The 564,132-nt window shown below is 35.6% G+C and overlaps 3 protein-coding genes and 5 pseudogenes across 13 annotated transcripts; 5 read left to right on the plus strand and 3 right to left on the minus strand.

Annotated features, from left to right (window-relative positions):
- The first annotated feature begins 25,534 nt into the window (after positions 1-25,534).
- On the plus strand, positions 25,535-25,983 carry LOC141519023 (small ribosomal subunit protein uS13-like; annotated as a pseudogene).
- A 19,983-nt stretch (positions 25,984-45,966) lies between these two features.
- On the minus strand, positions 45,967-141,089 carry LOC141504462 (protein C-mannosyl-transferase DPY19L3-like; annotated as a pseudogene).
- A 26,008-nt stretch (positions 141,090-167,097) lies between these two features.
- On the plus strand, positions 167,098-317,629 carry DDHD1 (DDHD domain containing 1). 7 transcript variants are annotated; one of them, XM_074213324.1, is made up of 14 exons: positions 167,098-168,239; positions 202,622-202,795; positions 203,418-203,438; positions 209,320-209,418; positions 211,824-211,952; positions 212,507-212,654; positions 259,844-259,950; positions 266,277-266,383; positions 276,979-277,241; positions 277,459-277,534; positions 297,142-297,291; positions 302,986-303,238; positions 304,033-304,239; positions 317,398-317,629. In XM_074213324.1, the coding sequence occupies exons 1-14, from the start codon at positions 167,405-167,407 to the stop codon at positions 317,577-317,579; spliced, it is 2,751 nt and encodes a 916-aa protein (XP_074069425.1). In that variant the 5' UTR covers positions 167,098-167,404; the 3' UTR covers positions 317,580-317,629. The 7 variants fall into 7 exon arrangements, with proteins under 7 accessions (XP_074069425.1, XP_074069426.1, XP_074069428.1 ...); XM_074213325.1 differs by having other exon boundaries at positions 304,033-304,233; XM_074213327.1 differs by lacking the exon at positions 209,320-209,418.
- Positions 317,630-326,556: 8,927 nt separating this feature from the next.
- LOC141506505 (non-histone chromosomal protein HMG-14A-like) lies at positions 326,557-326,925 on the minus strand. Its single transcript, XM_074213331.1, has one exon. The coding sequence runs from the start codon at positions 326,923-326,925 to the stop codon at positions 326,614-326,616; it is 312 nt and encodes a 103-aa protein (XP_074069432.1). The 3' UTR covers positions 326,557-326,613.
- Positions 326,926-354,362: 27,437 nt separating this feature from the next.
- LOC141519030 (jupiter microtubule associated homolog 2 pseudogene) lies at positions 354,363-354,971 on the plus strand (annotated as a pseudogene).
- A 50,866-nt stretch (positions 354,972-405,837) lies between these two features.
- Positions 405,838-533,102, plus strand: FERMT2 (FERM domain containing kindlin 2). 5 transcript variants are annotated; one of them, XM_074213332.1, is made up of 17 exons: positions 405,838-406,061; positions 406,841-407,007; positions 439,271-439,504; positions 457,040-457,174; positions 473,926-473,958; positions 474,253-474,478; positions 474,575-474,677; positions 487,474-487,581; positions 489,055-489,189; positions 491,675-491,724; positions 498,937-499,061; positions 521,834-521,940; positions 522,080-522,301; positions 524,072-524,092; positions 524,536-524,660; positions 530,535-530,676; positions 531,863-533,102. In XM_074213332.1, exons 2-17 carry the CDS (start codon positions 406,851-406,853, stop codon positions 532,034-532,036), a joined length of 2,097 nt encoding a protein of 698 aa, XP_074069433.1. In that variant the 5' UTR covers positions 405,838-406,061; positions 406,841-406,850; the 3' UTR covers positions 532,037-533,102. The 5 variants fall into 5 exon arrangements, with proteins under 5 accessions (XP_074069433.1, XP_074069434.1, XP_074069435.1 ...); XM_074213336.1 differs by lacking the exon at positions 405,838-406,061 and adding an exon at positions 406,210-406,301; XM_074213333.1 differs by lacking the exon at positions 524,072-524,092 and having other exon boundaries at positions 405,843-406,061.
- LOC141506507 (jupiter microtubule associated homolog 2 pseudogene) lies at positions 457,835-472,240 on the plus strand (annotated as a pseudogene).
- LOC141506508 (ubiquitin-conjugating enzyme E2 D3 pseudogene) lies at positions 476,122-476,578 on the minus strand (annotated as a pseudogene).
- Positions 533,103-564,132: the final 31,030 nt, after the last annotated feature.

Genomic DNA, 564,132 nt, shown 5'->3' on the forward strand with positions numbered 1-564,132 from the left:
AGAAAATTATGGGTATCTGGGTTGGCAGATTCCACCTATATAGAGATAGCCTGAGGAGGTAACAGAGCAGAGTAGCTTAGCCCTATGAATAGCAAGCTGACATTATGCTAATGTTAAAGCTGTTGCCAGTTGTGTCATACTGATGACTCAAGGTGGAAAGACCATACTGATAATTCATCCATCTAGAGACAGGTCAGGATATATCAAGTTGTTGTATTCTGTTGCCACATGTTATATGCTGGTGCTTGCCTGGCATTGATGATGCATTATGGTGCCTCACTGATACAGAAGGAAGCAAAACCAGTTTAAGGCCAACAGACTCACAGCAGACCACCTCTAATAGTCCTGTCTCCTATCAATCAGGCCATGGAGTGGAATGATTCTGGTAAAAGCACATGAGAAGGATGCTTTGCACAGCTTACTATAATAAACATAATTGTGCAACTCACACCACAATTAATTTTTTAGTCAGTGTAGTCCTTTTCAATACTGAAGAACTTCTAGTGGTAAAAATCCCCAATTAAATATCAAATTAGAAATCCTAAAAATCAAAGCAAAGATGAATAAAACTGAAAGTAAGAAAACTTTTGAACAAGTAATAAAACTAAGAGCTGGTTTTATGAAAAAAACGAACAAAAAAGATAAAACTTTTATTAATTTGATTTAAAGATAGAAACAGGAAAATCAAATTACCAGCATCAAAAATGAAAAGGGTGAATTCACCACCAGTAAAGAGGAAATTAAAGCAGTAATTCAGAGTTATTTCCCCAACTGTTATATCAATAAATCAACAATCTAAGTGAAATGGATGACTATTTTTTAAAATTTTTATTTATTTAAGCCAATGGGATTAAATGACTTGCCCAAGTGTTTGAGGTCAAATCTGAACTCAGGTTCTCCTGACTCCAGGGCTAATGTACCGTCTACGCCACCTAGCATCCCCCACTGTACCACCTAACTGCCTGAAATGGAAGATTATTAACAAAATTATAAGTTGCCTAGATTAACAGAAGATGAAATAAAATATTTAACCTCTTTTCAGCAAACAAAATTGTACAAGCCATCTATGAAAACACTAAAAAAATCTCCAGGTCCAAATGGATTAACAAGAAAATTTTATCAAATATATAAAAAATTATTTCCAATATTATAAAAACTGTTTGGAAAAATAGGTAAAATGGCATCTTACCAAATTCCTTTTACAATACAATTATTATGCTGCTACATAAATTGAGACAATTCAAAACAGAAAAAGAAAAATATAGACCAATTTCCTTAAAGAATCTTGATGATGCTGAGAGATTACAGCTTTCTATCACTAGGATAATACATTGTGACTAAGTGAGAATTGCAAGATTGGTTCAATATTAGAAAAATAATGATTGACCATATAAATAACAAATGTAAAAGAAATCATATATCTCAATAATAACAAATGTAAAAGAAATCATATCTCTCAATAAATACTTAAAAAGCTTTTAACAAAATAGAGCACCCACTCCTATTAAAAACACTGGAAAGCATAGGAATAAATAGAGTTTTCCTCAAAATGATCAAACTATCAGCATTGTAATAAGGATGTTAGAAGCATTCTCAATATGATCAGGGGTGAAATAAGGATGCCTGTTATCACTATTATTCAATATTGTATTAGAAATGTTAGCTTTAAAAAAAGAGAGAAAAAAGAAATTAAGGGAATTAGACTAGGCAACTAATTCATCTGGAAGAACAAAAGGTCAAGAATATCAAGTGAATTAATGAAAAAAATGCAAAGGAAGGTAGGTGGCCTAAGATGTACCAGATATAAAACTAAACCTAAAGCAGTGGTCATAAAAACTGTCTGGTATTGACTAAGAAATATAGTAATGGATCAGTGGAATAGATTAGATACAAAGGAAACAATATTAAATGACTATAGTAGTCTACTGTTTGATGAAACTTAAAGATGTCAGCTTCTGGGATAAGTACCCACTTTGGCAGAAACTAGCATAGACTAATGTCTCACATCCTATACCAAGAGAAGGACAAAATAGGTACATGATTTAGACATAAAAGGTGAAACCATTAGTCAATCAGGAGAACAAGGAATGGTTTATCTGTCAGATTTATGGAAATAGGATGAATTTATGATCAAACAAGAGATAGAGAACATAAAATGCAAAATGGATGATTTTGATTACATTAGATTAAAAAGGTTTTGCACAGACAAAATCAATGCATCCAAAATTAGAAGGAATGCAGAAGGGGGTGGCTTAGGTGACTCAGTGAATAGATCACCAGCTCTGGAGTCAGGAGGATGTGAGTTCAAATTTGACAGATGACACTTGATACTTACTAGCTATGTGATCTTGGGCAAGTCACTTAACCCCATTGCCTCACCAAAAGGAAAAAAAAGAAGAAATGCAGAAAGCAACAGACAATTTTCATAATGTTGCTGATAAAGACCTAATTTCTAAAATACACAGAGAATAGAATGAAATTTATAAGAATACAGGTCATTCCCCAATTGTTAAATGATAAACAGATATGAACAGACAGTTTTCAGCTGAAGAAATTGAAGCTATCTATAATCATGAAAAAATGTTCAAATCATTATTGTTTAGAGAAATGCAAATTAAAAAACTCTTAGGTAATACCTAACACCTATCAGATTGGCTAAAGTGACAGAAAAGGAAAATGATCAATGTTGGAGGGGATGTGGGAGGATTAGGACATTAAAGCATTGTTGGTAGAGTTGTGAACTGATTCAACCAGTAGATAACTTTAGATAAAAATTAGAGAGCAATGTGAAACTATGCCTAAAGAGCAATAAAACTGATCATACACAGCAATTCCAATACTAGGCCTATAGTCAGAAGAAATTATAAAAAATGAAAATTTTCCAAAATACCAGCAATAAATAAATGATTGATCCCAAGATCCAATCATAAGAATCTTTAGGACTTCATGATGGGCAGAAGTTTCAGCTTGAAATAATCTTCTCTCCCTCCCATTTTGTACTGTAATTCATTTTGTTGGGTTTTTTGTGGTGTGACTACATATATTCATGATTATGAAGTTCAAAAGTCAATTTTCACTGTTTCTTTTCCTGATATTGTTATTGTGTTTCATTTCATGATTATTACTTTATATATAATATATATATGTATATATATATATATATATGTATATACACTCACACACACACACACACACACACATTTTGTCTAAAGGAGGGGAGTGCTAAAATAATTGCTTGTTCCATGTGCCAAATAAATTTGGTATGCCATTGTCTTTGGATCTGTTTCTTGTTCATGAGAATGGCAGGGGAACTGGCCTCTATTGCTTCCTCTTGCTTTATTATTGTGGCTTGTCTCCAGAAACTTAAATAGATTTGGGAAGGCAATTTGTACATATAAAAAGATATGCGGGGGGGGGTGGCTAGGTGGCACAGTGGATAGAGCACCAACCCTGGAGTCAGGAGTATGTGAGTTCAAATCCAGCTTCAGACACTTAATAATTACCTAGCTGTGTGACCTTGGGCAAGCCACTTAACCCAGTTTGCCTTGCAAAAAACAAAAAACCTAAAAAAAAGATATGCAAGGTAAATTCAGGGTAATTTGGGGGAGAAGAAAAGGCAACAAATGCCTTTAGTATCAGAAAAAGCTTCATGTTGAAGGTGCACAAATTAAGAAGATTAAGAATTCTAAAAAGTAGAAGTGAAGGAGTGTATTTCAGATATGGGAAGATAGCATAAAGGTAATGTATGAGGAACAGCAGGAAAGACAGTTTAGCAGGACTGTAGAGTTTAGGAAAATGAATAATATAATAAGGCTGTAAAATTACATTTCCCAACTGTCTTTCAACCATCTCAAAAATAAATACTAGTGGATACTAAACACCTTAACCTCAACATGTCTAAAACTGAACCCATTTATTCCTCTAAAACTTCCATTCTGTCCTAATTTCCCTATATCTGTTCCCTATACTCCCAGTTCCTCTGGTTTGAAACCTAGCTACCATCCTCTACTCCTCACTAGCTTTCATCCAAGAAGTATTTCCAAATCTTTAGTTCTAGTGTCTTACCTTTCTTAATTATTTCCCATTTTTCCTGTTTTAGCTTGTTAATTCATATTTACTTTTATTTGCTTGTTTTTTCTTTCTTTTGGCTTATTATCACTTCATTTAATTTTTAATTTCCTTCTTATATCCTTAGTGTTTAGCATATTGCCTGGCACATGGTAGGCCTTAAATGGTTTTTGGCTAAGAATATTCATTTAGGTCTTCCCACAGCAACATTCAGTAGAAGCTCCTTGTAAAGGCCTACACCAATATTGGTTTCCCAGAATTCATCAAAATCCTTTCTTCTATTATATGCCCTCTATACCTTCTTCTGAATAATACACATGGCATGGGGGAGGGAGTTAAAGGAAGCCTTGAGCTTTGGTAGAAATGCCCTTGTTATTGAATGTCCCCAAACAATTTTCCCAGCATATTTAAAAATTAACCCATTTCTTTATTTTTTTCAGATACCATATCCATAGTTCCCTCTGGGAAAGGGCTTCTTCACCCTCTGTCCATCTTGCAGGGTGACAGAATCTATGATTCTTCTTACTCATTCCTAGAGTACCTATTCACACTGACAGCAGGATTTGCCTAAGATAAACTGTCTTGATCTCCTACTTAAATTTCACCTTTTTATTAACCTACATCTGTGTAAGTTGTGTGGTGGGAGAGCTTCATAGTTAAAGTAAGTTGTGTAGTAGGGGAGACTGTGTGAAGCTTCATCCAAAAGGTAGTTTCCATTTGTTCTTTAAGTAGTCTGGACAATAGGTTATGAGAGGTCATAAATCTAGTCTATCAAAACAGAGGACTTTCATCTCCTTTTAAAATCCTCTTCAGAGAATCAGGCTATTCTTTCAGGGGTCAAGTGTGAGTAATTCTTGTCTCAGTATATTTATATAAGCATATTACACATACATACATATACATATCTCTTATCTTTTAATTAGCTTGTTAGGCACTAAAGATAAATATAATGAGTAACATCACAAAGTAGGAATTTCTCAGGTTCAGACAGTATAGTGCTACTACCTCTGCATCTTTCCCTACCTCATACTAAATGTTATATGAATTTAAAACTTTTTATTCCAGACTTAAGAAACCCCTCTATTAGTTATGGTTCCAAATAATAATACTACAAGCACAAAGTCGTATACTGGGTTTTTTTTTTTAATCTGGTAATGGGTTATCTAAGGGCTAAAAGGAATGAACAACAATCTGAATAGGGAGGGGGAAAGCTAGTTGTATACACTGACTGGGCACAGCTGCAGCAGGAAAGGTTTATACACAGAATCCCTCAAGAAAGAGACCCCAGGATAAAAACTCCAAGAGCTTTTTTAGCAAAATTCCAGAACTCTCAAATAAAGGAGAAAATTCTGCAAACAGCAAAAAGGAAATAATTTAAATACAAAGAAAATGCAATCAGCCTCACACAGGACCTATCAGCCTCAATGTTGAAGGACCAGATGACCTGGAATACCATATACTGAAGGGCAAAGGCCCTGGGATTACAACTAAGAATTTACTACCCTACAAAATTCAGTATAAACTGTTAGGGGAGGGGCAGCTAGGTGGTGCAGTGGATAGAGCACTGGCCCTGGAGTCAGGAGTACTTAAGTTCAAATCAGGCCTCAGACACTATTACCTAGCTGTGTGGCCTTGGGCAAGCCACTTAAATCCCATTGCCTTGCAAAAAAACTTAAAAAAAAACTGTCAGGGGAAAAGATGGATGTTCAAATAGAGGATTTCTAAAATTTCCTGACAAAAAGACCAGAATTGAACAGAAAATTCAAATACTAAATACTCAACTCAAGAGAAGCATAAAAAGGTAAATGAAAAGGGGAAGGACAAAACAAAACAAAACAAATGTTAGTCAAGATTATCAAATTGTATAGGACTCTAAAAGGGAAGACATAACATTTATAACTCTCAAGCATTGTACTTCTCTTAGGATAACTAAAGGGTTAAATACAATTGAAGAAATTGAACTTAGAGGTTATAGATATGGTTGGATTTTGTCTCACCACTGAAGAGGTCCAAGATGAAATTACCATGTTTGAGACCAAAAGTCCTGATGAAAAGCAGAGGTGTTTAAACTTAAATGTTTCAGCTTCTTTTGACCCACTCCAGTTCTGCTATGCTCACAAAGTTTAGCACTTTCTCTGATGAGGGCATCATAAGCTGGGCAGTCCTGGGTCAGTGTCTCCCATACCTTACAATCAATTGTAAAATTCTTAAGTGAGACATTAAGAGTATCACAGTACTTAGAACCATTTGAGGTTCTTATAATTAATTAAATCAGGGTTGGACTTAATCCATACTTTACTTAACAAAGGGTTAAGTACCCTGGGTAGGGAATGGGGGGAAGTGTGGGAGAAAATATGCTTGGGAGAGGAGCATACATAGCTCATGAAATGATTTGACTTTGGATGATACTTTGACTCATGAGGATTGTGTGTTCTTGGAGGTTACTTTAAAAGGGGGTAGAATTTTAAAAATATTATAATTTGATGTAATTCAAGAATCTTGAAAAGTGTACTTCCAATGAGACAGAAGAGGAAGGGTATCTAGTGACTTTGAGGCAATATTGCTTATCAAATAATCAGTCTGTGATGGTACTCTGATATCATTTTGAACTTATCAAGCAACAAATTAATCAAGCTATGTTTGATGATACCTGATTAATAGTGCTTAAGAGATAAATAATACCAGGTAAACAGGCACAAAGATTTAGTTTTAGTTTGTTTTCTTTTAACAAGGCATTGGAGTTAAGTGACTTGCCCAAGGTCACACAGCTAGGTAATTATTAAGTGTCTGAGGCCGGATTTGAACTCAGGTACTCCCGACTCCAGGGCTGGTGTTCTGTCCACTGTGCCACCTAGCTTCCCCAAAGATTTATAATCTTAGAGGGAAAGAAGGGAGGGTGTGAACTCTGAGAAATTTTATCCAATAGACTTGATTCAAAGAGGGAATAAGATATATTCCCACTTGGGTTTTAAAAAACCTATACTACTCTATAGGGAAAGGGGTGGCCCAGGAAGAGGAAGATAAGGGAAGAAGGGACTGAGAAAAGGGAAGGCAAAGATATAAGTGAAAAATAAACTGAAAATTAAATTTTAAAAGAAAAAAAGAGAAAAGGGAATAAATCTTTGGTGAGAAAGAATAAGAGGAAAAGAAAGAGAAATATATAAATGGGGAAAGATAGCATGGAGGGAAATACAGAAATAGTCATCTTAACTGTAAATGTTAATGAGATGAACTGTCCCATAAAATGGAAGCAGATAGCAGAATGGGTTAAAAATCAGAATTCTACAATATGTTCTTTACAAGAAACACATTTGAAACAGGGTAAAGAAGGGAGCAAAATATATTATGCTTCAACTGAAATTTTAAAAAATCAAGGTTAGTGATCTTAATCTCAGATTAAGGAAAAGCAAAAATGGATCTCATTAAAAGGGATAAGAAAGAAAATTACATCTTCATAAAAGGCATCATTGGTAATGAAGCTACATTATTATTAAACATGTATGTACCTAGTTGTATTACATCTAAATTTCTAGAGAAAAAGCTGAGTGAATTACAAGGAGACATAGACAGCAAAACTTTAATAATAGGAGACCACAACTTCCCTCTCACAGAACCAGATAAATCTATACACAAAATAAATAAGAAAGAAGATAAGGTGAATGAAATCTTAGAAAACTTAAATATGACAGACTTGTGAAGAAAACAATGGAAATAGAAAAGAATATACCTTTTCTTGGCAGTACATGACACCTATACCAAAATTGACCATGTACTAGGACAAAAACCTTATAATTAAATGCAGAAAATCAGAAAGAACATTCTCAGACCATGATGCAATAAAAATCACGTGTAAGAAAGGGTCATGGAAAAATAAACCAAAAACTATTTGGAAACTAAATAACAATCTTAAATAATGTGTGGATCAAACAACAAATAATGGAAATAATCAATAATTGCAGGGGTCCAGCCTCTGCAGGGTCCTTGGAACCTGACAGGAGGGATAGAGTCGGCGAAATGAGTTGAGTCAACAAGTGGGTAAAGGCAGGAGCAGGTTGACTGACTGTCAGCTGCTTAGATTTATTTTTATAGTCTCAAAATCATATGAAACAAGCAAACTAAAATCATTTCCTTGGTTACAAAAGTATACAATTTTCATCATTAATCATATAGTTCATATGGTTACAAGTTTGATCATGTAGTGGTTACAAGTGTGATTATCAATCATATAATTAATTTTCTTGTCCCTGCTCAGACCGTGATGACCTCAACCTGCCTGTTGCCTAGTTTTCTGCTGCATAGTAAAGTTATTGATTAAACAGAACTTTCCTTATAATAATCTTTGATATAATATGTTTAATGGAATGCTTCTATGTTTTTGTACCACATATGTAATGTTTTTCAATATGCTCCCTTGACAACCTATAGTGAGGGTAGTTAGGTTTGTCCACCAGTCCATTGACTCCTTCAATAACTAATTTTCCTTTCAGCCCTTGTTGGTAGATGCTATGGTTTCTATGACTTTTTATTCTTTCCCAATAAACTAAGGCTGTTAGAGTTCACATATTGGTTACCTATACTAACTATTCTCTCACCATCTTTATCATATATTCCTGTGTATAAGGGGGGGCAAAACTGTTAATTTCCCTGGAATTCTATCTTACCCATCTTGTATCTGGTTTCCCTGTATATATTCTGACATCTCCCTGGAATTCCCAGTTCTGTATCTTCCAAAGTTTTCATAATCTTGAAGCCTTTTGTATGTCTCAGGGAGAGGCGGTCCTGTTAAATTTGGACAGAGTTCACAATCTGTTTTATTCAAGGAATTTCTCTGAAATCCTTCCTTTATAGTCATTCCACTATTAGGATGAGTAAGTTTTGCAATCAATAATAGACCTATAAATATGGGTATACATGGAATCCCTATATATATTGAAGAAGGAAATGTTCCATCAGGCAGTGTGACTGCCCTGAGTCTTCTTGCCATGACTGTGTCAAACAGCTTAGAGACCCTGGCTCCCAACAAATAATTAAATCCAATAAAATGATACCAATGAAATATCATACCAAAATTTATGGGATACAGCCAAAGATATCTCTAAATGCCTAAATGAATGAAATAGAGAAAGAGGAAATCAATGAATTGTAAATGCAACTAAAAAAGCTAGAAAAAGAACAAATTAAAGATCCCCAATTAAATACCAAATTAGAAATTCTGAAAATCAAGGGAGAGATTAATAAAAAAGAAAGCAAGAAAACCATTGATCTAATAAATAAAACTAAGAATTGGTTTTATGAAAAAAGCCAATAAGATGGATGAACCTTAATTAATCTGCTTTAAAAAAGAAAGAAGATAACCAAATTACCAGAAACAAAAATGAAAAGGGTGAACTGACCACCAATGAGGAGGAAATTAAAGAGAGAATTTGGAACAACTTTGCCAGACCGTATGCCAATAACTTGGATAACTTGAGTGAAATGGATGAATATTTACAAAAATACAAACTTCCCAGATTAATTGAAGAGGAAATAACATAATTAAAAGAGAAATTCCATTTAAAGTTACTGTAGATAACATTAAATACTTGGGAACTTACTTCCCAAATCAAACCCAGAAACTATATAAACACAGTTATAAAGAACTTCTGACCCAAATAAAGTCAGATCTAAATAATTAGCAAAATCTCAATAGCTCATGGCTAGGTCGAGCTAAATAATAATTAATTACTTATTCGGTGCCATACTAATTGAACTACCAAATAATTATTTTACTGAACTGGAAAAAATAGTAACAAAATTCATGAAGCAATTCAAAATTCTGAAGCAACAAAAGGTCAAGAATAGCAAGGGAGGGCAGCTAGGTGGCGTAGTGGATAAAGCACCAGCCTTGGAATCAGGAGTACCTGGGTTCAAATCCGGTCTCAGACACTTAATAGTTACCTAGTTGTGTGGCTTTGGGCAAGCCACTTAACCCCATTTGCCTTGCAAAAACCTAAAAAAAAAAAAAAAAAGAATAGCAAGGAAACTGATGGAAAAAAGTGTAAAGGAAGGTGGCCTAGCTCTACCAGATCTAAAACTATACTATAAAGCAGCAGTCATCAAAACTGCCTGGAAGAGGTTAAGAAATAAAGTATTGGATCAGTGGATTAGGATAGGTTTAAAAGAAAGAGTAGTAAATTACTAAAAGAGTAATATACTGCTTGAGAAGTCTAAAGACATTAGCTTCTGGGATAAGAACTCATTATTTGACAAAAATTGTTGGAAAAAATAGAAAATGGTATGGCAAAAACTAGGCAAAGACCCACATCTCACACCTTGCATGAAAGTAAGATCAAAATGGGTACAGGATTTATACATAAAAGGTGACACCATAGATAAATTAATAGACCAAGAAATACTATAGAAGGAAATATAGAAATACTATAGATCTATCAGATCTATGGAAAGGAGAAAAATTCATAACCAAACAAGAAATAAAGGGCATTATAAATTGCAAAATGGATGATTTTGGCTATATCAAATTTAGAAGTTTTTGCACCAAAATGTCACCAAAATTAAAAGGAAAGGAGAAAGCTAGGAAACTATCTTCCTACCTAGGAGTTCTGATAAAGCTCTCATTTCTCAAATATATAGAGAACTGTATCAAATTTATAAGGTTGCAAGTCATTCCCCAATTGATAAATGATCAAGGGATATGAATAGACAGTTTTCAAATGAAAAAATTAAAGCTGTATATAATCATATGGAAACAAAAGCTCCAAATCATTATTGATTAGAGAAATGCAAATCAGATTGACTAAGATGACATAAAGGGAAAATGATCAATGTTAGAGAGATCGTGGGAGGATCGAGACATTGATGCATTGCTGGTGGAGTTGTGAATGTATCCAACCATTCTGGAGAGCAATGCCCAAATAGCAATAAAACTGTTCATACTTTGACCAGAAAATTTCAATTCTAGGACTATATCCAGAGGAAATCGTAAAAAATGGGAAAAGTCCTACATGTTCCAAAATATGCATAGCAGCTCTTTTTGTAGTGGCAAAGAATTGGAAATTGAGGGGATGCCCATTAATTGGGGAATGGTTAAACAAGTTATGGTACATGAATATTATAGAATACTATTGTTCTATATGAAACCATAAATGTTCCATTGAACTTTAGAGAAGCATGGAGTGAATTACAGGATCTGATGCCAAGTGAAGGGGGCAGAACCAAGAGAACAATGTACACATTAACCACAACATTGTGAGATGATCATCCCTGATGGATGTAGCTGCTGTCGGCAGTTCAGAGATCTAGGACAATCCTATTAGACTGGCTATGGACAATACTATAACCCATCCAGAGAAAGAAAAACAATACAAAATAAAACAAAACAAAACAAAATCCTTATATATCTGATGAACACTACATTCACTTTTAAAAATATATATCTCTTTTGAATTTCTTTCCTTTATTTCTAATTTCTCATCCCCAAAATGACTAATCTGTAAACTTGTTTAATACAAATGTGTTATGTACAATATTAATCTGACCATTTTCTGCTGAGGGGAGAGGAGTGGGAAGGAAATGTTGTAACTTAAAACTATACATAGGAATATGGATGAATGTTGAAAAACTTTCATAATGTATTTGGAAAAATAAAATATCAATAAAAAAATAAAATAAAAAGGATCTAGGGTCTTTTTGGGGGGGATCATGACTTTCAGGTAGTCCAATAGTTTTTAAATTATCTCACCTGGATCTGGTTTCCAGGTCAGCTGTTTTTTCAGTAAGATATTTCTCATTTTTTCTAGTTTTTCATTCTTTTGGTTTTGTTTCATGATTTCTCACAAAATCATCAGCTTTCCTTAACTCCATTCTTCATTTGAAAGAATTATTTTCTTCAGAGAGTTTTTTATCTCCTTTTCCATGTGGCTAATTCTGTTTTTTTTAAGGCCTTCTTCTCCTCATTGGTCCTTTGGACTGCTTTTCCCATTTGACCCAAATGGGTTTTTAATGTTATTTTTGTCAGTATTTTTGGTAATTCCTTCAGCAAGTTACTGACTTGGGTTTTCATGATGTTCTCATATATTTCTCTTCCCAATTTTTCCTCTACTTTCCTTACTTAATTTTCAGAATCATTTTTGAGCTCTTCCATAGCCTGGGACCAATTAATATTTTTCTTTGAATACAGAAACTGTGATCTTGTTATCTTCTGAATGTGTAATTTGATCCACCATAGGAACAAAGTAATTGTCTATAGTTTGATTTTTTCTTGTTGTTTGCTCATTTTCCCAGACTAAAACTTGATTAATTTGTTTTACTCTTTGTTAAGGCTGTGCTCTGCTTCCAGGCTGGAGTATGCATTATCCCAAGTTTTTAAGGTTTTTGCAGTTTTTTTCAGGGATATTCTCCCCTCAAACCCCCTTCAATTCCTTCAGGCTCTTGAGAGGCTCTTAGTGTTTTCCTGTCCTTTAATCTGCCGCTCTAGAATTTGATTAGTCATTATTTTTTTAGGCTTTTGCAATGCAAAAGGGGTTAAGTGGCTTGCCCAAGGCCACACAGTTAGGTCATTATTAAGTGTCTGAGGTGAGATTTGAACTCAGGTACTCTTGACTCCAGGGCTGGTGCTCTATCTACTGTGCCACCTAGCTGCCCTGATTAATCATTATTTTAAAGATATTTGGGTCTGGCAAAGAACATGTGGGAATTCCTGCTTTTACACCAACATCTTGGCTCCATATCCCCCTCACCTATGTTTTGCTTCCTTCCCCTTTTCTTTTAAAATTTAGCTTTATGTTTACCTTACTTTCACTTATACCTTTACCTCCCTTCCTCAGTCCCTTCTTCCCTTTTCTTTCTCTTTTGGAGAACTACCCTTCCTCTCCCCACACACACACACTTTCCTGTAGATTAGGATAGGGTTTTCTTTAGTTTTTGCAAGGCAGTGGGGTTAAGTGGCTTGGCCAAGGCCACACAGCTAGGTAATTATTAAGTGTCTGAGGCTGGATTTGAACTCAGGTACTCCTGACTCCAGGGCAGCTCCACTGCGCCACCTAGCAGCCCCTAGGATGAATTTTTAAACTCAATTGGGAATGTATGCTATTTCCTCTCTGGGCCAAATCTATTAGATAGAATTTACTCAGTGTCCATGTCCACACCCTCCTTTCTTTCCCTCTACTATAAAAGGTCTTCTGAGGTGATATTTTTATCATCTCTATCTGCATAGAGTTAAAGTTAGTGATCTTTTAGTTTTTTGCTCATTTTGATTGTTTGAATTCTGCTCCTAGGATATAGGGAGTATAGACCCAAGCATTTTGTGCTGGGGTTGGGGGTCTGATCCTTGGTTTATGGCTGATGAAGATGATGCCTATGCAACACAGGTGTTGCCTATGCAGAGTTTTGTTTCCTCCTTTATGCCCAGGCTCTGCCTATGCAGTTTCCCAACCCAGTTCTATCTTTTGCTCCAGTCTTCCCATGGTTCTGACTTTGTCTGGGGTTGGCACCCTCCTTGCTATCTAGCTGCTGGGATCTGTGCTTTTGTTTAGCTGCCAGTACTTGGACTGCACTGTGTTAAAAGTCTCCCACAAGCTTTCCTACTCTCTCACTTAGATGGACTTTACTTTCCCTTTTCCCTCCAGAGTCAGACCTTCACTGAAGATCCTCCACAATGACCACAGTTGAAAATTTGTTTCAATCTTTCCTCTTTTTTTGGCAGAATCTGTAGCTTTAATGTCTGTGAGGAGGCTTCACTTTTAAATGGAAAAGTTCAGAAAGCAAAATAGCTTCACACCAACATTTTGGCTCATAGCCTCCAAATTCTTATAGGAAAGGTAGGAAATAAATGATAAAACTATGGTAGTGGGGGGGTACTCAACTTTCACATTTCAAAGTTAGATTAATATAACCACAAAATTAATGAAAAGGAAATTAAAGAGATGAATTGGAATTTCAGAAAAAAATTTGATATGATGAACTTTTGGAGACAACTGAGTGGTAGTTGTACATGGGATTCTCACAAAAATTGACCATATATTAGGACATAAAGGCCTCACAACCTAATGCAGAAAACTAGAAACATTAAAAATACCCACAATATGATAAAAATGATATCAATAAGAGACCTTGGAGGGGTAGGTAGGTGGCACTGTGAATAAACTGCAAGGTCTGAAGTGAGAAAGATTCATTTCTGTGAGTTCAAATGTGATCTCAATTGTGTGACCCTAGGCAAATCCCTTAACCCTGTTTGCCCCAGTTTCCTTATTTGTAAAATGAATTAGAAAAGAAAATGGAAAATAACTCCAGCAAGTTTACCATCTGATGACTAGGCACCATCTGAGATTCCCAGTTTGTGGCCAGATATTATTTTCTCAAATTTTCCATCATATACTCCTCAAATTTTAAGGAACTGATTTGCAGAAGAATTTGCTAATCATTCTCCATTTGGAGTAAATTTTACCACATACACAGCTTTAGTGTGGCCTGCTAGTGAGCACTTTAATGGGTAGTTTGGCTTTATGGGTGCGGACTTGCTCTGAGTGATTGATGAGGAAGGTATAGATTGTGTTTTTGTGACTTCTGTTTCTAGTTTCTTTTCTTCTGTTGCCATGGTTCTGAAACTAGCAAGTCAGACTGAGGGTGATTTGGGATGAGAGGATGTAACCAGAATGCTTCAGTAGCAAAAAGAAAATCTATGTTTGGAAATCTGAACTTTCTCTCTGGGGGAAGCCTCATCAGCTGCCCCAGCTCATGAGGTCCAGGTAAGGACCCACCACCAAAGGCCAGCTGGAATGAAGTGGAGATGGCAGCAGCAGTGCAACCACTTGAGTTTGGTTTGTTTTGGGGGTTTTTTGGACAAAAATCACTTTGATAGATGAGTGAAGAATGGACTGTAGTAGGGAAAAACTTGTTAACTGGAAGACAAATCCAAAGTCTATTATAATATTCAAAGTGTAAATTGATGAAAGTTGACATCAGTGATGGCATTGTGAGAGAAGAAAAAGAGGTAAAGAAATGTTACAAAAGTGAAACTGATGGGTCTTGAGGACAGATTGATTATGGTGTATGAGGGTGAAAATTGAGGAATACATTCAGGTTATGAACCTGAGTGACAGGGAAGATGATGAAAGAGATAGTAATATTTTTAAAAGGGAAAAATAATTAATTCAGTTTTGCAGTTTTAAATTTGAGATGTTTTCAACTCATCCAATTCATTATTATCTAATAAGCAGTTGGAAAATGTAAACCAGTGATTGGTAGAAAAATTAGAGCTAGCTAAATAGATTTGAGAATCATCAGCATAGAAATGATAATTGACTTCATGGGAACTAATGAGATCATTAAGTGAAACTGTATAGATGAAGAAGGGAAGAAGACACAGGACTAAGTCCTGTGGGATAAGTAGCAATGTCCTGAATGAAGATCCAGCAAAGGAGCCCAAGGAGCTATCAGAAAGGTAGGAAGAGGGTGGCTAGGTGGTGTAGTGGGGGCCGCTAGGTGGCATAGTAGATACAGCACCGGCCTTGGAGTCAGGAGTACCTGGGTTCAAATCCAGTCTCAGACACTTAATAATTACCTAGCTGTGTGGCCTTGGACAAGCCACTTAACCCCATTTGCCTTGCAAAAACCTAAAAAAAAAAAAAGTAGGAGGAGAAGTTGGAGAAAACCTAGAGAATAAAGGACAAAAAGTATCAAAAGCCACAGAAAGGTCAAGAACATGAGGATGTTTGAAAAAAGGCAGTTCTAAGTTTTTGCTTTAAGAAGAGTAGTTTTAAGTAGTTCACCATCTCAGCTGAAATTTGTTATGTCTATGTTGACCTATTTATCCATTTGTTTGCAGTTGTAGAATCCAAGGTTTTTAAAGATGTTTAACTCTTTTTACATAAGATACTTTTAATGTTAATGGAAATGCTGGTGTTGGTATCAGCAACATTTCCATTCAAATTCCCCATGAATAATTTAATTGTAATTGAATAATTTAAAATGAAGGCAACAGTAATGTAGTTAATTACACAGTGCTGCCTTTCCCTATCCTTTTGACTAAGTCAAAGCGTAATTGAAAACTCAAATGATCACCAATGTAAAATATTTCAAATCAGAAATAGAGTATATCATAATTATAGGACTGGAGATATTATTTTTCTAATTTGCTGATGCAGATTAGCTCATTTGAAAAACAGGCTTGGATTAATAAATAATATCAACTGATGTTCTGCATTCTTTAAACTTCCTACAAAAAATTCCTAGATGATAATGTTTGTATTGAAAAATAGATCACATCATCTGATGATTTCCAGACTAAATTTTTAAAATATCTTTTTTTCTGGACATGAGAGAATGGCAAATAAAACATGATCATTTAAAACTTCCCCATTCTAGGTTCTAGGATGGTGCGTATATTCAGTTCTAACCTATTAATCTTCTTGCTCTCATTTGCAAGACAGAATTATATTTCTTAAATTATCATCTATGTATACATTAGACAATTTTTGAGAAGTTTTCTTTTGAGTTAGTTTTTGTCATATAAAGGTAAAAACTATCTTTTTTTTTAAAAGAGATTGGCCTTTAAACAAGAGTTGTTTCAGATAAATTGAAAGTGATATTATATTAAGAGAGAATCAATCAATCCCTAATTCTTTTGACGCTAAATAAATGAATTTTTCTAAAATTCTGGTAAAATGACAAGATCTAAGACTTCAAAAAGATGAAATCAGAAATAAAGACATGAAGACATTTTGCTATTTATTTGGGAAATGTAGCATTTTAGTTCATTTGGATCTGATTTCTAACAAAATTGATCAAATAAATTTTATGCTTCTTGAATTTTAAAATCAAACATGTCTTCAGAACTGTTAATTTAAAAATAGTGATGAAGTTGATTATTACTAGGGAAAAATAGTGGATGTGATTTTCCAATATACAGGAAAGATAGTTCACTTTTTAATGTCTAAAGCGAAAAATGGTATTGATTTCTCCCAATGCATTAACTAACATTTCAGCACCTGAAATTGTTGAAATGTAGCTCCAAAAATGAGCCTTCAATACATTTTTTAAAATTTTTGCAAGGCAATGGGGTTAAGTGGCTTGCCTAAGGCCACACAGCTAGGTAATCATTAATTGTCTGAGGTCACACTTGAACTGAGGTATGCCTGACTCCAGGGCCAGTTCTCTATCCACTATACCACCTAGCTGCCCCTCAAATACATTTTAAAATTAAATGACTAGAAAGAAGAGATTATTTTAAAATACTATAGGTCATTGCTAAGAACTGTAGCTAAGTACTTGCTTAGATGATATTATCTGTCCAATTTTTCATGTGGGCTTCAGTCCAGCAATCACCATACTTCAAAAGCATAAATACAGAACAGGTTTATAAAAAGACATAAAAAGAATACAAAAGGAGATTATATCCAAGCCTCATTAGGAAATGAATAATACCTTCCTCCCCACAAGTCATAGATCCTATAAAATTTGTAATACAAATAAATTTAGTACATGTGAATTTGTGGATACTAGGACAGCTTCAGAAGATTTGCTCTTTTCCATCCTCTTACTTAGCTTCTAGTAAATCTATGCCTCTTTTTTGTATCCTCAGCACAGAGTCTAGCACATAATAGATATTTAATAAATGTTAATTGATTGTTTGATTTAATCTCATCACCATATAGATTGACTCAATTTTGGATACTCAGAACCTTCTCAGTTCCCAGATTTCCTCTCCCCTCTGACTAGAGAACTGGTAGGGAAAGCAATAAACTATTTTGAAAATCTTCTATTACAGGGTACTCAGAACTTTGTAATTCTTTCCTATCAAAAAATCTCTTTGGTCTCCATTCCATAGAACCCTATACCTCCTCCAAGCTGACCACTTGAAAAATCATCGCTAGGCAGATTGGCTCAGTTCTTGATATTGGATCATCACCTTCTTAAGTATCTTTGTTCCTTTTCCCCTGTCAAAATCTTTGAGGGTTAGAGGGTGAAGCAACAATTTTTTCCAATGTCTTCCTTTCTAGTGGGCTCAGAAATTTGGAAATAATTCTCCATTTTCTTTTCCAATACAATGAAAATTATGCTTCCTTCCAGGTTAGGTTGATCACTTAAAATCTTATCACTTACATTTGATTCAGTTTGATTTTACATTTTAATATTTATTCAATTTCATTTTACTTTCAATTCCAAATTCTCTACCTTCCTTAATCCTTTCCCTAATCATTGAGCAAGCAAGCAAGGCAAAATCTGTTACAAACACATAGTCACACAAAGCAAATTTCTGCATTAACTGTGTTCTGAGAAAAAAAACAAGAGAAGATATTCTTCCATCTGCTTTCTCCGTCTATCTCTTCTCTACTGGGAGGTATTCTTTTGGAATTGTGGTGGATCATTGCATTGATTGGGGTTACTAGCTTTTGGTTTTCTTTATATTTCTATTACTGTTTTCATTGTTCTGATTCTGCTCTATCAGTCATTCAAGACTTCTCAAGGTTTTCTGAAATCAACCATTCATTAAATATTAGAGCAAAAATAACATTCCATCACTTTCATACACCATAACTACTTGTTCAGTCATTCCCACAATTGATGAGCATCTCAGATAAATATTTTCGTACATATAAGTCTTTTTCTTTGATGTCTTTGGTATACAGAACTAATAGCCATATTTCTAAGGTAAAAGGTATGCACAAATAACACTGGGTGGCATGATTCCAAATTGCTTTTCAGAATAGTTGGACTAAAATAGTTCTTCTAATAATACATTAGCTTATCTATTTTCCTCTAGTTCTTCTAATAGTTGTCATTTTCTTATTCTGTCTATGTCAATGTGATAAGTTAGTACTCAGAGTTGTTTTAATTTGCATTTCTTTATTCTTGATTTAGAGCACTTTATGAGTATTGATAGTTTTGATTTCTTCTTCTGAAAACTACCTATTCATAACCTTTGACCATTTTCCTTGTGGATTCTCTCTTATTTTGTATAAAATTGAGGCAGTTCCTTATATATTTAAGAAATAAGAAGTTTATCAAAAAATTTTCCAGTCATTGAAAATAATCAGCTATTGGAATAAAAGCTGCTCCCAATCCCAGTGTAGACCAAGGATGAATGTAAAACATATGTCACTTTTCACGTCTCCAGGACCAGGTCCCAATTATCTCTCATGGGGATGATATCATTTAGACTCAAAACCCTATTATCTTAATTTTGATTTATCCCTAGAGACTGCCATATTTTGCTACCATAATAATTAGTTATCAACTGAGAAATTGAGTACAGTGAATAGAATGATGGTCTTAAAAATCATGAAAAACTTGGATTAAATCTCATAGCTAATACTTAGTACGCTTGTAACTGAGAAAAGTAAATAATTTCTCAACCTCAATTTCCTTATCTATGAACTTAACTCATAGGGATATTGTGAGGAACAAGTAAGCTAATATATGAAACACCATATAGACTGTAAAACATTATATAAAGTCTATTATTGTGTTGAGATAGTCATGTCTAAAACCTTTCTTGTTCTTAAATCTGATGATAATAGCTGCCAGCAGGGTTTTACTTGAAAAAAAATAAAAACATGAACCTCATTGTTCTGTGCATTCTGGGGAATGGAATCAATATTGAACTAATTTTTAAAAAGTAACTAACCCAGGGGCAGTTAGGTGGCGCAGTGGATAGAGTACCAATCTGAAGTCAGGAGGACCTGAGTTCAAAAGTGGTCACAGACACTTAATAATTTCCTTAGCTGTGTAACCACTGCCCTGCAAAAAAAAAAAAAAAAAAAGAAGAAGTAAATATCTTACTTTAAGAAAATGTCTTTGCAGATATTGAAAACTTATTCATTGAATGAGAAAGGACAAGTCTATGGAGTCAGATAAGACATAAGAATAAGTCAAAGAAAATTATCATTCCTGACATAACAAACATTGATCAAAACCAAACAGTTAATCTACATTAATAATTTGAAGGCATAGTTTTTCTTTCCTCCTCCTTTAAGCTAACTTTTTAATAAACAAAAGAGAGATAATTGTTTCTTATCTTTATCTTGGTATTAATTAATGATGTCATCCAGCATATTGTCAAGAGAAGAGTAAGGTATTCATCCAGTATAATGTGAACTGATTACCTTTGGCAAATAAGCTATTAGAACTCCTTTCTTCATGGCACTATATTACTTTTGTTCAGGTTTTTGAGTCAGAGTAGTGTGAGTTGTATGTGAACAAAAACTTCTGTTGCTGCTCACCCATTTCTTCTTATTTTTCTTATTATGGATAATAATCAAGAAAAGAGAAAAATAAAAACTTCAGTATGTGCATAATCAGATGTGCCTATTTCACTGCATGTAGCTTTATGTCATGAAAGTTTCCATTGGTGAGGCAGAGTCAAGATGACAAAAAAAAGGCAGGAACTCACCAGAAATCTGCACCCAAACCCCTTCAAATACCTTTTAAAAATGACTCTAAACAAATTCTAGAGCAACAAAACTCACAAAAAATGAGAGTTAAACAACTTTTCTATCCAAGACAACTTAGGAGGATATCAGAAAAGTCTGTTGAACCAGAACAGACCTGGCCCCAGGAAACCAGGAACAGACCTTGGACTTACTGAATCAGTGGCAACAGCGGTGGTTTTCCAGACCTCTAAGGCCATAGATGCCAAAGTCTTCTTAGAAGGTCAGTTGGCAGTTCGTACTGGGACTGGAGACTGTCTGCACCAGCACAGACTTGGCCCCTGTAAACTGGTACAGACCTTGGTATCCACTGAATCAGCCACAGCAGGAACTGCTTCCAGAGCTCTCAGCCCATGATGGTAAGGGAATCAAGATTAAAAGGTCTCTTTGCTAGAGCACTGCTGCTTTGCCCATACTCAGCTCCAGGATGCAATGTTGAATGGCAGTCCCAGGGTCAGGGGGAACAGAAGCACACCACAGCTTAGAACCACAGTACAGCAGGGATTCTCCTCATCATTCCAGAATAGAAAAGAAAGCTTCTTTTTATTCAGAGACCCCAGACTAGAAAAGTAGTAAACTTATCTCTCCTTAGATTATGGGACCTTGGAAGTACTTAGAAGTAAACCTGAAAATGGTTGCCCCAAACCCCTAAAGCTTCGAACAGTGTGCTCACCTTGGAAGCAGAAACCTTTATTAACAAAGAGTTAAAAATCAAGAACTAGGCTAGGAAAATGAGTAAACGACAGAAAAAAATCTGACCATAGAAAGCTACGAGGAAGATCAAAACATACATTCACAAGATGACAGCAATGCCAAAGCCTCCAAGCAAAATGCGTATTGCTTTCAGGTAATAGAAGTGCTCAAAAAGGTTTTTGAAAATCAAGAGGGGAAAATTGGGAAAAGAAATGAGAGTGATGTAAGAAAATCACAAAAAGGGGTGAACAGCTCAGGAGATACAAAAAATACTTGTAGGAATCTACAATAACCTCCTAGAGGAGATTCCAAAATGAAAACTCCACAGAATATTATAGGCACATTCCATTGCTCCCAGGTAAAGGAGGAAATAATTATATGCAATCAGAAAGAAGGAATTCAAGTACCATGCAGTAACATTCAGGATAACACAAGATTTACCAGCTTCTTAATAAAGAATGCATTTAGCTATTTAAATATTTATTTCATCCCAGATTAAGTTATAATACTGTATAGAAAACCATAAATTATTATGCTTACTATATATTATATTGTATACTATATATATGCTATATTATATATCATATAATATATATTATACATAATATATTATGATATATTAAGGTATTACACAATACAAAAAGCTAGAAATTACTATGCTTACTATATATTATATATTATATTACATATTGTTTATATTGCACATTGTATGTATTATATAACATAACAATATGTTATATAATATATTATATACAATACAATATATAAAATAATATAATACATATATTATCTATGTCATATATTATATATAATATAGGATATAAGGTATTATATATAATATGTGATATGCAATATTATATGAAATATGACATAAAGGTTAAGTGTCTGAAGCTGGACACTAACTCCTGTCCTCTTGACTCCAAAGACAGTGCTCTATCCACTGGGCCAATAAAATGCCCAGTAAGTAAAAGTAAGTCAACTGTCAGAGGCAACTCTGGCTCTGACCTTCTTCAGAGGCAAAATATTGTCCTATTGCCCAATGTAGTTTTTATTAATTTATATGTTAATAATGGATGTATTTAGCAACTCACATATTTATATAATCCCAGATCAAGGAATAATACTGTATAGAAAACTAAAAATTACTATGCTTACTATATGTATGTGTGTGTGTGTGTGTGTATATATATATACACACACATATAAATGGCATATATGCATATTTAGTGCATGCATTTCATATATTATATTATGTACTATACATTATATATCATATAATATATGATATGTAATATAATATGTTTTATTATATATTATATGACATGCATTATTTAATGTATCATAATATAATCATATTTATTTAATCCTAGATTCAGTGTAATACTTAAAAGTAGAAATTTCTATGCTTACTATAAATTAATATCATATTGTATATTATTATTATATTTGAAATGTTATATATTGTATAGTATAATATAGTATATGATATATCATTTAATATCATATTAGATAGTCTATATAATATGCTATATTATATATCACATATATCATGTACTGTATCCAATGGATGACTTACATGTCCATTAAATAAAAATAAGTCAACTGCCAAAGGCAACTCTGGCTCTGATCTTCTTCAGAGTCAAAATATTGTCCTATTGACAAGGCAATTTTTGCTAATTTATATGTTAATAATGTATGTGTTTAAAAACTTACATATTTATATAATCCCAGATCAAGGTATAATACTATATAGAAAACTAGAAATTACTATGTTTACTATATATCGGTGTGTATATGTATTACTATGTAATACTATGTAATTATATAATTACTATGTAATACATACTATATAATATATATATAATATCATGCATGATATGTGTAATAGATAGTATATGATATGTAATACTACTTATAATATATAATGTATAAAATATATAATTATATTTTGTCCAATTGTATAACATATAATTATATAATATATAAACACCTTATAATATTTGTACAATATATAATAAAATAAATTTATTATATAATATATAATTATATTTTATTATATTATCATGTCATATAGTATGTAATACATATTTTAATACATGATCTCTCTATATAGTACAATTTATCATATATACAATGTATAAAATGGAGTTAAATAAGATTGTATATGTGCTTTCATGCTTTTTAGCATGATGTTTTCAGCCATGGAATCAAATGCTTATAATCAGCATGAACATGGCATCAAGGTCAAGTATGATATTCATGATAAATTATTCAACTTGAAAAGGCCACAAGCCAAGACTAAAGTGGAAGAAATGTTGGTCTGTGATTTTTTGCTTGCAGATAATTGTGCAGTCAATGAAGCCTCTGAAGCTGAGATGTAACAAAGTATGGCTCAGTTCTCTCCTGCTTACACTAATTTTGCTCTATTTTAATGACATTACTATAGTATGCAGTTTAATAATCCTGGACCCCTTACAACGTTTTTTTATCCTAATTTAACTTAATAAAGGCCTGAGACTACTAAACTTCAAGACAACATGTTCGTAAAATAACAAAATGGCACAGTAAAATTCTTTTATGGTTAAGGATCCTCAAATAGTTCTGGTGGGACTTTGCATGAGATAACGAATTTTGTGGGTCAGTCAAACATCAAATAATTTCTCAGATGTTTTATATTGGATGAAAGACAGAAGATGTTTCACCTTTAGCATTTTCCCCTTTGTGATAAAATATCTGTTTATTTTTAAAGAAATATAATGGTCATGTTTCTGATTCATTCATTCACACAGAACATGTGAATGTGTTATTTCATGTTATTTGATGTTTACGTTTTAATCCATTTTCTACAAAACTGTAGGTAATTGTATATTGCAAAATTTATGAGTCTGAATGCACAAAGATTGGAATCTGACTTAAAGCTCAATTTGTCAAAACAAAAAGTTTAATTGAGATAGCACTTGGTAATAACTTGTCTCCTTGATCATGATTATCACACTCTAGCTTTTATGTTTTTCTTTTGACAATAAAATAACTGATCCTCCAGAGTATGTCTGAATATTTCGTTATTGTTTGATAAAATCTTAAAGATGTCTCATTAATGAATCAATCAGCTTTTAGCTACCACCCCAATTTGTTAAAATTATTTTAATTAACTTAGAAAACTATTTAACTTAATAAACATACTTTATATTAAATATTACCTATTTAAGAAACTAAAGAAACTTCTTTTATTATAAGCAGTTCATAAACCTCCTATAAATCAAAATAATTCACTAATGGTATAAGGAGTAATAGAACAAAGCAGTGTTTAAGTTGTGAGAAAGATCACAGTCTGAGTAACCTCTCACCATTCAGCAAAAATCAGACTTTTTAAGATTACAATGCTCTTGTGATGTTTAAGAATATTTGAGCAATATATTACTGAGTAATGTAATTATCTCATTAATAAGGCCAATAGGTTATTAATAAAAAGATGTTCATTTGGCCATCTCTCTTAGACCAAAAACACTTAATGACAATAGGGTCACAGTTTAAATGCCCTTCAAGGAAGAGGTGTTCCTAAGGGGTGATAACCAACTTAGATTAGCTCACACAAACACAAGCATAGACTACATTAAAATGAAGATAATGTGACTTAGGTGATGTAAATCTTTTTCAAAGAGATAGCAATTTCTTTATCATCTGTCTTGATCATAGGAAGAATCAGTACTTCTCCAGACTTGTCTGAGCAAACAAAATGTTCAGGAATATACCCACTAGCCTAAATTTAAAATCTTTTATTATCTGATTAGATCTTAGCTTGAGTGAATCTCTAAAATGGATTTCTTACACTAGTTGGCTTCCAGATGAGGAAGTAGAGAAGGAGAAAAGCTTCAGTCCTAATACAATAAGTATTATTAAATATGAGACAAATATTAATTTCTCACATTTTATTTTTCCTCACAAAATTGGAACTTAAATTGTTCTCTTTTATTTCTTCTCATTCTGTTTCTCTGTGTTTCCCTCAAGTAATGATATTCAAAATGATAGTAAATCTGTAATTTTTTTCAGTAAAGCAGAATCTGCTGAAGCATTGACTCAAAGATCAACAGAAAGTTTTAAGGAGAAAAGAGGAGAAAGAATATTTAAATGACCACTGAGAAGACTGGGAAAAAGAATTGGTAATAAATAATAAAAATCTTGCCATAAAGCAGTGAAGGTACAATTGAGATCAGGCAACATCAATTTTTAGTGTATCTTATCAGCAAAGTTATGTGACCTCTTCCAGCAACATTCAGCAGGTCAGAAGTAGCTAGTTAATAATTATAATAATAGTTTCCAGAGAAGGCTCTCATGCCACCACTGTAGCCATGTCTCTTGTAATTCCTGAGAAGTTCCAGAATATTTTGAGAGTGCTCAATACCAACAGTGATCAATGACAAAAAATAGCTTTTGTCATCAAGGGTGTGGGTTGAAGATATGTTAGTAGGTAGGAAAGCAAGCAATGACTTCACCAAGAGGTCTGGCGAGCTCACTGAAGATGAGGTGGAGCATGTGATTACCAACCATCATGCTGAATCCTCAGTAATACAAGATTTCAGAATGACTCCTTAATGAGCAGAAAGAAGTAAAGTATGGAAAATATATCAGGTTCTGACCAATGATCTAAACAATAAGATGTCTGAGAATATGGAGAGACTGAAGAAGATTTGGGCACATCATGGGCTTCAGCACTTCTGGGGTCTCTGGTTCCAAGGCTAGCACACCAAGACTACAGGTCACAGGGGTATACACTGTGGGTATGTCTAAGAAAAAATAAATATCTTTACTGGTCTTGTCTGTTAATAAATAGTCTACATAAAAATTGTAATAATACTTAGCATTTATGTAATTTATATATTTAGGTTTAAAAAGTACTTTACAGATGTTAATCATTTGAGCCTCACAATTAGTTAAGCATTTATTAAAACTTTACAAAATATAAAGTAATAAATGGAGTGCTATAAGGGGCTTATGGGGTGTGCAAGGAGGAGCCTCACCTCAAGTATAGGAGTTAACCAAGCATTTTTCAGGCTGCATCTCTACATTTGGTGTCCACCTGTCACTTAACTCTCACCTTTTGCTCCAAGAAGCTATGACGTATAGTTGTCATGCCCTGTCTTGGAAGACAGGCTAAAAACCGACATCCATAAGTGAGGTGGGGACATATCTACCTCAAGCATATAAAGACTTCCCCCATCTGAATGGATTGATGAGACAATTTGCACCAATGAAAGGGGCTGAAGCAGGTTCTTTAAACTGCTTCAAGTTTGGTCAGATATCAGAGATGTCAAAATCATCCAATGTATCCTTGGGTCTCCTCCAGTTGTCTTGAGTTTTGTCATACCAATCATCTTGCTAATGATCTTTGATGATTTAAGAAGAGAGAGTGAGATTGACTTCATGCAACTCCGTCTCTTTTAAATTCAATTCACATGCAAATCACAAGACATCACTCCATGATGTCACTACTCTTCTTCAAAAAGGAAGGATGAACAATAGCAGCAACAACAGCTAAGTAATAGGAATACAAAGAGAAGAGCAAGACAGTTACTGTTCTTGGATAGCTCATATTCTAATAGGGGAGACAAGACATTTGAAAGCTTTTAGCTACAAATTAAATGGAAAAGTTGAATAGTCCTTAGGATGCAGCAACAAATTGGAGGTTAATGATTTTTTTAATGACATTTTCACTAATAAACTCGTATCAGTTGCCAATGTGGAATTATTTCACAGTGCCAATAAATCTGATGTCAAGAACTCTTTTTCTGAGTCTTAATCAGCTGAGGTAAAACTACTATAGCAATAATTACCAGGCTGAATCTCCACAAGAATTGCTTCTCAGGATGATGTCTAATGTTAGTGGACTGAAAGTAATTCCCAAGGCTCTGGGGTTAAGGTCCTGGAATGTCTCAAAGTTTGAGCAGGGTTGTGGTGGTTTGTGGTTGTGGTAGTTTCCCTTGCCTACATGATAATGGCTCCAATATATCTCAGAACACTTTATTGTCAATTAAGGCTAGTTTGTCTGTTTGGTTGACAGTTTGTAGTAAAGGCTGGCTTTTTCTAAACAAGTGTTGTTTCTATGAATGATGATTGCCGGGTTAGAAGTTATTTTAAGTTATTAGAAGCACAGGTCTAGAGCTCAGGAGAGAGATCTAGACTATTCACCGAAAATTTATTGGCATAAAATTAGTATGTGAAGCCATGAGAGTGAGTGAATAGTACCAAGAGAATATAGAAGATTAGAAAAGTGGATCAAGACATAAAATGGAAACTTTCTCTTTTTTAAGATTTTGAGTTTTGAGTTTTACAATTTTTCTCCCAATCTTACTTCCCTGCCCCCACCCCACCCCCACAGAAAACAATCTGTTACTCTTTATTTCATTTCCATGTTGTACATTGATCCAAATTGAGTGTGATGAGAAAGAAATCACATCCTTACAGAAGAAACAAAAAGTATAAGAGAAAACAAGATCAGACGATAAGATATCTGGGTTTTTTCCTAAATTAAAGGGAATAGTCCTCGAAATTTGTTCAAACTCCATGACTCTTTATCTGGATACAGATGGTATTCTCCATTGCAGACAGCCCAAAATTGTCCCTAATTATTACACTGATGGAATGAGCAAGTACATCAAGGTTGAACATCACCCCCATGTTGCTGTTAGGGTGTACAGTGTTTTTCTGGTTCTGCTCATCTCACTCAGCATCAGTTCATGCAAATCCCTCCAGGCTTCCAAGAATTCCCATCCCTCCTGGTTTCTAATAGAACAATAGTGTTCAATGACATACATATACCACAGTTTGCTAAGCCATTCCCCAATTGAAGGACATTTACTTTACTTGATTTCCAATTCTTTGCCACCGCAAACAGGGCTACTATGAATATTTTTGTACAAGTGATGTTTATACCCTTTTTCATCATCTCTTCAGGGTATAGACCCAGTAGTGGTATTGCTGGATCAAAGGGTATGGTAATTTTTGTTGCCCTTTGGGCATAGTTCCAAATTTCTCTCCAGAAAGGCTGGATGAATTCACAGATCCACCATCAGTGTAATAGTGTCCCAGATTTCCCACTTCCAACAATGATCATTATCCTTTCTGGTCCTATTGGCCAGTCTGAGAGGTATAAGGTGGTACCTCAGAGAAGCTTTGATTTACATTTCTCTAATAATTAATGATTTAGAGCAATTTTTCATATTGCTATGGATTGCTTCGATCTCCTCATCCGTGAATTGCCTTTGCATATCCTTTGACCAGTTGTCAATTGAGGAATGGCTTTTTAAAATATATATATATATATATATATATATATATATATATATATGACTCAGTTCTCTATATTAAAATGGAAACTTTCATGGAGGAGTATGGGCTATAATTAATACTGTAGAGATCTGAGCATGTTTGTAAGAAAAAATACAGAATTTATAATGAAATAAACATTAGTTGATTGGATGGAAGATTATCAAAAAATATGAGATCACTCCAAAGGTGAATTGATTGAATAGGAAATATGGAGACTGATCATAAGATAAATGGAGTGCTATCACAGAGAAGATAACTTAAATGCAATCTTATTTTTTTTTTTTTGCAAGTCAATGGGATTAAGTGGCTTGCCCAAGGCCACACAGCTAGGTAATTATTAAGTGTCTGAGGCCGGATTTGAACTCAGGTACTCCTGACTTCAGGATTGGTGCTCTATCCACTGCGCCACCTAGCTGCCCCAAGAAGATACCTTAGACTTACTTCATTAGTCCCACAGAATAGAACTATAATTAGAAATGAGAAACTAGAAAATATAGGGAGGTAATTTATGTTTTATATAAATATTTTTTAAAACCATTTTCTGGCAACAAAAGCCATTCAAAAATAGAAGTAAAGAGGAAGTGGATTTTCTTTCACTGGTATTCTACAGGGAAAGTAAATTAATCACTTATTGGTATGTTTTAGAAGGAATTCCAGTTCAAGTATGGATTAAACTTGATAGTTCATAAGATCCTATCTCTGTCATCCTGTGAAGTCTCTTTTCATTAACCATATCTAATTATGACCATTCCTTTTAGTCTTCATTTGTTTCAAATACTATTTTAGTCATCTAAATATGACATTTCTTTAGTCTTCATATCATATATTATGTTATGTTCATTTTTTTTTGGTTTTTGCAAGACAATGGAATTAAGTAACTTGCCCAAGGTCACACAGTTAGGCAATTATTAAGTGTCTGAGGCAGATTTGAACTCAGGTACTCCTGACTCCAGCGGCAGTGTTTTATCCACTGTGTAACCTAGCCACCCCAGTTATATTAACTTTTCACTAACCTCCTTTCTTCAATTATTTTCAGGATTCTTAATCTCTCATCTAAATATTATTTTAAACTCCTTCTGGAAAGAGATCAGATTTTTTATTACTTTCTTTCATTCTACCATCCCTACTCCCAAACCAAATCCTTATATGGTGCTATATCTGAAGTGATTCATCTTTTGAGGATGTTTGCTAACAAACAAATATCTTAGAAAAATCATTTGCCTGAAATAACTTCCAGGCAAATTTAAAGATATGTCACCTATAATGCTGAAATCTTAGCAGTAAATAAGACAAATGATAAAATAAAAATTCACAAATTAAAGAATCAAACAAGAAAACTACATTATACTGGAAAGAACTATTAAATTTATGTGTTCCAAACTCACTAGTTTCTAACTTCATAAAAGAAAGCAACTGAATTTCAAGAAGACATTAAAAAAAACAATGAAAGGAAATGTTGATGACCCTCTCCCACATGGGAAGTGTATTCAGAATTCATTGCAAGAATTATACGAAATGATGCAAAGTGAAGTGAGGAAAGCTGGGAGATCAGTATGTGTAGCTACAACAGTGTTGTAATGATGGGCAACTGTGAAAGACTTGGATACTGTGATCGATCCAATGAGCCAAGAATTTCCAATGACTTGTGATAAAAAAGAGAGAACTGATGAACTCTGAATGCTAACTGAAGTATAATTTTCTCACTTTATTTTCCCTATTTTTTTGAAATATGGCTAATATGTAAATATATTTTTGTATGATTTCACATGTGTGATGTATATCATAATGCTTGCCTCTTCAGTGGCAATACACTGAGAGGGAAAAAAATTTGGAGCTAAAATATTTTTAAAGAATGATAAAAATAAATAATTGAAAGGATAAAAATTAAATTAAAAAACCAATAAGTTTTTTAAAAAGCAAAATTGACTGAAGGGAACAATAGCAGTTAACATATAAAGTGTTTGATCAGTGCTAAGTAGTTTACAATCAGATGAAATAAATAGAAATGAGGTAACCTCCTTAAGTCACCTATGGGTATTCTCCATTTGTCTTAATGCCAAATAATAAATTAATTAAGTAAATTGTACCAAATCTGGACTTATAACAACCTAATTTCTAACATATTCCCTGTTAAAAACACATGGTAGATAAAAAAATAGAATTTCACAAATTGCTTTCCTGACTCAAAGAGTCCTAGAAGATTTGCTTTCTTTGATGCTAGAATGTAGTTACCTCCTCCAGATAACAACAATCAAAAAATAATCAAAGGTTTTTCTACAGAGCATATAAAAGATCATTACAACCCAATAGTAGCATAAAACATGAAAATTTTCTGATTTAGTCAGATTACCTTTCTTCATTTTAAAATTTTAAATACCAAATACTACAATAAATTCTGGCTCATCTTAAATATGATACCAAAACTGAATTCAATTACATCTGAATCTGTATTCCACATGTTATCACACAAAATCATAATTTTAAAATTTTAATTCTGTAGTGCTATATTTAACACAAATCTAAGAAGCCCAAATATTTATATTATGGGGTTTTTAATTTTCAGTCAATTCACTGCTGGAGATTGCAAAAGCAACAGTCTGATGTTAAGTTTTTTAAATTATCCCAATTACATTTAAGAGTACATTTCAATTTAGTAGAAATCTTGGTTACACAACACTAGAAGAAATTCTATAGCTTATCAATTGATTCATGGTTCTTAGCTTATCTATTGATTTGTAGCTCTCTATATACTCTCTATGTATTCTTTTCTCTTTTTGCATTGGTTCTGAATTCAATTTTTCAAAACTTCCAAAATCAATCTTTTTTACTTATACTAAGTCAAACCTGCCCTTATGCTCTGTCTATATGCTTTAACCACCTTCTATACATTTTATATACATCACATATGGTTCCAAAACCCATTCTTCTCTATGATATTTCATTTTCCTTTTAACCTTTTCACATTATTATTATGTTCCTAAGTCTTTCAAACCTTCAAACCTATTACTCAGACTGTATAACTTGCACTTTCCCCTTCATATACTGTTTAACCATATTTCAACTGTATTCACTCCACTGAATATTTCCTTTTCTGATTTTAGTTCACATTGTTCTTAACCAGCCCAATGATTTATTTAACTTATAGCTATATGTGATTTTATTTAACACATCAGAATTCTTTCTCTTAATTTGTCACAATTCAAATATTCCTTAAAGAGAGAGACACATTATATAAATTCTTTGCAGATGTTTTTAAACCCTTTATAAAAATCTGTAACAGTTTACAAATACAAAACTTACAAAAATAGTAAGAAAACATATTCAATTTATTTCCCTAATTGTATGGTAAGGCAATGGGGTTAAGTGGCTTGCCCAAGGCTACACAGCTAGGTAATTATTAAGTGTCTGAGGCCAGATTTGCGTACTCCTGACTCCAGAGCCAGTGCTCTATGTACCAAAACATTTCTATAAGATTCAACCATAGAAAATTAATAGAAACTTTCTATAAATTAGAGCAAGATACATGTGTAGTGATCAATGCTTGATATTAATTTGCATGTTTTTAAAATAACATTCCATGGGGGGGGGTTGGGGGGGGTTGTTTCTTAATGAGGCAGACATGCCTTGAAACTATTGGCATAATTCCCAGAATGAGGTGGGTCTTAGATTTTAAAGAAGTTGAATTACATTTTGAAAGGGGAAAATACTGTAAGAAGGAAAAAAATAGCTGGGGAGAATACCTAGCACCAGATTCAAGCAAGAAGTAAAAGGATAGACCTTCCCCCTTTCAAGACAATTTCATTGAGCCACTTTGTTGGGGGGCAGGGGTGTGGCAGAGCTAGGCTGACTCTCCCATCTCCTAACTGTAAAACAGTGAAAAGGAGAGAGCAAAAATTAACATAGGAATGGGGTAAGATCATCCACAATACAGAAAAACATGTCATAAACACACACACACACACACACACACACACACACACACACACACAAAGACATTTTGTCAGCACTGAAAATAATCTTATGCTAGTTTGGATTTTGGATTTTGCCTATCATATGCATACCTGTTGGTTTGGTAATCTTTCATAGTCCTCTAAATAGTGATGTGGCTAGGTAAAAAAGAATTCAAAAGCTGGACTAATGGTGTTTGGGATTTCAAATCCAATATTCATGCAAGAATGCATACCAAGTAGTGGCTTCTTCAGTAGAGAAAGTTAGCTGTATTTCAGTCTGAGACATTTATCAGGATTGTAGGTAATTTCTCTAAACGTCTCATAGTCCCTTTTCTACACTGATTCAGCCAGAGTATCTGCAATTTTCTGGGCTAGAGTCCAAAATTCAGCAAATAGAGATAAGAATGATTGATTTCCCCAAGAGCTCAAATTGTAGTTTTAGACAAACCTAAGTTAGGAGATAGGGATCAGGTTTTAGAACTCCCTGCTTTTGCCTAGTGGCACCCTGATGGGTAGGGAAATTATAAGTTTCCTGATAAGGATTGCTCTACTGAGAGACAAGAATAAAGTCAATTGTCAAATTGCATTATAATTTAGAGACCCATTCTTTTTGGCCATTCAGGGTATATGATGTTATGAGGGAAGGATAAAGTTTCCTTGGCTTGATCTCACTAACTCCAAATTTGCCCAGTGATCAGAAAAAGCCCAAAGGAGAAATTCTTGGAAGCTGAAAGGTCTTGTTCCATGCTCTTGGGTCTTTCCCTGTTTCGCAGCACCCCAAGAGAAGGAAAAGTAATAAGGAGAAAAATGATGCAACTTTGCAGTTTTTCCATCTGACCAAGTCCACTTCCTAGGCAGTTCCCTGAAGTAGAAAGCAACCACTACCATCAAAAATACGGGGCTTTCCAGGACCCACCTGCAGAGCAAAGAGGTGGGAGACAGGGATGAGGAGGGAGAATCAAGAGAAAGCCCCTACCTCCCTTTGACTGATATTCCTTATATTCACAAAAGAAATACCACTTAGATCCCTGATTCTGACACCAAGAAATACTGGGGGAAGGGACCCAGAAAGGTTCTAAGTACCCTATCTGGTTCATAGACAACTGTGAGAGAATTTACATAGAGAGGAACCTGTATCAACCAGCCTTTATTACATGTACGCTTGTGGAGTCAGGGAAAGAAGGGGTTTAAGATAGTTGACTAAGGGAGGAAAGGGGATTGTTTATAAAGAACAATTTGGGGCCTTAGCTGGGTACCCCAGGGCCTAGGAATTTTCTATTTGAAAAGTTTTCAAGGTTGGAGTTTGAGAGGAAGAGAGAGCAAGTAAGGGGCCTTAGAGATAATGGTGCACTGAGGTCAGTTTACAAAAACATGCTGATGTTAGTAATTCTCTCTCTGGGACCTCTTTTCACACAAAGCTAGGTGTTATAATATCATGCTTAACTCTTTCATTTCAAAGTCCAAGTTAAGCATTTCAGTTAATCCCCTTACTGAAAGGAGAAATATTTGTCTAGCTTTTTTTAATATTAAGAAAACTATTTTAATTCAATTTAATTTAATATTAAGAAAATTATTTGTTCCTGTCAGATATTTTTTGAGGACTTCTGATCTCCTTTCCATTGTTGAAGGTAAATTCTGACTTCCATTGTTCAGTTTTCTCAAATGTAAATTCTCCACTGTTAAACTGTAAAAGTCAATTTGTTCATTTGCAATGTTAAATGTAAATTCACCAATATTAGAGAAAGCAACTTTCCCCTACCCTTCCTCCACCTTCCTGGTTCTCAGCCTCTCAGGGTAAATAGCGAACCCAGTCCTAAAGAGGGGGGAATCACTCTTTGATTCCCTTTCCCCTGACTCCTCCCTGCACAGCAAGCAGTCAAGTCTCTATTCCCTCCATGCTGGAACCACTCAGGTGTAAGCCCAGTCATTTCTTATATCTGTTTTCCTAATTCCTTTCTTCTTTCCCCTTAGGCATTTTAAGGTTATTCAAGCTTTCCAAGCACAACTTGCCGTCTCTCCAGATGAAATTTAATCTGTAAACTGTTTACTGTCCCCTGTGAATTAAAGTCTGAGGTTTTTAGGGTCAATTTGTGAGTTAATCACTTAAATGAACCCTGACATTTAAGCTTTTTCTCTGAGGGCTCCATCCCCTTCCTCACCATCACCATCAGTTCCATTTCACAGGATCCAGAGTGGCTTCACCCAATCATTTTCTCAACTCAGCTCCACTTGACTGATAAGGTCTTGATTCCCTCCTTTCCCCCACTTTGCAAGTCTGGCTATGCTAAAGGGATGTGAATATTTTTGAAATTATTTAATTTGAAAGAACTGCATTTTACTTTTTTTTTTTAATCAGGATGGCCAGAAACTTATTTGTAGCATAAGTAACATAGGTACAATGTGTTCCTAGAAGTTTTGTAGTTACTGGTACTGGGGAAATGAGACCTAGACCTCTTTGAGGAAAATACCCTTGAGTTTGGAAAAAATAGGGATTTAGTAAAACAATGCCTTTAAAAAATAATGTGAAGTTCTTATTATGTGAAATTTTAAAATTTCAAGACTGTAGGAGTTTCTAGCTAAAAACATTAAGTAAATTTTGAAGATCTGATAAAATGTTGTTTTATAATAGGAATACTTTGATTAGATATTTTTCTCTCTGGCTTAGAAAACTGGGCTTCCTTAAAAGAAAATTTAGCCTGCTTGCTTTGAACAAGAAAAGATGAAAACAAAGTTCCCAAGTGTGATAAAAGCTTGTAAACGTTTTTCTGTGAAAAATGTACATCTCTAGGTTAATTTATTGCAATATTAATCTGATATTGATAACAACTATGTCCATCCTACTTTAATTAATGAGATCATGGAACCCTGTATAATTTCATTGTTAGATATGCTGTTTTGATTTTGTTTTGAGCCTGGTTCTAGTAAATATATTTAAAGGCAAAACCTACTTCTCTGCCTCTGTGACCTTTCTGAGAAGCCATCATTTACAAATAAATTAGGGTGTTTTCTGGATAGTCTGTTTAAATTGTTAGCAATTCAATGGATGAATCCTGCTTCAGTATTTCCCTAATTTCTATCAGACTATGCCTACCCCCATGCTTTGTGAAGATCTCTTAACATAACTGATACTGTGATAAATGAGACTCTGGGACTTTGAATATTCTTTTGGAGGTTTGTGGTGTGAAGTTTTCAATGTGAATAATATATTATAATGTCTATACTAATACTCTGTGCAAGGGAATTTGTAAATGTCTTTAATTGGATTGGAGACCTCTTATGAGTATTGTATTTGATTGTGTTTTGTAACTGCCTGAAGAGGAAATTATATCTACAACTATTTGATTACCACTAAAGAAATTGTAAGTTTTTTGAAGTTATTGTAATAATGTTGAAACCTGAAGTTGGTACTTGATTGCTCTGTGGGGACAAAGGGGGAGGGTGTCAAAAAATCATGGTCAATTCTCTTTATTTTTAATAATATAATGATTTCTATTGTTTTTGTTTTTACATCAGGACAAATTAGAACTTGAAAAGAAAAAATACAAGAAAAATGTATTTTTTGTGCAATCTCTTTTGTACCATTTCAGGATATAAAATAAGATTCAATCCCTGAAGAATCTCTTACTTTTATGGTTTTCTTTTTTCTTTAATTTATGTTCTAAGAAATAGAAATGGTATAGAAATGTTACCATAGCAAAGAGTAATAATTCATGTGTCATCCTACTTGGAAATTCTGATTTCTCTTAAAAGTGCTTTGTTTCATTTTGAATTAGAAACAATTGTTGAAATTATTTTAAAGTCATCTAGTGTGGAGTAATAAGATCATTGGGATGTTTTCATTGCTAAAAGGAATTCTGAAAGCAATGGTTTCTGTTTATATGTATTTTAAACAAGGTTAATAATTGCACATATTTACTATAAACAATTTATTTTTTTTCTAAAAATTCTAGATGTAATTTGGGATTATTACATTTTTTGCATCCCAAGTTTTTGTTTATTATATTTCATTTAAAGCACAGTTCTTATGTGCAGCAATTGATAAAATGAGTTGCAATTTTTCTGTGGATCTCTTGTAGATACTAATGAAAGATTATAATCATCACTTGGTACAGTTTGATCCTTTAGAGACTCCTTGATCCTTTAGAATTGATTTAGTCTGAGTCTGATATCAGGTATGTTGATCAAAGGAATACTACATGCAAAATTACAAATGGAGTTCTCATGAGGAAGTTCTATTGTGGATACTTTAATCATCTAGAACAAAGGTATCCAACCTTTTAGTTCTGAGCCTCATCACCAAGGATCATATACAGAATTCAGTGCTCATTCATGAATACAATGCAACCTACACCATCAATAAACACAACAACAAATGCAATATAGGCTATATGAATAGGTCCTAAGGCTGCATGTGTCAGGTTGGACACACCTGAAGAGTAATTCAAATAATTTGTAATTGTTTTCAGTTAAGTGAAGGCACTTAATTGATATATTGAAAATTGAGGTGACTTTGACTTTGGTAGTAACATTAACATTGGTCATGGTCAAAATGCTTTAAAAGAATATATGTGTATAATGCTATTATTTAAGTATAATATGTATAAACAAATGTTTATTTTACTCTCATTTGTTAATAAATTATATAGCCAGGTGGCATAGAGGAGATAAAATGTTATGCTTAGAGTCAGAAAGGTCTGATTTCAACTCCAGCCTTAGACACTTACTAGTTAGTTGTTACGGTAAGTAAGTCAGTTAAATTCTAACAGTCTGTTTCCTCATCTGCAAAATGGGGACAATAATGACTTATATCTCCTAAGACAGAAATGAGACTAAAATAAGATCATTTTTTTTAAATTTTTTGCAATGGGGTTAAGTGGCTTGCCCAAGGCCACATAGCTAGGTAATTATTAAGTGTCTGAGGCCAGACAAGATCATATTTTTAAAGCATTTTTGCAAATCTTAAGTGAATGCTATCATTATTTTTAATTTATTCATTTTTCTAATTACATACAAAAATAGTTTTTAACATTCATCTTTTTGTAAGTTTTTGAGTTCCACATTTTTCTACCACCCTCTCCTTCATCCCACCATGGCAGCCTGTAGTCTGATATAGGTTGGATATGTACATTTGTGTTTAATATATTTCCATATTAATCGTGTTGTGAAAGAAGAATTAGGACAAAAGGAGGAAAAAATCATGAGAAAGAAAGAAAAAATAAAAGAAGTTTTAAAAAGTGAATATAGCATGTTTTGCTCTGCAATCGGACACTATAGTTTTTTTTTCTTCTGGATTTGGATGGCATTTTCTATCACAAGTCTTTTAGTTGCTTCAGGCAACTGAGTCCATCAGAGCTGATCATCTCACAGTGTTGCTGTTAATGTGTACTATGTTCTCCTGGTTCTATTCCCTTCATTCAGCATAAGTTCATGCAATTCTTTCCAGGTTTTTCTGAAGTCTGGCCATTCATGATTTTTTTACAGATGTGGGGAATCCTTCCCCAATTGATGGGCACACCTCAATTTGTAGTTTTTTGTCACTACAAAAAGAGTTGCTATAAATATTTTTGTACATGTGAGTCTTTTTTGCTTCTTTAGTATCTCTTTGGGATACAGACCTAGTAGTATTACTGGATCAAAGGATATGCCCTTTAGGCATTGTTCCAAATTGCTCTCCAGAATGGCTGAATCAGTCACAACTCTACCAATAAATGCCCCAGCTTTTCCACCTCCCCTGCAACAATGATCATTTTACTTTTTTGCCATTTTAGCCAATCTGATTAGTGAGAGTTGTTTTAAGTTGCATTTCCCTGATCAATAATGACTTAAGTATTTTTCATCTAACTATAGTAACAGATCAGTAGAAGTAATTAACATTGAGAGATTTCTATATTTCACCAAAAATTATGAGTAGAAATTCTAGAGGACTGATTGCAAATTGATGAATGAAAAACAAATGTTCCACTATGTCCCACAAGTTGTCATATAATTCAGAATTAATTTTTTTAGTCATTAGTGAAATGTCAGGAAGACACTGAGGAATGATTCAGTCGGTATGATCAGACCTGGAGGTGGGAATCATGTCCTTTTGTATTTATTATACCTGAGTGTGTATACATACATATATAGATAGATAGATTATAGATATAGATACAGATACAGATACAGATACAGATATAGATAGATAGATAGATCAAATAGATAGATCAAGATGTTTTTTCTATGATCTAAGTATTCAAAGGACATCAACCAATTTAAGAATAATTGAGAATTCTTTAACATTAAGAATCAATTTAAAAACCATTAACAACCATATGGAAGCTAACTTCAAATTCCTAATTAAAGAAAAAAATGCAAACCAACACAACTAAAATTTCATCTCACACCCTATCAGCACAGATGACAAATATTAAATTAGTCAATGTTGGAAGTATTGTAGGAAGAGAGACATATGAATATACTATTGATGGAACAATGTTATCATCCAACTATTCTGTCAAACAATTTGGAATTATATTAAGAAAGTTACTACATGGTCACACATCCTTTTTCATTTGTATCTTTAGCTGAACAAATGGTTTTTATGTCCATATCACTATAGCTTATTGACCTATCATGAATACACTCATGTTAAATATCTTCCTGGCTTTTCTTAAAAATAATAATGTGTTAAATATGATACAGCTGCAGTTCAATCTTATTAAACTCATAGCATAAAATTCCCTTCCATTCACGAACCAACATATATTAGGGTGCCATATTTAATGGCTGAATCAAATTATTTTGCAAAGTTTTACACTGACATTAAATGAAAACTTAATAGTTATGACCCCAAAGAAAAGAGTAATGTTCTTTTTAGCATATTAAAGTGAAGTCTATTTAGAAGACTATTTGTTCATTATATACTTTACCAATGAAGCTCATCTTTACAATTTAACAATGTAAGGCAAGTAGATCTGGATTGGAAATTCAGATACATGGAGACCCAGCTGTTACTAGTTAACTGTGAATCTGGAACAAGTCACTTAACCTCTATGGGCCTCAGATTTTTTTTCCCATTAGACTATGAGTTCATTAATTTTGTGAATATTTTTTAAATTTTTGTTTATTTTTTAGCACAGAATAACTTAGTAAATGCAAGTTGACTTGATGACTCATCTATCAAACCCCTTCCCTGCTCTAACAACCTTCTCCAGACCCTTCTACGGTTCTTTGAAATAAGCAATAAGGAAGGAACTAAGTGTTCAAGTGGAAAATTTCAATTCAGGGCTCCTCCTCCCAGGAGATGGTTTTTATATGACAGAGATAGAAAGGTTATAGGATTTTCTGAGGACTACAAATGATTTCCATGAACTTTCTTAATTTGTGATAGCATCAAGTAAAAAGCATATTTTATACTTTAAGTCAAAAATATAGGCTTTTTGAAACACTGGCATACACTTTTACACTGTCTGGCAAAATCATTTGTACTTGGACTGTGATTTCACCTGATGCCTTTCATTTTTTCTTACAAAAAGACAGGGTGCAATAAAGTAATAGAAAAATGGAAAACATCTTTGATGGAAAATTAGATTGCAGCTGTGTAACTGGAGAGCCCAACCATAAATCAGAATGTCAAATCCAAAACACATGACATTTTGCAAGTTCTCCATGTGTTATAATGTGATTACAGCCTGGATGCTATTATGCTTTAAAACAAAGTCTTTCATGCTAGAAACAAAATGTAGAATGTTAAGTGCCTAGGGGAAAGGACAGGAGTTAACAATCTTACCCCTGATATATATGTATATTTATATACGTATATATGTATGTATGTATATTATGAAGAAGAATGTAGTAAGGCAAACAGATCTGGAATGGATATTCAGAAAAATGGAGACCCATCTCTGTTACAAGTTAACTGTGATCTGGGACAACCTCTTAATCTCTATGTGCCTCAGATTTCTCTCCCATTAGACTGCGAGTTCTTTAACTTCACGAACAATTTTTAAAAGTTTTGTTTATATTTTAGCACAGTGCATGATTATTAATTAGCTATTAAGTAGTAGTAGTAATTGGTACTAGTAGTAACAGTAGCAGTAGCAGCAGCAGTAGCAGCAGCAGCAGCAGTAGTAGTAATAGTAGTAGTAGTAACAGTAAGTAGTAGTAGTAGTAATAGTAGTAGTAGTAGTAGTAGTAGTAGTAGTAGTAGTCATCATTAGTAGTCCTTATTAAACTTAACAATTTTATATGAATTTTTTTACAAAAGCAAAATCCTGGAACCAAAAATAAAGATTACAGAAGTCATTGCTTTCTTATCTTTCATATAAACAAATGACCCATCTTTATTAATAAGATTCAAATTTTAAACTGGAATTCCTTATTTCAATGTAATGGTACTAAAAGTATCATAGGCAGTGAGCATAGCATGAACTCCTAGAACTGTTAAAAAGCTATTTGACTTTTTTGTAATTTAAATAATTTCCAAATTGGCCAGTTTTTCAAATAATGTGGGCAAGGAAATATGATATTAATCAGCTATATAAAAAATGCAAAGGAGGAAAAGGTAAAAGACAATGCAAATACCAAATGATCAGAGAGCTTCAAATCAGATCATTGAAGAAAAGGGAATGTTTTAGTTCTATCAGATGGAACCATGAGTTAATCTCTGATCCCAAGGGTTCTAAACCAGTTTTGTTTCGAGTGTGATCATTTTGAAGGATGGTAGAGGAGGTAACTAAATTTCATTGTGGGTCAAAGACACGGGACTTGATATGTATGAATCTTCTAGGGGCTAATAAATTAATCTGAGACCTCCCAATGTGGAAAAAATTTGTAGATAATGCCTTATATAGCTTTTTAAAATGAGAGGAGCATGAGCAAAGAACCATTCTGCTGCATTCCTTTTTCATTTTAGGTACATTAGCATTTACTTATTTTTTTTAAGTTTTCTTTTTTTTTTTGCAAGGCAATGGGATTAAGTGAGTTGCCCAAGGTCACACAACTAGGTAATTATTAAGTGTCAGGTCCTCCTGACTTCAGGACCTGTGCTCTATCCATTGTGCCACCTAGCTGCCCTCCTCATCTACTTATTCTTTAGGGAGGAAAAGGCATGAGAAACTGAGTCGCTTTCTTGTGTCTTCAGTTGAAACTAATCCTCAAAGAAACAGAGCAAGAAGGAATCTCAAAAAGTAATTTCATTGTTCTAGTACAAAGGGCAAAAAGGAGGTTTTTATTTTCAAAAACTAAAAACTATTAAGTGACTGACACATGATAGAAGCAGATTAAATGACTGCTACAATAGTAGAAGCAAATCAATAAGTTCAGAGAAAAAGGAAAAGTGGTTTTTAAACAAGAATGGGTAATTAGGGGATGGTCAGCAATTGGGTAATGGCTGAAATAAGTTTTGATATTAATATGATAGAATAATATTGTGCTCCAAGAAATCAAGAAATATTTTTAAATTATGAAACAACATATGAACAGCATGAAGTAAACATACTCAGAAGAAAATGGATACTATATAAATAGCATAATAATAAACATTTTTAGAACTTGCACAAACTTATGTTTGTGAATGAGCAGAACCAAGTGAACAATAACAATAATGCTAGGAAAAAAACAATTCTGAAAGCTGTTAAAATTATGCTCCCTAAAATGATCACTTAATAGAAATGATGATTAGACATGCTATCAATGATAGAGAGGTGATAAATTTAGGGTAGAGAATGTGACATACTTACATACATACATACATATATATATATAAAGATATATGGATCTTATAGTTATTGAGGGAATTTGTGTTGCTTGACTATGCATAGCTGCAATAAAGAATTTTTTTCCTTTCGTTTCCCCCCATTCAGGTGAGAAGAAATGGGAGGAAGAAAATGGGTTTCTGCTCATTTTAAAAAAAGAGAAATGGGGGATGCTATAGATACAGAATATTATCCACTTTCAAATGAACTCACTATCATTAGTTTTGCTTATTTATCTTACTATAAATCACTTTCATAGAATGGGAGTCTGTAAATTTTGAAATGTAAAACAAAACCCATCAGCAACAGCAGCAACAACAGCAAAAGCAATCCCTTGCCAATATACTAGTGATGATTAACTTGTGAAATTAAATATTAGTCTATTGGTCTTTATCTTTGAATCCTTCTCAACTAGCATAAGTAGGTACATTACCAATGTTTATTTGATTTTACTAGGTTGCACTGTATTGTAGGTAAAAAATAATGCTTCAGACTGAGATCATAAAACAATAATTTGGTAGATGAGGATGTTGAAGATTTATTTAACTTGGGGTTTGAATAGATCAAAGTAGCAGAAGTGGAAAAAACCTTAAATAGCATCTACTTTACATTATTTATTTTATAGAAGAGGATGTAGAGGTCTAGGTTAAGTGATCCACACAAGGTCAGATTGCTGTACTTCAAAGTAGTAGAATTGGCATTAGAATCCAAGTTCTTTGACTTCAAACTCAGTGAACTTAACATTTGACCACACTACTTTAATTATATCTCAAGATCTCTCTCAATTTTATGATTTTTTGAACACATCCACTCAGAGTTCCTTTTTATTTACTCTTTCCAAACACTCTAGACTAGTAAGTGGAAATTCAACTAAGTTAGTTTAACCAAAAAATAAAGCAAATCCTAGATTTCTGTAGGTTATTTCAGATGACATTAAGCATAGCACGTTATTAACTTACTTACAGTTAAGCAACATATATTTCTCTCATTTAAAAAAATTCTGGGGGCATCTAGGTGGTACAGTGAATAAAGTACTGGCCCTGGAGTCAGAAGTACCTGAGTTCAAATCCAGCCTCAGACACTTAATTACCTAGCTGTGTGGTCTTGGACAAGCCACTTAACGCTATTGCCTTACAAAAACAAAATTCTGCTTTGATGATCCCAAACTTAGATAATAACCAGAGTTCTGAGTGTTAAGGCTATTAACCTATGATTGTGACTTTTTTTGGTATGGATTTTTTTTTATTCATTATAGTATAACACCCATTAAAACTTTCTTTAGTTTTAGTGAAAGGAACAGGGGATGAAGGGCACACCCCACAGAATGAAATGGTGGAATGGTTTTACTTTTATAAAAAAAACTAAAAACAGAATAGAGAATGAAATTATTAAAACCAAATTCTGTTCTTTAATTTTCACCTGCTTTTTGATAGTTTAACAATTAACATTTGACTGAAGTCAGGTCTGCTTTTGTTTATAAAGAGAAATGAGAGCCAGAAAAAGTATACATGCCTAATTTGCATGTATACTGCCTCATCAGTCTCCTTCCCTTTAAACAAAAAAAAAATTACTTTTTTCTCTGTATGTATGATTTGTGTGTGTTGGGGGGGGGTGATTTTGAAGACTACCTCTTCCCTTTGCTTTCACATTAAGCAGTTCTGACAAAATTTGAATATATTTTATTTCCTCCTTAACTTCTAATATTTCAAATACAACTGAGAAAAGGTGAAGTCTGTACTCATACACTGGGAAAGAGAAATTAAAAATCCCATAATCCACAACAAATAAAGCAAAGCCAACTTTGTCAGTACCAAAATGAAGATGACACAGGGACAATAAGCATGAAAGTACAATCTGGTGGTAGTCTTTAATTGCTAAAGTGTCAGACTTGATACCCTATTGCGCAACTTACTTATTGGCTGTTTTTGTCCATTAACTCTTTTTATTTAGGTTTTTTTTTTGCAAGGCAAATGGGGTTAAGTGGCTTGCCCAAGGCCACACAGCTAGGTAACTATTAAGTGTCTGAGACCGGATTTGAACCCAGGTACTCCTGACTCCAGGGCCGGTGTTTTATCCACTGTGCCACCTAGCTGCCCCTGTCCATTAACTCTTACCACAATTTAAAAGTGGCTCCTTTCTAGATTCAATGATTCTTTTTTTTGCCTTCTAAGACAGGATAAATGAAAGTAGTCAATTAACTACTATGGTTGCTTCCAGATCCATCTTTTATTTATAATAAGGACCAAAAGTTCATTTATCCCCCTTCAAAACAGACACTGCTTGTGTGAGGTAGCATTCAATAAGAACTACTTAGCACTTTGTTGCTGAATGATCAGTCATTCAGTTGTGTCCAATTCTTTGTAGCCCCAGGGACCATATTATGTCATACTATCAGTGGAGATTCTTTAACACAGACACTGGTGTAGATTGCCATTTCCTTCTCCAGTGGATTAAGGCAAAACAGAGGATAAGTGACTTGCCCTAATATAGCTAGCAAATATCTCAGACCAGATTTTAACTCAAGTCCTCCTGAAGCCAGGGCTAGTGCTCTTCTCCATGCCCAAATCAAATCCAGTTCATGTGCATGTCATGGCATCACCTCCCCTGATGTCATGATCTTTGTAAAGACAAATTTCATCATCATCTTCATTCTCACATCATCATCATCATCTTCTTCTTCATCATCACCTAGCTGCCTTAGATAGTCCTTTGGCTAGTCTTAAAACCAAACTAAAAAAAGGCATCAATCTGATAACCAAAACCAAAGTAAAGCTTTATACCTTTCCAAATACCAAAGTTTACTAAATTGCCCAGTTTTCCTTTAAAGTTGACATTCGGGGCAGCTAGGTAGAGTAGTGGATAAAGCACCGGCCCTGGAGTCAGGAGTACCTGGGTTCAAATCTGGTCTCAGACACTTAATAATTACCTAGCTGTGTGGCCTTGGGCAAGCCCAAGTTTGCCAAAAACCCCATTTGTCAAAAACCTAAAAAAAAAAATTGACATTCATGTTTACTTTAATTTCAATTAATAGATTTTTTTCTGTGTAGAAAAACTGTGTAGACTAACCCAGGCAAAATTCAAAGCCAAGGCCACTCAATTATGTTATCCTTACACTATAAAATTAAAGAGTTTTAGAGTTAGGAAGAGTCTTAAAAATCAGGTTTTTTTTTCAGTCAACTAAACTAAAATCCAAAGAAATTCAGATGATTTATTTAAAGGTAACAGCTAATTAGTGATGACTAAGATAAGAAATCAAATGCTTGAATTCCTAGTTCAGATATCCACCTTATCTAATTTTGCTTCCTACCATATTCCACAAAGTAGCCTTTGCTCTAGTCAAACTGTTTTCTCCATCTTTCCATTTAGCTCCTTTCCATGCGAAAGATGATCTCATCAGTTTCCACTGTATATTGCTGTTTCTTGCAACATTCAAAAAGACACTTCAGCATTAGCACTGAGGTCTGGGGAGGCCAAAAGCAGCAGAAAATATATGGAAGGATTTAGCAGCCTCACTTTCTCTCCTTCTGACTCTTCTCCATGTCTTGGCATCCTGGAAAGTGTTTCATCACCTCCAAACATGTCACTGTGAAAAATCCCTGATCCACTTTCCTCCAATTGTTCTGAACTTTTTCTCCACTCACCCTTCTCTGTTAAGCTTCCTTTGGGGTATTATCTTTTCCCCATTAGACTATAAGCTTCTTTAGCACAGAAGCTATTATTTCTTTTTGCTTGTGTCACACAATGTCTGGCAAGTAATAAATTTTAATTGACTTAGACATTACTATGCTTGATTGGGTTGGGTGCAAGAAATGAAGATGGGGGCAAGTTGTAGTCCTCTCGATGCTTTGATACCATATCCTGTCTCACAAACAGATACAAGGATTAAGAAGATACAATAACCAGCTATGTGGCCTTGGAAGTCACCCCATTTCCTTGCAAAAACCTAAAAAAAGATGCAATGACTAAGTCGTATTCTAAACACTAAGTAAAACACAACCCTCAATCATTATGCCTTATTGCTTATGAGATCATGTGATATGTATTACCCATATATCATAAACCATCACCTTATCTTCATGCAACATTTTACCTAAACTTTTTTCCAGGGGAACATCAAATCTGTCAAATATGTCAAAATGTCAAATATGTCTAATTCTCTTTTCAAGATCCTAAAATATGGGCATCACATTTTATGAGGGGTTTTCCTAACAGCACAGGGTGCATGTAAAAGTGGCTAGTCATTTATTCTTTGACAGTTCCCAAATATAGGCATAAAGATTATCATGGAAACCAAGAAGGTAAAGAGATATATCCTACACAGACCTGAATTCAGTAGATTTCACTATTCTTTAAGCATAAAGAGAGCTAATTCACACAACATAATCAATTTTACTTCTCAGAAAAGTTGTCAAATTCTCACATCAACAAGTGGCATCCAAACACTCAGTAACCCACAAAATCAGAGGCTTACTGAGCACACTTACATAACTAGCTCATCTTTCTTTCTCCAAACTGGCACTTCCCTTAATAGTCACACCTTTTAGAGATATGGCTTCTTCCTTTCAAACCCCAGACAGTCAATAAATATTGATAAGGTATCTATTATGTACCAGTCACTGGACTAAGTGATGGGGATATAAAAGAAAGTAAAAGACAGTCCCTGTTCTCAAGGAGCTCAATCTAAGTGGAAAGACAGCATGCCAACAACTGTGTACAAGCTAAACACAGAATAGACTGGGGGGGGGGAATAAATCTCCATAGAGAAAGATAGAGAATTTAGAAAGATTGGGGAGGATTTCCTGCACAATTTAGCAGCTTGAGTTAACCACTACCAACCGTAACAGTTATAAACCAAGATTAGAGACAAGAGTATTTTAAACTATCTTCACCTTAGGTGGATTCTCCTAAAACCCAGCTGTGGTCACTTTTAAATTTATTTAACAATAAAATTGCCATAATCTCTCAGCAACTTTGTAATTTAAACGGAAGGTATTTTTTTAAGATTTCCTTTATTTTGAACTTTACAATTTTCCCCCAAATCTCACTTCCCTCTACCCACCCCCCACAGAAGGCAATTTTCCAGTCTTTACATTATTTCCATGGTATACATTGATCCAAATTGAATGTGATGAGAGAGAAAAATCATATCCTTAAAGAAGAAAAATAAAGTATAAGAGATAGCAAGATCAGACAATAAGATATCACGTGTTTTTTTTTTCTAAATTAAAGGTAATAGTCCTTGGTCTTTGTTCAAACTCCACAGTTCTTTCTCTGGATACAAATGGTATTCTCCATTGGAGACAGTCCCAAATTGTCCCTGATTGTTGCACTGATGGAATGAGCAAGTCCATCAAGGTTGATCATCACCCCCATGTTGCTGTTAAGGTTTACAATGTTTTTTCTGGTTCTGCTCATCTCACTCAGCATCAGCTCATGCAAATCCCACCAGGCTTCCCTGAATTCCCATCCCTTCTGGTTTCTAATAGAACAATAGTGTTCCATCACACACACACACACACACACACACACACACACACACACACACACACACACACATATGTATATTGTTTGCTAAGCCATTCCCCAATTGAAGGACATTTACTTGATTTCCAATTCTTTGCCACCACAAAAAGGGCTGCTATGAATATTTTTGTACAAGTGATATTTTTACCCTTGTTCATCATTTCTTCAGGATATAGGCCTGAAGTGGTATTGCTGGATCAAAGGGTGTGTTCATTTTTGCTGTCCTTTGGGCAAAGTTTCAGATTGCTCTCCAGAAAAGTTGAATGAGTTCACAACTCCACCAACAATGTATTAGTGAAAGGGAAGGTATTGTTAAAGAATTTGTGCTGATAAAGAAAAGAGGAAGTTTTTCATAATATTCACATTATGCTTTCAAAACCAAATTTCTTTTCTGATTCCTATACATTTTCTTAGTTTTGAAAAGCTCAAGAATTTGTCATCTCTGAAAAAAGGTAAAAACATCACTTGTTCAAAAATATTCATAGCAGCCCTGTTTGTGGTGGCAAAGAATTGGAAATCAAGTAAATGTCCTCCAACTGGGAATGGCTTAGCAAACTGTGGTATATGTGTGTCATGGAACACTATTGCTCTGTTAGAAACCAGGAGGGATGGGAATTCAGGGTAGCCTGGAGGGATTTGCATGAACTAATGCTGAGTGAGATGAGCAGAACCAGAAAAACACTGTACACGCTAACAGCAACATGGGGGTGATGATCAACCTTGATGGACTTGCTCATTCCATCAGTGCAAAAATCAGGGACAATTTGGGGCTCTCTGCAATGGAGAATATCAACTGTATCCAGAGAAAGAACTGTGGAGTTTGAACAAAGCCCAAGGATTATTACCTTTAGTTTAGAAAAAAAAAACTTGATATCTTATTGTCTGATCTCACTATCTCTTGTACTTTATGTTTCTTCCTTGGGGATATGATTTCTCTCTCATCACATTCAATTTGGATCAATGTAAACATTGGAACAATGGAAATATGAAAACAATGTAAAGACTGACAGATTGCCTTCTGTGGGGGATGGAGGAGGGAAGCAAGATTAGGGGGAAAATTGTAAAACTCAAAATAAATAAAATCTTTTTTAAAAAAAAAAGAATTTATCATCTCCACCACCCTGCATATCCCCCAGGAAACTTAATCAAAAGAAATTAACAAAGCCCTCATAATAAACATGCATAGTTCAAGAAAATCAATTACAAATTGCTCAAAAAATTATTTCTGACTGTATTTTAAGTTCATTACTATTTCTCTGGCATTAAGTGAATGATGTATTTCAATATCAGTCTTCTGGAGTCATAATTTATTTTTGCATTGATAAGAGCTCTAAGTTTTTTCAGAGTTTTCTCTACAGTGTTGTCACTGATTCCCAATTTTGTTCACCTCACTCTCCTGAACTGATGTTCATGGAGCTCTCTCTATTTCAGTCATTTTTATGGCACAAGAATACTCCATTACATGTATATATCATAAATTGTTTAACCATTTTTCAATAGAATAAACCCCTTAGTTTTCCATTTGGCTCTACTCTGAAAAAACTAATATACCATATTTCTCCATGTATAAGACATTCCCATGTATAAGATATACCATAATTTGGGACCCAAAATTTGAAAAAAAATGTATTACATAAAGTTATTGAACTCAATTTTTATTCATTATGAATTCAAAGACCTTCTGCTCACAGCTTTCAGGCATCTTTTGAGCCAGTCTGGTGCATGGACACATACTTGGTCCATTCTGTTTCATAAACCCGAAGCACCAGTTGTGTCCCCCTTTGAAATCAGTCACTTCTTTTTCAACATCAATTCTTCTTGCCTCCTGCCAAACCATCTTTGTGGACACAGGAATTCCATGACCCTTTGCTCTTCAATTCATCTCTTCAATTCCCTCTCTAACTCAGGCCATTTGGCTGACTTGCCTCTTACAGCCTTCTTCTACCTGGGCATTTTCAGTAGGATTTCTTCTTCCTGTAGCCAGTCTCAGATTGTTTTCTCAGTTGAAGGAGGACCAAACTGACCTTCAGCAGCATGATTTCCATTCACTTTTGCAAACTGGATCACTTTGAAATTGAATTCAGCACTGTATGAAAATCTTTTCTTAGCCATTTCTGGGCAGAACATGGCAAAATGTAACCTACCAGTAACAAATGCTAAACAATGGGCACAAAGACAAAGGAAAAAGCAAGAAATGCAAGTAAAAAAAATCCACAACCACTGTATAAGATGCTCCCAGTTTTTAGAACCCAAATTTTTCTTAAAAGGGTACATCTTGGGGGGTGGCTAGGTGGCACAATGGATAAAGCACCAGCCCTGGAGTCAGGAGTACCTGAGTTCAAATCCGATCTCAGACACTTAATAATTACCTAGCTGTGTGGCCTTGGGCAAGCCACTTAACCCCGTTTGCCTTGCAAAAACCTTAAAAATAAGGGTACATCTTATAGATGGGGAAATCAGGTAACTATTTTAGAAGACTATCTCCTTTTGCACTTTCTTTGGCATATAATCCCAGTAATATTCAAAATATAGACAGATCAATTGGTAGGTACAGTACAGAAAATTTTGGAACTTATCAGTAGCTTTCTAGAGTAGACAGATCAATTTACAATTCAAAAAACAATGAAATGTTTATTTTTCTACAATCCCTCCAATATTTTAAATTTTCCTATTTTACAAACAGGTATGTGGTATATCATATTGCTTTAACTTACAATATATGTGCTTATATGTTTATATAAAATAGTGATCTAGAACATTTTTAATATGATTATTGATAGCTTTTGGGTGTTTATTTCTGAAAACTACTGGTTCTTGTACTTTGATCATTTACTTATTGGGGTATGGCACTTAGTCATTTATATTTCAATCAGTGTTTTATAGATCTTGGATAGAAAACATAGGAAAAACTCATATAAAACATTTCCATTACACTTCTCTTCTATTTTTATTAGATTTAATTTTTGCAAAAACTTAAAATTATGCAAAATTTTCAATTTTTCTGTTATTTTAGTCTTATTCATCAATAAATATGAAAGATAATTGTTTCATCTAGTTTATAAAATGGAAAATATTTCAAGCTCATGTATTCATTTGGTGTTTATCTTCCTATATGATATGAGATATTGGTCTAAACTTAATTTCTGCCAAACTATTATCCAGTTTTCCAAGTAGGCCTTTTTTGTTTAATTGATTGTCAAATAGTTTTCTCTCAGTCATTCAGATTTTGGCCCAGTAGTTTGACTTGGCTACTGTATTTATTTTCTTTTCTATGTGATTCCTGTTCTATTACAGTAATGGATCAATTTCTTAAGCAATATTAAATTATTTTATCCTTTTTAATTCAATCGAGATATGACAAAGGTAAATTCTCTTCCTTCCCATTAATTAAAATCATTGTTTCTCTTAAATTCTTGATCTCTCCATGAATTTTGTTATTATTTATAACTCTAGAAAGTAATTCTTTAGTAGTTTTGTGGAGGACTAAAAATTAATTTTAGCAGTGGTATAATTTTTATTATAGTCCCTTGATTTTTCCATAACCAACATTTCTCCTTTATTTTGCTACTGTTGTTGTCTGTTTTCAATCATATCCAATTCTTCATGCATCCATTAGAGGATTTTCTTGAAAAAGATAATGTAGTGGTTTGCAATTTATTTCTTTAGCTCATGTTTCAGATAAGGAAACTGAGATAAACAGGGTGTGTTGACTTTCCCAGGGACATACAGTTAGCAAGTGTCTCAAACTGAATCTAAATTCCAAAAGATGAGTCTTCCTAACTCCAGGCCCAGGCTCCTATCAAGTGTGCCACCTAGAGGCCTTTTCATCCACTCGTTTAGATCTGCCTTTAATTTTTTGCAGGGTTTTATAATGTTTCACATTGTACCAAGATCACCTTTGTAGCTATGCTCCCAAATATTTTACAGCTTGGGTATTAATTTGATATGAATTCTTTTCTTTCTAGTTATTCCTTCTGAAATCTATTGGTAACAACCAGGAATGTTAATGATTTAAATGAAAATATTTTGTTCCTGAAAATTGACAAAATTTGTTTCGATTAATTTTTGGCTGACTTTTTAAAATATCCTAAAGTAAATTATATCATTACCAAAAGGCAATACTTTTGCTTCATCTTCGCAAATGCTGTTTCACTCGATTTCTGCTTCTTGGCATATTCCTGCAGCCAGCATTTCTAGTACTATATTGAATAAGAGTAATGGAAATGGACATCCTTGCTTTAATCTTGATATTATTGAAAAGGATTTTAACTTTGCTCTATTGGATATAATATTCATCCATAGTTTTAAGCAAATTAATATTAACCATAGTAAGGAAATGTCCCTTCATTTTCATGGTTTCTAAAATTTTTAATTGAAACAGGTGTTAGCTTAAAACTTTTTGTTTATTAATACAATCATATTTTTTTATTTTTATGATTAATATTATTATGTTTGTCCTTGGTTCTCAAAGAAGACCTTGATATCAGGGAGGTGATGCTGTGACCAGCACGTGATAAGATTTGAGTGAGGGGGGTGTTATGCTAAGTCACCAACCTCATTTTCTCCTTCAGAGCCATCTGGGTCCATGGCCAGATAAGAATCAAATTGATTGGAAATAGCCCTGGATGTGAGCCAGTCAGGGTTAAGTGACTTACCCAGAGTCATACAGCTAATAAGTGTCAATTGTCTGAGACTGGATTCAAACTCCAGTCCTTCCAATTTACTTATATGGAACTAATTTTTCATTCCTGGTATAAGGTGTGTAGTCTTTCTAATACATTGTAGCCTATTTGTTAATATTTTATCTATAGGGGAGGCTAGGTGACCCAGTGGATAGAGCACCAGTCCTGGAGTCAGGAGTACCTCAGTTAAAATCTGACCTCAGACACTTAATAACTACCTAGCTGTGTGGCCTTGGGCAAGTCACTTAACCCCATTTGTCTCGCAAAAACCTTAAAAAAAATTTATCTAAATTTTTTGCATGGATGTATATTAGGATTATTGGTTAGTGGTTTTCTTTATTAAAAAAATATGGGGGGGGGAGGGTAGAGCCAAGATGGCAGCAGGAGAACAGCCTTTCTTAGGAGTTCTCTCAAAAAATATTTCAAAAACCTTAAAATTATGATTCTAACTAAATTTTCAAGAGACAGAACCCACAGAAAGATTCAGTGAAGCAATTCTCCAACCCAAGGTAACCTGGAAAACAGTGGGAAGACTCTGTTCCACGGGGTAGGAGGGGGCAGCAGCACACAGGAGCTGGGAACAGTCTAAGGGCTCCTAGGTCCCTGAGAGCCCCATCTCCTGGCAACAAAAGCAGTTTCCTGACCTGCCACCCTAGGGAACACCTAGCATGCCTGGGAAGATCGCAGGGTGACCTCTGCCAGAGCAAGCACAAAGCCCAAGCCAGCATGGCCCTCCTCAGCATGGCCACAGCCCTCAGAGCAGCCTAGATCTCAGGAAACAGAAGAAGGCCTGTAGAGTACCCCAGCAGGAGCTGCCCAGCAGCTGCTCCCTGATTGCTCAGCCCTTGGAAAGTAAGGGAGTGGAGGGAGACTGCCAAGGTCTGTCCTCTGTCGCTGGGACAGGACTCTGGGGTTTTGTCTATATTCACACCCTGATCATAGTCTGGGGCCTCCATAGAGTAGGGACCCTCCTCACAGCTCCAGGGAAGAGGGGTGTGATTATGGTCATCCACTGAACAGAGAACAGGCCAGGAGACGAGTCAAAGCCTCTCACAAGACCTTGAAGGAACTGAGGTCCTGGCAGGGGTGTCCCAATAATAATCAAAAGCTCAGAAAGCATCCCCAAACCAGGCTCAGGCTGGGGAAATGAGGAAACAGGAAAAAAAAGGAACCTGACAAGAGACAATTACATTGTTCCCATGGAGGACCAAAACACAGACTCTGAAGATAAGAAATTCCAAGCTTCTGCATCTAAAAACTACGAGAAATTTACAACTTGGGCTCAGGCTATTTCAGAGCTCAAAAAATATTTTGAAAATTAATGAGGGAGAGAGAGAAAAATTGGGAAAAGAAATGAGAGAGATGCAGAAAAAAACATGACAACCAAGTCAGCAGCTTAGTCAAGGAGATTTAAAAAAAAATTCTGAAGAAAATAACATGGGGGGGCAGCTAGTTAGCACAGTGGATAGAGCACCAGCCCTTGGAGTCAGTCTCCTGGCCCTAGGGCTAGTACTCTGTCCACTGAGTTCAAATAGGCCTCAGACACTTAATAATTACCTAGTTGTGTGACCTTGGGCAAGCCACCTAACCCCATTGCCTTGCAAAAACCTTTAAAAAAAAAAAAGAAAATAACATGTTAAAAACCAGCTTAGGTCAAATGAATAAAACAGTTCAAAAAGTTAATGAGTTGTTGAATGCTTTAAAAAGCAGAATTGGCCTGATGGAAAAGGAGATAAGAAAGCTCTCTGAGGAAAGCAAATCTTTCAGATGTAGAATGGAGCTAAAGGAAGCCAATGACTTTGCAGGAAATCAAGACAAAATAATTCAACACCAAAAGAATGAAAAACTAGAAGAAAATGTGAAATATCTCATTGAAAAAACAACTTATCATTTCCAGCCAAGATGGCAGAGAGAACACAGGCACAGTTCTAAAGTCTCCTGATCTTTCCCCATCTATGATATGAAATAAACCTCTTAACAGAAATCTGACCCACAAAACCCAGAAAGAAAAGTCAGGAGAAAGAACATCTACCTCAGGATTTGTCTTCTGCAGCAATGGATGAGTTCGGGCACAGAGGGCAGATCAGCCGTGGAACATTCTGATTAGGGGCTGGATTGGAGGTCCAGGTGCCTGAAGGCCTGAATGCTGGACCTGATTGATCAGCAGCAGGGCTAGACCACCAGGGCTTGATTCTACTAGGGAGCAGAGGCACTGGTGTTGGCCCTTACCCTCTAGAGCTTGCTGACAGGGCTGGGGGGAGAGTTCCACTGCAAGAGAGCTGCAGACACCATCCCTGGGCTCCTCAAGACTAAGGAACTCTGAGTCCACACCTCCATTACCACTGAGGCCTCTTCCCAGAACAAACACAATTACAGACTACTTTTGCCCCAGGCACAGGTGTGTGTGAGCAGAAGAACCAGTCCAACTGACAACAGGGAGAAGGATGACCTCACCCCAGGGTAAAGCCCACCATTCATTGAAGGCAAAGGTATTTAACAGATTCAATCGCTCCCATCAGGCTAAGGGAGTAGGCCTCAATCAAGGTCACAGCCACACCAGAAAAAGCAACCAGCACCCCCTACTGGCCAGCTGGAGAAATTGCACTCAGTGTGTAAAGCCTCTAGGGATCCCAACACCAAACCTCTGTGAACAAGCCCCTCCCCAACTCAAGGTCTTAGCAAAATGAAGAAAGGTCAGCAGAAAGGTGGATCCATAGAAAAAATTCTTGAAAGGACAAGACCCTAACTCAGAGAGACCTAGAACCTCTGAGGAGAATATGATCTGGTCTCCAGCACAAAAAAAGATTTCCTTGAAGAAATAAGTAAGGAGTTTAAAAATCAATTGGAAAATTTGGAAAAAGAAACCCAAGAGAAGATTAACACCTTGCAACAAGAAAACAAATCATTGGAAAATAAAATTGGACAAATACAAAACAAGACATTCTCTCAGATCCTCAATTGGGCAAATAGAAAAAGAAAATAATTCTCTCAAACCCTCAATTGGTCAAATGGAAAGCTCTTTCAAAAGTAGAATTGACCAAGTGGAAAAGTAGTCGCATAAGGTAAATGACGAAAACAAAACTGCTCCAAAAAAAAAAAAAGGAGTCTGCAGAAACTAATGACTTCATGAGACAGGAAGAGCCTGTTAAACAAAATCAAAAAATAGAAAAAAAATAGAAGAAAATGTAAAATACCTCACTGACCTCGAGAATAGATCAAGGAGGGGCAAGCTGAGAATTATTGGACTTCCTGAAAACATTAAAGAGAAAAAACACCAGGATATAATATTACAGAATCTAGTGATGGAAAATTGCCCTGACATCATGGAACCAGAGGGAAAAGTAATTATTGAAAAAATACATAGAACCCCTCCAGAAAGAGATTCTAAAATGAAAACACCAAGGAATGTTGTGGCCAAATTCTAGAACTATCAGATAAAAGAGAAAATCCCACAAGCAGCCAGGAGAAAACAATTTAAATACCAAGGAGCCATCATTAAGAATTACACAGGACCAGGCTGCATCAACATTAAGGGATCGAAGGGCCTGGAATGAGATATTCCAAAGAGCAAGGGAGCTTGGAATGCAGCCAAGAATACACTATCCTGCAAAGCTGAGTCTTCTTTTTCAGGGGAAAAGATGAACATTTAATGAAAAGGAAGAATTCCAAAAATTCCTCATGAAAAGACCAGAGCTAAATAGAAAATTTGGACATCAAACAGGAGGTTCAAGAGACACATGAAAAGGTAAAAAGGTGGGGTAAAGGAAAAAAAACCTGTCATCCAATAAATTGAAACTGGCTATATCCCAGCATGGGGGAAAAGATTCTCATAACTATTGAGAATTGTAACTCAAACAGAGAGAATGTACCTAGCCTGAAATGATGGGCATTCATGACCTATCCATGACACTGCTATCCAATGGGATGAAAATGGCTATAACCCCACTTGGGAGAAAGACTAATAATTCTCAAGAATTTTAACTCTGTTAGATAGAATGTACTTAGCTAGAAGTGACAGATATTCAGAATTTCCTTTGATTCCAATAGAATGATTTTAAAAACACTACCTCCTTAAAAAGGGGGACAGAAAGGAGATGGGAGGAGGGAGGGGATTGAATGGGGATAAATCTCATTGCACTAAGAGGTACAAAATATCTATGGTAATACACATGGGAAGAAGGGAGGAGATGTGAAACACCTGAATCTTCTTCTCATCAGACTTGGTTTAAAATCAAGTTGCACATATACTCAGTTAACTTAAAAACATCTAACCTATCAAGTATTAAAAGGGGAAAAGGGGAGGGGGGTGGAGAAAGGGAGGGGGAGGGAAAAGGGGGGGGAACTAACAAAAGGAAGGGAAGGGAAAAGGGAAAAAGTGAAAGGGGAAAGAAAGGGGAGGGGTGGATATAGGAGGGAAAACACACTGAAGAGGGGTGGTATTCAGAAACAAAATACTGTGGAATATGGATAAGGGGGAGAAGGGGAAAAATGCAAACAGAAGGAAGATAGCATGGAGGGCAATAAAGTAGTATCATAACTCTGAATGTGAATGGGATAAACTCTCCCTTAAAATGTAAGCGAATAGCAGAGTTGATTAAAAACCAAAATCCTAAAATATGCTGCTTACAAGAAACTCATCTGAAGCAGAGAGGTACATATAGAGTAAAGGTAAAAGGTTGGAGGAAAATATATTTTGCTTCAGCTAAAGTGAAAAAAGCCGGGGTAGCAATCCTTATCTCAGACAAAGAAGCTGCAAAAATAGATAGCGTTAAAAAAGATAAGTAATGAAACTTTATCCTCCTAAAAGGTACCATAAACAATAAAGTTATTTCAGTACTGAATATATATGCATCCAATGGGAGAGCATCCAAATTCTTAAAGGAGAAACTGAAAGAAGTACAGGAAGACACAGACAGCAGAACTCTACTAGTGGGAGACCTCAACCTCCCACTCTCATATCTAGATAAATTGAATAATAAACAAGAAAGAAGTTAAGGAGGAAAGTAGATTGTTACAAAAACTAGATATGGTAGACTTATGGAGGAAATTGAATGGGGATAGAAAGGAATATACCTTTATCTCTGCAGTACATGGCACTTATACAAAAATTGACCATGTACTAGGAAATAAAAACCTAATGATCAACTGCAGAAAGGCAGAAATAGTGAATACATCTTTCTCAGATCACAATGCAATAAAAGTCATATGCAATATTAGGCCAAGGAGATATAGACCCAGAACCAATTGGAAACTGAATAACCTCATTTTAAGGAATGAGTGGACCAAAATACAAATTACAGAAAGAATTAAGCATTTTATCCTAGATAATGACAACAATGAAAAACATACCAAAACCTATGGGATTCACTCAAAACAGCTGTCGGGGGATATATTATACCTTTAAATGCTTACATGAATAAATTAGAGAAAAAGGAAATCAATGAACTAAATATGCAACTAAAAAAACTAGAGAAAGAACAAATTAAAAATCCCCAATTAAATATCAAATTAGACATTCTAAAAATAAAAGGAGAAATTAATAAAATTGAAAGAAAAATATGGAATTAATAAATAAAACCAAAAGTTGGTTTTATGAAAAAACCAATAAAATTGATAAACCTCTGGGCAATTTGATTAAAAAAAGAAAGAAGAAAACCAAATTGCTAGTATCATGAATGAAAAAGGTGAACTCACCACCAATGAGGAGGAAATTAAAGTAATAATTTTAAATTATTTTGCCCAACTCTATGACAATAAATATGATAATCTAAGTGAAATGGATGAATATTTACAAAAATATAAGTTGCCCAGGTTAAATGAAGAGATGAAATACCTAAACAACCTTATGACAGAAAAAGAAATTCAACAAGCCATCATTGAACTCCCTAAGAAAAAAATCTCCCAGGCCTAATGGACTCACAAGTGAATGCTACCAAACATTTAAGGAACATTTGGTTCCAATTCTATATAAACTCTTTGGAAAGATAGGGGAAGATGGAAACTCTGCCTAACTAGTTCTATGAACCCAATGTGGTGCTGATACCTAAACCAGGAAGAGTTTAAACAGAGAAAGAAAATAATAGACCTATCTCCCTGATGAATATATATATATATCTATCTATATATATGTATATATATAGATAGATATATATATATAGATATATATACACAAAAAGCTGATCCCAGGAACACAGGGTTGGTTCAATATTAGAAAAACTGTTAGTATAATCAATTTTATCAACAACAAACCTATCAGAAATTATATGATCATATCAATAGATACTGAAAAAGCTTTTGACAAAATACAGTACTCATTCCTACTACAAACACCAGAGAGTGTAGGAATAAATGGACTGTTCCTTAGAATAAGTAGCAGTATCTATCTGAAACCATCAACAGCCATTATATTCAATGGGGAGAGGTTAGAGGCATTCCCAATAAGATCAAGGGTGAAACAAGGGTGTCCATTATCATCACTACTATTCAATATCATATTAGGAATGTTAGCTTCAGTAATTAGAGAAGAAAAAGAAATTGAAGGAATTAAAATTGGGAAGAAAGAGACAAAACTCACTCTTTGCAGATGACATGATGGTCTACCTAAAGAATCCCAAGAAATTGTCCAAAAAACTACTGAAAACAATTAGCAATTTTAGCAAAGTTGAAGGATATAAAATGAACCCTCATAAATCCTCAACTTTTCTATATATGTCTAGCAAGATACAGCAGGAAGAGCTAGAAAGAGAAATCTCACTCAAAGTAACCTCAGACAATGTGAAATACCTGGGAGTCTATTTGCCAAGACAGACTCAGAAACTTTTTGAAAACAATCATGAAACACTTCTCACACAAATTAAATCAGATTAAAATAACTGGGAAAATATCAACTGCTTGTGGATAGGCAGAACTAATATAATAAAAATGACAATTCTACCAAAACTAAAATATCTGTTTAGTGTCTTACCAATCAAAATTCCAAAAAATTACTTTAATGAGTTAGAAAAAGTTGTAAGTAAATTCATATGAAGAAATAAAAAGTCAAGAATTTCCAGGAATTTAATGAAAAAAGGTGCAAAAGAAGGGGGCTTAGCCCTACCTGATCTAAAATTATATTATAAAGCATCAGTCATCCAAACTGTCTGGTATTGGCTAGGAAATAGAGTGGTGGATCAGTGGAATAGACTAGGTGCAATAGCAGGAAATGATTATAGCAATCTGCAATTTGATAAGCCCAAAGAGTCCAGCTATTAGGATAAAAACTCTCTCTTTGATAAAAAACTGCAGGGAAAATTGGAAGATAGTATGGAAGAACCTTAGATTAGACGAACACCTCACACCCTTTACCAAGATAAGATCCATATGGATAAAGGATTTAGACATAAAAAAACAATACTATAAGCAAATTAGAAGATCAAAGACTAGTTTACCTGTCAGATCTATGGAATGGGGAGCAGTTTATGACTAAGGAAGAGACGGAGAACATCACCAAAAACAATCTAGTTGATTAAATTAAAAGGCTTTTGCACAGATAAAACCATTGTAACCAAGATCAAAAGAAATGTAGTAAACTGGGAAACAATGTTTACAATTAATAGTTCTGACAAAGGACTCATTTCTAAAATATACAGAGAACTGAGTCATATTTTTTTTAAAAAGCCACTCCCCAGTTGACAAATGGTCAAAGGATATGCAAAGGCAATTTACAGATGAGGAGATCAAAGCAATCCATAGTCATATGAAAAATTGGTCTACATTATGATAAAGATATGCAAATTAAAGCTTCTCTGAGGAACCCCCTCATACTGGCCAATATGACCAGAATGGATAATGATCACTGTTGAAAGGGTTGTGGGAAATCTTGGACACTATTTCATTGTTGGTGGAGCCATGAACTCATCCAGCCTTTCTGGAGAGAAATTTGGAACTACACCCAAAGGGCCAACAAAAATGTTCATACCCTTTGATTCAGCAATACCACTACTGGGTCTATACCCTGATGAGATAATGAAAAAGGGTAAAAACATCACTTGTACCAAAATATTCATAGCAGCCCTGTTTGTGGTGGCAAAGTATTTGAAATCAAGTAATTGCCTTCAGTTGGGGAATGGATTCGCAAACTGTAGTGTATGTATGTGATGGAACACTATTGTTATATTAGCAACCAGGAGGGATGGGAATTCAGGGAAGCCTGAAGGGATTTGCATTGAGATGAACAGAATCAGAAAAACACTATGCACCCTAACAGCAACATGGGGGTGATGATCAATCTTGATGGACTTGCTCATTCCATCAATGCAACAATCAGGAACAATTTGAGGGTGTCTGCAATGGAGAATACCATCTGTATCCAGATAAAGAAACATGGAGTTTGAACAAAGTTCAAGGACTATTCCCTTTAATTTAGGGAAAAAAACAGATATCTTATTGTCTGATCTTGTTATCTCTTATACTTTTTGTTTCTTCCTTAAGGATATGATTCTCTCTCATCACACTCAATTTGGATCAATGTACAACATGGAAACAAAGTAAAGACTGACAAATTGCTTTCTGTGGGGGCGTGGGGAAGGGAAATAAGATTAAGGAGAATATTGTAAAACTCAAAATAAATAAAATCTTTAATAAAAAAAAAACCACCTGAAATAGGAAACAGATCCAGGAAAGATATTTAAAATTATTGGGCCTCCTGAAAGTTATGATCAGGGAAAGTGCCTTGACCTCATTTTTAAAGAATTTGTACAGGAAAATTGTCCTGATATTCTAGAAACAGAGGGCAAAATAGAAATTGAGAGAATCCACTGATCTCCTCTGGAAAGAGATCCCAAAAAATTAACCTCCAACAATATTTTAGCCAAATTCCAGAACTCCCAAGTCAAAGAGAAAATATGATAAGCAGCAACAACAAAAACAATTCAAATATTGTGGTGCTGTAGTCAGGATTACCCAGGATTAAGCAGCAACTACATTAAGGGCTCATTGGGCTTGGAATATAATATTCTGGAAGGCAAAAGAGCTTGGAATACAACCAAGAATCAACTCCCCAGAAAAACTGAACATCTCTTCTAGAGGAGAAGATGGACTTTCAGTGAAAAGGGGGAATTTCAAATGTTCCTGTTGAAACAACCAGAGCTGAACATAACATTTGATCTTCAAGTACAGAACTCCAAGATGAAGCATAGGAGGGTGAATGGAAAGGGTAAATTATGAGGGACTTAATGATGATGAACTGTGTGGATTCCTACATGGGAAGATGATATTGATAATACTCATATTAACCTACTCATTTATTAGAGCAGTTAGAAGGTGCTTTTATAATAGAGACATAGGAGAGAACTGAATTTGAAGGTATAATATATTTTTAAAATGGAGTCCATGGGTGAAAAGGAAATGTACTAGGAGAAAGGAAAGAAGAGGTAGAATAGACTAAGATATTACATGTAAATGAGTCAATAAATAGCTTTTGGGGGAAGGTGAGGGGAAATGAGGGAGTCTTCATTCTCATCGGAAATGACTCAGAGAAGAAACAGCATATACACTCAATAGGGCATAGAAATCCAGAAGAAAAAGGAGAGAAGGGGTCAGGGGGAGGGGAAGGGAGATATGGGTAATAGAGGAGAGAACAGATCATAGGAAAGGATAGTCAGATGTAACATTTTCTTTTATACTTTTTGCAAGGTGTTAAGATTGGGTGGCCTGTCCAGTACCATGGGGTCAGGTGGTTGCTGGGTCTCTGGGGTGGGATGTTAGGCTTGGGGCCTCCTGACCCTAGGGGCAGTGCTCTGTCCACTGCACCACTTGGCTGCCCCACAGCACATTTTTGAAGAGGGACAGAGAGAAGAAAGAAAATATAATAATGGTAGTGAGGTGGAATGGATGGAGGAGGGAATTACAATCAGCAACAGTAACTATGGAAAAATATGAAAGTAACTCTATGATGGACTTTGATAAAAAATGTGATCCACCCAAAACAGAGCTGATAGTATCAGAACACAAACTGAAACACATTATTTTTCATCTTTCTTTCACTTTATTTCTCATGAGGTTTTATATTTTTGTGGGGGGAGGGGGTATTATGTTTACTCTTACCACAAGAATATTTTAGTAATATATAAATAAATTAAAGAAAATTTTTTTAAAAAGAGATTGGAAAAGTAAGTTTTTCTTATCACAATTTTGGTTCATCTTATTATCACAGTATATTTGAGTTAATTATTGTTTGAATGTTTGATAGAATTCATTTGGCCAGAGAGTTTTGTTTTTTCTTTACAAATTCATTTATGATTGTTCAATTGTCTTTTCCTATTATTTTGTTACATGAATAGTCTATTTCTTTTTTTGTTGATCTGTTCTATGTTTTTTCATGTAATTATCCATTTTCTCTAAGTTATTAGATATGTTATATTTGGACAAGTTAATTTCTGATAATTTCTTTCTTTTCTTTTTTATTTTCATTTTCTTTTTTCATTTTTGACAGTTTAGTTTTTAATCTCTTATATTAATCAGATTAGCTAAATATATAACTATTTTATCATATTGACTTGAAAAAAAGCTCCCAATTTTATTTATCACTTCTATTTTCTTTTTGCTGTTTTGCTTTCAATTTATTCTCTAATTATCAACATTTCTATTTTCTTAGGTGAAAATTTCTCATTTACTGTTCTTTACATTTTTAATTTCATATCTAACTCATTTATTTCTTCTTTTTCAATTTTATTGATGAAAATATTTAGAGGTATTCATTTTCCTCTCAGAACTGCTTTAGTTGAATCTGATAAGTTATGGCATATCATCTTGTTATTATTTTCTTTGATGATATTTCCATTCTTTCTATAATTTTAATGCCTTGCATTGTGATCAAAAAATGATATGCCTAGTACTTCTGGTTTTCCGATCTTTATTCCTTCATACTCGTGTTTCTAGAAAAGTATCATGTTCAGCTTTTCCCATCCAGTAATCACCAGAAATCTATAATCTCTAATTTTCCTAATTGTATTTTCAGTTCCTTTGCTTCTTTTTTCTTTAAAATTTCTTTACATTTGTCATGGCCCCAAAAGAACATTAAATTCTATCAGTATTACAGTTTTATACTGTTTCTCCAATCCAATAGATTAATATTTACTTTCAATTTAGATACTAGGTAAAAGCTAAATACACACATTTCACATATATATTATACATATATGTGATTATATTGATATTTTTATCATTGTCTTTAACAAAACATAATTTCCCTGCTTATCTTTTTGTATCATATCTAAGTTTACTGTAGTTTTATTGGAAATAAAGCTACTTATCCCTGCTTTTTCCTCTCTGTGACAGCTTTTCTTTTATCTTTATTCTACTCTAGATCTTAAGATTTGACTTTCTTTTTAATACTTCTTTCATATTACTGCCTCTACTCATCTATTTACTTACCTTTCCAGCTTTCCTCTTTTAGCAGATTATAGCAAGTTATCACCAGGATATTACATCATAGCCACATAGTATTTATACCAGGAATACATAACTGGTTCAAAATTAAGAACATTATTAGCATAATTGATTATATCAATAACAAATCATATGGTTATCTCAAGATGTTGAAAAAGCTTTTAACAAAATGCAGTATCCATTCCTATTAAAAAACACTAGGGGGTAGAGCCAAGTTGGCTCCATAAAGGCAGGAATTCCCAGAAACTCATTCCCCCCAAAACTCTAAAAGCCATCAAGTTATGACTCTAGCCAGAATCTTGAGGGGCAGAAGCCACTGAAAGACTGAGTGATACAATTTCCCAGTTTTGGAAGACAACTTAGAAGATCTCCAGGACAGGTCTGTTCCATCGGGACCAGGGATTGGAAAAAGCCACAGCGCAGCAGGCACAGCTGGGTTGGCCCGTGGCAAAGGGGGTATCTGGAAGAACAAAATCTCAAGAATATCAAAGGAATTAATGAAGAAAAATACAAAAGGAGGCATACCATATCAAAATAATCATTATCTAAAACTATATTATAAAGCAGAAGTTACCAAAACTGTTTGACTTTTGCTGAGAAATTTTGATGGATCTTTGGAATAGGTTAGATTCGCAAGACAGAGTAGTAAATAACTATAATAATCAACTTTCTGATGAATTCAAAGACTCCAATTCCTGGGATAAGACTTCTGGAAAAATTGGAAAATAATATAGCTTAAACTAGGCATAGGCCAACATCTCACACCACATACAAAGGTAAAGTCAAAATGGTTACATGATTTAGACATAAATGATGATACCATAAACCAACTGGAAGAGCAAGAAATTGTTTCCTCTGAAGATCTATGAAGAAAAGAAGAATTTCTCATGGAAGAAGAGATAGAAAATATAATAAAATGCAAAATGGATGATTTTGATTACACTAAAATGCAAAGGATGTGCACAAACAAATACCAATACAACCAAAATTAGAAGGAAAGCAGAAAAGCAAGAAACAATTTTTATGCCAGTGTTTCTAAAATAGATAAAGAACTGAGTCAAATTTATAAGAATATAACTAATTCCTTCATTGATCAATGTTCAAAGGATTAGAATAGGCAGTTTTCAAAGGAAGAAATTAAAGTTATTTACAACCATGTGAAAATGCTTAAGTCACTATTAGTTAGAGAAATGCAAATTAAACCAACTCTGAAGTATCACCACACATTTATCAGATTGGCTTATATATCAGAAACAGAAGGGATGCTCATCAACTGAAAAATGACTGAACAAGTTGTGGCATATAAGTATCATGGAATATTATTGCTGTACAACAAGTGATGAGCAGGTCAAAAAACCTGGAAGATTTACATGAACTTTATACTTTATACTTTATACTTTAAAATATTTCCAATCCAAACAAACTCAGTTTGCCCATCTGATTGAAAGTAGGTCAAATAACAAAGTTCCAGGTCATTTTAGAAACTTATTTGCACTCAACACAATGAACACCAATGGGAAAACGTATACAAAATAAACTTCTAGCATACTTTATTAATACCTCATAGCATTTAATTATAGGTAAAATTCATTTACTATGATCCCTTGATTATTGCCTCTTTGGGAGATAACATTGTATATATCTGATAAACCTCTTTTTTTTCCATCTCTTAGTTCCTTATTTTAGGTGTGGGACATTGGTTAAGAATCTCCCTGAAGGGTCAGCTAGATGGCTCATTGGATAGAGTACTGGCCCTGGAGTCAGGAGGACCTAGGTTCAAATCCAACTTCAAACATTTAATAATTACCTAGCTGTGTGACCTTGGGCAAGTCACTCTTAACCCCATTGTCTTAAATAAATAAAATTCTAAAAGAAGAATCTCCCTGGACATGTTGACTACAGCTAACAATTTAATGCTTCCAGAAAATACAGCTTTCCTGGGAGTGTTTAACTTAATCAAGTTCAGCAACTCCACTGTATCTGGGTCATAGTATTCTCTCAGTTCTGATAGCTTTGCTATCATTCATGGCCAGGACTTACAGCAAAGATAGATGAGTAATAATACTAGTAATGAATATCTGATAATTTTCATCCTTTTGCTATGTAGAGCTGGACCAATTTAAAAAATAACTCCTATAAGTCACTGCTGCATAAGTCAAATTATACTAATACAAATATACATGAGATTCTTTCATTCTTATGGTACTAGATACAAAACATCTAAATACAATAGAGTACACAAAGTTATAGGCTGTCCCAGTTTTCAATACAACTGTGCACTTACCCTTACTATTCATGGACTATAATTAATAGAATTAATGAGTTCTGAAGAACAAAAACAATCATTATCACCATAATGGAAAGAGCAAACATATACATATAAAAAGAGTAAAGTAAGTGAGAGTCTTTCAAGTGTATTAAAGGGTAGGAGACCAAAACATCTTCAAATAGATACAAATTTGCATCAAAATCTCTTATTTCTCTAAACTCAAATTTTAGCTTCAGAAATTTGAATATGTGTTCATCTGATTTTAGATTAAGAAATTGTTTAACAATGCTATTAAGCAAAACTGACAAACACAGCCCAAAGGATAAATTAAACAAAAGTTTCTGGGTCCTATTAAGGAAGCTTCCAGTTTAAAGATTTTCCAGAAATTTTCTTACTATTAAAAATGAGAGACTAAAACCTATAAATAAAGACCCAAGAAGTGAAGACACAGGACAAGTGTAAACATACACAGAGACTAAGACTAAACATATATAAATATATACATATATATATATATATATATAAAATATGTACACATACATATATATACATATATATATATAAAACCATTTACTGTTCAGGCAGTCCAGTATGAATAAAATTGTTATTTGTATCAGAATCACTAAATTGATTAAAGTGTCATGTCAAACTAAGAGAAAAGTAGACATATACACTGCAAGAATAAGTCAGTATTTCATAAGAGGTTGTAAGTGTGGTCTGAATAAATTTGTAATTGCTACTATCTGAACTGTGAAAAAATGGCAATATCCATTTTTCTCTCAAAGGAATTGTAAATCCTACTTTTGTGTAATCTATTCTATTTATAATATACCAGAAAGTTGCTAATAGCCCTGACTACCTTTTTCCATTAAAAAGTCATCTGGTAAAACTAAAAATAAATAAAATCCTTAATTAAAAAAAAAAGTCATCTGGCTGGGGCAGCTAGGTGGCACAGTGGATAGAGCACGGGCCCTAGAGTTAGGAATACCTGACTTCAAAGCCCACCTCAGACACTTAACAATTACCTAGCTGTGTGGCCTTGGGCAAGCCACTTAACCCAATTTGCCTTGCAAAAACCTAAAAAAAAAAAAGTCATCTGGCTACATAAAACACTGGGCCATACATTGCTTGGAGTTCAAATAGAGTGTAGATAAAAAAATCAACAGGTGCTAAATATGTCCACATAAAATCAATCCATGGAAACCTTTCATGATAGTTGAAGCCTGAAGTCTTGGTTTATAATAAGGATAATATAATCCACAGATTATTCTGAATGCTATTTCTTGTTCTACTTCCTTAATGTTAAAAAGTCATAAAAATTTTCACATAAAGTCATGAGATGAATAGAAGAAATCCAATGCAAAGGTCAATATTTCTACCAACTATATATGATAGAATTTTCCATGGAACTGTAAACAGTTAATAATTGTTTTTCCAATTTTTCCTCTTCCTCCTATGATGGATTTATCCACATAAACTTACACAACTTTATTTATTTCCTTTACCAGATGTTGACATGATACAAGACTTTCATGCATTTTTCTTCATACCAGTTCCTTTTGACCATCAATGGGAAACAGCAGGAAATTGCAATGAGTCTTCTAGGGATTGATAGTTCCAAGTTGAGAGATATCAGGGAGTGGGAAGTAAGATGGCAGGGGAAGGAACCATGTAAGCACACAGATGCACACGCACACACACACACACACATGTACATGCACACACGCGCGCACACACACACACACACACACACACACACACATACATATGCCTACACAAAACTGATGAGACATCCACGAAGAAATGCTGGTAGAAAAGTGGCCATTCAGACTTCTACATTAACCCTTGCATGCCCACCTCATGTCTTTTACACCCACCTCACTATGTTTCTGATCTCTCTAGTTCTACATTAACAGATGGTTCAGAAAGTTTCCCAGAAGATAAGGGAGAGAGAACTGGAGAGAAGGAAATAAAGAGGAAGAGAAGGGGGACTTTTTGAAGAGACTGGCTTTTCAAGACTATCCTTCAGGTCCTCTTTAAGTTATTCCACACCTCTGTGTAAAGCCTTAACCTGACTTTTGGTTTGTTCTTTCTTCTTTAAGTTGGAGAACTTGTTTTGAAAGACATAGGCCTTATTCTCAGCCTCCTTTTCATTTTTCTTTCAATTGTTGGCTATTTCTTTGAGGAGAGAAAAGTTTGGATTCAGATTCCCTCTTGGTTGTTTCAAGAAAAAGGCATCCCACTCAGGGCCCTTAATCAGGGGGCCAGTAGAACAAGAGTAAACCAAAAAGGTTGGTTCTGTTGTGATCAGAAAAGACCTACTGTAACCAGCAGTGCTAAAGGTCATATTTGGTTAAATTCTGTCAGTTATCCAAGTCTTTACAAGTACACAGTCCATAATTTGAGAAAATGTCATTTCCTTGGCAGGACCTGTTGGAGAGGACCCAAAATCGTCCAGGGTCTTTTAACAAACCCCAATCCAGAAACTCAAAGAGACATCTTTAGGGATTTGAGAAACCATTTCCCTAGTTAAGCGTCAAATTCAATCAAGATGCTGGGCTACTATCAGGTTTGTGAGGTTGAAAATAGTGACCAGCATGAGTAGTCTTTAAATCACTTCTGACACCAGAAATGTAGATATGAAATAGATGGCACAGTGGATAGAGCACTGGCCTTGGAGTCAAGGAGTTCATATCCAGTCTCAGACACTTGGTACTCATTAGCTGTGTGACCTTGGACAAATCACTTGGTTTTCTTTGAAAATGGAAGGACAGGGGCAGCTAGGTGGCACAATGGATAGAGCACAGGCCCTGGAGTCAGGAGTACCTAAGTTCAAATTTGGTCTCAGACACTTAATAATTATCTAGCTGTGTGGCCTTGGGCAAGCCACTTACCATTTGCCTTGAAAAACCCTAAAAAAGAAAAAGAAAGAAAATGAAGGACAAACATTAGATCTGAAATAAAGAGGACTTGCAAACAACTAGAGGAAAGGAAATCACAATTCTGTATCCCATGCACCACCAAAGGGCTGCAGTATCTGGGAAGGGCAGAAGGGGAAGGATTCTAACAGTAGACACAACTTAGAAAAACTATTACATAAGTAGTTTTGCAAAATAATTAAAAAGAAACAATTATAAAGAAGGCCAGGGAAACTCAGGGAGTAGTGAGATCTGAATAGCAGACTCCAGGTGCACAACTGGGAATTTCCAGATTCATCACAAGACTGGTTGAAACCCATTCAAACCAAATGCAACCACGGAATCATTGGGATAAGAATCAGGTAGTCCCCTCTGATGATTGCATTCAACAACAGTAAATAGCCTATACTGAAACAATGTCAACAGTTATAATTTTCATATTAATTAATATGATATGTAAAATGCATTTAATAATAATAATTATAATTTAGTTTCTAGAGATCCTTTTCATAGGCAGTCTCTGGACCTGGGAAACAGTGGAAGCAAAATAGTAATTTCACTCATGACAAGTCCTACATTCTTTTGCCTGTTTTAAGTGAAATGAAGCAGTATAAACTGTATTGTACAATAGTAATGGGACCCCAAAACTATACAATCAGTTTAGGCATTCCCACAGGATTCCTGCAAGTGATATAATCATTGTATTGTCCTGTTTGGTGGGCTTGTCCAGATTTCCTGTATCTTTGTTATCAGAATATGCTAAATAGGATTATCTTTTAACACCATGCAAAGATCAGTCAAGTGCTTGCTTCCAGTATCTAGAGTATTCTTTGATAAGCAGAAAGCCTTTTTCAAACATGTGTGGTAGCTCTGTTAGGGGGTCTTCTGACTTCTGACCTCCAGGTCCACAACTATTTGTCTGAGATCATTTTGAGTGGAATATCCCCAATAAAACTGTCTTAGGGTTAAAATTCCTAGTGAAGTGCTCTCAGGGTTAAGAAATATTAAGAAAATCAAACCATTATTCTTAGAAGAAAGACTTCCAAATGAGACTTGTAACACCACCTGTTTTCTCCATAAGGCTATTTTTACTAACTAAAAGAATAGTAGATTGTTCCTAGACCTTGCATTCCAAGACAAGTTCATAACTTTATGATAAACTTATTTTAAACTAGAAAAACATTATTTCATTAAGATAATCATAATCCTGAAGGTTATTCTCACTATCTGAATGGTGAGGTAATATTTTATGAAAACATTTTATTCTTTTCTTTGTTACTGGGTAAATTTTTTTAGCATAAAGATTGCAACTCTGAAATCCCAACCAATCAGATTGGAAGAGGGGGGTTAGGGAACAGGGATTGCATTAGGCCATATAATCTTGCTTGACTGTCAATTCGGGCAGCTTCTTCATCTTCACTACTTTGGGAGACTTAAGAGTGTGCCCTTCTCTCAAGAAAAGTAAATAAATTGGTTTTTCCCTTTTTTGCTCAGAGGAGTCTCTCAATATTTTTTGAGTGGATTTTTATCCCAAAGAATTTCTTCTCCCACTTGGGTTCAGTTCTGCCTATGAGGAATCATTATTCAGACTCGGGAAAGCACGGGTGGAAATAAAACAAAAATTTATTTAAAAGGTTACAAGACATAGTAAAGCTAGGGGGAGAGAGAGAGAGAGAGAGAGAGAGAGAGAGAGAGAGAGAGAGAGAGAGAGACATAAAAGAGCAGCCAAGCAGTGTTGGCTGGGCCATTGTCAGAGAAGACTGAGCATCCCTGACAGGGAAGCCAGCTCAGGTTTTATGTCTTGCCTCTCATCTAGAAGGCAAAAGGTGAACTCCCTTTCTCTTACTAGCCCCAGAATTAGGTAGAGGGTAAAACTGAAGGAGATCTGGATACAAATTTTACATTAAACAATGAATCAATGGTACTTTAAGAATGGGGAGGGTCTCCACCCAACATTACAACTGTTTCTGTTACAATCATAATTTTCTACTTCAAGTCAATTTACATCTCAAGAGTCAATTTACATCTCCACCCAAATTCTTTCTGTTCCATTCAGATTCTCTTCTTCTTTCCCCTGCATCACTGCCTCCTCTTTCCCTATAGAAAGGAGGGCATAGCATGTCAGATGCCTCTTTGCTAGAGCATCTCCCAACTCTTAGCCCACTGTGCCAGTACATTGTCTAAGAAAGTGTCAACTTGCCTGGGAAAGAGCACATGTCTCATGAACTCTTTCTCAGACCAGTGCCAACTCCAGTACTATAGTGGTGCAAACTCCAACACTGGGAAGATCACTCAAGTTCCCCCCAAAAAATATATTCTCAGCCCAATCTACAGAAAGGTAGAGGTCTAAGGAATAGAGTAATCCCATGATTTGTAAATGGGTGCCTTGCAAAGAAAGCAATTAATAAACTACTACCTGAATACTGACACTATCTCTGACTTGCTCTGTCATGCTCAGGTTAGAGATTACTCAGTAAGAACTCAGTTAACAATAATAAAACAGTATTGTAAAAGACATGAATTCAAATCATGAAAACAATACCTATAATATTTTTTCTTTTGTAAACACAATTTTATTGCATAAATGTGCATATATGTGTGAACATATATATGTATCTATGTGGGTGTCACACAATGCTTGCTACAAGAGCATTCAGATTTTCAAGAAATAAACCATGTCAATAAAAATTACACAACAGTAGGATTAAGACAAGTCAAAATAAACTTATTATCCCTCCAAAGAAACAATAAAACAAAATAAAAAATTATAGAATATAAGAGAAAGAACAAAATTATCTGTTACTTTAAAGAAAATCTATTTCCTATAAAGAAAGGGAAAAGATTAAAATTCAGATAAAATATGTTTTTCATAATGTGAAGTCAAAATCCATTTTTGAAATAAAAACTAACCACAGAAAAAATTTATCAGAGACTATCTTCCCAAGTTAAAAAAAAAAAAAGGTCCCTGGGCTTTTTCCAGGATTTGACAAAGGTAGCTAAGAAATGAGAAAGAAGATGACTTCTGGATTCACCATCTCAAAAAGTTATCCTGGGAGTAAAAGATCTTCTAAAATTTCTTACAAAAATTGCTAACTTAAAAATTTAAACTCTATACCAGGCTGTTTGTAGAAAACATTTCCTATAGAGTGGCCTTTCATTTTTAGTTAACTAGGTGTAGTCAAAAAGCCACAGATAGACTATAATGGCCTAATGTAGAGAAGAGCAGAGTGGGGGACACAGAGAAAAGTCTTACAAAAAGTCTACAGAAAGAAAGTGAACAAAACTTTTATTCCTATGGATAGAGTTTTCTCCCTATATGTAGCATGACAAGTCTGAGAGAAGTCTAAGACAAGGAAGAAGAAAGAGATCTCAGGGAATCCTTGAGCAAGTGCAGAGTATAAGAAGGAGTGCTATCTGACAGCTATATTGTATACCAGCCAGTGCCAGAGTTATGAATCCAAGGATCAGTTGTGAGTACTGACACTAGCTATGACTGAGCATGGAACAAATTCTAGGAAGTAAAAGTAACTGTGTGACTCCACTCCCAGAGAACTGAATGCTATATTGCAGAAAAAAGGAAAGCCAGAAGTTCAGTCACTCTGAACCTACAGAACATTCCAGCAGGCCAAAAGTAACAGAATCATTCTAAAGACTACAAAGTACTTAGAAAGTAAATATTCCTATAAGTATCAAATAATAGAATGTATGCCAATTTTTATAAATTTTAAAATTTTGTATTTCAGTTGTTGTTATCGCTATGTCACTGACATTGCAGCATTAAATAACATACATCCATTGACCATAAGTATTAGTGGGTTTTGTTGAAAACTAGACTTTCCTTTTGAATATTACAACTTGGAAGAATTACTCTGTGAGCATAAGGATGATAGGAATATAGAAATGATAACATCTGGAAAATGAGCTACCGTCAAGGATGACACTACCATAATTATATACCTAGGTGATTATAAGGATGATGATTCCCTTGACAATAATAGGAAAGTTTTGAAGAAGATGGGAATTTTTCAAAACTGATAGATGCAGTGTTCTTCTATAGGTTTTAATGGCTTATATTGAAAACTAGAAATCTTTCCTAGGGTAGTGACCTAGATGAAGACATGAAAGCTCAGAGATATTAACTGATTTTCTAATATATATTGTTGAACAATAATAATTTCTCTAAACTATATTATGGTAAAAGATTAATTTTCTTTAGAGAATGCTCAGGCTTCATATCAGTAACCTAGTAAAAAATTAAGACTCCGAGGTATCTCTCCCTATATTAATTACAAACTTAGGAAGACAATGAACAGGATGCTGAGACTATCCTCCCAGGAAGAGATGACCAGAGTTCAAGTAATATGGTTTAAAGAAATATTGTGCAATATTCATGTTAGGCCATTAAGAATGGTTGATGATTTTCCCAATTCTTTGTTTTTGTATAAAGTCCAAGTGTCTTTCCCAGTTCAGTGATCATCTTGGAGATGATCTCCACCTATCAGTTTGATGGCAAATTCCAGAGAATAAAACTTCATGTCTAATCTATATTTTTCTGTTATTTTATTTTAGTCCTATATTTTTAAGGTGTACAGTTTTTAGAGTTGACAGTTTTTTTGATGCCATGGATGGAATCTATACAAGGAAACAGACTTTTCCTCCTGCAACACCAAAAGGGATCCTAAGAAAACCAGGACAGACTTTTAACCTGGCACAATATAGTGACTTTTTTAAAGGTGAGTCAGCTATTTTTCTACTCAGTTGCTCTAGTTTTGAACTGTTGTTTTCTTTGAAGTGAAAGTTTATCTGGGAGTTTAACCTCTGGTTTTGGGAATCTCAGAGGTTGACAAGAATTGCCTGGTTTTAAGTATCTGGGTGGGTGCTGAAAATTTTTCACTAGATCTAAGTGAGGTATTTCTTTTTTTTTTTAATTAGTTTTTGTAAGGTTTTTGCCCAAGGCCACACAGCTAGGTAATTATTAAGTGTCTGAGGCCGGATTTGAACTCAGGTACTCCTGACTCCAGGGCTGGTGCTCTATCCACTGTACAACCTAGCCTCCCCAAGGTAGTTCTTTTTTGAAGTGTCCAGTGGATAGATTTGTTGTGACACTTTTATGAGTAGCAAGGGATTTTTCTGTTTGGCAGCATTGTAATATGTCCATTGTTTATATCACATTTTTTTTGTTTAGTACCTTATTGTGTCTTTTGGCCTTTGTTTCTGTTTATAATCTTTGTTGTTTAATTGTTTGTTGTATTTGATCATGGGACAATCTAAGATCCAGAAGAAAGGACACCTGCTTTCTATTTGACTGAACATTATGACTAATGATCATGCATTTTGTATAAACTGTATAAACTAACAAGTGATGATTCTAAATTATTTTGGTCAAGATAGGGGATCTTTCAAAAGAACTAAATTGAACAAAACAAAATTAATTTTAAAAATTAATAATAAGAAATGGGAATGTTTCCATCAAAAGTTTAGTGAGTTGCTACAAAGAGCACAAACTTGAAATTTCTTCACTTGAGACTCATAAAAAGATTTTAGTCCCAAAGGTTTCTTCAACAACCCCTCCCATTGAGAAGTTATTTCTCCAAGCCTCTCAACTGCTTAAGTTTATCTTTCTCCTCCAGCCTCAGTTGAAAGAACTGCTGGAGTCTTCAAAATTCACTCTTCTCCCCTCTCTAAAAGCTCTGTCTTATCTTCCTCTTTCAACTTCTGTCCCTCCCTCTTATTCACTGCCCTTTTTAACTTCTCCTCCTAAAGACTGTGGTTTTGGTGTATCCATCCCATCTGCAAACAAGAATCCCACTCTAACTCATAGTAAAACCCTGCTATCATCTGCTCCTCCCATCCTACCCTCCTTAGTCCTAAGGAAACCTTTACCTCTTTTTCTCCTCTCCCTGTTGAAAGTCATCCTCAGTCATCACTCACTCTTTCTTCTCTTTTTTCTATTTCTTCTCCTCTCTCTCTTTCTTCTTCTTTTCCTCCTTGTTGTAATTCCCCTTTCTCCTTCTCCTATTTCCCCTCTTTATATCCAAATTTTTTTCTATTTTATCTCATTCTCATTCCCCTAGTATTCCTTCTCTTTGTTCCCCAATTTCTTCTCCTTCCTCTTATTTCCTCTCATCTCCCCAATACTTTCCCTCCATTACCTCTTCTCTTTATTCCCCAATTTCTTCTCCTACTTTTACAATTTCATCTCCTTCTCCTCTCTCTAATATTCCATCTATTCTTTATACCCCAATTTTTCTTCTTGCATTTCTATCTCATCTCATTCTTATATTTTTACTCATTCCTCTATTTAGTCTTACCCAATATCCCTTTATATCCTCTTCCTACTCTCCTATTTATCCCATTGTCCCTTCTTTCTATTCTTCAATTCCATCTCCTCATTATGTTACCTCTTCTCTTTCCCTGAGGTTTCCCAACTCCAAATAAGAGCCCAAATCCTGACCCTATCAAAATTTATCCTTTTAAAACAATTAATAGACCCTGCCCTCAAACCACTTCAACTACAGATGGAGAAGGATGCGTTACATTTGATATTAAATTTTATACTGTCCCATAGTAAAAATTCAATTCATGGAAAAGAGGTGAATTACAGGCTTAAAAAAAAGATTTCCCTGACATTCCCCCGCCAACCCCCCAAGATCCAATAAGTTTTAGTGAACAATTTAAGGATACTCTTCAATCCTATTACCTTGGAATCCCAGGCATTTGCCACCAGTTAATCTTAGCTTTAGTTGGAAAGTGGAAAATTAAGAATTGGTCTAGAAAGGCTAAGGTAAATTCCACTTTTGAGAAATTTAAGGAGACAAATTGGATAGCTTAAACAGATCAGCAAAGGTACTACCTGGATGCAAAAGCTTTAGAGAATACTTTAATAGGGGCTATCCCACTTTTCCCCAACTAAGGGATTTTTTAAAAATCAAAGATTTAGGGGCAGCTAGGTGGCACAGTGGATAAAGCACTGGCCCTGGAGTCAGGAGTACCTGGGTTCAAATCCGGCCTCAGACACTTAATAATTACCTACCTGTGTGGCCTTGGGCAAGCCACTTAACCCCATTTGCCTTGCAAAAAACTAAAAGAAAAATCAAAGATTTATTCAAAGACTAGATGAAGCAGTAGTTCAATTTTTTTAATTATCTAGCAGAGGTTTTTGATGCAAATTCTGATTTAAAGAATGATCAAGAAGGAGAAAAGCAGACTCAGTTTCTCTCTTACTTTGTTAACAATCTTCAACCTTCTCTGTCATGGAATATTAAAATTAGCCAGCTAGAATGGCAAACCAAGCATCTCCAGTTTATAGCTGAACTAGTTACTGAGTTGGCCCTCCATCATAGGTCTAATTACGCTCTTCCTTTGTTAAGTTTGCAATGGAAAAGGAAGGAAATGCAGTAAGAGTTTTAACACAGAGGCATGGGTATAGGTACATGCCAGTGGAGTACTATAGTAAACAACTGGTCACAGTAGCTAAAAGTCTGCCACCCTGCTTACAGAGTGTCATTGCTATAGCGGATTCTCTTAAATAAAAGAGAGTTGGCTATATCTCTATGCCTTTTGCCCACCCACTCATCTAAAGATGAATAGACCTTTCTCACTTAAAGGTGAGCAAAGAAATGATTTGGAAATTTTGAAAAAAAAAATTATAGGACCCGAAATTTAGTTGTTATTGGCTACTTTATAGTTGAGATTTCATAAGTTTAAATTTCAAGGAATATAGAATAGAAGGACTATGGTTGTCCATGGAGGCTCCAAAACCTAAAACTAGGAAGGTCAATACAAAAGGATTTTAAGCTTGTTGGAAGATCACTGTTCTTTGTTTTAAAGAGCATGGAACCTATTAGAAGCTTCTGGGGGGTGATATGCTAGTCTAACCTTCAAGATACTGAAGAGAATGTAAAGAAATGTAAATGTAAAGACAATGATTTTTTTTTATTTTTCTAAAAGGTGTCAACTCAAAGTAGACAAAGGCTACAGTAATGAAGGCAAGGGTCTTTATGGAGGCAAGGAAATTGCAAATCAGGACTCCATGGAGTACCATGGAGAACCCAGGAGAACAAAAGGAGTAGTGTTTAAATACACTTCAACATGCATCAACCATGGGATTAGGGTCAAAATAGCCCCTTTGATGACTGCATTTAAAAAAGAAAGAACAAACAGAGCTGCTATGAATATTTTTGTACAGGTGATGGTTTTGCCCTTTTTCTTAATCTCTTCAGGGTATAGACCCAGTAGTGGTGTTGCTGGATCACAGTGTATGCACATTTTTGTTGCCTTTTGGGCATAATTCCAAATTTCTCTCTATAAAGGCTGAATGAGTTCACAGCTCCACCAACAATGTATTAGTGTAGGATCCTGTTTTTTAATCCACTCTGCTATCTGCTTTCAGTTTTTGATGGACATTGCCATCTGTATCCTGAGAAAGAAAGAATTGTGGAATTTGAACAAAGACCAAAGACTACTACCTTTAATTTAAAAAGAAATGTTGTCTTATTATGTAATTCTGCTAAATCTCATACTATATGTTTCTTCTGTAAGGATATGATTTCTCTCTCATCACACTCAACTTAGATCAATGCATACTATGGGAATGATGAAAAAACTAACAAACTGCCTTCTGTGGGGAGTGGGGGGGGAGAGGGAAGCAAGATTGGGGGGAAAATTGCAAAACTCAAAATAAATAAAACCTTTCTAAAATTTAAAAAAACAAGCTCCTACAATATATTTTGCTCACAAGAAACACATCTGAAGGGAAGAGATACATACAGAGTGAAGAAAAATGGCTGGAACAGAATATATTAAGCTTCAGCTGAAGTGATAAAAGTAGAGATAGCAATCCTTATCTCAGACAAAAATAGATCTCATTAAAAGGGATAAAGAAGAAAACTACCTCCTCCTAAAAGGTACCACAGAAAATAAAATAATTTCAATACTAAATATGTATGCTTCAAGTGGTATAGCATACAAATTCTTACAGGAGAAGCTGAGTTACAGGAAGACATAGACAGCAAAACTCAACTGGTAGAGGGCCTCAACTTACTTCTCTGAGAATTAGATAAATCTAACCCATAAAATAAACAAGAAGGACATTAAGGAGGTGAATAAAATATAAGAAAAGTTCGGTATGATAGACCTCTGGAGAAAATTAAATGGGGATAGAAAGGAATATAAATATTTTTTCTGCAGTACATGGCACCTACACAAAAATTGGCCATATATTGGAGCATAAAAACCTCATAATCAAATACAAAAAGGCAGAAATTTTGAAATGCATTCTTTCAGATCAATAAAGGGCTATGGAGAGATAAATCTAAAATTAATTAGAAACTAAATACTTAATTTTAAAGAATGAATGGATCAAACAACAATTTATAGAAATAGTAGCTCCATCCAAGACAATGACAATAAGGAGACAACATACCAAAACTTATAGAATACAACCAAAGAAGTTATTATGGGAAATATTTTTATCTCAAAATGCACACATAAATAAAATAGAGGAAAAAGAGATCAATGAATTGGGATGCAACTAAAATAGCGAGAGAAAGCTCAAATTAAAAATCCCCAATTAAATACCAAATTAGAAATTCTGAAAATCAAAGGGGAAATTAATAAATTCAAAAGTAAGAAAACTAGAATTAATAAATAATACTAAGAGTTGGTTTTATTAAAACAACAATAAAAAAGATAAATTAAACCTTTGGTTAATTTGATTAAAAAAAAGAAAGAAGAAAATCAAATTACCAGTATCAAAATGAAAAAGATGAATGCACAAGACCAATTGGATTCACAAATGAATTCCACCGAACATTCAAATAATGATTAGTTCCAATTCTATATAAATTATTTGAAAAAATTGGTGAAAAAGTAGTTTTATCAAATTCCTTCTATGACACCAATAAGATGCTGATATCTAAACCAAGAAAGGTCAAAATTGAATTATAGACCACTTCCCTAATGAATTGGACTCAAAAATTTTAAATAAAATATTAACATAATATATGATCAAGCAGGATTTATACCAAGAATGCAGGGTTGAACGGTTCAATATTACAAAAACTGTCATCATAATTGACCATATCAATAGCAAAACTTAAAGAAATCATATAATTATTTCAACAGATGCTGAAAACGTTTTTGACAAGATACACTACCCATTCTCATTAAAAACACTAGAGAGTATAGGAATAAATGAAATATTCCTTAAAACAATAAACAATATCTATCTAAAACATCAACATGGGGTAAAATTACAAACACCCCCAATTAGATCAGGGATGGAACAAGGTTGTCCATTATCACTACTATTATTCAATATTGTATTAAAAATATTAGCCTTAATAATAAGAGATGAAAAAGAAATTGAAGAACTTAGAACAGGCAATGAAGAAACAAAACTCACTCTTTGCAGATGATATGATGGTATAGTTAGAATACTAGAAAATCAACTTAAAAACTGCTTGAAACAATTAGCAACTTTAGCAAAGTTTCAGGATATAAAATAACCCAAAAACATCATCAGCATTACTATACATTACTAACAAGTCACAGAAGCAAGAGAGAAAAAGAAAAATTCCATTCAAAGTAACCATAGATAACATAAAATACTTGGGAGTCTACCAGAAACCATATGAAAAGAACTATAAAACACTATTCACACAAAAAAAATCAAATTTAAATAACTGGGAAAATATCCATTGGTCATGGGTAGGCTGAGCTAATAATATAAAAATAACAGTTGTAACTAAATTGTGCCATATCAATCAAACTTCTAATAAATTACTTTATTGAGCTAGAAAAAATTAATAATTAAATTCATATGGAGGAACAAAAGGCCAAAACTATCAAGGGAATTAATGAAAAAAATGCAAAGAAAGGCAGCCTAGCCATATCAGAGTTAAAATTATATTATAAAGCATCGACCATCAAAACTGTTTGCTACTGGTTATAAAATACAGTGGCAGATCAGCAGAAAAGACTAAGTGCAAAAGAAACAGTAGTAAATGGCTATAGTAATTTACTGTTTGATAAACCCAAAGATTCAAGTTTCTGGGATAAGAATTCTTCAATAAAACTTGCCGGGAAAACTGGAAGATAGTATTGCAGAAACTAGGCAAAGACTAACAGTTCACACTCTATTCCAAGATATGGTCAAAATGAGTACAGGATTTAGGATAAGAGGTGATATCATAAGCCATTTAAGAGAACAAAGAATAGTTTTTTTCTGTCAGATCTAGGGAAAGGGGAGTAAAAAAGAGATACAGTATATCATAAAAGACAAAAATGGATTATTTTAATTACATTAAATTGACAAGTTTTTGACAAACAAAATCAACGCAACAAAGATTAAAGGAATGTATTAATTTTTTGGTGGTATTATCATTTTTATTATGTTGTCATGGCTTAGCCATGAGTCCTGAATATCTCTCCAACTATTTAGGTGCTTTATTTCCTTTTTAATCTACAATTTTTATTTATTTATACATTACTAAAATAGTCTTGTAAGAGTTAACATAATCCCCCCCCAAAAAAAATAAAAAACCTCATGATAAATAAAGTGAAAGAAAGAGAAATGTGCTTCAGTCTGTGTTCCGATACCATCAGCTCTGTCTCTGAGGTGGATCACATTCTTTATCATAACTCCATCAGAAAAGTTACTTCCACAGTTGATGTTGCTGATTGTAATTCCCTCCATCCATTTCTCCCCACTACCAATTATTGTATTTCCTCTCTCCTTTCACTCTGTGCCTCATAAAAAGTGTGCTGTCCCACAGCCGAATCACACAGCATACAGAGCACTGGCCCTGGAGCCAAGAGGCCCCAAGTCTACCCCCAGAGACCCAGCAACCACCCAGCCCTATGGTCCAGGACAGGCCATCCAATCCCACCACCTTGCAAAAAAGTAAAAAAGAAAATGTGTTACATCTGACTATCTGATTATTACATGAAATATCTTAGTCTATTCTACCTCTCCTTTCCGTTCTCCTAGTATATTTCCTTTTCACCCATTGACTCCATTTTAAAAATATATTATACCTTCAAATTCAGCTCACTCCTGTGTCTCGACTACTAAAAACTCCTTCTAACTGCTCTAATAAATAAGAAGGTTCATATGAGTACTATCTGTATCATCTTCCCATGCAGGAATACATGCAGTTCATCATCATTAAATCCTTCATAATTTATCCTTCTTGTCCAACCTCACTATGCTTCACCCAAGTCCTGTACTTGAAGATCAAACTTTCTGTTCAGCTCTGGTATGGTTTCAACAGGAACATTTGAATTTCCCCTGTTTCATGAGAAATCCATCTTTTCTCCTGGAAGAGGATGTTCAGTTTTACCAGAGAGTTGATTCTCAGTTGCATTCCAAGTTCTTTTTGCCTTCCAGAATATTATATTCCAAGCCCTATGAGCCCTTAATGTAGATGTTGCCAAGTCCTGGGTAATCCTGACTACAGCACCACAATATTTGAATTGTTTTGTTCTGGCTGCTGTTAGTATTTTCTCTTTGACTTGGAAGTTCTGGAACTCAGCTATAATATTCCTGGGGGTTATTCTTTTGGACCTCTTTCCAGAAGAGATTGGTGGATTCTCTCAATTTCTATTTTTCCCTCTACTTCTAGAATATCACAATGATTTTCCTGTAGAAATTCTTTAAAAATGAAGTCAAGACTCTTTTCCTGATCATGACTTTCAAGTAGTCCAATAAATTTTAAATTTCCTCTTCTAGATCTGTTTTCCAGATCTCTTGTTTTTTCAATGAGATATTTCACGTTTTCTTCTAGTTTTTCATTCTTTTGATATTGTTTTATTGTGTCTTGATTCCTCACAAAGTCATTACCTTCCTTTAATTCCATTCTATATTTGAAGAATTTGTTTTCTTTAGAGAGTTTTCTTATTTCCTTTTCCATCTGGCCAGTTCTGCTTTTTAAGGTATTTTTCTCCTCATTAATTTTTTGAACTGTTTTTTCCCTTGAACTGTTTAGACCTAAATTAATTTTTAGTATGTTATTTCTTCAGAATTTTTTTGGATCTCCTTGACTAAGTCGTTGACTTGGTTTTCATGTTTTTTCTGCATCTCCCTCATTTCTCTTCCCAATTTTTCCTCTATCTCCCTTACTTAATTTTCAAAATCCTTTTTGATCTCTGAAATAGCCTGAGACCAACCTCTATATTACTTGGAGTCTTTAGATACAAAAGCTTGACTTTCTCATCTTCTGAGTGTGTGTTTTGTCCTCCATGGGACCAATGTAATTGTCTATGGTCAGGTTCCTTTTTTTTCCTGTTTATTTATTTCCCCAACCTATGCCTGGTTTGAGGTGCCACCAAATTTCATGATCACCCTGAGTTTGCAATTAACATGAGGGAAGAAATCCACAATCTTGACTTCTTTAAAACTGAACATATAATTATTAAAAATGCATTAAGCATAAGGTTTCTATGCTGACATCTCAATCCCTTAAAGCAAAGCAAAACAACAAAAAAGTCTTCTTAACTAAAGTTAACCTAATAACTTAATATCTTTTATATTTTTGTTTTACACATTTATTTATCTCATCCCAAATACACTTCAATTTTCAAAAAAGAAAATGAGATTCTTAAAGAATTAATCTTTTACATATGATAATTTCAAAACCCCATGACAAATAGATACATTTTCTTATTTTCAGATGACAGATGTTAAGTAAGCCACTTATATGTCTTATACATATATTGCCTTCCATAAACATGTGGTAGAAGACAAAGGTTTTCACAAACCTCCTAGACCAAAAGAAACCTTGAGGGAGATGTTGCCTAGGTATTCACTGGTTTTCACATAGCAAAACTTTACAATTGTGATAGAAAAGGACCATTCACATTTCAAAAACTTAACAAGAGAATACTTGAAGTCCCAGAGTCTCATTAATTAAAATAGGTTCGATATAATTGTTATCATTAATAGGTTTAACATCATAACAAATTAGTTTATAGATTAGAGAATTTAGTGGACCCAATACATATCTTTTACCAAACATTTTTCTCCTGAGAGTATTTCTCTTTCTCAGTAAATTTTCCTGATGTTAAAAAGATAACCATAAAATCTTAAACATTACATTAATTGGAAACCTGTAACAAGATCTCAATGATTCTATCTATTTTTTGTAGATTTTTGCAAGGCAAATGGGGTTAAGTGGCTTGCCCAAGGGCACACAGCTAGGTAATTATTAAGCGAGACTGGATTTGAGCCCAGATACTCCTGACTCCAAGGCTGGTGCTTTATCCACTATACCACCTAGCCTCCCCTCAGTGATTCTATCTTAAAGCAAAATGAAGTCTTTTTAAAGTAATATACATAGATCCCCCAAAGCAATAAATTCAAATTACCACACTTCCAAAAATACCACTTTCCTTGATTTCAAAGGCATTTCAATAAAGTTCATCAAAGTCTTAAAAATTTGCTCCTATACAGCTTTCTATGGCACTAGAAATAAATCCACATTTCCACTTAAATTACATCTCCCAAATTTGGTTAAAAGTGGAATGAGGGTAGAAGCATATAGTGCTTTAAGCCACATGGTCATAACAGAGGGATCAATTTAACTCAAACTCCTCCCAAGTACTGACCTTAAAAATGACCAAAATCAACCTGACTAAATTTCGATTAAGCATTTTTTCTCTCTTTTAAACAAAAGGGAATTTTCCTTTTAAAAAAGTTTCAAGTCTCCCCCCACACACACACACCATTTTCACTAAGGAGCCTCTAAAATGCATGTAGCGGCTTATGCTGCTATAGAAATGCACTAGTGAGTCTCTGATCACCTTGAGGAAACTAAAAAGTTTTAAATTTCTTTGAATTCAAATCAATTAAGACTGATCTGTGAAAACTCAATTAGGGTCTTCCTTTAGGGCCAGATAGTGTTTTGTGATCAACACCACAATTTTAAATCCCCACATGAATTTATGAATTTATTTTTAATAGTGTGGGATAAAAAACCCACTTAAAAAAATATAGAGACTCCTCTGAACAAAAAAGAAAGTTTATTTTGGCTTCTCTCAAGAAAAGGACACACTCTAAGTCTCACAAAGCTAGTGAAGATCAAGGAACTACCCCGAATTGACAGTCAAGCAAGATTATATGGCCTAAGTCCTCCCTATTGTCCCTCTCTGTTGACTCATTGGTTAGTCTTCAGAGTTACATGTGAAAATCTACCCCAGCAACAAAGAAAAGAATGAAAGGCTTTCATAAAATATGACCTCACCTCACCATCCAGATGGTGAGAATAACCTTCAGGATTATAACTATCTTATTGTAGTAAGTCTACTTATCATCAAACAAGAGGAGTCTCATGAACTTCATGGAAATGCAGGGTTTTTCTTATGGGAACAGTCTACTGTTCTCCCAGGTTAAGATAGTTTTATCATAAAATAGGTGACTAACTAAAAGTGCAAGGTCTCTCTAGAAATAGTCCACTATTTCCACGCTAACAGAATCAGGAGGGTACCTGACTTGAAATGAAAGGACTCTCTCCCTCTTTCTTCTAAGAATAGTCTAAGAGTAATAGTCCGTCTTTGTTTTAATGATTTTTAACCCTTAGAGGACTTCATTGGGAATATTAACTCCTTTTTTTTTTTAGGTTTTTGCAAGGCAAATGGGGTTAAGTGGCTTGCCCAAGGCCACACAGCTAGGTAATTATTAAGTGTCTGAGACTGGATTTGAACCCAGGTACTCCTGACTCCAAGGCCCGTGCTTTATCCACTACGCCACCTAGCTGCCCCTAGGAATTAAGAAGGAATATGCCACTCATTACTAATTCCAGCTTTATATTTACCAATATTTCTTAATCATATTCTTATCATAATCAAAATGATGCATTTTATGAACTTGAAACCTTCTCAAGTTAACATTGTTCAAATTACACAGAAGATCGGGCTCATATAGAGTCATTCAATTTGAGAGTTTCCTACCAAACACCTCACAGCCAAATGACCTAAAAAAATCTAGGTCTTGCTTTCCCCTTTACAGTTAATCGATTAAAACCATTAAAATCAAGTTGCCTGCCCACCCTTTCTCCCCAAAGGTTGAACCCCAAGACAGGGAGAAGGCATGGGGTATCCCCCAGATAGCCATGGGGCTAGATTAAGTTTGAGGAACTTATCCAACGTAGTGTAGGCATGCACTGCAGCTGGGGCAACGATCAGCTTCTGGACCTTGGGAGCAAGAACTCTTCTCTCCCAAAACTTCTCAAGCTTACTCTTGTATCCCTCACACCCCCAAAATCATCTCTTTCTTCTAACCCTTAAAATTCATAATCTCAATTCTCTTAACTCCACAGCTTTTTCCCAGTTTTTCACAATTATAATATTCCCCTCTGAGATGAAAGCATCAGCCAATAAATACCCTGCCTCTTTAAGAACTTAGTGTTGAACTTGCCCCCCCCCATGCCAACCCACCTGCGCTGCTGCCCCACAGCCACCTGCTCTGCTCCAACTGCAACCTGCTGCGGCCCCACCGCCAGGGAGACAAATAAAGCCGCAGATCCTGCTTCTCCCCCTCCCCCTCTAGAAGTTCTCCGGCTTACCTCCTAGGCCACTCCCACCCCCCCAGTTTTAAAACTTAAACCAATTTTTTAAATGGTCCTCAAACTCCGGAAAATCCCAAGGCCAGAATTGGCCAATGAGGGCCCAGACAGCCAAGACAAGCTGACACGTTTCAAACACACACACACACACACACACACACACACACACACACACACACACACACACAGATACTAAGTAGAAATGATCCCAATTGATTTTCTTTCCTGCATTCCAGGTCCTGAGATACTCAAGTCTCTCCCATCTTTCCCCAATGGACTTTTCCTGGGAGGGCACCCCGACTTCCCCTCCGCATTTCAGGTGCCCATTTCCTCCGCTCCTCTGGGATTTGGGATTTCCTCCCTTGGGGAGGTCATCTCAGCCAGTTTTTAAGGTCAGACTCAGCCACCATTCTCCCACCTCATTGTCCTCTCACCTGGAGCTTACTGTATTGAAGTTTTTACCCATTAGCATTTAATCACTCAGCTCAGCCTTTTAGAAATTTCTGAGATATTTTTCCAGAGAAGAAAGCCAAGAATAATTTGCTTGAATTCAAGCAAGTTTGAGCACTCTTTTCCCCCATCTTCCAGGAAAATCTCAAAAGATTCTGCATTTAATCAAGGGCAAGCCTCCAAATTGTTATAAATGGCTCATAATTATAAGAACTTAGTCCACAGTGATTAAAACAGCTTTATATTAATTAATTAAATTTTCTGCAGAGAAAGATCCTTTCCCTTAGAGGGAAAGTCCCGGGAATGGCAACGCTATCTAGTCTAGTTGGAAAGGTTTTCTCTTCTCCCTGGCCTTTGGTCAGAATCATCTGAGTTACAATCTAATCATATACCCACCCCTTACCATTCTTTAATATGTTTTCCCCGCCTTGGTCATTATACTGATGAGCACAAGGGAGTGTATAGTAATATGTATGAACAACATTATGCAGGTGCATTTGCAGGGACCACAGACAGATCACAGTCTTTGTAATGTATATATACATACATACATATATGTGTATACAATTTTTAAAACTAACAATCTCCTCTTATGTTCTGTGGAAGCCAAATGCCCTACATTTCTCACCCTTCCCCTTCCTTTAACCTTAAGACATAGCACTCACATAATGCTTCTTTTCACAAATATATATATATATATATATATATATATAATTTGTTTCTTTTAAACTAAATGTAGAAATACCCTGGTCAGAAGGTGTGTTTTTTGTTTCATTTTGTTTAAAGTGAACCTTATTTATACATTGGATCTGTGTCTCCAATTTCTAATCAGGCACTTCCTGAGCAGTCACAGTGGGGCATAAAGACTTGCTAAAAACTTGATTAATGACTTATGAGAATTAGATATAAGCAGACCTCCCCCAGAGGTTTGGAAAGAACAGCTGGAGTCTGGCCCCTTCCCTCATGACAAATGTCGTTAAAAAACAAATTTAAAAGAAATAATTTTAGAGAAGAAAAAAAAAAGCAACCCAGAGAAATATCAAAAATACACTCACAAGGAGTAACTTTAACATAAAACACTTAATAGCTCAGGCTCTCTCACTTTTAAAACTCTTTGCAAACAAAAGGAAAATATTATTAGATTTAAACTGTGAATATTTTCCTTATTTGACCTATTCTCTAGTTGAATCATTTTAATGCTGAGCAAAAAAGAATTGTTTTGTTCTTGACAACCCCACCCAGAACTGATGTAATGCTTTGCCTGATGAGTAAATGAAAGTCCATTCCAGGAAAAGAAGAACTTTTGACTAGTGCTTCTAGATGACAAAGAACCCACATCTAAATACACAAAAGCTGAAATAATATGAATTAATTTGCTACATACTACAAATTGTAACTTTTTTTTTATTTTGTATACCCTGAAGCTATCTCCAATGAGCATCTTTTCCTTACATGTAATGTCTTTCACCAAAGAGTTCTCTACCCTTGAATTGGGTTACAGCTGGATAAACCTCCTTGCCAGTCTTTGCACTACTACATAATTGCAATCAATCTACTAGCTGGAAGTTCCCAAATTCAAATCCAAGAACACTAGAAGCTGTTGTCTTTCAAGCAGTGAGGTAAGACCTGCAATTTCTGAAACATTGCCCTATGACAAATCCGCATTCTTAAAATGAAAGATTTCTTGCTTCAAGTTTTAGTTTAAAGATTAAATTTATATTTTGGACCAAAAATGCCTAATGCTATCTCTTAAATTCAGACTGTATTTCAGAGAATAGCTATCTAAGGTTCAAGGTATACTACAGATCTGAATCTAATAAAATCCTAGTTCACTAGACTCCACCAATGAATTTACCTTTTATAATCAAACAGGGAAGACATTAAATTCAAAGCAAAGGCATTTAATAAAGTAGCAATCCATAAATCTGGAGGATACTCCCTACATAGTTGGGACTCCCTAAATCATATGATATATTCCTACATAAATATTCACAATATTAAACATGCTGACATATGGAAGGAACATGTGGTCACAACATTCCAATGACAATATATTTCTCTTGTTTTATAAAGGTATATTAGTGGAACTAGGAAAGTATGAATTAACCCTCATATTCTTACAAACAATATCTGGGACTGTTGTAAACAAGTATATTGTGATACAGACCTAGAGCAGTCCAGGTTTAAATTTGGCTCCAGGTGTTTTTAATTGGGATCCTTTAGACAAGAAAAATGTAAAAAGTTTTTCCCAGTTTGGATGGGAGAGCTTAGGAAACCTACTTCCTGATTACTTGTAATCTCCCTACCAGAGAGTTTTTTTCCATTGGTTTTTATCTTCCTGAATTATTTTTTTAACCACCTTAAGAATCACTTATTCCTTTAGGTATGAGAATTTCATTTTAGTAAATTTGTTTGAACCCTCTGGTCCTAAGTGAACCATTCCTCAAGATGGGAAATGCCATTATAACCTCCTAATCTGCTGCACTTCTTATAGAAGCCTTTCTCTGTGATGCACACTCTATCTGGGCTCCTTCTGAAGGATATGTACCTTGATGAAATAACACAAAAATTCTAGATTAGTCATAAATTGCAGGAGTTGTGTCAAAGATGAAGAGCCAACTACTCCCTGGACTGAAATGAAAAGGTCTTGATCTCTATTTTTTTTCTTTATGTCTGCATCTAAATTTGTCTGACATTACTTGACTAATCAGGAAACTTAGATCTTGTACACTGCTGAGGCAGGACAGAATTGAGATAAAATTAATATAACTTTCTCAACAGTTCCACAAAGCTATCTTTACCTTTTGGGAGTATATTATATATGTGATATGTCTTTATGTCCCATGTTTATTAGCACATGTACAGCAACTACCATAGCCCATGCTATATAAAGGCCAAGTATATGAAATTTCATCCTCCCTCCATGTCCTAACCCTTCCCCATAACCTCAAAAATGGTTAGGGGGCATCTCATCTTCTACCACTGACTCTAGTTCCCACCAATGGCAGTCACTCAATTTTAGGGGTTCCACTGTATCACAGTTCCATTTAAACACTTAACAATTGGATTAACTTTTACAAAGGAGTATTTACTTCAAAGGTATAAAAGAACAACCTAAGGGCAATAATCCTCAACACTTAGGGGCAAAGAACCACATAAATGCCATCACAGTCTCTGAAAAGGAGAGAGATCAGTTACTCAAATTAAATTAGATCATGTTTGTCCCTCATTCTCAAAGAAGGCCATGACAGCAAGAAGGTGATGCCACACATGAATAGGATTTGAGCGAGGGGGTCTGTGCTCAGACACCAGCCTCAAATTCTCCTTCAGAGTCATCTGGATCCAATGGCCAGACAAAGATCAGGATCCAGATAACTCTAAATGAAGGCAATCAGGGAAGTGACTTACCCAAGATTACACAGCTAGTAAGTGGCAAGTGTTTGAGACTGGATTCCAACTCCGGTCTTCCCAACTCAAAGCCAGTGATCTATCCACTGTGCCACCTAGCTACCCCTCTAAATTAGATATTATATATATAATAGTTCCACCAAATTCTAAGTCCAAACGCTACCTTGAATTTAAGTCCCACACAACCAGGCTTCTCAGAGTTTCCTTATTAGGCTGACAGCAATATCTGAGTTATAATTCTACCTACAAGTCTGCCGTGGCTCAGGTTGGAATATGGGAATTTCATCATCTGTACCTAGAATCAAAAAAGATAAAGAAAATAAACTAGAACAAAAGCTCAACCCTGTTTCTCAAGACCACTTGGACCTAAAAAGGGTGATGATGGATAGAGTCCTTCCTTTCACCCACTTCAGATTATGGTGCACCTCCTATGACTGAACAAGACCTTCACTCTATCTGGTCACAACTGGAGAAAAAGTACAAAATCTGTATCTCTTGACCAGCCAGGTAATAACTTGGACTTTCTTCATCTTCTCAGCTATAGGTTGCAGAGCCAGTACTAGCTACATGGCCATTGGAAAGAAGTTGTTTCCAACCTCATGGTGAAGAAATACAAAATATTTCCTCTGGGAACCCAAGACCCTTCCATATGGGTCCCTCTATGTTAGGTGATAAAGTTTAAGTATTTCTTAACCTTAAAAAAAATCAAGCATCATTTTGAATAAATAATAGTTCTTCAGATTTTTTTTTGTCTTTGCAAGGCAATGGGATTGGGTGACTTGTCCAAGGTCACACAGCTAACTAATTATTAAGTGTCTGAGTTCAGATTTTAACTCAGTTCCTTCTGACTCCAAGGGCCAATGCTCTATCCACTGCACCAACTAGCTGCCCCCAATTTTTTTTAGTTGTTTTTTTTTGCAAGGCAAATGGGGTTAAGTGGCTTGCCCAAGGCCACACAGCTAGGTAATTATTAAGTGTCTGAGACCAGATTTGAACCCAGGTACTCCTGACTCCAAGGCTGGTGCTTTATCCACTGCGCTACCTAGCCGCCCCATGCCCCAAAATTTTTAAAGGAAAAAAGTCCCTTCTATTAGTAACCTTCACCAATCCCTCTTAATTTCAGTACCTTCCTTCTGTTAATTATCTTATTTACCATATACATATATATATATATATATATATAGGGTAATATATGTGGTTATATATTATATACACATATAATGGTTAAAATATAATAATTACTTTGAGTTTTTATAGCTATTTCCTGGTCAAAGTTTGATATTTCTTAGCTATTGTAAGGAATGGAATGTGTCCTCCTTAAATTTTGGCAGGAAGATTTTTCCTGTCCGCCTTAAATCAAAAAAGAATTTGGTCCTCCTTTAGACTGCTCTCCTGGTATTTAAACTCAAAAAATGATAGCTTCCTCAAGGAAAAAATAGCATTGTAGAAGGATGGTTCTCTGAGATCAAATAATAGAAAAGTCTCCAAGTAAGTTTAAGGCTTTGTCTACTCTTGTTATGTATATTCTGTTCCCTTTCCCTTGTAACTATATAAATTTTCTGATCTCCCTCAATCATTCTTAGATGGTCTCCATTACCTAGTGGTGGTGGGAAAATCCTAGAGAATAAAACTTCCTGTCTAATCTATTTTTCATTATTGCTGTTGTTATGCTATTTTAATTCTATGTTTTAAGGTCCTTTTATTATTTGTGTTTTTTTTAATTTATTTAGGGCAATGAGGTTGAGTGACTTGTCCAAGGCAATTGTTAAGTGTCTGAGGCCAGATTTGCACTCAGGTACTCCTGAGTCCAGAGCCAGTGCAGTGTGCCACCTAGCTGCCCCTTAGGTTCTTAATTTTAAATTAACTATATATTTTATTTTATATAAATGTGTTTGCATGTTGTCTTTTAAAGAAAAAAAGATTGTGTATTACCTTAAAATGAGAAAAAAGTTAAATCATTTTTAAAGGATTTTTTTCTTTCTTTATAAGCTTTGGAGAGGAAAAAATTGCTATTTTAGAAATGTATTTTGTTACTAAATTAGAAATCTTTTTCTTAGTCTGGAATAGATTTTCTAGATGATCACCTTCAAGAACCCCAAGGGAGAACTTGAAGACTAACAGTCTCATTGAGCAAGCAGATGAAACACATTTCTGAGTTTTCAATTACAAGAATTGTATTCTGATTATGTATATATTTTGAATTTATTGTGGAACATGGGACTAAATGAAATGGGAACCTTATACATTATCTAAAGGGTTGACATATATGGAGAACAATTCTAATTTCTTCCAGACAGGTTCCTAGTTGTCCCAGCAGTTCTCAAATAGTGAGTTGTTTCCTAATTTTTTATCAAATATGAAGTTCTTGAGTCCCATTATTTCTGATTCCATATTAATTCATCTCTTCCATTAATCTGTTTAAGCAATGCCAAATGATTTTAATGACCTCATTTTTTGATGTAGTTGAATTTCTAATTTGGTATTTAATTAGAGTTCCATAATTTCTTCTTTTTGAGCTTTTTTTTGCTTGTAAATGCAATTCATGTATCTCCTTTTCTCTATTTTATTCATGCAAGCATTTAGAAATATAAAATCTCCCCTTAGAATTGCTTTGGTTGCATCCCATCAGTTTTGTCATTTGTGTCACTATTGTCATTCTCTTTGATGAAATTATTGATTTTTCCATGATTTGTTTTGATCCAATCATTCTTTAGGATTAGCTTATTTAGTTTTCAATTCATTTTTTCTTTATCTTTCCATGGCCCTTTATTATACATAATTTTTATTGCATCAAGAAAAAGGTGCATTTAATATTTCTGCATTTGATTATGAGATTTTTTATGCCCTACCACATGGTCAATTTTTGTGTATGTGTCATTTGAGAAAAAAATAATATTCCTTTCTTTCCCCATCCAGTTTCTCCAAAGATCTATTATATCTAACGTTTTGGGGGGAATTTTTTGGAAGACAATAGGGTTAAGTGATTTGCCCAAGGTCACACAACTAGGTAATTATTAAGTGTCTGAGGCCGGATTTGAACTCAGGTACTCCTGCCTCCAGGGCTGGTGCTCTATTCACTGCACCACCTAGTTACCCCTATTATGTCTAACTTTTCTAAAATTCTATTTACCTCCTCAACTTCTTTCTTTTTTATTTTGTGTTTAGATTTATCTAGCTCTGAGTCATGAGGTTGAGGACCCCACTAGTATAGTATTGTTATCTATTTTTTCCCATTAGCCATTAACTTCTCTAAGAATATGGATGCTATGGGGGCAGCTAGGTGGTGCAGTGGATAGAGCACCAGTCCTGGAGTCAGGAGTACCTGAGTTCAAATCCGGCCTCAGACACTTAATAATTACCTAGCTGTGTGGCCTTGGGCAAACCCCTTGACCCCATTGCCTTACAAAACAACAACAACAACAACAACAACATAAAGAATATGAATGCTATGCCATTTAGTACATATAGTTTTAGTATTGATAACATTTAATTGTCTTTTGAATTTTTTTAGCAAAACATAGTTTCCTTCCTTATCCCTTTTAATTTGTTCTATTTTATAGATTTTGCTTTTGGCTAAGATCAGGATTGCTACTCCTGCTTTTTTGTTAACTTCATCTGAAGCATAACATATTCTGCTCCAGTTTCTTGCCTTTACTTTGTGTGTATCTCTCTGTTTCAAATGTCCTTTTTGTAAACAACTTATTTTAGGATTCTACTTTTAAATTCATTCTGCTATCTACTTCTGTTTTATGGAAGAGTTCAACCCATATACATTCACAGTTATTATTATTGTTATTATTCTGTTTTCCCCATTAATACTTTTCTCTCTTCTTTCACCCTATCACTCTTCACTAGTATTTTGCTTCTAAACACCAACTCCCTCAATCTGCCTTCCTTTCTATTAAATCTCCCTTTTTTCCTCATTCTCCCTTCTATTTCTGCCTTTCTTTCTTGGTGCCCTATCACCCCCTCCTTCCTTTTTTACCCCCTTTCCCCTCCTACATCTCTATAGGGTAAAATAAATTTCTAAACTTAGATGAGTTATGTTATTCTCTCTTTTATTCATATCTGATGAGAATAAGATTCAAGCAGTGCTTACCCCCTCCTTTTCCTCCTCTGTAACAGGTCCTTTATGCCTCTTTATTTGATAAAATTTATCCTATTCTCTTTCTTCTTATCCCATTTCCTCTTCTTGCAATATTATCCTCTTTTCATGCCTTAATTTTTTTATACCAACACATCAAAATAAATATATATCTACACCTTCTAAGCATATGCATTCTAACTGTCCTTATAGAGATACAGTTCTCAAAAGGTACATACTTGTAACATGTAGAGAAATAAACAATTTAATCTTACTAATATTTTTTTCCTTTCCCATTTCCCTTTTTGTACATCTCTTAAGTCTTGTGTTTGAATATCAAATTTTCTGTTCAGCTCTGGTCTTTTCATCAACAAAGTTTGAAAGTCCCCTATTCCATTGATATCCAGCTTTTCCCCTGAAAGATTATTATCAGTTTTGCTGGTAGTTGATTCTTGGTTGCATTCCAAGCTCCATTGCCTTCTTGAATATGTTCCAAGTCCTCCAGTTCTTTAGTGATGATACTAATCAGTCTTGTGAAATCCTGACTATGGTTCCTTGATATCTGAATTATTTCTTTCTGACTGCTTGCAGTATTCTCTCTTTAAGTTGATAATTCTGGAATTAGATCACAGTATTCCCTGGAGTTTTCATTTTGGCATCTCTTTCAGGAGATGATCAGTGAATTTTTTTCAATGACTATTTTATCTTCTGGTTCTAGAATATCAGAGCACTTTTCTTTTATAATTTCTTGAACAGTTTTGTCCAGGGTCTTTTTTTGGTTATAGCTTTTAGGCTGTTCAATAAGTCTTAAATTACCTCTCCTGGATCTGTTTTCCAGATCAGTTGTTTTTCCAGTGCAGTACTTTATGTTTTCCTCTATTTTTTTCACTTTTTAAAATTATGTTTGACTGATTCTTGATGTCTCATAGAGTCATTATCTTCCACTTACCCAATTCTAATTTTAAAGAATTATTTTCTTCAGTTAGTTTTTTTAATCTCCTTTTCCATTTGGCCAATTCTACTTTTAAAGAAATGGGGTTTTTTTTCATCAGATTTTTTTCCCATTTAGCTAATTTATTTTTTTAGGAGCCAATTTGTTTCTAAGGAGCTGTTTTCTTCAGTCAATTTTTGTGCTCCTTTTTTTCAAGCTATTTACTCTTTTTTTTTCATAATTCTCCTGAATTACACTCATTTCTTTTCTCTTAATTTTTAAAATCCTTTTTGAGTTCTTCAAAGAGGATGTTTTGAGTTTGAGACAAATTCATATTCCCTTTGAGGCTTCAAAGTTCAGCGTTTTCCCATTTTCCTTTTCTGAGTTTGTGTTTTGATCTTCCCTGTTGCCAGAGTAGCTTTCTATGTTTAGGGGTCTTTTGGGAGTTTTGCTCTGTTTTAAAAGTTGAACTCTATTCCTACAGCACAGGGAGCACTGACCCAAACTTCTCGTGCTGGGGGCTAGGGGTCTGGCTTTTCATGATGAGGAGCTGTCACCTTGCCTTCTGCACTGGAGTTGCTCAGACTAGTCACACCTGTTGTGCTAGGGTTAAGGGTTCTCAATTTGCCTGCTGACTTTTCAATTTGTCCTTGGACTCAGAGGTCTGGAAACTGCCACCACTGCCATGGATCCAGTAGCCCCATGATCTGTTCCTGGGTGACTGGAACTGGTTTGCTCTGGCATGGCTATCCAGGTTGAGTTGGAGGTCCTTTCTAACTCCAGTGTAATAGACCCTTCCTATGAATCTTTCAAGTTGCCTTGGTCTGAAAATTTTTTATGGGTTCTGACACTCTAGAATTTGGTTTGAATCATTATTTAAAGATATTTGGAGTGGTTTGCAGGGGATTTCTGGGGAATCTCTGCTTTGACTCCACCATCTTGGTCCTGGCCCCCCTACCCCATGAATATCCTTTTCCAGGCAAAATCCCTGTATGTGCAAAAATGAGACAATTTCATGTCACCATATCCAAAAGATTGCCCCATCTATTATCTCCTCTTTTTCATGTATCACCAATCTCTGTCTGCTGTCTTTGTCTCCTCATATTCAAAAAATCTTCTCTTGATTCCTCTATCCCTATATCTCTTCTTCCTTCTTGTAGTCAAACTCCTTGATAACACTGACTACAATTTCTACCTCTACTTCTTTTCCTCTCACATATTTGAAGTTTGACTTTCATTTTCATCATTCAACTAAAACAGCTCTCTCCTGTCAAAACTTGACATGAAGTACCAGTGCCATGAATAACTGTCAAGTCAGGATGAGGAATACTCAATGTTTATTGTAAAGGCAGGAATGATATTGATCAAGACTAATAGAAATTGGGGTGGCTAGGTGGCGCAGTGGATAAAGCACCGGCCCTGGAGTCAGGAGTACCTGGGTTCAAATCGGGTCTCAGACACTTAATAATTACCTAGCTGTGTGGCCTTGGGCAAGCCACTTAACCCCATTTGCCTTGCAAAAACCTTAAAAAAAAAGACTAATGGAAATTGTCTGCCAGGAACTGTCTTTGCTTACCTCCATTAAGGCTACTGGATCATGGTTCCCTTTTGACAGAATCAGATGGGCTCCCCTGTTCCACAGCTTTAGTGACCCAAGTTGGATTGATCTTCTCTAGCTAAAGCTAATGAGTGATGGACAAAACCATGAGGTTTTTAATATAGTTTTTAAAGGGTATACTGTGTATAATAGGAAGGTTGGGAGTATTACCTAGGGCATATATACACAGTATGAACTTATCTATATGAAACTTAAGCTTAGAGGGTGAACCAAGTGGAACTATGACTGCTAATATGTTTTTCTTTTTAAATTTAGAAAAACGTTTTTTGCTAAGGGCAGGAGTTGGGGGCAAGAGATATTGACACGGTGGCACGTGCCTAGTTATATTCACACATTAGCACATAAAAGGAATTTGCTAGATTTCACTCTCCAAAATTACAAATATCTTACTTTCCAAATTATTCTTCTTGACCATCTGCAACTTTTGACACTGACGATTACCCTCTTTCTCCTTAATATTCTTTTCCCTCTAAGTTTTAGTAGCATTGTTCTTTCCTAATTCTTCTCCTGTCTGTCTGAATACTTCTCAGTTTCCTTTGCTGGAGAAAAAAAAGATATGAATATTTTGTTTTAGCCCCCTTATTTTCTTTCCTCCATCAGGGAATCATCTAAAGAGAGGAGAAATAATTTAAGAATTATTGCAATTATTATGGCATCAGTGGAAAAATATGTTAGTAGTAGCTTTTGTGATGGACTTATCATAAAGAATGTGATCCACCCATGACAGATCTGGAGGTGTTGGAACACAAACTGAACACATTTATTATTATTATTATTGTTGTTATTATTATTATTATTATTATTATTATTATTATTATTATTATTGGGGATTGCAGGGCAGGTGGGACTGGGTGGCTTGCCTGGGGCTGCACAGCTGGGTGATTGTTGGGTGTCTGAGGACAGATTGGGACCCGGCTGCTCCTGGCTCCAGGGCCAGTGCTCTGTCCACTGCACCACCTGGCCGCCCCTACTATTATTATTGATATTATTATTATTATTATTTTATTTTATTTTATTTTGGGTCTTTTTTTTGTTTTTTCAGGGCAATGGGGTTAGGGTAGCTTGCCTGGGGACACACAGCTGGGTGATTGTTGGGTGTCTGGGGCCGGATTTAGGTTTGGGTGCTCCTGGTTCCAGGGCCGGTGCTCCATCCACTGCACCACCTGGCTGCACCTATTACTATTAGTAGAAGTAGTAGTAGTAGTAGTAGTAGAGTAGTAGTAGTAGTAGTAGTAGTAGTAGTAGTAGTAGTAGTAGAGTAGTAGTAGTAGTAGTAGTAATTTTAATTTTTTCTCTTTACTTTATTGCTCATGCAGGTCTATATTTTTGGGGGGAGGGGGTATTATGTTTACTCTTAAGAATATTTTAGTAATGTATAAAAAAATATTATTTGTACAAAAATAAGAAGAAAAAAAGAATTGTTGCTTGAAAACCATGATCAAAACAATAGATTGAGTAGCATTCTTTTGGAAATCATCAAAGAAAACCACCCTGATATCCTAGAACCAGAAGGCAAAATAGTCATTGAAAGACTCCACCAATGACTTCATGAAAGGCTTCCCAAAATGAAAACTCAAAGGAATACTGTAGCAAAACTGAAGAATTACCAGATCAAGGAGAAAATCCTGCAAGTGACCAAAAAGAAACAATCCAAATACCAAAATGCCACAGTCAGGGTTACACAGGATCTGACTGCATCAATATTAATGAATGAAAGGTGCTGGAATATGATATTCCAGAGGGCAAGAGAGCTTAAGTTACAATCAAAAAGCAACTACCCATCAAAATTGACCATACTTTTCCAGAGGAAAAGATGAAAATTAACAAAATTGGTGACTTTCAAAGTTCCCTGATGAAAAAACCAGAGCTGAACAGAAAATTTGTTCTTCAAACAGGAGACTCAAAAGATACATGAAAAGGTAAATAGGGGAAAAGAAAAAGATTGCTATTCAATAAGCTTAAACTGGGAGGAAGATTCTCATAACTTTTTTTAGGTTTTTTTGCAAGGCAATGGAGTTAAGTGGCTTGCCCAAGGTCACACAACTAGGTAATTATTAAGTGTCTGAGGTCAGATTTGAACTCAGGAACTCCTGACTTCAGGGCCAGTGTTCTATCCACTGCACCACCTAACCACCCCAGATTCTCATAACTCTTGAGAATTGTAATCCTATTAGATGGAGTCATTTAGGCTGAAGGTATGAACATAAGTTGATTTTGATGGGATGATTTTTGAAAAAAAATTAAGACAAAAATATAATAAGATGGGAGGAAGAGGGAGGTAGAATGGGGTAAATTGCATCACATGAAGAGATATAAAGGACCTATTACAGTAGAGAGAAAGGAGGGACTGAAAACTGCTTTAATCTTAATTTCATCAGATTTGGCTTCAAAGAGGGAGTAACACATGCCCTCAGTGTTGGGTTTAGAAATTTATCTTACCCTTCAAATATTAGGAAGGGAAAGGGGGAGGGAAGAGGGACTGATAGAAGGGAAGGAAGAAGAAGAAAAGGGAAAGGGAGAAGAAAAGGGAGGGTGTCTGATAGAAGGGGGACAGATTGAGGGAGGGATCTTCAGAAGCAAAACACAGGTGAGGAGGGATAGGGTAAAAGGGGGGGAGTGAAAATGAAAGAGAAATAGCATGGAGGGTAACAAGGAGTTAGTAATTATAACTGAATGTGAAAGAGATAAGCTCTCCCATAAAACAGAAGCAGATAGCAGAGTGGATTAAAAACCAGGGTCCTACAATATGCTGTTTACAAAAAACACATTTAAAGCAAAGAGATACACATAAATGTAAAAAACTGGAGTAGAATTTATTATGCTTCAACTGAAGTGAAAAAAAGCAGGGGTAGCAATCCTTATCTCAGACAAAGCAAAAGCAAAAAGTAGACCTCATTAAAAGGGATAAGGAAGGAAACTACATCCTACTAAAAAGTATCACAGACAATGAAGTAATTTCAGCACTAATATATGCACCAAGAGATATAGCATCTAAATTCTTACAGAAGAAACTAAATGAATTACAGGAAAGCATAGACAGCAAAACTGTACTGGTAGGGGACCTCAAACCCCCCCCTCAGAATTAGATAGGTCTAACCATAAAATAAACAAGAAGGAAATTAAAAAGGTGAATAGAATGTTAGAAAAGTTAGATATGATAGATCTCTGGAGAAAATTGAATGGGAATAAAAACTTTTTCTGTGAGATGTGGCACCTACACAAAAATTAACCATATAGGCATAAAAACCTCATAATCAAATGCAAAAAGGCAAAAATGTTAGATGCATCTTTTTAAGATTATGATGCAATAAAAATCACAAGCAATAAAGAGTCATGGAGAGATAAACCTAAGATTAATTGGAAACTAAATAACCTATGGTTAGGATGGGTCAAACAGCAAATCATAGAAATCATTAATACTTTCTTCCAGGACAATGATAATAAGGAGGAAATATACCAAAACTTGTGGGATATAAACAAAGGTGTTATTACAAAAAAATTTGTATCTCTAAATGCTTACATGAAAAGTAGAGAAAAAGGAGATCAATGAATTGGGCATGCAATTTAAAAAGCTAGCGAAAAATCCTGAATTAAGGACCAAAATAGAAATTCTGAAACAAAGAAGAAATTTTAAAATTAAAAATCAAAAGTAAGAAAACTACTGAATTAATTTTAAAAAAGAGTTCAGTTTATGAAAAAAATTAATAAAATTGATAACTTTTAGTTAATCTGATTAAAAAAGAAAGAAGGAAACAAATTACTAGAATCAAAAATGAATAAGGAAAATAAACAAATGAAGAGAAATTTAAATAATAATGAAAAGCTTTTTTTTACCAATTGCATGTCAATAAATCTGACAATTTAAGTGAAAAATGAATATTTACAAAAATATGAAGTGCACAGCTTAAAAGAAGAGGAAATTAATTAAATAACCCCACCTCAGAAAAAGAAATTGAACAAGGCATCAACGAACTCCCTAAGAAAAAATTCTCCAGGGTCAGTTGAATTCACAAGTAAATTCTTTCAAATATTCAAGGAGCTATTAGCTCCAATTCTAAATAAGCTATATGGAAAAAATAGATAAGGAGCTGTGCCAAATTCCTTCCATGACATCAATATGATACTGATAGCTAAAGAAGAGAAAGAGAAAGAAGAGAACAGTGAAACAGAGAAAACAGAGAAAGAAAATTATAGATCAATTTCCCTAATGAATATGGATGCAAAAATTTTAAATAGAATATTAACAAAGTGATAACAGCAAGTTATCATTAGGATAATACACTATAATCAAATAGGATTCATACCAGGAATGCAGGGTTGAATCAGCATTAGAAAAACTGCATAATTGTTCATATCAATGACAAAACTACAGAAATCATATCATTGTTTCAATATATGATGAAAAAGTTTTTGACAAAATAGAGCATCCATTCCAATTTTATTTATGGAATACATTATGTTAATTTATATTTAATGAGATAAACTACAAGCATTCACAATAAGATCAGGGGTGAAATAAGAATTCCTGTTATCATTATTACTGCCTTAGCAATAAGAGAAGAAAATGAAATTGAAGGAATTAGAATAGGTAAGGAAGAAACAAAACTCTCACTCTTTGCAGATGATATGATGGTAAACTTAGAGAATCCTAGAAAATGATCTAAAAATCTACTTGAAACAATTAGCAACTTTAGCAAAGTTGCAGAATATAAAATAAACTCACGTATGTCATCAGTATTTCTATATATTATTAAGGCACAGTACCAAGAGATAGAAAAAGAAGTTTCATTTAAAGCAATTGCAGACAACAAAAAATTATTGAGTCTATTTTCATACAAATAAAATTAGATCCAAATAACTGAGCAAATGTCAATTGCTCATGAGTAGACTGAGTTAATATAATAAAAATGATAATTCTACCTAAATTAAATTACTTATTCAATGTGTCTGATAGAAGGGGGACTTCCAAAAATTACTTAAACTAAAAAAAAAAAATAGTAACTAAACTATGGAGGAACAAAAGGTAAAAAATATCAAAGGCGTTAATGGGAGAGAGAAAGAAGGCAGCCTAGCCATACCAGATCTAAAATTATATTCTAAAGCATCAGTCATCAAAACTATTTGGTACTGGCTAAGAAAAAGAGTGGTGGATCAGTGAAATAGATTAGGTGTACAAGAAACATTGATAAATGACTATAGTAACTTGCTGTTTGATAAAGCCAAAGATTCCAGTTTCTGGGATAAGAACTCACTCTTGGGAAAACTGGAAGACAGTATAACAGAAGTTCAGCATAGAGCAACATTTCATATACATATATGTATATATATATATATATATATATATATATATATATATATATATCCTTTTCTTGGTGTATATATACACCAAGAAAAGGATAAAATGGATACAGGATTTACACATAAAAGGTTATAGCATAAGCCAGTTAGGTGAACAAGGAATAGTTTACATGTCAGATCCAAGGAAAGGGGAGCCGTTTATAGACAAAAAAATAGAGAGAGAACATTATAAAAAGAAAAATGAATCATTTTGATTACATTAAATTAAAAAGTTTTTGACAAATAAAACCAATCCAACCAAGATTAAAAGGAAAGCAGTAAATTAGGAAAAAAAAATTATGGGCGGGGGGGCAGAGCCAAGATGAGGATAGGATTTCTGAGAAGCTCTCTTCCAAAATATTCCAAAAACCTTAAAATTATGACGTTAACTAAATTTTGAGAACCCATAGAAAGACATGATGATGTAATTCTCTGGACCAAGGTAACCTGGTTAGCCAGTTGTTGGTTTTTCTGTTTTTGCAAAGTAGTGGAGTTAAGTGACTTGCTCAAGGTCACACAGCTAGATAATTATTAGCTATCTGAGGACAGATTTGAACTCAGGTCCTCCTGAATCCAGGGTTGGTGCTCTATCCACTGTGCTACCTAGCCACCCACCCCCCCAAAGTAACCTGGAAGATCATAGGAAGGCTCTGTTTCACAGGGTTGGAGGGGTTGGAGGGGTTGGAGAGGGTGGCAGACCAGCCAGGATTACCAAGTCTTCCAGGAATAGCCTGCGGGGTGCCTGGGTCCTAGGAAGTGCCAATTGGTGGCAACAGAAACAGTTTCCAGACTTGCCAACCTAGAAAACACCAAGCACAACTTGAAATATCAGTGGGAAAACCTCTGCCAAAGTGAGTGTAGAGCCCAGGCCAGCATGGTCCCTTAGCTCAGCTGTGGCCCTCAGCACAGCCAGAGGCCTGGAAAACAGAAGCAAGCCCACAGAGCCACCCAGCAACTTCTTGAAGAGCACTAAGCTCAGAGAAGGTAAGGGGGTGGGGAGAGACCGTCTAGGTCTCTCCTCTGTCCTTAGGACAGGACTCTGCTGCTTTGTGCATATTCAGATCCAGGTCACAGTCTGGGCCCCCATACTGCCATAGAGCAGGGACCCTCCTCACAGCCCTGGGGCAAAGGGGTTTGCTTATGGTCATCCACAGTGCAAAGTACAGGCAAGAGAGCAGTCAAAGCTTCTCATAAGATATTAAAGGAACTGAGGTCCTTGTGGGAGCATCCTAATAATGCTCAAAAGTTCAGGAAGGGGGTGGCTAGGTGGGCAAGTAGATAAAGCACCAGCCCTGGAGTCAGGAGTTTCTGGGTTCAAATCCAGTCTCAGACACTTAATAATTACCTAGCTGTGTGGCCTTGGGAAAGTCACTTAACCCCATTTGCCTTGCAAGAAAAACCTAAAAAAATAAAATAAAAAAATAAAAAATAAAAAAAGTTCAGGAAGCACCCCAAAACCAGGCACAGGCTGGGGAAATGAATAAGCAGGGAAAAAAAAGGAACCTGACCATAGACAGGGAATCAAAACACACACTCAAAAGATGAAAAAGTTCACACTTCTCCATCTAAAGCCTCCAAGAAAAATAGGAAATGGGCTCAAGTATGAATGAGCTCAAAAAAGATTTTGAAAATGAAGTAAGGGAGGTAGAAAAGAAATTGGGAAGAGAAATGAAAGAGATGCAGGAAAAACATGAAAACCAAGTCAACAGCTTAGTCAAGGAGAAAAAAAAATGCTGAAGGAAAAAAAACATGTTAAAAATCAGTTTGGGTCAAATGGAAAAAGCTGTCAAAAAAGTTATTGAGAAGAATACCTTTAAAAGCTGAATTGGCCAGGTGGAAAAGGAGATAAGAAAACTCTCTGAAGAAAACAATTCCTTCAAAAGTAGAATGAAGCTAAAGGGAGCTGATGACTTTGCAAGGAATCAAGAAACAATAAAGCAATACCAAAAGAATGAAAAACTAGAAGAAAAAGTGAAATATCTCACTGGGAAAACAACTTAACCCAGAGAGCAGATCCAGAAGAGACAATTTAAAAATTGTTGGGCTAATTGAAAGTCATGATCAGGAAAAGAGCCTTAACTTCATTTTTAAAGCATTTCTACAGGATAATTGCCCCAATATCTTAGAAGCAGAGGGCAAAAATAGACATTGAGAGAATCCACCAATTTCCTACTGAAAGAGATCCAAAAAAAAATAACCCTCGGGAATATTATAGCCAAGAAAATACTACAAGTAGCCAGAAGGACACAATTCAAATATCATGGAACTACTCTCAGGATTACTTGGGACTTAGCAGCAGCATCCACATTAAGGGCTCATAGGACTTGGAATACAATATTCCAGAAGGCAAAAAAGCTTGGATTATAACCAAGAATCAGCTCCCCAGAAAAAGTGAACATCTTCTTCCAGGGGAAAAGATGGACATTCAATGAAACGGGAATTTCAAATTTTCCTGTTGAAATGAACAGAGAGAGTTGAAATGAAAGTTTGATCTGCAAATACAGGACTCAGGTGAAGCATAGAGAGGGTGGATGAGAAGGCTAAATTGTAAGGGATTTATTGTTGATGAACTGTGTGTATTCCTGCATGGGAAGATGATATTGATAATACTCATATGAAGCTTCTCATTTATTATAGCAGTTAGTTATAGTTGAGACACAGGAGAGACCTGAATTTGAAGATATAATATATATTTTTTTTAATGGAGTCCATGAGTGAAAAGGAAATGTACTGGGAGAAAGGAAAGGAGAGGTAGAATAGACTAAGATATTCATGTAAAAGAGTCAAGAAATACCTTTTGCAATGGGGTGAAAGGTGGGGAAGGTGAGGGGGAATGAGTGAGCTTTCATTCTCAACGTAAATGGCTCAGAAAAGAAATACACACACTCTTAACGGGGTATAGAAATCTTTTACCCTAGAGGAAAGGAATGGGAGAAAGGAGATGGGAGAAAGGAGGGGGAGTGTAGGTAATAGAGGAGATCATGGGAGAGGGTAATCAGATACAATGCATGTTTTTTTGTTTTTTTGCAAGGTGGTGGGTGAGGTGGCCTAACCAGGACCACTGGGTTGGGTGGTTCCTGGGTCTCTGGGGTGGGATGTGGCGTCCTAGCCCCCGAGTGGGTGATCTTTCCACTATGCCACTCGGCTGCCCTACAGCACACTTTTGAAGAGGGACAGAATGAAAGGAGAGGGAAAATATAATAAATGGTAGTGGAGTAGAATGGATTGAGGGGAATTACAATCAGTAACAGCAATTAAGGGAAAAATATTGAAGCAACTTCTCTAACCAGACTTATGATAAAGAATGCAATCTGTCCCAGAGACAGAGCTGATGATATCTGAACACAGACTGAAGTACATTTTTTTCTCTTTCTTTCATTTTATTTCCCATGAGGTTTTTTTATTTGGGGGGGGGCGAGAGGGGACTATGTTTACTCTTACAACAAGACTACTTTAGTAATGTGTAAATAAATAAAAATGTAAATATAAAAGTATGATAAAAGAAAAATATTTACAGTTAGTGTTTCTGATAAGAGTCATTTCTAAAATATATAGAGAATTTGTCAAACTTATAAGAACACAAGTCATTTCCCCAATTGATAAATGGGGAATAATCATATGAAAAGTATTCTAGATCATTCTTTTTTTTTTATTCTCAACCAAGTCAACATTATCTTTAATCTTTGACTGTCATAGGTCAGAATGAAAAAAAAAAAAGAGAAAATGTGGAATTAAGAAATTAAAAAGATCAGAGCTTTATACATAGCCTCATATCTTAAAAAATAATTTTTCCTAGAAAGTCTTTTGCTGCCAGTCACGACAAATGCCAAATAACATCATAGAAAATGAAATATATCTTTTCTTTTTTTAGGTTTTTTTTAATTTAATATTTATTCTCATTTTGTACAAATAATGTTTTTATACATTAATAAAATATTCTTAAGAGTAAATGAAATACCCCCTCCCCCATAAATATAGACTCACTTGAGCGATAAAGGGGAGAGAAAAAAAAATTAAAATTTTAACAAAAGGGGTGGAGCCAAGATGGCGAAAAGAAAGGATCATGTCTTAGGCGCTCTCTCTTAAAACTCATAAGCTAAGGACTCTAACTAAACTTTTGAGACACAGAACCCACAGTGAGGCAGTTCTCCTACTCAAGGTAACCTGGAAAACAGCAGAAAGGCTCTGCTCCCTGGGGTCGGAGGGGCAGCCCGCCAGAAAGAAAGAACTTCAGCTTCCCGGAGGCATCCCCAAGCGCTGGGAGCCATGACTGATAGCAGCGGGGAGTCTCCTGAGTTACACCCCAGGGAGCACCGAGCACAAAGTGGGGGAACAGCAGGGGACCTCTGCCAGAGCGAGGACATGGAGTATACAATGAGCAGAGGCCAGCACTGCCCAGATCCAGGAACATAAGCAGGAGGAGACGGTAAGCAGGATCCACCCAGGGCATGAGCCCATTGAACCTAGGAAGAGGAGTGAAGAGAGAGAGAGAGAGAGACTGCTGAGCTCTGCCCCAGGAACAGGACTCTGGGGCTCTGACCACATTCAGATCTTGATCTCAGTCTAGGCCCCCCATAGAACAGCAGGGGCCCCCTCCACCTCAGGCCTGTGGCAGACCAGGAGGGAGGACAGAGCCCCACATACTGAGACCCTTGTGGGAGTGTCCCAAAAGCTCAGGAATCACCCCAAAACCAGGCTGAGGCTGGAAAAATGAGCAAGCAGAGAAAAAAGTGGAACACCATTGAGAAATATTTTGCAAATGAGCCCGAGAAGTATCAAAATACTCAGTCTGAAGATGAGGAAGCACAAGCTCCTGCATCTAAAGACTCCAAGAAAAACAGAAATTGGGCTCAGGCTATGACAGAGCTCAAAAAAAGACTTTGAAAATCAAATGAGGGAGTTAGAAGAAAAACTGGGAAAAGAAATGAGAGAGATGCAGGAAAAACCTGAAAATGAAGTCAGCAGCCTAGTCAAGGAAATCCAAAAAAAATGGTGAAGAAAATGGTATGCTAAAAACCAGCTTATTTCAAATGGATAAAACGCTTTAAAAAGCAAAATTGGCCAGATGGAAAAAGAGATAAGAAAACTCTCTGAGGAGAACAAATCCTTCAGACAAAGAATAGAATTCAGGGAGATTGATGAATTTACCAGATATCAGGAATCAATACTTCAAAACCAAAAAAATGAAAAAATAGAAGAAAATGTGAAATATCTCATTGAAAAAAACAACTGATATGGAAAACAGACTTAGGAAAGATAATTTAAAAATTATTGGAATACCTGAAAGTCATGATCAGGAAAAGAGCCTTGACATCATTTTCAAAGAATTACTACAGGAAAATTGCCCTGATATTCTAGAAGCAGAGGTCAAAATAGAAATGGCGAGAATCCACCAATCCCCCCAAGAAAGAGATCCCAAAACACCAACCCCTAGTAATATTATAGTCAAGTTCCAGAATTCCCAAGTCAAAGAGAAAATATTACAAGCAGCCAGAAGGACACAGTTCAAATATAATGGAGCTGCAGTCAGGATCACACAGGACTTAGCAGCAACCACATTGGAAGCTCGAAGAGCTTGGAATATAATATACCGGAAGGCAAAAGAGCTTAGAATGCAGCCAAGAATCAACTACCCAGCAAGGCTGAATGTCCTCTTCCAGGGAAAAAAGATGGACTTTCAATGAACCAGGGAAATTTCAAATGTTCCTGTTGGAATGGCCAGAGCTGAAGAGAAGGTTTGATCTTCAGATACAGGACTCAGGTGAAGCATAGAGATTGGAGGAGAAGGGGAAAATATGAGGGACTTAATGATGATGAACTGCATGTATTCCTGCATAAAAAATGACATTGATAATACTCATATGAACCTTCTCAGTTAATAGAGCAGGTAGAGGGAGCTTTTATAGTCGAAGCACAGGAGAAACCTGAATTCGAAGATAAAATATGGGGTAAAAATGGAGTCAATAGAAAAAAGGGAAATGTAATGGGAAAAAGAAAAAGGAGAGGGGGAATAGGCCAAGATATTTCATATAATAAGATTTTTCTTTATTACAATGAGCTATTGCAATGATATGGAAGGGGGGAAGGCAAGGGGGAATGAGGGAATCTTTGCTCTCATCACAGGTGGTTAGGAGAGGAAACAGCATATATACTCAATGGGGTATAGGCATCTGGAGTAAGAAGGAGAGGGGGACACAGGGGGAAGGGGTGGGGAAGTGAATGATGGAGGAGAGGATGGACCAGGGAGAGTGGTCACATATAGCACATTTTCTTTTTTACTTCTTGCAAGGGACTGGGATTGGAAGGCCTGTCCAGGACCATAGTGCCATGTGGATGCTGGGTCTAAGGGGTGGTATGGGGGCTCAGGGCCTCTTGGCCCCAGAGCCAGGGTTCTGTCTGCTTTGCCACTCAGCTACCCTACAGCAGAGTCAGAGTGAAAGGAGAGAGAAAATATAGTATGTGGTAGTGGAGAAATACAAAAGGAGGGAGCTGAGATCAGCAATGGCAACGGTGGAAAAATACTGAAGCAACTTTTGCCATGGACTTATCATAAAGAATGTGATCCACCCATGACAGAGTTGTTGGTGTTGGAACAAAGACTCAAGCACATTTATTATTATTATTATTATTATTATTATTATTATTATTGTTTTGGGGAGGATGGTGCAGGGCAAATGGGGCTGGGTGGCCTGCCTGGGGCCACATAGCAGGGTGATCATTGGGTGTCTGAGGCTAGATTTGGACCCGGGTGCTCCTGGCTCAAAGGCCAATGCTCTGTCTACCACCCAGTCACCCCTACTATTATTACTATTTTATTTTATTTGGGGTATTTTTTTTTTTGGTTTTTGCGGGGCAGTGGGGTTCGGGTGGTTTGCATGTCACACGGCTGGGTGACTGTTGGGTGTACGGGGCCGGATGTGGGCTCGGGTGTTCATGGCTCCAGGACTGGTGCTGCGTCCATTGAGCCACCTGGCCATACCTACGATTATTACTATTATGTTTTTTATTTTAATTTTTTCTCTCCCCTTTACTGTATCGCTCAAGTGAGTCTATGTTTTGGGGGGAGGGGGTATTTTGTTTACTCTTAAACAAGAATATTTTATTAATGTATAAAAAACATTATTTGTACAAAATGAGAATAAATAAATATTAAATATACAAACAAAATTTAAAAAAAATTTTTTTTAAATAGTAATAACTGTAGGTATGGCCAGGTGGTGCAATGGACAGAGCACCAGCCCTGGAGCCATGAGCACCCAAGCGCACATCCGGCCCCGCACACCCAACAGTCACCCAGCCGTGTGACATGCAAGCCACCCGAACCCCACTGCCCCGCAAAAAACAAAAAAAAAATACCCCAAATAAAATAAAATAGTAATAATAGTAGGGGTGGCTGGGTGGTAGACAGAGCATTGGCCTTTGAGCCAGGAGCACCCAGGTCCAAATCCAGCCTCAGACACCCAATGATCACCCTGCTATGTGGCCCCAGGCAGGTCACCCAGCCCCATTTGCCCTGCACCCCACCAAAATAATAATAATAAAAAATGTGCTTGAGTCTTTGTTCTAACACCAACAATTCTGTCACAGGTGGATCACATTCTTTATGATAAGTCCATGGCAAAAGTTACTTCCGTATTTTTCCACCATTGCAATTGCTGATCTCAGCTCCCTCCTTTCATATTTCTCTACTACCACATACTATATTTTCTCTCTCCTTTCACTCTGACTCTGCTGTAGGATAGCTGAGTGGTGCAGCAGACAGATTCCCAGCTCTGGGGCCAAGAGGGCCCCCAGACCCCATACCACCCCTTAGGCCCAGCATCCACCTGGCCCTATGGTCCCAGACAGGCCTTCCAATCCCAGCCCCTTACAAGAAGTAAAAAAGAAAATGTGTTATATCTGACCACTCTCCTTCCATGGTCCATCCTCTCCTCCATCACTCACATCACCCCCCCTTCCCCCTGTCCCCCCTCCTTCTTACTCCAGATGCCTATACCCCATTGAGTATATATGCTGTTTCCTACGCTAACCACCTCTGATGAGAGCGAAGATTCCCTCATTCCCCCTTGCCTTCCCCCCCTTCCATATCATTGCAATATCTCATTGTAAGAAAGAAAAATCTTATTATATGAAATATCTTGGCCTATTCCCCCTCTCCTTTTTCTTTCTCCCATTACATTTCCCTTTTTTCTATTGACTCCATTTTTACACCATATTTTATCTTCAAATTCAGCTTTCTCCTGTGCTTCATCTGTATAATCTCCTTCTACCTGCTCTGTTAATTAAGAGGGTTCATATGAGTATTATAAGTGTCATTTTTCTATGCAGGAATACATGCAGTTCATCATCACATCCCTCATATTTTCCCCCTCTCCTCCAATTTCCATGCTTCACCTGAGTCCTGTATCTGAAGATCAAACCTTCTGTTCAGCTCTGGCCATTCCAACAGGAATATTTGAAATTCCCCTGGTTCATTAAAAGTCCATCTTTTCCCCTGGAAGAGGACATGCAGCCTTGCTGGGTGGGTGATTCTTGGCTGCATTCTTAGCTCTTTTGCCTTCTGGTATATTAGATTCCAAGCCCTTCAAGCTTCCAATGTAGTTGCTGCTAAGTCCTATGTGATCCTGACTGCAACTCTACGATATTTGAACTGTATCCTTCTGGCTGCTTGTAATATTTTCTCTTTGACTTGGGAGTTCTGGAATTTGGCTATAAGATTCCTAGGGGTTGGTTTTTTGGGATCTCTTTCTCAGTAGGATTGGTAGATTCTCTCCATTTCTATTTTGCCCTCTGCTTCTAGAATATCAGGGCAATTTTCCTGTAGTAATTCTTTTAAAATAATGTCAAGCACTTGATAATTAACCTAGTTGGGTGATCTTGGGCAAGTCACTTAACCCCATTACCTTGTGAAAACAAAAAAAAATCAAAAGCATATACTATATGACCAAGTTTGGTCCTGAAGAAATTTTCAGAGGCTATAGATTTATAAACCAATGCACCTATCAGTCTTGACAGATTTGTTGGTTATTTTTGCTGGATTGCTTCTCCCTTGCTTTCTTTTTTTTATTCTTTGCTATAATGGTTGTGTCTCTAGGTGGTGTACTGAGAGGGGGGACATGGTATAGAAATTAAGGCAATGTGAAATAAAATCAGTCAAATTTTTACAAAATCAAAACTAAAAAAATTAATAAAATATTTTCTGGAAAAAAAAGAAAAAAGAAGATGATGTCAAGGCTCTTTTCCTGATCATGACTTTCAGGTATCCAAATAATTTTTAAATTATCTTGCCTAAGTCTGTTTTCCATATCAGTTGTTTTTTCAATGAGATGTTTCACATTTTCTTCTAATTTTTCATTTTTTTGGTTTTGAAGTATTGAGTCCTGGTTTCTCGTAAATTCATCAATCTCCCTGAGTTCTATTCTTTGTTCGAAGGATTTGTTCTCCTCAGAGAGTTTTCTTATCTCTTTTTCCATCTGGCCAATTTTGCTTTTTAAAGCATTCTTCTCCTTATTAACTTTTTGAACTTTTTTATCCATTTGACCTAAGCTGGTTTTTAGCATGCTATTTTCTTCAGCATTTTTTTTTTGGATTTCCTTGACTAGGCTGCTGACTTCATTTTCATGTTTTTCCTGCATCTCTCTCATTTCTTTTCCCAGTTCTTCTTCTAACTCCCTCATTTGATTGTCAAAGTCTTTTTTGAGCTCTGTCATAGCCTGAGCCCAATTTCTGTTTTTCTTGTTGTCTTTAGATGCAGGAGCTTGTGCTTCCTCATCTTCAGAATGAGTATTTTGATCCTTCTTGAGCTCATATGCAAAATATTTCTCAATGGTGTTTCTCTTTTTTCTCTGCTTGCTCATTTCCCAGCCTGAGCCTGGTTTGGGGGTGCTTCCTGAGCTTTTGGGACACTCCCACAATGGTTTCAGTGTGTGAGGCTCTGTCCTCCCTCCTGGTCTGTGAATGACCATATGCGCCCCCCTCTACCACAAGCCTGAGGTGGAGGGGGCCCCTGCTGTTCTATGGGGGGCCTAGACTGAGATCAAGATCTGAATGTGGTCAGAACCCTAGAGTCCTGTTCCAGGGGCAGAGGATAGAGCTCTGCAGTCTCTCTCTTCACTCCTCTCCCTAGGTTCAATGGGCTCATGCCTTGGGGGCTCCTGCTTACTAGCTCCACCTGCTTATGTTTCCTGGATCTGGAATGCAGTGGCCACTCTGCTCGCTGTGCCCTGAGGGCTTGGCTTCATGTGCTCACTCTGGCAGAGGTCCCCTGTTCCCCCAATTTGTGCCCTGTGCTCCCCAGGGCATAGCTCAGGAAACTCCCCTGTTGCTGTGAGCCGCGACTCCCAGCACCCTGGGCTGCCTCCAGGAGGCTGAAGTTCTTTTGCTCTGGCAGGCTGCCCCTCCAACCCTGGGGAGCAGAGCCTTTCTGTTCATTTCCAGGTTACCTTGAGTAGGAGAACTGCCTCTTTGGGTCCCTCTGTGGGTTCTGTCTCTCAAAAATTTAGAGTCCTTAGCTCATAAGATTTATGAGAGAGTACCTAAGACATGATCCATTCTTGTTGCCATCTTCTAGGTCATTCTTGATTTGAAAAATGCATATTAAAACCTCTCACACCTATCAGGTTGACCAATATTACTAAAAAAGGAAAATGATCAATATTGGAGGGCATGTGGGAAAACTGAAACTCTAATGCATTGTTGGTGGAGTTGTAAACTGATTCATCCTTACTGCAGAGCAATTGACCCAAAGGGCAATAAAACTGTGCCTATCATTTGATGCAGAAATATCACTACTAGGTCTGTATTCCAAAGAGATCACAAAAAATGATGAAAGCCTACATATCCAAAAATATTGATAAAATCTCTTTTTCTAATGGAAAAGAATTGAAAATTGAAGGGATACCTATTAATTGGGGAATAGCTAAACAAATTATGTTATATGAATGAGATGGAACAACTTCAAAGACAATTTTAGCAGTCTTGTGAGAAAAAAATATCTATATCCAGAGAAGAAGCCATGGAGCTTAAATGCAGACCAAAGCTGACTAGCTTCAATTTTTAAAAATCATCTTATGTATTTTTGCATTTCAATTTGATTCTTCTTTAACAACTGGACCTATATTTAACATGTTATACAAGTATAACTTATATTAGATTGTTTTTTTCAGGGTTAATGGGGAGGGAAAGAAGGAAGGAAAATGCGAAACTCAAAACATTGCAAAAAACTGTTAAAAACTACTGCTCCTAGGTGTTCTCTCCATAATATTTCAAAAATCTTAAAATTGTGTCTCTAAATTTTTGAGAGACAGAACCCATTGAAAGATCTAGTGAGGCAATTCTCCAGACCAAAGTAACCTGAAAAATAGTGGAAAGGCTCCACTCCACGGGGTTAGAGGGGCGGCCCACCAGAGTGAAGAAACTTCAGCCTCCCAGAGGCAGTCCAGGGTTTCTGGGAGCTGTGCTCATTGCTGGGGGGCGGGGTGCAGTTTCAAGACCTACACCCCAGGAAGCAATAGGCACAAAGTGGAGGGGACCTTTGCCAGAGCTAGCACATGAAACCCAGGCCCTCAAGGCAGTTGCAGCAGTCAGTGAGGTCAGCTCAACAGCAGTGGCCGCCACACAGCAGCCCAGTTCCAAGAAACTGAAGCAGCTGTGGAACTAGTAAGCAGTAGTCCCCAGACAACTGAGCATTGAGTGCTCAGCCTACCAAAGATAGGGAAGTGGAGAGAAACTTCAGAGGTCTGTCCTCTGTACCTGGAACAGGACTCTGGGTCTCTGGCCACATTCAGATCCTGATCACAGTTTAGGCCCCCCATAGAACAGTCCCCCCCACCTCAGCCCGGTGGCAGAAGGGTGCACTTGTGGTCATTCACAGACAAGGAGGGAAGGCAGTGAGTGCTTCACACACTGAGATCCTTGTGTGGGGGGGGGTCCCCAATAATACTCAAAAGCTCAGGAAGCACCCCAAAACCAGACAAGCTAGGAAAATGACTAAACAGAGAAAAGGGGGGAATACCATTGAGAAATACATTGTCTATGATCCCAAGAAGGAACAAAATACTCAATCTGAAGATGAGGTAGTACAAGCTCCTGCATCTAAAGACTCCAAGAAAAACAGAAATTGGGCTCAGGCTATGACAGAGCTCAAAAAGGATTTTAAAAATCAAGAAAGGGAGATAGAAGAAAAATTGGTTAAAGAAATGAGAGATATGCAGGAAAAACATGAAAAAGAAGTCAGCAGCCTAGTCAAGGAAATCCAAAAAAATGCTGAAGAAAATAACATGTTAAAAATCAACATAGGTCCAATGGATAAAAGTTCAAAAAGTTATTGAGAAGAAGAATGCTTTAAAAAGCAGAATTGGCCAGATAGAAAAAAAGACATAAGAAAGCTCTCTGAGGGAAATAAATCCTTCAGATATAGAATGGAACTAAAAGAAGCTGGTGACTTTACAAGAAGTCAAGACACAATACTTAATAAACACCAAAAGAATGAAAAATTAGAAGAAAATCTGAAACATCTCATTGAAAAAGCAATTGATTGATCTGGAAAACAAATTCAGGAAAGATGATTTTAAAATTATTGGGATATCTGAAAGTCATGATCATGAAAAAAGCCTTGACCTCATTTTAAAAGAATTACTACAGGAAAATTGCCCTGATATCCTAGAAGCAGAGGGCAAAATAGAAATTGAGAGAATCCACTGATCTTCCCTGGAAAAAGAACCCCCAAAAAACAACCTCCAGGAATATTATAGCCAAGTTCCAGAACTCCCAAGTCAAAGAGAAAATATTACAAGCAGCCAGAAGGACACAATTCAAATATCGTGGAGTTGCAGTCAGGATTACACAGGACTTAGCAACAACTTCATTAAGGGCTCATAAGGCTTGGAATATAATATTATGGAAGGCAAAAGAGCTCAGAATGCAACTGAGAATCAACTACCCAGCAAAACTGAACATCCTCTTCCAGGGGAAAAGATGGACTTTCAGTGAACCAGGGGAATTTCAAATGTTCCTGGTGAAACAACCAGAGCTAAAGTTTAATCTTTAAATACAGAACTCAGGTGAAGCATAGAGAATGGAGGAGAAGGGGAAAATATGAGGGACAGTGATGATGAACTGCATGTGTTCCTGCATAGAAAAATGATACTGATAATATTCATATGAAACTTCTCATTTAGTAGAAGGAGCTTTTATAGATCACGCAGAGGATAGAGCTGAATCTGAAGATATAATATAGTGTAAAAATGGAGTCAATGGCTAAAAGGGAAATGTAATGGGAGTAAGAGAAAGGAGAGGTGGAATAGGCTAAGAAACTTTTTATAAGATTTTTTTTATTGCAATGGGGTGGGGGAGGCAAGGGGGAATGAGGGAATCTTCCTTCTCATCAGAGGCGACTTGGAGAGGAAACAGTATACACACTCAATGAGGTATAGACATCTAGAGTAAAAAGGAAAGAAGGGGGACAGAGGGAAGGGTGGGTGTGAGTGTTGGAGGAGGAGAAGGTGGATCTTTTGGGGAGTGGTCAGATATAACATATTTTCTTTTTTACTTCTTGCAAGGAACTGGGATTGGGAAGCCTGTCCAGGACTACGGGGCCAGGTGGTTGCTGGGTCTCAGGGGTGGTGTGTGGGCAACAGGCCTCTTGGCCCCAGGACCAGTGATCAGTCTGCTGCACCACTCAGTTACCCTACAGCACATTTTAGAAGAGAGACAAAGTGAAAGGAGAGAGAAAATATAGTATATGGTAGTGGGGAGGTATGAATGGAGGGAGTTGCAATCAGCAATGGCAATGGTGGAAAAATATGGAAATAACTTTTATGATGGACTTATCATAAAGAATGTGATCCACCCACAACAGAGCTGGTGGTGCTGGAACCCAGAATGAAGCACATTTTTCTCTTTTCTTTATTTCTCATGAGGGTCTATATTTTGGGGGCAGAGGGGGTATTATGTTTACTCTTAAACAAGAATATTTTAGTAATGTATTAAAAATAATTTCTACAAAATAAAATAGATAGATAGATAGATAAACTACTGCTGCATATATTGGTAAAACAAAATATTAAAAAAAAACATCTCTAACTTCCCTAGTTTTAGAACTCTTCTACTGACAAACAGTCTAAATTATCTCTCATTAGCTATGCTTCTAATATTTTTCTGGCCTACTTAAAATACTTGAAATGAAAAACTACTTGCCCTCTTGTTTCTACATAGAAGTAGAAAATGAAAATATTTATGATGAAATCAAGTTTTTGTTTCTTAAAGAGCAGACATTCCAAAAAGCATAGTGAAAGGTTTGGGTAATTTTGGATTGGAATATTGGGAAAGAGGGGAGTTGGATTGAGAATCATGGAAAAGGGAGTGGTCTGTGGAGAATAAACAGTGTTATCAATAATGACATCTATGGGTCCATTTATCAATATAATATGAAGGGTATATGACCTATGACTGGGATGAAGTTTTCTAATCATTGAAGGATATTATCATTTTTGCTGATACATTGATGTTCTTGGTGCTGTTCCTACTTATTTCCACCTTTTATCAATTGGAAACTGACTATGAAATACAAATATCTGGCATCATCTACCACATCACCCTGATGTGGGATTTGGTTCTTTCTGGGACTCTTTGAGATGCATAGCTCTTCTAGAGACATCTGGGTCCTGGGATGAGATATGAATCAGGACACCTGGAGTTGGCTCTGGATGCAAAGCAATTAGGGTTAAATGACTTGCCCAAGATCACATCAAGGTCCTGACTTCAGGGTCAGCCCTCTCCCCACTGTGCCATCCAGCTGTCCTAGCATAAGGGGGAGCAGTTGACCCTGGCACAGAAAGCATGTTTTTTCTGACCTTTCAAATGAATCCAGTTCTAACTACCTTACTAATTTATAAATATTTTTGCGATATTAAAATTTTCACTTGGTTTTTTGTTCTTTAAACAATGTGCAATGTCTCTCTAGTTTGGAAGGCTTTTTATTTTTATTTTATTTTTGTTTAGGTTTTTGCAAGGTAATGGAGTTAAGTGGCTTGCCCTAGGCCACACAGCTAGGTAATTATTAAGTGTCTGAGGCCAGATTTGAACTCAGGTATTCCTGACTCCAGTGCTGGTGCTCTATCCACTGTGCCACCTAGCTGCCCCTTGGAAGGCTTTTTAAACTCAGTCTAAAGTCTTTAAATTATTGATTAAATGAGAAATAGTCTTAACCTACTGTTTGGGGCAAAGCAAGTTTCATTCCATAATATCCAATGATTTAACAAGTGTTTCGTTTCAGCCCATCATCAAATCTGAACTAAAAGAATATTGAATTCAGAGTTGAGTCTCCTTTATTTTCTTTCAAGAACTGGAAATTAAATTACAGGAGTCTATCCAAGGAACAGTTTTTTATTCTTTAGGTAAAATTCCCTATGTGGGGTTAAGGGGAGGAACCCTGGTCCTACTACACATAGATATTAATTTTTTTGTAATTTAGAATCTTGAAATTTTTAATAGAATATAATTACCTAACTAGACTTATTGTAGTGTTGAAAATTATTTGAATTTTTTAGAAACAGTTTTTCAAATAAATTTCATTATTCCTGCAATGATACTATATGACTATACATCATGGAATTCTACAGAAGAATAAAAGTTACAAATCATTTTACAGATGAAAAAAACTGAGACCCTGAGAGATTAAATTACTTTCTCACACTCACATAACAAACAAAAGCCAGAAATGAGATTTGAGATCAGATTCTATGACTTCACATTAAGTGCTCTGGTCACTGAAAAAAAGAAGACACCAGTGCTTTCTTGAATAGATGAAGCTCTCTTTAAATGGAGGTGGTAATTACTGATCAGAAGAGAGAATAGATAAACATTATTATTATTTTATGCAAAAAAAGCTGATGAAATAAAAAAACTTTAACACAACTGAGAAAAATGATTCATTCTCCTTCCATTGTATCAGGTCAACATTATTATTTTTTATTATTATCAGCAATCTGCTTATGAGATTTGTCACAGACTGAACTAATAAAAGCATATGTGAATCTTCCTGATAAAAATTAATAACATTTAAACAAAGTTGGACACATTTCTAATAGGTATTTCATTTTTCTATTTTTTATTTTTTTATTTTTATTAAAGATATTATTTGAGTTTTACAATTCTCCCCCCAATCTTTCTTCCCTTCCCCCACCCCCCCCCCACAGAAAGCACTCTGTCAGTCTTTACTTTGTTTCCATGTTGTACCTTGATCCAAATTGGGTGTGATGAGAGAGAAATCACATCCCCAAAGAAGAGAAGTCTAAGAGGTGACAAGATAAGACAATAAGATATCTGTTTTTTTCCTAAATTAAAGGGAATAGTCCTTGAACTTTGTTCAAACTCCACAGCTCCTTATCTGGATACAGATGGCACTCTCCTTTGCAGACAGTGCAAAATTGTTCCCGATTGTTACACTTGATGGAATGAGCGAGTCCTTCAAGGTTGAACATCACTCCCATGTTGCTGTTAGGGTGTACAGTGTTTTTCTGGTTCTGCTCATCATGCTCAGCATCAGTTCATGCAAATCCCTCCAGTCTTCCCTGAAATCCCGTCCCTCCTGGTTTCCAATAGAACAATAGTTGCTAAGCCATCCCCCAATTGAAGGACATTTACTGGATTTCCAATTCTTTGCCACCACAAACAGGGCTGCTATAAATATTTTTGTACAAGTAATGTTTCCACCCTTTTTCATCATCTCTTCAAGGCATAGACCCAGTAGTGGTATTTCTGGGTCAAAGGGTATGCACATTTTTGTTGCCCTTTGGGCATAGTTCCAAATAGCTCTCCAGAAGGGTTGGATGACCTCACAGCTCCACCAACAGTGAAATAGTGTCCCAGATTTCCCACAACCCTTCCAACAATGATCATTATCCTTCTTGGTCATATTGGCCAATCTGAGAGGTGTGAGGTGGTACCTCAGAGAAGCTTTAATTTGCATTTCTCTAATAATTAATGATTTAGAGCATTTTTTCATATGGCTATGAATTGCTTTGATCTCCTCATCTGTAAATTGCTTTTGCATATCCTCTGACCATTTGTCAATTGGGGAATGGCTTTTTGTTTTAAAAATATGACTCAGTTCTCTGTATATTTTAGAATGAGTCCTTTGTCAGAATCACTAGTTGTAAAGATTGTTTCCCAATTTACTACATTTCTTTTGATCTTGGTTACATTGGTTTTATCTGTGCAAAAGCTTTTTAATTTAATGTACTCAAAATCATCTAATTGGTTTTTGGTGATGTTCTCCAACTCTTCCTTAGTCACTATTTCATTTTTCTTGAGATTCTTTCATCTATTATCTGGCTATGAACTCATTTTGACAGTGATGAGGTGTCAACAGACTAGCTCCAGAACCAAAAGTATTTCTGAAACTAATATGAATGGAAAAAGGAAAAGTAAACTTTTGCAACTCAGGGCAACAATGACAACTAAAAAAACAGAACTTTAAATTCATCCTCCACTTAGACAAGCAGTTATTTTTTGCTAAAATGAAAGCAAGGGCGGAGCCAAGATGATGGTATGAAGGCAGCATTCCCCTAGAACTCTGACCCTCCCCAAACCCCCAAAAAACAAAGGATGGCTCTAACCGAAATTTAGCGGGGCAGAACCCACAGAAAGACTGAGTGATACATTTTCCCAGTCAAAGATAACTTAGGACTTCTGCGGGGAAAGTTGTGCTTCACCAGGACCAAGGGCTGGGAAAAAAGCTGTGGCGAAGCCCAGCCCAGCCCATTGCAGCCCAGAAATTACTGGCAACAGTTTGAAGGGGCAGAGAGAGAACTCTGCTGAACCTGGGCGAGTGTGGAGTGAGGGGCATGGCTGCAGAACCTGCAGCAGCAATCCGAAGAAAGCAGCCTACATCCCCAGCGACAGTAAGAGAAGTATGCAGAGATTTCTCTGCTCTCCCTGGGGTAGGACTCTGTTGTTTGCCTACACTCAGATATTGCAATTTGGTCTTTCCATACTAAGATAGTTAGATTCCTCCTTATAGCCCCAGCGCAGAGGGTAGTGCTGTGGTCATCTACATATCAAAGTACAGGCTAGAGAGCATAAGACCAAGGAGGAATAAAGGTCCCAGTGGGGTATCCCCAAAAAAACCAACCCCAAAGCCTTGGAAGTGCTGTAAATTAGTCTTGGGCTGAGGAAATGAGCAAACAACAGAAAAAGAAGAATCTGACCATAGAGAATTACTTTAGTCCCATGGAGGATCAAAACACATACTCAGATGATGACAAAATAGAAGCTTCTGAATCCAAAACCTCCAAAGAGAAATAGAAAATGGGCTTAGACTATGGATGAGCTCAGAAAATACTTTGAAAAGCAATTAAGGGAGGTGGAGGAAAAATTGGGAGGAGAAATGAAAGAGATGCAGAAAAATCATGAAAACCAAATCCAAAGCTTGGTGAAAGATAAACAAAAAAATCCTGAAGAAAATAATATGCTAAAAACCAGTTTAGGCCTAATGGAAAAAGCAAAACAAAAGACAAATGAGAAGAATGCCTTAAAAAGCAGAATTGGCCAGCTGGAAAAGGAGATAAAAAAACTCTCTGAAAAAAATAACTCCTTCAAATGGAAAATGGAACTAAAAGAAGCTGATGATTTTGCAAGAAATCAGGAAGAAATAAAACTCTTCCAAAAAAAAGCCAAAAATTAGAAGAAAATGTGAAATATCTCACTAGAAAAACTGACCTTTCAATCAGATCAAGAAGAAATAATTTTAAAATTATTGGACTATGTGAAAGCCAACCAGGAGAAGAGCCTAGATTTCATTTTTCAGGAAACAATACAGCAAAATTGCCCTGAGATCCTAGAAGCTAAAGGTATAATAGAAATCGAGAGAATTCACCAGTCACCCCATGAAAGGGATCCCAAAAGAAAAACTTCCAGGAATATTATAGCCAAATTCCAAAACTCCCAAATCAAAGAGAAAATTCTAAAAGCTGCCAGAAACAGACAATTCAACTACCAAGGCTCCTTAGTCAGGATTACACAGAATCTGGCAGCATCTACATTAAGGGCTTGTAGGGATTGGAATATGATATTCCAGAAGGCAAAAGATATTGGTTTACAACTGAGAATCAACTACCCAGCAAAACTGAACATCCTCGGGGCGGCTAGGTGGCACAGTGGATAATGCACCGGCCCTGGAGTCAGTAGTACCTGGGTTCAAATCTGGTCTCAGACACTTAATAATTACCTAGCTGTGTGGCCTTGGGCAAGCCACTTAACCCCATTGCCTAGCAAAAACTTAAAAAAAAAAAAAAACCTGAACATCCTCTTTCAGGAGAAAAGATGGACTTTCAATGAAACAGGGGACTTTCAGACTTTCCTATCCAGAGGACCAGAGCTGAACAGAAAATTTGATCTCCAAGTACAAGACTTAGGTGAACCATAGAGGAGGTGGATGAGAAGGACTAATTATGAGGAACTTACTGGTAACTCATATGAACTTTCTCATTTTTAATAACAGTTAGAAGGAACATATATAGTAAAGGCATAGGAAGGAGTCACCATTGACCTTCTAGTTCTGAGTCTCTGAACTGCTAACTCCTCTTTGGTCTGGGCTCTACAATATGCTCCTGTGCTTAGAACTACTAAGCTCTATTTTTCTTAGAACTTGATTCATGCTCAGTCATAATTACATTATTCCTTTACAATCTGGATCCATGACCCCAGACTTACTGGTGGCTGTCAGAACTGCTGGAGAGCACCTAGCATTTGCTCAGATATCCCTGGAGATTTCTTTCTGATACCCTGTGTTAATTTTCTCCCAGTTCCTGGACTCTTTCCACCTTTGTAACAAACAGACACCTTTCTCAAAGTTTATATATCAATTAATTTCTCAATGCCACCTTGAGCTGGAAAATAATTCACTGTGATGTCTTCTTGGCCATCTTGATCAGAATTTGATCTAGTCAGAAAGGCATAGTGTGATGGTCCTTGTGGTTGTCGCTACCTGAAGGAGTGTGGAGCATGGAGGGGGAGGATTCTTATTCCTTTATGAAAATGGGAAATCACATCAGTTGAGCCAGAGGTTAACTAGAAGTTGCCTCTAAGAAAATACAAACTCCAGGTCATTCAAGATTTGGTTCTGCCACCTTTAAAGGAAAGTCTTACTCATGTGTAGGAAAGGGAAATTAGGAATGAGCACCCTGGTCCTATCAAGGAAACAATGTTTGAAACCCATTAACCTACCACCCAAAGGAGTAGGAAAGGGAGAGGGATTCAAATGTCTTCTTTGAAATCAATTATATTTATTGCATTTTATAACATTTGTTATTGCTTTGTGGGTATTTTTATATTGTTATTTGGGAGGTATGGCTCAGATTATTATGCTCCATCTATTGTTATGTTTCTGTCCTTTACTTGGTTAAGAATCTTCTCTATAACTGTGAAAAGTGTTTATCATTTCTTTTATGAAATCTTATATGATTTAATATATTGGTTTAAGCTCATTTCTGTCAGACTATTTCCAAGCTTTTCCAGTAGTTCTTATTAAATAGAGTTCTTTACTAAATAATTTGTATATTCAGTTTTATTGAACAATGGGGTTATTAAGTTATATTACATATTTTTCTATTTCTATTCTGTTCTGTATTACATCTTTTTCTACTCTTTTCCATTGATCTACCTTTTTTTGTAAATAGAACCAAATGATTTTGAAAATTACAGTTTTGTGAAAGTGTCATTCCCCTATGATACATATCATTACTTAAATGAGAATTTTAAATAATTTTACTTTCAAATTTGTATATATATTATGTTACTCTATAAAGTGTCTCTTTGGTGGTTTGAATTGTAAAACATTAAAACTCCAATTTAACTTTAATAGTATTACTATTTTTGTTGTGTTGGCACAGTCTAATCATGAGCATTGAATATTCCTACAATTATATGTTTTCTTTGTTGCTTTAAGCAGCATTTTATAATTATATCTATATATTAGATATGCTTTGGCAGTTTGAGTCCCAAATACAGTCTGCAGTTTTAGTTATTTTAAATGGGATCTCCATTATTATATACTGAATTTTACTATTATTTAGAACAAAATATATATTTTGTGAGTTTATTTTTATCTTGCTGAAGCAAGAAATTATCTTTTAGCTTTTTTTGCTAAGTACTTGAATTTCCATATAAGTCATCATATTAATTAGGGATGGGGCAGCTAGGTGGCACAGTGGATAGAGCACTGGCCCTGGAGTCAGCAGTACCTGAGTTCAAATCCAGCTTCAGTCACTTAATAATTACCTAGCTGTGTGGCCTTGGGCAAGTCACTTAACCCCAATGCCTTGAAAAAAATCTAAGATATATTTTGCCTGTATTTAAGATTTCAATTTTTTTCTTCTTGTCTTATTATTACCATTTCTAAAACTATATAAAATAGTAATAGAAAAAAAAGAGATATCTTTGTTTCACTCCTTGAATTATTGGGAAATCTTCTATCCTCTCTGAATATACTTGGTTTATTTATATAGATATTTTATCATATTAAAATTTTTATCTATGGCAATATTTTATAGAATTTTTAGAATAAAGTCAAATTATATTTTATAGAAGGCTTTTTTCATCTTTCTAAATAATTATACTTTTGAATATTTTGGTTTATAATATGATTGATTAAATAGATTGTTTTCCTAATGTTGAATTTTCACCTTTAGAGAATAATTTCCTTTGATCCAGCAATACCCCTACTGTATCTATACCCTGAAGAGATCATGAAAAAGGGTAAAAACATCACTTGTTCAAAAATATTCATAGCAGCCCTGTGGTGGCAAAGAATTGAAAATTGAGTGAATGCCCATCAATTGGGGAATGGCTGAACAAATTGTGGTATATGTACATTATGGAACACTATTGTTCCATTAGAAACCAGGAGAGATAGTAATTCAGAGAAGCCTGGAAAGATCTGCATGAACTGATGCTGAGCAAGATGAGCAGAAGCAGAAGCAACATAGGGCTGATGATCAATCTTAATGGACTTGCTCATTTCATCAGTGCAACAATCAGGGACAATTTGAAGGTATCTGTGATGGAGAATACCATCTATATCCAGAGAAAGAATTGTGGGGTTTACCTCTAATTTAAAAATAACTTATCTTATCTAATTTTGCTATCTCTTTTACTTTATTTTTTTCCTTATGAATACAATTTCTCTCTCAACACATTCAATTTGGATCAATGTATAGCACTGATTCTGTGGAAAGTGGGAGGAAGGAAGTGAGATTAGGAAGAAAATTGTAAAATTCATAAATAAATAATTTTTTAAAAAATTTCTTGAGTGAACTTTAAACAGGATTTTATATAAACTTTCTGAATCAGACTTTTTTTATGAAGCATAGTTTTCCTATGCTTAATCCTTTCTAAGTGTTAGGACTTAGAAATGGTTTATTTGGTAAAGTACTTTCTCAATATTTGAATATAGCATCTATTAAAAATTACTCTTTCAAAGTTTGAAAAAATTAATCTGTAAATCTTTAAAAATCAGGAGATTCCATCAACTTAGTTCTTTCATAGCTAATTTTATTTCCTTTGTAAAATCGAATTATTTAAGATATCTATTACTTTATATCTATTATTAGTATATCAAGCAATTTATATTTTTTACATAATGAAAATGTTGGCATGTAAATATACAGTTTTTTCTTATAATTATTTTTTATTTCTTTGGTTTTATTATTTGGTTTTATTGCCCAATTGCCATTATATTGATTTAATTTTTTGTCTTCACCTTTTTAATCAGATTCATACTGATTCATAAAATTATACCGATTTCCTTTGCCTTTCTCAGAAAACAAAATTTTAATTTTATCATAATATTTTTGGTTTCTAATTTACCTCTCTTCTAATTTTCAATATCTTTTTGTGCTTGCTTTAAATTTGTTTCCTTTTTGGATTTCTAATTTTTAAATATATATTCAGTTCATTGATTCTTTTCCTTTTTATTGTTTTAATGTGTGTTTTTAGGGATGTAATTTTTCCTCCAAAGACTACTTGAACTGCATTCTAGAAATCTGGGTATGTAGTCTTATCATTATCATTGTCTTTCAGAGCTGTTGATTTTTTATAAATGTTACCTTTAAGGCAGAAGACAGTTTAATAGATCTGTTGATTATACAAATGAAAATGGAAATACCAATGAATGTAGGGGATGATTTCTAGATCTGAGGTTTCTGTGGAAAATGCATTTAATTCTACCAAGATTAAACTATTGACAAAAAAGAAAATTAGGAGTAGCAATGGTTATGACTGGGGACAATTTATCCTATACCATGGGATACTACCTCCCAGGGAGTAATCTTATCTAATAATTAATGGTCTTTTGTCACAAGGAACTTGAGTGGTTACAAGCCAATAATTATAAGAACGGGGGCAGCTAGGTGGTACTGTGGTTAGAGCACCAGCATGGGAATCAGGAGGACCTGAGTTCAAATTTGGTCCCAGACACTTAATAATTACCTAGCTGTGTGACCTTGGGCAAGTCACTTAAACCCATTTCCTTGCAAAAAAATATATAAGCAGACCAATAAACTGTTGGACGATGGCAACAGCCCTCATATGTTCTTTGGGGATAGTGACGATTTGTTTTTGAGAATGTTCAACCCAGTTCACAACTCCATCAACAATACATTAGTATACTGATTTTTACACATTCAGCATTGGTCCAATTTTATGTGCTCCTATTAATCCTGGTTGCATTGGTTTTGTTTATGCATGTGGCCTAAATGGGTTAAATTTAGAGCCTTTGTTAGTTTTATAGTTTTCTGAGTTGAGAATTTACTGATGATTTGTTTTTGCATTGTAGGTATAAAATGATCTCAATTTCACCATTATCCCAGAGCCATATACTGTCTGAGGATCATCAAGATAGTCCAAATCAGTTAAAACTGTTTCTGAGATTTCTCTGAAAATTCCATATTTCTGCACCTGGGGGCTGCTGCTCTGGCCAGATGTCACCATTCCCCACCTTCTCTATATACTTTCAACTATTTTGCAAAACAATTCAAGCAATATCTTCTTGGGACTGTGCCTTCCATGAGACTTCCATGAAACTCCCTGCTAAATTGTATTTAAACCCTGCCCCTTTTACCCCTCATATCTCCAATACTCCAGTGCTATGAAGTGTCCAGAATCACAATTCCCTTGACTCAATTAATGACCCTTCTTACTATAGCTTTTGTAATCTTTTATTTTGATATTTCTTGTGTCAGAAAAGGGATTCAAAGAACGTGGTGCCTAGGCACCAGTTTTGTCTTTGAATGCTAGCACCAGCATGGACTCTTTGTGTCCAGTTCAAACTCAAATTGGCAGTTCAGCTTGAGCAAGTGATCTCTCAGATCGCTGAACTCTTGTCTCTTTTGGTTGAGTTCCTAGTTCTTTGAGCAAGGATTTTATAAAGATCCATAAACAATTTTATTCTAACAAGTCTCCCTAAACTACAAGGAAGGTTCCAGGTACATGTTTTGAAATTATAAAGCATGAATTTGCAAGTACTTGAATAATTGGTATAATTTAACCAAGTGTGACCCCCCCCCACTATTGCTGGACAGAGTAGGATTCTTTAGATTAGGGGAAAAAATCAAATCATTTCTAAACAAGATGAGGACTTTATCAAAAAATCACAATGGAATGTGTTTTTTTTTCTAGATAATTGTAAATGAGAATCTGACTCAAAATTAGTAAAGTAGAAATGTATGTTTTAGACATATTCCTTAAATACATACACACCTGTAAGCATGTAGTCCTTAGATATATTAATATATGTCTAGTAGACATCTTAAATTCAAACATGTCCAAAACAGAATTTATTGTCTTTCCCCCAGAGCTCAAGATCATCTATCAGGCTTGCAACCTAGGAATCTCCCTTGATTTTTCACTATCTTTCATCTCACATACCCAAGTTACTGCCAATGTCCGCCAATTTCACCTTTACAACATCTTTCAAATGTGTTCCATTCTCTCCTCTGACATCCCTTTAGTGCAAACCCTCAATATCTCATACATTCATAATTTTTTCTTTTATATTTTATCTGTTATTCTACTCATGTGACATGTGTGTTTGATTGTACATAATTTTATTTGTGTGAACAAAGAAATGGATTTTTGGACAACTTTTTTATTTAAAACATATGTCCATATTAGGGATGTTATTTAAAAAAGCAAGAAAATAAAGTGAAAAAGTATGCTTCAATGTGCACTGAATGTTTTGGAATTGTCACGGATCATTATATTGAATATAATAGCTAAGTCTTGCAAATAGTTTTTTCACTAATGATGATCTAAATTGATCATTGTTAATGTTCTGCTCATTTCAAATAAATCTTCCTAGGTTTCTGAAACCATTTTGTTTATCATTTCCTAGAGCACAATAACATTTCTTCACATTCCTACACCATAACTTGTTCAGCAATTTCCCAAATGTCCATACATGCTCTCAATTTCCAATTCATTGCCACACCACTATAAATTTGTAGACATAGAAGTTCTTTTCCTTTTTTTCTCTTTGAGATAAAGACCTAGTAATGGTATTGCTGGGTCAAGGGATATATGCATTTTTATAGCCCTCATATACTCTTTGGGCATAGTTTTGATTTGTTTTTGAGAATGTTCAGCCCAGTTCACAACTACATCAACAATAACATTAGTATACTGATTTTTACACATTTGGTATTTGTCCAGCTTTATGTGTTCCTATTAATCCTGATTGCTTTGGTTTTGTTTATGAAAAAATTTTAATTTATTGTACTCAAAAATATCCATCATGTTTTATATCTCTTTTTTAGTCATAAATTCTTCCTCTCTCCATAGATCTAATAAACTTTTCCTTGTTCTTTTGATTTGCTAAAAGTATCATCCTTTATGTCTAAATAATAAAGCCATTTTGATACTTTTTTATAGTGTGAGATGCTGATGTACACCTAGTTTCTGTCATACTCTTTAGTTTTCCCATCAGTTTTTTGTCAAATACTCAGTTCTTATCCTAGAAACTAGAATATTTGGGTCTATCAAACAGTAGAATACTATTTTTTCTATTGACTCTTTTGTACTGAAATAAATCCGCTGATAAATCATTCCATTTCCAAGAGAGTACCAAATAGTTTTGATAACTTCTGCTTTGTAATAGTTTTAAATCTAGTACTGCTAGATCACTTTCTTTTGCATTTTTTTCATTAATTCCCATATATTCTTGTAATTGAAGATTTTTAATTTGTTCTTTTTCCCTCTCTTTTTTTAGTTGAATGCCCAATTCAGTGATCTCTTCTTTCACTATTTTATTTATGTAAGCATTTCTAGATATAAAATTTTCCCTAAGAACCTCTTTGGCTATACCCCTTAAAGTTTCATACATTTTTGTATTATCTTTCTCTTGGATGAAATTATTGATGTTTCTTTGATTTGTTATTTGACTCACTCATTCTTTAGGTTTAGGTTATTTGGTTTCTAATTCATTTTTAATCTATCTCTCCACTACCCTTTAATACATAATTTCTTTTGCACCATGATCTGAAAAGGATGCATTTTATATTTCTGCCTTTCTGCATTTTATTGTGATTTCATTATGTGTTTGATTATGCCCAAATACGTGGTCAATATTTGTATGGGTTTCATATACCATATATTCCTTTCTATTCCTATTCATTTTCTCCAGAGGTCTATCATATCTAACTTCTCTAAAATTCTATTTGCCTTATTAACTTCTTTCTTCTTTATTTTGTGTTTAGATTTATTTAATTCTGAGAAAGAAAGGCTGAAGTCTCTCACTAATACAGTTTTTCTGTCTTTGTCTTCCTGTAACTCTCTAAGAGTTTGGATGCTATACCATTTGGTGCATATATGTTTAAGACTGATATAACTTCATTGTCTATGGTACATTTTTAGAAAGGTATAATTTCCTTCCTTATCCCTTTTAATAAGTTCTATTTTTGTTTTTTCTTTGTCTGAGATCAGGATTCCTTCTCCTGCATTTTCTTTTACTTCATCTCAAGCATAATGTATTCTGCTCCAGTCTTTTACCTTTGCTTTGCTGGCATCTTTCTGTTTCTACTGTTTTCTTGAAGTCAGTGTTGCTCACATTCTAACTCCTTTTTTGTGTTTTTTGTAAACAACATATTGTAGGATTCTTATTTTTCATCCACTCTACTATCTTCTTTCATTTCATGGGAGAGTTTATTCCATTCACATTCACAATTATGATTACAACTGTGAATTTCTCACCATTTTATTTTTCCCATTAGTACTTTTCTCTCTCCTTTCACCCCATCCCTCACCAGTGTTTTGCTTCTGACCACCACTTCCCTCAATGTGCTCTCCCTTCTATCAGTCACTCTTCCTTTTCCTTTCTCCCCTTTTCTCTTCTTTCCTACACTCCCTTTTGTACTCCCTTTTATCAGTCCCTTTCCCTCTCTTAATTTCCTGTATGTGTATGTTATTTCCTTTTAAAGTTAAATCTAATGAGAATAAGATTCACACAATTCTTACCTCCTCCCTTCTTTCCCTCCAATGCAGGGGTTAATGGAAACTTTTTTTCTGCCAAGGATCACTTGAATATTTATAACAACATTTTCAGGTCATACAAAATTATCAACTTAAAAATTAGCCTTCTATATTCAGTCAAATATTTAATTAATTCACCCCTAAAAAGTTCCTAGACTTACTGAATTTTGAGTTCTGCCTGTGGTTGCCATGGCAGCACCAGACCAAATGATTTTGTGAGCTTTATTTGACCCACAGGTGGGACATTCCTTACTTTTATTGTAACAGTTTTTTTGGTGCTTTTTCATGAGATGTAATTTAGCCTATTCTGCCTTCCCTTTTCCTTTTTTTCCAATACTATCCTTTTTTCATGTGTGAATTGTTTTTAATATCATTTCAAAATCAATTTATACCTACACTTGTGCATGATCTGCCTAAGCATACTCCTTCTAATAGAGGTACAATTCTGAAGAGTTGAAAATATCAGCTTCCCAAGCAGAGATATTACTTCTTATTCATTGAAAATCAAATTTCTTTTCATAAGGAAAGTTTTGAAAGTCCCATATTACATTGAATATTCATATTTTTCCCTGAAAGAGTATGCTCAGTTTTTTTGATAATTGATTCTTAGTTGTAATCTAAGCCCCTTTGGCCTCCAGAATACTGTATTCCTAGTCCTCTAATCCTTGCTAAATCCTGAGTAATACTGAATGTGGCTCCTTAATATTTGAATTTTTTCTTTCTGGCTATCTACAGTATTTTCTCCTTGACCTTATTAATTCTGGAGTTTGACGGAAACTTTGGAGTTTTTATTTGGGGATCTCTTTTGGAGGTGATCAGTATATTCTTTCAATGATTATTTAACCTTCTGATTCTAGGATATCAGGGCAGTTTTCCTTGACAATTTCTGGAAAGATACTATCCAGAGTCTTTTTTTTAATCATGACTTTCAGGTAGTCCAATAATTCTTACATTTTCTGTCCTGGATCTATTTTCCAGGTCAGTTATTTTTCCAATGAGGCATTTATCTTTTCTTCCATTTTTTTCATTATTTTTTAAATTTTATTTGACCAATTTTTAATGTCTCATTGATCATTAAGTTCCACTTACCCAATTCTAATTTTTAAATAATTGTTTTCTTTAGTTAGCTTTTGTTTCTTCTTTCCCATTTGACCAATTCTGTTTTTAAAGTTGTTTTCACAAGTCAATTTTTATGCTTACTTTTTAAACTGTTGACTCATGTATACTGTAAAGAACCACAGGTGAGTGGGACTCTGACCATGATGGTTGAATAGATCTTCTCAGTGGAAGGAGCCTGCTCTCCATGCCTGGATTGGTTCCCCATCCCATACAAAGCTTAAGCAGTTACTTTCTAAGCATACAATGTTCCAAGAAGATAAGCAGTTATGCAATTATGATGCACTTGATATGCCAGAACATGCAACAAGGGAAGTACTCAATGATCTCAGGGGATTAGATAAAGAAGGGACCTTTTGGTGTTTTGTGATATATAAGCTTGTGCATGGCTCAATAAAGTAGACTCTCATTTCCATCACTTTGGAGTCCTGTCTCTTTGTTTATTAGACAGCCTTCAGTCTTCTAACTCTAACTCTTTCCTCACTCTGCCACAGATCAGCGGGGCCCCCAACAGTATACCTCTCATTTCTTTTCCAAGTTTTTCTTCTACCTCTTTTACCTAATTCTTAAAATCTTTTTTGAGCTCTTCCAAGAAGACTTTTAGGGCTTGAGACTAACTCATATTCTCCTCTGGAGCTTCACATGGAAGCCTTTTTTTACTGTTCACTTGAAGTTAGCGTTGTTCACTTTCTGACTCCTTCTTTTCTGTTTTCTGGGTGCTGGATCTCAGAGTCTCAGCTTCCTCATATCAACCTATGCCTCTATCTCCAAGTAACTTTTCAGGGGGAATGAACTGACCTCAGCTAGATGCTGGGCTCTTTCCCTCAGGCTATTAGTTGAGTGACTCAAGTCTCTCAAAATCAATATCCCATTTCCTGTTCCTCATTTCTTTGTCCGATAATTTGAGTTTTGTTGTTGCACCTAAGAGTGATTTCTGGAGTTTGAGACTTGGGTCTCTGAAGCTCTGAATGGAGGAGAAGAGTTGTGTATTGAACTTTCAAACTGAGACATATGTTCTGACTTTTTTCTTCTGTTCCCCCACTCTCCTTATTTTTTTGCATCACAGGGCACTGCCATAGTACTACCCACTAAGGTCCCATTGAACTTATTCAATCTGTAGCCTGAGTGTCCATGACTTCAGAAATACAGAAGAGGAACTAGGGTGGGAATTACACTTTATTCCAAACACATTGACTTTGTCTTGAATGTTGGGGGGAAGGGGTACTGTGTGATCTCAGAAGACACATAAGTTCATGCATTAATTTTTCATTATTTTGCTTCTTCAAGGTCCTAGACCATAGAGACTGCTGAAGTTGCTTTTTCTTTGGTATAAAATTTGTATTTGAGCGTACATGAGGATCAGAGAAATTATCTAATCTTCTATCTTGTTGGGCATGTGCCCCAGAAGGTCAATGGTGACCTTCTAATCAAACTTCATGGTCTTCTCTAATTCCTCCTTCTGAAGCTATTTTCCATCTTCAAATTTTCTCATCTCTCCTTTGCCCTTTTCACTTTCTTTGTTGTATTATTGTTACTTTCTTTGTTGTATTATTGTGTAGAAGTGGGGGAAGAGGGGGAGGCAGGGGACAGAAGAATTGAATTGAGGTCAAGAAGACTTGGGTTCAAATCCAACTTAGTTTCCTCATCTTTAAATTGAGAATAATATTAGTAATATCTCAGAGGGCTTTTATAAATAGCAAATAAAATATGTATATAAAATACTTTTAAATTATGAAGTATAATTTGTTATTATTTTATTACAATTATTTATAAGACAAGTACTTCAAATATTCCCCTGTACTATTCTCAGTTTTTATTAAATATTTGTTATATTGAATCACATTTTCCAAAGAAGATGGAATGAGTTATAAGTAATTCTACATATTAAGGAGTGACAGTTAAAATCAGTTTTGTCTGTCTAAATATTTCTCAATGAACAAGTCTTTTCAGTAGTAAGTGACTGTTGTTGCTGTTTTTGACTCCATTTCTCCCAAGGATTTCCCTGCCACATCTGAGAGTCTCTGGCATTAAAGTCATTCAGAATTATGTTTGTCTTCTTTTAGCATACTGCCAATGGGGATCTCCAGGTCTTCATAAAAAAAAATTTTCTAGTTCATCAGGGTTCATCATGGTGGGAACATAAGCAGTGACAATTATGGCATGGTTCTTTCCTGTAAGTGGCACTCACATTGTCATGACCTGTTTACTCTTTTTGGGAGGTATACAAGTTTATTGACTAGACTTGTTTTCATTATGAAACCTACTCCAGCTTCACAACACTCCCTATCACTACCACTCCAGAAAAACTTATATCCATATTGGACTCATATTGGACTGATCAGCCAATGTCTCCCATGTCTAAAAATTGATTCCAAAGTACTTCAGAGAGATCTCAAGAATGTTCTTATACCACTTCTCCTGGACTCTGTGTGAGTGCTTGCCTTGAGAACATTCTCTGTAAAATAGTCATATTTTAGGTAGGCATATATTTGGTATTCAGGCTAAATAATCAGTCCATCAAAATTGTAGTCTCTGAGTTTGAATTATTGGTAGTTCAATTTGATAGAGGATCTCAGTGCTCATATCCTATCTTGCCAGGTTATCTTCAGAATCTTTCCAAGACAATTCAAATGTAAGTGGTTTAATTTTCTGGCATGGCACTGTCTGGATTTCATAGGCATTCAACAATGAAGTTAGCACAATGGCTCTGTAGACCTACCTGTGGTATCAGGAACTTTCACCTCACCAGCACAGTGGGGATTGAACAGCTAAACCGGGAAAGATAGCTGGCACAACTTGCTGTTCAGTACAATTCCAGATTGTGACTCCAGACAAAAAAGGAGTAAGCTTGGATGATAGAGGGATGGGATTCTGTGGGTACTTGCAGGAGAGTGGAGTCCTTGATTTCAATTTCAGGGCAGAGGACAGAACTGAAGTTTGCAGACTCAGGAATAACTGCAGGTAGCAAGAATAATTGCAGAACAGATGGCTTCAGGACCCTAACCATGGCTTAAGGGTGGAGGAAAGTGCCCAAGATTAGAGTCCAGATAGAATTCAGAAAGTAATAGTAAGAAGGATCTGAGGGAACATTCCCCACAGCTCAAGACTAGAGTCTGAATACAATAATAACCTGCTAAAAGTAAAATTTAAAAAAAACTAAAAATTGAACAAGCAAAAATGAAAGAACTCAACTATAGGCAGCTATTGTGGGGATAGAGAAGATCTGGATTCATATTCAGAGGAAGATAGTGAAGTTGAAAAAAGTCACTTCTTTAAAGAGAAATATCAAATGGTCACAAATCCAAAAAAAAAGAGTTCTTGGAAGAGCTTAAAAAAACTTCAACAATCAAGTAAGAAAGGTTGAGGAAAATTTAAATTGAAAAGGATAAGAGAAATATAAGAAAAATTTTAAAATATGAAGAGAAAGAATCAACTGGAGAAAGAGATCTAGAATCTAGGGGGGGGGGGAATAACTTCTTGAAAATGGGATTTGAGGGGCGGCTAGGTGGCGTAGTGGATAAAGCACCGGCCTTGGAGTCAGGAGTACCTGGGTTCAAATCTGGTCTCAAACACTCGATAATTACCTAGCTGCGTGGCCTTGGGCAAGCCACTTAACCCCATTTGTCCTGCAAAAAAAAAAAGATTAAAAAAAAAAGAAAATTGGATTTGAGCAAGGGAAGCTAAGGATATCATAAGAAATCAAGAAATAATAAAACAAAATTAAAAGAATGAAAAATAGAAGAGAATGAAACATCTTATTAGTTGAGATAAAGAAGAAATAAAAGAGAGACAAAAGAACTATTGGACTACTTGAAAGTTGGAATTAAAATAAGATATTATTAGGGGAAAATTTCACTGAAGTTTTAGAATACAGGTGTAAAGTAGAAATAGAAAAAAATTCACTTATCATCACTTGAAAGAGATCCCAGGATGAAAATTCACAGGAATATCATAGCCAAGTTTCATAGCTCTCAGGTTAAGGACATAATTAAGCAGGTTAAAAGTTAAGCAAGAAATAAGAAACAAATAATTTAAATATTTAGCAGCTATAATCAAGATTACCTAAGACCTAGTAGTCTCTACATTAAAAAACATTAGGTCTTGGAACATAATATTTTGAAGAGCTGGGGGGTTTGGACAATAATAAATTTCCCAGCAAAGTTAAGTATAAGGCAGAGGAAGAGAAGGAAGAGGAGGATATTTAATGAACTGAAAGATTTTCAAGTATTTGTGACAAGATGACCAGAACTCAAAGTAAAATTCAACATATAAGATCCAGGAGAAATATAAGGTTGAAAATGAATTATAAGGATTCAATAAGATCAAGATATTTACTTTTTTTTAAGTTTTTACAAGGCAGTGGGGTTAAGTGGCTTGCCCAAGGCCACACAGCTAGGTAATTATTAAGTGTCTAATGACAGATTTGAACTCAGGTATTCCTGACTCCAGGGCCGGTGCTCTATCCACTGTGTCACCTAACCACCCCTATTTGTTTTTTATAAGTAAAAATGTAACCAGTATTCTAAAGACTGGATAGTTTGAAAGAAAGACTTGAAATGAGCTGAGTGCATTGGATTGATTCTAAAAAAATAAATCCTGTCAAGGTGAGATAAAAAAGAGCAATACAAATGAGTCATAAAGAAAAAAACTGAAGAAGTAAGTGGGGTGAAGATCTGGTAGTGCTGGAGCCTTACTAGCACCAGAACTGAGTTAAAGAGAAAATAACATATACATCTAGAAAAGCATAAAAATTGTCCAAATTTATAAAGAAATTAAAGACTGAGGGGATAAGATAAGGGAGAAATTTTTAGAAGAATGTATAGATTAAGAATTAGAAAGGACTCAGAAGGATGGATAGACTAAGGTGAAGTGTAGGGAAAGGAGGGACTCTTAGGTGGATAGATTAAGGAATAGGAGGGCAAGGTAGTGACTAGGAGTAAATTAGAAACATGAGAAAATAAGGGTAAAGAGGATGAATTCCCATAAAATGTAAACAAATAGCAGAATGGATTAAAATGGATTAAAATCTGAATGTGAAAATGCTATTTATTTGAAACAGTAAAAATGAAAAGTACACACAGAATTAAAATCAAGGACTAAGTAGAATGTATTAACCTTCAACTGATAAAAAAAAAAAAACAGGGTTATGCAATCATGATTTCAGACAAAGTTAAATCTAAAACAGATTTAATTAAGAGATAAAAGTGACATTACATTGTGTGTTACTAAAATTCAATCTTGCTTTAGAAATGCTAGAAATAGTAATAAGAGAAAAAAATTAATTGAAGGAATTAGAATGGACAATTAAGTAATAAATTCTCTTTTTGCAGATAATATGATGATATTTTTGGAAAATACTAAAGATTCAACTGAAAAGTTAATTGAAACAAGTAAAGTAGTGTGATGTAAAATAAACCCATATATATATAACATCAGCATTTTTATATATCACCACAAAACTCTACAATAAGAGGTACCGCATATAAAATAATTGTAGATAGCTATGAGAGTGTACTTGCCAAAACAGACCCAGGGACAACATGGACATAATTGTAAAAACACTTTATAAAATAAAGACAAATTTCAACAATTTGAGAAGTATTAATTGATCATAATTAGACAAAGTCCATGTAATAAAATTGATAATTTTATCTAATCAATCTGTTTATTCAATGTTATTCCAATTAAAAATTATTTTAGAGAGTTAGAAAAAACTCCCAAAATTCATTTGGGAGAACAAAAGATCAAGAATTCCAAAGAAACTAATGAAAAAAATGTAAAAGAAGGTAGAAATAGATCTTAAACTGCATTATAAGACAGTAAATAACAAAACTATCTGGTACTGGCTAAGAAAAAGAAAGGTTGATCAGTGGAGCAAAGTAGATAAACAGTTGTAAAGGATTTTAGTACCCTTGTATTACTAATATAATTGTAAATATTTAAGTTTTGGGGATAAGAGCTCATTATATTGGTTTAAAAAAATTAAACAATGTTGGGAAATTTGGAAAGCAGTCTGGTAGAAATTGGGTATAGAACAATATCTTAAAACATTTACAAGATAAGGTCAAAATGTACACATGACCTAGATATAAAGGGAGATAACACAAAGAAAATTAGAACATGGAATCAGACTTATGGATAAGAACAGATTATGAATAAGCAAGAGATAGAGGGTTATGAGGTATAAAATGGATAATTTCAATTTTATTGAATTTAAAAGTTTTGTGCAAATAAAATCAATGTAACCAAGATTAGAAGAAAAGTAGAAAATGGAGGAGGGGGATCTTCAGAAACAGTCTTTCCGATAAATATCTCCTTTCTCCTTTCTCAAATATATAAAAAACTTTGTCAAATTTATAAGAATATGAATCATTCCCCAAATGGTAAATGGTAAGGCAATTTTTCAAAGAAAAGATCAAAGTATATGGAGATATGAAAGAATGCTCTAAAACATTATTGATTCAAGGAATTCAAAAGCAACTTTGAGATATCATCTTACTTGTATCAGACTGGCTAAAATAATAGATACCCTTCAATTGAGGAATAGCTAAACAAGTTGTGGTATATGAATGTAATGGAATAGAGTACTGTGATAAGAAATGATGAGTAGGTTGGTTTTAGAAAAATATGTAAAGATTTTAATGGTATAATGAAAAGCAAAATGAGCATTATCAAGATAAAGTTATATATAGCAATAGAAATACTATCCTAAGAACAACTTTGAATGACTTGAATATGATAAATATTCAAACTAACTACAAAAGATATATGAAGGGAGTTGCTATCCACCTCCAGAGATAGAACTAATAAATAAATGTATAGTAATAATTTTATATATGAATGTATATATGTGTATGTGTATATATGTATATACATCTATGTATATGTATGTGTGGGGATTAAAACTGACCAACCTACAATAAAAAAGACTGAGGCAGAACTTTGTTCCAATGGCACTTTTTGTTCCACTCTAATGAAGTGGACCTTACACGTTCCTTGCAATATTAGATGCCCCCTTCTTCCAGTAACTTGTGTTTACAGGGTATGATACCCAAATATGCAAAAGAGACATGACAAAATACAGAATCTCATTGGTTGATAGACCTTGTTTTTGAGAGCCAAAAATTGCATGTCAGCAAAGGGGCCACAGATTGGGTGGAGTATCTCAACTTACTAAGTGGTTATAAAATGGTCTTAAGATGGTCACCTGCTAATGTTGGACAAGAGAGAATGGTCCAGAGATAGTGGGAGGGAGGGGGTCCAAGAAGGGGGGAACTTTTATAGCATCTCACCCATGCTGGGTTTAGACATGGAATTTGAGTAAAACAGGTTGAAAATATATTTGTCAGTATTCTCATGGTTTTACAAGTGCATCTCATAATTTGGTAATTAGTTAACACCACATTAAAGTTAGAAGCTCATTATAAGTTCCTATCTATCCCTAAATAATTTATGAAGAATATCAAGCTGATTAATACTGATTGGAATAGAGTAGGGGTCCAAATGAATTACTTCTAACAATTGCATATATGTATTTTTATTTTTTTTGTAGCCTTCTCTAGGGTGGGGTGCTGAGGTAGAAAGAAAAAAAATTTTAAGTGCACAGCAGAGAATAAAAGAAAACAGACTAAAGAAGCATAGAAATCAGGGTAGCTTTTAAAACAAAATATAGTATTTATTACAAAACTGGGTTTTTTAAGTAAACAGTTTGAAATGGAAAAAACAAAGTATTAGTGTTTCTATGATTTGATGTCATAATTTAATTATTTCATCGGTATTAATCCCAAATTCAACCAATATGAAGACACCCATCAAAGTTTTTACTTAGATAGTTCTTAAACTATACCACATAGACCTCCAATATAAATTTTTAATTTTTTTCAAACAAAAATAAGCCTTTTCTCCCTCCCACTTTTCTCCTTCACCCCCAATCACTAAGAAAAGCAAAAGGACAAAACCTCCAGTTGCAAACATGAATAATCAAGAAAACAAAATTCTTCATTGGCCAGTTCAAAAAAAAAAGTTTCAGTCTGTGCTTTGAGTTTATTCTCAAGAAGGGGCTACCTTGTTTCACTATGTATCCTCATTGATTCTGATTGGTCTTGATCAGCATTCTGAAGTTTTATCTATCTGTCTGTGTGTGTGTGTGTGTGTGTGTGTGTGTGTGTGTGTGTCTCTGTGTGTGTGTGTGTATATATATATATATATAATCATATTGTATATGTACATATATATACAAACACATGATATGTATATATTATATGTGCAATTTCAGAGAATTCATAATGAAACATGCCAACCCCTCCTGACAGATTCATGATGGACTCAGAGCACAGATTGAGACATAATTTTTTAGACTTGGTCAGTGAGAATTTTTGTTTGTCTTTTTTTTGCTTTGGGAAAATGAGAAAGTTGATTAAAATGTATAGATTCACACACATATATGTATCACTATACATATGAATATGTAAAGACACACACACATATATATATACATATTTGTGTATGCATACACAGTTTTGCATCTAAAGAATAAGAAGGGGAGGAGAAATTAGAAGGATTTTAGATTAAGAGAGGGACTGCTCCTAGACAAAAACAATTTTAAGAATATAACAGAAATGTTTTCAGTACTTTTTGAGGTGCCAAAAAATGGAAATCTGAGGGGATACCTATTAACTGGGAGATAGATGAACAAATGATAGTATATAAATATGGTAGAATACCATTCTACTGAACTCATCAGTGTAATGTTGCCTACCTCATGATAGAGAAGTGAAGGATTCAGAATGCAAAATGAAACAATTTTTTTAGACCATGGTCAATGTGGAAATGTGTTTTGATTGACTTTACATATGTGTGATAAGTTTTATTTTTTTGTGTGTTCTCAATGGAGAGTTGGGGGTGGGAGAGAGAGGTCAGATCTTGTCTGATTAAAACAATATATATGCTTATTATGTATGCATCTACATGTATATGTACGTATAAAATAAATGAGTATACATCTGTAAAATATATTTGCATATGTATATAAAACTCATGCAATGAATGACCTTGGCATCTTCTATATCTAGCCAAACTCTAAATATTGGGTCACCTTCATGGTCACTGGACCAAATTGTTCTCATTATTCCATTCCACCAAGTCTTCACTTCCTTGGGATAGATATCAGGTCTGAGTCCTGTAGGTTACCTTCAACCTGCCCTTCTGCCAAGACAATTTTACTTAGGTGTGTCTGCTGTACATGCTACATCTTCTTGAAATCATGGATGAGAATTGGATGACAGGACAACAAAGGTAGATTATTCCACCCCGTTACTGGAGAGGTAGAAGGAAGAGAAAATTGAGTTAAAACTGGTGGAGCATAACCCTGAAGTTAAATACTCTGCTTACTCTGCTTTTTATTGTCTGACAGAAGCCAGTGAGGAAGAGAGAGAATGAGCTTACTGACTTTGTACAACCCTGTCTCACTTAAATCCAATTCAACTTGCAAATTAATCATGAATGAAAGTCATAGTTCTCTTTGAGATTAAAGGAAAAATAACAATAACCTTTTTCAGTCTAAGTAACACCCAGATCTACTACACAATCATACTAAAACAGAGTAGAACTCATACCAAATTGGAGGCATTGATTCTATTTTGCATGCTATAGCATTCTGATAGAATACTGGCAAACCAGCCATCTTCCACTTTGATCCTTCCCAAGGCCTCATTTACTTTCCCTAGGAAAACCAATTTACAGCTCAGGGAATTTATTGGTACCATGCAACCAAATATGGTCATAGAAGTAGTGGCTCCCATGTATATTCTATATGGAATTGCTTGCCCTCTCAATGAGGGGTAAGGAAGAGAAAGAATTTGGAATTCAAAGTTTTAAAAATGAATGTTAAAAATAGATTTTACATGTAACTAAGGAACTCACAAGTAACAGGAGTAATCCAGTAAGTGCCAGTAAGCCATGCTACATGGATCTCAGTCAGGATAATGAGACAGGGAACAGTGGGTACATTGACAGGCATGTCACTAGATCTAGGCCAGTAAGAAAAGATATCAACTGTGGAATGGAAAGGTCTGACCCACCCCTTGCTTTGCTTTATTCCCACAGGCAACTCTGGAGCCTGATTGAGACTAACCACTCCATAGGCTTTGTTCCTGTGGAAGCTTATCAGCTTCTAATTGACTTTCAATCCTGACCATGCAGTGGAAGTGAACAAATCCAGGGCCACAAAGGTGCTTCCACTTTTTGCAAGGACATTACTGTGCTCATGTCCACACCCTGGATACCCACTTGTAGAAGCAAAACACTGAACTCATCTAAGAACTGAAGCAGTTAACTTTGGCGACAAACAGATGCATCATCCAGCTCTAAACACCTGAGGGGATATATCTGAAGTGCTTTCCAAACCACATTCCTTTGTATGAGAGGCAGAGCTATAACCATGATCCTGATCCACTGTGCACTCCAATGCATCCAGCAACAATCCATTAAGTTTTTTTTATGATCTACCTAACCACTGACCACTTTTGTCAGAGCTTTTGATCCAGATGATGACTTTCAGTCTTTTGGTGTAATAGTATTTTTTGTGTTAACTTCCCTACTTCACATCCTTCTTTCCTACTGTCTACCTCTCATTCCAACTTTGGGTAATCCAGAAAATACCTTCATTTTACTGTATAGTCACTCATTAATATCATATTGACCATCCCTCCACTACATTATGGTGCCCAGAGCAGATATGGAAGCCACACACTAAGCCTGTTCTTGTTAGCAGCTGTTTTCACCCTTACCTTAAGAGTAGTAATAAAGTTTGTTAAAGCTATCTCTGGTTCTCTCTGCTGCGCTCACCGCCATGCCTTGGGCCTACGGGTGGGCCTCTGGGGAGGCCCGGCACCGGCCTCCGAGCCCGGAGGGTGAAGGCTGAGGTGCTGCTGCACGAGGAGGCGGCCTTCCCGGGAGGCCTGGTGAGTGCTTCTGAGATGCCCGGGCACAAGCCCACCCAGCAGTCCCCACCAGCCCTCTCCTGGCAGCAAAGACTCAGAATCCACATGATAGGAGAACTGTTACAGAGACGATGTCATTCCCTAGCAGCTCACTGGGAGATCACAAAAGACTCCTGAAAGATTCAGAGAGAAATCTGAAGGCTTGAAGACTTTGCTTTGAGTGATAAACATCCAGGTGGCTTCCAGGGGCTTCACGAAATTTTGGTTCCAGTAGTTACTTGGTAAAAATGTTTTAGGACTGTTATTTGACTGCATTGTTTACTGTAAGCATTTGAACAAAAGGATTTGATTTACATGGCCTACATTTGAATGAAAGTTTAAGTTGTAATTCTCATAAGAGGTATCAGCCTGGTAATCAATAGTGTTCTGACCCCTGGGCATCTATATCTTTGGATACTTTGGAATGGAAAAGGGTTTGCCCAGTTCTGTGGAACCTGAACCACAAGTAAGATAGACTAAAGTGAAGTTTTGAGCAAGTTTTTCTTAAATAGAAAGATTTCTTATAAAAGACTTGCAGGAAGCTATGATAAACCATGGATTCCTCTCTAAAAGTTCCAGTAGTAAACTGTCTGGTAAAAGTGAGTCCCATTATAAAAAAAAATTAAATAGCTCTTTTGTAAAATGCAAAATAGCTGCAATTATAAAAAGTGAAGCTCTGTATGATAACATTTAGGAAAATCCAGGTTTAATTTGAGTTCACCCTGGTTCTATGCTAAGTGAAATGTTTTTATAAATGTGAGTCCTTTTATTCTTTTGGGGTTTTAATTTGTTTAAAAAGACTATAAATGATTATTAGTAGCAGATTATCATGATTTCTCCATGTCATTATAAGATTTCAGGGTCTAACCCCATATTAGATTCTTTTAACTGCAGATTTGAGTTGATTGTATTGCTTGTCCCACTTCTCCCCAGAATTATAACTATGAAGTTCAGCCATTGGTTTCCTAAATTTCCTATCCATTTTGCATTAAAGAATGCTTTGGCAGTCTTGTCACTGCAGTGGCAGTCTCTCGTGACAGGTCTCTGACAGTGAGGCAGGATAAAACTTGGAACAGAAAAAGGAAGAATAACCCTACATTGCTTGGTTATAAAAGGCTGTAACAGTGCATGGGTTCTAAAAACATTGCTAAATGTTGGGAAAATTAAACTCTGCTAAGTATGGGGTTGGTACTAATTAAACTTTTATCTGGATGTAGAGAATAGTGGCTGAAGGCATTGATTGTTTTAAGCTCATTTTAATTAAACTCTTTAGAAAACTAAAAAAAAGCTATCTCTGTATGGGAAGATGCTTTTTATCTGAACTCTAACCCCATGCTACAATTCTCCTTTGTAGAAATGAGAGGTGCATACATGTGGTACATTGCTTATATCTTTAGACTTTTAGGAAATTTTCATCATTTATGCTGATTTTTCTCTTTTTTACAGTTTTAAAAAATGCTATTTTTATATGGAATGACTTACTAGAAGGGGGATAGAGAGAAATAGGGGGCAACTTTGTAATGCATAAATCAAAAAACATCAATTAAAAACATTTATTTTATTTATTTAAGGCAATGGGGTTAAGTGACTTGCCCAAGGTCACACAGCTAGACAATTAAGTGTCTGAGGTCAGATCTGAACTCAGGTCTTCATGACTCCATGGTCAGTGCTCTATCCACTGCAACACCTAGCTGCCCAATAAAAACATCTTTTAAAGTTTCATGAAGCATTCTATATCTGTAGCATTCCTCTAGTTTTTTTTTCCTTCAAATTAGCAGAAGTATTTTGGGGAAGAAGAATGAAATAAGCAATTATAAAGTACTATTAGGAAACAGATAAATATTTACAAAATGATCCAATATTAGAAGAATATGAAATAGATAATTTAAATAACCCAATTTCAAAGAAAGAAATTGAACATATCAAAGATGAACTTTTTTTTTGGCAAGGCAATGGAGCTAAGTGACTTGCCCAAGGTCACACAGCTAGGTAATTATTAAATGACTAAGGTCGTATTTGATCTCAGGTCCTCCTGACTCCAGGGCTAGTGCCCTATCCACTGTGCCACCTAGCTGCCCCCAAGATGCACTTTTTAAAAAAAATGATAGTATGCCAAAATTTGGGAGATACATCAGATTCTAATTAACAACAACAACAAAAAATAACAGATTGATAAATTAGAACCCAACTTTAAATCCTAGAAAACAAACTTTTATTTTTTGGTGTGACAATCAGAGTTAAGTGACTTATCCAGGGTTACATATCTAGTGTCAAGTGACTGAGTCTAAATTTAAACTCAGGTCCTCCTGACTCTAAGGCCAGTGCTCTATTCATTGTGCCTAAAAACCAACATATTTTAAAACCTCAAACAGTTAACCAATAGAAATCCTGAAAATCAAAACAATACATTAATAAAACTATGAATTAATAAATTAGTTTCTTTTAAAAACACAATATTTTGGTTAATTTGATTAAGAAAAAAGAACAAAGGGAAAACCAACTACCACCATCAAAAATGAAAAAGGAGAATGCACAACATATAAATAAAAAAATCTATGAACAAAACCTATTGTATCCAACTATATACCAATAAAATTGACAACATAAGTGATACTAATAAGCATTTACAAAAATATCAAATACTCAAATCTATAGAATAAGAAATGAAGATTGTTTAAAATCCAATTTCAGAATATCTTGATCACATAAATCAACTTCAAAAACAAAATTCTTTCAAGATTACATGGATTCACAAGGGACTCCTTTTAATTTCAATTCTATGCACTCTGAAGAAAACAGCCAAAGAAAAGATGTTGTCATATTTTTTCCACAACACAGTTATGACCATTTTAAAAATGATTATTTGCTTGTTTTTAGCATTCAGTTCATATATGATCTTGATACATAAAACAGAGTGTACAGACAGAAAAAACCTATTGATCATTATCACTAATGAATATTGATACAAAATTTTAATAAAATTATTAGCCAAAGAGCCAAAATAATATATGGCAAAGATTGTACACTATGACTAGGTAAGATTAGAACCAGAAATGTAATTGACTTAATATTAGAAAAACAGACAACTATATTAATAACAATTTTTTTAAATTTTAGCTTATCAATTGATGTAGAAAAAACTTTTTAGAAAATACAATACCTATTTCTTTAAAAAAACTATCAAATAAAGGAATATTAAAGACATTTCCTAAAAATGATAAGTAGTGAACTACCTTTTATTTCTTTTTTAGGTTTTTTCAAGGCAAATGGGGCTAAATGGCTTGCCCAAGGCCACACAGCCAGGTAATTATTAAGTGTCTAAGGCCGGATTTGAACCCAGGTACTCCTGACTCCAGGGCTGGTGCTTTATCCACTGCACCATGGCACCACCTAGCCACCCCCAACCTTTTATTTCTTAAAGAGATAAACTAGAATCCTTCCCCCTCCCCCCCCGCCAATAAATCAAAAATGTAGATGGATATTATCACTACTCCTATTTTACATACTATTAAAATACTGGCTTTAGCAATAATACAAGGAAAACAAATTAAGAATTAAGTAAAAAAGCAGAAACAAAATTGTCACTCTACAAATCACAATGGTGTACTTAAAAAAATTTAAAGAATCAACTAAAAATTCACTGACATGTTAGCTTCAAGCAAATTGTAGGGCATGAAATAAATCTACAAAAACCCTCAATCAATTCTATATATCACCAATTAAACCCAAAAGGAAATGTTAGAAAGAGAAATTTCATTCAAAATTACTTGATAATGTATTAAATACTTACAAAAACAAGTGATAAATACAGCTATCAATCAATATTTATAGAAATAAAGTCAGACCCAAATAATTTGAAAAATATTAATTGTGCATAGGTAGGAAAAGCCATTGGCATGTAGGACAATTCTACCTAAATTATTTGTTTATTTGATGCCATACTTATCAAACTGCAAATGTATTAATTTATAGACTAGAAAAATAATATGGAGAAAAATTCAAGAATCTCAAGGGACATGTTGAAAAGATGTGGTAACAAAGAGAACCCTGCAGTATTAGATATAAAACAACACAACAAAACAATAATTTTACTTCAAAACAGTTTTGTTCTGTTTAAAAAAAATCAAAATGCTTTGCTAACATAACTTGTTAAATGGCAGAACTAGAACTGACACGCAAGATTGTTTCCACTAGTTATGCTGGCTTCATCATAGTAGAATGATGAGTTAACACAAAAGCTTCCTGTGAGTAAAACAACTGAAAAATAGAAACCTCATTTTTATTAGAAACATACAGAAATAAAGCAAGAAAAATATTTAACATAAAGATAGATAATTGTCTTGTGTTACCATTGTCTTGATTTCACATAGTTATCAAATAAAGTCCAAGGTACAATTTCACATAAAACAAGACTCCTAATAACTAATTTTTGACTAATCTGTATGACAGAGTTGCTGAGTATACTCCATTCCCCATACCATTATTATTTAATATTTTATAGTGTAGGAACACTTTTAAATCTATTATCTCATATGATCTTTATTAAAAACCCTGTAAGGTAGCTAAGAGAGATTATATGTATGGCGCACTTTACAGATTCAAGGCATTTTAACACTATGAGATGGTTTTGTAAAAATGTAAAAATGCAAAAGTACAAGTAGCACATTTAACAGATGAGAAAATTGAGACTCAGAAAAGTTAGATGATTTATCCAAGCACATGCAAGCAGAACGGGAAAGAACTGAGAAATCAAGACTTCTGATACTGCTTTTTTTCCCATTAAAAATTGCAGCCTTTGGTGTGGCTAGGTGGCACAGTGGAAAGAGCACTAGCTCTGGATTCAGGTGGACCTGAGTTCAAATCTGACCTCAGACACTAATTAATAGCTGTGTAACCTTGGACAAGTCACTTAACCCTATTTGCCTAGCAAAAACAAACAAAGGCAAAAAAAATGCAATTCATTAAAATATGCAATTTCATTAAAAATATGCAATTTTCTATTTTGAGTCATTTTGGTACTTCAAAAAAGTATTAAATACTATAATTTTATTTCTGGATGCCTTTTGAAGTAGCATTGGTGTCTGAAAGAAAAGGTACTCCTATAAAAATTATACATAAAGATAAATATGTATTATAAAACAACAGACTAACAATCCTCTTCTATCAGTCAACAAAGTTCTCTTCTCATTGTTTTTAGGACATTCTTTCTCCATTGACTGAAATTTTCTCCCTTATTCTATAATTCCTCTAATATCTGAATTCCCTCCAAGTGAATGAAATGATGTACATCCCACTTCTTAAAGAGACAAGAAATTCAAATCTTTCCAGATTTATTACTTAAGAAACTCCACACTTGTCACATCTCAGAGACTCAACAGTATACACTAACTAAAGAAAAAAATCCTTTAGTTTTGGACTAACAGCAATGATTAATTCAACAGAAAAAAAATTAAGTCGGATATTAGAATGTTTGTCCTTCATTTTCAAAGAAGACCACAACATCAGGGAGGTGATGCCATGACAAACACATGAATTGAATTTGAGTGAGGGGATGCTGTGCTGAGTCACCAGCCTCACTTTCTCCTCCAGAGCCATCTGGGTCCAATGGCCAGATATGAATCAGGATGACTGGAGATGGCCCTAGATGTGAGGTAATCAGGGTTAATTGATTTGCCCAAGCTCACACAACTAGTAACAGGTCAAGGTTCTGAGGCCAGAATCAAACTGCTGTCCTCTTGATTACAAGATCAGTGCTCCATCAGCAGCACCACCTAGTTGCCCTGGTATTAGAATGACTTTGCAAAGGGTTGTATGATAGCTGAATACATTGATGAGAGGGCTGTAGATTTATCTCTGAAGAATTTTTAAACCAGTCTAAACAAATGGCTTTCTGAAATGCTCTGAATGCAGCATCAAGATTAGATCAGATAGTTTTTCAAAGTTCTGTTAAAAGAGAAGAAGCAAAGTATGTTTTGGGATTTCCCCCGCTAATTTAGATGGGGAAGAGTATGTTCCCAACAAAAGACTTAGGCTAGGTATCATGGCCTTACTACAATTTTCAGTAGAACATATACAGTTTGATTTTCTTGACTCACAGAAAATATCCTGCAGAGCTATAAAAGTTATTCCAGACAGGACTTTGTGTTTACAGAGGTTCCAAGTAGCAGGAGAAATCATAGAAAATAGATACATAAATGTATCCATCTATTACTGCTTTTTATTTCTCCATATAGAAAATATCCTCATCTTCATTGCCTTTTTTTGAATCTGTTTTCATCCAACTTGGACTATTGTTTAGTGACATTGATAGTAAAGTTCTTAAAAAGAAAGTTAGACAAAAGAAAGTAAAACTGGAAGGAAACGGAGGCAAATGAAAATAAGAAAAGAATCAAGTGACTTTGGAAAGAAACTGAAAACAAAACAGTTCAGCCTGAATAGAATATCAGCTCTAAATAAAATTCTTTAATGTCTCAGAAAGAGGAGTTTAGAGCACTCTGCTATAAATTCATGAGATGAATTCCATAAACCATATCTTGCACATCCTTGGGAGGCAGTCAAATTATTTTTGGGTAAAGCATTGAAGGTCATAAGACTAATTCAAAATTACTACAGAATGTGTAAAATGATTAAACTGCATGAAGTTTGCATCCCAATTCCTAGTTCTAGAAAGTAGGCAAGTCAGTTAATCTTTTAACACCTCAGTGTCCTCATTTATAAAAATGGAGAGAATGTTCTACCTACATCCAAGGGTTGCAAAGAGAACATTTTGTAATGCTTGAAAATACATAAACATTTTTATTATTTTAATTAACAAGATAATGTCTTGTTTTTGATACTCAGAATACTTAAGTATAAATCATGTATTCATCATGCCTACTAGAACACCAAGCACATTTATCATAAAGTTCAATGAAACTATTTTATAACCATTTATTAGACAATGATTACATTTAATAACTGTGATAGATTCAAAAACAAAACCAAACTCTTGTTTGGACTATTACAGTATCATTTAGTTTAGTTTCCCTGACTTAAGTCTCTTCCCCATTACAATCCATCTTACACTCACCTGTCAAATTGATCTTCTTAAATCAAAGGTCTGAGGGGGCGGCTAGGTGGCATAGTGGATAAAGCACCAGCCCTGGAGTCAGGAGTACCTGGGTTCAAATCCGGTCTCAGACACTTAATAATTACCTAGCTGTGTGGCCTTGGGCAAGCCACTTAACCCTGTTTGCCTTACAAAAACCTAAAAAAAAAAATTAAAGGTCTGACCATGTCACCTCCCCTGATTCAATAAACTCTAATGATTCCCTATTATCTCCAGGATTAAATATAAAATCATCTATTTAATTGCTGAATTGATCTCTTTTTACCTTTCCAGGATTCTTATACTATACTCCCCTCCACATATTTTGCCAGCCACAAGCAATGGCTGGCAAATTCTCCTTATCTCCACCTCCTAGCTTCCCTGGATTCCTTCAAGTTTCAGTTGAAGTCTGCAAGTTAAATCCTCTTTAATCATAGTGTTTTTGTCTAGACTATCCCTCAATGTATCTTGTGTATATCTTGCTTGTAGATTAGTTGTCTATAGGTTATTCTGTGCTCCACTTGAGAGTAGAAACTGGGATTTTTTTTCTTACTTTTCTTTGTATCCCCAGTATTTAGTACAGTGACTGTCCCATAATAGGCTCTAAACATATGCTAACTGGAGAGCAATTCGGAACTATGCCTAAAGGGCTATACCCTTTGTGCATACCCTTTGATCCAACAAAAACCACTCATAAAAAAGGGAAAAGATCCATATTTAAAAGAATATCCATAGCAGCTCTTTTTGAGGGGTGGCAAAGATTTGAAAATTGAGAAGCTGCCCATCAATTGGGAATAGCTAAATAAGTTATAGTATATGAACACTATTGTTCTACAAGAAATCCTAAGCAGATGAATTTCAGAAAAACCTGGAAAGTGTGTAAAGTCTAAGTGAAGTGAAGTGAGCATACCCAGAAGAACACTATACACAGTAACAACATTATGTGATAGGTCAACTATGATATGATAGACTTATCTCTTCTCAGACATATTAAACTGGATAAAAGATTTTTAAAAACTCAAATTTATTGATGATCTAAGTTGATGCTAGTTGATTAGAGATAAGAAATTCTCTCTTCCATCCTGAAAGGATCTCCTCCACAAATTCTCTGGAGACTTTACTCCTGGCATAGAACTCTTGCCAGAGCTTAGTAATTTAAAGTTATACAAAGGTATGACAATTTATGTAATTGCTATCAATAGCCTCCTTGGGATATAAGTTATGGAATAGAATCACTGGGTCACAGGATATAGATACTTTAGTCAAATTATTTTCATAATTTAAAATTGCTTTCTGAAATGATTGTACAAATTCATAACTCCACCAACAGATATTAATTTGCCTATCTTTCCACAACCCCTCCAACACTGACTATTCTCATCTTTTGGCATGTTGTCAATTTTCAATGTTAGGTGAAACCTCAGGGTTGTTCTTTATTCACATTTCTCTCTTTTTTCAGTAATCTAGACTATTCTTTCACTTGGTTGTTAATTATTTGATAGTCTGCAAACATTTATTAAGAGCATACTATGTCAAGGGACAACTTGGTGGTGCAGTGGATAGAGCACTAGCCAAGGAGTCAGGAGGAACTAAGTTCAAATCCAGCCTCAGACACTTGATACAAACCTTAGGCGAGTCTTTTAACCCCATTGCCTTGCAAAAAAGAATAAATAAAAAAGAGCAAATTACATGCTGGCCACTATGCTAAGCACTACAATTCTTTCCTAGTTAACTCTTTTTTTTTAAATTTTATTTAAGGCAATGGGGTTAAGTGACTCACCCAAGGTCACACAGCTAGGTAATTATTAAGTGTCTGAGGTCACATTTGACCTTAGGTCCTCCTGACTCCAGGGTCAATACTCTATCCACTGCACCACCTAGCTGCCCCCTAATTCTTTCCTTAAGAACTGTTTGTTGATAGCTTGTGGGGCTTAGATACTTGGATATATACTGAAATATATGTAAATATATGCATTTGTGGATATATATATTGGAGAGGATGTTTTGATCATATATTATACACAATTATGATATAAATATTAATTGTATATGTCTTATCAGAAAAGGGTAATATGAAGATTCCCCCAATTCAACCTCTTGCTTTCTTATCTTAGATTTGTTAATTTTATTCTTACAGAAGTTTTTCAGTTTCACATCATAAAATGTTATCACTTTTGGAGTTATGTTTCTCCCTTATTTGGTTAAGAATTCACCTCTTACCAACAATTGTAAGAGATACATGATCTGACTCTTATAATTTTTAATAGCAACATCTTAAGATCAAAAGTTTAGGCATCTATATAGTATGTATACATCATGGAATATGGTATAAAGGTATTGGTTTAAGTCTAATTTCAGCAAGAAATCTTTCCAGGATTTTCTAGTTTTTAAATGAAATTGTAGGATCTTTTCAAAATAATTTTTCCTTTACTCTTTATCAAATACTGGGTTAATGAGTTCCACTGTTTTGGATTCTTTCTTGACTGTTCCTTTAATCAGAATCTCATAATTTATACAGTACCAGACTTTTTTTAAGATTGTTGATTGGTAATATAATTTGTAGTAAATTCAATTCAACTTTTGTACCTTCAACTTTCCATCATTTCTCTTGCTATTAAAGACCTTTTGTTTTTCCAAATCAATTTTGCATGGCATGTAAAACTTGGTAACATTATTATTCTTATTGTATTGGCATGGTCTAGCAATGAGCAGAGGTATTCCTCTATTTAAGTTGTTCTTTTTTGAAGGAGCATATTGTATTACAAATGTTAAATGTTCTTTAAAAGTCTGATAGAGTTCTGTGACTCCATCAGGAATGGGGGCTACTCTTTTTGTTGTGTGGGAAAACAAGGACGTTAATGCATTATTGGTGAAACTTTGAACTAAGCCAACCATTGTGGAAGGTAATATAGAACTCCAAGTTATTGAGTTGTACATATTCTTTTATCTAGATACCACTACTAAGGTCTATAACCCAAAGAAATTAAAGAAAGAGAAAAAGGACCTATTTGTCCCAAAATACATATAGCCAATCTTTTTTTTTGTTACTGCAAAGAACTTGGAAGTTGAAAGGATACCTATCAGTTGGTGAACTGCTGGACTACTTATGCTATATGAATAGGATGGCATGCTACTGGGCTACAAGAAATTATGCAAGATGTGTTTTTAGAAAAACCTGGGAAGGGGCAGCTAGGTGGCATAGTGGATAAAGCACCGGCCCTGGAGTCAGGAGTACCTGGGTTCAAATCCGGTCTCAGACACTTCATAATTACCTAGCTGTGTGGCCTTGGGCAAGCCACTTAATCCCATTTGCCCTGCAAAAACCTAAAAAAAAACCAGCTTGGGAAGCCTTATATGAACTAATGCAAAGTGAAGGGAGAAGAATAATAAAAGCAATTATTACAATAATAATATTTTTAAATTGATCAACTTTGATGGACTTAGGGATTCAGAGCAACCCTATGACCAATCACAATTCCAAAGGATTCATGAAGAAACTTCCGTCTCCTTTCATATAGAGAAAAAGATAGACTCAAGGTCTCCTTCCCTCCCTTCCTTCCCCCCTCTCCCTATCAGGGGTAATCTGATAAATAACATATAACTATGGTAAATATATTTCTATATTATAATAGTTTTGTTGCCCTTCATTTTTTTTTAGGTTTTTGCAAGGCAAATGGGGTTAAGTGGCTTACCCAAGGCCACACAGCTAGGTAATTATGAAGTGTCTGAGGCCGGATTTGAATTCAGGTACTCCTGACTCCAGGGCCGGTGCTCTATCCACTGTGCCACCTAGCCGCCCCATACTCTGCGCCACCTAGCCACCCCTGTCCTTCATTTTCAAAAAAGACCACAACATCAGGGAGGTGATGCCATGACAAGAACAGGAATTGGATTTGTATAAGGGGATGCTGTGCTAAGTCACCAAATAAACTTTCTCCTCTAGAACCATCTGAGTCTGGTGATTAGTTATGAATCAGAATGACTGAAGATGGCCCTGGATGTGAGACAATCAGGGTGAAATGACTTGCCCAAGGTCATAAACTAGTATCTGAGGCTGAATTCAAACTCCCCATTTCTATATTAGTCATTTTGTAAAAGAAGAACCAGGACAAAAGGTGGGTGGATGACGGGGGGAAAACAAAGCATAAAACAAATTTTAAAAATTGAAAATATTACGCTTTGGTCAACATTCAAACTCCATAGTTGCCTCTCTGGATGGATGGCATTCCCCATCACAAGTCCTTTTAGAATTGTCTTTGATAATTGTACTGCTGAGAATAGCTAAGTTCATCACGGCTGATCATCACAAAATATTACTGTTAACGTGTACAATGTTCTTCTGGTTCTTACAGAACAATAGTATTCCATTACATTAATATACCATAATTTTATCAGCCAATCATTCCCCAATTGAGGCTATACCCTTAATTTCCCATTCTTTGCCACTTCAAAAAGAGCTACTATTAATATTTTTGTACATGTTATATTTCCCCCCTTTTTTATGATCTTTTTGGGATATAGACCTAGTGATGGTATTGCTGTATCAAAGAGTATGCATGGTTTTATTGCCCTTTCCAAATTTCTCTCCAGAATGGTTGAATCAGTTCATAGAAGAGTTTACATTCTTATAGGAGAAGATCATTCCTTCAGAATATTAATGTCAGCAGGAATGAACCTTCTCAACATTCTCTCCAAATAATTTTTAAACTTAAAACCTCAAATCAAACTTGGGAATAGCAGAACCAATGCTATGCATTTCTCCAGGGAATTTATGGGAAGTTGCAAGAATTTACAATTGAATTTTGGGTAAGAAAAAAAGAAGAGGAGCAGAGGAACAGAAATTAATTGCATCAAATATAGAACTTCTTAATACACTCCTTATAGTCCATCCACTACTTCTTTAAGGAGACAAGATAATATCTGGTTTACATGAGATGAAAGACTAGACATTTTCCTCTAATCCCTAAGACCTCTAAAACCTCTCCAAAACGGAAATTATAGGGCAAAAATAAAACAACTTCAACTGTCTCTGTGGTCTAGGAAATCTAAATAAAAAGATTTTTTAAAAAGTGAATTGATGCTCACCAACTTGAGTTCACTCAGCACCCCTTCTCTACTACCATACTACCTGAAGCAAAACTTCGGGAACAACAAAACTGACAAATTTGTGGGGGGGGGGGGTTGGGTTTTTTTTAGGTTTTTGCAAGGCAAACAGGGTTAAGTGTCTGAGGCCATATTTGAACTCAGATCCTCCTGACTCCAGGGCTGGTCCTCTATCCACAGCACCATCTAGCTGCCCCTGTAGTAATCTGATGTTTGATAAACCAAAAGACTCCAGTTTCTAGTCTAACAACTCAATATTTGGTAAAAACTTCTGGGAAAACTGGAAAATAGCATTGAAGGAGCTAGGCATATCTTACACTGTATACCAGGACAATATCAAAATGGGTACTAGATTTAGATATGAAGGGTGATACCAAAAGTAAACAAGGAGAACAAGGAATAATTTTCCTGGCAGATCTATGGAGAAGGGAAGAATTTATGGCCATGAAGAAATGCAAAATGCAAAATGGATAGTTTTGTTTACATAAAATTAAAACATTTTACACCAATAAAACCAATACAACTAAGATTAGAAGGAAAGCACAAAGCTGGAAAACAACTTTTACTGTCAGTGTTTCTGATAAAGACCTCATTTCTCAAGTTTATAGAGAATTGAGTCGAATTTATAACATAATTAGTCATTTGGGGACAGAACCAAGATGGGGGAGTAATGTATCTCTCCCTGGTTCTCCCCCCAAAACACTGCAAATACCTATAAATAGTGACTCTAACTAAATTCTAGATTGGCTGAACCCACAAAAAGACCAAGTGAAACAATTTTCCATTCCAAGGCAGCTTGGAAAGGTCTTTTACACCAGAAGAAACCAGCTCCAACCATACAGGAATAGATTATGGGGCACATGAGTCAGTGGCAGTATTGGTAGCTTCCAGACCTCTCAGTCCAAGATTGCCAAGGACAACATGGAAACTCAGCCACACCACGGTGAAAGGGGAGCCCAGTTCAGCACAGGTCTCAGCATTTCATAACTGACCCCAATGGACCAGGAGCAAGTGTCAGGAGCCACCCATTGTTTTCCAAGAGCTATATTGGGAATATTAAAATATGTTGTCCTCACTAAAAGTTGGTCATCATCTGACCTCAAACTGACAAGATAAGTCCAAGCCTGAGCATGCAAGCAGTTAGGAAATGATTAGGTTTAGGGAGAACTGGCCATCTTCCCTAAGCAAAAACATTCCCTTGAGGTGTTATCTGGATGCCTAATTTCTGGGATGCTGAAAACACCACTTGACACAAAGTCTTCTTTGTTTAGAGGCTGATTTAAATTGGGAACCCAGGGGTCATTCTTTGGAGCTTCTCCCTTGAGTTATAGAAGCATAGCCCAGGACATTTGTACCTTTGGGACTCTGGAGGGCTGTTCCCATGGCTCCCCAGCTGAATGAATCCAAATGTTGCTTTTACTTCTCAGGTGAGGATTGATTGTGACAAGATAACTTTATTGTGACTGATTATGACTGATAAGCTAATTTTATTGTGACTTGTGATTTTACTGAGACTTTTTCTTTACTGAAACATAATTTTATCCTTTGATAATCTGACACTAATGGTCATTTCCTCTCTGACCAGAACCAAAACTAAATTACAGCTGCAGCTACCAATTGCTTTGTAACACAAGTGCTCAGTCCACAGAGGTTAAGGGAGCCAGGGAGATTACAGAGGTCTCTTTGCTATCCAAGGCAGAACTCTGTTGCTTTGCCCATACTCAGATCTAAGTCACAGTCTGGGGCCCAGTCACAGGAAAAGGAGCAGAAAGACACCAGAACATGCTGACATAGCTCAGGGCAGAGGGGAGCACTTGTGAGTCACCTACTGCAATTATAACAAAATCAAAATTCTCTATAAAAGTAAAAATTAATCTCTTTAACACATATCTAAATTATTCACTGTTGAAGCTGATTTGAAGTAAAATTCATCAGTTCCCCCTCTTTTTATTAAAACTATTTTATTTGTTTTCCAATTATATACAACAGTAGTTTCTACCTATCATTTTCTGTAAGGTTTTGAATTTTACAATTTTTCCTTATCCCTCCCTTCCCTCCTTCCAGCCCCCCAGAATGCAATCTGATAATCTTTACCTTGTTTCCATGCTTTATACTGACCAAAATTGAATGTGTTGGGAGAGAAATCATATCCTTGAAGAAAAAATGAAATATTAAAGATAGAAAAGTTATGTACATTTAAGATTTTTTTTTTAAAAAATGAAGGTAATAGACCTTGATCTTTGTTTCAACTCCACAGTTTTTAATCTGGGTACAGATGGTATTCTCCATCTCAGGTACTCTAAAATTGCCCCTGATTATTGCATTGATAAAATGAGCAAGTCCAACAAGATTGATCATCACCCCCATGTTGCTGTTAGGGTGTACAGTGTTCTTCTGACTCTGCTCCTCTCACTCAATATCAGTTCATACAAACCTTTCCAGGATTCTCTGAAATCCCATCCCTCCTGGTTTCTAATAGAATAATAGTGTTCCATAACACACATACCACAATTTGTTCAGTCATTCCCCAATTGACAGACATTCACTCGATTTCCAATTCTTTGCTACCACAGAGCTTCTATGAATATTTTTGCACGTGATGTTTTTACCCTTTTTCATGGTTTCTTCAGGGTATAGACCTAGTAATGGTATTACTGGATCAAAAGGTAAGCACATTTTTATTGCCTTTTGGGCATAATTCCAGATTGCTCTCCAGAAAGGTTGCAGTCCCCCTTTTTGCTAAAAATAATTTCAAGTTCCACATAGTGTCCATGAGGTGGCAGAAGTGTACTTTGTTTTAGCCTGTGGAGACTAACCAATACCCTAACAATTTATTAGTTTATATAGGTCGGCAGATGCAGGTTGTATATGATTCCACCTTAAAAGACAAGAAAAATATTCCCAGGAAATAAAGTCTTAAAAATGCCCTTTGAAACATTGAAAGATAGAAATAGTATAGTACTGATTTCTTATCAAAACTCTCATTAGTTACTCTACCCATCTAATATTCATATCTGTCCTATAACAGACCCCAAAATTATTGCTTTTCTGCCTCCTAGAGAACTGTTAAAATTATTTATTACAGGTTAGATGACAAAGTTATTAAAAGATCCTGAGTTTCAGTTTCCTGTGCTAAAAATGTAAATTATTAAAATAAGAGTAAACTCCAAAGTTTTTTCAAGATTTGCTGGCTGTATCTACCATTGAAAGGTGAACACATGGCAAGGTAGGTAGAAAATGATTTTTTTAATAATAAACATGCTTTGTTTGTCCACTCATCAAGAACAGAAAATAGAAGTTTAGTATTGAAAAATCAGTCATGATTCCAGAGATCTAATGATGAAACCACCTTACACATAAAGAGGCAAAGCATACCTGATAAAGAGGCAAAACATTTGGAATGCAGAATAAGAGAAAGAATTCTTTTACCACAAGGCCAATGTAGATATTGTTTTGATTGACTATATATGGTACTAACAATGCAAGTTTTTTCTTAAGTCCTCAAAGGATATGAAATTGGAGTAGAGGAATGAAAAGACAGATTTTTGCTGACTAAAAAAAAATAATACTTTCAATTAAAAAAAGAAAGAGATAAAGGAGCCCAAGAAGAACATCCAAGAAACATGTTTTCTATGCTTTAGGTGAAATAGATTATATTTCATTTCCAGAGGGCATTTTAATTTAATAATGACAAAATTGTTCATTTTCACTACCTTCTTCTAAATGTTTCCTACCTCCTTACAGTGTCCTATAATTGGGCATCATGGCAATTATTACCCATGGACCACGTTTCAATTTTTCTTTTAATTTTATATATGTCTCTATTTTTCTGAGCATAGCTCAGAAAGTGGGATAGTATACCACAATTGATTTGTGGAGAATCTGCTAGTCTGTAATTTGAGATGTAGAAAGATGTTGCTGCCATTTTCCTGCATGGAATCTAAACCAGGAAAATTCTGGGCAGTTTTCTAATTCTGCAATAAATTTCATTTGTTTTTCAGTTCCAAACATTTAGGACCATCAATAATTAAACATAAATCAAAAGTGATAGTCCAAATCATATATATACAATTGTCATTTAATTGAACCCTATTCTGAATGGACTGTTTCCTTCTATCAGCACAAATAATCTAGAATTGATAGCAATCAGGGAAATTGAAGCAAAATCATCTGCAGAAGAGAAAACTGCTATAGGAAGAGTGTATGAGCCTATGAAGGAGCTTCAAGAAAGACTGTGTTCTAAACTTCAAGCAGTTTTCCTTCAGAGAATTTCCCAAATAGGTAATATCCATTGTCACCCTTTAGATATCCCTTGTCCTCGAAGTCAATCTGAAGAAAGATTTCACTTTATAAGATTTCTAAAATATTTTTAGATATAGGAGTAAATTGACATCTGGAATTCTGGTCTTCAGGTAAGCTCCCCAAAGCCATTTTTTTCTTTTCATAGCTTCTTGACTTACTCTATGTATTCTGCATAGCTTATGTTGAAATAAAATATTCAGTAGTTAGAACTTTCCTATATAACAATTACAAGAAGCAAATATAAAAATATTCTCATCATATAGGATTACAAAATTGTTCACATTAAGATAGTCCAGGGAAGATATACAATTTGTAAACTCTTCAAAATAAGGCTAATATCCTCTCAGTAAATAAAAGTAATAACTTAGATTATTTCAGTTCTCCAGAAAAACTGGCAAAACATATTTGGAGTACTATTGTTATAAACAGAGACACAGGGTGGCTAGGTGGCACAGTGGATAGAGCACCAGACCTGGAGTCAGGAGTACCTAAGTTCAAATCCAACCTCAGACACTTAATAATTAACTAGCTGTGTGGCCTTGGGCAAGCCACTTAACCCCATTTGCCATGCAAAAAAAAAAAAAAGAGAGAGACATAATCTGTCATATAGCTTTGAATATAAAGTCCATACTATAATTGTTAGGGGCATAAACAGCTATTACATCTATTGACAAATCCTAGTTTGATTGAATTGAATCTAGGTCCTCTGATAACCAACCCAAAACACAATCATGCTGCCTTGCAAACCCTTAACTAATGCTAGAAACCACAACTCAAAATAAAACTCAGTTAATTGACCAGTTGTCACAGTTAACCAAAATTTAACTTTTAAATGATCTTTTGCAAGATTGAGAAGCAAATCACACATACACCTAAACACCCCAAAAAAGTTAATAGCAAGCATTAATTTTTTTCTCAATGTCTAAATATCTCCTATATGTTTTATAATACTAAATAATGAGTTAATATTCATAAGAATCACATTGAAGCACAAAAAATGAATTATAAATCACAATAACAATGCATTTTCATAGCACTTTACAAATTGTCTTCTTATACTTTCATTTGGTCTTCACAACACTTCTATGAAATGAACACCACGAATTATTGTTATGACATCTTGCTGTGGGTTCCTCTAGTTAATCATTCTTCCAGTTCTATCTGTCTGCAGTATCTTCCATGAACAACTTAAAAAAAAAATAAAAAGGTCTTTGGCTCTGATTAATACTTAGAAAAATATTCTGTGATAGTTCCTGTAATGAAATCTTACATTTAAATATATGAATGGGAGACATATAGTTTGAAAAGAATCTATTCTACCAAGTCAATTTTTTTTAATGAATAGACTATAGAAACAATGGGATTTTATATTTTCTCCATCTCTCAATTCAATCATATGTAGTCTGATGTAGAAAATCATCTGTGCATGACTGCCAATGGGCTAGGGTGGTTGTAATATTTTGGAATCAAGAAATAAGAGACAAACTTGTAAACTGACTATAGTTGCTATCCCTTCCACATTGTGACTTTCCCCAGCAGTTCTGATACATTGTGAATCAGCATCAGAAATTAAATGAGAATTTTGGGGAGTTTTACAAAAACCACAGTGAAGGCCAGGAAATGACAAAAGCAAAAGTTTAGAAATTCAGAAATGCACAAAGATATGTATAGTATTGAATAATATCAACCCAAACTTTACAATAAGGTACTATAAAGACCCCATAAAAGAAAAAGTTCAAATTTCTTGTCTGGTATGAAGGGAAGTCAAAATATTTCCACAAGGATATTCAATATCAGGGGGACACCCTAACCTGGAAGGGATGTAATCACAGAATCAGAAATAACAAATTGTAAAAGATGGAAAGGACTTCTGAAATCATCTGTTCCAACATATACCTGAAAGGACTTCCCACTCGAACATACAGACAATTCTGCTCAAAGACTTCTAATGAGAAGAAACCCATCACTTCCTAAAATATCCCACTGTACTTTTTGGACAGTTCTGATTTTTGGAAAATTTATTCCAATATCATGTCTCAAATTGCTTCTTTGTCACTTTTGTCCATTGTTTCTGGTTCTATCCTTTAAACAACTCTTTAGCCATCTTGCTTCCTGGTCTAAGGACTGCTTTAGATGGAAATATAGATTTTTTTCCTTGATGAGTTTTAAGGATGCCTATAGGCAGCACTCTAATATGAACTGGGACTTCCACTGGCTAAGTTTCAAATATCTTGTGGAATGGTCTTAGGAATTATGTTTCCCAAGAATGCCTATTATCACCACTACTATTCGATATTGTGTTAGAAATGTTAGCTTCAGCAATAAGAAAAAGACATTGAAGGAATTAGAATTGGGAAGGAAGAAACAAAACTCTCATTCTTTGCAGATGACATGATGTATACCTAAATCCTTAAAAATCATCTAAAAGACTACTAGAAACAATTAGCAACTTTAGCAAAGTCACAGGATATAAAATAAACCCACATAAATCCTCAGCATATATATCATGAGTTAGAAAGAGAAATTCCATTTTAAAGAAACTTCAGATAATATATTTGGGAGTCTACCTGCCAAGGCAGGCTCAGAAACAACCATAAAATACTTTTCACACAAATAAAATCAGATTTAAATAACTGGGTAAATATCAATTGCTCGTGGATAGGCCGAGCTAATATAATAAAAATGACAATTCTACCTAAATTAAACTATTTAGTGCCTTACCAATCAAATTCTTAAATAATTACTTTAATGAGCTAGAAAAAATTGTAACTAAATTCAAATGGAGAAACAAAAAGTCAAGAATATCCAGGAATTTAATGAAAAAAAGTACAAAAGAAGGTGGCTTAGCCTTACCAGATCTAAAATTATATTATAAAGCATCAGTCATCAAAACTGTCTGTTTTGAAAAAGAGTGGTGGATCAGTGGAAAAGATTAGGTGCAAAAGAGACAGCAGGAAACAATTATAGTACTCTGGTGTTTGATAAACTCAAAAGAGTCCAGTTTCTGGAATAAGATCTCTCTCTTCAATAAAAACTGTTGGAAAAATTGGAAATTAGTATGGCAGAAACATCTCACACCTACACCAAGATAAGATCAAAATGAGTACAGGATTTAGATATAAAAGACAACATTATAAGAAAACTAGATCAAGGAATAGTTTACCTGTCAGATCCATGGAAAGGGAAGCAGTTTATGACCAAGGAAGATATGGAGAACATAATTAAAAACAAATTTGATAATTTTGATTACATTAAAAAGCTTTTCCACAAACCACTGTAACCAAGATCAAAAGAAATATAATTTTTACAATTAGTATTTCTGACAAAGGATTCATTTCTAAAATATATAGAGAGAACTGAGTCAAATCTATTTTAAAAAAAAAACAAAGCAAGCTATTCCCAATTGACAAATGGTCATAGGATATTCAAAGACAATTTACAGATGAGGAAATCAAAGCTATCCATAATCATATGAAAAATTACTCTCTCTACTGATTAGAGAAATGCAAATTAAAGCAGCTCTGAGGTACCACCTCACACCTCTCAGACTGGCTAATATGATCAGAAAGGACAATGTTCATTGTTGGAAGGGATGTGAGAAATCTGGGACGCTAATACTAATACATAGCTGGTGGAGCTGTGAACTCATCCAACCTTTCTGGAGAGTAATCTGGAATTATTCCCAAAAGGCAATAAAATTGTACATACCCTTTGATCCAGCAATAGCACTACTGGGGGGGGGGGGGGGCAGCTAGGTGTCGTAGTGGATAGAGTACTGGCCTTGGAGTCAGGAGTACCTGAGTTCAAATTTGGCCTCAGACACTTAATAATTACCTAGCCTTGTGGCCTTGGGCAAGCCACTTAATCCATTGCCTTGAGAAATCTAAAAAAAAAAAAAAAAAAAAAAAAAAAAAAAAAAAAAAAGAACTACTGGGTCTATACCCTGAAGAGATCATGAAAAAGGATAAAAATCCCACATGTGCAAAAATATTCAGAGCAGCTCTATAGTGGCAAAGAATTGGAAACTGAGTGAATGTCCTTCAACTGAGGAATGGCTGAACAAATTGTGGTATATGTATAGTATGGAACACTATTGTTCTATTAGAAACCAAAGAAGCCTGGAAAGACTTGCATGAACTGATATTGGGTGAGAGGAGCGGAGCCAGAAGGACACCGTACACCTTAACAGCAACATGGGAATGATGATAAACCTTAATGAACTCGCTCATTTCATCAATGCAATAATTAGGGACAATTTTAGAGTACCCGTGAGGGAGAATACCATCTGTATCCAGAGAAAGAACTGTGGAGTTTAAACAAGACCAAAGTCTATTACCTTCAATTAAAAAAAAGTGTCATGTACTACATAATTTTGCTATGTCTAATATTTTATTTTGTCCTCAAGGATATGATTTCTCTCTCAACACATTCAATTTTGATCAATGTATAGCATGGAAACAATGTAAGATTAACAGACTGCCTTCTGTAGGGCAGTGGGGAGAGGGAAGAGAAGGTGGGATGAAAATGTAAAATTCAAAACCTTACAAAAAATGATAGGTAGAAACTATTATTGATTGTATATAATTGAAAAACAAATAAAATATAAAAAAGAATTGTTTCCTACTTCAAATATTTAATTGCTTCAAATTGAAACAAACCATTAAGAGAATACAAATCAAGTACAAGTAAGTTATTTTAATATCAACTATATATTTGTAATATACAAATTATTTTACATTTGTAATGTACTAATTATTAGTCATATAGCTAAGTTCATACAGATCATAGTATTTTTTTCCTGAAAGGTTTTTCATACATTTTCCTGTATGTGTTAGTTTAATATATCCTCCAGTGGTAATAAATTAATATTCTAGAAGAATTGTGTTAACAATAAACTATTTTATATCTTGATTAAAAAGTAAAATAAAATAAAACCACAAAATGGCAAATGAGAAAGATGAAAATATAACAAAACTATAAGAAATATAAAGAATTACACAGTTATATACTAATTGAACAAAAAAAATGAAGGAAATAGATCAATAACTTGAAAAATACAAAGTGTCTGAACTATTAGAAGAACAGTTAGACATATACATCCAGAAAAGAAAATGGATTTAGCTGTACAAGAATTTTAAAACAAAATAAATCCTGGTCATCAAACTTTTAAAGCCCAATAGATACTCATACTCACAAACTATTCTCAAAAGTTGAGAAAATATCTTTTTGTTTTTGTTCATTCTTTCAATTTGGTCTGACATGACATCATGGACCATAGCATACCAGGTGCTTCTATTATCCATTATCTCTCAAAGTCTGTCCAAGTTAATGTTTGTTGTTTCTATGACATTATCTGTTCATCTCATCCTCTGTTGTCCCTTTTTCCTTTTTCCTTCAATCTTTCCCAATATCAGGATCTTTTGAAATGAATCCTTCCTTCTATGTAGGCAAAATATTTTTGATTCAGCTTCAGTATTTGACCTTCCAGTAAATAATCTGACTTAAATCCTTTAAATATTCACCGATTTGATTTCTTAGCTGTCTGAGGAACTCTCAAAATTCTTTTCCAACACCATAATTTGAAAAAGTTTGATTCTGTGGCAGCTTTTAGCTTTCCTTTTAGTTTAACTTTAAGAGCCATGCATCCCTATTGGAAAAAACCATAGCTGACAGTCCTTTGTCAGCAAGGTGACGCCTCTGCTTTTTAGTTTGTTGTCAAGATTTGCCTTAGTTTTCCTTCCAAGAAGAGAGGATCTTTTAAATTTCATGGCTACAGTAGCCATCTGCAATGATTTTTGAGCTCAAGAATATAAAATCTGTTACTATTTCCATTTCTTCTCCATTTTCTAGGAAGTGATGGACCCAGTTGCCAAGATCTTAGTTTTTTTTTTATGTTAAACAATCTTCTATGATAAACCAGTTTTTTGCACTCTACTTTTTCATCCTCTTCTAGAGGTTTCTTAATTCTTCTTGCCTTTCTGCCATCAGAGTGATATAATCTGCATATCTGAGATTGTTGATATTTCTCCTGGGAACCTTAATTCCAAGCTTTTGATCCCTCCATTCTGGCATTTCCTGTAATGTACTCTGCATATAAATTAAATAAGGTGACAATATGCAGCCTTGTAGTACTCCTTTTTCAAACTTAAACCAATCAGTTGCTCACTGTTTGACTCTTAACTGGTTTCTTTTTTATTTTTTTTTTTTTAAATTGTACATTTTTTAAATTTTTATTTATTTAAGGCAATAGGGTTAAGTGACTTGCCCAAGGTCACACAGCTAGGCAATTATTTAAAAATTATTTTAAAAAAACCAAGAAACAATTTAGGTTGGTTTTTTTTTTGTTTGTTTTTTAGGTTTTTGCAAGGCAATGGGGTTAAGTGGCTTGCCCAAGGCCACACAACAAGGTAATTATTAAGTGTCTGAGGTCGGATTTGAACTCAAGTACTCCTGACTCCAGGGCCACTGGGTGCTCTATCCACTGCACCACCTAGCCACCCCAATAGACTGCTTTTTAATTCACTTGCTTTCCCCATAATCCAGTAAATGTTGGCAGTTTGGTCTCTAGTTCCTCTTCAGACGCCTTCTGGTAATTTTCAGTTCTCATATTGCTGAAACCTACCTTGCAGAATCTTAAGCATAACTTGCTAGAATATTAAATGAATGCAATTGCAATTCTTTGTCATTGTTTGTTATTAGGACTGGGGCATAAACTGATCTTTTTTAATCCAGTGGTCACTGTCATGCTTTTCAAATTTGCTGGCATATGCAGTACGGCAGATATGCTGGCAAAGTGCAGTACTTTAACAGAAACATCTTTAAAAATTTTTAAATACATCAATTGGAGTATGATCACCTCCATTAGCCTTATTGTTAGCAATGCTTCCTTAAGGCCCATTTAACTTCATTCTCTAGAATGTCTGTATCAGTACACACATAATAATTATCAGTGTTGTTAAGATCTTTCTTGTATAGTTATTTTGTGTATTCTTACTGCTTGTTTTTAATTTCTTCTTTTTCTATTAAGAACCCTAAACGGGGGGGGGGGGGGGCTAGGTGGTGCAGTTAGAGCACTGGGCCCTGGCTAATTCAAATCTGGCCTCAGACACTTAATAATTATCTAGCTGTGTGGCCTTGGGCAAGCCATTTAACCCCATTTACCTTGCAAAAACCTAAAAAACAAAAAAAAAAAAAAAACAAAAAACACAAGAACCCTAAACACAGAAAGAAAACAATATTAACATCATTAATGAATGTTGACTCAAAAAGTTTAAACAAAAATCTAATGAATAGACTATAAAGATTTATCCAAAAGCATCACTTAATGATCACATGGGATTATACCAGGGAAGTATGTATTAGAATATTAGAAAAACAATCCACATAATAACATTTAAATCAATACATTCAAAATTACATAAACATCTCAATAGATGCGGGGGGGGGGAACATTTGACAAAGCATAACACTCTTTTGGCAAGGGTTTTCAGCTAATTTTAAGAGAAGAGTGATGCAGGGAAATAATGTAGAGAATTATGAATGTAGTAGAAACAGAATCTGTGATCTTAGATGCTGTTAAATCTTGTTAAATGCATGGAGGTTCCCCACTTTTGAGATCCTGCTTCCCCTGGACACTGATGTTTTTATCTTGTCCCTTTCACTTAATTGTGACCTGGACTCTGGCACAACCTTGGAATGGGAGTGACCAGTACGTGGCTTGCCATTAAGGGATACCTGGACCAAGGTGCAAGACCACTTCCCAAGTACCACCTACCATAGAGGGGTCTATAACAGGAAATGCAGCCCCTTCAATGCTCTTGCTTCTTCCAGCCTCCCATTCAGAAGGATGAGACTTTCTCTGGCTCTTCCTTAAGCCACATGGAGCACATGGGCTGGTTACGCCAAATCTCATGGCTGACCTGCTTTCTCAACCCCCTCCCCCTCTCCTCCTCCCTTCTTCCTTCTTCTTCCCTCTTTTCCTTTCTTCTTCTTCTTCTTCTTCTTCTTCTTCTTCTTCTTCTTCCTTCTTCCCTCTTCTTCCTTCTTGTGCAAAAATGTAAATGTTATTCAAATTGTCTATTTTGTTTTTTTCTCTTTTTTGGTTATGAATTCTGTCCTTATCCTATCTGACAGGTAGTTTCTTCCAAGCTCCTTTATCTTGTTTATGATGTCACTCTTGTTGTCTAAATCATGTTCCCTTTGGAGTTTATCTTGGTAGACAGAGGGCAATGTTGGTCCATAACTTGTTTCTGCCAGACTGTCACATAATAGGCAGCATGCTGCCTCTGTGTGTATAGTTTTTCTGTATCTGGACAGGGAAACTCCCAAGTATTTTAAACTATCATTATTTTAAATGAAATTTTTCTATCACTTCCTGAAGGATGACAGTTGTTTATTTTACATCCTATAACTTTGCTAAAGTTGCTAATCATTTCAATTGTTTTCTTAGTTGACTCTCTAGGATTCTCTAAATCATATCATCTGCAAAAGTGATATTTATTCATTTCTCTTTTTGTGGTAGCTATCATTTCTAGTACAGTATTGAATAGTAACACTGATAATAGGCAACATACTCCTGATCTTATTGGAAAAACCTCTAGCTTATCCCCATTACAGATAAGACTTCATTTAGGTTTTATTACTATTTATCATTTTAAGGAAAGTTCCACTTATTACCCTGCTTTTTGGCATTTTAAAAAAAAATTATCTTTTCAAAGATTTTCCCCCAAGTCTATTGCTGAAATCATGATTTATTTTGTGGCTATTACTAATTTGGTCCACAGTATTTATAGTTTTCCTAACATTAAACCAGCCGGGTTTGCCTGCATGAATCTAACTTGCTCCTAGTGTTTAATTTTTAATTTGTTGCTATAGTCTTCATATATATATAATTATATTTAATAAATATTATAGTCTTGCCTGGAATTTCCCGTGGTGTCATATTCTGGCTTCCCTGACTTCTTCAGATCTCTACTAAAATCCTCCTGATAGAGCCTTTCCTAAACCCTTCTAATTCTAGAGTATTCCTTCTGTTCATTATTTGCTATTTCTCCTGTAAATAGCTTATTTGCACTTAATGGTTTGTTTTTCTCCTCCAGTAAACTGTAGACAGGGATTATCCTCTTTCTGCTTCACCAGTGCTTACATTTTTATGCAAACATGAAAAGGAACTCAGGAGGCAGTCCACTTCCACTTTCAGACATTCAAGTTTCAATTAAGTTGATAAATGGTAGAAATAATTTTGAATATATAATTTTAAAGTTAAAGGAAGTATGAAACAAATGGTGAAAAGGGCTCATTTTATTTGTGGTTTCCGAATGAAGCTGAATCCCGCGGGCAGGAACGGAAGAGAAGCAGAGCTTTCGGGCCTCTGTGGGAAGGGTCCTCACGAGACCAGCCTCACTTCATCCTCCTGAGCCGCAGCAAGCTGGCCAAGTTTTCGGTTCTGTCTCCAACAGCATCTTCTGCGGGTAGGATAGGGCGTAAGGGGAGGGGGAAGCAGCGAGGCTCTGGTGACGAGGAGAATGAGAGCGAGGGGGGTGTCGGTAGTCATGGCGACGCGCCAGGCCCGCGCAGGACTCGCCGCGGGCACTCGGGGCCAGCCAGCCCCGCAAGTAGAGGCGGAGCCCGGGTGGGGCGGGGCCTGCCGAAGCGCCTCCCCCCTTTACGTGACGTGCGTGATAATGGGGGCTCGCCTGGAATGTGGCCTCCGGCCGCTCCGCCGCGGTGGGGCCGGCAGCGGCGGAGCGGCTTGACCCGATCCGCACCAGGATTTCCGAGTTTTACACGCGCCGGGGGAACGGCTGTGGACCTTGGCTTTGAATGGTGTCGGAGAAGCGCTGGGAGCCGCGGCCGCGCGTCGGGTGAGGCGGCCGGCAGCGTCTCGGCAGCATGAGCTTCTCCGGACAGGGCTCCCCGCTGAGCCCGGAGCCCAACGGCCGGGGCAGCGGAAGCGCCTGGGAACTGCCTTCCGAGGCGGTGTACGGCGGGGTGTGCTGCTACGAGCACCTCCCCGGCGGGGCCCCGACGGATGCCGAGGTGACCTTGGCCCTGCTGGGCGGGGACCCGGGGCTGCCCCTGGCGCCGGGATTGGAAGAGCCTGGCCGTCCCTTGCCGCTGGACTCCTGCCTCAGCGATGAGACCTACGACTTCAGCTCGGCCGAGTCGGGCTCCTCCCTGCGCTACTACAGCGAGGGCGACAGCGGCGGCGGCGGCGGCGGCGGCGGCAGCGCCTCTTCCTTGCTCATCAGCCCGCAGACTCAGCCGGCGTCCTTGCGCGCGTCCATCTCCGGCGGGGCCGCGGCGGCGGCGGCGGCGGCGGCGGCGGCACCGGCGGATCGGAGGCGAAGCCGCCCCGGCTACCCGGCCGCCCGGCACCGCTACGAAGTGGTGGCCGAGTTGGGCCCGGAGGAGGTCCGCTGGTTCTACAAGGAGGACAAGAAGACCTGGAAGCCCTTCATCGGCTATGACTCCCTCCGCATCGAGCTGGCCTTCCGGAGCCTGATCCAGGTGACGGACGGCAGGCCGCGGCCCCTGCGAGGGGAGCCCGGGCCAGCCGCGAGCTCCGGGGAGGACGACGAGGACGGCGCCTGTGGCTACTGCCGGAGCGCGGGCCCGAGCGAGCCGGAGCTGGAGGAGCTGATGCACATCGAGCCCGTGTGCGTCCGGGGCGGCCTCTACGAGGTGGACGTGGCCCAGGGAGAGTGCTACCCCGTCTACTGGAACCGTGAGTACCGGGGCGGGGGGCGGAGCGGCTTCCCGTCGGGGAACGCTCCTTACGAACGCGCCGTGGCGGAGGCCCGGGGCTGGGCACGGAGCATGCGGTTTAACAAAAGGATCTCCACCGGTCCCTGTCGTGGCAGCCCAGCTTGTGGATGTGAGCCAAAAGAGAAGTAGCGGGGGGTTAACGAAAGGACTTCCACCGGCCCCTGTCGTGGTAGCCCAGCTTGTGGATGTGAACCAAAAGAGAAGTAGAGGGGGGTTTAACAAAAGGACTTCCACCGGCCCTTGTCCTTGCAGCCCAGCTTGTGGATGTGAACCAAAAGAGAAGTAGAGGGGGGTTTAACAAAAGGACTTCCACCGGCCCTTGTCCTTGCAGCCCAGCTTGTGGATGTGAGCCAAAAGAGAAGTAGAGGGGGGTTAACGAAAGGACTTCCACCGGCCCCTGTCGTGGTAGCCCAGCTTGTGGATGTGAGCCAAAAGAGAAGTAGAGGGGGGTTAACCAAAGGATTTCCATTGGTCCCTGTCGTGGTAGCCCAGCTTGTGGATGTGAGCCAAAAGAGAAGTAGAGGGGGGTTAACCAAAGGACTTCCACCGGCCCCTGTCGTGGTAGCCCAGCTTGTGGATGTGAGCCAAAAGAGAAGTAGAGGGGGGTTAACCAAAGGATTTCCACCGGCCCCTGTCGTGGTAGCCCAGCTTGTGGATGTGAGCCAAAAGAGAAGTAGAGGGCGCTGCTCATGCCTTGGAGGGAGAGGCTGTGGATTCGAGAGGAGTTTTAACTTGGATTCCTTTGTCAGTGAAAACAAATAGAAGTTCAAGTTTTAGTAACATCAGAATACCAGAACCGGGTGCTTTTTCCTCTATGGGGGAAGTAAAGGCACATGAAAAAGGACCCTGCTAGGAGGTAACGGCCCGACCCCCTTAATTGCTCATTTGGAGGGAATAGTGTAACAGATTGTGCGATTTAAAAGATCGTGAACTTGACCTTGCTTTCTCCACTTGCTCGGATTTGACTTTACTACTTTAGGGTTTGTTTGGTTTTTTTGCTTTTTTGCAAGGTAATAGGGTTAGATGGCTTGCCCAAGGCCACACAGCTAGGTAATTGCTAAGTATCTGAGGCTGGATTTGAGCTCAGGTCCTCCTGACTCCAGGGCTGGTGCTCTATCTACTGCACCTCCTTTGAATAATCGTTTTCTGCAATATGTTTTAGGAGTAGGAGTATTTCAGAGATGCTCTTCAACAGTTGTGTATCCTAAGAAAGCAAATTTGGGGTGTTGGGTAATTCTATTTAATAACATTTACTAAATGCCCTATGTGTGCCAGGCAATATGCTGAGGGACATAAAAGGGGCAAGGCACAGCCCCGCCCTCAATGAGCTTACAATCTTACAAACAACAAAGCAAGCTAGACAGAATAACTGTGAAATGATTAAAAGAGAATTAAAAGGGGGTAATTAAAGTTTCCAGTTAGACAGTGGGTCAGTAGTCAGAACTGAGGAGGATGAACAATCCCAGGATGGCTAGAAATAATGTCCAAATGGAGTGTCTTGTTTGAATTTTGGAGAGCCATTTTAATGGCTGAATGACGAATGGATTGAATGCAATGAAAAGTGGGGAAGGACTTGAGGAAGGCAGATCCCATGAACAGGCTATGTAGTAATCCATTCATGAGCTGGTGATGATTTGCACTAGAGCGGAAGCAGTGTCTGAGGAGAGAGATGTAAAAAAACAGATTTTGGCAGCAGTTTGTGTATGGGGAATTGGGAAATGATGAGAATGACTTAGCTTGTGAGCCAATTGTATAGTAATTGCTATTTAGAGTAATAGAGAAGGTAGTTGAGGTGGGTGAAGATTTACAGGGAAAGATGAGTTCTGCTTTGGACATATTTGGACATAAGATATCTACTAGACATTCAGTTTAAAATGTGTGAAAGGCAGTTGGAAATTCGAAATTAGAGATCAAAGTATAGCATGGAAACAATGTAAAGACTGCCTTTTGTGGAGGGTGGGGGAAAGGAAGTGAGATTAGGGGGAAAATTGTAAAATTCAAAAATAAATAAAAATTTAGGGAAAAAAAGAAATTAGAAATCAGAAGAGAGATTGGGACAAAAAAGGGAGAGCTGAAAATCATCAGCATAAAGGTGGATATAAAAACTATGGAAGTTAATGAGATTAGTAGGAAAAGAGCACCTAGGACAGAATTTTAGAGACACCATTAGAAGGCATGATCTGAGAAGGAATTCAGCAGAAGAGACTGAGGAGAAAAATAGATAGGAAACAATCTTTTAGAGACAACATTAGAAGACATGATCTGAGAAAAGGAATCCAGCACAAGAGACTGAGGAGAAAAATAGGTAGGAAAAAGCCAAGAGCAAATAGTGTTCTGGAAATTTAGGGGGGGGGGGGTAATCACCTTTGTCAAAGATTACAAAAAGGTCAAGGAGAACTAAAATTGAGAAGGGCAATTAGATTTGGCAATTAGGTAACTTTGGAGAGAAGTGGAGAGCATGCCTTTTTAAGTTTAGCTACAAAAGGAAGAATAGCAGGGAATTGAAGGATCAAGTGAGGGTTTTTTTTTAAAGGATTCAGGAAACATGGGCATATTTGTATACAGAAATTAGCATGTGGAGAGGGTGTAATTGAAAATAATTTAAATAGAATGAGGATATCTGTTAGAATAAATAAATTGATTCCCATTGCACAGGAAATAAGTGTGGGGGGGGGGAAGAAAACACATACACATACATAAACACATTTTTCAAGCAAGTTTAGAGAATTATTTCCTAACATCCTAAAAACTACATTGCTTTAACAACAATCAGTCAACTGTCTTCAAATTTTTTTCGTATCCCCCTCTGGTACATAATAGGTACTTAATAAATATTGATTGATTGATTGACCTGTGAGTATGCTTGATCTTGTTCATCTGATCTTTGTTTTTTATTTGTTATCATTTTTACTTCTTCATATTGTATATTAGGATATAATCTGTATTTGGGATGTTAGATTCCATATATGTTGGCTGCTTAATTGATGGAGAGAATGGTTGATTTCGTTATAGTAATAATATTTTCCTCTATTTTGTCTGTTGTCTTTCCATTATCATCCTTAAATATCTCTTGCCATGATTATTTTGTTTTTTTACTTTCTACCCCTTGCTATTCTATGAAGCAATACTCTTTATAATCTTTCTTGATTATAATTAGTTTATTTTCTAAATGTTGCCTTTGGTTGCCATATTTTTCCATTTGGAGGGAAGATATATTTAAACTTTCTGGGAAATGGTTAATAGCCTATGTCTATTCTTTTTTTTCCAGTTCAGTAGATTGTCTAAATAAAGCAGGTTGCAGTTGTAATTGCATGCCAGATCTTTGCCCTGTTTTTATTCTAATTTGCTATTAAACTTGATCTTTGTATTAACAGTATGATGGTATAGTTAATATAGAACTGATTAGAAAATAACTCCTGCATGCCAAGGCAATCAAGTCTATTGATGTATGAGGTTTTTTGTTTTGTTCTGGGGGGAGCATTGTTAGTTTTTGTCATATTTAATGTCATGTAGATATAGCACCAGGCCCTTAAGGCACTTATTTGTATGATCTTGGGCAAGTCCCTTAATCTTGTTTGCCTCAGTTTCCTCATTAGGAAAAATTACCTGGAGGAGGAAATTATAATTACATTATAGTAATTTTGCCAAGAAAATCTCAAATGGGTCATGTAGAGTTGGATGAAACAAATTTCACATCAAGAGCAACATATCTGATACCTCCAGACTGTCTTTAAGAAAGTTAATCAAGGAAAACACATAACAAAGTCAACTTGGTCCATACAGATTTGTTATCTAGTCTTTCTCCCGGCTCTTGCCTCAGCTAGACAATCTACACTGCTTTTTGGTTCTCCTACCTGCCTTATCTCTCCTAAATATCATTTGCTAGTTTGTAAAGAGAGGAAACTAAGATAGGAGATAAAATCCCCAAGAAGAGAGAAGTCAGTTACCTTAAATGCAGTAAAACAGTAGGAGGGGCCAAGAAAAGAATATTAATTTTGACTATTTAGAGATCATTGAAAACTTGCTGTTAAGGTTGAGTTACTAGTGTCTTTCCTTTGTTGATTACCTTTAATTTATCTGGTATATAATCTCCTTGAGACCAAGACTGTTGTTTTTGTTTGTTTTCCTTTCTTTGTATATTCCAAATGCTAAGTACAATACTTAATGCTTAATGGGCACTTATTAAATTATTGTTGGCTGGCTGTCAGATTACAAAGGGTTTAATTATAATATCCATGCAGATGTCTCCTTACTCCATATTCCTCCTGGCTCCCCTCTTCCTTCTTCTGTCTTCTAGAAGTCCTAAAGGAATTCCAAACTGAATGTGTCCAGAACTCACTATCCTCCCACCAATCCCCCCTCCTGAATTGCCCTTGAGGGCATCATTCTCAAGATCATCCCTGTTTACAACTTTGATATTAATCTTTTTTTTTCCAGTTTTTGCTAGGCAGTGGAGTTAAGTGGCCTGCCCAAGGCCTTATTAAGGCCTTATTAAGTGGGGCAGATTTGAACTCAGGTACTCCTGACTCCAGGGCCGGTGCTCTATCCACTGTGCCACCTAGCTGCCCTTTTGGCATTAATCTTTAACCCCTCACACTCATGTCTAGTTTATATCCTGTCAATTGCATCTTTCTCCCTCTACAAAATCTCTCACTTCTATTTGTTGTTGTTCTGTTCTGTCCAATTCTTTGTGGCCCCATTTCGAATTTTTTTTGGCAAAGGTACTAGAATGGTTTACCTTCTCGAGTTCATTTTACAGATAAGGAAACTGAAGTAAAGGAACTTAACCAGGGTCACTCTGCTTGTAAGTGTCTGCGGCCAGATGTGAATTCAGGAAAATGATTCTACCTGACTCCAGGTCTAGCACGCAGTATTCAATCCACTGAGCTATATATATATATATATATATATATATATATATATATATATATAGCTGCAGTCTTGTATTTCTTCCCTTCTCTCTATTTACACAGCCACTTATCCTGATTTGGATTCTTCTTACCTTGTGCCTGGATTATTGTATTAGCCTTCGAATTGATCTTCCTGTCTCAAGTCTTTCTCTTCCAAACTGTTGCAAAGGTGATTATATTTAGAGAGCTTGTTGTGTTAAAAATTGCAATGCCTCCCTTTTGCCCTCAGAATCAAACAAAATCTTGGTTTAGCTCTTTTTAACCCTTTACAACAGTGATCCTAGTCTGTTCTTCCAACCATAATTAGAAATTATTCCCAAACTCCAGCTAATTTTTATTTCTCACACAGGATATACCTTCATCCCTGTGCTTTTCTCTCATTTAGCTGTTCAAATAATATACATTGGTTACCAGATTAGTGTTTCATGTTAAGTCTCAACAGTTAAGTTGTAGGCAGTACCAAGACACAGATAGTATCCAAGGTACAATTTGAAACTACTATTTATAGTCTTTTATGACTACAAACCCTGCATTCCACTATACTATACTTATTAAGTGGCTGCTGTGTGCCAGGGCACTGTGCTAAGAACTTCAAATACCAATATGGTAAAAGATCAGTTCCTGACTTTAAGGAGTTTTCAATTTATTGAGGAAGACAACACAAGGAAACTGAAAAATGGAGAGGAAGAAGTGAAGTAGAGTGGGAGCTGCAGAAGTGGTGGGGTAGGAAAAGAGATATCTATACTAAGCATGATGAAGTATCAGGGCTGGTGGGTTATTTCCTTATTTTTAGGTTTATATATGAATTGGTAACATTTTTAATAACTCAGTTTATCAAGCTTCTTTATTCCACAAATTGGAAAATTCTGGTTTAGATAAATTGGTTTCTTTATAAGGAATTTACTGTAAGAAACTTTTGAGTTTGATAAGGAAGGAAAACCATATTTTTTACCCTAGAGTTACTCATGGTGCTATCAGAGAAGTGATCTGAAGGTACTAAGAAATTGAGCCGAAATGGATTTTCTTTTGTGCCGTGTTTTTTGCAGTAATTCAGATCCTTAGTAATTGTTGAAGGTGATAAAGGAATGCATAACTTTAGAGCTAGATAGCCAGTTCAGATGTAATGTAAATGCCCCAGATTAGATAGGTAAGAGTTAGTCTCATATGTGAGGGGGGTTATTTGCAGTAACAGGTGTAAAAAAACAAGCACCTTACCAAGAATTCAGAACAGCCATTAGTAAAGCAAAAGATTCTTTATTGTAACATTCTGAATGGTGGTCCCAAAAAGAAATGGGGCACAAAATTATAGCCTTTTATCTCCCATGTCCCCAATTGGCTGGGTATTGCAGAGGTCAAAGGCCTACCTGAAGTGCCCAATTCTCTTCCCACTTGGGTCCTAATTACTTATCAAACCTCCCCTTCCCCACTATTTGGTAACCAGGCCCTTAAGAGGTATAACACAGATATGTGAATCTGACACCTAAACTGGTACTAATTTATTCATTAATTCACCCAACATTCTAATTCTTTGGCTTCTTGTTTTCCTGTTGGAAGTTTATCTACTGCTTCTCTATGGAAAGGAATTCCTTTTGTTTAGTTAGATGTAAATTAGTTTGATTTACATCCTTTTAATCCAAGTTCCTCATATATAGTTGTAATTTATTCTGTTCTTTTATCTTATAAACCTACATTCCTCACTTATGGCCTCTGATTATACATTAGTCCACTTTATAGTTTTTTTTCCTTCATCCTCCCTAGCTTTTTCTCTGTAAGACTATAGACTCCTTTCTTCAGTTTCTAATAGCTAATGTAGAAATGGAACTAATCATTTTTTACAATCAGCCCCCCAAAAAAAGGCAGTAATAAAACTTTAACTGTATAGACAAAATCTGAAAAGCACCAGTGTTGCCGATTATTAAAGATTTAGAGATTGAAGACAAAATTTAAGGTCACTGAAAAGGCAAAGGAATTCATAGCTCTCTGGCATGTTAAAGTTTTATTTTATTTTACTTTTTTTGAAATGTAATATTTTTTGTTTATTTTATGTTATTACATTAATCTTGTTATAAGAGTGAATATAAACCCACCTTCCCCCCCCAAAAAGATGAGAAATCTCAATAATAGTGAGAGAGGGAAAAAAAATGTACTTCAGTCTGTATTCAGATTCCTGGATGAGTTGCCTTCTTTATCATAAATCTACCAAAGAAGTTGCTTCAGTATTTTCCCACGGTTGCTATTACTAGCTGTATTTCCCTCTATTTCCTTCCCACTCTCATTTATTCTGTTCTCTCTCTCCTTTCACCCTGTCCCTGTTCAAAAGTATGTTGTATCTAAGCACCCTCTCCCACAATCTTCCCTTTCTTCTATCACCTATTCCCCTCTTCCCTCCCTCCATTCCTCCTTATCCCATACCTTTCTTCTTCTTTTTCTCTAGGGTAAGATAGATTTCTATCCCCCATTAGTTGTATGTTATTTCCTCTCTGAGCCATTTCTGATGAGAATGAAAGCTAACTCATTCCCCCTCACCTTCCCCCATTCCATTCCATTGTAAAAACTTTTTCTTGATTCTTATGTGAAATATCTTAGCCCCTTCTTCCTCTCCTTTCTGTTTCTCCCAGTACTTTCCTTTATCACCCATTGACTCCATCTTTTTACTATTATATCATTTTATTTAGTTCCTTCCTGTGCTTTGTCTATATATGCTCCTTCTAACTGCTCTTATGAATGAGAAAGTTCATATGAGTTATCAGGATCTCCTTCCCATGCAGGAATACAAACAATTCCATAGCATTAAATTCCTCATAGTTAGTCCTTGTCTACCTTCTCTATGGTTCATCTGAGTCCTGTACTTGGAGATCAAACTTTCTGTTTAGCTCTGGTTGTTTCAGTAGTTAAGTTTGAAAGTCCCCTGTTTCATTGAAAGTCCATCTTTTCCCTTGAAAGAGGATGTTCAGTGTTACTAGGTAGTTGATTCTTGGTTGTAAAGTATGATCTTTTCCCTTCTGGAATATCATATTCCAAGCCCTCCAAACCCCTAATGTAGATGCTACCAGATCCTGTGTGATCTTGACTATAGAGCCACAGTAGTTGAATTGTTTGTTTCTGGCAGCTTTTAGAATTTTCTCTTTGACTTGGGAGTTTGGGAATTTAGTTATAATATTCCTGGAAGTTTTTCTTTTGGGATGTCTTTAAGGAGGGAATCAGTGAATTCCCTCAATTTCTATTTTACCCTATGCTTCTAGGATCTCAGGGCAATTTTGCTGTATTGTTTCTTTGCAAAGTCATTGGCTTCCTTTAGTTCCATTCTGCATTTGAAGGAGTTATTTTCTTCAGAGAGCATTTATCTCCTTTTCTAGCTGGCCAGTTCTGCTATTTAAGGTGGTATTCTCCTCATTTGCCTTTTCTGTTGCTTTTTCCATTTGGACTAAACTGGTTTTTAACATATTATTTTCTTTTTTTTTAGAAAGATTTTATTTATTTTTAGTTTTACAATTCCCCCCCACCTTGCTTTCCTTCTCCCCCCCTGAAGGCATTCTGTTAGTCTTTACATTGTTTCCATGGTATACATTGATCTCAGTTGAATGTGATGAGAGAGAAATTATATCCTTAAGGAAGAAAAATAAAGTATGAGATAGCAAAATTATATGATAACTTTTTTCCCCCTAAATTTGAAGGTAATAGTCTTTGGGCTTTGTTCAAACTCCACAATTCGTTGGATATAGTTGGTATTCTCCATTGCAGATAGCCCAAATTTGTCCCTGGTTGTTGCACTGATGGATTGAGCAAGTCCATCAAGGTGGATCATCACTCCCATGTTGCTGTTATGGTGTACAGTGTTTTTTTTTGGTTCTGCTCATCTTGCTTAGCATCAGTTCATGCAGATCCTTCCAGGCTTCTCTGAATTCCCATCCCTCCTGGTTTCTAATAGAACAATAGTGTTCCATGACATACATATACAACAGTTTGTTAAGCCATTCCCCAATTGAAGGACATTTACTTGATTTCCATTTTGTTGCCACCACAAGCAGGGCTGCTATGAATATTTTTGTACAAGTGATGTTTTTACCCTTTTTCATGATCTCTTCAGGGTACAGACCTAGTAGTGGTATTTCTAGATCAAAGGGTAACATTTTTAACATATTATTTTCTTCAGTTTTTTTATATTTCTTTCATCAAGCTGCTAATTTGATTTTCATGATTTATCTGCATTGCTCTCATTTCTTCCTCCCAATTTTTCCTCTACCTCCCTTAATTGCTTTTCAAATTCTTTTTGAGCTTATCCATAGCCTGAGCCCATTTTCTATTTCTTTTCAAGGCTTTGGGTACAGAAGTTTCAATTTTTATCATCTTCTGAATATTTCATCAGACCAAAGTAATTTTCTATGGTCATATTCTTTTTTTTTGTTTGTTTGCTCATTTCCTTAGCCTATGATTGATTTACTGCGCTTCCAAGGCTTTGGGGGATTTTAGGGAGAACCCACAGGGATCTTAATTCCTCCAAGGTCTTATGAGAAGTTTTCTTGCCTGTGCTTTGGTATGTGGATGGCCACAGATCCTCCCCTCTGCCTGGTAGCTGTGAGGAGGGTCCCTGCTCAGCTATGGTAGTATGAGGGCCCAGATTGCACCCTGGATCTGAGTGTGGGCAGACAGCAGAGTCCTGCCCCAAGGAGAGCAGAGTGACCTCTTGCAATCTTCCCTGACCCCTTTACCATCTATGGGCTGTGCTCTGGGGGTACAGACTGGCTTCCCCAATTCCCTCTGCAGGTTCTCGCCACAGGGTTGCTCTGAGGCCAGTGCTCGCTGCATACTCACTCTGGTGCAGCAGAGTTCTCTCTCACCACCCCTTCAAGCTGTTCCCAGTGAATCCTGGGCCAGGAGGTCTGGAAACCACCCCCTCTGCCACAGACCCAGGTGCCCTTAGGGATCTAGGCACCTGGTCCAACTGTGCTCCAGCTGTGGCTATACTCACAGCAGCTTTTTCCAACCCCTTGTCCCCCAGTCCAGGTGAAACAGATCTTTCCCGCAGAACTTCTAAGTTGTCTTGGACTGGGAAATTGTATCACTCAGTCTTTCTGTGGGTTCTGCCCCCCCCCCTCTAAATTTTGACTAGAGTCATAATTTGATGGCTTTTAGAGTTTTTTGGGGGAATGAGTTTCCTGGAATTCCTGCCTTCATGCCACCATCTTGGCTCCACCCCTTGGGATTTTATTTTGGTAAACTATTGTTACAAAGTACAATAGCCAAAATTAATAAGAAAAGCAGAAAATACCCTGAGGACAGTGCCAGGTGGAGAGAGAAAGAGAGAGAGAGAGAGAGAGAGAGAGAGAGAGAGAGAAGAAAGGGCAGTTAGCCATGAGACTTGGTTTAACCAGACCACAAGATGAGGCCCCCACAGTGCTCTGCATTTAAGGAAGAGCATGAGAAAGCCCCTTCCTCCTGGATGGGAGCCCTGGAAAAAGCAAGAGAGTTTGAAGAGGAGGTGCTTCCTATTAAATACCCTTCTATAGTAGGTTGGATAGAGGGTGGTACTCAGGGAGTGGTCTTACACCTTGGCCCAGGTATCTTCCAATGGCAGGCTACATACTGGTTCTTCCTGAACCAAGGTCTCACCCCCACCAAGTTCATTTCCTGCAACACCAGTGTCTAGGCCAAAGTTAAAGTGAAGGGGGAAATGAGGGACAAGATCAGCATTAAAGGGAAACAGGATACAATCAATAATCAAGGTCAGTTTACATCTTAGGAGCAATTATGACTCCAACTAAATTTTCAAGAGACAGAACCCACAGAAAGATCCAGTGAGGCAATTCTCCAGCCCAAAGTAACCTGGAAGATCTTGGTAAAGCTGTTCCACAGTGTTGGAGGGGGCAGCAGCACAGCCAGGATCACTGGGAGGGAGCAAAGGAGCTCCAGCAGTCCAGAAACAGCCCACGGATCTCCTAGGTCCCTGGGAGTGCTGGGTCCTGGCAACAGAAGCAGTTTCCTAAACTGCCAACCCAGGGAACACCAAGCACAACTTGGAAGATCAGCAGGGAAACCTCTGCTGGAGTGAGTGGGAAGCCAGTGTGACCCTCAGCTCAGCCCAGATTCCAGGAAATGGAAGGAGGTCCAGGGCGCTGCCCAGTAGGGAGCTGCCCAGCAGCTGCTTCCAGAGACTCAGCCTACAGAGGGTAAGGGAATGGGGGGAGATTGTTGAGATCTCTCCTCTGTCCCTGGGACAGGACTCTGGTTCTTTGTCCATATTCAGATCCAGGTCGCAGTCTGGAAACTCCATTGCCTTTGAGCAAGGATCCTCCTCACAGCTCCAGGGCAGAGGGGAGTGTTTGTGGTCATCCACAGAACAGAGCACAGGCCAGGAGAGCAGTCAGAACTTCTCATAATTCTTTGAAGGACCTGAGGTCCTTACAGGAGGTATCCCAATAATACTCAAAAGTTTGGGAAACATCCCAAAATCAGGGCACAAGCTGGGGAAATGAATAAACAGAAAAAAAGGAACCTCACCATAGACAATTACTTTGGTCCCATGGAGGATCAAAATAGCCACTCAGAAGATGACAAATTCCAAGCTTCTGTATCTGAAGACTCCAAGAAATATAGGAATTGGACTCAGGCTATAGAAGAGTTCAAAAAAAGACTTCAAAAAGCAAGTAACGGAGGTAGAAGAAAAATTGGGAAGAGAAATGAGAGCAATGCAGGAAAAGCATGAAAACCAAGTCAGCAGCTTAGTCAAGAAGATCCAAAAAAAAAAAAATGCTGAAGAAAACAACATGTTAAAAGCCAGTATAGGTCAAATGGAAAAAGCAGTCCAAAAAGTTAATGAGAAAAAGAATTCTTTAAAAAGCAGAATTGGCCATATGGAAAAGGAGATAAGAAAGCTCTCTGAAGGAAACAGCACTTTCAAATGAATGGAACTAAAGGAAGCCAATGACTTTGTGAGAAATCAAGAAACAATAAAACAAAACCAAAAGAATGAAAAACTAGAAGAAAATCTGAGATATCTCATTGACAAAACAACTGATCTGAAAAACAGATGCATGAGAGACATTTTTAAAGAATTTCTACAGGAAAATTGCCCTGATGTCCTAGAAGCAGAGGGAAAAATAGAAATTGAGAGAATCCACTGATCCCCTCCCAAAAGAAATCCAAAAGAAAAATAATCCTCAAGAATATTATAGCCAAGTTCCAGAACTCCCAAGTCAAAGAGAAAATAAAATACTAAAAGCTGCCGGAAGGAAATGATTCAAATACCATGGCACTGCAGTCAGGATCACACAGGACTTAGTAGGATCTATATTAAGGGGTCCTAGGACTTGGAATATAATATTCCAGAAGGCAAAAGAGCTTGGATTACAACTGAGAATCAACTCCCCAGCAAAACTGAATATCTTCTTTCAGGGGAAAAGATGAACTTTCAGTGAAACAGGGGACTTTCAAACTTTGCTGTTGAAACAGCCAGAGCTGAACAGAAAGTTTGATCTTCAAGTACAGGACTCAGATGAACAAAGAGAGGGCAGATGAGAAAGACTATGAGGAACTTAATGATGCTGGATTGTTTGTATTCCTGCATAGGAAGAAAACACTGATAACTCATTTGAACTTTCTCATTTATTAGAGCAGTTAGAAGGAGCATATGTAGACAAGGCACAAGAGAGAGCTGATTATGAAGGTGAAAGGGAAATGTACTGGGAGAAAGGGAAAGGAGAGGTAGAATAGACTAAGATATTTCATATAAAAGAGTCAAGAAAAAGCTTTTGCAATGGAGTGGAAGGGGGAAGATGAAGTGGAATGAGGGAGCCTTCTTTCTCATCAGAAATGGCTCAGAGAGGAAATAACACACAATTAATGGGGTATAGAAATCTAGAGTAAAAAAGGAGAGAAAGAGGATAGGAGAAAGGGGATGAGGGAAAGGAGGGGGATGTAGGGGGTAGAGGAGAGGATAGATGATGGGAGAAGATAGTCAGATATGATACATTTTCTTTTTTACTTTTTGCAAAGTAGTGGGATTGGGTGGCCTGTCTGGGTCCATGGGGCTGGGTGATTGCTGGGTCTCTGGGGTGGGATGTAGACTTGGGATCTCCTGGCCCCAGGGCTGGTGCTCAGTCCCCTGTGCCACTCAACTGCCCCACAGTGCACTTTTGAAGAGGGACAGAGTGAAAGGAGAGAGAAAATATAATAAATGGTAGTGGGGAGGAATGGATGGAGGGAATTACAATCAACACAACTGAACAGTACATTGAAAAAGTCCAAAAATATATGTAGTGTACAACTCTTGGGGGTCTCCCAATTGCACAAAGAGATGGAGTGGTTGTGTGGAAAAATATGGAAGTAACTTTTCTGATGGATTTATGATAAAGAATGCCATTCACCCCAGAGAGAGAGAGCTGATGGTATCAGAACACAGACTGAAACACATTTTTTCCCCTTTCCTTCACTTTATTTCTCATGAGGTTTTTTATTTTTCTGGGGGGGGGGATTATGTTTACTCTTACAACAAGACTATTTTAGTAATGTGTAAATAAATAAAAATAAATTAAAAAACAAGTAATCATAAAATACAAATTTCTAAATAAAAGCTGAATGTATAAAGAAAAAACAATAACAGTTGACATTTAACTTCCTTCAGTCAACCTGTGAACAAATTTCAGATCCATGCATATTACCTACTTGTCTTAAGGGCAAATAATGCTTTTCTGGCCCAAAGAAACCTAGGGGATCCCATATTAAATCTCCATATTAACTCCACATATATGTATGGAGTGGTGTGTGTGTGTGTGTGTGTGTGTGTGTGTGTGTGTGTGTGTGTGTGTGTGAATGTGAATACATCTGCAAGAGCTTTGTAAGTATGCGCAAAGCAGTAACCCTTTTCATTTATCTCCTTGCCTTTTTGGAATTTGCAGCCAGGATGTGAGTATATGAGGTAGACATATCCTTTGTGTTTCACCAATCAACCTTCCTTTTATTAAAACATAAGTATTGGGGCAGCTAGGTGGTGCAGTGGATAAAGCACCTGCCCTGGAGTCAGGAGTACCTGGGTTCAAATCTGGTGTCAGACACTTAATAATTACCTAGCTGTGTGGCCTTGGGCAAGCCACTCAACCCCGTTTGCCTTGTAAAAACAAACAAAAAAAAAAAACAAAACCAAAAATAAATAAAAATAAATAAATAAAATAAAACACAAATATTTTACTTCTCTCATTAACAACAACAAAAATGAGGCCATTCAGTACAAAGTTGATCCCCATCTGAGAACTGAATCTTTAGTATAAAGTATCTGACATAGACTCTGAGTTGAAAAACTAAAAAAATTCCCTCCCCCCCTCTTTTTTTTTTATGGTGAAGCTTTAGGGGAAAAAATATCCAATAGTTAAACGTCTCATGATAGAATAAAAGTTTTTTAACACTGTAGAACCTTTTCAGTGAATGATTGAACTGAAAGTCAGCTTATGTTATTAAAAACTACATTCATCTTTAAAGCAGGGATTATTCATTCTCATTATCATGAACTTGGTTTTTTAATATGTTGATAACTGCATTTCAGTGTAATTGATTTATAACCCTTTATGTTTTGTTTTTGTATGTTTGATACATCAGAAAAGAGATTCATAAACTTTATCAGGAATCAAAAAAGTTAAACTTTTTAAGGTAAATTAATTTGCTTTTTTTAAAATTCTAGGTTGCAATTTAGGTGCAAAATGAAGTTGGAAGAAAAGCTTTTGATATGGAAAGAACTGGATTTGGATTCAAGTTCTGGCTTTTTTTTAAAAACTAATGGACTATAGGCAAGTTACTTAAACTACCTGAACTTCAACATTCTTGTCTTTAAAATAAGAATAATACTTACTCTGCCTACCATTGTCATTGTAATCAAAGTGCTTTTGTGTAAAGTGAATTATAAATGGGAATTATTAAAGATCTAATTTCCTTCTGAGAATTCAATGTTTCCTGTACTTTAAATCATGTATCCTCACAAAATGCTTATAAAGTATCTTAGTTTCCATTTTACAGAAGAACAGTTGAAAAAGAACATGGTAACTTGCCTGTTGCCACTTCATGATGAAATGAATTATAACCTAATTTTTTGTATCTATGTATAGTTAATAGCACTATAACTGAAAAAGACCTTATCTGATCCTCTCATTTTTACAGATGAGGAAATTGAGGCTCAGAGAGGTAAAGTAACTGGTCTTACGTCATTCAGGTGGTAACCTTCAGTGAAATTTGAACCAATTTCCTCTTATTATAGAGATCAGACTTCTTCCATTATGCCATACTGTTAACCCTACAATGCAATGAAGTTTTGTTTGAAATTGAAATTAGGGGGCAGTTAGGTGGTATAGTGGATAGAACACTGGACCTGGAGTGGAGTGAAATTGAAATTAGCCAACCCAGATTTTGAAAAGGTTCCCCTTTGCAAGTTCTCTTTTTTTCAGCATTTTTATTATCTTTTTTAAAATAACATAACAGTCATCCCAAGAGACCCAATTCATATTACAAGTATTATTTTTAGAGAGAAAAAAATCAGCACAACTGATCAATACATTGAAAAAATCCAAAAATATATGTGGTGTACAATTCTTGTGGGGCCTCCCAGTTGCACAAAGAGATAGAATGGTTGTATATTCTCATATCTCCTCATTTGAGTCCTACTTGATTTTGTAATTGTTAATTTACTTTGATTTTTTAAAGCATATACTTCCCAGTAACATTGCTATAGTCTGTACATACTGCTTTCCTTTCTCTGCTGACTTCATTTTACACCATAAAAATCTTTTCATTATTTTGTTTTTATCACATGCATCATTTATGTCTTATTAAATTAGATTACATTCATATAGCATAGTTTATTAAGCCATTTTCCAATTGATAGGCTTCTACTTTGTTACCTACCAATTCTTTACTCTCACAAATATTGCTTCTATAAAATATTTTTATTAAGTATAGGGTTTTTGTTTTATTTTATAATCTTCCTTGGGTTATAAGTCTACCTCTGACTCAAAGAGTATGAATACTTTAATCACTATGTTTGCATAATTCCACATTGCTTTCCAGACAAGGTTGTACCAATTTCATTGTTTCACCAGTAGTGCATTAGTGGACCTGTCATTCTACAAATCTATTACCAGATTTTTTGGTTTTGATTTGAATTTCCTTTTGTTTTTTTAAAGAATCCTTTATTCATACCTATTGGCAAATGGCTATTAGTCTTAAATATAATATGATTGTTTGTATATGTCAAAACTTATCAGAAAAATTTGTTAAAGAATTTTTCCCATCCCCCACTTACCTTCTTATCTTTTCAGTTTCATGTAATCAGAGTTATTTAATCTTTTGTAATTATCTCTATCTCTTGTTTGAGTTAGAATAGAATATTTCTCCTACTCCTGGCTTAAGTATATAATCTGTTTTTCTTATTTGTTTTTTTAAGTGTTAATTAAGGTAGCATATGCATTTAGAATGTACTGTGGAATGGGCTGTAAGATACTGGTCTAAACCTGATTTATACAAGATTGTCTCCAGTTTTCTATTTAGTTATTTTTTTAAATCAAATAAGGAATTTTTTCCTAGGGAATTTGTTTTCCATTTTATCAAACTCTGGTTATTGAGTTCATTTGTTCCTAGTTCTTCCTTTTCTAGTCTTTCCTTTGCTCCATGCCAGATGGTTTGGATGATTGCTGCCTTATAATAAATATTGTTGAGGTCTGGGAGTGCTATTCGCCTTTCGTCCCTACTTGTTTTTTCATCATTTTTCTTGATACTCTAAAATTTTAAATCTTTCACTTTTCCCAATGAATTTTGTTGCTATTTTATCAGATTCTATAGAGTATCCTTTTGGTAATTTGGATGATACAACATTAAAAGTATAAATTTATACTTGAAAAATTGTCATTTCTATTGTTGAAGCCTAACTTAAGCACTGAATATTCCCCCAGCTACTATTTAAGTTATTTTTTATTTGTTTATGGAACACTTTGTAACTGAATCTATATAAGTCTTTTGTATACTTTGGTAGATTGATCCCCAGACATTTTATGCATTCTATAATTATTTGGAATGAAATTTCCCTATTATTGTTTCTTGGGTTTTTATTATTATATAAACCTATTGATGTTTGAGGATTTCTTTTGAAGTGTTCAACTTCACTTGAAGCTATTGTTATGATAGCTGAAGTTGTTATCAGTATCTTTGCTGATTCTCTAGGATTTTCCAAATATACCATCATACACCAGCAAATAGGGCAAAGTTTATCTCCTTTTTACCCATATTTATTTATTTTTCTTGTTGCTTTGCAGTCATATTTTCAGAACTATATTTAGTTGTAAAAGGGAGAATGGGCAATCTTTCTTTACCTCCCATATTTATTAGAAAAGAGTATATTCTCATCAAATATAATGCTATTATGTTAGATGCTTTTAATGATAGTTTTAAAAAGGCTTTTTTATGCTTGTTCTTTGTAGGATTTTTAGCATAAAACATGGAATGGGTTGTAAGATTGTACTTTAACAAAGGTTTTTTTCTGCATCTTATTAAAATGATCAGGTGGTTCGGGATATTTGATTTTAATATGATTCATTATGTTGATTATTTTCTTGATGTTGAACCATCCTTGCATCCCTAGTACAAATCTCACTCAGTCATAATAAATGATTTCTTGGATAAATCACTATAGTCTGACAAGATTTTGCTTAAAATTTTTGAGTCAATATTCATTAATGATATTGGCTTATTGTTTTCCTTCTATGTTTCTCTTTAGGCATTAGGATAATTTGTCTCCTTATAAGATGCTAGTAGAGAAATACTTTGTGTAGTGTGGATACTAATTTCTCTAAAAGTTTGATAGAATTCTTCTGTGAATCCATCAAGATGAAGAACTTTTTAATTTGCTAATTCCTTTACAGTTATTTTCTTCCCTGAGATTGAGTCATTTAAGATTTCTACTTGTGGGGCGGCTAGGTGGCATAGTGGATAAAGCACCGGCCCTGGAGTCAGGAGTACCTGGGTTCAAATCCAGTCTCAAACACTTAATAATTACCTAGCTGTGTGGCCTTGGGCAAGCCACTTAACCCCATTTGCCTTGCAAAAACCTTAAAAAAAAGATTTCTACTTGTTCTTCTGAGAGTTTGGATAATTTTTATTTCTGAAGGGTTCTTTTGAACTCTCATTTTGATTAGTATATAACTACATAATATATGTTCTGATTATTTTGATTTTGGTTTCATTGTGATTTCATCTTTATAATTAAATTAGCTAAGTGTTTATCAATTTTAAAAATTTTTTCAAAAAAACCCTTTAATTTTCTAGTCATTTCCATGGGTTTTTTGTTTCCATTTTAATCCCTCTCTACTTTTTTAATATCTTCTTTTTTATGATTATTTTAGGTTTATTTGTTGGCTTTCTAATTTTTAAAAAGGCATATTCAGTTCACTAATTTTTTCTTTGTCTATTTTGTTTAATATATAGGATATAATTCCCCCCCCCCCCCCGAGAAATGCTTTTAGCTACATCCTAAAAATTTTGGTATATAGTTTCATCATTATCATTTTCTTCTATATAGTTATTAATTGTTCCTATGAATTTTTCTTCTTTTCAACCTCTCATTTAAAATTTCATTAAGTTTCCATTTGAGTCTGTATTTTTTTTTCTTTATGGTCCTGAAACTAGTTTTTATTTTTATTGCATTATAGTCTGTAAAAGATGTACTAACTGTTAATGCCATTCGTTTGCAATATCTTTATGCCCTAGCACATGGTTAATTTAAAATCGCTTCAGTGAAGTTGTAGAGAATTATCTGTATTCTTTTAAGTCCCATTTAAAAGACATCATAAGTCTTTTAATTCTATTTTCTGCAGCAATTTGTTCAGCTCCCTATTTTTCCTTTGTTATACTAACCTAAAACAGAGTAGGATATTGAATTCTCCTGACACTATTGTGTTACTGTTGTGTCTTTTTTCTTTGTTTTTTTCTTTTGATTTTTTTTTCATGAAATGGGATGCTAAGATATTTGGAACATATAACTATAACTAGTTTTTGGTTTGTTGTCTGTGTTCCTTGGATCATAAAGTAGATTCCTTGTTTAACTTTGCTTTTTTCCTCCTCTGATCCCCTCCCCCTTTTTATAATTCTTGTTTTTGTTTTGTTAGAGAATATGATTGCAACTCCTCTATTTTTTTGGATTCACTTGTTGCATAGTAAATTTATTCCCGTTCCCTCAGTTTTATTTTGTTTTTGTCTTTTTTAAAATTGTATTTGTGTATGTAACAGATTGAAGGATTTTGTTTTTGTCACTTTTTTGATTCATTTGATAAATCTTTAAAGTTATGAATTGAGACATTTACCAAATCATGGCTTTTTTTTTTTTCTGTTGTCAACAAAGTACCATATTCGGCTACTTCAAAAAAATAAATGATGTGTCCACTTCCACTGATTCTTCCTGATCTGCTGATCTGCTCCTCCCATTTGTTACTACTTTCTCTTTGGGGATTTGCTTATTAAGTTCCTTTTTCTCTCCTGCTCTTATTTTAATTATATAATTCGTCCCCACTTCTTTCTTTCTTAGTCAAATAGTTTTCCCCTTAACACTGTTACCTTTCAATTAAACCTATTCATCAATTAAAAAAATTTTTTTAAATTTATTTAAAGCAGTGGGGTTAAGTGACTTGCTTAAGGTCATACAGTTAGGCTATCATTAAGTGTCTGAAGCCAGATTTGAACTTGGTTCCTCCTGACTCTAGGGCTGGTGCTCTAACCACTGTACCACCTGGCTGGCCCATATTCATCAATTTTTAAAATACAGTTTTTTTCTCCCTTTTCCAAAAAAGAATTTCTCTCCTTTTCTTCATTATATCCCTTCTTTATTTCTGTCCAGTCTAGACCCTCATCCTTTGATTTTACAGTTGACATTTCTTTTTCTATTCTCTGTAGACCTTATACAATCTAACTTCCCAAGTACCCATTTTATTTTTCTCTAGTTGTTTTCTGCCTCTGCCTTGTAGATATTGTTCATGGATTCTCAGTTTCCATTGTTTTCACTTCTAAAATAATATCACTTATTGTAGGTGTCAGAGTGGACATTTCCCTATGTACTCCTTTCCCCGTATGTCCCTGATAATGTAGTCTACAACTTATTTATATCCTTCCCTAGTTACCTTTTTTCCAAAATTAACTTTTAAAATCTCTTCCCAGATGGAGAACATCATTAAAAACAAACTACACAATTTTGTAACCAATATTAAAAGAAATGTAGTAAATTGGGAAACGTTTTTTTACAACTAGTATTTCTGACAAAGAACTCATTTCTAAAATATACAGAGAATTGAGTCAAATTTTAAAAAAAGTTATTCCCCAGTTGACAAATGGTCAAAGGATATGCAAAAAGCAATTTACAGATGGGGAAATCAAAGAGATCCATAGTCATATGAAAAATTGCTCTAAATCACTACTTATTAGAGAAATGAAAGTAAAAGCATCTCTGAGGTACCACCTCACACCTCTCAGACTGGCCAATATGACCAGAAAGTACAATGATCAATGTTGGAAGGGATGTGGGAAATCTGGGACACTAATACATTGTTGGTGAAGCTGTGAACTCATCCAACCTTTCTGGAGAGCAATTTGGAATTTTGCCCAAAGGGCAACAAAAATGTGCATACCCTTCGACCCAGAAATACCACTACTTGGTCTGTACCCTGAAGAGTTGATGAAAAAGGGTAAATCACTTGTACAAAAATATTTATAGCAGCTCTGTTTGTGGTGGCAAAGAATTGGAAATTAAGTGAATGTCCTTCAACTGGGGAATGGCTTGATAAACTGTGGTATATGTATGTCATGGAACACTATTGTTCTATTAGAAACCAGGAGGGATGGGAATTCAGGGAAGCCTGGAAGGATTTGCATGAACTGATGCTGAGTGAGATGAGCAGAACCAGAAGAACATTATATACCCTATCAGCAACATGGGGGTGATGATCAACCTTAATGGACTTGCTTATTCTATCAGTGCAACAATCAGGCACAATTTTGGGGTATCTGCGATGGAGAATGCCATCTGTATCCTGAGAAAGGAATTTGAATAAAGACCAAAGACTATTACCTTTAATTTAAAAAAATACCATTTTCTTATTATGTGATTTTGCTATCTCTTATTCTTTATTTTTCTTCCTAAAGGATATGATTTCTCTCTCATCACATTCAACTTAGATCAATGTATACCATGGAAACAACGTAAAGACTAACAGACTGCCTTCTGTGGGAGGTGGGGGGGAAGGAAGCAAGATTAGGGGAAAAAATTATAAAATTCAAAATAAATAAAATCTTTTATTAAAAAAAATAAAAACAACCACCAAAAATAAATAAATAAAAATCTATTCCCTAGGTTCATGCTCTCCCACATGTGGGCTTTTAAAGGACCTGTTATTTATTTATTCATTCATTTATTTAATTTTTTCATTCATTCATTTATTTTCCAATTGCTTTCAAAGATACTTTTCAATATTCTTTTGCAATCCACATTTTTCACCTCCCTCCCCATGGCAGCAAACAACATGATAAGGTTTTCCATTTAAAATTGTGAAAGAACTAGAACTAAGGAGGTTTTTAAAAAAATGGAACAGAAAGGAAAAGTGAACATGGTATGCTTTTCTTTGTTTCGGAAACCATAGCTTTTTCTCTGGATGTGGATGGGCCTTTCCTTCACGTCCTTTAGAATTGTCTTGGATTATTGTACTGCTGAGAGTAACTTAAGTCCATTGTAGTTGGTCATCCCCCAATGTTGCTATAATGTGTACAATGTTCTTCTGGTTCTCCTCATCTCAATTGGCATAAGTTGTTGCAAATCCTTCCCGATGTCTGCCAGTTCATGATTTCTTAGAGAATAATAGTACTCCATCACATTCATTCATTAATGGAACTGCCTCCCACCACCAAAACACAGTTTCTTTTCCTCACTTTTTTCTTTCTCCTCCTCAAATTTTTCTTTCCCTTCCTTTTTATCCACTATACTATAGGATCTCTTTTTTTGAGACCACAGCAATCACCTTCTCCCTGATAGCCTTTTAATTTGACTCACATTCGTCTATCTCCCTGCTCTTCTTCCTCACTTTCATGTGCCCTCCCATGTTGTAATGTGATTATGTTCATTTTTGAAGCATGACATCAGGGAATTGATGCCATGATATGCAAATGAGTTGGATTTGAGCGAGGGCAGTGCTGGACTAAGTCACCAGCCTCACTTTTTCCTCTGGAGCCATGAATCAGGAGGACTCAATTAGAATTAAGTGACTTGCCCAGGATCACACAGCTAGTTCAGTAACTGACCCAAGGTCACATAACTACTAAGAGTCTAAGCCAAATTTGAACTTGGGTCCTCTACCCACTGTGCTATCTAGATGCCCCTGTTGTAATGTAGTCACATAAAAAAACATCAATTTACCTTCTAGGTGAGGTATCATCAGCTTGTGTGCATAATCCCCAGGTCCATCTTTTACTGTCAACTTCCACTGTACTTCCACTTTCATCTCTGTATTCTATTATATATTTAGAAAAAAGATCTCTCAGTAAGCTCTGCTGTTACTCTGTTTCTATCCTTGGCAAATAGTATGTTTATTCACCCTTCCTGTGTATCTGTTGTTTGATGTGTAGGGGAAGCAAATAATCTCTTCACTTCTGTTTTTCTGTCTAAAAATGTTTCAAATACTTCTTATTCTTGAATGTCTTTTCTTCCCTTGCCCTAACATAGTTAAGTTTAGCTTTGCAGAGTAACTCACCCTGGTCTGTATCTTGTGCTTCATTAATCTTTAGAACACATCATTCTATTCCCTCATTTGAATTTCCTTTCCTTTGTATTTAAAGGCCTTTATGTTGAAGAATTTATTTTTTTAATGAATTTATTTTTAAATTGAATCACATGTGTTTTGGAGTTTGTAACCTTGCATTTTTTTTTTACTGGAGGTGATCTATGAATTCTTTCAGTAGGTATTTCATTTTCTATGTTCTGAAGTTTTGAACATTTCTCTTGTATTATTTCTTTTAGTTTTTACAAGGCAATGGGGTTAAGTGACTTAAAGGTCACACAACTAAGAAAGTATTAAGTGTCTGAGACACAATTTGAACTCAAATCCTCCAGACCCCAGGGCTGGTGCTCTATCTACTGCACCGCCAAGCTGCCCCATTCTTGTAATATTCCTTGTATCACATTGTTTAAGGGTTTTTATCCTTCCTGTCTTGGAGATGGATAGTAGCCATATTTTCTAGTACATTATTTTTTTTTGTTTTTTTCTCTTTGTGGACTAGCTTTCCTTATCCTTGAAATATCAAAATATTCTTTATTTTTTGTCTTGATGGAACTTGCTGTTGCAGGTTCCAGTTTTTTATTTTGTCCATTATTTTTGCTTTGCAAAGTATAAATTTTTTGCCTTAATAATTCTTATTTCTCCTTTGAATCATTTGATATCACATTCCACTATGTCTCATCATGTTGAATAATTTCCTCTGTTTTGTAGTTTTTATTCATCAGTACCAGAATTCATTTACTAAATGTGGAATCAGATTTCCTACTGTTCTTAATGTTTTCCTTGTTGATTAATGTGTTTATGTTCAAAGTCACTATTTTTTTAATCTTTCTGAAATCTCTGGTAATTTTTGTTTTCATCCCCACCCCACCCCGCCTTCATTTTTCCCATTTGCTCTCTGTCTCTGACCCCCAGCACAAGGTGATTTCCTGGGTCTCAAAGCTTCTCCTCCTCCCAGGCTGGACAATTCATGTTTCACCATCTTAAATTTCTGCCCCAAGTGAATTTTGGGTAGCTCTAGTTGGGTCTAGGCTCTGCTGGGTAATGAGCTTTTTTCTTCAGGCTTAATGGAGTACTGCACAACAGCTCTCCTTCCTTTTGTTCTCTTACCTTATACTAGCAGCTAAGCTGATACTTCTGGGTTGTCCACCTAGCATTGGCAATTCAGCACTTCATAGAGCTGGTGCTTTGGGGTTATCCCAGCCCCCAGTAGACTGTTCCTCTGGAAGTCGCACCCCCTCTCCCCCATATTGTCTGTTGCAGCAAACTTCTGAATTCTCAAACCTGTTTTGCTGGATACTGGAAGTGGGAGTGGGGAGTAATTGTGTGAGGTTGTGTTTTGTATCCTTGGCTGCTCCTTCAGCCTCCCTTTCCAGTAGTTTGGGAAGTGGAGAAAGGGTGCTCAAGTTTAATAAGTATCAGTTCATGGGTTTTTTGTTCCTTTCAAACTTTAATTTTTAGATTCTGGATGTCTTAAAGAATGGAAAAAGTTGAAGTTGCTTTATCTTTGGTATATACTTTCTGTTTTGAAGATGAGTGGAATATTCCCTCTTTAAGAGTTAATATTCCTAGTGAAATCCTCTCAGGATTAAAGATCATTAAAACAAAGACAGACTATTACTCTTAGACTATTCTTAGAAGAAAGAGGGAGAGAGACCTCAAATTCCAAGCCAGGCACCCTCCTGGTTCTGTTAGGCGGGGGAAACAGTGGACTATTTCCAGAGAGACCTTGCATTTTTATTTCTATTTAGTCATCTATTTGATGATAAAACTATCTTAAGTGGGAGAACAGTAGACTGTTCCCATGAGAAAAACTTTGCATTACAAGGAAGTTCATAAGACTCCACTTGTTTGATGATAAATAGATTGTCCTTGATCTTGCCTTTCAAAATGATTTACATTACTTCAATAAGATATAATCTTGAAGATTATTCTCACTGTCTGGATGATGAGGTAATATTTTACGAAAATCTTTCATTCTTTTCTTTGTTGCTGGGGTAGATTTTTGCAAGTAGAATCTAACTCTGAAGACTAACCAGTGAGTTGAAAGAAAGGGACAATAGGAAGGAAGGAGGAGGAGGGGATCACATTAGGCCATATAATCTTGTTTGACTGTCAATTGGGGTAACTCCTTGATCTTCACTACCTTTGTGAGCCTGTAGTGTGCCCTTTTCTCGAGAAAAGCCAAAATAAACTTTTTTTTTTTTTTGCTCAGAGGAGTCACTATATTTTTTTTTGGAACCCTTAATTCTGTGCTTTTATTTATTCAATAAACAGATACTTGAATGAACTTCCCTGAGAGAAAATGAGTTATCTTCCTTTGTAGGTCTTTATCCTTTTTTTATTTTTTTTTATTTTTATTAAAGATATTATTTGAGTTTTACAATTTTCCCCCAATCTTGCTTCCCTCCCCCCACCCCACAGATAGCAATCCATCAGTCTTTACTTTCTTTCCATATTGTACCTTGATCCAAATTGGGTGTGATGAGAGAGAAATCATATCCTTAAAGAGAACAGAATTCTCAGAGGTAACAAGATCAGACAATAAGATATCTGTTTTTTTTTTTCAAAGTAAATGGAATAGTCCTTGTACTTTGTTTTGTTCAAACTCCACAGCTCCTTACCTGGATACAGATGGCACTCTCCTTTGCAGACAGCCCAAAATTGTTCCCAACTGTTGCACTGATGGAATGAGCAAGTCCTTCCAGGTTGAACATCACTCCCATGTTGCTGTTAGGGGGTACAGTGTTTTTCTGGTTCTGCTCATGTCATTCAGCATCAGTTCATGCAAATCCCTCCAGGTTTCCCTGAAATCCCGTCCCTCCTGGTTTCTAATAGAACAATAGTGTTCCATGACATACATATACCACAGTTTGCTAAGCCATTCCCCAATTGAAGGACATTTACTGGATTTCCAATTCTTTGCCACCACAAACAGGGCTGCTATAAATATTTTTGTACAAGTAATATTTTTACCCTTTTTCCTCATCTCTTCAGGGTATAGACCCAGTAGTGGTATTGCTGGGTCAAAGGGTATGCACATTTTTGTTGCCCTTTGGGCGTAGTTCCAAATAGTTCTCCAGAAGGGTTGGATGAGTTCACAGCTCCACCAACAGTGTAATACTGTCCCAGATTTCCCACATCCCTTCCAACAATGATCATTATCCTTCCTGGTCATACTGGCCAATCTGAGTGGTGTGAGGTAGTACCACAGAGAAGCTTTAATTTGCATTTCTCTAATAATTAATGATTTAGAGAATTTTTTTTTTAGGTTTTTGTAAGGCAAATGGAGTTAAGTGATTTGCCCAAGGCCACACAGCTAGGAGGTAATTATTAAGTGTCTGAGGCCGGATTTGAACTCAAGTATTCCTGACTCCAGGCCCAGTGCTTTATCCACTGGGCCACCTAACCGCTCCTAGAGCATTTTTTCATATGGCTATGGATTGCTTTGATCTCCTCATCTGTAAATTGCCTTTGCATATCCTTTGACCATTTGTCAATTGGGGAATGGCTTTTTGTTTTAAAAATATGACTCAGTTCTCTGTATATTTTAGAAATGAGTCCTTTGTCAGAATCATTAGTTGTAAAGATTGTCTCCCCATTTACTACTTTTCTTTTGATCTTGATTACATTGGTTTTATCTGTGCAAAAGCTTTTTAATTTAATGTAATCGAAATCATCCAATTGGTTTTTAGTGATGTTCTCCAACTCTTCCTTAGTCATAAACTGTTCCCCTTTCCATAGATCTGACAGGTAGGCTAGTCCTTGATCTTCTAATTTGCTTATAGTATTGTTTTTTTATGTCTATGTCCTGTAACCATTTGGATCTTATCTTGGTAAAGGGTATGAGGTGTTGGTCTAATCTAAGTTTCTTCCATACTAACTTCCAATTACCCCAGCAGTTTTTATCAGGGAGTTTTTTTCCCAATGGCCTGACTCTTTGGGTTTATCAAACAGCAGATTACTATAATCCTCTCCTGCTTTTACACCTAGTCTATTCCACTGGTCCACCACTCTATTTCTTAGCCAATACCAAACAGTTTTGATGACTGATGCTTTATAATATAATTTTAGATCAGGTAGTGCTAAGCCACCTTCTTTTGCATTTTTTTCATTAAGCTCCTGGAAATTCTTGACTTTTTATTTCTCCATATGAATTTACTTACAATATTTTTCTAACTCATTAAAGTAATTTTTTGGAATTTTGATTGGCAGGGCACTAAACAGATAGTTTTGTTTTGGTAGAATTATCATTTTTATTATATTAGCTCTACCTATCCATGAGCAGTTGATATTTGCCCAGTTATTTAAATCTGATTTAATTTGTGTGAGAAGTGTTTCATAATTGTTTTCAAAAAGATTCTGAGTCGTCTTGGCAAATAGACTCCCAAATATTTTACACTGTCTGAGGTTACTTTGAATGGGATTTCTCTTTCTAGCTCTTTCTGCTGTTTCTTGCTAGATATGTATAGAAAACTTGAGGATTTATGAGGGTTTATTTTATAACCTGCAACTTTGCCTAAATTGCTAATTGTTTCCAGTAGTTTTTTAGATGATTTCTTAGGATTCTCTAGGTAGACCATCATGTCATCTGCGAAGAGTGAGAGTTTTGTGAGTCACTATATTTTTAAAGTGGATTTTTATCCCACACTAAATGATTTGAAAGATGTAGGGATCATGGGGGCGGCTAGGTGGTGCAGTGAAATAGAGCACCAGCCTTGGAGTCAGGAGTACCTGGGTTCAAATGCAACCTCAGACATTTGATAATTATCTAGTTGTGTGGCCTTGGGCAAGCCACTTAACCCCATTGCCTTGAAAAATCTAAAAAATAAAAAAAGATGTAGGGATCAGAGGAAAATGTCTATTCTTCCATCTTGTTGCTCACATGACCTAGAGCAGGGCTGTCCAAAATGTGGCCCCCTGTAGGTTTACTAAATGCTTTGGTAAAGGAAGTTGGCCACAGCAGAGCTCTCACTAAAGCAGCAAAATCAAAATATATTGTCTATTGTTTCAATAAAAACTTGTAAAAGTAAGGTTGGACAGCCTCGAGGTATTGAACACTGAGAGCAATTTTTAAGTGTATAGCAGCAGGGTAATTTTTTGTGAACTTTCCTTAGGAAATTATTCCAACACAAAAAAGAAGTATGACATTTAAAAATTTTGAGATATAATTTCTGGGTAATTTAATCATTTTATCAGTAATACTAGCATGTTATTTATAAAAGTGGTCAGTGGCCTTCTGGAATTGAAGCCAGGAAAGGGTTTGAGGTGGAGCTGAAGGGTAGATGTGGGTTCTTTTATCAGTGATGAAATCACAGAAGGCTCTCCTAACTCAGCAGTGTAAGAAAAGGCTTAAATTTTATTTCACAGGTTTAAGTTCTTTAGCAAGTAAAAGAAGGTTGGGTTTTTAAGAAGATGGTAAAATTAAGCTAAGAAGAAACAGTTACAAGCTGAACTGGTGAGAACATCAAAGATAGTTAAGAAAGGGAAAAAGAAATAGCCATGAGACAGCTAGGCTCACATCACTTGGATCCAGCAACTTGGAGAGGAGAGTGGGCCAAACTTCATAGGGAACTTAGCCCACCTCCTGTTCAGGTGGAGTTAGGTGGAGAAGGGGATCAAGGAGTGACCTGCCTGGATGGGAGCAGAGTCAGGCATATTACCTTGGAAGGCTAGAAGCCAGACTGGTGGAGGAGGAGGAAGAGACTGAGATTTGTATTATCTTAGTAAATTTACATTTGAGAAGAGGATTAGACTGAGTAATGGGAAAGAAGTCAGAGGAAGACAGAAAATGCCAAACACAGGTAATAATTCCTTAATATTACAGGAAAGGCAAGACACTATTTCTCTAATACATCTTCAACAGAATGCCACAGTCATGACTGCCTCTCTTCTTTTGATGCTCTTGGAAGAGGATGATTGTCAGCTGAGTAGTGGTTAACAATGATAAAATGAATGTAACAATGAGGACTGAACTTATTTCAATGAATTTTGATTGTCATTTACTTCTAAATTACCCCCAGCCTTAGGCAATCTAATAAAAAAATTATTCCCATCCAAACGAGTAGAATACAATGAGATTAAGTTCCTTGAACATTGGTTGGGGTCGGGCAAAGATTGATTCAGTCATGGCCTTTCAGAGACTGAACTTTGAAATGGACACTATAGAAAAAAGGGGAAACCTGGATCTCCCCAAAGCATTGATCATTAATGATATTTCTCTTATAAGTTTGGATCTTAGATCTTAGGGCTTAACCTGAAAATCCTTCTGGTTTTGGTTTAGAAGAGTAACAATCCTTCATATTCTTTTATTGTTTTCGTTTTGTAATTTCATTTCCCCTCAGTTACATGTAAAAACAATTTTAACATTCTTGTTTCAAATTCTGAGTTTCAGATTCTCTCCTCATCTATTGAGAAGTCAAGCAATTTGACATAGGTTATATGTGTAATCTTGCAAAACAGTTTCATCTTAAATTATGCTGTGAAAGAAAACAAACCCCCAAAAACCTCAAGAACATTAAAGAAAATAAGGAAAAAATACCTTTCAAATGGACTGTTCCTTAGAATAATTAGTAGTATCTATCTGAAACCATCAGCAAGCATTATATTCAAAGGGGAGAGGCTAGAGGCATTCCCAATAAGATCTGGCTGAAACAAGGATTATCACCACTACTATTCAATATTGTATTAGAAAATGTTAGCTTCAGCAATTAGAGAAGAAAAAGAAATTGAAGGAATTAGAATTGGGAAGAAAGAGACAAAACTCTCACTCTTTGCAGATGACATGATGGTCTACCTAGAGAATCCCAAGAAATCATCCAAAAAACTACTGGAAACAATTAGCAATTTTAGCAAAGTTGCAGGTTTATAAAATAAACTCATTCAAAGTAACCTCAGACAGTATAAAATACCTGGGAGTCTATTTGCCAAGACAGACTCAGAATCTTTTTGAAAACAATTATGAAACACTTCTCACACAAATTAAATCAGATTTAAATAACTGGGCAAATATCAACTGCTCATGGATAGGGAGAGCTAATATAATAAAAATGACAATTCTATCAAAACTAAACTATCTGTTTAGTGCCCTACCAATCAAAATTCCAAAAAATTACTTTAATGAGTTAGAAAAAATTGTAAGTAAATTCATATGGAGAAATAAAAAGTCAAGAATTTCCAGGAGCTTAATGGAAAAAAGTACAAAAGAAGATGGCTTAGCCCTACCTGATCTAAAATTATATTATAAAGCATCAGTCATCAAAACTGTTTGGTATTGGCTAAGAAATAAAGTGGTGGATCAGTGGAATAGACTAGGTGCAAAAGCAGGAGGTGATTATAATAATCTGCTGTTTGATAAACCCAAAGAGTCCAGCTACTGGGATAAAAACTCCCTCTGATAAAAACTGCTGGGATAATTGGAAGTTAGTATGGAAGAAACTTAGATTAGACCAACACTACACACCCTTTACCAAGATAAGATCCAAATGGTTACAGGACATAGACATAAAAAACAATACTATAAGCAAATTAGAAGATCAAGGACTAGTTTACCTGTCAGATCTATGGAAAGGGGAGCAGTTTATGACTAAGGAAGAGTTGGAGAACATCACCAAAAACCAACTAGATGATTTCAATTACATTAAATTAAAAGGCTTTTGCACAGATAAAACCACTGTAACCAAGATCAAAAGAAATGTAGTAAATGGGGAGACAATCTTTACAACTAATGATTCTGACAAAGGACTCGTTTCTAAACTATACAGAGAACTGGGTCATATTTTTAAAACAAAAAAGGCCATTCCCCAATTGACAAATGGTCAAAGGATATGCAAAGGCAATTTACAGATGAGATCAAAGCAATCCATAGACATATGAAAAAAATGCTCTAAATCATTAATTATTAGAGAAATGCAAATTAAAGCTTCTCTGAGCTACCACCTCACACCTCTCAGATGGGCCAATATGACCAGAAAGGATAATGATCATTGTTGGAAGGGATGTGGGAAATCTGGGACACTATTACACTGTTGGTGGAACTGTGAACTCATCCAACCTTTCTGGAGAGCTATTTGGAACTACACCCAAAGGGCAACAAAAATGTGCATACCCTTTGACCCAGCAATACCACTACTGGGTCTTAATACCCAGAAGAGATGATGAAAAAGTGTAAAAATATTCATAGAAGCCCTGTTTGTGGGGGGCAAAGAATTGGAAATCAAGTAAATGTCCTTCAATTGGGGAATGGCTTAGCAAACTGTGGTATATGTATGTCATAGAACACTATTGTTCTATTAGAAACCAGGAGGGACAGGATTTCAGGGAAGCCTGGAGGGATTTGCATGAACTTGATGCTGAGTGAGATGAGCAGAACCATAAAAACACTGTACACCCTATCAGCAACATGGGGTTGATGATCAACCTTGAAGGATTCGCTCATTAACAATTTTTGGCTGTCTGCAAAGGAGAGTGCCATCTTGTATCCAGATAAAGAGCCGTGGAGTTTGAACAAAGACCAAGGACTATTCCCTTTAATTTAGAAAAAAAAACAGATAACTTATTGTCTGATCTTATTACGTCTTAGACTTCTTGTCTCTTCTTTAAGGATACGATTTCTCTCTTATCACACCCAATTTGGATCAAGGTACAACATGGAAACAAAGTAAAAACTGACAGATTGCTTTCTGTGGGGGTGGGGGGGAGGGAAGTAAGATGGGGGGAAATTGTTACACTCAAATAATATCTTTAATAGAAAGAAAGAAAGAAAGAGAAAGAAAGAAAGAAAGAAAGAAAGAAAGAAAGAAAGAAAGAAAGAAAGAAAGAAAGAAAGATAGGTTACCTTTCATTTGCATTCAGGCTAAACCAGTTTTTTTCCTCTGGAGATGGGCAGCACTCTCAACACTGAAATCAAATGGCTAGAATCAGAGGCTTGTTTTTTGCAATGCATTAGGGTTAAGTGACTTGCCCAAGGGCACACAGCTAATTAATTTTTAAGTGTCTATGATGGATTTGAACTCAAGTCCTTCTGAGTCCAGGGCTGGTGTACTATCTATTGAGCCACCTAGCTGCCCCCCACAGAAACTTTTCAATTGCTTTTAATCCTAAAAATACCAAAGAACTCACCACAGATAACTCTGAAAAATAAAATTTAAAAAACCAACAAAAGTAAAACCAAAAAGCTAGTAGTGGTTATAAGCATAACACTTTATTTTGTTAGAGGAAGGAAACTAGCCACATGAACTGCTTTAGTGTTGGCAAATCAATCTCTCTCTCTCCCTCCCTCCCTCTTTCTATACATATATATATTTTTTCACACACACACATGACAATAATCAGTAACAATGAGACAAGTTTAATTGGGTACTACAGGTGTTTGTCCAAGCTCAAAGACCATCTGGTACTGGTGTGAAACAATTCTGAGATTTTGTTGTTATGCCAAGCTCAAGTCACTACTTGGCTTGCTGGGCCTTAGTCTGGAAAACAGGGGGAATCTCCTAATAGTAAAAAGAGGGAAGTGGTTGTGGTATGGGGATCCTTACAGCATCTTTCATCCTGGGAGTACCTCAGAGTTGTCTTGGATCACTGTGTTTCTGAGAATAGTATTTACATTATATGCCTCACAGAATTCAATGTGTAAACCTTTAAGTATTGTAGGAAGAATGTTACTGTGATTCATTTTGTTTCTTTTGGCCTTTCTTTGTGACACCCTATAGGGCCTTCTTTGTCCTGATTTTCCATTGAAGATAACTAGTATACTTAAATTCATTTACTTTTTTTTATTCTTTTTGTCCCTGATATTTTTCAAACTTCAACAGTAGAGGAGAATTGTAGGTTAATTTGAATTCTGATATAATTTTAAAGTATGTACTTGTTAAAGGGGCAAAGTAAAAGGTGATTAAAAGGTTTATTCTTAAAATTTATTAATTACTAAAGAGTTTTATATTTGAGGGCTTTGGTATGAGAATTAAGTCCTTATCCACTGCTATATTATTTACTTTCTTGTCATTGTCCTTGTAACATCAGGGAGGTGATGCCATGGCATGCTAGTGACTTGAATTTAAGTGAGGGAGCACTATGCAAAGTCACCAGCTTTACTTTCCCTTACGGGGTCATCTGCGCCCAGTGACCATATGTGGATCAGGATTACCAGGGATAGCCTTGCATGCAGTGAGAGACCTTGGCATTTTCAAGCTAGATCTTTCCCAAGTCACAGTTTGACTGAGGCAACAAATTTTAAAGTTAGGTAAGAGAGAGATGAGGAAAGAGGCCAAGAATGTCCACTTCCAAAAAAGAAATTTGTTGGGAGGGTAAGACTCTCAGGATATCTCAGTAATAAAAGCTAGGAACTTCTTTTTAAATAATCAAAAAAAAAAAGGAAGGGAGGAGGGAAGGAAAGGGAGGGAAGGAGGGAGATGGAGAGACAGAGACAGATAGATTGATGGATCGGTCTGGGAAAGGAAGACCCTCAGGGTTTCCTGACCAAAACAGAAACAAATGCTATTGGAATTCACTCTGAACCCAAAAAGTCCTGTACAGTAACTAAGTAGACTTATCCTGAGAACCATTGTCAGCCAGTCTAGGAGAGCCAGAGTGATTTGAGGCCTGTTAACCTCAACAAATCTTACTAGGTCTTTGGACAGTGAACCTGTAAGTACTTGAAGGAAAGGAGGAAAGAAGGGAATACTTTTAATTCATTCACTATCAAATATTCCAACCACCCCTAGAGAAACTAAGAAAGATAACAAAAGATAGAATTTAGAAAATCATTAGGGTTAAGATAGAGAACTTGGTGTTACTTTCCAGCCATAGCCACAGAACTAAGACAAAAGACACACTTGACAAATGCTTAACAGTGAACGTGATTGATGTTTTTATTAAGACACAAAGAATTTGTCCTGGGAGCTGTTGCTTGTTGGTTCAAAGTAAAGAAAAATATTCACAGGATTATATATGGAAAGCATTTTATAATTTTCTGAATGCGAAGTAGAGAAAAATATTAAGAAATACGGTATTTTAAAACCTTTAGTTTTGACTTACAGTCTATTAAAACAGAATGCACTGTTGCAGAAATTATGCAGCATAGTGCTGATTGTTTCTGTAGTATCAGAATTGTTCCCTTGGCCATATGAAACAGTAATTCTCCTGACTGCTCAAGTACTATTTTTAAGCATTTAGGTAATTAGTGTTGTGATGTTGTTTTTATAAACATTTTTACGATGCAATCTTTCACTTAATATAATAAGGATTTGAAAGACAGAATGATATTAACAGATAGAGTTGGATTCACACTCACAGAGATTTAGATTCAAATACCAAAACACATGGGCACAATGGTCTTAAGTAGGTCATTTAACTTCTCAGTGCCTCAGATAACTTGGTGACTGTGAGTTGCAAAAAAAAAAAAAAAGCCAGTCTGCTTTGGTAGAGCTAGTTTTCTCAGCAAGAGCTCCCTATGCTATTGAAGGCAAACAACAGCAATAATAACATGGTATTGAAAATGTATATATTGTTCTAACTTAAGATCTCCACTTGGAAACTTAAACATTTTTTAAATGTTGTATTTAATGTATAGGAATAACACATCAAATTGTTACTTTGTTTATTGTTCCTTAGAAGCAGAATGCTGAAATGATTTTTTTAAATTATGTTTCCAGAAAGTGACAAAATACCAGTAATGCGTGGACAATGGTTTATTGATGGTACTTGGCAGCCACTGGAAGAGGAAGAAAGCAATTTAATTGAACAAGAACACCTTAAGCGTTTTAAGGGTCAACAGATGCAAGAAAATTTTGATGTTGAATTGTCAAGACCCATAGATGGAAAAGATGGTAAGACCAATTCAGTTTCTTTACTTTATATAAGTTCTGTAGTCTAAATGAAATCTTGAAATGAAGGTTTAGTATTCCGCTAGAATAACCACTTCATGATTTAGGATGCAGTACTTGTTTTATAATAACATCTCTTTAATATGTTTAGTTATTAGCCACAAACTGTCCTGTGAATTAAAATTAATTGAAATTAAAATTTACTACTTAGGTAATTAATGGAAATTTTATAATATATTGTAATGTGAAATTTAATATAGCATGCACCTTGTACTAAATTTCTTTTATCAAGAGGAATTTTTTGGACCTCATTAACAGCATAGTATTACCTCTCTAATGGTATATATAGGGATAGTTTTCCTTCAGCTGAGCAGACTTTTTACTCTACTAGAATAAAATATAGTAGACATAATTTTTAATAGCTGAAATAATTTATTACTTATATTGAGCCACCATATATTTGAATATGTTTTCAAAGTAGAGTATTTCTGTTATGATAAGAATTTGGTAACATTTAATTTTATAACCTAGATTGTCTTAGGTGGATAAAAATTTTGGAAATTTAGCAAAATACAAATCTTTTGTATGCCAGTGTTAAAATACTTTTATTCTATTATTACTGCAGGCAGTGGAATCAACTATGCTGGTAAGTATAACAGAATAGGTAGATTAGTATTTTGTAGATTTCTTTAATATTATTTTCTTGAAGTGTTTCTTCATCCATGCTTGCCTTTCTTTGGGAGGTTCTCTTATAAAACCTACACTGTAAATATGAAGCATACTCATGCCAATAAAAGATCTTCTCTCAAAAACAAATAAAAACCCCATGTATTGGTCAAGCAAAAATTAACTTAGTAATTGTTATTAAAAATCACTGACACTCAAATATTAAAATAGTTGGTTTTCACTTGTTTTTCCTGGCCCAAAGAATCATTCCTTTTTTGGGGGGACGGGGAAAGAAGAAGGAAGGTTAGTCACAAACTAGGGTACTATATGATTCACAATTTAATGTTTTCTAAGTTGATTTTTGGTCATATTTTGGTTTCAATATATTTAGCTTAATAAGTTACATTTGACTTCTTTTCATTTATCTTAAGCTTGATTTCAAGTTGAAGGAAAAGTAAGTCATTGTAATTGCAATATTAAGTTGAGGATTAAGGGGAAGCTTGATGTACCTTTATTTCATTGTGTGGGAAATATAGTTAAATCTCAGTTAAAAATTTCTTTTTGTAGCAGCCATTTCTGAAAAACAGATGAGCCATAAAAGTAATGCTTTGTTGACGTGGATATAGCCTGTCACATAACCCTATTTTCTTTTACAATAAGCACTTCTTTTTTGGTCCTGCTTAATTTGGTCACTCTGGAGTTATAAAGACTATCTTTTTTTCTTTTTGATGTTTAATTATTGCATTTTTAAATTCCACAATAATTTTCCAAAATTCTTCTCCAAAGTACTGTCCTATGAAATAAAAACCTTTTCTACCTAAGTTTTTTTAAATATGTTATTACTATTGGAGATGAGAAGAAACTTTATGACTATGATGATCAAAGCAAAACTTGCTTTTTTATGCATACATAAGTTAGCTTCAGAATATTATGAATATAAAATAAAATTGAATGCATAATTTATAAATCAGCATGGAAACAATACTAGATCTGAAAGTCAGAAAACAGGTTTGTGTCCCAGTTCTTACTTTCACCACCTCAGAGGATTTTTTACTTTGTAAACTGTGTGTCACCTCTTTTACACATACATACACATATTCTCTGAAGGTGTTATGAAATAATGAGTAGTCATAATAGAATTTAATTAAATCATTAAATCAATTAAATTAATTTTCTGGAAGCAACCTTAGAAATATTTTGTTATTTTGTTTTCTGGTAGTCCATATGTTTCTCAGAACTAGTTGTCAATCTGTAAAATGGATATAGTACACCGCATACCTTAGAGGATTATTATGAAGAAAATATTTTTTCAAGTGTAAGCACTAATTGAGTGAGCTATTATTTTTTAAATACTGAAGAGATTGATGGTAAAAGAATGTGGTTTTTTGGAGAGATCTTAGTGACATTTTTTGTTTGTTTTCTGTCAGTCAATTAAAAGTATCTCAGAGTCAGTTGTCAAGAATCATCAAGATCATCTGTTGATTTGCTTTATTAAGTGCTATGAGTGTGTGTATGTGTATACATGTGTATGTATGTATGTATAGATGTTTATAGCTTTAAATATCTACATATCCATATATGCATGCATACATTTTTATGATGATAAATATTCTTTTCCTCAGATATCTTACCTAAAATAAAATTTTATCAATTCTTTTTCCTTTAGACCTTTTCTCCTTTTTGGTTATTCAGGTTCACTTTTGCCCCCAAAGAAATTAGGTCCCTCCTCCCGCAAATTGCCACAAATTTTATTACTAGATTTAGGGTAGAGGGAGCAATATATGAAGAATGCATTCATGAAAGCATTAATTGAATAAAAGTAAAACTATCATATTTAAATATAATTATAAAAGAAAACAGTATACTTCTCTATGAAAGGAATACAGTTTGATTTGTTTTCATTTTTTGCTATCAGATGAGAAAATATTTATTTAGAGATTTCATGTATATGAAAACCTGGAAATCTGGAGAAAATTTTCTTACTGTCTTTGGGGGTTTTGTAATAAAGTAAGTTTTTCAAAAGTTCATCATTTCAGCAATGTAAGTAGCATTCCCTTTTACCAATAAAGATTGAATCCCTTTCTATTTTATTGTCTGTTAATTGTTATTTCTAGAAAATCTCATGACCTGGTGGCCAACCTTTTGATAACAAACCATTTTGATCATAGTTAGACTAATCTTTTGCTAACTAATCAGTCTTTCCAGCTGTCGTGTTATAACCTTAAAGGACACAGAGTAACCTTTACATTATAATGTAAAAAATGTAAGGCTAATTGGAATGATTGCCTTCCTGCTTCAATCATGTTTTGATTATTAATTACTTAGTCTTAATGTTTGGTTCTGCAAGATTTACTGCTTCTCTCTCCATACCCACTTCTCTGATGTTTGTGATTTTTTTATACCAGTTTTTTCTTTCTCCTCTTAAATCTAGGAGCTTCCGTTTTCTACTTTGTCCTTTCAGGGAAAGCTTTTTGCTTTTGTTTGCTTTGTTTTTAGTTTCAGCTCCCTAACCTTGTTCATAATAAGTATCAGGCTTAAAATGAACTAATTTGCTATTTCTGGTGGTTGGAGTAAATTAGGTTGTTGGTTTGAAGTAGGAAAGGAGAGGGAGGAAGGCTCTTTTGATCAAATGATTAATATTTTTTCAGTGTCCTCTTTTCCTTTTCCTTGCTATTTATAAAACTTTTTTTTTCAGAATTCTAGACCTTTTAAAGAGAGGAGATGAAGGCAGTTTTGGTGAAATCCTGAAATAAGCAATAGATCGTAATGGCTATCTAAAAATTTATTTTAAATTCAAGTCTTTTACTTTTAATTCAAAATTACCAGAATTTTAGAAACTGCAAAGATTATAATAGCATTTAATCCAACCTATAGCAATAAAAGTACCCCTCAAGGAGTGATGTAGCTTCTTCTTGAAGAAATTCTTTTTAATAATTCTTAGTTGCTAAGAAGTTTTCCCTGACATAAAACCAAAATTTGCTTTTTTTACATCTTGCTCCTTCCCCATAATAACTTGAAATTATTTCAACATATTTATCATGTTTCCCCTGAGGCTTCTTTTAGGTCAGACATCCCCACTTAATTCAGTTTATCATAATATGGCATGGTGTCAAGATCCTTCACTGTCCTTAGTGCTCTTCTTTGGATTCTCTCCCACTTATCAAGGTCCTTTCTATAGAAAGACCTAGAATGGAAAATAGTGTGGCATAATATGCCAAGTAGCAGGACTGTCACTTCTTATTTATAGAAGCTATACCTCTTTTAAAGTAACTTAATATTGAATGTCTTTTGGTTAATCACATCACTGTCTCAAATTGTGTTTGAGGTCCACCAAAACACATAAATCTCTCTAACCAAAACTCCCCCTATATTGTACTTGTGACATTTTTTGAAACCAAAGTCCTATATTTATATCTGTTAAATTTATCTTAAATATCTTCAATCCAATGTTGTAGGCTGTTAGGATGTTTTTGAATCTTGTCTCATTCTTGTGGTTTATGTCATCTGCCTGCAATATAATAAACATGCTTTTATTCAGTTAAATGATAAAGCATTCATCAACACATGGTTAAGGTGGGTCTTTAGAATACTATACTAGAAATCTAAGTTGACACTAAGTGATTAATAACTTCTCTTTTGAGGCTAATTGAAAATCCTAATTATATTATAATCTAGCCTTTTTCTTTCCATCTTTTCCATAACAAATTATGAGACTGTTAAATGTTCTGCTAAAATCTAAGTGATCTAAATATATACTATTTCCCTGGACTACCAGTTTATTATTCCTGATCAAAAAAGAAAGGGAAAAAAAAGTTAATCTGTGCTAATTTATTCTTGTTGAATCCATGTTGACTCTTCCCCCTTTTAGAAAATATAACTACCCCAAGATTCAAAGTCAAATTTATTAGATTATCATTATTATTAGGTTATTTCTTATTACAAATTTCTGTCATTATACTATTACAGTGGAAGGAGTGGGGTTTATGAGTTCATTATTTAGAATGAAACTGTCCTAAATGAAGCACTCTAAATAAAACTCAAGGTTTTTGAGGTAAGTAAAGCAAATAATTTGAAGTGAAATTTGAAGTAGAGAGAAACCACAGGAAATGGCTCCAATATTCAGTATTTAGAAAAAATTTGAAATTTGTAAAGAATATGTACCTAATATATTTTCCATTCTCCTTGATAACCATGTATTTTGGCAAGGCATGGACTATGAAACATAGTACCTTTGATTTATTTTTTAAATTTAAATTAATTACCCATGGTCAAACAGGCATACTGAACACTAGCTTTTGTTATATTCTTTTGTAGTTTAGATGGATATTTTCCATTTTCTTAAAATTAAATAATTGAAATAAAAATGTGGCTACAGTACTGTTTGTCATTTGAAATTTTCTTAAGTTTTGTGTTTTCAGGTTTGGCTCAGAAAGACTTCAATTTGTTCTACTTTGACCACTTGTCAGATTTTACTAATGAATTTTTTTAAAGATAACAACTCATTGACAAAAGCCCTTATCCTCAGACATGTAATAGATCTTTCTCAATAACTGACCAGAAGGCACATGAAAGAAGAAACATTTTTAATGACAAAACTTAATTTCACTCGCATGTTTTCTCTTCAGTGTTCGGTGTTTTTCCTATTATATAATGCATAATCTTATAATGCAGCATTTTTAGCTTTTTTTCTGTCATGGCTTTTAGCTTTCATGCTTCTTTAAAATATTGTAGTTATATTAAGCTTCGTAAGCTTCTGCTTCTTTTAATGACCAAAATTTTTGAGTGAAATTCAAGACTATATTTTATATGTATTATATTACAAATAGAATACTATATATGTATTATATTACAAATAGAATACTAATGATCTTCATTTTTTTGAGCTGTATTTAAAACCTTTCTATAATGTTACTTTTAGAAAGAAGGGAATGAGGTTATAGTCACCAATGTAAATTAAATTCTATATATTCTATAGTTTATTAACTGAATATGTCAGAAGTTTCATTGTAAGGTGAGACTTCAAATGAATTTTAAAATATTTATCTTTTCACAGTTGTATCAAATGAAACTATTAATGGTTGATATGAAGGTTTATTTACTGTTTACCAAATATGATACATCCTTTTGTTGTTTGATTCATGTTTATATGTTTTTTTGCCAGTATCTTTCATTAAGCATATGGTTTTGATCACATAGTTTGCAATTTGGTTTTCCATTTTTGGTTATACCCTTTTACTTACGTATCTGAAATATATATTTTAAAAATCTTCTGACAACTTGGTTAGTCTTATGAAAAATAAGACTTTCCTTATCTACCACAGAAGGGCTTCAGTAATATGAAAGACACCCTGCAAGAGCTCACTCAGAAGCATCTTAATTTTCTCAGTAAAACTTTTGTTTCGATGTTAAAAAGTATCTATTGAATTCATAACTTGTTCATGAACTTTATACTTGGATCATTTATACATATTTGGTAAATGTAAATAACTTTAGTGGGTGGGAAGGTAAATCCTAAATCTCTTACAAGAAAATTTTTACCTATGTGTGAAAACAAAAATGGCATCTTACTTTGTATATGTTATGCAAAGCTTCTAAATGCAAAGTTGCACAGTTGTTTTTAGCTAAAGAGTTTAGATGCCATGTTTGCTTTTTGTTTCCTCAATGAAAGCAGATGATATATTTGATAAACATTATGAGGATGTTCTTTTACTTTTTAAATTATAATTAGATATTATATAATTGAGTACTTAAATAATGTTTGTCCAATATAATTCATCATTTCTGTTACCACTACAACAAAAAGAAAATATAATACCCTCATTTAAAATTTACTTTGAAGCTCAGTGTTTTTACTTTCTTAGTTGTCTACCACCTCCCTCCCTTCTCCCTCCCTTTGTTCAAATGGAGAGGATATAAGGAGAGTACAGATGCTGCATGTCTTAAACGAAAGCGTTCCCAAGGTACAGTAATTGTAGTTTGGTTTTGTTTTTTTTCTCCATGTAGTTATATTCCTGGCTTTTGGCATTTGGTTGTTTATTTTGGTAAAGTGTTCTGAAAGATTCAGTAATTTACTTTTTAGGCAAATAATGTATGTTTAAATTCTAGGGAATTGGTAGGTATCCTTGTATTCTTTATGTTTATTTTTTTAGTCTCTAGTCTATATATAATTAGCTATGGAAATATTCATACATTTGTAAATAAGATGTATGTGAGCCAGTAAGGGTTAACAGTGTTGAAGTTATTGATACATTTGGGTCAAAGCTACCTAAAGAGTCCATTTTCTTCATCATTCTCCTAATAGTGCTAAATATATTATTCTTGAATTTTTAATATTGAAAGTATCAAAATATTTGCTATTAGAAATGTTTTATGAAAAGATTTAGATTGGGGTAGAATCATTTTCTGGATGATTTTTAATACAAAATATTTGAAAATTTTTCTTTATATACATTAAATTTGTCTACCTATCATTTCCTTATATATAAAAATATTACTGTCACAGTTGTTTGTAATAATTTAAACATTGTCTTATGTACATTGTTAATAACATTACAAGATAAATGGAAGAAGTAGACTTCCACATTTGAATGAATTTTTAAAAATTCCATTCATGGGGCAGCTAGGTGGCACAGTGGATAGAGCACCAGCTCTGGAGTCAGATAAACCTGAGTTCAAATCAGCCTCAGAAACTTAATCATTGCCTAGCTGTGAGATCTTGGGCAAGTCTCTTAACCCCATTGCCTAAAATTTTCATTTGTAACACTTGTATCTAAGTATCATATGCTACCTCAGACATAACAAAAATAAAGACTTTTATGGTTGCAACTGTTGACCCAGGAGAGTATCATCAAAGTTCTATAATGAACTACAAGTCAACTTTAAATCCATCCCTCTCTTCTCCCCCCACCCTTTTCTTTCTTGCCTCTCTGTCCTGAATAGGCTAGACATGCATTGGCCGGATACCGCAAGAGATCAGCATGTGAACTTTGACCTGCTTTGTTTTCAGCCTTGGCCACTTTGCTTCTCCATAGGCTGTCTACTCTCTGAGTCTCACCATGTTGATTCCAGACTTAGTGTAAACCCACTAGATTATGTATGTCATCCTGCAACTCTGAACTTCTGAGCTCAATTGATCCACCATCTTCAGTCTTCCCAGTGGCAGGGATTACAGTTGTGCCACCACCATACCTGGCCTTACATTTTTTCATTGGAAATTACATTCATCAGACATGAGAGCTTAGCACTGCCACCAAAAAATAAACACGTGTGGCAAGTCTTTAATCTCTTTCTACCTTTTGTTTTTACTGCTATAAAATGAAGTTAATATATACTGCTTCACAAGAATTTTGTGGGAAAAAGTAGGGTAACCTAAAATAGTTATTAAGATAAAACAAATACATGAGCCCTGCTTCTTGACCCAAGGTGAATATGAAATTTTTCTTAATATCATACCAGATCCTTCTTTGAATCTTTCAGAAAATAATAACTTTAAAAATGCTAAGTGGTAGTATTGTTATAGTTAGTACTTGGAGTTAAATGATTTTTCTTTTCTTGTAGGTTTTTTCTCCACAACAATTATTTAGGTATATTTAAAACTCTTCATTCAATTCAAACCTAAATATTTTTGATAGGACAAAAATTAGCATCTGAATTAACAAATTAAGCATCTAAAAATCAGTTTGCTAGGTCACTTTTTTTTTAATACAGGATATAGTAGGGAAAAGAACAATTTTTTTAAAATTTACCTTGTTAGGGGATCAGACTGGTAATCAGAAACCAATGAATCATTGGTACTCATTTCCAAGAATATTTTAATTATTTCATTTACCACCTCCAAATGGCATGAACTTTCAGGTTAGAGGACACAATCTTCTAGCACAAATAAAAACTTATTAAATAGTCTTAAAACCCTTATGAATCTCAGACTGAAAAACCTGGTTATTGTACTGTATTTTTTCCTTTACTATATCCATTAAGACAGAGGCTTAAATTACAGAAGAAAATCTATAACATGCATCAAAATCTAAGAATAAACTGTAAAAGTCAAATTGTCATGCCATTAACCTTTTTAGGCCTAAGATGGGACAATAAAAAATGATATAGGGAGTAATGTATGGTGTACTGCTTTTGGATTCCATGAAGGTTGAGAATTTTATATTTACAAACATACTTAAAGAAGTGAAGTACAGAGGTTATAATTCAATTATTCAGTATATTGAAAGATATGTACAATAGTCACCCATTCAGAGAATGAAGTTAATGGGACAAAATCTTGAGTTTTATGAACTTGTGATGATTTTCCAAATGCATAGTTCATCATAGTAGACTTAATTTAAAAGTTGCTCTTTTTTTTCCTTTGTAACAGCAATTCATAGTTTCAAGTTGAGTCGCAACCACGTGGATTGGCATAGTGTGGATGAGGTATATCTTTACAGTGATGCAACAACATCTAAAATTGCAAGAACAGTTACACAAAAGCTGGGTTTTTCTAAAGGTAATATTTTTTTTTTTTATTCAACAAATAATGTTGTTTTCCCCATTCTTAGAAAATATTTATGAAGAACACATTTTTTCATTTATTATCATTTATTAGTGATTTTCTGTTTACTGATTTGCATCATAACATAGTATTAATTATTTAAAGGAATATAGCTGGATGAATAATTAATGCATTTAAAAAATCAAATAAGATGATTTTATAGAGATAAATATGTGAAAACAATTTTGTTGACAATAGCAACAAATTAAAAGTTTTTCAATGTGTTTAAGACTTACAGAGCTAATTCTCACAAAAGCCTTTTGAGGTAGTAGTTTTAATATTATTAATATATTTTTGTGTGAAGAAATGAATTCAGGGAGGTAAAAAAATATGTGCATAGATTTTCCACATGAATCCAAGTGTCCAAACTTTAAAAAATTAGACTTTTCCCTAACTGAAATTTTATTTGAACCAGATTATAGTTTTTTTTTTTAAATTTCCAAACTTATGTGGAAAATGCTACCTATATTAGCTTAAAATATTGAACTCAAGTTCTGACTTTTCCACAGCTTCAAGTAGTGGGACCAGACTCCATCGAGGCTACGTAGAAGAAGCTACCTTAGAAGACAAGCCCTCACAAACCACTCATATTGTATTTGTTGTGCATGGCATTGGGCAGAAAATGGACCAAGGAAGAATAATAAAAAATACAGCCATGTGAGTTTTTATACACATATTTCATAATTCTATGGTATTCTAATTCCATACCTTATTTCTTAGATTCAAGAGTTATTCAGATATTAACAGAGAGTGTTCCTTCTTGTTTCAAGGTTCTTCTCTACCTAGTTATCTTGAAAACAGCTGTCTTTGATTGTTAAAGTGATGAAAGGCAGGCAGGGACAGACTGTACTTTGATTCAATTTATTAAAGGTAAAACATAAGGCTTAAGATGAAAATAAATTTTTAAAAAAATCAAAATTGTCTTATTGTTTGAACTGATATAAATTGAGAAGGTAATGAAGGTTATATAACTAAGATGCAAAACTTTTTTAAGTTACTAATCTATTGTATCTAGGTCATTAATTGAAATACTATAAATGAAACTGTAAACTTGTTGATCTAATTATTTCCTCCATCTTTGTAGAGGAGAACCATGTCTTTTCGTCGTTTTATATTCTCCTTCCCATAAATATTTCAGAGAGGATTCACCCAATGATTTGGAGTCCATCCTCTTCAAGTCTTTTTTTTATTTCTTAGTTACCAGTTCAGTACTCTATATGGAATCCTTCTCTCTTGACCTTTTCTATTCATACATTATCTTCTATCCCTTAAGCTACTTTTTGCACATTGGTAATTGTTGAATTTACATTACAGCCTACTTTGTCTTATGTCTTACTTATCCTTCTCCTCAAATATCAATTTTTGGTGATGGGGACTGCTTTCCAAAAAGAATGTGTAGTATCATATTGTTGTGGGAAAAGAATTTTTAAGTATATTTTTAATAATGCCAGAATTTATGTCTAGAGTAAAAAATTGTATTTGTTCTAGCTCCATTTGGGTTGCCTTTTGCATAATTTTATTACAAAGCATATCCTGAATTCTAACTGGTTTTATGAATTATTTCCTTTTAAAGATTTTAAAGATGTGATTTTGTGTAATAGTGAATGAATTTCATATGATTATTCCAAAAGGTTTTACATTTTGCCATAGTACTTTATGGGAGCATTGACATTTCAACTCTTATTGATCTTCCATTGAAACTTTTCTAAAGAAGGTAACTGAAGTTTTGACTATAAAAGTTAATCTTATCTTGTCTAGACACCAGTTTCCATGCCTCCTTAAAGTTTTGACCTTAGTTTAAGAAATTTAATTTTTATTAGGGAAGTTTTGAATAGACATATTTCTGTTGTAGAATATAACATACTGATTATGTATTTTTTGTTGGAACAGTTTTTTGAATGTTATATATTGAGAACATATAGACAAATGAATAGAATCTGGAATCTTACCCCTTAAACTTGATCTATTTTCTTTTTATATTAATATAACAAACTGTTTTGTTCACTGATTTTTATCTGAAATGAAATTTGAATTTTAAAGCATTAATGAACTTTTAAAATCATCTAGTCTATTCTTTTCAGTTTGGAGATAAAACTGAGACCCGGTGAGTTTAAGAAATTTGTACAGGATTTAGAGCTAGAAAAATATCATCTGATATGACTTCCTCATCTTTTAGGTGAGGAAAATGAGATAGAGAAAAATTAAATTGCTTGGCCAGACTTTTCTAGCTAATTTTGACTGAACTGGGCTAGAATTTAGATTTTCTCACTCATGGTGCAGTGTGCTCATTTCTGAACTTTATTGTTATTTGTAACTTTAAGTTTGAAAATAATTTCTGCATAATTCTAATATAGATTATTCACAAGAAATTACATTAAAGATGATGATCCTGCTAATAAAATTCTGAATTTAAGATAAATTAGTGGGTAATGTAATGATTTATATATGTGTTTGCTGTTCAGTCACTTTCAATTGTGTTAAACTCCTTGTTACACCATTTGGAGTTCTTGGCAAAAATACTGAAATGATTTGCCATTTCCTTCTCCAGCTTATTTTACAGATGAAGAAATTGAGGCAAATAGGGATTAAAGTGATTTGCCTTGGGAAATATGGCTAGTGTGTGTCCTCAGCCATATTTGAATCCAGAAAAATGAATCTTCCAGACTTCAGCCTCAGCACTTTATCCATTACATGACCTACTTGCCCCAATTATATCTGCAATCTAAACTCAAGGAACTTGTAACTAATATTAATATTGAAAATAAGATAGTAATCTTTTATTTCCTTAAATAAAGGGGAATTTTAGTTGTGATGTTAAAGATCATTTGTGATTTTTAAAAATAAAATGAGATATTCTTCCTTTTAGTATTTTCCCAGTCATTTTAACTAAATATTGCTTGCTGTTGATTGTTATATAACATGTTTTTATTTTGTCAGAAGTGATATTTAATTTTGTTGTTTAGATAAAAAAATTAAAAACAATATGTAGCTGTATGCCTTTTCAAACTGTAGGTACAGAGGGCAATAAGGAAATATTGCTATTTTTGAATAACTTGATTTGAAAGAAAAGATGGATTAAAATATGCAAATAAATGAATCAACAGAACTAATATCCTCATATTAGGTTCATCTTAGTAAATATATATATGATCATAGATCTAGAATTAGAGGGAACCTTTTAGACTATGTAGTCCAACTTCATTTTATAAATGAGGAAACTGAGGCCCAGTGGGGTTGAGTTGCTCAATGTCACATTACAGTTGTCAAAGGTTGAATTTGAACATTTTACTTCATTACTTTTTTAAAGATAAGATTTCCTACTTCTTCAATTCATCAGACTAAGGCAAATTATTTAATATAATGCTTATTATTTATAATTTTGTTATGCATTATAATATATAAATTTATATCCATGACAGTTTTTGTCTTTTTCACTATGATGAAATATTGAATCTAGGCAGCCACCAATGGAAAAAGAAACATTTCCATATTACCCTGACTTCTAGTTTGTCTTGAGACAACTGCGTATTAATTTTTTTTAAATTAAAGAATTTTTTTGCTATGTTCTGTACTCTAGATATTAAGATTTGAATGAACCATGTCAGAACACCGAAAAGTTTCCATTTTCATATGCCATATTTAGAAATAAATTTAGGACAAATTTAATATTTGCTGGTTTAATGCTGGAATTTTTTTTTATCTTTTTATCTTCTTTATTCTTATTAAAGTATATTGATATACATATAGATAACTGAAAATTATGGCCTAGAGGTATAGGAATAGATAGGATAGATAGTTTGCTAAACTGTCTCTGAAATAGAAACAAAAAGTTTTATAATTTCTCCATAGGCCCATAGATTTCTAGTGTTTCTTCAGTGGTACTAACTAAAAGAAAACACCAAGTACATTATCTCTTTCTAACCTTCATCATTTTCCCAAATGCCTTTGTATCAGTTTAAAAAGGCCATAGATTTCCTCTTATTTCATATAATACAGAGCTTACAAGTGGCAAAATCTATGGCATACATCATGTTAACTTTATTTTGTCTGAAATCTTTATAGTATACTGGTAGCCTCATTTCAGATATCCCTTATCTAAAATTTATTTAAATCTTAAAAATAAAAGTAGTCATTACTATTCTTGTATAAATTAATTTAATTTTATGAAATTAAAACCTAATAATGTAATTTCTTCTTCATTAATGGGAAGGTTATATTAATGAGGTTTTTATTGCTTTTGACCTGCAGGAAGGCATGCATAGTAAAGAGAAGGTAAGACTAGCACACATTTTTGAATCATCATAAAAGGAAATATCAAAATAATACATGATTTGTCATTTTAACTTTAGTATCTGCTATAATTCTTATTTCATTTTTAATAATCTAATGTGTATATGCATGTGCTCATTTTATGTCTTATATTAAGAGGTTTAATCTAGTGTAAGAAGTTAAAATTTACATAGCTTCAACTAGCTTAAAACTGCATTAAGACTTATGGGAAAAGAGTTTGTGTGTTGTGTCTATGTGTGTGTGTCTGTGTCTGTGTCCGTCCACGTGATAGTGTTGTTATTTATCCAAGAAGCATGACATCAGGGATGTTGATGTCATGATATGCAAATGAATTGGATTTAAGTGAATAAGGAGTGAGCAAAGTCCCCAGCTCACTTTTTCCTCTGGGGCACATGTGCTCACAAACACACAAAAGCATATATATGTAAATATATGTCCAGTAATCATATATTCAAAAAGCAAAGCACAGTCACAGAACTCTAGGTGCACTACTGAAATTAAAGATCAGAAAGCATTACAGAACAGTTAAAAAAGAAAAAACTATCCACTCCTTCATCCTCCCCTATCTAGTACATAATAATTCTACTTTGGAGAGATTTTAGATTGAAGTGTATAGCTTTCATGTAAAAATTGTTCATGCAAATTATTTTATATTTTTATTCCTTTATTACATTAAGATAATTTATTATGCAAAAAAAGATAAATGTTTATCTACCTATCTATAAGTGTAATTTTTGGTCCCTCACTTGATCCTTGAAAAATTTTAGTATCTTATGGCCCTACTTTCTTATTCCAATACTTGAAAAGTTGCCATTTACTCTACTACTACAGTAATAAGAATTTTAAATATTGATTAATTTTTAAATTTAGTTTTATGTATTTTATCATTATTTTGAGATTATTTTTCTCTTCCTACTTTGATTTGTCTGTGATCCAAAGACATTTTTTTTTACCTCCTGGCAATCCACTGAAAAACAAAACATCCTTGTAACAAATTTGCATAGTCAAACAAAGCATAATCCCACATTGTCCTTGCCCTCAAAATGTCTCATTCTGCATCCTGAGTTCATCACCCCTCTCTCTGGAAGATGGATAGTATACTTCAAAACTGATATTCTGATTGGAGTTCTTTAAGGCTTTCAAAATTATTTGCCCTTACCTGCTTGCTGTTATTGTATAAATTGTTTGCCTACTTATTTTACTCTGTATTAGTTCATTCAAGTTGGGGGTTTTTTTAGTTCATTCAAGTTTTAACCCAGTTCTTCTGAAATCATCCCTTTCATTCTTTATTTGTAATAATATAATATTCTGTTAAATTCTTTGCTTGGCCATTTCCCAGTTGATGGAAATTTGTCCATCTTAGTTTCTAATGTTTAATAGTATAAAGAAGAAGAATTCATATTGCACTTAAAAGCATTCAGAACTTTAGAAAATCTCATTTACTTCTTATGACAACCCTGTGAGGTTATTATTATCCCCATTTTACAAAAAAAAAACCTACTATCAACTTTTTTTTCCCCTTACATGTGGATCTTTTTCATCTATCTTTGTTCTTTTTGATATGTAGACTTAATAGTGATATTACAGAGTCAGAAGGTACAGTTTAGTAATTTCAGATTATGGTTCCAATTTACTTTCTAGAGTAATGGTAATAAGTCAAGATATCTTCTGAGGAAAGGTGGCTAAGGGCCGTGCTGGAGGTCTTCCATCCTTGCAGGGAGAATACACTTCCTGCTTCTGCTTCTTACCCAGCCTCCTCAGGTGAAATAACCTTAGACTGCAAATACACTTGTCCCCCAAGTCTTCCATTCCCTACTTGGTACAATGTATTTTCAGAGAAAAGGCTGCTCAGGGGCTAGACCAGGCATCCCTGATCTGCCCCAACGTAACCACTTCCATCTGTACCAGTACAGGGCATATTCCACTTCCTTCTGTCAACCCAGTCTACCAAATGAGATATGGAGACCCTCTAGTGCAAAATAAAAAAGCTACCCTACAATTTCAGATCTCCTCTTTCCTGCTGCCCCTGTCCTTTGAGGATAGAGAAGTGGCACCTTCTACTCAGTGATAAACATTCTCATTGCCTGGTCATATCTTCCATCCCAGTGACTGAACTGAGAAGTGGCACCTTCTACTCAGTGATAAACATTCTCATTGCCTGGTCATATCTTCCATCCCAGTGACTGAACTCCTGTTGATCATCATTCACACCTTTTATCATGTGATAAGGGTGCTCAGTCTCTTCCCCTTCTTAACTCTCACATCCCAAAATTTCTTCCTAACTCCACCCTATTCTTCGTTGTGCCTGCTGTAATGCCTATTCCTTAGGCAACAAACTTCTCTTCTTCTCTTACTCTTTGCATATACTAACTCTTACTGAATCTGGCTTCCCCTGATGACTCACATTCCCTGTCTAGCCTTTTCAGTTCAGGCTGTACCTTCACTCATTCTCTAAGATTCACTGGTCAAGACAGGAGTTAGAATACTTCTTATTCCCTGTTACCATTCCCAGACTTTCCCTTTTCACTCTCTTCATTTTTTGAGGTTCATGTTATTCATATCTACATCCAATCAAAGTCCTGGTAGCTGTGTCTACAGATCCCTCATCCTTTCCTAGTCCAAGGCATTTTACCTTCTTGCTAATTGAATTTGAGACTTGGCTTATAATTTTTCTCTCCTCAACTCCTGCCTTTATAATAGGAGACTTGAACAAAGATGGTGATTTTTCCCTCAGAACTAATTATTCAGTTCTTTAACTGACTTACCTTCCATGAGCTATTCCTTCGCCCCACCTTAGCCACACAAAAGGATGATCATATTGCTGTCATCCACAAATGTTCAAGATTTTAAAAATTTCTCCCTTATTGTCTTTTTACCTCTCCTACATTCCCTTACATAACTCTGTGCTTTGTCTGCAACATGACTACTTCCTTGATCCCTAAATTCCATCCCAGGCCAGCTTCCTTGTTCTGACCATTCCTGTTCTCCCCATCTTAACTCCTCAGTGAACCAATTCAACTTTATACTGTTCTCCCTCTCTTGAATGTCTAGCTCCATATCATATCATACTCCCAAAGCTCAGCTTTGACTCTCACTACTTCATTACTTTCACTCCTAATATTCCTAATATTGAATGAAGGTGGAGTATATCATGTACCAAATTTATGTTATATGACCTCTCCTGGAACCTTAATTGCTTCTAGGCAGTTCTGCTGTATATTTTCTTTATTGATTTACTATCCCAGTGTGCACAGAAACTCTTCTTAACCATTTTAACCCTCCTCAAATTTCCCATTCCTTTCCTTCTCCCCACTGTCTTAGCTGAGAACTTTGTCTCATATTTTACAGAATAAAATTGCCATCATTCACTGTGAATTCCTCTTCTTTCCTCTTCCTCATCACTCAGATTACTGCCACTTTCTCCTCTTTCACCCCTATTTCACATGATGAAATGGCTTTTTTTCCTTACCATGTCTATGCCCCCATTTTTTGTTCAAGTGCTCCTGTATCTTTTCATCTCTTCCAACAGAGAGACTCTTCTGTTATCTCCACTCTTTGACTTGTTTTCATTCTACTGGTTCATTTCTTACTGCCTACAAATATGGCTTTCCTTATGCTGAAAAAGCCCTCACTTGATCCCCTTATCTATGCTATATATCTTTTACTGCATCTTACTAAACTTCTCAAAAAGGCCAACTATATATTTTTTCCACTCTCTAAACTCTTAAAAATCTGCTTTTGAACTCATCATTACACTTTAAATCTGCTTTTGAGCTTATCATTACACTGATATAACTCTCCAAAGTTACTAATGATCCTTTAGTTGCCCTGCAGAGGAGTGGGGAAAGGATTAAAGTTACATGACTGAAGGCTGAATAACAAAGGAAAAGACAGGACTCCAACAAGATGGAAAATAGAATCTGATTTATTGAGCCATGCACAAGCTTATATATTGCAAAAATCACAAGATCTCTTCTTTATCTAATCCCCTGAGCACATTGAGTACTGCCCTTGTTCTCAGGCCTTGCCATGTGTACTGGCATATCAAGTGTGTCATAACCACATAACCACTTATCTTCCAGGAACATTGTATGCTAGAAAGTAACTACTTAAGCTTCCTGGGATGGAAAACTGAACCAGGCAAAGAACAGACTCCTTCCACCGAGAGGGGGTTTATTCAACCATCATGGTCAGAGACCCACTTACCTGTGGTCCTTAACATCTCCCCCTTTCCTTTGTTGAAGCTTAAGGAGATACAATTCTGTTCCAATAGAGCTCATGACCTGGTTCCAGCAATGGCAACATAGAGGAACAAAGCAACAGGCAAGGAGTACTAATATGATCAGAAGGATCAAAGGTAAAACAAGAGTATAAAGCTCTAATGCATAGGAGTCATTTCTTTCAAGGAATTCCAGAGATCCTCAACAATTTCAACTATATTCATGTTATTTAAAGATGCATAATTAATTTTTCCAATGATGTTATCTAATGCTTATATATCCAAAGTTACAGAGCCATTTCTAAATGCTCCCAGCAAGTTGTTTTTAACTTTATTCCAGTCATAATCAGATGTATTATATTTTACTGGGGTAACACAAAGAGGTATATTTCATATTTAATTTGTGTTGTAACAGAACAAGTTTATTCCCTTCTGCAAGCACTACTTCCTTCACACTGTCAATCAACACAAGGAGATCCCTACTAATTCTGTCTTGTTGCTGTAATAATTTAGATACATTTTTTTTTCAATTCTATAACAGATTCAGCCGTTTTTGTTTCCACCTGCAAAGATGTGACTGATACTGCTACTGAAGTGGCAGAAGTTAAAAGCGAAGCAAGCAAAATAATTCCTAGAATAATACACAAAATGCACCTATTACATCTAACTCTTTATACTAGCTGAGTAAGGATGGAGCTTGATACCAACCCAATGTTTTTACAGATAAGAGGATAAAAAGAGTTTGTGTTAGTATAAGGACATGTTTGTTAGTAATTAAAGATTTATTTATACACTGAACAATTTCACAATTCATATATGTGACATTCCAAAGTTTCCCTGATTGTTTGTTTTTGGTGATGACATTCCCTACCAGGAACCCATAATTCTTAGAGAGACACACACCATGATACTATTCTGTGTTGTTTTGTTGGTGTATATGTACCCCATATAGTCATGATGAAGGATGATGCTACTAGTAGTGGCAAACATTTTCCAGATATACTGTTGATATTTGTGGATTTGTGTAGTCCATATGGGTTTGACCCAACCCCCATGTACAGACCCATCATCCACCCAAGTCCCAATGAGTGTAGAAATCATGGAGTTTGTGTCATTTGCTTTATAGCTCATTTCTTGTCATAACTCGTATTCCTGGGCATGGGTGGAATGGCATTCAACTATTGAGGGATACCTGTTTTTCAATGTCCAAAATATAATATAGATGACTAGTCCATGTGTGATTGCTGACCATGGAGTTAGGATTGTTCATAGATTAAAAGTAACGGTGCCATAGGTTTCAAAGGTATGTCCTTCCTGGAGTACATGAGTTACATTTAGTAAGGGAATACATGGATCAGGACCCAACCCAACTGGGGAAAACATATTGGGGGACTGGTAGATAAACTTGTATAATTGAACCCAATAGGGTCAGCTATAGTGATTTTTCTAAAGAGGGACCAAATATGGGCTCCAACATTTATGGATCAATCATTACTATCATTGCTATGGGTGCTAAGGGATATGTCTTCCCACATGACTAGGAATAGCCATGGAGGATTACTCGAATAAACCCAACAGGTTTCTGTTGTCTCTGTTCCCTGAGCCATCTTAGTCATCATTGTCATAGGTAAGAGTAGTAAACATACTTTCAGGTTTGTTCAATCACTCGTGTATTTTGGTCTCCTATGCCTCCTTGCAGGGTATCTTCTTTGTCTGCACTGTAGTATGTAGACCTCGGAGGCACTTGGTACAGCTTTCTGTGGGACCCATACTGCTCGTTCTCCATTACCTAGGGAAACACAACAAATCCCCCCCCCCCCCAGGTTATTACTTTTCCTGGCCCATGCCAGGCATTAGTGGCCAGATTTTTCCACATAACTTGTTTGTTCCCAGGACCCTCGGGATCCTTTCTTTGATTCATAGCTTTGTTTCTTGTTCTCTACTCCCTAGTTTTTAACTGCAAAGTGCCATTCAATTGGCGTAATTCCTGAAGCTTTACATGAAAGAAAATTTAAAGTATTCAACTTGTTGGTAGGGTTTATACCTTTATCTCCCCTTTTCTTTTGTTTTTGGAGGAGTGTTTTAATATTCCTATGCTTTCCTTAATTCAGTTACATGTATTTTTTTAGGGTTTTTTTTTTTTTTTTTTGCAAGGAAAATGGGGTTAAGTGGCTTGCCCAAGGCCACACAGCTAGGTAATTATTAAGTGTCTGAGACTGGACTTGAACCCAGGGACTCCTGACTCCAGGTCACCACCTAGCTGCCCCTAATTACATGTATTTTCATAGAGGATATATCATATTATAGAATTACACAATTTGAAGAAACAATTAACATTTACTTAGCATTTGCTTTCATATCAAACTTTTCATCCTACGGGGTTTATCACTTTTCCAGTCAATTCAATGCCAGATATTGCAAAAATGCCAGTCTAATGCATTTTTCGAATTACTGCAACATCACCTAAACATATATCTCAATTTCACATATATTCTCTTTACTCCCTAGAAATTTGCAATACAAAAAAATTCTTAAGACCAAGGTTGCTAAAAATCCCTTTTATAATTACAAGATTTTCTTTATATTTCTCTTAAATTCCAAGTTATATTCAAAATTACCTTAAATCATTTCTTTTCAAAGCTTAAAAAGTTGGCAAATTCTTTTTATCTTTATCAGTGCAATTTTAACTTCTCAATGCTCTAAATTATAAGTTTTCTATCCTCACTGACCAACATTTCTTTTTTTTCTTTTTCTTTTTTTAATTAATTTTTATTAAAGATATTATTTGAGTTTTACAATTTTCCCCCCATCTTGCTTCCCTCCCCGCACCCCCCCACAGAAAGCAATCTGTCAGTCTTTACTTTGTTTCCATGTTGTACCTTGATCCAAATTGGGTGTGATGAGAGAGAAATCACATCCCCAAAGAAGAAAAGTCTTAAGAGGTGACAAGATCAGACAGTAAGATATCTGTTTTTTTCTAAATTAAAGGGAATAGTCCTTGAACTTTGTTCAAACTCCACCGCTCTTTATCTGGATACAGATTGTATTCTCCTTTGCAGACAGCCCAAAATTGTTCCTGATTGTTGCACTGATGGAATGAGCGAGTACTTCACATTTGAACATCACTCCCATGTTGCTGTTAGGGTGTACAGTGTTTTTCTGGTTCTGCTCATCTCACTCAGCATCAGTTCATGCAAATCCCTCCAGGCTTCCCTGAATTCCCATCCCTCCTGATTTCTAATAGAATAGTGTTCCATGACATACATATAGCACAGTTTGCTAAGCCATTCCCCAATTGAAGGACATTTGCTGGATTTCCAATTCTTTGCCACCACAAACAGGGCTGCTATAAATATTTTTGTACAAGTAATGTTTTTACCCTTTTTCATCATCTCTTCAGAGTATAGACCCAGTAGTGGTATTGCTGGGTCAAAGGGTATGCACATTTTTGTTGCCAACATTTCTTAACATTAGAACATTTATGTTCTGGGAATTGGAGATTCCACTCAATTTGAGATATTAAAGTAATATGTACTACTTCTTTGTCTTTACTGTTTATCATTACTCATTCACCCCAGTTTTTTTTTACATTGATTATCCCAGGTTTTTTTTACATTGATTATTAAATCACCTCCCAAGGCTCCAAAATCCCAAAATCAATCCTTTTACTTATACAGTGTCAAACATGCTCAAACCTTCTATCTACATGCTTTAACTAATTTCCATACTTTCAAAAACTCCAGTTGTCTCTATATGCCTTTTCATTATTCCTTGCAACCCTTTATTCTTTTCCATTAGCTCTTATGATTTTAGTACATACCTCTACATGATTCCACTTTCACAATGCATCTTCCATACAAAGATTTAATATTTAATACTTCTAGATTTTAACTGATATAACTAATGAGAAGGCAAACAGCCACTTAAAAAGAATTCTCAGTCTAATTAAGAGTATCCCTCGTCCCCTTCTTCAGATATAATAAACCATATAATTTCTCCCATAGGGGGACAAGTCCAAAATCTTTCTGGGGGCGCTTCTGTTCTTAGATCCCCACTATTCCATTAATCCCTGTAATAACTAACATTATCAAAATCTATACTAATAAACTCCTGAAGTTATGTTACCAAATTATTCTGGTAAAAAATTAACTATTTAATTTCCCTTTTTCTGACATTTCTTAACCAAATTGTATACCTTAAAATGTACCTGATTCTCTTGTCTTTCTGTAATTTACTATCCCAAAACTTTCTCAAATTAAGATACCATTTCTTTCTATGATTTCTTTAAGTAACATATTTGGTAATATACACTGTCTTTTTCCTGATTCTTTTAACTCCAAAAAAATCCCTTTTTAGCACATATAGTACTAAGTCTTCATGAAATAATTCTCACTACTATAAATTAATCCTTTTTTCTTAATAAATTCCATTTCAGATAACTTCAGGGTTGAGAGATAAGAGCCAGAACTGTAAGCTGACAAGCAGTGGGGGCGGGGGGACGGGGTGGGGGAAGCATTCTGGTAGCACAGAATCACAACAAAGAAGCAGGGAAAAGAAAAAGTTATTTAATCATTTTCTGTATTTTCCCTTTTCCTGGCTTGTGTAGTCATCACAGCTGCTTTGAAAAGTGTAAGAACCTACATCCATGCTCCTAACATATTCATCAAAGTCTGAATCCTTTGAAAGGGTGAGAAAAGCATGCTTATAATCGGTTGTGCAGTTCTCTAAAGCCAATTGTTTGATTATCATGTCTAATGCAGGGCCCATTCCTTTAGACTTCTCAATGGCTTCTAGTAGCTAAGAAATAAAATCCATAAAACTTTCTGAACTATTTTGTATAATTATCATTAATGATTGTTTTTTATGTTTAGGAGTAACTATTGCCTTCTAGGCAGCCAAAGCATATTGCTGATAAAATGAAAAACATAACCGAAAGTAAAAAGAACATTTAACTCAAGTAACTGTAACTATTTCAGATCTGAATTACATGCACGCGCACACACACACACACACACACACACACACACACACACACACGTTTAGACACTAACATAAACACAGAAACTACTCTTTTTTAAAAAGATTTCAAATTTACCAAAGTGAGATTGTTGGACACCCTGGCCAGCACCAAAATCTCAAAATATAGAAACATTTTTCCACCTCTCCTGGCTAGTGGAGAGATATAAAACATCCTTTCCAGTATTCTTAAGTCTTTCTGTTGTTCAGTTATTCAGTCATGTCTAACTCTTTGTGACCCCATGGACCATAGCATACTAGACTCTTTTGTCCATTAGGTTTTCTTGGCAAGGATACTGCAGTGATTTGTCATTTCTTTCAGTGCATCACCTTTTGTCAGAACTTCACTATGATCTGTAGATCTTTGGTAACCTTGTACAACATAGCTCATAGTGTCACTAAGTTTTACAAGACCTTTACCACAACCAAGGTAGTGATCCAGGAGGATCTTCCATCCAGTGACACTGACTTCCTGACTGATCCACCACTGATCCCCCAGTAAGACATACTATCTAGCCTTTGCACATTTTCTTTGGCCTGGAACACTATCTTTTCCCATTCTGACTATTTTTTTTTGTTTTTGTTTTTGCAAGGCAGTGGGGTTAAGTGGCTTGCCCAAGACCACACAGCTAGGTAATTATTAAGTGTCTGAGACCAGATTTGAACCCAGGTACTCCTGACTCCAGCCGGTGCTTTATCCACTGTGCCACCTAGCCCCCCCCACCATCTGACTATTGACCTCTCTGTTTTCCCCTCATTTCAACTAATATCCTACTTTCTACCAGAAGATTTCCACAAATCCTCTTAGAGAAATACATTTTAGGAATACCTTTTAGTTCCTATTTATACTGTTTATAGCTTGCTTAGTATTTGGGGTTTTTTTGATCTTCATCATTAGATTGTTAGCTTCTTGAGAATAGGGACCATCTTTTCCCTCTTTTTGTAGTCCCAGTGCTTAGCACAGTAACCTGACATGTAGTAGGAATTTAATAAATATTTATAAATTATTAAACACTGAGTTGTTGAATTTCATTTTTTCTGATTCTCTCTGTTCCATGAATACTTCCCTTTATTTTCCTTTTTTAACTACTGCCAAATGATTTTTGTAGACTACTGCTTTATAGTGTAGTTTGAATCTGGAGATTGTATTCCACTATTATCTTAACATTTTTCATCATTTTTCTTGATAGTAGATCTTCTGCTTTCTAAATGAATCATTTTCTTTAATTTTGTAAAGTGTTACATTAAACTGTAAATTAACTTTCATAATAATGTCATTTTTACTTTATTGGCATGGCCTAGCAGTTAATACTGAATGTTTCTTCAGCTATTTAAGTTGTTCTTCATTTTTTAAAAGAGCATTTTATAATTGAATCTCTATATGTACTTTGTATGTTTTGTAGATTGATATCAGAATATTTTGTAGCTTTTAAAATATTTTTGGATTTATTTGTAGTATGTAGAAATATATTAATTTTTTGAGAGTTTGTTTTTGCTACTTGCGGTTTTGCTGAACTTTTTGTTTTATTTAGTATCTTCTGATTATCTAGGATTTTTTAAAATAAACCATTATGTCATCTGAAAATAGGAATAGTTTTATGTCTTATTTACCTGTCTTTATGAATTTAGTTTTAGATAGATGATTTTTATGATTTTTCAAAAAACTTCCTTCTATGCCTAGACTTTTTAGGATTTTTAGTATTAATGAAGCTTCTTTCTCAAAAACCTTTTCTGAATGTATTGAGGTGATCATGTGATTTTAAATATTTTGTTTTTTAATGTTTAATCATTTTAATTTTTTTTAAATGTTGAACAATTCTCACAACCTTGATTGGAACTCTTGATTAGGCTATGATGAAAACTTTCTTGAATGGAAATTGCTGCAGTATTTTAGTCAGTATTGTAATTAAAATTTTTAAATAGATTCCTTTGGTGTTCTCTACCAGATAAAGCACTTCTATACTTTATCCTTCTCTGGTTTAGCCATTAGGAATATATTTGTCTTGAGAGTCTGGAAGAATACTTTTTATTAATTTTTTTCAGAATAATTTGTGTATTATGGGTATTAATTTTTCTTAAAAGTTGTGAATCTATCAGGATAGATTTTTTTGATAATTTATAGTTAGATTTATAATGAAGTGTTCCCATTATTTGAATTCACATTGTTTCCATTGATCTTCTACAATTTGCCATGTTATACATAATTACAGCTTTGAATAGTTCAGTTTCAAATACTCCAGGGTACTGAATATGAATATATTATTTGCAGTAATCAGAACCTCACTGTATTATGATTTTCTTTTCTAAGATAGTATTGTTCAAGATTTCTATTTGATTTTTTATTAGTTTGGGTATTTTATAATTTTAAAGTTATTCCATATATATTTTGTCCTCAGTTTTGATAGCATGATAATTCTTTTTATTCCTGGTTTTGTGATTTCTCCTTACACACTTGCTGTTGATTCTGTCTTTTTATTCAGAGCGGTTAAAGGTTTATCAATTTTGTAGATTTTTTTCTAAGAACTATACTTAACTATAATTTTTATTATCTTTTATTTCTACACATTTTATTTCTCCCTTTTTTAGTATCTTCTCTTTTGCATTTATCTTCCTTTTTTAGTATCTTCTCTTTTGCATTTATCTTAAGTTTATCTTGTTTATTTTATAATTTTTAAAAATATTTATTCAGTTCATTGATACTCTGCTTTTAAATTTTACCAACAAATATTTTTAGGGATATGATTTTTTTCTCTAATGATTACTTTAAATATAGCCCATAAATTTGGTTATTGTTTCATCACTGCCATTTTTTTCACATTGTTTCATTATGTCAGCTGTTCATTATGTGATGAGATTTATTGCCTTATCTATAATGTCTATATTTACTGCTTCTTCCTTTTTTACATTAATTTGCTATTTCTCTTTTTCTTGATGCATGATTTGCTTTATTTTTTAAGTTTCATGTCGTGCTGAGAAATACGAATGCTTTTTAACAATCCCATTTCTTTTTTTATACATTTGCATTTTTATTTATTTACACATTACCAACATAGTCTTGTAAGAGTAAATATAATCCCCCCTCCCCCCACAGAAATAAAAAACTTCACGAGAAAAAAAGTGAAAGAAAGGAAAAAATTGTTCTTCAATCTGTGTTCTGATACCATTAGCTCTGTCTCTGGGGTAGATCACATTCTTTATCATAAGTCCATCAGAGAAGTTACTTCCATATTTTTCCACAGTTGATGTTGCTGATTGTAATTCTTTACATGCATTCCTCCCCACTACCATTTATTATATTTTCTCTCTCCTTTCACTCTGTCCCTCTTCAAAAGTGTGCTGTGGGGCAGTTGAGTGACACAGTGGACAGAGCACCAGCCCTGGGGCCAAAAGGCCCCAAAACCATGCCAGAGATCCAGCAACCACCCAACCCTGTAGACCCAGACAGGCCACCCAATCCCACAACCTTGCAAAAAGTAAAAAAGAAAATGTATCATATCTGACTATCCTCTCCCATGATCTACCCTCTCCTCTATCCCCTACATCCCCCCCTTCCTTCATCCCTTTCTCCCATCCCCTTTCTCTCCTTTTTTCCTCTAGATTTCTATACCCTATCAAGGATATATGTTATTTCCTCTCTGTGCCATTTCCAATGAGAAAGAAGGCTTCCTCATTCCCCTTCATCTTCCGCTCTTCCACTCCATTGTGAAAGCTTTATCTTGACTCTTTTACATGAAATATCTTAGTCTATTCTACCTCTCCTTTCCCTTTCAGTATATTTCATTTTCATTCATTGACTTCAACTTCACAATATATTATACCTTCAAATTCAGCACCCCCAATGCCTTGTCTACATATGCTCCTTCTAACTGCTCTAATAAATGAGAAGGTTCATGTGAATTTTATGTATATCATCTTCCCATGCAGGTATGTATGCAGTTTATCATCATTAAATCCCTCATAATATACCCATCTCATCTACTCTCTCTGTGTTTCACCTGAGTCCTGCCTGTATTGAAGGTCACTTTCTGTTCAACTCTGGCTGTTTCAACAGGAACATTCGAAATTCCCCTGTTCATTGAAAGTCCATCTTTTCCCTTGGAAGAGGATGTTTGGTTTGTTTGGGGAGTTGATTCTCAGTTGCATTCCAAGCTCTTTTGTCTTCTGGAATATTTTATTCCAAGTCTTATGAGTCCTTAATATGGATGCTGCTAAGTCCTGTGTGATTCTGACTGCAGTTCATGATATTTCAATTGTTTCCTTCTGGCTGTTTGTAATATTTTCTTTTTGACTTGGGAGTTCTAGAACTTGGCTATAATATTCCAGGGGGTTAATTTTTTTGGATCTCTTTCAGGAGGAGCTCAGTGGATTCTCACCATTTCTATTTTGCCTTCTGCTTCTAGGATATCAGAAAAATTTTCTGCAGAAATTCTATAAAAATGAAGTCAAGGCTCTTTTCCTGATTATGGCTTTCAGGTAGCCCAGTAATTTTTAAATTGTCTCTCTTGGATTTGTTTTCAGATCAGTTGCTTTTTCAATGAGATATTTCACATTTTCTTCTAGGTTTTTCATCCTTTTGATATTGTTTTATTGTTTCCTTAATTCTTCACAGTCATCAGCTTCCTCTTAATTCCATTCTATATCTGAAGGATTTGTTTTCTTCAAAGAGCTTTCTTATCTCCTTTTCCATCTAGCCAGTTCTGCTTTTTAAAGTAGTCCTCTCCTCATTAACTTTTTGAACTGCTTTTTCCATTTGACCTAAACTGTTTTTTAACATCTTGTTTCTTCAGCATTTTTTTTTTGGATCTCCTTGTCTAAACTGCTGACTTTGTTTTCATGTTTTTCCTGCATCTCTTTCATTTCTCTAACCAATTTTTCCTCTGTCTCCCTTACTTGATTTTACAAATCTTTTTTGAGCTCTGCCATACTTGGAGCCCAGCTTCTATTTTTCTTGGTGGCTTTGGATACAGAAACTTGGACTTTCTCATCTTCTGAGTGTGTATTTTGATCCTCCATGGGACAAAAATAATTGTCTATAGTCAGGTTCCTTTTTTTCTGTTTACTCATTTCCGCAGCCTGTGCCCTGATTTTGGGGTGCAAGGACCTCATTTCCTTCAAGGTTTTCTGAGAGGCTCCGACTGCTCTCCTAGTTTGTGCTTTGGTCTGTGGATTACCATAAGCATACCCTTCTGCCCTAGAGTTGTGAGGAGGGTCCCTGCAGCCAGGGTCTCATTATGGACAAAGCACAAGAGTCCTGTCCCAGGGCCAGAGGAGAGACCTTGACAGTCTCCCCCCACCCCCACCCCCATACCTTCCGTTGTCTGAGTGCTCTGGAAGTAGCTGCCAGGCAGCTCTCTGCTGGGCAGTTCTGTGGACCTGCTTCCATTTCTTGTCTGAGCTGCACTGAGGAGGGCCATGCTGGACTGGGCATAGTGCTCACTCTGGCAGAGGTTTCCCTGCTGATCTTCCAAGTTGCCCTTGGTGTTCTCTGGGTTGGCAGATCAGGAAACTGCTTCTGCTACAGGGAGCCAGTGCTCTCAGGCACCCAGGTGCCCTGCTAGCTGTTTCCACAAGGCTGAAGCTCCTTTGCTCCAGCATGGCAATCCTGGCTGCACTGCCGCCCCCTCCAACCCCGTGGAACAGAGCCTTCCCACGATCTTCCAGGTTACCTTGGGCTAGAGAATTACCTCACTGGATATTTCTGTGGGTTCTGTCTCTCAAAAATTTAGTTAGAGTCATAATTTTAAGGTTTTTGAAATATTTTAGAGAGAGAGGTCCTGGAAAAGCCTGTTCTCATGCTGCCAACTTGGCTCTGCCTTTTCCTTCTTTTTGAAAAAAAAAAGTTTAAAATTTAAATGGAATGAAGACAACCCTGTGCAGGCATCCAGTAATTTTTGAGGGTCTTTCAGTTGTCCCCTGTTCAGCTGCCAGCTCCTCAAGCTGTCAATAGTTCCAAAGATGCCACAAGTCTCTAGTTTCTTTAGCAATTTATTTCTTTTCTATATTTCCTTTTATTTTTATTTTTTATTTTAAATTTTTTACAATTTCCCCCCCTTATCTTGCTTCCCTCCCCCCCACTCCACACAGAAGGCAATCTGTTAGTCTTTACATTGTTTCCACGGTATACACTGATCTAAGTTGAATGTGATGAGAGAGAAATCATATCCTTAAGGAAGAAAAATAAATTATTATGCCTGACTGTTACACTAATAGAATGAGCAAGTCCATCAAGGTTGATCATCACCCCCATGTTGCTGTTAGGGTACACAGTGTTCCTCTGGTTCTGCTCATTTCACTCAGCATCAGGCCATGCAAATCTTTCTGGGCTTCCCTGAATTCCTATCCCTCCTGGCTTCTCATAGAACAGTAGTGTTCCATCATATACATATACCACATTTTGTTAAGTCATTCCCCAGTTGAAGGACATTTATTTAATTTCCAATTCTTTGCCATCATAAACAGAGCTGCTATGAATATTTTTGTACAAGTGATTTTTTTATATATATTGCTAAAATATTCTTATTTAAGGGTAAACATAATACCCCCTCCCACCAAAAAATATAGACCCTCATGAGAAATAAAGGAAAGAGAAAAAAAAATGTGTTTCAGTCTGTGTTCTGATACCATCAGCTCTGTCTCAGGTGGATCACATTCTTTATAAGTCCATCATAAAAGATTTTTCCACTATTGTTAATTGTAATTCCCTCCATCCATTCCTCCCCACTACAATATTTTATATTTTCTCTCTCCTTTCATTCTGTTCTTCTTCTAAAATGTGCTCTATGGTAGCTTAGTAGTGCTTATTATTAGTAGTAGCTTAGTAGTCTGATCACTGGCCCCAGGACCAAGAGGCCCCAAGCCCACATATCATTCCTGAGACCCCACAACCACCCAGCCCTGTGGTTCCAGATAGGCCACCCAATCCCAGCCCCTTGCAAGAAGTAAAAAAGAAAATGTGTTATATCTGACTGTTCTCTCCTATGATTTATCCTTTCCTCTATCACCCACAACCCCCTCTTCCTCCTTTCCCCCTTCTCTTCTTTTTACTCTAGATGTCTATACTGTTTCCTCTCTGAGCCATTTCTGATTAGAGTCAAGGTTCCCTCATTCCCCTACGCCTTCCCCCTTTCCATATCATTGTAATAGCTCATTGCAATAAAAAAATATTATATGAAATATCTTAGCCTTTTCCACCTCTCCTTTCTCTTCCTCCCATTACATATCCCTTTTAGCCATTGACTCCATTTATACAATATATTATACCTTCAAATTCAGTTCTCTCCTGTGCTTCATCTATAAAAGTTCCTTCTACCTGCTCTATTAAATGAGAAGTTTCATATGAGTATTGTCAGTATCATTTTTCTTTGCAGGAATACTTGCAGTTCATCCTCATTAAGTCCCTCATATTTTACCCTTCTCCACTCTATGCTTCACCCAAGTCCTGTATCTGAAGGTCAAACTTTCTGTTCAGTTCTCATCATTTCAACAGGAACATTTGAAATTCCCCTGGTTTATTTAAAGTCCATCTTTTCCCCTGGAAGAGGATGTTCAGTTTTCCTGGGTAATATTGATTCTCGGTTGAATTCCAAACTCTCTTGCCTTCTAGAATATATATTCCAAGCCCTACGTGCCCTTAATGTAGTTGCTGCTAAGTCATGTGTGATCCTGACTGCAGCTCCATGATATTTGAATTGTGTCCTTCGGATTGCTTATAATATTTTCTCTTTGACTTGGGAGTTCTGGAACTTGGCTATAATATTCCTGGGGGGTTGTTTTTTGTTTTTTTGGATCTCTTTCTGGGGGGGATCGATGGATTCTCTCAGTTTCTATTTTGCCCTCTGTTTCTACGATATCTGGGCAATTTTCCTGTAGGAATTCCTTAAAAAGGATGTCAAGGCTCTTTTCCTGATCATGACTTTCAGGTATCCCAATAATTTTTAAATTATCTTTTCTGAATCTTTTCCAGATAAGTTTCTTTTTTTCAATGAGATTTTCACATTTTCTTCTAATTTTTCATTCTTTTGGTGTTGAAGTATTCTGTCTTGACTTTTCATATAGTCATCAGCTTCCTTTAGCTCCATTCTACATCTGAAGGATTTGTTTTCCTCAGAGGACTTTCTTATCTCCTTTTCCATCTGACCAGTTCTGCTTTTTGAAGCATTCTTCTCCTCAATAATTTTTTGAACTGTTTTATCTGTTTGACCTATTCTGGTTTTTAACATTTTATTTTCTTCAGCATTTTTTTGGATCTCCTTGACTAAGCTGCTGTCTTTCATATTTTTTCCTGCATCTCTCTCATTTCTTTTCCCAATTTTTCTTCTATCTCCATTACTTGATTTTCCAAATCTTTTTTGACCTCTTTCATAGCCTGAGCCCAACTTCCTTTTTTTCTTAGAGTCTTTAGATGCAGGCGCTTGTACTTCCTCATCTTCAGATTGAGTATTTTGAGCCTTCTTGGGATCATAGACAAAGAATTTCTCAATGGTGTTCCTCTTTTTTCTCTGTTAACTCATTTCATGCAACCTTTGCCTGGTTTGGGGGTGCTTCCTGTGCTTTTGAGTGTTATTGGGGCACCCGCTTTGGGATTTTTGGGGGGGGGACATCCCACTCTCTTCCCTATATTTTCATTGAATTTATTCATAGTGGAGAGAAGGATGTTACAGTCTCCCATTATATTATCCCTGCCTTTATTTCCTTGTAATTAAGTTAACTTTTACTTTATGAATTTAATCAAAATACTTGAAACATGTATTGATATAGCTTGTTGTCTGTACTTCTTTTCAATATAATATAGTTTCTTTATTTATCTTTAAGGCAACTAAGTGACACAGTAAATCAAAGTTTTGGGCCTGAAGTGAGGAAGACCTGAATTAAAACTTACTCAGGTAGTTACTCTAAGCAAGTCACTTGACCTCTCTTTGTTCATGTCATTTCAGGTCTGTTCTTCCATTATAATTTTCTTTTTAAGTTATGCTTTCAGTTTTGTTCCATTTTCTACTTTTAGAAAAAAATCTCTTACTGATGCTGGTTGTTTTGGTTTGTTTTTTCCTCAGCTCTTATGTATCTTCTTGGGTTTTTTCTCACTGGAATAATTTATTTGGTGTATTCATTAGTTATTTTATTTGTTTACTGTTACTGTATTTGTTTGCCATCATTCTGCTTATATTGTCTGAGAAATTTGCAAAGCAAATGATGTGTTCCCATCTTTTTTTCCTCACATGGGAATATTTCAAAAGTGCCTTTCTTAACACTCTTGTTTTCTCATTGATAAAATTTATTTTGCCAGTTGTGAAATAATGTGCTAGAGCCCATTCAAGCCCATTGTTAAATTTTCAGTGAGAACATTTACATCTCAGAATTTAGCAAAAATTCTAAAATAAGACTTGATGTATTATTTTCTCAATTGTCTAAACTAAATGAATAATAAAGAAAATGATGTGCTAATGCGTATTAGTATAAAAGGGTGTCCTATATAATTTTCTTGTAATAATCCCTATCAATACTAATGAGTAGGAGCTTCTTCAGAAAATATTGTTCCATTCCTTTCTGCTGTATCTTAGGTGTCCAGAGTACTTTTTGGTAATTTAAATTACTTTTGAAGGTCTTACTCCAAGTCAGTTGCATATTTTTTTTGTCATTGTAGTTGAGAAAACTACTTTGTGTCTTGGAGTTTGCAGCATAGGGCTTTGTTTTTTTGCTTTTGTTGTTTTGTTTTGTTTTTTACTGAAAATTATCTGTGAATTCTTTCAATTGGAACTTTGTGTTCTGGACAATTTATCTCATATTATTTCTTGTATGTATTATGATACTAAGATTTTTTTTAAAACGGGTTATTTTGGGTCACCTCTGATTCTTAAATTGTTCTCTGTATCTTGTCTTTCAGATTAATCTGTTTTGATAATATCAGAATTGTCTCTTAACGTTATTGCTTTTTGCTTTTCTTCCAGATTGTCTCTTTTTTTCTTTTTCTTTTTCTTTTTCTTTTTCTTTTCCTTTTTTTTTTTTAGATTTTTCAAGGCAATGGGGTTAAGTGGCTTGCCCAAGGCCACACAGCTAGGTAATTATTAAATGTCTGAGGTCAGATTTGAACCCAGGTACTCCTGACTCCAAGGCCAGTGCTCTATCCACTGTGCCACCTAGCCACCCCCAGATTATCTCTTGACTTGTTCTCTGTGTTGTCTGTTTAAAGAGATTAACTACTGTGGATTCAAGTTTTTCTAATCTTCCACTTCTAATTCTGCTATGCAAGCCTTATACTCTACTTTCATATTTCCTATGTTTTTCTTAAACAATTTGGTAACATCCTGCTGTGATTGCATGCTATGTTGGGGAATCCACAAGCTTTTCTGCCTCCTCAGGTGTTTTATTCATTTTCCTTTCACCTGAACTACTTAAGTAGAAATGTTTGAATTAATTTAGATGTCCAATTTTCTTTAATAATTTTTCTGCTTATATTCATGCATGAGTTTTCTTCCTCCTGAGATCAGTGGTAATTATAGCTTTTTTTTTCCTCTTGGTATTCCTTTATCACTCCTCCATTATGACTCATCCTGGAGGTTCTCTGGTGGGCTGGACCTGCAGACTGAGTTTGCAATCTCCCATGTTAGTAAATTTCGTTTTTCACTAACATTAGTTTCTACCCCAGATAGAGGAAAGAACTGAGACCAATTAGACACCATTCCCCTTTTCTTCAGGCCTAGTGAAGATCCCGTGCTCATTGGTATCCTACTCCAGTTTTCTTCTGTGGTATACATGGCTTCCACCCCAGGCAGAGTATGCATCTGATTTCCTATATCTACTTTCTTAGTTTGGGGATAGGGAAACAGTGTTGAATTCTATTACTCATTGTCCAGCATGACAGCATGTGGACAGAGGTAGAGAATTGTGGGGGGGACTGAGGGGAGGTATGTAATACCTATCAATACAATTTTATTGTATTATTAAAGCTTGGTTGTTGGGACTGTTTCTTAATTCATCAGTTTACCCTATTTGGCTTCTTGGTATCATGGAGACCACACTTTATTTCTCATGTTAATGATTCTTATTTTGAAAAGTTGTACAGATTTGACAAAATGACTTGTCTTCCATGTTATTTATTACATGATCCTAATAATCTTTGTTTTCTTTTTCTTTTCTTTGAAAACTCCTCCTTATAATCCATACTTGGAAGTTAGTGTTTTATTTTGCTAATGACTGTTGCTTAATTCTTATTACTCCTATTGCTACTCTTATTCGGTATCTGTTTTTTTCCTGTTTAGTTGAATATATTTCTAAACCAAACTCTTTATGCACATGTTTTTTTCTTATTCTTTTGATCAATTCATACAGAAGTGAGATTCAGATGATTCCCATCCATCACACCACTCTCCTTGTTTACATAGTTGTCTTCTTATACACCCAGTTTATGTGAGGTAATAGATCTCTTCCCCCCGCCCTTCTTTTCTTGAAGATTTCTTTATTACATTCTTCCTTTTCTTTGTATTTTTTAAAAGATCACTAAAACATAACAAAACTTTTCCCAGATTTTTGGTCTTATTTAACATTCCCTATCCACTCTAAACAAATTTAGAGCTCTGAAAAGAAGCTTGTTGGTTGGTTGGTTCTAGTCTTTCGTTATTGAAGAAGACTAAAATGACTTCATTATGTTTGAGACAGATTACAGTGTGTCCAACTGTGGTTGATCAGATCAATACAAGCTCAGAATGTTCTACCACAGGTCGGACACAAATAGTCCATGTGAGTGCATGGGTTGGGTACTCTAACTTTACATCACATTTCCTTTCAACTTTTTCAATTCTGCCTTCCTCATAGAGTGCAGCAGCCTCACTGAAGAGGGCACATTATGCTGGGCAGTCCTGTACCAGTGTCTCCTATGCTGTACAGTCAGTTGTAAAGTTCTTCAGTGAGACCTTTAGGGTGTCTTCGTATAGCTTCTTCTGACCTCCTTGTGAGCACTTGCCACATGTGAGTTCTCCATATAACAGTTTTATTAGCAAGCAACATCTGTTATTCTAACAACATATCCAGCCCATCATAATTGCATTCTCTGTAGTAATGTTGTAATGCTAGGCAGTCTAGCTCAAGAAAAGATGTCAGTGTCTGGTATCTTCTACTGCCAGGTGATCTTCAGAATCTTTCTAAGACAACTTAAATGGATGCAATTCAGTTTTCTGACACAGCTCTGGTAGACTATCCAGGTTTCACGGGCATATAGCAATGAGGTCAGCACAACAGCTCTGTAGCTCTTCAGTTTGATAGTCAGTCTAGTATCTCTTCTCTCCCATACTTTTCTTTCAGAGCCTCCCAAATATGAGCTAGCTCTGGCAACATGTGTATCAATCTTATTGTTAATGTGTACCTCCTTGGAAGGGACACTGCCAAGGTAAGTGAATTTGTCTACAGAACCTAAAACATCTTCATTTGCTATAATTGATGGTTCCACATATGAATGGTGTGGTGCTGGCTGATGGAGCGCCTGTGTTTTCTTGGTGTTAATTGTTAGATCAAAATGAGCACAAGCAGCAGAGAATTGATCCATACTTCGTTGCATCTCAGCTTCAGAGGATTCATTGAATGGACCGTGATCCGCAAACATAAGATCGGGCACCAACACTTCCTCCACTTTAATCTTGGCTTGTAGCCTTTTCAAGTTGAAGAATTTGCCATCAGTGTGGTAGCTGACCTTGAGGTCATGTTCATCCTCAAATGAAAGCATTTGAAAACATCATACTAAAAAGTATGGGAGCAAGGACACATCCTTGTTTCACTCCATTGGTGATTAGAAAATCTTGAGAGAATTGTCCATTATTCAGATCCCAGGCGTGTGTGCTGTCATGGAATTGACATACAATACTGATAAACTTCTCCAGGAAACCAAATTTTGATATCATTTTCAATAAGCCCTCACAACTGATGGTATCAAAGGCTTTGGTTAGATCCATAAATGTTCATTCCTTGCATTTTTCCTGGAGTTGTCAGGCAGCAAACATCATATCAACTATTCCTCTACCCTTTCTGAAGTCATACTGGCTCTCAGGGAGGTGACCAGATAAAGGATCAGCCTATTAAGGACTCTGGCAAGAATCTTACCAGCAATAACTAAAAGAGAAATATCCCTGTGATTGTCAAGGACAATCTATTCCCTTTACCTTTATGGAGATGGACAATGGAGCATCCTTGAATTCTTGGAGGATAACCTCTTCATGCCATATAACCTGGAAAATTTCAGTCAGTTTTTAGATGAGCAATGGACCCCCAAATTGTAAATCTCAGCTGGAATAGAGTCAGCACTTCAAGTTGATGGATTTCAACTTGAGATAAACAGCCAATGACTTCTGCATTGATTGATGATGGTCTGTTAAGAACACTAATGGATGTATTCAGCCCATCTCTCTAGGATCATGTCCCTATCATTAATCAATGTGGATCCATCAGCACTGAGTAGTTGAGATCCACCATACATCTTTGGCCCATAAATAACCTTCAGGGCATCATAAAATCATTTTGGTTTGTTGTTGTCTGCATCAAATTGAATTTCATCTGCCTTCTTACTGAACCAGTGGTCCTGCATTTCTCTAAGCTTCGCTTGGACTTTACTCTTAATGCAATTAAATTTTGCCTTCTTAGAAATGGATGAAATATCCTACTGGTAAAGCCTTTGGAGTTGTTGTTTTTCATTAAGAAGCTTCTGTATTTCCCCATCATTTTTATCATACCAGTCTTGGTGTTTATGAGTGTTCTGGCCCAGATGAGCAAATGCAATGTCATACACCAGTTCTCTGAAAGCTGCCTACTCTTTTTCTGCTCCACTGTCACCAACTGTGTATTGGCTCAGTTTTCCCTCCAGCAACAAACTGTTCTCACTCAGAGAGACACTCTATTCTCTTTTTTTCCTTCTTTTTTTTTCCTTTTAGGTTTTTGCAAGGCAATAGGGTTAAGTGGCTTGTCCAAGGCCATACAGCTAGATAATTATTAAGTGTCTGAGACCGGATTTGAACCCAGATACTCCTGACTCCAGGGCCAGTGCACCACCTAGCCGCCCCTATACTCTATTCTCTTGACATTAATTCTTCTAGTATTCATTTTGCCTTGGGGCCACCACTTTGGTTGAATGTGAATATTTAGCTTGCAGAAGATGTCTATGATCAATCCATCACTCTGCACCATTCATTGCCTTTGTCACCCCCACATCCTGTCTGTCTCTTCTCCTTACAAATCATATAGTCTAATAGATGCTAATGTTTGCTACAAGGGTACATCCAGGAAGTTTTATTGTGTTTAGATAAACAAGTGTTTGTTATGAGAAGGTCATGAGATGTGCAAGTCTTCAGTATTAGGTAACCATTGCCATTGCTATTTCCAACTCCATTTCTCCCAAGGACTCCATGCTAACATTGAAGTCATCCAGAATTATGAGCTTGTTCTCTTTTGGTACACTGATGATAAGGGTCTCCAGGTCTTCATAAAATTTTTATTAAATTTCATCAGTGTTCATCATAGTTGGAGCATAGGCACTGATGATGGTGTCCTGGAATTTTTCTGGAAGTGGCCATCTCATTGTCACGAGCCTGACATTCACTCCTTTTGGTAGGCATTCAGTAATGTTGACTAGATTAGTTTGGATTATAAAACCTACCCCAGCTTCACAGTGATCCCCTTCACTGTGGCCACTCTAGAAAAATATGTATCCAGATCTGACTTTGGTAAACTGGCCTTCATTTGACAGTCTTATTTCACTCAGGGCTGCAATTTCAATATGATATCTGAGTTCTCTTGTAACTAGAGCTGTTCTTTCAGGTCTATTGGCTCTTGTGTTGTCTCTGAGTATTTGCTTGGCCATGCACCAATAGTGAGTGGAATCTTCTTTGATGAAGTTTTTGTAGATTTTTTTTTGTCACAATTGCACTGTGGGATCCCTGCCTGCCATGGTAATCAGGCCAGGGTTGGGTAAGTAAACAATTTTTAGAGCACTTTTTCTAGCCCCTTTCTCACATTGGGAGGTAAGCAGTGCAATCCTTAAAAGGGCTGCTCAGTCACCAGGGGCCTGCCAAATCTCACTGCTGTTTTCAGTTTGGAAATGACCCTTGGGCCTAGACTACCTGTGTGCAGGTTTGTGAACATGGTTCCCAGTGTATCCGCACCTGCTGCTTCGTCACTTGCCTGTCACCATAGGGCTTTGAGGAATAGTTAAGAGTGATGTCTTTAGTTGCATGGGTAAATTGGATTTAAGTGAGATAGAACTGCATGAAGTAAACCACTTCACTCTCTCTTCCAAAGACATCATGATCCAGCATGGCAAGACAGAGTCAAGACAACTGGTGATGGCTCTAGATGCAGTGGATGACCTTGGTGTCTTCGATGTCTAACCAAGCTCTGAGTGCTTCCACAGCACCTGTTTCAGCTGGTTTCATGGCCATTATTCTCTTTCTGCCCAGTCCACCAGTGGAAGACTTCTCATGCTTGGGGTAAACACTCCCACTACTCACCAATGAGCTTGAGACTCCCTCAGTTACCCTCAACCTGATTTAGCCCACCTGCTGAAACAGTTCATTGGGCTCTGGCCACTGTGCATGCTATAGCTTCTTAGAGTCACAGATGAGAGTTAGGTGGCTCAGGAGGACATTAAAGCAGCCCTCACACCAAGGTACTTTCTTGAACACACCATACTGGAACCCTTTGTGTTCCTTGAGCACATTCCTGTTGGAAAGGAAACATTTCATCCGTATTTATAATCTCTTCCAAAACCTCAAATAAATTTGCTTTTTTACTATTTCTCTTAATTCTTAGATCTCTATTTAACTGTTTCTACAAGGTTCTGCTCTTTCATCAGGAATATTTGTGAGTCTTTTTTTCTTAAAAATAGAGTCTTTGATGTGGTATATTTAGATATTAGTTCAATCCAAGAACTAGAATTCTCTGAGCAGGGCTTTGCTAGCTAAATCCACCTCCCTAATGCCACCTGGTCTTTCACTTTGTCCCTAAGCTAATTTGGGCTCTAGAAAAACAGTATCATATGGTTTGTCCTTGGATTTCTCAGTCACTGCTCATTCTACTCCTTTTTCTATTTCTTGTTGGAATTGTTGTGAGGGATATCTGGGTTGTACCTTACTTCTTCCTATTCTATCTTTTCAAGGGTAATGATTTTTTTTAGACTTGCTGTTACTCATTTTTTATTTCAATCTCTGAGATTATCTAAGTAAACCATTATTTCATCTGTAAAAGTGATTTTATTTTATCTTTGCTCATACTTTTTTCTTGATATCTTTTCTTCTCTTACTGCTATATCTTATATTTTCTAGAACTATATCAAAAAGTTATGATAATGGTTATCCTTACCCCTGATCTGACTGGAAAGGCCTCCTAGAGAAGTATATCTTCTCTCTCTCTCTATCTCCTCTCTCTCTCTCTCTCTCTCTCTCTCTCTCTCTCCCCTCCCTAAGACTTCTATTAATGTACTTAACATCCTTACATTCATTCTAGCCATCTTATTCCTGTAAAGCTGCTAATGAAAAAGTAGACAAAGTTTTACCTTTTTTATTATTAAAGGTTATTGTTCTATTGACTGTAATGCATTAACCCAATAAAACCTTCAGTATCTAAATACTTAATTTTAAAAATACATGAAAGCCTTAAAGAGATAAAAACTAGAAAAAATGAAAAGCTTGTGAACAGCCAAAGTAGATGCTTTTTTTTTTTGACAGGGCAATGGGATTGAGTGACTTGCTGAAGGTCACACAGCTAGGTAATTATTGCATGTCTGAGGTCACATTTGAACTCTGGTCCTCCTGACTCCAGGGTCGGTGCACTATCCATTACACCACCTAGTTGCCCCAAAGTAGATGCTTTTATCAAAAATCCACACACTAAAACTTATGTTTTACCCTGTGATTATAAGGATAAATCACTGAGACTTCAAAAATAGGCAATGACCCAAAGAATTTTATTGTGGGAACATACAAATTACTGTATACAAATATAATGAAAAATTGTTGTGCTGTAAGAAATAAATAATAAAGACATGACACATCACACAGAATGAAGAACAGAAAATTGTGGAACTATCATATATATAATAGAAATAAAACATTTTTATAAAAACTTGAAGCAGCAAGTTAATTTCTTATGCAATTTTTAAAATATATATATTTATTTAAGTTTAATACAATTTTTTTGCTTGTTTTTGTGAGGCAATGTTAAATGATTTGCAAGGTCACACAGCTAGTAAATATAAAGCATCTGAGGTCAGATTTGAACTCAGGTCCTCCTAACTTCAGAACCAGTACTCATTCTAATGCACCAACTAACTGCTGCCAGTTTAGTAATTTTTAAAAAATGTTTTTGTTGAGATTTGAAATTTTAAAAGCTTCCTAAAGGATAACCCATTGTGAATTTTTAAGTATAGACTATTAAACACTCAAAGAAAAATTCTAGTATTGCATAAATTGTTTACTAAAATGAGCAAAAAGTGGTCCATCTATGATATATTTGTGATCTTTATACATAAAGCAGAAAAAGAAGATGCTAACCAATATCTCTAATATCAGTGCTAAAATTTTCAATGAAATGTTAATAAAGAGACTACGATAGCATATTAAAAATTAAACACTGTAATCCAACAAGGCTTATACCTGAAATGAAGGATTAGTTCAATATTAAGAAATGTATAAACACAGATTAGGGAAATGCATTTACTGTAATAAATTCCTTTATTCTTATAAAAGGAAGAAGGGAAAGAAATAAATGACCCAGTCACTAATATGGTAGACAATATATCTTTAAAACCAAAAATTAGCATCATTTGTAAGGGAGAAACACTGGGAAATTTTTAGTAAGTCGGGGTAATGTTGTCCATTGTCATTACAATTTTTTTATTCAGTACAAGAAATACTAGCTTTAGAAATTGAAGTAATAAGCCATAGGCAAAGGAGAAATGAAATCTTGCTTTTTACAGATACTTGATGATTTACCTAGATATTCAACTTATCCTAGTAAGTATAAAGAAGAATATAAAACTGACAAAAACCTTTCTATACATTATCAACAAACCATCATGAAAAGATTTTCAGAATATGAAACTATCTGAGAACATATAAATGCAACTGTGAAATACTAGAACTAGAGTAGAGAATAAGTGAATGAGATATTAATTGCCCATGTCACTTTAATATGTATATGTGTGTGTGTGTGTGTGTGTGTGTGTGTGTATGACAATACTACCTAAATTAACTTACTCAGTACTGTACCAATGAAATTAGCAAACAATTCCTTTATTCTATGTATTTTTCCTAGGAGAAAAAAATACTTCAGATGAAACAAATGACACATAAATGAAAACAAAGTAGGAAGGAAGTGATTCTCAGACTATTCTAATAGTGATCTTGTATTACACATTGGTTAATCTTTAATTTTAATCATTGGAAAAGATTATGTACACATGACCCACAAGCTATTGAACAAGCCAGCATGATATTGAATGCAACCAGTGACTCCCAAGTATTGGGATAAGGACTATATCTGACAAAAATTAGGGGAAAAAGCTATAAAGTTGTGAGGGAGAAATTAGGTTTAGACCAATATTTTACCCCATAATGACTGCCAAAGGAATATGACTTAGAAATTAAAGGTTATATTGTAAACAAATTGGGGGACAAAAGGAAAGAGTAAGAGAGAAGAACTCTTGAGTTTACACAGTATAGAGAATATCACAAGAAAATGAACAGCTTTAATTATATGAAAGTAAAAAGATACATAGCAAATTTCTGGTACCTGTTATTGAGGATATATAAATACATAAGAATAATAACTTTTCTAATATATAATCAAAGTATTATAATTCTCAGAAAAATGGCAAGCTGTCCAAACAATATATAAAATATTTCAAATTGCTCATAATGATTAGAGAAATGAAAATTAAAATAGCCTCTGTTTTACCATAGTATCCATATGATTACCAAAGATGCAGAAAACAAAAGTAATGATTTTTGAACTAATATTCTGAGGACAGGCACATTAACAAATACTATTTTAGGATTCACCCAAATATCAAAATGTACACATATGGGGCGGCTAGGTGTCACAATGGATAGAGCACCAGCCCTGGAGTCAGGAGTACCTGAGTTCAAATCCAGCCTCAGACACTTCATAATTACCTACCTGTGTGGCCTTGGGCAAGCCACTTAACCCCATTGCCTTGCAAAAAAAAAAAAACCTAAAAAAATGTATACATGCTCTTTGACTTACCAGTACTACTCATGGCCCATAGACATCAAAGATAGGTTATGGACAAAAATATAGTGGCATTTTTGGAGAACTAGAACTGCCCATCATTTGGGGGGGATGGGTGAACAAATTATGGAATACTCTTTTGCATCAAGAAATGTCAAACAGGGAAATTGGGAAAACTTATATGAATTGATGCATAGTGAAATGAGTAAAACAAGGAAAACAATTTATACAATGCCTACAACATTATACGGTCAAATGACTTTGAAAGAATTAAGAACTCAATTCACTACTATCTTGAAATGAAGTTGATTTTGCTCCCTTTATCACCTTTCATCTCTTGAATTCATTGACATATTGCTTAACTTTCTTCTTTTATAATTCCAGTCTTATTGCTATATCCATATCTCACACTTGAGCCCAATATCAGAAATCTTAAATTTAAAAAGTAAGTTTACAAACCACATTATTCTTTATTTTTTAAATTAAATATTATATTTGTTTTTCCAATTACATGGTGGTAGTTTCTACCAATCATTTTTTTTCAAGGTTTTCTTTTACAATTTTTACAATTTACAAATTTTACAATTTTTACAATTTTTCTCCCTCCTTCCCGTCTAATATAGGCATTTGTAACCATTATAAGTAAGCATAGATCGAAACTGAACATACTGTGAGAGAAGAATCCAATCAAAAGGAAGAAAGAAAACATTAGAGATAGCAAAATTATAAAATACATAAGACAAGTTCAAAAAATTGAACATAATAAGCTTTGGTTTTCATTTAAACACCACAATTTGTTCAGCTATTCCCCAATTGATGGGCATCCCTTCTGGATCAAAGGGTATGCACATTGTTACTGCTCTCCAGAAATTGGATCAGTTCCTCTAACAATGGATTAGTGTCCCAGATTTCCCACCTCCCCTCCAATATTGATCATTATCTTTTCTAGTCATATTGACCAATCTGAGAGGTGTGAGGTAGTAATTCAGGGATGTTTTGATTTGCATTTCTCTAATCAGTAATGATTTAGAGCAATTTTTCATATGACTTTAGATAGCTTTGATTTCCTTGTCCAAGAATTGTCTTTGCATATCCTTTGGCTATTTTCTTCCAATTGGAGAATGATTTTTTTTTTTTAAATAAATTTGACGCAGTTCTCTATTTTAGAAATAAGTCCTTTGTTAGAAACACTAGTTGTAAAAATTGTTTCCCAATTTACTACATTCCTTTTGATCTTGGTTACAGTGTTTTTGACATAACCACATTATTCTGATGTTCTTTAAACAAGCATTTATTTATTATTGGCTGCTAAAAGATACTATGGGGTGAACTAGGTAGTGTAGTGTATAGAGTGCCTAGCCTGAAGTCAAGAAGACTCTTCTTGAGGTCAAATCTGATCCCAGACACTATTGTGTGACCCAAGGCAAATCATTTAACCTTATTTGCTCAGTTTCTTGATTTGTAAAATGATCCAGAGAAGAAAATAGCAGACCACTTCAGTATCTTTGCCAAGAAAATCCAAGTAAAGTCACAAAGGAACATGATGGAAAAACAAGTGAACAACAATTAGTCATAGTTGACTTACTTGGTATGTTTTACTAGACATAATCCTTTTCTTTTCCTTGCCTTAACTTTATCCAAATCCTTATATTCCTCCTTCCCCTGGTGTGGGATAGTAAACCAACTATTTATATACAGTGTTAATTGCAGATAATCTCAGAGATGGAGGCTAGCGATAGAGGGACAGTCAAGGGGGTCAGAGGGAAATGGGAAAAGCCTCCTTGTAGAAGATGGGGTTTTACCTGATCTTTTTTTTTTAAATGTTATTTTATTTTTTCAGTTACATAGGAGTAAAGAGTAAGAAGACTAAAAAGGTAGAAAGAAATCAAGTTTTGAAACAATCATTGGAATTGTGTGAGTTTGGTAAGAGAAAGCATGACTTTTTCAGACCTGTGCTTTAAGAAGATAACTTTTTCAGCTAAATAGCAGATAGAATAGAGTGGAAAGAGACTCGAGGTAGGGAGAACCAAGGTGGTATGGTTAGCTATATGAGGGAAATCTTTTCAAAATGAGTTGTTTTGAACATTAAAACTTCTCTGCCTTTTCTCCTCCTATCCCCACTAAAATATACTGTCTTTCACCTTTCCTAGCTCCCTTTAAATCAACACAGTTGTTACCTCTTACAAGAATCCTGCCTTGAATCCTCCAGTTGCAAGTTATTCCCCTCTTCCTCTAAAATTACTTTGAATTTGTTGTGACCAGCAAGATAGCATTATGATGTAGAAAATTAGATTTAGTAAATGCTTATTGAATTGATTCTAATAAATACATCTTAAATGACTACAGGAATGAGTAAGAAATTCCTAAAAGGTTACCTTGGAAAAACTTTATGGAGAGATGATTTTTTTATTATAGATTTGAAAAAGGGAAAACAGTTTAGGTAAAAGAGAATAGATGAATTACATTGGTCAGAGGTGATAACAATTTATGAATAGAATAGTGAACATTCCTTAGATTGGAGCACAGATCCAATGGACTATAACTGAAAATAATCATTTAACAAATGCTTCTTGAATAAGGGGGTATTTCAAACATTCAGGGTTTTAGAGAAGTATTGTATGGTACTGTCCTTACTGCTAAGTAAGAAACGAAATGAACATGTGAAATTTGGAAAACATTTGAGTACTAAATTTTGTGGTATTGACTTTAACTACAATTTAATTTTTAGAGAAGAGAAAGCAGTTGAATCAGAGCTTTATGAATAAAAGTAGAATTTGAATCAGTCCCTGAAAGATGAATAATAGTATTTTGAAAACTTTTCAGGCATAAAGAACAACACAAGCAAAAGCATTAAACAGGTGTGTATGTCTGTATGTGTATGCATATATATGTATGTTTATATGTATGTATGACATAATTGCAAGCAAAATTATTGAAAGAAATTGATAGAAGGAATTGATTGGAGAAATGGGATCATAGTAATCATATTCTATGATAACAGTGAAACATCAGAATTCTTGGGAAAATTTTTATCTTAAAAAATCTTTATCAATAATAGTAAAAGAGGGGCGGCTAGGTGGCACAGTGGATAGAGCACTGGCCCTGGAGTCAGGAGTACCTGAGTTCAAATCCGGCCTCAGACACTTAATAATTACCTAGCTGTGTGGCCTTGAGCAAGTCACTTAACCCCATTGCCTTGCAAAAACCTAAAAGGAAAAAAAAGAAAATAATAGTAAAAGAGGGGTGGTTAGGTGGCACAGTGGATAGATCACTGGTCCTGGAGTCCAGAGTACCTGAGTTCAAATCCGGCCTCAGACACTTAATAATTGCCTTGGGCAAAGTCATTCAAACCCCGTTGCCTTTAAAAATTAAAAAGATGACCAAAAACTCTTGTTCACAATTATAGTCTCAAAAAAACATGAGATTTCAAAGAAAATGATGAATATTGAATTGGTAATTTATAAAATTAGGGCAGGCATACCCAATTCTTTGGGTACTCTCTAGGAAATAGAGTAGCAGTGATATTTTAATTAAAGTACAGAGGGTGTATTGGGGCAAAAGCACAAAAACTAGAGAGACAAGTGGAACAATACAAAGAGAGATGGTATGGGGACAAAAAAAATCACGCAGGTGATACAGATAGACAGTTGAGGAAGAGAACAGGATGAGTCACTTACCTAACCATAGATTATTGGAGCTGGGAGCACTCATATAGCATAGACCTTTAAAAGATGGAAGAGTGCTGAGGCTGGGAGGGGGTTTGACCTCTCATTTTATAGGGACTTTTTGGAAAATAGATTTATTTAAGCAAATCATTTCAGAGTTGTCAGTGAAACTTTTAAATTAGCATAACAACATTTCAAAATTATCAACATCATTTGACTTTTTGTTGGTCATACAATGAATATCTAAAATTTGTCTGAGATGTGCAAATTATAGGACCAAAAGACTGTGACAGCAATACCTAGATGATTTCTGCTGATTCTGCACTCTTTAGGATATATTAGTTAATAGATGATACAATTGATAAATTATATTCCTTTGATCTTTGGGATGATTTGTACATGACTTCTAGGTTCCTCTTTGCAATCTTATTTCCTGCTGTTGCCTCTTAATACTGACTTTTAAAAAACTTAATTACTATACTAAAAAGGGAAGGAAGATAGGGGGATCAGATAAAAGATACAAAACTACAAAATACCTAAAAATTGACAAAATAAGAAATGAAAATCTTAATTCAAACTCAGAAAAATAAATAAAAATATATAGTGCCTGAGGAGAGATGACCTCCAGGCCAAATGTATATACAAGTGAATTCTGTTGGAAATTAAAGAGCAGTATTTATCCTGTGTTGGAAAAATTGTTCTCAAGAACATGAAAGAAATCAATCCACCAAGTGGTTTTTTTTGAAAATATGGGTGTCTCAATCAAACCAGGAAGGAAGAGATATATAGAATAATCTCATTAATTAATAACTGTTTTAAGGTAAAATGCTCACCAGAACCCTATGGCATATCCAGAAAGTAATTCCTTATGACTTAAGTGATACAAGAAAATTTCAGCATTGAGAACAGCATTCTCCATAAATAACTAAGCTCACAAAAGTTGTCATTATTTCAAAAGTTGCATAAAAAGCCATTGACAATAAATAGTGCCATTTATATTTTTAATGTCTTCAAAACAAATAGGCATAGACTTAAAAGGACATTTTTATGTGGTAAAAGAATTAGCGGTTTGCTTTGGAGAACCACTAGGATATTTTCTAGTCAAAAGAGATAAAAGCAGGTATCTTACAACAGCACAAAATTGAAAGTATTAACACTGGAAAAAAGAAAAGAAAATTATCCTTGTTTGTAGATGAATCAGAGAAATATTAAGGAAATAGCTTTAAGTGGCAGGATACAATATTTTTTACAAGATCACTCAGCAAAAAAATTTTAAGCCCTTTTTAAAAGGCTGAGTGTTGTCCTAGGTGCTATGGAAATGGAGTCCTTGCTCTCAAGGAACTTAAAATCTATCAAGGGAAACAACTCTGTGTATGTATATACAAAATAAAATAATTTGGGGAAGTAAGGGCACTAGTAGGGGCAGGGTGAAAGCATCATGTAAAAAATGTTGCTTGAGGTAAATTTTGAAGTAAACAAGGTGTTAAAAGAGATGAGTAAAATGAGCAAGATTGTTCTGAGAGGTGGGTAAAGTCCTTGTTTGAAAAATGTTCTTTGGGGCCGGCTAGGTGGCGCAGTGGATAAAGCACTGGCACTGGAGTCAGGAGTACCTGGGTTCAAATCTGGTCTCATACACTTAATAATTACTTAGCTGTGTGGCCTTGGGCAAGCCACTTAACCCCATTTGCCTTGCAAAAAATAAAAATAAAAAAATAAAAAAAAAATATTCTTTGAAACCAGAGGAACAATCATTGCTATTGAGTTGAGATCCTAGAAGTGGAATAAAGATAGCCAATTTTTCTAGACCAAAAAATGAGGGAAAGGAGGAGTAACATATATGGCTCAGAAGCTAGTCTGTCTCCAGACTACATTTTTATCTCTGCTATTTCTCTGTGAAGTACAACGTACTTCATCTTCCTTCTTTCCTCTTCCAGTTATGTGTTATCTTCCCCCCACTAAAATATAAGTTCCTCCATTCTGGGTACTATTTTTATTTCTCCTGGTATTTGTATTCCCAGCCTAGCAAAATGACTTAATAAATTTTCATTAACTTTAAATGGCAGACAAAAGAGTCATTCACATTTGATAATAGAGATGATTGTGAGTTTTTGAAGTTAATTGACTAAGGTGATGATATAGTCTGACTTGTACAAAGCACAAGTCTGATTACATCATATCCTCTTCCTCTCACATTCCTATCCTGTGTCTTCCTTTTGTGGAATCAACTACAGTGGCTCCCTATTACCCACAAGATTATATAAAAATATTTTTATTAAAATTTTCTGTTTGGCTTTTTCCAAAAAACCTTCATAACTTGACACCTTACTGCTTTTCCAGATTCTCCGTGCCCTCTACAGTCAAATGACTCTGACCTCCTTACTGTTCAGTGAGCGAAATAATCCATTTCTGATTTATTGCATTTTTACTGACTGTTTAGCATGCTTTTCCTCCACCTCCTGGCTTCCCTGACTTTTTCAAGATTCAGCTCAAATCTCACCTCTGATCCCTTTATTAATTCTAGCATCCCCTTGGAATCATCTTTCTTCTTTCAACCCTGTATATATTTATATGTTTGCATGTAAGCTCCTTGAAGGCAAAGATTATTTTTTGCTTTCTTTATACCACCAATATTTAGAGCAGTGCTTTGAATGACAGTACAGGACATTGCTTGTTGTATAACTATTATAGAGAGAATTGGAGGAAACAGATACTTGAAGCAGTGTGACCTGTGAGGAAGGTATTGAAGTAATCCAGACAAAATGATCAGAGCCTGAACTAATGAACCAGAGAGAAGAGAGATTTGATGTTGGAAATGGCGTGCGTATAGGTAGAAACAAGATTTGGCAGCATATTGAATATCTAGGATGAGAGAGAATGAGGAGTCAAAAATGATTCAGAGATTTCGTCCGGTCTTGGATAACTAGAAGGATGGCATTACCCTTAAGAGTAATTAGGAGGATTGTGTTCATTTTTACAGAGAACTGCCTATGAGAAAATGATTTCTGCCAGTGAAGACCTTATGATCTACTTCACAATTTATGATCCAGAAATTCTTCACACAATATGTATTTGTCAGTAACAGAACTTGAACTTATATCTTCCTGATTTTGAGGTCAATTCTTGAGAGTACAAAATAAATACACAAAAATCATCAGCATTTCTAATACAGTATTTAGAAAAAGACAAGGGGCAGCCAGGTGGTACGGTGGATAAAAGCACTGGCCTTGGAGTCAGGAGTACCTGGGTTCAAATCAGGTCTCAGACACTTAATAATTACCTAGCTGTGTGGCCTTGGGCAAGCCACTTAACCCCATATGCCTTGCAAAAAACCTAAAAAAAAGAAAAAGAAAAAGACAAAATAAGAAATTATTTTAACTAAAAAGGAATAAAATACGTGGGAGTTAACCTTTCAAGATAATACACATAAATAAAATAGCAACTCAATGTTTGATAAACCCCAAAATACATTGAGGAAAGATTCCCTTTTTGAGAATAACTGCCAGGAAAATTAGGAAATCATTTGCATAAATAAAGTTAAAAGAGAAACCTTATACCAAGTACCACAGTAATGACTTCATTCACAGTCTGAATGTAAAATGTCATAACATTTGAAAGATACAAGAGAACTAGTACAGCTAAGGTACCTTTTACAGTTATTTAAATTCTCAACCAAAGAAATGATAGAAAAGACTTATGAAAAATAAAACCAACATTTTTGATTAGATAAAATTTTAAATGTTATATACTGTGAGCAGCTAGGTGGCATAGTGGAGAGAGCACCGGCCCTTGGAGTCAGGAGGACCTGAGTTCAAATCCAGCCTCAAAAACTTAATAATTGCCTAGCTATGTGACCTTGGGCAAATCACTTAGCCCCATTGCCTTGCAAAAACCAAAACAAAAATTTTTTTATACAAACTACCAGTGACAGAATTAGAAATGAAAGATATATGAGAAAAAACATTTAAATGAAATATCACCCATACAAATTGCTAGGGAAGTTGAAAGAAATTCATAATGCCAAGAGTCATTCCTTAGTACTTAAATGGGCAGAGGAAATGAAAATTTTTGAAAAGTAGAAAACCATAAATGATCATAAGCTTCAAAAATAGTAAGGAAGATGCAAAATAAGGTAACTCTGGGATTTTATCTTAAAGCATATCAAGGCAAAGTTGACAAAAGATAAAATTGGTATTGGTAGACTGGCGATTTAACCTCTTTGGAAAGTTACTTAACTGTTGATACTCTTTTACTCTAAAGTCTTACTATATTCCTAAGAAAATCCAAGAAGCCAATATGTGGTTATAATAATTATGTGTACTCTTTGTAGTAAATCTGGAAACAAAGAGGGTACCCTTCCAATTGAAAAATATCTGCTATAATATATGTAATGATGAGGAGTCAAACTTGAAGAAATAAGAAAACCAAAAGAATAATACCTAATATAAATGGCAAGATTACTAAAAGGAAGTTGACCTGGGTGATTGAAAAATTAATAATAGTCCTAGTGATATATGTCCTCCCTCACAGCAAAGATGGAAAACTTTTGGGAAAGAATGTTATATGCATTAGATTCATTTACCCTGCCTTTTTAAAAGTTTATTTATTTATTTATTTAGAATTTTGCCATTTTTCCTCTAATCTCACTTCCCTCCCCCCCACCCCCCACAGAAGGTACTCTGTTAGTCTTTACATTATTTCCATGTTATACATTGATCTAAGTTGAATATGATGAGAAAGACATCATATGCTTAAGGAAAAATATAAAGTATAAGAGATAGCAAAATTACATAATAAGATAACGGGTTTTTTTTTTTAATTAAAGGTAATAGTCTTTGGTCTTTGTTCAAACTCCACAATTCTTTCTCTGGACACAGATGGTATTCTCTATCACAGATACCACAAGATTTTCCCTGATTGTTGCACTGATGGAATGAGCAAGTCCATTAAGCAGGTCATCACCTCCATATTGCTGTTAGGGTGTACAGTGTTCTTCTGGCTCTGTTCAACTCTCAGCATCAGTTCATGCAAATTCCTCCAGTCTTCTTTGAATTCCTAGCCCTCCTGGTTTCTTGTAAACAATTGTGCCACAATGTATATATACCACAATTTGTTCAGCCATTCCCCAACTGGTGGACATTGACTCAATTTCCAATTCTTTTCCACCACAAACAGGGCTGCTATGAATATTTTTATACAGGAGATGCTTTTATCCTTTTTTGTGCTTTCTTCAGGGTATAGACCCATTAGTGGCATTGCTGAATTGAGTGTAGTTCCAGATTGCTCTCCAGAAAGGTTGGATGAGTTCACAGCTCCACCAACGATGGATTAGTGTCCCAGATTTCCCACATCCCTTCCAATATTGACCATTGTCCTTTCTGGTCATATTGGCCAGTCTGAGAGTTGTGAAGCCTGCCTTTGTTTTTAAATGATTTTCTTTACCATATGGGGAGTTTCAGTCTGGAGGGTGCAACAGATTGAAGTGATTGTGAGATAAAGCCAGAAGGCATCATTAAAATATGTTCTTTTCTAAGAGCAGTTTTGGAACTCAGAAATTATAAATGATTACCTAATCACATAGTAGTAAGTAGTAAACCAGGATTTAAAACCAAGTCCTTAGACTCTAAATTCAGTATTTTTTCTATTATAGTATACTACCTCTGACTTAAGGATACAAAAAATGTTCCCATGTACATTTAGAAAGGATTGTCACTATTAATGGAAGTTCTCATATCCTAAAGGGCACAGATTCTTTCATTTTTGTCTTTGTATGTTCAGTTCTTCTAACAATGCCTGGAAAGTACTAGACATTCAATAAATGTTTGATTGCCTATGTAATTGATTATTCCAGTGCAGTAAAGTAGGCTAAATATAAACTAACAAAACTTTTAATGCGCCCATCTACTACCTACTGTGTCTTTTTTGACCCTTTACTGATTAAATTTGTCCTCTTTCCACATTAGATATTGAATCATATGTTCCATTGCTTTAATCAAAATATATTGATCCCCAAGATTTGAATAAATTCACACTTAGGAAACATTTTACCTTTATCATTGTATTTACATTATGTATATTTCAGTATTCTTACACAACCTGTAAAAAATTGTTATTAAAATGGAAAGCCTAGTCACATGATATTTACATGTTCATTCAAATATTACTCTACAACACAGATTTTAATTTTTTGTGAAGTCTGACTCCTTGAAACTTTAACATTGTGGCTGTTTAAAATATTAGTACTACAGTTTCAAAATGTCTGTAGCATTCATTCTTTTAAAGTAACTTCTACAGAGAACCATATATATCACCAGTTCTATGGTATCATATAATGATAACTTATGCATGTATGAAGTATTGTGTCAAATATTAATGAGCACTACCTCTTTAAAATTATGATTAGTAATCACAAAATTAATGTACATCTTAAGTAGCAGAAAAACATTTGTTTGTCACCTGAATATGAAGAAAATTTTTTGAGAATTTGCTTGTCAGATCTCTTGAATTTTATCTTAATCCTTGCAAAATTTGTATAAGCATGTGCAAGAGACTTAGGCCTGCACTACCTACATTATGATATAAAAACAATATTGGAATAATCAGATCTAACAAGAAGTCAGCCAAAAAAACCAGTTATCATGAAGATTGCTTGAAAACTGGATTAATATCTATTCTAATTAATGAACTTCACCCTAAGTGTATATTGTGTCTTCAGATAATAGCTAGTAGTATTATGAAGCCTTCATGATTAGTAAGACGTTTAATATTGCCAAATATGTCACCTGCCAAAATTCTAATATCTTCATTTTTAAAAGTTTAAATATTTTTCCTTCATGTTTAAAAGTCTTTCAAATTAATTGCAGTAGGTTTCAAAGTCATTTGTTGAAGATGCAACTATTTCTCATTAGTTTTTAAGTACAACTTACTGACATGAGAGAAAATGTAAATATCCTAGTTGAATTTCAGTAAAAACCTTTGCATAGATACAGCCACTGATGCACTGCTTCTTAGTTATGCCTATCTTTATGTGACAAGTTTTCCAGCAATGACTATCAATAAAACCAAATTTTGAAAAATAATATAAACATAGAACCAGGACTTTAAATTCATGTATTTCAAAGATTTTTAAACCAAGATTTTGAAAATTATGAAACATTCAAACATAAATAATATTAATAATAATATTTTGGGAGATAAAATATTTGTGCTATTAAAAAGTAAAATAAAAATTATTTAAATTTGTTTATCTCATCCTCTTTAATTACTGTTTTGCATAAATTTTACAATATGCATGATAGCCAAGCTGACAAGTGTTCAGAATTTATTAATAATAAAAAATAAGCAAAACATAATATAGCCCATACTAAACATTTGCCCAGCCTCTAGAGCCTGGAATATGCTGCACCACTGATCCCACTCTAGAAGCATGCTAGAACAGGGAGGAAGAAGAGATGACAAAAAGAAAGGAAATACCTAGAAAGCAGGAGGATGATCAGTGGCAAGAGTGTCTTATTTTAACACAACTACCATTACCTTACATATCACATATGCAATTTCTGTGATTTTTTATTGGATTTATTCATTTTGTTCTTTAGTGTTAACGTTTATAGTAACTTAACCACAATCAATCTTGAGTTTTAGAATATCCTTAAGATGCATATGGTATGATATAGTCCCAAGCATATAGTGTACATCTTTCGGAATTTCATTCTAGAATTCTATTCTAGAAATGTAATCAAGTGCCTTATATAAACTGAAATAAAAGTGCAATTAAGATACTAAACATAAGACTTCTTAATATAAATCTTGATAGTGTTTAATGCAAATGAAGGAGAAAAATACAAGACCAAAAGTCTAGGTCCATTTGGCAATATTGTCAAAAATAGCTTTATATATTCTTAACTCAAGTAGCAAAATTTTCTCTCTGTTCCAGGTTTTACAATTTTAAGACTAGTGTTAGTTACTGAAATGTAATAATTACATAGTTAAACAAATGTAGTAATCATAAATTTGCTTATGTGTTTTGATTAAATCACCATTTACTTTTTAATCTCTCTTCACTTCTCCCCTCTCTCAATAATTATATTTTGGTGATCATGATTTCCGGTTACATTTTTCTCCAAAGGTCAATGAGGCTTAACAACTATTTTTATTACTCAAATAAATTAAAAAATATGATGCTAACATGTGGAATACAACTAAGAAAATAATGTTGACTTTAAAAAGTTAAACAGCTGTAGGAAGCTTTAAGAAAGAAAAAAGATTTATTGGATTTAGAATATTTAAGGGGCATATAGGTAGTACAGTAGATAGAATACTTGATCCTAGAATCAGGAGGACCCAAGTTCAAATGCAACCTCAGACATTTAAATACCTAGCTGTGTGATCTTGGGCAAGTCATTTAACCCCATTGCCTTGCAAAAACAAACACATTTTTAAAAGATTATAATGCCTAGCCTACATTGTTAACATAACAAAATCTTATTTTAAAAGATTCCTGATATGTAATATCATGAAAGTAACATTTTTATATATAAAGATGATGATTTTGACCATCTTAGTGATTCAAAGATCAAATACCGATCAGAACCTATGGAAAACTTATAATGTATCATTCATTAACAGTTTCCTTCATATATAGCTGTGTAAATGTGAATTGAAGATTAGCTAATAGGAAATCCTCTTCACCCATCGTCATTTTGGCCAAAGGTGGTTTAGTAATCTGCAAAAAACCTTCCAAACAGGAATAGAATCCTCCACGGCTTGGCCCCTGGGAGCTCAGTATTCCATGATGTGAAGGTTCCAATTTACCCTGATTATAACCCATTGCTTCTGAAAAGAAAGAAGAGCTCTGCGGATTCATGAGATGAGATTGACTTTAATGGCCCTAAACTTCTCCAGGCTTTGGGTGAATTTTGTCAAAGCAACCATGCATCTTTAAAAATCAGCAAAGGTTAGTAAATTTATTGATCAAAAGAAGGCAGCTGTATATGAAGATTGGCATCTTAGTTTTTCAAGGACTGACAAATTATTTTCATTAAAGGTATTTGGTTTTTATATTTGTATTGTTTTTGGTGTTTGACCATCACTATCTTGTGAAATCTTTTTCCTCTATAAAATTTAATTAGTTTAGGAAGGAGGTTCAGCTCTCCTAATTTGTTATCATAATAACATTACATAAGGTATACATATCTGAGATTTGTGCTTTGTTAACAGTTCTGTGAGACAGAAAGTTGAATAAAACATTGTTCAAAACATGTTGGTATTTTTTGAAATCTTTATAACAGTTGTTTTATGGCACTACCATATAAAGGAAAAGTCATAACCATCTTTTAGAACAGTAGTTCCTTTTTTTTTTATTTTGCAAGGCAATGGGGTTAAGTGACTTGCCCAAGGTCACCCAGCTAGGTAATTATTAAGTGTCTGAGGCTGAATTTGAACTCAGGTCCTCCTGACTTCAGGGCCAGTATTCTATCCACTACTCTACCTAGCTGCCCCCAGAGCAGTAGTTTTTAACCTCTGATCCATGAGTAGATTTTTTTGGGGGGGAGGGGGGTCTATGAACTTAGATGGGGGAAAATAATATTGTTTGTCTATTTTGATAAATTTCTAAATGAAATTTTGCATTTCCTTCAATTTATAATTTTAAAAAGAACATTGTGAGAAATCTGTTGCCTTTAACAAACTGCCAAAATAGTCCATAATATAAAAAAGGTTAAGGACCTCTGTTTTAGAGGAAACAAAACACTTGCTTAGGATATAGTCCTGAATACTATCTTTGATTACTAGAAATATTCAATGTATTTACTTTCTCATGTTTTGCTATATACTTATAAATTTTTTAAATGTATTAAAAAAGTGACTAAGGACATTTTACAGAAATTCTTACCTAGCTTACCAGTTTTTTTCCCTGCGTTATCATCCCTGGCACTTAAAAGATAGAAGAATATCTAGGGAGAAATCATAAAATCATAAATATTTTCCTTAGTGAGTATTTCTGAGTGAAGAAAGTATCTCATTTCATTATTTATGGAGTAAATGTGTAAGATGTATGTATTTTTATATGTGTATAGACATGTATCTCTTTTGATTCCCCTTATTTCCTGTGGAACTCTTAATTCAGGTCTCACTTAGAGTTATTTCATTGAAAAGAAGTAAAGGAATGTTTTTTCAATTCCATTTAGCAATAAAAAGCCACAGAAGAATTTCAAATGCAAGCATCCTGATTAAGAAATGAGAATTGTTCTTAACCCTACTCTGACTCTGAAGTAAAATGGCCTTGGGCAAGTCTTTTAATATCTCTAGCCCTTGATTTCTTCATCTGCAAAATAATAGATATGAACTAGATCACCTTTCAAGTTTTTTAAGTTTCTCAAATTGTTTACTTTTTTCAAACTAAGGATTTAGCATATATTTGCAATATATAAGTTCCATGAGCAGTGGAATATATACTGCATTTTTAAGCATGGCAGTTTATGCTGTTAACAACTCTTAATATCCACAAGATAATTATTATCTTCTTCACCAGGGGAAATTATTTTTTATAATGAATATACATACTTATATGATACGTAATGTGTTGTTTTGGCTTATTTAGACATGGAATGATGTTTTGTCAACCTTTGCACATTAAAATCATTGTGGTGTTTCCAATTATGGAGATCCAAGCTTTATAAATAATAATTTTAATAAATATATCTTAAGTGGGTTAGACATATTTTAGTATATATTTATCTTATTTATTTTCTATGACTATATCAGAAATTATAATTGCCATCTAGTATGTGAAATCAGAAAAGTTTGTTTGAAAGAATATGCAGTACTAATGATTCTCTTTCTTGAAATAGAACCAGAATTGTGCTTCAAAAAAAAGATAAACTTCTAAAATCAAGAGAAATATATTATGTATGTTTAACATGTTGTCATATCATAATAAAATAACTTTTATGAATAACTGAGAAGAAATTATTTGACCATCTTAATGTTTAATAGTGAGAGTTAATTCCAAGATTCTTTTCTTCAAGCATCCTATTTTTGAGTACTGCTGCTTTTCTTCTTTCATTGTGTACTCACACTTGTTAAGTATGAAATCTTTGAAAACAGCAATTATTAAAATTTCAGTCTTGAATACAGATAAGAAATTATTTTACTTGGACACACGTTTATCTTTAAAATGGCAAACTTTAAGAGACTGAATTATCAATAAAATCTAATTGAATACCTTTTAAAATAACTTTTAGAAGATGAAAAAAAGGAAAAATAATCTTCAGGGAGCAATCAAAATGGGTTTTGAAATTAGGATATACTGGTGAGGAGTAATAATGAGTAAAGTAACTAAAATTCAATTAATAACTTAATATTATGAAGGAAATAATAAATTTACTGTATTTTAATTTACCTCTTGTAACTTAAACGAATGAATTCCTTTTTCTTAATAGGATGAGAGATGCTGCAAGAAAAATAGAAGAAAAGCATTTTTCTAATCATGCAACACATGTTGAATTTCTGCCTGTTGAATGGAGATCAAAACTTGCTCTTGATGGAGGTACATTCAGTCTGTTGCCTTCAAGAACCAATTTAGTTGTACCTACTTCCTGATTCTTCTACCTGGATATGATTGAGGTCTCCTTCCTTGAATCTCTCAAAGTACTTTTCCCCTCTACATTGCTACATTGCTTTGTTCATAGTCAAAATGTATTGTAGTTATTTGTGCATCTGTGAAATGTGAATTCACACAGATAAGGTGAAAACTTTATCTGACACTTAATCTCCTTGAGGCTCTAAAGACATGGGGCTTATTTGCATTTTTTTTAAATTTACCCTCTTATCACCATTCTAGCAGAAAGTAGATATGGCATTTTTCATTTTGAGTCCACTGGTTAAGGATTGATCAGAGGGCTAAAGCCTTTCAAGTTTGGTTTTTCTTTATAATAATATCATTATATAAATTGTTCTCCTTTTTGTTCAGTTTGCCACATTAATTCACAGGATATAAGTGCAAAATCAATGAGAACAAGTGAGGGAAAGATCACTACTTGGATAAGGAGAGCAGGAAATATTTAAAGGAGGAAACTCATTTGAAATGAGACTTGAAGGATGAGCATGGTTTTAATAGGCAGAATATCTTCCCATTTTCCCCCTGTTGAGTTATTTTTCTTATGGCATAGCAATATTCTTTTGCATTCATATACTGTAATTTGTTTAGCCATTTCACAATTAGTAGTTGTCCTTTAATTTCTAGTTTTAAGTTACTACTTCAAAGAGAGCTCTATGTACTTTTATCCATATAAATTCTTTCTCTGATCTTTTTGAGGTTTAGGCTTAGTAGTGGTTTACCTGAGTCAAAGGGTAACAACAATTTAATAATGTGCTTGAATTGAACTGGGAGCTTCATAATGTTAAAACCAAGGATATTTTTGTTTACTTTTTCTTAAAAAATAAGGTAAGAAGGGGTTAGAATTTGAATTGAGACCTAATAAATGAGTAAAAATTAAGGAAGTTGAAGCATAGTGAATATAGGTAGAAGAAGGAAGATCATTTGAGAATGATAGCACAGTTTATCTGGAAGGTCATTGATGTGGAAATTAAGCTTTGCTTCCCCCAGTGGAGAAGAATTATTTCTTCATATTGCCTTAACATTTTGATGAGCTTTTGTGGAGAATAGAGAGAAATACAACCATACAACATTTTCAGTCACAGACAAATAAATTGAGTATGATAATTTGTATTCATGGGTCCAAATGTAATTGGGACCAGATAGTGGTTCTAGAAATGATTTATCATAATTAAATACTTTTTTTGAATATAGTTGTAGATGAGCTTGTCTAAATTTTAACATTATATAGCAATTTCCCTATTCTCTTATCAGTAATCCCAAGAACTGTGACAGTATCTTATTTCCTTGGCAAAATGTGTGAATTCAATATCACTCTTATAATCAGTAGTAGTAATGACTTAAACAACAACCACTGCAAACATTATTTTTACCAGTGTGTGATTCCTACTTCTTAAAAGAACACCTTTGTAGCCTCTTGAGATTGAGAATTCTGTGTCAATGTGCATGGTACACTGGAAAGAGCACTGGCTCTTTCAGAAGACTATCCTGGAAACACTGAAGGTTGTTACTTAGGAGAGTGACACCAGAGATCTATCCCCAGAGTTTATTAGCAGAGTGCTTGGCACATAGAAAGTACTTAATAAATACTTGTTGATTTATTTAATTGGTCATTGAAACTTAGATAAATAAAAATAGCATTATCATATACTGAAGTTAACATTATGTATAAATTTTTTTAAATTACCAAAGTTTATATTTTACCTTATCAATTTCTGTGTCTATAGTAGGTTACAATAATGAATCTTTGATTTGGATCTATCATTATGATCATTCTTAATGAAATCAATAGGGGCGGCTAGGTGGCGTAGTGGATAAAGCACTAGCCTTGGAGTCAGGAGTACCTGGGTTCAAATCCGGTCTCAGACATTTAATAATTACCTAGCTGTGTGGCCTTGGGCAAGCCTCTTAACCCCATTTGTCTTGCAAAAACCTAAAAAAAAAAAGAAAGAAATCAATACAAAATATCAATGGTTCTTGTAAAATGTTTATTACTCTTATAAAAATTCTACATAGTAGCTCTTTATTTAGATATCAACTCACATTTTCCTGAGGTGCCTAAGAGCAAATAGATGAAAGTGGGAGAGGGGAAAAATCAAAAGAATGTATATGATCCCTTGGCAGTAGAAATTGGCAATCGAACTATTGTCATCTTTCTCTTAACTTTATTTTCAATCAATAGGGTTCCTCAGTTTAGGCAATTTTAACTTATGGTTTCAGTGATCCTGCTCAGAGATGAATAGATAAACTGAAATACTCTTTCTTGTCTGCTGTGTATTATGTTTAATGGCCTGGCAATAACTTAATTCAGTTCAACACTTACTAAGCTACTTTGCAAAAGGCACTAGTGTCAAATACAGAAAGAAGGTAGAGAGACCAAAATAGAATCCTTAAAGAGTTGACACTTTACTGGGTGAGTTCAGAATATACAAACATTAAAAATACAAAATAGTTTGAGAAGCAGGAAATCACTAACTACACAGATAAAAGAAGGGTTTTTAGAGGAAAAGAGGTACTTGAACTGGGTCTGAATGAAGGTAAGGATAAGACTTCTGAAAAGCAAAAATGAAAAATATACTCTTGGCTCTGGGAAAACCTTAAACATGTGTGCAATGATAAGATATGACAGGACGTCTAATTTGGAGAGCCCCTAAATGATACAAACTGGCTGGAACATAGAATAAAGAGGGAAAATGTGAAAAAAGAATGGAAAAGGATAAAAACATTGCAGAAAACTTAAATTCCAAACTAAAGAGTTTATATTTTTTTCTAAATTCAGTGAGGAATCAGAGAAAGTTTCTGAATTAGGGGTGTTGACATATGGTTTAGGAACATTATTTGCCAACTATGTACAGTTGGAAGGAAAAGAATGGGTAAGTAGGGAGATAAAGAAGGCATTCAGTAGTATTATTTACCAGGTATTATTTTAAGTTCTAGGAATACAATTAAAAACAAAATAATCACTCCTCTCAAGGAACTTGTATTCTAATGGAGGTAAAAAGGTGCCAGAGAAAGGACAGGAAAATGTACTCACAATGGAAAGATGCTGAGGATAGTGGATATTGCCCAAATTTATATAGGGAAGATTGTTCAGTAAGGATACTGAAGACTTCTTAGACACTTAAAGAGAATTTGCCTAAAGAAACCCAGGTAAAGTGTCAATTGTGGTCTCGAAAAAATAAAAACAATGTAGAGATAGGTGGCAAAATCCTGTGAGAGTATTGTCCAGGGTGTTAAAGCTCAGAATAAACTAATGATAACACAACAATAATTGACATTTATTATACTATTTTAAGGTTTGGGGAATACTTAAAATAATTTTATTTCTGCAAAAGGATGTTGTTGTTGTTGCTGTTGTTGTTGCTTTTGCTGTTGTTGCTCTTTGGAGTCAGGGTCAGGATTGATTTCAGAGGGATAGGATCCAAGGGCCTTGGCAAAGGTGGTGGAATAGAAAGAAACAATATAGCCTTGTCTGGAAAAAGCAACAGACCAATTAATGACCAGGAAATCTAAGGAAAAACCATAGTAAGTAATTTTCTAACTCATGTGAGCCATAGGTAGGCCACATTTGGTTTACAGGCATTGGAGAAAGGGCCTGATTATGAGAACAAAGATTGTAGATCCAGCAAATTTGAGCCTTCATGGTATGTAACTTGCAAAGTTCAATACCTGAATTAACAACATCTATATCTTTCTATATTTGTTGTAGCCTGAGACAAAGATCTTTAGTAAGGAGTAGGGTCTACCATACAGACCTGCAGTTATGTACCAGACTGCAGCTATGTGTCTCTGACCTAAATAAGGGTTTTTGATTGAGGGAGACCAAGGAGATCCTAGAGTTTTATTGATCTGAATTTAGTTTGAATTTATTGATCTGATTTAAAGCCTTTCAGCTAGCTGCCTAGCACCTGGAACAATCTGGTGTAGCCCCTAACCAGGAACAAGCCAACTGAATCAAATCTGGGGTCATGATCTTGCCCTGTGGCATTCACAGAAAGTCTTCAGGTCCCTTAACCCCCAGGTTAAGACACTGGCGAGGGGTGAGGGGGAGTAGTTAGCAAATTAGAAGTAACCCAGCAGATTTTTTTTCAATATTCCTTTCCAAATGACATTAAAATAACACCTCAAGTCAAATTTTGAAGTGGCAGGAGTCAATAAAAGGGTGAGACATTTTCTGGATTAAAAAAAGTTGGGAAATTGTCAGGAAAAAAATTTGTGATGCCACAGTGGAAACCTCGCTAGAGCTCACATTTGTGACACAGCAGCAGTAGTTTGGGGAGCTCTGAGCCCCAAGGTGGGAAGGGTGTTGTACACTAGTCAGAAAGAAATGTTAGAATTTGTTGTTGGCACTGATTTGCAAGTCTGTTGACTGTATGCAGTTTTGGGTTGTAGTTCCAGGGCAGAAAGGAGCATTGGGTTCTCTGGTCACCTGGGATCAGGGGTCCTGGTTGCCTTGTTGTTGGCACTGATTTGCAAGTCTGTTGACTGTATGCAGTTTTGGGTTGTAGTTCCAGGGCAGAAAGGAGCATTGGGTTCTCTGGTCACCTGGAATCAGGGGTCCTGGTTGCATTTCCAAGGCAAAGAGAAGGCTAGCACTTTTGGCTGCATGGAACCAGGGCCCCTACCTGGATAAAGACCAGTAGTGATCATACCACTCCCATTTTCACACCACTCTGGGAGCTCTAAAACAACATCCACTCTGTAAAATTTTGAAAACAGCAGCATAAAAAAAACTTAAAGTTTGGGACAGTGGCTCCCCAAACCCATGTGATCAGAGGCCAACTTTAACACAAAATTCAAAGTCAAGAAATAGGGCAGGAAAATGTGCAAACAACAAAAAAGTATCTGATCATGAATAACTACTATTGTGGCAGGGAAGATCAAGACACCAACTCAAAGAAGATATCAATGTGAAGAAAGCTACAAAGAAAAATGCTAATTTGACTCAAACCCAGTAAGAATTCCTAGAAAAGTAAAATAAGATGAGAATGTAGAGGGAAAAATTGATAAAAGAAATGATTGATGAAAGAAAATTATGAAAAGAGAATTTATAGCATGATAAAAAAGCACGAAAAAATCCCTGAAGAATATACCTTAAAAAATAAAATTGACTTAAGGATGTACAAAAATTCACTGAAGAAAATATTTCCTTTAAAAAATGAGAATTTGCAGACAAATCCTAGGATACTCTTTTAGAGAGTATCAAGCAGGATAAAAGTTATAAGAATGAAAAATTAGAAGAAAATGCAAATATCTTATTGAAAAAAACAACTAACCTGAAAAATAGATCCAGAAGAGGTAATCTAAAAATTATTGGACTACATGAAAGACATGATTTTAAAAAAAGAGTCATATTTCAAGAAATTATTAAGGGAAACTGCCATGATATCTTAGATCCAGAAGGTAAAGTAGAAATACTAGAATCTACTGGTCACCTCCTGAAAGAACAAATCCCCACCCAAATGAAAGCTCCAAAAGATAATACAGTCAAATTCCAGAGCTCTCAGGTCCAAGCATCCAGAAAAAAACCCAAAAAACATTTGAATGTCATGGAGCCACAGATCACACCAGATTTTGCAGTTTCCACGTTAAAGGATTAGAGGACTCGGCATATGATATTCCAGAAGGAAAGGAGTTTGAACAAGTATAGTCTTTTTTTTTTTAGGGTTTGTTTTTTTTTTTGCAAGGCAAATGGGGTTAAGTGGCTTGCCTAAGGCCACACAGCTAGGTAATTAAGTGTCTTGAGACCGAATTTGAACCCAGGTATTCCTGACTCCAAGGCCAGTGCTTTATCCACTACGCCACCTAGCCGCCCCACAAGTATAGTCTTTAAGGTAGAGGAATACAGAACGAAACAACTGATAATTATCCATACACAAAGCAGCACTTATTATATTCGTTTTTGTCCCTGATAACCTTTGATATAGTCCTAAGGCAATGCTCATGAACATCAAGATAAGAAGTTCAGGAAATAAAAATAAGGAAAGAGCAATATGGGAAAAGGAGTGTATATTGTGAGGAGTAGAGTACCATTTACATTTATCCAAATTGTCACTTATTAACACTTAAAACAGCGAAATGCTCTCCTCTACTCTATGTGCCTATCAGATATCAATGCAAAAATGAGTAATTCAGTGACTAATTAAAATTTTTTGGTAGTGTTTGATTTATGACATTATTCTTTAACTATGTAGTTTAGTTTTTTTTCACAAAACAGATTTTTGAATGTTTAACTTGCTCTTTATCTTTATTTCCAGACACTGTTGATTCTATTACTCCTGACAAAGTACGAGGTTTAAGGGATATGTTAAATAGCAGTGCAATGGACATAATGTATTATACAAGTCCACTTTATAGAGATGAAGTAAGTATTTTGATATATTGTTCTTTGCTGTGACAGAATATGACAGACATGTATCATTACTCAGAATTTTAGTGCAGGTATAATTCCTTAAAAACCAAGGGAGATTTATGAGCATTCATCTATTAATAACTTACCCTTAATGTGACACTCTGTCCTATGCCTTAGAATCCTTATTTTTCAAGCACTCTCAACTTGTTCTTGAAAACTAAGGAAGTAAAAAAAAAACATAGATTTATAGATTTAGAACTGGAAGTGTCTAACATTCATTTTATATTTGAGGAAGCTGAGACTCTGAGAAGTTAAATGATTTTACCTGTATGGTCATAAAAAGAGTGGTTGTCAACAGCAAGATTTGTACCCATATCTTCCTGCCTTATATAATGTACTAGTACTTTGACCATGATGCCATTAATTTCTGTCATAATCTTACTTATTGTATCTCTGATTATAATTAAAAATGATATGGTCATGAATATTCAAAACCTGACTGCCATCTTTGTATGTAGCATTCTTGGTTTTTTGTTTTATTTTAGCTTTTTGCAAGGCAATGGGGTTAAGTGGCTTGCCCAAGGCCACATGGCTAGGTAATTATTAAGTGTCTGAGGCCAAATTTGAACTCAGGTACTCCTGACCCCAGGGACTGTGCTCTATCCACTGCATGATCTAGCCACCCCTGTATTTAGCATTCTTCACTTGATCTTAGCCAAAAGGCCGAGAAGCAATTGTATGTAGCCTTCTTAAACTATAGCCCTCCTTATATTTTCCCCAAGTAATTGAGCAAGTGTATTTATTTAGTTTCCCCTTCCTCAGGAATTTTAAGAAGTACTAGGTGACCAATTCTCTATTGTTGTTTGGGTATGTGTGAATTAAAATGGATGTCTCTCACCTTCTTTAACTCTTAGATCTTTATTTTATATTTCCAAAGTAAAAAAAAACATGAAATTGAAGAAAATGATAAACATCCAAATTAGTCAGAATCATGAAGATAATGGTACTCATGCTATATAGATTGGTAGAAAGAATTCAGATTATTTAGCTTGAATAGATTTAAGGAGAATATTAACTGTCTTTAACTATGTGACAGGCTAGCTTGTGAAGGGATTTACTATGTGCTCAGCCCTGTGAATACAAAAAAAAAAAAAAGGCAAAAAGCAGCCTCTGCTTTCAAGCTCACAGTCTTAATGAGGAGTTGAGTGAATGGAATAAGCATTATTTGTATAGCACTTACTATGGGCCAGCTGAGCACTTTATAAATATATCATTTGATCTTCAAAACAACCAAGAAGGAAGGTTATTACATAGAGCTGCTCTTATTACCATTTTACAGTGAAGAAAGTTCAGCAGACAGAGGTTAAGTGACTGCTGAGGGTCCAGGTTCTTATAGCTAGTATCTGAGACCCAGTTTGAACTTGGAGTTTTCCTGACTAGAGTTCCAGAGTTCTAGCCATAGCATCATCTTACTGCCTCTGTTTAAATGGCAATATTTCAAAGGGAAAGCACTAAAATTAAAAAGGATTGGGAAAAGTTTTTTACCAGAGTTGGGATTTTTGGATGAAGCCAAGAAGTAGAGGTGAGAAAGGAGAGAATTCAAGGACTGAGGGATATCCTGTAAATATTCCTTGAGTCAGAAGATGCTTGAGGAATAGCAGAAAAGCGAGTGTCACTGAATTAAAAAATATTTGGAGGAGATTAATTTGTAAGAAGCCTGGGAAAGTAAGAAGGTGCCAATTTTAAAAAAAGAGCTTCAAAAAGTTAAATAGAGGGTCTTGCATTTGATCCTGGAGGAGACATACTAATACTAAGTTTAGAGAGATCATTTTGATAGCTGAATAGAATGTGGAAGTGAGGAGAGAGGCAGTAGACTAGCTAGCAGTCTATTTGAGTAGAGACAGGAGAATGTACACACACACACACACACACACACACACACACACACACGTACATACATATATGTATGTATGTATGTATATTCTCCTGTTTCTATTGCCTGATGTTGCAAAGATAGAATTGACATGATTTGGCAATAGAATGGATATGGGAAATTGAATTAAGAGTCAAAGATGATACCTAGGTTTCAAACCTGAGTGCTTTTTCCAATGGGAGTGCCCTTGGCAACAAGAGAGTGAAAAATTTGAGAAGCATTGAGGGAGAGAAATGAGTTCAGTTTTGGACATACTGAATTTAAGATATATGTGGGACATTCAGTTCAAGAAATCCAATAGGTATTTTATGAGACTGTAGGTCAAAAGAGAAGTTGGACAAATAGATCTGAGAATCACTGGTGGGTCATGATATCACTAGTTAGAGGAAAAAGAAAAGAGGGCCTAGGACAGAGTTTTGGGCAGGGGCGGGGGGTGGGGTAGTCATCCTTGATTAATGTCTATGACCCAGAGAAAAAAGGAAGCAAAGGAAACTGATGAGTAGTCAGATAGATATAAGGAGAATCAGAAAAAGAGCATTGTCATAATACCTAGAGAGCAAAGAAGAAAAGAGGGTGATCAGTATTGTCAAAAAAAGATGTGATTTGAAAATAAATATTAGATATGGAGATTAAAAAGCAATGGTAACTTGGGAGATAACAGTTCCATTTGAATGATTTCAGAAGCCAGACTGCAGAGTTGAGAAGAGAGTAAGAGAAGATGAAGTAAGAGGCATTGATTTTAGGCATCCTTTTTACTTTAGACACAAAAGAGAGGAGAGCTGTAAGTGAATCAAGGGAGAGGGAATTATTTTTTTTTTGAGTTTACATGAGATATGGGCATGTTTTTATGCAGTAAGGAAGCAACCACTAGACAAAGAGAAACTGAACACAAGCAAAGGAGTTAGAATGATAGAACGGACAATTTGCTGGAAGAATATGGGATGGAAATCCTGAAAAATGGATTAGATATTTCTGCTTATTCTCAGATTGCAGACCAAAGATTAATAGTTGAAAGCTACTTGAATTCTGGTTTGATGTGAGGAAAAACTTCCTAATCTACAACTATTCAAAAATGGAATTGGAAAGTAGGCAGTTTCCCCTTCCTCAGGAATTTTAAGAAGTACTAGATGACCAATTCTCTATTGTTGTTTGGGTATGTGTGAATTAAAATGGATGTCTCTCACCTTCTTTAACTCTTAGATCTTTATTTTATATTTCCAAAGTAAGAGATTTGACTTAAAAGGTATATTTTAATTTCTAGATTTGTTTCCTTTCTATAAAAGTCACATAATATTTTCCAAGTATATACAGTACTTACATCACAACAACCTGTGAAATAAGTAGTATAAGTGTTCTATTTCTTGTTAACTTTAGTATGGTACCTTGCCTGGGATCACACAGTAAAACAGCAGAGCCAGAATTTAAACCTAGATTTCCAACACTTTTTACTATACTATACTATACTATACTATACTATACTATACTATACTATACTATACTATACTATACTATACTATACTATACTGCCTTTCAGGCAGCACTGGGCTAAGCTCTGGACTTATAAAATGAGGCAAAAAGATAGTTCCTCAAGGAACTTAACATTGTAATGGGGGACAGAGACAGGGAAGTAGAGAAGGAAACAATCAGATAAAATAATTTAAAGCAGGAAGATAGTAGAATTAAGAGGGGCTAGGAAAATCTTCCTATAAAAAATAGAATTTCAGGTAGGACTTGAACAAAGCCAGGGAAGGCAGGAAGAAGAGCAGCCAGAGAAAATAGCCAAGAGATAGTGACTTGTTTGTTGAACAACACTAAGGAAGTCGTTGTCATTGGATTGAGAGGGGAAGGGGGAGAGGTAGAAGATGACTGAAATGGAAGCATGGAAAGATAAATTTATGAAGGACTTTGAACACTAAACAAAAATATTTTGTACTTGATCCTGGAGGCAGTAGGTCACTGCTAGATATAAGTTGGAGTTTGACATGGTTAGACCTGTATTTGAAGATCATTTTAGCAGCCAAGTAGATGGACTTTGTGTTTGTGGTCTGCATGTTTGCATGTTGTCTCATTAGATTATGAGCTTCTCAAGAGCAGGGAATATCTTTTTACCTTTCTTATATCCCCAGGAGGCAAGTATACAGTACTTGTCAATAAGAGCCTTTTGAGGGAGGCAGGGCCAAGATGGAAACAGGAGAGGATTGGCTCTTTGGTGCTCTTGCTTAAAACTTATAAACTAAGGACTCTAACTACATTTTCAAGAGAGAGAACCCACATAGGGACCCAGTGAGGCAGTTCTCCAACCCGGTAACCTGGAAAAGAGCAGAAAGGCTCCACTCCACAGGGTTGGAGGGGCAGTCCAGCAGAGCGAAGTAACTTCAGCCTCTGGGAGGCAGCCCCAGGGCACTGGGAGCCGAGGCTCACAGCAGCCAGGGCAGTTTCCTGACTTACACCCCGGGGAGCACCAGGCACAACTTGGGGGTTCAGTGGGGGTACCTCTGCCAGAGTGAGCACGTGAAGCCCAACCCTCAGGGCACACAGGGAGCAATGTGGCCCTGGCAGCTCAGATCCAGGAACCCAAAGCAGAAGCTGGTAAGCAAGAGCCACCAGGGCACGAGTGCTGAGCCTAGGGAGGGGAGTGGAGAGAGACTGCCAAGCTCTGTCCTCTGTCCTTAGAACAGGACTCTGACCACATTCAGATCCTGATCGCAGTCTAGGCCCCCCATAGAACAGCAAGGACCCCCCACCTCAGCCCCATTGCAGAGGGTTGCACTTACAGTCATTCACAAACCAGGGGAGAATACAGAGCCTCACACATGGAGATCCTTGTGGGGGGTGTCCCACTAATACTCAAAAGCTCAGGAAGCACCCCAAAACCAGGCACAGGCTGGAGAAATGAGTAAGCAGAGAAAGAAGAGGAACACCATTGAGAAATACTTTGCCTGTGATCCCAAGAAGGATCAAAACACTCAATCTGAAGATAAGTACAAGCTCCTGTATCTAAAGACTCCAAGAAAAAACAGAAATTGGGTTCAGGCTATGATAGAGCTCAAAAAAGACTGAAAAATCAAGTGAGGGAGATAGAAGAAAAACTGGGAAAAGAAATAAGAGAGATGCAGGAAAAACATGAAAATAAAGCCAGCAGCTTAGTCAAGAAGATCCAAAAAAAATGCTGAAGAAAAAGTTATTGAGGAGGGGCAGCTAGGTGGCGCAGTGGATAAAGCACCGGTCCTGGAGTCAGGAGTACCTGGGTTCAAATCCAGTCTCAGACACTTAATAATTTACCTAGCTGTGTGGTCTTGGGCAAGCCACTTAAACCCATTTGCCTTGCAAAAAAAAAAAAACTAAAAAAGTTATTGAGGAAAAGAATGCTTTAAAAAGTAGAATTGGCCAGATGGAAAAAGAGATAAGAAAGTTCTCTGAGGAAAACAAATCCTTCTGACAAAGAATGGAATGGAGGGAGGTTCCTGATTTTACAAGAAATCAGGATACAATACTTCAAAACCAAAAGAAAGAAAAATTAGAAGAAAATGTGAAACATCTCATTGAAGAAACAACTGATATGGAAAACAGATTTAGGAAGGATAATCTAAACATTATTGGAATACCTGAAAGTCATGATCAGGAAAAGAGCCTTGACATCATTTTCAAAGAATTACTACAGGAAAATTGCCCTGATGTTCTAGAATTAGAGGGCAAAATAGAAATGGAGAGGATCCACCAATTTCCCTGAGAAAGAGATTCAAAAAAAAAAAAAAAACCAACCCCCAGGAATATTATAGCCAAGTTCCAGAACTCCCAAGTCAAAGAGAAAATATTACAAGCAGCCAGAAGGACACAGTTCAAATATCATGGAGCTGCAGTCAGGATCACACAGGACTTAGCAGCAACTACATTAAAAGCTTGTAGGGCTTGGAATATAATATTCTAGAAGGCAAAAGAGCTTAGAATGCAGCCAAGAATCAACTACCCAGCAAGGCTGAATGTCCTCTTCCAGGGAAAAAAGATGAACTTTCAATGAACCAGGGGAATTTCAAATGTTCCTGTTGGAATGGCCAGAGCTGAACAGAAGATTTGATCTTCAAATACAGGATTCAGGTGAAGCATAGAGAGTGGAGGAGAAGGGGAAAATATGAGGGACTTAATGATGATGAACTACATGTAATCCTCTATAGAAAAATGATACTGATAATACTTATATGAACCTCATTTATTAGAGTAGAAGGAGCTTTTATAGATGAAGCACAGAAGAAAACTGAATTTGAAGATATATTGTGGTATAAAAATGGAGTCAACGGATGAAAGGAAAATGTAATGGGAGAAAGAAAAAGGAGAGGAGGAATAGGCTAAGATGTTTCATATGAGATTTTTCTTTGTCATAATAAGCTATTGCAATGATATGGAAGGGGGAATGAGGGAATCTTTGCTCTCATCAGAGGTGGCTGTGAGAGGAAACAGCATATATACTCAATGAGGTATAGCATCTAGAGTAAGAGAGAAGGGGAACAGGGAGATGTGAGTGATAGAGAAGAGGATGGACCATGGGGGGGGGGGGGGAGTGGTCAGATATAACACATTTTCTTTTTTACTTCTTGCAAGGGGCTGGGATTGGATGGCCTGTCAGGAACCATAGGGCCAGGTGGATGCTGAGCCTAAGGGGTGGTATGTGGACTCAGGACCTCTTGGCCCCAGGGCCGGGGATCTGTCTGCTGTGCCACTCAGCTACCCTACAGCAGAGACAGAGTGAAAGGAGGGAGAAAATATAGTACATGGTAGTGGAGAAGTACGAATGGAGGGAGTTGTGATCAGCAATGGCAATGGTGGAAAAATATGGAAGTAACCTTTGTGATGGGCTTATCATAAAGAGTGTGATCCACCCACGACAGAGTTGGTGGTGTTAGAACACAGACTGAAGCACATTTATTATTGTTGTTGTTGTTGTTATTTTGGGGGGAGGTTTCAGAGCAGATGGGGCTGGGTGGCCTGCCTGGGGCTTCACAGCTGGGTGATTGTTGGGTGTCTGAGGCCAGTTTTGGACCTGGGTGCTCCTGGCTCAAGGGCCAGTGCTCTTGTCTGCCACCCAGCCACTCCTACTATTATTATTAATACTACTATTATTATTATTACTTTTTATTTTATTTGGGGTCTTTTTTGTTTTTGCAGGGCAATGGGTTTGGGGTGGCTTGCATGGGGTCACACAGCTGGGTGATTGTTGGGTGTCTGGAGCTGGATTTGGGCTTGGGTGCTTCTGGCTCCAGGGCCAGTGCTCCATCCACTGCGCCACCTGGCCATACCTACAATTATTTTTATTATCTTTTTTTTATTTTAATTTTTTTCTCTCCCCTTTATCTCTCATGCAGATCTATATTTGGGGGGCATTATGTTTACTCTTAAACAAGAATATTTTAATAATGTATAAAAAAACATTATTTGTACAAAACAAAAATAAATAAGTGAATGAATGAATGAATGAATGAATGAATGAGGGGGGGAATATGAGCCTTTTGAGAGACCTAATTCCCTAATTCAAGTGCAACTATAGAAATATTTTAATATTTGAACCCAGGTACTCCTGACTCCAGGGCCGGTGCTTTATCCACTGTGCCACCTAGCCGCCCCCTTCATCTTTCTTTACCTGCTTTATTTGTCATCACTGACTACCTTATTCTCCAGATTGTTGTCTCTACTCTGGAATTTTGTGACTACTCTCTCCGGAATGTCTTCTTTCCTGTCTAATCAGTCCTATTCAGTCTCCTTTGCTGTTTCATCATCCATATTATGTTCCACATCTGTGAATGTTATCAAAGGTTCTGTCTTAGACCTTTTTTGTCTTCCTCTATACACTCTTTGGTAACCTCATAAGTTCCCATGGATTTAACTTATCATTTCCATGCATTTAATTCACATATATTATAGTCTAGCCCCATGAACTCCCTTGAGTTTCAGTTCTACATTAGCAGTTGCCATTTGAAAATTTCAAAATAACATCTGGAAACATCATCTAAACATGTCCAAAATATTATCTTTCCTTCCCAACCCTCTCACATTTCAATATTTCTTTTAAAAGGTACTACTGTTTTTCTTCTCCTCCCTGACTTGTATAACCTTGGCATTATCTCTCTTAACTTTTTACTCTCCTTTCCTCTAGCACACTCCCCACTTGGCACATTTTTCTATTTTTTCAGCCTCTACAATATATTTTGCATTCTAACCCTTAAGTACAGAGCTTATCATGTAACTCTCCTACAGTTTTCTGTTACCTCTAGGATCAAATATAAATGCCTCTTGCCCCAAACTTTCTTTCCAGTTTTATTATCAGTTCTTTTCTCCCCTCTCACATCATATTATGTAGTCAAATTGAATGACTTGCTGTTTCTCAATACATGATATTCTAACCCTGATACCTTTACATTGACCTGGAATGCTCTTCCTAATCATAGAATTTTTTTTCTTGAAGATAGCTCAAGTACTACCTTCTACATGCAATTTTTCCTGATCCCCTCAAATTTTAATAACTTCCTTCTCAAGTAAATACTACTTTGTATTTACTAATATTTATTCTATAAATTCTTTTATTTGTATTTGTCTCCTCCATTAGAATATTAATCTTGCTTTATAGGAATTATTTCATTTATTTTATTTGTCTCCAGTGTCTGATATATAGTAAAGCTACTTACTATTTGTTTATTGATTGATTACTGGTTACCACTAGAGTTGTCCTCCATTCAGTAAGATTCAGTACATTTGCACATACTCATACAAATGTCCCACCAGTATTGAATTTCATTATTTCTAATTATTTTTCCATTTTGGTGAATATGAGTTATCTCAAAGTTCAACAAAGTTCTTTTTGGAAAAAAAAAACAATATCTCTCAATCTAAACTGCTTAGTGACCATAAAGAAGCCCTAGAGTCAATGATAATTAATAGAGTTGTGGAGATAATTATCCTTTACTGTTCTGTTATTTTGTAGAAAGAGAGGTGTTGTTGAAATCATTTGGTGTGTTCCCATAATCCTAAAATTAGTCAGAAAATAACTTTCTCTTCCTGAAAAATTTATTGGTATGTAAACTTAGTCTCCTCTGAACATATACTGACTGTGTCATTCTGAGAAAGTCATCAATGCCAATAATTCTTTTAAGGCAATAATTTATAGAAGCTGCTGATCTATATTAGATGAGGAATTTCCTTCCTATTGAATTTTTTTATACCCACGAAATCAATAATGGATATTAGGGTTGGGGAATCAAGTGTTAGGTTTGGGGAATGCAAGCAGAAATTCAGGACTACTGTGATAAAGACATAATCTCAGAGGTCCATTGCTTTCAAAATAGGATTAGAAAAATAATTGTGAGGATTTTTTTATCCCAGACATTAACCAAGCATTTGCATGCATTTTTTTTTATACTTTTCCATGGGTGAAAGTGAGTTCTGTCAACAAAGAAGGACTTCCCCTACTAACTTCAGATACCATTATATGAAGATATCAAAGCTACTGTGAATTAGACCAGCCCTTCCCTTATGACTCCAACAAGCTCTTCCTTTGTTTCATTGTGACATATAACTGACCTTGGATTTTGAAAGTTATGCCAGTGGAACTCAGGGTCTGACAAATCTTACCCTTAAGATTTTGAGTATAAGTATCAGGTCATATCTGTTAGCTAAATTCAGACAAGCTGGTTGCAGGGTGAATTTTTAGATATAGAAATCTTTGAAAACCATCTTTAAAACTCAAAGAGAAAAAGAGAAAAACCACAAAATAGCATTTTTCTTTGTTATTTGCTCGTTTTGCTAAACTTTTTTATTTAATTAGTTATTTTGCTAAATATTTTCCAGTTACATTTAATTCCAGTTGTTCAGGCACACTGGGAAATTTGATATCTCCATACTAAAATATTAACCAAAAATCACAGATCCTCAGCATATAGAAAGCATATATCTATGAATGTTAGTCTTTTGATTAAAAAAATTTTGCTTTTTAAAATAACTTTTTTTTTATTTTTATACTCCACAAATCTAATAAGTTTGAATAAGAATTTTGAATCAGTAAGGGATTTTTGATGATAACAGTTTTTTACAAACTCAAAAAATAACTCTGTTAAGATGCATTACTTTTGACATCTGTTTTTGTTTTTTGTTTTTTATTTTATTGTATATTTTAAGCTTCTTTAATAGAATATGAGTTCTTGGAGGATAATTTCACTTTTGACTTTGTATTGTCACAACATCATGCATATAGTAGGCATTTAGTTATTGTTTGAATCGAAATTGAATTTAAAACTTCAGGGTAGAAAATTATAATTAGGTATACATATGACAATTTTCCTTCTGACAGTAAACAAATAGCACCTTGGAATTATTACTAGAACATAAATGAAATTATTTTGGAAAAAAACCATAATACTCCAGCTAGCCTTATTCTGATTGCTGAGTTTTATTATTTTCCTTTGCATTAAAGGATATCACAGTGTTAAACAATGATGGCTTAATTACAGTATTTTTTCTTTTTAATTTTTAAAACTATCCTTAGAATTAAATTTATGTTGGAAGTAATTGTCACTGGACTGGGATTAGATGGCATATTATTATGTTCTTGATTCTTGTTTGTTTTTTATTATACAGGAGATTAAAAATAAAACTTAAAACTAACTTAGGATTGCTTTCTTATTTCAAACAGCTAGTTAAAGGTCTTCAGCAAGAGTTGAATCGATTATATTCACTATTCTGTTCTCGGAATCCAGACTTTGAAGAAAAGGGGGGTAAAGTCTCAATCGTGTCACATTCATTAGGATGTGTAATTACTTATGACATAATGACTGGCTGGAATCCTGTTCGACTTTATGAACAGCTGATGCAGAAGGAAAGTGAGATTCCTGATGAACGATGGATGAGTTATGAAGAACAACATCTCCTGAATGAACTGTATCTAACTAAGCAGCGGTAAAGTTATAATAATATTAGCATTTCTTTAGCAGCTACCATATTCCAGGGTCTATGCTAAGCACTCATATTTAAAGTTAAGAAATTTTATAGAGTAGTAAATTTAAAAAATAGAATATTACTTCCAGACTATTTTGTTCATTAATTTTAAACATAACATCATTGTATTAAATTTATGAAAGTTTTTGAATGTACTTAATATATTTTAAATTCACAGGTTAAAAGAAATAGAAAAAAAATTGCAAAGATTGAAGACATCAACTATAACACAAACACCTGCCTTAAAATTTAAGGTATGTAAAGAAATATAAAATTTGTATTCTTCATTTTAGTATGTTTTTTAATGTAAGTTCACATTTGACAAAATTACAACTGAGAAATGAGAACATTTTAAATATAGTTATTTCTACTTCAAATTGATTATTTATAGCAAAGTCACTGACCTTTGATTTTGTCAGTGTTAATGTTTCTGTGACTATTTCTACCCACTGCAAACTAATTTTTTTTCATTCAACAAATTTTATTTTTGAGTGTCTACTATATGCCATTATGCTAGGTGTATAGGGTAGGAAGGGATAAAAAATTATAGGACAGTATTCTACCTATATACCCCTTCAGTGTATGGGAGATCCTTGGATCTTCCTTATCCTGGAACTCAATTTTACTTGATCCCTCTTCCACTTGATGAGTTCTTTCTGGAACCTCCATCTTTATGGGGGGATGACGGAGTCTAGATGGACCATCCTTCATTCCCTTCTTGGCCCTGCTTCTTACTCTGTGAACTTCATCACCATGCCCCTACATAGATACTATTTTCTTTACTGTATCTAGCACAAAGTGTTTACTTAAAAAAAAGCTTGTTGCCTGCCTTAAATTTCTTCTAGGCTGGAAATGTTATAAATATGAGCCTGGAAGTAGACTGTCTATTTTCTTTTCTTTTTCTTTTTCTTTTCTTTTCTTTTCTTTTCTTCTTTTTTTTTTTTTTTTTTTTTTTTTTTTTTTTTTTTTTTTTTTTGGCAAGGCAAATGGGGTTAAGTGGCTTGCCCAAGGCCACACAGCTAGGTAATTATTAAGTGTCTAAGGCAGGATTTGAACTCAGGTACTCCTGACCCTAGGGCCGGTGCTCTATACACTGCACCACCCAGCCACCCCGACTGTCTGTTTTCTGAGGAACAGCCTTCCTAAGTAGGAAATTTTCATCATCAGTAGCCTACCTCCATGATGAATTCTTTAGCCATGGCAAATTGAAATAAAGAAAAATATAAAGTGGTCCTCAGGAATTCTTCTGCAGGAAGGAAGGACAGAAGATGTTAAGAATCACATCTTTTTTTTAGTTCATCTCTTACTTTGAACTTTGATATTTTTGTGATATCCAACAAATGGACATACTACAGGAAGAAATAAATCTTACCAGTCTTGACATTCTCTCTTATGACTGAATCCATAACAAAATAAGGGAAATTCACAGCTAAAGAGATGATCCACAGTTTCTTCTTGAAGAGGCAAATGAAGGAGTTGAGAGAGTTGTTTTTATTGTGTACCTTAACACAAGAACATTATTTTGAGAAACATCTGGCTATCTCATAATGCAATGCTCATAAGTACTTGCCAAAAGGCCACTGTATATAATACGACAACAACATACAACAGTATCAATTGCAGAGAATGGAAAGGATATGATTTCATGAAAAGTCTGATAATGACTTGTCAAATATAGTCAACAGAGACTTTGATAATAGGTAGCTTCAGTCCAAAAGTGGGGAATGGATGAGAATAGTGAAAAATATATTGGAGAATGTATATCTATTAAAAAAAAGAGACTATAGACAACTCAGTTTCATAAACTTATATGATAAATACTTTTTTGAGCAGAGAAGCTCTTAACAGCATCCCCTAAAAAAACAAAATTTATTGTTTATTAACTGATGGGAAATATCTTGTTACTGATAGAATCATTCCTAAATTAGTATTCTGTTTGTGGTCAGACTACTAACTTGTTAGATCAAAAATAAAAATTAATACAAAGCTATAAGAATATAAAAATAAGAAAAATATATCCCCTGGAACTGAAACAATTCAAGCATAACTAATTTTAAAAGTTGGTGTATTTAAATGGATCTGTAATTTCATTAATTTGATGGTTTCTTCCAGCAATAAAGATTGCAACCTTCCTTCCTTCTCATCTTATATGACTTTCTTCCTCCTCAAAATTTATCAGAGAAATTCTACCCCAACCTTTTAGAGACTTTTTTATATTCCCCTGACATTGCAAGGATACCAGTGGAGCACTCCTAGATATCAACCCTGTCATCCTTCTACATATGACCATCCCATCTTTTTTTAAGTTTATCATATATTTTCATTGATTATGTCTTTTACTCCTCTTTTTCTTGAAAATTCTTCATTGATTAGTGATTTTGCCAGTACTTATACACCACAGGCCTCTCCGTTATCTTCTTTCCAAATGCCATGTGACAAAAGTGATGAAAATGTTCATATTAAACAGATTATTTCTGTGGTAAACACCAGTTTCACAAAAACGTGATAGGAGACTCAGCTAAACAAAGTCATACAAGAGCACTAATAACAAACTGAAATGCTTGTAAAATTATACAACCACAGACTGGATCCTGTGCTTATTGTTAATTACAGAAAAGTTTTTGATTAAGTGGAGCAAAATGTTGCCTTATAGACTTCCTTTTCCAAAGTATCTACCATTCTACATTAAAATCATTCAAAATACCTAAAATTATGTAAAAACAAAAGCAACTTCTTTCTCCTACCCAATTATATATATCAGTTGAAGTATATAACATTTATTTTCACAATAGGCATATGTTTCTCATTGTCATAGAAAAATTTCCTGCATAAAGATGAAAAATAATTTCCTGTTAATGTTGAGGTTCACTTGATGCTCCTGTTTGCAAATAACATTTTTGCATGTTGCATCAAGCCCAAATCATTTCTAAACTTCTTCAACAAAATATGGCCTTGTAGATGTTTGACTGATCATTTACATGAGAAAAACAAAATGGTTAAAAAGACACATTTTTCCAGATTATTCCAATTCAGTTAGATGGACAGCTATTTACATACAGAGGTGGGACTTAAACTTAGTTCTCCCTGATTTTCCCTTTTTCTACAATATGACTACTTTGCTTTGTATAAGTTTTTACAAAAATCTGTATATCATTAATGATTTAGGATTCTAAATAAAACAAATTGAGTGAAATTTTACAGTTGTAGAAAAATCACAAGTAAAAGAAGAAAGATGGAAATGATCTAAAAGAAAATACTATTCATCAGAGTTCTCTAAGCATATACCTCATTGTTTCAAATGTGGATTTCATTTTTTTCCAAAATCTAGTTTATAAAATCCTGAGAATAATAGGGAATTCTTGATATTTAACATGTTATTTTAAAAGAAATGACATATCCTTTATATTAAATAGCATATAGCTTTGCATCACAAGGCTGCAATTCTATACCAATGACACTTAGGCCCAAACATGAAATTTCTTTTCACCTTGAGCATCTCTATAAGCTATTGACAGGAAGGCTGGTTTAGTGACCATTCTTTCCTTGTATTATAGAATCTTAGGATTTAGAAATAGAAGAAACATTAGAGATTCATGTAGTCTCCTTCCTCAATTTATAACTGAAGAAGCTATGGTCAAGATTGAGCAAGTCATTTAACCTAAATTTTATAGTTTTCAGTAGCAGAACTAGGGATTTGATCTCAGGTCCTCTTGATTCTAAGCCATTGTTATTTCCTTTACATCATGCTGCCACCATTTCCTCAAGTAACATTTTCTTCCAATGCTCAGACATGCATGCCTCCTCATTATTTTAACATTGGTACTTCCAGACAGTTCTGCCAGAAGACAGAAGCTTCCCTAGGGGTAAGACCTTTTTGTCACTTGAATAGAAGCAGAAACCTAGAAGCAGATTTCTCCACTTAACTGCCTATATGTAGACATTTCTTATAAGGGATAATATACTCCTGAATAGCATATACATCACATCTCTATTATTTTGGGGGATTTTGATGATTTTTCTTAATGCATATACATCACATCTCTATTATTTTGGGGGATTTTGATGATTTTTCTTAATCCTTTCAGTCCTTCTTGGAATAAGAGAGCCTTCCTTCCCCCTAATTATCACATCCTAGCTCCCCAAGGGCTAATAGTCAACTCAGTTCATTTTTAGTTTACTCTCATGAAGCATGTAGAAAACTATTTGTACATAAAATTTAAAATTCTCCCTACTTTTATATTCACACTTATATAATAAATGACTTATAGTTTACCTATCACTTATCACAAATGTTATCTCAATCATTTTTTTACAATAACACCATGAGATGGGGAGGCTAGGTGGTGTAGTGGATAAAGCACCAGCCTTGGAGTCAGGAGTACCTGGGTTCAAATCCAGTCTCAGACACTTAATAATTACCTAGCTGTGTGGCCTTGGGCAAGCCACTTAACCCCATTTGCCTTGCAAAAACCTAAAAAAAAAACAAGAACCCCATGAGTTAGGCCAAGATAATACTCATTTTATAGCTTAGGAAATAAAATTCAAACACTTGACATACCCAAGTTCCTATGACTAGTAAGTGATAAAGCTGTTTTTTTAATTCCTAGTCCAGTTTGCTTTTTCTGTGCTGTCAAAAGTTATGTGTAAAGTCAAATTTAAATATAATACTGGATCTTTCAAATATAATGGGCACCTGTGATGTAACCTGTAATTTAAAATGAATGATTTAGAAGTTGATTTTGTTTAGTGTAGCAAGCTTTTTGCAGAATTTGCTGAAAGATACATGTGTTAGTTAAAAAGCATATGCAAAAATATGGACTTCAGGCTTCTTTGGTATGAATATTAGCTGAGAAATCTTGATCTCAACATCAGGGATCTAATTGTTAGGCATAGCTCTCAAAGAGATTATAAACAACAAAGAAAGCAGCACTTATTTAGTATCATAGACTTACCAACAAAGTAGATGCCTGTACTTTGTTGAATGGCTAAATAAATTGTGTGAATTTAATAGAATATTACAGTCTGATTAAAAATGATGAGTGAAGAATCCAAAGTAACAAGAAAAACTTAAATAAACTGACAAAAATTAGTTAATCAGAAACCTAGACAGCAAATTCACATAATGGTAGCAATGGGAAATGAAAGGGAAAAAATCAAACAAAAAGAAACTGAATGCTGTGTAGTTACAATAATTGAAATTGGGCCAAAGAAGAACTCAAAAAATGTATCATTCTTTCTTCCTTACAATATCTTATCTTAGTTGATGTATAGCTTGGCTTTACTGAATGTTACTCCCCCCTTTTTATTCTTTTTTTCCAAGGCGTGCCTTACTGGGTAGAGAAATAGAATACACTTTATTAAAAGTGAAGATTAATGTTAAAACAATGTACAATAAAAATTTAAAAGAAAAACACTACAAGAGAATCTCAGTGTTATGAGTTGCTCAGATTCTTTATTATATAGAAATATTTTTAACTCCTCTTTTGGAAGATTACTATCTAATGTTAATGAAGAAAGCATTTGAATATGGAATCAGAAAATCTAGGTTATAGTTTTAGCTCTACCAAATACTAGCTTTATGTTACTAAATCACAGAATTTGAGAGGTGGAAGGAAATTCAGTCATCAAATCTAATCAAGCCACAAAAGGAAACTTCATTATAACATACTTTTGTTTGTTCTTTCTTCTGAAAGAGGAAGTGAATTGGATTTAAGTGAGGGAACACTGTGCAAGTTATTAGCCTCAATTTCTCTTCCAGAGTCATCTGGATGCAGTTGCCAGATGTGGGTGGGTCAGGGTGACTGAAGATAGCCCTGGATGTAATAAAATACCTTGGCCTTTTTAACATCTTCAACAGGTCTTAATTTGACTGAGTCTTTCCTCCATGGAATAAGAACTGCCTCTCAAGTCAGTCCATTACACTTTTGGAAAACCTTAATTGTTAGGAATTTTTCCTGACTTCATGTCTAAATTTACCTTTTTCAACTTCCGCTTATTGCTCCAGGTTTTGCTTTCTAGAGCCAAATAGAACAAGTCTAGCTCCTACTCCTCTTGACAGACTTGAAGATAGCTATCAAGATATCTATTCATTTCTTATTTTCTCCAGGGTAAACCAGACAATTCTGTTCAGTCAGTTCTCAAATGCCATGGACTTAAAACTCTTCACCATTCTGGTTCTCTTCTTCAGAACACTTTCCAATTTATTGGTATCTCTAATCCATGGTACCTGAACTGAACTGAAAGTATTATTCCAATATAAAGTCCAAAGCATACAATGACACGGTCAGTCTCCTATTCAGAAAGCTGTCTTTCTCTACTCATTAATGAAAATGAAGATCACATTATACTTTTAGCTATACTTATAGTCCACTAAAACTCCCAAATCTTTTTGGAATAATTGCTGTTTGCCTATGCCTATTTTTATCCTTATCAAATACAATTATAAGACTCTTCATTTTATTAGATTTAGCACAGTGCAGTAGTTTGTCAGAATCTTGATTTTGAATTCTGATTCTACTATTCATTGAATTAGCTATGTCTTCCAGCTTTGTATCATTTATAAGTTTGATAAATATAGCATACATGCCTTTAACTAAATCATTGATTTAAAGGAATGTTTAATAGCACAGAGCCAAGCACTCTAGGCCCCTCCTGCCACTTTGACATTGAAGCATCCACTCTAACCATTAATTAGTTGTGAATTCATCTGATTGTATTATTATCTAATCCTTATATATCCATTTTTCTTCTATAAGAATAATATGAGGGACAGCTCAGTAACACAGGGGAAAAAGCACAGACTCTGGAGGCAGGAAGACCTGAGTTCAAATATGGCCTCACACACTGAATATATACTTAGCTATTTGACCCTAGTTAAGTCACATAACCCCATTGTCTTGAAAAAATAAAAAGAAAAAAGGAATAGTATGAAATACTTGATTAGAAATTTTGTGAGAAATTGTGTAAATTATATCCACAGTACTTTCCTCATTCTTCCAGGAAAATAAAGTTAGTCATATGATCTGGCTGTGGTTCTTTTACTTTTCTTTCTAGGTATTTGCCAACTATGTCTTTAATGTTTTTTTCTTGAATTTTTCCAGAAAATTCTTTTCTTTCTTTTTGAAAATTGTTCTGTTTCTATAAATTACTGATATCACTGACATTGGCTTAACAATTATATCTGCTGGATTGTTTTTTTTGTTTATTTTTTTCTCCCCATAACCCAAGGAAGTAGTTCATCCTTGGGTATCAACTAGCTTATAAGACATTTTTGATCTATTATTTCATTGTGAAGATCATTTTCCCATTTCAGAGAAAACAAAATTATATTTGAGGCAATTCTGCTTCTTCAGTTACCAAGTTATCATGTTCCTATTCACCCCAATAAAGATTCTTTCCCTTCTTTGGTTTTCTCTTAATATTTCATTCTTTAAAAAAGAAAAAAAAACAGAAAACTTATTGTTTTCCTTAGCTGTTCTGGACCACCTCAGTTTATTCTGCACTTTACTATTCCTCACACACTTTTTACAGGACCATACATGTCATGCTATTACTTGCCCCTACTTCCATCTTTTATGCATTTCTTTTTTTAGTTAATTGGTGAATGCACATTGATATTTTATAACCTATTTTTCCTCCTCATTGAAACTATTTCCCATTGTTTTTCAAAATTTCATTCTTGACCTTCTTCCATCCCTCCTGGATTAACTTAACATGAAGAATTTAGTATGCCTATCTCAGATTTGAACTTTGGTCTTCCTGACTCCAGGCCCAGCATTCTCTATCACCTAGTTGCCTATGTCTGTTGTTTTGGGGCTGGGTGCTAGATCTGCAATCAGGAAGTTTTGAGTTCAAATCTAAACTCAGACACTTAATTATTAATTGTGTTAACTGGGAAAAATCATTTAACCACTTTCACTCTGAATTGCTTCATCTGTAAAATGGGAATAGTAATTGCACTTACTTCCTATAGTTGTTGTGAATACTGTTATTTTTCACTTTAAAGGACTATATAGGGCAACTAGGTGGCATAGTGGATAAAGCACCAGCCCTGGAGTCAGGAGTACCTAGGTTCAAATCCAGTCTCAGACACTTAATAATTACCTAGCTGTGTGGCCTTGGGCAAGCCACTTAACCCCGTTTGCCTTGCAAAAACCTTAAAAAAAAAGGACTATATAAATAGTAACTACTATTATTATTATTTTGTCATTGTTCTCTCAGTATCCCTGAGCAGAGAGTCATGAACTTCTACATTTTTCTTCTTTTCTGGAGCCTTACTAGACTATCTTTCTCAGGATAACTTCTTTAGTTCAACTGTATCATGTTTGGAAGACTGGAATGATAAAGAAGGAAATCAAAAGATAATTGGAATAATAGGCATGTTTGCTCTTGGAATATAAAATGAAGCAGGGCAGAGACTACTAAGTCTCATGAGTTTTGTCAAGATAACTTGCTGCTCATAGAAGCGCTCTTTCAACGATCCACAAAGTGACTTTACATTACCAGATAGTGAATGTAGTAATCTTAATTATGTACTTTGCAGGCAGAGGTAGAGAAACTCGAGTTAAAACAAGACTTAGAGCTGGTCAAATCATGAGCCATAAAATTTGCAAAATTCAGATTTAAATTGAAGAAAGAAGGGAAAGCCATCAGAGCACTTATGTATGACCTAAGTGACCCTTATGAATATGAAATAGAGGTGATAAATAGATTTAAGGGATTAGATCTGGTAGATATAATGTGTAAGAACTATGGACAGAGATTTTCAGTATTATACAGGAACCAGCAACTAAAAGCATTCCAAAGAAGAAGAGCAAGAAAGCAAAATGGCAGTCTAATGAGACTTTACTAATAGTTAAAAAAAAAAAAGAAAGCAAAAGAGAAAGGAGAAACCAATTGAATACAGAATTCCAAAGAACATCAAGGAGAAAGATCAAGGTTTTTCTTAAATAAGCAATGCAAAGAAATAGAAGAAAACAATAGAATGGGAAAGTAAAATCTCTGGAAGATATTTAGAAATTTCAAGAGATTCTTTCATACCAAAAAATGGGTATAATAAAAGGCTAAAAGATGGTAGGGATGTTACAGAAGCAAAAGAGAATAAAAAGAGGTATAAAGAATACTCAAAAGAACTACACAAGAAAGATTTCAATCAGTGATAACTATGATGATGTGGTTTCTGATCTAAAGCCATGCCCTCTGGGGAATGAAGTCAGTGGGCCTTAGGAATCATTGCTAATAATAAGGATAGTGGAGGTGATGGAATGAGCTATTTAAAACCCTCAAAGATGATGCAGTTAAAGTGCTGAACTTAATATGCCAAAAAAATCAGAAAACACAACTATGTCCACCAGATTGGAAAAGAGCAGTTTACATTCCATTCCTAAAGAAGGGAAATGCCAAGAAAGATTGAAATTACTGAGTATCTTCACTTATTTTCAACTCCAGTAAGGTTATGCTTAAGAATTTACAAACTGGGGCGGAACCAAGATGGCAACATGAAGGCTGGAATTCCCAGAAACTCATTCCCTAAAAAACTCCAAAAGCTGTCAAATTATGACTCCTGACAAAATTTAGAGGGACAGAACCCACAAAAAGACTTGATACAATTTTCCAGTCCAAGACAACTTAGAAGATACATAGGAAAGGTCTGTTTCACCAGGACTTGGGGCTAGAAAGAACCACAAAGAACCGAATAGCAGCTGGAGCACAGCACACAAAGGCAGAGTGCCTGGGTCTGTGGCAGAGGAGGTAGTTTTCAGACTTTTTGGCCCAGGGATCACCAGTAACAGCCAAAAGGGGTGGTGAGAGAATTCTGACACACCAGAGTGAGCACTGAGTGGAGCAGAGCACTGGCCTCAGAGCAGCCCTGCAGTAAGAACCTGCAGCAGGAATTGGAAAAGTCACCCAGCATTTTCACAGCTCCCAGTCCACAGATAGTAAAGGGGTCAGGATAGATTGCAGAGGTCTCTCTGCTCTCCCTGGGAATAGAACTCTGCTGTTTGCCCATACTCAGATCCAGGTTGCAGTTCAGGGTCCCATACTACCATAGCCAAACAGGGAGCCTCCTCACAGCTCCAGGGCAAAGGAGAGGGCCTATGGTCATCTACACACCAGAGCACAGGCAAGAGAGCAATCAGAGTCCCTCATAAAACCTTGAAGAAATTAAGGACCCTGTGGGGTGTTGCAAAAAAAAAAAAACCCAAAGTGGTAAATTAGTCATATGCTGAGGAAATGAGCAAACAACAGATAAAGAAGATGACAGAGTCAAAGCTTCTGTATCCAAAGCCTCCAAGAGAAATAGAAAGTGGGCTCAGACCATGGATGAGCTCAAAAAAAGACTGAAAAGCAATTAAGGGAGATAGAGGAAAAATTGGGAGGAGAAATGAGAATAATGCAGGTAAATCATGAAAACCAAGGTAACAGCTTGGTGAAAGAAATACAAAAAATACTAAGAAAATAATAAAAACCAGTTCAGGCCAAATGGAAAAAACAACACAAAAGGGTAAATGAGAAGAATGCCTTAAAAAGCAGAATTGGACAGCTGGAAAAGGAGACTTAAAAAAACTCTCTGAAGAAAATAACTCGTTCAAATGCAGAATGGAACTAAAGGAAGCTGGTGACTTTGTGAGAAATCAGGAAGAAATAACTTCCCAAAAAAAGCCAAAAATTAGAAGAAAATATGAAATATCTCATTGGAAAAACAACAGACCTTTTGAAAACAGATCCAGGAGAAAGAATTTAAAAATTATTGGGCTATCTGAAAATCATGACCAAAAAAAGAACCCAGACTTCATTTTTCAAGAAATAATACAGAAAAATTGCCCTGAAATCCTAGAAGCAGAGGGTAAAATAGAAACTTTGTGGTCACCTCCTGAAAGAGGTCCCAAAAGAAAAACTTCCAGGAATGTTCTAGCCAAATTCCCAAACTCCCAAGTCAAAGGGAAAATGCTAAAAGCTTCCAGAAACAAACAAACCAACTCCCATGGCTCTATAGTCAGGATCACACAGGATCTGGCAGCATATACACTAAGAGCTCGTAGGACTTGGAACCTGATATACTGGAAGGCAAAAGATCTTGGTTGATAAAGGAAAGTACTGGGAGAAAGAGATAGGAGAGGAAAAAGGGGCAAAGATATTTCACATAAGAATCAAAAAAAAGCTTTTTCAATGGAGTGGAACAGGGGAAGGTGAGGGGGAATGAGTGAGCCTTCACTCTCATCAGAAATGGCTCAAAAAGGCAATAATTGTACAGACTTAATAGGGTATAGAAATCTGTCTTGCCATAGAGAAAAATGAGAAGAAAGGGATGGGATAAGGGGGAATGGAGGGAAGGAAGGGGGGAGTAGGTGTTAGAAGAGAGGGAAGATTGTGGGAGAGTGTGCTGAGGTAAATGAGAGTGGGGAGAAATAGACTGGAGGGAATACAGCTAGTAATAGCAACTGTGGGACAAATATTGAATCATTTAATCTGGTGGACTTATGATAAAGAAGGCAATTCATCCCAGAAACAGAGTCATTGAAATCTGAACACAGACTGAAGTACATTTTTTTTCTCTCTTAGCATTCTTGATGTTTCTCATCTTTTTGGGGGGAAGGAGATTTAGATGTTTGTTCTCACAACAAGATTATTGTAATAATTTAAAATAAATTTTAAAAGTTTAAAAATGTATTTACATGTAACTGGGAAAAAATAAAATGCTGAATTAAGGTGGGGACAGAATCTACAAGCTAGGCTTCAGCAACGTGTGAATTGAGAATTGCCAGAATAAAGGAGGCAGTGGAACTAGAGACCAAATTGTCAACATTTGCTGAATTATTGAGAACGCAAGGAAGTTTCAGAAGAAAACATTTACTTCTGCTTCATTGACCTACACTAAAGTCTTTGACTGTGTAATACAACAAAATGAGGCAAAAAGATGGAAATACCAGATCATCTCACTTGTCTCCTGAGGAACTTATGTACTAGTCAAGTTGCAACAATTAGATTTCAACATGAAACAACTTAAGTTTAAGATTGGAACAAAAAATATGACAAGGCTGCATAGTGTCACCTTATTTAACTTATATATAGAGCATATTATGCAAAATACCAGACTAAAGAAGTTAGAAACTAGAATTAAAGTTATTAGGAGATCTATCAGCCATCTCAAATAAGCAGATGATAATCACTCTGATGGCAAAAAGTGAAAAAGAAGTAATAAACCTCTTGATGATAGTGAAATAGAGTGTGAAAGCTTGCTTGATAATGAGCACTTAAAAAACAACTGGGGTGGCTAGGTGGCGCAGTGGATAGAGCACCGGCCCTGGAGTCAGGAGTACCTGGGTTTAAATCCGGCCTCAGACACTTAATAATTACCTAGCTGTGTGGCCTTGGGCAAGCCACTTAACCCCATTGCCTTGCCTTGCCAAAATCTATAAAAAAAAAAACAACCTTAAGATCTTTGCAAATTATCTCATTACTTTTTTTAGGTGGTTTTTTTTTTTTTTTGCAAGGCAAATGGGGTTAAGTGGTTTGCCCAAGGCCACACAGCTAAGTAATTATTGTCTGAGACCGGATTTGAACCCAGGTACTCCTGACTCCAGGGCCGGTGCTCTATCCACTGCGCAACCTAGCCGCCCCATCTCATTACTTCTTGACAAATAGAGAAAGAAGATTTAGAAGCCATGTCATATTTTATATCCTTAGGCTCAAAGACCAGTGCAGGCAGCATCTGGAGCCATGAGATTAAAAGATGTTTGCTTCTTGGAAGGAAAGCTATGGCAAGCATGGACAACATGAAAATATCTATCATCTTCCCTAAGATGGTCCATGATATTTGTCCATGATGATGATGATGATGATGATGTTTGTCCTTCATTCTTGAAGACAATGGCAGAGAGCTGATGTCTTGACAAGCACATGCATTGAATTTGAGTGAGGCAGTGCTGTACTAAGTCACCAGCCTCACTTTCTCCTCCAGACTGTCTTTATATCCAGGGCTGTCTCTAGTTGTCCTGATTCATATCTGGCCACTGGACACAGATGACTCTGGGGGAGACATCTTTCCCCCTCACTCTCAGCATCCTTCTCTAAAGCTTCTTACCTTCTCACATTCTACCCTCTGGAATGTCTGCTCCACAGAAAGCAAACTTATTTCTATCTTAAATCTTTTCCTTTCCTAGTCTATTTTCTGTTTTTCACTGAAACTTGGTTCCCTTCGGATGTCAGCCATCCTGGCTATTATTTTTAAGTACTGATTGTACTTTTACTTATTCCCCTGATCAGGATTGAGGAGTTGAAATGTTCCTTGAACCCCTTTGCCAATTACTGGCTCTCTAACAATATCACTCGATAACTTTAGCTGCTTAATCTGTTTTAGTTCAGTTCTTTTTCAGTTGTATCTGACTCTTTGTGACCCTATTTGGGTTTTTCTTGGCAAAGATCCTGGAGTGGTTTGCTATTTCCTTCTCCAACTCATTTCACAAATGAGAAAACTGAGGCAGACAGGGCTAGGTGATTTGTCTAGGATCACAACTAAATAAGTGTCAAATGAAGTCAAATTTGGACTGAAGTTTTCCTGACTCCTGGTCTAGTGTTATATCCACTACATTACCTAACTGTTCATTTAAATTCCAATAGCTGTTGTCGAATTACTTCCGGTATAGTTTCCATTTTTCCTCAGTAGGTTCAGGACCTGGTTCACAGTCTTCTTTCCTTCCCAACTTCTGTCCTCATACTAAGGTATTGCAAATTGCATAATGATATTCTCTTAACCACCCTGACCTCCTGTTTCTTCAACTTACTTAATTCCCATTATCACACTGCTTCAGCCACACAGAAAAATGATCCTATTCTTTTTAAAAATTTATTTATTTTCACATTTGTACAATTTCTTATTGTAAAAGTTACCATAATCTCCCTCCCCCCACAAAGATAGAGAAACCTCAAGAAAAATAAAGTGAGAGACCTGTCTGTAGGATGGATTGTATTCTTTATCATAATCAGAGAAGCTGGTTCAATATTTTTTCCCACAGTTGCTATTGTTAACTCTATTTCATTCCATTCTATTTCTCCCCACTCCCATTTATTCTACTCTCCCCTTTCATCTTGTCCCTCCTCAAAAATGTGTTGTATCTCTCCCACAGTCCTCCCTCTCGTCCATTACCCACACCTCTCTTTCCCTCCCCCTTCATGTTTCTCCCATCCCTTTTCTCTCCTTTTTCCTCTGGGGTAAGATAGATTTCTATACCCTATTGAGTGTATTCCATTCAGAGCTACTTCCAATGAAAATGAAGGCTGTCTCGCCCTTACTTTCCCACATTCTACTCCATTACAAAAACTTTTTCTTGACTCTTTTATGTGAAATATCTTAGCCCATCCTACCTTTCCTTTCCCTTTCTAACAGTATATTCTTTTTTTCACTCACTGACTCCATATTTATAATACATTACACCTTCATATTCAGCTTTCTCCTGTGCCTTATCTTCTAACTGCTCTAATAAATGAGAAGGTTCATATGAGTTATCAGTATCATCTTCCCATGCAAGAATACAAGCTGTTCAGTATCGTTAAATCACTCATAATTTGCCCATCCCATCCACCCTCTCTGTCCTTTCTCTAAATCTGTACTTGTATATCAGACTTTCTGTTCAGCTATGGTCATTTCAACAGGAAAGTTTGAAATTCCCCTGTTTCATTAAATGTCCATCTTTTCCCCTGAAAGAAGATGGTCAGTTTTGCTGATTAGTTGATCATTGGTTATAATCTAAGTTATTTTGCCTTCCAGAATATCAATCTAAGTCCTATGAGCCCTTAATGTAGAAGCTGCTAAATACTTCATAATCCTGATTGTACCGCTACAATGTTTGAATTGTTTCCTTCTAGCAACTTGTAATATTTTCTCTTTGACTTGAGAGTTCTGGAATTTGGCTGTAATATTCCTGGGAGGGTTTGGGGGGGATCTATTTTAGGAGGTGATCCATTGATTCCCTCAATTTCTATTTTACCCTATGCTTCTAGGATATCAGGCCAATTTTCCTGGAGAATTTTTGAAAATGAAATTTAGGCTCTTTTCCTGGTCATGACTTTAAGGTAGCCCCATAATTTTTCAATTTTCTCTCCTAGATCTATTTTTCAAGTCATTTGTTTTTCCAGTGAGATATTTCACATTTATTTCTAGTTTTTTCATTCTTTTAATTTTGTTTTATTGTTTCTTGATTTCTCTCATATTCATCTGCTTTCCTTAGCTATACTCTGCTTGAATAAATTTGAAAGAATTATTTTCTTCCAAGAGCTTTTGTATCTCCTTTTCCATTTGACCAGAACTTTTTTAAGGCATTCATCTCCTCATTGTCCTTGTGGATTGCTTTTTCCATTTTCCATAAATTTGATTTTTTTTTTTTACCATGTTATTTTCTAATTTTTTGGTATCTCCTTCACCAAACTGCTGACTTGGTTTTTATGATTTTCCTATATTGTTCTCTTTTCTCTTCTCAATTTTTCTTCTACCTCCCTTACTTGATTTTCAAAATCTTTTTTGAACTCTTCCATGGCTTGAGATAAATTCCTGTTTTTCTTGGAGGCTTTAGATACAGAAGTTTTGACTTTGGCATCTTCTGAGTGTGCATCTTGATCCTCCATGGAACCAAAGTAATTAATTGTCTGTGGTCAGGTTTTTTCATCTGTTGTCAGTTTTTTTTTTTATCTATTGTTTGCTCTCCCCAGACTATGACCTGATGTTGATTCATTTTTCAAGCTTTTGAGTGTTTTGGGGACACCTTCCCAGGAACCTTAATTCCTCCAAGGTCTTATGAGAGACCTTGCCTATGCTCCTGGTCTGTGGATGACCACAGGACCTCCCCTCTACCCTGGAGCTATGAGGAGGGTCCCTGCTTCTCTATGGCAGTATTGGGCCCTGGATCTGAGTATGGGCAAAGCAGCAGAGTCCTATCCCAAGGATAACAAAGAGACCATCCCCTTACCATCTTTGGGCTCTGAAAACAGCTGCTAGGTGGCTCCGAAGACCTGCTTCTTGTTGCTGGTACCAAATCTGTGCTGAAACTTGAATTGGACTGGGCTCCACACTCACTCTGGTGCTGCAGTTTTTCCCCTTGACCTTCCAAGTTGTCCTTGATGATCCCTGGACTGAGAGGTCTGAAAACTGCTCCCACTGCCATGGAACCAGGTTCCCTCAGGGATGCAGACTCCCCACAGGCTGTTCCTGGAAGTCTGGAGATGGTTTACCCTGTTATGGTTTGGACCAGGCTGCACTGCAGCTCTTTCCAACCCCAGTGGAACAGACCTCCCTTGTAGATGCTCTTAAGTTGTCTTGAGCCAAAAAACTGCTTCATTCCATCTTTCTATGACTTCCACCACTCTAGAAATTCAATGAGAGTCTTAATTTTAAGGTATTTGGAGTGTTCTGGAGAATGCTTCTGGGAATTCCTGGCTTCACCTTTATTTTTTTTTAATTTATTAATCTTTATTTTATTTCTCCCCAATTACATGTAAAAACTATTTTTAACATTTCATTTTTTAAACTTTGAATTCCAGGCAAACAGAAAAATATCGTAAAAGATAAGATAGAGGGAAATTAAAAGTTTTTGATGTTGTTCATCTCTAATGAGCTTCTCTCCCCTCCCCACCTTGATACTAATTCTTCTTTCACAACATGGCTAATATGAAAATATGTTAAACACAATTGTACTTAGACAACCTATATCAGATCGTTCAATGCCATAGGGAGAGGGGAGGAAAGGAAGGGAGGTAGAAAAATGTGGAACTCAAAAACTTGCAAAAGGATAAATATTTAAAACTATCTTTGCACGTGATTGAAAAGAAGAAAAAACATGGAAACACTTGAACTGTTGCAAAGTCAAATGAGCAGGATAAGGAGAACAGAGGAAAAGCAATATAGTAAGATGATCTACTGTGATAATTTGACTATTCTCAGCAATACAATAATTCAAAAAAATTCTGAAGGACATATGATGACAGTGCTATCCATCTCCAGGGGAAAAAATGATGGAGTCTGAATGCAGATAATTTACTTTCTTTTCTTCGGGGGTTTTGTCCCATGTTTTCTTTCATAGCATGACTTACTTGGAAATGTGTTTTTTATAACTATACATGTATAAGCTATGTCAAATTACTTGTTTTCCCAATGGAGAGAGAATTTAGAACTCAAAATTTTAAAAATTTGTTAAAATTGTTTTTACATATAATTTAGAAAAAAATTAATAATAAAAATAATAATATTCTCCACTATTTTCCTCCCCAGCCCCCCTCATTGAGAAGGAAAGCAATTCAACATAGGTTATACATGTTGTAGTCATGCAAAAAATATTTTCATATTAGTCATGTCGTGAAAGAAAATAGTGACAGGCTTGTGCTTAATCTCAGCCATCATAGTAATCTTCGAAGAGTATTCTGAACATGTTTACTTCCTAATTCATTAAATTCCAGTGGTTTTCTGTCATCTTCAGATATCTCTTGTCACCTCCAAATGCAACATTTCCATATGAACTCTGAAATTCTCTCATCTGATCATAGTCCATTGCTATTCAACCTCTTTCTGTTTTTCTACTCCAGTTCTGTTTCCATCCACACCATGACTTCCAATCTCTCAGTACTCCTCCCCCCACCCTTAAACCAATTTTTTTCCTAAGCCATTATTCTGTACTCTCTATACATTCTTCTCCTTTCCCCATCATAATCCATTGGTGAGCCAGTCTAATTGTACACTCACATTAGGATCTCTTGAGATCCTAATCTCTTATCATACTTGCTGATCTTATTCTGCTATCTCATACCACATCTCAGCATCAGCCATTCTTTCATATGTGCTGATGAACATAGCTGGAGAAAATCATGAAATTGTATTTACTAGATCAAATTTTATTGGCTACAGATTTTGTCAGAAAAACTGCCTCACCATAGAAGCTTTTCCAAATATTTTCTTAACACAAACTTCCCATGACTGCCCTTCCCTCACCCATTCTTTCAGCTAAGAACCTTGTCTCATATTCTATTAAAGCAACTTAGACCATTTTTGAAAAAAAAATTCTCTTTTCTCCTCTCTTCTTGAATCATCTGGATGCCTTCTACCACCTATGTCTCACTTGAAGAGAAGCTGCCTTCTTCTTTCCCAAGGCAAACTCTTCTACATGCATAATTGATCCCTTTCCATCCCATCTAATGCAGATTTTCCCCTCTTATCACCATTCTCTCACTTTTTAAATTTTGTTTCCCTCTGAATTTCCTTCTTGCTGCTATCACCTACTCATTAAATGGCAAGAAAAATCCTACAGCAAGTATGTAGTCAAACAAAACAAATTCTCACATTATCTATGTCCTTAAACACACATACTACCACCAACACAACCACCACACCTCCTTCCCCTTGCTTTATGTTTTGATCTGCACTCTTGAATCTATCATTTATCTGGAAATGAATAGCATGTTTCACCCTTTGGAAATGTGATTGGTCACTGTATTGATTTAGAGTTCCCAAGTCTCAAGGTTGTGTGTAATTTTGTAATTATTGTATAAAATGTTCTCCTGGTTCTGCTCACTTCACTGAATCAATTCATATAAGTGTTCTAGGTTTTCCTGAAGTCACCTCTATTATTTCTTGCCTTATAATCTCTATGTCCAGTGTTCCAGTGACACTGATTTCCTTGCTGTTCTTCAAATAAGACACTCTATTTTTCAACTTCTGACATTTTCATTGGCTATCTTCCATTCCTAGAATGCTCTCCTTTTTTTCCTGCTTCTTGACTTCCTTCAACTCACAGCCAAAATCACCTCTTCTGCAGAGCAGCTTTTACTAATTCTCCTTAATTTTATTACCTTCCTTGTTTATTAGCTTACTTGTATATTGGTTTATACATATACTGTATGAGTTCCTTTTATTGTACCCCCAGAATTTAGCATTAACATCTAGTAAGAGCTTAGTAAATGCTTATTGACTTATTGGTTGTTAAAATTCCTAATTGATTACTCTGCCTCCAGAAGTTTTTTCTTCCTCCACATAGTTAGCAAGTTGATATTTTTCAAGTGGTTTTAACCATGTAATTTTATTACTCAAAAAACTTCAGTGACTTCTTGATACCTATATTGTTTTGCCAATAACAGTTGTTTTGCATTTAAATGTCGATCTCACAAACATTCTTATTTCCCTTTCTCCTGTATGACATTCATCTTTTGTTTCAATACCTTTGCTCCTCATTTTCATTTTTACCTTTTAAAATCAATCTATATTAAAGGCTCAGCTTCTTCCCTGAAGAGACCTTTTCTAGATCTTTCCACGCCCCAAAAAAATTCTTTTGTTATTTTTTTTTTGTCATTTATTTGTCTCCATGCATACATATTGTATTCTGTATGTTTGTTTTTATCTCTATTTCTTGTACCTAGGACAGTTCCTAGCTCATTACAGGCTTTAATATATACATTTTGAATTGAATAGATGAGGTTTATTCCAGCCTTAACATTCTTAGATTATGTAAATAGGTCAAGAGCTCAATGTATCTCAAGATTCCATTGTCAAATTCATGTTTAGTTTCTATTTTCAAGCTGAATTTTATTTTCATATTAACATCATATAAAGGTGAGAGATGATAAATCAAACAACACATTAAATTTCTTACCTAAAATCTACATTTTTTAAGAATGAACAGTGTTCTGTGTGGTAATTGAATTAAGTGTCCTGGATTCTAATAAACCAGTTCTCTCAAAAAATTTTGTGTGATCCTGTACCAAGTTGTTTATCATCTACCTCTGGGTTTCAGTTTCTTTATCTGTAAAATAAAGAGATTGAATTAAATTATTTTTCTTTATTTCCCCGATATGATTTATTTAGGATTAATTATTTTTCTTTTAGGTTGAGAATTTTTTCTGCATGGGATCTCCACTAGCAGTGTTTTTGGCATTACGTGGCATCCGTCCAGGAAACAGTGGAAGTCAAGACCACATTTTGCCTAGAATCATATGTAACCGGTTACTAAATATTTTTCATCCCACAGATCCAGTTGTGAGTTAGAATTGCAAACTTTTTCTCTCAATGTTAAATTATTGTTGATGAACTATGACACTTTGAATGACACTTTTGACTTTACCTAAAATTATTTTAGCCTATAATGTTTTGTACTAACAAGAGTTTCATTTTTAGATATAAAGATATTTAAGCCAGAATAAAGTAATATGTTAAAATTTAGGGATTTATACTATAGTTTCAAAATCATAATTGAGGTTGGTCTCAGAAATGGTAACCCAGCAATTTTGCATTACTGAGCCCAATTTTTAACAGTTTATTGCCTTTTTATTATCATTAATACTGACTATATGATACAAACTCTGAAATGTGGGTAACAATAGCAGTAGAAACACACAGAAATTCATAGCTGATAATATCCATGATTTCAAAACTATATACACAAATGCCCAAAGTAGAAGTAACAAAGTGAATTCATAGGTACCTTAAAAGTTATTCATATTACAGTATATGTCTGTTGTAACAGCTATTGATATAGGGGAGTTTTGTGGTTTTCAAGGATTATTCAAGCCTACATTGAAACAACCCTCCCAAGTGCGATGAAAATGAAAAAACAGTGCCAAGAATTACACACCATTACTGCAAAATAGTCAAATCCTTAGAAAACAATTAGAGACCCTCAAAAAGAACAAGGTCTCAGGGGCGGCTAGGTGGCACAGTGGATAAAGCACCAGCCCTGGAGTCAGGAGTACCTGGGTTCAAATCCGGTCTCAGACACTTAATAATTATCTATCTGTGTGGCCTTGGGCAAGCCACTTAACCCCATTTGCCTTGCAAAAACCAAAAAAAAAAAAAAAAAAGAACAAGTTCTCTAGAAGACTTGTTACTGTTTCCTATACAGTATGAAACTGAAGAACAGTGGGAAGACCATTAAAATAGCTACTAATCATTGCTGTAAATAAAAATACTTGTTATGGGCAAGATCATGAAAAAATTTAAAGTAACAAAAATTGGCATAAAGTAATTTTGTTAAGTGAAATTCAGTTTTCAGTTAATGTTATATCAAAACTATTATCCAAAATTCCAGGTAGGCCTTTTAAGATCTTTATACCTTCATCAGATTTCTGAAAGTTATCTCTTCCTTCCTCCCCAAAAATAGGTTGATTTTTTTTTTTTAAACAATGGGCTTGGAATTCATGTCCCTATTGAGAGAACAGTGAATGCTAATTGATACACTGAGAAGCAGAATTGTTCTTAGAATTACATAAATTCCCAATAGATATGGAATATTATACCTTGCACCATGCCATATCAAAAAAAGTTAAGAAATTTATCTAAATAATGAAAATTAACATGAGTCAGGAACTTCTGATTTGAACCTTATTAAAAGTTCATAGGTCATAAGCAAGATTAAGCTTGAGAAAGGGGATTGCTCATCAATATAATAAAAATGTAGTTTCATGATGAAGAATTAAAGAATGTGGGACAAAATCTTGTGAACTGAATGCCAAATTGCATAAAACAAGTGATTACAGCAAAAGAAAGACATATATGGCATATTAGAAGTGTTTTAAAGATATCAAAAGGATAAGGGTAATGGTCAGTAAATATTATTTTCCTTGAGTTTAATTCACAAACTACTGGAGTGTGTGGTGATGGGGGGGGGGGGGGACCTACCTTATTCAACAATATGAGAATAAATAAAAAGATGGACACTTCATAGCTTTACACATTAAGAGGGTATACTCACATGATGAAATTCAAGTCCAATGAGAGTAATGTAATCATGATAGAAAGCATTTGAGTGAAGGTCAACAAAAGCAGAAACAGAATCCATATTGGAGAACCTCAATTATCTAGAAATCTGTGGTAGCATGCTTTTGCCTAAATTAGAGAGGCTATTTTATTTGAGTTAATGATAAATTTATCCTTCCAAAGCTGGAGGAGCCAACAATGAGTGAAAATCATGGAGAAGTGACTATACAGTCTTAAAATTAAGAAATTTGAGTATAGTCTAGACATTTACCTGAGATTTTGGAAAGGAAACTTTCACAGAGTTTAGGGAAAGGATAATTATAAAGACCAAAGAGAAGTAGTTAGAATAAGGAGAAAAAATGAAGTGGCCTTAAGTATTTTGAATAGACAGAAAATGTATTGACCAACTTGGATTTTTCTTAAAAGACATACAAAGTTTAAAGGCAAGAATAGGTAATGTTGGGGCAGCTAGGTGGCGCAGTGGATAGAGCACAGGCCCTGGAGTCAGGAGTACCTGAGTTCAAATCCGGCCTCAGACACTTAATAATTACCTAGCTGTGTGGCCTTGGGCAAGCCACTTTAACCCCATTGCCTTGCAAAAAAAAAAAAACTTAAAAAAAAAGAATAGGTAATGTTAAAGGATGGAATAGGTCTTGAAGAATAGTGTTAGGAATATTAAAGACCAGAATTAGATGAGACTAATAAGTAAAGATAAGGACAACAAAAATATTTGGGGGTGAGACAGTTTACCTTTATTGGAGAAAGAATTGAAAAAAAGGAATCAACTTTCTTAGACTAGTTGGGAATGATGGAGAAAAATCAGATCTACTTAATTAAATCTTTGCTTTTTAAATTGATACTCAATCCTAAATAATAAAATAATGTATAATAACATCTAACTACCTTAATGAGTTAAAGTTACCAACCCCAGATGAACTACAACCAGTAATACTGGAAAATGGAAAAGGTCAATGTTGGTGACCTTTGAATGAGTAAGAAGTACAAGATAGATCTTGCAGGTCAAGATATAAACATGTGTGTCCCAAGGGTTTTTTTAGGGTTTTTTTAGGGTTTTGGTTTTTTTTGCAAGGCAATGGGGTTAAGTGGCTTGCCCAAGGCCACACAGCTAGGTAATTATTAAGTGTCTGAGGCCGAATTTGAACTCAGGTACTCCTGAATCCAGGGTGGGTGCTCTATCCACTGTGCCACCTAGCCACCCCCCAAGTGTTTTTTAAAAGTGAAAAAGAGAAAAAAGCACAAACTGTAGGGACTGATTCCTGGCAAAACTCTAATAGTCATTAAAGGATGGTTAATGAAAAGGAAACAGATTACAAAAATTACTTCATCAGGAACAGAATGCACCAGACTAATTTCATTTCCTTTTTTTGAATGAATTAAGAAAGGTTGATCAGGGATTACTGAAGATATAGTTTGCCTGCATTTTAGCATAAAACTATTCTTTCATGCTATTATGCAAAAGATGAGGAGGTAGAGACTCAATATCTAGACTTAAAGTAGATGAATCTAGAACTTTGATGGCTGTGTCCAAAGGATAGTCACCAATAGTTTGATGTCAGCTTGGAAGAAAGTCTAGGGGCAGCTAGGTGGCGCAGTGGATAGAGCACCAGCCCTGGAGTCAGGAGTACCAACTCAAATCCTGCCTCAGGCTTAATAATTACCTAGCTGTGTGGCCTTGGGCAAGCCACTTAATCCTATTGCCTTGCAAAAAAAAAAAAAAAACTGAAAAGAAAAGGAAGAAAGTCTATAGTGAAATACCCTAGGATTTGGGCTTTTGACAATTTTGCAGTTTCTTATTTAAGGACTTGCTTCTCAGATTGACAGATGATCCAAAGCTGCAAACAACAATAGCTAACGTTTATGGAATGAATAAGGAATAAATAACAATTTAAGTTCAAAATTCAACATCAAAAATGTAAGATAGTGAAGCATTACTAGACAATTCCTCTGGTAAAAATATATGGTTTTTAGTGTACTGCAAGCTCAATTTCAGTCACCAGTGTGATATAATGCCACAAAATAACTAATACATAATTAGACCTTTTGAAGTCTAGGAATTTGATAATAATAAACAATAATTACCTACTATGTGCCGGACACTGTGCTAAATTGGGGGAGTTAGCAAGGGGAGGCAATTCTCGTCCTTAGGGAGCTCACAGTCTAATGAGAATTAGTTGGGAATTGGTGGGAAAGTTATGGAAATACAGGATATAGCCCAAATGAGGTTAGCCAGGTGGGAATTGAGATAGAGAGAGACAGATGATAGATAGATAGATAAATAGATAGATAGATAGATAGATAGATAGATAGATAGATAGATAGATAGATAGATATCTCCTGTCTCCCCTCTTTAAATAAACAGAGATTGAGAATATCATGATTCTACTCTTCAGTCAGAGGAGCAGTTGGTACCAATGAAGTGGAAATGCCAAGGGTTTTTGATTCTTGTAAGATGATAAAATTTCCTAATAATAAAAGATTGATCAAGGAGTCTAAAATGAGTGTAGTTTAATGGGAAGTGAAAAAATATCTGATAATCCTACTTGATCATACCATTATATAAGGAAAAAACTGACAAAAAAGTTGTCTAGAAATGTAATAAACTAGTTTGAGGAGCTTATGGGTTCTTATTTACTAGAAATCTTTAAGCAAAAGCTGAATAACTACTCCAGTATTTTTTTTAAAAGTTTTGGTTATTATACTAGTTGAAATAGATGTTTCCTATAATTCCTTAGAGTCTAATGTAGTTTTAGCACCAAGGCATTCACTTTAGAACTACTCCTAACAGGTCATATAAAAATGGACTGAATGCCTTCAAGTATAGGCACAAATAGATTTATGTGTCATCTAAGAGACCCAATCTAGCTCTTTGGTTAATCTATCATTACAGAAGTTAGCTACCAAATCATGAATTTTATTGACCATCATCACTCATTAAATCATCTGACAAAGCCATACCAATGAAATCTAGGATCTTTGAAATGATGAATTTAAAATAACCATAAGATACTGTTTAATGACTAGAATTTTAGAAAATTATTTTCATTGTAAAAAAATACAATATAATTATGGTTAAGAAATAAGGTAATCCTCTATGCTCTCATTTTTTTTCACTTTTACTTCTGTGGTTCATAAATATATTTAATTATGTCACGGGAGATAAAAATATTAGAAAACTACAAAATGGTAGAGATAGTATAGATAGACTCAGTTTAAAGAAAATAAAAATAACAAGACACTTAAGTTCATTTTGTAATAGTTTATAACTGTATTTTTGTTAGTTCCCTCTGTGACAAATAGCACCTTCTGACATGTAAGAGCCTTAAATGAAAGTTAATGATTAAGTTGGTATAAATTAGTTCTTTTGTAAAATGTGTTTACCATCATGCTTATTCCTAATTTGCTTTAAAAAAATAAAGTTCTTGAGGATGTCAAAGACGGTGATGAAATTCTTTCAGGAGAAAAGTTTAATTCTCTCATTAATTATTAATTCTTGTAACCTCTGATATTTTTTAGTTGTTTAATCCTAATGTTAAAAGCTTAATATGTCCAATGAACAAGCAGCAATTTACAAATATACTTTGAAGAACACTTTTACTACCTTCCATAAATTTCAATAAAATAGGACTTTGTCTCCAAATTGAAAGATATGAAAAAATATTTCACCCTCCCTTCTTTGAAGAGGTTGGGACTGTCAAAAACAGTTAATGTGTTGAACTTTTTTCTGTTTAATATTCTTTGTTATAAAGGATAGATTGCTGGGGAGAAAGGGTGGAAATAGATATTCAGAAGTAATAGGAATATTAAATGAAAAATGTAAAATTTAGAAAAATTTTCATGAATTTTTACCCTTTAGAAGTCTGTTTTAGGATAATATTAAATAAAGAATGGTTTCTGTATTAAAAAAAATTAAAATCTTATTTATGAAACCTTCTAAAACCTTTTTATTTTTCTAACAAGGCTTATAGATTAGAACCATTAATTTTGAAACACTACAGCAACATTTCACCTGTCCAAATCCATTGGTATAATACAACAAATCCTCTACCTTATGAACATATGAAGCCAAGTTTTCTCAACCCTGCAAAAGAAACTACCTCAGCAGCAGAAAATGAAAATTTTTCAGCAGTATCAAGCCCAGTGACTTCACCTGTCATGTCTCGAAGACATTATGGAGAATCTATAACAAATATAGGCAAAGCCAGCATATTAGGTAATTTCTCATTAGTACTTTTGTTCCTTTATTGAAGGTATGATTTGCATAGCAGTTAAGTTTTGAGGCAAATGCTAGCAAGTATAATCTATTTAAGTACTTATGAAAAAGTATACTTTCCTATTTTGAGTCTCTCCAGCCAGAGTTAATAGTCTATATTGAACAGCTTCTACTTAGGTTTAGGTTTTATAGTCTGCTTCAAACAATTAATAAAGGGTATCTTCTAGTGTTAAAGTTCTGTGACTCTGCAATGGATATAATCCTTTATGTGTAGGTATGAAATTAATTTACGTTGTTTTGTTTCAAAAATGAAACTTCAATATTTTTAAATATTATAAAGTTATTTAATAACTTTTTGTTCACACTTTTAAGTGACTTGATATACATCACAAATTCAGACTTAACATGTTGCTTAATATCAAATTTTAATGATACATGTATGTATTACAACAAAATATGAATATAGCTTCACATAAAATATTTTATAAGAAATATTCTGATTTAAAATATAATTGTCAGTGAATGCTTGAATAAAACAATTTCCTACATTTCTTTATCATAAGAATAATGCCTTAGAGCATGTCAAACTTTTCATCTTATACAATAGTAACTGTTTAGAAACTCACAGGTAAGAATTGTAATTTTGAATGTTTACTACCACTTTGGGAAAAAAATGACTGAATATGCTAGCCTATCTTCCAGTGGACTATAATTGATGGGTGAAACTCTTAACTCTATTTTGGTAGTGCATGATTAAGCATACTTTTTAATTGTCTTATTTTTATGAAATTCAGGAGCTGCTAGTATTGGGAAAGGGCTTGGAGGAATGTTGTTTTCAAGATTTGGACGTTCTAGCAGTTCATCCACTTCACAGACATCTGACACATCAAAAGAAGTAACAGAAGAAGAAAAGAAGCCCGTCACCCCACCAGTCAGCACCACTATGACCACACAGAGCTTTCCACACAGCAGTTCTGGCTTTCTCGATTCAACATGTTCGTGTACACTATCACTTTCCTTATTGTGTTTAAGTAACATCTTAAATTATTTTGGGTTTAAAATGGAAACTAATGCTAGTAATTATATTTATGATCTAAAGAATGTTGCAGTTTAAAAACAGTGAACACTTTTGATCAATTTTTGATCAGTTGATAAACAAACATCAGTTAAACATCTATTTCCTTTGTATTTGGCACTATGTGAGGCACTGCAGATTTAGTCATAAAACAGCCCTTGCCCTAAAAGATCTTGTCTTCTCCTGGGGAAGACAAATGTGTCTGTGTGTGTGTGTGTGTGTGTGTGTGTGTGTGTGTGTGTGTACAAATTAAATACTAGACAATGTGGGGTGGGGCAGGGCTGTAGTAATAAGGAGAAAGGCTTTATATAGGAGGTGGCACTTCAGTTAGATTTTGAGAAAAGTAAACTTCTTAGAAACCCATGAGCTGTTAGTGCTTGGGGAGGAAGTAAAGGGTGCCAATTCATTTCATTTAGAGTCAGGTGGGAAGTAACTTGTCATGTGTGAGGACAGTTTGGCTGGACCAGTAGATCATAAAGCAATAAATAAAAAGTCTGAAAAAGTAGGTATGGGTCAAGTTGTAGGGGCCAAACAGAGGAAATATATTTTATCTTTCTGAAAAGAATGAATTGCTATAGTTTATTGAGAAGTATAGTAAGATGGTAGGGCTTTCACTTCAATTTTAAAAAATTTTAGATAAATTTGTTTTTTGTTCTTTTCCATAATAGCAATGTCTGACTGAGCAAGCCACATATCATACAGGAAATGGTTTTAAAGGACATTTACAGTAGTACTAAAAATTCTGCAGTCTAGATAATTAATTAATTTATTGATTTATGGATTTATTTGTCTTTACAAGGCTGTGGGGTTAAGTAATTTGCCCAAGGTCACACAGCTAGGTAATTATTAAGTGTCTAATGTCGAATTTGAACTCCAGTTCCTCACTCCAGGGCAGTTGCTCTATCTACTGCCCACCTAGCTGCCCCTAGATAATTTCAATATATCATATATCTCATCTTGAGCTTCACTTCAATCTAAACTTTCCCTTTGGCTATCGTTTCTTTTATTGGTCTGATCTTATCCAACCTGACCATTAAATCTAAAATTTAAGACCATTAAATCTAAAAATTGTTTGAAAATAGTAGAGCAAGATTTGGTAAGTAGTACTGTATCAATAAATCATTAGACCATAGATGCACATAAGTTCTGGTCTAGCTTTATTAAATTAAAGGACCTAAGTTTTTCCTCATTTTATAATGAAACTTTGTATATTCCTGTCTAATTTATCATCATGTCAGCAGTGATTTTGAAACTTAGCACATGATTAGAGATTTCTTTAAATGACCAAAATTTTCAGCTTGTTCTGACAGGGAGGTGGAGAGACTTCAGACCTGTGATTTCCTCAGAATAAGAAGATCCCTTCTACTAATGCAAATGAATGATTAGATCCAAGGATCTCTGTTTAGACTTTGGTTTAATTTTAATCAATTAACTAAAGATATGAATGGTATACTCATCAAATTTGCAAATGTGAGAAATTTAAATAACACACTTTAAATGACAGAGTCCAAATCCCAAAGGATTTTGCCAGGCTGGAGAATGGTGCTAGTAGTTTAATAAAAAAGAAATTCAGTAGAGTTGAGTGTAAAGTTTTGCACTTTGGTATAAGAAGTCAGTTTCACAAATATAAGATGAAGAAGCCATGGATAGGTATCATTTTGAAATTTTTTTAAAATTTCTGGTTGCATTTATTAAATTTATTAATTTTATTTATTATTAATTTAATTAATTTGTTAAATTTATTAATTAGGGTCTTGCTTCCATGAATCAGGAGGTGATAATTTCACTGTGCTTTGTCCCCTCTCCTAGCTTCTGACCTTATCTAGAGTATTTGTTCATTATCTGCAGTATTGTGTTCAGTGCTAAAAGTAAGACTGTAGATAAGCTTGAGAGTGATCAAAGGAGGATAACAATGATTTTGAAGAACTTTGAGTGATTTGGAACTGTCATGTGGAGGTGAGATTAGATTTTGTCTTTTTGGCCCCCGAAAACAGAACCAGAAGCAATGGGTGGAAGTTTCAAAGAGGCAAATTTAGGTCTGATATCAGGAAAATGTTCCTAACAACTCCTGCTATCCCAAAGTGTAATGGGCTGTCCTGAGAAGTGATAAGGCTCCTTGAAGGTCTTCGAGCAGATACTAGATATCCTCTTATTAGATATATTACCTCAAGGATTTGATTGATACATGCATTGAAATAGTTGGCCACTAAGATACCTCCTGAGTCTCAAATTCTGTGGATCAAATGACAGAATGTTTATAAAATGCCTTACATACCATAAACTAGGAATGCCAGTATTATTGTTATTCTTCATTATTATGTAAAATTATAACAAATGCATTTATTCAGATTCCAAAGCCAGGATCTTCCCTTCTGTCCAAAATGCATTGTAACTAGCAATGATTTAATATTTCTGTCTGGTCAGTGCTCTTTTTAGGTTGTACCTGCCTATGTCAGACCAGGCCAGCATGACAAAGGAGTTCCCTGAATTTTGTAACTAATGTCAAGTTTTCAAGTAATTTCTAGGCAATTTATTCAATAACTATAAATAGCAATACAGCAAATTTTCATATTACTTAACAGCACAAAGTCTTTGTATGGTTTGGGGAATTGAATTACTATTTTTCATTGAAAATATGAACTCTAGCAGCAAATGTGAAAAGACAAATTATTACATCCTGTGATAAATAATTTTATTCAAAAATAGAGTGGCAAAGAATTTTATTAATCATTGTTGCTTAATTCAGTGTCATAATACATTTATAATAACTAACTCCTATAATAATGGCATTTAAAAAGCACTTTACAAATATTTTTAATTGATTTTTTTTGTTGGTAAGGAATTTAAGGTCTTTATTTTTTGTTTATTTTATATTATTACAATAATCTTGTTATAAGAATAACCATAAACCCCCTTCCACCCAAGAGCATGAGAAACCTCAAGAATAGTGAGGGAGAAAAAAAATGTACTTCAATCTGTGTTCAGATTGCAGTGGCTCTGTCTCTGGGATGAATTGCCTTCTTTATCATAAGTCCACCAGAGAAGTTGCTTCAATATTTTTCCCACTGTTGTTATTACTAGCTGTATTTCCCTCTACTCTATCCCTTCCCATTCTCATTTATTCTATTCTCTCTCTCATTTCATCCTGTCCCTGCCCAAAAGTGTGTTGTATCTGAGTACCCTCTCCCACAATCTTCCCTCTCTTCTATCACCTATTCCCCCCTTCCCTCCCCCCATTCTCCCTTATCCCATCTCTTTCTTGTCATTTTCCTCTGGGTTAAGATAGATTTCTATACCCTTTTAAGTGTGTATGTTATTTATTCTCCGATCCATTTCTGATGAGAATGAAGGCTCATTCATTCCCCCTCGCCTTCCCCCATTCCACTCCATCGAAAAAACTTTCTTTTGATTCTTATGTGAAATATCTTAGCCCCTTCTTCCTCTCCCTTCTCTTCCTCCCAGTATTTTCCTCTATCACCCATTGATTCCATTTTTTTGCTATATCATACCATTTTATTCAACTCCTTCCTGTGTCCTATCTATATATATATATATATATGCTCCTTCTAACAGCTCTTATAAATGAGAAAGTTCATATGAGTTATCAGTTTCTTCTTCCCATGCAGGAATACAAACAGTTCACCATCATTAAGTTCCTCATAGTTAGTCCTTCTCATCCACCTTCTTGTCTGTGGTTCACCTCCTGTACTTGGAGAGTAAACACATTCTCTTCAGCTCTGGTTGTTTCATTGGGAAAGTCTGAAAGTCCCCTGTTTCATTGGAAGTCCACCTTTTCCCCTGAAAGAGGATGTTCAGTTTTGCTGGGTAGTTGATTCTTGGTTGTAAACCAAGATCTTTGCCTTCTGGAATATTATATTCCAATCTCCATGAGCCCTTAATGTAGATGCTGCCAGATCCTGTGTAATCCTGACTATGGAGATTTGATAGTTGAATTGTTTGTTTCTAGCAGCTTTTAGTATTTTCTCTTTGACTTGGGAGTTTGGGAATTTGGCTATAATATTCCTAGAAGTTTTTCTTTGGGGATTTTTTTCAGGAGGTGACTGGTAAGTTGCTATTTTACCCTCTGCTTCTAGGATCTTAAGACAATTTTGCTGCATTGTTTCTTAAAAAATAAAGTCTAGGCTCTTTTCCTGGTCATAACTTTCAGGCAGCCCAATAATTTTTAATTCTTTTTTCCTGAATCTGTTTTCAAAAGGTCTGTTGTTTTTCCAATGAGATATTTCACATTTTCTTCTAATTTTTGGCTTTTTTGGAAGAGTTTTATTTCTTCCTGATTTCTCACAAAGTCATCAGCATCCTTTAGTTCCATTCTGCACTTGAAGGAGTTATTTTCTTCAGAGAGCTTTTTTATCTCCTTTTCCAGCTGGCCAATTCTGTTTTTTAAGGCATTCTTCTTATTTGACTTTTGTTTTGCTTTTTCCATTTAGCCTAAACTTATTTTCTTCAGTATTTTTTTGTATTTCTTTCACCAAGCTGCTGATGTGGTTTTCATGATTTATCTGTATCACAGTCATTTCTCCTCCCAATTTTTTCTCCACCTCCCTTAATTGCTTTTCATAGTCTTTTTTGAGCTCATCCATAGCCTGAGTCCATTTTCTTTTTCTTTTAGAAGCATTGGATACAGAAGCTTCAAATTTGTCATCTTCTGAATCTTCCATGGGACCAAAGTAATTTTCTATGGTCAGGTTCTTCTTTTTATTTTGTTTGTTCATTTCCTCAGCCCAAGACTAATTTACAGCACTTCCAAGGCTTTGGGGTTTTTTTGGGACACCCCACGGGGACCTTTATTCCTCCAAGGTCTTATGCTCTCTTGCCTGTGCTTTGATATATAGATGACCACAGGCACTTCCCTCTGCCCTGGAGCTGTGAGGAGGGTCCCTGCTTGGATCTTAGTATGGAAGGCCAACCTGCAACCTGGATCTGAGTGTGGGCAAACAGAAGAGTCCTGCCCCAGGGAGAGCAGAGAGATTTCTGCAGTCTCCCTTGACCCCCTTACCATCTGTGGGCTATGCTCTAGAGGTGTAGGCTGGCTTCCCTAATTCCCACTGCAAGTTCTCATTGCAGGGCTGTTCTGAAGCATGTGCTCCTCACTCTGCATTTATTCTGGTGCATCAGAGTTCCCTCACCACCCCTTCAAGCTGTTCCCAGTGATCCCTGGGCTGTGCTGTGGCCACGGCTTTTTTCCCAATTCCCCAGTCCAGTGAAACACACCTTTCCGGAGGAACTTTTAAGTTATCTTAGACTGGGAAATTGTATCACTCAGTCTTTTTGTGGGTTCTGCCTCCTCTAAATTTTGGCAAGAGTCATAATTTGACGGCTTTTGGAGTTTTTAGGGAAGGAGTTTCAGGGGAATCCTGCCTTCACACTGCCATCTTGGCTCTGCCTCCCCTCCTACGCCCCCCCACACACACACACACATACACTCACACACACTTTACAGATATTTTTGAATTCTCACAGCAACCTGGGATGGTAAATTCTCTTATTATCCCCACTTTACAGAAGATGAGACTGGGGCAAACAGAGGGTTAAATGACTTGCCCAGGGTCATGCAAGCTAATAATTGTCTTAGGTCAAATTTGGACTCCATTCTTCTTCACTCCAGGCCTAGCATTCTGTATACTCTACTACCTAGCTGACATTTAATGTTATGATAGCTGACCTAGGGAAGAAGAGGTAAGCTCTTTTTTACTACATAGAATCTTCAAAATGGTATGATAAAACTAAGGGTCACCTCCTATTACCCTTTTTCTAGAGCAACAATGACCAGTGGTGAGTAATTTTTTCATTATGTCATTGTTGTTGTTCGTTTATTTCAATTATGTCTAACTCTTTGTGAACCCATTGGGGTTTTCTTGGCAAAGATACTGAAGTGGTTTTCGATTTCCTTCTCCAACTCATCTTATATATAAGGAAACTGAGGCAAACAGAGTTAAGTGACTCCTAAGTGTCTGAAACTGGATTTTTTTACCTCAAGTCTTTCTAACACCAGATCCCATACGCTATCCACTGCTTCAGCTATTTGCCCACTTCAGTGTAATTGTATTTTACATTCTCCACCAATCTTGTTTGTAATTCTTTTATTTGTGCTGCTTTGTCAAGCCAAGTTCTCTGTCATCCAAGGATTCATCTTAATGTGGGCCCAAATATAGTAAATAGAGTTCTATTAATAATATTTTTTCAACATAATATTAAAGTGTTTTTCCCCTGTTTCCTACCTTCTGGCTGAAATAAAACTTTTTCTCTAACCAGATCCTTCAGAATCACCAGTTAGCTCTTTGGTTTGTTTAAAGATACTCATCACATCTTCATTGGATATTTTATTATTTTGTCACTTAGACACTGTTAAATCTGTTGATAATCATAGAAAAACATTTCCTTCTATCCTTTATCTTGGGTTTAGAATCTATAATCATAGGATTTTTTTTAGTGTGTTCCTGTTCTTCCCTTCTATTCACTCCACTTGCTCCAGGTTGAGTTAGTTAATAGAGGCCAACTTTGAATTTCTTTAATATGAGAAGACAAAAGCATTCAGATTACTGATCACTGTGGATAATTCTTTTGAAAAGTAACCTCTTCTATTTGTTGTCATCAATTTGATGTTTAGATTGGCAAAAAAATTTGAAAAATCTTAACCTTTATTAAATCTTACTAGTATCTGTTAACAAAATCTAGATAATTTTGGAAGATCTAATTCAGAAGATTATTTCCTTCTTTTCAATGACTTCATTGTTTCAATTCTTATGTTCTGCTTCATTAGTGATATTCTATGAAAAAGATAGCTATCTTCTATAATTCTACCTTCATTTCCCTGCCAGCTATGATTTGGCTGACTTATGGGGACTTAAATCCTGATAATTTTCCATTTTAATACTATATTATATACTATATTGTGAGTGATACGCCACAGTAATAAAACTTAATAACAATACAAATATAATACAAAAATACATACATATATATATATATATATATATATATAATCTATCTAAAGTCTATCAACCAGAACAAATCAGGAAACAGGTTTTATTGCACTAAGAAAGTGGCTTTCTCCATCAGCAGTTGATGGGGAATGTTTCATTCACAATCCACAAAGCAATAGTTTTAAGGAAAATGTATATAATTTGTTATAGGAGATAAAGGAATTATTTTCTTAGAATAACTAGTTTTGCTGAATCAATGAAAACTGCCAGGTAGGTCAGACAAAAGAGAAGGTCATTTCAGGAACTCTGGAATCCTCCACCTTCAGCAATTTAAGTTTTTTTTTTTTTATTTTGAAGATAGGAAAGAAAGGACACCAGCTGCTGCAACTGGTTTTGTGTTTCATGAGGGATCACATAACAATGAAATGCCTGATAACAGTAAGAGATGGAATAAGTTATCTTCTCTAAAAAACTTTACTTCCAATAGTATGCTAGACAATCATACAGAATTTGGGTGACTTTCCTAACTTTTGATTTCCAAATCCATGACTTGTCATTTTAGCAGTCAGCACTTTGCAGTGCTTAGTGTTGTTTGATTGTTTTTCTTTCCTCACAAATTTTAAGACTACAGAATCATTCTTTAATCTACCTGAAGAAATTTTACTTGACATTAAATATCCAGTAAAAAGAAGTTGTGGGAGATTAACAAAAAAGCATAAGAATAATCTGAAAATAACCCATTCTACTATGGTGAAAAATGAATTAATACTTCACTGCAAACTTTTTCGTAAAATCACCTTGTAAATAACACCTTGGGTGCTATTGCAAAATAGAATTTTATTTATACTTCTTTAATGGCAATTATATGAATCCTTTAGCAATTAGTAACCACCTTTAATGGACTAAAATTATAAAATTTCTTGTATTGCCCAGTAAGAACCTTTACATTAAAAAAAAATCAAAATTTCATTCATTTTTCCACTTTTTCTGTTGTCTTGAAAGCTTCCAAAATCATTTTTACCTTAACATATATAGACAATACATTATATAATAAGAGTACACAAAGTTAATTAACTGAAACTTGGAAGTAGATATGTGGCATTGGTAATTTATCTTTCCATTATAGTGGTTCCTTAAATACATTAAAAGGAAATATAGGGGCGGCTAGGTGGCGTAGTGGATAAAGCACCAGCCCTGGAGTCAGGAGTACCTGGGTTCAAATCTGGTCTCAGACACTTAATAATTACCTAGCTGTGTGGCCTTGGGCAAACCCCATTCGCCTTGCAAAAACCTAAAAAAAAAAAAGGAAATATAGCTTAAAGCAAAATAAATTCAATAACTCTTGATTTTTTTAACCACATAGTCTAAGATTAAAATCTTGAGTTGTATAATTGATAACTCAGTTTTTTTCTTCCTTTTTATCCCATGCTCTCTTTTCTTTTCTTCCTTAGGTTTTGGCATAGATATAACAGTATAGATTTTTTCTTTGATTATTATGACCCCTAATTCAGCTTTATACTATCATCATTTGATTGTTATAATTTTCAGAATTTTTTCTGTTTTTTAATTTTCTATATATCCTCTTCTTCATCCCTTGAAATAGATGCTACCATTTTAATATAATTATACCATCGTTATTACAAAGAATTTTACCTAGCCAAGTTACTTATATTTCTCCATGCCTAATGCTGTTTTGATATAGTTATCTACAATGAATTCTATGCAAAGAATGAACCTCTATAGTATTTCTCTCTTGTTCTTTTAATGGTGAGTCCTTCCATAAGGAATTAACTTTATTGTGTGCTGTTAAATGATAAAACAAATACTGAATCTATATACTTGTTTATATTACCATCAAGTAACAGCTGTTAATCTACTTCCTCCCTTCAACTATCTCAGCTACTTGACTTCCCCATCTGACTACAAAAATGACCTAAGAGCTCAGAAATGGAAAAATTGTGTGTCTTTGGCATCTCCCTTCTTCCCTTAATAATCTCAAACTATTTTCATTTATTAGAGAAAATTAAGTTTATATTCTGTAGGCTAAGAATGTAATTTCCAACAGTGATTTTTAAAAATTCCTTTGACTCAAACAGTGAAATTCATGGATTTATATCAACTAAATCTTTTTGCATTGGATTTGTGTTCAAGTGATCTCAAATACTTTAATATTAGCCTAAAGAAGATTGTTTGTGTGCACATATACATCAAAGGCAACACTTTGATTTTATACAAATTCAACTTTAAGTAAATTATGACCCATTTTTAATACATTTGAATACATTTCAAGTTATATGGACCAAGAAAATGTCTTTCAGACAAAATCAATTTGTCAAAATATTTGATTTCCAAATGGAGTAACCCACAAAAGTTGGCTAAAGGGAAGAGAATATTTCATAAATGTCTTTAAAATAATATGATCTTGGAATAATAAACCTATTCTTTGGGGTTCAAATATTTGCTCAACTGAAATATATTCATTATCTCAAACTATCAGGAAAACCAGAAATAACAAGGAATAAGAGCAGTAAAGTCAAAATTCGCAACTTGCCCCCATGCTTACCTTTCCATCTTAATTATACATTACTCCCTTTCCTGTAATCTACAAACTGGCTTTCTTGTTTTTCCTGATATTTGACATTTCCATCTCCTGTCTTAAGGCAGGAATGCTGACTCTTTCCCATGCATGGAATTCATTTGCCTCCTCAATTTTATCTCACTTAATCATTCCTTTTTCAAGTACTGTACTTATTCCTTTAACTGTCTCTCTAAAGTACCTTGTATTTATTTTATAGTTATTCTCTATATACCTAAAGTTTACTTATCATTTCCACTATTAGACTTAATCTTAGTGTCTATTTAATTCTACATTATACCACATACTGTAAACACAAAACAAAAACAACTACTATTAAGGAGTTTAGAAAATGGAAACAGCATGCATGTGTTTAAGTATATATATATATATATATATATATATATATATATATATATATATATATATATATATATAAAATACATAGAAGACATTATTGGAATAATAAGGGAGAAAGCAATAGAATAGACTCTAGAAAGATTTCTTGCAGAAGTTAACTCCTGAACTGAAACTTGGGATTTTAAAATTTGTGGATGAGGAACAAATAGAGCTCTGCCAGTAAATAATGTATAGATAAGATAGATTCCTAGAATATGAAGGAACCTATTTTCATGGTTAATTAATTGAATGAAAATTTTGCCACAGAAAATGTATTGCCTGTATCAAAAAATGCATTATTATCAATGAACTTGATTAAGTTATTAATAATCTTACACTTAAAATAAACTAATCTTCCTTTGACAGATAATAAACATTTGAAATATTTCTTATTCTCCTAATATATATGAACCATGCTTGCTAAATTTTTTTCCTAACACTGATAGAACATATGCAAGGTAGTAAGAGAATTTTATTTTTTTAGAAGAAAAAAGTTACCAGAGTTGTTAAAATATCTAAGTTATATTCCACACATACACACATACACACACATACACATACATTTCATCATTTAAAACAGCACAAGTAAATTGTTAGTGATTCTGAATGATCAAACTGGATATTTTTAAAAAAGCACTGCCATACATGGAAACTGGGAAAAATAAAACACTAATTATTGTTTAAAACTTCTCTGCCTTTGTTCATTTGCATTGTTGTTCTCTCATTTCTCTTCATGTCTGGCTCTTCATAACTCTATTTGGGGTTTTCTTGACAAGGATACTGAATGATACTGATATTCCATTTCCTTCTCCAGTTCATTTTACAGACAAGGAAACTGAGGCAAACTTGTCCAGCTACTAAATGTCTAAAGCCAAATTTGAACTCAGATCTTTTTTACTCTAGATCCAACACTCAATCTGCCAAACCTAGCAACCCTTTAAGATCATTAATAACAATTGTATTTATTTGGTTTATACCATGTGCCATATTTCCCTAAGCACTTTACAAATATTAATTGCATTTGACTCTCACAACACTGGGAGATAGGCGCTGTTATTATCCCTGTTTCACAGATGAGGAAGGCAAACTTGTAAATAATATCATCTTGTAAATAATATTATCACACAGCTAGTATCTGAGCCAGAATTTGAACTCGTGTCTTGCTGACTCCAGTTCCAGTTGTCCATCTACTTGCACCACTTAACTGTTTCCTAACTCTATCTCCCCAGTTGTAATGACAGAACTGCAAGCCAAAAAGCCAAGCTATATAAGGTACCTCAGGCCTTGTAGGCACTGCATTGTTAGTTCAGTGAGCCATTTACGTCCATATCCATTCTGATATCTTCAGACCATGGTCTCCCCTTACTTCGCCTAAGAAGAAAGTTCAACTCAGACATTTCATTTTTCACCTGTTTGTGACTTTTCTGACTTCCCACTATGCCTTATTTGGTTCAATCTCACCCTGCTCTAGCCCCTGCTTTTCAGTTTCCTTTTGTGACTTTCCCATTTGATTATAAGCTCCCTAAAGGCAGAGTTGGGGGTTTTTATTTGTTTGTATCCCCTGTGCTTAGCACAATACTTGTTGTATAGTAGGCATTTAAAAGATATTGATTGATAGTCAATCAGAACATACTAGGACTGGACTTATTAATGATGGTGCTAAAAAACACAAATATATCCAATCCAGTTTCCTAACTCTCTTCTCCTTAGCCTGGAAAAACTGACCCAAAAGTTATGGATACCAACAAATCCATAATATATAACCATTAGAGCAAAGTAACAGAGTTATACAAGAGAGGTTATAAGAGCAAGATCAAGTTAAATAAAACTTAACAAAAAATTCCCTTTTGTTGACAGTAAAATTTTGTTTTTTACTTAGGCAGAAGCAAATTATATAAATAGACCTAGTCTTTTAAAAAGACTTGTTTTGGGGGGGCAGGGCAGCTAAGTGGAGAATTATCTAACTGTGTGACCTTGGACAAGACGCTTAACCACACTGCCTTACAAAAAAACAAAAAGACTTGGGTTTTTTTTAAACACCTACAGATAGATATCCTCTGGAAACACACTGCTGTTTTGTGATCATGTTGATGTCATCTTTAAAGGCATTGATAATAATTGCTGCTTTTTAGTCTACTGACCTGTGAATTGATGAGTCATATGGCATTTCCAGCTCCCCTTCCCTGAATAGAAAATAGAAACAAAATAAAATGTAAGATTGGAAGGTGGTTTAATCACTTCATAAATAATTATGTGATATATATTTGATAAATCCTTCATTACATTTATATCTCTCTCCAAAACTGTTCATTGAATTTGGAAACAGATTTAATTAATGACGACCAAGCTATAATTTAGCACCTACATAAATTTTACTTTCTCAGATGCAGAGCTAAATTTCCAGTGAGAACCAAAGCCCATGGTTTTCTCAAATTTTTCACAATTCTCCTTCCTAAATTCTACCATTTTGGCTTGGGGTGGGGTGTCTTATTTTAAATATCTTTTACAGCTCTAAACCAAGAATAAAATGGAGTTGATTGGATGGTCTGAGTTATTGTTGTGGTTGATTTTAGTAAAACATTATACAAATCAGATACTAAGCATCAAAATTCCATTAGCCTAGTTTTCCTTCCCTGAAATTTTATTAACTCAATTAGAAAACGATTATTAAGTACCTAAGTGCCAGGCATTTTGTTATGCCTTGGTTATCAAAATAGCTCCTACTCTCAAGGAGCTTACAAGTCTAATAAAACAAAGACAGATTGAATTCTCTTGAAAACTCAGTTTAAGTATCTGTCAAAGTCAAAATTAAAGGGAACTTTGGAAATTAGAAATTGACATCAGCCAACAATTAACTGAAAAATAGAATAATGAGTAAAGTCTCCCTCTGAGCCTTATAACTCTTATTATTTACTTCCACATTCCATCCATTATTCATTTCAAGAGAATTGGCAGTAATTTTTGTTGCATTCTGCTCTATCCTTTTTTTGACTAAGAAAAGATTCCTCCCTCGTTTTAGCAGCAGAAAATTTTTTGTTTGTTTTTTCTTTTTCTAAAAGTTTTGAGATTCACTTCAATTAACTACTTTTGTTTTTAGTTATTTATTTAATGAGATTATACTGAGATCTATTTAATAAAATTGTAACTTTTATTCTTTTTTTCCTAGTGGAATTGGATCACAGGATTGATTTTGAACTCAGAGAAGGCCTTGTGGAAAGCCGATACTGGTCAGCTGTAACGTCACATACTGCATATTGGTCATCCTTGGATATTGCCCTCTTTCTTTTAACTTTCATGTATAAACATGAACAAGATAATGATGCAAAGTCAAAGTTAGATCCAGTCTGAAGTTTTGAAAGAACTTTAATGGCACAAAATTGATACTCGTAAAAATTCAATATGTATGGTTTCAGTTTTATTTGGGGCAAGAAATATTTGTATTTAAAAGCACTTTATTTTTTAAAAATATTCATTCCTAACCTATGTAAATTAATTTCAGATTTTCAGATAGCAGTCTATATAACATTATATAAGAATGGTTGATAAGGAAGACTTGAGAGGCCATTATGGTAACGATCATAAAGCTGTTAAGTTTATTTAAATATGAAGATTAATTATCCAATGGAATCCAATTAGTTAATTAAATAGGCACCTAAAAATGCTTGGTCCTATTCTATGTAAGACTCAAAAGGTGGTATTTTAAATTAAAATACACATTTTTCCACAGTAACATTGAGGCCATTCTAACTAGTATTTAGATTTTGTTGAATTTAACTTAGATAACTAATACTTAAAAAAGAAAAAAATCTAACTGTAATTTATTACTTCTAACTTTTATTCTAATGTGTGAAGCATTACTTAAAAAAAAAATCACCCTTCATTGAACATAATTTAAGAAGTTCATTTCTTTTCTACAGTGTTATTTTTTTTCCAAAAAAATCATTTTTACTCCAGATAAATAAATAGACACTGTGGCAAATTTTCAATATTTTTTCATTAAGCAAAAATTTTTTAATTTCACACAGATAGTATTCTAGTTAAGTTCTTTTTCCCTGCAAAATTCTAAGATTGTTTAAGGTCCATAAGCATTGTGAGAGAACTTTTAGTTAAAACTATAGTTAAATTTTAAATGAAAACTATAAGTAAAAAAAAATCATATCACAAAAAAGTGAATTTATAAATTCTGCTAAAATATATTTTCCAACTGTTAAATATCAAAATTTAAAGGCAAAAACTTTGATTACAACTATAAGGTACTAGAAGAATTTTGCTCAAGATAAACAGTACTTTTCATCTGAGGAGCTCAAAGTGCTTTAAAGACTATTCAGTTTTCCTCATAGAACGGGATTACATGACAAATTAGGAAATAAATTGTAGCCAAATTTCTCTCTTCTGTATTATTAGCAAAGCCAATTTACATTCTGTATTTGTAATTTGTTAGCAATTTTACAAATGGTAATTATGTTGTACCCTCATCATTTATATAAAGATAGTCATGAGACCAACACTCTCCCTATTCCATTCTTGTAAATATGTCCCATGAGAATGAGGTGGCAAAGATGTAATTGCCAGGAAAGGAGCTTTCTGCCTTAACCTTCCATACCTATTTTTTTAATCCCTCAAGAACAGTACTGAATGTGATTATCCTTGTGTGTTTTTATACATATCTAAGTGTCGGTCATATTCCGTTATGTCCTTTCCATAAATTTATATAAAGTAAACCAATTATTTGAAGGTTCAAAAAAAGATCATATGATTCACTAAGAAGCCTTTGCTGTAAAAAGCTATTAATGAGGTTCTAGCAGTGCTGAAGCAGTTCTCTTTCAAGTTTAGAAATTCCCATGAACTTGGGTCATTTCCTTTGCCTGTTTATTTCCCTGGGTCCAATTCAGTTCTCAGGAAAAAACAAACATAGCTCAAAAAACTAACTGAATCATTCATAAGATAATTGAAAGCATTTCCCTGAGTGTGTGTTTATAAAGTTTTTCTTCATATTTGGAATGCAGAGCATTCTTTTTACCTGAAAAAGAGAGAAAGGCTATAATGTCCATTTGGTTTAATGTTTTTGCAATGAAAGGAAAACATTCATCTAGCTATGGAAGAGGTTTGGTTTTTTGTTAGTTTTGTTTTGTTCCATATCAAGAATGTCAATAAAATTCAGCTTCTTTGATGTTTTGGAGTTCTGTACATGAGAAAGAATAGATTGTGTATTCTGTTTTATCTTTAAATGAGACCCTCTGAGTACATGAACTTCTTTTCTTTTTCATATGAGAGGATTATGTATATTGATGGACATTACAATTTTGATTTTATAGGACTATACTTGTTTCTATAGCTCTGCATGTGTTCTTTGGATATACATACTCAGGTAATACACAGTATGTGTAGTTCAGACTTGATTTAGCTGTAAGTTACTGAGTTATATTTTTGCATCCTTATTTGAGCAACTATGAAATTGGCCATAAATTTATTTATTATTTAAGTGTACATCTAAGGTGATTATCCTAGGTATTGTTTAATAATTCCATCTCATTATAGTTTTCCAAAAACTATTAAAAGTTGTAGTGGAGAAGCATCTTAAATGGAGATCGTGCCATTAAAAAATATTTTAACCACTTCTCTTAAACTTTTATGATTTTTTTCAACCTCTAAAATACTTATTTGCTAGGCTATTTCAGTTAAAGCAAATCATCTTTGTTTTATACTTGTGTTTTTCTGTGTTTATAAATCTAAATTGTAAGTTCTACATGGTTCTTATAAGATTTTCTTCCATGGAGAGGCTTAAGAAACTTACATTTTCTTTGTTTATATTGGACACACCAACTGGAATCTTTACCCTGTTATGGTTTCCTAATAAAGAATTAATTTTTTTATTTTTAAAAAAATCCCTAGAGAAGAGGTTGAACTTTATCCCCCCTAAAGCAATTTATTCCCCTCGCAGATTCAAGTGTTAAAAATTTGAGCATTTTCTGTACTTTTGCTTTTGTATAAAGGAGTTTTATTAATTTATGCTTTCTCTCCTCCTATATTTAGCTCTTGAGGGAAGATGTTCATTCATGAGAGCAAAATTAGTCTCATGTAATATCAAGCATGTTTTAATATTTAAAATATTAAAATTCAGAATCTTTTGAACATTGTTTCTCACCATTTTAACAGTGAAGAAAGCAATGTCTAATCTCCTTTGTTAATTTGCTGTATTTCCTGTATTATAGCATACTTTTCCTTTGTAATACTCATTTTCAATATTATCCATACTTAATCTTCAGAAATATGGATTGATTTTTGTGCCTTTATGTAGAATTCCTGTGAGGGGAGGGAAATACATAATTCTGAACTTCAGCATGTCATGGCAATAATCCAAAATTAAGTCATATTTTCCTATGAGAGTTTGAAAATTTTTTGCCTCTTGGTTTTTAATTATGCATTTCTTAAAAGCAAACAGCAGTGGAATACTGTGATTCACAGTATATACACACTTCTACAAGCTCTCTTGCTTTCCATTGTAAACAACAGCACTCCACTATCTGTCTACCTGTATCCAAAACCCTGGGTCCCTTCATGATCAAAGCAATCAGAAACTTGATAATCTTGAGGAAATGTATGCCTACACATTTCAGACCACCTGTTCTGTGATCGTTTGTCCTTCAAAGTCTCTGAACCTTGGGAGGTCCTGAATCTTCTTGTCTTGGCAAATCCAGACTTTGGGTTCAAGTGGTGAATCAACATAGTACTTACTTCCCATTGCTACCATCATTCAGAAGCCCATTCTTTGAGCTTAATTCAATCATCACAACACTCCTCAAAAATCCATTCCTTTCTCTATGCACCTTGCCTCCATTTTAGGTAATATTAAGAAAATCATCAACACTTAAAAGAATAAAAAGGAGTAATCTTCTATAAAGATTCAGGTTTCCATGAATACAAGAAAACAGCAAATGTGAAAAGGAGATTGACAAAAAGGGAAGTTTATTAAATGATAGAACAGGGGTTCCAAAGGACATAATAGTAGTGGTGAGCAGAAGAAGAAAGGGGCTGAATTGAGCCAGATGCGCATAAGAAAGTATAATGTAATATATGTGCTAGGTCAGAGTCTGAGATTCTGGTGCATTAGACTGGTGTCTAAGGCCCTATTCCAATCTGTCAGAGAATTCAGCTGTCTTGAAATAAAGTCCTACATTTCTTTACACTGAGAATAAACAACTTCAATGGAACTTTGTTTATACAGATTGCCCAGAAGTGAAAGTTACGTTATACAGAGCCTGATCCTGCATTTTTGCTATAACCCTAGTCTCCTTTGTTTTATCCTGGGCTACCTAGTTCTAATCTCATTATTCTCTGACCATATATGCCTTAATTTTAATCTATTTGGCCATATTATAAAGAGGGGCAGCTAGGTGACTCAGTGGATAGAGCACCGGCCCTGAGTTGCATAATAATTGGGTTTTTTAGGTTTTTGCAAGGCAACAGGGTTAAGTGTCCTGCACAAGGCCGAACAGCTAGGTAATTATTAAGTGTCTGAGGCCAAATTTGAACTCAGGTAGGGTACTCCTGACTCCAGGGCCAGTGCTCTATGCACTGTGCCACCTAGCTGCCCCCATAATATTTTTAATTTCTTAAATGAATTTGAGTCAGAGAACCTGATTTTGAGTCCCTATATCTACTGAAAATCTCTGTGACCATACTTAAAGTTATTTAACTTCTTTGAGCCTCATTTTCTTCATCTGTCAAAGTGAAGAGTTTAGACTACAGACTTCTTAGGTTTCCTCCACTTCTAAATCTATGAGTCTGAGATCCAAATCTAAAACCAGTAAGTGATCATTTTAATAAAGTGAGAAGTTGATTTTATAATACACCACTCTCATAAATGCTATTGTTAATTCTTTCATAATACTGTTTTAGAGAAGAGAAACATCGATTTTTGGATTGTCCCGTATATGTCTTTCACATCTTCCTAGATGTCTTCCTTAAACATTATTTACTATCTGCCATATACTTTTTCAAATGCTAGAGATATAAAAAAGGGTCAAAAGATATTCCCAGTCCTCAAAGATCTCCCAATCTAATGGGGAGATAAATTATTTGTTTGCAAACAAGATATGCAGGATAAATTAGATATATACTCAATTTGGAATACATGATGGGAAATGAGGTGTAAGAAGACAGAAAAGGGAGGCCAAAGAAGGGGCTATTTTATGAAGGATTTTGAATCCCAAAAAGAAGATTATGTATTTGATGCTGGAGGTGCTAGGAAAACATAGGAATTTTGTTTTAGGTTTGGGCTTGAGTTTTTTTTTGGAAGGGGGAGGGTGATAACATCATTGGACCTGCATTTTAGGGAAATCTTTTATTGGCTATGGATAGGTTAGATTGGGGAAAGATGAAATAGGCAGACCCACCAGCAGGCTATTACAATAGTCTGAATATGTACTTGGTCATAAATCTACCCTAGGTCATGAGTTTGTTTTCCCACATGAACCAGTTAGCTTTGTCTTGTGGTCTAGTCCTGACTCAGTCTGGTGCCATGGTAGTTTAGATTCATTAATGGAACAAAAGGAAACACTTATAAAATGTTTCACAAGTTTGTGTTTTTTTTAGCCATTGATCAATTACAATGTATTCTAATATTATATAAAAAGAGCTGATAATTTATAGTTTCCAAGTGGCACAGTGGATAAAGCACTGGCCTTGAAGTCAAAAGAACCAGAGTTTGAATTCATCCTCAAACACTTGACTAGCTTTGTGACTTTGGGCAAGTCACTTAACCCCGATTGCCTCACATCCAGGGTTATCACCAATCTTTCTGATTCATATCTGGCCACTGAACCCAGACAGCTCTGGATGAGAAAGTGAGGCTGGTGACTTAGGACAGCATCCCTTCACTCAAATCCAATTCATGTACTTATCACATCCACCTCCCTGGTGTCAAGATCTTCAAAATGAAAGACAAACATCATTAGTTTGATGATGCTTTTTGCAAAGTTCATAATTTTTTCTCATGTGATTGTCACAATAACCTACTGAAATAAATTCAAATTGAGGATAATACACTGATCATTCAGTAATTATCAAATGAAGAGAGCTAAAAGAAGGTATTCAACAAGGATGTCTATTTTACAATTAAAGAGAGGTCACTTGAGTTTTCTATAGTCACAACAGGTAAATGTCAGGGTCATAATTAGAAATCAAGTTTCTTCTAACTCCAAGCCTCTTCTGCTTCATAACGCTGCATAATTTGTGTCATATCATAACTATGATGAATATGGGGTTCAGGTTCAGCAGTATATATGATATAATTAAATATCCATAGATATAGCTAATTGACAACTGCTCCATATTTCGTCCTGCACAAATTGTTTAGAGAAGTTGCTAAAAACAGTGTATCCTTAATTTTGTTATTTTTGCATTTTGTATATCAGTCATCTGTTGTCTTTCTTGCTACATCTCCTTTCCTAGTCATGCCTTCTACGAATTGTTTTGTGACAAATCTCATGGAATAACTTTCCTAATTGTCTAGGTGCATAACAATCCCAGTCACCAGGAAGGGTGTCATCCCCATATGTAACAATTTGCAAATTGCTATTAATTTCACCTCCTTATATATGTCATTTTCTCTCCTATAATACTTTAATCACCCTGGTTCATGCCCTCATTACCTCATGCCTGGACTACTGTAATAATCTTCATTTTCCTTTCTCACATCTCTTCCCACTTTAGTCCATATTCTACTGTTAAATTGATTTTTCCTAAAGGTCAGGTCTCCTATCCAATGAACTCCAGTGTCTTTACTATCACCTCCAAAGTCAAATAAAAAAAAATTCTCCTTTTGGCTTTCAAATCCCATTAAAATCTAGCCCCACCACCACTTCCTTTACAATTTTATTAAATCTCTATATCCTCTGCAATCTGACCTCCTTTCGATACCTCCAACAAATCACTCTGCTTCTCAGTTAATTGCATTTTCTTTTCCTGAAATTCATCTTTTACTGTTTCATGACTATCATCAGTTCTCAGCTAAAAATCCAACCTTGTACAAGAAGCTTTTTCCACTCCCTTTAATTCTGATGGTTTCCCCCTATAACTTCCAATTCATTTTGTCTGTATTTTATTTGTACATAGCTGTTTGCACATGTCTACCATTAGATTAGGAGATCCTTGACAGCAGGGAATATTTTTGCCTTTCTTAATATAGTGCATGGCATTTAGTTGGTGCTTTATTATTGCTTGTTGACTTGACATGTCATTGTTAGGAATATTTTACATGTACATACCATTTCTCATGACTTTTTTAAAAAAGGTTTCAAGTGGGTAACTTTAAATTTTCAGCCAACAAATAGCATATCCAAGATCAATCCAGTAAGCATCTTTGGTGATGTCTCTTCATTTTCGAAGATCAAGACATCAGGGAGGTGATGACATGACATGCATGTGAATTGGATTTGAATGGGGGGGGGGGGCCTGTGCTAAGTCACCAGCTTCACTTTCTCCTCCAAAGTCATCTGGGTCCAGTGGCCAGATTTGAATCAGGACAAATGAAGATGGCCCTGGATAAGGCAGCCAGATAAGTAACTTGCCCAAGCTAGTTAAGTGACTTGCCACATAGCTAGTAAGAGTCCTGTGTCAGAGATCAGATTTGAACTACCATCCTTACAGAATGATACAACTTCAAACAGAATGAGGAATTTGTTTCTTAATTGGGCCTGCATGAGACCAGACCTCTTGATAGTTTGGGTTTAATAGTGGAATGAAATGAGACACTTGATAAATCATGAAGCAATTACCAAAAGATTTACTTATAGCAGGAGGACATTATTCAACAAGGATAGGCATTGAAGACAACTTGCTTATTTAGTTGAGTGGATATTGCCCATCATTATCCTCCAAGCAAAAATCTAAATGTACCAATAGCTCTTTTGACTTGAAATCAAGTGAATGAGGAGAGAGAGAGAGAGATAATCTGACAAATAAAATTTGAAGATTTCCTTTTGAGGAAAACTTAATGCCTATTAAGGAAAAACTAGTTTAACTTGCCTGGGGACAGGAGTTAGGATATTCTATCATTCTACACCCCTTGATGGTGAAGTCCTGAAGGTCTTTTAGAGCAGTAGTGCTCTGAAACTCAGAAAGAGGATCACTAAATTGTACATAGAGATCCCTTCAGGTTATATATTGACTTAGAAAACCACATAATGAGATTTTTTAGAATATAGTTTGTCAGATATTTTCCAAATGTATAATCTGGTTCTAACCACACAAAGAAGTATTTTAAGTCTTCTGTTTGATGCATCTGTTCTAAAGGACCTTTTACAGTTTAAATGGCTTTTGGGTGACCTCAAATATCCAAGAAGCCTGATGCAAATAGCACTAAAGAAGGAAAACAAATTCCCTGAAAGTCTTTCCTAGACTCCTAGGAAAGACTGAGTTCCAGGTCTAAGCCATATGGTGAGTGATAACAAATACTTGCAGTTGACAGTGGGGGGTCTCAATGTAAAAAGGTGACCATAAACAGGAGCAACCCCAGGAAATTTAGGGCTTCACACATATCTATATTAAATATCTATAAATTTGATATATAGATATGTATATGCAAACTGGCAGAAAACCCAGACAGCACCACAAGAGCTCAAGTACCTGACTAATGTTGTCTTAATGCTCTTCACTCTAATTAGCTTCTACTTCCTGTGCCAAGGGATAGTAACTGCCAGGGTATAGTAACAGGGTATAGTCTGACTGTCCCACTAAGTAAGAGTGTTGATGTGGTCTTATGTTTTTTTTTTGAGGAGTCTTTTTCTTTTATTAAGATAAATCCAGCAAAATTTCTAATAGTGGCTACACATGCAATCAACCTTCCCTTCTGAAATAAACATTTATATTTTGCTTAAAAACATGGTTACATTTTACTTTCTTTCAAAAACTAATATTAAAGTTATATTTGGGAAAGATATTTCCAACTCTTAGAATCTCATGAAAATAGCTCACCTTCTTTATAAAAATCAACCCACAGACACCCTGGACTTGCCAATGCAAGAACTTTCTATTTGGGACCTCCCCATTTCACTGAATCAAACATGTACCAGGGTCAAAGAAAAATCCAAAGGACGGAAAGGAGAGTTTACACAAAGAAAGGACACAGTGACAAAGTCAAAAGCTACCACCACTTATTCTTCCCATAGATCAAACTATTAACAATCACAAAATGCAGAGACAATGACATCTTGTTGGTGACATCATATTCAAGTGACCAAGATGGAGACGTTCCAGAATTAACCATGCTAAAAAAAAACTTGCATTTAGAAAATAGTTGAAAAACTATTCCTCTGTGTTAACAATACAGGATGGAGGTACAGATACCAAACTGACAAGAGATATAGGGCAGTGTTACATATTATTCAGATGTGGCTGCTTTCTCTTCAGATTCTTCCACAATCGGCACCTCATTAGTTTGAGTCTCTCCATTTTCAGAGTGGTTTTCTTCTATCACTTCCTCCTGTTTGGTTTCGACTTTGACTTTGGCTGCGGCTGCCACCTTCTTGCCTTTGATTTCCTTTTTATCATTTGCTATGTTCATTTTCTTTGGGGCTGCAGTCTTTTTGGTTTTGGGCTCAGACTGAAGAGCAGGCTTAGCAGATAATCTAGGTGACCGTCTCTTTGGCTCATTGTTTCCCTGGCCTTCAACAGCTGCCTTTCTTTTGGGCATAGTTGCACCTGGGCACGGGCGGCAGTGGCACAGGAGCGGGGCCAGCGGGAGCTCGGAGCCGGGCCGGCTGCGTGCAAGGCGGCCGACTTTGCCAGGAACTAATTGCAGCTAGCCCTGCACCTCCAAAAATTAAAAGCCCTTTGGTCTTAAGTTTCTACTGCTTTCCTGGGTTTGATATCTTTTGTGAAGGGAACAGATGCTGCAGGATAGTGCTGTCCTGACTATTCACCACATTTGTGACTACACATCCCTAAAAAATGGATAGGATAGGGAAACTTGGTGGTGCAATAGAGCACTGGTGCTGTAATCCCAGGGGGACCAAGTTCAAAATTACCTAGGTGTGTGACCTTTGGCAAGTCACAACCCACTTGCAAAAATAAAACAAAACCAAGAATGGGCAGATTGACTTCTGGCTAAGATGGCAGAGAGAAACCAGATCCTGTGCTAAGGTCTCCTGATCTTCCCTCATAATATTAGACAAACCTCTTAATGGAAGTCCTATCAACAAAACCCAGAAAGAGGAGCTAGAAAAACAACATATACCTCAAGGTCTAGCTTTGGGGATCTGAGGTGTGGGAGTGCAGAGTGCTGACTGACAGTGGGGGAGGGGTGAGAGCTGGACTAATCTAAGATCAGCCCTGGGGACTGTAGCTGTGGGATCCACTTCACTCTGAGAAACAACCAGGGAGTGGAGGCATGGCCATGGGACTGACAGTCTGGGACTTACAGGAAGGGCCGGAGGGTAGTTTCCAGCCTCTAGCACCCCTTACTGACAGGGATGGCATATTAAATTCAGTGAGAAAAGCATCCAACACCCCCTACTAGCACTCAGTGAGCCATTCGGTGAGCAAAGCTTTCAGCACCCCTACTGGCCAGCTATACATACACTCAGTGAGTAAAGCCTCTAAGGATCTCAACACCACAACTCTGTGCACCAGCCCCTTCCCCTACACAAGAGCTTAGAAAAATGAAGAAAAATCAGCAGAAAGGGGGGGATCATAGAAAAATTCCTAGAAGGAAAAGACCTTAATTCAGAGAGACATAGAACCCCTGTGGAGAATATGATTTGGTCTCCATCACAGAAAGATTTCCTTGAAGAAATCAGGAAGGAGTTTGAAAATCAATTGGAAAATTTGGGAAAAGAAACCCAAGAGAAAATTAACACTTGCAACAAGAAAACAAATCCTTGGAAAATAGAATTGGACAAAAGCAAAAAAGAATAATTCTCTCAAAATCTCAAATGATCAAAGGGAAAACTCTTAAAAAATAGAATTGACCAATTGGAAATGCAGTAGCAAAAAGTAAATAAAGAAAATTCTTCCCTAAAAAAAAGAATGGAGTCTGGAAACCAATGACTTCATGAGACAACAAGAATTTGTTTTTTTGTTTGTTTGTTTTTAAGTTTTTGCAAGGCAAATGGGGTTAAGTGGCTTGCCCAAGGCCACACAGCTAGGTAATTATCTGAGACCAGATTTGAACCCAGGTACTCTTGACTCCAGGGCCGGTGCTTTATCCACTGTTCCACCTAGCCGCCCCAACAACAAGAATTTGTTAAACAAAACCAAAAAAAATTGAAAAAATAGAAGAAAATGCAAAATACATCTCAGCAAAACCACTGACCTTGAGAATAGATCAAGGAAAGATAACCTAGGGGTGGCTAGGTGGCACAGTGGATAAAGCACTGGCCCTGGAGTCAGGAGTACCTGGGTTCAAATCTGACCTCAGACATTTAATAATTACCTAGCTGTGTGGCCTTGGGCAAGCCACTTAACCCCATTTGTCTTGCAAAAACCTAAAAACAAAAAAGGAAAGATAACCTAAAAATTATTGGTCTTCCTGAAAACATGGAAGAGAGAGGAAAAAAAAAGCCTGGACTCAATATTACAGGATTTAGTGATGGAAAAGGTCCCTGATATCATGGAGCCAGAGGGCAAAATAATTGGTGAAAAAATACACCAATCCCCTCTGGAAATGGATCTCAAAAGGAAAACACCAACAAATATTGTAGTCGAATTTCAAAACTATCACATAAAAGAGAAAACTCTGCAAGCAGCAAGAAAGAAACAATTTAAATACCAAGGAGCTACAATAAGGATTGCACAGGACTTGGCAGCACCAACATTAAGGGATCAAAGGGCCTGGAATAAATATTTCAAAAAGCAAGGGAGCCTGGAATGCAGCCAAGAATCCACTGTCTGGCAGAGCTTAGCCTTCTCTTCCAAGGCAAAAGAAAGACATATAATGAAATGGGAGACTTCCAACTTTTCCTGATGAAAAGACCATAGCTTAATATAAAATTTGGACTTCAAACAGGAGACTCAAGAAACTTGAAAAGGTAAAATTTTCTAAAAACGGGGGTGGAAGGGAAAAAAATTGTTACCAAATAAGATGAAACTGATAATATCCCCCCCCCTACCTAGAAGAAAGACTTTAACAACTCTCAAGAATTGTAATTCTATTAGGAAACAATTTAATTAATCAGAAGAGATGGATACGCATGACTAATTTGAAAAACTAGTATCCAATAAGATGTAACTGGAAATATCCTTACCTGGGAGAAAGACTCTAGTAACTCTCAATAAGTGTAATTCTAGTAGAAAGAATAACCAGAAGGGCAGCTAGGTGGCACAGTGGATAGAGCCCTGGAGTCAGGAGTACCTGAGTTCAAATCCCACCTCAGATACTTAATAATTACCTAGCTGTGTGACCTTGTGCAAGCCACTTAACCCCATTGCCTTGCAAAAACCTAATTTAAAAAAAAAGAAGAACCAGAAGTGATGGACACTCAAGACCTTTCTGTGACTCAGATAGAATGATTTAAAAACAATACCTCCTTAAAAAGGAGGACACCAAAGAGTTGGGAAGATGGAGGAGAATGAATGGGGTACATTAAGAGGTACAAAGGACTTATTGCAATAGAGGGGGGGAGAATGGAGGAGGTGAGAACTAACTGAAACTTGCTTTCATCAGATTGGCTTAAAGTTAACATACACACATTCAGTTAAGTTAAGAAGCTTATTTTACCTTTAAAGTGTTAAGGGGGAGGGGAGGTGGAGGAAAGGAAGAATCAACAGAAGAAAGGGAAGGAAGAAGGAGCAAAGGGAAAGGGGGAAAAATGGGGATGGGGGTTGGATGTAGGAGGGCAAACACACTGAAGGTGGTGGTATTCAGAAACAAAACACTGGGGAATATGGATAAAGGGGGAAAGGTGGAAAATGCAAACAGAGGGAAGATAACATGGAAGGCAATAGAGATAATTATCACTTTCAATGTGAATGGGATGAACTCTCCATTAAAATGTAAGTGAATAGCAGAGTGGATTAAAAACCAGAATCCTACAATAGGCTCCTTATAAGAAACTCATTTGAAGCAGAGAGATACATATAGAGTAAAGGTGAAAGGTTGGAGCAAAATATATCTTGCTTCAGCTGAAGTGAAAAAAGCAGAGGTAGCAATCCTTATCTCAGACAAAGCAGCTGCAAAAATAGATAGCTAAAAGAGATAAGGAAGGAAACTATATCCTCCTAAAAGGTACCATAGACAATAAAAATAATTTCAGTACTAGATATGTATGCACCCAATGATATAGCATCCAAATTCTCAGAGGAGAATTTGAAGGAGTTACAGGAAGACATAGACAGGAAAATTCTACTAGTGGAAGACCTCAACCTCCCACTCTAAGATTTAGATAAATCTAATCATAAAATAAGCAAGAAGGAAGTTAAGGAGGTAGATTGTTAGAAAACCTAGATATGATAGATGTATGGAGGAAATTGAATGGGGATAGAAAGGAATATACAATCTTTTCTGCAGTACATGGCACTGAAATAACCTCATTTTAAAGAGTGAGTGGATCAAACAACAAATTATAGACAGAATTAATTATTTTATCCTAGATAATGACAATAATGAAACAACATACCAGAACCTATGCGATACACTCAAGGTGGCTGTCAAGGGTTATAGTATATCTTTAAATGCTTATATGAATAAATTAGAGAAAGAGGAAATCAATGAATTAAATATGCAACTAGAAAAAATAGAGAAAGAACAAATTAAAAAGGCCCTTAAACACCAAATTAGAAATTCTAAAAATCAAAGGAGAAATTAATAAAATCAAAAGCAAGAAAACTATTGAATTAATAAATAAAACCAAGAGCTGGTTTTATGAAAAAAAAAACCAATAAAACTGATAAACTTCTGCTCAATTTGATTAAAACAAAATGAAGAAAACCAAATTGCTAGTATCATAAATGAAAAAGTGATCTCACCACCAATGAGGAAATTAAAGGAATAATTTGGAATTATTTTGCCCAACTCTATGCCAATAAATTTGATAATCTAAATGAAATGGAGAAATATTTACAAAAATATGTTGCCTAGGTTAAATGAAGAAGAAGAAATTAAATACCTAAATAACACTATCTCAGAAACAGAAATTCAAAAAGCCATTATTGAACTTCCTAAGAAAAAAATCTCTAGGGAGGTGTGGCTAGGTGGCACAGTGAATAGAGCACTGATATTGGAGTCAGGAGTACCTGGGTTCAAATCTGACCTCGGACACTTAGTAATTACCTAGCCGTGTGGCCTTGGGCAAGCTACTTAACCCCATTGCCTTGAAAAATCTAAAAAAAAAAATCTCCAGGGTCAGATGGATTCACAAATGAATTCTATCAAACATTTAAGGAACAACTGGTTCCAATTCTATATAAACTCTTTGGAAAAATAGGTGAAGACAGAAGTCTGCCTGACTCTTTCTATGACACCAATAAGGTGCTGATACCTAAACCAGATAGAGTTAAAACAGAGGAAGAAAATTATAGACCTATCTCCCTGATGAATATTGATGCAAAAATCTTAACTAAAATCTTAGCAAAATGATTACAACAAGTTATCACTAGGATAATACATTTTTCTTTTTTAGGATTTTGCAAGGCAAGTGGGGTTAAGTGGCTTGCCCAAGGCCACACGGCTAGGTAATTACTAAGTGTCCAAGACCGGATTTGAACCCAGGTACTCCTGACTCCAAGGCCGGTGCTTTATCCACTATGCCACCTAGCTGCCCCTAGGATGACCAAGTAGGATTCATCCCAGGAATGCAGGGTTGCTTCAATATTAGGAAAACTGTTAGTATACTCAATTATATCAACAACAAACCTATCAGAAATCATATGATCATATCAATAGATGCTGAAAAAGCTTTTGACAAAATACAGCATCCATTCCTATTAAAAACACTAGAGAGTGTAGGAATAAATGGACTGTTCCTTAAAATAATTAGCAGTATCTATCTGAAACCATCAACAAGCATTATATTCAATGGGGAGAGGCTAGAGCCATTCCCAATAAGATCAGGGGTGAAACAAGGGTGCCCATTATCACCACTACTATTTAATATTGTATTAGAAATGTTAGCATCAGCAATTAGAGAAGAAAAAGAAATTGAAGGAATTAGAATTGGGAAGGAAGAGACAAAACTCTCACTCTTTGCAGATGACATGATGGTCTACCTAAAGAATCCCAAGAAATCATCCAAAAACTACTGGAAACAATTATCAATTTTAGCAAAGTTGCAGGATATAAAATAAACCCTCATAAATCCTCAACTTTTTTATATATGTCTAGCAGGATACAGCAGGAAGAGCTAGAAAGATAAATCCCATTCAAAGTAACCTCACACAATAAAAAATACCTGGGAGTCTGTTTCCCAAGACAGACTCAGAAACTTTTTTGAAAACAATTATAAAATACTTCTAACACAAATTAAATCAGATTTAAATAACTTGGCAAATATCAACTGCTTGTGGATAGGTAGAGCTAATATAATTAAAAATAACAATTCTACCAAAACCAAACTACCCGTTTAGTGCCCTACCAAATCAAAATTCGAAAAAAATTACTTCAATGAGTTAGAAAAAGCTGTAAGTAAATTTATTTGGAGAAATAAAAAAGTCAAGAATTTCCAGGGATTCAATGAAAATAAGTGCAAAAGAGGGTGGCTTAGCCTTACCAGATCTAAAAATTATATTATAAAGCATCAGTCATCCAAAATGTCTGGTATTGGCTAGGAAATAGAGTGGTGGATCAGTGGAATAGACTAGGTGCAATAGCAGGAAACGATTATAATAATGTGCTGTTTGATAAATCCAAAGAGTCCAACGATTAGGTTAAAAACTCTCTCTTTGATAAAAACTGCTGGGAATATTGGAAGTTAGTATGGAAGAAACTTAGATTAGACCAACACCTCACACCCTTTACCAAGATAAAAAATACTATAAGCAAATTAGAAGATTAAGGACTAGTTTACCTGTCAGCTCTATGGAAAGGGGAGCAGTTTATGACTAAGGAAGAGATGGAAAACATCACCAAAAACAAACTAGATGATTTTGATTGTATTAAATTAAAAAGCTTTTGCACAAATAAAACCACTGTAACCAATATCAAAAGAAATGTAGTAAACTGGGAAACAATCTTTACAACTAATGATTCTGACAAGAATATACAGAGAACTGAGTCATATTTGAAAAAAAAAAAGCCATTCCCCAGTTGACAAATAGTCAAAGGATATGCAAAGGCAATTTACACATGAGGAGATCAAAGTAATCCATAGTCATATGAAAACTTGCTCTAAATCATTAATTATTAGAGAAATGCAAATTAAAGCTTCTCTGAGGTACCTCACACCTCTCAGACTTGTAAATATGACCAGAAAGGATAATGATCATTGTTGGAAGGATTGTGGGAAATCTGGGATACTATTACACTGTTGGTGGAGCTGTGAACTCATCCAGCCTTTCTGGAGAGAAATTTGAAACTAAGCCCAAAGGGCAACAAAAATGTGCATACCCTTTGATCCAGCAATACCACTACTGGGTCTATACCCTGAAGAGATGATGGAAAAGGGTAAAAACAACACTTGTACAAAAATATTCATAGTAGCCCTGTTTGTGGTGACAAAGAATTGGAAATCAAGTAAATGTCCTTCAATTGGGGAATGCCTTAGCAAACTGTGCTATATGTATGTCATGGAACACTATTGTTCTATTAGAAACCAGGAGGGACAGGAATTCAGGGAAGCCTGGAGAGATTTGCATGAACTGATGCTGAGTGAGATGAGCAGAACCAGAAAAACACTGCACACCCTAACAGTAACATGGGGGTGATGATCAACCTTGATGGACTCACTCATTCCATCAGTGCAACAATCAGGGACAATTTGGGGCTCTCTGCAGTGGAGAATACCATCTGTATCCAGATAAAGAACTGTGGAGTTTGAACAAAGTTCAAGGACTATTCCCTTTAATTTAGGAAAAAAACCAACCAGATATCTTATTGTCTGATCTTGTTACCTCTTGTACTTTTTGTTTCTTCCTTAAGGATATGATTTCTCTCTCATCACACTTAATTTGGATCAATGTACAACATGGAAACAAAGTAAAGACTGACAAATTGCTTTCTGTGGTGGGGGGGGGGGAAGTAAGATTGGGGGAAAAATTGTAACACTCAAAATAAATAAAATCTTTAATTAGAAAAAAACAAAAAAAATAAAGTTTAGATCTGATCAACAAAAAAAAATGTTAGCCTCAGCAATAAGAGAAGAAAACGGAATTGAAGGAATTTGAATAGGGAAGGAAGAAATAAAATTCTCACTCTTTGTAGATGACATGATGCCAAAAAAACTACTAGAAATAATTAGCAACTTTAGCAAAGTAGCAGGATATGAAATAAACCCTCATGAATCCTCAACATTTCTGTATATGACTAGCAAGATACAGTAGAAAGAGCTAGAAAGAGACATCCCATTCAAAGTAATCTCAGACAATGTAAAATACCTGGGAGTCTATTTGCCAAGGCAGACTCAAAAACTTCCTGAAAATAATTACAAAGCACTTCTCACACAAATAAAATCTGACTTAAATACCTGGGCAAACATAAACTGTTCATGGAAAGATCGAGTTAATATAATAAAAATGACAATTCTACTGAAACTAAACTACCTGTTTAGTGCCCTACCAATCAAAATTCCAAAAAATTACTTTGAGTTAGAAAAAGTTGTAAGTAAATTTATTTGGAGAAATAAAAAAGTCAAGAATTTCCAGGGATTCAATGAAAATAAGTGCAAAAGAGGGTGGCTTAGCCTTACCAGATCTAAAAATTATATTATAAAGCATCAGTCATCAAAAATGTCTGGTATTGGCTAGGAAATAGAGTGGTGGATCAGTGGAATAGACTAGGTGCAATAGCAGGAAATGATTATAATAATGTGCTGTTTGATAAATCCAAAGAGTCCAGCTATTAGGTTAAAAACTCTCTCTTTGATAAAAACTGTTGGGAGATAAAATCCAAATGGATACAGGATTTAGATTTAAGGAACGATATTATAAGCAAACTAGAAGATCATGGAGTAGTTTACCTATCAGATCTATGGGAAGGGAAGTAGTTTATGACCAAGGAAGAGATGGAGAACATCATTAAAGACTAGATGATTTTGATTACAATAAATTAGAAAGCTTTTGCACAGACAAAACCACTGTAACCAAGATAAAAAGAAATGTAGTAAAATGGTAAACAATTTTTCAACTAGTATTTCTGACAAAGGACTCATTTCTAAAATATACAGAGAACTGAGTCAAATTTTTAAAAAATAAGCCATTCCCCAGTTGACAAATGGTCAAAGGATGTGCAAAGACAATTTACAGCTGAGGAAATCAAAGCAAACCATGGTCATATGAAAAATTACTCCAAATCATTACTTATTAGAGAAATGCAAATTTAAGTATCTCTGAGATACCACCTCACACCTCTCAGACTGGCCAATATGACCAAAAAGTACAATGATCAATGTTGGAAGGAATGGGGGAAATCTGGGACATTGTTGGTGGAACTGTGAACTTATCCAACCTTTCTGGAGAGCCATTTGGAATTATAACCAAAAAGCAATAAAAATGTGCATACCCTTTGATCCAGCAATACCACTACTGGCTCTGTACCCTGAAGAGATTATGAAAAAGGGTAAAAACATCACCTGTACAAAAATGTTCATAGCAGCTTTGTTTGCGATGGCAAAGAAATGGAAATCGAGGGAATGTCCATGAATTGGGGAATGGCTTAACAAACTATGGTATATGTATGTCATGTAACACTATTGTTCTATTAGAAACCAGGAGGGATGGGAATTCAGGGAAGCTTGGAAGGATTTGCATGACCTGATGCTGAGCAAGATGAGCAGAACCAGAAGAACATTATACACCCTAACAGCAACATGGGAGTGATGATCAACTTTAATGGACTTGCTCATACCAATGGGAAAACAATCAGGCACAATTTCAGGATATCTGTGATGGAGATTGCCATCTGTATCCAGAGAAAGAATCAGTGGGTAAAGTAGAAATTGAAAATATCCACCCATCACCACCTGAGAGCGATCCCCAAGTGAAAACTCCTGGGAATATTATAACCAACTTCCAGAGCTTCCAGATAAAATATTTCAAGTAGACAGAAAGAACCCAATCAAATATTATGAACCCACAATCAGAATTTACACAAGATTTAACAGATACTTCATTAAAAGGAGCATGGGGGGAGCCAAGATGGCGACATGAAGGGATCAAGTCTTAGGAACTCTCTGATAAAAACTCATAAACTAAGGACTCTAACTAAACTTTAGAGAGACAGAACCCACAAAGGGACCCAGTGAGGCAGTTCTCCTACACAAGGTAACCTGGAAAAGAACAGAAAGGCTCTGCTCCCTGGGGTTGGAGGGGCGGCCCAGAAGAGGGGTGGCCCACCAGAGCCAAAGAACCTCAGCCTCCCGGAGGCAGCCCCAGGGCACTGGGAGCCTCAGCTCACAGCAGCGGGGGAGTCTCCTGGGCTGCACAGAGTTGGGGAGCAGCAGGGGACCTCTGCCAGAGCAAGCACGTGGAGCCCAGCCCTCAGGGCACACAGCCAGCAGCCTGGTCTTTCGGCAGCCCAGACCCAGAAACAGAAGCAGGTGGAGCTGGTAAGCATGAGCCCATTGTGCTGAGGGAGGGGAGTGAAGAGAGAGAAAGAGACTGCAGAGCTCTGTCCTCTGCCCCTGGAACAGGACTCTGGAGCTCTGACCACATTCAGATCCTGATCGCAGTCTAGGCCCCCCCATAGAACAGCAGGGCCCCCCCACCTCACTCCCGTGGCAGAGGGGGGGCGCTTATGGTCATTCACAGACCAAGAGGGAGGACAGAGCCTCATACACTGAGACCCTTGTGGGAGTGTCCCAAAAGCTCAGGAAGCACCCCCAAAAAACAGGCTTAGGCTGGGAAAATGAACAAAGAAACAAGAGGAAGACCATTGAGAAATATTTTGCAAATGAGCCCAAGAAGGATCAAAATACTCAGTCTGAAGATGAGGAAGTACAAGCTCCTGCATCTAAAGACTCCAAGAAAAACAGAAATTGGGCTCAGGCTATGATAGAGCTCAAAAAAGACTTTGAAAATCAAATGAGAGAGTTAGAAGAAAAACTGGGAAAAGAAAGGAGAGAGATGCAGGAAAAACATGAAAATGAAGTCAGCAGCTTAGTCAAGGAAATCCAAAAAAATGCTGAAGAAAATAGCATGCTAAAAACCAGCTTAGGTCAAATGGATAAAACAGTTCAAAAAGTTATTGAGGAGAAGAATGCTTTAAAAAGCAAAATTGACCAGATGGAAAAAGAGGTAAGAAAACTCTCTGAGGAGAATAAATCCTTCAGACAAAGAACAGAATTCAGGGAGATTGATGAATTTAACAGAAATCAGGAATCAATACTTCAAAACCAAAAAAATGAAAAATTAGAAGAAAATGTGAAATATCTCATTGAAAAAACAACTGATATGGAAAACAGACTTAGGAAAGATAATTTGAAAATTATTGGAATACCTGAAAGTCATGATCAGGAAAAGAGCCTTGACATCATTTTCAAAGAATTACTACAGGAAAATTGCCCTGATGTTCTAGAAGCAGAGGGCAAAATAGAAATGGAGAGAATCCACCGATCCCCCTGAGAAAGAGATCCCAAAAAAACAACCCCTAGGAATATTATAGCCAAGTTCCAGAACTCCCAAGTCAAAGAGAAAATATTACAAGCACCCAGAAGGACACAGTTCAAATATCGTGGAGCTGCAGTCAGGATCACACAGGACTTAGCAGCAGCTACATTGGAAGCTCGTAGGGCTTGGAATACAGTATACCGGAAGGCAAAAGAGCTTAGAATGCAGCCAAGAATGAACTACCCAGCAAGGCTGAATGTCCTCTTCCAGGGGAAAAAGATGGACTTTCAATTAACCAGGGGAATTTCAAAGGTTCCTTTTGGAATGGCCAGAGCTGAACAGAAGGTTTGATCTTCAGATACAGGACTCAGGTGAAGCATGGAGATTGGAGGAGAGGGGGGAAATATGAGGGACTTAATTAGGATGAACTGCATGTATAGAAAAATGATACTGATAATATTCATATGAACCATCTCAGTTAATAGAGCAGGTAGAGGGAGCTTTTATAGTTGAAGCACAGGAGAAAGCTGAATTCGAAGATAAAATATGGTGTAAAAATGAAGTCAGTAAGAAAAAAAGGGAAATGGAATGGGAGAAAGAAAAAGGAGAGGGGGAATAGTCCAAGCTATTTCACATAATAAGATTTTTTTTATTACATTGAGTTATTGCAATGATATGGAAGTGGGGAGGCAAGGGGGAATGAGGGAACCTTTGCTCTCATCAGAGGTGGCTAGGAGAGGAAACAGCAAATATACTCAATGGGGTATAGACAACTGGAGTAAGAAGGAGGGGGGAGCAGGGGGAAGGGGTGGGGATGTAAATAAAGGAGGAGATGATGGACCATGGGGGGACAGTGGTCAGATATAACACATTTTCTTTTTTTATTTCTTGCAAGGGGCTGGGATTGGATGGCCTGCCCAAGACCATAGGGCCAGGTGGATTCTGGGCCTAAGGGGTGGTATGGGGGCTCAGGGCTTCTTGGCCCCAGGGCCAGGGACTGTCTGCTGTGCCACTCAGCAACCCTACAGCAGAGTCAGAGTGAAAGGAGAGAGAAAATATAGTATATGGTAGTGGAGAAATAAGAAAGGAGGGAGTTGCGATCACCAATGGCAACGTTGGAAAAATATGGTAGTAACTTTTGTGATGGACTTATCATAAAGAATGTGATCCACTCACGACAGAGTTGATGGTGTTGGAACAAAGACTGAAACACGTTTTTTGTTATTATTATTTGGGGGAGGGTGCAGGGCAAGTGGGGCTGGGTGGCCTGCCTGGGGCCACATAGCAGGGTGATCATTGGGTGTCTGGGGCCAGATTCGGACCCAGGTGCTCCTGGCTCAAGGGCCAATGCTATGTCTGCCACCTAGCCACCCCTACTATTATTACTATTTTATTTTATTCTGGGTCTTTTTTTTTCTTCTTTTTTGGTTTTTGCAGGGCAGTGGGGATCGGGTGGCTTGCATGTCACATGGCTGGGTGATTATTGGGTTTATGAGGCTGGATATGGACTCGGGTTCTTGTGGCTCTAGGGCTGATGCTTCGTCCATTGCACCACCTGGCCATACCTACAATTATTACTATTATTTTTTTTATTTTAATTTTTTTCTCCCCCCTTTACTTTTTTGCCCAAACAAGTCTATCTATATTCAATGGGGGAGGGGTATTTTGTTTACTTGTAAACAAGTATATCTTATTAATGTAAAGAAAAACATTTGTACAAAATGAGAATAAAAATAAATTTTAAAAAAAAGCTTGCAAAAAAAAAAAAGGAGCATAGGGCTTGGATTTTGATACTCTGGAGGGCAAAGAAGTTAGAATTACAACTCAAGAGTAACCTACCCAGCAAAATGGATTATAACCCAAGGGGAAAATGTATATTTAATGAAAAAAAGTTTCAAGTATTCCTGATGAAAAGACCAGAGATGAATGGAAAATTTGTCTTCAAATACATGACTCAAGAGAAACTTAAAACTAACATAACAGGAAAGAGAAATCATAATGGACTCAGCAAGATTAATCTGTTTACCCTTGTTCATAGGAACTTTATACAACTTCTTTATACAATAACTTTATACAACTGTTTATAGGAAGTTTATACAACTTCTAAGTACTCTATAATGAGTAGGACACTTAGGATTCTACATAGTATGCACTAATGAGTCAATTTTGTTAGGATGATATATTGAAATAAGTATGGGCAAGGAAAGAACATTCAAGGAGAAAGGAAAAGGAAGAAGAAAGGGGAAATTGTCTCATATAAAAGAAGTTGTCAAGAATGAGTTTTTAGATAGGGAAATGAAGGGGCAGCCAGGGCTTGAGCTTCACATTAAAATTGGTTCAAAGAAGGAAACTACTGTATGTATAGACACTCAATTACACATAAAACATAGAAGGGGAAGAAGATAAAAAAAAGGAAGGTAGGAAAAAGAAGGGTACTTAAAGGAAGGCAATGGGCAAAAGCAAAACAGTCTTTAAAGGAGGAGCAGGATAAAGAGAAAAGGATAAACAGAGAAAAATGAGATGCACAATTAGTAATAATAACTGTGAGTGAGACAAACTTATCTTTAAAATGGAAATAGCAGATTGAAGTAGAAACCAGAATCCGACAATATCTTGTATACAAGAAACACATTTGAAACAGTAAAGAGCTGGAGGATAATTTATTATACTTTAGCTGAAATAAAAAAGTCAGGGAGAGAAATCATGATAGACCAAGCAAAAACAAAAATAGATTTAATTAAACAGAGAAGCTATATATGGCTAATAGATAATAATAATAATAATAATAATGAAGCAATATCAATTATATGTGTGTATGAATATGTACATATATATGTGCACCATCTTAAAGGAAAAATTAGATGAGTTGTAGAATGAAAGTATTTTAGTCAGGGAACACGACTTCCCCTTCTCAGAAGTGAATAAATCTTACCAAAAAATAAATTAGAAAGATGTTGAGATGGAATAGAATGTTAGAAAAGTTAGATATGATAGATCAAGCCTGTCCAAAATACAGCCTACAGTGCAATTTTCTGCAACCCCCTTTGTCATAGTAAATGAAGCCAAGCTACCACAGAACTCTAACTATAATGGCAAAATTGGACAGCCCTGTGATAGGCCTCTGGAGAAAACTGAATGAGAATAGAAAAATAGTATATCTTATTCTCAGTTGTATATGGCATCTTCACAAAAAAAAATGCTCATGTATTAATTAGGATAAACACCTCACAACCAAATGCAGAAAATCAGAAACATTAAATACATACTTTTAAACCATAATAAAATAAAAACTACTTTTAATAAAAGGTTGTGAAAGCATAGATTATTAATTGGAAACTAAATAATCTAATCCTAAAGCCTGAGATGATCAAAGAACAAATCATAGAGACAATAACTTCAAAGAGATTGACAATGAGATAAAAATACCAAAATTTATGAAATGCACTCAAAGAAGTATTTAAAGGAAAATTTATATTTCTAAATGTATTCATTCATATAAGAAAGATCTGATCAAAGAATTGGACATATATCTAAAAAAATTAGAAAGAGAACAAATTCAAAATCCCCACCTAAATATCAGAAATGGAAATCTGAAAAGTAAACAAGAGCTCAATAAAATTGAAACTTTGAAAGTGTTTAAAATTAATAAAACTAGGTGTTTTGAGAAAATAAAATACATGTCATTGATTAATTAGGTTAAAGAAAGAAAATGAAATTATCAACCTCAAAAATGAAAATGATAAATGCATCACTAATGAAGATGAAATTTAAGCAATTATTGGAAGAAAATTTGCCCAATTTCTATGGCAGAAATACTGATAATCTAAATGAAATAGGTCAATATTTGCAAAAATGTAAACTGTGCATGTTAATAAGAAATAAATTAATTAACATGCACAGTTTACATTTACATATATTCAATGGGGTATAGACATCTAGAACCCTATCTTAGAAAAAAAATTGAACAAATCCTAATTTCCGGAAGAAAATAATTCCCAGGATCAGATGCATTTATAGTGAATTATTATGCAATTATAGTGAACCAAACATTTAAGGAACAATTATTCTTAATACTAAATTAATTCTTTTTAAAAATAGATGAAAATTACCTAGCTGTGTGGCCTTGGGCAAGTCACTTAACCCCATTTGCCTTGCAAAAACCTAAAAAAAATTAATTAATTAATTAAAAAAATAAAATAAAAATAAAAAATAGATGAAGAAGGGGGGCGGCTAGGTGGCACAGTGGATAGAGCACCGGCCCTGGAGTCAGGAGTACCTGAGTTCAAATTTGAGCTCAGACACTTAATAATTACCTAGCTGTGTGGCCTTGGGCAAGCCACTTAACCCCATTGCCTTCCATCTATAACACAAATTTGGTTTTGATACTTAAATCAGGGAGGCCATAGACTACTTCCTTAATTAATATCAATGGAAAAAAATTTTAAATAAAATACTAGCAAGGAGATTAAAACAATATATCGCAAAGATCACACATTATGATCAGGAAGATTGTTACTAAGAATTCAGGGCTGATTCAATATTAAGAAAACTAGAAGCATAATTTATCATCTCAATAACAAAATGCATATGATTATATTAATATATGCAGAAAAAATTTAAAAACAACACTGGGGCTCATAGGACTTGAAATATAATATTCTGGAAGACAAAAGAGCTCAGAAGGCAACTGAAAACAACTACCCAGGAAAACTGAACATCCTCTTCAAGGGAAAAACATGGACTTTCAATGAACCAGGGGAATTTCAAATGTTCCTCTTGGAATAGCCAGAGCTGAACAGAAAGTCTGATCTTTAGGAACAGGACTCAGGTGAAGCATAGAGAATGGAGGAGAAGGATAAAATATGAGGGACTAAATGATGATGAACTACATGTATTCCTGCATAGAAAAATGGTACTGATAACACTCATAGGAAACTTTTCATTTAATAGAGCAGGTAGAAGGAGCTTTTATGGATGAAGCACAGGAGAGAGCTGAATTTGAAGATATAACATATTGTAAAAATGGAGTCAATGGCTAAAAGGGAAATGTAATGGGAGTAAGAGAAAAGAGATGTATAATAGGCTAAGATATTTCATATAATAAAATTTTTTATTACAATGAGCTATTGCAATGATATGGAAGGGGGGAAGGTAAGGGGGAATGAGAGAAACTTCACTTTCATCAGAGGTGGCTCAGTATATACTCAATGGGGTATAGACATCTAGCACATATACTCAATGGGGTATAGACATCTAGAATAAGAAGGAGAGAAGAGGGACAGGGGGATGGGGGATGTAAGGATGGAGGAGAGGGAGGACAGTGGGGTGAGAGTGGTCAGATATAACACATTTTCTTTTTTACTTCTTTCAAGGGACTGGGATTGGATGGCATGTCTGGGACCACAGGGCTGGGTGGTTGCTGGGCCTTAGGGGTGGTAGGTGGGCTCGGGCCTCTTGGCCCCAGGGCCGGTGATTAGTCTACTGTGCCACTCAGCTACCCTACAGCACATTTAAGAAGAGGGACAGAGTGAAAGGAGAGAGAAAATGTAGTGAATGAGGGGCGGCTATTTGGCATAGTGGATAAAGCACCAGTCCTGGAGTCAGGACTACATGGGTTCAAATCCAGTCTCAAACACTTAATAATTACCTAGCTGTGTGGCCTTGGGCAAGCCACTTAACCCTGTTTGCCTTGCAAAAACCTAAAACATATACATACATATATATATATATATATATATATATATATATATATATAGTGTATGATAGTAGGGAAGTACAAATGGAAGTAGCTTTTGTGATGGGCTTATCATAAAGAATGTGATCCACCTGCAACAGAGCTGGTGGTATTGAAAAACAGACTGAAGCTTATTATTATTATTATTATTATTATTATTATTATTATTATTATTTTATTTTGTTTGTTTTTGCAGGGTGGTGAGGTTGGAGTGGTTTGACCAGGTTCGCACAGCTGAGTGATTGTTGGGTACCTGGGGCCGGATTTGGGCTTGGGTGCTCCTGACTCCAGTGCCAGTGCTCCATCCAAGGTGTCACTTAGCTGCCCTAATTTTCATTATTATTTTTTTATTTTAATTTTAATTTTTTCCTCTTTCCTTTACTTTATTGCTCATGAGGGTCTATATTTTTGGGGGGAGGGGTATTATGTTTACTCTTAAATAAGAATATTTTAATAATGTATAAAAAATCATTTGTACAATAATAAAATAAATACAAATTTTTAAAAAAACAACCCTGGAGACCAAATGAATCAATGTAATCTTTCTTAAGATGATGATTAATATCTACCTAAAATCATCAGCAAGCATCTGTAATAAACTTACCAACAAAATGAATTGAAGGAAGGGTGTCCATTATCACCATTATTTGATGGTGTATTAGAAATGCTAGCTGTAGCAATAAGAGAAGAAAAAAGAAAATGGAAGATAAAAAAGGCAGTTGGAAACAACACAATCACTCTTTGTAGATGATATGATGGTATACTTTTTTTTAGGTTTTTTTTTTTGCAAGGCAAATGAAGTGGATTGCCCAAGGCCACACAGCTAGGTAATTAAGTGATTGAACTCAGGTACTCCTGACTCCAAGGCCAGTGCTTTATCCACTACACCACCTAGCTGCCCCTGATATGATGGTATACTTAGAGAACCCTAGAGAATCAGCTAAAAATGAATTAAATAGTCGACAATTTCAGCAAAATTTCAGTATATAAAATAAACCCATGTAAATTATCAGCAGGAAGGAATAGAAAGAGAAATTCCATTTAAAATGATTGCAGACCTTATAGAATACAACCCAGAGACTATATGGACACACACACACACACACACAAACATTGCACACTAGTATAGATTTAAACAACTAGAGAAATAATTGGTTATACATGTATAGACTGAGACAGCATCATGAAAATAACAATTGTAGCTAAAATGACTTATCTATTCAGGGCCATGTCAATCATACTACATTATAAAGCAAGAAAAAATAATAAATTTCATCTGGAAGTTTAAAAGATCAAAAATTTCAAAACTCAGTATTTTTAAATATGAAGTAAGACAACCTAGTGGTACCAGATTTCAAATTATATTAGGAAAGTGATTGTCATGAAAGAAATGTATTGGTTGGATCAGCAGAATAGATTAGGTATGTTATACATTGTAGTACACAATACATAATCCAGTGTTTAATAAACTCTGTGATACAAGCATTTGGAGTAAGAATCCATACTTTGGCAAAAACTTCTGGAGAAAACAGGATAGTCAGATGGCACAGTAAATAAAGCACCAGGTCTGGAGTCAGGAAGACCTGAGTTCTAATTTGATCTCAAGCACATACTAGCCTTGTGATCCTAGACAAGTCACCTTTTTCCTCATTTTCTTCATCTGGAAAATGAGTTGGAGAAATAAATGGCAAATCATTCCACTATCTTTGTCAAGAAAATTCTAAATAGAGTCACGAAGAGTCATGCAGTATTGAAAGGACTGAACAACAACAACAACAACAATAAACTGGGAAAGTAAAGAATTTTAACAGAAATTAGGCATAGATCAATATCTCACAAGTGATATAAATAAAGGAGAATTAGAAAAATGGACAAGTCAGAAATATGACCAAAAAAGATTAGAATCATAGGAAATAAAATGGATAACTTTGACTAAATGAACTTAAAAAGGGTTTGTACTAACACACAAACACAGACATAATGCAGGTGCAACTAGAAGGAAATAGAAAAACTGGGAAAAAACTTTACAGCAAATTTCTCTGATAGAGGTCTCATTTCTCAAATGTATAGGGAAGTGAATCAAATTCATAAGAATATGAGCTATTCCCAATTGTTAAATATCAAAGGATATGAACAGGCAGTTTCAGAAAAAGAAATCAAAAGTATGAAAAAATGATCTAAATAACTATTGATCAGAAAAATGAAATTTAAACAAATCAAATACCATTTCACATCTATGATATTGGCTAACATGAGAGGAAGGGAAAATGACAAATGCTGAAGGAAATATTGGAAAATGAAACACCAAGGCATTGATGGAGTTGTGAACTGGTCCTATCATTCTAGAGAATTATTTGGAAATTTGTCAAAAAAGTCATAAAACTTAAGCATACTGTTTCACCCAACAATTTCACTCTTAGGTCTATATCCCAAAGATATTAAAGAAAAGGATCTATTTAAACAAAAATATTTATAGCAGTTCTTTTTGTAGTGACAAAGAATTGGAAACTGAGCTGATAAGCGCAGTTGATAAATTGGGGAATGGCTGAACAAGTTGTGATATATTATGATAGAATACTATCGTGCTATTAAAAAATGACAATCATGGGGCAGCTAGGTGGTACAGTGGATACAGCACTGACCCTGGAGTCTGGAGTACCTGGGTTCAAATTCAGTCTTAGACACTTAATAATTGCTTTAGCTGTATAACCTTGGGCAAGTCACTCCACCCCAATACCTTAAATAAATTTTAAAAATTAAAAAAAAGGGGCAGCTAGGTGGCATAGTGGATAAAGCACTGGCCCTGGAGTCAGGAGAACCTGGGTTCAAATCTGGCCTCAGACACTTAATAATTACCTAGCTGTGTGGCCTTGGGCAAGCCACTTAACCCCTTTTGCCTTACAAAAATCTAAAAAAAAATTAAAAAAAGAAGAAATGACAGTCACAAAAACTTGAGAAGACTTATATGAACTGATAAAAAGTGGAATGAATTAAACCAGGATAACAATGTTAGCAGTAACAGTAATATTGTAAGAATTATCAACTGTGAAAAAATTTGATCAACACAAGAATCCAAGACAATTTCAAAAACTAAAAATAAAATACTAACTACCTCCAAAAAGAGAACTTATGAATTCTGAGTGCAAATTAAAGAATCCCTTGAGTTTATTTTTCACATGGCTTTGGGTTTTAAATGTGTTTCTTGTAAGCAAAGATTTTTTTCCAATTACAAAATTTTCAGCATTTATTTTTATAAGATTTTGAATATCAAATATTTCAATTTCCCTCTCTTTCCTCTTCCCTCCCCAAAACAGCAAACACTATGATATAGGTTATACACAACTTGAAACTTTTGTGAAAATTAACCAAATATTAGCACTCAGTGATATTGCAAACAACTTTTTATTTTATTCTGAATTTAAATAAAATAAGCATTTCCATAACATAGTAGAATATAAAACAAAACAAAATTTTTAAAGGGCAGAAAATAGTTAATATGTCTTTTATAGACCATAATTCAATAAAAATAGTAATTTATTTAGAGACAACAAACAGAAAAATTACAGTCAAATAATGAAACCCCAAATCAAAGAAATAATACCTTTCTGAAAGGTATTTATAATAATGAAGCAATGTATCAAAATTTCTGACATGTGGCTAAAGTAGGTCTCCAGAAAAAAACAAATCATAACTCTACAAACATACATGAACAAAATAGTAAGAGAGGATTACTAAATTGAATTTCTAATTTAAAAAAATTAGAAAGTCACCAAATTAGGGACAGCTAGGTGGCACAGTGGATAGAACACCGGCCCTGGAGTCAGGAGGACCTGAGTTCAAATCCAGCCTCAGACACTTAATAAATTACCTAGCTGTGTGACTGTGGGCAAGTCACTTAACCCCACTGCCTTGCAAAAAAACATGAAAAAAAGAAATAGAATGTCACCAAATAAACCTAAATAAGCATGAAAGAGGAGATGTTAAAATTCTGAGAAAAAAAGTTAAAAATTGGTTCTTTGAAAAGATTAATAAAAATTATAAAGTTTTAGTTTATCTGATTAAAAGAGGGTAAAAATAAAATCAATAAATATCAAATGAGCATGGCAAAACTATAACAAAACAAGAAGAAACAAAAAGATAATCAGGACATTATGTACAATATTACCCAACAAAAACTTGAGAACAAAAAAAACAACAATAATAGCTAGTATTTACTTAGCACCAGGCACTGTTTTTTTTTACAAAATTTGTTTTTTCACAAAAAACACAAAAAGTATTTCACAAATACAAGTTTACTTGATCTTCAGAACAACTTTGAAGGATAAATGCTATTATTATTCTTATTTTATAGTTGAGGAAATTGAGACAAAATGTGGTCACAGAACTATTTAGTGCCTGAATTTATAGCTATTATTTCCCCAGTGTCCTATCTATTTCACAACCTAGTTCCCTGATATATTGCAATAGTCTCCTTGCTAATTTTTGTAAAAAAATTTTTATGAATGTTCAATAGATATGCTTGTCTCTAGTTTTCTTATCTTGTTTTGACTGTCTATCAAGATCATATTTCTTTTTTTTTTAGATTTTTTTCAAGGCAATGGGGCTAAGTGGCTTGCCCAAGGCCGCACAGCTAGGTAATTATTAAGTGTCTGAGGCCGGATTTGAGTTAGTACTCCTGACTCCAGGGCCGGTGCTCTATTTCATTGAATAAATTTTATAGGACCCCTGCTTTTCCTAATTTTCTTTTTCATGTAAAAATTTAATTTAATTTTTTACATTAGAAAGCATTCCCTCTGTTTTGTTTCAGACACTGTATCCCTTAACTCTCTTATTGTTTTTCTTATCCCCTTTGTCTCCTATTTTCCTATTGGATAGGTAAGATTTGCAAATCCAACTTAATGTGTGTGTGTGCATGTATCTATATCTATATCTATATCTATATCTATATCTATATCTATATCTATATATGTGGGGGGGGGGGTACACAGGCTATTCTAACAGCCATGACACAAATCATCTCCAAGTAAACTGCCACCTGGACAATCTCAGGAGCTGGCAAGCCTCCCTTAGAGGTAAAGGTATGCTGAAGTCCTTGGGAGCCAGAGTCCTTGGGAGCTGGACATTCCGCCCCACTGACCAAGGGCACTAGACACAGCTGTGCCTTATCACCTCCTCCCTAACGTGCCCCTCTATTCTGTAATGCAAGATGCTGCACGTATACCCCACTCAGAAGCAATTTTTTTCTTGGAAAGTTTATACTCTATTTTGCTGGGTAGATTATACTTGGTTGTAATTCTAACTTCTTTGTCCTCCAGAATATTATATTCTAAATCCTTTGTTTTGTTTTGTTTTATGTAGAAGCTAGTAAATCTTGTAGCTAATACAAATCTTGAAACTACTAAATCTTATAAATCCTGACTGTGGTTCTCTGATATTTGAATGGATTTTTTTCTAGCTACTTGCACTATTTTCTCCTTGAGCAGAGAGTTCTGCAATTTGACTATAAAATTCCTTGCAGTTTTCATTTTGGGATCTTTTAAGTAGTGATGGGTGTTTTTTTTTCCAATTTCTATTTTGCTCTCGGTTCTAGGATATTAGAACAATTTTCCTTGATAATTTCTTAAAAGACAATGTCTAGATACTTTTTATTTTTGATTCTGTCTTTCAAGTAGTCCAATAATTCTTATCTCTCCTCAATCTATTTTTCTAGATCAGTTGTATTTTAAATGAGATATTTAACATTTTCTCCTTTTTCATCCATTTTACTTTCTTTTATTAATTCTTCTTGTGTCAAAGAGTCATTAGTTACCCAATTCAAATTCTTAAGAGTTATTTTCACCAATGAGCTTTTATATGTCTTCTTCCATTTGGCCAATTCTGGTTTGTGAGGAGTTCTTTTCTTCAGTGAATTGTTGTGCTTCTTGTATTATTGGACTAATTGTATCTTTAGGGAGTTGCTTTTCTAAAATTTTTTTGTCTCTTACCAAGTTGTTTTCATAATTTTCTTTCATCACTCTCATTTTTTTCTAAATATTTTCTCTACCACTTTTCCTCTTTAATCTTCTTTAAATTTCTTAACTAGTTCTGTTTTGAGCCAACTACTCAATGTATGTGCTCACTGTAAATGTGAAAGTCCAGAGTGAATTTTTCGTATTTTATAAATGAAGGATGAAAGAAATATTCTTATTTGTGCCCACTGTTAAATGTTATTTCCATATGAAAGAAATAATATTGTTATTGTTGTTCAATCATTTCAGTTATGTATGACTTCATGACCCTAGTTGGGGTTTTGTTGGCAAAGATGCTGAAGTGATTTGCATTTACCTTCTTCAACCCATTTTACAGATGAAAATATTGAGACAGAGTTAAGTGATTTTCTCTGGGCCACACAGCTAGTAAGTATCTCTGGTGAGATTTGAACTCAATAATATGACTCTTCCTGACTTCCACTCTATCCATTTGTGTCATCTAGCTGTCTAGATAATATACTTGACTTAAACTATGATTAGTGAACCTTTAATGTTTAAGATTACAATCTTGTTAGGATTGTAATTATTCTAAATTTCGTTTTCAGGTATGATTGTCTAAATTGTCATGAAGTCAATTCAAGAGGAATTCCATGTGCTGCCTAAAGGGAGCTCAGTCTGTAAACTGCTTCTGGTGGACATCTATCCCTAGAAAAAGTAGAAGCGATGACCTAGGAAGTAAAGGTAAGAGTCTCTTGACTCAGTTTCTTCATTGTGCTATTTTCTTTCTCAACAGGAAATTTTACTTACCTGGTTAATTCTGTATCTGGCTACAACACACTGGGAATAAATGTGGGACTGTGCTACATGATTGGCTGTTAAATATAACTTGTGCCTAGGAATCAGAGTTAAGGGAATTTTTCCCTGTTACGGCTTATGTCAAGACTGTCGGTACCCTTGAGGGCACAGTGAACTATAGCACCCATTTGTACCAGAGTTAAATCTATTGACTGAATCTATATTGACTGAAATTGAAATATCTGTGTGTTGCATGTAAGTTCTTCAGCTTGCTATCTAGTTGCCAGCACTCTTTTCAATCAATAAATCACTCTTCTCCTCCAGCTGAAATCTCTTGCTGTTTTGCCACTATTTTGTACTTATCCAATGATTCTTTGTTCCCAGAGATTCCTGAAGATTTTTTTCCCCTAATCTACTAAATCTCTGGGTTCTGCATAATCCACTTCAGGTAGTCTACTCCTCCCTGGAGTTTCATTACCAGGTAATATTATTAGGTATTTAAGTAACATGTCTCCCGAATTGTTGTCTTTGATTGTTACTTTTTAGATAATACTTAACTAATCAACACTTTATATATGCTAATATTTTTGATAACATAAGGATATTTTCCTCTTTAAGGGAAATTAAGACAGTTGGGATAAACTTTTATTGTAAAGTGTTGAATAAGAAATCTGAGTTGCTTTGAGGGTTTTATTAAAAACAGCAAGATATCAGTAGTAATATTAGTTCCATATTCTAATCAACTAAACCTTTTTTTTAGTTTTTAGTTTTAAGATTATGTGTTCATATATGAGAAAAATTTTTTTGAAATATCTCATTCTTTGAAACTTAAATGGCAATAATAGTCTCCTATGGGTGAAATTACATTCAGATAAAGACGTAATGTAAAAAATTTTCAAAACTAAATGGAGAGATTGAAAAAATATAAAACTCATTCCTATTAAAAATATATGGAAAACAGGTATAAGCAGGTTATTCCTAAAATCATCAAACAAGCATTATTTGTAATGGAGATATTAGAAGCTTTTCCAATAAGATTTGGAGTGAAACAAGGGTACTGATTATCATTAATATTATATTAGAAAATGGTTAGCAATAATAATAATAATATGAGAATACTTCAAATACACAATACTTCAAAACAAAAAGAATGAAGAATTAGAAGAAAATGTGAAACATCTCATTGAAGAAACAATTGATATGAAAAACAGATTTAGGAAAGATAATCTAAAAATTATTGAAATACCTGAATGTCATGATCAGGTAAAAAACATTGATATCATTTTCAAAGAATTACTATAGGAAAATTGTCCTGATTTCCAAGAAACAGAGGGTAAAATAGAAGTTGAGAGAATCCACCGATCTCCCTGAGGAAGAGATCTAAAAAAAAAAAAAAAAACAACCCCCAGGAATATTATAGCCAAGTTTCAGAACTCCCAAGTCAAAGAGAAAATATTACAAGCAGCCAGAAGGACACAGTTCAAATATCGTGGAGCTGCAGTCAGGATTACACAGGATTTGGCAACAACTACAGTAATAGCTCATAGGGCTTCGAATATAATATTCTGGAGGGCAAAAGAGCTTAGAATACAACAGAATAAACCACCCAGCAAAACTGAACATCCTCTTCCAGGGAAAAAAGATGGACTTTCAATGAACCAGGAGAATTCAAATGTTCCTGTTGGAATGGCCAGAGCTGAACAGAAGGTTTGATCTTCAAATACAGGACACAGGTGAAGCATAGAGAGTGGAAAATATGAGGGACTTAATGATGATGAACTACATGTATTCCTGCATAGAAAAATGACACTGATAATACTCATATGAACCTTCTTATTTAATAGAGCAGGTAGAAGGAGCTTTTATAGATGGAGCACAGGAGAGAGCTGAATTTGAAGATATAATATAGTGTAAAAATTGAGTCAATGGTTAAAAGGGAAATTTAATGGGAGAAAGAAAAAGGAGAGGTGGAATAAGCTAAGATATCTCATATAATAAGACTATTTATTACAATGAGCTATCTCAATGATATGGAAAGAAGGCAAGGGGGAATGAGGGAACCTTCACTCTCATCAGAGATGTCTAGGAGAGGAAACAGCATATATACTGAATGGAGTATAGACATCTGGAGTAAGAAGGAGAGGGGGGGGACAGGGGGAACAGGGTGGGGGGGAGTGATGGAGGAGAGGATGGGCCATGGGGTGAGAGTGGTCAGATATAACACATTTTCTTTTTAACTTCTTGCAAGGGGCTGGGATTGGATGGCCTGTCTGGGACCATAGGGCTGGGTGGATGCTGGGCCTTAAGGGGTGGTAGGGGAGCTCAGGGCCTCTTGGGCCCAGGGCCAGAGATCTGTCTGCTGCGCAAATCAGCTACCCTACAGCAGAGACAGAGTGAAAGGAGAGAGAAAATATAGTATATGGTAGCGGAGAAGTACAACTGGAGGGAGTTGCAATAGCAATGGCAATGGTGGAAAATTATGAAAGTAACTTTTGCAATGGACTCATCATAAAGAATGTGATCCCCCTGTGACAGAGCAGGAGGTGTTGGAACACAGATTGATTGAAGCACAGTTTTTTATTATTAATATTTTGCAGGGGGTTGTAGGGCAAATGGAGCTGGGTGTCTTGCCTGGGGCCACACAGCTGGGTGATGGTTGGGTGTCTGAGGCCAGATTTGGACCCAGATGCTCCTGGCTCCAGGGCCAGTGCTCTGTCCGCCACCCAGCCGCCCCTGCTATTATTATTATTATAGCTATTTTATTTTATTTAGGGTCTTTTTTTTTGTTTTTTCTGGACAACGGGGTTGGGGTGGCTTGCCCGGGGTCACACAGCTAGGTGATTGTTGGGCATCTGGGGCTAGATTTGGGCTCGGGGGCTCCTGGCTCCAGGGCCAGTGCTCCATCCACTGTGCCACCTGGCCACACCTACTGTTATTATTTTTTCAATTTTAACTTTAACTTTTTTCTATCTCCTTTACATTATCGCTCATGTGGGTCTATATTTTTTGGGAGGAGGTGGTATTATGTTTACTCTTAAACAAGTATATTTTACTAATGTATAAAAAATTATTTGTACAAAATAAGAATAAATAAATTTTAAAATTTTTTTTAAAAACTAAAATAAATAAAAATGTTTTTAAAATTTTTTAAAAAGCAGAAAATTTGTTGAAACTTAACTTAGACTTTCAATTTAAAATGTTTAGTTTTTTTATTTTCCAACAGCATAACAATTTTCTAACATATATCACATGGCACTTATAAGTAGTAAAATTGAGGGTTTGGGGGGCAGCTAGGTAGTGCAGCAAATAAGGCACTGGCCCTGGAGTCAGGAGGACCTGAGTCCAAATTTGGCTTCAGACACTTAATAATTACCTAGCTGTGTGACCTTGGGGAAGTCACTTAACCCCATTGCCTTAAATAAATAAAATTTTAAAAAAATAGAAGAGATAAATATACATCCCTAGAGGGTTCCATCTTACAAGTCATCTTACAAGTTCATCTTACTCTCATAGTTTTCTTTTTATGATTCTCTCTTTAATTTATTGATAGCAGTGTCCATATCAGAAACAGTATTTGTATCTGATAATCTATAAGGACAGATAAGATGTAAAACCTTAAATTCTCTATAGATTTGGGTTCCTGATGCTTGACTTGGCTATTAGAAAAACTCAATTTAGGAATGTATACTAAATTATATTGAGGTTCATTTTGCAAAAGATTATAACAGGAACATATAAAAATCTCTGTAAAGACCCTGAGTACAAGAAGCAGATTTTAGAGAAGCCCTTCATTTCAGAGCTACTCTGGGGACCTTCCTATTCCAGAAGGCCCAAGAGGAGATGTTACCAGAAACCAAAAAAACTGCATGAGAGGGGAACAGTGCCAGGCTGCGGCGCGAGAAGTACAACGCCGCCGCTCTGGGTGCAGCTGCTGCCAGCATGTTCCAGGAGTGGGAGACCGAGGGCGGCAAGCCGAGCTCCAGGGTAATGAAACGCCCTGGAGGAAACTCAAGCAATCTCTTGGGAACTCCAGAAGAAGTTACTCCTTCAAATAGACCAAATAGAATGGCATCTAATCTCTTTGGAGCACCTGAGGAACCTCAGAATACACCCAAAAGGTCAAATCCTCCAAGAGGCAAAGGAAGTGGTATCTTTGAAGAACCTACTCCTGTACAGGCTCGATCTCGTTTGAATCCCCCTGGTGGAAAGACCAGTGATATCTTTGGGTCTCCAGTCACCATTACCGCACCCTTAGCACACCCAAACAAGCCCAAGGATCATATTGTTTTACTTGAAGGTGAAGACACAAAATTGCAACTTAGAGCTACAGAGATACACCATCTTCCAAAGAACATGATGAGAAATGTGACAAAGGAAAGGAGGAACGAGCCAAGGAAACTGAGTCTAAACTCACGATTGACAACCATGAGCCCAGGTTGGGCCCCAGGCCTCGTTCTCACAACAAAGTCCTCAACCCACCAGGCGGCAAATCCAGCATCTCTTTCTACTAAAGGAAACTAATACCATCATCTTCAGACTAGAAACTCTTAGGGTATCAAGATTTATAGTTTCTAATTAGTACAAGTTGGGGGGGGGGGGGAAGGAATTGATGATTTATGTGAAGACTTTCATGTAGCTTGCTGCTCAAACTTGTCTTTTAGAAACATCAAGGGCTACATAGGACCAGGGGTCACAGAGCCTTTCGGGAAATAGAGAAAACAAATGTTGTCGGAGCAAGGAATTCTCTGGGTTTGCAACCAAGAATTAGTTCCAGATATGAGAGAATCTTTAATGAAAGAAAATGGGGAAAGAGTAAAATCTTCATAGGTACCAGGAACATCTGTGTTTTGGTGGGCAAATGTTCATCTAGGGATGGTCCTGTAGCAGAAATCATTGACAGTGTCACTGGGGAACTAAAAACCCATGTGAATGATGTGTTGAATAGCTGCCTAAGGGAATGCTCCCCTCCCTTGTCTGGTAAAGGGATACAACTTGTGTTTCAGAAGGGTAATTAATCATTTACGTCAGAATCCTTAAATTATAGTGATACAGGACCTTTACCTTTTATGGGAGCACTACTAATATTTGAGAAAACGGGTGTTAAATCTATTTGTGTCCTTTTAAATTTGCCTTCATGATGCATTGTTCTTCAGACATCCTATGAGGCTTTTTGATCTCTTTCCCACAACAGTCTGGGAAAGACTCACTAAGATGCATCTTGAAATGTTATTGCACTTGATTTGACCTCTGCAAGTGCTTATTAGTTAATTTTCGTTTTCTCTTGTTTATGGATCTATTCTCCATGGCAGATTTTTGCCACCAGATCATCCGGGGCATCTGTAGCTTCTCTCATTTGGAAGGCTCTTGGCCTGATTTTAAATCCAAAGGTCTCTCATATATATGAGAGAAAGTTGGATCCTTTTATTAACTGATTTTTAAAGTGAATAATATCTCCCTGCCATTCTCTCTCATAAGCCTTAAATGCCTTTGACTGCCTCTGAAGTTCACTAATTGTGAACAAACTACTTTCACAAACCACAATTCTTTCCTAACCGAGAGGAATGGGGCCTTATAGTCTTTTTTTAAAGGCCTTATTAACCTATTTCTTTTTGATAATTTGGTTATTCATATTTTTCTAAGCCTTTTTTTTTTTTACTGTAAACAGTTGATGGGGAGACCAAATCACTGAGAACTTTTAATTCTTCGAAATAAACATTTTGGACAATATTTAAAAAGTCAATTTTAATACTGTTCAAATACCAGCTTGACAAACTGCTGATGATTTTGAAACCATATGTGAAACCTTAGTTATAGAGGTACACTGAAGAATAAACGGAGTCACAAATCTCTACAATATTCTGTCTAGTGAAACTGGAATCATTAGATCTAGAAATTAACTAGATTGGTAGCATAATATCAAGTGGATAAATAGGAGTTTTTCAAGTGGAAATAATGGCCTACAATTTTCTTGAAATTTTCTTCAGTCTGACTAAATAACAATAAAATTTATAATTCCATACACCTTGAATTTTGGAACATCTGTTATTACCATGCAAGTAGACAGATGAAGTTTCATGACGGTTATCTATAAGGTGAGGACCAAATTCTGGAAATGTTTCTACCTAGAATATTTAGCAAACTGAAATCTTGTATTAATTTGAACCTGCTATCCTCAATGTTTAAGTATCCATAGGAAATTGCTGTTAAATGTCTTACATGGCAAATTAAGGGGAACTGGCATATGGGATTTACTAGCCAAAGGTTTTACCTCTTAAGGATTCCCTGATGATTTTGGAGATTGCTTTACAGACAAGATAAGCCTCCTGATTCCTATGAGCCTGTAAAGTATAGACAATACTCATTTTAACTAATGAACTGTGTTCTAAGATTTTGGAAACCAATTGATTGAAACTAAGAATCATTTTTATGTAGAAATAATGTTGTAAATGTTAATTTTGAGGCTGGATCACAGAAGCCTTAACCCAGAATGTGGTTGAAATATGGAGCCTAATCACCATTTATAACAATGTGTCTGGGGAAAAATACATTTTGGGTGCTAGCTCATCATGGCAAAAACTTAGCTCATTAAAACCACATCCTTGGCAATATTTCCTCCTTTCCACATGAATTCTGAAACTCAAAGCCACTAGAGGTGACAACTAGAACAAGAATTCCAGTAGAATTGGGGTGGGGGGGTGTAATAAGAGATAGGAGTACTGGGTGGGGAAGATGAGCACAAGTGTCGTTCACCCTTCCCTTGTCTATTGGTGGGTCTTTTACTGTAGACCCTGAAAGTGGGTTGTAGAGGTGCTCTGGAAGAATGGGGAATGAAAATAGCCCATGAGAGTGAGATTGAAAACAAGAAAGAGTGTTTAAGTATCTGCTCATTTGTATACAAAGAAGGTACATATCTGACATTTGTTTGTTGGAACATGCCTTTCAGAATATCCAAAGATTCTTAACATCTTACTCTCAGTGTCTTCTAAAATGCATTAAGAAATTAATTTTCTATGTATTTTTATTATGCCTTAAAAATTTGTTTTTTTAAATGTAGTTGGTGCCAACATTTTCTCTAGAACTTTGTCCAGAAACTTTATTCTATTCAGTGTAGTTTTGATGGGGGCACTTTTTTTTTGCAGGGCAGCAATGGGAATAAACAGTTACATTAAACCTGGCCATCATGTAGTCAAAATTAGTTTTTGTGTTTTCCTTGCCAGATCCTCCTTCAAAATTCCTGAATTCAGCCCCTTTTTTTCCTGATAAAATGGTGATTGACATTTTACTAAAAAAAAAAAAAAACTGCATGAGACATCTGAGCCCCAAGACATAGATGTACTGATAAAATGGACATCAGAAATGGGTTGCTTAAAAGGAGACTCAGTGTTCACCTTTTCCTTTCCTTTCTTCCCTATGTCTCACTGTCTCTGTAAGGCCTACTAGCTGAAAGGAACTTCCCCAATGGAGTTTGGCAATGGATCAACCATGGGTGAGTCATTATAAAATTAATAAACCTGATGGTTTGGGGATCATTCCCTCTCAAATTAATTCCATTAAAATAGAATGTCTGGAATAAAATTTCTCTAGTCTCTATCACCAAATATTACTAGCATGCCTCTCAATTGCCTTTTGACTTTGATGAATTGATTTCTTTTTTTTAATTTAAGGCAGTGGGGTTAAGTGACTTGCCCAAGGTCACACAGCTAAGGCAATTACTAAGTGTCTGAGGCTGAATTTGAACTCAGGTCCTCCTGACTCCAGGGCTGGTGTTCTATCCACTGCACCACCTAGCTGCCCTGATAAATTGATTTCTAAAAAAATCATGGTGATTAATGATGGTTCAAGTTTATTATTCAAGAATTTTTACTTTTGTAATCATTACATCAACTTAAAATTAAGGAATGATAGATATATATGATTTTTACTTTGTAATTTGTAATTAATTTGTAATTAACCAGGCTAAGTGATTCATAAAAGAGGCATGGCCTCCCAAGAATCAAAGGGAAAGGAGAGATTATGAAACTGAATTGATTTTTGTTTTGGTTTTTTCTGAATTGACTTTTTTATTCTATTTTGTTAAGATTTAAGCAAGCTATCCCTTCATCCTTGTAACTTCATTCCTCATCCACATTCCAGAAAACTTGCCTAATACTTAAATATGCTCTTCTAGTTACTCCCACATTCCTGAATCACGTGTCTTATTTGTAGTTAAAGAGAGATATAAATGTTGTAATAATGATGTTTGTCTTTCCTTCTCAAATAATACCATGATATCAGGGAGGGGACTTGCATGTGAATTGGATTTGAGGGAGAGGGTGCTGTGCTAAATCATGTTTCACTTTCTCCTCCTTAACCATCTAGGTCCAGTGGCCAGATTTGAGTAAAGAGATAGTAAGTTACTTGCCAAAGGTCATATTGATAATAAGTGTCTGAGGTCACATTTGAATTCAGGTCCTCCTGATTTCAGGGCCAGTGCTCTGCCCAATGCATCACCTAACTCTCCTAAATGTTGTAATATCATATTGATGTGGAGGTTTTTACTTTCCAGCCAATGAGAAGACAATTTATACTACTTATTAATCACTATAAAAGACCCTGTCAGCCCTCACTTAGAAGGTTAAGGAGGTTGGTCATTGACAGCCACTGATCCCATTTATTGGCAATTGCTAACCAAGAAATTTAATGTGCTCAAAACTTTTGTCTCTCAGAATTTCTCTCATGACACAGAACTTTGTCTCTCAGAATTTCTCTCATTATATATCACCAAGTGTCTCTTAGACAAACTGAATTGTATGTCCCATAATTATCTAAAATTGACATATCCAAAACAGAACTCATCTTTTCCCATTCTCTTGTCTCTTTCAAGAAATCACCATCCTCTCATTCACCTAGATTGACAACTTTAGTCATCCTTGATTCCTCACTCATTTGCCAAACCCCACACATCCAATTTTTGTAGGTAGATCATTTCTACCTTTATAACATCTCATATATATAAATATATATATATATATATATATATATATATATACACCTCTCTCTTTCTAGTTTTATAGTCTCCAAATCTTATCACCTCCCACTACTGTATTACAATAATCTTCATGTAAGTCTCTCACCTTCAGAGCTTTACTACTATTTCACTGCCAAAATGATTTTCCTAAAGCAGAGTTCTGAATATGCTTACTCCTCCCTTTTAGTAAACCTGGGCTCAAATATAAAATCCTCTATTTGGCATTAAAAGCCCTTCTTAATCTTGCCTCTTCCTGCTGAAGTCAGTCTCTGAATGTGCTCTCCCAACTTAAGTATAATATAGATGATAAATAACTAGGATAAAATAGTAGACTCTTATGTTTCATGTAGATAGTTAATCTGTTATCTGGTCTATTCCTTCTCTAGAGGAGCACTCTGTCACTTGACTATTTTATTTTATTTATTTTTTTAACATGAAATAATCTTATCTTTTTAATATTTGCACTGACTTAACAAACATTAATCACCAAGATGTTCAAAGTACTAAGCTTTATATACAAAGGTAAATAAGATACAGTCTCTGATAAAACACAGAACAATATAAATTACTACAACTATTTCATAAATTTAGGGCAGAATGAAACATATTAACAGTAAGACAATTATGAGGTCCTCTATAATTCTAAAGACTAAAGAGTACATTATCACTTAGTATATAAATATTTAATACATACTTGTTTGTTAATTAAACTAATGTACATGCAAGGAAAAACTCTATTATAATCACATCCATTGTTTATTATTATTCACTTGACTATTTTAAAAGAGGAGTATTAGGCTAGAATTATATTTATCACACTTCAAATATTGGTAGTATAACATTACAATTCTGTTGAGGTTCCATATATCAACAACTTTCCCTGATCATTCTCAAGGGGAGTTTAATTTTTAGCTTACTCTGCCAACTTGTTACACTTCCATAAAATATTTAATACACAAAAACTAGTCTAGGTAGAAAAAAAAACTCATTAATTCAAAGAGACAAACAAAAATCAGAGTCATTATACAATGTTAGAGAATGTAAACAAACACACCCTTTCTGGGATCATTACCTTGAGGGACTTGCATAAATCAATGAAGCCCAAGATGGACAAAAAAATGATCCACTGAAAAAAAAAAAAGATGATCCACTGGAAAATGAAATAGCAAACCTCTCCAGTATCTATGCTAAATTTCTATGGACAGTATGAAAATTATAAAATATATTACATTTGGAAGATGGTCAGATGAAGGCAGCATTTCCCGGAAACTCCTTCCCCAAAAAAATTCCAAATTATGATTCTAGTCAAAATTTAGAGGGGCAGAATCCACAGAAAGACTGAAGATACATTTCCCCAGTCCAAGAACTTCCATAGAAGTTCTGATGGAAAGGTGTGTTTCACCAGTGCAGCCCAGTCCAGCCCAGAGATCACCGGGAACAGTTTGAAGGGGTGGTGAGAGAACTCTGCTACACCAGAATGAGTATGGAGTGAGGAGCATGACCACAGAACCTGCAGTGAGAATCTGGGGAAACCAGCCTGCACCTCCAGAGAACAGCCCACATATGGTAAGGGGTTCAAGGGAGACTGCAGAAATCTCTCTGCTCTCCCTAGGGGCAGGACTCTGCTGTTTGCCCACACTCAGATCTAGGTTGCAGGTTGGCCTTCCATACTAAGATAGCAGGGACCCTCCTCACAACTCCAGGGCAGAGGGGAGTGGTCATCTACATATCAAAGCACAGGTAAGAGAACATAAGAACTTGGAGGAATAAAGGTCCCAGTGGGGTGTCCCAAAAAATGCACAAAGCCTTGGAAGTGCTGTAATTAGTCTTGGGCTGAGGAAATGAATAAACAACAGAAAAAAGAAGAATATGACCATAGGAAATTACTTTGGTCCCATGGAAGATCAAAGCACATACTCAGATGACAACAAAATAAAAGCTTCCATATCCAAAACCTCCAAGAGGAAAATGGGCTCAGACTATGGATGACCTCAAAAAAGACTTTGAAAAGCAATTAAGAGAAGTGGAGGAAAAAATGGGAGGAAAAATGAGAGCAAAGCAGAAAAATCATGAAAACCAAATCAGCAGCTTGATGAAAGAAATACAAAAAAAATACTGAAGAAAATAATATGTTAAAAAACAGTTTAGGCCAAATGGAAAAAAGCAAAACAAAAGGCAAATGAGGAGAAGAATGCCTTAAAAACCAGAATTGATCAGCTGAAAAAGGAGATAAAAAAGCTCTCTGAAGAATAGAACTCCTTCAAATGCAGAATGGAACTAAAGGAACCTGATGACTTTGCAAGAAATCAGGAAGAAATAAAACTCTTCCAAAAAAAAGTCAAAAATTAGAAGAAAATGTGAAATATCTCATTGGAAAAACAACCAACTTTGGAAAAAAAGATCCAGAAGAAATAATTTAAAAATTATTGGACTATTTGAAAGCTATGATCAGGAAAAGAGCCTAGACTTCATTTTTCAAGAAACAATACAACAAAATTGCCCTGGGATCCTAGAAGCAGAGGGTAAAATAGAAATTGAGGAAATTCATAGGCCACCTCCTGAAAGAGATCCCAAAAGAAAAATTTCCAGGAATATTATAGCCAAGTCAAAGAGAAAATACTAAAAGCTGCCAAAAACAAACAATTCAACTACTGTGGCTCCATAGTCAGGATTACACAAGATCTGGCAGCATCTACATTAAGGGCTCATAGGGATTGGAATATGATATTCTGGAAGGCAAAAGATTTTGGTTTACAACCGAGATTCAACTACCCAGCAAACATCCTCTTTCAGGGGAAAAGATAGACTTTCAATAAAACGGGGGACTTTCAAACTTTCTTGTTGAAACAACCAGAGCTGAACAGAAAATTTGATCTTCAAGTACAGAACTCTGGTGAACCATAGGCGAGAAGGTGGACGAGAAGGACTAATGATGAGGAACTTAATGATATTGAACTATTTATATTCCTGCATGGGAAGAAGATATTGATAACATATGAACTTGTTCATTTATAAATGCTGTTAGAAGGAGCATATATAGACAGGGCACAGGAAGGAATGGAATATAATGGTATAATATAGTAAAAAGATGGAGTCAGTGGGTGATAAAGGGAAGTACTGGAAGAGAAAGGAGAGGAAGGAGCCAAGATATTTCACATAAGAATCAAGAAAAGGCTTTTTCAATGAAGTGGAAAGGGGGGAGGCAAGGGGAAATGAGTGAGCCTTCATTCTCATTAGAAATGGCTCAGAGAGGAAATAACACACACACACACACACACACCACACACACACACACTTAATAGTGTATAGAAATCCACCTTAATTTTGGGGGGCGGCTAGGTGGTGTAGTGGATAAAGCACCGGCCCTGGAGTCAGGACTACCTGGGTTCAAATCCAGTCTCAGACACTTAATAATTACCTATCTGTGTGGCCTTGGGCAAGCCACTTAACCCCGTTTTCCTTGCAAAAAAACCCTAAAAAAGAAAAAGAAATCCATCTTACACTAGAGGGAAAAAATGAGGAGAAAGGGATGGGATAAGGGCAAATGGGGGGAGGAAAGAAGAGAAGGAAGATTGTAGGAGAGGGTACACAGATACAACACACTTTTGGACAGGGACATGATAAAAGGAGAGAGAGAATAGAATAAATGAGAGTGGGGAGGAATAGAGAGGAGAGAAATACAGCTAGTAATAGTAACTGTGTATTGAAGCAATTTCTCTGGTGGACTTATGATAAAGACGGCAACTCACCCCAGAGACAGAGTCATTGGAATTTGAACATAGACTGAAATCCATTTTTTTTCTCTCTCTCATTATTCTCTAGGTTCCTCATCTTCTTTGGGGGGGGGCGGTTTATGTTAACTCATAAGAAAATTATTGTAATAATATAAAATAAATAAACCAAAAAATGAAGGACAAAATAAAAATATATTACATTTGGAGATGAGACTCTCAAGTTGAAAGGAGTCTAATACACTACTGTGTAACAGCCAAGGACAGCTATAAGTAGGTCCAGAAAGAATGAAACAGCTAGGCCAAAATAAAAAGAAATTTGTGGGTGTGTCTATTAATGAAAGTCTGATGTTGTAAAAATCAATAATGCCTAGAAACTTGGAACATAAGATCTATGGCCTAAGATAAGATGCATGTGGTTGATGTGTGTCCTTCATTCTTGAAGAAAAAGACCAAGACAAGCCATGAAAAGCATATGAACTGGATTTGAGTGAGGGGGAGCTGTGCTGTCACCAGCCTAACTTTTTCCTACAGATGCATTTGAGTTCAGTGGTCAGATGTGACTCAGGATGACAGGAGACAGCCCTGGATGTGAGGCAATCAAGGTTAGGGGACTTACCCAAAGTCACACAGCTAGTGTCAAGTGTCTGAGGCCAGATTCAAACTTCTGTCCTCCTAACTCCAAGGCCAGCATTCTATTCACTGCACCACCCAGCTGACCCAGTTGTATGTGGTTAAATGGGAACTGGAAAGATTAAAAATGAACATCTTAGGTATCAATGAAGTAAATTGGACAGAAATAGGTGAATTTAATTCAGGTAATCACTACAAATGCTACCTTTGGCAAGAAATGCTTAAAAGAAAAGCAGTGACTAGGGTATAATGACAGAATGATATCTGTTTGAATCACAAGCAAACCATTCAACATCATGGTAATACAAAGCTATGCTCCATCCATTGATACCAAAGAGGCCAACTGTGACCAGTTCCATGAAGATCTATGTTCATTATAGAGGATTGGAATATTAAAGTAAGAAACCAAAAGATAATTGAAATAATAGGAAAGTTTGGCCTTGGAGTACAAAATGAAGCAGGGCAGAGACTAATAGGGTTTTGTCAAGATAACTTTCTGATCATAGCAAATACTCCTTTTCAACAACCCACAAGGTGACTCTATACACGGATATCACCGAATGGTCAATATAGAAATAAGATTGATTTTGTACTTTGTAGTCAAATGAGGAGAAACTCTATACTATCAGTTAAAACAAGTCCTTAGATGTATCTCTGAAAACAGCTATCAAAAACCTCAGAAGCTTAGGACTGTATGCCCTACACCTTGGAAGTAGAATCTTAACAAAAGAGTTAAAATAAATTCAAAAGCTAGGAGAAATGAGCAAATAACAGAAGGGAAAAAAAATCTTACCAGAGAAATTTACTTTGACGATAAGGAAGATGATAACACACATTCAGAAGAAGATAGCAAAGACAAAGCTCCTACATCCAAAGCCTCCAAGAAAAATATAAATTAGGAGATCAAAAAGGATTTTGAAAATGAAGAGAGGAAAGTAGAGGAAATATTGAAAAGCAAAATGAGAATGATGCAGGAAAAGCCTGAAAAAAATAGTCAGCAATTCGGTGGAGGCAAAAAAAAATACTGAAAAAAAAAAGCATCTTAAAACTCAGACAGGGGGGCAGCTAGGTGGCAGTGGATAGACCACTGGCCCTGGAGTCAGGAGTACCTGAGTTTAAATCGAGCCTCAGACACTTAATAATTATCTAGCTGTGTGGCCTTGGGCAAGCTACTTAACCCCATTGCCTTGCAAAAACCTAAAAAAAAATAAAAAAAAACCAGACAGGACCAAATGGAAAAAGTGGTACAAAAAAAAAAACATTGAGGAAAGAATACCTTTAAAAAAAACAGAATTGGCTAAATGGAAAAGAAAGTACAAAAGCTCACTGAAGAAAATCATTCCTTAAAATTTAGAATGGAGCAAAGAAAGGGAAGCTGATGACTTTGTGAAAACTCAATAATCAATAAAAACCAACTAAAAGAATGAAAAGTAGAAGACAGTGTGAAATATCTCATTGGAAAAACAACTGACCAGGAAAATATAACCAGGAGGGGTGGCTAGGTGGCGCAGTGGATAAAGCACCAGACCTGGAGTCAGGAGTACCTGGGTTCAAATCTGGTCTCAGACACTTAATAATTACCTAGCTGTGTGGCCTTGGGCAAGACACTTAACCCCATTTGCCTTGAAAAAAACCTTAAAAAATATATATATAACCAGGAGAGATCATGTAAAAATTATTATACTACCTGAAAATCATCATCAAAAAGAACATAGACACAATCTTTCAAAAAATTATCAAGGAAAACTGTCCTGATATTCTAGAACCAGAAGACTCGAAATCGAAAGACTCTATCAGTTACCTCCTGAAAGATATCTAAAAATTAAAACTCCTAGGAATATTATATTTTTATTTAAGGCAACAAGATGAAGTGATTTGCCCAAGTTCACACAGCTAGGCAATTATTAAATGTCTGAGGACAAATTTAAACTCAGGTCCACTTGATTCCAGGGCTGGTGCTCTATCCACTGTGCCACCTAGTTGTCCCCTCCTAGGAATATTATAACCAAATTCCAGAGCTCCAGGTCAAGGAGAAAATATTGCAAGCATAAAGGAAGAAACAATTCAATTATCCTGGAGATACAGTCAGGATAATACAAGTTTTAGCAGCTTCTGCATGAAAGGATCATAGGACTTGGAATATAATATTTTGAATGTCAAGGGAGTTTGGATTACAACCAAGAATCAATTACCCAACCAAATTGAACATATTCTTTAAGGGGAAAAGATGGATATTCAACGAAATAGGGAACTTTCAAACATTCCTGATAAAAGACCAGAGCTGAAAAGAAAATCTGACCTTCAAATGTGAGACACAAGTGAAACATAAAAAGATAAACAGGAACAGGAAATTATAAGGTATTTGATGTTGAATTGTTTATGAGAACATGATACTGATAACTCATATAAATTTTCTCATTTATTTCGGCAGTTAGAAAGGGCAGGTAGGAGTTGGATATGAGGATAATATATTTAAAAAATAAGTTAAGAATGAGAGTGGAATGTCCTAGGAGACAGGGAAAGGGGTAGAATGGTAAGTTATTTTACATAAAAGAGACAACAAAAGGCTTTTGCAGAGGAGTGGAAGGGGGAGAGGTGAAGGAGAATGAATGAGTCTTACTCTCACCAGAATTGGTTCAAACATATTTAATTGGATAAAGAAAGCTATCTTACCCTAGAGGAAGGTAGGAGGAGAAGGGAATGGAAGAAAGAAGATGTGGGGGATGATTTATAGAAGGGAGTAGTCAGAAGCAAAACACTTTTGAGAAGGGACAGGTTGATGAGAGAGAGAGAGAGAGAGAATAGAATAAATGTATATGGGGAGAATAGGATGGAGGGAAATACAGTTAACAATAGTAATGGTAGGGGAAAATATTGAAACAAGTTTCTCTGATAAAGGCCTTATTTCTCAAATACAGAAATACAGAGAACTGAGTTGAATTTATAAAAAAAAAACAAGTCATTCCCCACCTGATAAATAATTAATCTTTCAGATGAAGTTATCAATGCTATCTATAGCCATATTTTTTAAAAATGTGTTAAATCAGGGCAGTTAGGTGCCGCAGTGGATAGAACACCAGCCCTTGAGTCAGTTCAAAATTGTAAGTTCAAATTTGGTCTCAGACACAGACCTAGCTGTGTGACCTTGGGGAAGTCACTTAACCCCATTGCCTTGCGAAAACTAAAAAAAAATTAACTCATTGTTAATTGGAGAAATACAAATTAGAAAAATTCTCAGGTACTATTTTATACTGATTAGATAATAGAACAGAAAAGGAAAATGACAAATATTGGAGGGGACAAAGGGAAAATGAGACATTAATGCACTATTGGAGGTGTTGTGAAATGATTTAACCATTCTGTAGAGCAATTTGGAACTATGCTCAAATTGCTATTTAACCTAGCAATACCATTTCTAGACCTATATTCTGGAAGAGAAGAGAAATGGGAAGAAAAATGATCTATATTTTTAAGGATATTGATAACGTCTATTTTCTGGTGGCAAGGAATTGGAAATTGAGGGGATGCCCTTCAGTTGGGGAATGGTTGAATAAGTTATGATATGTGACCATGATGGAATGCTATTCTGCTATAAGAAATGTTGAGCAGAATGTTCTCAGAAAAACCTGGAAAAACTTACACGAATAGATACACTATGAAATGTACTGTTTACAAAGTAACAGCAATATTGTAGAAGAACTCTGAATAACTTAGCCTTTTTCAGTAGTGCTATGACTCAATGCAATGCTGAAGGACATATGATAAAGAATGCTATCTATTCAAAGAGAGAGAGCTGATGATGTCTGAATACAGATTGAAGCTTATTTTTTTACGTTATTCTTCTTGAGGTTTCCTTTAGAGGGGGTGAGAGGGGGGAATCTAGGTTTCCTTTCTTTCTTTTTTTTTTTAGGTTTTTGCAAGTCCACACAGCTAGGTAATTATTAAGTGTCTGAGACTGGATTTGAACCCAGGTACTCTTGACTCCAGGGCTGGTGCTTTATGCACTTTATCCACTACGCCACCTAGCTGGCCCCCTAGGTTTTCTTTCACAGCATGAATACTATGGAAAAATTTTTAATGACTATAGATTTCTAATCTATATCAAATTATTTGCTGTCTCAATGAGGGGAAGAGGGAGGAGAGAAAAAGGAAGAAAATTCATATCTCTAAGTTTTAAAAATGAATGTTAAAACTTCTTTTTACATGTAAGTGTAGGGGGAAAAAAAACTAAAAAAATAAGCAAACAATAAGATCTGGAACTTACCCAAAGGTCAATAAAAATGGACATTCTCTTTGATACAGCAATACCTCTATTGGATCTCTGAAGACATTATGAAAAAAGGGTAAAAATCATACATGTACAAAAATATTCCTAGCAGCTCTTTTTGATTTATCTAAATCTCAAAGTGGGAGATTGAGGTCTCCCACTAGTAGAGCTTTATTGTCTATGCCTTCCTGTAACTCCTTCAAATTCTCCTCTAAGAATATAGATGCTATACCATTGGGTGCATACATATTTAGTATTGAAATTACTTTATGTCTATGGTACCTTTTAGGAGGGTATAGTTTGCTTCCTTATCTCTTTTAATGCTATCTATTTTTACAGCTGCTTTGTCTGAGATAAGGATTATTACCCCTGCTTTTTTTTCAACTCAGTTGAAGCAACATATATTTTGATCCAATCATTTACCTTTGCTCTATATGTATCTCTCTGCTTCAAATGAGTTTCTTGTAAGCTGCATATTGTAGGATTCTGGTTTTAATCCACTCTGCTATTCACTTACATTTTAATGGAGAGTTCATCCCATTCATATTCAAAATGATAATTACTAACTCTTTATTGAGCTCTATCTTATCTTCCCTCTGTTTGTATTTTTCCCCTTTTTTCCTTTATCCATATTCCCCAGTATTTTATTTCTGAATACCACCACCTTCAGTGTGTTGGCCCTCTATATCCAATCCACCCTCCCCTTTTTTCCCCTTTCCCTTTGTCCCTTCTTTCTTCCCTTCTGTTTGTTGGTTCTACCTTCCCCCCCTCCCCTTTTCCCCTTTTAACACTTCAAAGGTAAGATGTTTTTTAACTTAACTGAGTGTATGTATGGTAATTTTAAGCCAATCTGATGAGAGTAAGATTCAAGTAGTTCTCACCTCCTCCCTTCTTCCCCCATTGCAGTAAGTCCTTTGTACCTCTTAATGTAATGAGATTTACCCCATTCAGTCTCCTCCATCCTCCCATCTCTTTGCTCTCCCCCTTTATAAAGAAGTATTATTTTTAAATCATTCTGAGTCACAGAAAAGTCATGAGTGTCCATCACATCTGCATTAAGTATATTGTCTCTACTAGAAATATATTTATTGAGAGTTATTAGAGTCTTTCTCCCAGGTAAGGATATAGCCAGTTTCATCTTATTGAATAGCAGTTTCTTGAATAAGTCATGAGTGTCCATCACTTCTGGCTAAATAAATTCTCTCTAATAGTTACAATTCTCAAGAGTTCTTAAAGTCTTTCTCGCAGGTAGGGATATAGCCAGTTTCATCTTATTAGATAACAGCTTTTTCTTCTTTTTCTTTTAACTTTTTTCATGTGTCTCTTGAGTCTCCTGTTTGAAGTCCAAATTTTCTATTAAACTCTGGTCTTTTCATCAGGAAAAGTTGGAAGTCTCCTATTTCATTAAATGTCCATCTTTTGCCCTGGAAGAGAAGGCTCAGTTTTGCCAGATAATGTAATAGGACTCCCCAACCAGCAGGAAGGTTAGTTTGGCTCAAGAGAGAAATGAAATGTATACACACAGGTGAGGGTGCTAGCAGAAAAACTAGCAGAACTGTTTATTGGTAATATCAAACAGTTCGTTATAGCAGAAAACTACAAATTAGCATACAAGATAAAAACAATGATGTAACTCTAATTTGGGCAGGATGTAACCTGGCAGGATGTAACTCAGGTCAAGAAGTTCAAGTACAGGGCTATCAACAAGTGAGGCCATGGATGATGCAGTTGTGTTATCAAATCAGAGTTCCATGGAAAGCCTTCAGTTCGAAGGTCATGAAAGTTTAGGATTTTTAAGTAATAACTGGCCTTCTAACTCAAACTTGTTCAATTAGCTCTCATCACTTCCCCATTTTCTGTTTACACAACAAATTCATAATTACCCAACCTGATGCTCAATCTGGGTTAAATGATACTGGATTCTACTGATGGTATATATAGTAGCTTTGGTTACAGAAAAAAATACTTTGAAAAAACTTGGTAAACAGCAAAAGAGAAACATAAAGAGAATCTATGTAAGACACAATTGTATAATACTCTAGGTCCAATACCCCAAGAGGGTGGGATGTTGAAACCATTTAATTATCTTATCAGCAATCTTTTCAGGAATCAAGACTGGGAAGCTTCTCCATGTCTTTAGCCAATTTATTCAAATCCTCAATACTAAAAGATACAGTAGAATTTCCAAACAATCCATCAAGGTGAATCCTAACCTTTTTCCATTCCCCTTGAGTATCATTATACTCCAGGCTGGTCACACAAATTATGGCATGTAGCCATAAACACAACTAAGTATCTGTCTAAATTCTACCAAATCCAATTCATCTCCTACAGAAACTACTGTCTTCTTCAAACAGCCTAACATATGCAAAAACGGCTTATTGATATCAGACTGTTATTACTAAGTTCCTCTAAATAATGTGCTTGAGGGTGCAGAGCAAAGATGGCAGCATGAAGGTAGCATTTCCCAGAAACTCCTTCCCACAAAAAATTCCAAAAGCCATCAAATTATGACTCTAGCCAAAATTTAGATGGGCAGAACCCAGAGAAAGACTGAGTGATATAATTTACGAGTCCAAGATAACTTAGTAGCTCTGTGTGATTCACCAGGACTGGGGGTTGGATAAAAGCCCAAGCCACAGCTCAGCACAGCACAGCACAGCACAGCACAGCACAGCCCAGTCCAGGGATCACTGGGAACAACTTGAAGGGAAGGTGAGAGAACTCTGCTACACCAGAATGAGCGTGGAGTGAGGAGCACAGGCCTCAGAGCAGCCCTGAGGCAAGAACCTGCAGCAGGAATCTGGAGAAACCAGCCTGCACCTCCAGAGAACAGCCCACATATGGTAAGGGGGTCAGGGGATACTGTAGAAATCTCTCTGCTCTCCCTGGGGCAGGACTCTGTTGTTTGCCCACACTCAGATCCAGGTTGCAGTTTGACCTTCCATACTAAGATAGCAGGGATCCTCCCCACAGCTCCCAGGCAGAGGAGAGTGCATGTGGTCATCTACATATCAAAGCACAGGCAAGAGAACATAAGACCTTGGAGAAATAAAGGTCCCAGTGGGGTGTCCCAAAAAAAACCCAAAATGGGTGTCCCAATAATACTCAAAAGCTCAGAAAGCATCCCAAAACCAGGCACAGGCTAGAGAAATGAGTAAACAGAGAAAAAAGAGGAACACTGAGAAATTCTTTGTCTATGATCCCAAGAAGGATCAAAATACTCAATCTGAAGATGAGGAAGTACAAGCTCCTACATCTAAAGACTCCAAGAAAAAGTGAAGTTAGTCTCAGGCTATACCAGAGTTCAAAAATTATTTTAAAAATCAAGTAAGGGAGGTAGAAGAAAAACTGGGAAAAGAAATGAGAGAGATGCAGGAAAAACAAGAAAAAGAAGTCAGCAGCTTAGTCAAGGAGATCCAAAAAAATGCTGAAGAAAATAACATGTTAAAAATCAGAATAGGTCAAATGGGTAAAACAGTTCAAAAAGTTATTGAGGAGGGGGCAGCTAGGTGGTACAGTGGATAGGGCCCTGGAGTCAGGAGTAACTGAGTTCAAATGTGGCCTCAGACACTTAGTAATTACCTAGCTGTGTGGCCTTGAGCAAGCCACTTAACCCCATTTGCCTTGCAAAAACCTAAAAAAAAAAGTTATTGATAAGAATGCTTCAAAAAGCAGAATTGGTCAGATGAAAAAGGAGATAAGAAAGCTCTCTGAGGAAAACAAATCCTTCAGATGTAGAATGGAGCTGAAGGAAGCTGATGACTATAGGAGAAGTCAAGACACAATTCTTTCATCACCAAAAGTTGAAAAAACAACTGATATGGAAAAACAGATTCAGGAAAGATAATTTAAAAATTACTTGGCTCCTTGAATGTCATGATAAGGAAAAGAGCCTTGATCTCATTTTTAAAGAAATCCTACAGGAAAATTGTTCTGATATCCTAGGAGCACAGGGGAAAATAGAAATTGAGAGAATCCACTGATCTCCCCGAGAAAGAGATCCCCCCCAAAAAAAACAACCCCTAGGAATATTATAGCCAAGTTCCAGAGCTCCCAAGTCAAGGAGAAAATATTACAAGCAGCCAGAAGGACAAAATTCAAATATCATGTAGATGCAGTCAGGATCACACAGGACTTAACAGCAACTACATTAAGGGCTCATAGGGCTTGTAATATCATATTCTAGAAGGCAAAAGAGCTCAGAATACAACTGAGAATCAACTACCCAGTAAAACTGAACCTCCTCTTCCAGGGGAAAAGATGGACTTTCAATGAACCAGGGGAATTTCAAATGTTCCTGTTGAAATGATCAGAACTGAACAGAAAGTTTGACCTTCAAATACAGGACTCAGGTGAAGCCTAGAGAGCAGAGGAGAAGAGTAAAATATGAGGGACTTGATGATGAACTGCATGTATTCCTGCATAGAAAAATGATACTGATAATACTTATATGAAACTTCTCATTTAATAGAGCAGATAGAAGGAGCTTTTATAGATGAAACATAGGAGAGAGCTGAATTTGAAGATATAATACATTATAAAAATGGAGTCAATGGCTAAAAGGGAAATGTACTGCAGTAAGAGAAAGGAGAGGTGGAATAAGCTAAGATATTTCATATAATAAGATTTTTTTATTGCAATGATATGGAAAGGGGGAAGACATGGGGGAATGAGGGAACCTTCACTCTAATCAGAAATGACTCAAAGAGGAAACAATATAGGCATCTAGAGTAAAAAGGAGAGAAGGGGGAAAGGAGGAAGGGGGGGATATGGGTGATAGAGGAGAGGGTAGATCATAGGAGAGAATAGTCAGATATAACACATTTTCTTTTTTACTTCTTGCAAAGGGCTGGGATTGGGAGGCCTGTTCAGGACCACAGGGCTGGGTGGTTGTAGGGTCTCAGAGGTGGTAGATGGGCTCGGGGCCTCTTGGTCTCAGGGCCAATGATCAGTCCACTATGCCACTCAGCTACCCTACAGCACATTTTAGAAGGAGAGAGAGAGTATAATATATGGTAATGGGGAGGAATGGTTGGAGGGAATTGCAACCAGCAACAGCAGTGGAAAATATGGAAGTAACATTTATGATAGACTTATCATAAAGAATGTGATCCACCCAAGACAGAGCTGATGGTAATCAGAACACAGACTGAAACACATTTCTTTCTCTTCCCTTTACTTTATTTCTCATGAGAGTCTATATTTTTTTTTGGGGGGGGGAGTGGGTATTATGTTTATTCTTAAACAAGAATGTTTTAATAAGGTATGAAAAAAATCACTTGTACAAAAATATTCATAGCAGCTCTGTTCATGGTGGCAAAGAATTGGAAATTAAGTAAATGTCCTTTAACTGGGGAATGGCTTATCAAAATGTGTTATGTACATGTGATGGAACACTATTGTTCTATTAGAAGCCAGAAGGGATGGGAATTCAGGGAAGCCCAGACAGATTTGCATGGACTGATGCTGAGTGAGATGAGCAAAACCAGAGGAACACTGTTCACCCTAACAGCAACATGGGGGTGATGACCAACCTTGATGGACTTGCTCATTCTATTAGTGTAACAGTCAGGCATAATACTTTATTTTTCTTCCTTAAGGATATGATTTCTCTCTCATCACATTCAACTTAGATCAATGTGTACCATGGAAACAATGTAAAAACTAACAGACTACCTTCTGTGGGGGGGGGGGAGCAAGATTAGGGAGAAAATTGTAAAAAATGCAAAATAAAAATATTTTAAAAATAATGTGCTTGAACCACTTCATTTTGTACATTAGATATAGACAGGGCAAGTGATACAGATGAGGCTATAAGAGATACAAGAATAATGACCAGCTACAAAACAACTACTATAGCTCTTAAACCTTCCAGATGGGAGGTTCTCCTGTCATTGAATTAATTCACCAAAACTATGATCAGTACTGGATTTGTACCATCCTTTGGTTTTTAACATCTTAAATGTGAAACCCACACTCTTACTTAGAGCAAAGATAGTTTTCAAAATGAGAGAGAAACAACACATGATCAATAGCATAATTATAACAAAGCTGAAAACAGAAATAATACCAAGTAACCACATACCAATTACAGGTGGAGAAAGATAACCAATCATACAATTTCTTGCTCAAATCTATATATTTTCCCTAACACAAATTTTTTCATTACAAAAATTTGTAATGCATTAATCAAATGATAAATATTTTCATAAAGTCTTCTTCTGAGCCTTAAATGCTCTAGAAACATTTTCTGACAATACTTGAATATATTTTGCTATCTTTTCCTTATTCATCACTTCTTTACATACACATGCTCAAATAATGCAATTGTAACAGTTAATATTATTCCCCTCTCTTTCTCAGTATTGCTCATAAATTCCTCTACATGGGTGTGACAAGCAACTCAGGGTGGAAAATGTTCATGTTTAAAATCCCAAGCATGTAAATTTAAACAAGGAGGTGCTGTAGGAAATCTATTTCTACCTTCAGTACTTTCTACAAATGGAACTCCTAACATTTCTAAGGTCCTAAATGCTCTCATGCTATAATGAGTTGAATGAGTTGAATGATTAGTTTTACTTAATTTAATACATAGTTCAATAGTACACTTTTTACAAAAACATATAGGTGTCATGCTATTAAGTCAGAAAAATTATACCTAACTTCTCAGAATCTCTTCTTTGGTATTTCCAATAGTAACTTTGTTATCTCCCAAATAATTTCCAGTTTTCCCCTTATCAAAACAATTTCAGCCATACTTTTCTCCTCATAGTATAGTTTTGAATATAAGTCCAATATTCAGTTCCTTTTGCAATCCCCAAATTGTTCATGATTAACATAAGCATTACAAGTTGTCCTATAAGTCCATATCGTGCTTTCCTTTTGCATGGGCTGTCCTTCCTTCTCTTCTTGTGCTTTCTTTTGCAATTTCTTAAATGTAAGATGTTCATTTTCTGTATTACTTGATCATCTGGTCTGTATGGTCTGATGTTTTTCCTGACATCCAGTTTCTCCATCTGTGGACAAAACAAAAGCATACCCTTGACCCCAGCTTAGTAATTGATCAAGTCCTTTCCAATGTCCATCTTTTGTATCCTTACACAATACTCTATGAGTACTATTAAGGGTATTTATTATGTTATCTATGGTAATTTTGTAACCAAACTTTTTTTTAGTCAAGGTTTTATTCTTATCATCCAAAGTCAAATAATTTAATGAATACAAAGCTTTATTTACACGTGCCTAGTATTTGCTCCCCCACATTCCCCCTGTTCTAAAAATGTAAGAATATTTTTAATGACCTATTTTTCCTCTTAACTATAGGCTTGACCTGTGGGATTATAAGGAATGCCTGTAATGTTTTATATTGTAATATAGACAGAATTGTTTAAATGCCATAGAAGTATATCCAGGGCCATTTTCTGTTATTATAGATTTTGGTAGCCCTGCAAAACAATGTAATAAATGATAAATCAAAACTTGAGTAGCCTCTGAACTTTGTGCTGTTGTCATAGTATATGAACTAAATGTAAATACAGTAACATGAATAAATTTCATTTTTCCAATGCATAATGAGTCACATGCATCTGCCATAACTCATTAGGAGCCTGGCCTCTAGGATTCTCAAAATAATTTGGAGGGGTAGGTAAATACCCCTTTGTGGACAGGATTTTACTCTATTCCTAGCTTGCTCTCTGGTGATTTTAAATTCTTTCCTTGGTAAAGAGTCATTCTGATGAAAATTTTTGTAAAACAGTTTAGCTTACTCTTCCACTAAACTTATAAGGAGTGGAAGGGTTAATTGATTGGTCCTATGATTACCTTCATATATATATATATATATATATATATATATATATATATATATATATATATATATATGGAGAGAGAGAGAGAGAGAGAGAGAGAGAGAGAGAGAGAGAGAGAGAGATCCAGGCAATCCAGGGTGGGAATATATATATATATATATATATATATATATACATATATATATATATATATATATATATATATTTTCAGTAAAAAAAGGAATTGTATCTATTTCTAATAGCTTCTAGTAATTCTTTAAAGAGTTGCAATAATACTACATCAGTGTTATGATTAACAAATGCTGCTGCTATGTGTCTGATCACATGATAATTATACTTACTATCTGTAAAAATATTAAGGAGTTGTGACCATTCTCTTAATACCAAATATAGCATATAATTCATTCTTTTGTATTGATATAAAACTTGTATATAATTTCTTTTCTATTATTGCATGCATGCTTGGACCTACAGGTTTAGAATAAGGTCCATCACATTGTTTAAAAATTTCAGGGAATCCAGAGGGTCATAACTTCTGATATTTTCCCTCAATAACTCTACAAAGCAATTAATTATTAATTCTAGGCTTAGATATTATTGTAGTAAAAGAGCTTATATAGACAAAACTAGAACACATAATTTTTTCAACATTTTGCTCATCAGTAAGTCACCTAACTATAGGTTACATAATTTTCAATTTCCCAATCATCTTTCAAAGTCCCTAACATATACTCAATATTATTGGAAATAATTTCAGTTAAGGTATACTTCCCAATCTCTTACACACTCTTCTGAGTTTGCCATTTTGCTTCTTTAAAATTGAAGATTTTAAACTCCGAGAAACATAAAATCTCTAGGCTGACATCTCATTCTCTTAAAGCAAAAACAAAACAAGTTCTCTTAAAGTTAACCTTAGACCAGAATATCTTTCACACAAATTTCTTTCACATCTCATATCATAAGCTTATTTTTCACTTATTCCAAATACACTCCTATTTTCAAAAAGAAAATAAGATTCTCTATGTATTCAGTTTTATATGATTTATATATTATATAGTATATTATATATTATATTATTTCTTCTTCTTAAATAACAGATTACTTGAGTTTCTTTGATCATATATATAAAATATTCCCTTTCATAAACATGAGGTGGAAATACAAAGTTTTTCACAAACTCTCTGAGACAAAAAACCTTGAGAGATATAGATTGTTGGTAAGGTATTCTCTAATTTTCTTATAACAGATCTTTACAAATGTAATGGATGACACTTCAATTAATTTATATTTTGCTATTGTAATACAATTTTAAATTTTCAAAAACATTGTTTGAATCTGTTTTATACAGTTTATTAATTATACATAACACATTTTCAATTTAAAGTATATTCCCTTTACTCCCTAAAACTTCTCAATAAAAAAATTCTTAAGACCAGATGTTTCTAAAAATTTTATATACAAGATTTTCCTTATAGTCCTCTTAATAACCTTATAAATTCCAAAACTTATATTCAAAATTACTTCAAATTATTTTCCTTTTCAAAGTATAAAAGTTAAATTCTTCTTATCTGTATCAGTGCTATGCTAACTTCTGAATACCCTAACTTATAAGAGCTTTCTATCCTCTCTGACAAAATGATGTTCTGGGAATTGGAGATTCCCCACATTTTGAGATTTCAAGATAGACTAATTCTTTACCTATACTATTTATCATTCCTTGGTCACCTCAAGTTCTTTTTGAATACATGAACTATACCCCCTTTTTTTAGCAATTATAAAGCCTGATTAAGAGCACATAACTCAGAAGTCTGTGCTCACAGAGGTTTTGGCAGACTCCCAGCCTTTATCAAGGCCATTCTGACTCTATTTTAGCATTCCCATTATTTCTTTCTTCTCCTATGATGCTGGAGGAACCAAAAGACATCATATCCAAAAAAATTCAGTATTATTTTTTACAAACCCCTTAATTCAGTTACAAGTATTTTCAGATAACTTTGTACACAGGATTAACACATTATAGAATTAACCAATTTGAAGAAACAGTTAACATTTAACTACCAATTGCTTTCATATCAAACTTTCCACTTTATGGGGTTCATTACTTTTCCAATAAATTCACTGCCAGATATTGCAAAAGTGGCAGTTTAATGCAGTTTTCAGATTATCCCAACTTCATTTAAAGACATATCTCTGTACAGACTTATAGCTCTCTATACTTTCTTCTACATTGATTTGTAAATCACTTTCAAAGATCCCAAAATCCATCTCTTATTCATGCAAAGTCAAACTTGCTCATACATACTTTCTACATGCTTAAACCAACTTTCATACTTCACAAATGGTTCAAAAATCCCAATAGTCTCTATATGCCTTCTCATTGTTCTTTGTAACTGTTTTTTCTTTATCCAAATTTTTTCAGAACTTATTGCTTAGACTGAACTACCTACATTTTCCCATAACATACTGTTTCATTATTCTTTTCCATAAATTCTTTTATTAAGATCATTCAAGAAAAAATAATTTTAGAGACAATTTCATTTTCTACTAGGTCCCTCATAAGTATAATTTGCCAAATCGGTAAGTAAAACTGTTAACAATCAGACCAGAAAACAAGCAATAGAAAATAAGAGAAAATTAATAAGGGGTGGCTAGGTGGTGCAGTGGATAGAGTACTGGCCCTGGAATACCTGAGTTCAAATCCAGCCTCAGACACTTAATAATTACCTAGCTGTGTGACCTTGGGCAAACCACTTAACCCCATTGTCTTGAAAACCTAAAAAAAAAAAAAAAATAGAATCCCTTCTTTCCCCAAAACAATGTGATTTTCAGGAAAATCTCCTGTGTTGCCAAATCACGAGCTTTTGGAAAAAGAAAAAGATGTAATTCTGAAAAGAGAAAAAGGGAAAGAGGATTGGCCAATCAGAACATAAAGACATGACAGCAGACCTGACCATGCAGAGACAGCTGAGAGCTTCCCTCTACCTGTATTTTAAAACAAATACATATAAAACACACAAAGAGAATAAGAGCACTTTGAACCAGAAAGGCCACTAAACTCCAAGGAAAACCCTACCTTGTTTTCACACTAGAGAAAAATACAAAGAACATTCAATATATCACAATACTGTTTTCCATACAAAGGTATTAATGTTAAACACTTCTAGATTTTAACTGGCATAACTTTTGAGAAGGCACTCAAAAATTCCTCAGCCTGTTGGGAATATCCCCTGTTCCCCTTCTTCAAATAGAGTAAATATTATTTAACTTCTTTTTAAGGAGATAGTCCTAAGTCTTCTCTGGGGAGGAGTAGTGGAATCTTCTGTTCTCGAATCCTCACTTGACCCATAATTTTCTGTAATAACTGGCATTATCAGAATCTATATTGAAAAACTCCTGAAGTAATAATGTTACAATATGATTCTGGTAAAAGTTGAACTATTCAGTTTCCCCTTATTTTTTTTATTTATTTTTAGCATTACTTAGTACCCAAATTATATACTTTAGAATTAACCTGACTCTCTTGTCTTTCTGGAATATACTTCCCCAAAACTTTCTCAAGTTAAAATAGCATTTCTTTTTATGATTTCTTTATATAACATATTTGATAATAGACACTGTCTTTCCTGATTCTTTAATTCCAAATAAATTTCCTGTTTAACACTTGTTTATCCAAATCTTCATGAAGTAATTCTCTCTCTCTCTCTCTCTCTCTCTAGCTAGTCCTTTTTCCTAAAAACCTTCAAGGTCAAGTGATGAGAGCCAGAATTACAAACCGATAAGTCTCAGAGAGGGAGAAGGGGTGGGGGAAGCATTCTAACAGAATCATAGTGAAAAAGTGGAGGAGAGAAAAAGTCAACAGCATTTTATCATATTAATATTCATTTATCTGTTCACACACTGTTCATCAATCATGTAGAAAAGTACCTTCTAAGTTCAATTCTCCTTTCCTTGGGAACCATAGAGAACATTCATAAATGGGCCGTAAAAACTTATCTATTTATTATTATTATTATTATTATTATTATTATTATTATTATTATTATTACATTCTAAGCCCTTCTCTTTAGCCAGTTTCTTGAAAATATTTATGTCCTGGCCTGGCTTCCTTATCACTTTATATAGTTCCTTCCCTATTACACCCTGTACTAGCTCAGAAAAAAATGAAACAGAAAGCCTTGCCATATTTGGCTTTCTTCCAAGCCTCCCTTTTATCCTTAATTCATCCTGGGACTTTTGATGGCTCCTCCACAAGGGGGTTTCTTCTCTTGAAAAACTCTCTCAGCCACTGGGACCGGCTTCAAGTCCCTGACCTGATCAGCAGGAGGATTAGTTTGGTTCAAGAGAGAAATGAAATGTGCACACACAGGTGGGAGTGCTAGCAAAACAACTACCAGAACTGTTTATTGATAGTATCAAAAGGTTTTTTATAGCAGAAAAACCACAAAATTAGCATACATGATTAAAAAACAATGTTGTAACTCTAACTCGAGCAGGATGTAACCTGGGAGGATGTAACTCAGATCAAGAAGTTCGAGTACAGGGCTATCTATCAACAAGTGAGGCCATGGATGACACAGTTGTGTTATCAAATCAGAGTTCTGTGGAAAGTTTTCAGCTCAAGGGTCACCAAGCTTAGGCTTTTTAGTCATGACTAACCTTCTAACCCAAATTCACTGGAGTGGCTCTCAACAATAATGAAATCTTGGCTGTATTCTAAGGTCCCTTGCTTTTTGGAATATTGCATTCCAGGCCTTTCAACCCCTTAATGCTGATGCAGCCAGGTCCTGTGTAATTCTTACTGTGGTTCCTTGGTATCTAAAGTGTTTCTTTCTAGCTGCTTGCAGGATTTTCTCTTTTATCTGATAGTTCTGGAATTTGGCCAAAATATTCCTGGGCATTTTCATTTTGGGATCCCTTTATGGAGGGGATCAATGTATTCTTTCAATAACTATTTTGCCCTCTGGTTCCATGATATCAGGGTAGTTTTTCAAGACTCAATCCTGTAATATTAAGTTCAGACTTTTTTTTTTCCTCTTCAATGTTTTGAGGAAGAACAATAATTCTTAGGTTATCTCTTCTCAATCTATTCTCCAGGTCAGTAGTTTTATTGATGGGGTATTTTACATTGGCTTCTATTTTTTCAATGTTTTTGGTTTTGTTTAACAGATTCTTGTTGTCTCATGAAGTCATTGGTTCCACAGACTCCATTCTTTTTTTTTCTTTTTTTTTCTTTTCTTTTCTTTTCTTATTCTCATTTTATACAAATTTTTTTTACATTAATAAAATATTCTTGTTTAAGAGTAAACAAAATACCCCTCCCCCCATGAATATAGACTTGCTTGGGCGATAAAGTAAAGGGGAGAGAAAAAAAATTAAAATAAAAAAATAGTAATAATTGTAGGTATGGTCAGGTGGCGCAATGGACAAAGCACCTGCCCTGGAGCCACGAGCACCTGAGCTCACATCCAGCCCCATAGACCCAACAATCGCCCAGCCATATGACATGCAAGCCACCCGATCCCCACTGCCCTGCAAAAACCAAAAAGAAGAAAAAAAAAGACCCAAAATAAAATAAAATAGTAATAATAGTAGGGGTGGCTGGGTGGCAGACAGAGCATTAGCCCTTGAGCCAGGAGCACCCGGGTCCAAATCTGGCCTCAGACACCCAAAAATCACCCTGCTATGTGGCCCCAGGCAGGCCACCCAGCCCCATTTGCCCTTCACCCTCCCCCAAATAATAATAATAATAATAAATGTGCTTCAGTATTTGTTCCAACACCAACAACTCTGTCATGGGTGGATTGTATTCTTTACAGTAAGTCCATCGCAAAAGTTACTTCCATATTTTTCCAACATTGCCATTGCTGATCGCAACTCCCTCCTTTCTTATTTCTCCACTACCATGTACTATATTTTCTCTCTCCTTTCACTCTGACTCTGCTGTAGGGTAGCTGAGTGGCGCAGCAGACAGATCCCTGGTCCTGGGGTGAAGAAGCCCTGAGCCCCATACCACCCCTTAGGCCCAGAATCCACCTGGCCCTATGGTCCTGGACAGGCCTTCCAATCCCAGTCCCTTGCAAGAAGTAAAAAAGAAAATGTGTTATATCTGACCACTCTCCCCCCATGGTCCATCCTCTCCTTTTTTATTCACATCCCCACCCCTTCCCCCTGCTCCCTGCTCCTTCTTACTCCAGAGGCCTATACCCCATTGAGTATACATGCTATTTTCTCTCCTAGCCACCTCTGATGAGAGCAAAGGTTCCCTCATTCTCCCTTGCCTCCCCCCTTCCATATCATTGCAATAGCTCATTGTAATAAAAAAAATCTTATTATATGAAATATCTTGGCCTATTCCTCCTCTCCTTTTTCTTTCTCCCATTACATTTCCCTTTTTTCTATTGACTCCATTTTTACACCATATTTTATCTTCAAATTCAGCTTTCTCTTGTGCTTCAACTATAAAAGCTCCCCCTACCTGCTCTATTAACTGAGAAGGTTCATATGAGTATTATCAGTGTCATTTTCTATGCAGGAATACACGCAGTTCATCATCATTAAGTCCCTCATATTTCCCCCCCTCTCCTCCAATCTCCATGCTTCACCTGAGTCCTGTATCTGAAGATCAAACCTTCTGTTCAGCTCTGGCCATTCCAAAAGGAACATTTGATATTCTCCTGGTTCGTTGAAAGTCTATCTTTTTCCCTGGAAGAGGACATTCAGCCTTGCTGGGTAGTTCATTCTTGGCTGCATTTTAAGCTCTTTTGCCTTCTGGTATATTATATTCCAAGCCCTACGAGCTTCCAATGTAGTTGCTGCTAAGTCCTGTGTGATCCTGACTGCAGCTCCACAATATTTGAACTGTGTCCTTCTGGCTGCTTGTAATGTTTTCTCTTTGACTTGGGAGTTCTGGAACTTGGCTATAATATTCCTAGGGGTTGTTTTTTTGGGATCTCTTTCTCGGGGGGATCGGTGGATTCTCTCCATTTCTATTTTGCCCTCTGCTTCTAGAATATCAGGGCAATTTTCCTGTAGTAATTCTTTGAAAATGATGTCAAGGCTCTTTTCCTGATCATGAGTTTCAGGTATTCCAATAATTTTTAAATTATCTTTTCTAAGTCTGTTTTCCATATCAGTTGTTTTTTCAATGAGATATTTCACATTTTCTTTGAATTTTTCATTCTTTTGGTTTTGAAGTACTGATTCCTGATTTCTGGTAAATTCATCAATCTCCCTGAATTCTATTCTTTGTCTGAAGGATTTGTTCTCCTCAGAGAGTTTTCTTATCTCTTTTTCCATCTGGCCAATTTTGCTTTTTAAGGCATTCTTCTCCTCAATAACTTTTTGAACTGTTTTATCCATTTGACCTAAGCTGGTTTTTAGCATGCTATTTTCTTTAACATTTTTTTTGGATCTCCTTGACTAAGCAGCTGACTTCCTTTTCATGTTTTTCCTGCATCTCTCTCATTTCATTTCCCAATTTTTCTTCTATCTCCCTCACTTGATTTTCAAACTTTTTTTGAGCTCTATCATAGCCTGAGCCCAATTTCTCTTTTTCTTGCAGTCTTTAGATGCAGGAGCTTGTAATTCTTCATCTTCATATTGAGTGTTTTGATCCTTCTTGGGATCATAGGCAAAGTATTTCTCAATTGTGTTCCTCTTTTTTCTCTGCTTACTCATTTTCCCAGCCTGGGCCTGGTTTTGGGGTGCTTCCTGAGCTTTTGGGACACTCCCACAAGGGTCTCAGTGTGTGAGGCTCTATCTTCCCTCCTGGTCTGTAAATGACCATATGAGCCCCCATCTGCCATGGGGCTGAGGTGGGGGGGCCCTGCTGTTCTATGCGGGGGCCTAGACTGCTTTCAGGATCTGAATGTGGTCAGAACCCCAGAGTCCTGTTCCAGGGGCAGAACTCAGCAGTCTCTCTTCACTCCCCTCCCTCAGCTCAAAGGGCTCATGCCCTGGAGGCTCCTGTTTACCAGCTCCACCTGCTTCTGTTTCCAGATCTGGGCTGCCGAAAGACCAAGCTGCTAGCTGTGTGCCCTGAGGGCTGGGTTCCACGTGCTTGCTCTGGCAGAGGTCCCCCACTGTTCCCCCACTTTGTGCCCAGTGCTCCCCGGGGTGCAGCTCAGGAGACTCCCCCACTGCTGTGAGCTGTGGCTCCCAGTTCCCTGGGGCTGCCTCCGGGAGGCTGAAGTTCTTTCTTTCTGGTGGGCCACCCCTCTGGTGGGCTGCCCCTCCAACCCCGGGGAGCAGAGCCTTTCTGCTCTTTTCCAGGTTACCTTGAGTAGGAGAACTGCCTCACTGGGTCCCTTTGTGGGTTCTGTCTCTCAAAATTTAGTTAGAGTCCTTAGTTTCAAAGTTTTATCAGAGAGCACCTAAGACTTAATGCCTTCTTGTCACCATCTTGGCTCCACCCTGTCTATCCTTTTTTTTTATAGAATTTTCTTCATTTACTTTTTGCAACTCTTTTTCCAATTGGTTAATTCTATTTTTATAAGAGTTTTCCATTTGACCAATTGAGGTTTTGAGAGAATTATTTTCTTTTTGCATTTGTCCAATTGTATATTCCAAGGATGTGTTCTCTTGTTGCAAGGTGTTAATCTTCTCTTGGGTTTCTCTTCCCAAATTTCCCAAATGATTTTTAAACTCCTTCCTGATTTCTTTAAGTGTAAAGGACTGTTGAGGGTCACAGAGAGGTCATTGCTTGCCTGGGAATGGCCAAATCGCCCTCTTGCCCAGGTTCACCCTGGGTCTAATCTTCTGAGTCAGCTCTCTGGATCTTCTTATCTGTTCCTCCTGTTTGGTACCTCCTAGAGCATTGGTACCTCCTAGAGCTGGTGATAGCATCATTCTGTGAGAAATACTAGCCTGAGGAAATAAATTTTATCATCTGAGGTCCACTAGCTGGGAAGCATTTGTTTGATTTGCAAATTGAAGAACACCACATGAATTGGGGGGGGGGGAGGTGAACTAGGGACTAAAAGGATATTTAAGCTCTGACATTTGGTAAAAAAAAGGAGAACCTGGCAATCTTTGTCTCCCACCTTTTCAACATTGGTCTGAGACAAGTATTAGTTATGAGTAAATGATAAGTTAGCTGGCAAGGCATGCAACAAATGATGCTCAAGCACAGGGCACAAAGGTATGTTCAGGGCCATCTGATCAGAGTACAGGAGAAGGACCAAGCAGAACCACCATCAAAGGACTAAAACTTTGAGCTGTCAAACAAGTGAGGGAAAAGCTTCCAGGTGACACCCCAGAGCAGAAGACTTTGAAGAGGTAACAAGTTAATCATGGGGCAGATTTAAGGGATTTTTGAAAGGAAGTTGGAACAAGGAGGTCTGGAGGATATCAAAGGTTTAGGGAGGGGATATTCTCCTCAGTGGATAGAGAAGGAAGAAATAAATATTATCAAGAGGGGCTTAGGAGTGGTACTGTAGTGGTACTATTGAAAAAACTTTGGGGGGCAGCTAGGTGGTATAGTGGATAAAGCACAGGCCCTGGAGTCAGGAGCACCTGGGTTCAAATCCGGTCTCAGACACTTAATAATTACCTAGCTGTGTGGCCTTGGACAAGCCACTTAACCCCGTTTGCCTTGCAAAAACCTAAAAAAAAAAAACAAAAAAAAAACTTCATCATTGTGGGAGAGCATCGAGAGGGCCAGAGATTTGGGAGAAAATTTGGAAGATTTAGGAGCTGAGTTTCAGTCATATCCTGTTATTGAGGAACCAGATTCTTTTGATCCAGGGGCAAAGACATGAGCCAGTAAACATAAAAGCAGTCAGAGATTTAAAGAAAGCAGTAGGGGAATGCGGGGCAAGATAACCTTTTGTCCAGTTACAATTGGATACTTTTGCATACTCCATATTAACACCTAATGATTAGAAGTAGATAGTTAGGGTATGTTTGTCACCTGGACAATCTGTCTTTTAGATGATGTAGTTTGTAGAACAGTGTAGATGGCTTTCAGGCATGCACAAGGTCCTAATGCCACCACATATTATGAACAATTAAGTGGCGCAGGTCAGTTTCACAACAATGTAGACCAAATAAATTATGGTTTAGAAACATATGAAAAAATTTCTACCTGTGTAAAGAATGCTTGGGGAGGGCAGCTAGGTGGTGTAATGGATAGAGCACCAGCCCTGGAGTCAGGAGGGCCTGAGTTCAAATCCAGCCTCAGACATTTAATAATCACCTGGCTGTGTGGCCTTGAGCAAGTCACTTAAATCCATTGCCTTGCAAAAAATCTAAAAAAGAAAAAATGAAAAGAAAGAACCATTTGCACTTATCAGATGCTTTTGTAGATTTCTTTGCCTGATTGCAGGAGGCAGTAGGAAGAACCTTAGGAGATGTAGCAGGAATAGATGTATTAATAAAACAATTAGCATGGGCTAATGCAAATGCTAATTGTCAGAAAGCAATGATTGGCTTAAGAAAAGATGCCACCATTAAGGAAATGATTCAAAGATGTGACAGAATAAGGTCTCAGATGTGTCATGCAGAATTAATGGCAGAAACATTTACTAATGTGCACATGGGAAATAAAGAGAAACAGACTTGCTTTGTTTGTGGAAAGCCTGGACATTTAAAGAAAAATGTTGGAGTGCCCAAGGAATTGAACCCAGAAAGATCAAGGCGCGTCATCCTTAAACTCCATGCCCAAAATGTAAAAAGGCAGGACACTAAGCATCAGAAGGTAAACAAGGAAATTTAAACAGGGAAAGGGGCCCTCCCCCCAGGGCCCGTCAAAAACAATCCTGGGGTATAACAGTTCAGGATCAGCTGGGGCTGGAATGGAAAAAGCAGTATGCAATTTTGGCAGCAAGCCAACCCATACAAAAATATTGAGGATTAAAAGTGCTAGGAAATTTAGGGTACTTTCACATGCTTGTACTGAAGTGCTATTCACCCTTTATGATTAGGAGTTTGCAATCATTTCAGCTCCACCAAATCCAGAATATACTCACATTATACCTTTAGTAAGGCACGTGAGTGGGGAAATTTTCTCTATTGCAATAGTGAATGCTAGGGGCGGCTAGGTGGTGTAGTGGATAAAGCACAGGCCCTAGAGTCAGGAGTACCTGGGTTCAAATTTGGTCTCAGACACTTAGCTATACCTAGCTGTGTGGCCTTGGGCAAGCCACTTAACCCCATCTGCCCTGCAAAAACCTAAAAAAAAAATCCTGATTTGATTTCAAACATTATTTTTTGACTGGTCTTTATTGATGTGTTCAAAAATGTGTGTGTGTGTGTGTGTGTGTGTGTGTGTGTGTGTGTGTGTGTGTATTTAAACATCAATAGGACATTTTACATCTCTCCACTAGCTTGGAGAGGTGGAAAAATGTTTCTATATTTTGAGATTTTGGTAACCGGCTAGGGTGTCCAACAATCTCACTTTGATAAGTTTCATATACAAAAGAATTGTTTCTGTGTTTTAGTTTGTGTCTAACTCCTACGTGTATTCAAATCTGATGATACTGCTTTTAGTTTGAGTTTTGAATTTAATTGCTTAAAAAGGTCTAAATTAAGTAATTAATGCAATTGGGATCTGAGCCTGTTTGCTTATACCATTTGAAAGTTTGTAAATTGCAAAGTTTGTGATATAATCTCAGCTGTGAGCTAAGCTTTTGTTAACCTAAATTTGATTGACAACTGTTTTCAACTTTTGTTAATCAAGACTTTAAATTTTAAGTAAATGTAGATTTCCTAACCCCCTTCCTTCCCTCTAGGGACAGCGATTGGCTGAGGGTGAGGTGATGCAGGGGGACCACCCCCCCAGACCAGTTGTTTGGGAATACAGCCCAAAGAGCAGTAAATTTCCTGCTCTCAGGAGGCTTTGAAAAGAGGATGAGAAAGCTTTGATAGAGGAAAAGGTCTCCACCTTGTGTTTAAAGAAAAAAGAAATTATCAGAGAATAACTTACCTAAGTTTTGTAACAAGTCTTGAGAATTTGTGTGTGTTAAGAAGGAAAATATAATTGGGATAAATTGTATTTCAAGGAATTTAGGATATTGAAATATATATAAATATATATATATATATATATATATATATATATATATTCTACTGATTTCTTTTGGGGAAGAGATATTGTACTAAATTTTGTAATCTGATTTTGTTTTGATGTTAAACCAATATTGATAATTGTCAACAATCACACAACATCTTTTTTTTGGTAAAGGAAGAAAGTTTGTAATCTTTGTCTCATCATTTATCTTATGTTTATGGAAGGGAATATATTTGTTTATATATTTATCAGTTTTGTGATATTCTTTTGTAGCTTCAAAAAAAATTCTGTTACAATATCTGGTTTTGCCTGTTATAAGTATACAAAATTTATTTCTTGGCTACTAGAAGCCGTTGAAAGGTCTATAGGTAAATGAATTAAGGAAAGCTTAGGAATATTAAAACTCTCCTAAAACAAAAAAAGGGGGGTGGAATATATGATATGCCTGCCAATAGATTGAATTATGTAATTTCAAGGAAAAAGTAATGTGAAATGATAGGGAAGGAAAGTGGATAGGACCCGACCAGGTAATAATCTGAGGGCCAGGATATGTTTGTATTTCCACAGGTAATGGAAAAATCTGGGTTCTTGAAAGGAATGTCCACATTATCACTGAAGGAGAAAGCCAACATCAGGAGGAAGAAGCTCAGACCATCAAAATGCACGAGAAGGAGAAACAGGAACAGACCCTTGGAAGTAATCCAGCTGGTGCTTCAGATACAAACTTTCACCATATCAATGTCAGGGATATTGAATCTGTATGTAATGAGACAACGCAATATCCTATTACATGGGACATTGGAAAAGAACATATTTTTCCATCTTTTTTTTAGATTGTTATCCTAATGTCAGAACTTTTTATAAGATCATTGATAATTTTGTGATTCAGTCATGGCATAATAACAGTTATAATGTATCATTATATGGTGGGATGGAAAGCTATTGCTGCAATGAATAATGTACATAACTTGTAATTGCACAGTGTTGGGAAAAATAGCAAATGACATTGTTACAAACCCTTTTGGTTTGGGGTTTGGATTTAATTGACTTGGAGAAAAATAGCAAGTGAATCTGATAATACTTCAAAACTTCTGTTCATGGTATGCAAATTTCCAAGTCTTACAATGATTTTGGAACCTCCTCATGCATAGTGTATCAGTGATAGTAATGTTTATGATCATAGTAATTCTCCTATGGTATTGTCTGAGAATAATCCACCCTCTTGTGGATGGCTTACAGGAAATTCGCCTCAAATAAAAGAAAGGGGGATTTGTAAGAGACTGTTGAGGTCATAGAGAAGTCATTGCGTGCCTGGGGATGGCCTAATCGCCCTCTTGCCCAGGTTCAACCTTGGTCTAATCTTCTGGGTCAGCTCTCTGGATCTTCTTATCTGTTCCTCCTGTTTGGCACCTCCTAGAGCATTGTGTTTAACCCTAAACTGGTGACAGCATCATTGTGTGAGAAGTACTAGCCTGAGGAAATAAACTTTACCATCTGAGGTCACTAGCTGGGAAGCATTTGTTTGATTCGCTAATTGGAGAACACCATGTGAATTGGGGGTGAACCAGGGACTAAAAGGCTATTTAAGCTCTGGCATTTGGTAAAATAAAAGGAGAATTTGTTAATCTTTGTCTCCCACCTCTTCAACATTAGTCTGAGACAAGTATTAGTTATGAATAAATGATGTCAGCTGGCAAGGCATGCAACATTCTTTCTGTGCTGGAGACCAAATCATATTCTTAGAGGTTCTACGTCTCTCTGAGTTAGGGTCTTTTCCTTCTAAGAATTTTTCTATGAACCCCCTTTACACTGGTCTTTCTTCATTTTCCTAGGATCTTGTGTTGAGGGAGGGGCTGTTCACAGAGATTTAGTGTTGGGATCCCTAGAGGCTTTACTCATTGGGTTTAGTAACTCTACAATGGGCCAGCCAGTAGGGGGTGCTAGAGGCTGGAACACGCCCTCCAGCCCTTCTGGTAAACCCTAGACCATCTGTCCTATAGCCAATGCCTCCACTCTCCAGTTGGTTCTCAGAGCGGTTCCCACAGCAAAATCCTCCAGGGCTGATCTTAGTTTAGTCTGGTTCTCACCCCACCCCTGTGGGTCTCTGTTCTCTGTGCCCAGCCCACCCAGGATCCCCAAAGACAGACCTTGAGGTAGGTGTTTTTTCTCCTAGCTTCTCCTTCTGGGTAGATTGGGCTTCCATTAAGAGATTTGTTTCATATTACATATGAGGGAAGATCAGGAGACCTTAGCACAGGGCCTGTCTTGACCAAAAGTCCTTGAGTTAGTAACTTTTTTTTTAGGGTTTTTTTTTTTTTTTGCAAGGCAAATGGGGTTAAGTGGCTTGCCCAAGGCCACACAGCTAGGTAATTATTAAGTGTCTGAGGCTGGATTTGAACTCAGGTACTCCTGACTCCAGGGCCGGTGCTCTATCCACTGCACCACCTAGCCGCCCCAAGAGTCTGTAACTTTTAAAAATCCTAGTTCTATTCTAATTCAGTGTTTTGACAGAGAGTGGTCTTGTCCAAAAGTAAGGTTTCTTTAGTTTTCAAACTTAACTTCTCTAGTCTAAACTATTGTTTGTTTGTTGTTTTGTTTCTTGAAGTTAAAGTTTCTCTGGGAATTTTACCTTTTGTTTTGGGATTCTCACAGGTTTGTGAGAATTGTTCTGACTTGAAATGGCCAGGGTGGTGCTGAGGACTTATTTCTACATCTAAATGTGGCGTTCTTTGGAGTGTCCTGGTGGTTACATCTGAGCCTTATTTTTGATAAAGAGTAAGGAATTTTTCTAGCATCCTTGTCATATATCCAGTGTATATTATATGATTTTATTTGTAATTATTGCTAATTAACTGATTGTTGTATTTGACTAGGGGACAATCTAAGGTAAGAGATCCAGGAGAGAAAACCGCTTTTTATATGATTTAAAATTATAATTCTAATGATCACATATTTTATCAGCAGTGATGCTGATGCAGGGGAAAGATGAAGAGAATTGTGAATGTAGAAATTGGGTGGAGATATAAACTGACTAGAAGTAGAGAATTATGATTGTAACAAAAACAATTTGTAATCTGATGAAATTGGTTAGAGATCCCCATTACCATTGATTCATTGTTTAATGTAAAATTAGTATCCTGATCTCCTTAGGCTTCACCCTCTACCTAATTCCTGGTCCAATAATGGAAAGGGAATTCACCTTTTGCCCTCTGGTTGAGAGGCAAGACATTAAAAACCTGGGTTGGACTCCTGCTCCCAGGATCCTCTCTGCCCAGACTGGGAAACTGGATCAAGCCCTATAGGTGAGAAGCACACCCCTTTTGTAGATCCTAGATTTTTAGAAAAGTAGAAAAATTATTAGACCTCTAGCTTTCCTTCTGTGTTTCCCTTTATCTGGAAAATAGAAAATGGTTGAGTTTTGTGGGGAGTCAACTAAGCTGATCCCTTGTGGTGTTTGCAATAGCCCTAGCGTGGACCTGCCGTGTTGTTCAGATTGACCAGTGTTGGTTTATACCCCACTGTGGAATGAGGGTTGTTAAGGAAGGACATTTGGTGCATGTTTAATTGATGTGTTGGCCTACATAGAAATTGATGGAGAAAAGACCCCATCCACCCACCCAGCTGTGTGCTAGTTTCTTGGAAGTAATTAGATCTGTCAAAAACAAAACACCTGAACCCCTGGAAATAACCTTTGGGTGGAACTCTCTCTCTCTCTTTCTCTTTGAAATGTTCTCTCTCTAATTCACTGCCACCCCCAAACTCTGCAGAGGGAAGGGGGAGGGAGAAGGAAAATTCCTTTTTAGAACTCAAAACCTAAACCTATGTCTCACATGGCATGCATGCTTCGCTGCAGGAAGGGTAAGATCCCCCAAAACTTGTTTTAGAAAACGGGACCACCATGCCTTCTTCCTGGTTTGGGCAATGACTGTTCCATTCTCAAAGACATTAGCAGGGCTTTCTCAGTTTCACCCTTGGGAGGGGGAAGGGGAAATGGGCAGATTGATTGGGAAGTCTCTTGATTAAGAAAAAGTTAGTTAAGAAAAAGAAAAAAAAAGAGGGTGGGAAGATAACTTTTTCTGGGACAGAAAATTCAGATTTCATCTTTTAATTAAGCCTGTGCTAATAACTAATATCTCTGTAATAAAGTAACTGGATTTGAACTTTATAAAGTTACTTAAGAATGCTCAATTTTAACTATTTGTTGGCTATTTCAAAATCATTTTTAAGGTTTTTGCAAGGCAAATGGGGTTAAGTGGCTTGCCCAAGGCCACACAGATAGGTAATTATTAAATGACTGAGGTCATATTTGAACTCAGGTACTCCTGATTCCAGGGCCAGTGCTCTATCCACTGTACCACCTAGCCACCCCTTATTTCAAAATTGTAATGAATATATGAGGCTCCTCAAGAAATTCTGATTGACTCTAAAAATTATTTTCTGAGTGGTCTTAATTGATACATTCAAAAAATAATATGAATATATGTGTGTATGTGTACACCTATGTGTATTTACACATCTCTCCACTGTTCTGGAGAGGTGGAAAATGTTTCTATATTCTGAGATCTGGTACTGGGCAGGGTATAAATCTCACCTTGGTAAATTTGAAATCTTTATACAAAAAAAAGTTGTTTCTGGTGTGTGTGTGTGTGTGTGTGTGTGTGTGTGTGTGTGTGTGTGTGTGTGTGTAAAATTCAGATCTGAAATAGTTACAGTTACCTGAGTTAAATCTTACTCCTTTTATTTGAGTTTTAAATGTAATTGCTTGAAAGGGTCTAATTTTAAGTAATTAGTGAATTTGGGATCTGAGCCTGTATGTTGCAAATTTTGTGAGTAGACTTCCTGCCCTCAAGAGGCTTTAAAAAGAGGGTGGAAAGGCCTTTGATAGGAAAAGGAAAACACCTTGTGTTTAAAGAAAAAAAAAGAAACTATCTGAGAGCTAAATGAGAGTGATTTAGTCACCTAAATTCTGTAACAAGTCTTGAGCATTTGTGTGCGTTAAATTGGGACAAAATTGTATGTCAAGGAATTTGGGAATATTGAATCATGTATAATATACTTACCAATTTCTTTTGGGAAAGAGAAATATTGTACTAAATTTTGTAATCTGATCTGTTTTGATGTTAAATTGATATACATTGTCAACAATCTCACAAGATCTTTTGTTGGTAAAGGAAGAAAGTTTGTAATAATCTTTGTCTCATCTATCATCACATATTTATGGAGGGGAATATATATGTCTATATATTTGGCAGTTATGTAACTTCAAAGAAATCATATTTGCAGTATTTGGTTCTCTTGTGAACATGTAAGTTATTTGAATACTGTAATGTTAAAGCCTGGAATTAATATATGGTAGTGGTGGTAAGGGAAGGGGTGGTAAGGGAAATATCACAAATTATGACCCCCTTCTGACATACATCTGTGGATTTATACATAATAAAAGGATGGAAATATTATTTTGCAAACATTTAATAACTCCTGTTAATTAGAAATTTAAGGTTACCCAAGATGTTCTAATGGTTTTTTAAAGAATTCTAAAAGTAATAATTTGTATTTTTGAAGATGGCTAGTAGTTAAAAGTTTATAGAAGTTTCTAGCTATATATATGTAAACTGGGACTAAACTGTTGTTATTTGCTTTGAGGGGAAAGCACCTATGTAACATGAGGAAGATAAAATACTGATGATAATTTGAGATTTCTTTGTGGCAATCTCTAGTCAATTGTTTTGTGAGACATATGGAGATGATGGGCTATCTCCTTGCCAGATGTTTAGTTATTAATAACTAAATGGGTTCCTTGCAAAAAGTTGATTTAAAAATATATATGTGTATATGAATTAGGATTATTGTTTTCATATCTCAAAATCTATTTATTGCATTTACAGCACTGTCCTTAGGTACATAAGCAACAATTGAATTATAATTTTTTTTCTGGATCTCTTATACCAAATTACAGTCTGGCACACTCTTGGTTCTCATTAGTGCTCAAGCCACCTGAAGCTCTGGTTATAGGTAATTGCTATATTACAACATATTGACAATCGATCTGCCTGACATCAGTTTTGTTAAAATAGAAAAACAATATGCCAATGAAGCCATTTAGCCCTATGGGGTTTGTTGTTAAATGCTGCAGATGGAATTAGTGACCTTTGAAAAAATGACCCTAGCCTCACCTGGGGATAGGATTCTCTTAAAGGAATCCCTCACCTGGCTCATTGAAAAGGATTATCTGTATGACTTCATAAGGGAACATGTCCTCATGTTCTGTAATAGCAAATTGCCATGATCATTCCAGGTGCATCATAATTAATTATCCTGAGCCAGTGGATCAGGATAATGCCTATTGGTATGTTTTTTAATTGCTTTAAAGAGATCCATTCTTCAGCTGGAATTTTTGTTCATTCTAAAAATGGCCAAAGCTAAAATAGAAAATTTTGTTGCAAATTACTTTTTGATAATGTGCAGTTTTTTAAAATGCCTTTTCAGTAAATTTTTTATACTATTTTTGAGCTTTTGTTTACAACTTATGTGGCATCCATCAACGAATCTGTGTTGTATTGGAACCCATTTGAATCATAAAATATAATTCTTGCCCCCTTATAGATCTTCTAGTTTTTCCCTAATTATTGGACCTCTGTTAAATAGCCTTCTCTGTTACAATATCTCTGGTTTTTGCTTACTCAATTTTTTTTCCTTCTCTTAGCTGTATAGCCCTGAGACCAGTCTCTGCAGGATGCCAACCAGCTGTGCCAGCCAATCATTCCTTGGACTCTGCCTTAATGAAGTCCTCCCTGTAATGCATTCATCTCCAAATGGACTCTAAAAGGCCCAGAAGTATCTGGGTCCTTAATAATTTCGAGGGGGGAATGATGCAGGGGAAAGATGAAGAGAATTGTGAATGTAAAAATTGGGTGATGTAAATTGACTACCACCTACTCTTGAGAGGTAAATAGACTAGAAGTAGAGAATTATGATTGTAACAGAAACAATTTGTAATCTGCTTAAATTGGGTGGAGATCCCCATTACCTCTGAATCATTGTTTAATGTAAAATTTATATCCTGATATCCTTAGGCTTCACCTTCTACCTATATCCAGTAAGGGGAAGGGAGTTCACCTTTTGCCCTCTGGATGAGAGGCAAGACATAAAAACATGGGTTGGACTGCAGCTCAGGGCTGCAGAGTTCTCTGACCTGTGGTCCAGCCAACCCTGCTTGGCTGTTCTTTTATCTCTCTGTCTTTCCTTCTCTCTCTCTCTCTCTCTCTCTCTCTCCCTATCCTTTCCTATGTGTTATAATTTCCTTTAATAAATTTTTGTTTAATTTTCATCATTGATTTCCTGAGTGAATTATGATTCCTCATAGGCAGAACCAAACTCAAGTAGCCAGCAGCTACAGTGTAAATTAACCAGTGATGACCTGAAATTATGTTGGTTGAGAGCAGGATCTTTTGAAAGACCTAAACTGAACTATCTTAAGACAAAACTAATTTTTAAAAACTAATAAGACTTCTAAAATGGAGTGGAGATCTTTTAGTCATTGATTTTGTGAAATGTTGGAAGGAGCATAAAGCTGAAATTTCTTCACTTAAGGCTCAAAGAAAACAATCTCTTCTCTCTAATTTGTCTTCCCTTTTTAGCTACTGTTCCTCCTTATTTGTTGCCTTCTTTGCCTCCTAAAAGACTCTGGTTTGGGGGGGATTTATCTTTTCTGTAAACCTGGGTTATAATCCATCTGTTTCCATTTATTTTACCCTACCTAATTTTAAGGAAATCTTTGCCTCTCTGTGCCCTCCCCATGCTGCACCATTCACTCTGTCTTCTTCTTCTCTTTCTCCTTCCCACCTTCATTCAATTTCTTTTCCTTCTTGTTCTGATTCTCCTTTCTTTTCTCATTTGCCTTCTCCTCCATTTTGTCCTAATCTGTCATAATCTCTTTGTTATCCAATTCCTTCTTCTTGCATTCCTATCCCATCTCCCTCTTGTAGTTTTGCTGCTATAAAAACTGTGAATTTGTTCATTTGAATTATTGGGGTATGTAGCAGATGAAACAATTTGGTTTCATTATTCCCTCTGCAATATAGGCCTTTATCCCCATCCTAGTTTTCAAGTTCCTGAGATGAGATCAATGAAATTTTGAAGTACATTGCCCCAACCTGATAAGGATTTCCCCTAAGCAAAAGGCAAGCCTTTTTAACAAAACAATGAATCCCTGGGCAGGCTTGAAAGAATGAAGTCTTTGAATGACAGTCCCTTATCTACATATCCTTAATCTCATCATCCCTGAACTAGATTTTGGGGTTACTTTTGAGTGTTTTAAAATGGAGAATATAATGTAAAATCTAACCCTGTTGCAAGGATATCCATATTGCAGAATTCTTGCATAAAATGGGACTATAATTGTGTAATTATAATGGTCAAGCTTGTTTCATCTATATATATATAAATCAAGGTTAAGGTATACAAATCATTTAGGCCTATAGTGATAAAATTTGTAAAAGTCCCTTTCATATGTTAATTCTTTGTAAGTGATGAACATATTTTCATTGTGTTGCTCTTTTGATCCAAACTTGTTGCCTTTCCATGGCCTAAGCAAAAGTTATATTTGAAATTATCATATGTATTAGATTAAATTCCTGAAGAATCTTTTTTCTTTGGAGAATGAGTATATTTGGGTAGTAGAAATTTATAAAACAAAATATGTAAAGTCAGAAGGTTAAATGTTGCTTAAAGAAATAGGATTTAGGGGCGGCTAGGTGGATAAAGCACTGGCCCTGGTGTCAGAAGTACTTGGGTTCAAATATGGTCTCAGACACTTAATAATTATCTAGCTGTGTGGCCTTGGGCAAGCCACTTAACCCCATTGCCTTGCAAAAACCTAAAAAAAAAAAAAAAGAAATAGGATTTGATTATGAAAACATGATTAGTAAAAATTAGTTACCTTCCATGGAAATCTGGTTGTTCTTATGGCTGTTTTTGTTTTAAATTTGTTTCTAATTGTTTAAAAGGATTCTAAAAGCAATATTTGTAAGCATGACTAATAATTAAACATTCTACTATAAAAAATTTTTTATAAAGCCTGTCAAGAGACAATTGGGATCATTTTTTTTTGTCCCAAGTTTATTTTATTTTATTTTATTTTAACCACAGTCCTTATATGTAACAATAGAGTTGGGTTGTAAGGTTCTTCTGTAATAATATATTATTGTTGCCACTAAAAGATTATTGTCACCCTGTGGCATATTCTGATCTTTTAGACTATAAAATTCAGAGCTAAATCTCTGTCTGAATGTAGGAAATTGCCTGGAGATACATGTTGTTCTATGTTGAACATTCTGTCTCTTGCCCCTGTGCTTTTGCATAAATTGAACCCTACTCCAAGATGCTTATTCACTTGGACCTCTTATAATTCCCTTTTAAGAGGAAATTTAAATTATGCTTCAAAAATGTTTATCATGATTGTACCAACTGTCAGTGTCCCACAGTAATAAGTCAATGTCTTTTTGGGGTATATATATCCCACATATACTTGTGAACGTATTGTATCCCCCTGGTAGAAGGTAAGCTGTTTTCTTATTTTATCCCCAGTGCCTAGCACAGTTCTTGGCTTAGTAGTTTCTTTATAATGCTTGTTGATTTTGAAATGCTAGTTTGGAATTTCTTTCCCCCCAGACTATGTTTTATATAGACTTTCTTTCTTTAAATATTGTTTTACTTAGGCTACAGGGGCTAAGGTAACTCTTGGTCCTGTTCTCAGATATATAGCTTTATGGTTTGGAGGGACTTCAGTCCTGGGGAGCTTGACTTCTGGTGAGAGGGATCCCCTTTTCTCACATTCTTTATTTCATTAAGTCCTTTTCACCTGTTTACTATGGGAAAAATTTTAATCCTGACACACAAATCCAGGGATTCTCCCAAAGTGAGCTTAGTAAAAGAGGTACTCAATGCACAATTTGAATCAGGTCAGATAATTTATTCTTACACACACATAAAGCAATGTTCAAGATAAAAGAATCACAAGTTGCATTTAACAGGATTAGAATTTAGTAATTTAATTTATATTCTTAAAGGCTACTGGGAAGCTAATACTGAAACCTCATCAAAATATATTTTAATTCGCAGAGTTACTAACTTTCTATTTGAACATTGTCTTTAAACTTTCATGGTAAAAGGAGGAGACTTGGGCCAGTTTTCTTGTTAGGACTGAATCCCCTAAGGCACAAGATTCCTTTCCTGCCAGCCAGTTCCAACCCAATGTGATCCATAGTCTCTGGACCTTTGAAACTCACAAGATCATGTCTAGTTCTGCCAATGCAATTCTCATTCAGTTAGCATCAGGAAAGAACAAATACACAAGACCAAAGGCATTCAGAGGCCCAGGAAATGTGCTTATAAGCTGCTTGGAGGCTGAGTGGAAGAGAGAAACACACATGCCAGAAAAGAAAAAGTAGCAGGGCAGGCTGAGCTTTCATTTACAATTACATTTAGCTCTTTAAGGATGTGGTTTGAACATATAATGTGAATGAAATATAAGAGATAGCCATAGTGCTATATAGAACTATTTTAAATATATGTAATATGTGAGAAGTTACAAAGATATAAAGAACAAAAAAATCTTCAGTTCTGGGTTTTCATCATCTCCCATTACAAACTTTTAGTGATGACTCATATATCAGGGGAAGGAATGGCAATGGAGAATGCTCAGTAGGGAGTGTGGAATGAGGAAGGGTGGCTACTCAATTCCTCACACCTCCTTTCCAACTTAGGACTGGTGCTGCTGCTGTCTATTTCTGTTACTAGTAAGGGGCCTTTCATCATTTTCTCTGTATCATCTCCTTCCCCTCAGGGCAAAGTTATGAGAGTAGATGGAATTCTTATCTTGTATTGAAAAGAAATAATTACATTCTCTAATTGGCATATGATTAGCTTTTTATCAAGATTTCTAAAATGCTATATACACAGGAAGATATAAGCAAAACATAAATTTTGTGAATGCTATAGGTATTTTATATTTATTTTGAAAAGAAAGTGTATAGCACAATTTAAGTAGACTCAGAGAAAAGGCAGAAGATAGCTAAGATTCTCATTTTCAGTCACTAAACTGAAGGCAGATTTGTTAGGTATATATTGTGATCTAAGTCCTTTGTTTAGCACTTTTTTGGATATTGCTCCATTAAAAGCTTAAGCTGTTTTTACAAACACTGGAAGACTTTTGAGCTGTTCTGCAGGATGATGTAAGCATTATCATTTTTTGTTTGTTTGTTTTGCAAGGCAATGGAGTTAAATGACTTGCTCAGGGTCACAAAGTTAGATAATTATTAAGTGTCTAAGGTCGAATTTGAACTCAGGTCCTCTTGACTCCAGGGCTAGTGCTCCATCCACTGTGTCACCTAGCTGTCTAAAGCACTGTAAGTCAAGTTACAAGTAGAGAATTTCTTATATCTCTGCCTTTGAATAACATTGTGAATGACAAATGGAAATAAAAATTTGGAAAAATCCTGTACAGTCACACTTGATAAACTAGAGAAAAATGGCAGAGTTGAATTTTTCACCTGAACCTCAGAAGCAAACAGATCATCTCAGCCTCAAAAGTTGTAAGATTGGGGCCACTAGGTGGCATAGTGGATAAAGCACCAGCCTTGGAGTCAGGAGTACCTGGGTTCAAATCCAGTCTCAGATACTTAATAATTACCTAGCTGTGTGGCCTTGGGCAAGCCACTTAACCCCATTTGCCTTGCCAAAAAAAAACCTTGAAAAAAAGTTGTAAGATCACAATTATCAAAAAATAACTTTTTTTTTCCCTTTCAACCCCTTGATAAGGGCAACATTCTTTTTTTTTAAATTGATGTGGAGCTATTTTGTAATTTTTATTCTGAAAGTTTCCTGGGACCCTGAGAGGTTGCTTTATGACCTATTCACACAATCTACTGTCTAATTAGAGAGGAGCTAGGTGGCAAAATGGATAGAGTGCTGAACCAACTGGCTGTGTGACCTGGGAAAGTCACTTAATACTGCATATTAAATGAGATGTAAATGACATTATAACCTTTGTGCAGTTGTTTTGCAGTCTTGTCTAATTCTTCATGACCTGCCAATTGAGGTTTTCGTGGCAAAGATACTGGAATAGCTGGTTATTTTCTTCTCCACTTTATTTTACGGATGAGGATATAGAGGTAGATAAGTTTTAATGACTTTCCCAGGTCACACAAAGTAGTAAGTGTCTGAGCTTGGATTGGAAGCACTTCGTCTACTATAACACCTTGCTGCCCTTTTCAAACTTTAAAGAGCTAAATAAGTTTTAACTATTGTTATGTCTAACTGATCTTTCTTGTTATTCCTCATATGTCACATTCCACTTTTTGCAAGGGACTTGGGCTCCTTTCCTTAGTAAGGACCAGAGTAAATACCAAGAGAACAGTGACCACACCTCTCCCCAAATCATACCACATTGGAAGCATAGAAAACTTAAAAACCTCCAGAACTGGCTGTGAAAGCAGCAGAATGAAAAAACCTCCTGCTTGGGATAATTATTTATTCTAACCCCAACTCCTGGAGAACAGAGTCCAACTCTTAAAGCTCAGTCAAGCAATAGGCTGAGAAAATAAACCAAAAAAAAAAAAAAAAATCAGTTTAACTGTAGAAAATAAAAGATAAACTCAAACAACAATAACATGAAAACCAAGCCTCAAGGGAAGAAAAGGATGGGACAATAAGAATTCTTGAAAGAGTATAAAAAAGGAGATTTTTTAAAAAATGTTTTCAATTGTGGTATATGTAGATTATGGAACACTTGTTCTATTAGAAACCAGGAGGGATGGGAATTCAGAGAAGCCTGGAAAGATTTGCATGAACTGATGCTGAGATGAGCAGAACCAGAAAAACATCCTAAGAGCAACATGGGGGTGATGATCAACCTTAATGGACTTGCTCATTCCATCAGTGCAACAATCAGGCACAATTTTGGGCTATCAGCAATGGAGAATACCATCTGTATCCAGAGAAAGAATTGTGATTTTGAACAAAGACTATTATTACCTCTAATTTAAAAAACCCCAAAATGGTATCTTCTTATATAATTTTGTTATCTCTTATACTTTATTTCTTCCTTAAGGATATGATTTCTCTCTCAACACATTCAATTTGGATCAATGTATAGCATATAAATATGTAAAGACTATCAGACTGCCTTCTGTGGGGGATGGGAAGAGGGAAGGGAGATTAGCGGGAAAAACTGTAAAATTCAAAAATAAATAAATTTTTACAAAATAAAATAATAAAAACATTTTTTAAAAAGGATTTAAAAATCAAATAAGAATGATAAAGAAGGTCAGGTTGGTGGTGCAGTAGATGGAGCACTACCAGCCCTGTAGTCAGGAGGACCAGAGTTCAAATCCAACCTCAGACACTTAATAATTACCTAGCTGTGTGACCTTGGGCAAGTCACTTAACTGCATTGCCTTGCAAAAGCAAAACAAAACAAATAGGAAAAGAAATGAGAGCAATGCAAGAAAATTATGAAAAGAAAACAGCCTGGTAAAAGAGGCCCAGAAATACAGAGGAAAATAACATCTTATTAAACAAAACTGACTATAAGATAAAAGAGGGCATAAAACCTTAATGAAGAAAAGAACTCATTAAAATGGTAGATGACACATGTAATTCCTAAGAACTTTATCATTTTTAGGGTAGTTAGAAGGAAAATCTATACATACAGAGGGCACAAATGTGAGTTAATCATGTTTTTTAAAAAATGCAGAGATGAGAAAGAGAAATGTACTGGTAGAAGGTAGAAAGGAGAGGAAAAATAGGGAAAGTTTTCTCACATAAAAGAAGTACCCAAGGAAAAGTCTTGAAAGTGGGGGAATATAAATGGTAAAAGGTGGTGTACAATCCTGGAACATCATTTTCATGTTAACTGGTTAAATGAAAGAATCTTAATCAATCTCTCTCTCTCTCTCTCTCTCTCTCTCTCTCTCTCTCTTTCTCTCTGCTGTAAATAAAAATCTATCTTTTCCCAACATGAAATTAGGAGAGGAAGAGGCTAAGATAGAGGGAGAACTTCAGGCATGGGAGACATTCAGTGAAAATGCCTGGAATCAGGAGATAAAGTCTTTTCTTTGAGGAACAGCAAGGAGGCCAGGGTCACTGGATTGAAGAGTATATGAGAGGCAGGTAAGTCTAAGGTATAAAAAGAGTGAAAGGAATTGAAGGCAGGGGGCAGATTATGAAAGGTTTTGAACAGTAAACAGAATTTTTCATTTAACTTTGGAGGTAATAGGGAATCACTGGAATTTACTGAGTGGTAATGTATTCTAGTCAGAATTGCACTTTTAGAAATAACATTTTCACAGCTAAGTAAAGGATGTACTGGAGTGAATAGAAAAAGTGCCTGAATCAGAATTATGGCATTAGCAATAGATTGGATATGGGAGATGAGAGAGTTGAGACTAGCACTAAGGTTGTAACAGTGTAGGAGACTGATGAAAGTAACAGAAATTTAGAAAGGGGAAGCCTTTGGTGGAAAAACTATGGGTTTAAGACATCCATTTCAAGATACCCAACAGATTTTTGGATGTGAATCTAGATTAGAGCTGGATATCTAGATTATCAGTATTGATAACATAATTGAATCTGAACAACTGACAAGACTATCAAATGAAATATAGAGGGAGAAAACAAGGAGGTTTAGAACAAAGCACTGTGCATCAGTGGGCAGATATAGATGAAAATCAAACAAAACTGAGGAGTGGTAAGAGTGTAGCTGGAAAGGCTAGTCTTTCACAGAAGAGAAGTTGATTGATAGTATCAAAGTCTGAAGAGAAGACAGGATTGAGAAGAACCTATTTGATTTGTTAATTAAGAAATTGTAATCTTGGAGAGAGCAATTTTACCATTGATATAATGAATGATAAAGCCGGAAGCCAGACTATATGTAGGAGAGAGTTAGGATGAGGGTAAGAGGAATGGAAGTGGAGACACCTTCTCAAGGAGTTTAGTCAATGTTTATAGGGAGAAATTCAAAGTAAGAGAGAAGGGAGATAATACAAGGTGCAATATACTGGAAGAGATGGAATGGAATGGTATCACTTGTGCATGTAGAAGAATTTATCTTGATCAGAAGGATATAATGAAAGAAGGTTTCAGGATGATATGAAATGAGGAGGGGAGAAAATTCACTCCCAGCAAATGGCCTCAATTTTTTCAGTAAGTTATGGGACAAGTTTCTTACCTGAAAAAAAATAGGAGAAAAGAACTTGGAAAGGAGATAAAAATTTTTGGAAGTGGTGAGGGGAATAATGAGTTAATTTTGGAGATGTCTAAGAGGATTGTATTGCAACACTGAGGTCCCAGATGAGATTATGTGTTAGGGACTGTTGTGTGTGGAAGTACTGTAAAACCTTCATCACCTGGTGTCCTTGTGCACCAGAACATTGTTTTACTAAGTGCCATGGGAGTGGGAGTGGACCAGGGACTGGGGAGAATATTTAAGCACTTGTATTTGGTTCAATAAATGGAGATCTTGGAGATCTTGGTGAGCAGGGAGAACTTGTCTCTCTTGTCTCCTGCCCCTTCAATGTTCACCTGGGGAAAGGTTAAGCAAGTTCAGAAAAGGGACTCAACAGTTATGTAGCATAAAAACATAGCAGTCTTGTGATTTTTCTCTGATTTCATTCAGGATATACATGTAGGAGTAAAGGTAATAGATGGAGGGAGTGATCCAAGTTTGAGGCTTGGCATGGCAATATCATTGATATAAGAATGCCTATGCAGCAGGCATTCAAGAAAAGAGGGCAATGTAAAATTGAACATTTTTTAACAGGGAGTTAAGATGGAAATGACAATGAACTGTTATCAATTAGGGGAATTTCAGAGGTCATTGGATAAATGGAGCATTTGTTGGTGATCGTAAGATCTAGGATATAACCATCTTTGAGCCTGGTTGAAGTATAGTAGAGGGGTAGATTTTAGGAAATCAGTAAATTGAGCAAAGAATGGGGAATGTCTGAAGGTCCTAAAGTATCAGCTACCAGATTTTGGGTGGTAGATATGAATTGAATGAATCTCAAAGGAAGAGAGGTTGTAGAGTAAAAGGTAGTAGATTAAAAACATGGAAGTGGCAATAAGGAGGAAGGAGCATACCAATTTTCCCTCTTTGACCAGTGAGTGGGGAAATGGGGCACAGAGAAAGTTCAGCAATTATTGGAAAGGGGAACCAGGGATTCTATGTTAGTAGGTTGCAGTGGGAGCCAGGAGATTGAAGGGAAAGGAAAAAAAATTAAGATGAAAGCAAGTTTGTGGTCAAAGAAGTTGGCATTCTACAGAACACAGTGGAAAGAGTGGGACACTGGAGGGCAATTTATTGAGGAGAATGGGTATTAGAGAGTAGGCACTGGGGATTAGGGAACGGACTTTGAATGATTACCTAGAGGGGTTCATCAAGTCACTGGGATGAAGAGAATATGACTTTGGGGGAATTTGTTAAGCACTGAAAGGAAATTTCATTATCTATAGGGATTTGACCATACTTTGCACAGTGTCTGATGAACAGTAGTTGGTTAATAAATGCTTGTTCCTCTCTTTCTCTAAATGCTCAAAGGACAGGGTGAACTGGATGGGGAGTAACGTATTGTGGAGCGAAACTAGTGGTGCATGGGCCTTGCAGTCAGGAGGATTTGAGTTCAAATTTGACCTTAGACATTACTAGCTGTGTGACCTTGGGCAAGTCACTTCACCCTGATTGTCTCATATCCAGGGTCCATCTCCAGTTGTCCTGATTCCTATCTGGCCACTGGACCCATATGGCTCTGGAGGAGAAAGTGAGGCTGGTGACTTGGCACAGCCACCCCCCTTACTCAAATCCAATTCATGTGCTTGTCATGGCATCACCTCCCTGATGTCATGCTCTTCAAGAATAAGACATACATCAAACCAATGTATAGTACTTGATTTTTGCTTAACCAAGGGTATTGTAGAATGCTCTATTAAGTCCTACTTTTTGATAACACAAGAAAGGAAGGAGTAAATTTTGGTAGGCTATGACAGAAATCAGCCTTACTGTGACTAGAAAAAGATCTCATCAGGTTAGCTGAATTTTTCTGCCAAAGCAATTTTACAAAGCTATCTGCTAGATTATAAAGGGGATGTACTATTCATTTTGGAGGAAGTATTCACGCATACTTTCAGTAATCAAGTTTAACGTTAGAGTTATTTTTGAATATCCCAGTTTGAGGATTCTGAATGAGAGCTAAAGAGGAATGCAAATTTCTCCGAATTCGGTGTGGAACTGTTGGTTACTCAGGACATTCATCAGGTGCTAGTTTTCTTTAATTAGAAATGCCTTTGCAGAAGAATGGACTTGGAACTGGCTAGGGGAAATTTTTCTTTTTCAACTAGGATTTACAATTTGTTCCATTTGATCGTTTGTCCTAGAGATGCAGTGTAAAGCGTGTGAACACCACCCAAAAGGACAAACTATTCCTCCTCCTTCTGATTTTCTGGATTTGGGAATGCGGTTCGTACGGTCGTAGGCGTGGCACCGCCTAGGGCACGGCAAACCAAAGTTTGGTGAGGTTCTGGGACTGGGAAACTGGATGGCACAAGGGAGAACTTTGTTCCTCAAAGAAGAAATGTTATCCTGGGAATTCTCCGTGCGTTTTTCTCACAGATAAGCTCTCTCCTTCCCTACCTACCCACTTTTCTAAGAACAAATACAGGAATAAGCAGGAATCTGAGAAATGCTTTCCACTGACTTGGAAAGAAAAACTAGTCAAGGCTCCTCTTCTTTACCACCCACCTACCCACCCCTAGAGCGAAGACCTCCACGCCCCTCCCCTCAAGGTCCAGCTGCCGAAAGCCCGGATGTTGGCCTCCCTCCCAGGCCTGGGTCCTTCATTTCCATAAAAGGGCAGCGGCTCCTCCGGCTGTGATTGCGGCTGCAAGCAGCCCCCCCGCCCCTTCCTCTGCCTCTCGTCCCTCGTTCCTCCCATCTCCCCCAGAGCGCACCCCCGGAGCTCCCAGTCCGACCACCCCGGCCGCAGCCCGAGAGCCCCTTCCCTGCGCCGGGCAGCGCGGAGCCGGGGCTGGGGGCGATGCCCGGGCCGGGCTGACGGAGAAGCCGCGGCTCATTCCTCCCTGGAGAAGAAAGGGCCCAACCAGTAGCCGGATTTCCAAGGGGAGGAAAAGAGGTGGGTGGAGCCGAGCCTCTGGGAGGGGGCTGGCCGCGGAGGAGGACGGGCCTGGGGCTCCCGGACTCCATTAGCGGCTCAGGCCGGGAGATCCCTCCGGGAGCCGCCCGGGACCGGCCGCCGCTCCGGCCCAGCCGCCGCTCCGGCCCAGCCGCCGCTCCGGCCCAGCCGCGGCGGGCCACGCCCGGGCCTCCCCGCGCCCAGCCCAGACCGCAGAGGGCCCCGCCGGGCCGCGCGTCGGTAGGGAGTTTTTTGGGTTTGGAGTTTTATATGTTTTTGAAACTGGGGGGAGGGCGGGACCGAGGGGGCAGGGCACGGGGATGGGGACTTTTCCAGCCCCGGGCGGGGTCTCCCGGGTCCCGGGGACGGTGGACAGGTGGACGGCGCGGTCCCAGCCCCGGCGCGGGCGGACCTCCGATGGGCCCCGGCGGACCCAGCCCGAGGGGCTTCTGTCAGAGGGAGGGGCCCCGCTCCCTGGGCTTCAGCCGGTGAAGTCATACCCCGCTGGGTCGTGGTACGAAGGAGGGCTACGGATCCGTCTCCCCGAAAGCTGGCCGGCGAGCACGAGGATGGGTTTTTGGGGGTGCTCCTATTCCCTGACCCACTGCTCCCCATGGTCGTGGAGACAGAGCGGAGGGGAGAGAGAGGATGCTTGCACCGCTTAGCGTGCTTTTTCCCCTTTGATGTTGCTTTTCTTGACAATTTTCCTCTGCCTTACCATTTAGGGCTTTTCTCTTCTGGAGAGTAACTTACGAGTGCCATTTCCTCTCCATTCACAGGAAGGGAGCTATGGCTCTGGACGGGATAAGGATGCCAGATGGCTGCTACGCGGACGGGACGTGGGAACTCAGTGTTCATGTGACGGACCTCAACCGGGACGTGACCCTCAGAGTTACAGGGGAAGTCCACATTGGCGGGGTGATGCTCAAGTTGGTGGAAAAACTTGGTATGTTGTGCCTACAAAAATGGCCATAAGGAGTTTGAAGACCATTAGTAGGGAAGTGTCCATGTTCTGAGCCTGTGTATTGAAAAGAATGGAGGAGCAGGAATGCCCCGCTCGGGTTGGGGTGGGGTGAGGGACAATCGGGGAAGAACGATTTTAATTCACCACTCTGTGAAATATTTTTTGAAGGGTATAGATCTTAATTTATATGCTGTGTCGTACAAATATGTTGATATAAGGTTTTATTTGTGAATACAATGTTTATATCTCCCTCACTCCATATGGCATGAAATCCGTGTTCTTTGATATTCAAATTACTTCTTCACTGATTAGTTAGTATTAACATTATGAAATCTTAAGTGAATAACTGATTCTAGATCTTGTATTTGCTAAAAAGTAAAAGTTAAAATGTTTAATATTGGGGAAGTTAAAAGAAAGACTTGTTTTTTAAATTATTTTTTTGTATCAGGATGTTGGTGTAATTTGACTTAATGTGAAATCTATCAGTATTTCAGTATAATTAAACTGTATTCTAAAATAAGAAACTCTGGTAGCGGTATAAGGTTCTCAGAGACAGTAATTTAGTGTATTTAAAATGCTTCATCCATCTGGCTTACAGAAGGGAAGTGAAAAATTGTTTGACCAATATAGAATACAGAGAATGCTTACAGTAAACTATTAGTCTCTCTGAATTTACTCTAGAATAATAAATTTAGAGCTGGATGAGGACTTAGATAACAATTAGTTTTAACTTATTAAGAGTCTTAAGATATTGACTTGCCTAATGACATATTAAAGGAGTTTATATGAATCGTTATTCACTGCTCTTTTTCCCTGTGACAGATAAACTTTGCCAATTAGCTGTGTAAAAGGTATGCTACCTTTTCATGCACTATTCTGATATTTAGCATTTATGTCATTTTTAGTGTAATATACACTATAGGGAAGTCTCTCATCTTACGAAGAAAAGGTCTTGTTCCTGAAGTTAAACAATGGCAGCAGTTCATCTATCCCTAGTACTTGATGGTTTATAATGCACTTTCCTCCCACTAACTCTGGAGAGGAAATGATAAGTCAGATATTTGAAACTTGGGAGACATTTCTCTACAGAAACAATATTATAACTGGATTTTTAACTACTCACCCTTTTATTCCCTCAAAAATTCATTTAATGCATAATAAATAAGTACAGTACTACAAATAATATTTCATTTAAAATAATATTTAATTTGTAACATTGTTTACTTGGGAATGTATTATATTCAAATAAATGTCTAGTGGATACTTAATATTTGCATATTTATGTTATTTACACATGTCTAAGAATCTTAATTATATCAAGCAGAGTTTCTTAAAATATTAAATTTGCCATCACAGACTAAATTGACATATCAAAGAGTAGTAGTAAAGCCTCACTATATAACATGCAAGAATCTTTTGCTTTGCACCCATAGTCAGAGAATGTTTGTTTTAAGTTTGAAAGTTCATCTGAAAGAATGTTGAATAGGTTACTTTTTAGTTAAGAAAAATGTTTTAAAGGATTGTGTTTTATGTTTTTCCCCTCCCCCCATGTATGTATGTGTTGTAGAATATTTTGTAGTTGTGATAGAAGATTTAGTGATGTTATCCTATTAAATGTATTTGTCACAGTAAATAATTTTGTCACGATAAGTAGAATTGTTGGGTCTACTAAATTATCAGCACATTGAAACCTGGATGGGTAATACTTAATATACTGCATAGGACAGAATCTATCTTAACTATAGGTATATATTTAACTATATTCAAGGAATTTTAATTTAATTAAACAAATGTTAACTGCCTTACCAAAACACTGTATCCCTAAGCATTTAATGTTTGTCCTTCGGTGGTGCCACGACAAGCACATGAATTGGATTTGAGTGAGGGGATGCTAGGCTAAGTCACCAGCTTCACTTTCTTCTCCCGAGCCATTTGGATATGAATCAGGAGGACTGAAGATGATCCTGGATGTGAGACTTGCCCAGCGTCACACAGCTAGTAAATGTTGTGAAGCTAGATTTGAACTGCTGTTCTCCTGGCTCCAAGGCCAGTGCTCTATCCATTATACCACCTGACTGAAACAAGACACAATCCCTAGTCTATGATCTGGGAAGGAAGTTGAAGCGTGGGCAAAAATAAATATAATACTTTCTTTCTAACATGTGGTAGAGAGAAATCCAAATAAAGTGTTTAAAAGTTTTTAGGAAAGAGAGATCACTTCTAGTTGGTATTATCTAGGGTAGGCTTCATAGAAGATGTAGCACTGAGGCTTGTCCTTGAATGACATTAGTCAGAATTAGGAGAGGAGTCCATTCCACAAATATGACATAACTTGGGGCAGCTAGATGGCGCAGTAGATAGAGCACTGTCTTTGGAGTCTGGAGGACAGGAGTTTGAATCTGGCCTTAGATAATCTCCTCTTACTCGCCATATGTCACTTAACGCTGATTACCTCACATCCAGGACCATCTCCAGTTGTCCTGATTCATATCTAGCCACTGGACTCAAATGACTCTGGGGGAGAAAGTGAGGATGGTATCTTAGCACAGCCCCTCCCTCACTCAGATTCATGTGCTTGTAGGGCATCATCTCCCTGATGTGGTCTTCTTCAAAAATGAAGGGTAGGGGCGGCTAGGTGGCGTAGTGGATAAAGCACCAGCTTGGAGTCAGGAGTACCTGGGTTCAAATCCGGTCTCAGACACTTAATAATTACCTAGCTGTGTGGCCTTGGGCAAGCCACTTAACCCCAATGCCTTGCAAAAACCTTAAAAAAAAAAAAAAGAAAATCAAGGGTAAACATTATGCTATAACTTAAATGAAGGCATAGATGAGAGAGGGCAGGAAAAGACAGGGAAAGTTGAAAAATAGCAAGAACTGTTTGGTTTTTTTTTTTTTTAGGTTTTTTGCAAGGCAAATGGGGTTAAGTGGCTTGCCCAAGGCCACACAGCTAGGTAATTATTAAGTGTCTGAGGCCGGATTTGAACTCAGGTACTCCTGAGTCCAGGACCTGTGCTCTATCCACTGTGCCACCTGGCTGCTCCTCAAGAACTTTTTTACAAGATAAGCTCTTCTATAAGAGTTCTAGTGAGTTCTGAGAATGTGATTGACCATTAGCAAATTTGTTTTGTTTAAGTTCTGTGAAAAACTATTCACCTGATATTTTCTAACATTTAAGACCTATTTCTTTCTCTTTTTTTTAGGTGTTTTTTTTTTTTGCAAGGCAAACGGGGTTAAGTGGCATGCCCAAGGCCACACAGCTAGGTAATTATTAAGTGTCTGAGACTGGATTTGAATCCAGGTACTCCTGACTCCAGGGCCGGTGCTTTATCCACTATGCCACCTAGCTGCCCCAAGACCTATTTATTTCTTAACCTAACATTTATCTATTTCTTAACTGATCAGATTATTGGTGATTAAAATTGTAACTGTAATCATTAGGGCAAGACCACTCAACATGGTATTATTCCCACAACAAAGAAGGTACTGTGCTCTATGAACAAAGCAGAATAGCAGTAGCTCAAAAGAAGTATAAGATGAGCAAATTTGAGACTTCTCTATGCCAAGTTCATGTGTTGTGAAACCTTATTTTCTCTATTTTTGTTAACTGAATTTTTTACTGAGCAGTCTTTCTAATCTGATCCTAAAAGGGTAGACCAGAGACAATGTCAGTAACCAAGTAGCAGTATATAAATTTCTTGCTTTGCAAGTAGTTGATTTACAAATCATGGAATTACTCCCTCTTTGAAGCTCTGCCTTGCTGAAGTTGTGCAGAGAATATATACAAGCATTTTTAGGGGCTTGCAATTTTTTTTTCCCAGGACAAGCTCACCACCACGCAGGACAATACAATGATTACATTACTTGTGATCATTAAAGGAGTCCTGTGGAAAAGCTAAATTGATTATATAGTTTTCAGGGTACATTCTTATTGTTTAGTACAGTACAGTTCATACTGCTTTTACTTCACTTAATTGAGGTAAAAGAATACAGGACTTGTAATAAAGATTGTAAAAATTACTTTCTTTTCACTATTTCCCAGATCCAGAGTCTGCCTGTGAAAAGGGTCTCTCGAAACTAAATTTTTATTATTATTATTATTATAATTAAATTCATTATATATGTACATATCATATCAATGAATATAAAAACCATAACTTCTTGACACTTAAAGGAAATAAATATTTGCATCAGGGATACTTGTCCTTTTAATAAGTGGCCTTTGTTAGAAGAATCAGTTTTAAGAGGAATTATACATTGATTGTACATGTGTAACTTATAACAGATCGCTTATTAATAAGGGGTTATGGAAGGGAGGGAGGGAGAAAATTTTACAAAAATGAATATTTCTACATGTAGTTGAAAAAATCTATTAAGATATTAAAAGATAATGAGGAATTATATTTGTTTCATAAAATGAACTAAGATAGCTACTCTTAGGTTGATAATATATAGAATATTGGGTATAAAGTAGATAAAAAGCTTAAATGATAATAACAACTGACTTAGGACATTTTAAAGTTTGCAAAGCATTTTGTTTTACAATTACATAATAGAACACTGAGGTAGTTGTTATAGGTAGGACATAATCTCTGAGGGATCAGAATCGGGAAAGCACCTGAAGGGGTAGAACTTGAATGTTTCTTTATATTCTTTAAAGAATAAGGAGGAATTCAGCAGGTTAAGAAGGGAAGAGAAGGCATCACAGGTATTGGGAATAGTTTGGCGAAATGTGTGGAGGCATTCTGAGTGTATGTGTATGTGTTGTGTTTGGGGACACATTCCAGCACTTTGGGGACACAAGTGTCACATGCTAAGTCATACAAAAAAAGTTTGGAAAAATGGAAAGGCAACCAGATTGTGAGTGGAAGAAGGATGACTTGAAATAATTAAAGTGGGTAGTCAGAAAGATGGCCTGTACTTGTGTTGTGGCAATAACCTTCTTGCTGTCCCTTCTTAAGTCTCTCCATCTCCTTCCACTCAGCTGCCATAAAGTTGTTCTTCAATCTCAGGTTTGATTGTCACAATAACTCTCTAGGTCCCTATTCGTTAGACTCCAGTGATTTTCTTATTACATTCAGGATTACATGTAAAATAATCTTTTTGACATTGGAGTCTGTCACAGCATGACCTCTTCCCACCTTTTCAGTTTTCTTATACTTTACTCTCTCCCACATAGTCTGTGATCCAGTCATACTGACCTTCAAACATGACACTCCATCTCCCAACTCTACCTTTTTTTAAACTGGCTATGCCCCAAACTACAAATGCTCTCCCTTCTCACATTTTCCTTCTAGCTTTCCTAGTCTTCTTTAAGACTCAGTCAGATCCTACCTTATGCATAAAGACTTTTTTCTGCTAGTGTTTTTCTTCTGAGGTTACCTTACCTTTACTTTTTATATGTAGAGTTATTTGCATGTTGTCTCTTCCAATATAATATGACCTTTTTTTAAGCAATTGGAGATAAGTGATTTGCCCAGGATCACTCAGCTAGTATACCTATCAAATGTCTTTGGCTGAATTTGAACTCTTGGGCTTGCTGCATTCTATATACTGTACCACCTAAGTGCCCCTAATATGAGCTTCATGAAGAAAGGGCTTATATTTTGCTGTTCTTAGTGTCCCCAGTGCTTTGCACAGTACCAGTATGAAGCAAGAGCTTTAAAAAATCTTTGTTGATTAATTAACAGGTGGTGATGCAGAAGTGTAGTTGACAGGTGTTGGAACATGACTGAATTAGAGAAGGAAGAGTTAAACATCTCCAAAGTTGTGAACAAAGAAGACCATTTATGTATTCAATTGTCCATTTGGAATGCCTTTCCAAGATTTAAATATTTTTTAGATTTTGTGTATAGCTGAATATAGTGAACTAGATCATACACATTCTTTTTCTCTTATGAATAGAAAGACCAAACTCTTTTTTTATTTAATCTTATTTTTGTACAGATGATGTTTTTTTAAACATTACTAAAATATTCTTGTTTAAGAGTAAACATAATACCCCTCCCCCCAAAAAAATAGACCTGCATGAGCGGATAAAGTAAAGGAAAAAGAAAAAAATTAAAATAAAAAAATAATAATAATAGGTGCAGCCAGGTGATTCAGTGGACGGAGCACTGGCCCTGGAGCCAGGAGCACCCAAGCCCAAATCTGACCCCAGACACCCAACAATCACCCAGCTGTGTGACCCTGGGCAAGCCACCCCAACGCCATTGCCCTGCAAAAAACAAACAAAAAAAAAGACCCCAAATAAAATAAAATAGTTATAATAATAATAGTAGGGACGACCAGGTGTTGGACAGAGCACTGGTCCTGGAGCCAGGAGCACCCGGGTCCAAATCTGGCCTCAGACACCCAACAGTCACCCAGCTGTGTGGCCCCAGGCAAGCCACCCAGCCCCATTTACCCTGCAACTCCCCCCCCAAATAATAATAATAATAATAATAATAATAATAATAATAATAATAATAATAACAACAATAATAATAATATGTGCTTCAGTCTGTATTCCAACACCTCCAGCTCTGTCATAGGTAGATCACATTCTTTATGATAAGTCCATTACAAATGCTACATTCATATTTTTCCACCATTGCCATTGCTGATTGCAACTCCCTCCATTCATACCTCCCCACTACCATATACTATATTTTCTCTCTCCTTTCACTCTGTCCCTCTTCTTAAATATGCTGTAGGGTAGCTAAGTGGTGCAGCAGACAGATTCCTAGCCCTGGGGCCAAGAGGCCCCAAGCCACATACCACCCCTTAAGCCCAGCATCTGCCCAGCCCTATGGTCCTGGACAGGCCATCCAATCCCAGCCCCTTGCAACAGGTAAAAAAGAAAAGTGTTATATCTTTTTTTTTAAGGTTTTTGCAAGGCAAATGGGGTTAAGTGGTTTGCTCAAGGCCACACAGCTAGGTAATTATTAAGTGTCTGAGACCAGATTTGAACCCAGGTACTCCTGACTCCAAGGCCAGTGCTTTATCCACTGTGCCACCTAGCTGCCCCGAAAAGTGTTATATCTGACCACTGTCCCCCCATGGTCCATCCTCTGCTCCATTACTCTCATCCCCTCCCATGCCCCTGTCCCCCTTCTCTCTTTCTTACTCTAGATGTCTATACCCCACTGAGTATATTTGCTGTTTCCTCTCCTAACCACCTCTGATGATAGTGAAGCTTCCTTCATTCCCCTACCTTCCCTCCTTTCATATTATTGCAATAGCTCATTGTAATAAAAAATCTTATTATTAAAAATATCTTAGGCTATTCCACCTCTCCTCTTTCTTTCTCCCATTACATTTCTCTTTTAACTATTGATTCCATTTTTATACTATATTATATCTTCAAATTCAGCTCTCCTGTGCTTCATCTATAAAAGCTCCTTCTACCTGTTCTATTAAATTAGAAGGTTCATATGAGTATTATCAGTATCACTTTTCTATGCAGGAATACGTATATTTCTCCTTCTCCACTCTCTATGCTTCACCTGAGTCCTGTATTTGAAGATCAAATTTTCTGTTCAGCTCTGGCCATTCCAACAGGAACATTTGAAATTCCCCTGGTTCATTGAAAGTCCATATTTTTCCCTGGAAGAGGACATTCAGTTTTGCTGGGTAGTTGATTCTCGGTTGCATTCTGAGCTCTTTTGCCTTCTGGAATATTATATTCCAAACCCTATGAGCTTTTAATGTAGTTGCTGCTAAGTCCTGTGTGATCCTGACTGCAGCTCCACAATATTTGAATTGTGTCCTTCTGGCTGCTTGTAATATTTTCTTTTTGACTTGGGAGTTCTGGAACTTGGCTATAATATTCCTGGTGCTTGTTTTTTTTGGATCCCTTTCTCGGAGAGATTGGTGGATTCTCTCAATTTCTATTTTGCCCTCTGCTTCTAGGATATCAGGGCAATTTTCCTGTAGTAATTCTTTGAAAATGATGTCAAGGCTCTTTTCCTGATCATGACTTAAAGTTATTCCAATAATTTATAAATTATCTTTCCTGAATCTGTTTTCTGTATCAGTTGTTTTTTTCAATGACATGTTTTACATTTTCTTCTAATTTTTCATTCTTTTGGTTTTGAAGTTATTGTGTCTTGATTTCTCATAAAATCAGCAGCCTCCCTCAGTTCCATTCTACATCTGAAGGATTTGTTTTCCTCAGAGAGCTTTCTTTTCTCCTTTTCTATCTGGCCAATTCTGCTTTTTAAAGCATTCTTCTCCTCAATAACATTTTGAACTGTTTTATCCATTTGACCTATGCTGGTTTTTAACATGCTATTTTCTTCAGCATTTTTTTTTTTTGGATCTCCTTGCTGACTTCTTTTTCATGTTTTTGCTGCATCTCTCTCAATTCTTTCCCCAATTTTTCTTCTGTCTCTCTCACTTGATTTTCAAAGTCTTTTTTGATCTCTGTCATAGCCCGAGCCCAATTTCTGTTTTTCATGGAGTCGTTAGATGCAGGAGCTTAGACTTTCTCATCTTCAGATTGAGTATTTTGATCCTTCTTGGGATCATAGACAAAGTATTTCTCAATGGTGTTCCTCTTTTTTTTCTCTGCTTACTCATTTCTCCAGCCTGTGCCTGCAGATTTTGGGGTACTTCCTGAGCTTTTGAGTATTATTGGGACACCCCCCCCCCAAACAAGGATTTCCATGTGTGAGGCTCTGTCTTTCTTCCTGGTCTGTAAATGACCTCAAGCACATCCCTCTGCTATGGGGCTGAGGTGGGGGGGGGGCCTGCTGTTCTATGGGGGTCCTAGACTGCAATCAGGATCTAAGTATGGTCAGAGCCCCAGAGTCCTGTTCCAGGGACAGAGGACAGACCTTGTCAGTCTCTCTCCACTCCCCTCCCTCCCTAGGCTCAGCACTCACGCCTGGGGGCTCCCACTTAATGCAATTATCTCATCATATTCAGCTTACACCTATACCTGCTGTCCATCTGCTTTAATAATCAGTAAATTCTTAGGAGTTTCCAAAATCATTTTCCCACGTAGGAATGTATACTATTTTACCTTATTGAATCCATTATAATTTCTCTTTCCTGTTTAAATTTTTTATGTTTCTCTTAATTCTTTTTATTTGAAAGTCAGAATTTTCTTTTGAGCTCTATTCTTTTCATTAGGAATATTTCTATTGCTTTGAAAAATTTCCCCTGAAGGGAAAATCAGTTTTGCTGGGTAGGTAATGCTTGGTTTTCAATGAAATTTTATACCTTTTTCTTTAGTGACTTTGTCCATTTTTTTTTATGGGACCAATTTTTCTTTTTTTCTCTCTCTGCCTTTATTATTTCATTTTTAAGGTTTCTTTTGACATCTTCCAGGAATTCTTTTTGGACCTGAGATCAATTTAGATTTTTTTTATTTCTTGAGGCTTCAGATGTAGTAGTTTTGACTTTGTTATCTTCTGTGTTTGTTTTGATCTTCCCTGTCATAATTATCTTCTACAGGCTAGTTCTTTTTTTTTTTATTTTTGATTTTCCAGCCTATTTTTTGATTTTTGAACATTATGTTAAAGTTTGTCTCTGCTCCCAAGATTGGCACTGTTATAAACTTCAGGGTTTTACTGTGTTTTTGTGTACTTCTGGGAGTCTATAAATTTTCAATTTCAAAGTGGTATGATATAAGGAGAAATATGGTTATTGTTCTCCTGTGCTCTGATCTTTGACTGACTGCAAGTACTCTTTTCATCTTGTGACCAGGGTCCCTGCTTCTGATAGAGCTTCTCCATGCTGGGGGACTGTTACCAAAGTTCCTGCTCCCCTGTGGCCTCAAACTCTAGTGCTTCTTCTTACTCTGGGACTATGGCATGACTGAGACCTGGATTTACATATGGGAAATACAACAGAGCTCTGCACCAGTGTCAATAAAGGGAACTTTCTAGTCTCCTGACCAGTGTCCAGTCCCCTTACATCTGAAGGCTGAGAGCTCTGGAAGCTCTGCTGCCTATTCAGTTGACCCAAGGACTTGCCAGATGTGGCCTGTTGCTGTCTTGCTGGGGCATTCTTTTTTTTTATTCTCTTTTTTTATTTTGAATTCTTTCTTTTTCTTTTCTTTTCTTTTCTTTTCTTTCTTTTTTTTTTTTTTTTTTTGCAAGGCAATGGGGTTAAATGGCTTGCCCAAGGCCTCACAGCTAGGTAATTATCAAGTGTCTGAGGCCGGATTTGAACTCAGGTACTCCTGACTGCAGAGCCAGTGTTCTATCCATTGTGCTACCTAGCTGCCCCTTGCTGGGACATTCTATTCTGCATTATGCTCCAGTCTCTCCACAATGTGCCAGACTTTTCCTGCTGATCTTCTGAGTTGTCTTGAGATGGAAAAAAATTTTCATCTCATTCATGGTTTCTGCTGCTGCTCCAGAAAATTTTTTTGAGTCATTATTTAAAATTGTTTTGAGAAGAATTTGGGAGAACTCAGAAGAGTCCCTCCCTCCCCTTTTTCTGGCTCTTGGCTCTACTCTAAAATAATCTAAGAGACAGTAGAATAAGAGGACCAAGAAAGTCTTCCAAAAGTTAGAACTTTACCTGGGATTTGAAGAAAGACAAGCCAAGAGGTGAACACAATGAGAGGGAGAGATTTCCATGTATGAGAGGTTGTTAGTGAAAGCGTGTGGAGTCGAAATTTTTTATATTGACAGTAAGAAATTCAGTGTCCCTGGATCATAGATCATGTGGAGGAGAGTAAGGCCATAAGAGAACTGGAATAGTAAATAAGGTAGTATAAGATGTGTGGGGATACTAAGACAAAACCAAAATAATCCCTGTCCTTAGTGCATTTGTGTTCCCTATTTCATTTGATCTTTTTTCTAAAGACTTAGTTATTTAGCATCTTATGAAATTTTTCTCTTTATGTACCATGATTCAAATAAGGAGGCAGGAAAACGGATGTTCTGGAGAGCATCATTTTCTCCTATCTTTCTTCCTCCACTTCATCATATCTAGCTATGGTTTAATAACTTCTTAATTAGATTCTGTTTACTTGATGCATCTCCATGGAATGACTTGGAGTTTTTTTGGTCACTTTTTGATTTGTGTGTTGCCTATCATATTAAGATAGTATGCTGACAAAATATAAGGGTTAAAAGTGATTTGTCGGGGCGGCTAGGTGGCGTAGTGGATAAAGCACCGGCCTTGGAGTCAGGAGTACCTGGGTTCAAATCCGGCCTCAGACACTTAATAATTACCTAGCTGTGTGGCCTTGGGCAAGCCACTTAACCCCATTTGCCTTACAAAAACCTAAAAAAAAAAGTGATTTGTCTGTGGGCCTTGTAATTTTGTACATGTGCCACAATGAGCTTCCATTCTCAAAAGTACCATGAAAATACTTTTAAGAATTTTTCTTTTTTAAAGAAATCTATTGGGGCAGAAATAATTTGGGGCACAATGTATAGAGCACCAGTCCTGGAGTCAGGAGGACCTGAGTTCAAATGCGACTTCAGACACTTAATTGCCTGTGTGATGTTGGATATAACAAGTAACATGTAATATTTTTCTAGAAAGGAAAAATTAATGGTTTGTATAACTGTTCAGATTGGAAAAAAAATCTGAAAGTATGTAGTGTGGGTTGGGGATGTCCTCTTTTCTCTTCATTATAGAGCCCTGCTTTATCTTTTAAGGTTTTGTTGCATTTACTTTTTCTTGGTGTCTAACCGTTCTTTATATTTATGTTGTTGTAATTATTCTGTTTTTCTCCTTTACATTATATAGATCTTTCTGTGCTTTTTTATATTAATCATATATATAATTCAATCAATTCTTCATTTCTTACAGCACAGTAGTATTAAATTGCATTCACATACCACAATTTATATTAGCTATTCCCCAGTTGATGAGCATCTACTTTGTTTCTAATTCTTAGCTATCACAAGTTGTGATACCACAAATATTTTAGAGTATACCTTTTTTAGTTTCCTTGGTATATAAGTGAAGTAATGGAGTCTAATTCAGAGACCATAGACATCTTAATCACTTTATTTTCAAAATTCCATATTGCTTTCCAAAATGATTATGCCTTTTCACAGTTCTACCCATTATGTGAGCATATCATTCTACAACCACCCCAATATGATTGGGGAAATAATTGGGAAACATGAGACAAAAATAAATAAAAATACACTAGAATATAGGTAATCTTGATATATGATTTTTCTAATTCAGGAATTCTTATGCACAGGTTAGTGGATCCCATGTCTGTTTGAGTCTGATATCACTGATATATAGACAAGTGACATTTTTCATCCCTTTACTTTTTCCTGTTTGATTAAGTAGAGCAAACTCTGAAAAATTCTTTATAAGATTAATTTACCCATACATGGGAGAGTAGCTTTTTAAGGTTTGAAATGCAGAGGCAAGCTTTATGAAAATAATAGCAGATCTTATCTTTGCAATTATATATAGAGGTATGGAGAACACAAGATACTACTGTATTTCTTGTTGTTGCTCTTTGGGGTTTGTTTTTTTTTTGTAAATTTGATTTGGTAGACATATTTGTTACCTTAACTTTCCTCTTAACAAGATGTCTTTCATTCATATGTCAACATAATGTGTCTTGATATTTCTGAAATTGTAATCAGGATTCATATATCTTCTAGCACCACACAGCATTTTGAAATTACTAATCATTATTGGTTTAGAAATGTGAGTAATCTCAAAGTGATGAAGATTTAATTGTTTTTCATTTGAAATAAAATCTAAAATTTTAATTGTTGTAGTTAAGAGGCAGGGAAGCAAGAAAGTGATGATAACTGACATTTAAGGTGATGAAATAAATCCTTTCATGTTTTGCAAAAAACTTTGAGTAGGGATTTTGCTTCTTGCCTAATTTTTCTATATCTTCTATCCCAAAACAGGGATCTTGGATTTTAAATCTCAGACTTGCTATTAAACCTTAGATAAATAACTTCATCTCTTGGAGCCTGCTAATATATCTCCCTAGGGATACAAATTTCCCCATTTCCTGTTTCTCAGGGTTGATAGGAAAGTATTTTTAAAATGAGTGTATATAAAATATAACCTTCAAATATTAATCAAATTTTTTTCATATAAGAAACTAACTTTTTAGATATAAAGTAATAATTATATTGTTAAGGTTGTAAAATAATAGGGATCAGATGTTGAAATGTATTATAGTTCAAATTGCTACAGCTTATGTTATAGGAAAGTCAACTCAAAAGGCATTTATTAACTCCCTTCTCTTTATCAAAGTATCAGGGATATAAATAAAGGAAAAAAGCACAATTCTGCTCTCAAAGAATTCTCCAGAATAAACAAAGATAATACTGGATTAATAGTGAAGGGAAACTTATCTATTAATGTCTTGTTGTTGAATAATTTTGTCACTAAATGGGTTTTGTTTTTTTTTTTTCCTAAATGGGTATTTTGAAGCATAAATAGGAAGTAGGAAAAGTAGAATAGTGAAGCATAATTAGATTTATGTTGAGCCAAGTTAAAATCTAAAATTATTTAATTTTTAAATATAAGAAAGTCACAGAAGATTTCAAAGTATAGCAGATGACTTTTAAATTTCACTCTTAAAAAAAATTTCAGGGGTGGCTAGGTGGCACAGTGGGTAGAGCACCGGCCCTGGAGTCAGTAGTACCAGAATTCAAATCCAGCCTCAGACACTTACTAATTACCTACCTGTGTGGCCTTGGGCAAGCCACTTAACCTTATTTGTCTCGCAAAAACTTAAAAAAAAAATTCTTTTCCAGATTCTTTCTCTCTCCCTCCAGCCCTTCCCCATTGATAGGGCAAAGAATATGATATCCATTATACATATGAAGTCATCTGGACCATAAAATTACTCTCTTAAAAGAAATACTTTCATGCTTGTTATTACTTTTAAAATAATGCATTAAATGCTTTGCATTCTTTTAAATCATTATAATCCTTAATCCTTTGGATACTAATAATCTAAGGGCAACAACACAAAAACAGAATGGAAAAGACATACTTAATTATCCCCCTCTCAAAAAACAGCAAGCAGTCTGATAAAGGTTATAATGCAATCATTAAACATATTTCCACATTAGTCATGTTGTGAAAGAAAAATCAAGAACAAAAGGGCAAAAAACACAAGAGAAAAAACTCCAAAAAAAGTGAATATAATATGCTTTGACTGCATCCAGACTACATTTGTTTCTCTAGATAGGAATAGCATTTTCTATCCTGAGTCTTTTTGAATTATCTTGGATCATTGTATTGCTAAGAGCTAAAGATCTTAAGCACAGTGCTGCTGTTTCTGTGTATAATGTTCTCCTAGTTCTGCTCACTTCACTTTGCTTCAGTTCATCTTTCTAGGTTTTGTTAAATCTGTCTGTTAGACATTTTTTATAGCATAATAGTGATCCATTGCATTCATATCCAACTTACTCAGCCATTGATGGGAATTCCCTCAATTTCCAATTTTGGCTTCCACAAAAAGAGTTATAAATTATTTTCATCCTTTCCCCCCTTTTTTTTTTATTATTTTGGGAGACAGATCTAATAGTGATACTGCTGGATCAAAAGGTATGCACAGTTTGATTGCCCTTTGGACATAGTTCCAAATTTCTCTCCAGAATGATTGGATCACAACTCTATCAACAATGCATTAGTGGGGTGGCTAGGTGGCACTGGCCCTGGAATCAGGAGTACCTGGGTTCAAATCCGGTCTCAGACACTTAATAATTACCTAGCTGTGTGGCCTTGGGCAAGCCACTTAACCCCATTGCCTAGCAAAAAAAAAAACAACCTAAAAAAAAAATTTCCCACATCTTCAACAATTGTCATTTTCCTTTTTTGTCATATTAGTCAATCTGTCTCATGGGTGTGAGATGGTAGAGTTTTTTTAATTTGCATTTCTTTAATCAATAATGATTTTGAATATGACTATAGGTAGTTTAAATCTCTTTATCTAAAAACTTCCTATTCATATCCTTTGACCATTTGCCAATGGAAGAATGACTTGTATTTTTATAAATTTGACTCAGGTCTCAATATAGTTGAAAAATAGAGCCTTTATTAGAAACACTGACTGTAAAAGTTATTTCTCAGTACTTTACTTCAAATCTTGGTTGGGTTGGTTTTTGTTTGTGCAAAACCTTTTTCATTTAATGTAATCAAAATTAGCCACTATTTGCTTTCCTGAATGGTTTATTGTTATTATACTTTATGTCTAAATCCTGTACCCATTTTGACCATCTAGTTTCTGCCACACTATTTTCCAATTTTCTCATTGTTTTTGTCAATGAGTTCTTATCCCAGAAACTAGTATCTTTGAGTTTATCAAATAGTATACTTTTATATCTTATGTAACCTGTCCACAAGGGTATATCTATTACCCTGTCTACCATGCTATTTCTTAGGCAGTGCCAAATAGTTTTGGTGATTGCTACTTTGTAATATAATTTTTAGATCTGGCATAGTTATACATTTTAAAGCATTTTTTCCCCATAAATTCCCTTGATATCCTTGACCTTTTGTTCTTCCAGATAAATTTTTGTTATTTTTTTCTAGTGCTATGAAATAATTTTTTCATAATTTTGTATGGCAATGAATAAGTAAATTGTCATTTTTTTAGTTAGTTTTTTTTTACAAGGCAATGGGGTAAACTGGCTTGCCCAAGGCCACACAGCTAGGTAATTATTAAGTGTCTGAGACCGGATTTGAACTCAGGTACTCCTGACTCCAGGGCCAGTGCTCCATCCACTACGCCACCTAGATGCCCCCCAAATTGTCATTTTTATTACATTAATGTGATCTATCCATGAGCAATTGCTATTTTTCCAATTATTTAGATCTGATTTTATTTGTTTGAAAACCTTTTTGTTCATATCATTCCTGGTTTTATCTTGGCAGGCAGAGTCCCAAATAGTTAATATGGGCTACAGTTATTTTAAATGGAATTTCTCTTTCTATCTCTTGCTGTTGGACTTTGTTGGTAATATGTAGAAATACTAATGGTTTATAGTAGGTTTACTTTATATATCTTTCAGTTTTGTTAAAGTTAATTATCTCATGTAGTTTTAGAGTTGATTCTCCAGGATTCTCACCTGCAGAGTCAGAATTTTGTTTCTTCAATACCCATTAAATTACTTCAATTTCTTTTTCTTCTCTTATTACTAAAACAAACATTTCTAGAACAATACTGAATAATAGTGATAATAATGGTATCCTTGTTTTACTCCTGATTTGATTGGGAAAGTTTCCATCTTATCTCCATTACTGATTTTGCGTGTTGATAGTTTTTAGCTGGATTCTACTTATCATTAATTTTTTTTTGTTTAATAAAAGAAAGATTTTATTTATTTTGAATTTTACAATTTTTCCTATAATTTTGCTTCCCTACCCTACCCCCCCCACAGAAAGTAGTCTGTTAGTCTTTACATTGTTTCCATGGTATACATTGTATACATTGATCTAAGTTGAATGTGATGAGAGAGAAATCATATCCTTAAGGAAGAAAAATAAAGTATAAGAGATAGCAAAATTACATAATAAGATTTTTTTTTAAATTAAAGGTAATACTCTTTGATCTTTGTTCAAATTCTTTCTCTGGATACAGATGGTATTCTCCATTGCAGATAGCTCCAAATTGTGCCTGATTTTTGCACTGATGGAATGAGCAAGTCCATTAAGTTTGATCATCACCCCCATGTTGCTGTTAGGGTGTTCTGCTCACTTCACTCAGCATCAGTTCATGAAAGTCTTTGCTTCTCTAAAGTCTGGCAGCTCATTATTTCTTACAGAACAGTAGTATTCCATAACATTCATATACCATAACTTGTTCAACCACTTCAATTTATGGGTATTCCTTCAGTTTCTAATTCTTTGCCACTACAAAAAGAACTGTTGTATCTGTAGAACTTTTCCTGTTTTTTATAATCTCTTTGGGATATAAACCTACTAATGGTATTTCATCATCAGTTTTATTGTCCTTTGGGCATAGTTCCAAATTCCTGTCCAGAATGGTTGAATCAGTTCACAGACTCCACCATCAGTGCATTAGTGCCCTAGTTTTCCCACAGCTTCCACATTGAACATTTTCCTTTTTTTTCATCTCAACTAATATGATAGGTGTGATGTGGTACCTCAGAGTTGTTTTAATTTGCATTTCTCTAGTTAATAATGACTTGGAACATTTTTTTCATATGACTACTAACAGCTTTAATTTCTTCATTGAAAACTGAAAATCGGGGCGGTTAGGTGGCGCAGTGGATAGAGCACTGGCCTTGGAGTCAGGAGTACCTGAATTCAAATCCGACCTCAGACACTTAATAATTACCTAGCCGTGTGGTCAAGCCACTTAACCCCATTGCCTTGCAAAAAAAAAAAGAAAGAAAGAAAGATCCAAGAATGAAAGATCCTAAATGTGCATAAATATTTCTAGTAGCTCTTTAGGGGCGGCTAGGTGGCGCAGTGGATAAAACACTGGCCAAAGCACTGTCCCTGGAGTCAGGAGTACCTGGGTTCAAATCCGGTCTCAGACACTTAATAATTACCTAGCTGTGTGGCCTTGGGCAAGCCACTTAACCCCGTTTGCCTTGCAAAAAAAAAAAAAAAGAAAACTGAAAATCATATCCTTTTATCATTTATCAATTGGAGAGTGACTTGTAGTCTTATAAATTTAATTTAATTCTTTATATATTTTAGAAATGTATGGGATAAAAATCCATTTTAAAAAACACAGAGACTCTGAACAAAAAATAAAGTTTATTTTAGCTTTCCTCAAGAAAAGGGCACACTCCAAGTCTCACAAAGGTAGTGAAGATCAAGGAACTGCCCCGAATTGACAGTCAAGCAAGATTATATGGCCTAATGGGATCCCCTCCTCCTTCCTATCTTCCCTCTCTGTTGACTCTTTGGTTAGTCTTCAGAGTTAAATTCTACTTGTGAAAATCTACCCCAGCAACAAAGAAAAGAATGGAAGGTTTTCATAAAATATTACCTCAGTATCCAGATGGTGAGAATAACCTTTAGGATTATAACTATCTTATTGAAGTAACAGTCTACTTATCATCAAATTAGAGGAGTCATTGCTTTGTTTTATTTTGTTTTGTTTTTGAAGAATTTTGTGAGGCAAATGGAGTTAAATGGCTTTCCCAAGGCCACACAGCTAGGTAATTATTAAGTGTCTGAGGTCGGATTTGAACTCAGGTACTCCTGACTCCAGGGCCGGTGCTCTATCCACTGTGCCACCTAGCTGCCCCCATAATATTTTTAATTTCTTAAATGAATTTGAGTCAGAGAACCTGATTTTGAGTCCCTATATCTACTGAAAATCTCTGTGACCTAGCTGCCCCAAACAAGAGGAGTCTTGTGAGCTTCATAGGAATGCAAGGTTTTTCTCATGTTCTCCCAATTAAGATAGTTTTATCATCAAATAGGTGACTAACTAAAAATGCAAGGTCTCTCTGGAAATAGTCTGCTATTTCCCCCCTAACAGAATCAGGAGGCTGCCTGGCTTGGAATGCAAGGTCTCTCTCCCTCTTTCTTCTAAGAATAGTCTAAGAGTAATATCTGTCTTTGTCTTAATGATTTTTAACCCTGAGAGGACTTCACTAGGAATATTAACTCTTAAGAGGGAATATCCCACTCAGAAATGAATCCTTTATTAGAAGGATTGTTTCCCAGCTTTCTACATTCCTTCTCATCCTGGCTACTTTAGTTTTATTTGTGCAAAATCTTTTTAATTTAATGTAGTTGAAATAATCCATTTCACAATTTATGTTTTCTATCTCTTATTTATAAACTTCTCCCCTCTCCATAGATCTTACAAACAAAGTATTTCTACTCATAATTGATCTATGATATCACCCTTGATGTCTAAATCATGCACCTGTTTCAACCTTCTTTTGATATAGGTCTGTGCCTAGTTTTTGCCATACTATTTTCCAGTTTTGATGACTGATACAGGTAGACCACCTTCTTTTCCATTTTTTCCAATTAGTTCCTTTATATTTTTTATCTTTTGTTGCTGCAATTGAATTTAGTTACTATTTTTTTCTAGTTTTGTAAAATAACTTTTTTGGTAGTTTGATATGGCACTATAAGTAATTTAATTTGGATAGAATTGTCATGAGCAATTTACATTTTTCCTATTTAGTGAGAAAAGTATTTTGTAATTGTGTTCATATAGTTTTTGGTTATCTTAGGAGGTAGATTGTGTATTTTATGTTGTTTACAGTTGCTTTAAGTGAAATTTCTCTTTCTATCTCTTGTTCTTGGGGTGTATTGGTTATTTCTAAATGCTGATAGTTGGGTTTGTTTTTTAACCAGCTGCTTTGCTAAAGTGAAAGTTTAGAGTGAAAGTTTTGTTTTCTCACTGCCTATTCTAGTCCCTTCAATTTCTTTTTCATCTCTTATTGCTAAAGCTGAAATTTCTAATACAGTATTGAATAGTAGTGGTGATAATGAGCATCCTTGTTTCACCACCAATCTTATCGGAAATATTGCAATTTTATCCCCATTACAGATTTTGCTTGTGGATGGTTTTGGATAGATTGCTTATCATTTTAAGGAAAACTCTATTTATTCATATTTTCTCTAGTGTTTTAAGAGAAATGGATGCTGTTTTGTGAAATGCTTTTTCAATATCTATTGAGATAATGATACAATTTCTGTTAGTTTTGTTACTGATATGGTCAATTATGTTGATTGTTTATTAATATTGAACCAACCCTGCATTCCTAGTATAAATGCCATCTGATCATACTGTATTATTATCCTGGTGATAAATTACTGTAATTTCTTTGCAAATAATATTTTATTTCAATTTTTTGCATCAATACTCATTAGGGAAATTGGTCTGTAATTTTCTTTCTGTGTTTTGGCTCTTCCTGGTTTAGCTATCAGTACAATATTTGTTTCATAAAAGTTATGTGGTAGGACTTTTTCCTCCTGTTTTCCCAAGTAGATTATATAGTATTGGAATAAATTGATCTTTATATGTTAGGTAGAATTCATTTGCAAATCCATCTGACTCTGGAGATTTTTATTAGAGAGTTCCTTGATGACTTGTTCAGTTTTTTTTCCTAAAATGAGGTTATTTAAATATTTTATTTCCTCTTCTGTTAATATGATTTTGATTGTCAAGTTTATCAGCTTACACTTGAACAAAATAGTTCCTTATTCACTCTTCATTTTTCTTTTAGTTTTTTTTTTCAAGGCAGTGGGGTTAAGTGGTTTGCCCAAGGCCACACAGCTAGGTAATTATTAAGTGTCTGAGGCCGGATTTGAACTCAGGTACTCCTGACTCCAGGACCAGTGCTGTATCCACTGCACCACCTAGCTGCCTCAAGAATGGATTTTTAAAGAAATAGAGCATTTCCAAGCATTCCTGATACAAAGAGTAGAAATGAGTAAGAACTCTGATATTCTTGAGTTAAGAGAAACAGAAAAATAAAAACATAAATGGACAATTATAAAACTAAACAAGGCTAAACTGCTTACATTCTTATTTGAGGAGATGATAATTATGTCCTAGAATCATCAGGGGTCATAGAGGTGTAAAGGATTGGAAGAAGTTCTGGTATGTCTTGATCTTAAAGGAAGAATGGAAAGAGAAGGGAAAAAATGTTTCCTACTAGATAAGAGGGAGAAGGATGATTAAGGAAAATTATCTGTACATTTGTACAGATATGAATTAGGGGCTGACACTTGAATCTCACTGTCAACTGGGTCAGATATACACATACACAGTTAAATACAAAAATATATATCTCAACAGGGAACTGGCAGAAGAGAGAATCAGTGGAAGGGTGTTCAGGGAAGGATTAGTCTTTTTTAAAATTTTTAAATAGTATTTAATTCCTCCCCCCAATTATATGTCAAGACAATTTTTTTAGTATTCACTTTTTACAAAGTCTTTATTTTCCAATTAGATACAGATATTTATCTTTTTGCAAGCTTATGAGTTCCCCTATTTTCTGCATCAGTCCTTTCCCTCCCCACCCTCCCCATGACAGTGAACAATGTGATATAGGTTGTACTTGTGCAGTCATGTTTAATATATTTCCACATTAGGTTTATTGCAAGAGAAGAATTAGAACTAAGGGGGGAAAACCATGAGAGAGGAAAAAAACAAGAGGTTTTAAAAAGTGAACAGACAGTATTCTGCATTCAAGACTCGATAGTTCTTTCTCTGGATGTGAATGGCATTTTCTATATCAGATCTCAGGATTATCCTTTGAAAGGAGCTATGTCCATCATAGGTGATTATATCTCACAAATGTTTCTGTTAATGTATACAGTGTTCTCCTGGTTCTTTTAGCATTTATTTTTACACTATTTTGAGTTACATATTTTTCTTCTTCCTCTCTTTCTAAATGGTTGGCAGTTTGATATAGGCAATTATATAAAGCATATTTCCATATTAGTCACAGTCGTGAAAGAAGCAACAGATCAAAAGGAAAAACAAACATGAAAAAAAGAAAGTTGGTGATAAATGTGTGCTTTACATTCTGAGTTCATCAATTCAGGATCATCATGAGTCCATTATAGTTGTCTTGGATTTTCATGTTACTAAGAAGAGCTAAGTTATTCATAGTTCATCGTCACACAAAGTAGCTTATACTGTATACAATGTTTTTCTGGTTCTGCTTATTTCACTTTGAATCTTCGCAATTTTTTCTGAAATAAGCGTATTCATTTCTTATTCAGCTCTTCTTCAATTGATGGACATTTCCCTCAATTTCCAATATTTTTCCCCAGGAAAAGGACTGTTATGAGTATTTTTGCATATGAAGATCCTTTTCCCTATCCTAATGCTGGATCACAGTTTGGTTGTCATTTGGATTTAGTTACAAATTACCCTCCAGAACTGTTGTATCATTTCACAATTCTACTTGGGTTACACAATACCTGGGTTAAGGTAACATTTACCCAGCGTGTGTAAACAGGAGAACGGGTGGCCAAGATCATTCATCATATACTACCTAAATACCTAGGTGTCCAGAGCGGCATAGAATTTGCAAGGAAATAGTGGGGTGTTTATTGCCGGAAATGGAGTTTTATAAAAGCCAGTCACCTCAATTATAAAATGGAGATAATAATAGCATCTATTGCCTAAAGTTGTGTGAGGAGAAAATAAAATATTTGTAAAGCACTTAACACAGTTCTTGTTATAGAAAATACATTTCTTTTTCCCCTAGCAAATTTTGGAAATGCAAATCAGTGGTATGTTTGTATGTTTATATATATAAATATCAAATATTTGTATGTATATGTGTGTCACAGCAGCTCAAAAATGCAGTTTACTAATTTGGAGAATAATTTCAGCTTACTTTGTGGAAGGTATGTATATATACAATACTATAAAAATTCATGATGCCATTAGTCAATAAATGTTAATAAATAAATGTCAATTCAATAAATTTCAATAAATTAGTCAGTCAAATGTTTATTAAGGGCCAACTATGTGCCAGGCAGTTTACTGAGCTCTATATAAGTAATGTAAACAAGTAAGGGGCCTCCCTTTACTAGAAATTGCAGGCATAGATTTGAACTTTAAGCAATGTCTGGTTACTGGACAAAATGTATTTTAGATGAAATTTAGGTTTTTGGGGCCCTCAGAAATTTACTAATTTTTGTAAATGAATTGATTAAATGTTTGATAGATTTTTATTTATTCAGCCCAATTATTGGATACTTATTATTGGATAGGGTTTTCTGGGTTCGTTTTGGTGAACAGGTCATTGTCCCCAGAGTACAAGGGTAAAAAAAGAATAAATTTATTAGGAAAATTACAGCAAGCATAAAGATAAGCTGCCTAGAGAAGAGATCCTAGGATGGATACCTTAAAAGCTTTGATTGCTTGAAAAATAGAAATAGACCAGATAATTTTAGAATCAGAGAATGAGGGTCTAGAGTAAGCAGAATGTGGATAAAGAAGAGTGAAAGAAATCCCTTTTTGTAAAGGGTTGCCAAAAAATTTAAAACACAAATGAATAGAACTTCTGAAAGGCAGGAGTAGAGGGAATCTATTTGATTGAGGGGAGATAGGGGGAAGAAGGGAAGAGATATATAAAACAAGATGAAAGCAGAGAGAAAAAGGAACTTGAACTTGTAAAAGGAAAGGATTGTATAAACAAAAAGAAGGAATCAGAGTTGAAGAGTAAAGAAGAGCTAAAAGAAGGAACAGGATCAACTTTTTTTTTTAAGATTTTATTTTGAATTTTGCAATTTTTCCCCCCCAATCTCACTTCCTCTCCCCAGCCCCCCCCCCCACAGAAAGCAATTTGTCGGTCTTTACATTGTTTCCATGTTGTATATTGATCCAAATTGAGTGTGATGAGAGAGAAATCATATCCTTAAAGAAGAAACATAAAGTATAAGAGATAACGAGATCAGACAACAAGATAGCAGGTTTTTTCCCCTAAATTAAAGGGAATAGTCCTTGAACTTGTTCAAACTCCACGGTTCTTTATCTGGATACAGATGATATTCTCCATTGCAGACAGCCCAAAATTGTCCCTGATGAAATAAGCGTGTCCATCATCGAGGTTAATCATCACCCCCATGTTACTGTTAGGGTGTACAGTGTTCTTCTGGTTCTGCTCATCTCACTCAGCATCAGTTCATGCAGATCCCTCCAGGCTTCCCTGAAATTCCATCCCTCCTGGTTTCTAATAGAACAATAGTGTTCCATGACATACATATACCACAGTTTGCTAAGCCATTCCCCAATTGAAGGACATTTACTTAATTTCCAATTCTTTGCCACCATAAACAGGGCTGCTATGAATATTTTTGTACAAGTGATGTTTTTACCCTTTTTCATCATATCTTCAGGATAATAGACCCAGCAGTGGCATTGCTGGATCAAAGGGTGTGCACATTTTTGTTGCCCTTTGGGCATAGTCAGGACCAACTTTAAAGAAATAAACTGAAGAACTATAATACTATGTTTAGAACAGAAGAGGTAAAAACAATCATAATTGGTTCTCCTTTACTGTTTTATTTATATAAACAAATATAACACTTACTGAACACTTATGTGCCACTGTGTGGGACAAATGCCACTTAAATAAATTTTGGAGATTTCTCAAGGTATGAAGGGAAAGCTTTATTCATTCTGGAGGAAAGGGCCACAATCCATTACAGAGATTGAGGCAAAAGCAAAAGGCCCAAGAATGTGGTTTTACAATCTAGACAGGCAAGCTAATCTAGGGAAAAGAGCATAAAATTCAAACCAAAACCAGATTATCTCTTCAGCCCCAGGGATTGAATGGTCATCTGGACTTCAGTAAAGTGTGGTCAGTTGACTCTTCACCAGTATCCCAGAGGTTGCTTTGTCAAGGGAGGAGGAGCACATAGTTAACTATTCTCCAATCTATAATATTCTACTGAAAAAATCTCAGACTTTATCCCACTCACCAGGTACTAGGGATACAAATAGAATGACTGTCCCTATTGGGTTTTTTTAAAGATACATTTCCCTCAATTTGTTTTACTTGCATGTTGTTTCAAGTTTGGCCTTTTTGTTAATGAAATTTTCTCTTGTCTCTTATTTTTTATTTACCTGTTTTTTATTTTTACGTGATTTTAGTTATTTAGTTTTTCTTTTTTTTAAATTTTACTTATTTAAGGCAATTAATTGATTCTTTAAGGGCCCTTGAATATACTTTTTATTATATGGTGATACATAAAAGTTTTGTCTAGTATTTCTGCTATTTTATCTTTTTTTTTTTGGTGATGTCTTAATAAATGATTGATTTTTTTTTTGCAAGGCAATGGGGTTAAGTCATACATATAAGTAATTAAGTGTCTGAGGTCACACTTGAACTCAGGTCCTCCTGATTCCAGTGCTGTTGCTCTAGCCACTGCACTACCTAGCTGCCCCTAAATGATTTTTTTGTAAAGTAAGTGGCTCAAGAATACTTAGTCCAGAGTGATTAAAATGGTTTTTATTAAGATAGCTTAACAAGATGGCACACCTCTCATGGTGGGAGAGAGGGGCAGAGAAATCCCAACATACAAGCTCTTTTATGCACTTTGAAAGACTTTGTTTCTGCCCCTTCATGCTAATCATAGGCTGGGGTCACAAATCTAATTGATATATTGGTTCCTATATATTTTCCCACCCTGCTCATTATATTAATGAGCAAGAACAAATAGATCTCTTTGAGCATGTGCAAAGGAGAAGATCAAGACTCTAGATTACTCTGGACCAGTTAAGGACTAGTTTCTTCTAATCTAATTTGTCATTTTTGGAATGGGATTAGGAGAACTCTTCCAGTTTTGTGACTGGCTGGGGCCATTCCCCCCTTTGTAATGGATTTCAAAGGGGTCCCTCTCCACACCCCGTGAAGACCAATAATGCCCTTCATTCCTCACATAAACGTATGATGGACAATTGAGAATTATGTTACCATTCCTTTCAGTTTTCATTCAGTAAGTTAAGGACCTGTCGTTTCTGATTTTTCTAAAGTTCTGTCCAGTTTCTTAATTTTTTGTCTTTTTCAGGCTAGGCCTGAAAGCTAGTATACTGTGGTTTCTCCTATGTTTTAATTTTACTACCTATTTTTCCCTAAATTCACTTAAATTTTTCCTTTAACTATTAAGATGCTTTGCAGTTTGGTTCTTATGTAGTAAGTACCTAGTAATATTCTTTGTTATCTAATATAATTTCCCCACCATTTAAAAAAAAAATCTATGTATACTTTATTCTTATTTGAAATAATTGCCACCACCTCCCCACACACCCACACCTTTTTTAAGCTCACCGGATGCTTAAACTTTGTATCATATCTTTCTCCATTTCATTTTATAGATTTGGAAATGAGGCAAAGTGACTTGCAGTCTCATTGGTCTGAGGTTAGATTTGAACGCAAGAAGATAAGTCTTCCTTACTCCAGATCTGGTCATCTAGTTTTCCCTACTTTACAGATTAGACAGTGGTAAAAAGAGGAGTTTCTGTGATGCTTGTTATTTATAAAAGAATTGATTTATTTTCTGTTACATTTTTTCTTTCCTTGTCCCTGTTTCCAGGCTTTAACTCTTTCTTTCCCTCTTTCACATTCTCCTTTTAAAGTTTGCTCTGCTTATGATCATACTTTTTCTATCCCTTCCTTTCTCTTAGACCCCCCTCTTCCTCTAATATCTGTCCCTTCCTATTTCTCCTTTGAGGTGAATGTATTTCTTTACCAAACTTTGTGCCTGTGTGCCCACATGCAATTGTTTTCAATATTCCTTTATATCATTTAGGCATAATTGAGGTGTATGGTTGCTGGTTCCCCCCCTTCCTTTCCTCTATATTTAAATACTTATGTGATAGCCATTTCTCTCCCCTACCTCTTTTCTTTTCCAGTATAATCTCCTGCCCCTCCCATTTTTTTCCATCACAATAAAACAAAACTACCCACAAGCCCTTTGTCATTTCACCTTAAAGATATTAGCATTTTGAAAAGACATTTGTTTCCTACAATTCATTTCCATTTAGATCTCTTTATCCTAAAAAAAATATATATGTCTTTCCATGGCACTTTGTCTTTCTTGGCACTTGCATTTTCTTTTAAAATGACTACTCAGTTCTGGTCTTTTTCATTAAGAATGATAGGAACCTCAACTTATTCCCATCCCTATAGGATTATATTTAGTTCTTCCCCTGAGTAAACTTTTATTTTTTTTGTCTTTTTAACATCATTTTAAGTTCTCCTATCTCCTTGGTACCTGAAATCTTTGGTTTTTTGGCTGCTTATAGTATATATATTTCTTTGATCTATAACTCTGGATTTTGGCTGTGAGGTTCCTGGGAGTTTTCATTTTGGAGTTTCAGGAAATAGTCTTTGGATTCTTTTATAATTTCATTTTTTTCTAAGAATCCTGGGTAGTTTAATTTAAAAATTATTATGATAATTAAAATAATAATATGCATGTTATCCATTATTTTTTGGTAATGATTTTAAAATAATGACACAGTTCTCTACTAGAATAAGTGTTGATATTATTTCCTACATTTTCTTGTTTGGGTTTTTTTTGTCTGTCCATACACTTTTACTCCTGCCCCCCAACATTTTAATTTTCAGGGCATTTAGTTCTGAGTGAAGTTGTTTTGTTTTATTTATTTTTTTATTTTTTTAGGTTTTTGCAAGGCAAACGGGGTTAAGTGGCTTGCCCAAGGCCACACAGCTAGGTAATTAATTATTAAGTGTCTGAGACTGGATTTGAACCCAGGTACTCCTGACTCCAGGGCCGGTGCTTTATCTATTATGCCACCTAGCTGCCCCTGTTTTATTTATTTTACCAAAAATTCAAAGATATTCATTCTCCTAACCATTCTTTACTGCTCCATTGTGCATTTCTTATTTCATTTCTTCCAGATATCCTTATCCTTGCAGCCATGGTTTTTTTAATCTTCTTTGGTTTTTACCTGGAATTGTTGGAGGTCACTGTCTTCCTCAGGATTTGCACATTAGGTGTCTGTTTTTCTTCTGTATCCTAGCACTGTTTATCTCCCTTTAATCTGCTGTATAGCCACAAGATATTTGGTCAGAATCTTAACTTTTGGGGAAAAAGTATTGAAAGACTTAGAGGAAAGAGTAGTTAAAATGTAATCTTTTATAAATATTTAAAAGGGCAAAGTTGGATTGAATTTGAGTTTAATAGAGTTGATTTCATAAAAACAATGATAAAATTAACCCCATAAAATAGCTAATTTTTGGAAGTGGTTTAATTCAAATGTATAGGATATTAGGTATGTTATTATATAAAAGAATCGCCTTTTCTAGTTACTTGTTTAGCATATGGAGAGCAAGCAACAGCAACAGCAGGTAATGTATAATATCCTTAAGTTAAGGGCTATGCAGATAAAAGGTTAGCCACCTTAGTAAAATTCAGTGACATGCTCCCAATGTGATCTGATCAAGGGTCTGATTGCTGTTTCACTTATCTTAGTCCCTCCATTAAAGCTCTGTTAGTTCAGATCCATGGACTAGATTCCACTTTGATCTGTGATTTCTGCTTTGATTATTCCAATATGGCCTGGGCTAAATGTTAGAAATGAGACTGCTCTATGCCTGACATCTGAGCCACACTGTTGATACTGGCTTCTAAATTTCCTCCCTTTTTTGGCATACCACCAAGGCACTTCGTACCCAAGAACACCACTCCCATGCACAGATTCCCTTCTCAGTCTGCCCTGGATCTGTGACATGGAACTGGAGAATAGATGGCAAAACTGCCCATTCATAGTACCCTGGCATGAGTCTTAATTGCCTCTTGCCTGTGGTTCACAGCCTCTCCTTGAGTACTTGAATGCACTGAATACAGCCTTCTCCTGACTTGACCCTGTCCAGTGTTCACATATCTTCTTCTTGTCAAACTATGATAAATAAATGACTCATTCATTTTTTTATTTTCTTATATTAAAATTCAATCTAGATTTGGTCTGAGGAGATTTATAGAGAGGAATTCTTCATATCATTTCCTACTACTCCACCAATTTAGAACCTCTCGCTAGAATTCTTATTTACACTAGAATTCTTATTTACACAGAATCCAGTTTTTATTATCATTTAGTTATCTTAGTCTCTTCTAATTTCATGATGTTTCCAAACCCTCTACTTTATTTTGGTTGCTGCTGAAACTTGTATGAATCCAATTGTGGTTCCATAGTATAAAAAAGATTCCTTTCTGGCTGTTTCTGGTATTTTCTCCTTTACCTAGGAACTCTGGAATTTAATAAATTACTGGGAATTTAAATTTTGAGATCACTTTCAGGAGCTGATTGGTGAATTCTCAATTACTATTTTACCTTCTGAAGCTAAGATGTTGGACTATTTTCCTTTATAATTCCTTGCAATATGATACCTGGGCTCTTTTTTAAATTTAATTTAATTTTTTTATTTTTTGCTAGGCAATGGGGTTAAGTGGCTTGCCCCTGAGGCTGGATTTGAACTCAGGTACTCCTGACTCCAGGGCAGGTGCTCTATCCACTGTACCACCTAGCTGCCCCCTTGGGCTCTTTTTTTTGATCATGCCTTTCAGGTCATCCAATAATTCTTAAAATATTTCTACTGGATCTATTTTCCAGGTCAGTTGTTTTTACAATGAGATAATTCACTGGGGCAAGGAGGGAGGATGAATACAAAGAAGTATTTTCAACCCAATAGTGAGGATAATAACTAACTTGCTAGCTTTAATTTAGTTCTTTAAGGTTTACAAATATAATTTTCATTTAATCTTTACAACTCTGGGAGGTAAGTACCATTTTCCAGAAGAGGAAATGGAGACAAGTGACTTGTCCAGCTATTGTGTCTAAGATTATATTTGAACTGCATTTTCCCAACTCTAGGCCTGATAGTATCCACATTGCCACCTAGCTGCTATGCACACAAATACTTTTTTTTAAATTTATTTTTATTAAAGTTATTATTTGAGTTTTACAATTTTCCTCCAATCTTGCTTCCCCCCCCACAGATAGCACTCTGTTAGTCTTTACTTTGTTTCCATGTTGTACCTTGATCCAAATTGGCACACAAATACTTTTATGCATTCAATATGCACTCATTTCTTTCTCTTAGAATCTTTACCTTTCTTCAAGGTTCAGTTCAAGTGTTATCTAGGGTAGATCTATTCTAATTTTTCTCAGTGCTATTTCTCTCATCAAATTATCTTGAATTTATTTACCTAGAATTTAATGAGCTTCTCTTTGTTATCTCCAATGTTACTAGTATTCTATATGTTACTGTTGTTGTCATTAAACACAATACTGAATTGAATTTTCATATGGGAAGGGGAAAATCAGGGCAAGATTTATGGAGAAAGTGACATCTTAATTCAGTAGAATGTTCTGCATTTTATTTTGAAAACTTAGAACTGTTAGTTGCTATTTTGCCTACATTTTTAAGTGCTTAAATGTTTTCCCTAAGTAATCTAACTTCTTAAATTATTTTGAACAAAATGAGTAAGTTTTCTAACTAAAGTCTAGAAAAAAATTGCATAGTTTAAGTTTTCAATAGTTACTAATTAGATGATTTTCCACTTAAACGCAAAAGCAAAATCTGAACCTCCCATTGAAATAAATCAGTAAATACCATCATTTATGAGTATTCCATAAAATTTCCTTAGAAGACTTATCCCAAATACTGGAGATCTTTAAATCACTAGAGATAGCCTAAATTTTCTAGAAGTCCTAGAATCCTGAAATCTGGGAGCAGTATGGATGTGTATGTTTTGAGGCTGACAGTTTTGGCTAAAGTTATCAAAGAATGAGGTAATTTTTTTGAGTGTGTTTTTTAGGCAGTGGGGTTAAGTGACTTGTCCAAGGTCACAAAGCTAGGTAATTATTAAGTGTCTGAGGCCAGGTTTGAACTCAGGTACTCCTGACTCCAGGGCTGGTGCTCTATCCACTACGCCATCTGGCCACCCCAAAAGTTATCAAAGAATGAATGTGGGAATCGCTATTTTGAAGTATGAAGTTATTTGAAGTACGAGCTTTTCTCTTCTCCCTCAAAAATTCCCTTATTTATTATGTATCTTCCACATGAGAACCTTTCTAAAATTTGAAGACAGAAATTTGGTCCTTGTCACAAAGTCATGGAGACAGGAGATAGAATATTATATGTTCAGGGAGAGCAGTAAGCCTGGAAAACTGGACTGGAGCCAGATTATGAAGGCCTTTGAGTGCCATGGCATTTTGTCCTAGAGCTTTTTGATCAGGAGTTGTAATATAGTCACAAATATGTTTTAGGAAAATCATTTAGACATCTCTGTGGAGAATACATTATAGAGTAGGGAGATCAATTAGAAACTTGCAGTTAGTCCAGTTGAGAGTTGAGGAAACCTAAGTGATGACTTATATATGAGTGTAGGTAGAAAAGGGGAAAAGTCTATTAAGTATGAGGATAGAATTAACAATACATGGCAATTAATAGGTTGTAGAGTAAGAGAGAGAAGACTCCATGATTTAGTATTTGTGAACTTGGATAAATGGAAGGATAGTGGTGACACAGAAATGAGAAAGTTTTTGGGAAAAGATATAAATTCATTTTTAAACATAATGAGATATTGGTGGAGTCTCACCTGCCCTCTATCACTCCCTTTCTCACTCCCATCTTCAAGTGGAGCACATACAAATTAAAGTATTTCTATTGCCACTTTAAAAAATTAGATCTTAAATAGTGATTTGCTTTTTCCAAGATTGTGCAAAGTTGCTTGCTTTTCTATATTTTATTTCATTTGATGACACAAAGCTGTTAAATAGTTAAAAAATCTCTTTTATTGTTATTGCCTTTTATGTCAGTAGTATTTGGGAAAAGGAATATGGATGTTGTGTATATATCTGTATCCTTTGGTGAAGTAAGTTTGGGAAATTTCATTTTCTTGATTAAATTATGTTCTTTATGCACTGTGTGGTACAGTGGATAGACCATTAGGCCTAAAGTCAGGAAGACCTGAATTTAATATGTTCTCAGATATGACTTATTAGTTGTATGACCATGGGCATGTCATTTACTTTGTGTAGGTCAGTTTCCTCATCAGTAAATTAAGCCAGAGTATCTTTTGAAGAAAACTCCAAATGGAGTCACAAAGAATTGTACGTGACTGAAACAATAGAACAGCAACATATGTTTTTAAAGTTCCTTTAAAGTAATTAAGTTGAAATGTATATGTGTTCCATAATCACAAGTATTTGAACAGGAATATATACACACATGTGCCCACACATGCTCATAAATGCCTGCTTCTTTTCACTTTCATAAGGCAGCCCACTAGCATATATTATTGATCTTTATAGGTACTGGATTGAATTTTCAGTCCATTTTCATGTAAAATATATTTGACCTTTTTAAAAAATGTATGAATGTACATGTGGCTAAAGTTTGAGACTTAGATAACTATGTTCAAAGAATCTCATAGCTAACTTGAGTCTTAATTCTACAAAGTTATAGAAAGAACCTGATCAGGTGGATATATGCTGAGAAAATTTGAGATTCATAAGTATGTTGTAAAACAAAAGAAGATACTGCTAAGCCCTGTCCCTAGTAGGTACTCTAGACTTGGAATCAGGAAAATCTAGCTTTTATTCTCCTACCTAACATTTTGGAGGATTATGATTCTGGACAGGCTTCAGTTTCATCATGTTAAATGAGGATTGTTCTTGCTCTTCCTGCCTCATAGGATTGTTGTGAAGAAAATATACTTTACATAACTTTATATAAACTATCATCAGGGGTGTGAGTGAGACTTTTAAAGTTATTTTTCTGAGACTTTGATTTCTCTTATATGAAATGACCTCAGTGATCTTACATATCTTACATATATTTTAATTTTCTAGATGTAAAAAAAGATTGGTCAGATCATGCCTTGTGGTGGGAGAAGAAAAGAACTTGGCTCCTCAAGACTCATTGGACCTTGGATAAGTATGGTATACAAGCTGATGCTAAACTTCAGTTCACACCTCAGCACAAACTGCTTCGCCTACAACTCCCAAATATGAAGTATGTGAAGGTGAAAGTGAATTTCTCAGATAGAGTGTTCAAAGCTGTTTCTGACATCTGTAAGACTTTTAGTAAGTATCACTTCGTTTCTTTGTTTAAAATGCCCTGAATATCAGCATCTGTATTTGTCTGCTGAGTGATATTTGTCATCATTTTAAATGAGAAGTAGTATGGAACAGTACACAGAAAGCCAGTGAAAACTTAGTTCAAGTCTTGCCTTTCATGATAGAACCATCATTTATTTTCTCAGTGATCCAGATAATTCTCTGACACTTATTTTATACAGAGAACTTCTACCTTGTGAAATTGTGAGCCTGGATCCTAGACTTTTGAAAAAGAAATCCTTTCAGAAATATCCTAAGGAAATTAAAATGTAAAAATATTTTTTCTTAGGTGTTAGATTTTGATCCTATTCCTTTATGTTCTCTATTGAAATTTAAGATAAATGGTTGGGGCGGCTAGGTGGCGTAGTGGATAAAGCACTGGCCTTGGAGTCAGTAGTACCTGGGTTCAAATCTGGTCTCAGACACTTAATAATTACCTAGCTGTATGGCCTTGGGTAAGCCACTTAACCCCACTTGCCTGGCAAAAACCTAAAAAAAAAAAAAAAAAAAAAGATAAATGGTTATTGAAGGAGGGTGAAAAATCAAAGAATATAGTATGGATTTCAGTATACTATGGAAGAAAGAGTAATGACCGAGGAGACAAAAAACATATGGGTCCTCTTCCTTAGTAACTGTAACTTGAGGTAAATTATCACTTTCAGTTTCAGTTTCCTTATATTTTTAATTTGACATATTTTTCATTTTAATATCACCATACTTTTCTCCAGCATTCCTCTCCCAGAAAACCATTTCATATAACAAACAATATTAAACCAAAAAACAGAAAGAGGAAAAAAATCAGTACATACATCAATACATCAAAAAAACTCTGATATGTATAATACTCATGAACCTCCACTTTTTTTAAATTAATTTTTATTAAAGGTATTATTTGACTTTTACAATTTTCCCCCAATCTTACTTCACTTCCCCCACCCCCCCATGGAAAGTAATCTGTCAGTCTCTACCCCATTTCCATGTTGTACCCCGATCCAAACTGGATGTGATGAGAGAGAAATCACATCCCCAGAGAAGAGACAAGAAGTCTAAGAGGTAACAAGATCAGACAATAAGATATCTGTGTTTTTCTAAATTAAAGGGAATAGTCCTTGAACTTTGTTCAACAGCTCCTTATCTGGATATAGATGGCACTCTCCCCTACAGACAGCCCAAAATTGCTCCCGATTGCTGCACTGATGGAATGAGCGAGTCCCTCAAGGCTGATCATCACTCCCATGTTGCTGTTAGGGTATACAGTATTTTTCTGGTTCTGCTCATCTCACTCAGCATCAGTTCATGCAAATCCCTCCAGGCTTCCCTGAAATCCCATCCCTCCTGGTTTCTAATAGAACAATAGTGTTCCATGATATACATATACCACAGTTTGCTAAGCCATTCCCCAATTGAAGGACATTTATTTGATTTCCAATTCTTTGCCACCATAAACAGGGCTGCTATGAATATTTTTGTACAAGTGATGTTTTTACCCTTTTTCATCATCTCTTCAAGGTATAGACCCAGTAGTGGTATTATTGGGTCAAAGGGTATGCACATTTTTGTTGTCCTTTGGGCATATCTCTCCAGAAAGGTTGGATGAGTTCACAGCTCCATCAACAGTGTAATAGTGTCCCAGATTTCCCACAACCCTTCCAACAATGATCATTTTCCTTTCTGGTCATATTGGCCAATCTGAGAGGTGTGAGGTGGTACCTCAGAGAAGGTTTAATTTGCATTTCTCTAATAATTAATGATTTAGAGCAATTTTTCATATGGCTATGGATTGCTTTGATCTCCTCCTCTGTAAATTGCCTTTGCATATCCTTTGACCATTTGTCAATTGGGGAATGGCTTTTTGTTTTAAAAATATGACTCAGTTCTCTGTATGTTTTAGAAATGAGTCCTATGTTTTTTTTTGTTTTTTTGTTTTGTTTTTTGCAAGGCAAATGGGGTTAAGTGGCTTGCCCAAGGTCACACAGCTAGGTAATTATTAAGTGTCTGAGACCGGATTTGAACCCAGGTACTCCTGACTCCAAGGCCGGTGCTTTATCCACTGTGCCACCTAGCCGCCCCGAAATGAGTCCTTTGTTAGAATCATTAGTTGTAAAGATTGTTTCCTAATTTACTACATTTCTTTTGATCTTGGTTACAGTGGTTTTATCTGTGCAAAAGCTTTTTAATTTAATGTAATCAAAATAATCTAATGGGTTTTTGGCGATGTTCTCCAACTCTTCCTTAGTCATAAACTGCTCGCCTTTCCATAGATCTGACAGGTAAACTAGTCCTTGCTATTCTAATTTGCTTATAGTATTTTTTTTTATGTCTAAGTCCTGTAACCATTTGGATCTTATTTTGGTAAAGGATGTTAGTTGTTGGTCTAATCTAAGTTTCTTCCATACTAACTTCCAATTATCTCAGCAGTTTTTATCAAAGAGGGAGTTTTTATCCCAATAAATGGACTCTTTGGGTTTATCAAACAGCAGATTACTATAATCATCTCCTGCTTTTGCCCCTAGTCTCTTCCACTGGTCCACCACTCTGTTTCTTAGCCAGTACCAAACAGTTTTGATGACTGATGCTTTATAATATAATTTTAGATCAGGTAGAACTAAGCCACCTTCTTTTGTACTTTTTTTCATTTAGCTCCTGGAAATTCTTGACTTTTTATTTCTCCATATGAATTTACTTACAATTTTTTCTTACTCATTAAAGTAATTTTTTGGAATTTTGATTGGTAGGGCACTAAACAGGTAGTTTAGTTTTGGTAGAATTGTTATTTTTATTATATTAGCTCTACCTATCCATGAGCAATTGATGTTTGCCCAGTTATTTAAATCTGATTTAATTTGTGTGAGAAGTGTTTTATAATTGTTTTCAAAAAGTTTCTGAGTCTGTCTTGGCAAGTAAACTCCCAGGTATTTTATATTGTCTGATGTTACTTTGAATGGGATTTCTCTTTCTAGCTCTTCCTGCTATATATTGCTAGACATATATAGAAAAGTTGAGGATTTATGAGGGTTTATTTTATAACCTGCAACTTTGCTAAAATTGCTGATTGTTTCCAGTAGTTTTTTGGATGATTTCTTGGGATTCTCTAGGTAGACCATCATGTCATCTGCAAAGAGTGAGAGTTTTGTCTCTTCTCAATTCTAATTCCTTCGAATTTTTTCTTCTCTAATTGCTGAAGCTAACATTTCTAATATAATATTGAATAATAGTTTTGATAATGGGCACACTTGTTTCACCCCTGATCTTATTGGGAATGCCTCTAGCCTCTCCCCATTGAATATAATGCTTATTGATGTTTTCAGATAGATATTGCTAATTATTCTGAGGAACAGTTCATTTATTCCTACACTCTCTAGTGTTTTTAATAGGAATGGATGCTGTATTTTGTCAAAAGCTTTTTCAGCATCTATTGATATGATCATATAATTTCTGATAGGTTTGTTGTTGAGATAATTGAGTATACTAATACTAATATTCTAATATTGAACCAACCTTGCATTCTTGTAATAAATCCTACTTGATCATAATGTATTATCCTAGTAGTGATAACTTGTTGTAATCATTTTGCTAAGATTGTATTTAAGATTTTTGCATCTATATTCATCAGGGAGATAGGTCTATAATTTTCTTTCTCTGTTTTAACTCTTCCTGGTTTAGGTAACAGCACCATATTGGTTTCTTAGAAAGAGTTACGCAGAGTTCCATCTTTCCCTATTTTTCCAATGAGTTTTTATAGAATTGGAACCAATTGTTCCTTAAATGTTTGGTAGAATTCACTTGTGAATCTATCAGGCCCTGGAGATTTTTTCTTGGGGAGTTCAGTGATGGCTTGTTGAATTTCTTTTTCTGAGATAGGGTTGCTTAGGTATTTAATCTCCTCTTCATTTAACCTGGGTAACTTATATTTTTGTAAATATTCATCCATTTCACTTAGATTATCAAATTTATTGCCATACAGTTGGGCAAAATAATTTTGAATTTTTACTTTAATTTCCTCCTCATTGGTGGTGAGGTGAGTTCAACTTTTTCATTTTTGATACTAGCAATTTGGTTTTCTTCTTTCTTTTTTTTAATCAAATTGACCAGAGGTTGATCAATTTTATTGTTTTTTTCATGATACCAACTTTTGGTTTTATTTATTAATTCAATAGTTTTTTTGCTTTTGATTTTATTAATTTCTCCTTTAATTTTTAGAATTTCTAATTTCGTATTTAATTGGATTTTTGCTTTCTTCTTTCTCTAATTTTTTTACTTGCATGTTTAGTTCATTGATTTCCTCTTTCTCCAATTTATTCATGTAAGCATTTAAAGCTATAAGAGATCCCCTGAGAGCTGCTTTGAATGAATCCCATGGGTTTTGGTATGTTGTTTCATTATTATCATTATCTAGAATAAAATGGTTAATTCTTTCTATAATTTGTTTTCTGGTCCTCTCATTTTTTAAAATGAAGTTAATTCAGTTTCCAATTTGTTCTGGGTCTTTATCTCCTTGGCCCAATATTGCATATGACTTTTATTGCATTGTGATCTGAGAAACATGTATTCACTATTCCTGCCTTCCTGTAATTGATCATTAGGTTTTTATATCCTAGTACATGGTCAGTTTTTGTGTAAGTTCCATGTACTGCAGAGAAAAAGGTATATTCCTTTCTGTCCCCATTCAGGTTTCCTCCATAAGTCTACCATATCTCATTTTTCTAACAATCTATTTACCTCCTTTACTTCTTTCTTATTTATTTTATGATTCTATTTATCTAGATCTGAGAGTGGAAGGTTGAGGTCTCCCACTAGTAGTTTTGCTGTCTATGTCTTCCTGAGGTTCTTTCAGCTTCTCCTCTTAAGAATTTGGATGCTATCCCACTGGATGCATGTATATTCAGTATTGAAATCACTTTATTGTCTATGGTACCTTTTAGGAGGATAAAGTTTCCTTCCTTATCTCTTTTAACACTATCTATTTTTGCTGCTGCTTTGTCTGAGATAAAGATTGCTACCCCTGCTTTTTTCACTTCAGCTGAAGCAAAATATATTTTGCTCCAACCTTTTACCTTTACTCTATGTATCTCTCTGCTTCAAATCAGTTTCTTGTAAGCAGCATATTGTAGGATTCTTGGTTTTAATCCACTCTGCTATTCCCTTAACATTTTAAGGGAGGGTTCATCCCATTAACATTCAAAGTTATGATTACTAATTCTTTATTGCCCTCCGTGCTATCTTCCCTCTGTTTGTATTTCCCCCCTTCCCCCCTTATCCATATTCCCCCCATGTTTTCTTTCTGAATACCACCCCCTTCCGTGTGTTTGCCCTCCTATATCACCCCCTTTCCTTTCTTTCCCCTTTGCTTTTTTCCCTTTTCCCTTTCCATCCTTTTGTTAGTTCCCCTTTTTTCCCCATTCCCCTTCCCTCTCTCCATCCCCCCCTTCCCTTTTCCCCTTTTAATACTTGAAAGGTCAGATGTTTTATAAGTTAACTGAGTATGTGTAGGTTGACTTTAAGCCAAGTCTGATGAAAAGAAAATTCAGGTGTTTCTCATCTCCTCCCTTCTTCTCTTCTGTTACCATAGGTATTTTGTACCTCTTAGTGTAATGAGATTTACCCCATTCAATCCCCTCCTCCTCCTGTCTCTTTCCTGTCCCCCCTTTTTAAGGAAGTAGTTTTTTTTTTAATCATTCTATCTGAGTCACTGAAAATTCTGACTATCTGTCACTTCTAGCTAATTACATTCTATCTAATGGAGTTAAAATTTTTGAGAGTTTTTAGAGTCTTTCTCCCAAGTGGGGTTAAAGCCAGTTACATCCCATTAGATAGCAGTCTCATGGATAGATCATGAATGTCCATCATTTCTGGCTAGGTATATTCTCTCTGTTAGAGTTATAGTTCTCAAGAGTTATGAGAATCTTTTTCCCCATGCTGGGATATAGCCAGTTTCAACTTATTGGATAGTAGTTTTTTTTTCCTTTTAGCACCCCACCTTTTTTTTATTTTTACCTTTTCATGTGTCTCTTGGACCTCCTGTTTGATGTCCAGATTTTCTATTTAGCTTTGGTATTTTCATCAGGAATTTTTGGAATTCTTCCATTTAGTTAAATGTCCATCTTTTTCCCTGGAAGAGAAGGCTCAGCTTTGTGGGATAGTGGATTCTTGGCTGCATTCCAAGCTCCCTTGCTCTTCAAAATATCTCGTTTTAGGCCCTTCGATCCCTTAATGTGGATGCAGCCAGGTCCTGCGTGATCCTTACTGTGGCTCCTTGATATTTAAATTGTTTCTTTCTGGCTTCTTGCAGGATTTTCTCTTTTATCTGATAGTTCAGGAATTTGGCCACAACATTTCTTGGTATTTTCATTTTAGGATCTTTTTTCTGGAGGGGATCGATGTATTTTCAATAACTACTTTGCCCTCTGGTTCCATGATATCAGGGCAGTTTTCCATCACTAGATCCTGTAATATTAAGTTCAGGGGTTTTTTTTTCCTCATCAATGTTTTCAGGAAGTCCAGTAATTCTCAGGTTGTCCCTCCTTGATCTATTCTTGAGGTCAGTGGTTTTGTTGATGAGGTATTTTACATTTTCTTCTATTTTTTCTATTTTTTGATTTTGTTTAACTGGCTCTTGCTGTCTCATGGAGTCATTAGTTTCTGTAGACTCCATTCTTTTTTTTAGGGAGGAGTTTTCTTAACCTTTTGCAACTCCTTTTCCAATTGGTCAATTCTACTTTTGAAAGACCTTTCCATTTGACCAATTGAAGTTTTGAGAGAATTATTTTCTTTTTTGCATTTCCCCAGTTGAGGATCTGAGAGAATTATTCTCATTTTGTATTTGTCCAATTGATGATGTGAGAGATTTATTCTCATTTTGTATTTGTCCAATTGAGGATCTGAGAGATTTAGTCTCCTTTTGTATTTGTCCAATTGTATTTTCTAAGGATTTGTTTTCTTGATGCAAGGTATTAATTGTCTCTCCCAAATTTTCCAATTGATTTTTAAACTCCTTCCTTATTTCTTCACGGAAGTCTTTCTGTGCTGGAGACCAGATTGTATTCTCCTCAGAGGTTCCAGGTTTCTCTGAGTTAGTGTCTTTTCCTTTCAAGAATTTTTCTATGGCTCCACCTTTCCGCTGACCCCTCTTCATTTTGCTAAGACCTTGAGTTGGGGAGGGGCTGGTTCACAGGGGCTTGGGATTGCTAGAGGCTTTACTCACTGAATGCAATTTCTCTGGCTGGCCAGTTGGAGGTGCTGGTTGCTGTCTCTGGAGTGTCTGTGACCTTGATTGAGGCCTTGTCCCATTGCTTGAAGGGAGGAGTTGGAACTATTGAATTTTTTTGCCTTCAATCTGTGGTGCCCTTTACCCTGGCCTGAGGTCATTCCTCTCTCTCTATTGTCATCTGGGCAGGTTCTTCTGCTCACACACCTGTGCCTGAGGCAGAAGTAATCTGTAATTGTTGTTCCTGGAAGAGGCCTCAGCTGCAATGGAGGTGTGGACTCAGAGTTCCTCAGACCAGAGGATCCCAGGGATGGTGTCCGCAGCTCTCCCAGAACTCTCCCCCCAGCCCTGTCGGCAAGCTCCAGAGGGACAGCACCAACACCAGTGCCTCTGCTCCCTAGTTGACTCAAGCCCCTGCTGTCTAGCCCCATTGCTCATCCAGCAGTTCTCAGGCCTCTCAGGCTCCCTGGCTCCAATTCAGCTGCTAATCTGGGGCTGATCCTCTGAGCCCAGATTTACCTACCCAAAACTCGGCCAATGGTGCTGCAGGAGACAAATCCTGAGGTAGATGTTCAAAACCCTTTCTGGGTTTTGTGGATCGGATTTCTGTTAAGAGGTTTATTTCATGTGATAGATGGGGAAAGATCAGGAGACTTTAGAACTGTGCCTGTCTTCTCTCTGCCATCTTGGCTGGAAGTCTATAATACGTGAATTTTAATTAGTGAATTGGTAAAGAGAATAGTAATTTTTATCTTGACCAACCACCATTGACTCAGGGAACAATCTTACTTAGTAATCCATGTACAGTTATACATTTATTTGCTTTCAGACAGGAGACATATATTTAACAGTGTATATTGCAAATTACTAGTCTTTATTTTTTTATTCTTTAAAATTTTTTAAACACTTCAAAAATTTTTGAATTTCATATTCTTTCTTTGCCCCATCCATTGAGAAGACAAGCAATATGATATCAATTATGTGTTTGAAGTCTTGCGAGACATATTTAGTTATTAGGCTTGTTGGAAAAAGAAGTCCCACCCCCCAAAAAAAATAGAAAAAAAGATAAGAAAAGTGGGTTGCTTCAATCTGTACTTAGAGTTCATGAGTACTCTCTCTGAAAGTAGTTAATATATTTCATCATGAATCTTTTAGAATTGTCTTGGATGTAGAATGACAAAGTCTTTTACAGTTAATCATTGTTAAAATATTCTGGTTCTGCATAGTGTTCTGGTTCTTTCTGCTCACTTCATTTTGCTTTAGTTCATATAAGTCTACCAGGTTTTCCTAAAAATATCTTGTTCATCATTTCTTATAATGTAATACTATTCCATTGTTTCCTAAGTAATGGTCCATCTCTTCATTTTTCCATTTCTTTGCCATCACAAAAAGAGCTCCTCTAAAGATTTTTTTTAAGTTTTATTTATTTAAGGTAATGGAGTTAAGTGACTTGCCTGTGGTCACACAACTAGGCAATTATTAAGTATGTGAGGCCAAATTTGAACTTAGGTCCTCCTGACTCTAGGACTGGTGCTCCACCTAGCTGCCCCTCCTCTAAAGATTTTTGTACAAACTAGCCCTTTTCCCTTTTGTTTGATCTCAAGACATAGTGGTCAAAAAAATTTGCTAGGTCAAAGATAAGTAGGGGTTTTTTAGCCCATTGGGCATAATTCCTAATTGTTCTCCAGAATGGCTGAATCAATTTACAACTCTTCCAGCAGCATAATAGTGTTCCAAGTTTTCCACGTCCCCTTCAGCATTTGTCAATTCCATTTTCTGTTATGTTATCCAATTTGATAGGTGTGAGTGATATCTCAGAGTTATTTTAATTTGGATTTTTCTAATCATAAGTGATTTGGAGCACTTTTTTCATGTGACTATAGAAAACTTTGATTACTCTGTCTGTAAACTGCTTGGGTATTTTTATAAATTTGCCCCTGTTCCTTACATATTTGAGCAATGAAACTTTTATTAGACAAATTTTTAAATGTTTTCCCAGCATCCTGCTTTCCTTCTAATTTTGACAGCCTTCTAATTTTGTTTGTAAAAAAGTCTTTTAATTTTTTTACTTTTGGCTTGCTCATTCAAGTGATGACTTTGAAATATAACAACTGTAAGAAATAATGAGTGTAAAAAATGTAAAAAAGCATGTTAACATGTTAGCATGTTAATAAGACCTGATTCAATGAAGCAGAGTCAAAAACTATACAAAATGACTACAACAGTGTAAACAAATGGAACACACATCAAAAATGAATGTTGCAAAAAGAATAATTTTATGTTATCCATTTTACTTCACATGATCCTCTTTATCTCTTATTTTGTCATAAATTCTTTACATTCAAGATATATGGAAAAGGAAAGGAAATTTTTCTATACTCCTAAATTGCTTATGATATCTTGCTGTATCATGTGAGATGTTGGTCTATGCTGAGTTTCTGCCAAACTGCTTTTCAGTTTTCCCAGCAGTATTTTTTCCTGGCAAGTTTTGCCCATTTACTTGGATCTTTGGGTTTGTTATGATTGACTATGGTCATTTATTTCTGTTTATTGTGTACCTAATCTGTTTCATTGATCAACTGTTCTATTTCTTAGCTAGTAGTAGATATTTTGATGATTACTGCTTTGTAATATAGAATTGCTATTCTTTAAAAAATCTTAGGTTTTGAGAGACTTGTATACTTGTATAAAAAAAACTCTTAATTGTATTTTGTGATATTGTTTCTTATTTTCTTCTGTGTATTTTTTGGTTATTGTTAATCAAAGATCTCAATTAGCAACATAAATGTATTCAAAAGTCAAATTTTTTTCTTTTTGGATTCAAAAATGGACTTTTTTGAGGGGAAGGCTAGTTTTCTTCCTAGAAAAAAAAGGATTATGAAACAGTGAATCTAACATTAAATTTATCAATTTAGTACCAATACGTTTGTGACCCTTTCTGAATTTTTTTCTTGTCTTTTCTATGCATTTTAAAAAAATGTTTCAGTGACATTTTTTATATTTTACGGCATTATCAATTACCCCCCCCCAAAAAAAACACAGTTCTCCCAGAGTTAAATAATTTGATCAGAGATAAGTAACTAGCCTAAAGTCACTCAGGTCATATGCAAAGCATTTTGCACACTTGTAAGATAGTATAGAAATAACAGTTGTTCTTTGTTATCATATATAGAGCTACTCTCACAATTGAATTATTTCCGTCTGTTGGGTGTATGAAAAGACATTGTTTTGGTAAATTATTTGGGAGTTTAGATAGCTGGTTTACATGTTAGAAACATCTATAGTAATTCAAAACAGATGTCTGCATTGCCCATGTCTGAAAGAAAAAAAATATAAATACACACACACACACACACACACACACACACAAATGTTCTTCATTCTGTACTTTTGAGTATGTCATCTCTCTGGAGTTGGGAAGTAGTCCTCTGGAATAATAGGTGATAAGAATTTTCATGTCTTTCGAAGTAGTTTGCCCTTGCAATATTGTTTTCAATGTACAAATTTATAAATAGAATTGTAAATATTTTTGTACATTCTTACAGTTTGTTTTAATGAAATTTATTTTTGTACTCCACTGTATGTGCATGTAGATTCCCTCCTTTAACTACTTCAAATGAAAGTGAATTTCAAGTGTCAATTATTCTGACTTTCTTATTTCTGTAAACTATTTCTGTGCCCCAATTAGGAGATGATTTTTCCTAGCCTTCTTTTCACTTTCCTCTCCCTAGTGTAACTACTCTTTCCCTTTTCATTTTTAAAAACTCTTCCAACAGATAAAAAACTGTTCCCAGGATTTCTCTTCATAATATTTTCTCATTGCAATTCCTGCTAATATGGTTCAGAGGGACACCTAGTCCTTTATCATTGTTTTTCTCAACTTATGTATTTGAACTTCACAGTTTCTATACCAGTCTGCTATTTTCATCAGGAATGTTTGGAAATCTGTTTCATTTAAGTTCAGTTTTTTGCCCTATAGAGTTATACTCATTTTTTTTCAAGTCAAGTTATTCATGACTATTAACCTTTCTTCTTTGACTTCTGGAACATCATATTCTAACCCTTTCCAATTTTTACAAGAATGACTGCTAAATAAGTTGTAGATTTCAGAAAAACCCCTTCATTGACCACAAAAGAGAACTTTTGATAATCTAGTTCTGTTCTTTGTAGGCTACTGAACACAGGATTAGCCTCAGAGTTGTTGTCTAGGAATCATTGTAAATAAAGACCTGTCCCATACCAAGACCTTCTCACATACAAGCCATGTGTTTGTCTTGACAGACTCCCAGATATTTTTTTATATTCAGTAATAGTTTTAGATGTAATTTCTTTCTTTGTCTTTTCTTGCTGAGTTTTGTTGACAATATATGGAAATGCTGATGAATTATGAGTTAATTTTATATCCTACACTTACTAAAGTTAGTTCAATTAGTTTTTGTTGTTGACTCTTTAGGGTTTGCTGTGTCAACATTACATATCTTCAAAAAATGTTTTTGTTTTCTTTGTCTATGCTTATTCTGGATTTTTCTTGTTTTATTGCTATGGGTCAACACATCTAGCACCCAATTGAAAAGTAATTGATAGCCTTCCTTTCTTGGAAAGGCCTCTAATTACTCCATTATATAGAATATGTTTGCTTGTTTTAAAAATAGGTGTTCAGTATGGATGACTTGTATTTTGTCAAAAGTTTTTTCTGCTTCTAATAATAAAATTACCTGATATTTGCTCTTGTTAATGTGGTCACTTATGATTATAATTTTCTTAATATTGAACCATTCTTTCAGTACTGGTATAAGTCTAATCTGATCAATATATATTATCTTTGCAATCTATAGCCTCCTTTGCTGAATATTTTATTCAAATTGTGTCAATATTTATTAAGTTTGAAGCTTTCTTGCTCTTATTTTTCTTGGTTTAGGCATGAAGACCTTAGGAATTTTTATTTCCTATTTTTTATTTTCCTTTTTTTCCCCAAACAGTTTTTAAATGTCTTAGAGAACTCAACTGTATATCCCTCTGAACTTGAGTATTTTTCCCCCACTTTGGGAGCATAGTTTCTGGCTTGTTTAATATGTATGCATCTATTTCATATATATTTGTTCACTTTTTTCATTTTTTGATAGTGGTTTATCTGTTTTCTCTTTCAAAAAAACCTGAATAAATCTAAATAACAAAAACCTGAATACCAGATATCTTTAATCTATTCTACCTCTTTTCTGTAAGTAGAATTACATTTATTTTTAATCTTTTTTCTTGACATTTTATTTGTTTTCCAATTAAATACAATAGTAGTATCTACTTATCATTTTTTGAAAGGTTTTGAATTTTACAATTTCCCCCCTTCCCTCCCCCCAGAAGGTTGTCTGATAGTCTTTACACTGTTTCCATGCTATACATTGATGTAAATTGAATGTGTTGTAAGAGTAAACATAAACCTCTCTCCCTGCCCCCAAGAAGTTAAGAAACCTCAAAAATAGAGAGAAAAAAAAATGTACTTCAGTGTGTGTGTTCAGATTCCAGTGGCTCTGTCTCTGGGGTGAGTTGCTTTCTTTATCATAAGTTCACCAGAGAAGGTGCTTCAGTATTTGTCCCACAGTTGCTATTACTAGCTGTACTTCCATTCTATTCCTCCACAATTTCATTTGTTCTAATCTCTCTCTCTCCTTTTATCTATCCACTGTGCCACCTAGCCGCCCCTGTCCCCTAAATTTTAATAATAATTTCAAAAGGAAGGAAGAGGGGCAGCTAGGTGGCACAGTAGATAGAGCACCAGCCCTGGAGTCAGGAAGACCTGAGTTCAGATTTGGATTCAGAAACTTAATACCTAGCAGTGTAACCTAGGGCAAGTCACTTAATACCACTGCCTTGCAAAAACCAAAAAAAAAAAAAAAAAAATAGAAGGAAGAAGAGAAAGGAGTAAAAAAGAAGAGGAATATAATAAGAATTGATGAAGATGATGATGATTTTATGATAAATTGTTGGTACAATGCGTAGAGTGACCCTGAGTTTAAATCTTGCCTAAAACACTTTATAACTTTTTTTATTAAAGATTTTATTTATTTTGAGTTTTACAATTTTTCCCCTAATCTTACTTCCCTCTGCCCACCCCCCACAGAACATAATTTGTCAGTCGTTACATTGTTTCAGTGGTATACATTGATCCAAATTGAGTGTGATGAGAGAGAAATATCCTTAAGGAAGAAACATAAAGTATAAGAGATAGCAAGATCAGACAATAAGATATCAGTTTTTTTTCCCCTAAATTCAATGTTACAGTTCTTGGTTTTTGTTCAAACTCCACAGTTGTTTCTCTGGATACAGATGGTATTCTCCATTGCAGAGAGCCCCAAATTGTCCCTGATTGATGCACTGATGGAATGAGTGAGTCCATCAAGGTTGATCATCACCCCCATGTTGCTGTTAGGGTGTGCAGTGTTTTTCTGGTTCTGCTCATCTCACTCAGCATCAGTTCATGCAGATCCCTCCAGGCTTCCCTGAATTCCCATCCCTCCTGGTTTCTAGTAGAACAATAGTGTTCCATTACATACATATACCACAGTTTGCTAAGCTGTTCCCCAGTTGAAGGACATTTACCTAATTTCCATTTCTTTGCCACCACAAACAGGGCTGCTATGAATATTTTTGTACAAGTGATGTTTTTACCCTTTTTTATCATCTCTTCAGGGTTTAGACATAGTAGTGGTATTGCTGGATCAAAGGATATGCACATTTTTGTTGCCCTTCAGGCGTAATTTCAAATTTCTCTCCAGAAAGTTTGGATGAAACACTTAATAACTTAATAATCACCTAATTAAGCCTCAGTGTCCTCAACTCTAAAATTGGAATAATGATGGCACCTTCTTTTCAGGGTTGTGTGAACCAAATGAAACTCATGTAAAACTCTTAGACTATTACCTGTCATATAGATTCTATAAAAATAAAATTGTTAACTAAATTAACTTTAGGAATATTTGTATTTTAAGTATTTTTTCAATAAACAACGTTTTGAGATTTTATTTTTTAGTCTTCCCTAATTTTGTAAATAAGCTTATACTTTTTATATTCAGTGTTTTATATTTAATGATTAGATCTATAATTTTTATTATTATTATGGTGAAGAATCTCCCTGTACCAATGCAGCTTGACATATTGTCTGTAAATTCTAATCTTAAGAGTATTGCCTAGAGCAGAAAAGTTAAGCTGTTTGCCCAATTTTACACAATCAGTTTATGTCAGAGGTGGGATTTGGGCCTAAATCTTCCTAAATTTCAAGTATCCACTCTGCCATACTATTATGTATTTTTTATTTTTTAATTGTTTTAATTATTTTTAATTACCCTTCATAATCTTTTAATCTTGTTTTGTCTTTCTTCTTCCATACCGCCATCTCACAAAAATGGTATAGAAATAAAAGTAACAAACTTTAATAATCTATAACTGAAATGCTCTATACTCATTTCTCTGCCTTTGTTTCTTTACCAACTCCAGACATCTATGTCTAGTTCTTCTCCTATCTTTTTAATTCTCCTTTATTTACCAATCCATCAAAGCCTAAGATTTTTTTTTTGTTTGTGATTCTTAGCTATTCCCATACCATTCAGATAGCCACCATCCCAGTTCAGATCTGGATCACCTTTTCCCTAGGTTCTTTTAATAACCTAATTATATTCTCCGCCTTAAATTCTTACATATAGGTGTCAAAATGATATTTGTAAAGCACAAGTCTAATCATGTCATTTTTCTACTCAAGAAGCCTCATTGGTGTTCTATAACCTATAAGATAAAAAACAAACTTGTTATTTGGCACTGAAAGTTCTTCATCTTTCTTATCTTACTCCACTTCTTTTTATACATTGATCACATATTAGTGTAGCTCATTACTCTATCTCATGTTAACTGACCTGTGATCTAATTCCTTTGTGTGGTATTCTATCTTGCCTCTATATCATTCTACCAGGCTTTTCCCTCATGCCTAGGGGATGCCTAGGGTGCCCTTCTTCATCAACTTCACATCTTAAAATCCTCAGTTTCCTTCAATGCAAAATTCTGGTACCACTTTTCCTGCAATTGATGTATCCTTCAGCTGTATCTCTTAATTTAACAACCAATCAAACCTTTGTATTTATCTGTATGTTTCTTCCCAAAGTGCTTTACCATTTCCTGCTCCAACTCATTTTACAGATGAAGAAATTGAGGCAAACTGTTTCTTGTGACTTGTCCAGGGTCACATAGCTATTTAAGTATCTGGGGCTAGATTTGAACTCAGGAAGATGTGTGTTCCTGACTCCAGGATCTGCACACTATGTAAACTACTTGCCTATCTGTGTGACATGGGCAAGTCATTTAACCTCAAGTTTTCTTACTGTAAATGAGAGGATTGGCCTGGATGGTGATTGTAGAACTATCTTCTTTTCCTAGATGAGTGATTTTACCATTGAGTGGATTTGTCAATTTGTATCAAACCCTCTGAAATTTGTCTAATGATGTTAACTTATATTTACCTAGTGCTTTGAAGTGCTTATAAAAGGTACTTTATAACAAACCTGTGAGACAGGTAGGGCAAATAAATATTATGTCAGCTTTACAGATAAGGAAATTTAATTTCTAAATGGTTAATTGTATTTGATCATCCAGCTAGGAAGTTGGGATTTCAAACCTGGGCCTCCCAACTCCAAATCAGGTTTATCAACTATACCAGAGTCCCTTTCTCCCAACAAGCTAGCATTTATTAAGTGCCTACTGTGTGCCCTTTTCTGTTTTGTACTGGGTTTATAAAGAATGAAATCATTCCCATTTTTAAATCATCCCTCATTATGTTCTTTTTTTATTTTTCTTTTTATCCACAAGGCAGTGGGGTTAAAGTGACTTGCCCAAGGTCATACAGCTAGGTAATTATTGTGTCTGAGGCTGGATTGGGACTCAGGTCCTCCTGACTCCAGGCCGGTGTGCTACCAGTGCTACCGGCTACTGTGCCACCTAGCTCATTGTGTTCCAATGAGAGAGACCACAAGTACATATATTAATATATATGTGTGAAGACTTTACAGAACAAATAGAAATATAAAAAAGATAAGGTAGTTGGTAGGGAAGAGTCACTTAGTTGGGGGATCAGGAAAGACTTCATGTGAAAGGTAATATTTGGGATATATGTTAGAAAAGGAGAGGGATTCTTTGAGGTAGAGGCAAAAAGGAAAGCATAGGAGACAGTCTTTGCAAAGAGATAGAAATCAGAGTTGGAATACCATGTATGAGGACTACAGAGGCCAGTTTGGTTGGATCTCAGTATATTAGGGAGTATAATGTCCATGAGTGATGGACATAGGGTGGAATCAGTTTGAGAAAGTTTTTAAAACTGAAAAAAGGAGTTTAAATTCAGTTCTAGAGGCAATTAAGTTGTAGCCAAAGTTACAAACTTGAGAGCTTAGAAGAACTGTAATGCCTTCAATGGAAACCAGTTTAGAAGTATGAGTTTAAGGGGACAATTAATGAGTTCTAGTTTGGCCATATGGTGTTTGAGATATATACCAGGCAGCTGGTGATAGGAATTCTATAGAACATTACAGATTTATCACAAATGCTGAAATGCCAGACTCACCTATACTTTTTTGTTGTTGTTGTTTTTGCAAGGCAATGGGGTTAACAGACAACCAGGTGGATTAAGTGGGCAACCAAGGTCACACAGCTCGGAGATTGTCACAGGTCCTCCTGACTCCAGGGCTGATTCTCTATCTATTGCACCACCTAGCTACTTCTCACCTATACTTTCTTTTTTTTTTTTTTGCAAGGCAAATGGGGTTAAGTGGCTTGCCCAAGGCCACACAGCTAGGTAATTATTAAGTGTCTGAGACCGGATTTGAACCCAGGTACTCCTGAGTCCAGGGCCAGTGCTTTATCCACTACACCACCTAGCCGCCCCCTCACCTATACTTTCACAAAAACCTTTGCTACCACTCACCAAGAATTCTCTTTATTCAGATCTTTTTATTTCCCTTTCTTTCTGCCTCTCATTAAAAGATGGATATGGATAAGATAAAATAGGTATTTATTTAATTTAAACAGAATTCTAAAACCTAGAACTCCTACCAATTCAAATTGATACCTCTGTTAACTAATTTTTTTAACACATGATTTGATAAAAGTGTTTGCAGAAAATAGGAAATTTTGCATAACTTTTTAAGGGAAAAATTTTCTTGTCTTGAAGCAGACTAATAACAGTTAATGTTATTAAACACCTAAATGTATAAACATTTTCTTGTCCTAGTGAAGAAGTTTAATTTTAATTTTTTTTTCTTTACTAGATATCAGACATCCTGAAGAACTCTCTCTCTTGAAAAAACCCAGAGATCCAACAAAGAAAAAAAAGAAAAAACAAGATGACCAATCTGAAGATGAGGCACTTGAATTAGAGGGACCACTAATAACTCCTGGAACAGGTAAGAATTTGAGGGAGAAGTGAAAGTTATAGAACTGCCTTTGTGGTATTTCTGAGTCCATCTTATTTCATTTCATTCCATTGGTTAAGTTTTGTTTTTTTTTTTCTTTCTTAGTACATGCTATTTTTAATATTAAAATGATAAAAAGTATGATGCATGCTTGAAGAATGTTATTAGCCTTAAAATAACTAAAACTTTTCAGCAGCATACAATTTTCATTGATATTTTTTTTTAGTTTTTTTTTTTTTTTTTTGCAAGGCAAATGGGGTTAAGTGTCTTGCCCAAGGCCACACAGCTAGGTAATTATTAAGTGTCTGAGACCGGATTTGAACCCAGGTACTCCTGACTCCAGGGGCCAGTGCTTGATCCACTGCGCCACCTTAGCCGCCCCTTCACTGATGTTTTTTAAAAAATCCTCTTAGTCTTGCTCATTCTTTTCTGTTTTCACTAATCTAGATGAAAAACATTACTGTAATACTGAATATTTTTGTTTATAGCAAATGCCTGAATTATTCAAGACACGTTTATTCTTTTAAAAATTAGCATGTTAGGAGGTGGCTAAGTGGCGCAGTGGATCAAACACTGGCCCTGGAGTCAGGAGTACCTGGGTTCAAATCCGGCCTCAGACACTTAATAATTACCTAGCTGTGTGACCTTGGGCAAGTCACTTAAACTCATTGCCTTGCAAAAACTAAAAAAAAAAAAAAATTAGCATGCTATTAATATTAGAATTATTAAATTTTTAAGTTCATCTGTTTGATTTTCCCCTTAGGCTTAGTTTTAACTTATGTTCCAAGAAATGTCAGCAGATGCTTATTGCCTAAGTATTATAAATTTGTGGGAAACCAGACAAAATTAATTGATTATTTTTATTCTCAGTATTATAAACATTTATTCAATATCCACTGTAGGGTGGGGAAAGGGAACACTTTACTAAGTGATATTCAAAATATACAGATAGTAGTGGTAATAATATAGACATCTAAAAAAATCACTTAAATTTTCTGTGCTTTGGTTTCTTCATTTAAAAGGGGGGATGGGGGAGCTGGAGCCAAGATGGTGACAGGAGAAGAGCCTCTCCTAGGTGTTCTTTCCATAATATTTCAAAAATCTTAAAATTATGACTCTTAACTAAATTTTTGAGAGACAGAACCACAGAAAGATGCAGTGATACAGTTCTCCAGACCAAGGTAACCTGAAAAATAGCGGAAAGGCTCTGTTCCACAGGGTTAGAGGGGCAACCTGCCAGAATAAAGAAACTTCAGCCTCCCAGAGGCAGCCCCGGGGCACCTGGGAGCTGTGGCTCACAGCAGCGGGGGCAGTTTCCTAACCTACACCCTGAGCACAAATTGGAGGATCAGCGAAGGGGACCTCTGCCAGAGTGAGCACATGAAGCCCAGCCCTCAGGGCACTCAGCTAGCAGCAGTTGCTTGGCAGCCCAGATCCAGGAAACAGCAGGAAGCAGGCAGAGCCCCAAGCAACTGAGCCTTGAGTGCTCAGCCCACAGAAGGTAGGGGAGTGGAGAGAGACTTCCAGGGTCTGTTCTCTGTACCTGGAACAGGACTCTGGGGCTCTGACCACATTCAGATCCTGATCATAGTCTAGGCCCCCATAGAACAGGGCTTCCCCTCTACCTCAGCCCCATGGCAGACAGGTGCACTTGTGGTCATTCACAGACCAGGAGGGAAGACAGAGCTTCACACATTGTGATCCTTATGGGGGGGGGGGGGGGTCCCAATAATACTCAAAAGCTCAGGAAGCATTCCAAAACCAGACAAAGGCTGGAGAAAAAAGAGGAACACCATTGAGAAATACATTGTCAATGATCCCAACAAGTATCAAAATACTCAATCTGAAGATGTGGAAATACAAATATCAACAGAAATTGGGCTCAGATTATGACAGAGCTCAAAAATGATTTTGAAAATCAAGTAAGAGAGATAGAAGAAAAATTGGGAAAAGAGATGAGAGATTCAGGAAAAACATGAAAAAGAAGTCAGCAGCTTGGTCAAGGAGATCCAAAAAAATGCTGAAGAAAATACCATGTTAAAAACCAGCATAGGTTAAATGGATAAAACAGTTCGAAAAGTTACTGAGGAGAAGAATGCTTTAAAAAGCAGAATTGGTCAGATGGAAAAGGAGATAAGAAAGCTCTCTGAGGAAAACAGATCCTTCAGATGTAGAATGGAGCTAAAGGAAACTGATGACTTTACTTTTACAATACTTCAATACCAAAAGAATGAAAAATTAGAAGAAAATGTGAAACATCTCATGAAAAAACAACTGATCTGGAAAACAGATTCAGGAAAGATGATTTAAAGATTATTGGGCTCCCTGAAAATCATGATCAGGAAAAGATCCTTGATCTCATTTTTAAAGAATTCTCAGAGGAAAATTATCCAGATATCCTAGAGGCAGAGGGCAAAATAGAAATGGAGAGAATCCACTGATCTCCCCAAGAAAGAGATCCAAGAAAAACAACCCCCAAGAATATTATAGCCAAGTTCTAGAACTCCCAAGTCAAAGAGAAAATATTCCAAGCAGCCAGAAGGACACAATTCAGGTATCGTCGAGCTGCAGTCAGGATCGCACAGGATTTAGCAGCAACTACATTAAGGGCTCATAGGGCTTGGAATATAATATTCCAAAAGGCAAAAGAGCTTAGAATGCAGCCGAGAATCAACCTACCCAGCAAAACTGAACATCCTTCTCCAGGGGAAAAGATGGACTTTCAATGAACCAGGGTAATTTCAATTGTTCATGTTGAAACAACCAGAGCTGAATAGAAAGTTTGACCTTCAAATACAGGACTCAGGTGAAGTATAGAGAGTAGAGGAGATGGGTAAAATATGAGGGACTTAATGATGATGAACTGCATGTATTCCTACCCAGAAAAATAATATTGATGATACTCATATAAAACTCCTCATTTAATAAAGTAGATAGAAGAAGCATATATAGATGAAGAATAGGAGAGAGCTGAAGATATATATTGTCAAAATGGAGTCTGACTAAAAGGGAAATATGCTGGGAGTAAGGAAAATAAGAGGTGGAATAGGCTAAGATATTTCATATAATAAGATTTTTTTTTTTATTGCAATGATATGAGAGGGGGGAAAACAAGGGGGAATGAGGGAACCTTTGCTCTCCTCAGAGGTGGCTCAGAGAGGAAACAGCATATACTTTCAATGGGCTATAGACATATAGGGTAAAGGGGAGAGAAGGGGGACAGGAGGAATGGGGGGGATGTGGGTGATGGAGGAGAGGGTAGATCATAGGTGAGAAAAGTCAGATATAACACACTTTCTTTTTTACTTCCTGCGTGGGTCTGAGAGTGGGTGGCCTGTCTGGGACCACAGGGTGGGTGGTTTCTGGGCCTCAGCAGTGGTATGTGGTCTTGAAGCCTCTTGACCCAGGGACTGGTGATTGGTCTACTGTGCACTCGGCTACCCCACAGCAAGTTTTGGAGGAGGGACAGAGTGAAAGGAGAGAGAAAATATACTATATGGTAGTGGGGAGTATGGATGGAGGGAGTTGCAATTGTCAGCAGCAACGGTTGAAAAATATGGAAATAACTTCTGTGATGGACTTATGATAAAGAATGTGATCTACCTGAGACAGAGCTGGGCGTTGTCGGAACACAGAATGAAGCACTTTGTTTTCTTTTTCCTTTACTTTATTTCTCGTGAGGGTCTATATTTGGGGAGGGAGGCAGGGGTATTATGTTTACTGTTGAACAAGAATATTTTATTAATTATAAAAACATCATTTGTACAAAAATAAAAATAAAGAATATTTTTTTAAGAAAAACTTTACACTGAGAAGGAATTCATAGATTTTTTTTGTTTTTTTAATTAGGTTTTTGCAAGGCAAATGGGGTTAAGTGGCTTGCCCAAGGCCACACAGTTAGGTAATTATTAAGTGTCTGAGATCGGATTTGAACCCAGGTCCTCCTGACTCCGAGGCCAGTGCTTTATTCACTATACCACCTAGCCACCCCAGGAATCATAGATTTCACAAAGACTAATCTAATCTAGTTCTTATTTCTCTATCCTATGTACAAGCAAAAAACTTTGGTGTCCTGTGACAGAAAATGCCATCTACAATCAAAGAAAAATCTATGGAGTCTGAATGCAGATCAAAGTGTACTATGTTCATTTGTTCAGTATTCTTGTGTTTTTCACAATTTAACTAATATGTAACTATATTAAACATGAGTGGACATGTATTACCTAAAAAAGGGGGATGGGGGCAGCACACTTAATAATTACTTAGCTGTGTGTCATTGGGCAAGTAACTTAACCCTTGCAAAAAGAAAAAGAAAACCAAATTAAAAAGGGGATGAGGGTAGGGGGGACTAGGTAGCTCACTGGATAGAGCACTGACCCTGGGGTCAGAAAGACCTGAGTCCAAATCCAGCCTCAGAAGCCTTGATACATAGTAACTGTGTGACCCTGAGCAAGTCACTTAACTCCATTCCCCTTAAAAACAAACAAGCAAAAAAGGAGGGGACTAGTTAATCTCTTTTATCTGTTCAAATTCTAAATATATGAACCTGTCCTCAGTTACAATATAAGTGCCCAGAGCCTTTTCTTTGGCCTTCAATCTCTTTGTACCTGGATACCTACACTTCACTGCTACCTGGTCTCACCTTCTGTGACTATATTCTAATCCAGAGTGTATATTTTAGGAACAGAAGATAAATGTTATATAACAGAAGATAAATATTATATGACTGTTATGTAACTCTTGGAATTATTTTGTTCAAGTCAGTTGAAGGAGAAAAATGCATAGGAATAGTGCATGCAAACCAGAAAGGAATTCACTACAACAGAATACAATTGGAAGACAGAGACTGGTTTCTTTTTTATTGTTGACAAATAATTGTGACTAATATGGTTCTTAAAGAAGTTTATAATCTAGTTGGAGTTGAAAATTCTTCAACATTCATCTACATGTGTATGTATATGCATATTTTAAGTTACATATTTTCCTTCCACTCCCCTCCCCTCAGTGGCAAACAATCTGGTGAATTTTGTACATATATGTTTGTGTTTAAAATGTTTACCAATTAGTCATTTTCTGTATGTAGAATTAGAATTAAGGGGAAAGAAAGAAAACCTTGAGATAAGAAAGAAAAACATAAAGAAATTTTTAAAAAGTGAACATGGTGTTCATTCAGATTCTATAGCATTTTGGGGGGTTTGGTTTTGTTTTTCTTCTTCTGGATGTGGATAGCATTGTCCATAGCAGTTCTCCTAGGTCCCTGAACTTCTGAGAGGAGCTGCATACATCATGGTTGAAAAACTCACAATATGGTAGAAAAGATAAAAATGCCACCTCAGAAGAAGAAAGCAGAGAAGAATTGCCAACATGGGAAATCTCAAAAAATCAAGGGAGGAAGAAAAAAAAGGGGAAAAAAGAAATGTGAGCCATGCAGGAAAATTATAAAAAATTGACCAAAGAAATCAACTCCTTTAAAAGTAAAAATAAACCACCATAGTGGATAGGTTACTGGCCGTGGAGTCAGGAAGACCTGAGTTCAAATGCGACCTTAAGCACTTAATAATTACCTAGCTGTGTGGCCTTGGGCAAGCCACTTAACCCCATTGCCTTGCAAAAACGTGTGTGTGTGTTTGTGTGTGTGTGTGTGTGTGTGTGTGTAAAGCTCAAATCTACCAAATGGAAAAGAAATGAAATTCATCCAAAATTTAAATCAACCAACTCCGCAAAAAGTAAAATTAACCAATTGAAAAAGTAAATATGAAAGCTGACTAATAAAAATTAGACAAAAGACTAATGAATCTATAACATAGCAAGTTAAACATCAAAGTTAAAAAGTTTGAAAAAAGTGAAGAAAACATAAAGTATCTTAGGAAAAAACAAACAATCTGGAAAATAGATCCAGAAGAGAATTTATGAATTATTGATCTACTAGAAAACTGAGATCCAAAAAAGAGCCTGGAAAATATATTTCAGGAAATTATTAGGGAAAACTCTCCAAATCTGCTAGATAGAGAATACAAAATTTAAGGAATACACAGGAGGACCCCTCCAGAAAGAAACCCCAGGATCAAAATTCCAAGTACTATCATAGCCAAATTCTGGAACTCACAAAGGAGAAAATTCTGCAAACTGCAAAAAAAAGAGAAAAAAATCCTGTGTACATTGCTTATCAGCTTCCACATTGAAAGGACCAGAGGACCTAGAATATCATATTTTGAAGGGCAAAGAACCTTTGATTACAATCCAGAATTTACTATTCTGCAAAAATTCAGCATATTCGGGGGAAAAGATGTATGTTAAATGAAATAGAGCACGTTTTCTGGTTTAAAAGACCAGAACTTAACAGAGAATTTAAGCTCCAAATACAAGACTTAAGCTGTATAAAAAGGTAAACAAGAAGGGGGGAAAAGCAAAGTACATTACATAGTATACAACCCTATAAGAGAAGATAACTTTTGACAGTTGCATTTCTCTTAGGATAGAAAAAAGGTGGGCGGAACTAAGATGGCAGGGTGAGGGTAGCATTTCCCAGAAACTCCTTCCCTGCCAGAAATCCAAAAGCTGGCAAGAAGGACGCCACCGCCGCCACTCCGGCCACTCCGGCTGCAGCCGCTGCCAGCATGTTCCAGGAGTGGGAGACCGAGGGCGGCAAGCCGAGCTCCAGGGTAATGAAACCCCCTGGAGGAAACTCAAGCAATCTCTTGGGAACTCCAGAAGAAGTTACTCCTTCAAATAGACCAAATAGAATGGCATCTAATCTCTTTGGAGCACCTGAGGAACCTCAGAATACACCCAAAAGGTCAAATCCTCCAGGAGGCGAAGGAAGTGGTATCTTTGAAGAACCTACTCTTGTACAGGCTCGATCTCCTTTGAATCCCCCTGGTGGGAAGACCAGTGTTATCTTTGGGTCTCCAGTCACCATTACCACACCCTTAGCACACCCAAACAAGCCCAAGGATCATTTTGTTTTACATGAAGGTGAAGACACAAAATTGCAACTTAGAGCTACAGAGAATACACCATCTTCCAAAGAACATGATGAGAACTGTGACAAAGGAAAGGAGGAACAAGCCAAGGAAACTGAGTCTAAACTCACGATTGACAACCATGAGCCCAGGTTGGGCCCCAGGCCTTGTTCCCACAACAAAGTCCTCAACCCACCGGGCGGCAAATCCAGCATCTCTTTCTACTAAAGGAAACTAATACCATCATCTTCAGACTAGAAACTCTTAGGGTGTCAAGATTTATAGTTTCTAATTAGTACAAGTTGGGATGGGGCGGGGAGGCAAGGAATTGATTTATGTGAAGACTTTCATGTAGCTCGCTGCTCAAACTTGTCTTTTAGAAACATCAAGGGCTACATAGGACCAGGGATCACAGAGCCTTTCAGGGAAATAGAGAAAACAAATGTTGTCAGAGCAAGGAATTCTCTGGATTTGCAACTGAGAATTAGTTCCAGATATGAGAGAATCTTTAATAGAATGAAAGAAAATGGGGAAAGAGTAAAATCTTTTTTTTAATTTAAATTTATTTTTATTAAAGATATTATTTGAGTTTTACATTTTCCCCCAATCTTGCTTCCCTCCCCCCCCCCACAGAGAGCATTCTGTCAGTCTTTACTTTGTTTCCATGTTGTACCTTGATCCAAATTGGGTATGATGAGAGAGAAATCATATCCTTAAAGAGAAGTCTAAGAGGTAACAAGATCAGACAATAAGCTATCTGTTTTTTTCTAAATTAAAGGGAATAGTCCTTGCACTTTGTTCAAACTCCACAGCTCCTTATCTGGATACAGCTGGCACTCTCCTTTGCAGACAGTCCAAAATTGTTCCCAATTGTTGCCCTGATGGAATGAGCAAGTCCTTCAGGGTTGAGTATTACTCCCATGTTGCTGTTAGGGTGTACAGTGTTTTTCTCGTTCTGCTCATCTCACTCAGCATCAGTTCATGCAAATCCCTCCAAGTTTCCCTGAAATCCTGTCCCTTCTGATATATATGTGTGTGTGTGTGTGTGTGTGTGTGTGTGTGTGTGTGTGTGTGTATATACATACATATATGTATATATATATATATACCACAGTTTGCTAAGCCATTCCCCAATTGAAGGACATTTACTGGATTTCCAATTCTTTGCCACCACAAAGAAAGAGTAAAATCTTTATAGGTACCAGGAACATCTGTGTTTTGGTGGGCAAATGTTCATCTAGAGATGGTCCTGTAGCAGAAATCATTGACAATGTCACTGGGGAACTAAAAACCCATGTGAATGATGTGTTGAATAGCTGCCTGAGGGAATCCTTGTCTGGTAAAGGGATACAACTTGTGTTTCAGAAGAGTAATTAATCATTCACCTCAGAATCCTTAAATTATAGTGATACAGGACCTTTACCTTTTATGGGAGCACTACTAATATTTGAGAAAACGGGTGTTAAATCTATTTGTGTCCTTTTAAGTTTGCCTTCATGATGCATTGTTCTTCAGACATCCTATGAGGCTTTTTGATCTCTTTCCCACAACAGTCTGGGAAAGACTCACTAAGATGCATCTTGAAATGTTATTGCACTTGATTTGACCTCTGCAAGTGCTTATTAGTTAATTTTCATTTTCTCTTGTTTATGGATCTATTCTCCATGGCAGATTTTTGCCACCAGATCATCCAGAGCATCTGTAGCTTCTGTCATTTGGAAGATTCTTAGCCTGATTTTAAATCCAAAGGTCTGTCATATATATGAAAGTTGGATCCTTTATTAACTGATTTTTAAAGTGAATAATATCTCCCTGCCATTCTCCCTCATAAGCCTTAAATGCCTTTGACTGCCTCTGAAGTTCACTAATTGTGAACAAACTACTTTCACAAACCACAATTCTTTCCTAACCGAGAGGAATGGGGCCTTATAGTCTTTTTTTAAAGGCCTTATTAACCTATTTTCTTTTTGATAATTTGGTTATTCATATTTTTCCAAGACTTTTTTTTTTTTACTGTAAACAGTTGATGGGGAGACCAAATCACTGAGAACTTTTAATTCTTTGAAATAAACATTTTGGACAATATTTAAAAAGTCAATTTTAATACTGTTCAAATACCAGCTTGACAAACTGCTGATGATTTTGAAACCATATGTGAAACCTTAGTTACAGAGGTACACTGAAGAATAAACGGAGTCGCAAATTTCTACAATATTCTGCCTAGTGAAACTGGAATCATTAGATCTAGAAATTAACTAGATTGGTAGCATAATATCAAGTGGATAAATAGGAGTTTTTCAAGTGGAAATAATGGCCTACAATTTTCTTGAAATTTTCTTCAGTCCGACTAACAATAAAATTTATAATTCCATAAAAAAAATCCAAAAGCCATCAAATTATGACTCTAGGCAAAATTTAGAAGGGCAGAACCCACACAAAAACATAGTGATACATTTTCCCAGTCCAAAATAACTTAGAAGTTCCACAGGAAAGGTGCCTTTCACCAGGACCAGAGGTTGGAAAAAAGCCCTGGCCACAGCTCAGCGTAGCCCAGTCCAGGGATCACTGGGAAGAGCTTGAAGGGGAGATGAGAGAACTCTGCTATACCAGAATGAGTGTGGAATGAGGAGCACCGGCCTCAGAGCAGCCCTGAGGCAAGAACCTGCAGCAGGAATCTGGGGAAACTAGCCTGTTCTTCCAGAGTACAACCCACAGACAATAAGAGGGTCAGGGAGACTGCCGAAATCTCTCTGGTCTCCCTGGGACAGGATTCTGCTATTTGTCCATACTCAGATCCAGGTTGCAGTTTGGCCTTCCATACTAAGAGAGCAGGGATCCTTATCACAGCTCCAGGGCAGAGGGCAGTGCCTGTGGTCATCTACATATCAAAGCACAGGCAAGAGAACATAAAACCTTGGAGGAATAAAGGTCCCAGTGGGGTGTCCCAAAAAAACTCCCCAAATTGAGTGTCCCAATAGTACTCAAAAGCTCAGGAAGCACCCCAAAACCAGGCAAAGGCTGAATAAATCAGTAAACAGAAAAAAAGTGGAATGCCATTGAGAAATTCTTTGTCTATGATCCCAAGAAGGGTCAAAATACTCAATCTGAAGATGAGGAAGTACAAGCTCCTACATATAAAGACTCCAAGAAAAAAGGAAGTTTATCTAAGATTATGACAGAGCTCAAAAAAGATTTTGAAAATCAAGGAAGGGAGATAAAAGAAAAATTGGGAAAAGAGATGAGAGATGCAGGAAAAAAACAAAGGCAGCTTGGTCATGGAGATCCAAAAAAATGCTGAAGAAAATAACATGTTAAAAACTAGCATTGGTTAAGTGGATAAAACAGTTCAAAACGTTACTGAGAAGAATGCTTTAAAAAGCAGAATTGGTCAGATGGAAAAGGAGATAAGAAAGCACTCTGAGGAAAACAAATCCTTCAGATGTAGAATGGAGCTAAAGGAAGCTGATGATTGTGCGAGAAGTCAAGGCACAATACTTCAACATTAGAAGAAAATGTGAAACATCTCATTGAAAAAACAACTGATATGGAAAACAGATTCAGGAAAGATAATTTTAAAATTCTTGGGCTCCCTGAAAGTCATGATCAGGAAAGAGCCTTGACCTCGTTTATAAAGAATCCTACAGGAAAATTGCCTTGATATCCTAGAAGCAGAGGGCAAAATAGAAATGGAGAGAATCCACTGATCTCCCTGAGAAAGAAATCAAAAAAAAAAAAAAACCCAGTAATATTATAACCAAGTTCCAGAACTCCCAAGTCAAAGAGAAAATATTCTAAGCAGCCAGAAGGACACAATTCAAATATCATGGAGCTGCAGTCAGGATCACACAGGACTTAGCAGCAACTACATTAAGGGCTTATAGGGCTTGGAATATAATATTCCAGAAGGCAAAAGAGCTTGGAATACAATCGAGAATCAACTACCCAGCAAAACTGAACATCCTCTTCCAGGGGAAAATATGGACTTTCAGTGAACCAGGGGAATTTCAAATGTTCCTGTAGAAATGACCACAGCTGAACAGAAAGTTTGACCTTCAAATACAGGACTTAGGTGAAGCATAGAGAGTGGAGGAGAAGGGTAAAATATGAAAGACTTAATAATGATGAACTACATGTATTCCTGCATAGAAAAATGATACTGATAATACTCATATGAACCTTCTCATTTTATAGAGCAGGTAAAAGGAGCTTTTATAGATGAAGCAGAGGAGAGAGCTGAATTTGAAGATATAGTATATTGTAAAAATGGAGTCAATAGATAAAAGGGATATACACTGGGAGTAAGAGAAAGGAGAGGTGGAATATTTTGTATAACAAATTTATTTTTACAATGAACTTTTGCAATGATATGGAAAGGTGGAAGGCGAGGGGGGGAATGAGGGAACCTTCACTCTAATCAGAAATGGCTCAGCGAGGAATCAGCATATACACTCATTAGGATATAGACATCCAGAGTTAAAAGGAGAGAAGGGGGAAAGGGGGAAGGTGGGGAATGTGGGTGATAGAGGAGATAGGAGAGAATATTCAGATATAACACATTTTCTTTTTTACTTCTTGCAAGGGTCTGGGATTGGGTAGCCTGTCTGGGACCATGGGGCTGGGTAGTTGTGGAGTCTCAGGGTTAGTATGTGGGTTTGGGTCCTCTTGACCCCAGGGACAATGATCAGTCTGCTACCCTACAGCACATTTTAGAAGAGAGATAGAGTGAAAGGAGAGAGAAAATATATTAAATGGTAGTGGAGAGGGATGCATGGAGAGAATTTCAATCAGCAACAGTAATAGTAGAAAAATATGGAAGTAACTTTTATGATGGACTTATGTAAAGAATGTGATCTCAGGGCGGCTAGGTGGTGCAGTGGATAGAGCACTGGCCCTGGAGTCAGGAGTACATGAGTTCAGATCCAGACTCAGACACTTAATAATTATCTAGCTGTGTGGCCTTGGGCAAGCCACTTAATCCCATTGCCTTGCAGAAACTAAAATAAATAAATAAATAAATAGAAATAAAAAAAGAATGTGATTTACCCAAGACAGAGCTGATGGTATCAGAACACAGACCAAAATACATCTTTTTCTCTTTACTTTATTTCTCATGAGGGTCTATATTTTTTTGGGGGGGGGGTATATTATATTCATAGCAGTTCTGTTCATGGTGGCAAAGAATTGGAAATTAAGTGAATGTCCTTCAATTGGGGAATGGCTTAATAAAATGTGGTAAATGTATGTCATGGAACACTATTGTTCTATTAGAAGCCAGGAGGGATGGGAATTTACTGAAGCCTGGAAAGATTTGCATGGACTGATGCTGAGTGAAATGAGCAGAACCAGAGTAACATTGTGCACCCTAGCAGCAACATGGGGATGATGACCAACTTTGATGGACTTGCTCATTCCATTAGTCCAACAATCAAGCACAATACTTAATTTTCTTCCTTAAGGATATGATTTCTCTCTCATCACATTCAACTTAGTTCATTGTATAACATGGAAATAATGTAATGACTAACAGACTGCCTTTTGTGGGGGTTTGCGGGGGGAGGGAAGCAAGATTAGGGGGAAAAATTGTAAAAAATTCAAAATTTAAAAAAAAGGATAGATAAAGGGTTGAATCTAATTGAAGAGATTGAATATAGAGGATATGGGTATGGTTGGTTCTTGTTGTTGTAAAAGAAGATCAAAATGACATCACTATGTTTGAGACAAATAGTCCAGGTATAAAACTGGAATGTTTATTAGGGCATTCTATACTAGGTAGTCCTGAGTCAGTGTCTCCCATACCTCTGTTCCAGTAGATTACTTAGACTATAGTTAATTAAATTAGAAGTGTCTTTACTTTGCTAGATACTTTGCTAGAGTTTGTAGTACCTTAATCTCTATTTTTAAGGAGTTTCCTCTTAGTTGGAGGGTGGTACTTGAATGAAAACAATGAAAACACAGGTCATGTCAAGAAAGTTAAAAAAAAAAGAAAATATGTATTTTGATGCATTATAATAATAGCTAATAAAGGGAAAATTAAAGATAAAAGAATAAAACATAAAAAATAAGAGTAAATTAGATACAAAAGAAAAAAAGAAAGCAAAGTCTAGCATAGATTTCCTCTCCCTCTTATTTTCCCCACAAGTACTTCTAAATCCTTGGGTAGCAAATGTTTTTAATGAATACTTTGGTCTGTACTCAGATTCCATAGTTTTTTCTCTGGCTGAATTGTATTTTCCTTCACAAATACTTTAGAATTGTCTTTGATCAATGAAATTTTGAGAGGAGCTGTATTTGGTCCTCATACAATATTGCTCTTGATGTGTTCAAGGTTCTCCTTGTTCTACTCAGTTCACATAGGTCTTTCCAGGCTTTTCTGAAGTTGTTCATGATTTACAGAACAATAGTACTCTATCACATTTCATATACTATAATTTGTTCAACTATTCCCCAACTGATGAGCATCCCTTCAATTTCCAATTTCTTGCTACTGCACAAAGACCTGCTGTAAAAAAAAAATATATATATATATATATGTGTGTATGTGTGTATGTATGTATGTATATATTGCAAGGCAAATGGGGTTAAGTGGCTTGCCGAAGACCACACAGCTAGGTAATTATTAAGTGTCTGAGAACGAATTTGAACCCAGGTACTCCTGACTCCAGGGCCAGTGCTTTATCCACTGTGCCACCTAGCCGCCCCTATAAATATTCTTGTACTTGTGGGTCTTTTTCTCTTTTTTATGATCTCTTTGGAATATGTACCTAGTAATGTTATTGCAGGATCAAATAGTATGCTATGATAAATTCCAGATTGTCTCCAGAATGGTTTAGAACAGTTAAATAACACCAACAGAGGTGTTCCAGTTTTCCTGTATTCTCTCCAACGCTTATCTTTTTTCTTTTCTGTCAGATTAGCCAGTTAGGTAACTGTGAGGTGAGAGTTTTGATTTACTTTGCATTTCTTTAATCAATAATGATTTAAGAACATTTTTCATTTGACTATAGATAGCTTTAATTTCTTCATCTGACAACTAACTACCTGTTGTCAATTGGGGAATGACTTGCATTCTTATAAAGTTGGATCAATTCTCTATATATTTTAGAAATGAGTCCCTTATCAGAAACACTAAAAAATTGCAGAAACACTTGTAAAAAATGTTTCCCAACTTCTAATCTTATTTACATTGGGTTTTACTTGTGTAAAAACTTTTAAATTATCAAAATTAGTCATTTTGTATTATATAATGTTTCTTATCTCTTGGTCATAAGCTCCTTCCCCTTCCATAGATCTGACAGATATATTTTTCTTTTCTCCTAATTGGTTTATGGTATTATCCTTTATAAAATAAAAAGTGTGAGGTGTTGTTCTCTGTCTAATTTCTGCCATACTCTTTTCTCTTTCTTTCTTTCTTTCTTTCTTTCTTTCTTTCTTTCTTTCTTTCTTTCTTTCTTTCTTTCTTTCCTTCCTTCCTTCCTTCCTTCCTTCCTTCCTTCCTTCCTTCCTTCCTTCCTTCTTTCTTTCCTTATTTCTTTTTTAGCAAGGCAGTGGGGTTAAGTGACTTGCCCAAGGTCACACAGCTAGGCAATTATTAAGTGTCTGAGACTGGATTTGAAGTGAGGTCCTCCTGATTTCAGAGCTGGTGCTCTATCCACCTAGGTGCCCCCATTTAAAGTTTTTGCATTGGGGAAATCTGTAATTTTTTTTTATTTTGACTCTTCCTGGTTTAGGTATTGGTACCTTATTGGTGTCATAGAAGGAATTTGGCAGAATTCCTTCACCTACTTTTTTTCAAATGCTTTATATAGATTTGGAATTAATTGTTCTTTAAATGTTTGGTAAAAATCACTTGTAAATCATCTGACCCTGGAGATTTTTTTCTTAGGGGGTTCATTTGATATAAGTTCAATTTCTTTTTCTGTGATGGGGTTAAGCATTTTATTTCCTCATTTGTTAATCTGGGAGATTTATATTTTTGTAAATATTCATCCAATTTCTTTAAATGTCAAATTTATTGGCATATCACTGGGTAAAATAGTTTTGAATTATTATGTTAATTTCCTCCTCATTGGTAGTGAATTCACCTTTTTCATTTTTGATGTGCTAATTTGATTTTCTTGCTTTTTTAAAAAAAAGTCAAATTAATCATTTTTGTTGTGTTTTCATAAAAAGTTTCATTTGTTCGATAGATTTTTTTTACTTTCAATGCTTTGATTTTCAGAATTTCTAATTTAGTATTTAATTGGGGGTTCTTAATTTGTTCTTTTTCTAGCTTTGGTGTGTTGTCTCATTTTTGTCACAGTTTTGCTGAAAATTATCAATTATTTCTATGATTTGTTCTTTGATCTACTTATTCTTTAATATTAGATTGTTTAGTTTTAAATTAATTTTTAGTCTATCTTTCATGACCCCTTATTGCACATAATTTTTATTCCATCATGATCTGAAAAGGATGCATTTAACATTTCTGCCTTTCTGCATTTGATTATAAAACACTAAGTTTTTGTGGAGGTGTCATGTACCACAGAAAAGAAGGAATTCCTTTCAGTCTTCTCCAGAAGTCTATCATACTTAACTTTTCTAAAATTCTATTCACCTCCTTAACTTTCTATTTGGTTATTTTGTGGTTAGATTTATCTAATTTTGAGAAAGGAAGATTAAGCATAGTTTTGCTGTCTATGTTACTCATTTAGCTTCTCTAAGAATTACTTATTGCTTAGTGGTTTGTTATATTATTTTAGTATTGATGTTATTATTTTATTGCCTTTGGTACCTTTTAGTAAGATGTTTTCTTCCTTACCCTTCCCTCTTTTTTTTATTTCCAAGGCAGTGGGATTAAGTGACTTGTCCAAGGTTACACAGCTAAGTAATTAAGTGTCTGAAACTATATTTGAACTCTTGACTCCAGGATTTAAAGTCAGAAATAAATAATAATACAAGCAGTAGAAATAACCTTTTGATTTCAGGATATCTCTCTCTCTCTCTCCCCAAGTTTGAACATGTTTATTTTTAAACATAATCAATTTTAAAAAATAAAGACTTTAATGGATCTCTTTTTTTTTCCTGTTTAATCTGGTTGTAATTCTGAAATAATTGTGAAATATTCCACCATTTTTTTGAACAAACCTTTTAGATTATAGTTATTGACTGGAAAAAGCATTTATTTGTGTGCATTTTCAATTTAATGGTATTTTTGATTAAAAGTGTTTTACTACTTAAAAAATAAATTAATGAAAAAATAATCCCTTCACTTCATGTGAGCTTCTTAGGTCAAACAAGGCTATATGTTTATCTTGAATAATTAATGTTGTAATTCTGCTATATCTCTTATACTTTATTTTTCTTCCTTAAGGATATGATTTCTCTCACATCACATGCAACTTAGATCAATGCATACTATGGGAATTATATAAAGACTAGCAAACTGCCTTCTGTGGGGGGTGGGGGGAGGGAAGAGATAATGGGGGAAATTATAAAATTCAAAATAAATAAAACCTTTCTAAAAAAAGAATAATTAATGTTGGATTTCTTGAAATAACTGGTCTGAAATGCAATTTTGAATGTGATAAAAATCTTTTTGACTCAGATTGTAGTTTGGTCATAACCATTTCCTTTCCTCTTAAACTCTACTGATAAACATTAATTTTATTTGCCATTAGATAAAAGTTATCAGAAATTTGTATAATTTTTATGACTATTCTTTCACTTTCTTTATCACTAGTTGGTTCTATCCTCTCTTTTCCTTGCTTTCTGAATTCCTTTCTTTCCTTTCCTTTCCTGTAGGCCCTGATGTTCTTTACATCGGCCCTCTGAAAGGTGAGCCTTATCACAGTAAATCTCCTTGGTCTCTGTTAACTGCAGCTATCCTCTTGACTTCAGATTCTTTTAGAGTTGAAATCTCTTTAGAATTCCCAATAACTTAGTTCTGTTTTTAAGGTTTATATCTATTTGCGTGTTCATAAGTAAGTATAATTAAAATAAATTTCAAATATTTTGAAGACTGACAAAATAGTTGACCTTGGCAGGGGGAATGTTAGTATTCTATAAACATTTATTAATAACTAGTGCTAAAAGTTAAAATTCTTTACTTCCAACATTTTCTGTTATTAGGAAGCATATATTCAAGCCCAGGACTCTACAGTAAGACAATGACCCCAACTTATGATGCTCATGATGGAAGCCCTTTGTCACCAACTTCAGCTTGGTTTGGTGATAGTGCTTTATCAGAAGGCAATCCTGGTATACTTGCTGTTAGTCAGCCAATCACTTCACCAGAAATCTTGGGAAAGATGTTCAAACCACAAGCTCTTCTTGATAAGGCAAAAATAAATCAAGGGTAAGTTAAAAACCCTATACAAATGATAAAATTTTCCTTGCATATGAATGAGAATATTTTAATAATTCTGATTTTACACTTTCTTGTAATTTACAGATGGCTGGATTCATCAAGATCTCTCATGGAACAAGATGTGAAGGAAAATGAAGCCTTATTACTCAGATTCAAATATTACAGCTTTTTTGACTTGAATCCAAAGGTACTTGGAATTTTTTTGAAGAGGAAGGCCCATTTTATGTAATTATTGTTTGCAAAACAGATTTGTAATTGATGTCTTGGTGCTAGTTTTAAAAAAGCACATTTTATTAACACAAAACCAAATACTTATTTTTACTTCATCTCCATTTCCTAATTCATAATTTTCCAACTCTCATTGCTCCCAGAGAGTTGCTCATTGTAATAATTAAGGTAAAAGTAAAAAAATTTCAGCAGAAGTAACCATGTTTGACAATACCTATTCCATACCTGCTGTGCCTCACCTCTGAAAGAAGAGGGGGAGATTTCATTCTTATTCCCCCTCCCCGAACTAAGTTTGACCATGATTTCACAATATTCAGGGTCTTTGTAATTAAATCTTTAATTGTGTGTGGGGGGGGGTCTATTTTATTTTACTTTATTTTATTTTAGGTTTTTGCAAGGCAGATGGAGTTAAGTGGCTTGCCCAAGGCCACACAGCTAGGTAATTATTAAGTGTCTGAGACCGCATTTGAACCCAGGTACTCCTGACTCCAGGGCCAGTGCTTTATCCACTGTGCCACCTAGCCACCCCATGGGGGGGGTGTCTATTTTTATTTTTTTTATTTTTTTATTTTTTATTTTTTTGGTTTATGCAACTTTATTGAAGAAAAATAAATCAGTTACTAGCAGAGCTATTAGTTGGTCACTCATCCATTGACAACTTGCATCATTTATTTAGTGCTATATTAAACAGTGTATTGGAAGACAGATTAACTAATAGCTCCAAGCCTCCTAACAAAATTTAAATGAAAATTACAAAAAAGTTCAAGACCCTATTTTGGAATACAAGGGGTGTTTGACTTCCCATTTCCATTCTCTGTAGAACAAGAACAGGTCATTCCTTTATTGACATGCATAAAATACATCACGTTTTCTGTTCTGCTGATGCTATAAATTCAGTACCAATTCTCCAACCATATCAGTTATGAGCATAAAGTATATCATGAAACCTCAAATCTCTAACAATGGAAGGCTTAAACAAGATGGATGCTGCTACAGTAATGCTGCTTCCTTTGATATGACAATTGAGCATCCATCTCCCTCCCCCTCAGATGGTATCTTCAAGCATCTGTTAGAGCAGTGAGGAATAGTTTTAGTCTCATAACAAAGTTAGAGTGAAGACATTGGCCACATAATACACATGCTCCATTTTTTTAAAAAAAATCTGAATCTTGGGCAATTGTTCTCTTGTAACTACTTTACAGTTTCTAAAAGCAGTTATTGTCCAAAGCTGGAAGAACTTAAGTCTTCTCAGATGAGCATGTGCATGAATGGAGGGAGGTAAACAAAAAATAAAATTAAAAAAGATGAGGTCTGATAGGGGAGCAGCCGGATAAGAAAATCAAAAAAGGAACAGTCATTTAAAGTTTATTCCAGCTGTAATGCAGGTTATTCTGACTTTAAAGGTAGCATCACACGGCATACTTCTGAGTCCATTCTCGAGATATTCTGTTGTACTTGTCTCTGTTTTATAGATCCGTGCAATCTCTGGCACTAAGGGGTCATCTGGGTTTGGATCACATAGCAGTGAGCAAATGGATAAAAGAACTTTAGAAATAGTTAAAGCAGGAGACGACTGTGATCTTAGAATATCGAGACAAATGCTGCCATTACTGTTAATGTTTGGGTGATAAATTCTTGTTGTAAATGCAACCTTAGGTTGTTTGAAGGGGTAGTCTGTAGGGAAATGAATTGTCAAAAAGAATATACAGCCTTGATATGGGCTGTCATTAGGTCCCATAATTGTGTCTTGCCAATGAAACATACCATCCCCAAGTGGACCTGCAGAACACTGTGCCGGAGGGTCACGGGCCACATCGCTAAGTTCCTTATTGATCCGTTTCAGCGCCATGGTGCGTGCTTCTTCCCGCCCAACTCGGAGCTCTCGGTGGGCAGCCGGTGGGCAGCAGGTCTGGCCCACGGGGAGGGGTGGGGGGAGGGCATCACTCTTCTCTCACCAGCTCCGCCTGACACGGGCGCAGAGGGGCCGCAGCCTCGGCCTCCTCCCCGCGCGGCAGCTGGTGCCTCCCCGGCCCAATGGGGCTCACGCACCTGACACAGCCACGAGATGTCCACTCTGACGGAACTCGGGGGTCTATTTAAAAAAAAATTTTTCTTCATATTTTCAGTTCCAAATTTTCTTTTTAGGTTTTATTTTTTTTTGCAAGGCAAATGGGGTTAAGTGGCTTGCCCAAGGCCACACAGCTAGGTAATTATTAAGTGTGAGACTGGATTTGAACCCAGGTACTCCTGACTCCAGGGCTGGTGCTTTATCCACTATGCCACCTAGCCGCCCCCAGTTCCAAATTTTCTTCTTCCCTTTCCCCTTATCTATGAAGAAAGCAAGAAATAATGATACCCATATTATTTCTGCATTAGCCAGAAAAAAAAGAAGAAATGCTTTATTCAGTTTTTTGAGATGGTAAGAAATCTGTTGTAGGTATGAAAGAAGAATCAAATTCTAATGAGGAAAAAAATCAGAGAGAAAATAAACATAATACCTTTAAAAATTGGTCTGCAATTCCATAGTTCCTTTACTGGATATGGATGGTATTTTCCATCACAAATCTTTTAGAATTGTCTTTGATTATTGTGATGCTGAAATGGATAAGTTCATCATAAGTTACTATCATCTACTTTTGTTGATAGTGTATTTAATGTTCTTCTGGTTTTGCAGAAGAATATTCTGTTACATTCATATTTCATAATTTGTTCAGCCATTGTCCAAATGATGACATGGTTTCAAATTGCTCTCCAGAATGGTTTCATAAGGTCACAACTCCACCAGCAATGCATTAGTGTTCCAATTTTTCTAAGTCTTCCCCATCATATGTGTATATACATATATATATATATGTATATATAATTTTCTTTTTTTTTAGGTTTTTGCAAGGCAAATGGAGTTAAGTGGCTTGCCCAAGGCCACACAGCTAGGTAATTATTAAGTGTCTGAGACCGTATTTGAATGCAGGTACTACTGACTCTAGGGCCGGTGCTTTATCCACTGCACCACCTAGACACCCCAAGAGTTGTTTTAATTCACATTTCTCTAAATCATGATTTATGGTCATATTTGACTATAGGTAGTTATGTTCTCTTCTTCTGAAAATTTGCCTTTTCGTATCCTTTGACAATTTATCAATTGGGGAACAACTTGATTATAAATTTGTTTCAATTCTCTATTTTAGAAATGAGGCATTTATCAGAAATTGTAACTGTAAGAAATTGTTTCCCAGCTTTCTGCTTTCCTTCTAATAAACTTGAGTGCATTGGTTTTGTTTGTGCAAAACCTTTTTAAATTAATGTTGTGAAAGTTACCCATTTTATATTTCATAATATATTTCTCCTTTGGTCATAAATTCTTTCCTTCTCTGATAGGTAAGCTCTTCCTTGCTATTCTAATTCACTTATGTCTAAATCCTGTACCCATTTTGACCTTATCATGATATATAGTGATAAGATGTTGGTCTATGCCTAGTTTCTGCTGTACAATTTTCCCAGAAGTTTTTGGTTAAATAGTGAGTTCTCAACCTAGAATCCTTATATTCTTTAATGCTGCTTCTTTTCTATTCCACTGATTCATCATGCTATTTTTTTTTTTAGTTTTTTTTAGTTTTTTGCAAGGCAATGGGGTTAAGTAGCTTGCCCAAGGCCACACAGCTAGGTAATTATTAAGTGTCTGAGGTCGGATTTGAACTCAGGTACTCCTGACTCCAGGGCCAGTCAGACACTTAATAATTACCTAATTGCGTGGCCTTGGGCAAGCCACTTAACCCCATTGCCTTGCCAAAAAAAAAATACTAGTTGTAAACAATTGTTTCCCAGTTGACTACATTTTGTTTGATCTTGGTTACAGTGGTTTAGTTTGTGCAAAAGCTTTTTTAACTTAATGTAATCAAAATTATCTAGTTTGTTTTTTTTCTTTAGTGTTTTTAATAGGAATGGGTGCTCTATTTTTGTTATGTTTTCCCTTAGTATTGCAATTGATATGGTCATTTATGCTAAGGATACCTGTTAAATGTCACTGGGTGCCAAGATTTTATTTAAAATTTTTGCATCAATATTCATCAGTAAAATCTATCTATAATTTTCTTTCTCCATTTTTGATTCTTGATATCAGAATAAGAGGAATATGACAGGACTCCTTTGCCTATTTTCAAATAGTTTATATTGTATTGGAATTAATTATTTAAATGTTTGGTAGAATTCATTGTGAATCCATCTGGCCTTGGAGATTTTTTCCATAGGCTGTTGCATTTTAGAATGGGGTTACTTAAATATATTATTTCCTCTTCTGTTAATCTGGACAGTTAATATTTTTGTAAATATTCATCCCTTTCATTCAGATTATTCAGGAGAATATTGCTATTCATTGTCTAGAGTACCTTTTAGCAAGGTGTAATTTCCTCTTTTGATTAGATCTATTTTTGCTTTTGCTTTGTCTGAGATCAAAATTGCTCCCTCTTTTTTTTTTTTTAACTTCAGTTGAAGTATTACATGCTGCTCCAATCTTTTACCTTTTCTCTATATGTATCTCTCTGCTTCAAAAATGTTTCTAGTAGCATTCTGGTTTTTAATCCACTATGCTATCTAGTTCATTGATAGTTATGATGACTGTGTTTCCCTCTATCCTATTTTTCCTATTTATTCTTTTCTCTTTCCTTTCACTCCATATCTCCTCATCTGTTTTGATTGTGACCTTCCTCAATTTTTCCCTTATATCAGCTCCTCCTTCCCTTTCTTTCCCCCTTTTCCCTCCTAATTCCCTATGAAGTAATAAATTTTTATGCCCAAACTGAGTGTTCACATTGAGCCGAATCAACAATGCTCGGAGGTTTTAAGTACATCTTCATGTGTTATAATTTAGTCTATTCTTTTTTCTCCCCCTTTCCTCTTCTCACAGTATAATCCTTTTTTTAATACCTTAATTTTCTTTAATAGCATCACTTCATAAGTGTACTTTTTCTAATAATGTTTGTCCTTCATTTTTGAAGAAGACCACGATATTAGGGAGGTGATGCCATGTCAAGCACATGAATTGGATTTGAATGAGGGGGTGCTGTGTTGAGTCACCAGCCTCACTTTCTCCTCCACAGCCTTCAGGGTCCAGTGACCAGATATGAATGAGAATGACTGGATGCCTGGGAATCAGGGTTAAGTGACTTCCCCAAGGTCACATTGTAAGTGGCAAGTGTCTGAGGCTGGATTCAAACTCCCATCCTCCTGAATCCACTGAGCCACTTAGTTGCACATAACTACTTCTAATTTTCCTAATAGAGATACAGTTCTCAAGAATTACAAATTTCATCTTCCTAGATAGGTAATTATTGAACAGTGTGTTCATTTTTTCCTTTCTTGTTAACTTTTTTGTTCTTCTCTTGAGTCTTATAATTTGAAGATCATATTCTTTCATTTTGTCTGGTTTTTAAATTAGGAAAGATTGAAAAACCTCCATTTCAGTGCATGTCTATCTTTTTTCCTGAATGATTATGCTCAGTTTTGTTATTCATTCCTGGGTGTAAGCAAAGCTCCTTTGCCTTCCATACTATTTTATTCCAGGCCCTCCAGTCCTATAATGTTGAGCTAATAAGGCCTGTTCAATCCTTCCTGTGACTTCTTGATATTTTAATTATTTCTTCCTGGCAACCTTCAGGTTTTTCTCCTTCACCTTATATAATGCTGGAATTTTTTTTTGAAATTCTTCTTGGAGTTTTCCACCCATTTTGGGAGAATTCTTTCAGTGATCAGTGGATTCTTTCAATGACTATTTAATTCTCTGGTTTTAGGATAACAGCTCAGTTTTCCTTCTTGAAAGATGCTGTCCAGGTTCTTTTTTGGTTCATTTTTGTTCTGTCCTCACTATGACTTTGTGGATTGACTGGAAAGGGTTACTGCTATACTGGTTATTTCACTCAAGTTATTGTAGGTTGTTACAAGACCTGGCTGGCTACCCACACTGCTTGGGTAAATTCTTGCACAGTCATGGTGCATGAATGTTTCCTATTGATGTCAAATTTTTGGAAGGGGATGCAGTTTGGCATCAAGCTGCTTGGTATCCAGAAAGTGCTAGAGCCATTCTCACATCTCATATTTGATCCAGTACTGGAGATGAATCTCATGCCACTGACTTCCAAAAAACCCACTGCAAATATTGCATGTGGGATAACTGTCCAGGCCAACTGTAGGTGGAGAATATTATTGCTGCAATTGAGATTCATCACACCACTAAATTCCAAAAATCATGGTCTGTAAGGAAATCCAACTAAAGAGTCAGTTGGGAAATCTAATAGCAGGGTCTAGGGAGGAGTACAGAGTACCCTGGAGGTCATGAACTTAGGTAGCTAGCCATTCTAATAATTCTTAAATTATCTCTTCTGGATCTATTTTCCAGGTCAGTTTGTTTTTCCATTGAAGTATTTCATATTTTATTCTATTTTTTTTCAGTTTTTTTTTATTTTGTTTGAGTGATTCTCACAAAGTCATTATCTTCCACTTGCCCAATTCTAATTTTTAAGGGATTATTTTCTTCATGTACTTCCTTTTCCTTTTGGCCAAATATACTTTTAAAATGAGTTGTTTTCTTAAGTGGATTTTTTTTTCATTTCCATTTAGACTATATACATAGTCTAGATCTTGCAAAACTTCTCCTTACTCTGGAATGCCACTAGGTAAAGATTCCTTCCTCAATTTGCCTTGGATCTGTGAACCCAGCTAGATAATCAACTGCCAATTGACACCTGTTCCTAGACCCTTTGTGCTTGATCGAGGGCTTCATCTTGATCTGGTGAATGTTTCTTGGAGTGATTCACATGTTTTCCTGGCCAATTTGTGCATAATGTTCACAGATTTGTTTGTTTTCCTATACCAGTCAGGGCTGAAATTATATAATATAATATGGCATAATAATAATAATAATAATAATAATAATAATAATAATAATAACAATAATATTAACCATAATAATTCAGTTTCCCAGTTGATATCTATTCTGTTTCCTGTTCTTTACTATTTTAAAATGTACATCTATAAAAATGGTTTGTATGGGACTTTTTTCCATGAAATACATTCTTTGACTTTTGGGTCAAAGGATATGAATACTTGATTTACTTTTATAGTATAATGCTTTCCAGAACAATTGAAGCAGTTGACAACTCTACTAAGGTTGTGGTCTTACTTTATCACCATTCTTACAACATTGACTTTTATCATCTTTGTTATTTTACTGCTAGATGGGACCCTGAGAATAGTTTTGATTTACAATTTATCATCATCATCATCATCATCATCATCATCATTAATGATTAAGGAATGGGAACTTCAAAAATACTTTTTAAGTAAAGTTTTAAGTTTTTAGTTTATGTGGGAATGAATTATTCTTTGAAAATAATTATGTATAAGGGGCGGAGCCAAGATGGCAACAAGAGAGAATCTTGTCTTAGGTGCTCTCTCATAAAACTTATAAACTAAGGACTCTAAACTAAATTTTTGAGAGACAGAACCCACAGAGGGACCCAGTGAGGAAGTTCTCCTACTCAAGGTAACCTGGAAAAGAGCAGAAAGGCTCTGCTCCCCAGGGTTGGAGGGGCAGCCCGTGGCCCACCAGAGCGAAAGAACTTCAGCCTCCCGGAGGCAGCCCTAGGGTGCTGGGAGCCGTAGCTCACAACAGTGGGGGAGTTTCCTGACCTACGCACCGGGCACAACTTGGGGGAACAGCAGGGGGGACCTCTGCACCTGCAGCCCAGCCCTCAGAGCACACAGCCAGCAGTGAGCAGCATGGCCAGCACAGCCCAGATCCAGGAAACAGAAGCAGGCAGAGCCTGTAAGCAAGAGCCCCCAGGGCATGAGCCTATTGAACCTAGGGAGGGGAGTGAAGAGAGAGACAGACTGCCAAGCTCTGTCCTCTGCCCCTGGAACAGAATGCTGGGGTTCTGATCACATTCAGATCCTGCTCACAGTCTAGGCCCACCCATAGAACAGCAGGGCCCCCCCCACCTCACCCCTGTGGCAGAAGGTGGTGCTTGTGGTCATTCACAGACCAGGAGGGAGGACAGAGAGCCTCACACACTGAGATCTTTGTGGGGGTATCCCAAAAGCTCAGGAAGCACCCCAAAACCAGGCTCTGGCTGGGAAAATGAGTAAGCAGAGAAAAAAGAGGAACACAATTGAGAGATACTTTGCCTGTGACCCCCAAGAAGGATCAAAATACTCAATCTGAAGATGAGGAGGTACAAGCTCCTGCATCTAAAGACTCCAAGAAAAACAGAAATTGGGCTCAGCCCATGACAGAGCTCAAAAAAGACTTTGAAAATCAAGTGAGGGAGATAGAGGGAAAATTGGGAAAAGAAATGAGAGAGATGCAGGAAAAACATGAAAATTAAGTCAGCAGCTTAGTCAAGGAAATTCAAAAAAATGCTGAAGAAAATAGCATGCTAAAAACCAGCATAGGTCAAATGGATAAAACAGTTCAAAAAGTTATTGAGGAGAAAAATGCTTTAAAAAGCAGAAATGTCCAGATGGAAAAACAGATAAGAGAGCTCTCTGAGGAAAACAAATCCTGCAGACAAAGAATAGAACTCAGGGAGATTGCTGAATTTACAAGAAATCAGGACTCAATACTTCAAAACCAAAAGAATGAAAAATTAGAAGAAAATGTGAAACATCTCATTGAAAAAATAACTGATATGGAAAATAGATTTAGGAAAGATAATTTAAACATTATTGGAATACCTGGAAGTAATGATCAGGAAAAGAGCCTTTACATCATTTTCTAAGAATTACTACAGAAAAATTGCCCTGATATCCTAGAAGCAGAGGGCAAAATAGAAATAGAGAGAATCCACCGATCTCTGCAAGAAAGAAATCCAAAATAAAAAAAAAAAAACCAGGAATATTATAGCCAAGTTCCAGAACTCCCAAGTCAAAGAGAAAATATTACAAGCAGCCAGAAGGACACAATTCAAATACCATGGAGCTGCAATCAGGATCTCACAGGACTTAGCAGCAACTACATTGGAAGCTCATAGGGCTTGGAATATAATATACTGGAAGGCAAAAGAGCTTAGAATTCAACCGAGAATCAACTACCCAGCAAAACTGAATGTCCTCTTCCAGGGAAAAGATGGACTTTCAATGAACCAGGGGAATTTCAAATGTTCCTGTTGGAATGGCCAGAGCTGAACAGAAGGTTTGATCTTCAGATACAGGACTCAGGTGAAGCATAGAGATTGGAGGAGAAGGGGAAAATAGAGGGACTTAATGATGATGAACTGCATGTATTCCTGCATAGAAAAATGACACTGATAATACTCATATGAACCTTCTTAATTAACAGAGCAGGTAGAAGGAGATTATACAGATGAAGCACAGGAGAAAGCTGAATTTGAAGATAAAATATGGTGTAAAATAGAAAAAAGGGAAATGTAATGGGAGAAAGATAAAGGAGAGGGGGAATAGGTCAAGATATTTCATTTAATAAGATTTTTCTTTATTCCAATGAGCTATTGCAATGATATGGAAGGGGGGAAGGCAGGGGGAATGAGGGAATCTTTGCTCTCATCAGAGGTGGCTAGGAGCAGAAACAGCATATATACTCAATGGGGTATAGACATCTGGAGTAAGAAGGAGAGGAGGTGACAGGGGGAATGGGGATGTGAATGAAGGAGGATAGGAATGGACCATAGGGGGAGAGTAGTCAGATATAACACATTTTCTTTTTTACTTCTTGTGAGGGGCTGGGATTGGATGGCCTGTCTGGGATCATAGGGCCAGGTGTATGCTGGGCCTGAGGGTTGGTATGTGGGTTCAGGGCCTCTTGGCCCCAGGGCCAGGGGTCTGTCTGCTGCGCCATTCAGCTACCCTACAGCAGAGTCAGAGTGAAAGGAGAGAGAAAATATAGTGCATGGTATTGGAGAAATACGAAAGGAGGGAGTTATGATCAGCAATGGCAACGGTGGAAAAATATGGAAGTAACTTTTGCGATGGACTTATCATAAAGAATGTGATCCACCCGTGACAGAGCTGGTGGTGTTGGAACACAGACTGAAGCATATTTTTCATCATCATTATTATTATTATTATTATTTTAGGGGGGTGCAGGGCAAATGGGGGCTGGGTGGCCTGCCTGGGGCCGCATAGCAGGGTGATCATTGGGTGTCTAAGGCTGGATTTGGACCCAGGTGCAAGAGCCAGTGCTCTGTCTGCCACCCGGCTGCCCCTACTATTATTATTTTATTTAGGGTCTTTTTGCTTTTTGCAGGGCAGTGGGGTTGGGGTGGCTTGCATGTCACACAGCTGGGTGATTGTTGGATGTATGGGGCCGGATATGGGCTTGGGTGCTCCTGGCTCCAGGGCTGGTGCTCTGTCCACTGCACCACCTGGCCATACCTACAATTATTACTATTATTTTTTAAATTTAAATTTAAATTTTTTTCTTCATTAATGTATAAAAGAACATTATTTGTACAAAATGAGAATAAATAAATATTAAATAAAGGGAAAAAATTAAAAAAAATAATTATGTATAGTGGTTCTGTTACAGTTTTTATGGGAAACAGACTTTTTTTTAGTTTTTTTTTTTTTTTTGCAAGGCAGATGGGGTTAAATGGCTTGCCCAAGGCCACACAGTGAGGTAATTATTGTGTCTGAAGTCAGATTTGAACTCAAGTACTCCTGACTCCAGAGTCAGTGCTCTATCCATTGTGCCACCTAGCTGCTTTGGAACATAGACTTTTGAAGTTAATATTATATGCTTTTGAACATGGAGTAAGAAAATTTGTCCAAGATATATCAATTTGGAGGGTGGCTAGGTGGCGCAGTGGGGATAGAGCACTAGCCCTGGAGTCTGGAGTGCCTGAGTTCAAATCCAGCCTCAGACACTTAATAATTACCTAGCTGTGTGGCCTTAGGCAAGCCACTTAACCCCATTGCCTTGCAAAAAAAAAATCCCTAAAAAGAAATCAATCCGATTTCAATTCCTACTAACTAGTTCAGAAAACTTTTTTATGTAGCTATTTTTTTCTCTCAACTAGAGGAAGCATAATGTTAAGATGTTATCCTTTCTGATGTCAAATGCCAGCATTTTATTTCTAAATATGAGTTAGACCCAGATATAAGAATCTGGCTTGTTTATTATACACTACCAGATCTTCATTTAATGCTTCCCAGTCATTCTGGAAAGCTTCTTCTTTCCCATTACGCCTATCCTTACTCAACTGAAACAACTAGACTAATTTTGATCAGTTTTTTACTAAAGTGGTAATTTGATTAATTTAAGAAGTTCTTGGTGAATAAATTCTTCTCAGTGATGATAGGCAACTATTCTGAAATTAGACTTAGATATTTGTCTGGCACTTCTTGGAAGTTCCTTAGCCAGGTATGTTTAAGAAGCAAGACTTTTTTTTTAAGGTTTTTGCAAGGAAAATGGGTTTAAGTGGCTTGCCCAAGGCCACACAGCTAGAAAATTATTGAGTGTCTGAGGCCGGATTTAGCCCAGGTATGCCTTACTCCAGGGCCAGTACTCTATCCACTGCTCCACCTAGCTGCCCCAAGAATCGGGACTTTTAAATTTTTCACTTGTTCCCTATTTGAAAGTCAACTCTTTGAGTCTCTTTTTCTAAAATACGAGAACTACAATTCAGATGATACAACAATTATACTTATACTTGCAGAAATAAAATAAAATATATAATTTGTGGTTTTGTCAATGTTGGTGATAATTTTGATTAATGAGGGATGTTGGCTTTACATATAATATATATTCAAATTAAAATGTATCTGGGGGCAGCTAGGTGGCACAGTGGATAAAGCACCGTCCCTGGAGTCAGGTTTACCTGGGTTCAAATCCGGTCTCAGACACTCAATAATTACCTAGCTGTGTGGCCTTGGGCAGGCCACTTAACCCCATTTTGCCTTGAAAAAACCTAAAACAAAAAAGTATCTGTACGTAAATTTATATAGATATGCATACACATACAGAAATATACAGAAAATGTGTGCCTATTCTAATATGAAATTACTTTAAAATCATTATTCTTTTAGTAATATATATGCACACTTATATGGGCATATTCTGATTAGTTGTAATGTTTGCTGTTTTCAAGGATACTTTATATCTCTTGTTTTTCATAGTTTGCAAAGGATTTATTAAAAAAATCATTAATCTCATTATTTGCTTCATTCTAATGTGATAAACTTCTATTCTTTGTTTATAGAAATCAATGGTTATGCTAACATTTTTTTTTAGATTTTTTTTTCAGGGCAGTGGGGTTATATGCTAACATTTTAAATTGCACTTTGTTACCATAAGTCAAGATCCACTTTGACTCATGAAAAAATGATAAACCAAAGCTAAAATTTCAAAAACTGTAACAAGCTTTTAAAAACCAGTGCTCACATTTTTAGACTATTTGATATCTTTTTTTAAAAAAAAATATTTTTGACAGAAAGACAAATGGGGTATTATATGCATGTCCTCGGAAAATGTGGTTTGTTTTTTTTATTTAACTTTTCAAATAATTTTCATTGCATAAAAATCAAAGAAAACTTTTAGATATACAAGTGTTGATGGTATATTTTGTTTCAGCAATCCAATCTTTATAAATACACAAACCTAACAAATGTATCCTCCCCAATAGAATTGGTTTCTCAGTTGCTAACTGAAAGAAGGAACATATCTTTGAGCTTCTTAATAGCTTTATAAGTTATAAAGTCCTGTCATACTTTTTTGGTTTAATGTATTAATGTCCTTTCATTCATGACAGTATGATGCAATCAGGATCAACCAGCTTTATGAACAGTCCAAATGGGCTATTCTCCTAGAAGAAATTGAATGCACAGAAGAAGAAATGATGATGTTTGCAGCTTTACAGGTAGGTATGAAAAATGACTAATAACCACTCTCTGTCTTTATTTTTTTAGCTATAAAAATGATCCTAACTATAATTGCTTTGAGAATTATAAGCAGAAACAAGAAATTGTAAATTGTCTAGGATTTTTAAAAAATTCTTTAAATTTTGCTTGTTTATATTTTTGCTGACAAAATCCCCACTGACAGTATAGGATAATGGTGTATAAAATGTAAAATACAAATTTCCAACAAATAATACATTTTAAGATATTAACAAATCTGAAGATAAAATTTCCAAATAATTTATGTTTCTCATTTGAAAAGTAAGTGTTATAGAAGTAAATTGACTTTGTGAGTTTGCTTGGAGAGGTTTTTAATAAATATGTAAGATATGATTATTTGCATGTATAATACCCCCATCCCTTCCAGTCTTTAAATTGTTTTTACATTAATCAATTTTTTTATTGATGGATTTATTCATATTAATCAACTTTAGTTACAAAACACTTAGCCATGGGAATATGTCCATTCTTAACATCCAGCTGACCATACCTTAGGGAAAATCTCATTTGGTAGCAGTGTTGTTCTTTTTACCTTTTGCAAGGCAGTGGGATTAAGTGACTTGCCCAAGGTCACACAGCTAGGTAATTATTGAGTGTCTGAGGCCGGATTTGAACTCAGGTCCTCCTGACTCCAGGGCCGGTGCTCTATCCACTGCACCATCCAGCTACCCCAGATAACAGTGTTTTCTAAAACAAGTTTTGCCTTTCTTCATCTATAAAATGAGAATGTAGTACTTACCTACTAAATAGTACCTATTTCCCAAGATTGTTGTGAGCATAAAAAATGGTATTTCCAAATTATCTTTCATTTCTTAAAGTACTATAGAAATGTACGCTATAACTATCCTACATTATTTATCTGTTTTCTCCTCCCCTTACACATTTTTGAATTGCTTTGCAAATCTTAAAGTACTATAAAGGGGGTGGCTAGGTGGTACATTGGATAGAGCACCGGCCCTGGAGTCAGAAGTACCTGAGTTCAAATCCGGCCTCAGACACTCAATAATTACCTAGCTGTGTGGCCTTGGGCAAGCCACTTAACCCCATTTGCCTTGCAAAAAACCTAAAAAAAAAAAAGCACTATATAAATGCTACTTACTGTAAATTGTTTTTCTCCCCCCCCCCACATACACACACATCCCTCAGAAATACTACCAGTAATACTTCAGATATACTTATATGAAGGTGTTTAGGGCTTTCATTCTATGACTTCCTTTCTTGCCCCGTAATTCCTGAATTGATTTTTAAGTTCTCTTGATTTATGAACAATTTATCAGCATGACCTCCATATTTAGGAAAGGAAACAATTTGTAAATGAAGTTTGAAATTGAATCATAAAACATTTGATAATTTGGAAATAAAAGCATGATACATAGAATGGTCTTATTTTGATTCTCTTTTAAATGTTAAAGAAATTTAATTTCTGTTTTTAGTATCATATCAATAAGCTGTCAATCATGTCATCAGAGAATCATTTGAACAACAGTGAAAAAGAAGTTGATGAGGTAGATGCTGCCCTATCTGACTTGGAGATTACTTTGGAAGGGGGTAAATCCTCAACTATTCTGGTAGGTGTGAATTTCATTTTTTTTAATAAAATTTTGCTTTATTTTATGAGACTGTTTATGGTTGTGATATATTGTATAAGAGCATGAGCACTAGCATTTGATTAAGGAGTGACTGGACTGTGACTCTCAACTTTTCTCCCATGCCAGTTTTAAAAGGAAAAAAGCAAACTGCTTCCCAAATATATGGTATCAAGTGAAATAAAATTCTTGGCTGTTTACTTCCCATTCTGCATCTTGAAACCATCACCTTTCTCTTAGGAGCAGGTACCATACTTTAATCACTGGTCCTTCAAAGTCTTGGTTGGCACTGCATTAGTTTTTACTTGATATATGTCCAAGTACTTTTTTAACTTTTATGAACCTCAAATTCATTTGTAAACTAGAGATTATAATCTCATGAGGTTGCAATGAGTTCAAATGAAAACTATAACTTAAAACTTCTCAACTTATTTCAATGGAGATTAGATAGAAGTAGTTATGAGAAAAGTTGCTATTTTATGCTTACTGATTTTTCACTATGCAACAGCTGGGGTGAAAAATGACTGCTGTTTGTATTAAATAAATAGCATATTTATTTATATAATATAGATTCAATTATGTATGAACATAGTTATAATTATAAATTATAAATAACACATTCTATGAATTTATAGATTCTATAAAAAATATAAATTTTGAATTTTAAATAATAATTATAAATAGTCAATAAAAGTATATCAGTCCATTTTCTATAGGCTAACAAAGCATCTTCACAGTGCCAGGCAGAATAATTGGGAATAATTTTCTGCCGTGTGAATTTGAAAATTTTCACTGGATATATATATATATTATATATTGTATTAGGTCTATTAAAAGCATATTAAAACTTTTATGGTTCTAAAGTCTTTCCAAGTCTTCCCATTCTCTAATTTTTTCAGATGTTCTTTAGCCTATTGAGCAGGTAGAAATAATTGACTCATTTGCATAGTTGAATAAAAAATATTAGACTTAACATTAGAAGGGTCGCAGAAAGTCTCCTTGATACAAGTCTATTAACTGACAGGGCAATAAAGATAATATATAACTCATTCTGTTTCCATGTGATTTTGATTACTACTATTAGGTCTCTATATGTTGAAAGCTTTCGCAGATTGTAAATTGAGTATTTGATCTAGTGGCTACTATTGAAAATGTTCTTAAGTTTTTATGTTATATCTGGGCAATTGTGGGCAACAGTTCATCTAGGTCCAGTCTGGTTTATTAGTTGAGTTGTCAGGATGTTTTGATTTATGTAATCAGTGAGATTGTCAACATGTATTTAACTAGTATGTATTCTGTAGTTGGTATTGTCCTTTATGCTGGGAGTTCAAAGAAAGGCTAAAAAAGTTCTGACTTTCAAGAATGTACATTCTAACATGGAGACAACATATCAGTTACTAACTTGGTATATATACAACATTTATACAAAATAAATGGAAGGTAATCTCAGCTCAAATTAATAGGTTAGGATAAGGGAGAGCATTATTCCTTTGAGGAAATCATCAATAAGCTTGCCATTACATAAATGTACCACCTCCAAAATCAAAGAATTCTGAAATCCCCTTATCTAACCAAAATTTAATTGACGTTTTACTTCTCCTTCCACCCTACAAAACCTTCCCAAACAAGCCATTATCTCCTCTTTTGCCCAACTTGAATCTTTGGTGAATCAATTCAAATTTACACTGTCCTCTTCTCTTAAATTTCCAAACTCCTTGCCTCAGATTTATATTACTATCACCATTCACTGCCTAGTGAACTGTTATTTATAACAATAGAAAAAAAAATCACATAAATGTTCTGACCAGGTCCACCACAAGTTTTTGTTGCACAACCTCAAAAAGTCCCTCAATGCTTCTTAAGAAATCCTACTATCCCTACTTTGTCAACTCACTATCTTGATTTCCACAGCAACTCTTCCAAGCACTTTCATCGTTCATCAAATATGCCCATTCCCCATTTTCTCTCACCTGAGAACTTTATTTCTTAGTTTACTGAAAAAATTGAGACCATATCGTTGCTACCCTTTTCTCTCTAGGTTTTGCGATTTTAGAGCCTTAGAAAACATAGGAATTAACAATAATAGTTAATAGATTAGAGCATCTTCTATCCTGCATATAAGCTCCTTGAGGAAAAAAGGACTTTCTCGTTTTAGTCTTTGTATCCTCTAATTCTCATAACATAGTGCCTGATAGGTGCTTAGAGGATGATTTATTCATATAATATTACCAAATTCAGTTTAAAATTTTATAATTTTAAAGTACCATCATTTATTTTATATCATCATATAAAATATATTATGTATACTTCATATTATTATAATACCATTCAGTTCATGGAAGCACATGAATTAAATTTTGTACCTGAGATAATTCTTGATGTCAGGTGCAATATTGCCTTAGAAACCAGTAATCTGGAACTAAGTTTCAAACTTAATACAAAATTGCTCCTAATTTTTCTTTTTTAGGGAGACATCACTTCCATTCCGGAATTGGCTGATTACATTAAAGTTTTCAAGTAAGTATAATTGCTATTTTGTGGTTTTTATTTTTTTTTATTTTGCAGATAAATTTATTTGGCAGATAAATAAAAAAAGGAAAAAGAAAAAGATGCTTCTAATTATAACTATTTAATCGGAGATCTTCATTTGATTGCAGAATTGAAAACCTCATTGTATGATAGGTTGAAATAGAGTTACTCATTATCAAGGTACTGGCCAATGAATTTTTTGGCTTTGACAGTCCATGAAACAAATAAACAAAACAAAATGACCTCCTCCACTTTTGTAATGTCAGTGGTAAAATGGCAGAAATGAAGGCAATAACAGAATTTTCATATTGAGAACATTATTAATTTAACTGTTGGTACTATAAATGCAAAAATCGTCATTTTTATGGAACTTGCAGTACTCAAAAATATCACAACACACTAAAATCTATTGTGAAAGAGTAAAGGAACAGAGAAATTCTCCAAACAACTCCCAAGAAGTCATCTAAGTCATGACCCCAAATTTCGGTATAAAAGAGGTATGAAGAAGACAGCAAAAACAAAAAGTATGGGTTTTTTTTGTTTTGTTTTGTTTTTTAGGTTTTTGCAAGGCAAATGGGGTTAAGTGGCTTGCCCAAGGCCACACAGCTAGGTAATTATTAAGTGTCTGAGACTGGATTTGAACCCAGGTACTCCTGACTCCAAGGCCGGTGCTTTATCCACTACGCCACCTAGCCATCCCCAACAAAAAGTATGTTGAAAAGAATGTTCAACTAAATGTTGTAGAATAAATGCTTTAGTTTTTCAGTATATCATGAATTATCTTCAAGAAGAGGAAGTGCTAGACTAAACAGACTAAACAAAAACAACAGCATTGTAAAGGGTAAAATTTACTGCCTTAACAACAACAAGAAATAGGAATTAATAAGTTATTTAAGAGGTACTTTAAATTACTGAAGGTTACACTCATTAGCAAATTTCAAGAAAGGATAAGATAGAAAAAATATAAATTGCATCATTTGCTTTTCTAAGATGTCCCCCATTCAAAGCACATTGTTCATGCCCCAAAATATAAAAAATAAAGATACTTATTTTTCATTTCAATTTTTTAAAATTTATTTTTATTTAAGGCAGTGTGTTAAGGGACTTGCCCAAGGTCACAGAACTAGGCAATTGTTAATTGTCTGAGGTCAAATTTGAACTCCGTCCTCCTGACTGCAGAGTCAATGCTTTCTAGTGTTAGCTAGGTCACTGCATCACCTAGTTTCCCTCTCATTACCATTTCTTAAAGAAGTTTAACCATTGTCAAAGTCTGAAATCATTAGAATGAATAAACCTAAAGAGTTCAGTTACCTAAATAGCAAGTTAAGATTACCAGTTAAAGAAATGTGGCAGACAAAGGGAATTGTTATGGGGTACAAACTAAAAAATGAATATATGTTTAAAATATATAATATATATATAATATGTATATATGTACATATATTTATATATATTCCTTGTTCCTTTATGTCTGCCCTATAGATTATGATTGAGAATCTATAATTGAGGCATATCTCATTTCATCGCATTTCACTTTTTGCTTTGGAGATGTTTTGGAATTTTAGGAGTGTGTGGGGGGGTGCATGTTATGACAACCCTGCCTTGAACAAATATAGTTCTTTTCTAATAACATATGCTCACATCATGTAATTTATGTCACATTTTAATAATTCTCACAATGTTTCAAACTTTCATAATTATCTGTTATTGTGATCTGTGGTTAGTGATTTTTGATGTTCTTTTGAGACACCATGAACTATGCCCATGTAAAATGGTGAACTTAATCAATAAATGTTGCATGTGTTCTGACTGCTCCATTAATCGACTATTTCCCCATCTCCTTCCTTCTACTTGGGCTTCCCTTTTCTATCAGACAAAAATATTGAAGAATATTATAAACTTAGTTGCCTCAACAGAGCTTGAGGGGATTGAATTCACTTTTGAAAGTTCCAATGTGAATAATCAATGCTATTAAGTAACATCACATACTACAGAGAAAATTTTCATGAAAGTCTCAATTTGTGCAGCAAATTTCATTGATATCTTGTTTTTAAAACATTTTCAGGGCAGCTAGGTGGCATAGTGGATAAAGCACCGGCCTTGGAGTCAGGAGTACCTGGGTTCAAATCCAGCGTCAGACACTTAATAATTACCTAGCTGTGTGGCCTTGGGCAAGCCACTTAACCCCATTTGCCTTGCAAAAGGAAAAAAAAAGACATTTTCACAGCCATTCCAGCATTCAGCAGTCAATCCCTAATGCATATTTAGTAGATTACAGTAGTGTACACATATCTTTTATTTGTACTGGAAAACCAAAGAGTTCCTATGTTTTACTTCATTGCAGTGGTCTGAAACTGAGCCCAAAATATATCTCAGATATGATTATAGTTACCATCTCAGATGATGCCTTCAGGGCCCAGGCTAGCTGCTGGAAAGACTGTCCAATTATAACCAATCTCCTGATAATTTTGGTTCTATATTAGAACAAAATGAAGTACTTGTATTAATTTCAGCAGCTAACAAATGGAGATTTACTTAATTGTAAGCAGCATATTCAACAAGAATAAGCATTAAGGAAATATTGTTTTCATTTGGCAATGCACCCTTACCCAACTTGCACCAGCCAAGTTTCAAAGAACTGGAGCTCCTCTTGATTGCTTTGTACCAAGGTCACCAGGGAATTAAGGATCAGCAATATAAGATTTTATTACTTGAGCCAGCCAAGTTTCAAGGATGTATCAGTGCCTTTTATGGGAAAACTAGTCTAACTTAGATGAAAATTGAGATTAGAATATTGCTTCTACCATATCTACAATTCCCAAGGTACTTAACCTCATGCTTTTCAGTGGCAGTAATACAGTTATTGATATATTGGTGGTGATGCTGTTGATGATCTACTTCTCCATAGAAATTACTTCCTTCAAGATTGCTATAGTGGCCACATCATTCATTACTGAAATTAGAAAGATGATAGCAAATAAAAATAGAATAGATTGAGGTAGCTCTCATTGAGCTTTGTTATTAATTGTTCAGTAGTCTGACTCTTCATGACCCCATAGATTCATCAATAGGGTATTCTTGGCAACGATACTGGAGTGGTTTGCCTTTTCCTTCTCCAGGATGTCCTATTTTACAGATGAAGAAATGAGACAAATTAGGTCTTAAGTGACTTGTCCAGGGTCACATAGCTAATAAGTATCTAAGGCTGGATTTGAACTTGATCTTCCTAAATCCAGGACTGGTGATCTATCCACTGTGCCACCTAGCACAGTTGCAAAAGGTATCTCCTTCCTCGATTCTCTATTTTATTTGTGATGTGATGTTGAATATCTGAATCATTTATCTATTTAGAGCTCAATACAGTATATGGAATAGGATTTTTTCCTAAATATAATTTCTGTCAAACTGCTTTCCAGTTAACCACAATTTAAAAAAAACTAATTGTAAGACCTTACTCAAGTATCTGGCATCTTTAGGTTTATTGAACACTCTTATGTGTTTGTTTGCTTATATGTTGTTTCCTTGATTTCTTCAAATGTCTTTCTATTTTTTTAACCAGAATCAAGTAGGTTTTTTGGTATACTTTGTAGTATAGTTTGAGATTTAGGTCTTTATTTCTTCCTAAATTTATTTTGGTTATTTCCCTTTTGTTCCTTCTTGTGATTTTTTGCAGTTATTTTTTTTTAATTCTATGAAATAACCTTTTGTAATGTTGATTGTTTTGGCACTAAAGAATTTATTTAGCTAGTATTATCATTTCTATTTAACCATAAACAATGATTATCTTATCTGTATACTTAATGTAGATCTGTCCTTATTTCTATAAAGAATATTTTAGAGTTAGATTCATATGATTCCCTTATGTCTACCAGATATTCCATACATTCAAACAAACATGTTTGTGATTTAGTTTCTCTATTGAGAAATTCTGAATTTGTAAGAGCCCATTTATTTTTTGGTTACTAGTCTTCTTCCTATGATGAAGTCATGAAATACCATAAACTTTCAGGAATTATAATTATAAATGACACAAATTGCAATGAAGAAACATAAGTAGGTGTAAGTAGCATAATACTAATACTGACTTGTATATATGATGGAATAAAACAGGTACTTAACCTCAGATAGATTTCATGGAGTCCATGAGTTTGGATAGGGAAAAACTTAAATCTTTATTTCCACAAACTCTGATTTGAATATAGACAATAAATTTTATTCTGAGAAAGATCCCATAAGCTTCCCCTGATTACCAAATGGGATCTATGATCCCCATTCCTTTAAGAAATCCTGGCATAGATCTGTGAATCAAACTGACATCAGCCTCTAAACTGGAGATGACTAGAGTCAAAATAGAGCAGGCCAGAGATCTGCAGGTTGAAGGACCCCCCCACCCCCGAGGAAGGCGGACTTAATCCTGATATATACGTATATATAAAACATATAATATAATATCTATATCTAGCTATCTATCTACATATATGTGTATACATATACATATATATATGTATATGTATAGGTTGGCCCACAACACAATCATTCCTAGTTCTTGAGACAGTCTTCATGGTTGGTATTTCTTGGGACTTGTAATACAAGCATTATTTGGTCCCATGGGAAAAATCATTGTTTCATATCTTGGGGATCATAATTACGTTTGGTTTTTCTAACAATTTTATAAGGTCAGAACTAAAGGCATACGCTGGAATAGAATCCAGTCAGAATTTCAGGAACATTTAATGATGTGGTGGAAAGAGTACCAGACTGAAAACCTAAAGAGTGACACATATATTCAGATCTCACCTCCAGTATTTTCTGTCTGTGTGGTCACATGAAAATCATTTAACTTCTCTGAGCTTCAGTTTCCTCCTCTGAAGTATAAAATCAGAGTTCCTTAATAGGAAGAGGGGAGCAGTTACTAGGAATAAGGATCGTGAACATATGATGGATTGCCTTAGGAAATAAGGAAAGATAAATCCCTTAGTGAACACCTGGTGCTGGTCCAAGCTATATACTTTTACCAGAGGGTGAGATCATCCAGAGCACAAAGAATTATCATTATGCCAAAACTCAGGGTACAACCTGCTTGCTGGACCTTGCCTCTGGGAAATAGGGTCTATTAACAGATTCTTCAAAAAATGTGCTACCATCTTGTAGGAAGTATAAGGGGCGGTCTGAGTACTTTGTAGATAGATGTTCCATGTAACATTTATGAGGAAACTTGAGAATATAGAAGAGTAAAGGGGAAGTTTTCTCTCTTTCCACACCAAATAATACAATTGCCTCAATATTTAGAAAACTCAGCAATGTCAGGAAGAGGAAAAAAGTTCAGTAATCAATCAGTCAGTAAATATTTAATAAGTATCTACTATCTGCCAGGCACTGTGCCTAAGCACTGGGATACAAATATAAAAAAGATCTTGCCCTCCAAGAATTACATTCTAATGGGGAAAGTCGAGATTCAAAAGAAAGCCAAAAAGTTGGAAGGAGGACAAGGGTAACTGGGGAAAGTCTATTGGAAAAAGTCAAATAAGTCCTAAAGTAATAATGTAACTAGAAAGGTAATTCAGAGCAAAAAAACCCTGAAGACCGTTCATCAGTTCCTGTATAGGCCCAGGGTTGTAACTATTTCAAGTCAAAACTTTTGAATTTTATCCAAGGCATCTGCAAGGTGGTGGTGCTTGGCTACTAGTAAAGGTAGAGCATTCTACTTCCAAAATTTATAGCTTCCATCCATCAGACATACTAAATGCTAGGAGCTGTGGTGTAACCCTATGACCTGATGTGACTAGGACAATTTTAGGCAAATAAATTTCTTGGTAGTATCCTTTCTTCCCAACAAACTGAAACCCCTAAGGACCTCTGCTGTAAAAAACTTCATTCCATGAGTGAAGAGCCCAAGGGTCAAGAAACTAGAGATATGAGAAGAATGAACAGAAAGCACTGATAATAGCTATTGAATACAGTAAAGGAATGAATAAGCAGCTTGTACGGGTGACCCAAGGGCAAAGACTTCTCAGAACAAATCACCATCTCCTTTCAGTAATATGCTACTCCTGCAACCTCTTCTTGAACTGCCACTTGGAGGATGCCTAGGGCCTGAAGTGAGTCAGGAGCCAAAAGAATAGAAGATATCAGAAAAATAAAGGAGCTGGTAAAGGTGGAGATTAGGTTCAATTATATTCTCCCCACAGATTTAGATTTTCACATCCCTTTGTTGGGTTTTCCTTTTCTAATTACAATTATGAGATTGCTCATTTTTAAAACAATTCTTTAAAAACAGTTTGTTCTTATAATATACTCCTGACATTTCTTTATACAAGCCTGTCCCTTTGGCTTCATCAGCACCTTGCTCTTAAACTAGACAGCCTAAATACTGCTTTAATAATATAGGAATATAATTACCTTAGTGCAGTTTTAAAGAAAATTCACTGGAAAAATATTTTCCAGTTATGTAATAAAACTTCTTGATAAAGAAATAGCCTTTACTAAATTTAGTATTTCAGGAAACCTATATCCAGAAATTATTAGTGTTTTTCTGTGATTTAAATCTGAAATTATTTGTATTGTTATCATTATTGTAATCATTTGCACCTTACCATAATAAGATTGTTCCAGTCAGAGAATTTCAGGAACATTTTATGATGTGATAGAAAAAGTGCCAGACTAATAACCTAAAAAAGGGACACATATATTCAGGTCACACCTCCAGTATTTTCTAGCTGTGTGGTCACATGAAAATCATTTAATTTCTCTGAGCTTCAGTTTCCTCCTCTGAAAAATGGGGGTATGCCTTTAGTTCTGACCTCACAAGGTTGTTAAAAAAATCAAATGATAATATGTATATAATGCTTTGCACACATCAAATATACCACAATATATTCAATTTGATTAGTTGTTACCTTAGGAAAATATTATTTGCTTCTTAGTAAATATTTTTATTCAAGGTTCTATTTATTTCCTGTGAGTTTTACTAAATATTAGAGGTATTGGGGTTTGAGGCTTTTCCATTCCATTTGCCTTTTTGATTACAAAAATGCAAACTATATTTATTTCTAGAACCTAGAACCTCACAGTAGATTTTATATTTGTTTGACTAGCTTAGAAAACCAATATATTTGTCAGCATCCTTTTAAATAAAATTTGACAAACAGACCTTTAATTTTTTAGTAAGCTGCTAATTTTTATAATTTCCTGAATTTACAGGCCTAAGAAGTTAACACTAAAAGGTTATAAGCAGTATTGGTGCACCTTTAAAGATACATCTATTTCCTGCTATAAAAATAAGGAAGAGTCTAGTGGAACTCCTGCTCATCAAATGAACCTGAGAGGTAAGAAAACTGTATTTTTTTATTTTTATTTTTTATTATATATTTATATTTTCCTGGTTGTACATCTCACTTTCACATAGTCTCTTGTGCTCTTCTACTTCTCCCTGACATATAGCGTTATGGATTGAGAGCTGAAAGGGACCTTAGGGAGCATCTTAAGTTTAACCCTTCATTTTACAAGATGTGTGGGGTCTAATAAATTGACTTTACAAAGGCTAAAGGTCTTTATTGATATGAACAATAATTATTCTTTATGAATTTTCATTCTGTATTTTATAGTTGTCATATGAAAATATGTATCTTTTAACAGCTTTTGTTTTCCTATGCCTATGTCAAAATTTGCAGTTTACTTCGCAATTTTCAAATGTCAGATTTGCATCTAATATAGTACACATGACATATTTCCTAATACAAAACCTCATTAGAAGACAGGGTGGGTGGGCAGAATTTTTCTGGTTTTTTCCCCTGGAGGGTTTTAGTTTTTGATGAAAAATAACCTGGCAAAATCAAATACAAAATTTCATGAAATCCAAAAGCATGAAAAGAAGTTGCTAATGGTGCAGTGGATAGAATGATAGACTTATTATCAAGAAGATCTATCAAATTTTTCCTTAGACACTTATTAGTTGTCTACTTAACCTCCATTTACCTCAGTTTCCTTACCTGGGAAAATAGTAGCACCTATTCCCAGAGTTGTTATAAAGATAAAATGAGACTTCCAAGGCAGAACCAAGATGGTGGCATGAAACTAACATGTTCCCAGAGCTTTACCCTACCACAGGTAGCCTCTATTCTGATATCCAAGATACAGATCCCATCAAGAAAAAGAGAAGATTCAAGAAGTTTTCAATGGTAGACATCATGGAACATCTTTAGTGAAGGTCTGTCTCTTTGAGGGAAAAGGAGAAGTAAAGTCCAGGAGGCAGGAGAGCAGGGAAAGTCAGCTAGAGGCTTTTAACCACACTGCAATCCTGGTCCCAATAGCTTGACAACAGCAGAGGCCCTGGTAGCTAGATAGCAGTCCAGCAGGGATGATCCCGACCCCAAACAAAAAACACCAGGGCAAAAGACAAGACTAAGTTGGGAACAAACCACTTCTAAGTCCTGGACATAAAGGAGGAAAAAAAAAAGCCTCTGCAAAGGCAAGGCCAGGACTACACAGGCAACATCTTGGCCAACGACAGTCCAGAGATCAGACCCCAGTTCCAGCAAAACAAACAAACAAACAAACAAACTTGGCTGTATACTCCCTGTATCCCAGGAGCAGAGTTAAAACAACAAAGATGAGCAAAAAAAGCTCAGACAAAGATGATAACAATGATAAGATGATAAGACAAAGATGATAACAGACATGGGTCTGAAGAAGAAATCAGTGAAAAATCACTTACAGGGGAAGTATCAAACTAGTCTATGAATTGGACTCAAATCCAAAAGCTCTTTGAAAAGCTTAAAAAAGAATTTAAAAAATCAAAGAAGAGAGGAAGAAGGAAAAAATGGAAAAAAGAAATGAAAGTCATGCAAGAAAATTATGAAAAATTAACCAGAGAATTCAACACCTTTAAAAAGGAAACACAAAAGGTAATTGAAGAAAATAAAACTCTAAAAATTAGAATTGTGTGAATAGAAACCAATGAACCTATGAGACTACAAGATTCTATCAAACAGGGGCGGGTAGTGGATAGTGGATAAAGCACCAGCCTTGGAGTCAGGAGTACCTGGGTTCAAATCCGGTCTCAGACACTTAATAATTACCTAGCTGTGTGGTCTTGGGCAAGCCACTTAACCCCATTTGCCTTGCAAAAAAAAAAAAAAAGATTCTATCAAACAAAATAAAAAAGCTGAAAAAAATTGAGGAAAACATACAGTACCTTTTAGGGAAAACAAATGACCTGGAAAATAGATAGACAAGCTATGAGTCATCAGATTACCAGAAAGCCTAGATCGAAAAAAGAAACTGTAAAACAACATGAATGAAATTATTAGAGAACACTGTCTAAATCTTCTAGAACAACAAGTTGAAAGAATATACAGAACCCCTCTAGAAAGAGACTCCAAGGGTTGTAATAGCCACGTTCTACAATAAAGGAGCGAATATTGCAATCAGCAAAAAGAAAACAATTCAAATATAACAGAACCACAATCAGACTCATAAAGGACCTATCCTCAGCATTGAAGGACTAGGAAGACCTGGAATACCATATATAGGAGGGCAAAAAACCTGGGATTACAACCCAGAATTTACTACCCTGTGAAATTCAGCATATACTGTCAGGGGAAAAAGTTGGATGTTCAACAAGAGAGGACTTCCAGAATTTCCTGACACAAAGACCTGAACCAAACAGAGAATTCAATTACCAAATATATATGGCTCAAGAATTGCATAAAAGTACATGAAAAGGGGAAGGAAAAAACAAAACAAAGCAAAACAAATGTTGGTTAAGACCATCAAACTGTGTACAACACTAAAAGGGAAGATATAACACTTCTAATTCTTGAGAACTTTACTTCTCTTAGGATAATTAAAGAGTATAATATAATTGAAGATTGGACTTAAAGGATATGGGTATAGTTGGGTCTTGTCTCTCCATTGAAGAGGTCCAAGATGACATCACTATGTTTGAGACAAAAAACCTTGATGAAAAGCAGGGGTGTTACCTTTAAAGTTCTCCACTGACCCATTTTAATTCCACTGTGCTTAGCACCTTTGTCATAAACTGTAAGATACTGAGTCAGTGTCTCTTGTAACAGAATCATTTGTAAAGTTCTTGGGTGAGATCTCCAGAGCCTCCCAGTAGTTAGAGCACTTTAAGTACCCTGGGTGGGGAGGGGAGGGGATAAAGTGTAAGAAAAAATAGGCCCGGGGGGAGGGTTATAAATAGTTCAAGAAATAATTTGGCTTTGGATGATACTTTAGCTCATGGGGATTGTGTGTCCTTCTAGAGTACTTGAAAAAGGAGGTAAGGTTCAAAAATGTTTATATTTTCATGTAATTTGAGACAACGCTGCTTATCAGGCAACCAATCTGTGATACTTTGATAATGAGTCTATCAACCAAATAATCAAAACCGTGATTGTTGATACTTGATTAATAGTACTTGAGAGATAAATAACACTAGGTGAAGAGGCATGAAGATTTATAAGTTTAGAGAGAAGGAAGGGAGAGTGAACATTGAATAAATTCTTTTCAATAGATTGTTGGCCAAGAGAGAGAATAAGATACATTCCCACTTGGGTTTAGAAATCTATCCTAACTAGAAGGGAGGTGGGGGCGGGACGGAGAAAGGAAAAGATAAGGGAAGAAGGGACTGACCTTCCAAATTTTCCTTGGCAATTGTCCTGAATTTAGAGGTCTGGAAATCACCATCCTTCCTCAAACCCCGGCGTCCTACGTGCTGTTCCTGGGTGACTGGAACAGGTTTACTTTGGCATGGCCAGCCCTTTCTAACCCCAATGTAACAAATTCTTTCTGCAAATCTTCCAAGTTTTCTTGGGCTGGAAAATTGTTTCACTCATTCTTCCTGGGGGTTCCGCCATTCTAGAGTATTTGGAGTAGTAAGGAGGAGAATTTCTGGGATTTCCTGCCTTCACTCCACCATCTCAGGTCCACCTCCTGACATGACATTTTTTTAAGGAGGACAAAACAATAACAACAACAGCATTGCCAAATTTTGTGTAGGTGTTATGTACCATTGAGAAAAATATATATTCTTTTCCCCATTCAGTTTTCCTCAGATGTCTATTATATCTTAGTTTTCCAAAATTCTGTTCACCTGTTTAACTTCTTTCTTGTTTTTAGAGAGAGAGGTTGAGGTTTTCCCATGAATATAGTTTTGCTGTCTATTTGTTTCTGTATCTCACTTAATTTCTCTAAGAATTTGGATGCTGTGCCACTTGGTGATTAGTATTGCAAGTTGTAGTTTCCTTATCTCAATTAAATCTATTTTTGTTTTTTCTTTGTAATTAGGATTCACTGCTTTTTTTAGTTCAACTGAAGCATAATATATTCTAGCCTTTTATCTTCATTCTTTATGTGTGTGTCTCTCTTGTAAATGACATTGTAGGATTCTAGTTTTTAATTTTTTAACTTCTATTATATGGGAGTTCATCACATTCACAGTTATGTGTATAACTGAATGTGAATGTTATTCCCTCTTTGAGCCAAATCCAATGAAAGTAACATCCCTTCTCTTTACCTCTAAAAGAAGACCTAATATAAGAGCTATGCCTTTCATGTCTCTTCAACTGATAAATTGAATAAATTGGTAAATGATAAATTACATCATTCTACATTCTCCCTATCCACCCAACCCTTTCCTTTTTCCCCAGTATAATCCTTTTTTTAACCCCTTAATTTTTTTTTTATATCATCACTTCAGTCAACTTATACTACATCCACTTCCTATGTATACTCCTTCTAACTGTCCTAACACAGTTTTTAAATATTTTCCCCTGTAGGGATGTAAATAATTTTACCTTATTGATTCTTAGTTGTGATCCTAGCTTCTATGTCCCCCAGAATATCATATTCCAACTCTTCTGATTCTCTTTAATGTAGTAATCCTGACTTTTCTTTTTAGCTGCTCTCATTATTTTCTCCTTGATCTGATAGATCTGCAATTTGGTTACAATATTCCTTGACATTTTCATTTTGGAAACTCTTTCAGGAGTACTATTTTTACCTTCTAGTCCTAGGATATCAGGACAGTTGGAAGTTTGAGCAGGTAACTGGAGGAGATCAGGTATGATATGTTCACAGTGATGGTAGTGCCTTCCTCTCACCCTTCCCATTCTCAGTTATGATATGTTTTGATGACCTTGAGAAAGAGAAAAGGAATATAACTAAGGAAAGAAAAAAAGGAAGAAAGGAAGGTTAGGGAAATTTGTAGGGTGCGTGAGTATATTCCTCTTGTGTGAACAAGGACAAGGAACAACTGAGAGTTGAACCTCATTGTCATATCAGATCTGGTCAGAGGAAGAAAGAATGAAAATACACAGTTGGGTACAGAAATATATTTCACTCAACAAGGAAGTAAGAGGGAAAAGGAGAGTAAGTGACTTTAAGCTAAACAAATACTGAGGACTTAGGAAAAATACTTATAATTCTATTTAAGGTGACAGAATGAAAATTTTAGGGAGGGTTATAATTTTGGAGAGATTGGTGAATAAGTTATGGTATGGTAAATTATGTTGTATATGAAATTATGAGAATGGTTTTAGAAAAACCAGTACTTGTATGTACTGCTATATAGAAGTGAAAGGAGAGGGGACGGAGTCAAGATGGTCTCATGAACGCAGCATTTTCCAGGATCTCCTTCCCCCTAAAACTCCAAAAGCCAACAAATTATGACTCTAGCCAAAATTTAGAGGGGCAGAACCTACAGAAAGACTGAGTGATACATTTTACTAGTCCAGGATAACTTAGAAATTCCACAGGAAAGGCATGTTTTGCCAGGGCTTGGAAAAAAGCCACGGCCACAGCCCAGCCCAGCCCAGCCCAGCCCAGAGATCACTGGCAACAGCTTTAAGGGGCTGGGAGAGAACTCTGCTACACCAGAATGAGTGTGGAGTGAGGAGCACCAGCTGTAGAATCTGTAGCAAGAATCTGGAGAAAGCAGCCTGCACCCCCAGAGATGGTAAGGGGGTCAGGGAAGACTGCAGAAATTTCTCTGCTCTCCCTTGAGATAGGACTCTGCTGTTTGCCTACACTCAGATCCAGGTTGTAGTTTGGCCTTCCATATTAAGATAGCAGGATTCCTCTTTACAGCTCCAGGGCAGAGGGAAGAGAGGTGGTCATGTACATATCAAGCACAGGAAAGAGCATAAGACCTTGGAGGAATAAAGGTCCCATATAATAAAGTATGCCCCCCCCCTAAAAAAAAACCCAAAGCTTTGGAAGTGCTGTCTTGGGCTGAGGAAATGAGTAAACAACAGGAAAAGAAGAATCTGACCATAGAGAATTACTTTAGTCCCATAGAAGATCAAAATACATACTCAGATGAAGACAAAATCGAAGCTTCCATATCCAAAGGAGAGTGGCATCTGTATCCAGATAAGGAGCTGTGGAGTTTGAACAAAGTTCAAGGACTATTCCCTTTAATTTAGAAAAAAACATATCTTATTGTCTATTCTTGTTACCTCTTAGACTTCTCATCTCTTCTTTAAGGATATGATTTCTTTCTCATCACACCCAATTTGGATCAAGGTACAACATGGAAACAAAGTAAAGACTGACAGAGTGCTTTCTGTGGGGGGGGGGGAGCGAAGCAAGATGGGGAGGAAATTGTAAAACTCAAATAATATCTTTAATAAAAATTAATTTTTTAAAAAAGCAATTAGGGGGGGCAGCTAGGTGGTGCATTGGATAGAGCACTGGCCCTGGAGTCGGAAGAACCTGAGTTCAAATGCAGCCTCAGACACTTAATAATTACCTAGCTGTGTGGCCTTGGGCAAGTCACTTAACCCCATTTGCCTTGTAAAAACCTAAAACAAAAAAAAAAAAGAGGAAAAGCAGTTAAGGGAGATGGAGGAAAAATTGGGAGGAGAAATGAAAGAGATGCAGAAAAATAATGAAAACCAAATCAACAGCTTGGTGAAAGATATACAAAAAAATACTGAAGAAAAAATCGTATGTTAAAAACCAGTTTTGGCCTAATGGAAAAAGCAAAACAAAAGGCAAATGAAGAGAATGCCTTAAAAAGCAGAATTGGCCAGTTGGAAAAGGAGATAAAAAAGCTCTCTGAAGAAAATAACTCCTTCAAATACAGAATGGAACTAAAGGAACCTGATGACTTTGCAGGAAATCAGGAAGAAATAAAACTCTTCCAAAAAAAAGCAAAAATTAGAAGAAAATGTGAAATATCTCATTGGAAAAACAACAGACCTTTTGAAAACAGATCCAGGAAAAAGAATTTAAAAATTATTGGGCTATTTGAAAGCCTTGATCAGGAGAAGAGCCTAGACTTCATTTTTCAAGAAATAATACAGCAAAATTGCCCTGAGATCCTAGAAGCAGAGGGAAAATAGAAATCGAGACAATTGACCAGTCACCTCCTGAAAGAGATCCCAAAAGAAAAACTTCCAAGAATATTATAGCCAAATTCCCAAACTCCCAAATCAAAGAGAAAATTCTAAAAGCTGCTAGAAACAAACCATTCAACTACCGATGCTCCATAATGAGTATTACACAGGATCTGGCAGCATCTACATTAAGGGCTCGTAGGGATTGGAATATGATTCTGGAATATTTCAGTTCTGGAAGTCAAAAGATCTTGGTTTACAACCGAGAATCAACTACCCAGCAAAACTGAACATCCTCATTCAGGGGAAAAGATGGACTTTCAATGAAACAGGACTTTCAAGCTTTCCTATTGAAACAACCAGAGCTGAACAGAAAGTCTGATCTCCAAGTACAGGACTCTGGTGAACCATAGAGGGGGGGTGGAAGAGAAGGGCTAACTACGAGGAACTTAATGTTATCGAACTGTTTGTATTCCTGCGTGGGAAGAAGATAGTGATAACTCATATGAACTTTCTCATTTATAAGAGCTGTTAGAAGGAGTCTATATAGACTGGACATAGGAAAAAGCAGAATATAATGGTATATTATAGTAAAAAAGATGGAGTTAATGGGCTATAAAAGAAAATACTGGGAGGAAGGGAAAGGAGATGAAGAAGAAGAAGCTAAGAAATTTCACATAAGAGTCAAGAAAAAGCTTTTTCAATGGGGTGGAAAGGGGGAATGAGTGAGCCTTCATTCTCATCAGAAATGGCTCACAGGGGAAATAACACACACTTAATAGGGTGAGGAATCTATCTTAACCTAGAGAAAAATAAGAAGAAAGGGACGGGATAAGGGAGAATGGGGTGGGGGGGGGAATAGGTGATAGAAGAGAGGGAAGGTCAAGGGAAAGGGTACAACACACTTTTGGACAGGGCCAGGATCAAAGAAGAGAGAGAATAGAATTTATTCTATTTATAATTTATTATTTATGAGAGTGTGGAGGAATAGATTGGAAGTACAGCTAGTAATAGCACCTATGGGAAAAATATTGGAGCAACTTCTCTGGTGGACTTATGACAAGGCCCAGAGACAAGCCATTGGAATCTGAACACAGACTGAAGTACATTTTTTTTTCCTCTATCTATTCTTGAGGTTTCTCATCTTCTTGGGGAGCAGGGGTATATGTTTACTCTTATGTTTACTCTTGTAACACATTCAGTTTCGATCAGTGCAAAGCATGGAAACAATGTAAACACTATCAAACAGCCTTCTGTGGGGAGGGGGGAAGGGGGGGGAATTGTAAAATTCAAAATCTTACAAAAATAATAGGTAGATACTACTATTGTTTCTAATTGGAAAACAAATAAAATGTTAATAAAAATATTTTTAAAGGGAATAAAAGAGAAGTGAAGAAAACAAGCAGAACAGTGACAAAACCTATTATGATAAAAACCTGGTAAAAGAAAAAAGGATTTTCAAAGACTTTGAAACTCTGGTCATTATAAATATCAATCATAAATCCTGAGAACTGTTGATTGTATACCATCCACTTCCTGATAGAGAGGTAGAGGATATTGTTGCAGAATGAGATGTTTTTGACCTGGTTAGTGCAGACATTCAATTTTGCTTGATTATACATGTTTGAAGCGGGAATTGTTCTTTTCTTTTGTTCTCAGGAGGGGAATGGGGTAGGTTAGATGGATAAGGAGTAAATTTTTGCTCCCTATGACTGTTATATGATCTCCTTTTGTGAATTTTTTTACAATGTTATTTTTTAAAGAAAGATTTTATTTATTTTGAGTTTTACAATTTTTCCCCCTATTCTTGCTTCTCTCCTCCCCCCCACCCCCCACAGAAGGCAGTCTCTTAGTCTATACGTTGTTTCAATGGTATTCATTAATCTAAGTGTATGAGATAGTACAAATTACATAACAAGATAACTGTTTTTTTCTAAATTAAAGGCAATAGTCTTTGGTCTTTGTTCAAACTCCACAATTCTTTCTCTGGATACAGATGATTTTCTCCATCACAGATACCCTAAAATCGTCCCTGATTGTTGCACTGATGGAATGAGCAAGGTTGATTATCACTCCCATGTTGCTATTAGAGTGTACAAGATTTCCACAGATGTAAAATTGTCTTTGTATATCATTTGACCATTTGTCAATTGGGGAATGGCTTGGTTTTTTTTAATTTGACTCAGTTTTCTGTATATTTTAGAAATAAGTCCTTTGTGAGAAATACTAGTTGGTTTTTGTTGTTTTGATTTTATTTTATTTTGAATTTTTTACAATTTTTCCCTCAATCTTGTTGATCTAAGTTGAATGTGATGAGAGAGAAATCATATCCTTAAGGAAGAAAAAATATTGTGCCTGATTGTTGCAATAATGGAATGAGCAAGTCCATCAAGGTTGGTCATCACCCACCCCCATGTTGCTGCTAGGGTGCACAGTGTTCCTCTGGTTCTGCTCATTTCACTTAGCATCAGTCCATGCAAATCTTTCTGGGCTTCTCTGAATTCCCATTCCTTCTGACTTCTAATAGAGCAATAGTGTTCCATTGCATACATGTACCACATTTTGATAAGCCATTGCCCAATTGAAGGACATTTACATCAATTTCCAATTCTATGCCACCACAAACAGAGCTGCTATGAATATTTTTGTACAAGTGACTTTTTATATATTACTAAAGTATTCTTGTTTAAGAGTAAACAAAATACCCTCTCCCCCCAAAAAAAATATAGACCCTCATGATAAAGTAAAGGAATGAGAAAAAAATAAGTTTAACTCTGTGTTCTGATACCATCAGCTCTGTCTTGGGTGGATCACATTCTTTATGATAAGTCCATCATAAAAGTTACTTCCATATTTTTCCACTGTTGCTCTTGCTGATTGTAATTCCCTATATCCATTCCTCCCCACTAGCATATATTATATTTTCTCTCTCCTTTCACTCTGTCCCTCTTCTAAAATGTGCTGTAGGTCAGCTGAGTAGAACTGATCACCAGCCCTGGGACCAAGAGCTCCAAGTCCACATACCACCCCTTAGACCCCATGGTACCAGACAGTCCACCCAATCCCAGCCCCTTGCAAAAAGTAAAAAAGAAAATGTGTTATATCTGACTATTCTCTCCTATGATCTATCCTCTCCTCTATCACCCACATCTCCCCTCTTCCCCCTCTCCCCCTTTTCTCCTTTTTACTCTAAATGTCTATACACTATTGAATATGTATGCTGTTTCCTCTCTGAGTCATTTCTGATTAGAGTGAAGATTCCCTCATTCCATCTTGCCTTCCACCCTTCCATATCATTGCAAAAGCTCATTGTAAAAAAAAAATATTTTGTACGAAATATCTTAGCCTATTCCACCTCTCCTTTCTCTTACTCCCAGTGCATTTCCCTTTTAGCTATTGACTCCATTTTTACAATATATCTTCAAATTCAGCTCCCTCTTGTGCTTCATCTTCGTCTATGAAAACTCCTTCTACCTGCTCTATTAAATGAGAAGTTTCATATGAATATTATCACTATCATTTTTCTATGCAGGAATATATGCAGTTCATCATCATTAAGTTCCTCATTTTACCCTTCTCCTCCACTCTCTATGCTTCACCTGAGTCCTTTATTTGAAGGCCCAACTTCTGTTCAGCTCTGGTAATTTCAACAGGAACATTTGAAATTCCCCTGGTTCAATGAAAATCCATCTTTTCCCCTGAAAGAGGATGTTCAGTTTTGCTGGGTAGTTGATTATCGGCTGTATTCCAAGCTCTTTTGCCTTCCAGAATATTATATTCCAAGCCCTACAAGCCCTTAATGTAGTTGCTGCTAAGGTCCTATGTGATCCTGACTGCAGCTCCACAATATTTGAGTTGTGTCCTTCTGCTTCTTGTAATATTTTCTCCTTGACTTGGGAGTTCTGGAACTTGGCTATCATATTCATGGGGATTGGGTTTTTTTTTTGGCTCTCCAGGGGAGATCAGTGGATTCTCTCAATTTCTATTTTTCCCTCTTCTAGGATATCTAGGTGATTTTCCTGTAGGATTTCTTTTAAAATAAGGTCAAGGCTCTTTTCCTGATCATAACTTTCAGGTATCCCAGTAATTTTAAATTATCTTTCAGAATCTGTTTTCCAGATCAGTCATTTTTTTCAATGAGATGTTTCACATTTTCTTCTAATTTTTCATTCTTTTGGTATTGAAGTATTGTGTCTTGAGTTCTCGTATAGTCATCAGGTTCCTTTAGCTCCAATCTACATCTGAAGGATTTGTTTTCCTTAGAGGGCTTTCTTATCTCCTTTTCTATCTTGCCAATTCTGCCTTTTAAAGCATTCTTCTCATCAATAATTTTTGAACTGTTTTATCCATTTGACCTGTGCTGGTTTATAACATGCTTTTTTTGGGGGGGGGGGGGTTGGGGTTTTGTTTTAGTTTTTTTTTTGCAAGGCAGTGGGGTAAAGTGACTTGCCCAAGGCCACACAGCTAAGTAATTATTAAGTGTCTGAGGCTGGATTTGAACTCAGATACTCCTGACTCCATGGCCAGGGCTCTGTCCACTGTACCACCTAGCTGCTCCAACATGTTATTTTCTCCAGCATTTTTTTGGATCTCCTTGATGAAGTTGCTGAATCCTTTTTCCATGTTTTTCCTGCATGTCTCTCATTTTTTTCCCAATTTTTCTTCTATCTCCCTTACTTGATTTTCAGAATCTTTTTTGAGCTCTGTCATAGCCTGAGTCCAACTTTTGTTTTTTTTCTTTTTTTTTATTTAGGTTTTTGCAAGGCAAATGGGGTTAAGTGGTTTGACCAAGGCCACACAGCTACGTAATTAAGTGTTTGAGGCCAGATTTGAACTCAGGTACTCCTGACTCCAGGGTCACAGCTCTATGCACTGCACCACCTACCCACCCCCTAACTTTCATTTTTTATGGAGTCTTTAGATGCAGGAGCTTGTACTTCCTCATCCTCAGATTGAATATTTTGATGCTTCTTGGGATCATAGACAAAGAATTTCTCATTGCTGTTCCTCTTTTTTCTCTGTTGACTCATTTTTCCAGTCTGTGCCTGGTTTTGGGGTGCTTCCTGAGTTTTTGAGTATTATTGGGACATCCCACTGGGACCTTTATAACTCCAAGAGCATATGCTCTCTTCCCTGTGTTTTGATATGTAGATGATCACAGGCACTCCCCTCTGCCCTGGAGCTGTGAGGAGGGTCCCTGCTTTCTTAGTATGGAACCTGGGTCTGCAGCCTGGATCTGAGTGTGGGCAAACAGCAGGGTCCTGCCCCAGTAGCAGAAAGATTTCTCCTGACCCCCTTACCATCTGTGGGCTATGTTCTGGAGGTGTAGGCTTGGTTCCCCCGATTCTTGCTGCAGGTTCTGCATCTGGTGCTCCTCATTCCACACTCATTCTAGTGTAGGAGAGTTCTCTCACGACTCGTTCAAGCTGTTTCTGGTGATCCCTGGGCTGGGCTGGGTTATGCTGCGGCTGTAGCATTTTCCAACCCCTTGTCTCGGTGAAACACACCTTTCCTGTGGAACTTCTAATTTATCTTGGACTGGTAAAATGTATCAGTATTTCTGTGGGGTTTGCCCTTCTAAATTTTGGCTAGAGTCATAATTTCTTGGCTTTTGGAGTTTGGGGGGAAGGAGTTTCTGGGAAATGCTGCCTTCACATGGCCATCTTGGCTCGGCCCCCCTAAAAATCCATAACTACTAGTTGTAAAGATTATTTCCCAGTTTACTACATTTCTTTTGATCTTGGTTATAGTGCAAAAGTTTTTTAATTCAATGTAATCAAAATCATATAGTTTGTTTTTAGTGATGTTCTCCAATCTCTTCCTTGGGCATAAACTGCTTCCCTTTCCATAGATCTGACAGGTAAACTACTCCTTGACCTTCTAGTTTGCTTAATACTGTTTTTTATGTCTCAATCTTGCATCCATTTTGATTTTATCTTGGTATAGGGTGTGAGGTGTTGTTCTAATCTAAGTTTCTTCCTTACTGACTTCCAGTTTTCCCAGCAGTTTTTATCAAAGAGAGCTGGACTCTTTGGGTTTATCAAACAGCAGATTACTGTTTATATATAATATATACATATATATATATATATACATATATATAATATAAAAATGAAATAAGTATTTTATATATCTATTATAATGTTATATATATAAAAAATCATTTCCTGTTATTGCACCTAGTCTATACCACTGGTCCACCACTCTATTTTATAGCCAATACCAGACAGTTTTGATGACTGATGCTTTATAATTTTAGATCTGGTAGGGCTGAGTCACCTTCTTTTGCACTTTTTTTCCATTAAAGTAATTTTTTGGAATTTTACTTGGCAGGGCACTAGAATTGTCATTTTTATTATATTAGCTTGACCTATCCATGAGCAGTTATGTTTTCCCAGTTATTTAAATCAGATTTTATTTGTATGAGAAGTGTTTTGTAATTGTTTTCAAAATTTTTCTGAGTTTGCCTTGCGAAATAGACTCCCAGGTATTTTATATTGTCTGCAGTTACTTTGAATGGGATTTCTCTTTCTAGCTCTTCCTGCTGTATGTTGATAGTCATATATAGAAAAGTTAAGGATTTATGAGAATTTATTTCATATCCTGTGACTTTGCTAAAGTTGGTAATTGTTTGCAGTAGCATTTTAGATGATTTTTTGGGGATTCTCTAGTTAAACCATCATGTCATCTTCAAAGAGTGAGAGTTTTGTCTCTTCCTTCCCAATTCTAATTCCTTCAATTTCTATTTCTTCTCTTATTGCTGAAGCTAACATTTCTAATACGATATTGGATAGTAGTGGTGATAATGGGCATCCTTGTTTCACCCCTGATCTTATTGGGAATGTTTCTAGCCTATCCCCATTGCATATAATGCTTGTTGATGGTTTGATAGGTGGAATTTGGCCACACCATTCTTTGCTGTTTTCATTTTAAGATCTCTTTCCAGAGGGGATAGATGTATTCTTGGTGTTACTTCTATTTATTCCTAAACTCTCTAGTGTTTTTAGTAGGAATGGGTGCTGTATTCTGTCAAAAGCTTTTTCAGCATCTATTGATATAATCATAAGATTTCTGATAGGTATGTTATTGTTATAATTAATTAATACTAACCAACCCTGCATTTCTGGGATAAATCCTACTTGATCAGAATGTATTATCCTAGTGATAACTTGCAATTGTTTTGCTAAGATTTCATTTAAGAATTTTTCACCTATATTCATCAGGGAGATAAGGTATATAATTTTCTTTCTCTGTTTTAACTCTTCCTGGTTTAGGTATCAGCACCATATTAGTCTTATGGAAAGAGTTAGGCAGAGTTCTGTCTTCACCTATTTTTCCAAAGAGTTTATATTGAATTGGAACCAATTGTTCCTTAAATGTTTGATAGATTCACTTGTGAATTCATCAGTCCCTGGAGATTTTTTACTTAGGGAGTTCAATGATGACTTGTTGAATTTCTTTTTCTGAGATAGGGTTGTTTAGGTATTTAATCTCCTCTTCATTTAACCTGGGTAACTTATATTTTTGTAAATATTCATCCATTTCACTTAGACTGTCAAATTTATTGGCATAGACTTGAGCAAAATAATTCTGAATCATTAATTTCCTCCTCATTGGTGGTGAGTTCACCTTTTTCATTTATGATACTAACAATTTGGTTTTCTTCTTTCTTTTTTTAATGAAATTGACCAGAATTTTATCAATTTTATTGGATTTTTCATAAAAACCAACTCTTGGTTTTATTTATTAATTCAATAGTTCTTTGCTTTCATTTTTATCAATTTCTCCTTAAATTTTTAAAATTTCTAATTTGCTATTTAATTGGGGTTTACATTTGTTCTTTCTCTAATTTTTTTATCTGCATAGTTGCATTATTTTAGTTCATTGATTTCCTCTTTTTCTAATTTAGTCATGTAAGCATTTAAAAATATTATATATCCCCTGACAGCTGCTTTGAGTGAATTCCACAGGTTTCAGTATGTTGTTTCATTATTGTCATTATCTAGGATGAAATATTTAATTCTTTCTATAATTTTTTGTTTGATCCACTCATTTTTTAAAATGAGATTATTTAGTTTCCAATTAATTTAGGGTCTGTATCTCCCTGGCTCAATATTGCATATGAGTTTTATTGTATTATCATCTGAGAAAGATGTAATTTGCTATTTTCTGCTTTTATTTCCTAGTACATGGTCAATTTTTGTGTAAGTGCCATGTACTGCAGGGAAAAAAGTATATTCCTTTCTATCCCCATTCAATTTCCTCCATAAATCTATCATGTCTGGGTTTTCTAACAATCTATTAAACTCCTTAACTTCTTCTTGTTTATTTTATGATTAGATTTATCTAAATTGTAGAGTAGGAGGTTGAGGTCTCCCACTAGTAGTTTTGCTGTCTATGTCTTCCTGAAGTTCTTTCAGCTTCTCCTCTAAGAATTTGGATACTATTCCATTGGGTGCATATGTATTCAGTATTGAAATCACTTTATTGTCTATATACCTTTTAGAAGGATATAGTTTCCTTTCTTATCTCTTTTAAAACTATCTATTTTTGCTGCTGCTTTGTCTGAGATAAGGATTGCTACTCATGCTTTTTTCACCTCAGCTGAAGCAAAATATATTCTGCTCCAACCTTTCACCTTTACTCTATATGTATCTCTCTGCTTCAGATGAGTTTCTTGTAAGCAGCATATTGTGGGTTTCTGTTTTTTAATCCACTCTGCTATTCACTTACATTTTAAGGGAGAGTTCATCCCTTTCACATTCAAAGCTATAATTACTCTACTCTTTATTGCCTTTCATGCTATTTTCCCTCTGATTCCCTTTTTCACATTATCCATATTCCCCTGTATTTTATTTCCAAATACCACCACCTTCAGTGTATTTGCCCTCCTATATCCAACCCCTCCACTTTCTTTCCTCTTTCTCTTTTTCCTTCTCTTCCTTCTGTTAGTTCCTCTTTTTCTTCCCCTTCCTGTCTCCATTCCCCCCTCCCCTTTCCCCCTTTTAATACTTGAAAGGTAAAATGTTTCTTAAGTTAACTGAGTGTGTGTGTAATTTAATTTTAAGCCAAGTCTGATGAGAAGAAGATTCAGTTATTTCTCATCTCTTCCCTTCTTCCCCTCTATTACAATAGGTCTTTTGTACCTCTTTATGTAATGAGATTTACCCCCATTCAATCCCCTCCATCCTTCCGTCTCCTTCCTGTCCCCTTTTTAAGGAGGTAGTGTTTTTAAATCATTTTATCTGAGTCTCAGAAAATCATGAGTATCCATCACTTCAGGCTAAGTATATTCACTCTAATATAGTTATAAACCTCAAGAGTTATTATAGTCTTTCGACCAAATAGGGATATAGCCAGTTTCTTCCCATTAGATAGCAGTCTCATGGATAAATCATGAATGGCCATCACTTCTGGCTAAGTGTATTCTCTCTGATAGAGTTACAATTCTCAAGAGTTATGAAAATCTTTTTCCCATGCTGGGATATAGCCAGTTTCATCTTATTGGATAGCAGTTTTTTTCTCTTTACTTCATTTTTTTTAACCTTTTCATGTGTCTCTTGAACCTCCTGTTTGATGTTCAAATTTTCTATTTAGCTCTAGTCTTTTTGTCAGGAATTTTTGGAAGTCTCCCATTTCTTTAAATGACCATCTTTTCCCCTAGAAGAGAAGGCTCAGTTTTGCCAGATAGTGAATTCTTGGCTGCATTTCAGGCTCCCTTGCCCTTTAGAATATCTTATTCCAAGCCCTTCCATCCTTTAATGTTGATGCAGCCAGGTCCTGCACAATCCTTACTGTTGCTCCTTAGTATTTAAATTGTTTCTTTCTGGCTGCTTAGAGGATTTTCTCTTATCTGATAGTTCTGGAATTTGGCCACCACATTCCTTAGTGTTTTCATTTTAGGATCTCTTTCTGGAAAGGATTGATGTATTCTTTCAATAGCTATTTTGCCCTCAGGTTCCATGATATTAGGCCAATTGTACATCACTAAATTCTGTCATATTAAGTCCAGGCTTTTTTTCTCTTCAATGTTTTTAGGATGGTCTATACTTCTAGAGGTCAGTAATTTTGCTGATGAGGTATTTTACATTTTCATATTTTTTTTGGTTTTTTTGGTTTTGTTTAACAGATGCTTGCTGTCTCATGAAGTCATTAGTTTCCACAGACTCCATTCTTTTTTTTTTAGAGAAGAATTTTCTTCATTTACGTAACTTTTGCAACTCCTTTTCCAGTTGGTCAATTCCGTTTTTGTAAGAGTTTTCCATTTGATCAATCGAGGTTTTGAGAGAATTGTTTTCTTGTTGCAAGGTGTTAATTTTCTCTCCCAAATTTTCCAATTGATTTTTAAACTCCTTCTTTATTTCTTCAAGGAAGTCTTTCTGTGCTGGAGAGCAGTCATATTCTCAGAGATTCTAGGTCTCTCTGAGATAGTCTTTTCTTCCAAGAATTTTTCTATGAAACTTTCTTTGCACTGGTCTTTCTTCATTATCCTACAACCTTTAGGAATGGGCTGGTTCACAGAGTTTTGGTGTTGGGATACCTAGAGGCTTTACTCAGAGTATAATATCTCCAGCTAGCCAGTAGGTGGTGCTAGAGGTTTTGCTCCCTGAGTGTAACATCTCCAGTTAGCTAGTAGGGGGTTCTGGTTCCTTTTTCTGGATTGTCTGTGGCCTTGATTGAGACCCTATCCCTTGACCTGGTGGGAGTGGTTGAAGCTGTTGACTACTTTTATCTTTGATCAATGGTGGGCTATACCCTGAGGTGAGGTAATATCCCCATTCATAGTTGAGGTGGTTCTGCTGCTGGGCCTTAGCCTGGGATGGAAGGTGAGCTGTTACTGGGTTTGTTCTGGGAAGAGGCTTCAGCTGAAATGAAGGTATGGACTGAGTTCCTCCAGACCAGAGGAGCTCAGGGCTCAATGTCTGTACCTCTCCCACACCAGTACTCTCCCTCCAGCCCTGCCTGCATCCTCCAAATGGTCAGGGCCACAACCAATGCTTCTGCTCCCTAGTTGGCCCAAGCTCCAGTGGCCAACCAGGCTCTAACCCAGCTGCTGATCAAGCCAGTCTTGTTCTCAGGCCCTCAGGCTCCCAGGCTCCTGCCCTGCAGCTATTCAGGCTAATCCTAATCTGGCTAATTGGAGGCTAATCCAGGCTGTCAAGTCCCATGCTTCCAGCAGAGTCCATCCTCTCTACCTGGATTCAGCCATGATTGGAAGAGAAATTCTGAGTTTTTCTTTCTGGGTTTTATAGATCCGATTTCTGTTGTTTCATATTCTATATGAGGGAAGATCAGGAGACCTTTAGCAGTGTGCCTGTCTTCCCTCAGCCATCTTTGCCAGAAGTTGTAAACATTTTTGTCTCAAGGTTATTTGTTTTCCATCTGCTTTTAATCTGAAATACCTTTCCAAAAATCTGATTTTGTTAGAGTCAAGCATACAGAAAGCATTGTTTTCTTCTCAACTACTTTTCATTGTTTTTTGAATTAACATTCCTTTGTCCTCCCATCATCCAGCCATAATTTTCTGCCATTTCCCTCTCTAAATTTATTTTACATCATATTTTACATCAAGGATTTCAGATTCTTTTACTTCTTAGTAGAAGATTTTCCCAGACCATCAACCTTCTTCTAGCTTCACTTTTCTCTCTTCCTAAATGTGACCTAATTATTAATCAGATCAACATTATATGCTTTGAAATCTTTGAATCTTTAGTATTCTTTGCTTCTTTGTCCTGTTCTCATTCAAGTACTAACTCAGGATTACTCCAACCACCTACCCTTTTCTAGTACTACTCACCTACTGCTGAATTATGAAGTAAATTTGCCAGTCCACTAGTTAATAGCGCTATAGATTTATGTTATATAATATCAGTTGTGTCCTTAGCAAGACAAACTTTTTATACTTCCCTAATTGATCATCGCATTTCTACAGTAACTATTCTAAGTTGTGTCAGGTCTCTCACTCTCTCATGAGAAGACCTCACCTTATTTTACTGAGATCATGGAGATCTGTTTAAAGAAAATCTTTGGTATGTAAATGTTAGGACGTACTGTTGTTCTGTAAGAAATCATGAGTAACTTGATTTCAAAAAAAAGCATAAAGACTTACATGCATTGATGCTGAGTGAAGTGAGCAGAATCAGTAGTACAATGTACACATTAACAATCACATTGTAAGATAATGTAATGGACACAGCTCCTCTCAGGAGTTTAGTTAGCAAAGACAATCTTGAAGAGTTATTATGGAGAATGCCATCCAGAGAAAAAAACTGGATTCTCAAACTGGATTGTTTGCTGCCAAGGGGAAGGGAATAGGAAGGGAGGATAATAGAAAAATGTGGAACTTTAGAGTTTGCAGCAGGATGAATGTAATCCAAAAAAATTAAATAACTAAATAAAAGAGGGGGAAACCACACCACCAAAAATAAAAAAAGATTATTTTGCCTTCAATAATGAAACATAGTCAGGAAGAAAACTTTTAAAGTTTATTAGAAACACCAAGACAGAAGGTACTGCATTGGTTGACTGGCCACAGGGGCTAGCCCTCAGGTTTCAAGGTAAAGTGACTTTTTAATACAATCTTTCTTAAATAAGAAATAAATTCCTGATAGGTCCACATCTCTGAAAGAGATGTCATTGCATCTCAGCTCTTCCCTCTTTGCCACATCATAGGGAAATAAGATTAAAGGTAAGAGGGTGTAATTTAAGCTCATATGACCACATGAAGCCTAACATATAAGTTTTATATGATCAAAATTCATGCAGCAAACTTGTTGAGGCCTCTCTCCAGAGACAAGCCAGTCTGGAAACAATAGGAGTCACTACATAAATTTTATAAATTGCTTCTTCTTGGGCAGCTAGGTGGCGTAGTGGATAAAGCACCAGCATTGGAGTAAGGTGTACCTGGGTTCAAATCTGGCCTCAGACACTTAATAATAACCTAGCTGTGTGGCCTTGGGCAAGCCACTTAACCCCATTTGCCTTATGTCTCCTTATCTAGGAGTCAACCAATGACACCTTTTTCCAGCAGATTGCCTTCATAATAATCTCCTGTCTCTAATCATCAGTTGCTTTCTAGCAACTGACTCATCCTATTCTATCCCATCATTAATACCTGATCCCCACATTCTTTTATTAGATTGTAACCTCCTTTACAGCAGTCAGGAAGATCCGAGTTCAGATTCAACTGTAGTCACTTAACAAGCTGTGTGACCTAAGAAAGTCACTTAACCTTCATTGGCCTTAGTTTCTTCAAGCTGTAAAATGGGAATAATAAAAACCCCAAAGTTGTGATTTTCAAAAGAACTAATAATTGTAAAGCACTTAGCACAGTGTCTGGCACATAGTAAGCACTGTGTAAATGTTAACTGTTATTTATTATCATTTATTTGGTCTTTCTGGTTCATTGATTCACTTGTTAACTTTAGAATGATTGTTTGACATCAGGGCAGCTAGGTGGTGCAGTGAATAGAGCACCGGCCTTGGAGTCAGGAGTACCTGAGTTCAAATCCGGCCTCAGACACTTAATAATAACCTAGCTGTGTGGCCTTGGGCAAGCCACTTAACCCCATTTGCCTTGCAAAAAAGCCTAAAAAAAAAAAAGAATTATTGTTTGACATCACTAAACTGAAAATTAATATTAATGCCCCTCTTCCTAGTTTTTACTCCCTTATATGATCTTATATAACTTTTTTTAACCCCAAAAGACTTAATTTTCCCTTAATAGTTGGGAGGAATTTTTTTTTTAATTCTAAGAATGAGTTTCATCTTTTATATATTTTTATGTATGGAAGAATATATTTGAACTTTTTTTTTGCAAAGCAAAGGGGTTATGTGACTTGCACAAGATTGTACAGTTAAGTACGTATTAAGTATGTGAGGCCGGTTTTGAAATCAGCTTCTCCTGACTCCAGGGCTAGTGCTCTAGCCACTGTGCCTTCTAGCTGACCCTTCTTTGAATTTTTTTAGAGAAGAATTAGAGGTAGTTATTAGTTAATATTCTATTTTTTTAGAAAGATTTTACTTTGAATTTTACAATTTTTCTCCTAATTTTGCTTCCCTCCCTCCACCCCCCACAGAAGGCAGTCTGTTAGTCTTTGCATTGTTTCTATGGTATACATTGATCTAAGTTGAACGTGATCAGAGAGAAATCCTTCCTTAAGGAAGAAAAATAAAGTATAAGAGATAACAAAATTATATAATAACATATTTTTTAAAATCTTTGGTCTTTGTTCAAATTCCACAATTCTTTTTCTGGATACAGATGGTATTCTCCATTGTAGATAGTCCAAAATTGTGCCTGATTGTTGTACTGATGGAATGAACAAGTCCATTAAGGTTGATCATCACCCCCATGTTGCTTTTAGGGTTTAGAATGTTGTTCTGGTTCAGCTCATATTAGTTCATGCAAATCCTTCCAGGCTTCCCTGAATTCCCATCCCTCCTGGTTTCTAATAGAACAATAGTATTCCATGACATGCGGATACCACAGTTTGTTAAACCATTCCCCAATTGAAGGACATTCACTTAATTTCCAATTCTTTGCCACCACAAACAGCGCTGCTATGAATATTTTTGTACAATTGATGTTTTTACCCTTTTTCATAGTCTCTTCAGGGTATATATAGACCCAGTAGTGGTATTGCTGGATCAAAGGCTATGCACATTTTTCTTGCCTTTGGGCAATTGTTTCAAATTTCTCTCCAGAAAGGTTGGATGAGTTCAGAGCTCCACCAACAATGTATTAGTATCCCAGATTTCCCACATCCCTTCCAATATTTGTTAATATTCTTGAAATTTTTCCCATAAATACCATATTTCAAAAGTTTCTTCTGTTATTCTCAGATGGGATTTAGATTATTATATCTGAGTAAAGTTTTTCTTGAGTAGGTCTCATAAAAATTTTTTATATCCTTAGAAGAGTATTACCATTTCTTACTGATTATTGTTAGTATTCCTTCCTGATTTTTATAAAAATAAGAACTCATATCATACACAACAAAGAATAGGTTTCCTATCCTATAGGGTCTCTGAGTATTAATTGGTTCGTGTTCTGTGAAGCCTTTGCCATATTTATACTATTCTTAAACTGTCAGCAGCTACAGGGACCTGTAATTAACAGAATTTTTGTTTCTGAAAATTTTCTCAGAAAAAGAATTTCTGAAATGGAGCTTGCTTGCTCACTTTCACATTTATGGAGTTGCATATCATTTTGTTTATTTCATTTATTTCTAAATATTATGAGTTGGATTTGATGCTTATTTCAGTTGTTTCAGTCATGTCTGACTTTTCATGAGCCTCTTTTTAGTTTTCTGGACAAAGAAACTCAAATGATTTGCCAATTCCTTCTCCAAATCATTTTATGAAGAGATAAATGGGTCTTACCTAAGGTCACACAGTTAGTAAATGTCTATTTGAAGTCATGATTATGATTCTTTCTGACTTCAGATTCAGCCCTCTATCCACCAGGCTACTTAGCTTCTGTAATTCACATTATAATGAAAGTAATTGAATGTTGAAGGAAATCATTTGTAAATACTTGGGTAAAATGAGAATTCCTTTGAGGAAGAAATTAACTGTGTCAAAGATCACTTAGAACTCCACAAGTAGAATTCCAAAACAGTGATCTGAAACTTTCTGAAGTCAACACAAAATGAAGATTTACTTAAGGTTTGGAATTTTGTGTGGAGGATATGTTGAACTTTAATTTATAAAAAAAAAAATAATAATAATACTTTTCTCATTTTAAATTACAGGATGTGAAGTTACTCCTGATGTAAACATTTCAGGTCAAAAATTTAACATTAAACTCCTTATTCCAGTTGCAGAGGGTATGAATGAAATCTGGCTTCGTTGTGACAGTGTAAGTCTTTTATTTAAAGTATAGTATAAATCCTGGTTCTTTCATGTATTCCTCCTTATTATGTTTTTTTATACTTTTAAAATTTTATTATACTTATGCTTATCTTAAATTTTATCCTTAAATTTCTCTCCAATTGTAGGAAAAACAGTATGCACATTGGATGGCTGCTTGCAGATTAGCCTCCAAGGGCAAGACCATGGCAGACAGTTCTTATAACTTAGAAGTTCAAAACATTCTTTCATTTTTGAAGATGCAACATTTGAATCCAGATCCTCAGTTAATACCAGAGCAAGTCACAACTGATATTAATCCTGAATGTTTGGTGTCACCTCGATACCTAAAGAAGTACAGAAATAAGCAGGTATTTTTTTTTCTTCTTAGTATATTTTTGTTGTGCTCCATTTTAAATCTATCTGTGTGTGTGTGTGTGTGTGTGTGTGTGTGTGTGTGTGTGTGTGTGTGTCTTTGACTATCAAATTCAAATTTAATTGGTTTTTTATTTAGTTAGAAATCTTTTTTTGGCCAGGTAGCGCACTTTTATTTCTCTTTTTTTTAATTAATTTATTTATTTTGTATTTTACAGTTTTTCCCCTAATCTTACCTCCCTCCCTCCCTCCCTCCCCCCACCCCCCAGAAGGCAGTCTGTTAGTCTTTACATTGTTTCCATCTTATACACTGATCTAAGTTAAATGTGATGAGAGAGAAAACATATCCTTAAGGGAAAAAAATACTTAGAAATCTTAATGAGCATTCATACCAGGTAGAAACAGAAAATGAAATTTAGTTTCACTTGGCTTAGATTTAAACAATCTATTATTAATTAATAAAATTTCTTTTAAAATTAATAAAATTTCCTTTCAAGTCATGTAGCATTCATCTTGACATTTTAGATGGTTCAAGCTACTACAGAAAGATTTTCACATGACATATAAGTAAAGTATTAAAGAAAGGAAGAAATGCTATCCTAGAAATACTTATGAATTGTTGATTTCAGTTTTAAAATAAAGGAAAGTGAAGCAAAAAATAAATTCTTTATAATTCTTTCAAAAATACTCCATAAAGAGATCATTTTAAAGGACACAATTTCTAAAAGGTAAGTTTTCTATACCATAAAAGATGAATCTTCCATTTTTAGGAATTAGTATACATGTGCCATTATCAAATTAGTAGCAGATAGCTACTTTAATGATATTCAAATCAAGTTATGAGATCCCTTTCCCATAAATCTCTAGAAAATTATATCCTTTATTTGTTTTTTTCATCACTGCTAAGATGGTGGGCAGGGAAAGGGTGTCTACAAGTCTTTGTCTCCCCCACCAAAGTAAAGTTGTAGACTATAAAATTTGAAAACCACTGGATTCTATTATTCTTTGATTCTTTTGCCCCTTGTTGTTTAAAGATACATTGCATATTTTTGAATCATTTGTTTCAAAATTTCATTTCATTTTAGTCTCTTGAAATCTATTCACATTCCACACAAAGATTAACATATGGTCAGCCATATCTGTATATTAAACTAAAAATAAACTGATTGTCTTGAAAATGTTGTCTGCTTGAGGAAAATATTTTTTTCGTGTCTATAATTCCAGAACTCTATAGACAGTAGTGCCTTTTTTTCCTGTCTCCTCTCTTCAAAAAGCAAATAGTATTTGAAGGCTTTGATTTTGTTTATTTTACTTATTCCAAAGAGTAGTGGATGATAATACTTTTCACTGCCTCTGACACAATGAAAAATTTTGAATATTTTATATTGTTTTCCCCTTTTAAAAAGAACAAGTGCTATTCTAACCAGTTACAACTTGGAAATGAGATAAAAAAAATTTGTTGTATGTTTTTTCCCCACAAATGTGTGCATTTAAAAATTTAGTGTTTTAATTACTCAAAAATTTTAATGATTTCAAATAGTTCTTAGTGAGTTTTCAAATAAAAATGAATCTGTGCTTTCTTGTTTTCATTTCCATGCTTACATTCATTTTCTTGGTTCTTCCTAAGGAATTTTGCATGATTTTTTTGCTATAATTTTAGTTTGCAATTGACTATAACGTTGTCTTTGCTTTGTTGCCATTTTCTGATTCCTTTTTTTTTCCTTTCTACTCCTTTTTTTTTCCTTTCCTTCCATTGCCATCCACAGCCAGGCTATATAAGAGATTTGGTAAGTTCACAGATTTAAAAGTAGACACATACATGATTTTTATGTGTATATTTGTATGTGTGATGTAAAAAAAAGTATAATTTTTAATTAAAAATAAAAAATATTTTATAGTTATTAAATACTACAAAACTGCTAACAAATATCTTCTAGAAACTTTCATTTCAATACCTCATTTCATACTTACATTTATTCTTTAGAGGAACCATCGTTTAGGACAGAATTAATTATTTTTGTCACATAAGAGTTAATACCATATATTTTTCTTATAATAAAAAGTAGCAGCTATGTCTCGTAATTCTTTTTATATTTATATTTGGAATTAAGCATTGGAAATTTATCAATTTTTTATTATGTCACTAATTCATATTCTTATATTTTTAGCATAATAATAATTTGGTAAATATATATAACTAATAACATACATGATGTTTAATTATATACAGATCACAGCAAGAATCCTGGAAGCTCATCAAAATGTAGCTCAGATGAGTCTTATTGAGGCCAAAATGCGATATATTCAAGCTTGGCAGTCTTTACCAGAGTTTGGCATCACACATTTTATTGCAAGGTTAGTGACTTTATTTAATACCACTAAACTTAAAATTTATCATGAGCTTTCTCTAATCCCATATCTGTATCTAACCTTTAGTATCATCATCTCCCATTTTCTGTTGTCTCTGAGGAAGGAGGTGGCCTTTCTCCTTGCCAAGTTCATTCCCTCTGCATGTACTGTCCCATTTTCTCTAAGCAGACTACCCCAACATCCACTTGTCTTTCATTTCCATCCTCTCCTTCTACATTCTTCTGCCAATAGATATAGCTTCTAAATACTTTAAACTTTTCTGTGATCCCAGAATCACTCAAGCCATTTTTCTATATCTCAAGAACTTTTCATCTCCAAACTCTTAGAAAAAATTGTCTACATTTGTTGCCTCTACTTCCTGATATTTCCAGTACTTTTCATTCCTTGCAATCTTCCCCCAACATTCACCCGAAACGTTTCTCTCTAAGATAACCAACAGTCTTAAGTGCTATGTTTTCACTTAGTTTTCATGCTTCTTTACTTCTCTGCAGAAGTTTGACAGTGTTGACCACTGGATTTTCATGATGCTGCTGTCCACTTTTGACTACTCCTCACTCTCCTTTCTACATCCTACCCCATATCAGCGGATCAGTCAGATCTACAAACATTTAATAGATAGTTAATATATACTAGGCACAATGTACAAGAAGTTCACATTCTAAAGTCTTGAGACAAGGAGATTGATTAGATGTTTGTTGCATTAGTGAAAGCTTCTGAGCCTACTACTCTAATAGTAGCTGTGAGAGAAGGGGTACTGAAAATGAGGTAAAGGGAATAGTGACAACATTGGCTAGGTGGGATGAATGAGGGCAAGAGATTAATGAGATTTGCAAGTCTGGGTAACTGGAAGGATTATGGTGCTCTCAGTATTATGAAAGTTGGGAAGAGGTGAAGGTTTGAAGGAGAGGATAATGAGTTCTGCTTTCACTTTTGAATTGTTATCTACAGTACATTCAATTTGCGATGTCTGAAAAGGTGACTTAGAGTGACTATTATTGAACCTATGAGGACTATGCAGTGACCAAGTGAGATGGAAGGAACACTCACAGTTAGTAGATTTGTGATGAATTCCAGTTGAGCAAAGGAAACTGAAGAGCAGACAAGTGGGCCAGAAGTAAAACAGTATCACAAAAACTTAAAGAAGAGAGTGCACTTAGGAGGGGGAGTAGTAGTTTCAAAAATGGCAGAAGATTCAAGAAAGACAAAGAATAAGAAAAGGCACATCTGGCAATAATCATTGGTAATGTGAATTAGTACATCCATTTTTGGAAATATGCAAATAAAATGACAAAAATATATTTATATATGTTCAGAGATTCCCCTACTAGGAATATATCACAGGGAAATTGTAGCAGCATTTTTTTTACAGTAGAGAAAAAAATATGGAAACAAAGTAGATAATGATCAGTTGGTACATGCCTAAACAAATTGAATGTTTAAAAAAAAAGGCTGTACTGTGAGAAACACAGAATATGGATGACCACAGAGAATCAAAGAAAAGTTTGCATGAGGTGATTCAGAATGAAGTAAGCAGAGCCAAGAAAATAGTATAGACTATGCCAACAATGGAAAGAACAACTAGAAAAGAATTGAAAGGGAATTGTTGCAAAATTACAAAGAATAATGACCCAAAAGAAATGAGAAAAACAGCTCCACCTCTCCTATCCTCCTGTGATTTGTGTATTCTGTGTCTTCTGTCTGTACGTTCCTTCTAACTGCCCTAACAGTAAGAACATTTTTAGGAGTTATGAGTATCATTTTCCCATGCAGGAGAGGATTGGAGGACTATGAGTGTGAAACTCATTATTTTTCAACATATAAATCATTTTTGCTAATTGTTTTTTCTCTTCATTAAAATATTTTGTTATTCAAGATAGCTCTGTCTGACAAGGAGGGGGAAATATAGAGGAATATTTTGGTGAAATTAAAAATCAAATGATAATAAAAGATCTTGCCAACTTTGGAAAAATCAATTTAAATTGAATGATGAGGCAAAAAGCCAGATTGCTGAAGGGTTACACATTACAAAGCAAGTAAAAGAAGAAGTACAGTGTAGTATGCTTCATCTGATTTAAGAAACTTTCTCTAGGAGTTCAGCTGAGAAGTATAGGAGATAATAGGATCATGGGATCATGAGAGTTTTATGTGGTCAGTTTTCCAGTTCCCAATATTGATCAGCTGTGATAGCAGATTTCTCCAATATACCCCTAATCCAATCATGGCTGACAATGCCTTCAGGTCTCTCATATGGATGTACTGTTAGGATCCTATCAATTTTCATTCTTTGCTCTGATTCTGGGAATATCTTCAGGAGAGCTGCCCTCAGCTGTTTGGTTTCTGCTATGGTAGAATTGTCAGGTTTGGTTGGATATTGACTAGATTTTGTAGGATTTGGAGGTTAGATTTCTGGGGAATCTAGTTGCTTGGAAGAACTCCCTGAATCTGGGGCATAGATTGTTGCCTGGTGGTGGAGACCCTGAAGGCAGTTTCAGGAAGTTCTCCATTTTGGCAGAATTACGGGTGGAGGTGGGAAATCCCTACTGATATATGATGAAGAAATTCCTCTATTCTAGGTCTACTTCTTCCCAAAGGATCATCAGGAATCATAAATATATCAGTTCTATTTGTACATAATTTTTTAAATACACATAGTTGTTCATATATCCTTCATTGGATTGTGAGTTCCTCTAGAGTAAGAGCTACCCTTTATCCTTCTTTACTTCTTTTCTATTACCTACTGGTAATACTATGATTAGTAGTACTTGGTACATTCTAGCTAACTAATAAATATTTATTAGGGGGATCCAAGATGTGAAAAAAAGTCAGGGACTCACCTGAGCTCTCTTCAAAACTCCTTCACACAAATTCTGGAGCAGCAAAACCCAGAAAAGGACAGAGTGAAACAACTTTCCAGTCTAAGACAACTCAGATGGTTAACAGAAAAGATCTGTTGCACAGAAATGAGAGTGGAATTCTAGACTTAGAATAAGGCAGCAAACCAGCATTTAGGCATTTAAAACCTCAGCAGTAGACCATATGGGCAATTGAATTATTAGGGAAGCAGGAGTGATACTTTTGCTGGTGCTGATGGCAAAGAGGCACAAAAATCTTCGTAAAATGAAAAAAATATACAAAAATTGACTGAAGAGATTTCCTGAAGAGTAGAATTGACTTTTTTTTATATACAGTGAGGTTAAGTGATTTGCCCAAGGTCACAGAGGCAATTTTTAAGTGTCTGGGGCTGGATTTGAACTCAGGTCCTCCTGACTCCAAGACCAGTACTCTATCCACTGTGCCACCTAACTGCCCCCTGAATTGACTTTTAAAATTTGTGTGTTTTTTCCCCCCCTGCTCATGGTTTTTTCCTTCCTTTTCTGATTCTTATTTCACAACATAACAAATATGGGAATATGTTTGACATAGTTATGTAACCTATATAGTAACCTATATTGTTGTCAAAGGGAAGAGGGAATCAAAAAAAAGCAAGATTGGGAAAAATAGAAGAAAGCATGAAATATCTCATTGGAAAAACAACTGAGCTAGAAAATTGATCCAGAAGAGATTATTTAAGAATTACTAGTCTACCTGAAAGCCTTGATAATAAAAGAGCTTAGACATCATCTTTCAAGAATTCATCAAGGAAAACTGCCTTTATAGGTCTAGAACCTGAGGGTAAAATAGAATTTAAAATATTTCATCACAGTGTCTACCTCATCAAAAAGATCTCAGTGAAAACTCTCAGGAATATCATAGCCAAATTCCAGAGCTTCCAGGGCAGAGAGAAAATATTTCAGGCAGAAAGAAATAATTCAGATATTGTGGAGCCACAGTCAGGATAACAAAAGGTTTCACATAGGAGCTAGGATTACAAGAAAGAATCGTCTACCCAGCCAAACCTTCAGGGGGAAAAAAATGGACATTTAGGAAAACAGAGGACCTTCAAGCATTGCTGATTAAAAACTAGAGCTGAATAAAAAATTTGTATTTAAAACAAATATAGGATTCAAGAAGGACAGCTTATAATTCCTAAAAACTTTCTCCTTGTTAGGGCAGTTAGAAGGAATATACATAGTCATAAGACACAGTAGACACAAATCACAGAGACTTATTAATTGCCTAGCTGTATGGCCTTGGGCAAGTCACTTAATCCCATTATCTTAAGTAAATAAATCTTTTAAAAATAATTTATTAAAGAAAAATAAAATTAAGGGATAGGAAAAGGGGAAAGCAGAGGGAGAATGGGATAAATTTATCTGGCATCAAAGAGGTGCAAAAGAGCTTTTACAGTGAGGGGGAAGGTGTGGGTCGAGTATGTGATCCATAACTCATCAAAATTGACTCATATTTTACTCAAATTTCTCAATTGGGTAAAGAAATTTCCTACAGGAAAATAGTTGGGGAACAGGATTAGATGAAGGCAGATTGGGAGAGATGATATTCAAAAGCAAAAATCTTTTGAGGATGGACAGGGTCAAATGAAATCAAGAATAATATAAAGGGGGGGTAAGGATGGAAGGAAATCATAATTGTGAAAAAATTTACAAGTGTCTGATAAAGACCTCTATTTCCCATATATAGAGAACTTAGACAAATTTATAAACATTAGAGTCATTCTCCCAGTTGATAAATGGTCAAGGGATTTCACATAAAGTAATCAATTTCATAGTCATATGAAAATTGCTCTACCTCAGTATTAGAGAAATGCAGTATTAAAACAACTCTGCCAGAAAAGGAAAGTGAAATGTTGGAGGGAATTATAGGAAAATTGCACTGTTAATGAAGTTGTACACTGATTCAACCATTCTTTATTTTGGAACTATGACCAAAGGTCTGTATAAACTTGACCAAGCTGTATCTCTACTAATTCTGTATCAAAAGAGAAGGGGGGGGGGGAGGATCTATACATACAAAAATATTTAGAACAGCTCTTTTATTGGTGGCAAAGAATTGGAAATTGAGGGAATTTCCATCAATTGGGGAAAAGTTAAACAAGTTGTATATGATTGCAACAGAATACGTGAAAATGTAATAAGGTGAAAATGAAAACTGGATGTTTTCAGAAAAATGTGGAAAGACTCAAATGAACTAATGCAATGTGAAATTAGAACATTGTATAACCTCTTCAATTGGAGGGAAAGGGAAGAAGCAAAGGAGAGAATTTAGAACTCACTATTTTAAAAAATGAATGTTAAAAAATGTTTTACAAATAATTTGAAGGAAAATAAAATAATAAATTAAAAAAAATAAATGTTTATTGACTTACTCTCTTAGTGATCTCCGTTCCCATGGGTTCAACTATTATTTCTATGCAGATAACTACCAAATTTCTGTACATTGTTAGTCTTCTCTCCCTCCTTGTCTTCCATATCACCAACTGACAGCTAGACATCTCAAAATGCCCAAATTTTCCACCAGATGTCCTCCTATCTTTTTATATTTCTGTTGAGGACAAGGGACTGTTTGTTTTGCAGAGGGGTTTGACTTAGTATTCCCATCATCTAGTACAGTGCCTAGAATGTACTTAATAAATATTAAATTGAATTGAATTATATCTCTTTTACTAACATAGTATTAAAAAAATTTAACCAATAAAATGTTCCTGCTTAGGTACCCACCATGATTAACAGTAAACTTTAAGCCACATTAAAATATTTATGTGACTTTAATAGAACTTATATATAGGAAAAAATAGAAATTCATTGTATTCAATGCGATTTCTGCTTTACTCCTTCAAAAATAAAATGTATACTTCAAAGTTATCAAATTTAGTAGCAAGTCCTCCTATTCAGACTCATTGCTTAACTGAAAATAAGATATTTTATATGGTTATTTGAGCTTAACACAAATAAATCTTAATAGGTTTCATGGGGGCAAGAAAGAAGAACTCATTGGTATTGCCTACAATAGGCTGATTAGAATGGATGCCAGCACTGGAGATGCAATTAAAACATGGCGATTCAGTAACATGAAACAGTGGAATGTAAACTGGGAAATAAAAATGGTAAGCATTTTTTTCTTTAGCTATGTAGCCTTTTTGTGGGAAAGTGGAGTAAAGTATGGTTGTTAAAGAATATTACTACAACATCCTTAAGTGAAGTAAACTCAGTTCTTTTTTATTATAAAGATAAAGCAGTGTGGTTGTGTTCATCTTTAAATGTGGGTGTCAAATGATGCAGAATATAGATGCCTCAAAGACAAAAAAGACTAGGGTCAGGTTCTGCCATACTCCAGCTGTGTGACCCTGAGCAAGTTGTTTCCTCTCTGTACTGTAAGGTCAGATGTATGAAATATGCAACTCACAGGCGACTCGCTCAACACTCCTGGGTGTGGTCCAGACAAGTTAAAATGTATTTGGGAAATATTTAACAAAATAGATATACTATAAAACAAAAGTAATATTATATTTTAAAACTAAGTAAGTACTAAGTACTCAGGAGGACCTGAGTACAAATCTGGCTTAGCTGTGTGATCTTGGGCAAGTCACTTATTCCCATTGTCTTGCAATGAACATAGGTTGAAGAGGCAATTTTTTTACCTGGGAATTTTTATAGCAATGAAATCACAGGTCCGTTTCCTCTCCGTTTTACTGGGTAAACTATAAATTCTGAACTCTTGAATTATGCTTATTTTAAGATGGATTGTTCAAAGTTTTTAACAATGTATATGTTATATAAAAACATAAGTTTTTTTTAATAAGTTATGTGAAAACACAATTTAGAAAGTTTGTTTCCTTCATTGTCATGTTATGATTTCTTTGACAGTGCCATTCTATAATTCTCATTTTTAGGATATCTCCCAAGACTTTCTTATTAATAGAATCACCAGACTGGGAAAGCTTAGGTGTTTTTGCATTCTTTTTATTTGCTCCCCAGAAAATAAAAAAAAAATGTAACAGAATTATCATAAACAGCAACCTAAAAGCTTGAATGGCATTATTAGTTTATAATTTTTTGATATAGAAAATATTTTGAGGACCAATAACATTTAATGTAAATTTTCGTGACTTTGGCTAAATAAAACTATCTAACATGAATGTGTGACTGGTGTCAGGACAAATTATGAAGGATAAATCAAATTGCTGCTAGAATTAATGGAAAATTCATTAATAGAAATTATTAAAATTATTGAATAGTTTTCTTTTAATACAACAAAGCTATTTTTTTTACCTTTTTTACCTTTTGTTCCAGGTTACAGTAGAGTTTGCTGATGAAGTCCGATTGTCTTTCATTTGTACTGAGGTGGATTGTAAAGTAGTTCATGAGTTCATTGGAGGCTATATATTCCTCTCAACACGTGCCAAAGACCAAAATGAAAGCTTAGATGAAGAGATGTTTTACAAACTTACAAGTGGTTGGGTGTGAGTTAAATGTAAACCTCATAGCCATTTTCAATATTTAACTCTAAAAGCTGTTTTTTGAAATATGCTGCTTTAATAAAGTAAGCTTGAAATGTATCTCTTATTAAGGAAAAGTTTTTTAAACCTTATCGAAAGTTAATATGTACACTAAAAGGCACCATTAATCTAAAATCATGATACTATATAAGGTCAACATTATGTAACAAACACTGCTTAAAGCTATAAATGTCAATGTGATAAGCAGATCAGAAATTTAATTTGATCTAATTAAATTAGCCATATTGTAAGAAATATAAACATTTGCTATAATGCTATCCGGGCTTAAACTATATGAAGACTATTTATCATGTTTAACGCACGTGTTTTATTGTATATGTAAATTTGGCCTCATATTTAGAAGTAGCGTGCTTTTTACTTTATTTTATCGCTACCTAAATGGCCTGAAATTTTGAAAGTGTCATAGTGTTCTAACTTGAAGGATGATAATGTTAATGCTATTATACTTATTTTATCTCTCTTAACCTTTTCCATTCTCGTGGTTTTTTTTACTCTTATAAACATATTGTATGAAATACTTGCAGTATTCACCAGCATATTCACTATCTGCCTAAAATATGCAATTTTTGCATTATAATATGAAGTAAAGGTCTATGAAGTATGCATTTTGTGTAACTAATGTACAAACACAAATTTTATAAAATTGTACAGTTTTTTAAAACTAATATCACTGATCAGCTAGAGGAAATGCCTTAGATTTAAAATATCACCATTTATGCTTTTAAAACTATATCAATTTGGTGGAAACTAACTGTCATAATGCATTTTTTATCTCTGCTAAATTAAGTTTGATTTTGTGATATCTATGCCACATTATACTTTAATGTCAGAACTTGGCAATTTCTAGCCCGTTGCACTCCTGCAATGTGCATTGATGCTAGTTAGAGAATTCCAAATCTCATATAAGCCAGAAAAGAACCAAGAAATGGATTCCCAGTATTGTTCAATATCCTATTGTTTTAAAACTGTATAAATGCATTTTATTTTAAATAAAAACAAATTCTTAAATGTAACATTGATTTTTCTGTTATTATGTTAACCAAAAAAACTTTTTCTAAAGTTGTCAATTGCCTTTTGCTTTGGTGAATTCTTGAATGTCATAAACAAAAATATTACTTTGTTAAGAATTTAACCCATTAGGGCAGCTAGGTGGGGGGTGGCTGGGTGATGCAGTGGATAGAGCACCAGCCCTGGAGTCAGGAGTACCTAAGTTCAAATCCAGCCTCAGATACTTAATAATTACCTAGCTATGTGGCCTTGGGCAAGTCACTTAACCCCATTTGCCTTGCAAAAACCTTAAAAAAAAAAGGGAATTTAATCCATTGACCTGGAAATCTGTCAATATTTCATTTATTAAAAATAATACTTTTAATAAGAATAGCAGGTATCAGTCACCACAAAGCAATAGCTACTAATATTAAACTTATTAGATGCTTTCTTTAAATTATTGATAATCAAGGATGAAAATGCTTATGAATAATAATAAATTGTAATACTAGGAATATAGACAAAAACCAAGTCACAAACATAACCCAGTTCTCCTCTTTATTTAGCCCTCTATATATAGCCATTGGTTGGGATAATCTATGCCATTAACAAATGTTAAACTTGATAATATTGTTTGTTGTTTCCTCCTCTTCAGCCAAACCAAATTATGAGTATTTCCAGTTGAGGTAATTTGTAAAGAATTTGTTCCATTTCTCATCTTTAGTATTTCTTCCAGCTATAACAAATTAGTTTGCTGGTGCTTTCTCATAGCATGGACATACCCTGGAAGGTACTCAACAAACTCAGACACATCCTACCAAGTTGAAATTACTCTTAGTAGTTTAGTGTAGTAATAGAAATATTTATGCTAGAGGTCAAGTTCTTAATCCTATGGGATCACAGATCTTTTGAAATATTGAAGTTTATGTTTCTATTATTTCCATCTTTGGAAATAATTTAGACCATTTGGACCATAATTTGGATCTTCATTGGATCTCATGACCTGACCTTGTTCCCACTATTAGGAAAACTGAATTCAAATCCTGTATATTTCCTAGGTTTGAAAGTTTGACCAGTCATTTAAATTGATTTGGCCTCAGTTTCCTCATCTGGAAAAATTAAAATAATAATGCTTATGCTCAGAAGGTTGTTGTGAGGAAAGTGTAAGCCTTAATATATAGTATGTAAATGTTATTCATTAATGACCTTTATTTTGTCAAACTAGGCCCAAGTTTCCTAACAAATTTATCCTATTAGCTTAGCATGAAATACCTTAGCACTCTTTTTTATCTTGATATAATCTAAATTTCATCAGAAATTATTGAATGTAGGGGGTGGCTACTTGGCACAGTGGAGTCAAGAATACCTGAGTTCAAATCTGGCCTTAGACACTTGATAATTACCTAGCTGTGTGGCCTTGGGCAAGCCACTTAACCCCATTGCCTTGCAAAAAAAAAAAAATTATTGAATACAGGATGAAGTAAATGGATAGAGTTCTGGGTCTAGAGTTAGGACTATGTGTGTTCATCTCTGGCTTCACACACTTAGTAACTGTATGACTCTAAGAAAATCACTTAATTCCTGTCTATAAAGAGGATGAATGATTTTTGGACTATATGTCAGAAGTATATTAGTATAATAATATTATGAATCCTAACCACTACACATGTAACAATGTTTCTGTCAGAAAATGGCATTCAGGGGCAGCTAGGTGGTGCAGTAGATAGAGCACTGGCCCTGGAGTCAGGAGGACCTGAGTTCAAATCCAGCCTCAGACACTTAATAATTACCTAACTGTATGGCCTTGGGCAAGCCACTTAACCCCATTGCCTTAAATAAATAAAAAAAGAAAGAAAATGGCATTCAAAGAACAAAATGGATACAGGATTTAGACATAAAAAACAATATTATAAGCAAACTAGAAGATCAAGGAGTAGTTTACCTGTCAGATCTATGGAAAGGGAAGCAGTTTATGACCAAGGAAGACATGGAGAACATCATTAAAAACAAACTAAACGATTTTGATTACATTAAAAGGCTTTTGCACAGACAAAGCCACTGTAACCAAGATCAAAAGAAATGTAGTAAATTGAGAAACAATTTTTACAACTAGTATTTCTGACAAAGGACTCATTTCTAAAATATACGGAGAACGGAGTCAAATTTAAAAAAACAAAAGCCATTCCCCAATTGACACATAGTCAAAGGATATGCAAAGGCAATTTACAGATGAGAGCAAAGCAATCTATAGTCATATGAAAAACTGCTCTAAATCAGTACTTATTAGAGAAATGCAAATTAAAACATCTCTGAGGTACCACCTCATACCTCTCAGACTGCCCAATATGACCAGAAAGGACAATGATCAATGTTGGAAGGGATGTCAGAAATCTTGGGTGCTAAACACAGCTGAGAACTCATCCAACCTTTCTGGAGAGTAATTTGGAATTATACCCAAAGGGCAACAAAAATGTGCATACCCTTTGATCCAGCAATACCACTGCTGCATCTATACCTAAAGAGATTATGAAAAAAGGTAAAAACATCACTTGTACATAAATAATAATAGCAGCTGTGTTTTGTGGTGGCAAAGAATTGGAAATCAAGTGAATGTACATCAACTGGGGAATGGCTGAACAAGTTATGGTATATGTATGTGATGGAACACTATTGTTCTTTTAGAAACCAGGAGGGATGGGAATTCAGGGAAGCCTAGAAGGATTTCCATGAACTGATGCTGAGTGAGATGAGCAGAACCAGAAGAACATTATACACCTTAACAGCAACATGGGAGTGATGATCAACCTTAATAGACTTGTTCATTCCATCAGTGCAACAATCAGGCACAATTTTGGGGTATCTGTGATGGAGATCTGTATCCAGAGAAAGAATTGTGGACTTTGAAAAAAGACCAAAGACTATTACCTTCAATTTAGGGGAAAAAACTGTTATCTTATGTAATTTGCTCTCTTATACTTTATTTTCCTTCCTTAAAGATATGATTTCTCTCTCATCACACTCAACTTAGATCAATGCATACCATGGAAACAATGTAAAGACTAACAGACTGCCTTCTGTGGGGGGTGCGGGGAGGGAAGCAAGATTAGGGGAAAAATTGTAAAATTAAAAAAAAATAAATTAAAATTTTAAAATGGCATTCAAAGTTCCATCTTGGGATTCCAAGGATATACATCATTCAATAAAAGCAACAAATTCATTTTTTTCCTTGTCCATCTTCCAGGCAGGATTAAATCTCTTCCAACACCAAGCTGCAAATAGGCTTTATAGACTCACCTAAACATCATCAAGCTCTCCTACTCCCTCAGGACTCTGAGCTTCTTAAGTCTGGATCTTAATTACAAAAAGATACTTTGGTCTACAAGTAGGAATTTCTTTATGCCCCCTTCTATAAACCCCATTTCTGCTACTAAAGATTCCTTCCTGTGAAGTTCCATCGACCCCAATTCCTTTTACATTTGGACTTAGTAGCAAAAGTTGTAGGTAAAAGTTGCTAGTGATTTTTTGAATATATTAGGGAAAAATTAATATTTCAGAGGAAAAACATTTCTTTAGAATTCTGGAACTGAAATGTAAAATCAGGTATAGCCTAATTTACCTTTTTTGGACGAAGTATTTTTGTTAAGAGGTTTGTTTCATATCATAGATGGGGAAAGATCAGGAGACTTTAGAACTATGCCTGTCTTCTTTCTGTCATCTTGGCCGGAAGTCTGACAAATTATGTTTAATTTTTACTTTTCCTTTCACATAATTTTATATGGCTCATTACTAATAATCCAACACACAGATCAGTAGTTACACAATAATACCACAGTATGTCTTCACTACTACCATTCAAATACATTTTTGCAAAAGCTTACAAATTATTTTTATTCTCATTGTTATTATTTTGCTTACCAAACCTTGGAGAATTTACTGAAAATGCCAAGTGAAAAGTTCAGTAAACTGAAAAACATTAGATTCTGCCAGCAAAAATGATAGGTTTCCAATAAAAAATGTTTTTCTCATTTTTCTTCGAGTTGCCAGTTGGGAGGAGAAAAAAAAATTGTCACATGTAATACACAAATATCAATGGATCATCTAGAAAAGCTTGTAAAAATCTATGAAGTTGGGGCAGCTAGGTGGCGTAGTGGATAAAGCACTGGCCTTGAAGTCAGGAGTACTTGGGTTCAAATCTGGTCTCAGACACTTAATAATTACCTAGCTGTGTGGCCTTGGGCAAGCCACTTAACCCCATTTGCCTTACAAAAAAAAAAACCTAAAAAAAAATCTATGAAGCTGCATAAAAATACATTAACTCTGTTGGAATGCATATCCAGCTAAAGCTATTAAATCAGTGTTAAACTAAAGAACCTGGAAAAGTACTAAAAAGGTGAGAAGCAAGAACAAAGCTCCTTTCCTGTCTGATTTATCTTCATAAATCTTCACAAAGGCAGGTTTACTGTGAGTTCTTTCTAGAAAGCTGGAGCCAATTTTATCTTTCTCTTAAAACCTGCTCTCTGATGTTGCTATTTTTTGTCAGTACCATGACCTAATTTCCAAGTTTCAAACTTTATTATTACTTTTGACGTTTTATTCTCCCTCACCTCTAACTTAATGATCATTTATTTCTATCTGTACAATATCTTTTACATTCTCTCCTATTCTCTCTCTTTTTCAATCCTAATAGAGGTCTTCTTTGAGAACAAGGGACAAACATCATCATCATCATTCCAAGAGCTTTCTAAAGATTCTTGATGATTCATGTGAGCATAAAGTATAGTACCAAAAGACAACTGAACAGCATTGCCAATTATTATGAAATCTTAGGCAAGAACTTGATGACCAAAAGGATAAAAGTGTTTTCTGCATTCTGTTCAAAGCAAGTAATATAGAATTGTAAAGTGATAAATAATTTTTTGAGCGCCTTGGTAATTTTCATGAAGATGAAATACAAGAAAATTTTTGTGATTCAGTAATACCCTATTTGGATTTTCTTGGTAAAAATAATGAAGTAGTTTGCCCATTTCCTTTATTCAATAGTACTTGTCTGAGGTAAGATTTGAGCTTGTTTTCCTCACTCTGCTCCCAGCATGCTATTCACTGAGCTATCTAGCTATCATCCAAGAAAGTAATGGATAATAAAACCCTCAAATTTCTGAATACTAATACCCAAAGTTTCAGTAACAAACATGAGAAACTTGAGATCCTAATGAAGAGAAGGAAACCTTGACCATTACTGAGAATCAGTGGGTGAAAACCATGGCAGAAATGTGTCATCCTGGATCTATGTAACTTATTAGAAATGGTATAGCTCAAATGGAGATGGGGGAGAACATTAAATGCAGCAACATTGTATAATGATTAACTTCGATGAACTTGCTCTTAGCAGTACAATAATCAAAAGTCAATTCTAAAAGACGTGATGAAAAATGCCATCAGTATCTTTACAAGTAGTTGAAAAAATAAATATATTTTCTTAGAAAAAAAAAGAGATGGATGGGGGTGGGAGATGAAGAATAAAGTATTTGCTACCATTATTTACTTCTTGGGAAGATTCAAGAACCAGTGTAGATATGGGCAGTATGATAGAGTGAAGATGGTAAGGTGGAGATAGAAAAACACATTCTAATGCCAATATTGACAAAATAAAGTCAAGAAACATAACAAGCCTGACATACTGTACAAGTAATAAGAAACTTCATTTATCCAAATATCAGCTGGTGTCAAAATCAGAGCACTTCATAACTAACTTCCTTTAGTGATAATCTTTCAATAACTGAAGAAACCAACAGATCCCATTCTGATCTTACTAGTGAGAACTAAGGGAGAGATTGGTTGCTGGTGGGAAGGGGGGGTCTTGGGAAGATGCTCAAAGGTCTTTAGGAAGATTCCTTCTTGACTAGTTTACCTGTCAGATCTATGGAAAGGAAAGCAGTTTATGACTAAGGAAGAGATGGAGCATCACTAAAAACAAACTAGATAATTTTGATTACATTAAATTAAAAAGCCTTTGCATAGACAAAACCACTGTAACCAAGATCAAAAGAAATGAAGTAAACTGAGAAACAATCTTTACAACTAATGTTTCTGACAAAGGACTCCTTTCTAAAATATACAAAGAACTGAGTCATTTTTAAAAAAAAGCCATTCCCCAATTGACAAATGGTCAAAGGATATGCAAAGGCAATTTACAGATGAGGAGATCAAAGCAATCCATTATCATATGAAAAATTCCTCTAAATCATTACTTATTAGAGAAATGCAAATTAAAGCTTCTCTGAGATACCACCCAATATGACCAAAAAGGATAATGATCATTGTTGGAAGGGTTGTGGGAAATCTGGGTCACTATTACATTGTTGATGGAGCTGTGAACTCATCCAACATTTCTGGAGAGAAATTTGGAACTATGCCCAAAGGGCAACAAAAATGTGCATACCCTTTGATCCAGCAATACCACTACTGGGTCTATACCCTGAAGAGATGATGAAAAAGGGTAAAAACATTACTTGTACAAAAATATTCATAGCAGCCCTGTTTGTGGTGGCAAAGAATTGGAAATCCAGTAAATGTCCTTCAATTGGGGAATCACTTAACAAACTGTGGTATATGTATGTCATGGAACACTATTAGAAACCAGGAGGGATGAGAATTCAGGGAAGCCTGGAGGGATTTGCATAAACTGATGCTGAGTGGGATGAGCAGAACCAGAAAAACATTGTACACCCTAACAGCAATATGGGGGCAATGATCAACCTTGATTGATTCTCTCAATTCCTTAAGTGCAACAATCAGGGATAATTTGGGGCTCTCTGCCATGGAGAATACCATCTGTATCCAGAGAAAGAACTGGAGTTGGAAAAAAGACCAAGGACTATTACCTTAAATTTAGAAAAAAAAAAAAACTAGTATCTTATTGTCTGATCTTGCTATCTCTTATACTTTATGTTTCTTCCTTAAGGATATGATTTGTGTCTCATAACACTCAATTTGGATCAATGGAAACAATGTAAAGATTGGCAAATTGCCTTATGTGGGGAGGGGAGTAAGATTAGGGGAAAAATTGTAAAACCCAAAATAAATTAAAAACTTCAAGTGAAAAAAAAGAAGATTCCTTCTTAAAGTTTGTGATAGAGGAGAAAGCCAAGCCTAGCCTGATGTGCCCTGGATCTGAAGAAAGTAAATTTTTAAAAGTTCAAGGACAGATGGGTAGGAAAAGCCCATGGAATAAAGTTCTATTGGAAAAATTTGGCAAAAAAAATGAAATTCTGAAAATGTGAATTTTTTTTTTGCAAGGCAAACGGGGTTAAGTGGCTTACCCAAGGCCACACAGCTACGTAATTATTAAGTGTCTGAGACCAGATTTGAACCCAGGTACTCCTGGCTCCAGGGCCAGTGCTTTATCCACTATGCTACCTAGCTGCCCCCGACATGAATTTTTAAGAGGAAAAAACAAAAACTCTTACTTTATTATTCTTTTAATGTATTTTTGCCTATTTTTGTATCCTCAGTTTAAACAGGTGGGCAAGGTCAGGCCTTTGGGGTGAAATTATTTGGTCTGGTGCTGCCAAGGCAACTGCAGGTGGGACTTGAAACTCAAATCCAAGTTTTTTAAGGGTGAATTAATTAAATGTTTGATCAAATAGAGCAGGATAATTTTTTAAGTTGATAACTTTGTATGACCTCCAAATGTTGTTATAAATATCCAAATGACCCATGGCAGGAAAAAAAATGTTCCCTACCCTGGACTTTGTTTGGCATGGCATTTAAAGTCCTTCACAGTAGTCTTAAATCTATTGTTTTAACCCTGTTTATGTATTACTCCAAAGCAACCACTTTTTATCAGCCTCCTTCCTGAAATGCTCTTCCTCCTAACCTACACTATTAGAACCCCTAGCTCTCTTCAAGCTTCTGCTTAAATGATACCTCCTACAAGAGTCTTTTCCTGATTTCTCAGTAGTTAGAAACTTCAGAAATCACATATTTTGTTTTGTATGTTAAGAGGGTTTTATCACCAGATCAGCATGGAGGAAGCCACATGGGAAATCATCCTGCATTACCTTACAACATATGTAGGAGTAACTTCTTTCCATTGGCTGCATAGCCATTGTAGGCTGTCTCTAAGACTACTAGACAGAAAACAAATTCTCCCTTTTCCATTTTATAGCATCCAAGAGAGTGAAAGATCAACACAGATATCATGAACTGATTGGATTCTGAGAACTACCTTTCTCTTTCTTGTAGGACCTGTGATTCCAAGAAAGCATTTTTTTTAATCCTTTTCAGTTCTAGATAGAGGCAGGAATCCCTGGACCTGAATCAAGCCTTTGCAATTTTGTAGGCAGGATTTCACATAGCAGCCAGCCCCAGCCTGGGAAACCATGAGAAATCAGTGTCTAGTGTTTAAGTACAGTGCTTTATTTTATATTTGGAAGTTGGTACTGAGGCTATATAGGAATTGAGCTAAACTCTGAATCTAATCCCTTCTTTCACAAAAAAAAAATTGAGGAGTTTGAGGGAAAGGGGATTATTCTTCGCCTCCATCAGCTGTTGGGAAAATATTTATACATTTGTTCTTGATATATATTTGACATAAATCTTCCTTTGTAAAAGCTAATTCTAAATGGTTAAAAGGAACTGTGTTGCAAGAGTAATTAGATTTAGATGCAACCCATCAATAGAAGCTGGAACCAATGTCAAAGAAACTAGACACCTACCTTAAGGTGGTCTCAAGAACCCTAGGCCACAGTAGTCAACAGATATGTACACCTATACATATGTGTATATGTGAAAAGGGTTGAAGCTACCAAAGCAAAATCATCAGCATTTTTTACCAGCATTTCTATATAGTACTTTTTTAATAGTACAAAAAAATAAGACAACTTTCATTCAAAACAACTACAAATGTATAAAATATCTGTTTTAACCAAGACACACTCAAGTTATATAAATACAACTTCTATCAATAGAAATACAAATAAAATCAATGTGAATAAAGTATAACATAACTGAAGAGAAATATTGGCTATGCCACTGGGCGGGAGGAACAAAAAAAACTTAGAACTAATTCATCTATTTGGTGCTATAACAGATTAATGAGGAGATAATTTATAAAACAGACAAAACAATGGCATTCGTTTGAGGAAACAAAAGTTCTGTTGGGTTTTTTTTAGGTTTTTGCAAGAAAAATTGGGTTAAGTGGCTTGCCCAAAGCCACACAGCTAGGTAATTATTAAGTGTCTGAGGCCAGATTTGAACTCAGGTACTCCTGACTCCAGGGTTGGTGCTCTATCCACTGCTCCACCTAGCCACTGCAGAAGTTCTGGATTCTTATGGGAAATAATGAGAAAAGAAAGTACAAGTGGAGTGTGCAACAGCATTAATAAACTTTAAACTATTCACTACCAACTGTTTTTTGGATGTTTCCAATTAGATTACCCCTAGTCATCTCAAACTCAGCATATCAAAGATCAAATTATTATCTTTCCCTAAAAATCATTCCTCTTATGACCTTCCCATTTGTTGTTAGGAGCACCATCATCCATGCCAGTCACATGTTTTCAGAGTTATATTCAGTATCTTATTCTCCTTCCTAAGATTCCACCTCCACAATCTCCTTTCTGTTCACAAGGATTCACTTTAGCATCACCTCTTGCCTAAAATATTAAATTTTTTTCCCTTTATAATCCATCTTCCACACATTTGCCAAATTGTTATTCCTAAGGCAAGTGTCATTTATCTGCTCAATAAGCTCCAATTGTCCCCTCTTACTTTTAGGATAAAACATAGACTCTTCTCTTTGGTTTTAGGTTGTGTTTTAGGTTGTGAAAGGCTTTAAATGACAATCTTCCTTTTTTTTTTTTCAACTTGATTGTATATTATATTTCCTCACTCAGACTCCTAGATTCCTTAGCAAAATCAGCTAAAATTACACTTTCTCAGAAGCCTTTCTCAATTCCCTTAATTCTAGTGTCTTCTCTTTGTCAACTCTTTCCAATTTAACCTTTATATTTCTGCTTTATATAACTTGAATATTTTATCCACCGTTAGACTGTGAGTTTCATGAGAACAGAAACTCTTTTACCTTTCTGTGTACCCCTCACTTAGCAAAATGTCTGCCACATACTAGGACCTTACTAAATGTTTAATGGCTAATACATTGATTCTTTAGTCAAACTGACCTTTGACTGCTCCTCACATGTCATTACATCTTCATGTTTTGGTACAGACTTTTCTTCATGCCTAGACTATACTCTCACCTCACTTCCTCCTCCTAGTTTCCTTCAAAAGCTCAGCTCAGGTGCTATCTCCTATGTGAGCTTCTACTAATACTAGGTTGGGCAATGAGTCTGGAATCAGGAAGATTCAGCTTCCTCCATTCAAATCTAACCTTAGACACATAGTGGCTGTGTGATCCTGCCTCAGGTTCCTCATCTGTAAAATGAACTGGAAAAAGGAATGACAAATCATTCCATTATCATTGTCAAGAAAATCCCAAATGAGGTCAGTCAGACATGACTGAAAAACAACAAAATTACATTGTATCTAAGTATATGTATGTATATATATATATATATTTCTTCTTCAGTTATAAAGCAGTAGTAGGGAGGAATGGTGAGTAGATTGTTCAACTTATTCCTATTTGTCCCTCTCCCTGAGGGAGAGTTGTCTATTATTGACTCATTGCATAGTAGGATTATCCTGAATATTTCTTCTTTATTTGCTCTGGGATATTATATCCAAGAATCTATAATTTACATTCTCTAATTTTTTTCCTCCAAGCACCTAACTTTTTCATTTGAAATCTCCCTTTTCTGGAGGTGCTTCCCCCCCTCAGCAGCCTCCTGTCAACTACATTTCTAGTAAATATACAGAGACTAGGAAAAAATATGTTTTTTTTTTTACTGTCATAGTCTTTGATGATGAAGTAATCCTTTGAAAGAAAGGAAGGTTAAAAAAAAAGTTTCCTCTCTGCCCAGAGGGTCCAGGCTTTCATGAAGTTCTGTAGTCCAGAAGTAACATTCACTCCCCAAGCCCTAGATCTACTTCTTGTGGCAGATCTTTGTCTTTGTTTTGGCTCTCCTAACTCCATGCAGCTAGCTTCTCCTGGTCTCATCTCCAGTTCCTAGACTGGCTTCACTGAACAATTACAATCTTGACCTTCTCCAGCACAAGGCTTAGTTGTAATCCTTGTCTGGGACACTGCTAAGTTTTCAGAAAGGGCAGGGATCTTTACCCTAGGACTGGCAGAAGACTCCTAGGTTCTGCTCCCTAGGTCACATCTTTGAGACCAACTACTTACTTAACAAGGTAGATGGAGAGAGAGAGGAGAGTCATCCAGGCTAGTTTCAGGCTTTAACCTCTCCTTTTGACAACTTTTTCCTGGTATAGAGCAAGATCTCCTGGGGAGAGAAATTTCACTATCAAATACATTTTCCAAATCATCATTTCTCCTGAATGGGCCATAATGTGTAGAAGATCCAGTCTTCTATGTGGTATCTCTGTCTCCTAGGAGTTTCTACAATAAAAGTTCTGGGAAGGAGAGGTGCTACTTCAGGGTTCCGTCTTCTCCCTCTCTTTGGACTATCATTAGGTTACAGAGTGCCTCAAATCCCCTTACCTGAATGTGTCTTTCTGAGATGTGTGGTTTAGACAGTCTTTGAAGAACTGGTAGGCAGTCTTTTTGCTTAAAGTCTGCTAAGGAAAATGCCTACCCATTCTCTTCCTTCCAAGAATTGTAATTACTTCTTCTATAGGCAAGAAATGGTTTCAGTGGAGCGTCTTTGAAGGGCCCCTGCAATCACTGCAACTATTTTATAAATATGCAAGTTGCTCAGTCTTTCCATAACAAGGTATGATACAGTTTTCACCAACCTGCTATCACCAAAAGCAAGATTTCTTGATAAAGGTATGATTCCTTGTTATAGGTCTTGATAATGAGTTTAGGCATTTATTTCTGATTTCTGTCACCATTTCTCTGAGATAAAGTTTTGGCTAGGAGCTTCTTTTTCAGATGAAAGATGTATTGTCTGTGTTGTTTGTTGTTATTTAATCATTTCAGTCATGTCCAACTGTTCATGACTCCATTTGACACCATTTTCTTGGTAAAGATACTAGAATGGTTTTGTCATTTCCTTCTTCAGCTCATTATAGACAAAGAAATTGAGGAAAACAGGGTTAAGTGTCTCATTCAGTCAGTAAGTGTCTGAGGCCAGATTTGAACTCAAAAAAGATGAGTCTTTCTTACTCTAGGACCTCTCTCCACTGTCACACCCAGCTATCTAGTTGTCTACAGTCTTTTCAACCCTGCCCGGACACTCCAGTACACAAGACAAATGGGAGACATAGTTCTTACCCAGACATCAGTAGGTATGGTTTAAAGCATAACATTATTTCCATGTTTACTTTTACTAGGAATATCACATGTAAACTTCACTGAGATTTTCATTTTGGTTTCAGCATCTCTAACAAAATTATTAGTGTATAGTTGAAATATTCAGTCTGTGGAACTTCACTGGGGGAGGAAGGTATATAGTTCTAGACATCTTAATGCCAGGGAAGGCTAACACCTCTTTGAGTATTATGTTTTCAATTTTTCTGCCTTGGTACAAATTGATCCTGACAAGAAATCTAACTGCTGAGAAATATTTCTCCCACTATACTTTAGTAAGTATGAAAGTTTTTGGTTACCTCTTGGGTATGCCTATGCACATCTTATATAAAAAAAATAAGTCACCATCAAAATATGGTTTAGGTTCTTGCTATCTCCCTCTAGAGCTAGAAAACCAATGTAGATACATTCTAGGAGTTTGCTAGTATTTTTATTTTCCAAGTATGCAGCATGAGTTGGAATTATTTTATTTTATTTATTTAGCCTTTATTACTTCATTTATTTGCACACAATAAATACAAGTCTCAAATTTCTTAATATTTTTATAGCTACCCTGTATTAGTTAAATTTTTTATACTTGTTCTAGATTTATCTCTTGACCCATTTGCACAAAGTAAATTCGTGATATAATACTTTCATGGCTACAGTTTGATATGCTCTAAATAGCTTCCTGGTACTAGATTAGTGACAATGCATATAGTGTTTTGTATCACAACTCCAATTTGTGCCATTGTCTCATCAGTATGGGAGTTCTCTAGCAATATTGTCCTGCTTCTTGGATTATGCCATTTCTTCTAGTCCCTTATCAGCAATTATTAGTCATTTATAGACTATGTGGTTGAAAGAAATAACAGTCACACATGCTTCTGAAATAGAGCTTGATGGAATTTCCAAACTTTCAGTTGTGCTGCCATTGGCTTGTAGCAAATAGGCATTACTCCTGTACTATTTACTTGGATATCAACATAGCTTCAATATCTCATGACCTTGGGTTTTAACCATCTGAATTCACATTACTCTGACCTAGTCAGGAATGTAATTTGTGGTTGTCAAGTGCTCCTACCCATCTTTGGCAAGCAGGGTTTAACATGACACTAGTCAAAACTTGTCAGTTCAATGGTCAGGATATGTCAGTAGATTATCAGTCCATACTTGCAATTTTACCAAATATAAATAGTCTTTAGACTTTTCAGTAACAAATTACTCAAAAGCCAAGAACTCCAGTTTAGGTGTATCACTTAATCCTTTTTGGTAAATTTAACTGGCCTCTTATAGTATAGGATCATTCTTGAGCCCTCCAAGCTACTTTCACTATACAAAACAAAAACCTTGTTTGGATCTGCAAAGGCCATTACTGGTGCATGTGTAAGAATGTTGCTTGCCTTTGAAAGCTTACTCATGTCTATGGGTCTCCAAAAGACCTTTGGGGTTTTAAAACAAATAAACATTTTTCTGCATCATTTTCTTTTCAGTTATGCAAATATGACTGTGGTTTAGCAGAAATACTATTTTTTAAGATTTTATTTATTTTGAGTTTTACAAATTTTCCCCAATCTTACTTCCCTCCGTTCACCCCCCCACAGAAGGCAATTTGCCAGTCTTTACATTGTTTCCATGGTATACATTGTTCCAAATTGAGTGTGATGAGAGAAATCCTATCCTTAAGGAAGAAACATAAAGTATAAGAGACAGCAAGATCAGACAATAAGATATCATTTTTTTTTTCTAAATTTAAGGTAATAGTCCTTGGTCTTTGTTCAGACTCCACATTTGTTTCTCTGGATACAGATGGCACTTTCCATTGCAGAGAGCCCCAAATTGTCCCTGATTGTTGCACTGATGGAATGTGCAAGTCCATCAAGGTTGAACATCACCCCCATGTTGCTGTTAGGATATACAGTGTTTTTCTGGTTCCACTCATCTCACTCAGCATCAGTTCATGCAAATCCCTCCAGGCTTCCCTGAAATCCCGTCCCTCCTGGTTTCTAATAGAACAATAATGTTCCATGACATATATATACCACAGTTTGCTAAGCAATTTCCCCAATTGAAGGACATTTACTTGATTTCCAATTCTTTGCCACCACAAACAGGGCTGCTATGAATATTTTTGTACAAGTGATGTTTTTACCCCTTTTCATCATCTCTTCAGGGTATAGACCCAGTAGTGGTATTGCTGGATGCACATTTTTGTTGCCCTTTGGGCATAGTTCCAAATTTCTCTCCAGAAATGTTGGATGAGTTCACAGCTCCACCAACAATGTAATAGTGACCCAGATTTCCCACAACCCTTCCAACAGTGATCATTTTTCTTTTTGGTCATATTGGCCAGTCTGAGAGGTGTGAGATGGTACCTCAGAGGAGCTTTAATTTGCATTTCTCTAATAAGTAATGATTTAGAGCAATTTTTCATATGACTATGGATCACTTTATCTCCTCATCTGTAAACTCCTTTGCATATCCTTTGACCATTTGTCAATTGGGAATGGCTTTTGTTAAAAAAAAATATGACTCAGTTCTCTGTATATTTTAAAAAGGAGTCCTTTGTCAGAAACATTAGTTGTAAAGATTGTTTGCCAGTTTACTACATTTCTATCAATCTTGGTTACAGTGGTTTTGTCTGTGCAAAAGCTTTTTAATTTAATGTAATTAAAATCATCTAGTTTATTTTTAGTGATGTTCTCCATGTCTTCCTTGGTCATAAACTGGTTCCCTTTCCATAGATCTGACAGGTAAACTAGTCCTTGAGCTTCTAATTTGCTTATATAGTGTTGTTTTTATTTTGGATCTTATCTTGGTATAGGGTATGAGGTGTTGGTCTAATCTAAGTTTCTTCCATACTAACTTCCAATTATCCCAGCAGTTTTTATCAGAGGGAGTTTTTATCCCAATAGCTGGACTCTTTGGGTTTATCAAACAGCATATTACTATAATCGCTTCCTGCTATTGCACCTAGTCTATTCCACTGGTCCACCACTCTATTTCTCAGCCAATACCAGACAGTTTTGATGACTGATGATTTATACTATAATTTTAGATCAGGTAGGGCTAAGCCCCCTTCTTTTGCACTTTTTTCATTAAATCCCTGGAAATTCTTGACTTTTTTATTTCTCCATATAAATTTACTTACAACTTTTTCTAACTCATTAAAGTAATTTTTTGGAATTTTGATTGGTAGGGCACTGAACAGGTAGTTTAATTTTGATAGAATTGTCATTTTTATTATATTAGCTCTACCTATCCATGAGCAATTGATGTTTGCCCAGTTGTTTAAATCTGATTTAATTTGTGTGAGAAGTGTTTTATAATTTTTTTCAAAAAGTTTCTGAGTCTGCCTTGGCAAATAGACTCCCAGGTATTTTATACTGTCTGAGTTTACTTTGAATGGGATTTTTCTTTCTAGCTCTTCCTGCTGTATCTTGCTAGTCATATACAGAAAAGTTGAGGATTTATGAGGGTTTATTTTATATCCTGCAACTTTGCTAAAATTGCTAATTGTTTCCAGTAGTTTTTTGGATGATTTCTTGGGATTCTCTAGGCAGACCAGCATGTCATCTGCAAAGAGTGAGAGTTTTGTTTCTTCCTTCCCAATTCTAATTCCTTCAATTTCTTTTTCTTCTCTAATTGATATTGAATAGTAATGGTGATAATGGGCATCCTTGTTTCACCCTTGATCTTATTGGGAATGCCTCTAGCCTCTCCTCATTGAATGTAATGCTTGTTGATGGTTTCAGATTATTACTGCTTATATAACTTATATAACTGCTTATTATTCTAAAGAACAGTTCATTTATTCCTACACTCTCTAGTGTTTTTAGTAGGTATGGGTGCTGTATTTTGTCAAAAGCTTTTTCAGCATCTATTGATATGATCATATAATTTCTTACAGGTTTGTTGTTGATATAATTGATTATACTAACAGTTTTCCTAATATTGAAGCAACCCTGCATTCCTGGGATGAATCCTGCTTGGTCAAAATGTATTATCCTAGGGGCGGCTAGGTGGCATAGTGGATAAAGCACCGGCCTTGGAGTCAGGAGTACCTGGGTTCAAATCCGGTCTTGGACACTTAATAATTACCTAGCTGTGTGGCCTTGGGCAAGCCACTTAACCCCGCTTGCCTTGCAAAATCCTAAAAAAGAAAAGTGTATTATCCTAGTGATAACTTGTTGTAATCATTTTGCTAAGATTTTAGTTAAGATTTTTGCATCAATATTCATCAGGGAGAAAGCTCTATAATTTTCTTTCTCTGTTTTAACTCTTCCTGGTTTAGGTATCAGTATCATATTGGTGTCATAGAAAGAGTTGGGCAGAGTTTTGTCTTCCCCTATTTTCCCAAAGAGTTTATATAGAATTGGAACTAATTATTCCTCAAATGTTTGGTAGAATTCACTTGTGAATCCATCAGGCCCTGGAGATTTTTTCTTGGAGAGTTCAATGATGACTTGTTGAATTTCTTTTTCTGAGATAGGGTTGTTTAGGTATTTAATCTCCTCTTCATTTAACCTGGGTAACTTATATTTTTGTAAATATTCATCCATTTCATTTAGATTATCATAGCAGAAATATTTTGATAAAAATGTCTAAATCCTTAAAAAGGTCCTTGGATTCAAAAGGTTCATTTTTTAAAAAATTTTATAGGTTTTTGCAAGGTAAATGGAGTTAAGAGGCTTGCCCAAGGCCACACATAAAAGGACCTTTGAATGTGGTTAAGAGCAACTCAATTTTTTTTCTGGATCAGAGTTCTTAAATTGTTGTGATAATTTAAATATTTTTTTTAAATTTAAGGCAATGGGGTTAAAGGATTTGCCCAAGGTCACACAGCTATGTAATTATTAGGTGTCTGAGGTCACATTTGAACTCAGGTCCTCCTGACTCCAGGACCAGTGCTCTATCCACTGTGCCATCTAGCTGCCCTTGTTGTGATACTTCGTTGCACATGCACTGCTTTTTGTCAATCCATTCACTTGTTTTATTTTTGAACTTAAATACCAAATAAAACATAGAATGGGAAAAAAAGAGAATTGTTCACAAAATTATCTCTATGGCTTGTTTTTTTCTTTTGCATAGAGATAACTAAATTTACCACATAGCTTTCAAAGCTGTCATGTTCATATTTCTTTAGGAATCTCTTCTGTTCATTTAAAAAATAACTGCTTTGATGATTCACTTTGTTTCCTTTTTCATTATTTTTTTGATAAGCCTATTGCTATCTCCCCTCCCCTCAAAATTAAAAAAGAAAATCCTTATAACAAATAAGAATTGCAGTACAACATCAAAAATCCCCATGCTGACTGCTCCTTATAATGAATGACTCATTCTGCACTTTAAGTTCCTTTTTCAGACAATGGATAGCGTGCATCCATATCATTTCCATTCTGGGGAATCATGGTTAGTCATATCAGTGAACACATTCTTAAATCTTTCAGGGGAGGCTAGGTGGTTCAGGGGCAGCTAGGTGGCACAGTGAATAGAGCACTGGCCCTGAAGTCAGGAGTACCTGAGTTCAAATCTCGTCTCAGACACTTAATAATTACCTAGCTGTGTGGCCTTAGGTAAGCCACTTAACCCCATTTGCCTTGCAAAAAAAATCTTTAATAACTGTTTCTCCTGATAATATTGCTGTAAAAATTGTTATCCAAGTTCTGCTTACTTAGTTTTATGTCCATTCATGCAAGTTTTCTTGGATTTCACTGAAATTGTACCTCTCATCATTTTATGTGGTGTAACAATATTCCATTACATTAATTCTTTTAAATTTTATTTATTTAAGGCAATGGGGTTAAGTGACTTGTCCAAGGTCACACTGCTAGGCAATTATTAAATGTCTGAGGCCAGGTTTGAACTCAGGTAGTCCTGACTCCAGGAGTGGTGCTCTATCCACTATGCCCCACAGTAATTTTTATTGTAATTTATTTTTTCAATTACATGTAAAGATAGTTTTCAACATTCATCTTTTTGTAAACTTTTGAGTTTCACATTTTTCTTCTTCTCTCTCTCTTCTTCCCCCCTCCCCCATAACAGTGAGTGATTGGATAGATGTTGTACATTTGTATTGTGTGCATACTTTTAGTTTTCAATTCTTTGCTAAAACAGAGCTATTATAAACATTCTTGTACTTCAGGATCTCTTTCCTCTTTATTTGATATCATTGGAATACAGGATGAGTAATGTTGTTTTTAGGTCAAAGATTAAATATATTTTAGTGATTTTTAGGGCACTAAGAGATCATACTCTTGAACTGAGTTTGGTCATGGAGAATCTGCTGCTAATGAGATGTTAGTCTTTCTGTTCGTAAACCAGTTGACTGCTCAGAATTCCTCAGATGATGGAATTAGATTATGCCTCATAAATTTGCCCAGAAGAGAATAAGTAACAAACTTGTTCAATCTACACTATGAATCAGGTAAGGGACGGGTAATTTATTCCTACTAGCAAAAAGGAATAATAGAATCATAGCATACTTTAATAGGAAAATAGGGAAAGAGATTTCTGGGGGTGGAGGTCTTATTAGTGGAGTAAAAGCAGATAAGTTTGTTTTCCCCTAAAAATAACTTTAAAATAAAGCCTCAAATCAAATGCTGAAGTTAAGGGTGAGACATTTTCTAGACCCATATAATTTGGTCAGAAGGTAGAGGTAGAAGGAGAGTCTTTCAATGGGAGCTAGCCCAGAGTCCATGTGGCAGTAACACCATTATTAGAGATGTCAACAGCAGCCACAGCAGCAGCTTCAGGAGTTCTCAAGTCAAAGATGAGAAGGGGATTAAGGAACTGGTTACAAAAGAGAATTCAGAGGATCTCTATGCTAGCATGAGGTACTGTGCTGTTTGGAAGCGTGCTGTTAGGCAACTGCATTACCTCTTCTGGGTCATAGTTCCAGTAAAGATGAGCATGTCCTAGCCCAAGGGAACAGAGGCCCTTCTAGTCTCAAGTTTTACATTAGAAGATTAAGGTAAAACAAAAGTCAGTAAACTGATTATGATCAAATTATTTGTAGCCTACCAATAACTACTAAATTGAGTTGTTTTCCTTTTTCATTGACCAAAGGTCCTGAGCTTGGTAGGGCTCATCAACCTTAATATAGTTTGGGGGAGTACAGGGTTGGGAAGGTGAGTTACAAGTTAGATAGCATCTTGTCATGGGTACAACATGATTTATATCAAAGAAAGTAGGATGGGGGGGCAGAGCCAAGATAGAGACAGGAAAGGACCTTCTCTCAGTTGCTCTGGAGCAAAACTTATAAACTAAGGACTCTAACTACATTTTCAAAAGACAGAACCCACAGAGGGATCCAGTGAGGCAATTCAACCCAATGGAAAAGAGTGGAAAGGTTCGGCTCCATGGGATGGGGGGGCCACCAGAGGGGTGGCCCACCAGAGTGAAGGAACTTCAGTCTCCCAGAGACAGCCCCAAGGCACTGGGAGCCACGGCTCACAGCCGCAGGAGCAGTTACCTGATTTACACTCCGGGTGAGCAGCAAGCACAACTTGGGAGAACAGCGGGGATCTCTGCCAGATCAAGCATGTGAAGCCCAGCCCTCAGGGCACACAGCTAGCAGCCTGGCCAAGGCAGCCCAGATCCAGAAAACATAAACAGGCAGAGCCAGTAAGCAGAAGCCCCCAGAGCATGAGCCCATTGAGCCAAGGGAGGGGAGTGAAGAGAGAGACTGCAGAGCTCTGTCATCTGCCCCTGGAACAGGACTCTAGGGTTCTGACCGCATTCAGATCCTGAGCGCAGTCTAGGCCCACCATAGAACAGCAGGGCCACCCCCCCCCCCACCTCAGCCCAGTGGCAGGGGGAATGCTTATGGTCATTTACAGACCAGGAGGGAAGACAGAGCCTCACACACTGAGATCTTTGTGGGGGGTGTCCCAAAAGCTCAGGAAGCACCCCAAAACCAGACTCATGCTGGCATAATGAGTAAGCAGAGAAAAAAGAGGAACACCATTGAGGAAATACTTTGCCTGTGACCCCAAGAAGGATCAAAATACTCAATCTGAAGATGAGGAGGTACAAGCTCCTCCTGCATCTAAAGACTCCAAGAAAAACAGAAATTGGGCTCAGGCCATGACAGAGCTCAAAAAAGACTTTGAAAATCAAGTGAGGGAGATAGAGGAAAAATTGGGAAAAGAAATGAGAGAGATGCAGGAAAAACATGAAAATGTAGTCAGCAGCTTAGTCAAGGAGATTCAAAAAAATGCTGAAGAAAATAACATGTTAAAAACCAGCATAGGTCAAATGGATAAAACAGTTCAAAAAGTTATTGAGGAGAAGAATGCTTTAAAAAGCAGAATTGGCCAGATAGAAAAGGAGATAAGAAAGTTCTCTGAGGAAAACAAATCCTTCAGACAAAGAATAGAATTCAGGGAGTTTGCTGATTTTACCAGAAATCAGGACTCAATACTTCAAAACCAAAAGAATGAAAACTTAGAAGAAAATGTGAAACATCTCATTGAAAAAGCAACCGATATGGAAAACAGATTTAGGAAAGATAATTTAAACATTATTGGAACACCTGAAAGTCATGACCAGGAAAAGAACCTTGACATCATTTTCAAAGAATTATTACAGGAAAATTGCCCTGATATCCTAGAAGCAGAGGGCAAAATAGAAATGGAGAGAATCCACCGATCTCCCCAAGAAAGAGATCCAAAATAAACAACCCCCAGGAATATTATAGCCAAGTTCCAGAACTCCCAAGTCAAAAAGAAAATATTACAAACAGCCAGAAGGACACAGTTCAAATATCATGGAGCTGCAGTCAGGATCACACAGGACTTAGCAGCAACTACATTAAAATCTCATAGGGCCTGGAATATAATATTCTAGAAGGCAAAAGAGATTAGAATGCAACTGAGAATCAACTACCCAAAAAAACTGAATGTCCTCTTCCAGGGAAAAAGATGGACTTTCAACGAACCAGGGGAATTTCAAATGTTCCTGTTGGAGTGACCAGAGCTGAAAAGAAGGTTTAATCTTCAAATACAGGACTCAGGCGAAGCATAGAGAGTGGAGGAGAAGGGGAAAATATGAGGGACTTAATGATGATGAACTGCATGTATTCCTGTATAGAAAAATGATACTGATAATACTCATATGAACCTTCTCATTTAATAGAGCAGGTAGAAGGAGCTTTTATAGATTGAAGCACAGGAGAAAACTGAATTTGAAGATATATTGTGGTATAAAAATGGAGTCAATAGACAAAAGGGAAATGTAATGGAGAAAGAAAAAGGAGAGGAGAAATAGGCTAAGATATTTCATATAATAAGATTTTTCTTTATTGCAATGAGGTATTGCGATGATATGGAAGGGGGGAAGACAAGGGGGAATGAGGGAATCTTTGCTCTCATCAGAGGTGGTTAGGAGAGGAAACAGCATATATACTCAATGAAGTATAGACATCTAGAGTAAGAAGGAGAGAAGGGGGACAGGGGGAAGGGGGGGATGTGAATGATGGAGGAGAGGATGGCCCATGGGGTGAGAGTGGTCAGATACAACACATTTTCTTTTTTACTTCTTGCAAGGGACTGGGATTGGATGGCCTGTCTGGGACCATAGGGTTGGGTGGATGCTGGGTAAAGGGGTGGTATGTGGGTTCGGGGCCTCTTGGTCCCAGGACCAGGGCTCTGTCTGCTGCGCCACTCAAATACCTTACAGCAGAGTCAGAGTGAGAGGAGAGAGAAAATATAGTTCATGGTAGTAGAGAAGTATGAATGGAGGGAGTTGTGATCAGCAATAGCAACAGTGGAAAGATATGGAAGTAACTTTTGTGATGGAATTATCCTAAAGAATGTGATCCACCCGTGACAGAGCTGGTGGTGTTGGAACACAAACTGAAGCACATTTTTTATTATTATTATTTTCTTGGGGGGGGGGGTGTTGCAGGGCAAATGGGACTGGGTGGCCTGCCTGGGGCCACACAGCTGGGTGACTGTTGGATTTCTGAGGCCGGATTTGGACCTGGGTGCTCCTGGCTCAAGGGCCAGTGCTCTGTCTGCCACCCAGCCACCCCTACTATTATTATTACTAATTTATTTTATTTCGGGTATTTTTTTTTTTGGTTTTTGTAGGGCAATGGGGTTGGGGTGGCTTTCATGGGGTCACATAGCTGGGTGATTGTTGGGTGCTCAGGTGCTCCTGGCTCCAGGGCCAGTGCTCTGTCCACTGCGCCACCTAGCTATAGCTACAATTATTATTATTATTATTATTATTATTATTATTATTATTATTATTTAATTTTAATTTTAATTTCTTTTTCTCCCCTTTACTTTATTGCTTACACAGGTCTATATTTTCTTGGGGGTGGGGGTATTATGTTTACTTTTAAACAAGAACATTTTAGTAATGTATAAAAAACATTATTTGTACAAAATAAGAAGAAAGACACAAAGAAACAAAGAAAGAAAAAAGAAAGAAACAAAGAAAGAAATTTTTAAAAAAATAAAGAAAGAAAGTAGGATGGCACCCATGTGGTAATTACCCCTCTCAGTCATTAAGGAATTTGATTGATTTATGTAACCTATCTTGCATCCTCAGAACATTGTAAGTGGAAGAGGGATAAAAGACTCACTGGCTTCTAGAATGGGATAAGAACTTGCTTGTACAAGTCCAGACAAGGATGGAGAATATACTTTGTGGAAACATACTAGATTAGCTTAAGCATGGCAGATAACAGGTTTGTTTGTTTTTTTAAGTTATACCTCTAACTCAAGGGGAAAGCTAAATTTCCGAACTCAATTCAAGGATATTGTAAAGTAGTTTCAGGTAGATGCAGACTCAATTATAAAATCAATACAGTAGAAAAAATGAGCCATATTTCCACCTTCTGCACTCTAAATCCATCACCTCTTTGTCTGAAGGCTGATAGCATGTTTCATTATATATCTTCTGTAATAATGGTCAGATACTGATCATATTCTTACACCTTTTAAAGTTATTTGCCTTTACAATGTGGTTATTGTATAAATTTTTGATTATGTCCATTTCTTTCTTCATTAGTTTATAAAAATCTTCAAAATTGCTCTTTTTATAATAGATATGTTAAAGTATAAATTATTCTGATTCTACTCACTTCACTCTGTATTAGTTCATATAAGCCTGTCCATGTCTCTTTGAAATCATCAATTTCCTCATTTCTTCCAGTCTATCCATTCTTCATCACATTCCTAAAATATAACTTATTCAACCATTCATCAGTTTATGGACAAACCCTAAGTTTACAGGATTTTGGCATGACAAAAAAAAAAGTGCTGGAAATATTTTTGTACATATAGGATTTCTTCCTTTCTTTCAACTTTTCCATACAGACCTGACGATAGTATAGCTGCATTAAAAGGCACACACCGCTTAGTAGCATCTTGTGCATAAATTTAAAATTGTTTTCCAAGTAGCTGTACCCATTCACAGATTCAAAAACATTGTTTTCTCAGAGCTCTTCCAATACTCATCATTTCCCTTTTTTTGGTCATCTTTATCCCTCTGAAGGCTATGAAGTGGAATCTCAAAATCGCTTTAATATCTCAGTAATGATTGGGAGATTTTGTTTTTTGAATGGCAATAGTTTGGATCTTTCTTTGAGAAATGCCTATTTGTATCCTTAGACCAGTTATCGATTGGAAAATGACTCCTATTCTAATAAATCTGAGTAATTTGAGTCAGTTCTTCTATCTTGGAAATGATACTTTTATCAGAGAAACTTGATATAAAGATTTTTTTTCCCAACCGTTTCCCTTTCTATCTTAAATTTGTTGGATTGATTTGTGTGTTGCGCAGAAACTTTTTCTCCTGCAATCAGAAATTTCATTTCATCCTCTGTGATCCTTTATTCCATATTTGATCAAACTTTTTTCCTACCCATTAATTTGATAAGTTTTCTCATGTTTTTATTGTTTATGATGCGATTTTGTATAATGGACTGTGTAACTATTTGAAACTTATCTTTGTATAAGTTGTGGTGTTGTTCTAAATCTAATTTCTTCCGTATTGCTGTCCAGTTTTCCCAGATTTCCAATGTTATTGTCAAATAAGGAGTCGCTTATCCCGAAAGCTGGGGTCTTTGTATTTATTAAATATGAGAGTTTTAGATTCACTTATTTCTGTACATTATGTATGTGATCTGTTCCACTAATTTGATCTATTTTTAACCAGTATTAAATTATTGAAATTGATTACTTTGCAGTATTCATCCGAGATCTGAAACCTTTCTTTTCCTTTTCTTTTCACTATTTGTTACAGGAGTCTCTTTGCTAGCACTAAGGCCAGGACTGTGTTGCTTTGCCCATACTCAAATTTTGTTCACAGCCCTTGGGAGACAGACACCATAGCTTGCTACTGCAGGAGAGAAGGAACATTTCTCATAGTTCCAGGGCAGAAAAGTGTTTTTGGTCCACTCACAGACTACAGCACAGGGTAGGAAAGTAGCAAAAACCTCTGCTTAGATCATAACACCTTGGAAGAACTGAAAACATGCAGTTCTCTGGAAGTATCTCTGAAAACAGCTACACAAAACCTCAGAAGCTTGGGACATTGTGCCCTCCACCCTGGAAGCAGAGCCCTATTTTAACAAAGAGTTAAAATCAAATTATACGCTGGGAAAATGAGCAAATAGAAAAAACTCTGATCATAGAAAGTTAATATGGTGACAAGGGAGATCAATACATACACTCAGAAGAAGAGAGCAAAATCAAAGCTCTTATATCCCAAGCCTCCAAGAAGAATATGAATTGATCTCAGGTCATGGAGGAGCTCAAGAAGTATTTTGAAAATCAAGTAAGAGAGGTAGAGGGAAAATTGGGAAGAGATATGAGAGTGATGCAAGGAAATCATGGAAACTAAATCAACAGCTTGGTAAAGGAGACATAAAAAACTACTGAGGAAAAGAACCCCTTAAAACAAGACTAGATAAAATGGTAAAAGAGTTTAAAAAAAAAACAGTGAGAAGACTGTCTTAAAAAGCATAATTGGTCAAATAGGAAAAGAAGCACAAAAATTCATCGAAGAAAAAACAAAATTCCTTTTAAAAAGTAGAATTGGTCAAATGGAAAAGGAGTTACAAAAGTTAACTGAAGAACACAATTCCTTAAAAATTAGAATTGAGGGGTAGCTAGGTGGCACAGTGTATAGAGCACCAACCCTGGAGTCAGGAGTAACTGAGTTCAAATCTGGTCTCAGACACTTAATAACTTCCTAGTTGTGTGGCCTTGGGCAAGCCACTTAACCCCATAGCCTTGCAAAAAACCTAAAAAAAATGGAATTGAGCAAAAGAAAACTAATGACTTTATGAGAAATCAAGAAACAATAAAACAAAATTAAAGACTGTAAAATCTAGACGACAATGTGAAATATCTCAATGGAAAAATAACTGACCTGTTAATGTTAACAGTTAGAAGGGCAGTTAGAAGTATTCTTCATAGGCAAAGGGCCTAGGAGTGGCTTGATTGTGTTGAGATGATCTCCTGTATATATACATGTATATGCATATGTATATGTATAAGTATTTGTATATGAATGAGTGAGAAAGAGATGTGCCAATAGAAGGAGGAAAAAAAGGACTGGGAAAATTATCTTACATAAAAGAGGTGGGCAAGGAAGAACTTTTAAAAATGGGTAGGCAGTCAACATTTGAACCTCACTATCATCTGAATTGGTTCAAAGTGAAGAATATACGCACACAAACACACACACACACACACACACACACACACATACACACACACTCAACTACATATAGAAATTTATCTTAACCAACAGGAGAGTAGAAAAGCAAGAAAATGGAAGGAGGCTGTAAAAAGGAGGGATGATTTTGTGATGCAGTGGTCAGAAGTAAAACTTTTGAAAGAGACAGGGTAAAAAAGAGAGAAAGATGAATCAGAATAAAATAGAATGGAGGGAAATGTACAGTTATTAATCATAACTGTGAATGTGAATGGGATGAACTCACTCATAAAATGGATGTGGATAGTAGAATGGATTAGAAACCAGAATGCAACAATATTGTTTATGAGAAACACACTTGAGAAAGACATGCATATTTAAAATCTATTATGCTTCAGCTGAAATAAAAAAAAAGGCAAGAGTAGCATCATATTATCAGACAAAAATAGAATAGCTAGGTGGCACAGTGGATAGAGCAACAGTCCTGGAGTCAGGAGAACCTGAGTTCAAATTTGGCCTCGACAATAATTGCCTAGATGTGTGATCTTGGGCAAGTCATTTAACCCCCCTTAAATAAATTTAAATGTTTTTTTTTCCTTTTTAAAATTTATTTAAGGCAATGGGGTTAAGTGACTTTCCCAAGGTCATACTGCTAGGCAATTATTAAGTGTCTGATTCTGGATTTGAACTCAGGTCCTCCTGACTCCAGGGCCACTGCGCCATCTAGCTGCCCCCTAAAAAATAAAAAAAAAAATCAGACAAAGCAAAAAGAAAATAGATCTAATTAAAAGAGATAATCAGCCATTCCTCAATTGATAAATGATCAAAGAATATGAACAGGCAGTTTTCAGATTAAGAATTTAAGTCATATGAAAAAATGTTCTATTACATGAACTGATGTTGAGCAAAGGAAGCACAACCTAGAGAACAATGTATACATTACCTACAACATTGTGAGTTGATCAACTATGATGGACGCAGCTCCTCTGAACAGTTCAGAGAGGTAAGGCAACCCTGGGAGACCTGTTATGTACAATGCTACATTTAGAGGGGGAAAAAAACCTACAGAATCTGAATGTATATTACGTTCATATTTTTCAAATTTCTCTCATGCTTTTCTTTTCTAACTCATGGTTTTCTTTCTTTACCCTTAGTCTGAATTTCTCACACATAAAATGTCTAATATGTAAATATGATAAACAAAATTTACATGTACAACTTTTACCAGATTGTTCACCACTGAAGGGAGAAGAGTAGAAAGGGTGGGTAGTAGAAAAATGTGTAACTTATAAATATACAAGTGGATAAATGTTGAAAAAGTTCCATTGCATATAATTTGAAAATACAATAAAATATGAATTTAAAAAAATCCAGATAAAAAAAATGTTCTAAATCACTATTGATTAGAGAAATGTTCATTAAAACAACTCTGAAGTACCAACTCATAACTGATTGGCTAAATGATAGAAAAGGCAAATGACAATTGTTATGGGGAATATTCGACACTAATGCACTCTTGGCATAGTTGTGAACTGTTCCAACCATTCTAGAGAACAGTTTGGAATTCTGTCCAAAGGGCCATAAAACCATGCATTCTCATTAACACAGCAATAACTTTTACTAAATCTAAATCCCAAAGAGCACAAAGAAAAAGGAAATGTACATGTGTGTGTGTGTGTGTGTGTGTGTGTATACACACACACACTAAAATATTATAGCAGTTTTTTTGGTTGTGATAAAGTATTGGAAATAGAAGGAACTGTCCATCAATTGGGGAATGGCTGAACACACTGTAATAATTGTGATGGAATATTATTGTGCTGTAAGAAATGATGAGTAGGATATTCTCAGAAAACCTGAAAAGACTTATATGAACTGATACAAAGTGAATGAATAGAAGCAGGAGAAGATTGTACACAGTGATAGCAATATTGTAAGAATGATCAATTGTGAAAGACTTAGCTGCTTTGATCAATACAATAATCCAAGACAATTTCAAAAGACTCATGATGAAAAAATTGTATTCTCCTCCAGAGAGAACAGATTGAAGTATAATTTTTTCACTTAATATAGAAATTTTTTACAAGATTTTAATGTATAATTGATATCATATTCTTGCCTTCTTAGTGGGCGGGGGAGGGATTAAAGGGAGGGAGAGAATTTGGAACTCAAACTTTTTATATGAGTGTCCAAAATAATTAATTTATTACAGAAAATTCATTTTTTTTATATGTGAAGAAAACTGGTCTAGGAGTACCAAATTTCAAACAATATTACAAAGTGGTAATCATTAAAACAATCTAGTACTGGCTAAGAAATAGAGCAGTAGAGCAGTGGAATAGATTAAATAAGGTACCTAATAACTGTTACACAACCATTACACTGCTACAGAGCCAGACATCTTGGAGAATGAAGTCAAGTGGGCTTAGGAAGTAATGCTAACAATAAGGTTTATGGAAGTGATGACATACCGGCTTAGCTTTTTAAAACTTTAAAAAATTATACTGTTAAAATATTGTACTTAATCAACCTTGGTGGACTTGCTCATTCCTTCAATGAAACAATCAGGGACAGTTTTGGGCTAGTTGCAATGGAGAATACCATCTGTATCCAGAGAAATAATTGTGGAGATTGAACAAAGACCAAAGACCATTACCTTCAACTTAGGGGGGAAAAAAACCATTATCTTATTATGTAATTTTGCTATCTCTTATACTTTATTCTTCTTCCTTAAAGATATGATTTCTCTCTCACCATATTCAACTGAGATCAATGTATGCCATGGAAACAATGTAAAGACTAACAAAATGTCTTCTGGGGGGGAGGAAAGAAAGAATGGGGGGAAAAATTGTAAAACTCAAAATAAATAAAATCTTTCTTAATAATTTTTTTTTTAGATTTTTCAAGGCAATGGAGTTAAGTGGCTTGCCCAAGGCCATATGGCTAGGTAATTATTAAGTATCTGAGGTTGGATTTGAACCCAGGTACTCCTGACTCCAAGGCTGGTGCTCTATTCACTGCGTCACCTAGCCTCCCCAATAAATACTTTTTTTAAAAAGACATGTACATGAAAAAAAATATTGTACTTAATATACCAGCAAATTTGGAAATCACAACAGTGGCCACTGAATTGGAAAAGATCAGTTTTCATCCCATTTCTAAAGAAGGACAATGCAAGGATGGGTCAAATTACCTAAAAGTTGTGCTCATTTCATAAACCGGCAGGATTATGCTTAAGATTCTGCAAGTTAGTTTTCCACAATATGTGACAATATGTGAGCTGAGAATTACCAGAAGAGGAGGATGGTATATATATATATATATGTGAATTTTTTATGTTTTCCAATTATAGGTTTGAGTAAAGTGAACAGAAACCAGGATAATATCGTATGCACTAAAACATTGTGAGATGATCAACTATTATGCACACAATTCCTCTCAGCAGTTCAATGATCAAGGACAACTTTTCCAATTGATAGGTTTCTATTATCATTTTTTTGGTAAGGTTTTGAATTTTACAATTTTTTTCCTCCACTCTCCCTTCCCCACTCCCCATAGAAGGAAGTCTGATAGTCTTTACATTGTTTCCATGCTATACATTGATTAAAATTTAATGTGTTGAGAGAAAAATCATATCCTTGAGGAAAAATAAAATATTAGAGATAGCAAAATTATATATTATATAAGACAACTTTTTTTTAAAGATTGAAGGCAATAATCTTTGTTCTTTGTTTAAACTCCACATTTTTTTTTTAGGTTTTTGCAAGGCAAATGGGGTTAAGTGGCTTGCCCAAGGCCACACAGCTAGGTAATTATTAAGTGTCTGAGATTGGATTTGAACTCAGGTATTCCTGACTCCAGGGCCAGTGCTTTATCCACTGCGCCACCTAGTCGCCCCGCTCTGGATACAGATGGTTTTCTCTGTCGCTGATACCCTAAAATTGTCCCTGAATATTGCACTAATGGAATGAGCAAGTCCATTAAGACTGATCATCAACCCCAAATTGCTGTTATGGTGTATATTGTTCTTCTGGTTCTGCTCATCTCTCTCAGCATCAGTTCATTCAAGTCTTTCCAGGCTTCTCTGAAATCCCATCTCTCCTGGTTCCTAATAGAACAATAGTGTGAGGAGATTGGTTTTCAAAGAGGTAGAGGAACTAGAGACCAAATGAATTGCCTATATTTGTTGGATTATGGAAAAATCAAGAGTTATTAAAAAAAATTGTCCTCTGGGATTTCAGAAAAGTCTAGAAATTGAATGATGAATTGATCCTGAGTGAAATGAGAAGAACCAGAACATTATACATACTAAAAGCAACATGGGGTGATGAACAACCATTATAGACTTGTTCATTACAGCAGTACAATAATCAAAGTCCGTTTGAAAAGACTTGTGATAGAAAATACCATCCATATCCAGAGAAGGAACTGTGGCATTTAAATGAAAACCAGTTTATTATCTTCAATTCTTTTTATTATTAATATTTAAAGGGTTTTTTGGCAAGGCAATGGGGTTAAGTGACTTGTCCAAGGTCACACAGCTAAGTAATTATTAAGTGTCTGAGGCCGGGTTTGAACTCAGGTACTCCTGATTCCAGGGCTGGTACTCTATTCACTCACCACCTAGCTGCCTCTTCACTGGTAATTTAGATCAATAAACCCATTGTTGTGTATTTCAAATATCTGGCAATAGTTCATCACATCACAAATTTTTAAGACCTGAGGAGTCAGTTCTCCTCGAAGTAAAACCTAGAAGTTCTGGCCTTTATTCCTCCCCATTTTCCATAACTTTCATGATGGCACTACTTTATTTCTTTTTATTTTCCCCTTTAATTTATATATTGCATTATCTTTTTAAAAAATATTTTTCAGGGGTGGCTAGGTGGTGCAGTGGATAAAGCAATGGCCCTGGAGTCAGGAGTACCTGGGTTCAAATCCGGTCTCAGACACTTAATAATTACTTAGCTGTGTGGTCTTGGGCAAGCCACTTAACCCCATTGCCTTGCAAA

The sequence above is a fragment of the Macrotis lagotis genome, chromosome 1 (genome assembly GCF_037893015.1).
Source record: "Macrotis lagotis isolate mMagLag1 chromosome 1, bilby.v1.9.chrom.fasta, whole genome shotgun sequence".
Classification (NCBI taxonomy): Eukaryota; Metazoa; Chordata; class Mammalia; order Peramelemorphia; family Peramelidae; genus Macrotis; species Macrotis lagotis.

Bases quoted from the DNA above. Each gene is read 5' to 3' on its own strand.
- DDHD1 (XM_074213324.1), top strand. From the start codon at position 167,405: ATGAGCTTCTCCGGACAGGGCTCCCCGCTGAGCCCGGAGCCCAACGGC. The intron at 212,655-259,843 runs GTGAGTTTTTAT...TTTTCTTAATAG, and splicing joins ATAATAAAAAATACAGCCAT to GATGAGAGATGCTGCAAGAA. The intron at 304,240-317,397 runs GTACACTATCAC...TTTTTTTCCTAG, and splicing joins TCTCGATTCAACATGTTCGT to TGGAATTGGATCACAGGATT.
- LOC141506505 (XM_074213331.1), bottom strand. From the start codon at position 326,925: ATGCCCAAAAGAAAGGCAGCTGTTGAAGGCCAGGGAAACAATGAGCCA.
- FERMT2 (XM_074213332.1), top strand. From the start codon at position 406,851: ATGGCTCTGGACGGGATAAGGATGCCAGATGGCTGCTACGCGGACGGG. The intron at 474,479-474,574 runs GTAAGTTAAAAA...TGTAATTTACAG, and splicing joins AAGGCAAAAATAAATCAAGG to ATGGCTGGATTCATCAAGAT. The intron at 491,725-498,936 runs GTAAGTATAATT...CTGAATTTACAG, and splicing joins GATTACATTAAAGTTTTCAA to GCCTAAGAAGTTAACACTAA.